The sequence below is a fragment of the Manacus candei genome, unplaced genomic scaffold (assembly GCF_025592945.1).
Source record: "Manacus candei isolate 608988 ecotype Guabito, Panama unplaced genomic scaffold, ASM2559294v1 h1tg000024l, whole genome shotgun sequence".
Lineage (NCBI taxonomy): Eukaryota > Metazoa > Chordata > Aves > Passeriformes > Pipridae > Manacus > Manacus candei.
Window position 1 is genome coordinate 5,295,446 of NW_026138072.1, and position 576,716 is coordinate 5,872,161.

At 38.3% G+C, this 576,716-nt stretch overlaps 9 protein-coding genes, 1 long non-coding RNA gene and 1 pseudogene across 23 annotated transcripts in view; 3 read left to right on the plus strand and 8 right to left on the minus strand.

Annotated features, from left to right (window-relative positions):
• AP3B1 (adaptor related protein complex 3 subunit beta 1) overlaps positions 1-35,071 on the minus strand; it is a 148,811-nt gene extending 113,740 nt beyond the window's left edge. The window contains exons 1-6 of one of the 3 annotated variants that reach the window (XM_051788095.1): positions 34,799-35,071; positions 22,866-22,941; positions 15,496-15,570; positions 10,956-11,051; positions 9,005-9,165; positions 5,858-5,924 (exon numbers count right to left, since the gene is read on the minus strand). In XM_051788095.1, the coding sequence (XP_051644055.1) occupies positions 5,858-5,924; positions 9,005-9,165; positions 10,956-11,051; positions 15,496-15,570; positions 22,866-22,941; positions 34,799-34,929 (606 nt within the window). In that variant the 5' untranslated portion in view covers positions 34,930-35,071. Of the gene's footprint in view, positions 1-5,857; positions 5,925-9,004; positions 9,166-10,955; positions 11,052-15,495; positions 15,571-22,865; positions 22,942-26,115; positions 26,315-34,798 lie in introns of those variants that run through there. The other 2 variants (XM_051788094.1, XM_051788096.1) reach the window with 2 other exon arrangements.
• Positions 35,072-46,772: 11,701 nt separating this feature from the next.
• LOC127471339 (zinc finger protein 541-like) lies at positions 46,773-60,277 on the minus strand. Of its 2 annotated transcripts, XM_051788108.1 has the most exons (9): positions 58,028-60,277; positions 57,170-57,219; positions 56,879-57,018; positions 56,346-56,449; positions 55,719-55,794; positions 55,290-55,378; positions 54,678-54,761; positions 53,670-53,833; positions 46,773-53,226 (listed from the first exon to the last, which is right to left on the minus strand). In XM_051788108.1, exons 1-9 carry the CDS (start codon positions 58,478-58,480, stop codon positions 53,103-53,105), a joined length of 1,284 nt encoding a protein of 427 aa, XP_051644068.1. In that variant the 5' UTR covers positions 58,481-60,277; the 3' UTR covers positions 46,773-53,102. The 2 variants fall into 2 exon arrangements, with proteins under 2 accessions (XP_051644068.1, XP_051644069.1); XM_051788109.1 differs by lacking the exons at positions 55,719-55,794; positions 56,346-56,449 and having other exon boundaries at positions 58,028-60,276.
• Positions 60,278-69,811: 9,534 nt separating this feature from the next.
• SCAMP1 (secretory carrier membrane protein 1) lies at positions 69,812-105,081 on the plus strand. Its single transcript, XM_051788114.1, has 9 exons — positions 69,812-70,083; positions 82,553-82,630; positions 87,063-87,161; positions 87,432-87,543; positions 93,500-93,628; positions 96,421-96,580; positions 98,271-98,372; positions 100,061-100,178; positions 101,605-105,081. Exons 1-9 carry the CDS (start codon positions 70,027-70,029, stop codon positions 101,767-101,769), a joined length of 1,020 nt encoding a protein of 339 aa, XP_051644074.1. The 5' UTR covers positions 69,812-70,026; the 3' UTR covers positions 101,770-105,081.
• Positions 105,082-107,972: 2,891 nt separating this feature from the next.
• On the minus strand, positions 107,973-112,177 carry LOC127471324 (uncharacterized; annotated as a pseudogene).
• LHFPL2 (LHFPL tetraspan subfamily member 2) lies at positions 107,973-233,488 on the minus strand. 6 transcript variants are annotated; one of them, XM_051788121.1, is made up of 4 exons: positions 232,883-233,475; positions 173,739-173,790; positions 127,265-128,050; positions 107,973-112,485 (listed from the first exon to the last, which is right to left on the minus strand). In XM_051788121.1, the coding sequence occupies exons 3-4, from the start codon at positions 127,692-127,694 to the stop codon at positions 112,229-112,231; spliced, it is 687 nt and encodes a 228-aa protein (XP_051644081.1). In that variant the 5' UTR covers positions 127,695-128,050; positions 173,739-173,790; positions 232,883-233,475; the 3' UTR covers positions 107,973-112,228. The 6 variants fall into 6 exon arrangements, with proteins under 6 accessions (XP_051644081.1, XP_051644083.1, XP_051644085.1 ...); XM_051788123.1 differs by lacking the exon at positions 232,883-233,475 and adding an exon at positions 190,397-190,475; XM_051788125.1 differs by lacking the exons at positions 173,739-173,790; positions 232,883-233,475 and adding an exon at positions 169,855-170,995.
• A 6,586-nt stretch (positions 233,489-240,074) lies between these two features.
• Positions 240,075-318,180, minus strand: ARSB (arylsulfatase B). Of its 2 annotated transcripts, XR_007904627.1 has the most exons (9): positions 317,862-318,180; positions 314,795-314,981; positions 312,470-312,660; positions 311,726-311,933; positions 286,522-286,765; positions 278,671-278,741; positions 256,138-256,266; positions 254,355-255,605; positions 240,075-244,265 (listed from the first exon to the last, which is right to left on the minus strand). XR_007904627.1 is itself a non-coding variant. In XM_051788103.1 (8 exons), exons 1-8 carry the CDS (start codon positions 318,147-318,149, stop codon positions 255,340-255,342), a joined length of 1,584 nt encoding a protein of 527 aa, XP_051644063.1. In that variant the 5' UTR covers positions 318,150-318,180; the 3' UTR covers positions 254,139-255,339. The 2 variants fall into 2 exon arrangements, 1 of the variants encoding a protein (XP_051644063.1); XM_051788103.1 differs by lacking the exon at positions 240,075-244,265 and having other exon boundaries at positions 254,139-255,605.
• A 5,160-nt stretch (positions 318,181-323,340) lies between these two features.
• DMGDH (dimethylglycine dehydrogenase) lies at positions 323,341-362,708 on the minus strand. Its single transcript, XM_051788099.1, has 16 exons — positions 362,426-362,708; positions 360,608-360,773; positions 355,949-356,047; positions 354,486-354,650; positions 353,840-354,044; positions 348,868-349,116; positions 347,586-347,784; positions 343,820-343,989; positions 343,505-343,658; positions 342,567-342,732; positions 338,967-339,097; positions 337,322-337,539; positions 336,245-336,402; positions 335,082-335,141; positions 325,568-325,702; positions 323,341-324,082 (listed from the first exon to the last, which is right to left on the minus strand). The coding sequence occupies exons 1-16, from the start codon at positions 362,524-362,526 to the stop codon at positions 323,867-323,869; spliced, it is 2,592 nt and encodes an 863-aa protein (XP_051644059.1). The 5' UTR covers positions 362,527-362,708; the 3' UTR covers positions 323,341-323,866.
• A 115-nt stretch (positions 362,709-362,823) lies between these two features.
• LOC127471340 (betaine--homocysteine S-methyltransferase 1) lies at positions 362,824-380,431 on the plus strand. The gene is made up of 8 exons (XM_051788110.1): positions 362,824-362,952; positions 366,754-366,886; positions 370,951-371,069; positions 373,150-373,341; positions 373,930-374,077; positions 374,960-375,142; positions 378,803-379,031; positions 379,507-380,431. The coding sequence occupies exons 1-8, from the start codon at positions 362,914-362,916 to the stop codon at positions 379,679-379,681; spliced, it is 1,218 nt and encodes a 405-aa protein (XP_051644070.1). The 5' UTR covers positions 362,824-362,913; the 3' UTR covers positions 379,682-380,431.
• A 2,217-nt stretch (positions 380,432-382,648) lies between these two features.
• On the minus strand, positions 382,649-386,509 carry LOC127471350 (uncharacterized). The gene is made up of 4 exons (XR_007904631.1): positions 386,328-386,509; positions 384,129-384,287; positions 383,380-383,508; positions 382,649-382,746 (listed from the first exon to the last, which is right to left on the minus strand). It is a non-coding gene; the product is annotated as an uncharacterized LOC127471350 (long non-coding RNA).
• Positions 386,510-405,739: 19,230 nt separating this feature from the next.
• On the plus strand, positions 405,740-537,086 carry JMY (junction mediating and regulatory protein, p53 cofactor). Of its 2 annotated transcripts, XR_007904626.1 has the most exons (12): positions 405,740-406,883; positions 425,731-425,904; positions 440,202-440,352; positions 442,385-442,554; positions 446,348-446,513; positions 449,817-450,004; positions 458,869-458,955; positions 461,488-461,583; positions 462,836-463,382; positions 464,988-465,298; positions 468,561-470,049; positions 537,077-537,086. XR_007904626.1 is itself a non-coding variant. In XM_051788097.1 (11 exons), the coding sequence occupies exons 1-10, from the start codon at positions 406,044-406,046 to the stop codon at positions 465,293-465,295; spliced, it is 2,727 nt and encodes a 908-aa protein (XP_051644057.1). In that variant the 5' UTR covers positions 405,740-406,043; the 3' UTR covers positions 465,296-465,298; positions 468,561-473,939. The 2 variants fall into 2 exon arrangements, 1 of the variants encoding a protein (XP_051644057.1); XM_051788097.1 differs by lacking the exon at positions 537,077-537,086 and having other exon boundaries at positions 468,561-473,939.
• Positions 481,142-569,209, minus strand: HOMER1 (homer scaffold protein 1). 4 transcript variants are annotated; one of them, XR_007904629.1, is made up of 10 exons: positions 567,992-568,122; positions 544,681-544,837; positions 537,661-537,792; positions 534,300-534,392; positions 528,173-528,315; positions 504,327-504,483; positions 491,115-491,225; positions 489,453-489,533; positions 482,824-484,778; positions 481,142-481,477 (listed from the first exon to the last, which is right to left on the minus strand). XR_007904629.1 is itself a non-coding variant. In XM_051788111.1 (9 exons), the coding sequence occupies exons 3-9, from the start codon at positions 537,760-537,762 to the stop codon at positions 484,590-484,592; spliced, it is 876 nt and encodes a 291-aa protein (XP_051644071.1). In that variant the 5' UTR covers positions 537,763-537,792; positions 544,681-544,837; positions 569,195-569,209; the 3' UTR covers positions 481,142-484,589. The 4 variants fall into 4 exon arrangements, 3 of the variants coding, with proteins under 3 accessions (XP_051644071.1, XP_051644072.1, XP_051644073.1); XM_051788111.1 differs by lacking the exon at positions 567,992-568,122 and adding an exon at positions 569,195-569,209 and having other exon boundaries at positions 481,142-484,778; XM_051788112.1 differs by having other exon boundaries at positions 481,142-484,778.
• Positions 569,210-576,716: the final 7,507 nt, after the last annotated feature.

A 576,716-nucleotide genomic window follows, 5' to 3' on the forward strand; every position in this document is an offset into this window, starting at 1 on the left:
AAAAATTGAACATATGCTATGAAATGCAAGAGGTGCACTGGACAAACAAGTATTTTATTCCTGTGGCAAGTCACCAGACTTACAAGTTAATACAGGAATTGCCATTCATTCATGACACTATTTAAGATCATGCCTCTCTCTCCACTTCTAAAATTAGTCTTTTCATTTGAAAGGGGGAAAAAAAATTAAGAATGTGACAGATTGAAAATGCACTAGTGACAAGAAGATTTCTCTGAGAAGATTTCTTAACGCTGTCTTAATAAGAAATTATTTTCTAGTTGACACTCTTTCCCCTATAGTTTGATCCTACTATATATCTAAACATCAGTGGAACAGCTAATAATCTTGTTTATTAAATGCTCAACATTCCATAAAAATATTTAGAATTAAAACAAAATGATTCAATCAGAATATAAAACCAAAAAATATCAGTTTCTAAAAAACAGTCAGTTAATTTCCATCTCACTGTGTCAATAGTAGCTTTTTGTATAAGGAGAAAATATAAATCACTCCAACAAAACTAGCAATGAGGTCATCAAATTCAAATGCTGCTTTCCATTTATGTATTTTTTATATTAAAGCAATAAACATGGTTCATTTGTCTTTCACTGGATGCCACATTTTTCTGTGCTGTTGCTATGAACTTCAGCCATTAGCTGTGCTCCAAGGTAAACTATATGAACCATCAACAAAAGTGACACCCAATCTATGGAGTTCATATTTTCTCCAGATTATCTATGCTAGTTGACAAGTTGGTAATGAAAAAAATCACACTAAGCAAATGGTTCCTCTAATAACAATAAATTTTCTATAAAATTATGAAGGGTACAAAATGTTTCCTTGCATCTATTTTGTCATGAATTCTAATTAAAGCTGCAAAAACCTGAGAGTGCTGGGTCATCACAAGAAGTGCATCGAGGTTTGATTGATAATACAGTGCAAGTTGGCCCACGCTGCCAAGATTCTTCTCTCTTAAATTAATGGCCACCCCACCTGCCCTAATCATACAGCCCAAATGATATTCCCCTTCTTATTTCAATTTTCTGGAGGCAAGGAAACTGGAAAAGATCAGTCATTTATCTTCTAATAGCTGGATAATAGATCTATCACAATAAAACATCTGCATGAACTCAGTAATTTTTTTCCACAAAAGTGAAGCATTTACCAACATTAAATCAATAAGTTAAGAAAATATTGTTTTACACTACACATTTGGGTTCTAAACTGAAATATTACATTATTAACTGAAGCCTACTGTTAAAAAGAAGAGAGCCCAGCTTTCTTTCCCCATTATCCCTAAATATACTACTTTAGATTAAAAGACCAAGACCTTCATCACAAAGCCATCACCAATTTCTAGGATCATTTTTTAATCAAAGGAATCTCACTTGGAAAGAATCTGCACTTCATCTAGTAACCACGCAGTCTGCAAAAGAAATCTAAATACTCATCTATTTGCATAAGGTCTTTTCACCCCCCAGAGTTAATACTAAGTTGTATCTGTTATAAAGTAAATTATCACACCAGAACAGAAAAATAAATTGGTTACAACAGAGGTATATAGCCAAACAAAATAAAAACAGATCAAAGCTACAGATGAAAACCTGAAATAAATTTGGGCATTTTTAATACACCCATCATCCATACAACTACATTCTAACTACAGTTCCACATTCTGCCTTTTATCTTTAGATGCAGTTTTTGATACACTTTGGGATACTTTAATTTGGATGGAGGAATGTAAGTCACAAGTTCTTTTTGCTTTACAGGTTTGGATAACAGACATGATTCTTTTTAACACCAACATATTTCTTTTAAACGTTTCTTTTAACTGCTGTAACTCAGATATCATCAATGAACTTGATTTTTATTGTTGTTTATACAATTAGAGCAGCGCAGGCTGTTAACTACAGTCCCTCACAGTATGCCAAAAGCAACTTAAGCAACACATCTTGCCTTAAATCCTATGCATCAAAAGATTATCAGGCTTGGTAAGTGAATGGAAAAAATAGATTTAGAGTGAAGTAATACAGAATTGATTGAAAGAAAAGGGAACTAGTTTCCTCTAAACCAGCCAGTTATACTTTCACACATGACTACATGACTAGCCATATTCCTTTCACAGAAAATCATTTTAGGATAAAATACACATGGTCTTATCTTCCCTTCTACGTAAAATCAATCCAGCTGCTCAATTATCAAGAATTACTAGAAAAATAAAAGGAGCAGGTATTCATGCTCTTGTACCTGCTTATCAAAACCTGAGATAAAGCAAGGGTAAAAACATAACTAGGATGAGTTACAAGTCTCAATAAAAAAAAGACATACAAACACATTTAAAATTTAAATATACTTGCACAAAATCACAGACTTGTTGGTAGACTCTTAATGCCCAGTTAATATACCCTTGAGAGTATGTTAACAATGGCTTGCACTTGATAATTTTGCATTTTAGATTAACTAAGAGCTTGGCTTTTAATTGAATCTTTGTGTTAAGACACTCAAGGAGTAGAGTGATCTTTCCTTTGTCTCACCAGAAATTTTAATGAAGTGCTGATTTAAGGTTAGATCTCATCTCATTTTAAGTTTTGCTTACCTCAGCTTATATTAAAATTTACTACTGATTGAGACCTAAAAAAAAATGAACACATACCATCTGATAAAAGGGTTTAATTTTACTGTAGTAAAATTCCCATACAGATAGTTTATTGCTATTTCAAATGTAAAATGAGTCTTACTAATTTAAATACATTGTGTCTTTTTTGTGCAACAAAAACTGCATTAAATAACACACAATAGCATGTTCCAGTTTTCAGAAATTTAGAGGCATCTATATTTATTAGCTATTCTATCCTTCATTAACATCAGGATTATGCCAGGAAGTTTCAAAAACCCTGCTTTAGGTGAAATAGTTACAGAAAATAAACAAATTTTGAGTAAAAATTTACTTCTCATTAGAGCACAGTCTCAAATATCACTTGAACAATATTCAACACTTATATACATTGTTATTGCTACTAATTACATTCTCCCTCCAAACATGTCTAAAACAGATTAAGAATAACAAAAGAAAATATGGTGGATTTTCTTAGATTCCATTGTTAATATACAATGCATTATGGCTTGTTTGAGGATTATCAGACCTTAAGTACAAGAAATACCAAAAATAACCTGGCATTTCCATTAAGTGAAAAAAAGGTGGAGAACCACTGATATTCAACAATTCCTGAAGTCACCAAGATTATCCCTCTCTGGTGAACAAACCGATTTGCTGATACTAGATTATAGAGCTATCAAGAGACGACAACTAATGTTCATGTAAGGGAACAGCTTCTGTGCATTTTAATGGAAGGAATCCAAAGATTACTGTCAATTAAACACTTGCAGTTCCAGTTCCACATTATCATCCTATGAATTTCAGGCATTTTGATTGTCAAACAGGCATTAATCAAATACAGGCACTTTATGAGGCTACGACCAAAAGCTGCTCTTCTACAGTTCAATCCCATTTACAGCCTTTCTGTGGCAACAAACCAGACTTAACTTTCGTAAGCAAGGCTGCAAAATAAAAAAAGTATGTGGAAGAAGCTTCTTCTTTTACGCTAAGTGCATGAAGTTCAGCTTCCCTGAGAGAATACAAAAAGGTGAGTCAAATTAACACAAATTTCCCAGGAGTAGCCTCATTAAGACCTAGAAAGTTGCCAGCTTAAGGCTACATTGGCTACATAGGTACAAACCTGTACTTAAGGACTACCACCCATAAGCAGCTGCATCTCCTCCAATTTTAAAAGCTAAAACTAGCTACAAGTGGCACTCTGATTTCCCCACTGTGAATAAACTGCTGTTTTCCAATTAGGGGCAATGAATAAGCTCATTCAGAGAGGAGTTACCTGCTAATGAAACACTTGTGCCCTATGCACTTTCTGGTAGTAAACGTGGGGGCTTTCTGGGAACATTCAGTGGTACGTGATAAAAGATAACTTCTTAAGGTAAAACTTTTCCATGCTACAGTATTCCTCCCAAAGCTATTAAGGACTGATCCACTTTAGACCACCACAAGCTGTGGAGTTTGTGACAAAAAGAGGACATATTAATACTTGGTTTTGATTCAGAGAGTCTTGAAGAAAGATTTGTATGGTTTCTTTTCGGAATAATTACTCTTCATATCACTTCCCAAAAAAGTAAAACTTCTGAAGCTGAGATGTGTCAGTCCAGACTGGAATCAGGTCTTGCTAGGGAATAGACTAAGAGGGATCAGAGGGAGGAAAAGGCTGCAGCAGTTAACCATGTTATGTCTCCAAACAGGTCCAGAAGACATGATTCTAGTCCATCATTCTTAGCCTCTTGAATGTGCCAACAAAATAGCATAATTTTGACTACTGCTTCAGCTGGTATCTTCACAAATGCAGCATCCATTATTCAGCGTCACAGAGGCACTAGAATTATGGCACATATTAAGCAATGAGCATTGATGTCCTTATAAGTGACTCCAAATGCAAGGAAAAAGAAGATCCAAACCTAGTCTATACTTTTTTCCTCTAACATTTTGTTAAAGTAAATGTGTAAATGACTAGTTGTTGACTTGCCACTTACCATATGCAATAAGGACTAGGAAACAGAGCAAAGACTCAGGGATTTTATTTTCTTGATGGTTTTTTAGTCCTTTATGCCTCCATAGGTAAAAACAATCTAATCTCACACTCACAGTTTGCATACACACCACGAGTTTGAGCCACAACAAGAAAATACAAGAAGAACCACTGCAGGGACAACATCACAGAAGCACAAAGGCCTCTGACAGGTAAGTACAGGGCAAGTAGAGATGCAAACAGGAGACATAACTAACTGATTTACAGTCTGCTGAGCCATTAAGCTCTAACACACTCCTTCACTAACCCTTCAATGGAAGTTGCAAGATGTCTTTTAGAGAACAGCACCATTTATGTCCTGAACACCTTGACTGTGCTAGAACAATGGAGGATACAGTCATATGTGTTACAAAAACACTTGGTAAATGGGAGATGAAGCAACACAACATCCGGTACCCTAGCAATACTTTCCTTTAGTCAAAAAGCATTACATTCATTAAATTACTAATCTGCACACAATGAATAAGAGAATGTTTTAATTTACAATTCTGGTTTCTATTCGAAATCTAACTTTGATTCCTTGCTCCATTATCTTTCCAGGTTATACGTGGGAAACTTACTTGCAGAATAAAAGAAAATAAAGTGTAAGACCATTGTGAGACATCTAGGAGCTCATACAGAAAATCTGTACCTATATAGGGCAGGTAAAATACAACAAGAGTGTTAAATTTACAGAAGTTTTGCCAGAACATCTCTTATTTACCAGACTGGAAGTGAAGATATTTGAAAGAACAAACAAATGCACAGCAAGTGTAATTTTTTAATAACTGTACACAGTACAAGAGAGATGGATGTCAATAAGCACAATGTGCATTATACAGAAGTAATTTATTCTTACTAACACTATTCTTACTAAACTGAAAATTACCAAGCTAATGTCCCAATGAAAAAGTGGATATGAAAATTTATACATAAAGATTTGTACATTGATTCATATAATATAACTTTAATTTTCAAAATAAAGTTTAAAGAAGCATACATAAAAACATGCTAACAAAACCAGAATAATTAACAGACTCATGATGCAAAGAGACGGTCACTATTACAGTCATACTGTAAGGTATAAATACACAATGACACTTCTATCTGAAAACATATAAAATCACATCAGCAAGGGTTAGGAAAGCATATTACATACTACTAAATGACAGGCTCCAGAGTAAACTCCTTAAAAATATAAGCATGTGTAACAGAAAACTGTTTCTTACCGTACTTCTATCCTTCAAAAGCTTTTCTATCACTTCAATTAACATTTCCTTTTGCTCTGGATCAAGACTAGAAAGAAAAATAAAATAATTTTTATTCATTCATTCAGACTATCCAAAACTATAAGAGGTTTGGTTTTCTGACCTTTACACAAAAACTGGGAACAAAGAGCATTGAAGAAAACATTGCCAGAAAAATCAAGTACTGCAAAGAACTCTTCGTAAAAGAACTTAACTGAATATAAGTTACTAATTAACTGAATTGCAGGAGTATAAAACTAAATTATGAATATTATCTTATGTTATATCACTTACGTGTGTTCTATAAGAAACTTAATACTTAAACTCATAAAAAGTTCAGGATTTAAGAACCATTAAGACAGGCCAACCCACATTAGGGAGAACTTGACCAAACTTCATATGTTAAATCATAAGGATCTCACTGCTTTTGCAGAAGTGAATTTCAGAATGAACTAATTCAGTAGTGAATGAACACCAGAACAAAGAAGAATCATATTTTTATTATCTAATTATCACTATAAAACTTCAAGTAAGACACTTTGTTAACCACTAATTTTAGTGAGAAGTACAGGAACTCAAAGATTTGGAGTTGTACATTTGTATTCAATGTCCAATGTATAGGATATGTACCTATACAAAGTTGATGTGCAGGCTGATACAAAATAGACAGCTTGAAGTCCTACGTAAATAGCAAAAGAAGAGGAAAAACAAAAGTTGCAAAAAACAACCTTTGTAGCATCCTTTCCATATTAAAAGAGCAGAGAAAAGTTTGCCTAAGATATCCACTATTGTAACACCTGCTTCTTAGGTAGGTAAGGATCAACTTTGCATTCCGGCTCCTTCCTCATCATGCATCTACACAGCATGGAAGAAATCAAAGCCAAAGCAGAAGAAAATACAAAGGGAAAGTGAGTACAAAGAGTGATACAGATGTGTAGTTCTATGCCTTTGGGAAGTCATTTCAACATGGATACAGTTACAGATAAGTAAGGGAGTATTTGGTCATTACTGTACACTTCAGTTTTAATGCTGAGTGATGAACTTCCCTAATGTACAGTATATCCTTTCTAGTCACAGATTCACAAAGTGAATATCTAGCTAAGACTTTAAGACCTAGCAATACTAGAACATGCAAAATGGATAACAAAACTTTGTTAGAAGCCACTATCATCATAAGCAAAGCAACAGTACATTGTTGCATAAGTACTTTTATGATCACCTTTCATTCCCACTTCTATTTTGGTCAAGGAAGTTTTACTGGATCTTCTGCCAAGGACTAAAACCTTCAGAGGAAAAGCCAAAAGTTTGTCTCACGTGATCAAGCAAACCATCAGTAAGGGCTCCAATAACTGAATTTACATTCCTCCCCCTCCTCCTTCCTATGTTTTAGATAAGGAAGGGAGCATTTTTGGAGTGGAAATAAAAGAACAGGCTAAAGAGCTCTAGTTACAGGGCTATAAGAATTAATACGCAAATGCCAGACAGAGTATCCTGCAATCATACAAGATGAGATGTTTATGGGAGAAATGGAAGGATCTAAATTACTTTGGGAGGAACAAGAGTAGGAAAATAAAGGGAGAGGTGCACAAAAGGAGTCAAGTGTATCTAAATGCTTTGCTGCTCAGCACACTCGTCTACCCATGCTGCGCACCTCTGACTACAGAGGCAGTCTCTATTCCGTGTGTATATGTGATATGGAGATCTAAGCTCTAGCAGCTGGAGTTAAACCATGGGTTATACAGACCCGTATAACAGTAGCACCAGCAACCAGAGCAAGTATGACAGTGTGTGACTGCCTGAGAATATCAAACCACACTGCGTGGCTTGGGAAGCCAAGTATTGAAGTGGGGCCACTGATCTGGACACCTGTGTGTGCCTCTGAGTGCTACAACTGAAGATCTTATCTACCAGTAGGACCAGTGTATCCAAGCGAAGTATTGGAGAGACTGTAAGGTCTGGAGGTTGACTGAGATAACCACGTCTCAATCTCTCTCACCTCCTCTCCACCTCCCACAAGACAAGCAGAGATGAGGAGGTATATGGGCAACTTACAGCATAATCTGAGTCTTTAAACCGAGATACCAGGATTCACAGTGTCTGAGTGAAAGGGCAGGGCATGTGTGCATCTGACTGAGGGGGTCTGTAGTAGGAAGTGTGGTGGGTTTGCAAGCACTGTGTGCTTGTGTGTGGCAGAAACTGGGAGACTGGGGATGCAAAGCCAGTTCCTGGAAACACGGAACATCTAGGATTATCACTGGGGGATCCATATTGACACATCTAGGCATACTAATGGGCCTGTATACTTATCAGCCAGAAAGTGCAACAGGAAAATGTTGTTGGTGCTGGTACTGTCTACATGACTGCTGATTTCTGTCTCTGCTGATCTGTATAGATGGCTGTGGGTATGTGTGTTGTACATGTATCTTGTATGTGCCTATCAGAACACATGCTCAGCCTTGCATCTGGGTGGTTTGAGAGGGCATGGAACTGCAGCTGCCTGAGGTTACCTGATTCAGAACCTCTAACATCTCTCAAACTCCACTTTTCAGCATAGATGAAATAAAAGTGAAGTATATAGTAGAATAAATGCCTGATGATGTTTTGCAAAGGTACAAGCTCTGCTGCTCCCACCTCTGCAAAATAGTATCAAAGTCTTGATAAGAACTCTTCCCCAACATGAATTTCTGACAAAAGAGGAAGATCTGGAAGATTTGGACTTGCACAGATAAAATTTCTACAAGTTAGCATTCTTTTGTCATATGCATTACAAACTACAGCAAATGCCTTCAGGATGAAAGATGCAGACTTTAAACAGAGAAATTTTAAGATTTGGAGAATACCCACCAGGACAGTTGTTACACAGATGAAAATAACTGGTACATTAAAAACTAAAAGATAGTGTATCAGTCTCTTTTTGTATCCCTTTACAGTTATATCCTTTTAGTCTAGCAAGCAAGAGAATTGCTTGAATTCCAACCAAACCACTTGACTGATGGAATGTCCACACACACATTATAGTTCTAAGAAACTGATCTCATATCTGAGACATGCCAAACCCCCAGTAGTCTTTATAAATGTAGCCCACAACTATCTTAAAACTGCTTTTCAGTATTTGCCAGAATCACTTACCTATACAGTTTTTGGATTGCATGGGCTGCATTCTTTCTCACATAAGGAGATAAATCAGAAGAGGCTTCCTTAATAGCAAGCATCATAATAGGAACAATAATTGGGACCCGGATACTGGATAAAACTCTTAAAGCACTTGCACGGATTAATTGATTAGGATCCTAAAGAACAGGAGAGAAGGGGAGAAAGAAAATAAGATAATGCAGAAACAAATAATAAATTTGCTGCAGTCTTTACACTTAATTAGTAACAACACATTAAAACATGTAAATCTATTTCTTTTCCTCCCTTCTTTTGTCCCAGTTCTTGGTCCTCTTTTACAATACTAGGGTTAGCTTGGAGATCCAACACACCTGTATTTGGAAGAACAGTTACATAAACTTTGTCCTTTAATCCCAGGCTTGGGATACGAGGGAAAAATGTTGCTTAATAAGGTACTAAATCCTCCAAAATCCAGCACACTGAAATTGAGCATTGTTAATTCAGTGTACTGTCCTGCCAGAAGGGGACTTCCTAAAGAACATTTCTCTGAAGGACTGAAAACTGGCAACATAGATTTTCAGATTGGTATTACTTAATGATTAGTTCATCTAAGCTCTCAAAATTCTTACATTTTAGCAGCTTCTGAGTAGTAAGAATATGGATGGTGAAAGCACTTCATTTGACAGTTTTGGGAAAACAACTTGTTCTTACCAGAGTTTGCAAATCTCATCTGCAGTCACAGAAGTTGAAAATACCCTAAAACGTTCTTTCTAAAGAAGGAGGAAAAAATCTCCACACATAAAGCCAAATTATAATCATTGCCAAAAGAGAAACAAAACATTACAAAAAATGAACAGAGAGAATTAATTATATTTGCCTATTTTTATAGCAGATTTCCTTAGCTGCTGACAATCTCCACTAGCTTGGTGTCTACCTCCTTGCCACACCGCCACTCCTTTTTTTGCTACTCAGCCACAACATTTAACCTATCCCCTTCCTACTGTTCTCATTACCCATAGCTTTTAAAAGAGTTATGCCATGAGAAGTGATCATTGCATACATATATCACTAGAAACACAGGATACAAAGTAATTTGAATTTTAGCTTTTCATGGCAGTCACAGATAGTAAAGGTAGTACGTTTGATATTGAGATAAAAGTTGAAAGGAAAAGGGCAGAAAATTCTGTAGTTGGTGTGGGATAGTCCAAGAGCTGCACAAGTGGTGCTCTGATTGCAATATATCCCAACAAGATGCAAGGTCTGGGGTAAGTGACACGACAGAAATTAATTATGAACCTAGAGCAGCCTTACAAGAAAGGTAAAAGAAAAAAGAAAAAAGCGATCTTCTCTTATTATAAAAACTGGCCAAATTTAAGAACATAGACTTAATAAATCTTTCTTTTCTCCACAGTCACACTTCAAAAGCAACCCTAATCTTTGCTCTCTATTCCCATTTCTCATTGAAACAGAAGATTACAAAATGCTTTTTTCAGTGCTTTTAATGAAAAAGCACTACGTGCAACACACTGAATATTTTAATTTAGGTACTACTATCTTCCTTATCTTTTTTCCAATCCTCTGTTGTAAATAAAGTTCTTTTACATAAACTAAAAGGAAGACAGGTAGTTCATGGCAATAACAGGGTCTTTTTGCTATATACGTAAGTTACGTTGGAAGGAGAAAAGGCATTCCAGAAATTAAATATTACACTGTGGATTTGAGAGCACCGTTCTGCTGCCTTTCTTCAGTGAAGTAATTTTACATCTTGTAGGCTTAGCTGCTTGACAAGGTTTGAGGTAGTACAAAAAACTTTGTCAATCACATAACTTGAAACTACTTTATCAGATGCAGATATTCACATGCTTTAGTTTACCACACTACACTTAAACAAATACTTCTATTTTCGCACTGCTAGCTCAGAATTCCCTACGAAATGTTAGTTAGTAGTCACTTTTCAGTAGTCACTCACTTTTAAAGCACGTTGAAAAGTACTGATGGACAACAATGCTAAATCTTGCTGCTCCTCTGCGTAGCGCATCAGATAAACATATACAAGCTTTTTTATCTGAAAAGAAAAAGTACAATGAACATCACAATCAGAAAGTTTTAGAATTCTGTAAAACTAAGCCCTAGATTGCACAGTTTCAACAAAATTTTATTCTTTGAAGAAAGAGCTAATATATCACTGAAGTACTCACACGCTTCTCCAATGTCTTGCAATTTACTTCAATTCTTTTAATAGAAACTCCTGAGGTGCTGCAATGTTGCTTAATTAATGACACAGTCAGATGAAGGCTAATAACACAAAGTACTGCCTTATATTATCAACTAGTAAATAAAGAATAATCTAAGATGTTGACATGTGTCAACTGATCACTTGAGCACTTCTCATGTTTTTTTTCTTATAGAAAATAGATTAAACTGAAATAGCCAAGAATTTCAACAAGTTCATTTTATTTTACCCTGAAACTCAGTATCAATTACTTTAACACATTTGAAAGTGAATATAACTTCCGGCTGAAGTGTGGTAATTTACACTATTTACATGTGATTAAAAGAGCACTTCTGACTATGTTTTGGAAAAAAACAAAGGATATTAGATTCACCTTTGCGTGACTACAAGCATCCAAAAGATGCCGCCAACCTAAGCATATTACAAAGGATGCAATGTTCAATGATTAAGAAAATCTGAGTATGATTTTGGGGAGGAGGGTGTTCAATTTAATTCACTTTACCCCCTCATGGCCACTGTATGCCCAGGAAGCAGTGAAAACATTTTTTTTACATTTGAGTTGTAAACTGACTATTGGGGTTTATAATGGAAAATTCTGAAAGACCCTCAACTACAGCTGTGCTAATAATTACTGTCAGTATCAGAAGATGTACCTTTGTGCCAATTCTGGCAAAAAACCATAATATTAAATCACAGACGGTTACATCATACTAAATTATTTGTTGTTCTACTATAGAGAAGTAGCAATCAACATTGACCACAAGAGGCCTGTGCACTGAATGACTGCAGGTGTGCAAAGAAAGCCTCCTTTCCTTGAAACCACTTTGTGACTAGAAATGAAAGCACTCAGAGCTTCGTGACTACACTATTCTTTTACCATTTACCTTCATTCAATGTTAAAATGCTCTGTTCTATAAAACTAATCATAACAGGAGCACATTAGGCTTGAGGAACACAGGCAGATTTGTTTAATTAATTTATCAATATAAGCACATCAAACTCCATGAATTATTGATGAAGACTTATTTTAGTTCTATACCACCAATTGTTTATTAGGTCACTTTTTGTATCCTTACCATGCACAACATGATGCACTTAATCAAGCTGAGGTTGGCGTGTACTTATCAAAAAAAAATAAAAAAAAATAGGGCACTTCTGTAAACAATAAGATGCCCTTTGCTTCTCTTAAAACAAATTAACATGTTATACTACTCCTTCATCTCCATTTTCCTGCATCAGAGCATTCAGCCCTGATTTTAAAATAAAAACAGAAGCCATTTCTGGGCAGGAAAGTCACCTGGATACAAAATCACTCAGATAAACCAATGTATTGTCTGCTACTACATCGTAGTAATTTGTACAGATTTGTGTAAGAATTCTTAGGAAATTTGGCAAAACAGTTTCAGAAAACAGTATCATGATCAATGTACTAAGAATCTGACTTAACCCAGTAATTTCTCATAATTTCAAGAGCATCTTAAAAATGGATCATGATAAAGGTTCCTGAGACACAAGACAGCTCTAAATAGCACTACATTATGATCTAAACTTGTCATCTAACTCAACTTGATAAAGAAATTAGTCAAATGGCTTCAATGAATGTCCTGATCTCTTTGCAGTTTAACAGTCACTTCTTGCATAAAGAAGATACGTGATTTCATACAACTGCCTATTTGTTTAAAATAAGAAAACGGGTCCATAAAATATCAACAGTGAAACGCTTCTGCTAATTAGTGTTAGGTTATGTGACAAGACCTTGTTTTCACACCACAAAGGAGCACAGGGAGACAAGGGGGATGGAGGGATGTTTGCATGCAACACCCCGCTCTGGTTTCTCCCAAGCCAATGACAGGAACCATCAGCTCAGAAGCACAGAGAGAGACACAGCAGTAGCAGGGAAACTAAATTTAGGACTCTCAGAAAGGACACCTTGTCACACTCCTCCCAGAACCACTTCAGGAAAGCTTCACCTCCCATGCCCAGATGTTAAAACCATCAAGTATCAATAAACACCACAGCACCTTTCAGACTTGAAAGTCTTTTATGTGTACTGGGTGTATGGGACACAGATGAAGAGCATCTTAGACAAGACTTAGCATGGGATGTTTTGAGGAAGAACCAAAGTGAAAGAGAAGCAGAGGAAATCTACCTGATCTGGAGAAGAACAAGTTGGGGAAAACAGAGGTATAAGATGGCTGGACACATCTGAACAGTGGGTACATCTACCCTGGTTGGTACATCTACCCTTCTACATGATTAGTACAGTCCATTACATTTACTCATTAAATTACATTTTTATCTATTTTCCTTGGTGAAGTACTCTTTATTCAGCATGAAGGTGCATGTATGTGCCAGCAATTATAGTCAGGCCACAAGCTAGAGGGCTGACATGCAGGGTGCCCTCTCCTGCTAGAGGGCACCAGCAGCTGGAGAGACCAGAGTGAGGGGACTTAAATGTGACCCCAGTAACTGGAATGTGATGCCAAGCCATAGGGACCTCTAAATCCATGGTGGCCAGCACCTGGAACAAGGGAGGGTCTGGCTGCCTACATCTCGGCTGGGACCACAGGCCAGAGGGCCCATGACCATAAATGTCAGCAACTGAAGAGACCAGAGTCTGTGAAACCAAGCACAAGCCCATGTCCCTGTGCTGCCAGTGACTGGAACGGATGCAAGTGTGCACATGGATCAAGCTGCAGTGGCTGGCAGGTAGGTGAAGTGAAGGAGGTAAATCTGAGTATGCGCATCTAAGGGTGAGACAACAGAAGGAACTGGCACAGACCACTAAAGTCCCAACCAGCTACCAAGGAAACCAGATGGCCTGTGGGCATGATCTAGGCTTTTTCTGTGTACCTCTCTAAGGGCATAACCACAGGGGTTTGGACAGCAGAGGACTAGGGGAGTTCTGGCCAGGGCCAGCTGTGCTCCATTCATGCACACAGCTGTGTGTCTAAGGGAGAGTCCATGAGGGAGCAGCTACTGAGAAACCAGGGTAGTCCTGGTTTACAGGCATGAAACAGGGCTGCAGCATCAGAGGCTCATACATCCATGTGCCAGCAACAGGAGTGACTGAGATCCATGGGCCAGCCACTTTGCAGACTCAGTGTGGATGGATCCACACATAGCAGACATTCATCTTGAACTGACAAACTGCTGGTGCTGTTTGTGTTCACCGGGATACCCTGTGACAATATATGGGACTACTTCTGTATATACATTTTTGTTTTGTATATATACATATACAAGATTTATATGTATGTGCACACCTACCAGGAATACACTCTCGGGCTCACTACTGTTGGGCTGAAAGCCTGGAGCTTGGGCAATCTTGCCTCTGTTGGCCTAGTGGTTCCAGCACTAAAGTTAAAAGCACATAAGATGAATAATACTGTTCAAGGTATTCCTCTTTGGTGTAACGTCTCTCTGTTTAAAACTGGACTTGGAGTACTCATAACTTACAAATGCAAATTAAAGAGGAAAAGAATATTTAACTAGTCTGATTCCTTATCTCACTTCCTTTTACTGCCTATTACTAAAAGTACAATTACCATTTCTAAAATAGTTTTAATACAGTAAGTTCCTGAAAGACTCTGAATTAGCATCTTTGCACACTTACAGCTCCCGTTTCCAGAAAAGGGCGGAACAATGATGCATGCATTCAGTTGACTTAAAACCCAGTGCCTCAAACAACTGTTTACCACATTTTTCAATGTTGCATGTTCAGTCTGCTTTCATCAAACTGATGCTTGTCTGAAACTACAAATTTACAGATGCTATTTTTATCCAAATCTCATTTGTAAAGTCAACTATAACTCTGACACCTCTTCACTGGAGTAGTTACTGAAGCAAGCTACTTTGTGGGCCTAACACCTGATGAAGGTGCAAGAACACACACTTTTTTTACCCAACCCTTACCTCTCAGCTTCAATCTGCAGCATACTTTTTCAAATACAATGTAGCACAATCTTAAACTTTGGAAGAAGCACCATACCTCAAATAAACTACAATAACTCTTCTCAATTACAAACATATTTCACAAACTTTCTGAAACCAAGAATTTTTTTTAAAATGTAAATAGTTATTATACCTCCCTCCAAATCACCCAATAGGTTTCCTTTATTTACACATAAAATTTCTACCATAATGAAATAAACCCCCAGAAGTTCTATTAAAAATGCTAGAGATTTTATGGTTTATATTGAAGTCTGGTACAATTAGATAAAATTTTCATAATCAGATCTTCCATAACAGCATGCTTAATGAGTTATAGGAATACCTCAATATTTTTACTGGCAACATTCTTCACAACAGCAGGAAATAGCTCAGAAGCATTTTTTCCCTTTGCAATCATCTGAAAAAAAGAAGGAAGAGACAAATCTTAGTAATGTAATAATAAAATTTATTAGAGTATGGTTTGTGTTTTGTTGATTTATTTCAGATCTGTATCTCAAATCTGACATATGAAATTGAGGATAAAACCCATTTTTTGGTTATTAGAATATACGTGATACAATCCATACAGCAAAAACTCTGAGTGCTGGCTAGTTACAAGTTTGGGTGATGGAATCAATGAACTGGACTTTAACACATAGGATGACAAATAACTTTTAATGCCTTAAAAATAACTAGAAACAGAGATCTTGCTAGTCTGAAAAGCCTTGCAGAATTACCTTTTAGGAGCTGGGAAAAAAAAAAAGCACAACAAAACCCATCAGAAGCTATACAAGTTTCAGTCCTGCTCCTTTTCCCTGAAACAATCTTGGTTTGCAACAGCACCAAGAATAAAAATAAAAATAGACATCACACTTTAAAAACAAGGCAAGGTTGTTTTCCATAGCAAGTTAAACACAAAAGGCTGTAAAGTGTTTATAGAGAACAAAAAAGGATAAACAGAAACCACACAGTGAAAGTAAGATCAATGCACTAATTTTCTTCTATTTTTCTTTTTTTTTTTTTTGAAAGGAAGTTTTCATGTTTGATCTTGGAGAAATCTGAAACCAGACATGTCATAAACAATAAAATTGTCACAATAAAGACCATAAACAACAAAACCCCAGTTTAGCTTCAGTTCTTGTACGAACACTGCAGTTGTACAACGTTCTTACTTCTTAGATCTAATTGCAGTAGACTGTCTGGCAGTACTTTTAAGTCCAAACTGCATACCCTGGGATTTCAGGAATTTATTCAACAGCACTGTAACTTGATGTAACATAACTCTGAGAATCTGTGTCTTGCCCAAGGATGAGATTCAGCCAGTCAAACATTAGATAAATCAGAAAGCTCACTAAGCAAATACAGAATCATAGAACAGAGACCTTTCAAGTCACCTAGTCCAACTTCCCTGCAGTGAACGGGGACATCTTCAACTAGATCAGGGTGCTCAGAGCCCTGTCCAATCCGATATTGAATGTTTCCAGAGATGGGGCATCCACCATCTCTCCAGGCAACCTGTTAGAGTGTTTCACCACCCTCGCTGTAAAATACTTTTTCCTTATATCTAATCTAAATCAACCTTTTAGTTTAAACCATCACCCCTTGTCCAGTCACATGTCCTACTACAAAGTTCCTCTCCAGCTTTCTCATAGGCCCTTTTTTAAGTACTGAAAGGTGCTATAAGGTCTCCTTGGAGCCTTCTCTTCTCCAGGCGGACAACCCCAACTCTCTTGGCCTGTCCTCCTAGGTGACATACTCCAACCCTCAGATCATTCCTGTGGCCTCCTCCAGATCTGGTCCAGCATGTACACATTTTTCCTGTGTCAACAACCCCAGAGTTGGATGCAGTTCTTCAGGTGAGGTCTCTGGTACCAGAGCAGAGTAGAACCTCCCTTGACTCACTGGCCACGTTTTCTGGGCTATTATAAGTGAACACTGTCAGCTCACAACCAGCATTTCACTCACCAGAACTCCCAAACCCTTCTTGGTAGAGCTGCTCTCAATCCCTTCATCCTCCAACCTGTATTGATACTGGGGTCTGCCACAACCCTAGGGCAGGGCCTTGTACTTGGTCTTGCTGAACCCCATGAGGTCCACATAAGTTTCCCATGGGTCCAGCTTGTCCAGGTCCCTCTGGATGGCATCCCATCCCTCAGGCATGTAAACCACACCACTCAGCCTGGTGTTGTCTGCAAATCTGGTGAGGGTGCACTCAATCCCACTGTCTACATCACTAATAAAGACATTAAACAGTACTGGTCCCCGTACGGACCCCTAAGGGATAACACTTGTGACTGATGTCCACTAGGGTCCAACACAAATAAGCAACAACAAATATACAGGGATCCAACAAAGAAACGTGAGCTCTGCAACTGCAGTTACTCCTGTACATAACCATCTTACACTTTGACCATTATTCAACATTATATAGCTGATTAAACTTCATATTCTTAACTCACAGGTCTGTTTGTGTACTTTGTTGATAAAACACATCAAAAGCATAAAGAATTAGGATCTTACGCAACAAAAGCAATAACACACAAAACCAGGCAATACCTGAGAAACTGTATATTCACAGAAGCTCAGAAGAAAGATGACGGAAGAAGAAAAAAGGCAGCTGTAGTTCAGGCTATTAGTCAGTCTTTCAAAAGGGTTTAAGAGCAGCTATCCAGCATGATGTTTAAATTTAACATCTTGAACTATTTCTTGCAGCTGTATTAAAAGTCACAAAAAGTGACAAACTAAAAAGCAAGAATACTGTATGAGTTTCAAGGGTTTTTAATCTAAGAATCTAAAATAAACCACTGCTGTTAGGACTGAGGGGTCTTCATAATAAATGTCAAATTCAAAATGACCACACAGAACTCAGCACCAAGATGCACTGCAGAGATGTACAACAGAATAGAATAATATCATCTTATCTTGATGCAACGGAAGTTATGTTACTCAAAAACTGAGATGATCCTTAGACTTCCCTGACAGGCTCTAACAGTATGACTCCATGCATTACTTGGATTATTTAACTGATCAACCATAATAGCTCCAGCGTACCACGTAAATATGTATTTAGGGTCTTTTAAAAGAGTGTATTTTGAGTCATTATTGTATAACAATTAGCATAAATCCTCCTTAGCTCATGGATCATTAACCTGAAAGAACATAATGGTTCCTTCCAAGACCAAGGTCTATCATGTCATTTTGGTTGCTATGCCTAGAGATTCTCCAGTTGTGTTGTCTTATATACCTGGAGTTTCTGCACAAAAACTTTCATTCTAGAATGTGCTACGTAATGCCAGAGTGTATTAAACTTTTTTTTTTCTATGTGAGAGACACATATATGGATGATACTCTTTGAGGAAAATCAGGTATGTGACTGTTTTCTAAATTAATGCTCTGAAATCTTCTGGAGTGAAATTCCACAGAGTATTTTCCCAGATGAGAAATTCAGATAGGCTTCAAGATATGGTACTGAGAACATCTTCGTTGTTGTAATATCTGTGTATGTTTTAAAACAAATATCAGCTATTGTGTTTTCATGCATAGAGTATAAAATGTATACTCTTCAAATTTATTTCTAACCCAGCAGTATTGCTCATACTCATTCAAAGATTGCATTTATTTTATAGCAAGCATTTAAGGAAGAAACAAAAAAATTACATACTGACTAAAAATAAATATAAAAAAATAAAATTATTGATCATGAAAGTCACACATATGTCTCTTACCTGAACTAGGCTTAGATACATTCGTGTCTAAGAGGGGAGTGGAAAAATATGGACTACTCCTATGCTTGAATTTACATTGTTAAAAGTCACTCTCTGGAAGACAGATTTCAGTTTATTTGTAAAAAATCTCCTTTGTCCTAGGAGAAAGTTCACAAACCACCCGACAGTAGGAAGAAGCAGCAAAGGATGCCATAAGTAGTGTTCTCCTTGTACTTCTCTATCACACCTATATGAAGGTTCAGCCTCTTGAAATCTACTAAAAGACTAAGAAAACTATTAGTATCATAGAATTATAGAGTCATAGAACGGTTTAAGGTGGAAGAGACCTTAGAGACTAACCCCTCTTCCATGGACAGGGACTGTTTATCAAGCATTCCTCCTATGAGGACAGGCTGAGAGAGTTGGGGTTGTTCAGCCTGGAGAAGAGAAGGCTCTGAGGAAACCCTATAGCACCTTCCAGTACCTAAACGGCCCTATGAGAGGGCTGGAGAGGGACTTCTACAAGGGCATGTAGTGATAGGACAAGGGGTAATACCTTTAAGCTGACAGAGGGTAGCTTTAGATTAGATGTTAGGAAAAAATTCTTTACTGTGAGGGTGCTGAGGCACTGGAACAGGTTGCCCAGAGAAGTTGTGGATGCTGTATGCATAGCTTTTTCCCCTATCTAAAACTAGTGAAAAGAGCATTTCAGTGAGACACTTTAAACAATACTCTGACAACAGAGTTCCTTTTTTCCTCTAATAATAAAGATTGAGGAAGCATTTCTGGAAACACATCTCATTCCTGAGAGATATAAGCCCCTCTCTATATGCAGGCATATAAGCACCTTTGTGCTCTGCAAGAACATTATCACCACTGTTACAAGACCTCATGGCAATTGTGCAACGTCCCAGTCCTCGCCTGTGAAGCTCATTGCTTGAGTTTGTTATGTCAACCAGAGGTTGGTACCAGATGTGTGGTATGAAACATAGTTTAAACACAGCACAGGAAAACAGCAAACACTTTGAAGATACGGAAGGAACTGAAAAGAGAGAATGCAGTAATTCAAACAACTCACTTGCCGTCAAGTTTAGCTTACAAGCCAAAAGGCTGTTACTGCTTTAAGAAGCAGTAGTTGAGAAGAGGAAAAATATCCAAGAAACAGAAGGTGCCTGCTGTCATTTGGGAAAGCAGTGCTCTTCCTCCATTGCACAGGCACAAAAACCAAGGATCACAAACCTAAAACAGGACAAAAATCTAGAACTGGAAACTGGGGAGAATTGTCAGAATCAGAAAACAGGGGAGTAGAAGAAAGAATGTGTCCAATTAGTTCTGCCTTCCCTTGCTGAAGACTTCTTGAGCCTGATCACTTCAGCCTAAGACCATCAAGGACCACAGCTATCAGTGCTAACCACATGTCTCCAGGTCATGGCATCATACACTTCCATAAAATTAAATAAACAGTTAAGAACTCTTTTGAATATGCAGCAGCAGCAGATATTTATAATGACTGCATTTGCTCATTGCACACTTATTTACAGTGATAGGATTGTTTGTAGCAGAAAAAAAAAATCAATCTAGTAAAACCTTGGTTTATAATTTAAATCTGATTCAATTTAATGGTTTCTAATTCCCCCCACATACATACATACATACATTCAGTTGCAACTGCTTCTAAAAACAGATAAAGATCTGGCAACTTTTTGAAAAAGAAAACCAAGGGAGCAACACGCAACTTTCCCCAACCCTCCTGCCCACAGTAATAGCCAGAATAATAGCTTTTCTGAGGGAAGGACAAAGAATGTAAGTTACCATAGCTTGAAACCATGACACTTCTAAATGCCATGTTTTTTTGCAACAGCACTTCTATATGCCAGACTCTCACTGATCAAAACCTGAGTAATCCCACATCATACCAGAGAAGATGAATTAACAAACCTTCCACCAAACAAAGAATGACATCATGAAATAGCAGTTGATAGTTACCCAGATCTCATGGGTAATAACGTCTCTGGCAGGACTCGGATCAATGGCAAAAAAGACAAACAGCTTAAGTAAAACTTTCATCACTAAAGGGTAACGAAGGGAGAAACTGCCAGCTCTAGAGTCTGTGGAAAGAACACAATCACATTATACAAACTGTACCTATTCACTTTGGTATGTACTCGGATAAGATTAAGGATGTAAAAACCAAGGAAAACAAAAAAGCACGCCCAAAGGAGACTGAAACCAAGTCAAATGGACACTGAACAGTTTTCCATAGCACATTCTTCCAATAATTTTAAGAAGAAATAAAGGGAACTATCAACTTCATGTTCAGTTTTTAGGGTTTAAACACACAACGGCGTTAAACATTATTTCACAGAATCACAGGATATGCTGAGTTGGAAGGGACCTACAAGAATTATCATACAGGGCCCTCCTGGCCCTGTACAGGACCATCCCCAAGAGTCGCACCACGTGCCTGAGAGTATTGTCCAAATGCTTCCTGAACTCAGGCTTGGTGCTGTGACCCCCACTGCCCTGGGGAGCCCATTTCAGTGCCCAGTCATCCCCTGGGTGAAGAACCTCTTTCTAATAACCAACCTAAACCTCCCTGACACAACTTCAGGCCACTCCCTGGTCCCGGCACTGGTCACCACAGAGAAGAGATCAGTGCCTGTCCCTCCTCTTCCTCTCACAAGGAAGTTGTAGACTGCGATGAGGTCTCCTCTCAGTCTCCTCTTCTCCAGGCTGAACAGAACAAGTGACCTCAGCTGCTCCTCACACAGCTTCCTCTCAAGGCCTTTCACACTCTTCATTGCCCTCCTCTGGATACTCTCTAACAGTTTTATATCCTTCTTATATTGTGGTGCCCAAAACTGCACACAATATTCAAGGTGAAGCCGCCCCAGTGCAGAGCATAGTGAGACAATCCCCTCCCTCAGCTGGCTGGCGATGCTTTGCCTGATGCCCCCCAGGATACGGTTGGCCCTCCTGGCTGCCAGGGCACTGCTGACTCACATTCAACTTGCCATTGACCAGGACTCCCAGGTCCCTTTCTGTGGCACTGATTTCCAGCATCTCATTCCCCAGTCTGTATGCTCATCCAGGGTTGTCCCATCCCACGTGCAGAATGTGGCACTTTCCCTTGTTGAACTTCATATGGTGATTGCCCAGTTCTTTGATTTATTGAGGTCCCCTCTGCAGGGTCTCCCTGTCCTTGAGGGAGTCAACAGTTCCTCCCAGTTTTGTGTCATCTGCAAACTTGCTTAGTGTCCCTTCCATTCCTGTGTCCAAGTCATTTATGAAGATGTTGAAGAGCACAGGGCCCAAGATAGAGCCCTGTGGAAGCCCACTAGTGACAGGTCACCAGTCTGATGTCACCCCATTCACTATTACCCTCTGTGTTCAACTCATGAGCCAATTGCTCACCCACCACATCATGTGTTTATCCAGCTGTGTGCTGGATATTTTGTCCAGAAGGATCCTGTGAGTGACAGTACCAAAATCTTTACTGAAATCCAAAAACAGTACACCAAGTGGCTTCCCTTGATTGGCTAGGTGGGTTACCTTGTCATTTAATCACCTCTATAGGTGCACAGTTTGCCTGAAATACTTAGTCAACTATATAAGCATCGTGCTCAATTAAAAAAAGAAAATCTTTATTTAATCTAATAAAATAAAAATAGTAAATGCAATTTGTCATTTTTCCTGCAAATTTCTGCTGATTCCAGTCTGCTGATTTTGAAGCTTCTCTCAAGGAACCATTTCCTATTCAAGGTCTCACTGAAAGTAATTATTTACAGGCATATTGGCACTGTTACATGACTATTTTAAAAGTACATGACAGTATATATCCTGATATAGGAATTTCTACACAAAATTCCAAATTAAGGATTTCATCATTTCATTACCACAACTTTTAAACATCACTTAGAGATTCAAATGCTAATGTTGTACAGGATCTGTACAGTGAAAACATTATTCCCATCCAAGAAATAAAAATAATAATAAAAAAATCACATACCCCAACAATCCTCTTCATAGCATCCAGTTTTGCAGAATCTTTACTGCTTTCCAACATTTGTTTTAGGTCTTCATTTCTACGGTAGGAAGAGTAAAGCATCAATTAGAAAAAATAAAGAATAAAACCAGAATACCATTTTTATATTCTCGCATCAATTCAGCAACTTAAGTTGAACCACTGCCCCTTCTTGTCCACTTTTAAATTGTATTTACTAACATGCTGGCCAGGTACAATGAAGTGTTTAGCAAAAGAATCTATCAGATTCTAACAATAATGTAATATCACACAACTTCAATCAGCTGTATGCTCAACCTTGACTGGAATCCAGTTGAGGTCTTGAGACAGAAGAGCTTAGTTTAAACCAACTCAACTCATTCCCTTCTCCCTTTTTCCCCAGTGAGGGCCAGATGCAATACCCAAAGGTTGACACGTTTGTGTTAAAATGTAGTATCAGCTAACATAAGTCACTGTAAAGCCCAATAGTAGACTTCAGTATGCTTTGAATTTCACTAAAAATCACACATATAACCTTTCATCTGCTTTTCTGGGTTGTAAAATGCCATTCCCTGTCATCAGGATTAAAAGCCTCAGATCTGCAGTATGTCTATGCTACAAGCCATATGATTAAGATAGCCCGATGATCAGACATATATTGTCCAAGTACGTTTTACAGGTGAAATAAAATTCTCACAGAAAAATATCAAGTCAATAAGGATGCTCTCTTGTAGATACATCTCCTCATTAGCTGCCACTAGTAAGAAACCTCACCCTGCTTGGCATTTTAGATGCAAACAGATCACAGTCTAACTGCATTTATAGACAGCGAAAGTTTACAAAAAGAATTCTTTGAACAAACAGCCTTTTGTAGTGTCTGGATTAAGTACTAAAAAAATATGAAGCAAACAATGGCTCAAGAAGAGACGCCTGCAATACTCCAAAGAACTCCAAAAGCTTTCCAAACCCTGTGAGCTTTCACACATTGAAGGGCCTGGCACCTCGGGTAGACCTCGGCTGGACACCAGGGGTCCACCAAGCCACTCCATTACTACCCTCCTCAAGCAAGATGAAGGTGAGAAAACAAGATGGAAAAAAACTCATGTGTCAAGATAATGACAGTTTAATAAAGCAAAAGAAAAGACTGCATGTAGAAGCAAAGGAAAAAAGAGATTTATTCTCTCTTTCAGATCCACAAGCAATGCCCAGCCACCTCTCAGGAAGCGGGGCTTTAGTATACATAGCAGGTGCTTCAGGAGACAATCATAATAATGAATGCCCACCCCCTTCTCCTTAGCTTTTATTGATGAACATTCACCATACAGTATGGATTATTCCTTTTGTCAGTCAGGGTCAGCAGTCCTGGCTATGCATCCTTCCAAGATCTTGCCCACCTCCAGGCAACCAGTGAAGAGGGATATTGGAGAGACATCTTGACTACTGTGTGAGCAATGCTCAGCAGTAGCCAAAACACTGGTGTGTCATCAACTACCAAAAGAAAGCACAGCATGATGAAGGCTGCTATGGGGTAAAGTAACTCCACTCAGCCAAACCCAATATATCCAGACAAGATTTCAAAAGTGAATGCAAAACCTAAATATATTCGGATTTATCACTGCCCTTAGAATTTCAGACAGCGAAGAAAAGAGGTTTAAGTCAAAGCCATAGTTAGTTACAATGAGACCAAATGTTGTCATCCATTCCTTTATAAATCCTTATAGAACATTTTTCCTACTTGTAAGGAACAGAGTGACTCCAGACTCCAGTGGAGATCTCCTCATCTTTTCAAAGCCAATACTGCATCTATTTTGTGCCCTCCATGAGAAATCCACATTGCCCACGTTTCAGTATACATCCACAAAATTAAGAACCACAACCAGATGGAAAAAAAACCCCAATCAACATTATTTCCTACCAAGCTCTCTTTATTCTTGGCCACAGAAATAGCTTATTTTGCTGACCATTCCTATCCACCTTGGTATAGGATACCAAGTAAGTCTCAGTTCTTTTAGGTTAGCTTGAAGTACCTTGCCTGAGACTTTGCTGTAGCTGGCTACAGAAATTCGGAGACCCCTAATTCTTTCTGTTTAAGTCTTAATCCTTACCTGTGGAAGAATCTGTATGACACGGTTATCAAAGTTATGTAGCAAAAGTCTGGACTTGATTTACAAAGTTGTTTCTTATCCTATGCTCCAGCTTCCTACTGCTGTTGCAAACAATGGAATACATAAAAATTTTCTTAAGAAAGGATGTTCTTTGATGTTTGATCTCTGTATACTTTCAAGATTAATAAATGAGAAAGGAGATTTAATCCATGAAAAAGATAGCAACTAACAAGCCAGCTTTACGTTACATCTAGGTGTTAAAAAGACAAATTACTTGTCAGTAGAATTGCCTTGTTAAGGGCTCAACATGTTTCAATTATCTCAGACCTAGCGGGAGTTTAACAAAGCTTGGGAAGAAGGATGTACCACTGACAGTGGACACAAAGAATGTAGAATTTATGGTTCACAAGGACATTTGGTAGAACCCCCAAGATAAAGAAGAAACTAATAAAGACAACTCAGCAACAGTGCTGAATCAGCTCCAACTCGGTAAAAGGTAATTCTGCAGTGGGAGATTATGACTATGGTCCACCAACTCAAAAAATCCACCGACCCAATGGAAAAGAAAGGCTGAGCAAGTGGAGTAATTAACATGAGAAGCAAGAGAATCGTTAACCAACAGAAGACAGAATATTAATTAACACGAAAAAATAAGAATACGTCAACAAAGCAGAAAATGTGAAAAAAATAATTTGAACTTCAGGATCAAGTAGCAAAAACAGAGGAAGTTATACAAAACAAGATCCAAGTAGCTGCTGAAGATTTTCTCCCAGAATGTAACAAACATGAAGAAAAATGGAAAAGGTGAATTTAAGATGTGAAGACAGAAGAAAGGACTATATAATGATAAAATGTACTTCTAACTGCTTATAGAAAATATCATACATTTCAAATTACAACATTTTGAAATGTTAACTGGGAAGACATAAACCAGAGAAACTAAGATAGGAAGACCTGTTTTCAACCAGCCTTGCTTCCATAAGAGAAAAGCAGCAGGTAGGGAAAAGAAAAAAAAAAAGAGAAATTAAATTACAAGTTCTTGATGAATCCATTTGGAAATTAATTATTACTTAAATTGATGAGTTGTGAGGGTTGTTTCAAATATTTTCTGACAAATTATAATCCAGGATTACCAAACATTAGGTACTTACAGAGTAAAATATTGCTCCATACATCCACATGGATCAGCAGCAGCAGCAAGCCTTTTTTCTTCTACAGTTAGATACGGTTTCAGTGTAACCTCAAAGTTTCGCCCCTTAAGAGCAGATTTAATAGTGCAAGACACCTCAACTATTTTACCCAACATTGTGGAATTTTGTTCCATTCTTTTAAAAAAAAAAAAAACCACACACAAAAATCAGTGTGCTCAATCAAGCTTGCCTTCCAAGAGTGAAGTCTACTCAAAAAAAAAAAGAAAATCTTATTATGTAACAGGATACCCACTCCCTCGCTGTTTTAACTTCTAGAAACAAATATCCTTCGCAGATTTCAAAGGTCATTTCCCTCCAAAAGCAACTCTTATCAGCAACCTCAATGAACAATGGGAAAAGCAAATGCATTTCAGACTTTCCTAATACAGTTTATTGTACAGTATAAAAATATTTCCATCTTTTCAGCATTAAGAAGATTTAAGGGAACTTCAATCCTTAAGTTAGATCCCTCAAAACCAAAAGCATAAACGTAAGCACCACACTTCGGTTCATGTTTATATACTCATTAATTATTCGGAACTGACAATTCTTCAGTACAGAATGTTAGATAAATAATTTCTTTATCACTTATGTCCACTTGCCAGGAGTTCAGGAAAATGCAAGCAACTCTCCAGCTGCATCAACACCTTTGCCCCTCCCTGCTAAAACTTGGAGAGTAATTCTAGCCTTACAGAATTAGGTACATATTACAGATGATTGAAATATAAGCTTTATTACTTCAGGAGTAACACCTGGTTTAAAGAAGCCTAATCTGATAGTTGACGAATGATGCAGAGCTATACAAAGCGTGAAACTAATGGCTCCAGACAGAAGACATCAAAAAAACCCCACCTCTGTTATAGTAAAAATAGTCTCTGAGCCATTTTCCCTAACAATAAGAAGAAAGAAAATGACTTTCCAAGAGCAAAAAAGGGATAAACAAGAAGACTCTCACTTGTCTGCCCAATGACACATCTAAGAATGCAATGAGATTTCCCTGAGTTCCCAACTCATAATCTAGTGCTTAACATCATGCAGCCCCACCATCCAAAACGCTGGAAGTTCAAAGCACTGCTATGGACTATAATTAGAAATATTATACTCATATACAACAGTGCTATGAAATATGATCTTTTACTATTGGTATAGCATCTACTACAAAAGGTAATGAGTCAATTATTAATATATTTAGAAATCAGTTCCCAGCTGCGTCTGTAATCTTTACCACCACAGGCTTGTATTCCTCAATACTAGAATTTGAAAGCTAAAGGAGTGTAAATTAGAAATGCAAATTCATCACCTAACTTTCTCTCATAACGAGCATCACATATGGCAGATCTGCAATGACACAACACGATGGGCATCACAAAACACATCCAGAATAATATGATCTCCTCAAAACACTGGTTGAATGTTAATTCAATGAATCATGAGCAAGATGATTTCTAATTTTCTTCTATGCTTTCATATTTTATGATTGTGGTATTTAAAATACATAATACTTTTCTCCTTCTATCTCAAAATGCTGCTTTCTTAATACCTTTGTACCACTTGTAGATACAATAGAGGTATGGATATGATAGGACTGCCCTATTCTAATGCACCAAAATAAGAGGGGGTGCAGGGGGTGGAGATGTGGTGTGATAAGTGTGTGGAGTGCAGAGAACAAAATAAAATAAAAAAAAAACCACCCTGGATCTTGAAATTCATAAGATTATACTGCCAAACAGCTTTAACAGCCTGTTATGCCAGAAAGCACCTCGACCACGTAACTCTCTATGTTGATTATGGTAAACAGAACTAGAGATGAACTCTGAATATGCCATACTATTGTCAGCACACACTTGGTCACTAAAACTGCTGTCTTGCTCAGGTTAAGACAAGGATTACAGATTCCATTGAGCAACATTACCCACTTTCACAGAAAAAAACAAACAAACAAACAAAAAAAGGGTAGGCATAACTACACATCACTGAGGTTTACACACATTTGGCAGCAATAAATCTGAGCCCCTCAATTACTTTGTCTTCTCCTAGGAACTATGACAAACTTTTAATCATACTAAAATATTAATCCATAACCTGTGGCATGTCATTTGCCACTGCATCTACAAATTCTGAACAATTCTTGTTAAGACAACACTTGCTCCACTCTGGAAAAATATACATTTGTTTTATTTTCTATTCTTTTTTAGGAACATTGAGGAACATTGTAAGATGAAACCCATAAAAGGTTTTGCTACAGTTCCAATGTACCCAGTCACTTAAAGAAGTCACCCACTAATCATAAAGCTTTCTTTGTAAATAAGCAGAAGGTTCATGAGTATCAAAACTGAAACTGAAGCCCAGTCAGTAATGCAACAGAAACCTTGGGAACAGTTTTAATCAACTCTACAAAAGAAGAATGAATTTTAAACAAGTAAACCCATGGTGAGACAAAGGGTTTTCATATATAAGGACAGCATTGGAAGAAAAGATACAGGAAATGGCAAACAAATCCACCACAGGGGAGGAAGCGAGCTTCTTGGTATTATGGCATAAGCTGTTATAGAACAGAAGTTACAAAAGTGCCACTCAGTTGAACTTTAACAATGCATTTCTTGTTTTACATTTTCCATCCGCTGCATACTTTCAGTTACACAGTATCAATTGCACTGTTCTTGTGTTCAAAGACTTTAGGAGACTTCAGTTGAGAGGACATGCTTTTAACCAAAGCATATTAAGATTTTTTTTTTTGCCTTCAGCACAGCAAAACGTTCCAATGAAAAGTTCAAAATAAAATACTGTGAATGTTACCAGGTTTGAAGCAGAAAATCCACACTGAGAGAGCAGCTTAACCTTTTGCCCTGTCACCTGAGTAGTAATGAAGTCCTGTGTAGTACTAATGAAGTCCCATGTTTCCCCACAAAATTTTAAAAAAATATATTTTTTTCTTACATTTTACTGGCACTGCAAAATCCTCAAAATAAATTGGCTTATTTTAGGACATGCTATTGCGTAAACTCTAAATGAGTTTAACATTTAAAGAGGAACTACAAATTGATTTCAGAGCCATAAAACTTGGAAGCTAAATTGGCAGGAAATACATGCTACCATGTGAGTTTACTTTTGCTGTTCATTGGGAGTTTTCCTCTAGCAGGAAATTAAGAAACCCGAGTTTCGCTGAGTTTCAGTCTACACCACAAACTGTTTGAATGACATCTTGTGGTGCTGTTAAGTATTGCCATCCTCTTCCATTATAGCACTGTATTTATTGCTAATTCACAACACAGTATTCAACGATTACTTCAAGGAAGACCCAAGTCATATGGCTACAAGTGTAGTTGTTCTATGGTTTAAAGAGATATTGAGATAAGAAGTAATTTATTTGCTTTCAGTCACTCCTAATTTTTCAATCTGAAAAAGAAACACACTACCCAAAAAGCAAACTTGATAGTTTAAAGGATAGCCTGCAGAGATGTGAGGAAAACCAGGATAACTATAGTATCCTCTAAGGCTGAGAGTCACAGAGAACAAGACCAATTATGGTATGAGCAGCAACAAAATTTAATTCATTTAATTATTGCTTTGCCACTAGTTGCTCAAAGTACTTGCAATCTGGATGGTTTAAGTATAGTCTCATCTTTCTGAGAGAGGAAACAGATAGAAAAGTGTAAAGTTAAAACCTGAGTAAAGCATCTTCCCGGTTTTCTGCTGCGAACCTGTAGTACTCGAACAGTGCTTCAGCAGCTCAGTGCATGAACACCTGCAAGTTGCTGCTATCACCACCGTCAATGCAGAGATGTAAACTACCTACATTTCAAATGCTCTAACCAGATGGCAGCTAGTATGACAAAGCAGTTTGAAATCCTTTCTGGATCTGGTTGCAATTTAGTCTAAGATTATCTATTGTCAGTAGAGTAGTAATAGACACTACTTCACCCAGAAACAAGAAAGGCTGTCTGAAAGGATGAAAAGTACCAATCTTGTAATTCCACTGCCTACGATTTCTTCTGATAGTGCCCACACCATTGACACTGCAAGGAAACTTCTGCTAGAGAGAAATCTTCCTTGGTGGAAGATATCAGTTTCCTGAAGGCTGAGAATCTGAGGTGGTGCCGCCACTTAAGTGGTTGTGTCAACTTACAGCATGTCTTGAGGCAAGTGATCAGCGTTTGTAGACATTTGTAGATCACTTTGCAGCATTGGGTAGTTGTAAAGAGATTATAGGGAAGTGAGAAGAAGTATCACAGAATATTCTGAGTTGGAAGGGACCCACAAGATCATCGAGTCCAACTCTTAGCGTTTCCAGCTTTCCCAAAATTGGTGGGAAAAGGTTTCTTTTAAAGATACCACCACAAAGCTGGTGTTGTCACTGACAGAACCAGTGTTAGTATATTTACATAGAAGTACATGACATTTCAGAAACCCTGTTAAAGAGCACTACAATGCTGTTCATCTTCTGGCAGGATGCCAAAAGAATTCTGGTTTCCTTCCAGAAACAAAACTACCAAAGGGTGGCACAGACAAGGATAGCCTTCAAAAAGCAGAACTAAGAAAAAGTGGAATTTCTTGCAAGCATCAGCCTTATAGCAGTTATAAAAATGTGTATTTAATACCACTCAGGATGCAGATCAAAGCAAGCATCTAAAGCAAATATATGACAATGCAATAAATATGCAGAAACCACAGTGAAGACCTTAAACTATAAAACTTGCCTGAGAAAATAAAAAAGCCTCAAAAATGTAATGACTACATTACGGACTACCATAGCAAATCAACAGCTCATTGTTGCATCCTCATATGTGCCAAGTGCATGGCAATAAGCATATATTCACTCTGTGTCACTTCCCATCAGATCTGACAGATTTCAGCTGGAAAAGTGCTCTGCAATAGTATTGCCCACGTTTGTACACTGCACTTAGTTCCTATCCTGGTACTGACTAGAAGGTTCAGATTTTATCTTGTAGACTCATGAGTTCATCCAAACCATTCAGCTTTGCTGGGCTGTACATCCTACCGAAACTGGCATATCGCCACATCAGTGGGCACAGGGCCATTTTAACAGATGGGAAAGGAAAGTAGTTGTGCCAATGAGATAGTGGATGCATCGAGTTTGAATATTAGAGCTGGAGTGTCCTCCAAGAATTTCACAAATGGCAATCCATGTACAATCTCTCCATGACTGGTTGAACAGAATATGCCAAGACAAAACTAGATCAATTTAAGACTCCAAGAACACCTCTGGCAGGTTGAAAGTTGAAAAGTTCTGAAAGTTGAAAGCAAGCTTTTAGCTCCAATGAGTCTGGAAAAGTCTTCCGCACAGAGAATTGGGCAATGAGTATCTTAATGAAATCACCACCTTCAGCTCTCTGCAAAACACGCTTACAAAATCTCTGCAAAAAAAAAAAAAAAAAGGCTTTGCAGCCCTGATGAGTTTTCTGATGAATGGCTCAACAAAACACATAAGCCAGATTTGCAAAAAAAAAAAAAAGTCTAATAAATTACAAATGTATTTTGCTTGGCAGGAATACAGTTTAAAGATGCAAATCAGTAAAGTTGAAAATGTGTGTTATAAATTTTGCCATCTGCTTCAATACTGTACTTATCAATTGATATCTAATGACATTACTCCTGTGGTTTACCTCTAAGTTTTAACATTTTATTCAGAAAAAGCAATAGCTAGTTTTATTGCTGAAACTGTACTATTTCCAAGAACCAAACATTATTATACTTCAGTTTTATATGCAGGTAAATTTTGTTTAAAATGCAATTAATATAGATGAAAATCCTCTGTCCACCTGCAATTAACTGTAAGTAGTAATAGCTGCACCCTAATATAAGCAATTAACGGGGATTCTGTGTACTAATTAGCTCTCCAGTTACTCTTAGAAGTTGGAAAGTAGTTAGAGTTTTTACTCCTCCATATAGAGCAATAATAATGTAAAATGAATAATGTAACTATAACAATATTCTATTATCTCAGATGATGTGCATCACATGGTACCTCTCTACACTATACAGATTATTTTGAGAGTCTTCCAGTGCTTATTGCATGGATTCCATCTATCAAGAACATGGAGAAATAGCTCGAGGCCCACAGGCTGTATTCAGCTTATCCATAAGACTTATATTACCCATTGGCTCTTACAAATTTTCTGCTGAAAACTCCTGTTATGGGCAAAAACAGTCTGCACTTGTCTGCAGACTGTTTCCATTATTCTGGTTGCCAAAATCTGACCCTTTTTCTCCTTTTTTCAAACATATGGGACATGATAACGATTTCAGCTGAGTATTTCTACTGAAATGTGAAAAACAAAACAGGACAAATGATGTATATTAGGTCAACTTCAGATTTCATCTTTAAGTCTACTAATACTTATTTGTGCCTCTGTGCAACTTGTCATAGGCCCTGCTGCAAGATCAAAAGCAACTTATCCTAATATACAATTTGTTTATTTCAGAAGCACTGTGGCTTACTTCCTCTTCATGGCAAACAGTAGAAGACAGACACACAAACAGAAGAGTTTGGAATTTTTTTAAAGAAAGGGTTTACAGTAGTGTCTTGATATTTATACATTAACTGCATGATATTGTTACAATTAACTCCAACAGCCAAGCGCAAGCGTCTGATCCAACTGTCACTGCAGCAATGTTTAGGGCCATATATTACATATGTGCCCCTTTGCTGAGGAGTACTTCTTGTATCATCAGTAGGTCTAAGGAAGAATTCCCGCTTCCACAGCAACAAAAAAAGCACTGAAACACCACAATGACATCAGATATAAGCATATCAGCAGTAATGAATGACAATCAAGAGAGATCAGCAAACAACCTCTGAAAAGCCCTAACAGTAATTACTTTTCACCACTGGAATATTCCATTATCCCCACACTTTCATGTGCAAGAGGGAGGGACAAATCTAGGACTGCTCTGTACGTCCTTGTATTGTTTTTTCATCAAGTTTTGGGCTATTACTAGAGTGAACTATTAAAATATAACCTATATGCTTGATGAATTATTACTGCATTTTCCAGAGTGCAACATCGTCTGCTTTTCTAATAGTAACCCTCAATTGCAGTCCAGTGGCTTTTTCACATCACACAAATTTCATCATCTTCTCTGCACAGTGTCTGTTCCTCAGCTACCCAATCCATACTCAGAGCTTAACAACACAAGTCTGAGTCATGGATAACTTCCTATTTCAGCAAGAATTTTTTTTGTCAGCTACAAAAGACCACTGAGATCAATGCCTGCTGTCCTCTCAAGTAATTCCTTTAGAAGACAGACATTCTCCCTGTTCCTGTAAGTGTCAGAGAAAGTCTGGGGGAGCAATTAATTAATAAGACATTCACACATATCACAAGCTATTCTGTTTCTTCCATACTGAAGGACAGTCATACACATACACACGTACAAAATATCTCAGGACCCCAGAGCTGTATTTCCCCATGATCACTGGGGAGCCTTGGGTAGAATTAGTCACTACAGCTTCCGCATCTAATAAAACAGGGAGCTATACTTCACTTGCAAAACAATCTGCAAAACAGTCTGAAGTTTATGAGTTATGTAGAGAATTATGACCATGACCAATGATTGGGGTACCCCCCTCTGTGGAAAAAAGAACATCACAAAATGATGATTAAGAAATGAAGTGCAGAGTTGTTTCTGTGGAAGGGGACAAGAAAAGGAAGGTGCAAACAACATAGATAAGCTACAGCTGATTCACAGAGGGGCATCTATGCTAGAGCATTGAAAAAAATCAATTGGAACAGAATGAAAAAGCAAAGAATTTAGTGGAATAGAAGGGGTAGAAGAAATGCGATTCATCTAGCAAACTGAGAAGGCCCATCAGCTGCTGATTCACAGAGCTAAGCATCAGAGTGACAGCAGCTTCATGTTGTTGTGATTTACTTTGGTGTGGCACACAAATAAATACATCAGTCGAGGTTTCTAGAGCATGAATGTTCTCTTTGTGCAAAACAATCAAACTGAAGAAGTAGCAATTGATTTTCTAATGTACATGAGACCTTAGTTTATGGTGCTTTTTATTGGTTGCTCTTGGAATAGATTTCCAATTTGTTGCAATTGTCCAATTGCAGCTTAGCAAACCTTTTGATCCCTTCATTTGGACACTCTTCCTCTCCAATCCACTTTTTCTTGAAGAAGCTGAAAGCTCTCTGTGCCAGTGCACTTGGTTGGGGCCTTTTTTCCCCTTCTCCATTTCCTCATTTTGACTTCTGACCAAGATACTGTTAGCACTGTTAACACCCACTTCGAGCTGGCCACGTCGCCCTGAACAACTACATTTCCAACTACAGCCTCCACAAATACTTTTTTTACAAGCACTTTTATATATATAAATATATATAAATACATTTGAAGGCAAAATTAAGATAATTCCAGCGTGGTTAGCTGTCGAAACAGAGGGAAAACGATAAGCAGTATTTCAAACAAACCAACTGAAAAACTTTACAGCTAACCCACTCCCACTTGCACACCTTAAACGTAAGCAAGCGAACTTTTCCGCGGAGTCACGAGGGGGGGGAAGTGGGAGGCCCCCGGAGCTGCCCCTGCCCGTGGGATGGCCCGCCAGCCCAGCACCGCCCGAGCACCCACGGGATCGTCCACCCAGCGCCCGCACCGAGCCCTCTCCCTCCCTTACTTCTTGGTGTCGCTGCTAAAGAGCCCGAAGGCCGCGGGAGCCGAAGGGGTCACGGTGGGCGCCGCTTCCTGCGCCAGCTCGGGCGCCGCCTCTCCCCCCTGCTCGCTGTAAGCGAGCCCGTTGCCGGACATGGTGATGGTGGATGGTGACGGTGTCGCCGCTCTCGCCCCTCGCCCCGCCAAAGTTGCGGGCGCAGCCCTCCCACACAGGCGCACCCCGCAGTCAGTCACACCCCGACAACGCCGGCGCTCCCCCCGGAAGCTCCCCGGTCACGCGGCGGGGGGCGGGCACAGCCGGCAGGGCGGGGCGGGAGCGGCCGGGCCCGGACGGGGCGGCCCCGGGGCCGGGGGCGGGGTTGTGCAAGTACCGCCTGCCGAGTTGTGCTTCCCGGCCCTCCCTCCGCTGTGCCTTTGGCGCAGCCCTTTACAGTACGAGGTACGGTCTGTGGCAGTGATCCGTGCTTCTCAGATACTCGTGTCCGCTCAGATGGCGGCGCCTCACGCTGATCCCCACACTCACGGTAGGAGTGGGGCGGCCCCGACTGACAGCAGCTGTTTACATATGGGAGGCCAAAAATGTAGAAGGATAATTAGAAGTCGTCTGAGGAAAGTTTCTCCTAATTTCTTTTTACAATCTTGTTTTCCTATGTTCATCTTTCCCCTCTCCCCGTAGTCTCTGAGGAATGATCTGTGTTCATTAAAACGCCCTTCTATCCATGTCCTGACATATATTAGTGGAGTGCAACCTTTTCATCCTTGGAAGTAAGCTCATTTCCAAAAGGTTATCTCTTCACAATCAATACTTTTTATCTTGCAGACGAAAAAAAAAGGGGGGAGGGAGGAAATGGATTGTCATAGTATATTTCTGAAGCAGCTTTTTGACTTGCTTGTCTTTCAGCTTGCTTATACTTTTCTGATTGAAACTGAGTCATTACCAAACAAATAAATTTTACAAAAAGTTACCAATACAGAATTTGTTAAGAGTGTGGGACTGCTATAAAGGTAGTTGTCCTCAGTAGTTGCCTTCTACGGATATCAACATTTTGATTTTTTTTTATGATCTCTCACAGCTTCTCTCTGTGTAGCACTGTCTCTTGAAAGTCATGGTTTAGGGTGCAAAAGTCTCAGTGTGAATGTTCTTGGCCATCTACATTTTACCTGTTGGTTATTTAGACTTCCATTTTTGTCCTGCCTTTTGCATTGTTTACAGTAGCAGCCATCATAGTTTTCTTTCCCTGTAGAGGTAAATATCTCATTGTTACTACCATAAAGAGTCACAGTAACTGTTGATGCTCATCCAGTGATGTGACTTGGGGCAAACACCTCATGTTACTCAACAAGCTGTAATTTTTTAATTCCAACAAACATTAATTTTCTTAGGCTTTATGAAAACAATTACAGAAGATACTTTGCAGCATTTTTTACCAAGTTATATACACTTTGTGTGGATTTTTTTAAGCTGAGCTGTGCTGCCAAATGTTTATTGGGTGCCCTCTTCTGGCTCCGATTATTAGTATGCTATTTGACATGAAAAAGAAGATGCGTTGGTAAGGAAATTATTTTTTAATGGAATTTGAGCTCTATATAACAGAAATGTCAAGCTATTAAAAGCTGTGCTCATATTTTCTATACTGCTAATAGTTTCTGATATACCCAAAATGTGCTGGTGTTGCAGATCCTGCACAAATGTGTAAGACTTTTGACTTGTAAATGTCATTGATAAAGGATAAGTAATGATACAATACAAACTTCTAGTAATACAATTTTTCATTCAGTAATGATTTAGAAATCTGATATATAATAAGTTACTTTAAAATTAAGCGTCAAGAACTCATTCCCTAACCTGGAATGAGTTTTCAGTCTGTGGCATGAACTCAGCTTCTACTATTCCTGAATAGTTCAGGAAACTCTTACACAAATGAGAAAACTAATGAGTCTGAAAAAAACTTTGATCTGCCTCTCTCCAAGAGAATCAAGATTTGGGACTGTAATGAAAGCAAATGAGTGCTTTTTCAGAAGTACTGGTTCTCCATTCCTTCTTGGCAGAACTGGCTACCGTATTATCCACAGGAGCTGCTCACAGTGATATTGGAACAGGTTTTACTGGTATCAAATGAATATAGCATCCTACTTTTCTCTGTATCTGAAGCACAACACCCTTCAAAAATACACCTTCTTACTTCTGCAGCATGCAGCATGTATCATGTCCCATGGTGCAAAAAACCCAGTATACAACAAAGTAAGTCCCTGTCCAAGGAGATCACAGAATCACACAGAATCATGGAATGGTTAAGGTTGGATGAGGCCACTATAGCTCATCTAATCCAATCTCCTTGCTCAAGCAGGGTCCCTTAGACCAACAGTACTCAGGCATATGTGCAGGCAGCTTTTGAATACCCCTGGAGAAGGAGACTCCACAGTGTCTCTGGGCAACCTGTTTCCAGTGCTCAGTCACCCACACAGTTCTTCCTCATGTTCAGGTGGAACTTCCTGCATTCCAGTTTCCACCTGTTGCCTCTTGTCCTATTTATTGCTCAGCACCACTGAGAAAAGCCTGGCTCCATCCTTTCTGGCATCATCCCTTCAGATACTTTCATACATTGATGATGTCCCCTCTCAGTCTCCTCCAGGCTAGCCTAAACCAGCTGCCTCTACCTTTCCTAATAAGAGGTGCTCCAGTCTCCTCATCATCTTTTTAGCCCTTGCTACACTCACTTCAGCAGCTTCGTGTCTCTCTTGTCCTGAGGAGCCCAGAACTGGACATAGCACTCCAGGTGAAGCCTCACCAGAGCTGAATAGAGGGGCAGGATCAGCTCCCTCAACCTGCTGGCAGTGCTCTTCCTAATGCACCTCAGGACACCACTGGCCTTCCTGGCCACAGGGCCTCACTGCTGGCTCATGAACAGCTTGTTGTCTACCAGGACTCCCATGTCCTTCTCCACAGAGCTGCTTTCCAGCAGGTTGGCCCCCATCCTGGTGCAGGGGGTTATTCCTCCACAGATGCAGAACCCTGCACATGCCTATCATTGGACACAGTGTCAAAAGCAAAAGCCTTGCTTAAGTCCAGATAGACAATATCCACTACTTTCCCTTCATCTGTCCAGGTAGTTGTCTCATTGTAGAACACAATCAGGCTGATCAAGCATGACTTCCCTTTGATGAATCCATGCTGACTACTCCTGATCACCACCTTGTCTTCCACGTGCTTAGAGATGGCCTCCAGTATGAGCTGTTACATCACTTTTCAGCAACTGAGGTGAAGCTGACTAGTACAACCAGTGATGACCAGGTGGACGACATGATAGTTCCCTGGGTTGTTCTTCTTGCTCTTTTGAAGACTGGAGTGACATTTGCTGTCTTCCAGTCGTCAGGCTCCTCTCCTATCTCTACAGCCATTCAAAGATAATTGTGAGCGGCCTCGCTGTGGTGTTCATCAACTCTCTCAGCACTCATGGATGGATACATCCTGTCAGGGCCCATGGACTTGAGGGTGTCAAATTTGATTAAATGGTCTCTAACCCAGTCCTCCTCCAAAGGAAAGTCTTTCTTTCTCCACACCTTCTCCCTGGTCTACTGGGTCAGGAGTTCCTGAGGGATGGCCTTGGAAGTGAAGACTGAAACAAAGGAGGCAGGCAGTAAATCTGCCTTCTCTTCAACCTCTGTCACTGGGTTCCCTGTTCCGTTCAGTAGCAGGCTCACATTTTTCCTAATATTCATTTTGTTATTGATGCATTTGAAAATAAAATATGAATAGAGCGTGGAATTAAATAAGAAAAGGAGAAAGTTCTTTTTAGAAATCAGAATGAGCAAAAAGGGGAAATGAAGTCTTGGAAAACCATGATGGCTCTTTCACTGATCACAGAAGATAAAAGTCTTAATCAGAATGTAATAGGATCTGGGGGAGAAACATAGGAGAGTCTCTTACTGGAGGAGAAACAAAGGGAGAAATTAAACATACAGTGCCTAGAAATTATTATTCTTCACATTCTCCTAAGGGTGAAACACTTGCATTACTTATCCTAACAGATTTTTTTTAATATATGATAATTTATAAATAGTTTCTGGAAAGAACATAATGAACTGACTGAGGATATGGTCTGTAAGCAATTGCTCCACTCAAGTGCACTTGTATATGAAAGGGGTGAAAAGGTCCATAAATTATTTTCCTGTCAAACCAAGAATGAGCAAGTTGAAATAAGATCTTGGAAATAGTACTGGATACACAGAAAATAATTTCAGACAAGGGAAAAAAAAAAAAACAACTCAGCCTTTTTTTGCCAGAGATTCCACTTCCAGTCAGATCTGAATATCGACCTCTCCTAATCTGGAACTCCGAAGGCCGTGGAAATGTATGTTCTTGTTGAACAATATCTCTGCCTTGTCTTGGAATGAGATAAGGGTTTCTCAACACCCTACAAGTGCGATTCTAATGTTAACTCACTTATTTATGTAAATAATCTGAAGGGATTTTCCTAAGATTAACTGGGATCTCTCAGATAAGAGGTCCTATTTCTCAAAAGAAATATAGGAGATTCAAAGGAAGAGAATTTATATTAATTTATATGAAAATTCTCATTTTAAAATTATTTTTATAAACGTTCTGATTCTAAATTATTATTAAATTGATTATTATATTTGTTTTAATTATATTTAATATTAAAATTAATGTCATTTATAGTAATGTTCATATGGTTACAATACATTTTAAATCATTACTATATTAATTAAGAAAAAATAATTTTACATGAAACTTTTAAAATATCAGACTGCATGTCTGATATTTATTCTTTTTAGTTCCACTGAGTCACTGTAAAATGCATTTTTTTCATACTTCTAAGAAGGAACTTCCTTAAAAGTATGTGAAAAAAAGACATTTGATAGAGATCGGTCTGGTTTATGATCTATATCTATAAAGTCATGAATTGCATAGAGAACATGACTCATTATCTCATCTGCTAGGCACCATCAAATGAAACTGGTAGATCGTAGGTCCGAAATAAAGAGATATTTTTCCTGCAGCACAACTGAATATGGGGGATTTTGCATGAAATATTGTAGATGCAAAAGTTTCCATGAGTTCAAAGAACAAGAAGACAAATTCATGAAAGAAAATATTATTAAATACAATAATAACATCTCTGGCTCAGGAAGTTCCTGAACCACAAGTTCATTACAGAGAAATACCATTATGTACTCTCCTTGTTCTGATACTGGTAATACTTACAAGTACATGGGGCTAGATAGACCTTTGGAGGTACAATTCATCTGATATATTTCAGTTCACTATTTCTATTGCAGCTAGAGAAATGTGTAGATATCCCCTTATTTTATAACAGAGTTTAGCAGCTGAAAAATGGAAAACTATGTGGAGCATGAAAAAATTAGCACATATATTATCTAATGGCATGGTTCAACTTCTGCAAAAGACTTCTAGTCTGTTAGAATGGGAACTAAAGTCATGATACCTTTCTGTTTCTGTTTTCCAAGAGAAGGGAACATATCAGCCTACCCCATCTATATTTGAAGAATGACACATATGAGGTAAGTCAGGCTGCACATCCCCTTCTGATCACAAAAGTTGAAACTTTAGTGAGGCTTCCTCTTTTATTTGAGAGAAAAACAAAACTATCCTTTTTTCCTGATCTTATTTATCCCCCCAGGTCTTGCTTGACATTTCTGCCTTTGAAGTTGTGAAAGAAAATTTGTGTTCACTCCTGCCAAACCATTGTCATGAGTCTTTAAAAAATGCTAGATATTTATAGGGCTATTATGGCTATCCTTAAAATACACTTGAGCTGATATAGCTAGGATGACCCATCTATTCTGCTCTCAGAGACACCAAGTCCCAGATTGCTAGTTGTCTAGTCCTTCAATTGTAATGCTTTGGTGCTGCTTATTAGACCCAGTGCTCCACAAAGCAGTTCACTCCCTCTAATCACTTGAGTCAAAACAGCAAATACAACTTACAAAAAAATTTGTGTTTTTTAAGCAATGAACTACAATCCAAGTATACTTCAAGTTACCTCAGTCATTCATTTTCCTATTAAAGAAATATGAAATAAGATGGCACTGAAGAGGCAAAATTCCATTTTGCCTTCTATGCCTGTTTGTTCCGTAACTGAACTCATATGAGAAAAGCTTTTCTACAAAAGTTCATTGAAAATGAAGTAGTGTCTTTGAAGATAGGAATATTATTCAAACATCACACAAGCAATTAACATCTATGAATAACAGAGGTCCTAGACCTACTTCCTTTCAAACCTTAATAAAGCATTTTAAGATTTGCCAGGATGTCATGCAAACCTGACACCATTCTCATCACAAAATTCTGCTTCTGTGGCTTTTAATGTCTGCATTTCTTCCTTCTTTTTGTTGTTAGTGACTGAGTCATGAAATGCTAGTGAAAGAAGACAGCTGCATTTCCATTACCCTCTTTTACTGGTTGTTCATCAGAGAAAGACAGTTGCTTGTTACTGGTCTAGGTTGCTGCACAGCAGTCAAGACTTGTCATGCTTATTCTATTGGAAGAAGAAATGGATTGGATAAGCAAAGTCAAAGTAATGATCAGTGTTGTACAAAAGGAGCAACTGTACCAGGACATTCTCTGTTTTGAGAAAAGCGTTTCTTCAATGCAGCTTAGTACACAAAGTCCAATTCCCTGAAAACAGAGAGACAATGACCGGCAAATTACAGTTTCCTTCTGCACAGTTTCCAAGCCACTCTTTCAGCCCTGGAAGTTCTCTTTCTATATTCAGTCAGTCTCTTTCTATATTCCCATTCACACTTGCTTATTCTGACGGCTTGAAGCTTTCTGGCTTTTTTCTGCATTTTACCATGGGTTTACGAAAGGCAGGTCCTGTTTGACCTGATTTCCTTTTATTCTGAGTTGGAAGGGACCCAGAAGGATCGTTGAGTCCAATTCCTGTCCCCGCACAGGACAACACCAAAATTCCACTATGTGCCTGAGACCATTGTCCAAACACTTCTTGAACTCTGGCAGGTTTGGGGCCTATGACCAGGAGATCTGCTTTGTCCATGAGGGAAAAACAGTGGGTGTAGCTACCTGGACTTCAGTAAAGCTTTTGGTACTGTCTCCCGGTATTCTCACGCAGAAGCTGGCAGCACATGGCTTGGACAGGCGCGCTCTTTTCTGAGTAGAAACCTGCCTGGATAGTTGTGCCCAGAGAGTGGTGGTGAATGGAGTTACATCCAGTTGGAAGCTGGTCACCAGTGGTGTTTCCCAGGGCTCACTATAGGGGCCAGTCCTGTTTAGTATCTTCATTGATGATCTGGATGAGGGGATGGAGTGTACCTGCAGTCAGTTTGCAGGTGACACCAGGCTGAGTGGGAGTATTGATCTGCAGTAGGGTACGGAGGCCCTGCAGAGGGATCTGGACAGGCTGGATCCATGGGCTGAGGCCAATGGTATGAGGTTCAACAAGGCAAATTGCTGGGTCCTGCCCTTGGGTCACAACAACCCCAGGCAGTGCTATAGGCAGGGAGAGGAGTAGCTGGAAAGTTGCTCAGGAAAAAAGGACCTGGGAGTGCTGCTTGACAGTGGCTGAACAAGAGCCAGCAGTGTGCCCAGGTGGCCAAGCAGGCCAAGGGCACTGTGAACTGTATCAGAAATAGCATGGCAAGCAGGACCAGGGAAGTGATTGTCCCTCTGTGCTCAGCACTGGTGAGGCCACAACTCGAATCCTGTGTTCAGTTCTGGGCCTCTCAATTCAAGAAAGGCTGGAGGTGCTGGAGCAAGTCCAGGGACAGGTGACAGAGCTGGTGAAAGGTCTAGAGAGTAAGTCCTATGAGGTATGACTGAGGGAGGTGGGGTTATTTAGCCTGGAGAAAAGAAGGCTCAAGAGAGACCTTATCACTCTCTACAACTACGTGAAAGGACGTTGACGCCAAGTGTGTGTCGGCCTCTTCTCCCAGTCAACAAGTGACAGGATGAGAGGAAATGGCCTCAAGCTGCACCAGGGAGGTTCAGACTGGACATTAGGAAGAATTTCTTCACTGAAAGAGTAGTTAAGCATTGGAATGGGCTGTCCAGGGATGTAGTGGAGTCACCATCCCTGGAGGTGTTCACGAAATGACTGAATGTGGCACTTAGTACTGTGGTTTACTTGGCATGGTAGTGTTTGATTAAAGGTTGGACTTGATGATCTTGGAGGTCTTTTCCAGCCTTAATGATTCTATCATTCTATAAGTGCTTGATTTTCAAAAAAGATGAGGACTTACATATTTTTCAGCAAAAATTAATTTAAGCAGAATTAGTAATTATGAAAGCAGGCTACTTTTACCCAAGTTCTTGCCACTGAATTAAAGTGTCTAAATTCAGGCACTCTCATTTTAAGTTGTAGGCAGTTACAAACACCAGAAGACAGTACACCAGCAAAAGACTTCTAAATGGAGATGGACTTTCAGGCTTTCTGAAACAGCAACAGATTTAAGTTTTAAGCTACATAGGAACTCAATAGTTTGGCTGCCTAAGTGCATCCCTTCTCCAATACTTTGAACTTTTATCAATACTGCTCTTCATTTCTTTCTGTACATTGTTTGCCCTTTTTTAGTTTCTCTGAGTGGCACTCAACTTCCCATATGTCAGAAGTGCAGAGAAGATTTGATACCAAACACAGAGTAAGTCTCCGGAAGTCTCAAAAGTCTCCTCTTTGGAGACAGGAGACTAAGAGATGACCTCTTGTTCTGATCAACTCTGGTCTTTCTGATGTTCTTTTAATTGAGACTATGACATGGAAGCAGTACAGGAAAATCTTTTCTAAATCATTAAGAGGAAAAATAGTATGAAAACGGCATTGAACAGAAAATGGTAAATCAGAAATAAATTACCTACAAAATACTGTTTGGAGGAACACACAATAGCAAACCTTTCCATTATCTCCATAACACATAGGCTAAAGACACCAAATCTGATTCTCTAAAGATTTTGATATCATTTACATCTTTCATACCCATATAAATTATTTTCTAAGCCTCCTAGCAGCAAAATAAAAATTCATATTCATCAGGCACTTTTTTGCATATGAAGTTAATTTGAGATTTTTGAAGTAAACCTACCTTTGGCATTTAATTTAACGTATTTAACTTATTAGCATTAGAAATCAGTGCTTTTGAAACGTTTTTTACATGAGCTGATTTCCTGGCCTGGCCTTCTCCCCTGTGAGACCCTGCCCCTCACTGAGCCCTGATTTGTAAGACAGAAAAAGACTGTCCAAAGATCCACATTATCCTTACAGTATGAAGAACTATATTATACTATGAATCAGTACCAACAGGAGATAATATATTAAGTTTTGTTCTGTAATGGTTAATGAAAATCGTCTTGTCTGTCGCAGTTCCAACTTTGGGCACAAGAGGTAGACGTTTTCACATGAAACTTTCATCAGATACTCAACATTATTAATCAGCTGTTATACTTCAAGATAAAGGATAGTCAGGAGCTGTTAATTTCCTCTTCTGTCTTTTATGTAGGAATACATTTGCAAAAAATGAGATTAATTGCAAAGATGTAATGGGGAGAATGGAAGTAGCCGTGCATTTATATATAATGGATTATCATGGTTATTTCTTTTGCCAGGGGATCTTAGGGTTTCAGAGGGGATGCAGTGTCTTGTTTATATTTTGCTCTCTGGACAAAAATATTGTTATATGCACTTACATGCAATTGTGAGACCAGATTACACACAGTGAAGCTGATTTTGTGGCAGACTGAGAGTGCGTGCCACTGGCCTTCACCTGACCTGTGCTGACTCCAGTAACTTTCTGCATAGGTTGGGACTGTTTCATTAGTTATTTCTTACTCGCTGCAACCTAAGCACCTTAAAAAGCCTAGATTAAAAAGTCAACGTAACTAAAAGCCGAGAGTATCTGCATCCTCAACACTATTAAGTTTTAAATAGTATTATGATTACATTATATGGTTTGTTTGGGTTTTTTTAATAAGAAGTCATAGGGAGGAACTACTTGAGTCCAATAAAATATTTAAATTTTTAACGTTGTGAGAACTTTTCTGTTCCTACATATCATAGAGAAAGAGCAGCGCACTACCTTTATTTATTTTCTGTAGGGTTCCACACACACTGATTAACTGCTACAGAGAAGAAGGATTATTAGATTTTAAAAGATTTTTGTATTAATGCAAACATGAGCATTGGTTTACATATTGACCTAAGTCAACCATTATTTTCAAAATATTACCTGTACTTTAATCTTCTCATAGTCACCTAAAGATGATATTTGTTTCTTTAAAAGGTGGCAGTGTAGGCTTTAAATGTACTTTTTCACAGGCCTGTGTCTTACACAGACTCACAGTGTCCAATGTAAAAACTAAAACTGAAATTTTAAGTAATTACTTGCCATTAATTTTGTGAAATCCTGTGGACTTACCCTTAGTTCTTATCCTATGCAGAAGTTTGTTTGTTCTGTTTTCTGTGACAATCCTAACTTTTCTGTGGTGGAGCTTTCCAATGTTTAGATCATGAGCTTATGCAATTATTTTGTGATAATGTGTTCATTGTGAAAACTGACCAATGCAGATTCTTCTATCCAGTACACTCACTTTCTTCAGATGTTTTTGTGCTAAATTGTATCAGTTCAGTTTTGCTCATAGGTTCGATGCTGTAAGTACATAATCCCTGCTACAGCAGATGATTTATAATTGCTGTCTCATGCACTGCAAAATACCAACCAACCAAAAAAAAAATTAGCTTTTTATTGGACCTTGTAACATTCATTGGTTGACAGTCATTCACTGTATTCTAACAGGTTGTTAAAGTTGAAAGTGAAAAATAATTGATTTGAAGTAGTGTATTTGGCAATACTTCAGAAATCCCTGAAATTTTATCCTACTGTTTCACATCAGTGAGAGCATGAACATTATAACACTAGGTTATGTTAATTTAATTACTTTCTTCCTACACATATAGCATTTTCCATGTCAAAGAAAACCAGTTGTGGAAAAATAACTGAAGAAAACCCCATCTAATGCAGTTTTGTACTTCCAAATTAACTTCATTCTTAAGAAACCCTTAAGATGAACAATCCAAATAGGTTCTGTTAATGCAGTGTTAATATTTCTGGAATTTAAGCAGAAAAACCAGAACAAGACTGGCTTAAAGAGTAGAGGGCTATCACTGCTTGCTTCAGGGTGTTTCCAGAAACCTCCTTCAGCACAGACTGATTACGGATTTGGTAGGTAAGAGTCCATTCTAAGGAAAACCAGTCCTGCCTGCAGGAACTCGGTGTGACTTTGAATGAACTGCTTCTCATGTCAGCCAGGCTGTTACAGGTTGTTTCATGCAGGGAAACCACAGAGATTCTCTGTCCTGTGCCCTAGGCAGTAAGAAGCCAAAAGCAGCTGGCCTGCAGTTCTGCTGCAATGTGTATTTCAGACAGATCAGATGCCACAGAAGAGTTTTACAGTGGTTCCCTTTTTTTGGCTTTGCATCCTGACTGACCCACTTGACACATTCATAGTAACAAGGTTTGGAGCGCACCTGGCATCCTGGTTCTTTAGTACATAAAGCAAGAGCAGCCTACTGGAAGGCTGAGTCATATGCCATAATATGGTAGTATATAAAATAGATGTAAACTACATCATATGAACAATAAATAAACTACATCTTATGAACACAAAAACTAGCTTTTGAATATATGGGCATGCCTATGATATGCGATTATTGTTTGTGAAGCAAATAGTTTGCAATATACTTATGTGATAAATACAAAAAATAATGAGTTGCAGCAAGAAACTGAAGCACAGTGAAGTTACAAAACCAGGTAAGTTTGAGCTGAATTTGGTTTCCTGTTTGAGTACCCAAAATTTACCAGACAAGAAGGTAAATGGAGCTTGTAGAAACAGTGGAAAATAATGGGATGATAAACTGTGATAGCTGTTTCAGACTCAGCATCTGGTACCTTAAAACTAGGTGTGTGAAATTTAATGCTATGCAGTTTACACCTTTTCATGTTTTAGAATAACAATGTATGGAAAAAAGCTGAATATAGCTGAACTTAGTTGAGGGCCTGAAAACCTCCTAGTTTGTGCTTACCAGATCCAGCTGGGAAGTGCTATAGGCTTTTTATATGTAACTGGAGAGGATTACTCAAATTGCAGCTTTCATTTGAGGAGAGGTGATGGATACCTGGATATGGGAAAATTACCAAAATAATAATTTAGGCCATTTTGCACAGGGAGAATGAAACTTATCAAAATGAGGTTTGTTAAGATTTTTGGCAACAGCCCAACTGCTAATATTGATGGTTATTCAGTTCAGAGCTAAGTTTCTAGAAATTTCTTAATGTTTACTGGACATCCCTTTTTGGTATTAAAATGGTAACTAAATTGAGGTTAGAGCTAATGAGCCTGCTGTAAAAAACCCCTCTTCTTACAGTTAATAGCACAAATTTAGATTATCCTAGAAACATGATTACAAAAGGGTGGAATAAGTTAGCTAAACTATTTTAGCCACTTTATCTGGGACAGTAAAAATCACCCAGAAGTTTTGGTTATTAATTTTAATACACAAACTCTAAATCTGTGATTGAAATGAACATTGCTCTCTTTGCTGTCAGAAGGCACAAAATTTGGGGAGCTGGTTATGTTTTGCAAGAACTTGAAAGGCCCCATTGTGCCACATATTTAAATCTGCCCATCTCTTCCATCCATCCATTTGACTTGCACTAATCCAAAATTTTCAGATGTGTTTTTTGGAGGATGAAGCTCATTGCTGCTCTTCCAGGACTGCCCTACTGCAGTGCACTGTTTCTAAATTATGCTTAAGCATTACATTGTCCTACTTGCAAAAAGATGGAATTTCAATCCTATTGTCCAAGCTTTTATAACTAATTGTGCACAGTTCAGTAAGTGGCAGGATCCCATTTAACATGTTGCCTAAAATCAGAAATAGAGGATATTTTGCTCTTCTTACTTAATTGTTAACAATTCTATTTTGCAGATTGCCTAGTAAATTGTTTCCTTGATCCTTGCTTTCATTTATCTTAAAATTATCAGAGATATGTAGTAATTTGCTTCATATAAATGTGTATAATAACTAATCTCTTTATGAACAAAAGCTAGCTTTCGAAAAATATATCTCTATTTAATAAGAAGAATATTGCTACTCCTACCACCTTAACTGAGTATCTCCCTATTGCAAATCCTGAAAAACAGTAGGCACTGTATGATTCAGAAAAAAAAATATTTTCATTGATTAGATTATATGAACATAATTTTCATATTTGTATTTGAATAGTAAGGAACTAACAAACAGATATTCTTTCCGCAGCCTGGCTAAACTTTTAGAAATATACTAACTGATTTGAAATCCAGAAAGGTGCTTAAGGCACAGAAGTGTGTGCCAAATGACCATGATTTTGGAAACAGTTTTGCATCAAAACAGACAGCTACCAAATAACAAATATTAAAAAGAAAAGCTGTTCCTGAGACAGCTGCAATTTTGGTTCTATTGATGTGAAACAGAGCTTACCACCAGCAAAAAGACATAAAAATTGAAGAGAGGTATAATTTTTAAAATTAAGGTATATTTGCAGATTTCCTTTGCTATCCTGGAAGATTCATAAACTGTTCTAGAAGAAGCCTATCAGTCATCACCCAATACTTCTTGTTAGAATGGCAGAGAAAACAAAGGTATCAATGACATTCAAGATGGAACAGGAATCTACACAAGGAATAGGATTTATTACTGGACACCAAAGAATTTTGTTCTAAAATAAATATCTATGCTTGGTCAGTTGTATCACACACTATTTCTATTATTTCTGTTTCTAATTCTATTTCTATTGCTTGCTGTTAAGTGTAGATGGTGTATTTGATAAATAGATCAGATGTTGAGAAATACATTGTAAAATACTGGTAAGACAGGTTCATTTAGTCAAATGAATCCCATCCAAGAAGAAATCAAAAACCAGGCAAGGTTTTGGAGATGTAAGTCAAGTTTCTGCTCACAATATGTATTATTTGACCATCTGTCATGGATATGCAGTCACTGTACCTTTTATAAGCCTCAAAAACAAGAGGAAGAAAGGCAGGCAAATATACTGGAAAGCGTTCTAGTCCCATGACCAAGGGAAAAAAACAGAAGTCAAATAATTTGTTACATAACTAGTTTGAAATTTATCATTTCTATGGAGTCTTAGGCTGCATTTCAAGAAAGTAGTTAAAAGAAGTAGTACAGGACTATCATTTTCAGTTCTGCTATCAGTATAAAAATATTATATTTTTTAATTTAATTTATTATTTTAAGCATTAGTAATAACTTAGCATTGCTAGCAGGTCGAGAGAGCTGATCCTGTCCCTCTACTCAGCCCATGTGATGCCTTAAGACCCTTTTAGTTTCTTATTTTTCTGATTTTGTAAGCTTTATAAGTTTTATAAGTAGTAAAAGTAGATTTTAGAAGTAGCAGTCCTTATCCCTCACCCTGTAGCACAAGTAGTTTACACATTCCTCAACCCTCTTACCCCATTCCATGCACCCCACATCAATCCTACCCCTGAATTCAGTAGAAATGTTTAGTCTTTTGTCAAGGCAAGGCCTATGCTGTTTGGAGAACACTCATATCTTGACCTGAACAACAGAACACAGTCAAGAACTGGGTGACCGTGTACCCTTTGTGCTCTGAAGATGGTGATGGTGATGTAGAAGTGGTCCCAAAAGGTCCCCAGACCCAATTCCCAGGGAGTGGGACCGGGGTGGACCAGAGCAAAAGTAATGGGGTGGAACCACTTGGGATTGGACAGATAGTCCTTGGCACAAATTCCTTATCTCACCCTTGCTGCTCCTGAGGTTTTTTCTTTAGCATCAGCTGGGCTGGCATCACAGGTGAGGCTTCACCTGGCATGCTGTATCCAGTTCTGGATACAACAAGAGAGATATGGAGCTACTGGAGTGGGTCCAATAGAGGGCTGTGAAGGTGATGGGACTGGAGCATCTCTTTTATGAGGAAAGTCTGAGGGAACTGGACCTGTTCAGCCTCGAGAGAAAATGACTGAGAGGAGACTCCTCAGTGTATACAAGTATCTGATAGGAGTCTGTCAAGAGGACATTTTTTGTATAGCCAGGCTGTTCTCAGTGATGCTGAGTCCCTGACTGGGACAAGAGGCAATGGGCAGAAACTGGAACACAGGAAGTTGAGGAAGAATTTCTTTACTGTCCGGGTGACCATGCATTACAACAGATTGCCCAGAGAGGTTGTGGAGACACCTTCTCCAGAGATATTCAAAAGCTGTCTGCACATTCCTTAGTACGGTTGTTTTAGGAGACCCTGCTTGAGCAAGGAGATCGGACTAGATAACCACCAGTGGCCTCATCCAACCTTTACTATCCTATGTAATTCTGTGAACAAGAAAAGATACGAAAGAGACTGAAAACAACTTTTTCACAACTTGAAAAAAAAGAGAAAGCGTTACAGAAACTTAGAACTTTATCAGTTCAATTTTACTGGGATAACCAAAAGAGAGATGAAAGGCACCTTTTTTAGGATGTGCCTGTATCTCATCAGGGGAAAATAAAACTTAATAAAGAATGAAGTCACCTAAGGTATGCACAATAGTGATGAGTTGAAATTAAAGCCATAAAATACAAAATAAGCTACCTATCCATAAAATTAAAGTGGCTAGTTACTGGAACAAAAAAAAAAAAAAAAGCCAACATATTTACAGATGAGGACTATGTGCTTATTTTCTTCAACAGACTCCAATTGTTTGGTTTAAATTCCACTTGTTTGGCTCAAAACTGGATTAACCAGATAAAGATTTATGGCCCATGGGAAATCTAAGTCACTGAAGTCATTAGCTGACCTTTGACAACTGTGATTCTGTGATTTTTATGTTTTAGAAAACAGACATTTACTGTTAGTGTAATATCTTCATAGAAGATATGAAGAAAGCATCATACACTTTTTGTCCTATTCTCTCTTGATCTGAATCTAACAAATCTGGGGCAGAATATGGAGCTTGTAGATGTATATGCAATTTGAGTAAAGCAGTTCTATATACAAGTCACTGTTATAATAACCTAGCATTTTATTACTGTGTCAGCCAAGTAAATGCCTTTGTTCTTCATAACCTTAAAAGTCATCTACCCTGAGATTTTTGAGTAGTTATCCTCTCCTTTCCAGTACCATCAGTATGTAAAGGACTCAAACCTAGTCCTGGAAAGGAGTTACTGTATGGCCTACACTGTGGGTGGCTAATACTTAATAATGAAGATACTGAAAGATGATTTAGTAAGCTGATGAATGGTGATGAACAGCTACTTAATTGCAAAGGAGAAAGTTAATTCACTTCTGAAGTGTCATTATTTAAGTAATGCTTGTCTGTTCAACAGGCATCTACTTAACAGGGATGTTATTAAAGCTAAATTACAGCAAAGCTGTGAGACATCTCTATCTAAATAAGACAGGCAAGTCAAAATGAGTGATGAGATACTCATTTTACAAATTTTTAGCTAAGCCACTTATTATAATTACTATTGGATGCTATGGCTTTCATTGCTTCATTCGTCACTTTGTGTGTGGAGCCACCTGATTTGTATTTTTGTTGTTCTAAGTAAATAACTAATATAGAATTTTTTTTATTTAAACAATTATTTAGTTGAAGAAGTGATATAAAAACAGAAAGAGTTATGAAGCAACAGAAATCAGGGCTTAATAGGAATTAAATTAATCTCAACTGTCAGATGAAAATAGGCCCATGAAAATACCTATCTTAAATATTGTCTTTCATGGTTGCAACAGAAAAGCTTTAAAATGTAATAAAATTGCTACCTGAAAGATATAAAGAATATATAAGAAAAGATATTAAAACTCTTCTCTTGCTATTATTTAAAGGGCAAGCTTTTGTTTGGAGCAGAGAGAAGTTACACATTAGTATAAAGAGCAGATCACAGTAATACCAATCTTGATAACAAAAATTGTATCAAAACAATACCTGATCCACCCAAACCCTTAAAAACATGGAGAATAGAAATTTATGGGAAAGTCAATTGCTCTAAAGCGATCATGTACCTTTAAACATCTAATGCAGAATTCCTATGTGTTTCTGGCACCTCCCTTGAAGAAGCTAGATGTTCCTCTAAAAACACTATGGAATTCATCTAAGAGACTAACATTACAAGAATTACCTTTTCACAATAATAGCCTTAAAATTTGTTTTAATACTTAGGTTCCAAATATGCCAAACTCCAGCAGATTTTAGTGCTTTCTTGCCTAATATTAGACAAAAGCAAGTCCCACTTCCTTCCCTGCCTGCTTGTTGCACACACAACAGCAAACTGAGTGGGTACAGTTCCTAAAAAATGCCCACTGCAAAGCAAGTACTTTATAGACTCTGCAATGCCCGCCTGCACTGGCTCCATCAGACACCAGGAAGCTCCTGGAAGCCTGTCAGAGCCAGACTAGTAGTTCCCCCTCCCTCATCCTGCACTCCATTCCCCCACTCTCCGCTACCAAAACTTTGCCATGCAACCCCCATGCACTGGGCTAGATAAAAAAGTGACTTTGATGCTTTTTTTGTTGCAAATACAAGCTATGAGAAGCTAGAGGATAGTGTTTGCACCCCTCTGCATTAGGTAAGGAGGTTTATTGAGGCCCAGAGCTGGAGGCTGGTCTTTTTATCAAAGAGAAAATGAAACTGAACTACTGATTTCTTTGTACTGAATGTGTATATTAATTTTATAGAATCAGACAGGTTGGAAAAGACCTTGAAGGTGGTCAAGTCCATCCATTTACTGAAATAAAATAAAGCCATGAAAATCTTGTGGCTTGGCAACAAAAACGACCAAAAAAAAGCATTTTATCCCTCCAAGTACAATGAGATGAGACCACTAATTTAGATCCAATTCATTGAATTAATCAAAGCCTTCCTTTTCACTCCCACTTGATATTTCTATGAATCAAAGGATAAAATCCCACCATTGTTTCAGTGGCAGTAGTGAGGACCCCCCTTTGCAGTGCCCCGCCTGCTGAGTGAGAGGCTGGGCCTGCAGAAGAATGTGCATGCCCAGGTTCTTTTTTCATGGCAAATGCTCTGTTCACAACACCAAGGAAGCATAACAAACTTTGGATAATGTTTTCATAAAGACAAAGAGACAAAATGGAATGAACTTTGGTTTAATGACTTAATAAATGCAAAAAGATAAAATATAGATCATAACACCAAACCTCTTACAGTAACTAATTAAAATCTCTTTCTAAAAAACTAAACAGGAAAAAACCTCAACCCTAAAACATTAAAAACCAATCTAATTTACATCAACTCCTATTTACATCTAACTCTTGCTAGCCCCAGACACCCCATAATTTAGTCTTTTCTTCTTGGGGTGAGGCTCATCTTCCTTCTGTGGGCAATGCCTTCTCTCATGTCTGTTCCTTTCCTTCATTGTTTCAAACACCCTGGAAGTTAGGAAACAAAACAGCATTTTGAATTCCTTTATTTTTTAATTCAGTAAACATCATTAAACCAAGCTTCAAGATTTTCATTTTTAAGAATTTCCATCTTTTGGGGATTTGACATATTCTTAATTTGATAAGCACCATGAAATTGAGCTTTGTTATTTCAACTCTTTCAAATTTCTCTTTCTTTTCAGGACATCATATTTTTAGTCTGATTAACTCCATTAAACCAAGTTTTGTTTTTCCTACTTCTATGAACTCTGTCTTGTTGGGACACAGCAAGGGTTCTGAATGCTGAGGTTTAAATAAGCTGGTTGGGGTTAAAGTGAGTTGTAATGTTGAACACAGCTGTGAGAGGTGATCCTCCAACTGCCTTAGAAAAGTTCAGTCTGTTTTAGTCTAAAGCAGCAGGTCTTTAGCAGAAGGAAGAATAAGTTTCACACCGTTTGCATGTCCTACACGGAAACAGGCCTCCTGCTGAGCGGGGTGGCTGTGGCGATTTGCAGCATGGACATACAGTGCTGCGGGGCCTTCTTCGGCTTCTCTTCTCCATCTCCCCATTCTCCTCCTTGGGAGGGCTTTTGCTCTTCTTTGGTCTGCCCACAGTCTGAAAATCAAAGAGTCTTTATGAATTTTTCCTTCTTTTCAGAAAGCTGGAAATTAGAGTGTCCAGTACAAAAATGTATCGGCCCAAGCAAACTCCTCCAAACGCTAAAGAGCTGAGAAAATGCCTGGACTGGGCTGCAAGGATGGGGAGCACACACAGCACTTGGAAGAAAAACCATCTCATTTCTACTGCCCAAAGTGGTGGGATAAATATGTAATTATCTATATAGCTACTTCTACATTTATCATTTATATCTCTCTATTTATTATCTATTTATATATTTTTTTCCTCTACAAATGTCTAGGGAACAGGTTAAAAATTCAGTCAAATTACTGAAGATACACAGTTACCCAGTTTCTACCACCCAAAATATTCTCTGTTTCTGCGAACCAAATTCCTGTTTGCTGGCAAGAAAAGTTTCACCAGAGCCACAGCAACAGCAGCTCCTTTTAGTGAGCGTGCTGGGATGCTAGGAAAGATGCCTGAAAATCTGCAGCCTCTAGTTTAACCCAACCAGGATTACCCATGTTAGGAAGTAGTGGGGAATTAAGGATCTGATTGAAATCAGCGAGGGTGCCAGCACTTCTTGAAAGAAGTCTGTAAGGAGTCAAAGCCCATTTTGGTGATGGCGTGGATTTGTTGGGTCAAAGTTATTCAACAGAAGTCAATATTTCAAAGCAGCAATGCAATAAAGCCCTGGGCAGCATCTGCTGTGCCTTTCCCAGTGCACGGGGCGATGTGTTCCTGGCAGAGCGGCATCTCGCAAGCCCTCCCAGCAGGTTTTCTCCCCTTTTCCCAACCTTTTGACCCTCCTTGCATTTCTTGATTTTTTTTTCCCACTCACCTGAGCAGGAGGGGGAGCAATCCTACGTTCTTTTTTCCAGAAGTAGTAGTACTCCACACACTGTGCCACAGTCTTACTTTGAATCTGTTGTGAGACAACAGAAGGAATCTAAAATGGCAATCTTGTACTGTGCATTGGAGAGAAATTAGAGTAGAGAGTAAAATAGCAAGTAAGAAAGTGGAGCAAGAGGAATAGGAAGTAAAATTAAATAAATAGGGAATAAAGTAGGTATTATGCAATGTAGTTAAATGTGTTATGTCATATAGCAAAACATTTAAGGCCTAGATCAACAGCAAATCCATCCAGCATGATATTTGTTTTCCCCATTCTCTCCGGTTATCCCACTGCAGTGTGCCATGGAAGTGCCAGCACACATACAGGAGAGGTCTGTCTGACAGAAAATAAACCTTCCTGTTCCAAAAAAGCTTGGAAAAAAGGGCTGGAAGGGCAGAATCACACCTTTCACACAGGCAGTCAGTGTACCATTTTGTTATTATTTTAAAACTTCTAGTATTTGAGAAGAGAGATACTCAATTCTGGTATTTGGTACCAGAAATAATCAACATCCCATTGTAATTGTCCATTAGGGCAAATAATGTCCAGTGGCTTTACCTCCTTCTGGATGAGATGAAAATCCTTCCCATAGGTGTGAAAAGCCATTTGAAATGACTCCTTCTCATGAGGTGTCCATGTATCAGAGCCTGGCAATAAAAAGCAACAGGTAAATTGATCACTCTACCAATTTGAAACAGATCCCTCTGGTAAAACAGATCACTTCCAGCCAAAGAGGAATCAGCATCATTCATTATTCAATTATCGACATCTCTCCTTTGGAAAGCAATGAAGACAAGAACAGGCATTCCCCAGAGAAAAAAGCACAGAAAACAATTTAAACTAAAGGGGTAAATGCTGCTGCTTTCCCTACCCCCAAGGAACACGAGATCTTGTTCTCATGTTACTTTTTTAACAATAAATGCTTGACATGGCAATTAAGTGGATGGCAGTATCTGTCAGCAAAGGAACAAGCTCTACTTCAGTTACCTGCATAATGATAATCAGCCAAGGGATGGCCTTGAGGTGTCTGAGGCTGCCCTGACTGGAACATCTCCAGAGCCTCCTGCAGGATTGAGGAGAAAAAAACTTTAGCATCCAACCACAATGAATCAAAAAGGTAAATGCTTTCTTTCAGCTACTTTACCACTTCAGTGATTCAGTCTGCTGGGGGAAGATTTTGATTATATAGGTAAAACCTTGTGATTTTGCTCCTCAGCCCTTCAATTCTACTCTCCAATATCATAATTTTGCTCACCAACCCAATGATTTTGCTCATCTTGCATCCTCAGCCCACAGAGGCTTTTGGAAATTTTTCCTCAATCCACACCAAAATGTCTTAGAGAATACAGATCCCCAGGAGATTTTAAGGGAGCAAGCTGAGGGACCAGTGCCTCCAGGAGAGGCTTTCCCCCTGCTTGAACCATTTTGGGCTTTTCCCTGCTGCAGCACCTGGGCTGGCAGAGCCTCTTCGTGGAGACACAGCACATGGCGAGTGCTCCTTGTTAAATCCCTTCTTCAAAGAGCAGGCAGCAAAGGCTGTCCCAGTCCCCAGTCCTTATTAATTCTCTGTCCATTAATTCCCCTATTCATTCCTTCCAAATATCTGCTTCTTACCAGAACATTGCCCTGCGCCTCATGCAGGCAGTGTAGGGCAAGCTCCAGGTTAGCTGCTGCCCCAGGAATGCCACTGGAGATGGCCATGTCAAGCAGATCTCTCACTATAAGCACATTAAAAATGCACAGAAAGTCAGGTTTGGGCAAAGAAAGGGGAAAAGTTGCATTACAAGGGAGAAGGAAAGCAGAAGAGCTGAAGATAGACTGACGAACATGAAAAGGCCAGGAAGAAAGGTTGAGATGTCCCAAGGAAGTGCTGTCTCTCTCTTAAAAGCAGCTTTGGTAATGGTAAGTAGGGATAAATCTCCCTTCTTTCAGAGTTGTTGGCCAGTGACAAATGCCCTTGAGCATAAAAATTGTTCTTTTTGCTGGTCTGCTAAAAGTGAGAAATCTCCTTCCCTCTAATACTACAATGTGGGAAGATGGGAGAGACAAGAAGAGCAGCGAAGCATGCAGGAAGCTTCTTTTTTACCAAAAACTGAGGGGTTTTCAAACCCAAGTATCTCAGGGGTGGGAAAACAGCATGCAGATACCTCTGTCATGTGTTTCCATGACAGAATCAGTGTCCTCCCACGGCTTCCAGACCAGGGATGCGTGTTCTTCATCCTCAGTTGGGGGTCTGGCCTGCAGCTCAGGGAGCTCAGCCTGAAAGTCGTTGCCAACACTGATGTGTCTAAAGGAAGTGGAGATGAGAAAGGCAAGTGGTGAAGAGAACATCCCATGGACCCATGGGCTTGAACCAATCCCACTTTGACTGTGAAACAGCAGTTCCCTCCTTTCATTCCCCAGATTTGCTATCCTTTAATCACTATGCCAGAACTCACGGCTTAATGCGGACTCTTGCTTTCCTCTTCATTTTCCCTCTCCTTTCCACCTGAAAGAGATCAAAACAATGCTCCAGGTAAAAATCATTCTGCCCATGCTGCCCTGTAGACTTCCTTCTCATCCTCATTGTTGCAAACCACTAGCTATTCTCTCTTAATTCCCCTCAGTTTGGTGTAATTGCTGAGTTTTTCACTTGGAACTTCTGAGGAGAGCCCTTATAGCAGTCTGCAGCTTCCCCATGAGGGGAATCGGAGGGGCAGGCACTGATCTCTTCTCTCTAGTGACCAGTAACAGGACTGAAGGAAGCTTCCTTACTGCCTGCCCGCAGGGCATTGAAAAACATGGAGAAATTTATACAAATATCTATCTAGAAAAGATATTCAATATATGTAAAAAATAAAAAGTCTATATACATATATTAAAATAGAATGTATCTATAATTTATATACAAATATAAATACAAATTTAAATTTTATATAAATATACAAATATAATAATAATTAAAACCAGAACATTTTGTGGGGGGTCAAAGCCAGTATTGGAGGACAAGCCCAGGATTGTTCAGGGGTAACCACAATGTAGTTTTACTACTTAAAGAGGTACCAAGAACTGATAACCAGATCATCAGTGGACAAGGATCTGAAACTGCAGCATGACATCTCCCTATCTCGTCTATTGAAATGTCCACATTTCCACTGGAGGCATAATTATTCCTAGAGAAGATGGACCCCACTTTAATTTATAACCTCTTCTGGGGAAAGCGACCATAGACCATGTTTGTTGTGGTCGGTGGGACAGCCAGCTGGACTCTCCTGCACTTCTGATACCAGTTTAAGGGCAAACAAGGATCTTCTTACCTTTGGCAGCCCTGAAGCAATTCTGGGAGCACAGGAGGAGATGAGAATGTTGACCCAGAAGCCAGATCCGGGGCTGAGGCTAGGAGCTGGCTGTTTAGAGAAAGCCCAGGACCAGATCCTGCAGCTGACGCTCCACCAGCGATCCACCTGTGTTCCACCAACGGCTGCAGGAGCAGGGGACAACAACGGTTGCTGGGGCACAAGCCCAGCATTCCATACAGAACCCCAGGGAACCCAACGGGGATAAATAACGGTTGTGCTATCATTGCTGCTTTTACTTCTTCTATGGCAAGTTTGCTTTGAGGACCTTCCCATCAGGGCATGCCTTGGGAGTCCTCTGAACAGGGGAAAGCAGTGCAGGGAAGGCTCTCTGTGTTCTCTGTGCTTCTCTGTAAAGTGCCTCCAGCTGAGCATGCACAGGATCCTGACTCCATCAAAGAGACAATACCACATTACCTGAACTGGAGAACGAGAAGAACTCTTGCAGCTGGGTCTCCTCTGGCTCTGAGATGGTGCAAGTCATTTAGTGGAGAATCAATTCTGAAGCTTTCTCCCTAAGTGGAGGCATCCATCCTGCTCCCTTTCTAAGTTCTCTGGTGCCTAACAATGTTGCAAGTTTTCTCTCCTTTGGGTCACTAAATTGTTCTCTCACCTCAGCACTCATTCCTTGAAACTTGGAGAAACAGGATATTTTTAAGGGGAATTGATGGGGACACAAACATACACACATATGGACACAATACCAGTAATTCCATAGGAAACATTTAATACAGAATTCCTATTTCTGCCAGCTCCTTTGAAGAAGCTTAATGTTCCTCTAAAAACACTGTGGGATTCATCTAAGAGATTAACATTAGGAGAATTATTTTTTTAGATTAATAGCCTTAAAATTTGTTTTTAATACTTAGGTTCCAATTATTCCCAAACCCAGCATATTTAACTGCTTTCCTGCCTAATATTAGACAAAAGCAAATCTTACTTTCTTCCCAGTGAGCTTGTTACACACACACCAGCAAACTAAGTGGGTAGAGTTCTTAAAAAAGGCCCACTGCAAAGCAGATATTTTGTAGACTCTACAAGTCCCATCTTTTCCTTGCAGAAATCAATGGCTGGAAAAGCAACATCCCTTCAAGCCCAGAGCTCCAGAAAGGGCAAAGAACCTCCAAGTGATGAAGGGGCTTTTTCCTCTTCTATCTTTTCCGGACAAGAGATATCCCCAAAACTTAGTTGTGAAACTCTGATATTTTCTGCCTGATAAGAAACCTGGGAAATTATTTTAATTTACTGCTAATCAAACCAGAGTAGGATAAGGAGAAATAAAACCAAATCTGAATATCTCTCTCTCTTGCTGCAGTTGCACCATTTTTTCCCCTCCTTCTTAAATATGTTATCCCAGAGGTACTTCCAGCTTCGTTTGCAATTCAGCCTTGGCCAGCAGCAGGTTCGTCTCAGATCCAGGTGGTACTGGCTCAATCAGATAGTTCTGGCAGCTTCTCAGAGAAGCCAGCTAAGTAGTTCCCCAGGTGGAGTGCAATCAAAAGACCATCAGCTGTCATCTTTGCTCTAGGGAAGCCATGAGCTGTGTTTGTGAGAGCAAGAGCCACCAAAGAAAACTGCAGGGTTTTTAATCAGAAAGCGCTGAAATAATTAAAATAATAAATTAAGACATTGTCCTGTAATCTGCTAAATTACTGAGTAAAATCCAAAATATTTTCCTTGGTGTTGTAGCTGTTGGTACTTCTGAAGTTACTTTTCTTTATGGAATTTACAGGTTACATATAATTATTATGCCAATAATTAATTGCATTACTAAATTATGTATTTTATTATTTATTATTTATCATTTATTATTCCAGTCCATACTGTGTTATGGACCATGGAACCTTCACCAGGCCCATTATTGCAGGATCAAGTCCATCACTTTCATGTTATGTAAGTATATTTGGCATATCTGAGTTTATTTGGGGTGTAAAAGAGTAATAATGTTAAGATGTGGGCTAAGCGAAACTCACAGACTGTTTGAACATTAAAATACCAGAGGAACTTCATTGCCACCCACCTTGTTGCCTGCATGCCAGGGTGCAACTGACACCAGCACAGAGATAGAGGTCTCTAGTGGAGCCATGGTTTCATCCTTGAAAGGCACTCAGCGCTTGGGGGGGCATTTTCCATCTCCCACTGCCTCCAGCAACAGCTCCTGAGTGTTAACGTTTCTGGTGTCATGCACCATAACACAAAAAAGGGGGATCAGTCATCCAAGGACTTCGGGTCCTTTGCAAATCATTCTTAGGCCTTACAATTTTTTTCTTCATTATATAAAATAGTAATGATAATATGAGCTACTACACCAAATTTCTCTGAGTATAATGTAATTTAGAGAGAGCCTGGGGCAGGAATCCTTAGTGTACCAATTCCTTGTCTTTGTTTTTACAAAACTGAACTTGCTATTAGGTAGAAGTGATATTTTTCACTCCTATATTTCACAGCAAAAAACTAGTAAAAATATCCAGAAACAATAACATTATATGGAAGAAAAAGACATGGATATTTCTAATACTTACCACTTTTTTTAATTAGAAAGCCATTTTGTGTAGCTGAGTGAGGACACAGAATAAGGTGGAGAGATTTGGCTATTGGGACCAGAAACTGGATGTCATATTCTTAGGATGGTATATTCTTCATATAATATACATAATACAGTTGGGATGGATTACAGAAAAGTTGAGATTTTTTTCAGCAATGAAGGTATGAATTAAAGTACTCTAAATCACAGATATAGCATTTTGGCTTAAACAGTAAAGGATGACAGATGACTTCAAAAGTGTAGAGATAATAAGCTTAGATATTTTGGCATTAAATTTCCAAAGAAGGAGGACCTATCTTAATGAAATATGGAATAGCAATTGCTTACTCTCTGGAAATGTGAAAATACCTAGTGAAATGACCTAGTGAATTCCTCAACTTTAAATGTATAGTTGGATTTTAGCATCTCTTTTTCATGAATCTCTCTTAATCCACAGAATCTTGAAGAAACTCTATAAAATAATTAAACAATTCCTAAAAGTTAAATTTTAAGTTAATACACAAAATAGAACAACTGAAAGAATGCTGTGGCAGGACAAATCAGGACAGTGGTGTCACAGAATTCCTAGAGGAAATGTTTCTTCAGAAACACTAATAGAACAGAACTTACTGACCTCAATCCTGTAATGTAGCTCAGGCCAAAACATTCAGTATATTCACTTGCCAACTCTTCCAAGCATAAAACAACATGTAGAATTTAAAAGCACACTACAGGGTACTTTGGGCAATATGCAGTTAACCAATATAAATATAATACACAGGTACTTGCACACATTTACATATAAAGAGATAGAAGAAAAAGATATTTTCACTCAGGCTCAAATTAAACATTGCACAAGTCTTGAAACAAGAGTAAGGATTTATTCATGGCATACAACCTTAGATAACATTATATTTTTAATAGTTATATTTAAGGATAACTGTCTGTGATAGGAATTTTTAAAAGCAGTCATTTATTAAAAATCCCTTAGAAAGCAAGCTGATGAAGCTAATTACCTTATAAAATTTCATACAGAAATCTGCAACATGGAAAGGAAATGGAAATTGTTTTGCATTGTGTTATTTCAATGCTATGCTTTTAAAAGACAAAATTCAAAGTCTCTAAATTTATGAAGTATGGATTGCAAACATGAACCAACAGCAAAAGATTAGAAGGAGCTAATGCAGATCACAATCAAAATTAACCGGACAGCACAAGTTCAGTACTACTCGTTTCATGGAACATTTTAATCTTTATACAATTTGCTAGTACTGTTGTCCCAGATATCAATGTGAAATGTAAAATTACACAGGCCCTACTTTATACAAGATGTATTGGAGAAGGGAGAGTTCATGTAAAACTGACATGGAAATGAATTTTGCGACAGCATTCTGGAAAAATATGAGCAGTGACAAATGGATTATTCAGGGAAAGGTTATTACAATAAATGAGATACTAGATGATGAAAGCCTTGCTGAGGGTTTTTAGCTGTTAGGGTGGATAAGAAAGGGAGCAACTATGACTGTATTACTAACTTTTTGCTTCACTTTATGTTCCATTGCAAATACTTGACAGAATCATTGAACAAGCTTATCTTTTGGATGGGACATCTACGTGAAACTGCAGTGCTTTTTTTACTCAGTGCATGTAATACTGACTCTCTTGTATTTTTCACGTAAATCTTCATCTGAATTAAAAAGCGAATATATTATTTTGCTGACTGTGTTTTCTCAGTATTTCTGCAACACTCCAATAGATATAATTTTCCAAAAATAGGAACAGTATTGTTTGGTTGTTAAATATTACTCAAATGTTAAGTGCATCTCACAGCATAGGCGTGGGCATGAAGTAGAAAGCATACAATTTCTTTAACCTGTTACTGTGAGTATTGCAAATCAAAGAAGAAATGTTTTACAATGCAATTACCCTTCTGAGTAGAAATTCTGCAAAATCAGTCTGCTTGATTCAAAATTTTGCACTTTGTGTTCTGTATCACATTTGGGTTCTATATTATTCATATTTTCACTGACTGTAAACATGGATTTTCTTTTGAGTCATACAGCATGAAAAAAAATAAGAAATTTGGAGTTACAGGCAGAGCTTTTATCCAAAAATATGAACACCAACCTTTGAGTCCGAGAATATACTTCTCTGTACATTTTCTAAAAGATGTTTAACAACCTGGTACTATGTTTCAAAATTAGTTTCTTTACACCAATTGGATCACATAGCTTCTGGTGACTTTTGTTTTACTGAGCTTAATGAAAGTGACATCTCATCTGTGAAACCAGACACACCTACCAAAGGAAAAGAGTTCAGGGTTTTCAAGGCAAATGTGCTTTGTGAACAAAAATAATAGTTTACTATCCCATCTTTTGGTGACCACTTTCAAGTATTTAAACTATGCTGGTAGTCTCTAGATATTGATAGTCTAGGATATTGATAGTGCACTAGCAGATGAAAAATCTTAATTGCTGCTAAAAATGCCATGAGACTTATCAAAGGATAATATTTGGCACTTTGTAATACCTGGTTATGAGCTACACTCCAGCACTACTTTCAGTAGTTCAAGAAGTTTACAGTTATTTCAGGCTTCTATTTTAGGTTCATAAATCTTTAATCCATAAGTCTTTATTAAAGGAGGGGAAAACTTGATTTGCATGGATTCACAGTATTTTAGTGGTACACACATACTTCTAAATGTTTTTCTTTCTAAGACAATAGAAGCTGGAGCAGAGCACTCTGCATACGCTGCAGTTCTACCACATGGAAATAATAGTACCATCCGATATTTGAAATTGTTTGGCAACCCAGTTTAATAGATCTGCACTAAGTATGTACTCTGTCTACCACTCTTTATCCACATAAATGCTAACAGTATTATCTGTTTCATCCTTATGGAAAGACTGAAACAAGAATATCCTTGGGAAAACATTCAGTTTCTCAGTGACCAGTGTATTTCAACAAGGACCTGCACGTTTTCTCCCTAACACTTCAGATCTCTGTTTAGTAAAATGGCGCTTTGACATTTACAACTTCTAAGTTATTCTGAGCTTTGAATTTTCAAGTGTGGCATAGAGCTTGCTGCACATTTATACTCGGGTATTTCATAGGGAGTATTGTTCTGACTTTGCATACTTTTGAAATTATAGAAAAAGCAGTTATCTGTTTTAAATGGGGGATAAAGGGATGTGGCTCTACTAAGAAAATTCTTCCTCATGAATTGCATGTTTTCTTATCATGTTACCTGAATAACTTTAGGCTTTTGAGCTAATAATGCAGGTTTGCTTCCCTTTTATGCAATGCTTCAGAGAGCCAGATTTTTTTTTCAAAGGTAGAAAGATATATAGGATTTTTCCTCAGTTTCGGTATATTTCCAGTGAGGTTTGTTTCAACCATTGAATGAACTAACTTTTGGTAACTTAACATGTTAAAGATTTTAATTCCAAGACTTTTGTAAACAAGAGACCAGGGTCACAATAAAATGACTGATCTGGTTCCTGTGTTCTGTTTCTTTCCAGCAATTAGATTTAGTGATATGCCTGCGTCCTTTGCTTTCTCCCACTCCCCACTTTTTAAAACAAATCTGTCCCAATAAGGAATCAGCACAAAATGGAATCAATGTTGAAATACTTTCCTCCAGAGATCTGCAGTGCTTTGAGGAAACAGTACTTTTTGTCTTAAAAGTGTGCACTAAGCTACTGTTACTGAAAAGAGAAAGCAATTACTACATTTTTACTGTTAAATATATTACTTTTCTATTGGACTTTACATCTGAACAGGCAAAAGTTTAATAAAAATTTTGTTTATGTTTTTTCTTCTACTTCAGAGAAAGCCTAATCTGCATGCTAAAATCTGTCATTTTTCATATCCATAATTTGCCCCTTCTGAAAAGAAGCCTCTGAAATTAATGAATGCGTGGTTTTTTTAGTTCTGCCAAGACTTTTTATTTTAAGGATATGATTAATAACCTGTTATGAATGTCAAAGGGCAAATTCAAAAGAATAAGTTATTTATTAAAAAAAAAAGGTATTTTTATATGAACCCTTGTGAAATAAATCTCCGACATTTCAAACTATGCTGTCTCTACAGCTGCAGGCATGAGTAGCTATCAGAAACTTCCAGAGCTATTTTCTGTGTCTGTCCCCGTGCTTGCTCAGTGCCTGCACACCTTTTAAGTATGCAAGTAAGATACAACTGATCTTTCAAAAGTCAACTGTTAAATGAACGTACTTTACGAAACCCTACAGAAAACTCCCATGAGAACATAAACCATTGAAAAGGAGAACACAAACTCCACATTATATAAATGCCGTTAGCTTGTTTTGTTCACAAAAAAAAAAAAGACTGTAGGGATTTTTGAAAGCTGTAGTTCCTATGGTTTATTTTATAAAGAGTTGCCATATAATAGAATACATACCTTCTGCTTTAGGTCATGTGCCTATTACATGTGATAGACCACATCTGTCATTGCCCTAAATAAATTCTAAGGAAAATGTTTGAGCAGAGAAAAACAAGAAAAACACTGTATGCTGTTAAAAAAAAAATTGTCCTACCCAAACTGGGATATGTGGCTACCTAACTTACAGGTTATCTGGTTACCTAGTTTATGGTTTGCTGTCATCTCTACTCCTTCCAATTGCTCTCATTTCTGGGAATCACTCCTTTTATTAAACCAACATCTGCTTTATTTTCCTTCAACACTGCAACGTTCCTATTTAATGTTTAAATTGTTTATTTATGAATCCTTCTATCAGCTTCACTTCATGTCTGCTATTGGAGCCTTCATAATAACTGCACCACACCATGTCTTTCCAGCAGCATGGTAATCTGCAAGACAAATTTCACCAGTAGATTCTTAGATTTAGTAATTATGTTTTTAATAGCAAAGACTTAGCTTCAAACTACAGGTGACTGCCTAAAATTTCCCTTGTTGTCTAAAGCTGTGGTGGCATGAGCGCGGTTGTGCATTGTCATATTGCCTTGGAGTACAAGTTTGAGTAAGTTCAGACATAAGGGCACTCTTCCAACACTGTTGTTCGCATAGCAAGAGCTATTGATGAAGGTTTTTGGATGGTGAGAAGCCTGATACTCTGCTGCTTTGTGCGCGACCGTTCACTTGTTCATCATGTTTCCCTGTGGGTCTCACTGTGGACTGTTCTATTTGGAAGAGCTGGCCTCCCGTTTATAATATCAGACTTCTCATTACTGGCCAGAAAAAAACCTGTCCTTAAAGCACTGCTTCACTACCAGGACACCATTCAGCACTGCAAAAGCAATACATTAATTTTGCTTTTGGTGGGGTAGTGACTGCAGCAGCAGAGGCATGGATTCTTGCCTGATGACAGCTGTACATGTCCTGACATAGCTGTATTAGGGCCCTCTGCGCCAGGCATGAGGCTTCTTGTCCACTAATGGTCACATACTGGAGAATAGGCACATGTAGACATGGAATGACAGCGGGCGACCCCAAGCTAAAAATTCTCAATTGTTGTGCTTTGTGTGAAGAATCTACTTGCACCTGTGCACCAGAATCAGGAGAATCAAAGTGTGAAGAATGTGGTTTTGAGCTATTTTATGCAAAGTCCCATCTTTGTTCTGCAAAACTGTGTATAGTTGAATTGAAAGCAAAACACCATAATTCCTTTTGTTCTCCATCTTTTATCTTTTTTTTCAGAATTCCAGACATTTGAACACCACATTTTTGAATTGTTTTCCAGATCCCAGAATTGCAATTCAATTGCTAATTGGTATTTAATAACTTAATAATTACAACCTAATAATTACATAATGAGGAAAATACAAGTGACTAAAAAGTGCTGCAAAACATAAATAGCCAAAACAGAGACAGCTATTTATGTTCAACTATTTAAGTACAATTTTAAATTGGAAAGGATGAGAGACACATTGAAAAGTTATTTGCGAGGATCATTTGCCTGGAAGGGATCATAGCACAAATTCTGTCACTGTCTAGACAATTCCCACTGAAGTCTACATGTGTACTTCTTATTGACAAGTATGTGTATGAGGAGAGGTTGGGGAGGTGTAAGAAGAGGGCTGCAGAAAACAAGCATCTGCAGTATAATATATCAAGAGATAATACAGTGGTAGAGGGAGACAGGTGAGACTGAGGTCTGCTCATTGACTGAAACAGTTCTTTTATCACTTGCCTTACCTTCTGCTCTTCCTCCCACTCACAAGTTGGCGTAGGGAACATATAAAAGTAGCACAGACTGCTAGTGCTTCTTGGCTTCACTCTACAGTGCTTGGAATGTTCTACCCACTCCCAAATAACATGTGCTTGCTTTGCCACATCTTCCCTGATAATTGTAGCTTACTACTCACTGCTCCCACGCACTGGCTTCCATGAAAGATTACCCATCCTCCTAAAGGTAGCATTTGAGGCAGCGTGTGGCTTCAGCCACAGCTGTTTCGACTCTTAAGGCAAGAGGGGGGATATTGCTACTGTTCTGTCCCCAGCTAGATGGATAAATAGGTCTTCTTCCAGCAGGAGTAAGTCTTCTTATATGTTATCTTGCTGTCTTGGCCAGTGATTGCTGGACTCTGTAAGTGTGCTTATTCCTACCTTTGCTGTTGATGAGATAGGAAACAGGCAGACAAGTTCAGTCTGGGAGAAAAATGAAGATGCCTTGCTAGTGATACTTATGATGGGCCTGCACATTCCTAAAATACAGGCATTCCATATAATGGAATAAGGGCTCTACTCCTTGGATGAAGACAAGCAATTGGTCTGCAGGGAAACAAAATGGAGGGAAGGATGGTTTGCCGATGATTTACTCTTTGTAGAGTCCCAGAACAGATGGAGTACAGTAGCACCAGCAACCATACAGGAAAATATATTCTTTCCAGGCAAACCTTCATTCATTCATGCATGCATGCATGCATTCATTCATGTTCAGCTCATAGAGAAGCATATATACAGTTGCCAGTGCACACAGCTTCTGGACTCACCACTCATTGAATCATGGGTGAATATTGGAAAATGTGATTTAGTTTGCAGTCATCATAACTGAGGTATATGAATGATTGTGACTAATACTGTAATGTACTTTCGTTGATTGTACAACAGCTGCATTTGTATTTTTTGAAGTATTTTACACTTCATAGCAACAAAAAAGTTGAAAGCGTCCTATTTAGAAGCTATGCTTCTATGATTTCTCCCATTTCCATACCATCATATATCTGACATAATCAGATATCCTTCACATAATGAGAAACTTTTGAATAAATCAGAGCAGCCTTGAAGTAATTACTGCTTTCCTTAATGATCCATGAAAAAATCGATTCTTGTGTACATGTAGGATTTTTCCTGACTTACTGACAGGACACCACCATTGTAATGACTGCCAGTGTCATGATCATATTAATTATATACATCATCATCATCATCATCATCATGGCTGGGCTTCGCGAATGAAGATTTGGGAAGGCTCCATCCACATTTGTTACAGGCACGCTGGTGGCTTATGAGGCCAATACGTGACAGACATAGCCGATTGCAAAAGGCACAGCAGAAAGACTCCTTAGATGGTGTATTCTGCAATACACGGTTCTTTCTGCATTGCCTTTTCTCCTCGAGAGTGATCCTGCGTGTGTTCTTGAAGGCCTGAACCGCCTGCATGCAGGGTTGGGTCTGCGGCTGCCACCTGCCGTTTCGACCCTCGCCCGTTGCTACAGGGCTTTTTGCATGTGGGTAAAGCCTTCAAGCCTGCACAATGGATTTTTTAGGTGAGACACAGTGTGCGCAGAACTGAACCCACCCTTTAATCCTGAGGTTCATCTGCCAGGGCCGAGCGAGCTTGGACGGTGGCAGTGAGGTCCTCAGGACGTAGGTTTGTTTAGAGTGACCTTCTCTTAGATGGATGGCCTTACAGGGCTAAGCGAGCTCCATCTGCCCGGGTTTGGGATTGGAGTTGTCCCTCTCCTAGGATGACTGCCAGGAGGCTAATGAGCTCATCCTGCCCAAGAATGTAATTATATACACAGAGCTATTAAAAATCATAAAAGTGTTAACATAGTCAGCATTCAAAAAACTCTGAATAGGGTGCCCCACAGTGAGTCTGGATTATTACATTGGGGAAAACCCCATGTACCAAAAAAGGACAGTTTTACAGCAATTTTGTCTGACCTGCCTCAAACTTTTTTTTTTTCATTTAAATGAAATTTCAAATCACTTCTTTAAAAAGTACATAAAGAAATTCAGGTTTTGAAAATGTTGCATCAGTGTAGACTGTTTGCTATCAAGGATACTGGATTTCAGATTTCAACCACGGCTCTGAACCAAAGGAGCTCCTCCCATTTATTTGTGTCATTTGGACTAGGTTCTTCAAACTGCACTGTCTGTATTACTGAGGAAGTATTTAAAAAGTCTTCTGAACTGTTGAAAATGGTTGAGTAATTCCAAGAGGCCTTTTCGATGCTTCCACGTGGTTCAAAGTCATAGGTCACCTACAGCCCCTGCTGAACCTTTGTGCACGACAGCCGAGCAGCCACATGCACGGCAAGCTAATTTACCATGCCAACAGCAGGAGAGGATGACAGCAAATTCATGTTTCATCAAGTAAACCTCAAACTCGCAGGCTTTCGCACATCCACCTCACTTTGCAGAGCAGAGCGGCTGTCCCGGCCCACTGAGACGGTGCCGGAGGGTTAGGGAGGCCGAGCTCCCCCTGCCCTGGGCACCGTCCGCAGGTACCGAGCGGCCCCGGGGCACCCCGGGACGCTCCGGGACGCCCCGGCCGAGCCCCGTCCCGCTCCCGCTGACAAGCCCATCCCGCTGCCAGCCGGGGAGCTCCTGGCTGGCGCTGACAAACGAGGGCGCGGGACAGGGCCCCCCATCCCTCCCCAGCCGGAGCGGCGAGGCCGGACGGCCGCCCGACTACAGCTCCTCCACACCACAGTGAGTCCTCAGCCCGAGAATGGCGCTTCCCGCCCTCCTCCATCCCCGCCCCAAGAATAGCCTCTACCAACCCCTGCTCCTGCTTTGCCTCCTGCCCGCCCCAGGAACTGTTATTGTTATTGTTATTGCTATTGTTATTGCTATTGCTATTGCTGCTGCCGCTCCTCCCCCTCCCCCTCTCCCTTCCCCTCCCCCTCCTCCTCCTCCTCCTCCTCCTCCTCCTCCTCCTCCTCCTCCTCCTGCTCCTGCTCCACCTCTCCCTCCGTCCTTCCCTCTCTTCTCCCCTCCCAGGGCCGTCCTGTCCCGTAACTTCACTTCCGGGGCGGCCATTTTGGGCGGTCCGTGGCAGGTCGGTGCGGCGGCGGGGCGGGCTCGGCCCGGGCCGCAGGGCTGTGACAGCGGCGGGGACAGCAGGAGCGACAGCGGTGGGGCGGACACCCTCGCCGGGCAGTGTCGGGGCGCCGCCGCAGGGTCAGAGCCGCCTCCCGGGGACCGCAGCGCCCGCCTGCCCGCGCCATGTCGGACTTCGACAGCAACCCCTTCGCGGACCCGGACCTCAACAACCCCTTCAAGGTGAGGCCGGGGCGGCGGGCGGCCGTGAGGGTTCCTCGATGTGGAACGCGCCGATCCGCGGGCACCCCGCGGGAGGGGGAGTGAGGGCCTCGTGGGGGTGCGGACAGGGGTCGCTGCCCTGAACGGGCCCTAAGGGGGCGGCTCGCTCGGGGCGCCGAGGATAAGCAGCGTTTCCTCAAGTTATGGGTTCCGTGTCTCCTTCTGTAGCTAAAATAACAAGTCGCGTTTCAGGTAGAATATGTTGAAGGGGAAAAAAAAAGGCTTGGTTTTTTGGGGGTTTTGGGTTTGTTTTGTTTTGGGTTTTTTTGATGGGTTTTGTTTTGCTTTGTGGTTTTTTTTTTTTGTGTTCTGGGAGGGTTTTCTTGGTTTTTTGTTTTTCTTTTTTTTATTTTGACGGTAGCTTTTTGTGTGTATAACGCTACTACAGTCTTTTTTTTTTTCGTCTGATTGACCCAGATAGTTAAGCTCAGTGAGTTTGCCGTCTTTTTCCTCTCTAGTCTCCTCCCACCCCTATCAAGCTTACTTATTCCCTTACCTTGTTTCTGGAGCAATCAGGGTACCGATGGCTGGACGTGATTTCTAACCTGCATCTCAAAATGGTGTGTTGTAATGAATTATAAAGATTTTAGGTTTTGCACTACTGACTTGTCATACAGCTGCGACTTCTTTCTTCACTCACTGTTCTGGCTTCAGCTGTGAAAATGAGCTGACTCCCTCGATGCTTCCCCTCCTGATCTTCCTTTATTATTTAAATCCAGTTCTGCTAGCATATTGAGCTACTTACTTTGGTAATGTCACTGAAATTTTGCCGACACTTTAAAGCACACACAGAGTATATGGCAGTGAGTTTAGGATGTCAGCTGAAATAATCAAACTTTTAAAAAATTGATCTGTCACATTTCAAGAATACTTCTGTGCGTGTAAATGCTGGAAGCATAGCATTCCTGACATCTGTTCATTAGAGTCTGTCTGAATCATTAGTTTAGTTCTTATAGTCATAAAACATAGGCGATAGTATTCATTAGGCTAGAATTCCTTAGGCTACAACCTGTGTTTTCACTTATTAGCGACCTTCCAGATGAACAGGAGTCCTGATGTTGGGTTTGCTCCCAACAATAGTTTGGACTGGTGCCATTATCAGTAAGCACTGTTCTTTTAAATATCTTTTGGCACCAAGCCAAAAGGTATCTTTGTTCTAGAATGTGTCTTCAGCAACAGAATTACGTGGTGTCTTTCCTCCTCCTTCCTTATTTTTTGTAATGGTTAATAAAACAAGATCTAGCAAAATTTATTGTGTATGGATACCCAGAGCAGTTAGGGGTATTGTAAGCAGGATAGTTGCCCCTGCATTGCAGGATTAACTGGTCCTGTGTAGTGATTCTGAGACCTACCTGAACCATACTTCCAGTTTGAAGACATTCCTTAAAGTGCAGTAGCTTATTCCAGTTTTCAGTTATTCCAGTTTCTCCTTGGGGAAACACTTCTGTTGCAGCTGCTGGACAGAATCCATACTCTGCTGCTCATCTGCAATGCATCATGATAAAAGGACTTTATAACAACTTTGCTGTAACTTGAAGCTCACTGTTAGACACACTTCTGGATTTCTTCTGTTTGCAGAAGATGGTTCAGGAAAGCTGGGCACTTTTCCTTTTTCAGAGGCTTTTTTCACTTCTTTAAGTCTTTGCTACCTTCTACTGCTCATAGAAGGTAATCGTGCATACCTTTACTTATCCATGCATTTAACTTCAAGGGGCAAAAGGTCTCATACATAAGCCAAAGCTTGATTGCCATCTTGTTGGCAAAACACCTTCAAAATTGGTAAGTATTCACGCATGTCTGCATTTAAGGTTTGGCTGACTATGTGTTTTAAAATACTTTACACATAGAACCGGTATTTCCAGATGGACCCTGACAATCTTAAGTCATATTGTTCAAACGCCGTATTCAGACGTACTCATATTTTTGTCTTTACTTGATAATTTTATGTATGATGTGATTAGTTGTTTTCCTTGCTTTGGAAGATGCTTCCTGTGCTAATGTAATCACAAAGTAGTATGGCAGAGAAGAGGGGAGAAGGCATCACGTGGAAGAGTTGTTGCCAAGGTCTAAAGTTAGATCATTCTTTTTCTTAAATATTTTGGTTTTACTGATTATCTGTGATCTCCTTCTGAGGTTTCCTGTGACTGTTCTTATGTCTGTTTATAAAATGATTAGAGCAGAGCTTCTTGCCTGATGTTGACTCAAATAAAAATGTTCCCTGGAGAGATAAAGGTAAAGCAGAAACATCTAGTTTGCTCAGTATTTTGGATAGTTGATACTTTCAGAAGTCTAAAATTACCTTACCTGCTGGAAAAACTGAAATTTAGTTTGTAAAATGGAATTTCTTTTTTCAAGTATTAGCTTACGTGGATTGATCATAAAACACTGTAGATTTTGAGACTTTGAGATTTTGGCTACCTAACCTCTGCATTTTATTTTTTTACTCTTAAAAGAACCAACAAACTTGAACTGAACTCAAAGGCAAATACACTTTTGAAGTCCTAGTATTCATCTGTAAATAATTGTCCTCTTAATGCTGTACCAGCAGTGCTATACCTAGATATGTTTTAGTTTGGAAGATAAAAGATAATGAAACAAACAGATAAGTAACACTCTAACATTAAAAAACTTCTGATCTCATTAAAGTTATGCAGAAGAAAATGCATTCATGTACCATACAAATGAAGATGTGATAATTCTGCTATAATCTGGTATAGCAGCAGTGTGAAGAATAACACAGTTGATGTAACCTTAGGTATCATGAATGAAAGCAGTCTAGTAATGAAATTTGTTTAATTTCTTTTACTAAGAGGCACTTGTCGTAGGTTGTGAGTGTGAATTCACACTTTGTGAAGTTCTCGCCAACAAACAGTGCAGTCCCACAGCACCCAAACAGGGTGAGCAGAGCAGGTGTGGTGATTGTAACTGCGTTCAGTGCTGGGCAACTATAGAGAGGAGACAGATCTGAGCCCAAGTTAAAAAGCCAAGTCAAGGTCAGAATCACAGGCAGTGGAAGTAAACAGGGTCAGCCAACAATCCTGTGATGACCAGGTAAGTTGTTAGTGATGAAGGGGGGGGTCTGACCACCTAGGAGGCATTTGAGAATCTTCAGGGATCTGACAGTTTATCTTGAATAGACTAAACCATCATGAAATAAATTTTGTATGAAAAAACAAAGGCACATATCTAATGTAGCTGTCTCCGTTTCTTTTTTAGTATCATAGGCTAGGTGATAGTTGTACTCTTCTGTCTTGGGAGGTGATACAGTAAGGTTCTGAAATAGCAGTCTCAAAGTTCAGTATAAGTTTTGTTTACTCTGAAACAGCAATTCATCTAAAAATGTGTTGGTTCTATGTTCTTGGTTCAAATTTTTTTTTTCCTTTTAGAACTGAATTATCTATAGTTCTTTTAAGTAGGGCTATGAATTTCGCAGGCATTTGTGTCCTGGTTGATAGACTGCAAAAGGTTTGAGAGCTGACTGTTAATTACCCAAAAATATGAAACAGTTATTTATGGGTGGCTGTAGAAGCAGAACTTCAAAGACCAAGTAGTGTAATGAATTCTGTTGGGTCAGTTCATCTGATGTGTTTAACTCTGAGCAGATGTGTGTATTTGACACTATAGAAATTATGATATGACTGAAAACTAAGATAGATTTCTATTCAAATGTGAATGATGACCTTCAAGGAAAGGCCAAACTAATATGTGATATGTAGATTTTTTTTATCTTGTTCAGTTTTAGTGTGGAATGACAGAATCAGAGAAAACCTCAAATGTATGTAAAGTATGGGAGTAGTTTCTTTGGGTGGGATTAGGTGTCCAGACTGTGGTTAGGTTTGAGTTGTTGCTCCAGAAAGACACAAGTAGTTCTGTCATGACTGACTTTCTTGTATGGGTTGCTGAAATGGTCTAAAATGGTATTAGGCACCTTAATTACTCCCACTGAGGTCACAGGATTATTTGAGTTGCTAGAACTAAGTATATGTTAGAGTTTAAATTTACAGAAGTAATTCCAGTTATAAATTGAATATTACACTTCATCTTGACTCCCATGAGCACAAATTAATCTCCTGTCTGGTTTGGCAGGGAGTACAAGCTGAAGGTTTGATGCTGAAGGTAATTGTGCAAGTGACTGCTACCTTCTGTGGCAGCAGAATCTATAAAATTTACACTTTGATTGCTGAAGTGAAGCTAAAGTTATAGAAACTTACAGGAAGAAAGAAGTCTTGATTATTTTTGAAGGATTGGGACCCTTAATATCTAAAGTGTTTCTGCAGCATTTCAGCTTTAGAATGAAAAAGTTTTGTTGTGTGCCTGTATACATAACTGAGTTTTAATTCTTTTGTCGGACTATAAAATATACTGATTTAAGTTGTCTGTCTTTAAATTAGTAAAGGACATAAAATACAGATTTTTTTTTCTAAGTTTTACTTCCTGGGTCCCCTTAATGTCTTCAAAAATTATAAATTCCTCTAAATCTTGCATAATTTAATGCTGAACATCACGATAGTGGAAGTATCCTTTAGCTGCCCTACATGATAGTTGGCTTTCAAGAGTGCATCATCAGTGCTGTAACTGCATTACAGTCTATTAAAACTGTTTTTAAAAAGTCTTTTTAATAGATATTCAGTATCTGTTATAGCTGCAGTTTTTAGCCCCAGATTTTCAGTAAACAGCACATATTGCATTAGGATATTATTCCACTACATATTAAGAGTTAACATTTCGAAGGGGAACATAACATGCGTATTGGAGAACAATTTGAGAACAGCTGTGAGATGGAGGTGATACTTTGTTAGGTATCCAGTACTCCATTGCAAGATGAGGCTGGTATAAGCTTTAGGACAAATTTGGCCTTGTCAGCCTCTGAAGTTCTTTTATGTTTCAGGGGTTGGGAACTTGCCTTGCTCAGTAGCTCAGAACCCTTTACAGCTCTGCTTCCATAGGATGAATGTGGCATATAACAGGCACTGCTTGAAAGCCAAGTTTAAGAAACCTGAGTTGGCTACTTTTGCATTACCCTATTTAATAATAGTGTTCTGGCAGTGTGGGAGTAAAAATTTTTTGAACGTCATTTTTTAAGAGGGATGGAAAATGGATGGTCAGTGAATGAGATGTTAAACTTGCAATTGTGGAAGAACTGTTGTGTGGCTACTCAGATATTTTTTTATTATTCTAAGTACAGAAATAGTCTTTATTTTGCCTCTTAATTCATTAGTTCCTCCAAGTGTTACATGTGTAACCTTTTAGGACAACTTGTACTAAGAGGTTTTTAATCATAGGTTAAAATATATTATTGAGGTGCAATGCATTAAAGCTTCCTTTATACTGTTAAATGTAAACTGTTTATACTACTGATGTACTATTAGGGTAGTGAAGCATGAAATCTCAATTCAGTAGTTGTTTGTGATGCTTCTGTACCTTTACTTGTTCTTGGGCCTGAGATGATGAAGGAAGAAATAAAGTATGAAGATCCAGTAGTGTTTGACACTGCATCAAAACATTAGTAGCTTCTTGAAACTTAACTTTTCCATGTGCAACTTGTTCTGGCATGAGCAAGGAGGAAGCTTTTGGAGAATTCAGCTTTTTTCTTTATACCAAGTGTTTATTGAACATATGAAAATTGCAATTTCAGAGGCTTAATGCACTCCGGCTAAATGCAGAGTGTTACAGGACTGAGAAACACATTCTTCATGTGCAGGCTTATCATCTGTTTTAAGTGTTGGGTCCTATTTTAAAACTTGAAACACAGCAGTTAACACAGGAGGAATAAAGCTTTGATATCCAGCACTGGCCAAATAATTTTTTTTCTCAAAAGCAAGCTTTGTCAGAAAACTCTTCCCAAAAATGCTCTCGAGGACATACTGAAAGCCAAGTGTATCACATGGACAGTTTCAACTGAAACAGCAAAAACTATGATTGCTCCCCAGAACTCATTTATGAAAGCTGGGATGGATAGTTTTTTCTCTGGTCAAGGAGTCAAAAAGCTCAGACCAACAAACATAGTTTCAGGCATTTTTGTGTTGCATTTTTACTTAATTTTCTGAGCCAGTGGTGTCATCTTAGGAAATACTCCACAGAGAGCAGGAAGTACAACAGTTACTGTAACACCCTTCCCCCTCCGCCCCTCCCCAAATCAAAATCCACAGAACCTCAGGTTAAACTCTTGCTGAAAAGTGTGTTGTTACTGTTGCTTGCATTTTTAAAAAAGGCTAATATGAAGTGGGAATAGGGAATAAATTGTCATAATCCATGGAGAATTTAATTTGAAATGGAAAGAGAGTATCCTTTTCATGTAGCAAAACAAAGCCCTTCAGTAGGTAGGGATAAGAAATCCTAATTGGTCAGGATTGATTTTGCTAGATTTCTGGAACTGATCTCATGATTTCCACAGGGTGGATTCACCAGTCTGGATTCAGTCCAACATGTTGAGCAGTTGGGAAGATAAGATTGGGGTTGTGCCTGTTGCTTTCTTGGAACTTCCTTCCAAGCACAGAAAGCAATAGTGAAAATGCATAGCTAGGTGAAGGTAGGGTTGTGGAACAGTAAATGCCAAAGAAGCTGCGAAGTGATGGTGATGTCACACTGGTGATGTCAGTGACTGGTAAAGCAGCTAGATTGGATAACCTTATATGTGGGAATCTTGAAGTAAAAGAGAAAAATTGTAGGGTGGCAGAGCTGAAGGGTGGCCAGTGACTGATGAGGGAGGTGATAGGGTTGATACAGTGAATTATACAAAGCTCTCTTTAAAGAGCTTTTGTGATGAGGAGAACTGTTTTCTTGGCTTGGATTGCAACTACTCCAGTCATTAAGAGATCATTGTTAATCTAGAACTAAAAAAATGAAGATTTCTACAGTCTTCTTCAGTAGCTCATTCTTCCCTTGGCTGTACCAAAGGAGATGTATAACTGATAAGGTGTTTTCCATGTTTTCTTCTTTTTATTTCATTCACTAAAAATAATTAATCTGCTTCTTTTAAAATACATTTTTATGTTCATAGTATATTGTTTCTACTTAGTCTTTTTTTTCCTAGGACTAACCAGGGATACTTCTGTCAGCTTACTCAGATGTTTGGCACTGTCCTATGAATTCCATGTAAATTTAAAAAAAGAAAAAAGAAACAAAAGAGAAAAATTCTGTTACTTTTAAGCATAATTTAATCTTGCATAATTTCAGTTTTATGCTTTTTTCCTAAACAAGGTGATTATTGTATTCTTTTGATGTACAATACTCTTGTTATCGAGGATTTGGAAGATACTTAATTGTCTTGCCTTCTTGCCTTTGTCAATGAGGATTAAAAATTTACCTAATTATTCCATTTTCTTAGTAGTTACCTTTGTTCCTCCTGTTCTCTTCCTTGTAAACGTATCCTGTGCATTTTTCCCTGTTCCTATTTTCAGCTATTTTTTTTTCTTAAGAGATTTTTACTTGAACTTGTTTTCAGTTGCTGATGTGTTGTAAAATCATTATAATCTCTATCCAAATCAGTGTTTATAAATCCTGTTTCTTGACCTCTGCAATAAGATACTGCTTTTACTTCTCTGCTAGTCCTTGGGAGCAAACTGAAAAATACTGAGCAATTAAATGTTCTGTGCAAAGCACTGATGCCATTAATTTAATTCCACTCAGGAAGAAAAAGGAATGCAATGCAAGCCTGTTTTTTTCCCCATGTTAGTTTTTTTGTGCATATGATAAATGCTTTTGTCTTTTTGGTAGAAAAATGGGTATCACTCAGTGAAAAATTTTTTTGACAACCCAAATGACAGTTTGGAGGGGATGTTTCCTAGTTCACTCTATTCACTTAAATCCAAATCACAACTACCAATGTAAACTGAGCTGATGGTGTTTTCCAGAATATTACTGGATTATGTGTGCTATCAAAGCCTTTTACTGAGAATGGAACAATTCTGGACCCATTTCCAGTGAACAGTAATGCAAAGAATTGTTATAGATGTATCTTACGACTTCAGTTTTTAATTTGCTAGTCTCTTCTGTAGTAGTGAAGCTGGTAGCTAATGACTAGTTTTGGTCTCCTAGACAACAGAGGTCTATTGCCTTCAATTTGTTTTTTAAAAAGCTGTAAAAACTCATGTAGAATGGATTATTCTGCTCCATTTTAAACATTCTCATTTGTAGGTAATTGTGTTTGTATACTCTCTGTGATAACTGGGTATTCAGTTAATTTTATCTGTATCTGAATGATGTAATAATAATTTGTTAACTTACAGGAGATATTTTTAATAGTTTTGTAGGTACTCTTGCCAATGTGAGATACAAATGAGTTGTACTTTTTGGGTTTGTTTTGGTTTTGTTCTCTGTTTTTTTTTCCTGACTTTTCCATTCTTGATATTAAAAAATAGGTTGCTGCTTGTACCTGACTCATTGAGATAAAAAAATGCGTGATGCTAATCTTTGCTTTTGAGATTGACATTATAGGAGAGAGACTGCAAGAAGCAGGTAAAATGAAAGATTAGATGGAAAACAGTTAAATTAAGTTATGCTAGTTTCTTAAAACTTCAGTCTCCTAAACTTATTCATGTCTTAAAAATGCCATGTGAAATGACTGTGACTTAAGTGCACCAATAGCTACAGTAGCCAGGTATGAAAAATGGTCTGTTCTTAATTCTGTTCTGTAGTTGAATGACTGATAGTTAAATAAAAAGATCAGAAAACTCAGGGGCTGAACTGGCAGGAGTTTGGGTCAGATAAGGCTGGGTGGAATATCAAATATGGAAAATAAGTTGTGCCAGCATAGATTCACTTGTTCCTGTGGAATATTAGTTTTCACTGTTTTTAACTGCTAGAATATGTGTCATGCAACATAGAAATTTGATGGCATTAATTTAAATGCCACTTCTTCTCTGAGTATGTGGTCCTGCACATTTATTATTCACATTCATTACTGAATGTGAACCCTGAACAATTTCTAAATTCAATGGTTTTTTTTTTCTGCAGCAGTGAGTATGAGTGATTCACAGTTTTTATCACTGTATTTACATGAGTTGGCATTTGCTCCATTTTTAAAATGAGATGCAATGAGTGTAGGGCAAATGATTCAAAACAATTCCTTATGTTCCTTGGGATGTCAGGTCTAATTTCTTTGGAAATATTGTAAGTAGTGTTTTGAAATATGAAGTGCAGCTCCTGTTGTCATCAGTCATTTAATGCAGTGTAGGTACTCAGACAGTTAGTCTAGGAACCTATACCTGGGCACCCAGTCTGGGAAGAGCTGAGGATAGGTCTAGCATTAAACAAGATAGCAATGAGGGAGTATAGAAGAGGGATGAATCTCCAGGTTGGTACTTACGTCCTGCAACTATGCAATTACTCTTTTCCTGTGAACTCTGGTTTACCTTTCCTTAAGTCTTTCTGCTTGTGGAAGAATCAGGTCGCAAACTTGTGTTGAAGTCCAAAATGTTTAATTCAAGTTTTCTGAGAATGGAATTTGAATGCTACTTGCCATGGTGGGGTTCAATGTGTGTATTTCAATACAACTGTAATTTTTTTTTTTAACTAGGTAATGAAACTTTTCTTGAATAGAGCTGTTATTGGATGTCCTCTGAGTCATTCAGTTTTTTCAGAGCTGCTCATCTGTAGCAAACAATAGCAATATTTGACAGAATTATAGCAATTGTTAATTCAAAATGGCAATGGACTTCTGATGGAGGGCTTCCTTCTCTACTTCCTGTGTGTATTTAAATGTACAGCTTATTTCTGAGTACTAAGACTTCTGCTGTCAGCTTGTTTGTTTCAGCACGTTTCCTCTCATTTGTCAGTTTTAGAATGTCACAATAGCTCTATGAAGAGATCTGAGAAGCTGTTTGCCCCTGGTTTTCTCTAAAACACGTGGAGTAAAAAAGGCTTTCTTTCGTCAGATATTTATTATTTGTGTGCATATTGTATTTCTGAATACAGATTTCTCTTCTGAATTTGACTTGACCACTTTTTCCTGCTTTTTGGAAAATGGCTGCTGTTGAGTAGATGTCTCATGAGACTGATATTGTGCTTGACAGCAACCATGAAGAAAATACTGTTCCTGCATCTGAAGATAAAGTTACTGCTGATAAGACTAAGCTAATACCTTAATAGATGCTGATTCTAAGAAACTAGATTTTACTTTTAAATTTATTTTTATTTTATTTAGCTTAATAATTTCTATATTAACTGCAGATTAAGTCACTTACTGTATTTTTAAAAAAAATTAGACATATATTCTATAGAATTTTGAATGTTTTGGGTTGGAAGGGATCTTAAAGGTCATCTAGTTCCAACCCCTCCACCATGGGTAGGGACACCTTCCCCTACACCACAGTGCCCAGGGCTCCAAACAGCCTGGCTTTGAACGTGTCCAGGAATGGGGCATTCACCACCTCTCTGGACAGCCTATGCCAGTGTCTCACCACCCTCACAGTAAGGAATCTCTTCCTGATACCTAATCCAAACCTACTCTCTTTTAGTTTGAATCCATCCTCCCTTTCTTGTTATGACATGCTCTTGTAAAAAGTCTCTTTCTATCTTGTAGTCTCCCTTCAAATACTGGAAGGCCACAATTAGGTCACCCCTAAGCCTTCTCTTTTCCAGGCTGAACAACCCCAATTCTCTCAACCTTTCCTATGAGGTACTCTGTCTCTCTAATCAAATTGGTGTTGTTCTTCTGGACTTGATCCCGCAGGCTCATGTTCTTCCTGTTCTGGGGACCCCAGAGCTGGATGCAGTGCTCCAGGTGGGGTCTCACCAGAGCAGAGTAGAGGGGTGGAATCCCCTCCCTTGACCTGCTGCCCACACTGCTTTTGATGCAGCCCAGGATACAATTGGCTTTCTGGGCTGTGAGTGCACATTGCTGGGTCATGTCCAGCCTCTCATCCACCAGCACCCCCAAGTCCTTCTCGGCAGGGCTGCTCTCCACCCGTTCATCCCCCAGCTTGGATTGATACCAAGACTGCTCTGACCCAGGTGCAGCTCCTTGCACTTGGTCTTACTAAACCTCCTAAGATTTCCATGATCCCTCTCCCAGAGCTTGTCCAGGTCCCAGTGGATGGCATCCTGTCCTTCGGGTGTGTCAGCTGCACCACTCAGCTTGGTGCATCCTCAAATTTGCTGAGGGTGCATTTGATCCCTCTATGTCGTTCATGAGGATATTAAATAACACTGGTCCCCGTAGGGACCCCTGAGGGACACCACTTGTCACTGATGCCCGTTGGGACTCTGAGCCATTGGCCACTACCCTCTGGATGTGACCAACCACTTTCTTATCCATCTAACAGTCCACTCATCAAATCCATCTCTCCAATTTAGAGAGAAGGATGTTGTGGGGGACTGTGTCAAAGGCTTTACAGAAGTCCAGACAAATGACATCTTCCCTTGTCTCCTGATGTCGTCATTCCATCCTAGAAGGCCACCAGGTTGGTCAGGCAGGACTTGCCCTTGGTGAAGCTGTGCTGGCTGTCTCATATCACCTCCCTGTCCTTCATGTGCCCTAGCACAGCTTCCAGGAGGATCTGTTGCATGATCTTCCCAGGCACAGAGGTAAGGCTGACAGGGTGGTAGTTTCCAGGGTCCTCCTTTCTACCCTTTTTAAAGATGGGTATGATGTTTCTCTTTTTCCAGTCACCTGGGACTTCCCCTGGCTGCCATGACATTTCAAATATCATGGAGAGTGGCTTGGCAACTACAATTCCCTCAGGGATGCATCTCATTGGGTCCTGTAGGCTTACATACCTTCTGGTTCCTTAGGTGGTCATGAACCTGATCTTCTATTAACAGTGGGAAGGACTTTGTTCTCCCACTCAAGGGTGTGGGAAGAGAGGTCGCCATTAAAGACTGAGTCAAAAAAGCCTAACTGTCTCTAGCACTGAGAAATGAAATAATTTTCTCAAGATATATCTCAAGCAGTCTTTCTTACTGTATAGTTAATTGAGGGGAAAAAAAATGTACTTCTTTTCTAAATTTTGATAGTTCAGGTAGAAACTGAACCAGAAGTGCTTTTAGCATTATGAGACCCTGTTCCCTCAGGTTCATTTTTATTAAATGGTTTTTCTCTTCCTGAAGGTGTGCTTCTGGGTAGAGACATCCAAGAATTAGAGAAAGCTCTTTTCTTCTGGTGTGTTTTTTGAATGTGTAGTTGTGGAGTCCAGTGATCAGCATAGCAGGATAGAGTTTTCTTGTGTTCTCTCATGAGAGCTCTTCTCCATTTAAATCAACAAATGACAACAAATGAACTTTTTTTTTTACTGTGTAATCAAGGTTTATAAGAAGCTCCTAATGAAATGATGTTATTTTGGAGACAAAGAGGTGGACATTTACAGACTTTTTAAGTGAAAAAACCCTTTTTTTACATTGAAATAAAATCTGAGTTTTTTATAATATATGTATGTTTACTTTTTTGGTTATATACATGTGCATACATTTACACAACTGTTTTCTCTCCTAGGATCCTTCTGTTACACAAGTGACAAGAAATGTTCCTCCAGGGCTAGATGAGTATAATCCATTCTCTGATTCAAGAACAGTAAGTAGTACATTAATTTCTTAATAATGCTGTTTATCTTAGATTTCTGAGGTATTGTTTCCACAGTTGGGACTGACGCTGTAATATGTGTAGTGGGCTAGCTACAGGTAGTGGAAGATGTGTTAAGAATAAATAGTCCCATTAAGTATTTGGAGGATTCAGTGGCAAGGTTGATTTAAGTGAACTTTGACCTGTTAAGGAAGAGTGGCTCCCTGAGAAGGGATCAAAATAGAATTGAGTTTTTTCCCTCTTTAGTAAGATTTCTGATAGTCTGTCCTTATGTTTTTCTGCATTTCACTGGCTTTAAAGCTTGTGAGTGTGGCACACTTCCCTAATGTCTTTATTTTGATTTCTATTTCACTTAATGCAGGTGCTGCTTGGAATCAGAAAAACATTGTATTTAAGTAACAGTCCACAAGCTGTGGTGCAGCAGTAAAAAAAAAGTTTACATTAAAGATACACTGTAGTTTTTTGCCTCTAATTTATATAGTTCCAATATACCTTGCACTGCTTTTATCCATTGCAGGGGGAAATACAAGGGATGAGATAACAGCATTTTTGAGTGGCTGTTGTTGACAGTGAAGATATTTTGCAATATTAGCAAAATTTAGGGCTGTTTACTGTCTGTCAATATAATTTATAAACAGTCAAATACTGTATGTTTAAAATATAGTCTTATTTCTTGTGGCAAATCTGGTAGTGCTGTTGGGGAATGTTCATATTTGAGTATTTGCAATGTCATGGATACAGAGACAGAATTCACTCTTAAGAGAGAAGCAGCTATATATTAATTGATATAAAACAGCAATTTAACAAAAATTAAAATAATTTTTAAAAATATAAAAAAAATAATAAATGCAACAGTGGTTTAACAAGATTCGATGGCAAGGTACATTTGATTACTGCCTAGAGGATACAAAACTGTCAGAAAGGCCCTCTCATTGAGGGTCATGAGTTTCAGAAGGGACCTCATTACATCCTGAACTCCTTCCTGAGGGGAGCTTAGGTGTGTATGAATCCAGACTTAGTCAATGGTTTATGTCTGAAGGATTATATGTGCACAGTAAATCCTTCTATCACTTAACTAAGATGTCAAAGTTTAGCATCACTTACTGAGAATATGTTGTTGCAAGGAGTCTCTCAGCTCCGAGGAGTAACCTTGAGAGGTGTCCCTACCCAAGGGGAGATCCTGGTGTGCTGCCCACTGCTGTGAGGGAGAGCTCAAGGGGCCCTGGGCTGTCCACTATTTATGGAGTAAGATGATTGACTTGTAGTCATATTTGCATACCCATTACAGGAGTTAGTTTATTCCAAACTTCATGGCCAGATGGATCCATTACAACTGTCACTGGCTATAACCCCTTGAGCAGAGTTATGGGAAATGGTGGGGGCAGGGAGAGCACGCCATCACAGCGGTGAAACAGTAAGGTTTCATACAGTGTTAAAATGCTATGCTGGGAGAAGTTTCATTTTGGATATGCCTAGGATCAGCTGTTTAAAGCAGAATATTTACAACCAGCAACAATATTAAGTAAGTCTCCAAATTTTTTTCCTCCTAGCTCACAATATCAGGAATTATGCTGGATTTAGTTTTCGGAAGCTTGAGGAGTTTCAAAATTGCTTTGTAATGACCATTTATTATAAAGAAAGTAGATGTTGTTTAAAAAAATATAATCTTGAGCTACTCTGACTTTTTATATTACTTATGCACTTATTTTAATGTGCAGCTCTCTGGAAAAAGGGGAACAGAAGTGCTTTTTCAGTGGTTTTGTCTCCACCTCTAACAGTCACCATGGAAATTACATTCTGTCTTTTGTCATTATCTGAAATCAACAAGGAACAGATGAGATAAGACAGTTAGTATTTCTGCTTCATCATTTAATGAAACTCTGTTAAAGTTTTGCTGCTTCTCAGTTTTTAACTCCTTTGAGCACTCTGTGTGTATAGGTATGCCATATATACCTATACACAATAATGCATATAGCAATCAATTTCAAATTGCTGCATTAAAAAATTGGAAAAAATCATTAGTGGATTTTTTTTTTCCTCCCCAGGAGATATATTTCAGTGGAATTTTTTCCCAGTTAATTCCTGGGTAGCTCCCCACCTTCTGTCTTGCATCTGAACAGTGATGAGTCTGTAGGAAACCGAATTGACCATCCACACCTGACTTCTTCTTGCCTTTCTGTACTACTTCTGATTCACTTATAAGCTCTTTGTGTACTTTGTGCATGAATTCCATCAAGTGATATGAAATAAATCATAAGTGATACTACACATTCATGAATAGTGTGGACATACTTACTGTAGCTCAGAAATAGCTTCTTTAGATGTACCATAAAAAGAGACTTATCATGCTGGCTTTTTGCTGCTTTGTCAAGTGTGCTACTGGGGAAGGACAGCCTTTGGAAATGTGGAAGCGGTCTTCAAAGAAAGCTTAGGAGTTTAAACTTCACCAAAGTGTGAAACCATAACACAAGCTCAAAGCTCTGAGTTAAAATTTGGACAACTTGGGAAACTTTCTTTCCTGGAATCAGGAAGCTTATGCCATCCTTTAAGATTTTAAGAATACTAATAGAAAATAATGATCTAAGAAAAAGCTAAATTAATTGTTTCTTTGCAGGGTAAGTGTCTTAAACTTGATTTCTCAATAGAACAGACTTGTGAGAAGTGACAGCTTGGTGGAAATACGTAGTGAGCTGACTGTTAAGAAAAACTAAGATGGAAAATGGCTAAAGCGTGAACTGGAATTTATGTCAATGGACTTTATACCAGAGGAAGAAACAGGGGCAGCTTGTTTCTATACTATAGAAAAAAGGTTTTAAAAATATTCAAGAAATTAAGAAGTCAGGAGGTACAAGTTCTTTGCTGGGCAGTTAGGAGCAGGGGAGTAAAGTCTACTAATAATAAATGTTATTTTTTGTTGGTTGGTTGGAGTTTTTGTTTGTTCGGGATTTATTTTGTTGGTTTTTTTTAGCAGACCCATACACAGACAGAGGCTTTAATCTTCAAGCAGACATGAAAGTTGTCTTGACTGCTGTTTCATTCCTGTGTTAAATAATGGACTGTAGCACACAGATCTAACAAAATGAGACTCAGGGCAGCCGTTTGCTTGCACTGCAGTGCTTGAAATGCAGTATTCTCCTTCATGTTATTACATAGATACAGTTCTATGGTGTTTTAGGGGCTGAGGGCTGAAGGAAGACCATTATCCTGTCTATTTCTGAGAAATGAGATTGCTCTGATATCTCAATATTTGACGTATAAGATGAAAAGATAATTTTGAAATGCTGGAATCAAATGCTGTTGCTGCGATGTGCTGCAATATCACACACAGAGGTGAAGTTCACTCAGGTATCATATTTCCTCCTCAGTGTATTGCATCTGTATATTTTAAAAGAAGGTAAGAAAAGATGCAATAATGTGATTCAAGTCATAGCTTGCCAAGTTAATGATATTGTTTGATTCCTGCTGTCTTTTGAGGTACTTTTGTGTTGAAAACTTGACAGTCCTCACTGTATCTTTGTTCTTGATTTCAGTCTTATTAGGAACAAGTGGTTCTCTGTCTCACAAGATGACAGAACAGGGAAGTCTTTCAAGTTGCAAGCTCTGCACAAAGAATTGTAGTTTACCCCTAAGCCTATTTAAGAATAAAATTCATCGTAGTAACGCTATACTGATCTGCTTTGGTCACGTTCAGTTGATAACGTCAGTCTAGGCAACTTCAGTCTTTTTCATTTGTTTGATAGCTGCAGGCTAATATTGTGCGTGATAAAAAAATGTGGAGAAAATCAGAGAAAATGGCAAATGGCAATAAGGAGGGGAGAAATTAAAACAAAAAATCAAAAACTGAGCCACTGAAAACTCCTTATAAGCTGTTTTCTTATAGATGGTAACCAAGTGAGTGAATTGCCAGCCAGGTACTACGGTACATGCTGGTGAAATAGTCAAACAATAGATTATGGATTTTGAACTGAAAATTTAATGTGGTACATTGCTTCTCTAGTTAGCCAGGTGATACAAGCCTTTGTTAAGTAGAAGGCTCTGGAAGACATTATTAATAAATGGCATTGTTTTTCAGAATTTGAATAGATCACTGTTAAATGCTGCAATTCTCTGAAACAGAAACTCCATATTCATATTCATATCTGAACAAAATTAAAATTCTCTTTACTTTTGACTGATTTATAAAATTCCATGAGTATTTATCAGAAGTAGTGCAATGTGAAACGAAGTAAGCAGAACACTGCACCACAGAGTACAGTTAACATCTTATTCCTGAAGGTTTTAAATATTGCAGGCAGCATATCAGATTTTCAGTTTATCAGTAATACTTCCTTTAAAAAAACTTGATTGTTTCTTACAGGTTTAATGAAGAGAAATTTATTAGAAAAGGGGACTGTTTTCCAATAATTGTCTTTTGTTTCCTTAGCCTCCTCCAGGAAATGTGAAAATGCCTAATGTACCCAGTACCCAGCCAGCAATAATGAAACCAACAGAAGAACCACCTGCCTACACGCAAATTGCTAAGGTTTGTCTGCAACTTGTAGGCACTTTTTTAGGTTCTTTTTAGTTATAATTATTTAAATACACTTCTGGAATTATGTCTTTTATAAATAAGCACTGCTTTCCTAATTAAAGTTAATACTGCTTTTAAGTAATTGGTTACTATGTGAATTTGTGCAATATTGGGTCAGTCTTCAGCCATAACTGGAGATGCTTAATTGTAGCAAACAGGCTTGGAATATTTATGTTGTGTTCATACTTTTTAACAGTATCTAATGATGCTTGCTTTGTTCAGGAGCATGCCTTGGCCCAGGCAGAACTGCTAAAGCGTCAGGAAGAACTGGAAAGAAAAGCAGCTGAACTAGATCGCAGAGAAAGGGAAATGCAGAGTCTCAGTCAGCAAGGGGGTATGCATGAATAATATACTTTTAAGTATCAGAAATTTCACTTCTTCTTAGAAACTGTATTAATTTGACAGTGACGTTGTGAAGCAAATCAAAGAGGGATTTTTGTAATGTCTTCAGGAAAAGAAAGTTCATCTCCCTTGAGACACTGCATGTAGTGAATAAAAACTAGTTTGTCCTTTGCAGATTTTCCCTGAAAAACTTTTAAATGTGGCCTCTGTTACATGTTATTATTTGCTATCAGCTATTTTTGTTCTAGATTAGTATCTGAGTAATGTTATTGAATAGAAATGGAGCATTTTGAGATGAAGTGAAAGTAACTTCCTAAGTAACATCTCTTTAACTTTTCATCTGTCATTTATAGCTATAGGAGAACTTTTCTGTTTTGAAATTTTTTTTTTGCTGTATTACAAACATAATACACTATACAAATAGCAGAAAGATCTATTCCATTATTAATCTTTTATTAATTTTTATGGCACTTTGGAATCCATAGTTAAAATCAGTATCTCATTTTGCCACAAAACTCTGTGCTGTGCGAAACCATCAGTTTTTGTATAGCAATTTCACAAGTGAGAAGATTTACATCCTCTTAACTGGAGATAATTTGCTACAAGTAGATCTATGGGAATATTCCTTTTCAAAAGGAAGAACTTCAGACTGGAGTTCAAAAAACCCCAAAACCCAACAAAATAAAACACTGTCTGCAAGGTTGACTTCACTTGGTCTTTTCAGTTGTATCTGCAATTCTGTTTTATTTTCATATGTACTGGTCTTTTTTTACAATTCTGATTTGTGTAATTTCTTAGTAATTTAAGTTGTTGGGGAATTTTATAGAATATTTTCAGTTGGAAGGTACCTACAATGAATCACAGAATCAGAACTGTGTGGGGTTGGAAGGGACCTCTGGAGATCATTTTGTCCAATCTCCCTGCCAAGGCAGAGTCCCGTAGAACAGGTTACATGGGAATGCATTGTGATGGGTTTTGAATGTTTCCAGTGAGGGAGACTCTATGGCCTCCCTGGGCAGCCTGTTCCAGTGCTCTGCCAACCTCAATGTAAAGAATTTCTCTCTTGTGTTGAGATGAAACTTCTCGTGTTTTAGTTTATGGCCATTGCTCCTTGTCCTGTCATGGGGCACCACTGAAAAGGGTCTGGCACCATCCTCTTGGCACCCGCCCTTGAGATATTTATATGCACTGATGAGATCCCCCCTCAGTCTTCTCTTCTCTGGATAAACAGCCTAGCTCCCACAGTTTCTTTTTATAAGAGGGATGCTCCAGACCCCTTATCATCTTTGTGGCCCTTCACTGTACCATCCTTGTAGCTGCACCCTCCAATAGCTCCTTGTCTTTCTTGTACTGAGGACCCCAGAACTGGACACAGCACTACAGGTGTGGCCTCATAGGGCCAAGTAGAGGGGTCAAATCACCTCCCTCCACCTGCTGACCACGCTCTTCCAATGCACCCCAGGATACCATTGGCCCTTCCTGGCCACAAGGGCTCACTGCTGGTTCATGATCAACTTGTCATCCACCAAGACTCCCAGGTCCTTCTCTGCAGAGCTGCTCTCTAATAGGTCAGCCCCCAACCTGACCTGGTATTTGGGGTTATTTCTCCCCAGGTGCAGGATCCTGTATTTGCCCTTGTTTAACTTCATTGGGTTTCTCTGCACCCAACTCTCCAGGCTTCCAAGGTCCCTCTGAATGGCAGCACAGCCTTCTGGTGTATCAGCCACTCCCCCCAGTTTTGTATTATCAGTGAAGTTGCTGAGGGTGCACTTGATCCCTTTGTCCAGGTCATTGATACAAAGTTGAATAAGACCCAGTCTTGATCCCTGGGGAACACCATTGACTGCAGGTCCCCAATTGGATTCCACTTGGCTGATTGTGACCCTCTGAGCTCTGCCATTCAGCCAGTTCGTGATCCACCTCCCTGTCCATTCATCTCATGCGCACTTCTTGAGGTTACCTTTGACGATGTTGTGGGATACAATGTCAACAGCCTTGCTGAAGTCGAGGTACACATTATTGCACTGCTCTCCCCTCATCAACCCATCCCGCCATGCCATCACAGAAGGCTATCAGATTGGTCAAGCATGATTTCCCTTTGGTGAATCCATGCTGACTACTCCTTATGACCTTTTCTTCTGCATGCTTGGTGTTAACCTCCAGAATGGTCTGTTCCATCACCTTCCCAGGGATGGAGGTGAGGCTGATTGACTGGTAGTTTCCTGGGTCCTCCTTATTCCCATCCCAATCTTCATTGGCTTTCCTCCAGTCATCAGGGACCTCTCCTGTTCTCCATGACTTTTCAAAGATGATGGAGAGTGGCTTAGCTACAGCATCTGCCAGCTCCCTCAGCACCTGTGGGTGCATCCCATCAGGATATGTGGAGGGTGTGAAGTCTTGTGTAGCCAGTCTCTAACCCCACCCTCTGTGACCAACTGGAGATCTTGGGGTCAAGATCTGGGGGGTTAAGGGTTCCTTTTTCTGTCCTTCTCTTAATTCTGAGGTATCGACTCCTGAGGGCCGACCTCAGCACTAAGGACTGAGGCAAAGAAGGCATTCAATAAGTTCACCTTATCTCTGTGTCTTCTGTCATCAGGACACCCATCTGATTCAGCAGTGACTCCATATTTTTCCTGATTTTCCTTTTGCTGCTGATGTACTTGTAGAAGCGCTTCTTGTTGTCCTTGATATTGTTTGACAGACTCAATTCCAAGTGGACCTTGGCCTTCCTTGTTGCATTCCTGCATACCCTAATGATGTTCCTATAGTGTTCTCACATGACCTGTTCCTTTTTTCACATCCCATAAATTTCTTTCTTGTGTTTGAGATTTATGAGGAGCTCCCTGCTCATCTATGCAGGTCTCCTGCCCTCTTTGCCTGATTTCTTGTCATGAGAATACACTAGTCTTGCACTTGGAGGAAGTGATGCTTGAATATTGACCAGTCTCTTGGACTCCTCTTCTAGAACCGTATCCTGTGGGATTCCTTTAAGTAGGAAGATACAGAAGGCAGCTCTCTGGAAGTTTAGAGTTCTAGTCCTGCTTACTGCTTTGCTTCCACCATACAGGATCCTGAGTTCCACCATCTCGTGGTCCCTGCAGCCAAGGCTGCTCCCCACATTCACATCTTCAACCAGTCCCTCCTATTTGTTAGTACGAGGTCCAGCAGCACACCTTCCCTTGTTGGCTCTTCCACCAGTTGCATCAAAAAATTGTTATCAATGACTTACTGAAGCTTTCTGGACTGAGTGTGCCAAGCCGTGTTGTCCCTCCAACAAATACGAGGGTGACTGAAGTTCCCCTGGAGAACCAGGGCTTGTGACTGCAAGGCTGTTTCCAGCTGCCCATAGAAAGCCTCATTAACCTCCTCCTGATCAGGTGGCTTATAGTAAACACCCCCGACAGTGTCAACCGTATCAGCCTGTCCCTTAATTATCACCCATAAACTCCCAACTTGTTTGACTGTCCCTGGATAGAGCTCAGTACATTCCAGTTGCTCTCTGACACAAAGAGCAACTCCACCACCTTGCCTCTCTGACCTGTCCTTTCTAAAAAGTACACAGCCATCCATGACAACATTCCAGTCATGCAAGCTATTCCACCATGTCTCCATATTTGCAAGGAGATCATGGCCCTATGACCGCACGTAGATTTACAGGTCTTGTTTATTCCCCATGCTGCGCGTTTGTGTACAGGCATTTTGGGGAGGTAATCAATGATTAAAGCACAATCCATTGTCATAAAAGCCAAAATCTTCTGGATGGCACCAACCTCAAAGCCAAATGTTGATCTGCACTAGCCTGTGTTTCTGGCTGTCCCCATTTCTCTAACTGGTGGGATAGATGAGAAGCACTGATGTTTTTCACCTACCTTGCCAGGGCTTTATAGTCTCCCTTGATCCTGCCCATTTTTGGTGTCATTTGTACCCTCGTGAAAAAGTACCAGTGGGCAATAGCCTGTGCTCTTGACAAGCTTCGGTACTCTCTCAGCACCATCACAGATTGTAGCCCCCTGTGGGCAGCACAGCTCCTGCAGCTGTATGGCAGGCTGGCAGATGGGTGCCTCGATGCCCCTTAACAGAGAGTTGCCCACTACAATAACTTGTCATTTCTTTGTATGGTAACCACATGTGCAGGTTCTCCGTTTTGGCCTTTAAAACATCATGCCTATTTTTAATCTGAATGTTGGAGGGTGGAGGTTGAATTGGAGCCCTACTTTTGTGTGTCACCAGGGTCCAACATGTGTCACACTCAGTGGTATCCATTGTAAATGTATGGTTCTGGACCATGTATCTATCTCTGTTTCAGCCCCTCTAATACTGTGTAGCATATTGCAGTTTGTCCGCCTGCTGCAACAGGCCATCAACCTTTGCACACTTGTTCAGGTACCAGCCTTTCCTCCAGGAGAAGTATCTGGGCATTCATTGCAAGCTACCACCTGTACTGATGTCTCCTTCCTTACCAGTTCTGTCTGGGTGGATGCATCAGACTTCTCAGGGGCTGTCTCAGTAGACACACTCATTTTGTTTCTGAGACAAGTGCCCACCATTATGGCAGAGACCTACAGCACTTAGCACTTACCTGAGGTGTGAACCTACCTGCAGATTGCAGCACCCTCCCTGCTTACCCTACTTATGCAAACTGCTGCACCACATTCGGTTCCTATGTTCCAATTCACTCATGCTCCACTAGAGCCATTTAAATCTCCCACGGTTCTCCTGGCAATGGGCCCCTCTGTACCTGATTGGCTTGTGAGAACTACCAGTTCCTGATGCTGTCCTGCTGCTCAGGTGTCCATGAGCTTGGGAACCCCCCTCTACAGCTCGATCTAACACTCAGCCCTGAACTCACCTTGGTCACCTCTGCTGCTGCCCCACTGACTGACAGTGATCCTCTGATCTGCACACTCATTTGAACTCCTTTGAACATACTGTAGAGTTGTCTTGATAGGAGGACAGGGTCTTTTGTAAACCTCTAGCTGTTTGCATTCAATTGCCTTAAGATGCTGGCTACGTATCTAGGACACTGTTGTCATGTGTTGTCATATTGACTACAGTGAAAGATCTTCAAGCTGGTAGGCCACCTCAGCTCAATGCCTTCAGTCTTCTCTGCTCGGGTCCTGAGCAGCATTGCATTTGAGCATGTGCTGCTTCCTATTTCAGCTATTTCATTTGGGCATGTATCTCTTGAATCCAGAGGTTGAAATGCTATGGTAAAGGTTTGCTGCAGCAATTGTCTCAGTTGAATCTCTTAGTCTGTGCTTGGTATGACTTGTATTCAACAGAGGCTGTGATTAGATAATAGTACAGGAAATCCATGTGTCTGATACCCACACAACTGTACCAAAATACATTGATGCTGTAGGGGATATTCTTGTAAGAAAAAGGTAATTACAGACCATTTCAGTAACTGTCTTTCTTGAGATTTTCTGCCTTTTAGGTAAGTTCTGACTGTAAACTATATTGGAAACTAGATCAAATTATTAGAGATAGTCTGGTGTTAAAAATACCACAATTCTGAAAATGAAGAATGCTTTTCAGTCCCCTGTCTTTGTATTCAACAAAGTATGTGAGTATGATGGGACTTAAGGAAAATATTAATATAAAAGTCAAGGAACTCTGAGAAATTGTTTTTCTGCTCATATCTGAGTTTTTTTGTGAAGAATTCTCTTTTCTTACTACTTTATAGGAATTGTCAGATGCTTGCTCAGTCGTTTATGTAGATAAACTTTCCTTGACCTGTCTATACTTAATTGTATTTTATTTCTGTAGTTTTAATTTCAGTATCTTGTAAGGATTGCTTTTAAAACTCAGGGGTTTTGGTAGCTCAAGTTGTCCATCCACTTAAAAAACTCATGCATAAAACAGTTTGAACAAGTTCAAATGTATATCTCTTTCTAGTATAACTATATTATAAACACCATTTTTTTTCTTTATTTTCTGTTTTGCAGGTAGAAAAAATAACTGGCCACCTCTTCCTGAGAATTTTCCAGTAGGTCCTTGTTTTTACCAGGATTTTTCAGTAGACATTCCTGTAGAATTCCAGAAGACAGTAAAGATTATGTACTATTTGTGGATGTGTAAGTATTTTCTTTTAAAGAAAAAAACTAAATGCCTGTTCACACTTGGTGATACATACTACTTTGGCTTTTTTAACATCTGTAATGAAAAATTACTTTAAATCTAGAAACCAAATGTTGAAACAAAATCTTATGGTTTGCTACGGTTTAAAAGTATTGAATTATTTCATAAAAACTTCCACAGAAAAAAAGGAGGATTATCCTAAGGCAGTTTTGTTCTAGTTTATTGCAATTTTCTAATTTGAGTTTCTCTGTTGTTGTAAATTGAGCTTTGACCATTTATTAACTTAGAAATAATTTCACTGTTTTTAAAATCAGCTTATATATTAAGAACTATAACTCACAATTAGTGTAATAGACTTTTGAGTTTAAGAAGTGTAATATCCATTTAATCTAATACACATAGTTTTATATAGTTTAATACAGTTTTTAATCTATAGCAGAGGCTTAGTATCATGTTAGACTATTTTAAGAAATAGTGTCAATTAGCTGAAGAATCAGTCCATGTTAAAACTCTCTTTGTACCCAAAGAATGCTCTACACCATCTTTGTAGGATTAATTTTGCTCTCGTTCTGATGCTGTGTTTTGACTAGAGAAATGTTGGATTAAACAAATGTACAGATCCACTCTTGTTTCTTCTGCCTTGTCCAGTGTGACGAAAGCCTAATAAATACTCTGAGACTGAGGAAATTGCAAAGATTTAGGTACTTTGATGCCCTTAATGTATTTTTAACATTTTAAGGAAATGGGAATTTCAGACATTTTCTGTATTTTTTCATAGCTTCAGACATAGTTAGCAAATCTCCATAATTTTACATGTTGCTCTAGTAATCTTATTGCTGTGATTGAGCCCCGTAATTGAAATACCTAAAATGAGCAGATGGCATTGAATCAAGTCTATTCCATTTCATCATAATCCACAGCTTTCTGTGGGAATGACCCATTGTTGGGTCATTAATCTTCAAATAAGCAACTGTAGAATGTATGACTAGTCACTCTCATAAAGCTGACAGGTAATTAAGATTTATATGAAATCTAAGATGAAATACTCAGAATTTTAGGATGGTTACTAATTCTGGCCATTTGGAGGACTGAATTCTGAAAGTGTGTATGTTTCAAACAGGAAGTGAAGTTGGGCAGGGAGAATTGGAATATTAATACTCGTTTTAGTTTTCCTTCTTATGGCAACAAATAAAGGAAGCAACAATGTTATATTATTTCAAAATATATGGGAGCTGTGCTTTTATACTGGTGTGACAGCTCATCTTCTAGGTAGCCTGAGGTTTCAACCAGAACTCCACCAGAATTTGAACGTTTCTAGTAATCTAGGGTGTCTCCCTCTTTTCCAGTGTTGACTAGAAAAAGAGAGAATACACCTTTCTTATATTTGTCAAAAGGCAAGAACTGGGTTTGTATCCTTTGTTGTGCTTTATGAGGCACACACACACAAATTCTGAAATGAGTTGCTTTTCTGACCTTTTGGGGCAGTGCTATGATATGTAGGTGCATTAATTGCCTTTCATTTAAAAGCACCTGATTCTGGTGCATTTTCTTACAGGAAAATGTGATTTGTCTGAGGGAAGTGTTTTGAGTTTTATCAGCTGTTCGTGCAATGATCTGTGCATTTTGCTTTTAAGATTTTTTTTTCCCACTGAGTTGATTTAGAGCTTATTTAAGTACTGGTTAAGGCAGCAGCAAAGAGGAGTATTATTTTCAGAATCGTTAGTATCTTGCCAGTTCTTCTGTTGACCTTACCTTACAGTGGAATGACTAAAGTGTTTCTCTGAACTTAAATAAAAAAAAAAAATCATTGCTGTCAGGACCAGCTTGAGCACACACAATGATAAATACCCTACTTTATTCTCGTCCACAAGGACAGAAACTGTCCTCTGAGATAGCAAAATTGCTCCTGAACCACGGGTTATTGCTGAACAAAAAAGAAAAATTCATGTTCATCTTTTAACTTTGGCAGAAGTAACTAACTTCTCTCTGCCAGATAGCATGAAGGTAGTAGTTGTAATGTTTCTTAATATTGCTATATCTTATTCTGAGAAGTAAACTTACTTGAAATAAAATGTGAAGTCGTAATCCAAATGCATTTTCTTTAGCTGGAATTGAATAGTTAACCTGTAACAAGGTCTGCCAATGAGAAAATGATAGTATTGAGCACCAAAAAGGCAGATGGTCTGCCTTAGACCAGTGTTCTAAGAAATAGTTGAATATGTAAAATGCGTTAAAGCATTAGAACAACTTCTTGCAAATCTTGTTTTACTGAGGAACATTTTTAGAAAATGGTTTTTTTGTTTGTTTTAACATATGGAAGACAAAGAGGTTTTCATTGAAAGATTTTTTTGGAAATTTTTCTTTTCAAATTAGAATGCTTATTTTGTGATGCAGTTAATGTCATTTATAAGCTTTGTCTCAAAAAATATTCATTAGTCTATTAAATATTTGTATTCAATTGTTACTGTAGAAAAATACCAATTATTGCAGCTGTAGAAACCTCCTTTTTCATCATTTCATGTTCAAAAATGTCAGAATTTTTGCTTTATACATCATAGTACTTGAATTTTCATGTTCAGTACTTTCACTTGTGAAGAGAAGGTTTACCTGAAAGTTAGAAAACTATATAAAAATTTGTTTATTGTTGAGAGCATTGAGAGGGTATTGCTTATTTTCCACATGCTGATGTTTTGTTTAAAATGCTCAAATTGGATATTAATTTAATAATTGTAATAATTTATTGTATAAACATAACCTAATCAAGACTATTTTGCTTTTGTTTCTACAGTCCATACAGTGACACTGTTTCTTAATATCTTTGGATGTTTGGCCTGGTTTTACGTTGATGCTACACGAGGGGTTGATTTTGGATTGAGTATTCTCTGGTTCTTGCTTTTTACCCCTTGTTCTTTTGTCTGCTGGTACAGACCACTTTATGGAGCTTTCAGGTAACAACTTCAGCTTGACTTGGGATATTTAAAAGCTTATCAAAATGCATTAACATTTCAGAATTTGCTTAATTATCATTATGATAATCCTTTAATATGCTTTCATTAGAAACAAGTAGTATGTTTGCCATTGATTCAGTTGTTGAATTTGAAATATACATGGCAATAGCTAGTAATGTCATGGAATAACCTTTAAAGTACTTACAGCTTCTACCATTGACAAAATATTTGCAGGAAATATGTAATTTTGTTGAAGTTAGTAAGGACTGATAACAGTTGTAAAGAAAATTCTCATTAAATCTCTTGTCCCTTCACAGCAAGAATTTGAGTAGGTTAATAGTCAAGAGTGTCTTAAATTTTTGGCTTCCTGAATGAACTTCATAAACAGCTACACTTAAAATTTTAAGTGATAGACACCTACAGTATCTGTAATTGAAGTAGCCTGAGATTCTTAAGATTGAATAGAACAGGTAGATAATAAACAAACTAGTATTTTTCCTATCTTGTAGCAATCTTTGCAGGCTTCACAAGTGTAAGGTGTGTGACAGGTTTGTGTTTAAGAGTAGAATGATGTGTTTCATGCAAAATTGAATTTTTTTGGTGAAGATCAGGATGCAGAGATTCCAGATCCTGTACTCTTATAGGATTTCTTGGGAACTTTTTTTTTTTAACATTGAAGTGATTCAGGATATTCTGAGTTAAAATGCCCTTATTCTTGTAGAGAAAGATTGATGGTCAGATACTGCAATTAAGTGTAACACTTAGACTAAATGAGATGTTTATTTTTGCTAACCAGGGGGATATTGGTGTGCCCACAAATCTTGGAGGAATCATATAGGTTACCTTGCATCTGCTCTGTAGTAAATCCCAAACTTTCCTTAGTGAATATTGGTTGGCTGGAAAAGGAAAACTACTACTCGTATATTCAACTTTCAGTCAGTTGCTTAGCTGAAAACGAAATAGTTATTGAACTGAACTGATTGAATAGAAATTAGCAAACTCTCTTCTGCAGGAAGAGCTATTAAAGGCAAAATCTGATACTGTGAGTTAACTAAGTGATTTCTGCTTTCTTAAGGACTCCAGTAGCAAGCATATCATATGATAATTAGTTTTGATAGCAATAAATGGAGTCTTTGTTGAGATTTTGCCTGTACACTTATATGTGTCCGGGTTTTTTTTTTACCTTCAGTCTTTGTCAAGCTGACATTTTAGTAATTTAAACAGCAAACCTATTTTGTATATATTACTTCAAAGTAAAAGCTGCTTCACTATTCTGGTGTGTACTATGTTTCAGTAAATCCATATGAGATTTTATTTTCTTTTACAAGTAAAATATTTTATTCCCATCTTGCCCCCACTGTAAATTTCAGTCTAAAAGTGGACCAGAATTCTGTTTTTCATGCAGACTTACATGTTTAGTCAAAGAGACCCTGCTGTGTGCTGAACAGAACTGTTCTCACCTTTCATAGAGGTGCAGGTGGCAAAAATACTATATTAAAGAAGAAAGAGCAGCTCTTGTAAATAAACACTCTACAAAGCCACAGAATTGCTCATTTCAAGTCACTGTTGATAAATGAAAGGACTTTTCCTCTAGTTAATACAGAAGAAAGTTAGATTGGTACTATAGAATTTGCAAAAAATTATAATTAATATTCTGGCTGCTTTAATCTTTTCCCCCCGCCTCTTTCAGGAGTGACAGTTCATTCAGGTTCTTTGTGTTCTTCTTTGTATATATCTGTCAGTTTGCTGTACACATACTTCAAGCTGCAGGATTTCAAAGATGGGGAAACTGGTAAGTATTCAGTTTGCTATAGTGCTGTACTGTCTGTAAGACAGACATTCATATTTGACTACAGTTGTATGTTTTAGAAGAAACATACAACATACAACATACATAAGAACATTGTGTTCACTGTTACATTTAACATTCAAAGGAAAGCATTTTTGGAGTGCTCTTAACTAGGAGAAGTGGGTGAAATTAATCCCAACAGTCTTAAGTACTGAACTATTCTTTTATACATTACCTCCTCTGTTTTGGTGGTATGAGGAGTTGTTACTCATTCTCTACTTAAGATAAAGGAAAGTGAAAAAAAATTTGTATATTTGCATATTATTTTGTATTCATTAGTTATTTTAATTATATTAATATACTACTTAGTGATGAAATTTGTGGCTAAAATTCAAAGAATGAATCAACAATGTATTTGGGTAAATATAGTGGTATATCTTTGATATTTGAAAAGTGCATTTGTCTGAGTCATCTCCATATTCTGTAAAAAGTTGATTTTACGTGAATCTTGTATGTATTTTATCTTTTATTTGAGCCTGTGACATCTGATATTTACATTTTACAAGGAAAAGCTGTAGGGAATCAATCACTGTCTTTGAAAAAAAGGAATTAACTGAAAGCATGGTTGTAGTAGCCAGCTGGTAACATGGAGACCTGTGACTGGCAGTACTGTAGTTGGAAAATGACACTTCTCTGTATCAGTACTTTTTGCTGTGAACCTCCAGACATATGTAAGGCAGACAGAACAGCATTGGGTTTAGAACTGTTGTGTAAGGAAAGATCCTGTTTTATTATTTTTGCTCTGGAATCTTCTATTTTGCTTTTTCATCCAAACCTGTGTGCTTTTAAGCATGCTTGGGGAAGGGGTATGGAAAGTAGACAGATCATCAGAAAATGATAAGTACAGTTTGGATTTTGGAGGTTTTTGGTAGATTCCAGTGGCACATAGAGGATATCAAAGCAATTTGAAACAGGTAGAGGAAACTTTTAAGATTGGGAGAATTCACTACATTTTTTTGCTTTTTTTAATGTGGAAGAATCCATCTTAACATAGGGTTTTTTGGTCTTGAGGCAACTTGCTTTTTTACTTTTCAAGTCTGATACTGTTGGTGTCTGTTAGTGTTTCAATTCTGAAGAATGGGGAAATGTTTGAAGTAGATTCTGAGATAGCAGTCTTGTCTATTAGTTCAACTGATGCTATCTGCTTAAAAAATTATCATATTAACCTCAGTTGAGAAAGCATCACTGTGTAGATACAGTTAAATTGAGTCTTCCCACATAGAAGCTGTGTATGTGTGACATCTTTCTGTTTTACATTTATAGAAGTTAGAAGCTATGTTTTTAGGGATATTTTCTCTTCTTTGAATTCATGTAGTCTTAATCTAAAATGACAGTATGACAAAAAATCTGAAGAAGTTGATGAGCAACTCTAATTTCATCACAATTCTGCTCAAGGATAATAATCTTTACTACAATTTTTCATATAGTTTCACTGCATTCTTTGGGAAAAAATGGAAACTAAACTATAAAAGCATGTTATAGAACCAAATATGCTTATGTAAAATTCCCATGACTTTTTCTTCAAAAATATTCAAAGCTGATGAGAGTTTTTAAGTTTTCTTTGATGTGGATACCTTTGGTTGAATGATTCATTGCTGTGCTAGTAAAGTGTGTCCTTTCTCTTTCTTCAGTGGGTGGATTTCATCTCTAACTGGACTTAATAAGAGTATTCCTGTTGGCATTATGATGATAATCATAGCTGCACTTTTCACAGCATCTGCTGTTATCTCATTAGTTATGTTTAAAAAGGTGAGTTACATATTATTTCTATATTTGATCTGGATTTTGCTTTCTATCTTGAGAGAGGCACTCTTTCACAAAGAAGTGGGGATTAAATTACATTCTTGGAGGCAAGCCTTACCTATTAACAAGTGTATAATTTTACTGTTGTGGACCTACAAAGTGGACGTATGTCCTGCAAACTGAAATGGGGAAGGATAGCTCTGAATAAGAGAAATTGTGAAGGGGTTGGTGAATGCACTGGACACTGTGATTGTAGCTGTAGTTGCCAGGCTGTAATTTTGAAATCTGTGGTGATTAATCAGGCACAGGGAAGTGTGATTCAAGTGACTGCTAAGTTTCAGCTCTTATCAAAATCATTCCTATTAAAATCAATAAAAGAGGGGTCCCAGCACCTCAGAAAAGGATTTTTATTTCTCCACTTCATTATTTTATCATTTTATTGCCATTTAATGATTCCAGAGCATGAAAGTTCAAAGAAAGGTTCTTGTTTCTCATGGTTACTTTTGGTGAATTTCCATCCAAAAGATGTAAGTTTAGATACTGATGTGCTAGTAAATTTTTTATGTCATTGAGATGAAATGTAACCAAGAATTCTGCTGATGATGTACTGGCAATTCGAATAATTCAACCTCAGAATTAGACTTAAAGATTTTCACATATACAAACTCTTCTAGGCTGTTTACAGTAAACTAGAAATTTTAGGTATTGCCTGGAGATGTCCTTTCATGTTTTCTGTATAAATATCAGTGGAGAAAGAAACAAGCAAGAAAAATGTATGGTGGAATATTTTTTTACACTTTTGTTATTGTATGCATCTAGATTCTTTCCAAAAACCTGCATACTCCTATGTGACCTGGTGTATCTTTATGGATGAGAAGTAGTCACATTTATAACAAAGAAAAAAATTTCAGCATTAATTTTCCTGCTACACTGGAATGAAAATGTCTGTGCAATATTATTTGACAACTTTATTGTGACTTGACTGAGCAAGAGACAGAAATAGCATTTGAATTTTAATACTTGGGTAATTGGAAGTTGCTCCGGATTTTTTGTTTGTCTGGTTTTGTTGGGTTTGTAAGTCACACCTGTAAATCATATTGTTTATACCTCTGGTTATTATGCTGAGTTATTGGTCATCACACTAGTTTAGCAGATACATATCTGTATAGTTATGATATTTTATACTTTTTTATATTCAGTCAGAGTATAACTTGTTCTTGTAACCAGTCAAGTAATTAAAATGTTTCTAAATATTGATGTAGAAAAAAGGTCACGAAATGTACATCACACACTTTAGTAAATCTTACGAGACCTCTCTGAACTTGCAGATAATTACAGGTATCCCCTGCAGTCAAACTGTGTGTGCAGCAGGGCAGTCAAAGTTCTCACAATGTGTGGCACTGTTTTCTTCACTGCTGTTCCCCCTCCCCAGGTGCACGGCCTCTACCGCACGACTGGTGCCAGCTTTGAGAAGGCGCAGCAGGAGTTTGCAACAGGAGTGATGTCCAACAAAACTGTACAAACTGCTGCGGCCAATGCCGCATCAACAGCAGCCACCAGCGCAGCCCAGAACGCGTTCAAGGGTAACCGGATGTAGGGGAACAAAGTCGTCACGGTTCGCTTCGATTGTACTTTGTTTTCCAGTCGCTTACGTATTCCCTAAAAGTCTAGATCAAAATTCACACAGCATGTTCATCTCTTCTGCAGCTGTGCATGGGTAAAATGGGAAATGATTGGTTAATTTTATTATAAATTTATTTATTTTAAGAGGAAAACCATTTTTTGCCCTTCTTTTTAAGATGTTGCGTTCTAAAATAAAAAAGCTTTCCATATGTCATGGAGGATAAATAATTTCAGCAATTGGCCTGAGAATGAACTGTGGTACATAATGATCAAATAATTGTATTAACAAGTTTTTTAGTGGTTCACTCCAGTATTTTTTTAACTTCAGGAAAGCACTTTGGATCAATTATTTTTCTGCGTAAGAACTGATTTCCCAATTCCTACTATAAGAAGTGGGGTAAACTGAGAGATATAGAAAGTTAGGTTTGGCTACTGCTTTTGCAACTTCAGCAGTTGGTGGAGGTGAAATACAAGTAAGGTAGAGACTATAACTTTTTTTTTTTTTTAAGGTAAGTCTTTTGATATAAACCTGTAAGTTTGCATGAATACTGTTATCTGAATTTGTTTAACTAGTTGTTTGGTCCAGAATTTACCTGCGCCACTTTATAGCATTTGTTTGTATCTATTTCCACATAGTATTCTCTACCTGTGAGAAATTACTATGGTGCATAAGCATTCTCTGTAATAGAATGTGTAATGCAGTGTACAGTTTAAGGAAGTTAACTGGTGGTTTCAGTTGCAGAGCTAAATGATTATGTATTTACTATTTTTCATTTCAGTGTTCATGTATTGGGGTAATAATTTTGCTGGAAAAGAAGCCAATATTGACTTTTAGAACACTAGTTTCTTGTCTGCCTTCCCTCTTCTATGTGCAGTGGGTTTTTTGTTCTATTTGGGATTTTTTGGGGGTTTGTTGTTTTTGTTTGTTTGTTTGTTTTTTGTTTTTTCAAGTATAGATTTGTGTTTAACAGTGGTACTGAATCTCTAACCTGGTCAGTCACTCTGTTTACTGCTTGTCCAAACCCCTAAATATACAGTATTTAATTTTCTAACAGGAATATTGTCTAAAACCAAGCCCTTTAAGCAATGGCATTTAACAGACACTTGAATTAATTTTAATGTTAACTCAGCCATGTCTGTAGTGTGGTTTAAGCTGTGGGGAAAAAAGCTTTTAAACTATTTTGAATTGGCAAAGTGAGAAATGTTCATCTCTATTAAAGTTAAGTTTTTACTCATTGAACTGGAGGCCTGAGAGGTTAAATTGGTGCTGTGAAACCGAACAATCCATAATAATTTCACAGAATATTCTGAGTTGGAAGGGACCCAAAAGGATCATCAAGTCCAGCTCTTAAGTGAGTGGTCCATATGGGACTGAATGGCCCATAATGGGGATCAAACCCACAGCCTTGGTGTTATTAGCACCATGCTCTGACCAACTGAGCTACTCTCAGGGTGGCACATACCTTCGTAATATTCTAGAATATCATATAATCAGATTTTAGTATAGTGACATGTTTCTCTCCTTTGAAGATTGTTTATATTCTTGGATTGCTTCATGAGTCTTACATACAATACTTGGGCAGTTTTTCAAACCATTTTAGAAAATGAAAACAGGAAAGACAACATCCCACAACCTGTGTAAGTACATACCATGGCTGAAATTAATTCAGCTCTTAAGGTGAATCACCTTTAGTAAGACAGTGTAAAATTCTAAGCCTCCTCCATGTGCTGAATGTGAACGGAATATCATGGATTCTTTTTCACTACACTCTATTCATAATAACAGAAGATCATTTAAAAAAATACACCCCTAGCTTAATCCCTGGATCAGTAGTATACTGTTAGCATGAAGTCCTCTATTAGTCTCCTTTCTTTTACTAATTTCTTTAAATCCAACTTGAATTTGGATAAATGTCATAGCTTCACTTATGCTGAAGTTCATATTAATGAATCCACTTGCTTTAAATACTCTGTGTAACAAGGCCACTAAAATTTCATACTAGTGGACATGCTAGCAGTGAACTTAAATTTGTGTGGAGTGTTTTAAAGCTTTACAGATAAAAGCCACTGTTCTCTGCTGAGATTGGGCTCCATCCTTCTAGCAGCTGTATATCAAGATTGTTCTTTTCATAATATTTTAAACTTAACTTCAGAGTTGTATGTAGGAACTCTGCTATGGATTACTGTTAAATCTAAATTTAGGCAGTTCTTACGGTATTTCTTGGATAGGAATCCCAGGGACATCATCCTTACTATTTAACTGAAGTTGAAGATGGCATAATAGCATACATTACCAAAATATTTTATGGGGGGAAAAATACACATTAGGAATAATACCTGAATTTGACAGGTAGATTTTTTTCTTAAATGTTTAAAGGTTCCTTGAGGAAACATATCTAATGTTCTGTGTCTAAGAATTGTTGATTTGTAATGTTGTGAGTTGGATGTATGGATTTAAGCCTTCTGAGTGAAATTCAAGGTTCTGTTACACATGAATTGTTTAGACCACAAATCTCTGACACTTTGCAGCCCAAAAAGGAGGGAGAAGTTTGTTTAACTTTGACAACAGAAGGCTGAGATTGGCTAAAATATTTTGTACCTAACAAATACTAGATTTTACAATCTCTTATTAATTAATCAGAGTATGGCGCCCACTTGAGTTGTCATTTTGTAGTATTGTGACAAACTGAGTAAAAAGTATGAAGTTTAAACACTGGAATGTCAGTAGTCATTGATCTGTAATTTAGCAGTTGTTTTTATTTATCCGAAGATGTTTGTATATTTTGTAAATTACTAACAATGCTCTGCCATCCTGGTGAATGTATATGGTTCTGCACTTCTGTCCCTTTGTTGCATGTCTGAGTAGTTCAGAAGTTTTGTATATTTATTGTATTAACACAGTGTCATAGAATAAAAAAAGACTTTTTTCCTGGGTGTTTGCTCTGTATAGTTTCAACCAATATGGGGATATTTCTTCTAACTGTCAGGATTATGTGCAGGGAGGATGATGTGTGTAAGTCTGACTTGCTTTTTATAATTCTGTATATAGATGCTGTAATTCTACTGTGAAATGGGGAAGCAAAAAGTCCACTATCAATAAATCTGGTTATTGAGAATTAGTCTACTCAGCTGTTAAAAAGAAAATTTTTAGAATACTTGCAGTTCACTTTCTTGTGCTGTAAACTCACGAGAGGTAAAATCTAACATGTTCTGTCATGTCTGAATGAAATCCTAGAGGTATTAAGTGACTCTTAATATTGAAAGTAAAATGAAGTTGCTGAAAACAGCATTGCTTTGGTAGTGTTTATTTTTCTAATTTGTGTCAATGATCAACATTTCTGTGTCACTGCTGTGTCTTGTTGGTTTGGTTTTTTTTGGGTTTTTTTGTTTTTTTTTTTAGGCACTATCACAATCTGTTGATTTTTTTTTTTCATGTAATGTCAATTGTAGCACCTGCTCTCAGGTATACTGGGTTTTCTTTGAAGGGCAAAACAACTTCATCTAGACCACTGTGATGTAGTTAAGTTTGCAAATGCACAGTACAAAGAACAGGGAAAGTCAGGATTATTTTGGGAGATGGCAGACATGAGTTTTTGAAGACACTTGCACATCCATACAAATCAGTATTGAAATGCTCTGTCAACTTGATCTATTTCTTTGTAATTTACAGATCCAGGGTGGCATTGGCAGCAGACTAAATGAACAGGTTTAGTAAATGTCAGTATGGTTGTGCTGTATGATCCAGTCATGTCTTATGGTTAGAATTATTACACAATTTTAGTGTTGTTGTGGGGAAATAATTCTTCTGGTTTGTTAAGGCTAGTTTTCCTCAAGAAGTTGTGAGCATGGAGTTGGGAAGGCACACACACCCCAAGAGAAAAGCATGGGGGAAGAGAACTGTGATTAAAAATATTCAGCGATACTTCTGGAAATATATTTCTGCCAAGGAAAAGGGACACACCTAGAGTATTCTGATTATGAATCAGTAGTAAGGCACAGTAGGCTTGATAATTAAAACAATTAGGTTTGATTCACATTAAAACGTGTGAGAATTAGTTTGTACTTTTTTTCTACAAATTAATTTTATGCCTGCAAGTACTTATTAATCTCATCAGTAGAAAAATCAGGAATATTTACACAGGAAGTAGGTGCAGATTTCTTAACTCAGCAGTAGAATGTGAGTTCTACTTTATGCAAGGATTAAAATGGATACTGAATCACACACTACTGATGGGGAGAAAAAAGGCATTGCATGAAACACTTGTGGCTCATGCTGCCGTACATTTTGTTCTGGAAAAAAAAAATTGTTCAGCTGTTTAATTGAAGCATATACAGCTCATCTAAAATGTGTTTTTTGTTGGATGAAAGTGATTACATCAAACAGTGGTGCTTTTAATTAATTCTGTTGTGTCTCAATACACTCAGTGCTGCCATATGACTGAGTAATTTTATATATATATATATATATATATATATATATATATATATATATATTTTTATATATATATATTTATATATATATATATATATATATATATAAATGTCTGTCCTGCTTCAGTGAGTGTTCCTGCATGTTGCTGTTACATCACTCAGAGGTGAAGGAAAACAAATTCGGAGGAGTTTCTGTTTAGAGTGCTGAAAATACCAGGTTTTACTTCTTTATACCATGATTCAGGAAGGGAGTCTTCCAACTGGAAAGATGGGAAATGTCAGGGACTGATTTTTGATAAAGTTTGGGGCTGTATTTGTAATTGGAAGTATGCTTGGAACAGGGCTAGTGCAGGGGCCTGGAAAACAGCCTCATTTGAAGTCCAGTTACTTGTGGCCATGCTCTCAGCGTTTCTGCTCTCAACCATGTACAGCTGGAGCTGGGTCGGATACAGTGGCTGGAGGCCAGGCCACTGTACAGAACAGCTGCCTCTGACCACTGGTGCTTCTGTGGCATCAGCTGCTCTGCCACTCTTCCAGCTGACAGTGCTGCAAGGAGATTTTATCATGTTTATAGGCTAATTAAATAGTTGCATATGCCTGAGCCGTAGTCATTGCGTACGTGCCAAAGCACGGTTGCTGTTTTGCAGTGCAGAGCTGTTGTCTTTGTTGTGCATGTATTTTTGAAGTTTTAGAAGAAAAAGTGGATATCCTGGATGGGGCATTGCAGTGATACTTTTTGTCCAACGTAAGAGAACAATTGGAAGTGGTCAGAATACAGAATCAATTAGGTTGGAAAAGACCTCTGAGATCATCAAGTCACACCTATGACCTGTGTCATTAAATTGGGAATTCTTTTTTCTTTACCTTGGTCAGACCAAATTACTGATCTCACTGCATCTGAGCGATACCTAAAGCGGGTTAGGGACTATGCTTTCAGAATCCCACCAATATGAAGATACCCCAAATAAAAGGCATCTATTTGAAAACAAGCTTTCAGTGAATCATAGAACAAGACAACTTCTTTATATTCCTGTTCCTCTGATATGGGTAATACACATCCACGTTGTCATTGCATCACCTTTCTCAACCTAGCTGGAGCTTGGGGAAGAATACAGAAATCTGTAACAATACACACAAGTAGTGACTTAAACTCTGTGCTCCCTATTGCCAACTTGATTAACTTCACTGAAATATAAAGGTAATATTTTTAACCATTCAAATCAGTACTTCATAATTTCTTCAAGCAGTATTTTTTTTATTTATAGAATAACTGCTGTATCTATATCTGCTTTGAAATTCATAAAGGTGACTAAGGTAAGTGGTGTATTGAGTGGCACCTATTCCCTAACTACTTCTGCAGCGTAGGTTTCTAAATGTTCCAAGTTTTAACCTAGTGCTACTTGGAAGTTTGGAAACTGTTATAAGTGTAATTGAACTACATGCAATTAATTATATATAAATTTAATACAAGTGGACCCTAGCAACTATGAGAAATAAGTAACCATCCTGACTTTTCTTTCAACTGCTGAAAACCTTACTCCTGGTTCTGCTGTAGATTGGCTTTGTAGCTTTTCTCTAGTGTTTGCCAAGTCACTATTGAAAGGTAAGACACACAGTGGCAAACACCATTTTAAAACTCCATGTGTGATCAAGCAATATTTGTTTCACAACCTTTGTTACCCCTTTTCATGAGAAAGGAACTGCAGTGCTTTTGTTGCAAAATGAAACACACTTCTCAGACCTATATTCAATTAGAAAGTCTCGCTAATGCAACTGTATTGTATAACACAGTTACAATTTTCACATCACATGCTTTTGATTAGTAAGCAGTAAGAATTGTTCAAGTCAGATGGGAATCTGAACTATATCATTGGGCTGGGATCTTAAATGCTCTTAAAGCTACAATTAAAGCTACCTGGCTGTGGCTCAGCTTGTACAATATGTTTGAATTAAGGTAGTCAGACTCCTGTTAAAAGTTTGAAAACTCACATTTTAATTGAAATTTAGATTAAAAATAAGGCATTAGTTACATCATTCATGCTAACAAATGTACATAGTGGTGACTCAAGAACAGAAAAATAGTACCACAAATAAACCATGGCTCAAAAACTACTCTAGCTGGATTGGTGCAGCCACACTTCCTATACAGAGGAGCTGTGGTGTCTGTGTGGCTGCCGTGCTCTGCTTTTGTTGGACTCTGTCCTTTCCTTGAGGTAGGCACCAGTGCCCATGGCTTTCAAGGAAGGCCTGAATTCCTTTCCATTTACCACTAGGACATAGGAAACTCTGATGGGGGGTAACAAAGCAAAATGGAAATGATTTAGCTGAAAAAAAAATAAAAAATCTCAGAATCCAGAGAACTTTATTAAGTAAAATAGATACAAAGGTGATATAGACAACCTAGAAACAATAGCTCAGTAGCAATGTTTTTTTGCAGTGCTGCATTACAAATAAAGCACATCAAGAAACCTTGCTGAGCCTTTTCAGCTTGTAGAGTGTGGCCAGAGGTGGACACAACTTCACATTGGAAGTGTTTGTATTACATAGATCTGAGTAATTCAAATCAGTCTAGAAGATATTTTTGTTAACTCCTCAAGCTGCTTTTACTACTGTTGTATTAATCTTCAGCATCAGTGATTCTATTGCATTACTCTATATCCACACCACCAAATTCCGGCCACTTCTTCCCTGGGAAGTCCCTTTTCAAATCACTTGTTTAAAAGCAAAAACTAAAGTTAAAAAACAAAAAAGCCCACCACAAAGTCTAGTCCTGGTATTGCACATCTCACACAAGTTTGTATATATATATATATATATATGTGTGTGTATCTACACACATATATATACACACATATATATATATTTATATTTAAATATGCTACAGTTAAAGAGGTCTATGGCACTTTATTGAATACAAGTTTAAGAAGTTGATGAAACCACAGATGTTTGAAGAATTCTTCAATACCACAAAAACAAAGTTAAACTGAATTAACTGGCACACAGGTTTGAAAGAATCCACAGCAAATTTTTCTAGATCTATGCAGTGCATGTACATTAAGAAGCAGTTACACTCTGCAGCCCACTCATGAAATCAGTTAAATTAGCTTTAAGCTGATTTTTCTTTCTTTTTTTTTTCTCCCAAAGCTGCTGCTGAGGTGAACTTCAGGAGCAATTTAAACAGCTGTGAAATTTACTGAGTGCATCCTCCTGCACATGAAAACCTCATCCAGGAAAAAAAATCTGCAGTATATACCATCTTATCACTTGCTAGAAAAACAGAACCCTGAGAAAAGAAATTCTGATTATATTTATTCTGTATTTCTTCCCAGCCTGTCTTCTGTCTCTGCAATGTGATGAATGTGGGTATTCTTGCAAGTTAGTTGATTATGCTGTTGCAGAGCAAGCTGATAATATACCAGCAACAAGCAGAAAAGCTGGTTCTTCTTGGTTACAAATGCAAACAAAAGCAAAATATGCCACTGAAAATATCTCCTTTGTACTTAAAAAAAACCCAAAAAGGCACTATTGAAATTTTTTTAAGCATTGTGTAGATCACAGCAGAGAGCAGAGGTCAGCTAGTAACGTAAGTGAAGATTGCTCATTGTTTGCGTCTCAGCCAGAGCGGTGTATGCCCTCTATACCTTTGGAAGAACTGACTTGATTCTGACTAATCAAGTGCTCAAGCCAAAGCAGCATTTCTCACCCTAATATAGTGTCAAGATTTGTTGGCAGTGGTGACCTGGACATTGGATTGCCACCCACCCAGGAAATCTAAAACAGTAAATCTACTTATTCATTAATTTTTAACTGAGCTATATGCTACTTGTACAACTGCTAGCCCCCCATTTCCCAACAGCAGAGCTCAGCTGGCAGCCAGGCTCCAGCACATGCTCCAGTGGGGGCTCAGGAGGGATGCCTGGAGGACGCCTCACTGGACCCCGGGGACAAGCCCAGTGCATGCCATTCAGGTTGTGGGGGGGTGTGTTTATGAGGCAAAACCAAGGAGACAAACACAGCTGTGGACAGAGTGTGCAGGCTGTGATTTTCATCCTTGGGCACTGCTTTGTGCTGGTAATTTTGCTTTGTTAAAATCGTGCTTTGTGCAGGCAGTTGGCAGAAATGGTCCCAGACCATAACTTTTGAGGGAGGGTGTGTTTAAAATAAATATTTAAAAGAGAAGTGAATTACCCGTTTTAAATTAGAAGATGGTGGATGTGGGTTGCAGGAGCAGGTGAATGCAGGAAGAGGCTAGATTAAAACAGTCCCTTTCTGCAGATAGGCAAAAGTTGACCTTATTCATTGCACTGTGTCTCAGAAGTCACCTCTGTATCCGTCCAGCACATGGTCTGAAGGAGCACTAGGCACAGACAGGCGCAAGCTGGGAGCTGCTCTGTGTGTGCCACAGTGTCCGTAGGGCATGGCAGGTGCTGGAAGAGGGCCCCAACTCTGTGGCTGTTCACCCCTTCCTTGGGGCTGGCCCTGGGCATGTTGTCAGGGCTGCTGAGCAGCTCTGGTGTTGCAAAGGACTTGAGCAGTGTCTTGAAATTGGCTATCTACCTGTACAGTAGCAATGATTTTTTAATACCTATAAATAACTAATGGCACGCTTTAAGGGGCTGACCACACATCAACAAGAATCTCTGCTCCACATTACACAGTGAAGCAACACTGTCATTTGGATAATGTTAAACTACCTAGAAGTAAGAAGAGGAATCTAAAATTCACCTAGTATTTCATTAGAACTATTCTCAGATGAATTATCCCCAATGCTCCTATGGCACAGCTACATATTTTTTTTTTTAAATACCTTTCAAACTTGTTTTCCAAAATAGTTCTAGTAAGTGAGGCAATATCACAAGTAACACAACCAACTGCCTTTAAGAAAGGAATGTCATTTGTGCAAGGTCTGTTTAATTTCTGCTGGTTTAACTGGTAAAAGGTCCATACCACACACAATTTAAAAAAAAAAAAAAAAAAAGACAAAATCTTCCCAGCCATGTAGAATTTGGCCATACTTCCTGAAAAATTTTGATTTCCCAAAGACTACTGTGCCTCTGGGTCATGAGACAGACTGATCTGTAGACCGTGAATGAGGTTTCATTGATGACAGAAAAAGAAATACTGCTGAAGTAAAACATGAGATCCACAGCTGTAGGAGAGGCTGTAGCCCAGGTCAGGCTGGTGCCATGGGGAGTTGTCATCTGCTTGGGAGTTCAGAAGTTTTAATAAAGGCTGTAGAAATACTTCAATTTTATCTGAATCAGGTGAGAGGTGAGAGCCAGTGCAATAACAACTTTTCTGTCTAGTCAGTGGAAACAAAATAATTTACCTGCTAAGTAACAAGTGGCACACACCTTGCACTCTTAAGTTTCAAGACAGAGAAACCTGGCAGGGACTTAACTTTCTAAATGCTTAAGGATTGGTGTGAACTGCATCAAGTCAGCTTTGCTCTCTCCAGCATAGACTTCCTATCCAGGTTCAGTATCAAAAAGCACCTCAATGAAAAGTATGGTACCAAATCAGGTGGTGGTGAAGAAATATTCACCAGTGAGGGGAGCCCTTGGAAACAAAACCTCAGTAAAATAGGCTTCTTTTTTGCATAAGAAAAGAAAAAAATGTGCTATATTTTATTATTTTAAACCCAAATTCTTCAAAGTGACCAGGGTGGGTTAGGCAATCCAATTGATCAGAATTTGTCAGTTATAACAACATTCCTGCTATATACAGGTGTTTACTCACATCCCCAGTCAGATCAATATATTCCACTGTGTCCTGATCACAGAATGAAACTAAAAATATCCCCAAGTATTTACATTCTGCTTTCTTGGGATCCTTTCTCTGATCCCCATTGCCCAGCAAGGAAGAAAGACCCTTTCAGTAGTTCGGGGCTGGAATGCATGGGGCTCAATCACACAAATGGTAAAAACAGGTAAGTAGATCTGCTTGTCCAGTCAATGGAAAGCAGATAAAGATCCAGACGCTGGTATTTTCCCCCACTGTAGTTAAAGGAGGCAGATAAGGTTTTTTCCTTCTTCTATTTCTTCTTGCACTTTGTCACTGGACGTGGCTATTTCAGCTTGCGCCGAGAAGACTGCACAGATGAACGTCAGAACAGTGCCACCGATGGCTGTGTAGAAAGCCCAGCCCAAGGAGCAGTCTCCTAGTTTGTAAGCAGAAGCATAAGGTCCACAATAGCTTATTGCCTTCTGGCATCCCCAACCTGCAGGGTAAAGTATCAAGCCTAAGATAAGGAAGAGCCCTATAAATAAAAACAGAAAGAAGTTTAACAAACAGTCAGTTTAACACCAAATGCAGCACATGCAGTAATGGTCACTACACACTCCTAAGTACCAGGATTAGGAGAAAACTGCTCCTCCTTTACTTATTGTTCCCTGCCATATGCCATGCAGCCTTTTAACTGAATTTGGAGTTACCCTGTGGTTTATCTTGTGAAAGGCTTATTTTATATGATAATGGCCTAGTACCACTAACTAGTTCCTAGTTCACTTTTCTAGTGATGCAGGAGCAAAAGCCTCAACTCCCATCTCACTGAACTGCCTGAACACCCTGCTGCACCTCAGTTTGGAACTGAGAAGCTCACACCAGATGTTTTACTCATCTGATTGTCTCTCCTGTTCACAGTTTTCTCTGTGAGGACCAGTCTCTAAGCAGTGAAGGACTTAATTAAAGAAATTACAAGTCACCTTAGTGTCCCTGCACATATAATGTCTGACAGGAGATTTAATCAAAATGCCTAATATGCTAATGGCTAAAATGCTCTCTTGGGGGCCTGCTAAAAAAAATCACAGTGAATTAAACACACATCTCCCTCGTACAAGGTATGTAGGAAGGAGCTAAACATCAGGACAACTCACAGTTATCAAAATTTGGTTTCTGTTTTCCTTGAAATTTTACTTAGAAGAACAGGAAGAATTCAAAAAAACAGTTTTTGCTTAAACACAACCAGTTTATCCAGAAAATTAATACAGCCTTTCAGATCCCCAAAATATTTCTGATTAACTTGTCCCACACTGTAAAACCCTTTATTCAAACTGGCATCTTGATGAAAATAGCTGCTAAAAGTGCTGCCACCTTCTAGAAGTGGGCAGAAAGTTATGTGCTATACTAAGAGATTACCAAGAACAGCTCTGAAGACTTGTTCACATCTTCTTCCATTCAGTTAGGTTTTCTGCAGTACATTATGTTTCCTTAATTTTTTGTTAAAAGAAATTCAGCCAGATGCAAGAAATCTTCCTTACTGAGAACAAAAAGGTGGGTCCTAGCTAGTAAGCAGTTAATTTATGCAAACCACAAAAAACATCATCCAACTGTCTAAAATCAATGTCTATGAATGCCAGACATTTCACAAAAGAAATTCCTTCCTCCAGCATTTTTCTAATGATGACACAACACCATGGACATGAATGACCTAAATTCTTTGGGGCAGCATAATCCATTAGTGAGTGATATCCATTCTCTGTGAAGGGATTTCATCACTGCCTACATTTAAGAACTACTGACAACTTTTATGCAGTGTTTCCTGGCTGGTTGGCCAAACTACATTAAATATAAAGTATTGCTTTATCTTGGACAGACCTGCATAAGCTGTGCATTCATCCTGCTGAGCCCTTCAGCCATTTCAGACTAAACACCAGCAGTTCCTTCTTCTCTGTTCTTCACTATTTCCTGTTCTGCGCAACCAGCATGACCATACTATGTATCTTTCTGACTGTACATTGGTTTGGGCCAGTTGCCATTTTCTCTAAAGATCACAAGCCCTTTGGTAGGTAAAAACCAACATCACTGAATTAAGAAGCTGGATCTGAAATGCCAATGCAGCTACTGCCAACAAGGAAGTTTTTCAAGTTTACCTCTCCATCATTCACAAACCTAGAACCCTTGTTTAACAGCAAACCTGCCTTTAGGGCTGAGTCAGAAACAGGACCAAGAAGATATATCCATTTCTTTTTACCAAAACTAGAGCACTGAGCAACTCCTGAAAGCTACTGATTCATGGTATGTATGCTCCAAGCTGAAAAGCCATTACCCAAAACTCAGCCCCTCAAAAGGCTGCAGCAGCTCTGCCAAATGTAGCCATCAGGATTTTACTGACTTGGAACTTTTTTTTAAAAAGTACAGAAAATTCCTGGAGAAATACTGACTACAGCCCGTAATTTCACAGAATCACAGAATCATTTAGTTTGGAAAAGACCTCTGAGATCATTGAGTCCAACCTTTGAACAAATACTGCCTACTAGACCATGGCACTACATGCCATGTCGAGTCCTTTCTTAAACACCCATAATAATTAAAAAAAAGTAATATTTTCACTACCAAACCTCCTTTCTACAAGTCCCATTTCAGGGCAGACAGAAAGCTTCTCATGTGCCTCTTAGCACAATCACTAGTATTTATCATTTTTTATTTAATTAATAACTAGGTCCTCCTGCTTGCCAGGAAAAGTGAACAAAGATTATTCCATTAAGCAAATTCAACATACCCACAACAGCAATGCACTCTGATTTCATGGTAATAGCAAGTGGAGAGGCACAGGCTTCTCATAACATATCTCAATGCTCAAAGACTCAAAGTAATGGCTGAGCTGTGCAGGGTCCCTTCCTGACTCTCCCAACCTGCCCAGAAAGTAGTGCTCAATTAAAGAAGCTTTTTCTCTTGCTTCACAGTAACTACAGAAGAGACAGTCACAGGCTGCAGAGCTCATCTTAATGACTCCTGCAGTTTGAACAAAACAGACAGATGATGCTTTACCATCCACCAGCAGAGCAAACCATTGCTTACATTAGAAGCCAGTAAATCAAAGCATTTAACTGTTCAACTACCTGCAATCAGAAATGCCTGAAAAAGAACCATCTCTCTGTTCCTGGGAACATGGATGCAGAGGGATGAGAAGGAAAAAATGGCATGTGGAAAGAACAAAGTAAGACATAGCAGGGGCAGGAGAGATTGTGATGCTACTTGGAAAGTCTTGTTCTGCTTTTAAATATGCGCAATGGTTAAATGCGATGGGAACAGCTCATCAGTCTCTGTGCTCTTCCACCCCTAAGGAGCACTGCACAACCATTTCACACAACACAAAAAAGCCAGAGGGCTGCTTCTACAGATAACACTGTAGCCTTGATCTAGATCAAACACATGTACAAACAGCTGCTAAGCTGAGCAAAAACCACTTAGAGGCCAGTCAGTGGTGAGATGACCCACAAGGGGAAAAAACACTGTAAATTCTCAGTGCTGATTACTCATACCACTGTCCATGGGGCAGAGCCTGACCAGGCCCGTTACATCTCATTGTTTCCTTGACAGAAGTTTAAGCCTAACTGCGTAAACCCCTGCCTTTCTGTAGCTGCTATTTAGTTGCTGGGACTCTCCTGCATGCAGCTCTCTTGCTTTGGTTATTTATTTGCATTACCACACAACCTGGGATCTGTGCTCGCAGTTTCTGCCTCCAATACCTGACAATCTGCTTTTCAGACAAGACACACAGAGATGGAGCACAGGGCACAAGTGTGATAACCCTGAACAGGATACCAACAATAACTTCATCAAATCCATAGCCTGCTGGTTACCAAGTGTTTCTCTTACAGCTTCTGTAACAAGAGAGTCTTGAGAAAAATGTGGAAGGAAGAGAAAGAGATTTTCAGTTGTTTGTGGACAGCACAAACCAGCAAGTGGTCTCTCGGTTTTGTTTTTTGAAGAGTCCCTTGAGAAAGATGGAGGTGGGCACTGGATGGGCTGCACAGAGCCAAAAGTAAAGTATCTTGCCCATGAATGAAACACAGCAGAGAGCATGGCCTGGAGGCCAGGCTTACAAGGGGCTGGAAAGGGGAGCCAAGTGTACATTTGTTCCAACAAGGCAAAAGAACACAAGACCACCTTCTAATACAATCTATAGATTTGTGTATAAAATAATATAATCATAGAATACTAGGTTGGAAAGGGACCCGAAGGATCATCTGGTCCAACCTTTCTTGGTAAAAGCATGCTCTAGACAAAGATGGCCCAGCACCCTCTCCAGCTGAACCTTAAAAGTGTCCAACATTACAGAATACACCACTTTCCTGGGGAGATTAGTCCAATGGCTGATCATTCTCATTGTGAAAAATTTTCCTCTGGTGTCCAATTAGAATCTTGCCAGCAGTAACTTGTACCCATCACTTCTCATCTTTTACGTATAACTCCTTGTAAAAAGGGAGTCTCCATCTTCTCTGTAGCCATTTGTTAAATACTGGAACATGGGGATAAGGTCTCCTGTAAGCCTTCCTTTCTCAAGGCTGAACAAACCCACTTCTCTCAGCTGTTCATCACATGGCAGGCTTCCTAGGCCTCCGATCATCTTTTGTGGCCCTTCTCCAGATCATCTCCAGACTGTCCACATCTTTTTTGTATAGCAGGTACCAGAACTGAACACAGTATTCCAGGTGATGCCTGAAAAGCCCTGATTAGAGTGGGATAATGATTTCTTCATCTCTGCTGGTGATGCCCTTCATGCCACCCAGCATCCTGTCACCTTGCTGTACCACAGCAGCACACAGTCCCTCACACTCAGCTTTGTCCACCAGGACCCCCAGTGCCTTCCCCCAGAGCTGCTCCCTAAAAGGGTAGATCCCAGCCCATGCTGCACTCCTGGATTATGCTTTTCCAGAGGGAAAAGCATACTTACACTTCTCCTTGTTGAGCTCCATAAGGTTCTTGTTAGCCTACTCTTCCAGCTATCAAGGTCTTCCTGCAGGATGCTTCTCCCTTCCCAGGTGCCCACTTCCCCACTCAGTTTGGTCTCATCAGAAAACTTTGTCTTTATCCTATCTTCCAGATCACTTACGAAGACATTAGATAGCATTGGGCCCCATACTGATCCCTGGGGGACACCAATTGTGATTTGTGGTAAAAGTTGCTCTCTGGATTGATTAACTGTTATAATTCTCAAGTTACTTGAGTGTCATTCACTTTTTCTTGCACTTGATTCATTCAAATATTAATTCTGTAGTTAGTCTGTATTGTTCAGCATTCTAAGCCATTTAATGATATAAATTAAGATTAAAGCAATTAAATTTTTGTTAGCCATAGCAGTACAAAGCTCAGTTTTGTGTTGTATGATTTTATGTCAGCAGAATCTGATAAAGCAACAACTATCTCCTGTTGACAATTTGCCTTGAGACATATCTGGTGGGAGGACAGTAAATGTTAATGATAGACATTTCTTTATCTAATAAATCAGATTTTGCTATTGTCCCTCTGTCTTTGAAGAGAAGCTTTGAACAGAAGCCAATGTTCAAGAGATGGAACAGAGAACACAAATTGAGTGCTGTGTCTGAAGAAAAGTTTTCTGCAAGGAATCCTTTCAGTTCTTCATGCTGCTGTACAGTGAATGATATTTAATTCACAGCTAATCTACCTGCGGAATTTTTGCTGTTTGTTCACCCTACTGAGAGAAACAAATTCACTTTGAAAACATTACAAGCTGTTTTCCAGTGTGCTCCTCTACAGGCTCACAGAGCTTGGGCTTGCTCTGTTCTAGATTTAACCCCTTCTCTAAGCACAGCTGCACTCCCGAGAGTGCAGCTTCTGCTGTACACATACTTTTGTTCCTACTTCTTAATTATCTCTATCCCACTTTTTGAAATCAGTATGATAATTTTTCATAATTACATTTTCTTTTTTGTTATTTGTTGCCAGTTCTCAGTTACCTTTCTTCTTGGGATTCCTTAAAACAGAGATCTGAAAGAATGCCACAAAATGTTGTCAGATGCCTAGGAATGACAACACAAACTATTCAAATTACCTTTTTTTATCCAGAGACCTCATCTCTACCCCTTTGGTGTAAGTCTGTCAGCAGAGAACATTTTCCCATATTTCATTGAAGGCAATTTGGTCACATAACCTTTTATTATCAGGCTGTAATTACTCGTTTTCAAAAAGAAGCCTTTATGAGATTTAGATTTTAATGTCATTATTTGTTTATTTCCTGATTACAACAGCCTATTAAACATCAGGCCTTCTATACTAAAACGATGTCTCCTCAAACACTAAAGCAAAACACTACAGCACACTGAATATCAATATCAATAGACTGCATCACTGTGCAACAATGTTTTTGAAGACAGTTCAATAGTGCTTTTCCTTTTTTTTTTGTATTTGTGCACCAAGAACTTTTCCCCTTTTAAGGGCCTGCACCTGCATCAAGCAACTGCTCCTGGTTTTTATACACTGCAGTAGTGCTGCCAAGTCAACATTGTGAAAAACCAACAGACCAGTCTATTGTTGTGGGCATTTGTACACCACATTATGTGCTGGGGTCAGATCTGAGTAAAAGCTTTTTCATTCCGACCCTGGAAGCAACCCTTGAGGCAGGAGTTAGGCAGATGCTTATTTACTAAGTGAAGGCATGCTATTTAATTTTGACAGTCTCCTGTGCAGCTGCTGTTCTGCCATATTAAACAACAGTATATACTAACAAAGCCAATTTCCATTGCAAAGCCTCAAACTATCTACTCATTTCCCAGCAAAATAGTAAAAAAAGCTTTTAAATAGTGCTGAAGAAACAGGAAATTAAGCAGCTGTGATCAATGAGGTGGCACTGCAACAGGCTCCCATGGAGCAGCACAACTGAGCAACAACATTTTAAGGGAGGAAGAGAAAAATGGTAAAGGCAGGGAGGGACTAACCTTGCAGTGCAGTGCAGATGGGCCTCAACCCCAGTGACAGTGATCCTGATTGTCTTCATCTTCTGAGCAACCACAGAAGATTAAGACACAGCCCGGGGACACTGCATCAGCCAGGTGCCCTGCCTTTATTACTCATATTTTCATATGTCAGTTTGCTACCTGAACAATTTCAGGTGTTAAATATATCTACAAATGTACTGCTCTAGCCTAAGTCAAGGAGGCTTTCACATACACAAACTTTCCCTGACAAACTCTGCAGGGATACGACCAGGTCACTATTTGTGCACTTTTGATCGCTTTACCCACTGACTGACAAGCAAAGTGATGGCCTCCAACTCAGCAGCTGCACAACAGACACCTTCAGCCCTGTAAAATGATTCAGTAATACCATTTTGATCAGATGAGGGCTCACGAGGTGGGCTCAGGCCATCTGACATGGTGGTCCCACCACTCCACATTGGCTATAGGAAAAGCACCAGGGTATTGCTGCGATGCTGAATGGAGCATTGTGACAGTACCCACAGCACAGGGCACAGACCTGCCTCTGCAGTTGCTCTCTATCCCCCTGGATGGCTGCCAGATCCATCAAATGCAAGCAGCTGACCAGAGGTAAGTAAGTCTTTGCCCCAAAAGAGGGGAGACTCTGCACGCTCTAGTGCCTTGGAGATGGCCTCTGGCCCGCTTGGAAATGTTGCAGATCCAACAAAGGAAAAATTCATAACCTTAAGAAGATTAATGCCTTAAAAGCCTACCTGGACACCACAATCAGTGCAGATTCATACAAGCAGAGATGATTTGGCCTAAGTTAGAAGCATGGGTGTTGAGGATGCGGGCTGCCAGCAGGCAAGGTCCATACCTTCATACCTGGAGTCACTGGAGATGACTCTCCCATATACAGATTTCAGTGTATCTGGGATACCCTAAGCTAAGGCAGGAGAATCAATAGTTTAAAACTATAACTAGGTGATGGCTCAAAACCTGCACAGAGCTTTTTCTCCCCTCTAAAATTGTCTTAGGATGATATAAGGGTGTTCAGTTACCAGAAGAAAAAGTAGTTCCCTAACCACGGCCTTCACCAAGATGAGGAAGAGGGTAAGATCCCTACTCTCACATTTCTTTTCCCAAGTATTATGCAAATCAAAGATGCTCATACATAACCAAACTTATGCAAACATATGCAAACGACTGATGACATTACTGGTGTTGGGCTCTGGAAACAGTGATAGGAGTACAGTGCAGGGAACTACTGGTGGAACACTCAACCACTGTGTTTTACTGAGAAAGCCAAAAAATTAAGTCTGTTTATCAGCTTGATACAGGTTGCTTTAACAGAAAAACATAGGGCGGCTCCTGTGTGATGGATGTCAACCCAGCAGTTAAGTCAAAACAAAGCACCCTATAGGGGAATAGCCTAATGCTTTCAAGCAATATAGAGGTAAACAAACACTGTCCACTCATAGGGCCATTGCTCAGGCACAGCCACCTCTCACATTTTACCTTAAAAGCCAATAAACATTGAGTATTTTTAATCTATGTTGACCAAATAAAAGGTTCCCTCTAAGCTGCTAAATGAGAAATTGAGTTGTGGATGGTAAATTCGGGAGGTTCCTGAGTCAGGGAAGGAAGTATTAGGCCAAGTCAATTACTCTGTCCATGAAAGAAACAGAGGAGAAGACCCAATACATTTCACACCAATCACCATAACCTTTTCCACTGCTGTTAAACCAGTGAGTGTGATGTCCTTCAAACCAACTACTGCTTGTGCTGAATTAGCAGAAATGGAATGAAAAATTACCACAGCTCTGTAAGGGAGGACAAAGCAACAACCTGCCTCAACTCAAGCAGAGGTAAAAGGGATGCAAGTCATCCTTTTCACAGCATTACGTTTCCTCAATACCAATCTCGCAGTACAAACAAAACCTCAGGGATGCAGGGGTGGTACTGAGGAGCTGCAGAGGAACTAAGGCTCAGCCAGAAGAAAGAGGCAAAGGGGGATGCAGGAAGGGGAGAATTTCATGTGGCTTCATTTGTTGTACAATAGCAGAGTGCAGGGTATCTGTACTGGGGAAGGAAGCAAAACTCAAAGCCACAGATTTCCTCACTACCACACTAGGACCACCAAAGACAAGAAATAAGCGAAAGTTACCCCCCAGTCTTAGAAGAGTTCCTTTCATCTTTTGTCTTGTGTTTCAGTAAAAAACACAGCATTTGCTGAGTTTGAATATTTTCCTAGTGTTTGCATCCTATATACAAACAACAGCATCTGTCTTGGCTCTGATGCCTGGAAGCAAAAATCTGACAGAAACGGCAGCCCTGCCACCCTCCCGCCATCCCCCTGGCCCCTCTCGGTCACCAGCACTCTTTCCCACATCACCAGGGCGGGGATGTAAAGAAATGCACAGCATCTCACCTGTGCTGGTAGAGGTAAGGAACCTCAGTGTGCACATGTGCCACAGTAAAATGTTTCTCAGTGGGTAGTGTGCAAGTCCCCCCTAAGGGCTGTTGGATGGAAGAGATTTATGCTTGCCAAGAGAATCAGTTGCCAAACTTGATCACTGAAAACATGAAATTTTTGTTTATTTTTCTATTCATTTTAATCTGCTGTGTGTCTACTGGTTCCCAAGTGCTCACCTTGACAGTGCAGGAAATGAGTTGACCAACAAATCTAAAAAAAATACTGAAATCTTAATTTTATTTCTTTGAAGTTACTAATGCTCTCCCTCAGGCTCAATAGCAATTTAGCACTTGAATTCAATTTTCCTTCCCTGGTATATTCCAATGCAGCAGTCCCCTTTGCTTGAACTTTCAGCAGCCAAGTGTGTATTAGACGTCATGCTGGCATTTGGCCATATAGGTTACAGGAAGCACTATACCGCAGACAGCAAAAGCGGTTCAGACTATCACGATTTCCATTAGAAATCCCTCTCCCCTCCCTTTTTTCTTTCTTCCCACCCCAAGAATTCCGAATTCTGGCATCAGAAAAGAAAAACTCTGAGCTCAATCCAAAGAGGAAATATGCTTTTTGAAAAATGCATGCTCTGCATTTTAGAAAGACAAACAAGAAGCTTCCTTGCCTTCGAGGGCAAAACCATTCTTGCTCTGCTCTACTACTGCTTGGGCTCAACAGCTGTCTGCTCAACAGCTTCTGTAACCTGCGGGCAACGTGAGCTCACAAGGTGTTTTTTTCCTTGCTCGCCAATTTGCCCCTTTCTCAGACAAAATAATGCCTTTTTACAGCATGATGCAACCTACAACCAAATATCCTAAACTGTGCTGCAAATATTACAACCTTTCATGTTATGATCTGATCCTCAAAGAGTTATAGCAGCCTCATGTCGCTTCCACCACAGCTTGTGTCTTCTGCTTTTTCTACCCTCTCTGATGAAAGGTCTGGCTGACCTCCTGCTTCCTGCTCTGCAATTCCCAATGGCCTCCTTATGTTCCAGCAGCCAGGATTGTGCAGTTCCATGGCTGCACACACCTTGAGCCCACCCTGTGCAGCTGGATCCTACTTCATCCACCTTCAGAAGCAGCTCTACATCCTCATTCCCTTCAGATGTTTCCCATCCCACTCTGCTCAGGCCATCTTCCTAATAATCCAGCTTCCCAAAATGAAAATGATGCCCTGTAAGTATAACAGGCTGAACTATTTCTCAGTGCAAGAGATGTGAAACAAACTCTTTCAGCAGGAAAGATAGATTGTTACACACAGCTGGCTTTGAACTGAATTTCACCTCTTCATTTTAGAAAATTGTGGAGAAGTTTCCTTGCATTTGAGGGTAAAGCTGCACTCCTGGCACTGAATTATTGCCAAGGTACTGCTGCAGTTTCTGATGGAGGAACCCCCCACGATGTCACAGAAGGGAACAGGAGAAGACATGAACAGTAATACAGGGAAATAATGGTAAGGTCAGAAGAACGAACCTTGGGATGAAAGCTTGGGAGAAACCTGAGAAGAGAAAGTACTGTGGAAGAGACTTTGCTTGGAGCAGGACACGTGTAAGGGGAAAAAACAAGCCTCTCAGATCCTGGAAAGAAAAAAGCTGAGTCATCCCCCAGCAATGCTGGAAGAGAAATTACTGAGGTGACAGAGGGAGGCACAAAGCTGCAGCATCTAGGCCCAAGCAGACAGACTTCTCCCAGTCTGCCTGCAGCAGCCTTGGAAAACAGCTTTGGCTGACTGGATGTCTACTTGGTAAAGATGTAACTGGCAGTGGCACAGCCACCTAAGCCACAAGACAGCAAAATGCATCCATGCATTCACCTGAGTAAACCAGAGACACCTCTCAGTGTGCAGCTGGGAAACAGCTGGTTTTCTGACTGATGCAATCCAATTTTTACAGGCTTTTATTTCCCCCAAAACCAGTTTAGTCAAGTTTGAGCTAGGAGACAGTCGACTGTGAGCAGAGGAAGAGACGAGAAGGGGCTGACCTCTGAGAAGCCTCCCAGACGAAGACCTCAGCACCCTGGAAAGACTTTAAAGAGGAGCTATTTTATCGCCTTTTGGTAAATGTGCTCCAGCATGGCAAAGCAGGAGTAAAAGAAGCTGAACTCCCAAACCCATTTGCCTTCCTGACATGTCAGGAACCTTTCCCCACCACTCTTCCCAAGGCCTTTTTAGGCACATGGTGTCGAGCTTCCCACAATCAAACACAGGGGCCTGCTCAAGTTCCGTGGCTGACACAATATTTGTGCAGCTAATTTAGCTTCCACCCAGGCATGTAGTCAGGGTGCTGCTGGCAGGTTGGGCTCACCTGCAAGTCCGGCAGCTGCTGGCTGTGGGGAAGGGTCCTGTCCGCCCGGTCACAACACAGGTTAAAAAAAGAAGCCAAGAAAATTGTTGATTATGAACTTCATAAACTATCTGAGATGGAAGCTGAACCTTGTTTAGGCTCTATCCTAAGCTCACCCCACCCTCCTCTGAGGCTAGGTTATGTTTAGATTATATTACTTAGTACTAAAGTACACCAGCCCAAATAAGACTTCTAAACACATATGCAACTACACTATATGCATACCAAGGTATGTCAATAGGAGATAATTAATTATTTATTTCCTATAACTACATGATTACTGTGAAAATTTACTTTGAATTGATTTTTGTCAGGTAATAACATCCTGCCTCTTCTAGCCTCTGCATTTCAAGTGATTCAGGGACTGTAAAAATAGAATACTTTCCCCAAAAAGACATACAAATGAAAGTCTGTGTGGACTTCTTGCTGCTGAGTGGTAATTATCTATTCAATTACATGGCTCCATTCTCTGCACTCTTTAATACAGAAAAAAGATGCTTTTCCAGATGAAACAATCCTCAAATGCCTCCAAAACCAGAGCTACTGATTACTGTTTCTCCAGCTGCAGAATGAAAGGTACTGCAATCTGAAAGTAAGTGGTAGAAAATCTTGCTCTACAACAAAGGAATTACAGGAGTTTAAACAAGAGCCATATTTTCTTCCTTTATAGCTTTGTATTTCTCATTTTCTGCCACAAAAAAAAAAATGTCCAAATGGACCAGATACGTCTATGGCTTCTTCCTGTTGGTCTAAATAAGGGTTTGCATGTTTGTCCAAGGGCCATAACAGAAGAGATGTTGCTTTCTGTTCTGTAATTTCACCGTAGGCATCATCCAGGTCACAACCAATCTTGCTACACTGGAAAGATACATCCGGTGTCTGTTATTGTTTTTTCATGATGAATTTCAGGAATAAATTAACTTGTTGTATGTTTCTAATTATATTAAATCTCCACTGCAAAGATACAGAGATTTTAAATGAGATTAAATCTGCAAGATCTGAGTTCCTGTAGATGACTCTACAGATGTAGAGTCTACAGACTCTGTAGATGAGTGCATCTCATCTTTGAAAAGGAGATGTTTGACATACTTGCAAATATTGGACTGACATAAACTGATTAACAAAATTCTTTTGTGAATTCTTCTCCTATGCTTATTAAAAACATAATTGCTCACATTTGAAAGAATGATGTTATGCTTAAAATGATTAAGGCAGGGTTGTATCTTGTTTTCTGGTCAGGGCATTAGTTTAGCTATCATAATCCCTGTATGGTTTAAACATGCTGACAACTGTCCCTCTTGATCAACTTGCTTAAACATTTTTCAAAACTCAGGAACTGAGAAACCTGAAATTAACAACCATTATAAGTCATAAAGAAAATAATTGCAACTAAGTAATCAGATGCTGTAATGCTACTGGCACAAAAGTAGCAGTGGACCCAATGAAAATGAGTTGTGAGTCACAAGACGCCTGGCTGCAAATGTTGGCAGGCGTACTTCTCATAGCAACAGTTTCAGTAATGTGACCTTTCTATTACCCAGTTTCATGCTGTGTCATTTATCCGAATTATAAGAAGAGAAGTGCTTCTATCAGTACAGCTCAAGAAGGACTGATCTATCCCTTAACACGTAAGAAATGCTTTGTCAACTGTATTGTTCAATCCTTTCGGCCTCAAGTCCCATTACAGGTGCAGTTGGATAGATAATAAAACATAAAACTGTCTTTGCATGTATTTTCTCACAAATACATGGTCTACAGAACACCAAGATACAAGAATCTACTTCCTGCTCATCCGATACGATAGACTAGCTGTTTTGAGATGGTATCAGAGTTGTAAGTAAAGCTATCTTTTCAACAGAGCCAAGTCAGACATGCCAAAGATCTACTTATGCTGCTAAGCAATCTCTTCCATACAAATACCCCTCCAGTAGAAAAGAACCAATAATTGTATATCCTGAAAAAATGGTTTCATGGATTATTTCTGAAGTATAGTGTAGGAAAGCAAGGAGCTAACAACTTCCTCTGGCTTAATCTGCACTGCCAAGCTGTTTCCTTGTCATACTGGTTCTGGTAAATTCTGTAAACCAGGAGTGATTACAGAAAACTCGTCATGTTTATCTAAAGGACAAACAATATGCTACTTGTATGCCATCATGTGAGCAGAAGAATCTTTAGCCAATTTAGGGACCTAATCCTGCTCTGAAGCACAAACCTCACACTGTGGGTGACATGAAGTAAGTGTTACACTTTTATACTGAACTCACATGAAGCAGACAACGGTAAGAGCTGCCATGCTAGTGCTTCAGATGCCAGCATCAGCCAGTTCGTGGCCTGTAACACTGGCTCTGGAGGGTTGCAGCAGTCAGTAAATTCAGTTTTCACCTACTTCTCCATGTGTGTTTAGAGTAAGATTAATTTAGGTCTCAACCAAGCAAATGAAGCCAACCAGCTTCATAAAGCTCTGAATACCTATCATTACACCTCCTGTCCAGGTACAGTCATCACAGACATGTTTGGCCACCTCAGTGGAGGGGAGAAGAGGGAAACTGGATTCATATTTAAAGCAAACAAGTTAAAACTCCTAATTTTTGCTGTAATGAAATAATTTTGTGAGTTGAAAACATCTGCTTGAGAGCACCACCAAAAGAGAAAGAGGAAGTGTCCCTGCTCATTCCTTCCTTCTTTACAGTCTCTGAGGGCTCCCTGAGGTAGGGCAGAAGACCACTCTCCTCCTGCAGATGACCACACACACACAGAATACAAAGAATAAAACCCTGTGTATGAGACAGGTTCTCCCCATGCTTGCTGGCAACTACAGAAAGCTGAATACTTCTCTAACTAGCGCTGTCCAGGGTTGGTTTGCTAACAGTCATTTAATCTTTGTAAAATCTCGGGGTTTAAGCAGAAACACCAAATCTCTAGAACAAATTTATCTTTTCAGGCAAAGCACAGCTGATCCTCTGACAGTGAAAAGATAAGCTTAGTGGACAGTGTAACTCCAACTGAACAATAAGCTGGCTAAAGGAAGGGTTTATCACAAGGCTATCACTTGTCAGCTTTGAAGGAGGCTGCTCAGCATGAAATGCTGCAGGAACTGGGTGTGCAACTACTGGCAGTTCTTAGTCCTAGGGTAGTATTTACTCTCACCACAGCCATGAAGCCTCTGAGACAGAGGGAACTGCCTTCTGTCCATGGAAAAATTACTAAAGTAGCGAGAGGGAGACAGACTGCCTTAACGTGAGTATTAACTTTGTCCTCTGCTGGTAACAAAAGAGAGAAGTTTTTGTAACTGAAAGAAATCGGAGGGGGAAAAAATGAACAGCAAACAAAAGCAACATTGGTCATTTCATTTTGGCACACATCAGGCTGCAATTCTGCTGCCAGTGTCGATGTATTACATGCTGTATAGCTATAAATTTCAGTTGTGTTTGAATAAACATCAGCATATAGAATTGCTTTGCGTCTGCCTAAGGCAGTCTGTCTGCAGACAGGAGAGAATTGCTGTATTTCTTCGTCTGAATAGCCCCAAAATTAAAAATGTTAGTTGTTCTCAAAGTGCACATACCTGCAATCCCTTGTAGCAGCCCACAGACATTAAAAATGCTTTTCTTCATAATACTCTGCACACACATAGTAAAGACAGACACAAATGCCACGGTACAGAGAATCATGATTCCCATGGCTAGGAAAATAGCGGTCGCCTGCCAGAACCCACTGGCAATCTCATTGAAGTTTTCAGCGTAAGGACCACAAAGTGTGTCTCGTCTAGAAAACTGCATGTGGGAGATTCTGGTGCAGCGCCCGTAGATGCCCAGAGTTGGATGGTAAGGCTCCTGCGACCCCCCTGTTCTGTTGTCCACATCCTCGGAGCTTGAAGGCTTTGCTTTCCCAATCAGCCAGTCTGCGCTCATGAAGGCAATGAGCTCTGCAAAAGCCACCACGATACTCAGGAGAGTCCATAGCATTGACCGACACGTTACAATGACATGACACATATTGATGTCCAGTGCTTGTGATCAGTGCAGCAGACAGTCTTAAAATCCAGGCACTGGGGGGAAAAATTAAATTAAAAAAGGAAAAAAGGACCCTAAGAAAACTACTATGTCTGCTCCGGCTACTCTTTCAACTCTCTCACAAAGGCCAAGATGAAGCTTCTCAGAAGAAAAAATGAACAGCCTCAAGTTTTGCAAGCAGTGCAGTCATTTGTTCTTTCTGTTTAGTTCCTCCTTTTTTCCTTCTGGGATGCTGAGCTCTGAAATACAGTTTTCTTTCTTAATATTCATACTGGCATATGACACTGCAGGTTGGTGGGGGAGGCTGAAAGGACTGCGCACTGTTTGACATCACACACCTACAAGAAAAAAGAGAAAACACATCTGCAGTGAGAGAAAAGTCATTTCCACCTCCACAAAGAGCCAAGATCCGGCACAAATCCACATCAACATATGAAAGCTCTAACAAGGGCACATCAAACAGCCTGCTGGAAACCTCCCTGGTATGTCCCAGGGGAGTAATTAATCTCCCCCCCACCACTGCCAATACTTATACTTACAGTATCTGCTGTGCCCTATCCCACTGCGGGTGTTTGTCAAGCACTTTGCAAGCAAAGGTCTCAGTAACACTCAGCGGTCCCACCCATTCCTACCACCACACCCCCATCATCATCTTCTCCTCGAAATTACCAAGGGTGCTGGCAGTCATCCAGCAAAATGTTAGGACACGTTTAAGCAGTTTCACAGATGTGCAGCTCCTGCCTTCAGTTTGGGGAGGTGGCATGGCATGCCTCCGGGACGGAAGCTGGACACAGCTCCATATGCCATTAGCACCTGGGTGCAAAGGGCAATAAAGGAACCTTGTTCCAACCTTCTGGGTTTCTGCTGACGACAGCTGAGCCAACCCCGCCTCAAGAGCAGGTGAACAGGATTACGGCTGAGGACAGTCCACCCTGTGATGTGGTGACCCCTTTGAAGCCTAGATTTTGCAGGAGCAGTGCTTCTTGGGTTCTGTATCCAGGTTTCTCACACACCTCATCTTGAACTGATGCCAACGCAGGCAGCCTCTGGTGAGTGGTTTATACCATCGTAAACAAGAATCTGTGGAAAAGTGCCCCAGTCACTGCCAAGTGTCCAAGAGCCCCACAGAGAGGGGTTGCCAGTGAGCCTTGGGCTTCCTAACTCTTCTCAATTCCCCTCTTCCACAGTTCTCTGTATGCTGTGACTGCAGCAAAATGTTCCCCAGGGCTTTCCCCAAGCCTTACTGCTGCCTTTCAACAGTAGCTGATGACATTCCCAGAGTTACACTCATCTTAGTATAAGAGGCAGAGACCATTATACTTCCAACTCCTCTCCAAATATCAGCCTCAAAATAACAAACGGGTCATCGCACATGCCTCTGTGCTTGAACTGAAACAGAGTCGCCTGAAAGCAAGGGTGGGAGCAGGAAACGCCCTCATGTTACCCCTTCCATGGTGAGAACATAAGGCTTCCAAGTTTTCCTCATAAAACCCAAAATACCAACACTGAACTGGAGGCAAGAGAGTCAAGAAGCAGATCTGGACCTCACTGCTGCCCTGCTGCCAAACGCTAAGTGGTCAGCAGATGCCAGGAAAACAGACATCCCCGGTATTTTTTTAGCTTTGTCATGGGGTTGGTATTTAATTTCTTAGGAGTTTTGAGTCCAGCAGCTGACTACTAGTCCCACTGAATGCAAACTGAAACACACACCCACAACTTCACACATTCAGAATTTCATCCAGCAATTTCTACTCCCTCCTGTACTAGTAGTGAATCATCTATATCTGCAGATTCCCTTGCTATAAAGGGCTGTAAAGGGGAATTTGTCTCCCTTAGTTCAATTTTATGGCATTGCCTCAAAAAAGGCAAAACATATTTAATTGTGCTTTTAGACATACTGAGATAACGGTTCAGCTAATTTTCTGGTTTTTGGAGGGAAAGTGCCAAAAAAAAAGTTAATTTGCTCAGTATTTCCACTTTAAATAATGACTCGAATATATGAAATGTCCACTACAAATCTACATACTTCTGATATCATCTGCATGATTAAAGAGAATTTAATTGCAAATGTCTTTATTTTTTTAAGAGATGCTCCAAAAAGCTCTAAAATCTGGTTTTCTCCGCAAGAACTACATCCATTCCTCATCTTTGTAATTCTAGGATTTTAACTGAGGTGCAAGGAATATGAGAGCTCAATATCCGTCATAGCTGTTACTGCCTACTCTGTACCTGCTGAATGATAAATACTTTTTATTGAACACAGAGGAGAACAAAGTTCATATTTACATAGGTAGGTGGAAATTCCAAATGAACACAGTCATAAAAGCATGTCACTCATGAGATCTTATACTAAAAGAAAAGACCAAACCATAGGGTTCTTTTCCAATTGAAACATAAGTGCAGGAATAAGTTGCATCAACATTTTAAAACACAGTATCTCCAGAAAAGTCACTGCATAAGCAAAACAGCCTGTCTAAAGGTGATACAGAGGTCATGTTAAATCTTAGGAATTCACTGGAGCATATACTTCCCTGTTGTGCAACACAGGGAAACTTTGCAGCACCTAAAAGTTAGTTAGTAGATGTCATTGAGAACTACAGTTCAGTACAGAACTGAATATATTTTGGTTTTCATTAAAACCTTCACGATTGGGTTTTTCCCAAGCAATGAGTATTTTATTCTAGTGCAAACATATGCAGAGCAATGTACTCTTACTCATGCGAGAGCTGCTGCATAAGTTTATTCTTTCACTAGTGATGCCCTGAAATGAGATAACCATTCACCTATAACCCCTTTTTGTTAGCAGACAGACAAAAACTTATAAAGCAGGATGGTGAACCCAGAGGATGGGCAGAGGCACTTCTTTCTGAGATCTAGTAAGGAAAGCTTGCAGATAGAGTACTGGAGAAAAGTTACAGTTCAGTCACATTTATGCAGTTAACCTTTTCCTTCCAACAACCTCCTCCCCCCACCTTGGCTTTCCCAATGAACCTAACCAACCATCCCATGGCTCCAACAGCATGTTTGTGTCATTCCTGGAAGCCTTTCCAGCAACAGGCTGTGCTAAACATCTGTGCTTCATGAAACCTCACTCCAGCACTCTACTCACCCCCTTTTTTAACATTTTTGCTCAAAAGAAACTCAAGCTAGGCCCTTGCAAGGCTGAAAACTGGCTGTTTATTCTTCCACTCAGTTTCCCATCCCTTAACAAGTTTTTTCCATAACAGAACTGTATGTTCTTCACAGCAGGCCCCTCAATATCCATTTCTGACCGACTGTCAAAATATTTGCTTTGACAACCCAAATTTGATATATACAATGGTTCTTTAACCCTTTTGGTATTAACTCTTGCTGAAGAAGCGGACTACAAAAAGTAGCCCCACCTCTTAGCCATTTGGGCCCCCCCTTACTTTTACTGTTGCATTCAATTGCCCAGGAGAGAAAGGAGGCCATCCATGCAAGGAAGCAAGGGTCCCAGGAGAGAAACAGCCCTGCACAGTAAATGCCCACATGAGCTGCACACCATGGCAGCACAAGGGTCTTGGCAGAGCCATCCTGCCCCACCATATAATCCACCATTCCTTGCCTGGACAGCACAGCTCTTGAATGGGTCAAACCTATAACCTTCAGCCTCATTTACTTGGCTACTGGAACCATGCTCATGGTAAGGCTCTGCATGAAGTCTAACACAGTGAGAAGATGTTAGCAAGAACATCAGATCCTCACAGCATCCAGAGAGAATACAACTGAAGTTCTCAAATGCAAAAATCTTTTGGTTGTTTTAATCTAACAAAACCAACCATCTTAAAACATCTTTAAAACTTACTTTCTCTTCAGATGCAATTTTGACAGCCAGATACACTGCCTCTAGTCATACTTTCACATCTCTAGTGAGGACTGTTCAGCTGTTGCCTTTTACTACACAATGTTCCTACATACAAAGTATATAAACAACATCTATTTTTCTGAACTAGACAAAGAAACACACTTGTCTCCATTTTGCTTACACTGCCAAAACCAGAAAGCTGATCCAAATTACAATATTTGAATTAAGGTTTTTATTTTAGAGATGTTGAGCTGCAGGACTTTGCTTTGGCATACCAGGCAGATAGGAAGGAACAGCTGCAAAGTTCAAATCTAAGTCAATCACATACCATGGCTGTTTATTTTAAAAAGGTGTCCGACAAGCAATGTACAAGAGAACCACAAGTACCTTCCAGAACAATGTCATGGTCAGTCCTTCATGCTCCCCTTATGATTTGACTTAAGACAGAGGCTCAGACTAAAACCTATGATTCAGCTTTCACCCTTTCCAGCCTAGTTCTCTCAGCTCAAGAGTGAGAATAAATCATCTTTAGATAAGTGGCTTTTGGCTTGACTTAAGCAAACAGCTGAATGGAAGGCCACACAGACTGCTGAAGCCGTCCTGGTTTATAAAATAAATCCAGGCACAGTTAGACATTTTCTTCTAAAGCTTGGTGAGGTCCAAAGCACCACTACACAGAGGAGTTTCTAAACCTTGTTTACAATACACAAGCTTGAGCATCTCATATTGCAAAATGTGCAAATCTTGGAAGCCTGGGATCTGCTTTCTCTAAAACTGTTCATTAGCAGTTATAAACTCTCTGAAAATGCTTTGAACTGTGAGAGTGTAAGGGGCTCCTATTTGTGTTGATGTTTGCAGACTGCTTGTTTAAAACAAACAGAAAGAGGCTCACACACTAAGACTCAATTACCTCAAGCTGACCCTCACCCAGGTCCACACGAGCAGCTTTCATCCATGAGTGCTGATGGACAAGCAAGCTGGTCAACTGTGAGCTTACCCTGCCTGGCAGAGTGAACCAACCATCAAACCACAGACACAGGAGGGACTACACTTAAGACAATGTGGTATGAGCATTAGAGATTACTAATTTTCTGGGTGAGTGATAAATGTGGGTAAATAAACTTCTACTCCCATTTGGTCCTCTCACCATTCTTCCAGGAACTGCCGTTCAGGAGGAGATGGCAGGATTCTGCCAACTTCCATGCAGTCTTCAAAGCAGTGGACTAGACAACAAGTAGCATTTCTCAGGAGATAGAACCTGATGAACACCAACTCACCTCGCTAAAGGTACACCTCTGCATTTCTATCCACACACACCTAGAGGTGACTTGCAAATGTAAGAAAAGGTATATTCATCACATTACACTATCACAAGAGAACAAGGACAAGGTTTAGTATGTAAGGAAAGACCAGTTGTCCTAAAAGGTTTGGTGTAGTCTTTCTCTGCAGAACACAAGGAGCTCAGCTGGCACTGGTTTCTGGTAAGCAGTGCATACTCACCACAGGAAGCACCTGGACCAGGAAGAGGGAAGGACACTTGGATACTTCAGTGGGTCTTTGTTTTGTTTTCTTAAATACAACACATTTCAACATCATCAAAAATATTCAGGGTCAAATAACAAAACAGCAGAAGGTGCTTTAAAGCTGAAGTGGTTGCACAGATTCAGACAAATAGCAGAGAACAGCAAAGGATTCCCTCCCCCTCCAACCACCTTCATATTTTCATCGAATACTGCCTACTAAAACAACATTCCAGAGCAGAGCTTTTTACTTGAAGAACATAGAGCAAAGCTTTGATTAGTCATCACTTGTGAATTAAAGAAAGAGAGAAAATATTTGCATATCTCATAAATATTTAACTGTTATAAACCTGCACAGGCATACTAATGAGTGCATTATTGTGACAGGTGGTTGAAAACATGTCAAAATCTGTTCATAGACAGATGAATTTCACTGGTAATGGAAGGAATGTAGACTTACAATGCATCATGTCTTGTTCCTCCTGGCACAATATAAGATGTGGAATTGAAAACTAAAATATTTTGCAAAATAGTCAAAACTCACTGAAGTATCCTAATCAAATCCCTATTTCCTTGCCTTTCATTTGAATTGCTCTGTTTACTTCAGCCTTTTCCTACCAAAGGCAGAGCTTTAAGATGCAAAATTTAAATTAAACTATCCTACATGTGCCCAAATACTATGTACATCAACAAGTAAAAAATAAATATAAAAACAAAAGTTTAAAAAAATGCTGACAGTGAATGTTGTTCTTCTGAAGCTACACAAGATGTTTATTCCCTCTCATCTTGCTATGGAAAATGCTATTTAATTACAGGTGGATTTGTTTCCAGAATACATCACTGTAAAAGAAAAATATAAAACCTCTTTCCAACTTAAAAAAAAAGAGGCAGTTGAAATGTACTCTTCTTTTTCTGACCTCATTAAAAACCATGGCAAAACTCCCACTGACTTTAATGAGGCCAGTACATCACTGAAAAATCACTACAAGAATGAGAGTTTCCAAATCTTCAGACCAACTGCAGGGGAGGTTTAAACACAGGATTCATTTCCCTCTTCCCTCATCCAGACAAAACTTTGCTTATTGCCCCCCCACTAAGAGGAGATCAAGCTAACTGAGATTTCCAGCATTGCCTCTCAAGCATAAATTCTCAAGTAGGAGATTTGTTCCATTGCTCTGTATTTATTGACTTACAAAATTCCTTAAAACTACAGCCATTACGTCGTGTTTTGAAAACTTACTCAAGATCTTTTGTAATTCCAAAATTTATTAAAACCTACAATGCTAAGAAAAGCTAATGTGTAGTATTTCTATTGTTGCTATCTCAGGAGAAAATTACACATCACATCAAAAATCATCACTAAGGGAGCAATCTTGGCTACCAGTAATCATAGTCTAACTGCTCAGGAATTTACCAACTGGGAGTAGAATCATGAGTTTCTTTTCCTACTTTGATTTGTCACTAGCTCACTTAAGTTCCAATCTTCAAAAGTCTCATCTGAAACCCCCTTTCGTGGTTATCTACGTTATCACATCTGTCAAGCAGACCCAAATTGTATTGTGATTACTTCTTAAAACTCTTAACTACAGCTTCTAAAGGAGTCTGATCGGAAGAAAGGGAGGTTAGGAGGAAAGTAGGAAGTCGAAAGGAAAGAACTATTGATCTTTGGTAGTACCAAATCCTTCCTATTTTTTTTCTAAGGTTTTTTACTTTAAAAGGAGGCTAGGCTATGGATGTTTAAATAGTTAATAGTATGTGCATCAGCTAAAGTGTCAGCCCAAAAAAACTTGGAATCTGTGCTTGTTATAAAAAACAATTCACTCCCATGAGTTCATCATGACAAATTTGGAACTGCTTTTAATAATTTATTAATATTGTATTAAGATATTTATTATACTAATATATTGGTTATTGTTTAATATGAAACGAGGGAGAAAAACAAGCAGGGAAGGAAAGAATGACTCAGTTATGATACTGTTCAGCAACCTCTGGGGAATTGCTTACTAAAAAGACAATACTAAGTCAGGAAAAGCCTCACAAACACAGCAGATCAAAGATCCAAGGACTGTTTAGGAAGGAACTGTCTTTCAAACTGAAAGGAATAGAAGCTGTTTTAGACAAACAAGCTTAAGAGAAAGGCACTTATCAGAGATGCCTACTGAAGTTAGGCCAACATGGGATACTATACTGGGTTCCTCATTTGCCTTTAGACAAAGCAGAAAGTCCTGCAAACAGCCTTGGTTCCCTGTGTGAAGGAAACACTGCTTCAGTTAATTCTCAAAAGGAAACCGTTGCAGTATCTCCTTTCACATTTGTGGCTGCATTAGCAACCACAAAGGTTGTGGCTCTCCAGCCTGTCTGAACAGCCAGAGGCGGGTCATTCTTCTGTTGAGGCAAGATCTAAGGCTGTAGACCCAAGGACTGCCCTTTGTGAGCAGGACGGACCCACAGGTGTTTGCACTGTTACTCATTGCAAATGCCTGTAAACAATCTTCTAGATCAGTCCTTCCAGAAAGCCACCACTTGGAAAACCACCTCACAGGTATCGACTGCTCCCCAGGTTCATGATTCATTCCCACAGTGAGGAAAGGACACACATTTGGCAGAACAGGATGCACTTTGGATCTTTGGACCCAAGCCACACAGCTTAAGCAAACTACAGTTACGATAGCAGTGGCAGATGAGATGGAGAATCTATTGTGTTTCAAAATGTACATAATAATTTCTGTTCTTCTTAATTCAAACTGAAAGTGAAATGTCCTTCAAAAGCAATCAATACAGACAAGCAGCTCAGCACAGAATGCAAAAAACTCATGTACATGACAGGAACATCTTTATTGACCAAACTCTGACTTTTGGTTGTACTAGAGCTGAGGAGAACTAGTGGCTCAAGTAACTGAAAAGGACTGTTGATGTAGCAGAGCTGCCGTATTTCCATTCTGACAACGACATCTGAAGTACCTGGGCACCACACACAACAGCAAACTTGAAAAAAGTGCAGGAAACCCCCTTTTTTTGGTCTGGGAAAAGGCAATGTACTCAGAGAGAGACAGGCATATCTCTGTGAACATCTACTGAATGTGAGCTTTAGCTGGTACTAATGGTTAACCTCTTAATCATAGCCAAAGAGAGAAGAACTGAGATATTTTCGATATTGTGCATTTCATGAATCACTAATTACAGCAATGTTGTGTTCAGCTGGGATCTCTAAATTTTAAAATGGAAGCTCACTGCAGAGAGCTTGGAAAAATCTAGACTAATAACTGAAATTCTGGACAACTTATTTTAGAGCAAGAAACAAAAATAAACAGATGATCTAGTTCAGCACCTTGATTCAATTCTAAAGCCAAGATTGGACATACATCTACAAGCTGAGCCCTGTGCAAAATTCTGGCTTGTTTTATGCAGTTTAACTTGCTAGACTAGGTATGGCTAACAACCCTGTTCTGTACTTAAAATGTATACAACCATGAAAATGGATAACTAATAAAAGTTTGTTGAAGCTGAAAAGGGCTAGACGAGAAAAAAAATTCTGCACCTTTCTGAGGTTCTCTTTCTCTGAAAATGCTCTATCATGCCTCTGCCTCTGATGTCCTGTGGTTTGTGTCATAGCAGCACTTCCTGCAAACTAAAATTGGACCTGTGTGGGGATATGCATATAGGTATGGTAATACCATCTAGATATACAGGAAAAACGAAAGGAAGAAGGCATTATTAACCATCCCAGTCCTCCAAATGAGACGTTCCTCAGTCATATAATTAAGTCTGTAGCAACAGTTAGAACGGAACATGGATGTTGCCATTAGAAACCCTAAAATTCTGGGGGTTGAATATACTCCACAGTGTCATGCACTGTACCACTCACTTTTCTTGTCATCTTTCAAGCACAAACCTCAGCTATTCCTGTGTCACTTTGAATCTCCAGCCCTGACACACCACCTGCAAAGGTACCTCTCCTCCATGAAGTATGTCCATAGACACAGTCCCATCTCCAATAGTAACTTTGATTTTCTGCTCACTGAGAAACGGTTTTGTTATTAAACTGTAATTTTTTCCTATAGTATTCAGTGTTGAAACATAATTCCCACAGCAACATGCCACAACAGCTTGTTCATCCTATCAGGAAATAAAAACTCACCTTCAAAGGAATATACTTATGTCTATTGGCTAGCCTTCTCTACTTCTGCTTCAAAGAAGGCCAAAAATTCACTCAACACTTTTAGGGGATGATTCTCCCACATGCATACCTTACTGAAGAGGATGAAGCTATAGGGCCATAGGAGATATTCACAGGTCCCACGAGGTTACAGGGAGGACACTTACTTCATGACAGACCACCTTTTTATGTATTGGGTTGGCTAGTTTGTTTTTAAAGCTTTCACTGACATTAATCCTTTTGAAAGCAAATGCAGTCTAAAAACTAGTGTGAAGGTAACATCTGATTGTACTATTGCCAAAAGGTGGAAAGTTCTCGATTATGTCTTCCCCATTGGGAAATGCAAATAAATAAAATCAAACCTGCTTATCTGAAGATTTCCCAAGGCATAGATAGATGGCTATTACTAAGATGAAAGTCCCTGCATACTACAAGCCTTAAGGAAATCCATCTGCTCTGTAAGTTTCAAACATTTTAACTGAATTCTGGAAATGATCTTTAAATATCAGCTTAGCTAGTAGATCTTCTTGTTGCATTTCAAGTTCGATGTAAACGTAAAACTTTGGTACAAAATTAAAAGTACAGTGTAAGTACACAGTACAAGAAATAGTTTAACTGTCCATCATGGAAATCAGTTTTTCAAAACAATTCTAAACAGTGCACTGTATTTTGTACATTGTTAACGTTAATTTTTAGCATTAGTTGGTTCTTTAAAATACATGTTTGCAAATTATGAATTTTATCTTCCATTTACTAATAAATGCCCTCCTAGAAAAACAACTCATTTCATCAAAATAATGACCTAAACACAGAGAGGACAAAAACATGCTGGTAGAAATAAAAAGACCAACACTATAATCTCTAAAGGAGGGGTTTGGTCTGCTCTTTTTTTTTTTTTTTTTTTTTAATCAAGCATTGCTTAGTGTACTGAAATGCTTTCCAATAACTGCTACCCATTATTAAGCTTCAGAGCTCTGACAATGTGTAGAATCTTGCTATCTGACAGAGTTAAAAGTTTTGTCTTCAGTATGTATATAGTAAAAAGGCTTGGAAACTTCTCCCTAAGGAAAATCACTTTTGATTCCTCCTGAATAAAAGTTGAATCAGGAGATTTGTCTATTTTAGCAGTGAAAAGATTAGGGATACCAAAGTTCTTAATTTATTTATAGTTAACCATAAAAATATTTATATAAAAGGTAAAATTCCAAAATTATCATCTCAAAGCATTAAGAAAAAAGTCCAAACTGTAACAAATTCCACAATCCACTGAATAAATCAAAAGGGAAACAAAACAGCTTCAATGCACATTCAGTACCTTACCAGTCTCCAAGCACTGTTTGGATGAACACTGTTTGCGTGAACACTTGTAGATCATCAATTTGGCACCTATTGTGCCAAAATGGCACAACAGGCTCCCCTTTCTTATATATATGTCAGGGAATACAATTCTACAGGAAACTGGAAACAAAGTTTCTGTGCTCACTGAATGCCATATTTAGAAAAAGTAAGGGGTTATTTCTTTTGGGATATCGTTTATCTTTTACACTTTAATTCATCATCTAGAATGAGAGTTGACAGATACAATTGCTGTCCTGCATAGGATAAATTCCAATAATACACTTGTTGGTGTACATTACATTTTGTGCACTAGGGTAAAACAGAACTTACCAAGTTAAAAAAACAAAACACAAACAGGTTAAAACAACTATTTGAGTCCTTGCTCCTGTAATCACTTTTTTCTGAGCTGTGATGATGGCAGGAGTTACAAAGAAGAAGCTATCAAAGCTTTTTGGTGCAGCCTGGTCCATTTGCAGCATAGCCAAAACAAAAGATTTAACTGGCCTGACATCATTTGGAAAATAATCTCATCTGAATGAGCTGTGAAAATACCAATTTGCTTGAGATGACATAATTGCTGTTGCAAAATCTAGATTCCTCTGCAGCTCTCCTAGAAAGAGGGCTTTGTTGTAAGGCAAAAGTGAGAGGCTCTTAAAGCAGATGGTCCTGGGACGTGACCAGAGGCCAGTTGGTGCACGCGAACAAGTGGTTCAGAGCTGTCAGCAGTGATGCAGGAGCCTCCTGGCAGCAGGCTGTGTTCGCACAGCTGTAACCTGTGCCCTGTGCCCTTGATGGTTCTGCCCTTGTAGGTCAGAGATCCATGCTGACTGCTTAGCTTTGTATTTGGAAAAATTCACCATGTACCAGGCTTTAATAGTGGAGCTGTCACCACTGGCTTCATTGCTGGTGTCATCTGTACTGCTGGTGATGCCTGTTTTGGTATTGAGTCATTTTGCAGCAATATTTTAAGATGCTGCCTGAGAACTCTGGGTAGAGCACAAGAAAACATGGCTTATCTTTTATCGAAAGTCACAGGCTTGTCTTCTCTGGTTTGGAAGAGACCTACATAGATTGGTGTGGGAGATGAGTAGTGGCAATTGTGTTTCTCTGCTTTCAAGGTGTGTGTCTTGACTTCAAGAACACTCACATTTGTTTACTGCGCATGTTTTCCCCAAGAAAGGAAATAACTACTTTGTTCCTTTTTCGCTGCAATCAAAATCTACTATCCTATTTAGGGAAGGGAACATAGAAGGCAGATCAGATAGAGAAGTCAATACTTATTTTTGTATAGTTTCAAAACCAAACTTAGGGTAATTGCTGCCTTGTAAGTTGTATTTGTATTTGCTCATCATGATCATGACTCTGGCAGTGTGATGTAAGACTTCTATGATTCTTTGCAGCTGTATTGAACTCTTCAATGCTTTTACAAAATACATAGGTACAAAAGTAGGGCATTGGTATTCACTACAGGGGGTTTAATAAATTATCACAAAAATTCTAAAGCATTTTGAAGACTTTGAGAAGAGTAGGACATGCACAATATCTTGTCTTCCAACTGTAGGCTTGTCATAGTTTGAAATTGGCCCCCCCGAGAGTTCAGCATTTGGAGTGTGTGCTGTGAAGGAAGAAATTCACAGCACCTGAGGTAAGAGGAGAGAGGCAGGCTTTGCAGCCAAACCCTCTCTTCCCCCTCCTTTCTGCAGTTAAAGCTGTGGAGGGGGGCTTTTTTCTTTCCCTCTGCTGTGAAGTGGAGGAGAGGCTCAGCATTGGGGCTGAGCCAAGAGACAGGCCAGAGGAGGAGGCCCGGTGCTCGGGAGAATCCCAGGTGAAATTGGAGACGGGCCAAGAGCTCGGGAGTTGCCAGCCGAAGCTGACCGGGGGCAGCCGAAAACTGACTTGGAGGACGCTTGATGAGCTGAACTGCACTGCAGCAGCCCACGAACCGAGGTATGAGACTGAGAAAGAGGGATCACACAGCAGAAATGACACAGACTGGGGAGCAAGGACTCAAAGTTATCTTCTTGGACTTCGTGAGGAGGAAAAACTTCCACAAACAGCTGGAGCTTGGTGAGGGGGGAACATTCAGGCCCAGAACACTCCCACGAGAGAGAGATACTGGTTACCCAGCAGCCTTGAAGAGCTCTTCCTGGACTAAAGTTAAAGGGAGGGACTTAAAAGGACTGACAGAAATGTAAATATATATATAGTTGCTTTTAGTTTGTACAATATATTTATTTGTGTAAATAAATGTATATACTTTCCCCTTCCCCTATAGAAGCCTCTGGCCTGAAAGTTTCTCTCCGGTGTTGAGATAAATTGTGGGAAGGAGTGGGGGGGAGAAGCCTGGAAATTGGATTTTAGATCTCTAATGTGGCTCAAACTGCCACAAGGCTGAAATAAGGAGCTGCAAAAACTGCAGCCAAATACTGCTTCCAGCATGTGCGCACACCTGATTCCCTGTATTCCACAGACACTGCCTTGTATGCACAGGGGCTTAAAAGCAGTTGAAACTGCAATGAAATATGCATATACAAGAACAAGAATGCATATAGCTCCTTTACCCAAAGGTAGTAAAACTTTTGTGTACCAGATTTTGGCTTTATGAGCTGTTACAACAAGACTATATACAACTTGTCAAGTTGGTTGGTTTGTAAAAGTGAACAAACAAACATTACAGGTTAGGTTAGATTAGATGTGTGTGTCTGAAATGTAAAACTAACATTCTAGTCACAGTTATACCTAGTAAAACACTCCTTTCCCTTGTTTTCAAACCCATCTTTTTGTTAAAGGATTTTTTTACAGGAAGCTATAAAAAGAAACAATAAGCAGAAAGTACTTAAACCACAAGCAAATGCAAGGAAGAGATAAGGTGAAATACTAAAAATAAATCTGAAGCAGTTGCAAGTTGCTGAGGAAGGAAAGTAACAGTAAAACATCCATGTCTTTATGCAAATATACTTAAAAAGAAAATAAGTAAATAGGAATCAGCTGGAGAGAGGAAGAGAGTGGTGGAATAAAGCATAGTATGGGAATGAAAACACAGGCTGTTAAAATAACCTGTGCAGGAAAGCTGCATGCATAAGCGCAGGCCAATGCAGTATTACCATACTCAGAGACAATGACAGTGTGCTAAAATATGAAGAGGAACAACAGAAATTATGGATATTCTGTTGTACCTGGGTAGAGACTGATACTCGCTCCTGCTCCAAGACTCTGGCTACTGACAGCAAACTCAGAAAGCCTGCTCCATTCTCCAACAAAACCAGCAGGTCAGCTCAGCAGCAACACCACTTTTTGACAAACAGTGTAGCAAAATAAAGTCTGCCTGGCCTGTGGCAGGTTTGACCCAAGAAGGAGTCCTTGCTCCAGGCACCTCTGAGCTGCAGATGCATTACACCACTCACCAGTACAAAAAATGACATTACCAGAAGTCTTATGATACAAATGTTAAATGATTACCTAGGAAAAGTGATACTGAATTTTACAAGAAGCTGTAAAGGAATAGCAAATAATTAAAACGTGTGCAAAGGAATGGTCACTGATGGCTTAAACTTCGGAAACTCTTGGGGAATTTGTAAAAAGAAGTTTATATAAAAACCTGAAATTTATCGAACAGCAGTAATTTTTCAACATTGAAGAACGCAGTGCCGGGGGGTAAAAAAATCAACCAGCCTCAACTAAGACCAAGAAACACGACACCTATTAACTCCTGTAAGCAATTCTTTTAAACACATGAGATTATGGAAATAAGTCTAACCTTTAAATGGACTGTTCCTGTAGAATGACAGGCTAAACCTCAAAACTCAAAACAGTAGTTCTTTGGGAGGAGGAGACCAAAAAGGATCTTGAGGCAAGCAGGCAGTTATTCCTCTGTACAATTAAAATTATATTTTGTCTCCCGAAAATACTATGAAGCAATGCACGGAAAAATGCTGCTGAAGACAACTTGAGTTAGACTAAATCTGGATACATCCTTTTATAAAATCCCAAACAATCCAGTTTCCTAAGGGTAGGATTCTACTGAAAGTCATGTAACTGAAGGATCACAGCACTCAAGAGCTCAATACAGCTACTAACATTCACTAAAGTTTTTCATCACTCTGCAGTCATGTCCTGAAGATTAGTATGAGCAAACACTAACACTGCTCGGAAAGCAGGAATCACCCTGAGCTTCATTTTGAAACCATTCAAAAACAAGTGTTTAGCAGCACAATACTGAGAAAAGCACTGATGACTTGTCCATTTTCCTATCTGCTTTCTGATACAGCAGAGACAAAAAGCATTAATTTAGGCTTACTGGTAGTGTACTTAGGTACACTTCTCACTCAAGAACAAGCAATTTCTTTATAAGACAAATGAAGAATGGAAAACATTAACAAAGAAAACCACTCTTTGCCTTTTTTTTCTTCCTGTCTTCGTAGACACAAGCCACATTTGCATCAATAATGAAAAAACAGGGATACTGGTTTTGAAAAGCATGTGATTTTAAAAAAGCACATGATTTAAAAATATACTAAACCTCAGCTGATTAAGTGAGGTAGCATACAAAGAACATGTACTTTTAAAAAATATTTATATTTAACCTGATAAAATTAAGCATTAGCATAGAGCAAATTTTTAAGTCTGACAATATTACTACACGTACATCTAAATTAATTCAAAGTCAATGCTCCATTACAGTTTCTCAGGGAGGTAAGTATTATCCCAACACAGATAAACCAGTGCTCTGTAAAAACTAGACAGAGAGAAAACAGAGATGTGGTGGGGGAAAACAGTTTTCCCCCTGAAGTTATAAAATGGTAAACCCCCAGGGGGTGGTGACCCTTGAGGTTTGAGCCAATGAGCGCTTTTGCAAAATATAAACATATCACAAGCAGACCGGAAAAGAAAGTCGTAGTTGTAGTTGTTGTTGGAGAGGTGGCCATGTTGTGAAAGCCACAAGCTGAGGGGCCCCCAGCCCCACTGGGGGCTGAGCCCCCCCCAGCCCCAACCTGGGGGGCTACAGGGACTTGGAACAGTGTAAGACTGGGCTAAGTATCTGTAGCTGAGAAGGTAGAAGTTTCTCCACTGTGAGCAGCAGCAGCAGCAGCAGCAGAACAGCACTGACCGAGGAAAAGTGGCAGAGAGCCAGAAGAGATAAGAGAGAAGCAGCAACAAGCATGCAGCTGAGCAGGAAGACAGAGTTGTCTGAGAGAGCCGAGAGCGAGCCAGCAGCAGAGAGAGCAGAACTAAGCTCTACAGACAGAGGTAGAGTTTGGGTAAGAACTGAAACAAACCCCCCAAACTCCTTGGAGACCCCTCCTAGAAAGGAGGGGTGAAGTGCAGCAGCACTACAGAGAGGAGCTGAGAAGCTCAGGTGTACTGGAAGCTGGACCGGGACGGCCAAAGGAATGCAGAGGAGGGCCTTTACCCCCCGCTGCTTTGAGACAGAGCACAGAGCTCTGCAAAGGGGGCTTGAATCCCCTGAAGATACAGACCATCACGAAGACTCCTGTACTTCATTGATATGACATGGTGAAGTGACCTTTGTCCGGGTGAACGCAGCCCACAGAAGAGAAGACCCTCGCTTGGCGTCGAGTGGCCAAGAGGGCTTGGATACCCCCTCGTGTGTACTGGCAGAGATCCAGCTACAGCTGCTGCATGAGAGAAAAGAGCCTGCTGCCCTAGAGACTCTGCTGCTCTGAAAGTAGAAAGGATCTCTTCCTTCTTCCCTCCTGGACTTTTATTTGGAAGGGAGAAGAGATTTGATCCATTGTAAATACTGTTTTGTCATGGTAGAGATAGTTGAGATTGTGTGTGTAATGTATTGTAATATTTTATCTGTACAGTCATTGTAATATATATTCCCTTCCCCCCATTTTGAGTCTCATGTGGTGTCTGGAAAACTCATCTCGCACTGGGCTGAGATGTGGGAGGGGGGCTTGAACTCGAGAACTGGATTTTGGGGCTCTCAAACCATAACGAGAGTATGCCCCACCCACTTTTTTCCCCCAGCCATGAAAGTGAGAAAATGAAGCCAATTTGATTCCAATAACAAAATTCAGGCAATGCTCACTGAACAGGGGTGAAGTGATGGGGGTGTGTGTTTTGTTCTGTTTCATTTTGAAAAAATTGCTAGATATATTCTGCACTAACTTGCCATGCATAATATTACTTAGCTCCTAGTTAAAATAAAATTGTGGCTTAAAGCACAAACCAAATACAGACTATGATACTGATCTTTGACCTAGTAAAGTGCTTTCACGTACCCACTAGAATATTATGACACAAATCTCTCTGGTTAGTGACATTTTCTGAATTCAGTTCCCAGAAGAAACTAATACACAACATCAAGGCTGTAGACATATAAGGCTTCTCAGCTACAGCAAAACTTTTGAAATGATAAATATGTTTACATAGATTTTTTTTTTTCTTCTGAGCAGAAAGTTTTCATAGGTTATACTTAGAAATGTTCAGTATAATTTAAAAATTCTAATTTAATTGCCAACAGTTTATGAACTTATTGTTTCCATGAGGCTTGCCTTGCTATTTGATCACAGGGAACACAAGCTTCTTTTGACAATTAACATGCATCTACAACTGTAATCTTGGAAACAAAATAACAAAGTCACTCAGTTACTATGTTTTCACTTCCAGCGGCTGGTATTCAGGAAGTGAGACTGATTACTAATCATCTGAGAGAGCCCTTCAAATGATGAGTGACCTTTTAAAAGTCTAGAAGAATAAACATGCATCATGAAATCACTGGGAAACAGCTTCTTAAAGAAAACAGGTGATGGAGAAATTTAGTTGAAGGTGAATGTATCACTGCATACCTGTCACATCCTGACTTTAAATTTGAACACAACAAGGCTGAGCACTGTCTCTCTCCTGAAAGCAGGGTTGCTTGTTCTTCCTTTTCACAATTAAACTCCATACTTATGTTACATTTACATTGCCCCTATATGCTGTTAACACTACAAGACTACCTATGTCAAAAAATTCCTGTGCTGTGTTGCCATATTGTGAGCTGAGACACTGGTTTACACTAAGTTCATCAAGCAGCTATCAGAAGGTACAAACAATTAGGGGCTTTCCCAGACTGCATTTCAAAGAAACAGACACATCTGAAAAGACAATGAAAAAAAAAAAATAGAGTGAGCTAAAACTGATTAAATCAAAGATAACCCTTACAACCTTTCACTGTAAGGCAGACATGATCTATAGTAAAGAAATTCAAGAGGCATTCAAGTAGAGGAATTCAATTTATTAAATTGAATTGGAAGTAATTGGATCTGCCTATAGCAATTACACATCATAAACACAATGAACTTGAAGACTTGGTATATATCAAGGGCTATGAATTAACTAAGACCAATGAGATTAAATGAGGAAAAGGGCTAATAGGATACTGACGCACTTTGAAACAGCTTTGCTGCTTTCTCAGCTAGAAATAGTACATGAGAAGGAGATAATCTTTTGCTATATCTCAAGAATGTATGTATGTGCTCAGAAGTCCAGAGAATTGCAGACAGACAGATCTGGAATGTTTCTGGCAATGGGGAAAAAAAAAAAAGGAGGGGGAGGGAGCAGACGGGGGTGGGATCAGGAAGAATTCTACTTCAAAACTATTCCATTTTCTCCCTCTCAGACAGAAGGAGATAATGAATGAAGTTTCGTTTTTATTTTTTTTCAATAACTGAAGCATCCAGGAATCTGGACATAGCAGAACACTGCTATAAAATAGCATGAAATCAAAAAAGACAACATTCAATGCAGGCCAATAGCAAGAAGGAGAAATTAAGTCTATAAATACAGACTGAAGAACAGCTAGCGGTACTACAGAAAAGGAAGTGACTGTAAAATGGGTCACAACTGAGTAGGAGTTAAAAGTACAATGACAAAAGCAAAACTAAAACATTATAATTCAAAGATCTGTCAGCACTCCTACCAAGGCAGTGATTCCATGCACTTTCAGTGCATCCAGCTTTTTGCTTTACATTTCAGCAAAAGATGCAGGCAGACAAGACAAGAGAGATCAGAGGACAGCAACAAGAAACAAGAATGGCCAGAGATCTTAAAAATGTGCAATATAAGGGAAGATCCAAGGAGTGTTAATTCACATGAAAGAGTAGATCCATAATATGATATTAACTGGAGTAATATAACTAGGCTCTTAGAAACGGAGTTCACAATTGGTTCATAAACTCTTCACAGATGAATGTTTCACCCAACAAACAATTTTGACCTTAAACACAAGACAGAGGCTTATTAGGGTACTCGTTAAAACAACTGTAGTGCTGAATAAAGCCATAAGAAAGCAGAATGGAACAGAAAAAATCCAGTGTGGGGTTACCATTAAAAAAATCTTATACAGACTTTCTCCACCTTTCTCTCAGTTTCAAGTTTCAGCAAGAGCTATGAAAGCAGCTGTGGCTGTGGTAAGCTTGCATGGCTGGGCAGAAATGTGGTAAGAATTTCAGGGTGATCTGAAAAGAGCTTTCTTTTACAGTGCGATCAGTCAAACTTGAGATTCATGCCCTTCACATGGCCAGTCTATAAATTACAAGACAATAAATCAACCAAACCAAAACAGGATGTGCAGGGCAGTTGCTCTGTTTCTCAAACACATCCTCTGGGATGCAGATGCAAGACACCCAAGGGGGTTTACAGTAACTTCCAGCCTAGGTGATGCACATGCTCAAAATGGTGCAGAAGTAATTATAAAACTGGATCCTGTAACAAAACCTACTGCTTGGCTTCCTGTCGACATTAGCAGTGTGCTGTGGGAACCTGCAAAAAAAGCTTTGTATGCCATCACAATCCAAGGTTACTTTTTTTCTGAAGTTTTAGTAATGCTAGCACAGAGCTTCTTCATGTTTCCCTTGGTAACAGCTAAGGCTGCGTAAGGTACTAACTACGTAAGTGTTAGCAAACAGTTGTCTGTTGGAGAAATTCAAGTTGGGTAAGGGCTTCCCCTTACAGGAAAGGGGAATGAAAGCTGTTGCAGTTCAGCCTAAAACTCCATCACAAGTTCCCTTTATCCACCAGATGTAAGTTCTGCCTTAGACTAGAGATCATTCAACACTTTCCACTCTTAAAACAGTTTTTCATTGCTAACAACTTCGCCAAAATAGCAGTTTGGACTGAAACTTTCCACACTAGATGCCTGCCTGAGGCTGAATTTTTTTGCACAAGTTTCAGCCAAACAGTTAAGATGTTTTAGAAAATGAAGATACATTTTTCAGTATTAAAAGCTTCTGGTGACCTTCTGTTCGAGAAGGAAAGACTTGTAATAGTGGATAAAATCTTCTACTCCATCAGCTGGTGTGTGACATTGAGAGGTGCACATCTACTCTGATTTGGCAGCTGTAAGCCTTTCATAAGTTTGCCTAGTGACTCAAGTCTCCACAGTCTGCACCCTCACGTTGCACAGCTTTCCATCAAGCTGGAGTCCTGACCAGAAGAGCAGAGCAGTCACCATCCCTGGGAGACAGCATGTGATTTCAATCAGCTGTGCACCATGGCCAACTAGGGCTGAAATCAGAGCTGAAGGCAGGGCATGCTTTTCTCTCCTGCCAGTGACTGGGTTATGCAAAGGGCCAGGCAGGCCAGGCAGTGAAGGAACTTTAAAAACTAAACCCAAAAAAACCAACCCAACAAACACACAAAACCAAAACCAATAACAACCACACGACAGCTGGAGACTGGGTGGGCTGAAGGAATGAAGTGAGCTGGAATAAGATGGAGAGACTGGATCAGGGAGACAGGACTTGCTGATGAAGAAACAGACAGGGTCTGTTCAGGGGACACCCCAATCAGCTTACTCAGGGACAGCAAGTGGGTGTGAACAGTAAGAGATGAAAAGCACCTAGAAGTGTATAGACTTTATTTTGCACAAGCACCCTCAAATCTGATATTTCCTCACCTTTTAAACTCTGTATGACAGCATTCTTAAAGTTCTCTTGTTCTGCATCTGAAACACTACTTTACAATGCCCATACACACATTGTGAAGAGTGAACTTAAGATGTAACAGCAGAGCCAGCCTAGCAGGGACTCTTTGGAGACTAAACCTGACTTTTTTCTTCCCAATCCCAGACACATTTTCCTTCTTCTCCCCCTGACTGTTCTGGTAGCCACTGGATCCCTCCATGGGGTGACTGAATCTACCAACCCAACAAAAACTGAATCAAGAAGAGAAGGGTAGGAAAGAAAACCCAGGAAGCAAGCACACAAGCATCTTCTCAGTGAGAAAGTTGAACTGGTTCCCAGTGAAGATGAGATGCACCCCAGCTGGCAGGACCAAACAACAGGGAGTGGGGGGGAGGAGAGCAAGACTCTCTTCTTTTCAGGTAATGGCTTTCAGCATCACAAGTTGAAGGACATTTATCAAAAAAATTACACTGTGACAAAACAGTTGTTTAAACCTCCCCATCAATCAGGGCCCATAGTAAAAGAAGCTTCTTCCAGAAAACATGACAAAACTATTGATATTTCTTTGGGAGGAAAATACCAAACATGCCACATGTCACACTACTCAAAGTCACATGCTGAAATTATTTCACTTCAGCAATGCTTCAGTGACTCACAGGCTGGTGTGCAGTATATTACCCATAAGGAACTCAGTTTTATTGTTTAACTCATATCTATGCAGTTTAAAAACAATAAAGTTTTTTTAGTCGCTCTCATTTTTCTGTAGTTCAGTCACACTGGTCCAGTTGTATCCAGGGGCACCAGGCCCACTTCAAGATTAAAACTAGAAAAATAATTCTTCTGTTTTCCTTAAAAGTTCCTCCTTTACACACATTACAACTCAACTCACATTCACACACTACACTCCAGACAAAGTTTTGAGGAGTTTCCTTTCTACCAACTTTTTCCTAAACAACAGCCTACTGACCCCACCACAACCCCAAATCCTGAGAATTCTTGCAAAAATATACATCTAAACCCATCTCAAAAAAGGGGTCATTGATCCAGCTCCCAGTTGTAATACTTGTGTTTGAAAATAACAGCAGTGGGAAGCAGTACCTCTGACTCTGCACTAAACAGCCCAGCCTTTGTTTGGCTCTGACACTGACCAGGTCGGCTGCTGCGACCAGAGAGAGTGACCCTGCTGCTCGCACACAAGAAGCCTTGTGGTCTCACCAGCCCCAAGACATCCATAGGAAAGTGCTGGCAAGACCCCACGAAGTTTCAGAGAGACCCAGGGAGGGCAGCTTCCCTCGTGCCATGGGCTCAGAGGAAGGATGCTAATTGTAAATGTGAAGCTACTGACATGTCCTAAGCATGCTGAAAGACATGCACAGCTTAGCTCTCCAAATGGTTCCCTGCAGGTCAATCCTTTTTTCACAAACAGACAGACCTGCCTGTGGCCTCTCCCACTCCACAGTCCTTCTGGACAGAGCTGGGTCTGCATCACATATCTGCAGCATGAAGTGCCCTGGAGTGGGAAAGGGATTGCCACACCACCCTCCAGCTACAGACTAGCACCATTCATCACACCAGCTGACAGATCAGACTTGTGCACTGGAGAAAAGAAGGAAAAGCAACCAAACCTCCACCACACACTGAGCAGTCTGCAGCAAGAATCAAAGATTATTGCATCACACTCTTCTTGTGATGCATTCAGGGCCTTTTTGGCCTGAACTCTCTTCCTGACCTCATCTACCATGACCACCCTCCAAGTTCCATCTCAAAGCTCATTTCCTCATGGGAACTCAACAGTTAGAAACAGCAGCTACAAATGCACATTAAAAAACTGAAACTTACACGGACTGTCCAAGTAAATTCTCAAAGAATGAGCTCCCAGTTGGTTTAATTACCCAGTTTCAGCAACCTACTTTGTTTCAGCCTGTTACTCTTATCTTAAATACATTTATTTTATTGCAGGATGCTTTTGAAACCAGAACATTCCAACACAGGATTACAGACACGACATCCCAACATAGGATTAATGACAGGAGGCCTCTGTTGGAGGCTTCTCTGGGCTCTTGGAAGGTGCAATACACTTTTTGAGGAACTCCATCTCTTTCTAGACTGTCAACTGCCAAATGCTTTTCCTATTACACACATAAATGAAAATATCTTTACACACAATCATTAGAGTTGGGTATACCAATCTGTGGTGGTTTGAGCCACCACAAAAATCCAAAATCCAATTTCCGGGCTTCCCCCACCCCTTCCCACAATTTATCTCAACACCGAAGAGAAACTTTCAGGCCAGAGGCTTCTATAGGGGAAAAGGGGAAGTATATACATTTATTTTACACACTTCAATCAGTCCCTTTAAGCTTCTCCCTCAATTCAGTCCAGGAAAAGCCCTTCAGGCTGATAGGTAAACCAGTCTTTCTCTCGTGGGAGTGTTCAGGGGATAGGGTTCGCTCCCACCACCAACCTCCAGTTGTTTACTGAAGTCTCTTCTTCCTTACGAAGTCCAAGAAAATAGTTTTGAGTCCATGCTCCCTTGGTTCCATGTCAGTCTCTGCTGTGTGATTCTCTCTCTCATACCTCGGTTCCACAGGCTGCTGTAGTTCAGTCGGCTTATCACATGTACGCATCTTGGAATCTTCATTCCTCCTCCGAGTTTTCAGCTGTCCTCCATTTAAATCACTGCAAGGACATCCTCCAGGCCTTTCTCTGGTCCAGTTTCACCTGGGGTTATGTCTTTGGCGCCGGGCTGTGTTCAGCCATCCACTTTGGCTCTGCTCCAATGCTGAGCCTCTCGTCCACTTTACAGTGAGAGGGAAAAGAAGCCCCCACTCCGCAGCCCAGCTGGAAGGGGGGGGGGGGGGGAGAAGAGGGCCTGGCTCCTCTCTCCCGTTTACCTTCAGGTGCTGTTAGTCTCTTCCCTCACAACACACACTCTCTCCAATGCTGCCTCCAACCCTGGCTTAGGCCAGAGTTGCGGGCCGCAGAGCCCCCCCTTCTCCAGAGGGGAAAAAAGGGGGCCCTGCCACCCCTTGGCCTTCTCACACCCACACACCCACACAGCAGCAGACAGACAGACCGACTGCCAACAACTTCCGGCGGTTGCGTATATTTGATTTTTCACAGGAATGAATAAAACGAGCAGTGATTGGCCCTCCAGGGAAGACTGCCCTGGAATCCGATCACCTCACCTATAGGCCCCCCCAGATCCCAGGGGGGCAATTTTCAAACCATGACACGATCCCAAACACAAAACCTGTCCTCTTAGAGTTTTAAATAATCAGTGTTAACATTTATATCTAAATGTTCCAATTGCAATAAATATTTACTTTAAAAATGTTGCAAGTGTGTATCACATAAAAATAAAGTGCATCTGTAAGGTTTCTATAAGTGCACACAGTAGAGAAATCAACAAGACTTCCTCCCAATAATATGAGCATTAATAAATTTGTATTTTTGAAATTTTGTTTTCTTTTTTCCCTTCAGGAAGACCAGATACTAACTTCAGTAATTTGGTTGTCAGATAAAAGACAGGAAAGAATTTTCCCAAGAGAGATTAAAGGATTTAGGTAACACTGTATATTCGATTACAATTCTCAAATGGTTGCATCACTGGCAGTTCCTGTGGGTGCTGGGGGAAAGATTAGGCTTGATTAAATTGCAGACTATGGAAGTTTATTTATGGATTCAGTTGTGAAACACAGAATAAAAATCTATTTGAGGTAAAGCTATTACCCATTAATCTGTTAGTAAAATATCTGAAGTCACTTTCCCAATTATTTTCAACCTAAAACCCCATTGTTTTAATGTGAGCTGAGAAATAAATGAAGTCCCTTGAAAGCGCTGGATGGAGAAGTAAAAGGATAAGAAAAAATTACTTCAGTTAAGAGTCTGAAGTAGAGATTCCACTGCATAGTTGTACAAAATACACATTTCAGATATGTTTGTCAGATGGTTCCATTTCATGTAATAACCTCTTCTGCTCAACTGCCATTTATTTTCAGCACTCATTACTCATTAGCACATGCTAGATGACGAGATTTTTCTAATGTGAAAGTATTTCCTGGATAGTTTGTAAGTCCTACCATATTCTAAGCCAGATGCCCTGAAGGCTGATTCAAAAATTGAAATTCCAAGGAATTATTTCCCAAATCTCCATTTGCAAAGCCTAGCCATGATATATGATTTTCCCCCCTCCCCCTAATTTATTTCAACAAAGAAATTGGAGGTCAGAGAGGGAAGGACATGGAAATTTAGCAGAAAATTCCTTCTGATCCATTCTTTTCCTGAGATCAGACAACCAACAGTATTCCCATTCTTCATGGGGAAACTGAATGTACTCATTACCATCAAAATAGGTTTTATACTTAATCTAACACTAGTGAATATAGATTTGAAAGACGTGTAAGAGTTTACACTCAATTACACCAGAAGCAGACTTAATCCATTCAACCCACTTCCCAAAATACTTTATAGAGAGAAGCATATTCAGCCATTCTTCAGATTTCAAAGCTGTAAAAGAAGTACCTGAGATAGATTTGGGTTTGACCCCCTTATTGTACCATGTTTCTGAGATGAAAAATTTGCTTCTGTTCCTAGAAGAGTTCAGACAGTCCAAAAGCAAGTATTTCTTTTTACGAATTTGGATTCAGATGCATTACAAAAGATCGTCTAATGTAGCTAAAAGAACAGTAAGCTTTTGCTGCTAACTTGGCATGTGAGAACAACAAAAGCACCAAAACAATTAAAATTACAAGTCAAAGTATGAAATATTCCCTCCTTTTTTTTTTTTTTTTTGCATTGTCTCAGTTTATCTAGGTTTTGAAAATATCATAAATAACCTATATGCCAGAGAAATTGCCTTTCCAACTCACAATTCTAAGGACTTGTTTATGTGAAATACACTGCAGAGTTAGCCTTCACCCCTCAGGTCTAATCATAAATTATACTGCCAGGCAGATTTTGTTAAAGCTTTTAGCACTATTCAGCCATGGAGATTGAAAATAGAATGCCAAAATAGAAAAAAAGCAGTCATTGATGGAATATTCTATTACTTAAGCTACATGTTAAGGTTCTCTAACCGAAATCTGGTTTTAGTCACCCAGGCAAAAGACAGAAGTAAGCCCTTCCGGGCCTTTCACAATGTAATAGAGGCTGAAGAATCAAATTTGCAAAAAAACCTTGAAAGAAATGAAGGGGCATGTGTTGGGTAGAGCTAATTGGCAACGTGATAAACAAAGTCTCGAGTTTCTGTAAGTTTTTGAATAAGAGTTTATTATATGGTAAAAGCAAGCAGCCAGCTGGGTGACAGAAATGGGGACCAGTTTCCCAAATCTGCACGCCTACTACAGGATACATTTAGTATTTATCTTCGCTACTTCATGCATATTAATTATATCATATACATATACATTCTACAGGTTTTTGCTAAGTATTTAATATATGGGTTTTCTTACAGCTAAAGTTAAAAGGGTTATCTCTACAACCGGTCACAATTCATGCATTCTTGGACGAATAGGTACCTAAAGATTTAAAGTTCTACCATATTTTATTCTTAGGATAGTAGGGAGGTTTTAGGACCCCTTGACCTTGTAAGGGTCTTTTTATTTCTTTATGGGGGTGTAATTAAGTTTTACAATCTGTTTGTTTTATTTTGATGTAATCACCCACTTGTTTCACAAATCACAATTATTTATTTCTCACAGGCAAGAAGTGTGCATAGGATATGACAACACGGGAAATGCTCTGGGGTGGGTTAAACTGCCATTTGATGCCCGAATTACCAGGTTAATGCATTAGCATGCCCAAACAGAGTAAGATCCTAAGTGAAACCTAAAGTTTTCACAGTATATTTGGGATATTTTCTCAACCATTCACTTCATTCTCCTTAACAGAAGCCTTTGACAGTAATATGAGAAGTACAATAGCCTTCCTTATTTTCATTTTTGTAATGAAAACATAATTCACATCATGGCTGGGCTTCGTGAACGAAGATTTGGGAAGGCTCTAACCACATTTGTTACAGGTACGTTGGTGACTTATGAGGCCAATACGAGATAGACATATCCGATTGCAAAAGGCACAGCAGAAAGACTCCTTAGATGATATATTCTGCAGAACACGGTTCTTTCTGCGTTGCCTTTTCTCCTCGAGAGTGATCCTGCGTGTGTTCTCGAAGGAGACAGCTGCGTTATAGATGGTGTGTCTCCAGACCTCCTGACTGGAGGCCAGAGTGGACCAGTTATGGTGATCAATATGGCCCAGGCTGAGATGTTGTTTCAGGGAGTCCTTGTGTCTTCTCTTCGGGGCTCCTCTCTTGCAGTAGCCGGTGGCAAGTTCACCATAAAGCAGGATCTTAGGGAGGCAGTGGTCCTTCATCCTGGAGACATGCCCTGCCCAGCACAGCTGTGTTCTCAGCAACATGGTCTCTATACTTGTGACAGCTGCTTGCTCTAGAACAGATGTATTGGTCACATAATCTGACCAGTGGATGTTTAAGATTGTTCGGAGGCAGCGTTGATGGAAATGTTCTAGGAGACGCAGGTGGTGGTGGTAGATGACCCATGATTCGGAGCCATATAAGAGAGTCGACAGCACTATGGCTTTGTAAACACTGATCTTGGTACTTTTCTTCAAGTGTTTATTATGCCATACTCTTTTGTAAAGTTTTCCAAAAGCACTATATGCCTTTGCTAACCTATTGTCTATCCCTCCATCAATCTTACCATCTGAGGAGATGAGGCTACCTAGGTAATTAAACTGTTGGACTGATTTGAGTTCTGATTGGCCAATGGTGATGTGGGGATGATGGGGGACTTCCAGAGGTGCAGGTTGATGGAGAACCTCTGTCTTCTTTAAGTTGATTTCCAGCCCAAAGAGCTCAGCAGCATCTGCAAAGCAGGATGTTAAACGCTGCAGAGTTGCTTCCGTGTGGGCGATGAAGGTGGCGTCATCAGCATAAAGCAGCTCCTGGACAAGATGGTTTAAGGTCTTGGTGTGGGCCTTCAGTCGCCTTAGATTGAATAGACTTCCATCAGTACGATATTGGATGTAGATACCGTCCTGATCATTGAGATCTGCCATGGCCCTTTGGAGCATCATGCTAAAGAAGACTGTGAATAGGGTAGGAGCAAGAACGCAGCCTTGTTTTACACCATTCTTAATTAAAAAGGGCTCAGAAAGTGCATTGCCATATCTGACTTGACCGTGTTGATCCTCGTGGAGTGAGATGATCATTTTAAGGAACTTGGGGGGACAACCAAAATGTTCCAAAATCTGCCACAGACCTTTTCTGCTCACAGTATCAAAAGCCTTGGTGAGGTTGACAAAGGTTACATAGAGACCTTTGTTCTGTTCCCGACACTTCTCTTGTAGTTGTCTGAGAACAAATACCATGTCTGTGGTACTCCTGTTGGCTCTGAAACCAACTGACTTTCAGGAAGGATTCCTTCTGCTATAGTGGGTATTAGTCTGTTCAAAAGTATTCTAGCCATGATTTTGCCAGCAATGGAGAGCAGAGTAATACCCCGGTAATTTGAGCAGTCAGATTTAATTCCTTTCTTCTTATACAAAGTGATGATGACTGCATCACGAAGGTCTGATGGTAGTTCACCTGGTTCCCAACAGTGCACCACGAACTCATGAAATTTGGTGTGGAGTGCAAGGCCCCCATGTTTCCAGATTTCAGGTGGAATTCCATCAATCCCAGCTGCCTTGCCGATTTTCACCTGCTGTATGGCCTTGAGGGTTTCTCCTAAAGTGGGAGCAGTATCCAATTCATACTTTACTGGTTGTTGTGTGATGGACTGAATAGCTGAGTCTTGGACTACACGGTTGGTACTGAAAAGAGTCTGAAAGTGTTCAGATCATCGATTCAGAATGGAGGTTTTATCTGTCAGAAGTGTTTGACCATCAGCGCTGAGTAGAGGGCTTTGTACCTGGTATGTAGGCCCGTATGCTGTTTTCAAGGCCTCATAGAAACCTTTGTGATCACCTGTATCTGTGCATAATTGAGTTTTTCAGCTAGATCGGTCCACCACTTGTTCTGGATGTATAATTCACATAGTAGCCTATAAAAATATGCTTCTTTTTTAAATGTCGTTACTTACATAATAAGCATACAAATGTGCCTGAGTTTTGTGTACAGAGCAACGAATCTCTATTTTGCAGGATTAAAGATTATAGTGGGCTACTTGAAAAAAAAACAAAAACAACCATAAACAACCATTTTTAGAGAAAGGTTCTCCTTGCTACGAAGAGTTCTTGCAAATTGAATTTCAATGCTTGCTGAAAAACACCATTCACAAAGCTGAAAACAATCTGTTATTCTCCAACTGCAGCCATCGGCTAGAGCTGACAACTGTTTGAAACAAATTTGAAAATGATTTTCAAAATTTAACCACCTCAGACAAGCGTCACTGCACTGCTTGCATTTGAGCATATAGAGAAGACTCTCTAATCTCACAGAGTTAAAAGAAAGTAACATACAAAAAATAGGTACAGTAGTTTGAAAAGAAATTCTTCTCTAGTGTAGTAAATTGTATCCAGCTATGAGATATATTATTAAGTGAGAATAACTTTTTAATGTTTTTAGCACAACATTAATTCATTCTGTTGGTAGTTGTCTTTCTTTTAAAAAGATAAATAATGGAGCTTCTCAGATGTGGGCTGAATTGGTTTTCCTGTTCTGTTTCATTGCCATTTTAATCTATACTTTTCAATTCCCATCTAAATAGCTTTTTCCTATAGAGTTATAATATTAGGGGAAAAGAAAAGTACTTGTATTTACCCCTCCCTTGCTTGTCACTCACCTCTCCCCCACAAAGTGCAATCTACAGGCTCTCAGTTTATCACTGTTGTTAGTATCATCCTAAGAGCAAGGGAAAACTTTTTATATCTTTTTAAGACAATCTTTTGGCAAGTCAAACATAATTCCTTACACAAAAAGCTGATGTTTCAAGTCAGATTTCTGTTTTAAGTAGGAATGATGCAAGGTTAATTTAAATTTTCCTTATGCTGTTTTATGAGTTGATGAAAATTGCATCTGAAGCCTAGAAGTCAGTTCTGACAATAGGAAGAACTTGGCCACGTTCATCAAAATTTTAAATTGCCTCCTTCGATAGCTAGTATGAGAACATTTTAACAGATAAATAAAGCAGGAGAATGTAGATCCAGTGGAAAGGTACTTAAAAAAACAGATCATACAAGTCATCATACAATTTTGGAGGCCTGCATTTGACCTTGGTCTACCAGTATAATCATAAAATGGACCATAGAACCACAATGGTAGCAAGACAAAACAAGTAGTTAATGTTTTGCCAGTGCATGCCCTTAACACTTTGTATCACAGACAGTCATCTGTCTGATCCCTATCAACACATGTCTGCAACATATCCTTAGGAAGAAGCAAACTTCCACTTCAAGATCCCTCTCTCCAAGAGATCCTACATTAAATTCTAGAAAACCAGTGATACTTTCTCAATCTCTAAGCAAAGGTGTCAGTTCTTTGTAATCATGTACCAAACAAAAGCTCTGCTGCTCCTGGCAAATCCAATTTTTGCAAAACTCATCACATGAATGCTCTCAGGTTGGAGCAGCTACAGCTCACCTGTCATAGCCTGCCTGTCATACTTCCCTTTCACTGTTGAGATCCATAACATTTAGGTATAGATAAAAGAAGCAAATGTCTCCATTATGGCTGGCATTGGAAGAACAAAGGAAAATTATGACAAACTGATGAGGAAAACAAGACAAATGGAGACAATATGTTAGCTTTATCTGAAGATGGGAGAATGTATGGTGAAAACAAAGCATTAAAGTGGATGAAATAAAGAAATATAGAGATATTAATGCTTGGAAAACATCATGAAGATAGCTCATGTATATATGAGATGGAATCACCTAGCCCTACCAAATTTTCAATTTTTTTTTTTAGAAAGATAACCAGTGTGATTCTATGTTTGAGAACCACAACCTCACAGAATAATGCTCTGCATAATTGTTTTTATTCTGTGCAAGTATTTACATTGTATTAGTGGAAGAGTAACCCATTCTCTTCTCTCCCTGGATTAAAGCATCACCACCAGTTACACAAGAAGTCATGGTTAACTGGAAACATCTGCTAAGCCACTTGCATCTCTGTTGCTTTGTAATACCCACTAATAACTCAGAAGGATCATATCTTACATATGCTTCTCTTCTCTTCTACATCAAAGTCTTAGATAGCTTGTCAGTGAAGATGTCATTGAGGAAGTCTTGAGGAGAGGCACAGAAAGTCATCCTGTGGCTGCTGCAGATGTTCCCTTCTGTACATTTGCTATTTGCTGCCTGCTGAGTTTTAACATTTTTGGAGCCAGGGTTTCCAGATGTCTCCTCCAAAATTAATACAAACAACCAGGAAGTTTACAGAAGTAAGATGATCTAAAAATTTCTCTTTCCTCACAATTCTTTTTTCTGATATCCGCAGAGGAATTGTACACAACAAAACAGATTTGCTGCCCTAACATAAACAATGCACAACAACAGCATAGCAAATAAAAGTGCTGCAGAAGGCCCCAGATCACCACTCTCATATACCAGAGACAACCCCTGACACTCAGCAGCAATGGTCAAGCCACTAGGCTACATTGCCTCCTCCTAGCGCCAAGCATTCTGTTCAAGCTCCCACACCAAAATGGGGAGCTAAGGCTTGGTCTGACATTAATGCCTATCACCTTCGAGGAGACATTATCTGTAAGGTCTGACAGCATGAATGAGATACAGAACTCAACACCCTAAAATTCAGTGAAAATTCACCCCAGCATAAACTTGACCAACTTTTTTCTGTCTATTCTATCCTACGCTGCCGTCAAGCAAACTCATCTAGTTTATTTTCCAAAGAAGTCATCTGAACACAAAAGAGAAACAAAGATATGACTCACCCCCCCCAAACTTTCAAATCATGTTTTATTATAAAATGAAACCCTGCCAAGACTCTTTATCAAATATCCCATTCCTATTGAAGAATGAATATGTGGCTATTCTACTCTTATTTTAAAAACATATTAAAATAAACCCAAACAAAACAGATTGTACTGAGGAATTCAGCTTCAGTGTTTGCTGCATTTTATTCAAATGGTTTCCAAGGACTCAAATTGTTTCCAGCCAGGAACCCACAATGGCCTTTGATTATGATATAGGCATTTATTTTTCAGTGACAATTTTACAAAGATACGCACACACAAAAAAGGTCCCATGCAATCTGTATTTACAGACTCTCTTGCCTCCTGCCAGAAATTTTTCTTCTTCTTTAAATAAAGAACTACTGCTCTTCTTAATGAAATGACCATTTCTAAAGCCCCGGAAATCTAGCTGCAATTAGGCAATATAAATCAAACCACAGCAATGAAGCACACTCAGTTTTCTGAAGCATGACTCAGTTTTCTAACCAACATAGCAGGAAGATTTTTTGGAAGTATTCTAGCAATTTTAACATTAGTATGCAATATATTTTAGTCTGTCAAACAGCTTTTTTCCCCTCCTGGAAAAAAAGTTTGAATTCTGCTTTGTTAAAAAAAAAAATCCCCCCCAAAACAAAACCTAACCCAAAAATATGTAAAATAAAGCAAAACAACAACAAACTCCTATGCACTACAGATAAAAGACATATATTTCTCTATATGAGAAACAGAAATCATTCAAACTTCCCACCATGACAAGAGTTAATCACCTCAACCACAGACAAGACTTTCAGGATCTTGACCTAATATTACTGAACAAGGACACACCACAGGGCTTTCGGCTGAAATGTGGCCAGCTACTTTTTTGTTCACTGTTTCAGAGCAAACAAATCTGTCTCTAGTTTGTGCCAGCAATTCCAGCAATGTCTGTAGTACAGGCCTGTGAAAAATACTGATTTCATAAAGTTTCAGGTTTTAAGAAAGTTCACAGAAAATTCCTCACCAGCTTGAGATCAGGCAGTGTCAGCTGGGAGACAGCAAGTTGAAACAATGGCAAACTATTCTGGAGAATATACTAAGTTAGAAAGAGATTCCATGAAAGCACATTTCAATGTGTCTTGGCCCAATATCCTTTTCCAAACAAGCATGGTGTACTTATTACTGTTATAGCAACATTCAAACTGTTGCTATAGAAGCTTACCGATGAGCCTCCCATCTGCTCAGCAGCTCTCTATTTTCCTTCCCTTTTTGAGCTAAAGTCATCTTTAAAATGTGAGAATAGCAGTAAGACTTCAAACCTGAGACCACAGACTCTGCAAGAACTAATGTTTTCTTATTAATCCTGGAATAAGATAAAACAACAAATCCATTGCTGACTTTCAGGAAGAACATCTTTTAACTTACAGATCACACTTCACTGGTCCCTCTCCAGTCATACACCATTACAGAATAAAAGTTATTGCTCTCACTAAAGGCATAACAGTACCCTCTTTTTAGAGAAAGAATTACAGATTGTCCCTCAGACCCAAAATTAATGTTTGAATACTGATTATTTTTTATAACATATAAATGTCAGTTTAGAACAACAAAGAACTGCATGAAGCAACTCTGCATTTCAAAGGTGGTAACTATGGGTAAACAAAATACAGTGCTAGAATACTGCACTGACAGAAGCTCCATAATTTATAGTTTCTACAACACTGGCTAAAAAGGAGCAGAAGTTAAGCAACACAATGCTTTTCTCTGAATATCGCTGCAGGAAGGCTTTCCACTCAGCAAATAAAGGGCTGGAATCTGCTCTTGGTTCACTAGTATTCAATATGCTGCACACAACTTACCAAATGTCTGTGTGATTTAGCATCCCAAGTTTTCCTTTTTTCCGTCTGCAAAACCACAACTCCCCTTAGCCTTTTGTGCTTCAGAAAGGACAAGTGCCTGTGAAGGACTGCTCTGTACCAAAACTGCAATTGTTCTGCCTTGGAACAAAGGGGCACAATTCAATTTACCTTTTGAAAGGAGCAAGTAGACAATTCCGCTCAGTTATAACTAACAGATGTGACTACTATCTAGTACTAGATAACACTAATGCTAACATTTAAGAATTAAAGGTGGTAATAATGATCTGTGACAGTGACTCTTATTTTCTTGAAATTATAAAGGCAGGACGTTAATCAGCATAGCCATCAACCCTTATTGTGTAAGCCATCATGTGCAAGTCATCAAAATGCTTTAGCAACTGGAAAACTCAGTCTAGATCTTTATCAAGTGATGATCAGAATAATAAGATCACAAAGACTTGTGCATCCATTTCATTAAAATAATATGTTCCTTACTAGAGTATGGACTTGATCACAAGTCAGCAAACCAACTTAATTCCATCACTGCTTAAATAACTTTTTCATGGCAAAAACATCTATTTTGTTGTAATAAATTTAGATCAAATAATAAATATTTTACTCAACAGACTTTGTTCTAGACTATGTCATAGAAATATCAGACTTAAGGCTTTGAGAGACAGATTTGAATCTGACTAGGTCTTTTCCTTCTTCCTTAAATCACAGAATTAAAACAATTTTTGTTCCAAAATAATTAGGGCAACGACAAAAGGTACAATGTTTTATGTGCTGTTCTCTGTTGCTCTCCTCTTTTCCAAAACTTTCAAAATGTCTGTGGCTAATATTTGTTACATTACTCTCCAGGCCTCTTCTAACCCTGCGATTTATAGACTCTAGAGGTGACAAAAATGCCTCAAATATAATGAGGAGAAAGAAACAAAGCTACATAGTAGTGCTCTGGGAACAACCTTTTTGCAGGATTTTTCAAATAATATGCCAAATTCTGTGAAGTTCTAGATGAGCCTTTTAGCGTGCATGTGTTTCAGTGTGTTTCAACATATACTCCACTGTTAAAGGTGTAGTTACTGCTCACTGAAGCCAACCAGAGTTTTTCACCTACCTTCAGCGAACACTGGACAGATGTGTACCTATGTTCCTACAGATACGGAGACACCCTTCCTTGTTTAAACTTAACTGCATGCACACAAAGGAATAGCTCTTGAAAAAGCCACAGCTGTTTCTCACTGCAAGGATTAAATCCAGGTGGATCATGTAACAACTCTTACAGTTGTGCTGGTAATTCCAAGTTTGAACATCGCCAACATTTTAAAAATGTCTTAAAAAACTGGGTGGATTAGGCCACCCTGGTTGGAAAATCTGACAAAATACATAACTTCATATAATGCTCACTGATTTAGGCATGCTACAAATTGCTGGACCTGTACAATAGACACTGCATCATTGCACCCTTTGCCAGTTAGGAAACAGGGCTAACACACACAAACAGCTGAGCATATGGAACTGATCTACAGATTAAACTCAAGTGGAAAATGGTCTCATTTTCTTTTCACCTTGGAGTCTGCTATTCTGACTTCTGTTTCTCATGCATAAGATTGTAAATATTCATATGAATATTGAAAGCCCAGCTTTATGGACCTATTTTGGAAAGTGATCCTGTTATTAAATGCATTATATTTTATAATACATTAGCTTCCAATGAATTAAACTGTAAAGTTCCATTCATATTATTTAATATACTATGTTTAGCGAATATGAAGTCAAATTTATATAGTCCCTTAGTGAAGTATGGGCATAATTACTTAAATCAATACTTACTATTTCATCAGTTGGCACAGAAAACAAAGTTCCATCCTCAAAACACCACTGCACAGTTCCCAGTGTTATTAATTTCACTTTTATTAGCATGGATAATACCACAAAAACATGCTGTTAGGTGAATCTACAAGCATGATCCTGTAAAGAAATGTGCAACTATAGCTGATACCTATCGAAACCAAGAGAGCTCAGATGATTTCCAGCTTTTGTGATTTTATCATGAGTGTTTTCCTTGAGTCATACGTTTAGGAGCCTCAGCCATGGTGTCCAAAATTACATTGTACGATGTCATTACTGTAGTGAGGGGGAGAGGAATCTGCTATGCATCAAGTCACTAAGCATGCAGGTGACACCCTTGGTAACATGTCAGACTATTTGGTATCAGATTTTGTTGCAACAAAACCAAGAGACAGCCACAAAGGTGTTTTTCATCTGTTAATGATAATTTCTGAGTGGCAGTGCACTAAGATCCACATACATAAATTCCAAAGTGTCATCTTTCTTGTGTACTTTCCCTAAGGAGAGAACTCCCTTTTTTTTCCTTTCAGAGAAAAACAAGTATTTATTTATTGGACAGCTTACAATAGCAATGGTATGACGTTCCACCCACATATAGGCTGGAACAAGTCAAAAACTGCAGGAACATAGATAAAGCTAAATTGTCTGGGGATTTTTGTGTTTGTTTTGTTTTTTGTTTTTTTCTTCCTTTATCAACCCAATAAAATTAATGAGTACTATCAGGAAGAAAACAACACTGGTTGGGCCTCTGTTGCTAAAAGCTGTTATTTTATTCTATAATTTCAAGACCATTCAAATATTATTCAAAATGCATGCAAGAATCAACACTATCTAAATCAGACAGTGAGAGGAAAAGCATAAAAGTCTTGTAGTATAAACATGCTTACACATTTTAAAATTCAGCTCCTCTGTATATCCTTGAAACTCTTAATAAGTTTAGGAAAAGCAAGTGCCATAAACACACTGTCTTTCAATATCCACATAAACATCTGTAAATTCTAACCACTGTTGAGAGCAGACACTGCTATTCAGCAATGACCAAAACAGTTTAAATCAGTAGAGGAACAAGAGAAGAAAAAAATCTTCTGTTCTCATTTCCCACCCATGGCACCCACAGCCTCAAACCCAGACACTCATCACCTCGGTGAGCGAGCCCTTACACAAGGCTTCTCAAATTACTGCTTCCCACTAAGACCTGAAACTGGCTCCCTTCAACATCTGTTAATCTAATTGGTTCCTATGAGCCCGTAACAATTAAATCTGTTGTTGCAAGAAGCAACAGAGAAAGGGGATTTTATATATCCACAGCTGGGCTCTTAGCAGAACAAATGGATGGCATTTGACTCAATAGTTCTCACCAAACTCCAGTTATTAAGCTGTGAGAACAAGCCCCAGATGAAGGTGATGGCCTCAGCAAGTGGGCTGAGCTCAATGCTCTTTTTAGCTGCTCTGTCACAACAGCAGTCATAAAGGGGGACCAAAGGCTGCTGAACTTCTCTAGTCATCAAACCTAACAATCCTGGTGGAAGGTATGACTACTCACGGCAAATATGGATTTAAGAACTGTGTAAATAGAATTGTAGCATAATGTCTTATGACAACAATTTTTAGTAGGCCTGTAATAACAAGGAAAAAAGTGGAATCAAAGTCCCTGTTTAGATTCAAAATATTTTCACAAAAAGGGAAGTAATGCAACAGCTGAGCAAACTGAGGTCTTTACTTATGCAAAACACTTCAGCAGATTTCAAGTAGAAGTAACTCCTTTTTTCTTCCTTAAAGAAAAAGTGAAAATGGAACAAAGCAATAGCCAGTTCAGCATCAGACCTTTTCTGCAGACACTTAAGGACAGCTCTCTGTGTACTCACAGCAGACTGTCACCTTCAAAAGGAATTTTCATACCACTAAGCAATGTGAATAAGAGCTTGCAGACCAGGAGCTGTAATATCCTCAGTATCATCAGCCTACTGTATTAAGCAGAGGAATTAAGACTTCATCACAAGTTTTGTAGATATCTAAGTCCAAACATCTCACACTGAGTAAGCAAGCCCCTGCAGTTTTCTTCCAGTGCACCAGATAATTACAGCTAATTTTTCATCCTTTCTACAGTCTAGTTTTAGAATGACTTAGTAAAACTCTTCTCAAAGTGGTTTTGCTCTGCGTTCTCTGCTATACCTTCTACCACAGCATTACACCCAAAGCTGAGCAGAGTGCTACACTGAGCAGACACCACAACTCTCAGAAGTTCCTCAATCTCTTGCAATAGTCTAACAGGTAATGTGCCTCATTTACTAGCTCCTGTCTTAGGGTGTGGGAGGAACAACAAGTGTTATTTACTTTGTGGGAGTCAGCGAATTAACAGCTTTCAACCTTAGTTTTTTAAGAACTCTCTAGCCACCATCTTTTATTTTTTTTAACAGCTTTGTTTGTTATTCATCCCTTTCTTAATATGTTCCTCTAATTTTCACCAACCTTTGTGAAATTCCACAAAGTCAACTTTTTAAACAGAAACGTTTTTAACAGAGAAATTGAAACTTGGTACTTTTAAGTGAAAGCAGAAACTTTTCATTTTTCCAGAGTATTACTGAAGAAGGTCTATAGATGTAAAAATCCTTTTATTTTTTCCGTTTCTGGATGTTTTCTTAGACCATCACAACTACAGACACTTAATACATTCCATAACATCAGCCAAGAATTCATCAGTCATATAATTCCTTTTCTCTGATGACTGCACTACACTTCAAATATCTTAATTACACTTTATAATGATTTCTAATCAAACTCAGGCAACATTAGAAGGTTATTCAGTATGTAGAGGTATTTGATGCTCTAACATGTAAAATTATTAGCAGTGTGCCAACGTAAGCAGGTTTCTTCTAAGGATGCTCAAATACCTGGAAACACACACAACTCCTAACAGGTTTTCCATAGGTATAAAATTTTCAGTTGTGTCTCAAGACACATTTGAAAAAAACAACACAGCAATCTTTCAGACTGTTGCAAAACATGCTAAAAAATATGAATTTGCACAGGTAATCCTAATTCCCATTTTACTGTTGTTAGCTGAGTACCATCCTAAAACAGAGGTGATGAATTTTTGAAATAATTTGGTGAAATGTAGCACAAATTAAAGTGTGCTACTACTATTCATAGATTGCCTTTAATAAGAAGGAGCTATACACACAGATTGCTGATTAAAAGAAGTAAAAATAAATAGGATAAGGTCTTTCCTAAGTAAGAGCCATGGCATCTGGTCAATTTTCTTCTGATTCACTTAGATATTCTACATGCAGAAAAAGCATCATCCCCTCTATATTTCAGAATCATTAGTATGCTAGGAGTACCTCTGAAGTAGAGTCCCTCCAGCTGCCAGGAAAACAGTCATTAAAAAAAAATTCCGTAACAAAGAAAAACATCCATGAGCGGACAGATTGGTGAGAATGCCAGGAAGGTAGACCCAGAAAATGCTTTAATTTCATGGAGTATAATGTTGTCTTGACATATGTGCATGCAAGAGTACTTTATTATCATACTTCTAACAGATTTGACAGTTTCAGGAAGGAATATGAACAGTAGCCAATTTCAAGAGAGAAATATGCTCAACACAATCTGGAAAACTAGTTGGATTTCAAGGGATGTTTTCGACCTCCCTAGTATAGAATTTCTTTTTGTTCTTCTCAGCTTCAAATTTTCCAATACATGAAAAAAAATTATCTGCAGGGAAGGATTTTTTCCTCATTTAATAAAATCCATAAATCTTTAGAGACTATAATTTTTTTCTTTGTCTACTGCATTAAATTTTACTCCCAAAACAATCTTTATGAAAATATTTATTTTCCTGTATGATTTCTGTAAGAGGTGGATTTAAAAATCATACTGTAAAGGACAATAGCAACATTCTACCAACTAGACAAAACTACTTTGCTTTAGAGAAAAAAAAACTAAAAGAGATAAAAATTGCAAAATGAAAGAAAATAATCAGCCTACATTTAGTATAGCTTTTCTGTTTTCAATTACAACAATATATAATTTTATCTGGAGTTTTACCAATATTTCACCAGAATACCATTCTAATATTCAGAAAAATAAGATACTAAATTTAAAGGCATTTTTCATGGGCATCTTGAAGTATTTTAGGAGATACTCACCTCTGGGTCAGATGTTACCTCACCTCCTCCCATCCATTCCTCCCATTGCACTGAGAGTCAGTAATATTCTGCTGTTTACTCCTTGTCCCAAGTCCTGCATTACCTTCCAGTGATCTTTTACTACCAGACTGAGGGAAGCACTGCACCTATGCAGAACTGCAGCAGCATGATCAGATCGCTGCACTCCACTGTCAGGGATTCCTGATTTCATGTATTAGTACATGTCCTTGATTAAGTCATATCTCATGCTGGTTTAAAAATCAGTGCAATAGAGATTTTGGTGGTTCTCTGGTATTCAAAAAAAGTTCAGCCAGAAACTTTTGCTCACCAAGCTGGCCAGTTCTCAGTTCATAACTCTCATTCAATGCTTTTTCCATGATCTGCCAGCATAAATTATTGGGAAAAAATATTCTATATTCTTATGGTTCAATTCTACAATGTATTTAGACACACGGGTTTGAACAGCCTTCAACAGGTTATTTGCAAGCTTGCTTAGAGGTTGTAATACCTCCCTCCATTTAATAGCTTTGGGAAATAGTCTGACAGTTTCAACAGCTTAAGCTAGAGAGGGCCAGAAGGACACAGGAGAATTCTTCTATGAGACATTGAGTGCAAAGGGTAAGACAGCCTCAAGAAATGCAAAAGGAACTATTTATTTCAAGCAGTCCAGTTCTACTTGGTCATAAAGTTCTTGGCTCCGCCATTGAGCTCTGAGCACTGATCTACTTTCTGCATAATGTCAGTCACAGCCAGGGGAGAAAGTGGGTTTCAATGATAATATTGGTGACTCCTGACCACAGTCCTTCTCAATCTATACAGATTTCTTCTTTCACTGACAGCTTCTTTTTAACATCTCTTTTCCCAGACATTATGATGGCCCCATTTCTAAGGAATTATTTCCATGCATAAGGCTAACAGATCTGCTTATCTTCGGACATGTACACAGCATGGAACTCACAGATCACGCACCTTTGAAACAAGTGAGTGTGCTGTAGTAGAAAAAAGGGGGGAAAAAAGAAAAGTAAAACATAGTCTATTTAGCACATCTGAAAATGAGTTCAAGCTCTTTTTAGTTCCAGCAGCTGCCTATAACGGAAAAAATGAAGATTGGCTGTTGCCAAAGAAGTGGGCAGTAAGAAATAACAGATGTGAAATTTCAGCAACATCATTGCCTAGGTCAGTTGTACAGACAGCTAAGCTGAGAGCCAAGGTCCCTGCTGGGCTGCAGTGTTCTGAGAGACACACTTGCTTTTTTTGCTGCTAAACTGTTGTTGCTCTTGCTTGGCTTAATTTACTGGGCAACCTCATCCATGAATGCAATTGACAAGAAATATTCATGTCCTCATAAGCATGTGTGAGCTGTATGTAAAGGCTCTTCAATTAAAGTTAGTCACTACATTTTCCAAAATCATTTTAACATTTTGCTTCTCTCATCCTTGGTCCTGCTCACCCTTCTTTATTTCATGGAAACCTATGGTGAGTGGGAAAGAAAACACAGGTCCTTCAACACAAGATCTTATTACATAAGGCTCACAAAGAAAGTAAGATCAAAGAAACCAATATAATCTGTTGTATACATTTTTAAGAGAAAGGGCAGTGGTTGAAAAATGTCCTTCAGAGAGTCAACTCCAATTACATAAGTCATTTTCAAGATAAATCAAGTTTCTTGACAGACTTTAAAGGGGAAATTATGAATACAAGGTCTTTAGAAAGTATCACATCAAGAGCTACTTCTCTCAGCTAAATTTGCAAGATTAAGTGGATTTCAATTTCAATTAAAATTAAATAAAAGTTATATTTAGGCATCAGAAATGTGCCTTGAAATTATGCTGTGGATCACAAAGATGACTGTTACTTGAGGGGAAAAAAAAACAATTAAAAGCTGTATTAGAAAAAAATACTTTGTGAAGAACATCTAATATTGGCAGCTAACATCAGCAGAACTGAAGCTGGGGTGTCACATCCATTGTGCACATGCATTGAACACAGCACATTCTTCTGCTGTGTTCAAAATCTGGTTGTAAAATGCAGCTCTTAATAAGCCTTGGTTTCCATGCTATGTCTCATCTGGTATATTTATTACCTGTTGCTGAAAGAAACAGTACTACTCTCCCCACCTAATTCCAGCTGCTTATTACATCTTTGTCCCTTTTGTTACATCTAGTAATTTCTCAGCCACAGGACAAGCCAAGCCAGCTAGTTATCTGGTTTAGTTTTCCTTCCCAGGCAGTTAGGTTCTTTTTTTTTTCTGAATTAGCTGCTTACCTTAAGCTCACCTTGGGACTGGGGGCTGATGCAAGAGGGAAGGAACAGGCTGAAGTGATATTGTCCCTTTTGGCATCAGCCTGCAGCTGTGCAAGACCAGATGCACTATTAAACAAGGCTCTGAAAAGTATTACTGGCTTTCTTCTCATAGAACAAATATTCAAGTGTTTTCAGAATTCCATGTCACAGGGTGAGCTCCTGAGAGCTAATGAGAAACCCTGCAAGTAACAATAGTAATACTATAGCAACTGAAGGAATCCACAGGCACCAAAGTACAGTGACATGAACTGAGACGCAGTACCTGGACAAAAGGCCTTGCAATCTAAGCCAAAAAAAAGAGTAAGAAATTAATTACCTTTCCTAATATGACTTAGTAGGTTAACAACAGAGGCAGAAGTCGAAAGCAGGAGTCAGGACAGGCAGTTCTATCTGCAACACCACACTTCTTCCTGTAGCAGCAACTGCTATTTAGTCACTGCTTGTGGCATGGCATCTCCACATCAGGAACTGCACTAAGTTCCAGAAATAATAACATTAAAATTAACCATTGTTTTTTCTACTCCATAAGCAAATTATCAGTTCAATGTGGTTTACAGCATCTGAAAGTTTCCAGTGCCTTCCCAAGGAAAGAACTTGAAACCACAATATTTTTCAGACTCAGTAACTTGTCCTTTCTTCCCTCTAATGACAGACAAAAGGAAAGAAATTGGAAAAAAAGTCCACTACTATTGTTTCTATTAAATAGAAGTGGGGTGTAATTTGTGATTAGTGCTTTAAAATCACCTCGAAGTTCTCTAAAGAAGGAGTACACAAAGATAAATTATATGAAAAATAAAAATGAAAAGGCAAAGCGCAAACACAGAAAGGAGATTATTCAAAGAGGAAAAGCAGTACAAGTATTTAACTTCCTATTTATTCTGGCTGTTAACAAAACCAAGTCAAATCAGGAATACTGGCCACACACTATTTTTCAATTCCAGAGGTAAAAACTCACCCTGTCTCTGTGCCATTATGTACATAGTACAAAACTGTACTGATATAAACAAAGCCATATATCCCAAACCAAACAAAAAGCCCAAAAATCTACTCCCTGTCCCTATCTGTATTCTGTTGTAAACTGTGTGGGTTTAACAGAGACCCTTTAGTGCCTCAAAACTATTACCAAATTTTCTATTTCCAGCTAAAGTATGGTATGACTTTATCAGAAACAAAAAAATGTAATTCCTGAAGTTACCATCATGAGGCAAAGTTCAGCACATATATAAGATGACAGCTAGAAAAGCTTGAGCAAACCACAGCATTCCTTCTTCTGAGTGTTAACACAACACGAGGAAAGACCTTCAGAAAGGCACTCTAATTGCTTTCTCTCACCTTGGTTTCTCTCAGTTGTTCCCAAGGCCAGAAAGCATAACCCTCATCCTCCAGTGTCAACCTGGACCCTATCCAGGAAAGTTAGATAAGTATTATCACCTAAAGAGGAACAGGACTAGATAGTCAAAACATTTATTTTCATGTAACGCAGAAGAATATTTGTCACATCATCTGGTAGGTTTCAGAGCAGTTGGGATGACAAAAGTCCACAGTCCAAGAACTGCACCTTTGCATCAGCCTCTGTCAAAATTACTAGCAAGTGGCTGATGAAACTTCAGCTATTAAAAGAGAGGATCAAACCTCCAAATCCTCAGACACAAGTCTCACAGTCACCCATCAGAGTCCTGAGGCTAACACTCCCCAAGCACCCGCTGTTTTCCAGAGATGTTCAACACCAGCCTCTGCCTTTGCTGAGGCATCTCACTGGAGCATGGATTACCATCAGCTGTGATATGCAGGTCCTGGAAGGATCTTAACCGCCCCGTACTAAGCAATCAAGTTTTGGTTAGTAGCATTATATGGAAAACTACAATAACTGGTCCTTTTTTGCGTAATACCATATCAGTCTATCTTTCATGTTTATTAGAAAAGGCATCATAAGCTTCTACCCTAGTCATATTGCAACAAAAGGAGCACACATACAAGTCAGCAAGAATGGGAATGTTCTTATAATTACATTGAAACACTGGGGAGAAAAAGAAGAGGAAAGAGTAATCAAAATACCAAAGATTTCTTTAAGAGATTATCAGAAGATAATTTGATCCTTTAAATCTTTATCTTTGTTGTTTATTTCTTGCTTCCAGTTACAATTTTATGAATTATTTAACTGCGATTGAAGTGAAGATTTTTAGGGAATGAACTGCTTAGATATTTTCAAATGTTCCCCCAACACAAATTATGCAAAGCCTTTGAAGAAAACCCAGACAACTAGCCTTTGTTGTGCTCATTAGTGCATCTGGAGAGAAATTATATTATTTACATATTTCATTATGAAGAAAAAGTTATAATTTCAGGGTTTTTTCCAAACATATTAGATCTGCACAGAACTAATCTTATCAACTGTGCAATTTTATCAATCACCACTACACTTAACTCTCTATGTTGGCTTGCAACTGCTGCTGACAGTTGCTCAAGTTGTTGTTTAAGTTACCTTCACCTTAATGCATGTACTAGTGTTTCTATTATACTGCTAAGCGCTACAGGACTCCCCTCTTAACTGGTCTGAGACACACTGTCTTAAAATAAGTTACATTATCTGTAACACTAGCCAAGAATCAATTTTAAATTAATAATAAGTCTCTTTAATTCTTAACTATCCACTTCTTAAACAGCATCGAACTTGAAAGAAAGAATACCCATATTTTTTGTTGAATAAAGATATATAAACTGTCTATGATGCTTTCATTCCAGTTGTGCACTAATGACACTACGAATACAGTATTTCAGTCCTGACAATTGTCAGGCACTGGAGGATAGGGACACAGGGGTAGATAAACAGTAGGCAAAAAGGAATTGTCCAAAACTAACTGACAAATTCACTTATTTGCTTTTCCTGGCAAAATACAAGCACAAATAGAAAGGACATAGTAAATATAGAACTACATGAGTGCTAATATTCTAAACTGACAAATTCCTTCAGTTTTAACTAAATGGTATTTTTAGAAATGAAGAACAAGCATGATTTTCAGAGGTCACTAAAGCAAACAATAACAAAAACAAGGCAAGGGTTGTTTTTATTTGCACTGTATTGGCCACCAAAGTCAACAGCACATAGAACCAAATACATAGGTGCTAAAAACTTATATTTGCTGCCAACAGCACTGAAATCAAATGACATCTCCTAATATAAATATGAAATTTTTCACATAAACTGGCTCTACTATGGAAACTAGAGAAACAGAAATATGACATTATTCCAAATACCTATCTCTTGGCAAGAAAATGCAATTGCTTTTTGAAAGTATTATTATACTCCTCTTCTATCAGCCTCTTCTCCCAGGCAACTAGTGACAGGACAAGAGGAAATGGCCTCAAACTGCACCAGGGGAGGTTCAGGTTGGATATCAAGAACAATTTTTTCATTGAAAGGGTGGTTAAGCATTGGAACAGCCTGCCCAGGGAGGTGGTGGAGTCACCACTCCTGGAGTGTTCAAGAATTGACTGGACATGCACTTGGTGCCATGGTTTAGTTGACATGATGGTATTCGGTCAAAGGTTGGACTCAATTATCTTGAAGGTCTTTTCCTACCTTAATGATTTTATTGTTCTATTGTATTCAATGATTATTAAATACAATTAAGAGTTGATGAGTTTATCTCTGCCTGTGTAAGGCTCTCCTTGCCAGCCTATACCTACAGATAAGGAAGCACAAAAAATATATTTATAAATGCATTATAAAACTCCCTTTTTAAAGTATTTGAAATTTTTAAAGTTCTTCCTTAGATCCTTCCTGAATCCTTCTCTAGTCAAAATGGTACATAATTAGCACCTAAGATGCAAAAAATCAGCAATGAGCACAGGGAATCAAGAAAATTATCTAATTTTACAAAGAACACTACAGTTTTTAATATAATGGGTCATGTTACCACTTCAACAAGTATAGACTGAACTGATGTACCCAAAATATTTTTAGTTTTTTCTAAGTCAGGGTGGTGTGGGGAGGAAGCTTCACTTATCAAAAGCAATCACTGAGACTACATCCTGTTCTTAAAATCTGTGAATGCTCTGAAAAGGAACTTGATGCTCAGAAGAAAACATTCAAAAGCCATAACCTACTGCACATCTTCCATCCTTCAAGCAGCAGTCAAACTTCAGAGTCAGGCAGCACGTGAAAACACAGATAATATAATCTGAATTTCATTTACTTACCACTGTTCCAAGTCCTTAGGCTTGGTCAACCACTTCAGATGCCTGGCAATACCTAGAGAAATAATTGATGTAAAATGTAAGAAAGGTACAGAGCCAAAAATATGATAAACAATATTTAAGATTAGTATAGGTGGCTGGAATGGTAAAAACTTTGCTTGTAAGAGATTACATGCACATGAGTAATATTTTGCTACCAGGACACTTCTGCTTGTCTAGAAATGCAGCATTCTAGACATCACTCCAACCACTAAGGAGCTAAGAAAAACCACAAACCACGGTCTTGAGGAGAGCAGACTTTGGTGTCTTTAGGGATCTGTTTGGTGAAGTACCATGGGATAAAGTCCTGGATGGAAGAAAGGCCCAAGAAAACTCACTAATATTCAAGGATGACCTCCTCCAAGCTCAGAAGCAATGCATTCCAACAATAAGAAAGTCAGGCAGAAATGCTAGGAAGCCTGCATGGATGAACAAGGAACTCCTTGACAGACACAAACAAAGTGAAACCTACAGAGGGTGGAATCAAGGACAGGTAGCTTGGGAAGAATTACAGAGGAATTGTCCGAGTAGCCGTGAATCAGGTTACAAAAGCAAAACCTCTGATAGAATTAAACCTGGCCAGGGATGTCAAGGGCAACAAAAAAAGCTTCTATAGGTATTTCATTGATAAAAGGAAGACTAAGGAAAATGTGGGCCTTCAGAAGGAAATGGGAGATTTGGCCACCCAGGACATGGAGAAGGCAGACATACTCTATGACATTTTTGCCTCAGTCTTCACCAGTAAGTGTTCCAGCCACACTGCCTGAAGTGCAGCAGGCACAAGGAACTACTGGAGAGGGTCCAGTGAAGGACTACAAATATCATCATAGAATCACAGATTATCCTGAGTTGGAAAGAATCCACAAAGATCATTGAGTCCTACTCCTGGCTCTGCACAGGTCAACCCACAGAATCACACCACGTACCTGAGAGCATTGTCCAAAAGGAGCTGGGGGTCTGGACAGAAAGTAGGCTAAACATGAGTAAGGCAGTAAGGAGTGTCAAGAATATCCTGGAGTACATCTACAGGCTAAGATTCCACTAATAGCCTATTATTTGCCTTTAGCCATCAATCCAGGAATATGCATCTGGAACAGGCAATCCAGTTTTGGATCCCCAGTACCAAAAAGTAATAAATTAAGGTGATAAAAATAAGGTGAGGTTGATTCACCAATGCTGAAATACAGAATTTCTCACAGTAAAAAGAAATCCTGCATTTTTATACATTCATCAGGATAGGATATATGAAGAACCTCCCCTTACATAAAAGAACAAAGTGAGTCAGAAAGCCAGTATACTCTAACAAAGAGAGATAATTTGGCCTTGCTGAAGATGGTTTAACAACAGAAAAGCTGGTGCAGAACTTCTAACAAAGTGTGCTGCTGAGGACAGATGAAAGTGTATCAGGAGCACTGCAAAGTCAAGCACAGCTTAAAACAGCCTCTGAATTCTTGGCACATAGAATATTACTCCAGAAAAAAATAAAAGCAGACCAACAAAAACAACTCACCAAAAAACCAACTGACTGGACCAACTAGCTGTGATTACTCCAACTTTTCTGTCTCGAAAAGTTAATATGGTAATGAAAATATAGCAGTGTTAGCACAGACAGAGACTACTTTTAAGAACAAAAAAGGCCAAATTATTTTCTTAAAACTGAAGTACCAAAAAATGAAGGATCAATTTTAAATATGTGTAAACAAATCTAATTGTCTGAGCAATCCATTAACTGGTGCTTTTAAGGAAAATTTCCTTGCTTGGAGTCTGGGGTCCCTAAGAAAGAGAAGTACAGGCTGGGTAAGACAGGAATAGCCCACAGCTGAAGCTGTAGAAAAGCCTTCTCTCACAGAGACATCCACCTGCCAAAGGCACAGCAATGTTCTTCACCTGCACACAAGACACTAAAGAAAAAATTCAAAAAAGAGGAGAGAATGTATTATATTAAAAAACAAATCCTCTTTTAGCACCATATTAGTGACCAAACTAACAAGAAGAAACTCTACGTGCCTTCCCCTATCCCACCATCAATAGGCAGTACGCACTTCCTGTATGCTGCAGATGGCCAAATCCTTTCAAACAAATCAGAATGAGAAAAACACATGTATGCTCTCATTCTTTCTCTCAGGAACTCTTACAAATTTTGCAATAGCTCAGATGGATTTCTACAACAGTTGGCAAAAATACATAAAATCTGTTTCTTTCTTTCTTTCTTTCTACTCGACCAGCTGTAAATTTGGTTGCATCAGCCCCACCCCTCAAAGGAAAGGTGAAAACATTACATTCTTTAGTTTTAGCTCCCTTCTCATTTGCAAGAGAAGGGAGAAATGTTTTGTATAATTCAGGGAGAAAGAGTCTCTATACCAAGCAGAGCCATTGATTTCAAGTTTCTTTTTATTTACAGTCAACAGTAGAATCAAATAGGCTGGACACTGATAAGAGAACACAACTGGTTTGATAACATTCCCACGTCACATACTCTGTCTTTGTAGACAACAGGAATTAGGTATACTTAGGCTACCCAGCAGAAATAAAATATAAAAAAGAATACAGATATATCCGCTGTATCTTAAAACATCCTTTTCAAGTAGCTTTTTCTTCAGTATACTACTGCGTGATACTTCCACGTATTATATAACAGCAATTACCCAAATCAAAGAAATATTTACTTACTTCAGGAAGGTTTGTATGACCAATTATGTCACTATGAATAGAAATAATGCATTCAATGGGTTCTTTGTCTTTTGCTATCAATGCAGAACAACACAAAATAAAATGTTAAAAAAAAAAGTAGTATTTCATAGACTTCATCCAGGCTACCTTCAGAAATAACAGCAAAACAAGAAAAGGAAAGTATTTTCTTTAGGGATATACTTCTAGTGGGTTAAAAAAATCCAACAAATGAAACCAACCTCTAAATTTATTACAATGCTAAACACTACAGGAAGCTAACAGCTCAAGATATAAACCAGATTTTTTTAAAAATTTCTTCTCAGACTTATTATTCTCTGTTTCTCGCAAACCTACAGGAGACAAAAATTCCAGTTTTGTTTTTTGTATTATATATCTAATTTGTTCAATCTAGAAGGTCATCCTTCATATCTGTACATATGTACTTTAAAGTAAATTCAAAAGAGCCATATAGAGCAACTTAATTTACAAGCTATTTCAGTGAGAACAAAAGAAAAAAAACTTACTTTTTTACACTACAAAAAATATTTTACTCAAATGCACCTGCATCATTAAAATGTTTAAAGCAAATATTACACTTTTATAATCCTATCAATTCTCACAAAACTAAGCAGAATAAATACAGAAGCATTAAGAGACCTGCAGTATGAATGAAAGATTCCTCTTAGCCTGTTACCTAATACAATAACACCTGAGTCATAGATGAATCAAATTACATTTCTTAAACAAGCCATTTATTACCAACCAAAGATATGCAAATTTATTTTTAGTAAAGTTACTCTCTAAAATTAGTTTTGGCTTCTAAAGTTTATTTTATCTAAGCATAAATCTTTATTTGAAGTTAGTAATATGGAACATCAGCCAGGAGCTAGATCCCACCTTCACAGATATCAGTGGGAGCTCTTTAGGGTCATCCATGAGGATAAAAGGACATAAATTGTTTACTTTAAAGGCATTGTAAAAGCACTTAACAAGTTCACTTTACAACATGCTTCTTGAGTCACATCTCTGTGTCACAGGGACTGTAAAGCAAAGCAGCAAGTCCCTCTCCCACAGTTGCACCAGGAGTTCCACCAAAGTCAGTGCTCGGGTCTTGCTTCATCAACCCTTTCTCTCTGCCAACTCAAGGCAGCCAAAGCTTTGCAGCAGCATCTCCAATAAGTATATCTACAGCTACTGAAATTGTTTCTTGGCTCCAGTTTGGCCATAAAGCTGCTCTAGGTGGCTGCAGCTTGGCCACCATGGAGAGGAACCAGACAAGAAGTGATTTGAGAAAGCAGCTTCACCCTGGGACCAGCACTGCTCAGTGACCTGCTGCCTGCATGGGTGGTAAGAGAAGCAGGTCCCATGAGCAGCCTGGTAGTCATGGTACAAAGGTAGGCTCCAGGTCAACACCACAGCAGCTGGGACTGGAACAGGCACACTGGTAACACAGCTCCCACACAGACTGATAGCACTAGGCTGGTCTGACACAGGCTTCTGGGCCCACCTAAGAGTGGGAGCAGGACCCAGGGGAGGCTGAGGCTCATTAATACCCAGGGGCCCAGACATGGGGTTGCTAATTAAATGCTCTAACTCATGGCATGCTCCTCAGCAATGAGCTAGAAACTCTTGGCAAGCTCAGGCTATTCTTCATAAATGTCAGATGGCTTAATAAATAACAATTTCTGATGAGTATTATTAGCATTCAAACTACTGCTCCCAGATTACCAAATGCTGGCCTGCAAAACGCTAAGTTTACAAACAAAGCCATCTGCTGGCAGAAGTGGAAGAAAATGTCTCCAAGGGAGACAGCTCAGTTATCTTTTCCTGAAGGTCTAGAGGTGTCAACTGTGGAGTTTTGTTAAGGCATAAGCAATTAATGCACTGTTTTCTTTAATCAGTAGACATCTTGAGCCCATTGTAGAAAGCTGCAGAGCTATCCCATCATGCTGTTCTGGAGAAAAAAAAGACTTCTATTCTACCCACTCACAAATGTTTCTTTAAATCAACAGCTGCAGGGTTTGTTTGGTTTTCAATCCCACACCTCCTTCTCAGGCCAAAGTTACAGTCAGAGTATGATTCCGGTGACAAAAGCTGTGACTATTACAAGTCAATGAAACAATCACTACAATCTCCAAATTGCCTGATAACATTCCTGCACTTTTCAGTAATCCTGCACCAGGACTGAATTAGGAACCTGTTTGTTTTGTGGTTTCAACCTAAACAAAAAAAAATGCCTTAAACGCAATCCTCCTCTCCCTTCCAAAGAAAAGAAGACCTGATTTATCACTCAAACTCCCTGTACATTTAAGACAAGATATCTAACAAAATAACCAAACCCAGAACTAGGGACTGACCTACCAAAACACTAACAAGCTGTTAAGAGTCCTCAAAATACAAATTCAGACTTCTCTGCGGTGTCAGGAAAACAAAATTGTTCACCTTACATGTATTTTCTATGTTGAACTAATTTCCACACCTTTCTCACAGCTTTCATCTCTACAAATGCAATAAAAGAAGACACATAAATAGTAGTTTATCTAATTAAAGCATCCAGAGGTATCACCTGTGACCTTCTACCAGTGAAAAGCTGCTTTTTAATCATGAAACACTTCAGTGGTCCATGTAATGATTTTGCTAAGTGACAAAATCTTGAGCTTAGGCTATTCAATTTGGCCTCGAAGCAAAGTTACTTCTACTGAAAATGGTCTGTCTGAACATTATCCAATGAATAGGCCTATTATGCACTCAAGACCTTAATTCAAAGCTAGAACTACTACTTACAGCACATTAAATTGTATTCTGTTCCTCTCCAGATCATGTCTCAGAATCCATTTTCAGTCTTAAGAAACAAAATCCAAAATCCAAAACCATTGTAAGTAAAATTCAATAAAGATGAGACCCTGAGCAACTTTCCACGTGCCTTTGTTGAGCATGTCAGTGAAATCATGTTATAGAAATGAAAATCCTTACTCAAGTCTCATCTGTTCAGTTTTCCAGCTCTGGAGTACATCTTGCTGTTTCTACAGAGCTCTGAAAGTCCTGAGGCATCTCCATCCAGGACATTTCTCCAACACAAGCTCACAAACCCACAAAGAGGCACTCCTCTGATGCTAACCCAAGGAAGAGGAAATGAGCTACCCAGTGCTTGGTAAGAGCTAAAAAGCAGACTCAGGAATGACTGAGCTAAAAAGCAGACTCAGCTAGCCCCAGGAATGGTGGGAATTGAACAGCAACTAAGAAATATGTTAATTTTGGTTTTGTATACTACAAAGATGCTTTCCTTTGCCTTTCTAATTTTTTTCGTTTTAAGCTTTTTCTGGAGCAAATTTACTTAAAAGCTGCTAGAGAAACAATCTTTTAAGAAAATGTCCTGGTAATACAAGGAGTATAAAGTCTAGGTTTAGCTTTTCCTGAAGCTAATAATGTCCTCTTTGAAGACTGTCACAGCACATATTTTGTAAGAAGTTCTAAATATTCTTTAAACTCATTAATTGTTTAAATTATTATTCAAAATCCATTTGGAGTAAAACTGAGATATAGATTCTCAACAAGAATGAGCTCCTAGTGATTACATTTTACTTTATTTTCCCTAGACCTATTCTTTTTACTACCTAAAAGAACATTATGAAAGATTGTCTCCACATATAGATACACACAAAGAGAAGAATCACTTTTAAAAGGGTCTCCTGATTCAGAAGGCAAAAAGAGCAGTCAGTTTCTGCTTCTCCTCTCCCTTTCAAGATTATATTAATTCTTTAAAAAGACATATTGATTGTCACCTTTACCATTTCCTGTATAAAGGTACTTGCAAGGCTGGAGTGTCATAGGTCAACTTCAGGCTCAAAAAAATGGGCTTACAGAATAATCCATGAAGGATTCAGTTCAAATAGGAATGGCTGGTGCAAGGCAGAGAAGAGTACGCAAATTTTTTTATTCCTCTTCCTCAGTTGAGGGTAAAAATGACTGTTTCCTTCAGTTGTCTCTTCCAACCTGAGTAATTCTAACTCCAAGTAACTGAATGTAATTTTTAGTCAGAAATATTTCCCCTGAATATGGATTCTTAAGCTTCCTGCTTCTACCACTCACTAACCTTCACATTCCCAAAAGTAGGTTGTACAAGACCGTTCATATCAGTTTTGAGATTATTTTCTGAAACTCATGAGAGGGTGTTTGCCTCACCCAAACTTTTAAGTCTGCTGCAAAACCTTTTTGATGTCTTCTTTAACTTTTATCAACAACTGTAGGAGTGAAGGAAGATTCTTTGCTTTCCTTATGTCTGCAGTTGAGAAACTGAGATGGTGATAGGGATGAGTTCGCTTAACTTGGGCTTGTTCTATAACTTTAAAAAAACCCCTGTGTTTCCTACCAAATTCTTTCTCATTAAACAATAACTTTCGAAATTAAAACAATTCATTAGAAATAAAAAAAAAAAAACCCAGACACCATACTTACAGTGTAGGTGGTATTCTTCACCAAAGTCAGTTTTAAAGTTTACTGGTAGATTGAATTCCTAAAGAATGGTTGTTTAATATGTTTATATTGTTTTGAGAAGAGGAAAACCTTCAGAAGTATCTCACAACTTACCTTGAGCCTGTTGGGCAATACCTCTAACATGACACAGAGGTGATGAATGGCAGTATAATCTTGGATTATATCAGTTCTCATCAACCCGAAGGATAGTCTTACCAGTTACTGAAGACTGCAGGGGGTTTTACTTTGAACACTGTAAAGAATTCTTATAATCCATAAGTGATGGGAAGAGTAGGACATCCAAACCGGATTAAGAACATGAAAGGAATATGGTACCGATCGAGGGAAGAGAGCTAAGAAAAGATATAAGGTCTTGTCTTCTTTAGCCTAACAAAATGCTGACAAAAAATGAAGTGTAATTATTTCCTACCATTACTGTAGGCAGCTAATTAGCGAGAAGAGATATTTAAATTGAAAGTCAACACTGCAGCAAGAACAAAATAACAGTGATCTGACTGTCAACACACTTAAGATGCAGCTTAAGAGAGGGTTTCTAAACCATATGAAAGAGCAAGAGTCTGCAACAGCCTTTTGAGAACAAAAGCAGAGGTAAAAAAAGCTTTCTAGTTTCAAGTTAAAGGCTCATGACGTGATGAAACAAGTTGCACACAACCTGACTGCCTGCAATAACAAGGGAATGAACTCCCTTACAAAGGCCTTCTCATCCAAAGATCTATACATTAAAGTATATTAGCATACCTTCCAATCACCCCTTAGAAAGTACATATTAAACAGCTTAAAGCCATCCCAAACCCCACTGTTTAAATCAAAACACGCATTCTAAGCCCATTTAAAATACTCTCAAAGTATTAAACATCAAAAAATAGTTTCTTCTTAACTAGCACCATACAGAACTACTGTCTGTATCCCATGCTTTTGATTATTAAGGGCAGAAGATAACTGCACTTATTAAGTCTTGGTAGAGCACACAATGTCCATATCAATTACATTCACAGTCATGTTTTAAAGAACATGAAATACTTAGCCACTTATGTCATTCTAGACGAAGGCTAAAAAACAAGACATGGGGGTATAAAGATGTTTATTTTGAATGTTATTATCTCTTTTTTTCTTTGGCAAAGCACATAAACAAAGTAATATCCATGAAAGAAAGTTATTTTGAAAGAAAACATGAAAAACTAAGGTCAAGCAGACCTCCCCAAAAACAAAGAAAAGGAAGAAATTGGTCACTTCACAGAGCACAAGCAAAACAGCCCCAGGAAATCCATATGAAAGATTTTTTTTTAAAGAATACATAAACTCTGATATAACCTTCACAGATCTCTCCAGAAGTCAAGCTAAGAGACAACATGTCTCTGGAACATATAAAGATTTCTGAAAGTTCCTTCTGTTCTCTCCATCTTTCAAAACACTGTATTTGCTATTTTAGTAGGAATTAACATTTTAATTGGCTTTGGCCATTTGCTTACTACCAGAATAAACATAACAATGAACGTGCAAGGTGAGAAGTCAAGGAACAGCCAGTGAGGCAGTTAGATGGAGAACCTGGGAGGCAGGAAAATGCATCACTACTAATGTCCTCATACCCTATTTCAAGCTTGTGGGGCAACTGTGTTATTTTTAAGCCAAAAACCACAGGCGGCCAAGTTTACAGCTTTCAATATAATACGATAGGGCTAATTTTAAGACTTCTAAAGGGGTTTAAAAAATTCCAAGGAACTACTATAAACCCTGAAACAAGACATAATCTTGTCTGCTTAATCAAGTTCATCGAATTTAAGAAGCCGTAAATTCATTATATTCTCTTTTCACCCCCCCTCCTTTTTTATTTTGTAGGTTCAGGAAGGCAAATTATTTCCAGGCTACATGGGATCAAATAACTGAAAATAATCACATGTATATAAGCTACATATTTTAACAACAGTTTCAATTCTGCAGCAGCAGGAAATGCAGATTCCTACTAGTAGGCACTATTTTTCAAGACCTATACATACTTCAGTGAGGGCAATCACACTCAGAACAAGTATCAAGAACCCTTTTTCCATAAGTTTCCTTACCAATGAAAAAAAAGATTTCCAAGAACAAGAATCCAACAATTCCTTAAGTCTCAATGACTGTCTAAATGCACTCATTCAGAATAATTATTATGTAAAGTTGAAGCTCTAAGTTCCAGAGTCCCTAAATACTAATCCATTCTCCCCCCAAAACAGCTTTTCAAAATTGTATGGACTGTCTTTTTAAGTGATTTTTCCAGGGAAGGCTGAGGTTTAGAACACAGCATGAGCAGGTTTTCTGACATAATTACTTTCTTATGGTTTTCCAGCAATTGAACATGGACTTTAAATCTCTTGCAGGCAAAGCTGGCTGGTTTAAATAATTGTTTTTGAAAGCACACTGATGATATGCAGCTACTTTATTCCTCAATATCCTTTACAGCATCAAAAGTGCTCTCAAATAAAACAAAATTATACATACATATACAATTACTTGTATTCATATACATAATATAATTCAGTTCCATTCAGGTGGTCCCCCGTGGTTTTGGCTCTCTAGAAGGAGTTAAATATCTGAACCAGACCCTTATCCTTTCCATATATTAGTACTGTTTTCAAGGACTGTTCAGATAATGAAGACTAAGAAAAGTGCAAATTCTCCACTCTATGCTCAGCTAACAAAGCATCCAATCAGTTCTCACTGAGTTCATTTTGTGTCCACATGTACGTGATTAACAGTACATTGTTTGAAATTTAATTCCACATCTGTTCTTCTGTGGGACTTGGAAAACAGCTGAAGTTTCCTGACAATTGTTTGCAGAGTAGATAATCGCAAGCATGTGTAATAGTATCCCAAAGTGCTAGGGGAAAACACCATGAGTCTAAGAAGCTTATTTGCTGAATGTTTTTGTTTCTTTTCTAAGTAAGATAAAAAAATAAGATGCTCTCAGATGGAAATGATTAATAAATGCTTAAGAAGTCATAGACTATAACTCTAAAGGCAAAGCAATACCCAGATTTTCTTCCTAAAGGTCATCATTTCATGTCCAAGTAGTTTGCTCAGAGAACAAAAATCCATTTTATGGCCTGTCAGGTAACTTTTAAAAGTTATGCAGAAGTCGTAACATCCCACAGAACTACAACACAGAAAATATAGTTTTGTCATGGAGCTTGTGACAGAATGTTCCAGGCTATAACAGTTATGACAGCATCTTTTGAATGGATTGCAGATTTAAGTGTTAAGGATGTATTTTCTTCTGATCTCTATAAAATGCTGATAAGCACAGAAAGGAAGACTAGATAGTAATTCTTCACTGTATTTGCTAATGCAAGTGCAGGCAGCAACAAAGCATATTGGGATATGTTAAGCTCTAAAAAACACTTTTGCCACGCAAGATGCAGTTACGTTCAGGAAATCTGCCACAGTTTGCTGTGGATGCTAAATTCCACATTTGCTCAAGAAATAATGGGACAAATTAATGAAGAAACAATCCACAAACAGCCTTAAATGAAACAATGCCTCCTTTGACCCTTTAGATGCAGAGCAGTGGAAACTATGAAAACATCAGTGCAAATTTGCTCTGTATTTTAGGCCACTGGCTATTACCAGGTAGTTCTGGTTAACTGTTTTATTTATGGCCCTATAACATTGGCTTGGACCTTCGTTTGACCTCCACACATAAGAAGTGAAAGAATGACATTATCTACACTGACTGAGAAAAATTCACAGGGAGGGCTCAGGGTAGATAAAATACACTGTTTTTACAAACTTTATTTCAATTAATTCTGGGATTAAAGTAACTATTAGTCATACATGAGGATGCCTCAAAGAAAGCCCAAAATTTCAGTTCAGTCACACCAAACTGATGCCTCAGTCAAAGAAACCAAATACTACTGCCAAGTGCTAAAATGGCACTGCAAACTTTCCAATACTTGGTGTTTTTCTTAAAATGGCAGACACCTGTGACATGTGATTATCTCACACTGAAAGAGGTGTTTTCAAACACCACACACCAAACCAAAACACTTTATATGTAAATAAATATTTACAGTATGTCCAGTTCTGTTACACACACGCATATGCACACATACACAATCCCTTGATACGGGCAACAGTGGAAACCAGGTCAAACCCAGGTAGTACCATGTGGCCAGCGCTGAAACACTGCGTCGCCCTGGATGAAACAGATGAAGAACGTGAATGAGAACCAGAGAAACTTCCTAGAATGAAAATGGAGAAAAGGTGCAGAAGAAATAAATTCCAAATAACAGAATGCTTATAGTTTATGTAAGAAGAAACTATTCAGATAAGAAAAGAAAAGTCTGACCTCTACAGAAAAGGACAGTGTTCCAAAAGTATTCTGCTCAGCAAAATTGCTGACATTACTTAATAAAGGCTTCCATTTTAAATGCATAGTATAACCAATTCCATAAATAAGAAGGCACAGAGAGGATACACTGCATATGATAATAATGGATTTCCAACTCCATTATGTAACTTAAAGAATATCAAAAAGGGAAGATTTATAATGCAGAGTATGTGATCAGACAGCACTGTGCTTTGAAAGAAATGGTCTTAACAAATCTGAATTCAAGTCACTGAAATATTAAAAGGATAAGCAGTATGGGTCGGCTAAAAATTAAAATACAACAAATATCCTTTTTTATACAAAGAAAGTAGGAAGGTTATGCAGATATAATTACCATACCCATCCACAAACTGGAAATAATAATGACTTTGAATTTTATTCTATTATTTTATATGTTTTTATGTAAAGAATACCTGAGGGAAGGGAAGATAAGACAAATCATTAATTGTAGAGAAAATTAGGTGAACAAACAAAATTCCCTCCTACACATACAACCCTGCTGATGCCTGGACACCACTGAAACTAAGCATCCATGCTGCTGAGCTGTGCACCAGTCCCACATGAGTCCACTTACTTCAAATGTTAGGAAAGTCCTAAGGAAGGGTCTTGACTTTTCTTCCATGTGCTGTGGGCATTGAAAGAAAGGTACTTCTATTTTTTTTTTAGCTTTAGTACCCTCTGCCAATACCATTTCCTACAACACCGCAGCATACATATACACATATATGTATATATATTTTTTAAAAAGTGCCATATACTTATATTTATACACAAAAGACTACAAACATATCTACTTTAAACACTGCTATAGAGCTTTTCTCTGTTGTACTAAAAAGTTAAATGACATTCAATACACACAGGAGTCCCATGGGTCTCTTCCACTTTGTCCTTCTGTAATTGTACTAAAAGCTTGTCTGGAGTCTCTCCCTCAAGGCATCTGGAGTTGACACTTCTCTTATTTATTTAGCTAAAGAAAGGTCCCCTGCTTCTTCCCTGCCAATACCATGAAGAATTTAATGTATCAGCAGGGACTCGAAGCTTGAAACTTGATCCAGTATTTTCATAAAACGATTCACAGACTTGCACTGACTTTTTTGACTTAAGAGCAAAGGGTTTCCATACAGCAATTTGGGGCTAGATTAATCCACTCATGTTTCCATCAGTGGGGGAGGGAGGAACAGCATCACAACATGGCAGCCACCAAATTGAGACAGAAAAGAAATTCCTATTAGAGTGCCTTCATACCTTCTTAAGAAAATCACAGCAGGTATTTAATGTATCCTATGAAATAAGGAAGAATGAACACAAAGCAATAGAGAGCAAATTAGAGAAATAAAATGGGAACCAAGGAAAAAGAGTTTATTTTTACTTTACACGAGGGAGAACAGTGGTTGGTAACTTAATTTTACTGTATATCAATACCTTGGATAACAAGGAAGAAAAAACAAAGGAGAATTTGGATCAAAGGAGCATTGATGTGCAAAGCTGAACTGATTCCCCCTCTCATAACTAAACAACATGACAGGTACTAAACACAGAAGGAGAGTATACTATCACATGTACTGAGGAATTTGTCAAATGCTTAACACCTCCACTTTTATTATACCAACAAGCAAACTAAGCAACAGCAAGACTAGTTATTCTAAATTTTTCTTTTTGAGAATGGACTATTTTGTGCTTGCTGGTACTCAGTCTTTGAAAAATTGCTTGCTTGTGCAAAATGGCATCTTCAGTTACTTTGAAACTCAAAACATTCATCTGCCAAGCGTCCAAGTGTGCAAAACAAGGAATTTACTTATACTAAAAAGCCTTATCCAAGCCTTTCTGAAACAGATCAGAAGTTTACTTGGGGTTTTCTTCCAGTTATTTAAAGAAAAAGATAGCTTTCAAAGATGAAAAGAAGCAATAGAAGAGTAAAGATTAGATAAAGGCATTTCTTTAATGTTTTTTCTTTTTTTTTTTTTTTGGTCACTAGAAATCAGATAGAACTGCTCTTCATCTATACAGTCTTAAATAACATCAAGTTAAAAAAAATCTTAGACATGCTTTTAATTGCCAGGGCACTCACTGTTAAGATCCTAAAATCCATTTTCATCTTCCAAATTATTAATCAAGGTCAAAAACACATCTCAGAGAGTTGGGACTTACAAATTTCAGTCTTTGATTCATCAAAGATATTGACATAAGCAAGAAGCAGGTTGTTATAGGGAGTAACCCAGAAGCATATCAGAAAATAAATTCATCGTATGACAAACCCCTTAGTTTACATATAATGATGGATTCACAAAAATCACAGAATAACAGAATTGTTAGGATTGAAAGGAACCTCTAGAAGATCATCTAGTCCAACCCTCCTGCCAAGGCAGGGTTACCTGGAGCAGGTGACACAGGAACTAATCCAGGTTAGTTTTGAATGTCTCCAGTGAGGGAGACTCCACATGTCCCCGGGCAGCCTGTTCCAGTGCTCTGCCACCCTCAGTGTGAAGGACATGTTGAGGTGGAACTTGTGTTTTAGTTTATGGCCATTGCTCCTTGTCCTGTCACTGGGCACCACTGAAAAGGGTCTGGCAGCATCCTCTTGGCACCCACCCTTGAGATATTTATATGCACTGATGAGATCCCCTCTCAGTCTTCTGTTCTCTTGACTAAACAGGCCCAGCTCCTGCAGTCTCTCCTCCTAAGAGAGATGCTCCAGATCCCTTGTCATCTTTGCGGCCTCTGCTGGAAGATGGATACTAAGGATGAACATCAGAAACACGAGCTGTATGTAAGAGGAAGATACTTTCCACTATCACTAAAATATGTGTCTTTACAAGTCACAGGCAGGATAGTCTACTTCACAATCACCGAGTGGCCAGAAAGGATACCAATAAGTTACAATAAACACTAAAGTTTCTGCAACTTTTTTGCATTGTCTGGAACAGCATTCATTCAGCTATGGCCATTCAGGATTGTGCACCCAGGTACAGTGTTCCAGCTTCCAAAACTATAAGTCATCTAGAGAAAATGCTGCTTTAAAAAATTCAGTCAATTAACAGTACCTGTCCTTTTTTTGTCTTCTGAGTACTGTATATTTGCAGTCGTTCAGAACTTACAAGGGCCTTATAAAAAAGGAGAGTGACTTTTTACATAGGCACATAGTGATAAGACAAGGGGTACAGTTTTAAACTAAAAGAGGAGAAGTTCAGATTAGATGTAAGGAAGAAATTCTTTACTGGGACGGTGGTGAGGCATTAGGACATGTTGCCCAGAGAAGTCATGGATGCCCCATTCCAGGTTGGATGGGACTTTGAGCAACCTAGTCTAGTGAAAGGTGTCCCTGGCCAAGGCAGGGTGGTTGGAAATAGATGATCTTTAAAGGATCTTTCCAACCCAAACCATCCTATGATCCTATGATATTCCTGTTAAAAACACTTCACATGCTGAATTGATTTTAGAGAGAGAATACTCATAAATACATTGATGAAAGATTATTCTTAACTCAAAGTCCAAATGAACTAAAAAAGAGAGTCATGGAAACTAATATTACATACTGTTAATTTCTAGGGGTAATATTCCTCTCGGATATTAACATGAACTAATATCTCGTATATCAGTTTACATATAGTACATGTATAGTTACCTGTAAAGCATGTTCATCTAAAAGACTATATGTCTATAAAAGATGGGTTCTGTGGTGGTGGTGGTGGTTTTGGTTTTTTTAATTCCTACAGCCTAAACACTTTGCTTTTAATGAAAGACAAGCAGGTTTGGATGAGATGACAGCATATAATGTCATTAAGCTTGGCTCTCAAATCTTTGTGCCTAATACAACGGCTTCCCACAGAGTCAATCAAAAGCACCTTGCTCCTGAAACAGCATTTTTTAATGACTAGAATCAAAGATTAATTAAATCCTACTTCATTTTCTCTAATCATCAACATTATTTTCTTTCTAAATAATAGATAATGATTCTGTGATCACACTACAATCAAGCTCCAAAAATACTAATATGCAGTTTTAAAAGCCTAATCAGGGAAACCTATTAGTCTGGTCTGCCTTTTTTGGTCAAAGACTTTATTCCAGCATAACAATCTGGCTGAAAGGCAAAGTCCTGCTTATTGAGAACTTTTTTAGTGTTTTGTTTAGTGTCTGCTCACATTCAAAGAACTAAATTGCCTAGACAAAAAACTGCTGAAGAGCGAAAACAACAAACAGCCCAACTGGTGCTGTTTGAAGACGAACCTGGAAGCTATTCTGCAACTTCAGACCTGAACAGTGATCCAACACTATATGGATAAGCCAAAGAGCTTCTTGATAGGAATGAAGTGGTTGGATATGAAGGCAAAAATGCCTTTTAGACAGGTGAAATCTGAGCTGCAGTACTAAAGAGCCTGTGACCAAACAATTCCTCACCTCCACACTAACAGTCTGGCTGCAGACAAAAATTCATTTTTTTTTCCTTTCAGCTTCGTGGAAAACCTCCATTTCTTTGGGAATCTTGTCTTAGCCTGATAGGGATGCAGCTCCCATTTTTCTCTCTATATGAAGGATAACCGTTTTCAAAATGTCTTTTAAACATTAACTTTGGACTAATATTTTTTCAATTTGTGGTACAGATTATCTGAAGTGGAAATGACCTAAGTTAGTATTTAGAAAATTATTTTTTAAAAGAATAGAATGGGAAGGAAAAATACAGTGGAGGTGGGAGAATATGCTTTAATTATTCATAAAGGTAAAGAGAAGCAACAATATTTCTCTTTAATTCCCCATTTTGCGAATGTCTGTATAAAACAAATGGAATGTTTTGCACTAGATTATAAAACAGAAGTCCGTGTTATAAAACTCCACACAAGATGATAATTACGCTTAATGCTTTCAGCCAAAAAAGAAAACAACTTTGAGATTTGCACAGGGAAGTTGTGCAGGCAACTATGAGGCCAAAATAAATTTTTAATATTCCTACAAAACAAACAAAAAAGCTTTGAGGGCATCTTGCAGCTTCTTTATGCAGCAGGTAAGTATGACTTTTATGCCATCATTAATGTAAGTTATAAAGACTATGAACTGATATTTAATGCTATTCCCTAAGTGTAAGAAAACATGAAATTCCTACTAGTGTTTTTCATGTAGAAGGTCTCTGAGCCTATGTGCAGTAAAGAGATGAAAGACTCTCCTTAAGAGGAAAAACAAAAAAAAAACCATTTAGTACCTTATAGTCTGTATTGTTTATTGTAAATATAGGTTGCATAAATTACTACTACTTAAAAGCAAAACATTAATTCCTAAGGAAAAGCATGAAGTACACACTTCCTTCCTTGAAGTGTTTTGGATAAGTAATATGCTTACATTGCCCCAAACAGCTTTTAAATTCTGTACTTCTACACACTTTTACAAAACAAAGAAATTCCTGTATTTAGTAAAAACAGTATCTGCAAATTAAGAGTATTTTCCTGGTTCGATACAATGTCAATGGGATTTCCATTTGTTTCCTGCTTGAATTTTAAGGAAGGGTTTTTCTGATAAATGCACCTTTGTTATTTCTTAGTATTACCCCAAAAAAAGTTAAGGATTTACGTTTGCCAGACCCTCATCTATGTGAGTAAACAGAAGCTCTATTCACACACCTAACCATGAAAATGCATCTGAGATGTTCTGATGTGCATATAGTTAATTTTATGTGTTATGATGTTGGACCTCACACTAAATATTTTCATTTTCTTTCTTCCTAAATTCACAGACACATAAACTATACTGCAGCCACCAAAATCAATCACAACTAACTACCATAGTGATTTCAAAACTACACTTTGCCCTGGAAAACTAGGCTAGCAAAGTAAAAATGGTTTAAAACCAGAATACTTGCATCTAATGCATACCCTTTCAGGGACACACATAGCAGGTTAAATTAGTGATACTAGGTCAGCAGCAATTTCCTGTCTCACAACCCCTTCCTCAACACAAATACAAAAAGCAAAGTTTAAATCAAGATGAGATCCAAAGAGAGGTCTGCCACTGTTCAGTGTTTTAGGCCATAAGAACAGCCTCTGTTCCAGAGGTGAGATCTCCACATTCTCCTTAAGTGCAAATAATGAAGCCAGGGCCAACCTCCCTTTTCCCATCGCACAAAGAGGGCTGAACTCCCAGCTGTGCAGTGGCATAGCTTCAGCGGGACCAGAGAAGATGGCCACATGCTGGTGGACCTGCCAGCTCCAGCCTCTCTGGCCAGGAGAGGTGGGGTGGTTTGAACCACCTTGCAGCAAGGATAGAAAGTCACCTTCACAACCAAGTGCCCTAATGATTTGTTAGGGAGCAGAACAGCATCCTAATACTCCACTAATTACTTTTTTTCCCCTTTGCAAAAAAAGAAAAAGCAATAATTTATCTCCAGGAAAGGGTCCCTGTTCAGGCTTCCCTCCTGAGCAACTGAAGTGTGAGACCTTCATGGGGGACAGGTTTCTACCACTGAACATCCTTTCCATGGACCATTTGCCCCTCAAGCAGATGCAGTGTCTGAAACATAGTTATGCAGTTTCATCCAGCATTTAACATCTTTGCACTCTGAGGCAAGGAAGAGACATACAGACCTACATTTTAAAAATTTACTTTTAAAACAGTATAAACACATTCTATTTTCACAGAAATATTATAGACTATCCAGACAGTTTGCTGCCTCTTGTTCTCCGATACCTGAATGTACCTGGGAATCCGATCAAGAAATTAATGCACAGCAAAGATGTCTCACATGCAACCACTGCCTGCTTTTTCAAAGCTTTTATTTTGCTTTCCAACCAGTCTCCTTCATCTGTGTTTCACCCCTCAGTTACAATATCTCTGCTCCCTCCACAGCTGTTCTGTCTCTCCACTCTGGTAACTCTTCCTCCACAACCCACTCCACCACAATTTTTAAATGGCTGTACCAGTGGCTCTTATCTTTGTTCCCCTTCCTGTGGAAACTAAAATTTCGGGAAACTATGCCTCCAAACAGCAGCAAAGGAATCTAGTTTTATCTAGTGTGCAATCCTTCCTTCGTTCTGCCTACTAGGAGCAGCTGGATTCAGCAACTTACCTACTTGCAGACTTCCACCCCAGTCCTCTCGCAGAATCAACATATGTAAAAATAGTTACAAAGTTTTCTAATGTAATCTTTAAATTGCACATAGACAAATACCCTAATGATATGTAAACTTTACTGACCAATTTTAAATCTTAATAGTTTCACAATTACTATAAAAAGAGGGAGGATACATGTTGCTCTTTACTTTCATCGCATCTGTTCAAATGTTCAAATGTATGTTCAGAAAACAAAGGGCTTAGCTAAAGTATACATTTTCTAGAGAATTATTTTTAGCTTGCTTAACGTTGAAGGAATTCACTACAAGCTTTCCACAGCATGGAACAACGTTCCCACCAGTCTCTCTGTTACAAATTAATGAAAAGCTGACTGCTCATTCTGTGCCGAAAGGCATCTACCATGCATCACAAATTTAATTCATGGGCACTGAGGAGCAGATCAGGGTACAACCTTCTCCAAACAGTCCAAAGGAAGTTCTCCACATTTATTGCAGCAAGATGATATCTTGAGCCTTCAACACAATTAATTCTCATGTACTCTCCTCTTTCTGTCATTACCAGACTTCTCCAAAAGCATCACATATTCAGAAAAAAATTGACAGGCTCTCTGATCCTCTTTAAAGCACAGTATGCAAGACAATCACATGTATTTTTAACAGCCACACTCCACCACTGCAATGTCACGTTGAGTTTGAAGAAAAGAACGAGACTCAAGTATTTGCAAATTGCATCAAAAAGACTCAGCAGTGATCTTTCCATTAAAAACCCTACTCTAAACAAAACCTATGAAGCATTTAGCTGTGTATTTTGGAACAATGCCTAGAAACAAGACTACAAAGATCCCCCCACCCAAACCACTGCTGACTGGTATTTATCAACACAAAGCAAATATAAAATTATGAATATGAAATCACTTGGCTACACAAAAAAACCCGCAAACTCTAGAGTAACAACAAAAATGTTATATATTCTAAATAAGTTTTAAAAGTGCTAAGTAGTGCTTTAATTCAACTCCTCCTGTTTATGTCAGTGTGAATAACTTTAAGTTATTACTGAATGACTGAATTCTGAAACACAAAAAAATATTTATATACTTTTTTAGTACTACAATGAATTTGATCTACTGGGCCTTGTCAGTCAGAATTTTCTGTTTCTAAAGAAAAGGAACATTTTTACAATTTAAAATGAGAAGAGCCAATGGATTGTAATAATCTAACTTAAACATAGTGTGAATTATTAGATAATAGTACAAGCTATTTATTTTTAAAAAACATGTTTTAGCTCATCATTTATGATCACTGGGTTAGAAAGCATAAGCCTACCTAAACCAAACCTATGGTTTGTTTTTGACCTCTGTAACTCAAAACAACATTGACAAATGTGCAGAGGAAAGACCAATAAAACATTTCCCCTTAATTTTAAGTTTAGTATTTCATAGAAGGCCACATATTTGTCCCACCTTTTGCCTGCCAATCTGGTCTATTCTGCTCTCTGGCAGTCTTTCCCTAAAGTTCTTCAAGGTAAGAAGCTCCAAGACAACAGTTGAAGATGATTACATGGTCAGTACAATGGAGTTGTAGACAAGCACATACATAGTATCTTTCATGTAGCCTAGCACACAGTAAGGACAGATGAGTCATCCATCCAATCCTTCTCACCACTAAGGCTCCCAATACAATATATGAAGAAATCAGTCAAAACAAAGAGAGCTATTGCATCAAGTTTTGGAGGAGCGAAGTCTGAATTATTTTAGTTAAAATTTATTGTGTTTGTCTGCTAATGGAAAACTTGCATCTGAAATAAACCCTTATATGGTAAAGAATTCCTTAGCTATGGAAAACTAATTAAAGCAAGCAGATCCATGAGCTCTGCTATTAATGAAGCTTACTCTTGTCAGATTTGTGCTTCACAGTTGATCAAGATTTCTGACAGGATCTTTTATAGTCCCTCCTCCAACTGGCCCCCTATTTTTGAAAATAAGAAGTACTTCAATAGCTTCTCCCACCATCCACCACCTCATGCTCAATACACATTCAGCAGCACTGCAATGTCCAGCCCTTCCCACTACACCCAGCTCCCTAATCCTCCATACTGCATAGTGCTAATACACAAACCAAACCTGCCACAACATACACCCAAACTGTCCTTTTCACCATTGTATGCCAATACACTCTCACTCCTTTGTGCAAGCCATAAAGGTGTAGCACAGCTAACCCCCCAGCTTATGCCATAACAGGGCATTTGATAAACAAACACATATGGCTTGGTGATGGGCAATGAGAGAGACAAAATGGGACAGCCAGAGCACTTGGAGAGAATCCACTTACAGGTTCAGCAGACTGGGTCACAGTTCAGATCCAATACATGATCAGGTATGGATCATGTATGGTTTTCTTTGGAATGAAAAGCATTTGAGTTTTTTTAATTCTAAAGTAATTTTGTACCTATTTAACTGAAATTTGTCTAACTGAATTTGTTTCTCAGCCTCAACAGTTATTTGTCTACATGCTTTTTGAACAAAGTAAAATGCTATAGTAAGATTGCCTTCATTATTCTGAAATTTTTACATAAAAATAAAAGAAGAAACCATAAAAAACCCTGCAGCTATTACATGTGTTTTTAGCAAACAAAAATGCCTGCGAAAATATTTTTTATTAAATAACAGTAGCCACCATTAATGACTATGTACACAAAGGGAGGAACTTCAGTATTATACTACTTTGGAAATCATCATAATTTTCAAACTACAATCTGGTTCCTCCTTAATTAATATATGTAATTTAACCCATAATTCATAGAACCATTAACAATAATTAAAGAAATCTTAACTCAGTTTTAGTGACAGTAAAGTAGAAAAAAATCAGTGTGTTCCCCACCAAGTGGATGGTGGTGCTTTTGCAGTGTTGTAAGATTGACTCTTGCATCAGAACACTGTCAAACTTTCCAAGACCAAAGCAACTGGAAGTCTTCAGCAAAGAAGAAAAATCACCAAGGAGAAGAATGCAGAGGCTGGCAGAATGACTGATGTGTGGAAAAGTCAACAAGAAACCATTTCTCCTTATTTATTACAGATCTGTAATAAATGAGGAAATGCTTTTTCTTCACAATGTATACCTGAATTATGGAATCATTGCAGCAAGACACTGAACACACACGAATGGACACAAAAGAAATCCCTAAATTCCTGAATGACAGACCCACTGATGGTTATTTAAAACACAAATGCCTGGCTTCAACCTTTAGCTAAGGAGGTCCCTAAACCATCTAATTAAGGGACCTAGCCATGGGAAAGAATTACTACATATACTTCAGGCATTTCTTACATTTTTCCCCCCAAGCATCTTTACTAACTGCCTTTGGAAAGAGTATGGAACTAAATGGACACTTGGCCTGACTAGAACACAGCTAGTCATCTGTTCTCATGAAATAAAGGCAGACATGCCAAATACCAGATGAAGGCAGACAAAGCAACACGAACAAAATGTATGCAGACATTAGACTCTTAATTCTCTCCCACTTCACAAACAGCATTAATCACTACTCCTGCAAGCAGCATGGCATAATATAAGACACAACAGATTTAGACAGTTATGTGTAATTATTGTGAGAAATAAAAATTACAAATAAAAAAATTAATTTTCTTCTCCAATATGTGTGATTTTATTTTCTGCTGGGAAACAAGCCATGATCCACAGCCAACTATTAAACAGGAAAACAAATTAGGTATACTCAGTTTTAAAAGCCAAGGTTGTATTCTACAAAGCAGTTAAGTGTTAGTCCACTTTTAGAAAGCTTTTTCTAATTCAGTGGAAAAAAGAGGGGACAGGTGACCCTGCACTGAGAAATGCGCAAGCACAGTACAGAGATCCCAGAATAAGCAGTAAGAAGTCATTTAGGCCAAGATTTCTGTTCCCTTCATGTTTAAAATGTTGCTTTCAAACTAATTACCTGTTAAATTTCCATCAGGATCAACAGTCCCTTCAGATTTATCCAGAAATCTGTAAATCAGCCAATCAAGTGCAGGAATGTGGTGACTTTGGGGGTGTTTTAGGGATTTGTTAGGGTTTCTTTAGCGGTATGGTTATTTATTGTATAAGAGATACTGCAAGAAGAATCAGGTGTGGAGGAACTTTTCAAAACTTCTAAATATGAGGGTGATATTAAATCTGACGTCTTTTCTGTGGGGAAAACAACAAACCCATCAAGATATAATTTTGTCATCACCTATTCATAACGAAATAGGATTTTGCTCTTTTAGACAGAGCTTGCTGCCCAGATTCTATTCACTGCTATGCTCAATAGCCACCAAAAATGACAATAGCACTTCAGCCTGGAAACCTAGTGTGACTCAGATGCCTATGGCTAGCAACTGAGATTCTCTGATCTCCATTTACGTGACATGTGAGAACCTGTCCCTTCTATTAAACCAAATGAAATAAGTTATTGAGAAAATGTAGAGGGATAAACCACGTAATAGACACAGGGTATTAGGCAGCTGCCACAGAAACTAGTATATCTAATATTTTTCTATTATCCACCGGAAGTCATACTACCATTTTTTTTCTGCCCTCCTCTAGTGGAAGACAATATCTCCTATAAAGTTTTTCACTTTTCGTAAGATGTCTCCCACAAATCTTGGGTTTTCCCTGTGAGACTAAAGGAAGTTGATCCTTGATAATCTTTTTAAGGTTATAGTATGAAAGTGCTTTATAGCAGCTGCTGTACAGAGTCCTCTACCTGAGACCTCAGCAGTGCTAAACAGAAAATAACAGCTATGTCCTCTTACATGAGACATTCCTTAACTATACATCTCAGATGTATAAACAAATGTATTTGTCCTTCAACTAACTATAAACCCCAGATTTTCACTAGCTAGACTACTTTAGGTTTTTATTCCTCTTCCAACAAGTCTGCAAAACATCACAAGTTGGAAGTTCAACTCATTGTGTTTGGATTGTCTCTCCAAATTGCCAAAACAACTGCTTTTCAACCATCCTTTTTGCCATGTGAGACCCACTTAAATTTTCCAGTTGAGGCACAGGACCCTGTGTAGAGAATTTAGACCTAGTGATAATACACTTGCTTTTGTTAGTTACCTATCATGACTCCTTATAAGCAACCAGTAATCATTTACTACATTTTCTGTACTCCACTAGCCAAGTACCTAATAAAAATACAGAACAAAACCAGAACATACAGACCCCTCTGAAATGCCTTCTCAGTTGTCAATAAACCATTAAGGTCAGTTGGAGAGCTTTTCTCAACCACTTGTGTGTTCACTTTACAACTATTTAATGTGGAGTTCCCCACCATTTTCTATGAGTGATGCGAGACAGTCAAGAATATCACACACAGTCACTGCAGGAAAAAAGTAACAAAGTCGGGATACCTCATCTGTTTGCTGCACATTTTTTTATCTACTAGGCTAGCTGTACTGCCAAGCAAGGAAATTAAAATTGCCTGACACAGTCGGCACTTGATAAATCTATACTGGTTGCTTATCAATTTTATTATTCCAGAGGTGCTTATAAAGCAACTGTTTAATAACTTGTTAAAAAAATGTGAGGCGATTAAGGTTTCATTGACCAGCTTGTAATTCCTTTCCTCCTTCAGGTTTTATTGATTAGCTTAAAATTCCCTTCATTTTCTCCAGCACCTTTAGAATATATATATATATATATATATATATATATATATAAGAAAAGGGAAAGAAGTAGGGAGTGTTGGTTTACATTTGCCCTTCCCCAGCTTTCTGAAGAGTCTCCTCCTGCTCTCCCAAAGACTCTCTGAAGATTCAGACTAAAGTACCTGACAAAGAGAAGAATGATAATGCTGAGTTTTCAGTTTAGCAATCTTCCAGTTCTTACCCGAGCACAGTAAGCTATTAAAATCAGTGAAAGCAAAAGGTAAGGAGATGACATGGGAGCTGAAATAGGAGAGAGGGGAAAGTAATGAGAAGTGGAGTTTACTAAGAGTGACTCCTGGCCATCTAGATTAAAAAAAAAAACAACAAAACAACCCCCTCACACACACAAAAAAAAACCCCACACAAAAAACCCCCAACAACAAACCAAAACAGACAAACAAACAAACAACACTAGTTTGAACCACTGATAGGCCCTCAGGTAGCAAATGTTTGTGGTTGGCTGTTTTTTTTTTCTTTTAAATAAAGATAGTAAATAAATAGTCTAAGCCACAAACCTTATCGATTAGCTTCAATAGCCTATTCAGGGGCAATAAAACAGACTGGTTCAATAGAAGTTTAACAAAACACTTCTGTACAACTTAGCAAAGCCCTCTGGCCTAATTTGGTAGGTGGAGTTCTACTGAGGTGTTGCTTTCAGCTGCACTGCTGGTAAAGTCCAGGAAGCCGATGCCTCCATTGTTCTGGTTCAAGGTGCTCCTTATTGCTAGGTAGGAGTCTATGCTGTGAATGGAAATCGCCGGCCGGCTCTCAATTGCAGTCTGCACTGTAACTTTCCTGTCAAGTTTTCCCAAAATGTAAATGCCTAAAAAGGCCTGTAGTTAAGAAATTCTCCATAATACTGGGAGGCAGCTCACCCTGTCATGGGCAGAAAAGACACAAGCCATTCTGGCACGGGGAATACAGGAGGAATAGCAAGAAGGCAATCTTTTTCTCTGTACCTGCCTTGAAGTAAATGGAAATGTAAGGTTACCTAGAAAGTAGGCTGACTGGATTCAGCACATGAAGAAGACACGACTCCACTAATATGTGTTGTTACACACTGATCAGTTAAAGCGGCCTGCTGGTACTGCCAGAAAAAACACTATCATGTGTGCACTAGCTTAAATAATTTAACTATAAAAGGTCACACTAATCCAGGCACATCAAAAAGTGCTTCTCTCTCTCTCTCTCTCTCTCTCTCTCTCTCCTTTTTTTAATAAAAAAATTAAAAAGAAGGAAGCTTTTTAAAGAAAAATAAAACCAAGAGCAAGAGACACCAATCAAAAAAGTGGGTCCTCAGTTAACACATATAATTTCTGGCATTTACGCACTTCGGTTCCATTCTACATCGATGCTAGCTGCCATGACAGATGCTGGATTAGATTAATACACATATTGTAGCTCCAAATCTATTTGTAGCCAGAAAGTATAATACTTTTACCAGTATCCAATTCATCAGTAAAATAACCATATTTATATTTTTAGCTTGATCAGCTTGGAGCCCGTAATATCAATTGTGCACAGTTACTGCTAAATTTCAATTTGCTATGTTCATGGGACTTGAGCAAGTACAAGGCCTCACACCTTCTGTATTTGGCTATACAGTGATGTGTCTCATCAGACAGTAGATCAATAGAGCAGTTAAAAGACTTATCCAAAATCCATTTAGAAGAACTGAAATGAATATTAACATGCTATAGAGAATCACAATAATGTATATGGATGAAGGAGGACTCATTTCTTAACCCTTACTCCTGACAAATGTCCACATTTCATTAATTAAATTCAGAACTGAAATACTTGTTTTGGTTTTTTTTTTGTCAGTGGTAACTATTTATACCTTATCATTCAGTCTTAAAAAAGACTTGGCTGAAATCAACTCTGTCTTTAACATGACATCTGACTCATCCAGAAACACAGCTGGCAAGGATTCTTGATCGACACTGGCAATCATCAATTTAGGTAAGCAGCAATCCTTCCTTTGGGATGTGGATCAAAATTATACTGAATACTGGACGTCAAATACACTGTGTTGAATTGAACTAATTCTTTTTGATTTATAAAGTTACATATTAGCAGAAAGAAATCAATTTTCACAGAACATGGCAGTTGAAGGAACTGGATTGGACAGTCTCATAATTTAAGAAAAAGAAAGACACTGGCTGAAATAAAAACATAAGATATATTTATTACCCAATTAACATATATTTATGCTACATATTAAGACGTGCCCACATAATTAAAAAACTAATTAACGTGTTTCTGATGACATATTAATTCACATCATGTCTTTCTGAATTGGATACCTTCCCCTCCCAACATCTCAACCAATTCAGTCTCAGAATCTCCATACTTTTCAGGATTCCATGTCTTTGTACTGGTTTTCTATGTGACTACACTAACTTGTTTTATCTAAGGCAAAGAAAAATATCCACTACATATGTATGTATATATGTTATATCCCTAGAAAAATAAACTAAAACCTGATAGCTCCCATTTAGAAAAACAACCCATTTGCCTTCAAAAAGAAGAAAGGAATTTACTTTTGATGATTTCACAATATAGCCTGGCACCATAAATTTCATTTTTTTTTTCTATTTATGTTCTTCTTCCCTCTTGAAGGACTAGGGCAAGCTCTATTATGAATGGATTCAGAAACTACAAGTCAGCCAAAAGTCGCAGATCTCTCAGGATAGACATGTCCATCTGTCATTTCACAGCAGGAGAACAATAGCAGTTTTAATATAGACACAACAAGCTCATACAGTCCTTGCACAGCCAGCCAGAAAATCTGCCATAGCTGATAGCCAGCTGCCTTTGAAACTCCAGACAGATGTTCCTGTGTAACACCAGGATCAATTGCCGCTTTCTTGTTTCTGTATTTTCAAATTCCTCGGGCTTTTTTTTATAGCAACCAAAATACAGTCAGTATACTCCTTGAAATCTCTACAGAGCTTTGGGAAAATCAGATTTCAGAAGACAGAACCAAAGACATAGAAGCATACAGTACACTATTCTTTAATCTGAAATTTTTCTACTCTTGGGGCCCATTTTAAAAGTAGGTTATCCATAAAGCTTGAAAAAGACTGTGATTGTATTTGTATAATGATTTTCTAGAGCTTTGCTCAACAGCTTTCAATTATCTTCACCACGGATCTGTTTAACAGCATATTGCATTGCTTTTCTACTGTCGAAAAAAATCCACTTTGATTTTTTTCATTATTTATTTAATATCTGTAGATCTTGAAAACAAAAGTTATAGACAGAAAAGGAATCATTAGTAAAACACTAACCTAACCTTTGAGGGGCGAGGCAGAAAAAACTGACAAACCATTGGTTGCAGTTCAAGTAAGAGAAAGTGTTACTGATAACACTCAACGAATTTACATGTCTAAAAATAATCTTCCTAGGCCCATCTGTTAAACTTCTGTTCCACTAGTATATGGTGAGTTTTTTTCCCAGTGAGTCTCATTGGGTTTTGATTACAGCAAATTTGCAACACTGGCTCCTTTACAGTTCTTACATTTTCCAGAAGTAAACAAATGGTTCATTTTAAACAACAGAATAGTGCCTATGTCCTACTGTGAATACTACACTTGAATTCCAAAGTTTCATTTCAAAATTTATCTGTGTCTTTCAAATATTTCTGGAAATTTTACAGGCACTGGATGTAAAGTTCTCCTTACCATAATCAATACCCTTTTTCAAACTATAAAGCAAACTCTTTTTCTTATAATTTTTCACAAAGATGCAGTTCAGTCTCACCTAACTGGCAAGGGCAATTAAGCATGCATCAGCTCTTAGTCCTTTAAAGTTTGCTGGATAGAAACAGTACATAAAACTTAAATAATGATATCTTAAATATCAAGATAGATTATGTATGTCACAGCAGGGGAAAAAAAGGCAAGGAAAACTCTTTTAGAGGGGCTTTGTTCTAGGTTAGTTTTTGGATGGCAGGGGTTGTTTGTTTTCTCATGTGTATTGAAGCTTGGAATAGCCTGAAGCCATGAAGAACACAAATTAAGCAAGAGTAAGAGTGCAGCTGGAAAAGTCAAAAGGTAACATCGAATTGAATTCCTCACCATTAAGCAATGTAAGAAGAGTTAAACCTGCCACAAAGGAAAATTAAGTCTGAAATACCTGCTTTTCACTTGCATCCAGATCTGTTAACATGGCTGGTCATTTTCCTTGTATATCACCACTTTTTCTGAAGTTGTTATACTACATTACCCTTGTATTTTCCAGTAAGTAGTGCTTTCCTAAATAACAGATTATTTTAAACACATATCAATTAATTTCTCATTCTGCAAAATAGGCTATATTCTATGTAGTAGCAATTCAAACTCTAAAGTGTCAATTTCCATTTCTTAGCAAGATTAGCTAAGCTGACTTAGTTGATCCTGTAAAGAAAATAAAATTTCTGGTAAACATTAAAGTTTTCTTTCTTTTTTTTCCTTACATCAAGGTCCACAGATCCATTAGAATAGGACTTCTGCTTCCAGGAAGCAGATCAGAGTCAGGAAGAGTCTGCTTCTCCAGGAAACAGAGCAGAGTGTTCCAGTGTGGATATACAGTACACTGTAATGGAGCATTCCTCTCCTTCATGTGCTCTTTTCACCTCTGCTTTTCTCATTCTCCTGTGCTCCCTCAGATATTTGATATACTGGTAACATCTGCAATAAATAAGGACCAACATAAAAAAACAAAAGCACACAGTATTCAACTAGCACTTGACAGACAATTTACTTGAAGTGTACAACTGTTCAGGGTTGAAAATTCCTAAAGGACTAAATATTAAAATGAAGGAGAAACAATTTTGAAATACATACAGAAGAGTTAATGGCCATGGCAGTTATAGGGAATGGTTTCATGATACAGAAACAATTATTTTTCCTAAGAAAGTTCTTAAATTCAAATAAAATCTCCCAGTGCAGACTCAGTAAACCTCAAGATACAGCAAGACATTTTAATATAGTGTTGGGAGAAATGAAGTCACAATCTGTAAACTGCAGGGATGAAATAAAATTTGTACCTTAAAGAACCATTTAATGCTAGGAACCTTGCAGAGAACACTTCTCCGACATGTGTTAATATCATCAATATAATGCCATCATAAACTTTTGCCCAAACTTGCACAAAAAGCCATTAAGGTTATACTTCACATGTTTAAGATGATATTTAACTGCTGCATTTTACATACACCAGTACAACACTTGCTGACATCTTTCTGAAGCCTAGCTCAGCAATGTACCACATCATCAAAACACTCCTTTTAATTCCACACAAACCCAGACGCAAGCCTGCTATTCACCAGGAAACTCCCTCTGCCAAGGTGCATTTGCAAAGCTTTCGAGTTTTGTTAAACAAACCAAAGAGCCAGCAGTTTTCCAGATAGAAATGTATAAAAAAAGTGTCAGGGCCACTCTCTCAGTCCTATCTTTTTTTCCATTATGGGTGATCACTGAAATTACAAGTAAAATTAAAAAAACCCACCCAAATGCATCCTTAAAGCAAACAAACAAAAAAACCCACCAAAAAACCCTAGCAATTCCCACTGTGTCCTCACATATTGGCTGGCAGAATGGGAGTTTTACTGCTAGTTTCCAGATGTAAAGAGACAGATCACAAACCCACTGGCAGGACTCATGAACTGCTACGCATTTCCTCCGAGCAGTGAGAGCCTGCCAGCATGGTCACACAAGCGCTGGTCCATCTTCCTTCATGTAAACACAAGAAGTCCACGGACAGTTCACAAAGCAACGGGAAACTCTTATTCCCCTGGAACAGGGGAATCGTTCTGCAGGTCAGGCATAAGAACAGCTTTCATAACAAATACAGATGTACTCACCAGCACATGCTGGCTATTTATGCAGGCAGGAGCAGTGCGACACCTGAGGGAGCGGCATGTAAATGGAGCAGACCCTCAAATGCCCTTTGCCTCAGCCAAATCAGGAAGATTCCTTCAAACAGAAATTGCTCTTTACTGCAAAAAGATATGGAAGTGCATGATCCTCACAGCAGATGAGGACATAGAAAGGAGACATCCAGAGCCACCAGATAAGTAACTCAACCACTGTAACTCAACCAATCTGCCTCTGCAAGACAGCAAATACTTTGACAAGTATCAGGAGCAGCTAGGCTTTGTTTCTGTGATATCACTTAAATCCTCACTGCTGACAACTGTGTCTTCCATTTATGTTTTTTTGGGCATAGCCTTGTACCTGGAAACACTCAGCATGGCCAGTGCCACGTCTCCCAGTCACTCCTCAATCCAGAGTACTACGTACAGGGGCTGCAGCACCATGTCTCTCTTCATTGCATAAAGCATTACTTTGATTTCCAGGAACAGACCAGTTTATTTTACTCTTTCCAAAACTAACATACTGCTACTGTAATCCTGGAAAAAGAGATACCCAGGGGAGAATCAAACAGTAACAACAGAAGTTGTGAAAACAAAATGGCTTCCTTCCATCTACAAAACACAACCGCTGAGGAGGGTAATGGGGCAATGCTTTGAACAGGAATTTCCGCATCAAGAATTTATTTAGACGTGTCAGACAGACAGTGCCCTGCTGTGCTTGTCCACAATTATCTGGAAGTAGAAGTAAAATGGGGAGAAGATTGCAAAGCTTTGATCTGAAGCAGAGCAAGGCCAGTTCTGTGATATCATTCATGTCATGGCCTTACAGGCAGCCAAGCCTGAAATCTGTTCCTAAAACTCTCATACATTTTATAGTCTCCTGTATTCACTGACCTCCTTTGATCAAAATGATGAGTTGCCCCTTTTGCACACAAAATGAAAGCATCTCTTAGAAAAAAGAGGCCTGCCTGTAACCCCAAAGCTGCGGCTTCAGGAACAGCCAAACCACTTTGAATTTTTTTTGCCACCTGAAGAGAAACATGGCAGAGGGCTTCGCCTCCTGCCCTCCCTTCCCTCTGCCTTGCACAGGGCCATTCAGTTCAATCTCCATCCCACCCTTACATGAGTGTACGACAGGCCACCCTAACAAGACAGTGCATTTAAAAGCCTGGTACTTTTTCTCTTGAGTTAGTTTGGGAGAGGGGAAGAACAGGGCTCGTCAGAAGAAGAGCCAGTCTATGCCCCCCTTCAGTTCTGGGGGATTTAGACACTGGGTTGCTCCCAAGACTGCCCTCTTTGAGAACCATTGGAAAGGTTGCTCATCTGTGGGATCTTAGAACACCTTTAATTTGCCTCATCTGTAATATTTTTTTATATCATTTGACCAGAGTCAGGCCCACACACTTTTTTTCTGATTATTCCAGACATCTCTGCTTTCTATTAGGACTGCAGTACTGCACAAATACTCAGCCTTGGTAATTGCTCATGCTAAAACTTTCTTCAGTCATGGCAGAAGATAAACAGAAACTTCTTCAGATTTAGGAGAGACCTACCTAACAATGTTATTAGCTTGTTGGTTTGTTTTAACTGACTGAAGGGTACAATTGTTTAACATAAACAAAACCATTTTCTTATTAACACAAAGACGGTTAAGTTTGTAGCCCACTATTTCATTAAAATAAAACATCTGTAAATTAAGTAATAGGGCTAGCATTGTGTGTTCTAAGTATTTCTACATAGACGTATTCGCAGTATTTTGTGAGGTAACCTACAAATGGATGTATTTAAAAAATGTGTGCATAAAATTATCCAACTTCAGCGTCAAATGCACATTTCACAGTTCAGTTCAGTTAGTTCAGTTCTCTTCCACAGAATAATATGCCTAGTGCCTGACAGCTATCTTCACTTGTTTGAGAAAACTAGTTTTGAGAAAACTAATTTTAAAGTATAACATAATAAATGCTAATGATATACTGACCTACCTTTTAAAGGATACTTAATGTTACAACAAAACACAAACTTTCAGCTTTACTTCCACTATGCAAGCATTCAGGATCTCCTAGAATACTACTTGTATTTTAAACAGTGGTTTAGAATTACAAGCTTAATTAAAGAACAGGAATTTATATGTCTTAAATTTATCTTTCAGTTAACAAACTAATTTATCTGACCATATCTGAACACACATTTGATCACTTGAAGTGTGCACCAAGTGACATAGCACTTCCTTCCTGTGATTTTTAAATATAGAGAAACGGTGATCTTAAAAAAATCTGCCCTATCACCACTGTTTTGAACACCAGCAGAAGGTCTTCAATGGTCAATTGACCAAAAAAGCAAACAAAAAAATTATTTGCCTCATACCATCTGAATATGCCTACTTAAAAGAGAGTGCTAAAATAATGTCAGGATAAACTTGATACCCAAATTTCATTATTTGCAATAGTGAATACTCTCCGAAGCCAAATTGTCTCCTGATAAACATATCAAGAGTTGGACATTACAGAAAAAAAATGTTTATCTTTCTAGTGGTAACAAGGTAAATTGTGAACATCCTGTTACAATCTAGATAAAGAAATCTTTTTTCAGATAAGATTTCATTTGCATCCTTCTTTTGTAGTAAGAGAACTGGCAAGCTCATATCTTAAGATGGTGGAGAGCTTAGGGGAAAAAACGCAACAACTCAAATTAACAAAACTTCCTTTAATAGAGAATTTTCCAGTTTTCAAGAACAGCACCTAGTTATCACAAATTTAGCACAAGTTGGTAATAGAGATCCTATAGTTCTTCTGCTAGACGCAATAAAAGACACAAAGATTCCTGTAATTCTGGGAGTAGCAAAAATGTATGAAGTTAACTGCACAGAAAAACAGGCATATTAATAAAACCAGTGTAAGTAGGATAACCAGTGTAAGTTGCTTTCAGTCCAGCAGCATACATGCCATGAACAAAGCAGTGGCCACAGCTCATCAAGGAATAGGTCAGTGGCTCTTTGCTGACCACATCAAGCTTCCTGAAACCTGTCTGCACTGGATCCTTTTGGAAATAAAGGGATGTTTTAGTTCACTTGGAAGGCATTTTAGTTCACTTGAAGGCATTCTGCAGTTATATTCCTTTAATTTGATCAATAGCCCAAATAAAAGGGAAAAAAAACACTCAAGAAAAATCCATTCTGTATGTGTTTAGCAAAGCCCCACTTCTTTGCTCCTACCCAGCCCCAGCAAGACCTACCTTCCCAGGAAAATGGTTTTTTTCTTTCTTTCTGGATACAACCAGCCTCCTTACAAAATTAAAAAAAAAAAAGTAACCTGATCCTTTCCTTCTAGCTTTCCTCTCCATGTCAAACTCCTATTACAGGTGTTGTAGATGCAATCTGACAGGCCCATACTTTTAATTAATTCTCATGTGGCCAGTATACTATTTACATACTACATACAGTGAATTTCAGTTCTCAATGAATACAGGAAAATTCAAAACAGTCTTCAAGATATTTCAAATTTTAAACCCATCCACAGAAGACCAGCCTTTAAATCAAATTAATGCACTTCCAAGACATATGTATTTCTCTGTGTGTGCATCTGCCATCTGTATCTCTAGTAAGCAAAGGTTCACAGACATTTAGTTAACTGCACCAGTAACCTTGGAGTATTTTCAATGTTTTGCAAAGCAAAAAAACCCACACAAAACACCCCACAATGCTTCTCTGACAACATTAAATTAGATTCCACTGTATTTCAGAAAAAAATTCTGTTAAACCCAAGAGTTCAGTCAATAAACATTAGCCCCTTACATCAAATGTAGCTTACAAATGATTAAGCGTTAAAAATCCCACCCACTCCAGTGGGTCAGATAAAATCTGCTGCTTCTTAATTGACAAAATATTTAACCAGTCTGAATAACCAAAGAGAAGTTAACCCCTTGATTCCATGTGTTTAAACTTTAACATTTACAGTGTGCAGAAAGTATAGGCCAGTTACTTAAAAAAACCCTATTTGCAGCTCACTTGCTTTGATGTGGAAATAAACACAACAGCCACTAGCAAATGGCAACATTTACACACAAAGTAACTTTTTTAATATTTACTTTAATTATAACTAGGAACCTGGTGGTCTGCTATTTCTGACTCTTTATGGTCCAAGAATTTAATTTAAACCAATTTTCTCAAATAAAGTCTTTACAATCTTACCTAGCAAGAAAACAATCTCTGAAAAATTCACCCGGTCAAACATCTGAACTCAACTGCTGGACAAATCTCATTTTTCCAAGAAACAGAAAGCAGAGCTTTTTTCTTATATTCCTTCAGAAGAGGAACATCAATTTTAGAAAGCAAAACTTAAAAATAAAAAAATCTATTTCTGTCAAGCTCTCTGAAAAAACTAACATATATTAGCACAGCTCCAAGTAAAGATTTTTAAGCAAGCACCAAAAGCAAAACAATTGCTGAATTTTACTTTCAATCCTAGCATGTTAAAGTAAACCAAGGTTATTTCCCTTTGATCTTTAATAGAAAGCAGTCAGGCATAGCAAGCCACTGGATCCACTGTTTTTCAGCTCCTTGAAAATAATCAAGCCTTTACTATGAGAATGTATCTAAGTGATAAACAAAGGACACATCACATGATATACTTCCAAAATATACTAGCCAACAGCAGTTAAGTCTGTTTTTCTGATGATACTGTGAGTGAAATTTTCAACAGAGTTGACAGTTAGAGTTGCAAAGTTAAAATCAAGTTGCTCGTGCTGACGCCTAAAACTAGAACTGGGAGGAAGTTTGTTTCTGAAATACACATCTAAGGAGACAACGGTGCAGCAGCCAGCCTGCCAGCCTCCCCCAGGGCACTGACAGCTCACCAGGCAGCTCTTTGTTGGGCTGGAGAGCTTCTTTCACTGGTGCCAAAACGTGGGTGCTTTTCACATGCATTTTTTTCTGTATCAGAAGCCTAACAGCATCCATCATCAGCAGTCACAGGTAACAACATGAAATTCTGATTAGATCATGAGACGGATGTGATGCTTCACATTCCCCAGACCCACTGGACATTTTATGTTTTTTATATTTTTAAGAAGTCACTTAAAACCAGTCATTCTCCTATGCATAGAGATGAGAAATGGTAACTTCCCACTCCCAATTGCAGGTAACACCTAAAAAGTCCCACAAAATGGGGTTCTTTCGACCATTTTTTCCTTCCTCATTGCTTTCTTATTCTCAAAATGAGTGGGTCAGCTTTACTAAGATGGGAGAATTCCCCAACTGCTCTCCTTCTGACAATTCTGTGACCTGAGATGGTGAAGACACAGCACTTGCAGGTGGTGACTGCCTGTGGGTCCCCCAGCCTGCAAAAAGATGTGAATACAGCTCCATCCATTTTCAGTGCAAGCATCCAAACTGGCAGACCAAGGGAGGTTATGGCACTACATCTTTAACCAATATGCTGTAGGACTATGGGGCAGGCACAGATCTTTTACCTACACATCCTCAGGAGAGGATCCCATGGTGGCAGAGATGACCAGCACCAACTAGCCAGGTACTTCCACTCCAAAGGTAGGCAGGCAACAAGCAGCAACTGTTTCCATGGGCTAATTCTGCAACCTTCACCATTCCCTTGGAGATCTCTGGTTTTCTCCACCGACTCTACAAACATTGCATGCTCTAAGATCAAGTAACATAAATCAGTGGCAAATTTTTCAGTGCTACATAGGATTCGAACACAGAGTTGCTTTGAAGCTGCACCCAGCACTTTTATGACTTAATATACTTGTATATCAATTTCTGGCAGAATTTGAAAGCAAGACATTCTGAAAATAAATTTATGGAAGAAAAATGAGTCAAGGGAAAGATTCAGTTTCCCTTTACATCCATGACTCATTTTAATTATCATCCTGCAGACATATCAGTTAATTGCTAGAAAGAACTGACTATTCCTCTTTTTCTCCTTATTACTCCTTTTCTCATTAGGTAAAAGCCACTGCACACTCACACTGAAAAATCATAACATGAACTGAAAACAGTTCAGCTTTATACTTCTAGCATTTTAACTTAATTTTGCATTTTTACCCCATTTTTGAACTACAATTTTTGGAAAATAATAGTAAGTCTACATTGTTAAGGCATGGGTTTTGGAGTTTTTTTGACATGTGAAATGGGTTACATCAGCTAATAAAGTATCTATTTTAAAACTAAATATCCAGATGTGTCTCTAGAAGTTTATATTTAAATCAGTGAATTATGAAGGCTTTATTTCACAGCATAACTCAGTACACAGAATTTTCTTCAAAACATTCATCAGATCAAGGTTTGGTTTTATTTTACTATACCACAAATGATCTCAAACTAAAATAATTTGTCTGGGAAGGGCAAAAAAGGACAAAAATTTTACTTACTTTTTTTATTTGTGTGATTTATTTGTGTGTGTGTGTGAAACAGCAGAAGTCATGCTAGAAAGAGAAGGCTTAAAATTCAAATAGAGCTGGGAAGTGCTCAGCTAATGAGATCATGCCAAAACTAGCACCTATCATTGACATACAATAGAATGACAATGACAAAAGCTCAAAAAAAGTTATCTTTCTTTCAGTCTGAAGGAGTTGTGCATTGCAGCTGGGAAGACATCTTTTTGTTTCTAAAGAAATCAAATACCTATGTAGCATTTCAGCCTGGAAATATGACATTGAAGGTATAAATAATGCAATCCCCCAGCTGCCACGATTTATTATCAAAGACTAATATACCTATAGAAATCATCTGGATTTATGGACATTCTCAATTACATTCAGCTTTTCAAGAATGAATTATTTCACACGGGAGATGTCTCCAAAAAAGTGTTCAAGCTTGTGATGGGGGAAAAACTCTAGGCCACCAGTTGCTGTCAAGGTTAAGCACTAGTAGGGTCCATCTGGCCAGCTAAATGTGTCAATAACTGCATTGATATGTAGGTGACTGCACTGCAGGAGGGACTATCCACAGTGGAAGAGCTAACCAGGGTAGAAAGCACAGCCAGGTAGAAAACACAGATGATCCTGACTGACATAACAACAGTGCTGTAGCTCAATCAACTTCAGCAGCATTTTTTTTTTTTAATCAGGACAAATTCCCGAAGAGTAAGCCCTTGAGGGATTTAAGTGTTCATGAGTGTGCTGGTGTACAGATAAGCCAAGAATCTGACACATGAAAACCATTGGTTTATGTTCCCTATGCAAATACAGAGAGCTAGAAACATAGTGTGGCCAGCAGGTTGAGGGAGGTGATTCTACTCCATTCTCATGATACCCCACCTGGAATACTGCATCCAGCTATGGGGTTCCTCACAGGATAGGACAGGAAGGACATCGACCTGTTGGAACGGGTCCTCAGGAGGCCACAGAAATGATGAGAGGGCTGGAGCACCACCCCTGTGAGGACAGCCTGAGAGAGTTGGGGTTTTTCAGCCTAGAGAAGAGAATGCTCCAGGGAGAGCTTATAGCAGCCTTCCAGTACCTAAAGGGGGCCTAGAATAAAGCTGGAGGGGGACTTCTACAAGGGCATATAGTGACATGCTCTTGTAAAATATCCATTTACTAGGGGTAATCACTTTAAACTAAAAGAGGGCAGATTCAGATTAGATATAAGGAAGAAGTTTTTTACAATGAGGGTGGTGAAACAATGGGACATGTTGTCCAGAGAGTGGTGGATGCCCCATTCCTGGAAATGTTCAATGTCAGGTTGGACAGGGCTCTGAGCAACTTGATCTAGTTGAAGATGTCCCAGCCCATTGTAGGGAGCTTGGACTAGATGACCTTTAAAGGTAATTTCCAACCAAACTATTCTACAATTCTGTGGACCAGATTCATACCTTATAGAACTAGAAAGGAAGGACTGCCACGTAACCCAAGCCATATGACTTTCCTGAAACAATTCATTGTTGAATTACAGTTTATTTTTCAGGCGGAAAAAAAGTGTAATCTTGATTCTAGAATTGCCCCTAACTTTCTGACACCTTACCTCAAACCACTGTATAGGTTTTTCTTGCTCTTCTATGGTCACAGTCAACATCATCTTTGATTCATAGACATTAGCAGGTTATTCCAGTAGCAGCTGTACCAGTGCCAAATACATGATATTATCTCTACTCCCAGGCAGAGCACCGCATTTTTATACCCAGGAATTGTGACAGTTGTTTTCTCACATCCTGCTGTACTGAGAACTTAGGTTGAGCTGATTATCTGCTGTGACCCTCTACATGTGCCACATCTCCACATGACATGAGTAACCCATGGCAGCTACTTATATTTCCCATCAGGATGACTAACTTCAGAATTGTCATTAACCAGATTCAGCTTATCAACGTGTCCACATCACCATCTCTTTCCCTTGTCATTCCACTAAATGCTCTGTCACTGGCAGGGAAAGAGTTGATTTTTTTTCCATCACTGGTAATTTTTGAATGCTCTTTTTATATTGCATTTTAAACAAGAATTAATCCAGAAATATTCCAATGCCTCCGCCGCCTAAAAGTCAGGCTGCCTGACCACAGGGGTCCTTTAGGGTCTTGCAATCTCTGGTTTTGTGACTCTTCAGAGGCTCGCACAAGTAATGTGATTTTTTGTTTTATGTCACCAGTAAAACAATAAGCAAAGAGCTAGCAGCTTATCTGCAAACCCAGGTAAACAAACAGCTCCATAGTTACAGTTGCATTACATCTGTCAGTTAGCCAGGTCAAAACTGATACTTTGATTTTGCTTTGATTTACTTTGTGAACACAAAAGGCTGTTGAAATGTTAAGTACTTCACCTAAGCCTATTACACCTTTATTCATCAACTGAACTTGTCACTTCACATGAAAAAAATACCAAGTTAATTTCATCAGACAAATGTTCCCCAAACAGTAACAGTTAGTATCAGTTTTATACACTTATTCCAGTGCCTACATCTCATCATAGACAACCCAGTGTCCCCCCTATCTGGTTTTTCCAGCATTTCTATCCAGTCCACCCAGCACCTTGGAGGAAGAAGAGTGTGGCTTCCAGGTAGCACCCACTCCTTGAGGAGCAAAATATTGCTGCCTACCACAACTTGATGCAGAAGGTCAGGCTGAAACTACTGGTGATGGGAGCCAGTGACCATTTCTGGTGTATCACTGCCTGCCACCGTCAACTACTCTTACCTTCTCAGGCAGCAACAGCATTCCGACTGTTCAGGGCTGACAGCACAGACCACTCACACATCTGTACATTCAGCTGTCTTCCTAGCCTCTCCTCCCCAGCAGCTCATAACAAAACACAGATCCAGCCCACAAGTCTGTCATACACTAACTCATCGCACATTATCTAATAAACTAGAGACAGAACACTTGTGTCATGCTCTAGTCTCTGAAACTTCTCCAGAAGAAAAAAATTCAATAAATTTGTAGGAAAAGTGGTGAGGATGGGGATGTAAATAGCATTAACAGAGCAGAGAACTGACTGCTCAGCTTTTCCAAGTTTTCTGGACATACTTTCTTTGGCCTTGGTGATTTTAAAGGATGCTGTTACGGCTGGAGTTACTGGACTGGAATCAGTTTTGTTATAGACTTGTGAAAACAGGTTGGTTTTGCACTCTCATTTATAGTTATTCCTTTCCTATTGAGTAATGCTCCAACTGTAATGCTGCAGTTAGATTCAGTCCTTATACCAAAAACTCAACAGCCCTCAATACAGCGGTCAGGATAATCACACCTATGGGGCAGAGTCTTGACTTCTTCTAAACAAGATTTGTAGCTGACTTCTCATCACTGTCCAAATACTGAAGTCACCTGTGAGGTGAAATAGGAGGAAATTGAGTTCTGAGAACACTGGTTATTATCCTACCCTAATGAACTAAAGAATTAATGCAAAAATCAAACTTCTTGTGTATTTCAGATTTAATACAGATACACTGTGTATCCTAGAAATGAGCAGACGTCTAAAGTTTAATAGGTGGCACTGGGAAGCATTCTGAGATGTGCGTCAAGGTGAGCAAAGATACTCTGCAAATCTCTTAAAATTAAAAATCTACTGTATAGCTGCATTCGGCAGCTGAAGGCCAGACTTTGGGACTCAGAGGCCCTCTAGCAATTCTGTGCTCTCAAAGTATTCATCAAGAAAGTGCCTGGATGTTCTTTCAGAATTTTAAGACAACTGAAAACCCGCATGGAGCAGCTGCTGCTGGAAAAGGGCTTTAACAGTGACTACGATGGCTATGCTGGATTGGGGTTTTTAATCAAATTTCCAGCTTACCATCCCATTTCTGCACATGCAGAACTAATTTCTTCTCATCTATGTGATCCTAAGTATATATATCCTGTATAATCTTGATAGGTGGAAATCATACATTTCAATTCACTTCCTTTTACCCTGCATAATCCCTCTATAAACTGAAATCAGATATCTATGGTATTGGAACACCATCACTGCCAAATGGGTCATCTGTCTTTCAACACCTTTGAGAAAAGTAATTTTCTTCCATTTTAGATCAACAGATTCATATAAACTTGAAATATCAATATATAGCTAAAGGTTGCCTATAGCTATTCCTAGTTACTTAAATTTCTAGCATCAGTTCCTGTTATAATTGATGCTGGTATTTTCCTCTATAGTCAGTAGGCAGAGTTTTATAAAGGAAAAGAAGATTGCATCTCTTAAATGCCAGTCAACTTCTGAGGTAACTTTAAAAAAACCCCAAACTCTCATCAACAAGAACACTGTTACGGCCTTAAAAAAAATAAGCTCCAGACAACCTTAAACAGCAATCCCTACTGAAGAGAAAGAAAAGTAGACAGAATGCTCATAGCAACACTTAACATATTCCAGTTCCTTTTATTTGTTTTTTAAACCCCAAAATTAAAACTGTGTCCTATCACACTAGCAATTACAGGTCTCCTGAAAACACCTGAAAGTATATCACAGACAATTCATGGTGTAACTGTTATATAGACTTACCATGTTTTAAGAATTGGCATTTGTGCCTTCAATGCTCCATTAAATAAATAAGTAAATAAAATAAATAAATGGAATTAGGCTTTGTTAAGTGATTGAAAATGTGCCCTGTTCATGACTACCTCCCTGTGCTGGATGCCCTCTACAAAGCTGCTGACAGGCAGTCTCAGAACATTCTTCTTCTATCAAAGTCAGACTGACCTTAAAAAAAAAAAAAAGGATAACACTGTGCTGTATCTGCAAGAAGCACCAATTTAAGCACGACAATTTCTTGGTCAGTGATCACATTCCTATAGGCAAACTTGTGTTTCAGGATGGGAAAAGAATAAAATTTCAAGAGTTCTCCATTGCACATGGGAGACTTATGTGATCTTGATGCCAAAAGCTAATCAAAAGTGCCACAAAATGGGATCAAATGCTCAGAATGCGGAAATGTAGAAACATGAAGTGCATATGAAAAACGCACTAACATACACAGCACATAGGTCAGCTTATGCTTCCTTGAAAACAGCAATAGATCTCTTAAGTAAATATGTCTCTCCTTTCACTATTATCTGCACTCTTTTTTTTCTCAAATGCTCAATATTAGCTTTATTAATTGACTAAAAGAATAATAAATACAGGGTCTGAAGAACTGCCAGACATAGGAGATAAAAAAATTCAAGGTACCAAAGTGAACGTGCACACCTTTGAAGCAAGTATTTTTATTTCAGCTGAAACAAGACAGATAGGTTCCCCTTAACAGGTATATTTTCAATATAAAAATCAATACTTGACATTTTATCAAGAAACTGACACCACCCAGTCAAGGTGGCTCAATTTTTTGCTGTTTTGTTCCTGTTTAAACACAGGAAATTCCAATTTGAAATCTAATTTTGCATCTTCATCTGTTTATAAGAGGAAAATAAAAACACTAGAGCCTGTTTTAGAATAAAACTACATAAGGTGTTAGAAATTTACAGAATGTGTGCTAAATTTTCATGGTCAAATGCCTAGTTGTAAATGAAAGACCAACTGACACCATACATGTTTTACTAGTCACACAACAATATCCCTCAGTTATTTTTCAGAATACTGATGTTTCTTAGAAGCACTTTTTCTCAATAGTAGCCATGCCAGAATACAGAGAAGCTGAGGATTTGGTTCCTTCTTCAAAATTCAACCAACTCAAACCATTCATGCAATTAAAAAGTCTAGTAGTTCACCAACACAATGAAAAAATAACTGTAAAAAGGGATAAACTAACTTTGCCTTTAGGAACTAATTGTGTTCACTTTTGGGGTAACATTCATCTTTTTAAAGTATCAAATGTAAATGCACAAACTAAAAATAAAAGCAGAAAGTTGCCTAAAAACTGGGAGTAAGCAAGTGCCTCATAACTTCAAAATTTGCATTTACGATAGATAATTAATTTAATAAACCACACTTCCTGGTGGTGTGCCAAACCCACCTCTCCAGGAAACACCAGAAGAATGTATGACTACCATGTGGTTGGTCACTGAGCTATCTGAGAAGCACATTGTGAGTCGTACTCATTAATTCATATGAAGGGATACAGTTATGAGGTTTTGGAAAGGGAATGGAAATAACTCAACTGTTTCTCTTGTTCAAAAAAATCTGTATTAACATTTCCCTGTTGTTTAAAGCAGTGGTCGTAGCTGCTTGTTTTGTTTGTAGTTCATTGTCTGTTGGTTACATTTAAAGTTTCCAGTGAATGATTATATGAACCACCTCTTGACATCATCCGACATGAAAGACCGGGAAGTCTTCTACCAGCTGTACCATCCCTATCCAAAATATATAAGACTCCAGTAGTTGTCCATGCTTTTAAGATAATAGTGACTTCAAATGAGCTTCACCTAAAATGAATTGCAGAAATAGGTCTGGTGGATGTTTGACAAAATGAAGTGTCTACCCTTTCGGTTACTGCCAGACACACAGCTTCTCAAATATTCAGTTGTAAATAACTACATGTGCATATGCTCATACAGTCAAAACGTATAAATCCAGTTAATATAACAGGTAGGGTATGACCTCTGGATTCATGATTGGCAGGCATCCTCCAGTCACATGGTGAAGCATCCACATCCTGCTGCCTTTAAGACTGTGGAGTCCTCAAGACTGAGGAAGATGGGAGCAGCAGGTTTGCAATTCATCCAGCTCAGTGACCTCTCTCTGCTTATGACTGATGTGCCTCAAGAGATGAGACACGAATGACAGGCTTGATTGCATCATTACATGAAACAAAACAGAAAAACAAAAAGAGGGAAAAAAAAGGAAAACATGCCAGGTTAAATGCATGAAATGGAAAAACTTCCCAGACATGGAGAGTAAAAGAGTTAACTACAAACCTACACATCTAAGTTCTGAGGTGCATAACAGATTCTGTATATTAAGATCAATATTCAGCAAATATTTCCATTACAACTTCTAACACAAGTTCAAAAACTAGTGAACTTTAGCACCAATGAAGCTAAAGTTCATCTAAAAACAAAACAAACCCCACAAGTTGTTCTTAGAAACTGGAGATAGGGAACAGACAGTCTGCTCTGTCTAGGTCAATGCAGGACTGCTCATTACAGCATTGCTTTCTGAACAAAGCATCCTATTTAATTTTATCATATCTGACTAATGCAATTTTTGATATTTGACAGGAAACAGTTCCAGAGAAAATTATTTCAATACACAAAGTAACACTGACACACATCCCACATTTTCTTCATGTCATCCTATTATCACCTTGCTTTTTTGATGTAATGTCACCACTGTTTAACAAAAACATTAAGAGTAGTTTTGTTTTCCTTGTAAATCATCCCACCAATCCTTTGATCCTTTTGACACCTTCTTCTTAATTCCTTTGATTCCATCAACATCTTTTCATAACAGGCACCTTGAAATGCTTGCAATTCAAACAAATGTAAATGTACTCCAGAACAAAGAAGTGTGTTATAAGATAGGGAAGAACCGCTCTTTATTTTCTCCCTTTTTTGGTCACTAGAATATTTTTGCAGACAACTGGAACTGATCTTTTTTCATTAGTACCTCAAACTCGGATCTTATGTATTTTTCAGGGTTCCTTAAATACTAAGAGTTTTTAGGTTTCCCAGACCCATTTTCTATTTAGTTTAAACTGCATAGCTGCAGAGCATTAAAAAATATTTCAAGATAAAACTCAATACAATGTGTTTCTTTCCCTTATTTAATTTGGAAGGTTTGACGCCGAATGAGGGATGATACCATGATGTCTATCTCTGGTGCTATTTCCTTCACAGATTTCTGTCCTGAAAAATTATGAATTAGTTCTGCAAAAGACCAAACTGTGAGTTCTAAAAATTATTTATGAAATCACATCAATTATCATCAAACTTTTTTTCACATGTCCAATCAAACAAAATTAAGACTGTGTGTTTTGCAAGACTCAAAGTACATCTCAAAAGTTACCACTGTAACAAGCAATCACATTATTATAAATACTAAATACCATAAAAATTGCAACGCGCAACCACTTGCTTTTAGAATATTTTCCAGACAGTGCACATGTTTAAAAATTTAACTGTTCACATATTTAAGCAGCTATCTGTCTTGTGCTGGAACAAACCAATGTGTAGGTGGTGAATCTTCCAGCTGAGCTGAGCAAAAACATTAGTATACAGAAAAATAAGTGAAAGGGAGCCAAAATATCTCCCCTCTAAAGGCAGAAACTCATTTAAGCACATGAAAAAACATAGTCATTAGGGAAACTAGTTTATCTTCTCTTTCTGAAAGGATATAATAAATAACAGACACAATTACAGTATAGGCCACGTCCAGGAAATCTGTGAGGTCTCTTGGACCACACACTCCGTCCAGAAAGTCACACATATTAGTGATGAAGCAACTCACCCACTCAGATCACTTACATATGACTAGAAAAGTAGAGAGAGACATTCACCAAATGGTTACCAGCACCTCAAGAACTACTACCATTGCCAGACTGGATGCCAGCTATCCCAGTGGCATTTGAGGATGCAGGAATAGCTACAGGCCTCTCCACAGGCTTATACTCCCCAATAATTCCAAAGCAAGAGGAGAAAAAAAACCATTTCTAGAGAAAGTCTTTTGCTGGCTGCTTCATTTATTTTTTTAAACTTCAACATGCAAAAGCCCTCAGAACTGCAAAGCTCTTTCAACCCCAGTCAGCAACCACAGAAGTGGGTATGGATCATCTTGTGCCAGCCTACAAATTACAAACATCCCAATCAACATGCAAAAGGAAAATCAACTGCTTCCTGATCACACTAAATTACAGAAGAAGGAATATGGAATTTTTCATTCAACAGTTGCTTCTCCTCCAACTGGCTGACAGGTTAGGTATGTCTGCCCATTCTGAAAACCAAAGGTACCCTATCTTCAAAATAAGACAGATTACATAGAAGCCATTCAAAAACTTGGCTCTCAGCAGAGCCATAATCCAGGGGGAGGGACCAGGTCCTGCATCTTACTCCAGTGTGAGAGCACGTGAACTTCAAAGAAGAAAACGGGCTGGGCGGAGGAACCAAACAGAAAAACAAAATCCAGCTTCTGCAGCATAGACAGGTTATGCTGACTATAGCCATCTTCCACTTTAAAACTTTATCTCAGTCAAATGAAAACACACACACAAAAACAACTAAAATATAGTTCATGGAAAAAATAAGATTCAAAGCTTAAAATCAGCCTCTACTCACTAAGGACAATGCTGAACAGCAATTTTCATTCCTCTTTTGGTTCATAAACAGAGACTATTACAACATTACCAAAACATTAATAGAGTAACGGCATGCACACGTTAAAACAACAGAAACACAAAATTTGAACTACTTAAATTCAAAGCTACTGGGACATATAACTCCTCCAGGATCAAATAATTAATTTAGAATTACATGTAAAAACAGAACAGTAGTTATATGCAAAAACAGAACAGTAGTGTACAGCAAAGAGACTTTAGCAAGTTGCCGGTGGTGAGCAGACAGAACAGGTAGGTGGACATATCTATTATTCTTTAAGCAGGACACTATCTTCCCTGCAAGACCAGCAGACAGACTATTTCTATCATCAAGTAATGCGATAAAAACAAATTAAGAGATACTTTCTTTGCTTCTCTCAAGCAAAATCAAGATGCCTGTGGCGATCCAAAGATAACAGAGCACTCCCTGCCCTGAGCAAGGGAGCTCACAAAGAGAAGCTGTTGGGGTGAGAGATCTGTGGGTTTTGCCAGTAGGAGCCCAGATTTTGGCATTTGCTAAGTCCTTGCATCCACCTTTGCACTGTCACTTGAACCATCTTGCCTTCTCCTCTCTTTATGAAGACAATGCCCATGCACAGGACTGTATACATCTCTGAATATTAAGCCAATGCTTGTTTGTTACTATTTCATGTAATGTTTTTTTGTTATTCTTCCAAATTACTATTCCTTCAGAAAAAACAAATGCTTGATCGTACCTGCTTCCTCTCTAAATAAGATACATAGTGATGACCTGAGCTTCCCAGGTTGTGCAGAAAACCACAGGAAATTAACATTAAAAACAAAACACTGTTGTCTAAAAAAGAAACTTTATATTTCTGAGAATTTGACTGAAGAGGGACACATAATGGTCTAAGTCAGACCAAAAATAAGTAGCAAGTAATTTTGTTTCCTCCCAGACTGCAAACTGCTTCACCATACATTGGGACTGTAATTGTCCATTCCTCAATTATCAGACCAATACCTTCGCCATATGGGCTGTAATGTCTGAGGACTTCAGAGACAGTGTGGAATATGTTACAAAGATGGATACACACATACTACTCTCTTCAGCTAATAAATGATGCCTCAGCCCAGACACACAAGTCTGAGGTACTGGATTTTAGTTAACCACTAATTTAATAACCTTTCACATTATCAGACACAGAAAAACTCAAGTGAGTAATGATAGCATTCATTTTGATCAGTATCTGTTCAGACTTTCAGTAAAAAAAAAAGTACATTGGAAAGAGAGATATTTGTTTTTCAAATTATCTGGCTTGTTTGAGGCAAATCTGAACACTTCATCCTCACAGACAAAAAAAAAAGTACTCGATAAAGTAATATATTCTACTTAGTCAGAAGTGCAAGCATGAATGGAAAGTGAAGCCTGCAAATGTAGACTATCCCTTGGCAGAGAACTCTATGATTATAGATATGGATTCATCATGAAAAACTTCAAATGGAAGATTTGCTAATTGGCTATTAAATTATTTTTAAGACATTAGAACTGTGTGTAGACATGTGTATTTGAGACATTCAGACTTCTTTAAGTACTGTATAATATAGAATGGAGAATAAAATAGTGTCTGACAACTTTGTCAGATACGCCTTATTATTATTAGCTTTCTCCTTAAAAGTACTGTCTTAGAAGAAGAATCATGATCATAAATAATATATCTGAGGTCAATGATTAATCAATCGATTAATTGATAGATAGAAACAAGACCATTTTTTCTTTCTTTTGTAGCACAATTCAATAGCAAAAGGCTAAATGGAGAAAAACCATTAAAAAGATCTCTTTTTTTCACAGATCGTATGTGAAGTATGAGTCCTTCAGATACATTCCCTGAATCTCTGGCAAAGAACCTTATACTGTTCTTCAGCTAAAAGGCAGTTAGATATCTAAAGATTAGCTTCATGTTACCTGATATACTTCTACATATAATTAGTTAAAGATACAGATGAATCTTCCCCTGTCCATACAGGAGAGGTGTTTTAGTCCAAGAGAAGAGTTGGACAACTGTACTGTCTAAACAGAAAAGTTAACTTGCCTTATCAGTTCCAAAACACTCAGCTGTAATGCTGTTGACTATGACTAATTGCATTTGGCACAGCTTTAATAAACCTTCAGAGAAGAGAATTCTATTTGCTATATGCAAATACATCATCAGTTCAAATATTTGCAGGTATTGGATGATGATATTTGAAAACAAGAATACTTCTGGGTTTTTCTAGAGTCCATTCTTAAGGTAGTCACAAAGCAACTTCGCTGTAGTAACATTAATCAACTTTCAATCTGTGTGCAGAGATCAAAGTAGTTACTATATACAAACATCCCAACAACAACAAAACAGCACTCACAATTATTTACAAGAAACTTCAATAGTCTCACCTACACAAACCCAAATGTTGCCTTTCATTCTCCACCTCCAAAGCCACATATTTCAATAAAGCCCACTCTGCTTTGTGAAACAAACGGAGCATGATCAATCTACACCAGCAGCAGATGCAGGAACAGACTACAGGGGCTCAGGATGGAACTTCCTAACCTGCACAATCCTTGCCTCTTTAACTCAGATGCCACTGCAGCAGCACAGGGTAAATCTGGGAACTCAAGCACAGAACAGTCTAATACCTGCTACAAAAAACCCTCACTGGCACTATAATCACAGCACAGGCTTTCCACCTTCAGTCAAAATCACATTCCCTCATGCCTCAAACCAGTGAGAAAAGGAGCATATAATTGTTTATTTGGCATTACAAGAAGAGAGGAAACACTTAGGGGGTAAGACATGAAGAAGCCCACTGATAAGAGTCTGGAGGGAAAGATATTGTTAATTTAACCCCCATAGTCACTTTGGAAAACCAGCGGAAGTATGTTAAACGTATTAATACATGACAGAAAAGTAAAGAGGGCATGTGCAACACATGGCAGTGTCTTCATTAATGCCAGATTACCATTTGGTATGATCACCATGCAAATCTATGCCTAAGCAGATGCAGACACAATCATGTTTAAGTTTGCATGAGCATAGGATGCTGCATTCATGCTGACTTCACACCAGCTGAAGAAGTACAAACAATACCTGTTCAGGCATTGTAAGGGTCATAGAGAGCTGAACAATATCTGACAGAGCAGAAAACCCACTAGTATAAGGTTAACAATAAAACTGGAGATGAAAAGTTATGTTTACGTGTGTGGTTATGGGTTTTTGATCTGCTGACTAGTACCCTAAACAAGTATCATTGAATCAACACTGTAACTCAAGCCAGTAAATCAGTGTCTATAGGTTAAGAAATAACACAGCATCCTTCTCCCTCTATACTGCTCTGTCCCCATTGGTGATCTAAGAGCTTTCAAACTTTAACTCTGGAGGGACGCTCATGTAGCCTGTGCTCGTGTAAGCAGTTAAAATGCATCTACAGTAGAAGGGAGATGGGCAGAGAAACAAAAAAACTTTTGTATTAATGCAATTTCACACACGTATAGTAGAAAATAAATCAGAAAAGCCAAATTGGGATTACAGACATAGCTGCTTAGATTGCCTAAATGAGACAATATGTATTATCTCATCTGGCAGTTTAGCATGACTGAAATGAAACATAATTTGCAGTTGACGCCAACTGGCAGGAGACAAATGTTCCTGGTAATCTTTGTGTTTTATTAAAAAAGTACTTCTGTCTTAAATTATATGGAAAATGGATTGGAGACTTTTGGTCTAAAAAGTACAAGATTTGCAGATGCTACCCTGAGCTGCTAACTCAAAGAAAAATGTGTCTTGAGTTTTTACAATTTAAAAAGACAAATGTAAAATTATGCCAGGTCTAATCTTCTACCCAGTACCTCTGTCTCCAAGAGCAGCAAAAAGCAGATGTCTGGGGAAGAGCATAAGAATAGTGTAAGCATGTAGTCATACTTTCCCCAAATACGCTCTTCTCCAATAATCTGCAGCTTGGGAACTTTCAAAGCCAGAGGTCATGCTTATGAATTTAATAATCCCCTACAGACTCTTTTTTCCCCCCACTCAATTTGGCCAGTCTCACTTTGAATCAGTATAGATTTTCAGTATCCACAACATCCTGTGGAGTTACACAACTTAATATATGTGCATGACAGAACTCCTCTTTTTGCTACTCCAAATCCAACACCTGCTAGACTTGCTAGTTCATTTTCACGCTCATTAGTTCTTCTGCTGGGAGAGAAAATGAACAATTGATCCCTAAGCCCCTCACCATGCCATTCCTGTTTTTATAAAACTATCACTGCATCCCCAGTTGTCTCTTCTATTCAGCAATTTAACTGTTCTTTGTAAGGAAGGTGTTAATGCATCTCTGGCTGTCCTTGCCAGTGCCTTGCCTTCCCCTTTTCTGTAGCCTTCAGTTATCTGCTGGTCCTCTGCAGCAGACTTTCTCCTCAAATTCTTTTCTAACCTGAGTTCTGATGGACATTTATTTCTGCCAGAATTTGACCTTTCTGTTTTTTTCTTTCACATACAACTTGTACCTTTTTAACTACACCTACTACTCCTGAAAGTGCATTTTTCAATTTTCATTATAAAATGAACTACTATTAATGTTGCAAAAAAGAGACAATTACGAAGGCCAAGAGATTCTTATGAAAATATTTACCTCCATCACCTGTAAATTAACAGAAAGACAGGAGGAGAAAGATAGTTTCCTACTGAGCATTACAAGTGACATGAATTGCTTTCCCCAGTCCACAAGACAACCGGGAATACGGTGATTTTTTCCTACCACAGATTCTTCAATACACATTTCTAATTTAAACCATTTACACTGCACAGAAAATACTTTCTCCTAAAATTCTCTCTCTTCTATATTTCTTTTCCTGAAAAGGTTCATTACACACAGGAAAAAAAAGAGACTTAGTTAAAAAATTTGTCCCTTTTTTCAGGTAATATTTCTGAAGAATGCTTGTTTCAGTATTTTCAGGGTCTGTATGATGTGATAAAGTAAGCTATTATATAACCAGGCAATGTTAGTCTAGAAAAGGTAGCTTGTTTATTGGAGAAAAACATGAGAGCTCAAAATGACTAACTGGAGGAATTACCTGAAAAAACAATGTCATCTTTAGTAAAAACATGTGCAAGATGCTACAGTTAGGCAGAAATAGCCAGCTATAAAGTGATCAGTGAGAGTAATGTCTTAGAAAAGCATCTTTGGATGAGGATCTGATGGATCACTGCCTGACCATGAAAAAGAGTCACAGTGCTGAAAAAAACATCCTCATTGTGTTAGTAAGTATAAAGAGGATCCTGTTCTGCTTTATTCAACATCATTAAAGCCTTAAGGGGAACACAGTCTTAACTTGGACGAACAAAAAATAGATGTGAAGTAATCAAAGTAACTCAAAGAAAAGCAACAAAAATAACTGGTGCACAAAACCCAGCACCTGTGAGGTGAGAAACAGGAGGCTACGGCAGTTAATAAAACACAGTGTGAGAAGAAAAACAGCTACTTGCTGTGTCCAAGACAGATGTAGGATGAGCAGTTGTGATGTTAAATTGCAACGGGAAAGGTGTGAATTGGATAATACGAAAAGAAAACTTCCCCACAGCATGATGATGTAAGGGAGACCATTGAGTTCCTTAGAAAAGTCACAGATGACAGATATGGATGATCCTAACCTGACACAGAAGAAGGGACTAGATGACTGCATAAGGTCTCTTCAATCCTATATTTTTCTGATCTTTCGGGGACCTAAGGCGAATCGCTTCTTTTCACCGATTTAACAACAACAAAATAAAAGTGGGGGGTTAAAGGGAAGTACAGGGTTGCCTTGAAAAAAATTAGGTTACAACCTGCTCAGACAAACTTTGCATTTAGATCCTTCCCCTGCCCAACTCCAAGAAGCCTGTGGAAAGAATGGGAGACCAGCAGTCAAGAGCTGGAGACATTGTGCTGAAAATGTGGACTTCTATTCCCTGATCTTGCCTGGACATTCTTTAAATGTGTCTTGGAAGCACAGGCATACTATGCAGAGTACAGTGCACATGTACATGTGAGACACTCCCAGTGCACTCTTACAGTGACAGATCGTTTACCTACTGTGCAATGCACACAGTGTGCAACAGAAAATTGAGGTAAACTCTGCTGATATGTGCTGGTCAAGCATCAATAAATCAGAGTATTTCTAAGGCTCTGTTTTAGATTGGATCTTTCACATTAACATGTACCATTCCTGCATTAACCAAGCTCAAGAAAGGCTGGATATTTCTGTACTCCAAATCTGGCCGCGATAAAAGGCAAGCTCTAATTCAAGCTGTCAGGGCTGTCATGGAATGCAGTCTGGGTCACTTAGATGTAAAGATTGGTTGAAGGTAATTACACTGATTTTATGCAGTCATGATCATGACTAATGATTGAATAAACATGTATACGCAACACAAACCTCATGCACATTTCTGCAAAGTGGATACCTCTGCTAAATTATCTACCATCTCAGCAGAGCAATCAGCTGGGCAGTCTGTGGAATATCTTGCATGCCAGCTGTCATGTACTATGTCTATTAGTAGCTTAAAGAAAACCTAAACCAGAGAAAAATGAGATCTTTGTTAACTCCTCAAAGGTAAACCACATGAGAGCAACACTAGCCTGACAAAAAATCAGTGCAGAGAGAGAGAGAGAGAGAGAGAGAGAAGAGACATAAGAATGTATGAAACTTTTATTATTATGCCCAATTTGACCCACCACCTAATGTTGAACTTACAAGTTAAAACAATTTTCTAAAAGCACGGAAGCAATATCACAAATATGACTGAATATAAAATGTTATTATTCCCAACATTTAAAATAAAAGAACATATTACCATATTTAGACTAGAATTTACATTTGAAATTTTCTTGTAAACTTTAAATTACTTGGACTTGCCTGTGCAAAATGACATTCAGTGTTTATCAGGTGTCTGTTCCAAAATCAAGTTACAATTGCTAAAATTATCACGATGACCAGGTATACTTACCGCCTTATTTTGTGAAATAAGCATTTTAGAAAGGTGTGAGAACTAGAGGATTTGGATGAGATACCCTCCAATACTTATATTTCAAGCACAATTCAATATGTACTATTCATCAGTACTAAACAGTTGTGCAGAAAGATGCTAACATTCCTTACACACAAAGAACTCTCTTGAGAAATTCTCTACAAATCTTGCTTTAGTGTCATGACTGTCGCTTACTCGCTCCCACCTCAGTGAGATGGGCAAGAGAATCAGAAGAGTAAAAGAGAGAGAACTCATGGGTTGATACACAGACACTTTAGCAGGTAAAGCAAAAGCCACTCACGCAAGCAAAGCAAAACAAGGGCATTCCATTCACTGCTTTCCATGGGCAGGCCAGAGTTCATCCACTTCCAGGAAAGCAGGGCTCCATCACAGGTAACTGTGACTTGGGAAGACAAATGCCATCATTGCAATCATTCCCTCTCCTTCTTATTCTTCCCCCAGCTTTACGTGCTGAGCACATTGTCATATGGTATGGAATATCCCCGTGGTCATCTAGGGTCAGCTGTCCCAGCTATGTCCCCTCCCAGTTTTTTGTGCACCCCCAGTCTACTTGCTTGCAGAGCTTGAGAAGCTGAAAAGTCCTTGACTTGGTATAAGTATTGCCTAGCAACAACTAAAACATCAGTGCATTATCAACATTAGTCTCATACTAAACCCAAAACAGAGCACTACACCAGCTACCAGGAAGGAAATTAACCCAGCTGAAAGCAGAACATCAGTAAACTTCTAATATATGACAAACTGTACTCTTATCTGCAGTACCTTCACTTTTACAGGTACTTGAATTGCAGGAACAGTAACTATATTTACAGCACTCTTTATATATGACTTACTAAAGATTTCAGAAAAAAACACCACCCCTATGTATGAATGAAAGTATTTTCAGTACAGCCTTCTCTCCTAAAAATTACTATTTGCACAGAATGTATCTAAGCAATATGCACTAATACTGCTAAGAAAAAAACCAAGAGTACCTAACCATTAAAATAAGGTTTCTCTCAAATGTGTTTGCCAAAATATAAAACTGGCGCACTATCACCACCACGCACTTTAGTGATGAGGTCAGGTTTTGACAAATGAAAGTTCAACGAAAAGGCTGAAAAACCTGTTTACAATGATCCCAGACACAAGCCTTGCAAGCTGCAATTCACTGACCTATGTAAACTGATTTGGCTTTCAGATAATCTCCCAGTGAATACTATTGCAAAATCTATAAACACAGATGGTACCAACTGGCGCTCTTTTTGCAATCTCAGCAGAAGATCAAATAGATACAGATACTGAATTTATCCTCCCACTTCACAGGTGATTCTTTCCAACCAGGTTTAAGGGATTATGCTTGGAAGTTGAACCAAAAAAGCTCTGCTGCAGCTACCCAAAGTCTCGGCCACCCTGAGAAGACACACTTCTCAAAAAAAGCTGATTTAAGAACTATACAGCTTTTAATAAAGCTTTTTAATAAAGTTCAGACCAGGCTATAATTGCTACAATTATCATGTTGACCATTTGTATTAGCAGGAAATTTACAAGATTTTTTCCTAAAGCAGCATTACAGAAAAACCTACTAGGGATCAAAAAGAATTCTGCAAAATGAAAGGCCAACAACCTACAGTCAAACTTTAGTGAAAGAATCAATCACAATATTAAAGGCTATTATATAATTTTACCTACAAAATTTACTGTTAATCATCTGGAATAGAGTGACAGCACTAATACCTATTGGTGAACTGTCAGAAATTATGTATGAAAGAAGGTGCACAAAACATGCAGTGTCAAGTGTCAGCAAACATGAAGATCAATTAATGAACTCTAAAGCTAATTCTGTGTGTGTGTGTAAATTCAAATCCAAGACACTTTCACCACTATGTTAGATATCATGTAGAACACATGAATCTAACAATACCTTCATAATCTTCAAGATAATGAGACAGTATTAATACAAAGAATTTTGAAATAGAACACTGACACCAATGACAAGGGAGGCTGTACAGCTGCTTCAGTAACATTGCTTAATTAATCATTTCTGAGCACTAGAAGCTGTTAAAGGTGAAAATGAAAATATCTGAAAATCAGCTTAAAGTAAGTCTTTTTTGTGTGTCTGGGTTCATTTATTGTAGTACTCTCACTTGCTGCAACACAAAATGACACTTTCTCCAAGACATTTTTTTCCTCTTTTCATTATATTTCATTCTCATGGTTTGTCATTTAGTTGTCATGTTTTCACCATGGGCCTCAGAGAAACCCTCAAAGAAAACCCCAACCAACAATATCTAAAGCAATATATGTAAGAAATGTTTTAAGAAAAAAATTGCTGCAGCATTCTCCTCATGCAGCAACGTCTTATATATTCTGGATTCTCCTTTGAAGAGCCCATATCTAACTTTACTATGCAGCTCCAAGCTGAAAAAGACAGTATTATTATAAAAATAAAAAGACAAGGAAGACTGGAGAAATTAGTATTTATCAACAGACCATGATTTTTATTTTTTTTTAATTACATACAGTGAATCAGAAACTGTATCCTATTGATTGTGTGAACAGCACAATGGTCTCTATCTTCTGCTGTGATTTATTTATGCTCAGTCATGGGAAATATAACTGCCCAACTGCTACATGTATGGCCATAGTTCAGAATTTCATATATATTCCTGATCCACTCACACAAATTGGGTACATTTGCAGTCATCTGCTTGCCATTGCAGCAAATTTATAATTCAATTACTCTTTTATTGTGGGCTTTGTTTTCTTTTGAATTACGTTCCACAAAAATATCTTTTAAGAAAATACTTCTAGGAAAATTGATTATTCTCTGATTAACTGATGTTGAAATACTTACCTGTGACTTCCTAAAGTCTAAACATAATGAGAAACAAAGGTAATTAAAAAAGAAATTAAGTTCACAAATTGGCATTATTTTTCAAAATGCATCAACTACTTTCAGCGGTATAACATGAAAATATCACTTTACTTAGAAGACTGTTTAAAAGTAAAATAATAGAACTTGTTTAGACAGCTTTCAGAGTATCTGACCAGACCCTCCCAGCAATTTCAAAAGACAAATCTTATTTTTTTCATCTGGGCTTTATGGATGCTCTACATTCAGCTTAATTCCAGTTCATCTGTATGTAGGACAACGATTTTGGAAAAATACATCCTGTTAGTTCCACATTTCCAGGGCAGATCTCCACAAACCAGGAGAAATATGTCAATTTTCTGAAAGCTGAAAACCCAGAAGGAATAATCTAAGCAAAAGTCTTTAGCATTATTTTAACAGACTTGTTAACTACAATCACATCAGCAATTGTCTCTGCATCAAAAAAGGACTCTGAGAGCCAGGATCACCTTCCAGCCGCTAGCCAGCTCTACACTTGTTGCCAAATGAGTTAAAAATGCTGACATCCCAAATGATTTATCCCTAGGCAGAAAGCAAAGAAATGGAAACTGTTGTGGGGGAAGGGAGGCACAGAAAACACAGAGGAAAGCAGCAAATAGGAAGACACAGAAAGCCCTTGTTCCAGGGGAAGGAAGAAACGGGGACATAAAAGGGCTTCTCTCATTGCCACCAGCAGTTCAGAAGTTGATCATTGCTTTCCTCCCCACAGGCTGGATGGTGCAAAGAGTCACCCACAAGATGTGCTTGTGCCTGTGCACGAACACGTGTGGGTAGGAAGCAAGGACAGCGAGGGACAGTGGAGCAGCACTTCACCCTCCCACTTAAAGCTTCACCAGGGGCTAGTCCTACAAGGAGAGACTCTTTCCTTTTGCTCTTGTAACAAGTTAATTTTAAGACACTGAGGGTGAAATTCCTAGAAATTGTTTTTTGCCTGCAGAGCATAACCAGAAATCTCTCATCAGATAGGAGCTGCCATTCTGTGTTCAACACGTCCCCTTGTCACAACCACCTCTTCTCTTTACTAGGGAGCCCTCCAACAAGTACTAACAAAGTAGAAGCTTCTGGAAATACAAACTTTGATCAATAATAATTCTGTTCTTCACAACACTCAGGAAAATAATGAATCCTCCATTTCATGTAATTATTATTTAAACAGCAATGTCTACACGGTATGCAAAATAAAACACTAGGTTTCTTGTCTGGTACCAACTACACAGTCACCTGCAGCTCAACCAGCTCCTGCTGATGCAATAACATGTAGCACTTAGTATGTCATTGTCCTACTGTATTACAAAACACCACAAGTAATTTTCACCGCTATAAGACAGAACATGACAAAAGATCATGGCAACCATGGACTTCCTTTCAGTCTGCGCCAGAAGTACTCCTGATCCAAACTTACCAGCCCAGCACAATCCAGAGTGACTTAGATGATGTGGAGGAATATGCTTTGACTAAAGAGATAAAAAAAATACTATAATATTCTTATACCGAAATGCTGCTGCATCCACTCCCAGTGATTTATATTTGTAAAAGCAAATGACACACTACTGCTACTTGCCTGACATGTGGATACGTCATCACACACACATCTCCCAGAATGCTTAATAAAGTAGATGCTTAACTAACAAAAAGATAAAGTGGGTAATTTCCTACATACTGATTAGAACTACTCTATAACCCACACAAAGAAATCCTGTGAAGAAAGCAGTGATGTGATTAAAACTGGAGTGGCTGCAACTATCATATTCAGTGAAATAATCAAGGAATGGTCCCATGAAACTGTGTCTGAGATAAAACCCTGTCATTAACTGCCCTAACAGTCTGTCTACATCCTGCATCTAACAATGCATGAACATGGAGAAAATACTCCAGAAGGTGCCTTAGATTAATTTGGATAATATTTCTGTAGTGTGATTCACTCAGAAAAATAAAACTGAACATTTATTTCAGTGTCCATGGCACTTCCTAATTAGCCACTCCTTGTGCACAGCATAAATTTGGGCCTCTATGAGTTACAGCACTGAGGTTTCTATGACCAAAGCAAACCCATGAATACAAGAGGGCTCCTTGCAGGTGTGAGCTTGCACAGCCAGAACCCACTGCAGGACTGTGACCAAACAGACATCTTCATTACGGTATTTGTAATGGTGCCGAGGAATGTTTCCCTAAGAAAGCCAAACCTTGTAATTAACATACATAATATTTCCCTCTGGATGAGATCAGCTAGAGCATTGTAATTGTTATCAGTTATTCTTAATAACACATCTCTGATTAGGATGCACACACTCGCAGTGTCTCGTTTGCTTACTTCTGGCTTGGAGTAAACTTATTACGATGGTGCAACCCAGCTGCTCTGCCACCAGGTACTGGTAGCACATGCACTTGTCTGGACACAGCACTGCCAGCTCTGCTATTTTACTTGATGTTGCTCCAACGCACCCACAACTTCTGAATTATGGGATCCAACCTCAGCAGTGAGTTCCTTTGAAGTGACGCCTAAACTGCCAATAAACTTGCACTGGTAACCTGTGCCACCCACTTCTTGCCCTTCCCTGAAGGGCCATAAGAAACAAAGTACTCTCGCAGACACACACATCCCTCCCTCAAAAAGTGGGCCCAGAAAGGCGAGGAGAAGGAAGAACACGTCGGAGGTGCGAAGGCGCCAAGGTGATCTTTGAACAGTCGCTCGCCACGGCAGCCCGCGGAGAGACGAGCAGCCCCCGCCCGTGCCGCCCGGAAGAGGCTGCAGGTGTGCCGGCCGGGGCAGGGCGGCTCCCGCTCGCCGCGCTCCCCGTCCCGCACGGAGCCGGTGGGGGCGCCCCCGCCGGCCCGCGGTTCCCGCGCCCCCCGTCCCGTCCCCGCCCCCTCCTGACGGCGCAGGGGGGGCGCAGCGGCCCCGCGGCCGTGGGCGCGGAGTGTGGGCGCGGAGCACGGCCACGGCCACGCCAACCGCGCCCGCTGCCCGGCGGGGACAGCCGCGTCCCGCCGGGCCGGCTGCTCGGCGGCACCGCCGCGCCGTAGGAAGGGAGCGGGGCAGGAGGCAGCGGGGGAAGGAAGGGGGCAGCCCGGCGGCTCCGGGCGCCTCGCCGGGTCGCACCCCGTGTCCCCGCCGCGCTCCCCGCGGGGAAGGCGCCCGGGTGCCCTCCCGCCCGCCCCTGACCCGGCAGACGCCGGGCGGCTCTCGCCGGCGCCACAGCCCCGTCTCTGCCACCCCCTCCGCGCCGTACCCGTCCCGCCGCTGCTGCTCCCGGGCCCGTCCTGCGGCTGCAGCCCCGGCCCGGGGGGAGCGGCAGCCCAGCCGCCGCTCGGGCAATGAATGGAAGTGCACCCAGCGGTCCCCGTCCTCCCTCCCTCCCGACCCCGCACAACTTCGGCGGGGCCGCCGCCTTACCTCTGCCTGGCAGAGGCGGCTCCTCCGCGCTGGGGCTCTGTTGTCGCCGCCGCCTCCGGCCCCCGCCCCGCCGGGCTCGCCCTTTTCGGCTCCCGCCGCGACCATGCACCGAGAGAGGAGGACTTGGATCCCGCTGAGCGCCGACCCGGCCGCCCTCAGCCGGAGGGAGGGAGGGAGCCGCAGCGAGGGGCGGGGAGGGACGGGACGCGGCCGCCCTGCCCTGCCCAGGACCGGCCCCCTCGCACTGACGTCCCCCGCTCTCACACCGCCGGCCGCGGCGAAGCGCCCGCACCAGGGCCGGGCGGGAGGCGAGCGAAGGGAGGGAGGCACCGCGTCCACGGGCGGCCTGGTGTGCCCCGGTCAGCGTCACAGCTGCGGGGACAGGCTCTGGGAACAGCAGGAATAACCTCTGCCCTGCCATCCTGGCGTTTGAATAACCAGGGCTTCTCGTTTTACCCCCTCCGACGCAGCCGGCCGAGAACGGGCGCTGGGCTGCGCGACTGGCGGTGTCAGACCCGGTACTGTCCACTGCACTGCGCATCCCAGTCAGTCTGCTCCACTGGACCTAGCCATGGTGGATGCACTGAATGGAAAGCAAGAATGGTAAACACCAACTTGCCCTGTCTCCAAACGTTCGTCTTAGTCTAGACCTTGCAATTTACATTGTAAGAAAATGTCTAAAAATTTGCCAGCGATAGTTTTCTTTTCAAACCTTTTCCCCTCAGAATAACTAACTTCCCACCAGTCTCCCTTTCAAATCACAGTTAACACTCTTCCAGTTTCAAAGCAGCACTCTGATGACCTAGGCTTTTCCAGGACTTTGTAATTTTACAGATATCTTGAGATGTCTAGTGCTAAGCACATATGTATCTACAGACAGTGACACTCATTTAAAGCATCTGCAGAGAAAATTAAGGTTTAGGCTTGGATATGTCTCTGCATGCCTCTGCTATCCCCTGCTGTTGCACCCCTGTGCAATATGCTGATCGTTGCAAGTGGATGACAGGTGTCTAACTTCATAGAGCTCATCTCAGTGTCAGCTTCATTTGATAGATTGGAATTGGCTGTTGCAATAGATAAAACCAGCTGCTAAGTGAGTCAATAAAATAAATCACTGGGTCTCAAGAGACATAAATGAAGTGCTACACCAGTGCAAAACTTAATTTGCTGCAGCTAAAGCTGTTCTCCTCCTGCAAAAAAGTAAGGAGTTCTCTTTTCACAGCTATCAGAATGATATCTTTCACAAACACTGCTTTTACTTGAAGCTATGGCTTTGGTCTGAATTACCTTTTCACTGTGATGACACAGAGGGATCGGTACAGGCTGGTCCTGCTAACTGCTGGGACTCCAAAGTCTTCAACTGTGCAAAAGCATATTCCATCTGACTGGACCCAGCTGGGGGATCTGTGCTTTTTTTTTTGGAGCCCACTGCTCAGAAAACCAAAAGTCAGTTGTTTTCCCAAGTACACAGGTTGACGAATTCAAAAGAAGCATAAAGCCCCAAGAATTATGTTCCTGTGGCAGAAACATTAAAAACATACACAGCTATTTACTCTTACTGAGAAGAGAGTGTATGCTTTCATGTCTGATTATTGTCCAAACTTGTATCCTTATGTTACTTTTCCTCTTTCTGGACAATTCATCAAATGAAACATTCTTTAAAAAAGTTTTATTAGACATAGTTTTGTTTGTTCCCTTTAAAGATCTGAAAATTCATTTTCTACAAAATGAAGGTGTCTTTGTATAGCTGAGCTCTCTCTGATCTCTGAGAGCAGCTGGAGACAATAGGTCTGTCCAAAAATAAACACCTCTTTAAAGAGTATTTTAACCCAAGAGATTTCACACAAATAGTGATGTGACAACATTATTCAATAACACAAAACTAATATAACAGTCATATTAGTTTTCAAAAAGTTGTGGGCCTTTTGCATTCCAGTTTTGGAATGACTTTGAGCTAGTATCCATAATAATGGATCTGCTACTTTTGGATCAGCGCTTTCTGAAACAGATAAATGCTCCATCTGTTAGAACCATGATAGTCCATCAATAACGTGAAACCAAAAAGTATAAAATCTGCATTGCAAATATGGATGTAGCAAATATCAGTTTTCTCACTGGTCATCTATTAATTTTTAAAATGATAAGTTAAATGCTAATTGATTCAACAAAGCTTACCCAGAACGAAAGGAAATAATTATTAAATCATCTCTACTATCTTCATTTATGTAGACCGCTTTTAAACCTAGACACTCGTGTGTCCAAATCACATATAAGTCACACAGCAATTAAGATATTGGATAAAGAATCATGTTGTGATGGTTGCTGCAGTACTGGAGCTAACTGCAGCAGTAACCTCTTCTTCCTCCTTCATTAACTGTTTAAAAATTGTTTGCTATTTAAAAATACACAGTAGGAACAATTACACAGTGCTGCTATCAGTTAGTGGTAATGTGCAGGTTTAGCCATTGGATAGAGTAATTACTAATGGAAATGATAACACCTGATAATAAGCAAATGATAACCCACAGAACAGTCTGACCCCATTGGATGCTGTCTGGTCCTCAGCACGTATTGTTTTTACCATACTACCCTAGATGGCTTGCCCTTGTGTGGCAAGCTCAGTGCATCAGGTTGTGGAGCTGAATGAGTCTGTGGCTTACAAAAACAGCCATAAGCAGGCTGTTTTTTCCTACCTTCAGTAGGAGGCAGGAGGCAGAACTCTGAAATCCCCTGATTCAGCCCTGCAGGCCAAGGATTGGGACCCAGACAGATCTAAACACAGCATATAATTTTCTTAATTTGAACTTCTTATTTATTTGGAATTGGTGTGAGGAACTTGGTATTTCCTTCTACCAAAGCAGTAAGGTTCTAATGCTAACTAATTACTATATTGGCTTTGATGTGCAGCTTTAAACATTTTTATTTTGCTTATCTGAAGCCCAACTGCACAAACAAATAACTCATCACCAGAACTTAGCACATATGCATTATCCAAACAGGAAATAGAGATGTCAAACAAGCACACTTTGGATTAAGTAATATATGAGATGGAAAAGATGATACAATGTTTTTTCCTCTTGCTCATAGATTTTCCCAAGTATTAACTTCATAGGCATTCATCTGTTTAGACAGTTTTCCTCCCTAAATATTGGTTTACTTGTAACCCTAGAAAGTACTACCTGACCTCATTTTGATTGATCGATTTAAATTCTCCATGGACCGTTAGAATGAAGGATTATTTTTCCCCTGAAATTTCCTGAAGTTCACCTGAACAAATACAGCCTTGGATGTGGCCCAGAAAACATTCTCTGAAGGTTGTAAGAATAGAATATAGACAGGGCAGACAAAACAGGACAGCAGACAGTACAACCAAAGAGACTATGAGATCCAAATAACTAGCAAATAACACATAGGTTGGAAAGAACAGACACTATTTGGCTCAAAATAAAGTTCTCACTTAGTCTGTGAATAGTCACTGGAAACTATTAAAAATATTGGAGAAGATACAAAAATGTCTTTATGGTACTTACAAAAAGCTAAAATTGAACTCAGGGAATATCATGTATACATACTACAATTAGAAGAGACTAAACAGCAAATCAATCTCAACTTTTTAAGCTTCAGATATATTCATGTTAGATTTGTTCCCTCATGATATTTACTTTCCTGTTTCTTTCTGTTGTTCTTATTCTTTTAAAGTTGCTGCTGTTCCAAAATCTTTTCACTGTAGAAGAACAGAATAAATCTCAATATCCTATTGAAATTAATTGTCTGACTATAGAAACACACAGGGAAGAATTTTTTTGGAGTAAAATAATGTTTAAAAAATTATACACTTGGAACTTGTCCCAAGAACTCCAATGAAAATGGAAAAAGAGGAGTTAAAGAGACAGAAGATGGTGGGAAATATATAAAAGGGAGGACTCAACTCTGGAAGAGTCAGAGGGAATTGAGTGAGGACACAGGTGTTATTTTATTGTGGGATTTTTTGTTTTTCTACCCCAAATAAAAGTAAGATGTAAAACATCAGCTGAAATAAATCTCCAAGAAAATGTGTCTATCTCAAGTAATGCTTGTTTTTGTTTGCAGCTTCAGAAATCTCAGTTCTTGTAAGCACTTAGTTATGACATTTAATTTTTCAGTAGTTCATTTCTCTGGTGTAAACAAGTACATAGTGTTACAGAAAACAATCTGATCCTTCTACTGTTTAGCCAGTGACAGTAAGGACAAAAAAAGAAGACATTTGAAGAATGGGGAAACCCATCTATTCATAATTGACACTTCAGAAGCAAATGAGAAATGAGAAGAGGCTGTGGTTAAGCTGAAAAGGTCATTCAAAATTAGCACCTTATGCTGTAGATGATAAAAAAAAGGTGCAAGAGCATCTTGAGAGGATAGTAGCAGTACTATACTGTATTGATAGATTTCAGAAAAAAAAGAATTTTAGAGTTCAGACCTAAAATAAAGTTTATGTGAGAGTTTTAGCCATGGATAAACAGCAAAATTACTGTCTCAAACTTGTTATATACAGAATCAATGCACAGTATCTACACTATTTGCATGTGATGACCGAGGGAGAGATCAGTGCTGAGTAGCAGAAAGCATGGAGATGTTTCTCTCTGCCGAGAGTAAGGAAATGGGAAGAAGGTTTGGAAGGAAAGACTGGGATCTGTCTTATACCATACTGAATTTGAATTGATGGCTTAATTCCAATAAATGCAGAGAGATATCTTGATATTTTTCATCTCTACAGGAGAAGGATGTCTAGAGTGACTCAGGAAAATTAGTTTAATAACCTGCAGATTATTCTGATACTAAGAATAAATGAAGAGGACAAAGGACAGAGCTGCTTAAGTTTCCATGGGAAAGCGATGAAGAAAACACTCTTAGAGACCTACAGACCAATGCAAGGCAGCAGCATGAAATCATCAAAATAAAAACAAATTGAAAAAATAAGGTCAGTTAAAACAGTATCAAAGAGTTGAAGACTTTTAAAAAGAATGCAACATGAGAAGAGACAAAGGCCTTTGGTGGGTGTCAAGAGACATCTGTTGACCCTGGTTGAGTATTCTGAGGTCTCAGATTCCAGCTCTGAATCAAGCTTGGTGTTTTGCAGACACTAATTGTTAAACTAATTTGGGACTCCGCCAGCATGGTACAACAGAGGAATCCACCACTGTACTTTAAGAAAGCTGTAATTGAATGCAGACTCAGGCTCACTGAAGTGATCCAGATTTGTCACTGTGTCTAATCTGTATTTTTGAATCACATATTATTGTAAGTATTACAAAAAAAAAGCTGTCTAGCCAAATAAATGTTGCCTGACACAACAGCAGTAGCAGCTGTTTTATCTCCTTTCCCATAATATGGGGCTCTAGGACAGGGAATATTTTAAAGTGCACTTTGAGGCAGTAATTAATGGGAATTTAAATTAACAGTATCCTTTCTACTGAACAAATCAAGACATCCATTAGGTATAAATAATTAAACAGGCTAGGTTTTAAATATGATATTTGTCTATTGAAATTCCCATATTAATAATCAGCTATGCGAATCTGTTTATCTTCTAATGTCTTAAAATCTTGCTTCAGGTCCTAAGGAGTGCTAAGAGAAAACATATACAATCAAATGACTGAGCAAGCAGGCTACTATGCATATAATATTTGAAATTACTCTATCAACTCATATATTGAGTTGAAAAAAGCAACTCAGATACCTTCTTCAACTACTAGCTTATTTATTGCAAATGAGGCATTTTCTAGGACTTTTTCCAGAATATCTTACAGCTCTATTGCCTTTGTTACAAATTATAAAAGGAAATAGCCTAGTGCTATTTCTAGGAATTATATATCTCAAAATTATTTAATATGTTTCTTTCATTGCTAACATCACTAGAGATAGGAAAATCTCCAAGACTGTAACACTGCCAAGTTTTTCAATGCAATTTAAAACTTGAAGAAATTGCTTAAGAATTGGAAAGATTCACCCAAACTATCCAAAGAAATTCAGTGAAACAGTCTTCTTACTCCATATTCCCGGTTCTAGAACAACTGCTTGAAACATTTCTCAGAATTAAAATGGGCATCCCAATGAGCAATCCTGCCTAGGCAATAATTCAGCCATAATTGCACTAAAGTTTCCATAAGCACCATGTGGCATGTCAGTGAGAACCAGACTAGCACAGATCAGAGCAGCAACAGACATCAACTACCCCTGCTGGCACTTTGTGCTGGTTTTGAGCTAATTTCAACACATTCCCCACACTCAAGGACAGGAAGTAGATTCCTAGCATATCTGGATGCTCAACATTGTGCACACCAACCATGGCATTGCCAGGATGGAAAAGAAGGAACACACAATGATGCATATTGGTTTTTGTGGGAACCCCCTTTGCTTTGTTTTGTTTTTTGTTGGATTCCCCTTTGCTTTGTTTGTCATGTAGACTACCCCATTTCCACACCTTATACTCTAATAAAAATGTTCTTACAGAAGATACAATTATGCTTTCCAGCGCAGGAGTCTGAATTAGTAGTCTATCCTCATCTTTACTTCTCAGCAACCTGTAAAACAGTACTTTAGGGTGCTTTTGAAATCCTTTCCCTGTTTTATCTCACGTGACTCTAGTTTCATTGTTTTCCTTTCCTGCTCTTATCACAAATGTACTGAAACTCTTCCTACTTCTGAATATGGATAATATGAAATTATCACATCCATCTTCAAAATGAAATTACCTAATAGGCCCAATCTATCAGCTTTCTATTTCCAGACTGTGTAAAAGAAGGATGGAATTCTCATTTATACGTATATGGTTAGCCATATTGTCTTGAATCACACTTTCAATCTTGATCCTTGTTTCTCTCTCAGGAGCATTTAGTTTTTGTTTTGAGGATTATTGAAAGCCAAATTGGAAAGCATGCAGTCGAGCACTTTTGCCAACACTATACATCTTGGTTAATCCAGAACTCTGAAAATAAATTAAAGGTAAAAACAAAATACAGAAGGATTTGTTCTGTGTTTAAATTTGAGCTTCCTGAGAAGTAACTCTTTTCCCATCTGCTTGCATCTTGCCACAAACTACTCTAATACACTCAAGATTAAAAAAAAACCCTAACCTTTGGAGGACATATTGTACAACAACATCTTTATTAAGAGAATGTATTTATTTTTTCCAGAAGGCAGTTAGCATATCAATTAGTAATTAGCCCATATAAAAAAACCCCCAAAACCAAAACCACAAAACAAAACCAGCTTGAGACAGTTTTAGCTGCAGAATACAGCAACACCCATCAAATGTGAATTTAAAATTATAACATTACAGGTCAGACATACTCTTTCTCAAAAAAGCCTGCAACAGCATTAACACATCCTGTGGGGCTACATCATGTTCATGTTTATGGCCTCACAAGAGCACTAATCTGACATGTGTCAGATTAAAAAGCTTCAGATGTCCTAAGCAGCCTGGAGGCATACAACTGCATGTCTCTTCCAAAGAACAAAAGATATGCACTGTACATACTGACATCAATTTGGGGACAATCTTGTAATGTGGAGGATCACATACAGCGTCTATATGACTTGGGGGAACCTGGATATTGCTAAAAGAGAAGATTTGTAAATTGTGAAAATGTTTTTAAGATTGAAGAGTGTATTTTTTGATACAGCCTGCACGCTGACACCAGGAGGCTTTTTTCTGTCAATCACTAACACAAGTACACACTATCAGTTACAACACAGCAACTTCCTTGTAACCAGGCAAACTACAGAGTATTATGAAGTTAACTTCCAGGACATGGCCACGTGTTCCGAATTTAAAAAGAAAAATTAATGTAAGAAGTACTAAGAGCTTTAACCATGATACTTTAAAAACTCCAGCACTTTTGAAATGAGATTTCGATGTTCATTGCAGCATACAATACTGAACTTAAATCAGCCTAAACATTAGATGCTTTCAAGGAACATATGCTGAACAAACTGTGAAGACTGAGCAACTATTGGCTTAAAACTAGCAAACAGACTTGCTAATTTTACCCTATTTAGAAGAAAACATATAACCTCAGAACTTGTTCAGAGAGCTCGAAAAGAGCCTACTAAAAACTCCCAAATTTGTGTCAGCACACTTACAATTGTTTCAGTACCCAGAGCTTTTAATGACAAAGTATTAAATTATTTTTTGGATAATAATGTAAAACCAAACTAATGCAATAAACCCTTTTTTTTACATAACACACTGAAGTGTCTTCAGAAAGAGCATAGTGCTGCATGAAGCTTCTTTGAAAATATTGTGCCTTTTCATTAAAAAATGGCATTTCTGTAAAGTAATACTCTAACTTTGTATTTCCACTTAATAATAGCTTGTATGTATCCCTAAGCCACAAAACGTTCATTGAGTGTTTTGGTTTTAAATTCCATGTAATTGAGCTTACTAGATTTTAGCAATAATGAGTTGTGTTGACCAGAAAGCTGCCTAAAATAAACTTCAAAAATAAATCTGATGACTGAGAAAACCTTGCTGAAGGAGCCTGTAATTAGTATTTATGGTATTTTCCTATAGGGAACATTGTCTTTCTTCAGTTATTCACTGGAACCTGAACTGAACCTGAATTGAACCATATCAATTGTTTGATATGGCATTTCTATATCAACTGCAAAAGAATGTGAAAATCAGCCTCAATATAAATAGATGAGACCTAAAGAGGAGCTATTACTGGTCTACAGGCTGAGGATTCTGGACTACAGGCTGCTAAAATTCTTTAGGGATCTAGCCCTATGCTAAAATACATATTTCTCACTACCCTTTGCTTTCCTTTCAACTAATGACTGGCATTTTTGTAACACTTCCTTTCACCTTATTGCTTATTTACCCTTTAGGTGCGTATCTGTGTATGTTAGTGTGAGAGATTTGGTGGGATCTTGAACTCAGGATTATACCTACTGCATTATCAAACTCAGAATTCGAATCCCTTAATATAGGTTGATGGCACTCATGGAAAATGATAATTTTTTTCACAGCCTTTAAAGTTATTTACCCTGTAAGTACTCCAGCACCATCTTGCTACAAGGTACGTAAATTTCTCTTCTGTGCCATGGGTTTGTATTTGTGTATGCTCAGTGATAGCCCTGTCTTCTGATGAGTCAATTGCCTTGTCTCTGTGAAATAATCAAATAATCCTACTCCCTCTTACAAGCTTGTTTGACTGCAGCATAAAACTTGTTTCCACAGTATCTATCCTTGTTAAAGACAGATGTCTTGGATCACACACTTAGAAGTGCAACAACAGCTTTTTATTTCTCAAAGATTCTCTCACGTGCTAAGTTATGCCTAATCTTTAACTATGTTGTAAACAGGAATCTTTAAATTGCATTTTTATGATTTTCATCTCCAAAAGAATTAAATTAGCTTTTAAGATGTGATGAATGATCTCCATTAAAACAAAAATGCAAATGATTAGCTGGAATTAATATTAATTAAACACTACAGTGATTTCCCAGCAATTCATGCATTCCTCATTCTATTTCCTTATATCTAACAGATATGATGGAATCAAAATAATAGCTTGTAAACAAACTATTGGCATTTAGCTGGAGATGTACTGATATTGCAAGGACACTGCAATCATGAGAATAATAAGGAAAAAAGAAATAAGAAATGAGAATTAAAATACCACAACTGATCAAAAGTGAACATTGTTAATAACAATAATTACAGGGCTACTAAAGGTAAGAGGAAAGAGAAAGGAAGCAACTAATTACAGAGAAAAAGAAGGCATATATTGATGAAGAATATGTTGCACAGTCATTAGTGCATGCTTTTCCTGCAGTACCAAAACATCCATAAAGAGTGAAAAAAGAAAATTCCAACTTCCAAAACCAGAATAATAAAAATTGCAATTTCAACATATAAGATCTTACATAGCTATTACCTACACCTTCGAGCTTGGCATCATAGCCAAATTCAATAATTATACAGTACATCAGCAGTAATTCACAAAATAATACTGTAGTGGCCACCACACAGTAATAAATGTGATTAACTATCCCACGGAAACCTTTAAAGGATGAGGTTTTGCTAGGTGAGCCAGTTTTAACAAAATGACCAATTTCAGCTTAAGAGTTTTTTCCTAGATATTTCTTATTTGGTAGTCAAGGGAACTATATATGAGAAAGTGGGAGGTACATTTCAAAAGTCATTGAATGACAAGTAAGCACAAGTCCTATTCTCACATCAAAATTAATTCACTTGATGATCTTTCCTGCAAGTCAGACTTGGATACAAATTATTGGGATAGCACTTGGAGAAAATCTTAAAGAAGAAAATTTCAACTATAATTTAGCCCTCTTTGCTCCAATGGAGTGATGCATCATGTTTTGTCTGGGAATTCACAGTATGTTCCGGATGCAGTTAGTACAAATAGTCATTCCAAGTGCTGTGGGAATAAAGGAGAGGTGCAAGATGATTATGAAATGGCTCCATCAAGCAGTTTCTGACCAATAGCTAGACAGTTAAAATTAGGACTGAAATCACAGTTAACATAAGAATATACATTCTGGCTTTGGAACAGCCAAAAAAGAAAACCAGCCTTGCATGGCAAAGTGCACATTTCCCAATGATATAACAGCAGCAAAATTAATAAAAACCTAAACTAAGGGTACATCAGGAGCTTTTATGTATGTCCTCTACTTCTTGTGTGTATGCCAATCTTCTGGATTCACGTTTTTGGAACAGTCACCATTTCTAACAAGTTAAGATTCCTGTGGTTTTGACTATCTGATTTCAATCAAAACATCTGACTCAGAGCCAAATCATGGTCTTTCTGAAGCTGTAGGCCAAGTGGACTTCAGGAAGCCCAGACAGAGCATACGCAGTAAAACAAATAAAAAGTGTAGTTTTATCTCCTATCTTTCACCTTAATTAAATTATTATAATGGCCCTGAAGCTCCATTAGTGCTATTCAAATCAGAGTAAATTAATCACTCCCTCTTAAAAAAACCAAAATCAACAACGAAATAGCAATCCATATTCTTTTCTTCACAGTTTGCTCATAAAAAATAAAATCCAGTAAATAAATATTTTTCAAGTCATGGCTCTATTAGATAATTTGAACGATGGATTTTTCTCGTGTAAATACAAAGAAAAAAGATCAGTGGAGTAACTCACAAGAATAAAAATCAAGTTTTTTCCCCTAATCTTAGGGAAACCATATTTATTACCAGAGAAATGGATGGTCTGTGCCAGTATTTGAACAAGTGATAATCATGGCTTGAGGCAGAAATCCAAAAATTGAATAAATATGATGAGGTTACACACTTAGGCAGGTAGTGAATCATCTGAGTCATCTTTTGCCCCAGAGATTAGTCTTCAATGGAATTACTCTGCACTTAGGACCTGTTAAAGAAAAACAAATATATTAAAGTGTTTAGCTAAAGTAACTTCTAAATAAGGAAATAAATAAATCAAAGTCTTGGGGTAACATAGTTGTACAGTAAGTGGATCTACATTCAGCATCTTTACATGGCTTTATTTTCCTCATAATATTCAAACTAATAAAAATGAAAGATATCTTTTTTACCCCATTAGTACACCATTAATTTACCCCATTAGTACACCATTAAAATTCAGTTTCACTGATTATAATTCATGATGGTAGTAATTTTATTTTACCTATGTAATTAGGATTTCCTGTTGGTTTTTTCCTTTCAGTTTTTCTGATTACAGTCTTTCTTTGTTTAAATACAGCAGGCATTTATGTCTCTAATGTCTGCCCTAACAGCACCAAAAAAACCCTTACCAGAGACAGTGAAGAATGCATAAATGAGTGACCCTTAGACTTGCAGGTCAGTAGAGAAAGTTGATATAATTCACCCTCAACAACAGCACATTCCGTTAACTCAGCTGAAGTTGCTAATATCATCACATTTACAATAGAGATACATTTATGGCTGGAAGATTCCCACAGGCCTGCCAGATTCCTCAAGGGGATTAGCACTTGTCTGATTGCACTACACAACAAAGACATTGTTAAAATATCTGTGCATCAATCAAGAGGAGACTTTGAAGTTTAAAAAAATAAAACAACAGTGCAGGAAAAAGGAGCAACTACAACAGTTAGGTGGATTTATGTTGATCAGGTTTTGTTAAATGACACATGCTCTGATGAGAGTTTTATTCTTAATTTCTCATTAACAGATTTAGAAATAACCTTTTTTTAAGAAAATCATTAATATCAATAGTTATTTGAAAGTATTTCAGCTTTCTGTGATCTCTTCCCACAAAGAAGAAGATAGCAAAATAGAAAAGAACATTAATCACCATTAACATGAGTCTCAGACTTTTAATTAACATAGTGCAGAGCCTGAGACTGCACTTCCTGAATGGTGTTTCCAGTGTTCCTTCCTCCCAGCAGCTAATTTCAGGTGGTGCAGAAAGTCTGAGGTGTTGGACCTATAAAGAACAGGGTGTAGTAATTGCCAATGCCTTCTCTGTGCTTTGTAGGCAATGCATAAACTTCAGATGTATAAAATTTGCTGATAAAAGTGACAATTAACAATATCCACATCATTTCCTATTAGAATAAAGTCACTGTGCTGAAATTTACTGTTGCAACCTTACAGTAAACATATAGAAATGTACAGGCTTTTATTTTTCTGATTTACAATAATAGTTTCTGTCACTGTTTGGATATGGATCCAAGCTAAATGTCATACACCAGAGGTGTCAACTCAAGGTGTAGAATATACCAAAACCGCACTATGATTTCCCCAAGAAATTTGCACTAGCTGCAGGAGCGGACTTCTCAGAACTTCTTAGGCAAGTCCAGTAAATATCACAGTTTTAAGAAATGTTCCAAAAATACATCTCTGCAAAAGCATCTCTAACAGAAAAGTTGTAGAAGTACTAAGGAAGGTCAATATACACAGATAAAGTGCAGCACATATATTGAAAGCACAGAGAAAAGCAGAGATTTCCTTACTGCTCTCCTTATTACATTTGTCCCTGCTACAAACAAGCCTTACAGAAGTTTATACAGTTCTGAGTTTGTAGCTTGTATCATGCTTGCAAATAATCTGACTTTTTTTTCAAATAGCACTGAGATCTTCCAATGAAGTCAGAGGGTATGCTGACATCAGCGTGAACTTGAACAAATCCTAAATGAGAACAAGGAGCCAAATCAACTGGAAACTTTCTTAGTACGCAGTCCACAGACTTTGCAATGAGTATTGTAAAAAAACATATTCATGACAGAAAGATGAATTAACAGAAACAATAGGAGCAAGTAAAACTGTATGGTAAGATGCTTGCTTTATCGCGTATGTTACAGCTATGTTCTACAACAGATGCAGCCACAGTCATCGGATGAGCAGGCTTATGTGCTGTTAGAACAGAACTGTGCTTGAACAGACACACTGTGCTTACAGAAAAATTGTCTTTTTTAAAATTGTATAGCTGCCCATAACCATAACCATATCATCGGCAAAGAAATAATGAGTCTGTCAGAAAGAAATTACAGACTGACTAGAGTTGAGTTACTTACTCTGAGCATGAAAAGATCCAACTGTTACCACTACATAAATATGCAGAAGCATGCCACTGCCACATGCTTGCTAGAGACCAGACATAAAAAAATAGGAAAAAAGGACTAATATCTTCCCAACAACTGCACCATATTTATTGGTATGAACTAGCGTAGCTCAGTTGGCTACAACAGAGCTATATCAGCCTCCTAATAAGAAGATCTTTGCTCTTCCATGACTCCTTTTATTCCTCATGAATTTAAAACAATACAGCCTGAAATCAGAGAAATACAAAAGCATGAATTCTCAGTGAAACATGCATAACTATACGATGTGATGAGAGCAGGAACTGACAAGAGAAAGGCCAGGTTATGATGCTTTCAGTTTGTACATGCCAACAAATCATTAAAGGTACATGAGGATTTACAAATGCGACACGATTTGAAAATCCGTTCTGCCTTTAATTTTTGGCTTACTGCCTCTGAGAGAAGAGAAACGAAGAGTGTCAAATTACAAAGTGGAATTCCTCCTGCTGACCAGAAAACATTGGATTTCCTTGTTCAGACCCTAAGGGAAAGAACAGTAGCCACTGTTGTAGCTTTTTGGAACTCGATTTCTATGGGACTGTCTCTATGGGCTTTATTATGGGTCTACCAAAAGAAAATTCTATCTTAAACGTATGTTTTCTTTCTAGGGTTTATAGCTATAATTTATTCTTTATTAAAAAAACTTTTCATTTCCAGGTTTTTGAGCAGAAGGATGAGAAAACGGAGATTATAAAATTTTCAGTGCAGTAAATTTTACTAATGGTAGTTCTTAAGGTCTGTTCTGAAACTGAAGTTCTATGAATAAATGTATGTTTGCTAACTTTCTCTGGAGCCATATCTAGCTAACATTTATTTTAAAGATAAACACACAATGAAAAAAACTAAAATAACATTAAACAAGAATAGTATGTTTGCAATATGCATAGATTAAAAAACTAAGCGTTATTAATCAAGAGAGTTTCTCCTCTTCCAACAGTGACACGGAATAAGTGTTGTCATCACATCTTCAAAATAAGCCCATGATTCCACACCAAATATAACTTTATCAGTGAACAATAATAAAAGAGTTTTCTCTAAACTAAAACATGACTCCAGCTTATATGATAAACAGGAATATTTAATTCTGCTCTATAACTGGACCGGGCCAGTTCATAAAACAAGCTGAATGATGACTGCACTCAGGCTGAGTGATCAACATCCTAAACAAAGTTTTTCCAAGCACAGCCCTGTCTCTGTTTCTCACGATATCCTGTCCTCACCATCTTGTCATATGGGCAACTAGGACACACAGATGTTAATTAATCATTACTTAATTCAGAATCTTCTGAGTATAGCCCGTGGGCAAATATCTTCCATAAACACTGCAGTCACTTAAAGCTATGGCTTTGAGCAGAATTACTGACTTGCACTCTGATACATAGAGATCTGTGCAGTAATCAACTCCTAAGACAGCAACAGACGGAAACAATGTTTTAAGGACGCTGCAGTTGTGTGCGCATTTGGGGCTGAGAGTTACAGAGCTAAGCAATGCCAGATCTCTGCTACATTTAGAATTTGAATGGTTATCAGTGTGTTATACTCACTTATTATCTGAATAATGTTTAGGATGAAACCAAGTGTTCCTAAAACATTTTCTTCTATTCTAATGCACATCAGCAGTACATTTATGAAAAGTACAATAAAAATAGACTATAGATAAAATCAGCATTTACATTTAAAAAGAGGCAATTACTTTATTTCAACATGTCATCAAACAAAAGTCATTACATCACATTAAGTAGAAGGACGAATAGTGGCTGCTATTAAAAAGTCTGCCTTTGCTAGCAGCTTATGATGCTTATAGTACTATAGGACCTGAAAAGAACGGTTGTTTAGCAATGTTGTGACAGCGGGATTTCAGCATCCTTACTGCTTCTGAAAGAATAGATACTGAGTAATTTCATATTGGTATCTAGAACCAAAGACCCAAAATATAAAATTTAGAAGTACAAGAAACTTAGACAAAGCTTGCTTGTTCGCATTTAGGTCTTGGATTAGGTTCGTATATATCGTACATATTTTATGTCACAAGTTAAATGTAAAATGTATAAATCACTGCATAGTACAAAAATCCTGAATTATATTTCTGAGTTAATAATTACACTTGCCTCTTAGCACTACACTCAGTGTTTACCGTCAGAAAGATGGATTCTTGTTGTTGTACTTAATGTTATTAACAGAACAAACATTTTCATAGAAAATCTTATTTTTCTAAGAAAATGCTCTCCATTTTTTATTGTTGGAATAGTAATTAAAGAAAAATTTGCTTTTAGGCATTTTTTCATTATACCATGGCCTTTTCTTTATTACAAAGTAAACATAGAAAAAGGTGAATTCTAAAAACTTCTCCACATATGCATTAAAATTCCTTTGCATTGTGGGTAGAAATAATTACCTAAAAATCCTGTTGTTAACCAGCAATTATAACTCAAAGGAATTTCAGACTTATATCTTATACCTGCTGCCTCTAAGAGATAATCTCTCAATCATTCATACTCTTAAATATTTCTTCCAAGTGGGCTAGTTTCTAGGGCAAATATAAACAGAAATACAATTGTTTTACTCTGTTCCCTCCTACAGTTTTCAAAATCCAGATGGGATATTTTCCTAAGTCTTCTTTGATATTATAAATGTGTCTATTTTTACTCAGCGAAAGGCTATGCCATTTCAGCTGTTCTGGATTTTTTTCCTAATGCTAAACTTATGGCAAAAGAAAGTTGTCAGTAAATTCTTAGCCAGGTTTCTCCACTATATTAGTTTTGGAGTTTTAGCTAAAAGCACTGTAATGGTAATGTATACATTGCTCTTACTCAGTTCTTTAATGTACCATGACCATGCTCTCTTTATTACAGAGCAAAGTCAAAACAGAACTGAAAAGGCAGGAGAACAACTTTGTTTCTACAACATGTCACTGCTGGGGCTGGACATATGACCAGACCAGACCAATAGCCCCTTTGGGATTACTTCAGACAGTGCTTTATCAATCATGTATGACTTGTAAAACAGAGTATTTGAAAACAAAGCAAAAGGGACAAGAATTAAAGTGAAAATTCAGTACCTCTATAGCAGCCACCTACAGGGCAGCACTGCATACAATGGTTCTTGGGCTGTGATGTTCACAGTCTTTTAAAAAGACTCCTCTTACCTCTAGTACACAGGGAAGAGAGGATAAAATTATCATCCTCCAGTAACTGACTATTCCCCCGGATAACCACACACTTATGAGCAACATCAAGAAAATAGGTTGGAATCACAGAATTGCCATGACTGCAATTTATAGATAAAAAAATTCCCAAACTCTTTGCTTCTGTGAGTTAAGTACAGTTAAGCTGGAACTGAAAGTATGTTTGCTAGAAGTGAAGTCCAGCATCTGACTCAATGCTCTCGACATTCATTTTCTCATTGTCTGCACAGACTCATTAAACTTTTTTTCCAGTGAAGCAGGATAAATGTGAAGGGTAAACTTAAGGGCTCAGATGTCCTTGCATAAGCCATTTCGGAGCTTTCTATCCAATAAAAATTGATGACTCCTACTTCATGAGTGTGCTTGGAGAACGTACACAATAAAGAAAGGCTCCAACATCCCTGGTTACTAGGGTCATCGAGATGCTCCTGGAAGAATTGCAGATCCAACTAAATGATTTAGGCAAACCACAGATGTCCTGATCAAAATTTTCCATTCATTACCATGGGCTCTATGCTCAAAACTACTTAATAAGCATTGCTGAACCCCAAACACAGCTTACTTTGTTTGTAAGCGTATTCACTGTGTTCTAACTCCTGGTTTGCTTGAAGAAATAGCAAGAATGCATGGCAGAAAAGCAAGACAGAGCTCTTTTATTTTTATCACTGTCCTGAATGCCAAAATCTGGCAGCCCAGCACTGTGGCTCTGGTGCAGTACCTTGTTGTGGCTTCTGAAGATTCATCCAAATAAACACTGCATTCCTTAGATCCAAATCTAGTGATTCTGACTGTACTTTTTTCTAACTATAGTCCTGCAGACAAAATATAACTGCCTTTATTGCTATTGAGTTTAGCCAGGATTAGGAGATCAACATCCGGTAGCTGCTTTGATGATGGCAGCTGGTAGTCACTTTTTTGAAACTTGGCAGCAGATATATTGCCAACCCTTCCAATCTCTCTCCACTCCACCCCACAAAAATAACAGTCTCAGGAGGGAACAACTAACACAAGAAGAACTAATGCATCATCCTCTTCGCCTCGGCTTAACTACAGTATGCAATTATCACACGGGCCGTCACTGATCCTGTCCACAGTTGCATGGCTGACTCACTCTGACTGCTTTATGCCAAAAAAAGTTTTTACTGTTCCTTGCAGCAGCTCTGCTCAATGTAGATGAGCTCATACATGAATCACAAGGCACCGGAAGAAGACATGTGAGAGCACTGGAATCAGAAAAAGCAGCTTGAGACTCCAGAGAACTCTTTACACCATATATTTAACCAGGATCTTCCCATATAAAAACCCAGCTTGAAAGAAAACTGAGTGCACCGCCCGCAGCTGACAAAGAAAATAACTGAGGGAGTTAAAACACTCAGTTGGAAACCTGTTCACAAAAAAATTGCTTAACCTCCTCAAACTTTGAATTGGCAGGCTTTTTCCTCTTCCCTTAGCAAAAGCACTACTTTCTCATTACAAACCTCAGCTTATTTATAGTTAAGAGAGACATGAAACCTATGGGTCCACTTAGGGCGGGGCTGCAAAGGGGCTGCCAAGGGAAGGGCTGGCAGTAGGAAGGGTCCTCTGACCCATCCATCACGCCGGAGCTACGCTTAATGTTAGAGAGACACAGCCTCGGGGTCCAGCTGGAGGGGGGCCTGCAGTGGGCTGCCAAAGGAGCAGGTAGGCAGGAAAACAAATTCTCCCTTCATAAGTGCTATGTCTTTGAAAATGGTTTGGTGTTCCTAGGCTCAGGACAGAAACCTATGGTTAGATTCTGGATCCCCTGGTAATGCTTGCCAAGTAATCTTTCATTTAGACTTTGATTTACATGTTTTGTGATTCACTTGCCTATTTCTCATTCGAGTGTCCCTGGCTCTAAGATTACAGCTGTGGCTACACATATGGACTACTTGTCCTTGTGTGCCAGACTCCATCATACAAGCATGGAAAAGCTTTGGGAATATCCCAAGTAGCCTTACTACCATTAAATCACTTTGTCAGAAAATAAGATGAGACACAAATTCACAGAGGCTGATAGGGACTATGAATAGTGGAGCTTCAAATCCAAATAGAATACAAGTGTTTAAACTTCAGGTTCTTCTTCAGAGAGTCAGAAGAGGATTAAACTCAGATCTTTACCCAAGACCTGTCTATCTCAGGAAGGTTAGACAAATTCTTTTCAGGCTGAATATAGAGTCTTTCACTCAAGAACAGATCCAGACCTTCTGTTTTGCTTATAAGATCATGCCCTCCTTGACTGGATGCATCTTTTTTGTAAACAAGCAATGCAAAATGAGTAGCCAGTGTGAGCATTCTTCCTAAACTATTGGTTACTTTTCTGAAGATTAAATAATTTCTAAAGCATAAAAGTTAAGACTTTTGAATTCAAAATGCTCAGATGTTTGCTAGATTAAGAATGAATCTCAACTTGGAAAGGGATGAAATGAAGTTTTATTTAGAGAGTTCAAAATACTTGCATTTCTGAATGTTAAGTAACCACAAAATATACAAAGAATTCTCTATTTTCCAGTTTGAAACAATTGAACAGTATACAACTCTTTGCAGATGCCAACCTAAACATGTCAGCCAGATGGGTTTTTTTTTTCCTAACCCAATACAATTAAAATGTTTTATGAAGGACCACCCATGAAAAATCAGAAAATAAATAATGATGTATACTGTAGCTGAGAAAATAATGAATCTTTGGATTTTAAAATATAACAGGAGGAAACAAAGGGTGAATTGAATACCTATACAAGACAGTGATGTGCCACAGTCTCTTCCTAGTAAATTAATTACATGAACTAGAATAGCAGCAAGATACTAAAATGCAGATTGTAGGACACAGAAAAAAGAGAACACATAAAAGCTCTACTTACCTCTGAAATAAAAATTACACGGTTTTTAATGTTTTCTAACTTTAGCCAAGGAGACTCAAACATATTATTTACTTGAGTTTTTACAACTTAGCTGGTGTTTCTTTCTTTTCCACGAAACTAGATATCAGCATAAAAAAGAGCAATACCTGTATTAAAATATCATTAATGAAAGTTCTTGCTTTTGTAGGTAAGCCAACATCTTTCCTCATGTAATATGAGTGCCGAATGCTGAAGGACACACAGGAATGTAGGGTAGAAATTCCCCCCAGCCCCATGTCCAGTCCCTTGTTATTGCAGCAACCACATCTTGTAATGGTTACTATAAACTAAAATGTTGTATGTGGATATTGACTGAGAACAGTTAGCTTTCTAGTCTTGAATATGCCCTATGAAAAAAGAGTTAGAATATGCCCTATGAAAAAAGAGTTAGAATAATGTAAACTCATTGAATCTACTTGCCTTACACACTGGGGAACAGTGTCAACGTCTCCACCTGCACTTGATTGCAAAAATAAACTAACCAACGTTTTCTGAATGAATGAAGACTGATGGAAGCTCTGCTATTTGGACGATTTATCTCAAAAAGACATTTGAAGGACAACATGCATCATTAAGATACATACAAAAATAGTAAATCTAAAAGTCACAGAAGGCAAAATTTGACACCTTACTCTTTCAGAATCCCATACTCCAACTCATGTTAATAACTGTATGCTACAGACAATTAGGATATAAAACAGTTGCACTAAACAGATAAGCTATAAACTAGCATTAATCATCACATCGGTATAAAATAGACAAGCTGCAATAGTTAGAAAAGAGAACTGCAATTAAGGTTTTTCTAGAGCTACTGAAGGAAGGTGCAGGCTTTGTCAACATCATAGAACAGCTTATAAAAAGGTTTTGTTGCTTATATTTTCCATCCCTTGATGTGGTCAGCAAATAACAGAGCCTCAGTTATCAGAATCTTCAAAAGCTCAAAAGTGAAATGCTGCTGTACTCTGAGGCCAAGATTGTCATGGTTCAAATTGGATTTCTCTAATTTACAGGACAACACAGTCTGTAAATTATTTTATGAGCTCATTAGGAAAAGAAACTAACAAGGGCTCAGTCCCCTTTGTACAGACTAGACTAGCAGGACAATTCACTAATCCGTTCCTTAATTCATGAGGTTTCTAACTCACAAGTTGTCCAATTCTTGACTTGTAACTTCCACACCTGTAAGCAAAATATTCCCATAGCTGATGAAGAGAGTGCTTATCCTTCCTCCTCCATCACGGTGCAGGCCTCCAGTGTATCACACGAGGAAGAATGAAAGCCTCAGCAGCCTGGCTCATGCTGGGCATGCTTCAAAAGCACTTTGGGCAAGCTGTTATATTTACATCTTCCAGCCTGAAAGTTTGGTCTACACAATTTCCACAAGTTAGTGGATTGACAATCAGTCAATAGGAAGGATTAGAGCTACAGCAGACAGTAAGCTGCAGGTGGTAAAGGCACAAAATCTCCTGAGAGAAAACTGGGAGAAGTTGTGCAAAATTTTAGTGCAATTATATGAGTTGGTCCTGGAGCCAGAAAAAAGGCAATTAGATCCCTGTTTTCTGCATCCTGAAACCTGGTCAAGGACACTAAGAAGCAGTACCAGAATTCAAGGTTTGACCTTAATAGAGCTGGTGGGTTGCTCTCGCATCTATTTGATAAGTAATTGAGAAATGTTGCTTGGCCTGTTTTCTCTATGGCTCAGAGCCCACTCCAGAATGAAAATAGACTCCACTATGGTAATAAAGAAACAATATAGGAGAAGAAAGGGTGCTTACTAGGCAGGCAATAAAAGTAAGGTTTTGTTCATCATAGAATCATTGAATAATTCATGCAGAAAGCGGCCTTTGGAGGTCACCCATTTGTTCCTCACCACCTCTAACAAAGCAGAATCAATTTCAAATTTGATCCAACTTCAGGGATAGATCATGTTGTTCAGAATCTTCTCCATCCAAAGACTGAACATCTCCAGGAATAGGGCTGCCATAGTCTCACAGTTCCCTTATTTGACTAAACTCATGGTATGATTTTTTTTTTAATTTTCTTCTTTGCATTGAATCTCCAGATGTTCCCCGTGTGTTTTTCATCTTTTTGCACCTCTGAGGAGAGTCTGGCTTCCTCTTTTCTATGCTCTCACATTAGGTAGCTGAAGATAGCAACCTCGCTTTTCTTCTTCAGTGTAGTGTAAATGAACCCATTTCTTTAGCCCCCCCTTGCTTGCTGTCTTCCCTGTGATCAAATTCATGGTTCTCCACTGAACTCACTCCAGTTGGGCAATACTCCTCTTGTACAGGGAAGCTCAAAATGTGATGTTATGCCAACTCTTGTATTATATTTTTCTAGTCTTTACAATGTAACAGCTTCCAGGAGAAGCTGTTACACATGAAACCAAAAATCAGATGGATGCATTCTGGATGTCCCTGCTGCCATGATTACTTTCAGCTTTTAAAGAAAAGTAATCTCTTTCCAGGAAGGAGGCAATGTTTTATCTTCTGCATTAAAAGCATATTCCAGACAAAGAATATAAAAAAAAAATAGATTTATACTTTTACTAACATTTCACATACAATTTTTGGGAACAAGAGTGTGAGAAAAGACTGAAAAAATTCCAAACCCATGAAAAGTAAGAAATACTAAATTACTCAAGGGATAAGTTCACAATTAGCAATAGGTCATTAAAGAAAGTAAGATATGCTTAACTAGGACTCTGAGTCCATATACAGACTCTGCTAGGGTTTGTTTTTTGCAGGATGCAAAGCCGCACTATGCCCAAGGACCCCAAGCTGCAGTTGCTGCTGGATCACAGCGGGGATCCTCATCAGGGTAGAACACAGGCACTGAACGTTGATGATAATACTGAAGCCGTGAGAGCAGTTTCTCCACCACATCAGGATGTTTTTCAGACAAATCATTTCTCTCTTCAGGATCATGAACAATATCAAACAACCAAAGTCTCTTCATTGATGGATCAGATGACTGAATCTCAGACTCACTGAACAAAGATGGTGGAGGGAACCAATGACCACAGCCTGAAGAAACAGAAACAGACCAAGGGTCATTTCTCAGACATGGAGCAGCAGTGTGGAGACATAGAGCTATGCTGTAATGACTTGTCTCTTGACAAGTCCCTGGGCAGGGACTGTTGCTGCACTCCTTAACTCTAGCCCTGCACCAGAGTCTCTCAAGTCCAAGGCTCCCTATAAAGGAGTCCTATTTATGCAGAAAAAAAGCTGCAGTATTGGGATTCAAAATTCTGTGTTACTTTATTTCACATCAATTAATTTCTTCTTGGATTCTATGATTGTTACTGGTCCCTTCCAACCTGAGATATTCTATGACAGTTTTTCCACTAGAGTTACAGTAATCTGTAGACAAAATATTTGAAAATGAAAAAGTATACTGTTTGGATTTCAGAAGCGCTCATTCTAGATTTTTGCATGTGGTCAAAAACCTAAGAAGTTAGCAGAATTACTAATAAATTAAAACATATGAAACAGAATTAAACTGTTTGTGGCAGATGAGAGACAGGCCACCCTGTACAAAAAAGAGTTATTTCATTACCTGGATATCCAGTTAGTAACTTCCATTTTCCATGTCGTATTGCTGCATGCATGGATATATTGAAAAGTGTATCATCCCATGGAGAAGAATTGCTCTGTGGTAAAGATGTCCTGTTGTCAATGCCAAGACCTTAATGAAACAGTAAACTAAGTTACGTACATTGCATATGCATGAGGTAATTTTTAGAATTCTACTGGAAAACAATGTAGTATCATCCATTTATTTTTATGTATTGGATAAACAATTTGTTGTATATAAGTGCAAAGATCTGTGCTATGATTCAATGGATGTATTTCAATCAGAATTTGAACTACATTTTACCAGTGGAAAATGTCACAGTCTGGATAACTGGACTCATTCTGTACACAGGTATTGTATGTGATCTCATATACCTGTATTAAGAATTGCTAAATTTGGATATATAATTGCCTGTATCTTTTGCCAGTTAGGAATATAGGATTGAAAGATCTCCATAGTCAATGCTACTACTGCTAGCTCTCTTAGATCACTACAGGGACGAAGGTCCTGATGTAATCACATGCTGAGAGCTGTCTCTCTGAACTGAGCTGACTATTTTCACAAAGATCCACATCTGGCCAGCAAGCCACTTCTACGGCCTGACACAGCGTGAACATGTCTTTATACTATCTTTAGTAGTTCTATATGATGTGGCCTGATATTCAGATACTATAGAAAACTGAAGTGTCAGCTATGCACAAATTGCCTCTCAAAAAGAAACCTGAAGCTCTTTATAGGAGGGAGCTCAGAAAAAAAATAAATAACGTGCACTGAGCAGAGATGATCAGGAGACCAGTTTGTTACTGAAACCAGAAGGGAGCCAGACAGACACTCCAGAAGCATCCAAAACAACTTGCATATCAGCTTTCATAAATAAAACAGGAGTTCAAGACATAAAATTTAAGAGTTTTATATTAATTGTATCAACTGATAACACTTTATCAATGACTACCAAAAGGCAACTATAATCACACTAGAAGAGACAACAGAAGATGGAGAGAAACCAATGTTGATTTTGTAGCATCTTTCAAGAGATAGTTTTCAATCAATTTAAGGAATCTGAAAGACACAGCTGACAGATTTTTGCCCCTGAAATTAAAAAGAGAATGCATGAGATGGCTATGTGAGAGCCAATAGGAAGCAGAACAAGAGATTTCTAAAAAGAGTAAATTCCACACAACACAATGGGGCAAATATTCATCCAGTGGAAATAACAACAGAAGGTTTGGAACAGAAATGCTAGGACACAATTTCTCTATTTTTTTACAGAGGTCTGCAAAGTTTCTATTTTATTACTCGGCTTCACACTTGGAATTTTTTTTTCTGCAATAAGCACATTTGCGCACACCCAACTTTCCTGTCTACATCAGACTTGTGTAATATTCCCAGATTAATAAGGCTATAAAAGGAGCTACTTGTTTCAAGCATGCATACACAGATTAGGGAGGACTCAGCTCATGTTAGATCAAGAAGCACTGAAGTTGACCTTAAAAAAGCCATCAAACTCCTATATAAACAAAAGAAACTTCATAAATAACCATCATAAAATCTCTTTTGGAAGACAAATCCTCACACATGGGATGCCCATAGCAAATACAAAACAGTTTAAAGATTATTACTGCTTACTTCTCAACGTCATTGTGTTATGTATTATTCTGTCTTAAGTTTTGCTACTGAGAATACTCAGCTTTGCCATCTACTTTCTTAAGCACAATGACAGACATCTGGCAGGTCAAAAAACCAGAACCTTGCTTTTTAAACACTATGTCTCAAAACTACAATATGAAGACTTGGTCTAAAGACAAAATTAGGTGAGCCTGCATTTCTAATTTTAAGGTTTAACATAGCAATATATTTCTGATTGCTGAGCTGTGAATCCATAGCATTACACAAAATAAATTATTTAAAATACTTCAAATAAACAGTATGAAAGATTGTATTTTTAGATATACTTTGCAAAATATCCTTAGAATGCCATGCATGAGACTTAAAATAAGATTCAAGAAGATAAAATAATTTTTAAAAACCCTGATTTGGTCCAGTTAACAAAACCAAACTCCTAAGCAAAGAAATGCTTTTATCAGAGCTTGAAGTTGTTTAATGAAATATTATCTTTCAGCAAAATTTCTTGAAGAGAAATGGATAAACTACCTCATTTTGAGATGTTATAAACAGAACTCTGTCAATCATGTTAATTCACCCACTGCAAGCACTTGTCCTGTGTCAAAGAAATGTATGTACTGTCTACTATTCAGACAAGTGCATTGCTTCCCAGACAGTATAGGTCAACTTTCATCACATGTATCAGCCACAGAAAACAGACTGATGCTTTTTTGAATGCTCTCTACAAGGATACTTACAGCAGTGTCAGTTTGTTACATTACATTAACACCAGATACGGAACTAAGATAAATAAAAATATTGCCTAATATGAGTTCTTTTCTTCCTATCATATGACTTATACCTTAAACTTGGATATCCCTCCCCCTCCATCTACCTACTTCCTCCTTCTCTTCAGCCCATCTGCTAAGTTTCTGCCTCTGTCTTCATTCTTCAGCTTTTCTAGCACAGATGAAACGCAAAATGCCTGGGCAGTCTTCTTCCTTGCCATATGAATTTTACAGGGATCCCTCTTCCGGTTTGGCAGACTGAAGAAGTCACATTCTTTTTTGTTTCCTTTTTAAGATAAAACACTCACTCCCATAGCATCTAAGCAGCTTTTTTCTGCATTTATTCTAGATTCCTGGGGAGTTTTTTTCTTCTTTTTTTCTGTTATGGTTGACTGGGCACTAACAACAGCTCTGTGGACTAATTAAGCTGCCAAAGGACAGATGCCTTTCATTGAGCTCTGTAATCAAGTCTGCTTTCTTATGCCTGTGTACCCTCCTGATAGACTTAAATATAAAAATGTGATGCTTTTGTTTGTGCAAAGAGGCTAGACAATTTATTTTTTTTTGTCATTTGATCACCAGTGTATCAGTGGCTAATGAAATACTAAAGCTTTGTTTTTACCTTGAAAGAAAAATCCCATGTACTTTGCCATGAATTTTATTATTGTCAAACAGAATCCACTGTTTTCTGAAGCCCAATTTCAGAGCCTCACCAGCTGCTATATTTCTTTTTTAAGTAGGCTCTGGGGAAATGATAGAACTTTTATTGGTTAAGAAAGCAGTGACCTTTCATTCAAATATTTATTTTCAAATATTTAATGGTAAAATGAACTTAAGTAAAGATTTTAGGGTTTTGGTTGGAGTTCTAGGTCACTAAATAGTATTCAAATAGCTTTCATATCTCTATAAAAAAAAATTAGTCTTTCAGAAAATGTTGTCCTTGGTAAGTGATTTTGGAGTTTATGGCACAGTTCAAGAAATCCTTAGTCTTGACAGCCTGAAAAATGGTTTCAAGATCACATTTTTAAAGGAATTGAGGCGGCCAACTCTCACTACCCACAAAAGTAGTTTATTATGTAAATACTTTAGAAGCCTGGCCCTTTGCCCCTTATGGAAACTTCAGCTTAGTTCTTTTAGTTTTATTATCATATATTCTTTCTATACACATATGTATTTCAAATGATGATGAAAAATCAAAAAAAATTTTCAATAGCTAATTGCATCTTCAAGATGCATCATTCAAGACACCTGATTTTCAGAAGGCCAATGTCATCAATTCTGAAAAATCTATGCAAGAAGCTCAGAAAGCATCAATCAAAATGTTAGCATACTCTTCAGACAAGATGTTGGAAAATTTACCACTGTAAGTATATAAATGACATTATGAATGATGACTATAGAATATGCTGGCCTTTTTTAGAAAAGTGAGCATTCTTTCAGTGCATTAAATCTTGCTAATGCACAAACCTAAGTATAACAAACGGCAAAGTAATGAACATGGGCGGAAAAAGGCAACCCTAACTGCACATAAACAAAAGAATGTGCTCTGAACAAGTTATTGCTGTTTAGGGAAGTGCTTCTGAAGTTGCAATGAATAGGTAACGTCCAGCAGCTGTCAAGAAGAGCAATTCAAATATTAGAATTGGCAAAGAATGGAACACTGTGCCACTACCTAAGTCCTTGTTGTGCCTCACATGGCATTTTGGTTCCCATGTTACAAACTGGACACAGAAAAACCATACATGATTCAAAGACGTGACAAAGAAGATTAAAGCTATGGAACAACAACTGTGTGAAGAATGAATAAATAAATAGGACCCTTTATCCTCAAAAATGGACAACTGATGAGAGACAGGACAGAGACCTATGAAATGGTGTGACCACAGGAAACTGAGTAAGAAACAACTGATCCTTCCTAATAGGGGTATCAAATAAATTATGAAGTCACACATTGAAAATAAATGACAGTATACTTCCTTGTTACAAACCAAACTTAAGTGCAGAATTGCTTTCCATGTAATACTGTGGATGCCAGAAGTTTATGCAGGATTCACAAAGTAGAAGAAAAATCCATCCAGGATTCTTATATTCAAAATCACAACCTGAAGACCAGGAGCAGGCTGTGGGGGCCGCACAGGAGAAGTGTATTTACATGCTTGCCTCATACACTCTTTCCTACACAACCACTACTCTCAGAACAACAACCCAGACAGATTTTTGTTGTGGGCTTACACAAGATGAGTTACCAAGTTACTCTCAGTTCAGGGGAGGCCAAATATTTTGTTTACAAAAGAAAGTGCTATATTGAAGCAGATTTATGCAATCCTTTTATTATATTTATCTCTGTATGCACTGAACTGAGAGGGTTAAAACTTCCACAAAAGGTAAGTATAGAATCATAGAGCCATAGAATACCTCAAGTTGGACGGGACCCATGTGGATCATGGAGTCCAACTCCCTCCTTCTCACAACTAATCCATACGACCAAGAGCTTTGTCCAGATGCTCCTTGAGCTCTGACAGGCTTGATGCTGGGGAGCCTGTTCCAGTTAAAAACCTTTTGCTAATGCTCAATGTAAACTTCCCCTGAACCAGTGTCATTCTATCTCCTCATGTCCTACTCCCAGTCACCAGGGAGAGATCAGCACCTCCTCCTCTACTTCCCTCCCTTGAGGAAGTTGTAGGCTGCCAGGAGGTCACCCCTCAGCCTTGTCTTCTTCAAGCTGAGGAAATCAAGTGACCTCAGCCACTCATCCCAACTCTTGCCCTTGGGGCCTTCCACCACCTTGGTCACCCTCCTCTCTATGTATATATGACTCAGATTCAGGTTTAACTGTAATTTCACAAATACATGAACACCAGGAGTCATTTTTAGCATACCCTCCAGTTTACTTTGAGTGCTATTCTTTAAAGGAGGGATAGCATAAGGAAATGACAGTACTAATGGCAATGGCTTCCAATGCACAGATCAACCTGTGCAGACAAGTCAGTTATTTGCTAGAGCTGATTTTTCACTTATATCAGAATGTAAATCAAGAGTAAAGTAATTGAAATAATGGATTCACACCAGATTTACACTCCTGTGATTGAAATCAGAATCTGATTCCTACATTATTTCCTGCCCTGGTCATACAATTTGAAATTTTAAAAAACCCCTACAATTTACAGAAATGTTACAAGATGACTGGTGTTACCAAGCTGAAGTGTGTCCCAAGAAGTAATTAATAACTGATCATTCAACACAAAACAGAGAAGATAAACCAAAAAGGTGTACTTTGCCCAGCAATCTGTTCTTTCACTTCACTTTCTAAGTACAGGAAAGATCATGAAAAATGCTGCAATGTTTTATTCCTTCTAGCCTTTCAAGAAAGCTCTTCTGATGTCATTCAGTATCCCATGTGTACTCCTGATTTAAAAAATCATTTATGTTAGGTGGATAACTTTTCCAGAGGAAAAAACTGTCTTCCTATATATTTTTGCATACACTTACAACAACCTTCTGCTTAACTCATTAGTTCATGTATCCAACTGGGAAATGATTTCTTGAGGTGAAAAATAGGAAGCAATATTTTTTCACATTTCTTCCCTGCTGATCAATATACAATTGAGAATCAATCATCTGTTCCTTGGCTCATACATACCTAGTTACTTACCAGAAACTTACCTAAAATTAAAAAATACTAATTTATCCAACCACCACGAAAAATACAGAAGTGTCTGAAAATCCATTTCTTTTCTGTGGAACTCAAAATTTTTTAAATTCTTCTATTACTGCTGCTGCTGCAAAAAATAACTTTGTGACCCCTTGATGCCTGCAATGCTACCCAGTAATAAAAGAAAGAAGGGTTGATACAGTTTTACTACATTTTACAGCTCTAGAAGTCTCATCAGAAGCTCTTACTCATCTTCCTGTATAGGGATTATAAATCCAACTTGTTTATCTCTCTAAGTCTTAGGACATTCCCAACAGTTTCACTGATAGTCTCTGAAATATTTAATACTCAATCAAGAGTAAATACTAGAAAAAAAAGTTTTCATAATGCAAGCAAAATCAAGAATATTGCAGACAACAGCAAAAAACCACTGCAACACAGTACTTGATAGGAAGGTTGGAAAATTCAGATCTCTCAGCTTCTTTGTAAATACTTCCTATGATTTGTTTCAATCTTTTGCTTTCTACTTTGCAAAGGCAATAGTTCAAGTACCACATAACCATAATTTCTAAGGTTTAAGGATAGTCCCCACTCACACTGTGTAAATTTGCAAGTTAAAGGAAATAAAAGGTACATCTGAACCTAGTTTTCTTAAATAAAGGCTTGTTCTTTAAATTAGTCTAAAACATAAATTTGTGAAAATGCTTTATTAAATGTAATTACTTTCATAAGAGTGCATTCATTTAAAATTTCCTATCTAATTTTAACCATAATAAGGAAGAAGATAAACTATTTAAAAGAGGAATATACAGGGGAATACATATTCTATATTAATACGGTATCTTGCAGATCTAATAAACATAGATCAACTACTCTTCTCATTCCTCTAGCTTTCCTTCTTTCATTCAATGAGACCAACTCAAGCAAATAGTAGAAACTTGCAGTGTGGTGAAATAGATAGATGGTACATCTAAAAATAAAAAATATTCTGCCTTCAGTGTATGATTAAGACGATGAAAATGATCCATACTGAGAACAAGTTTTTTTGGCTGGTAAGAGATCAAAGAACACCCGGTTCTCTCTAACGTGTCTTTTAGCAAGGTCCTGACCACAAAACTTGAAGAGTCCAAACCAATACTGCTTGAAGCATGCTCTATTTCCATACACTGTGGTCTACAATACTAGCGTGTAGAGAGGGGTACTGGAGAGCAATTTTGGAGAAGGACAAAAAAATGTTAATTTTTTATTTATTTGGGAGACAAAGTCCTGCCCAAAGAGTAATCTGAACAGTTAAGTGAGTATCAGAGTGACCATGCCTCTATAATTTTCCAATATCCTACACAGTAACAAAACCATCTCTTTTGTAAGCAGCTATCAGTGCCCTTTAAGGAAAAGAGAAGCAAATGAAGCTTCTATCTTTGTTTCTTCATCTGCAAAACAAGGATGTTAGAACACTCCTCCCCTGTGCTCAGTGCTGGTGAGGCCACATCTTGAGTATATGTCCAGCTCTGGGCCCCTCAATTCAGGAAGGATATTGAGGTGCTGGAGCAGGTCCAGAGAAGAGCAACAAGGCTGGTGAAGGGACTTGAACAAAAGTCCTCTGAGGAGAGGCTGAGGGAGCTGGGGTTGTTTAGCCTGGAGAAGAGGAGGCTCAGGGGAGACCTCATCACTCTCTACAACTCCCTGAAAGGAGGTTGTAGCCGGGTGGGGGTTGGTCTCTTCTCCCGGGCAATTATCAGCAAGACAAGAGGGCATGGTCTTAAGCTCTGCCAGGGGAAGTTTAGGTTGGATATTAGGAAGAAAGTCTTTACAGAGAAGGTAATCAGGCACTGGAATGGGCTGCCCAGGGAGGTGGTGGATTCTCCGTCCCTGGAGGTTTTTAAGATGAGACTGGATGTGGCACTTGGTGCCATGGTCTAGTAACCACGGCAGTGTTGGATCAAAGGTTGGACTTGATGATCTCAGAGGTCTTTTCCAAGCCAAGTGATTCTATGATTCTATGATTCTAAGTTACCTACTTTTGCAGTATATTTCCCAAAAGAATAAAAGAAAAATATCAACATTCTTTATAGTAAAACATGTAGTTACAATAATACAATGTAGCAGACATATGATGGGGAAAATATAACCACTAAAAGCTCCAAGCTTACTTGCAACCTTCTTGACAGAAAAGACTGAAGAGTATGCACTAAGTAACGCCATGAAACCCACAGTGAATTAAGATTTTAGATGGCTCCCACTCTTTGCAGTACAAATTAAAAAAACATCTGAAACAAATAATAAACAGGTGCTACTGCCTAAACTCATGTACAGAACGATGGCCCGCATGTCACTCATAAGCAAAAGTGAAACCTTGGAATCATGACAGACTGAGCTGATGCTTCTTTGGAATTATGTCAGCATTGGATAGAAAGAAAAATGAGTGTAAGGAATTATTAGAAAAGGACTTGTAAACAAAGCAAAAAGTTCTGTGCAACTGGAAAACTGTATCTCTGGTCTTCCCATCTCAAAAATAAGACTGAGAAAGTTCAGAAACAAGTTACAAGGTCGAATGATGTGCAATCCCTCATGACTAAAAATTCTCTGCTAGATGTATACTCTGCTTAATTAAATTTGCATGTTCTAAGGAACTCAGGGACCAGGCTGTTTTCACTCCCTTGTATGACCAAAGGAAGGTTCTTCCCATCCTGTGAGATGCTGTGCCAAATGCAATCAAATAATCAAAACCTTATTGTTTTAAATGACAGAGGACATATCACTTAAACATGCAGGCCAAATACTTTGAGTGCTTACTACACAAACCTCATGAATTATCGAGTGAAATCATATGATCTTGGTAGTTTTTAGCATATTCAGAGTGACTACAGACTCTACCTGACCTAACAAGACATCATCTACAATGAGGAACAGGACTACTGCTCAGCATGTACTTACAGTGAGAAAAACTCAAACACACTGAAACACTGAATGAGGCATAAAGTCTTTACTTAGGAAATTCAATGTCTGCTTTTGCCAGTAATGGTCATGTTCCAGCAGGACTAGACTACACTCTCTGAACGAAATAATCTCAGCTACATCGTCAAATTCAATTACATGCCTTTTTTTTTTTTTTAATCACAACAAAGATGTTTCATGGAAAACCTCCATGTTATTCTATCACTTCGTAAAATCTTCTTTTAATAGCATCTCAGCTGTTAGAACAGCTAGGACAACTCTCTGAGCTGCTGGTCCCCTGACATCCTCTAAGTCCATGTGATAAAAGAGATTCCATTTTGTCAACAGGCACAACATAAGCACAACTGTCACTAAGACAGCGTTGCGATAAAGTCCTGCTTGCTTTCAAAGACTCTTGGGAGGATCACTGGAAGTGTTCATGTTTTCAGACTTACCTCTGCCAACAGAGGCTGGAGGAACCCATACAGAGCTACATGTGTGAGAAGAGGCACCCAACACAGGATTCTGTCAGATAGGCACCCAGAGCAAAGGAACACAGATATGACAAGGTTGCACCACACAGCAAGATGACAAGAAACTACTGAACTGCAGAAACTAGTGCTTGCAGTGAGGCAGCTTTAGGAAATGAAGTGGCATTTATGCATATGTCCAAAAAAAGATGTTGTATTTAAAATAATTCAATCTCCTGCATATAGATTGGCAACTCACTGAAGACTGTCACTGCTGGCAGACAGGCTTTCAGAAGGTAGTGTCACCTGGCAATGATAAGTCTCAAGGGGATAAATTACATGTTCAAATTCTGCTGAGATTATGCTGTAAGACATTATGAGTGATTCCAAAAGTTTCCTTACTTTGTAAAAATGTTTTTTATTAGAGAGGAGCAAACAACTCTCTATATGTTGCAGAGTGGAATTCTGCTTAATACTTGAACCAAACACTAGGAAAAAATCACACAGGCTACTTCACGAGGACTTAAACCCCATAAACAATAACCAGTATTATTTTCATAGCAAGGCAATGCATATGCCTCCTTGCAAACAACTCTCTATATGTTGCAGAGTGGAATTCTGCTTAATACTTGAACCAAACACTAGGAAAAAATCACACAGGCTACTTCACGAGGACTTAAACCCCATAAACAGTAACCAGTATTATTTTCATAGCAAGGCAATGCATATGCCTCCTTGCCTCTTGTGATCTGACTAGTAGTCTACAAAAACTGCAGAGGAGATCCCCAGACAGAAGTCTGAGACTGGCAAATCAAAAAGCCCTTACACATATGAAACCCAAACAGAAAGAATTTTCTAGTATTTTCTTTGTCATCTTTAAAATCAACATACTACTATAATCATTCAATAGATCCCTATTGTATTCACCATCTTGTATATATTGTCAGAAAAATGGTAACTGTATCATTCTCTTACAGCTTCCATTAAAAAAAGCTTCCTTTATTATGTAAATAATTTTACGCTACTATCAGGATTTAAAATTTTTATTTACATGGTGCCCACTAAATAGAAAAAAGAAAACCCAAGCAGTTAAAAAACCCCACAAATAACTGCTTTCCTCACAATACACACTACAGACTCCTAATCACCTTACTCTGTTTTTTTTGCTACAATATCAGAAGCCGTAGGTAAAAAAAATTACCAACTTTCTCAAATATTATGAAACTCCCCATAAAAATTACCTTCATGCCAGCAGTCTTCAGACTCCTAGAAATCTCACCATATGCATACACACAAATCCTGCATGATTGGCAGGCTTCCTGTGCCTTACTAATGCTCAGCTGTGGAACAGTGGGAAGTCTGTTAGGGCTTTAAAAAACCTACCTTGAAACAAATGGGAACCTTTCCATTAATTCCGATGGGCTCTGGTTCAGACTGGTTAAGCATCAGCAGTAACAAACAAGGAATTTACACCCTATCAACTTCTCTTAATCAAACAAATGAAGCTAAATTCCCCTTTTTCCATACAGTTCAATAGACAAAATGTGTTTTCCACAAAACTTTCATATGAAAGATTTCCCCATTTGTATTTACAGCAATCATTTCTGGCAACAATACATATGCTTTAACCAACCCCTCAAATAAAAGTGATTCTGAGATTAAAACAAAAGTGCCAATACACGATTTACCAATTCTCAGATGAGAGACTTCAAGAAAATAAGAAATAAATTACTAGGAGCACACAATACCATGAATATTACCAAAAACTGAGGCTTATGGATAAGCAGATAAAAATGAATTGCAGAGTCATTTTCCCTGCTGCAAAAGCTGTGTCACTAAGCTCCAAAGTTAAGATCTAGAAAATGTTTACTTAAACATATTTCTTGATTCTCCCTACAGCACTGACAGAGTGGAATAAAAGTAGACTTCAGGTAAAGGTACCCAAAGACTTAATTCTTTACAAGAGCATGGAGCCAGAAAGGGGAACACAAAGTCAAGAAATGAACCATAACTCCATTCCAGTAAAAGTCAGGAAGCCACCCAATAACTTTTCTTTGTGGTCAGCACTGCTTCCCACAACCACATCTTCTGAACTTTCCTCCAACAGCATTTTCCCAACTGTCCAATAGTTCCCTCCACAAAGGAGGAAATTCTCAGGCCACACCAAAAACTCTAAACAACTGAGTTACCCTGATTGTTACAGTTTTGAACAGTGATCTCACATCTTTCAGGAGAGATTTCTGTCCAACTCTATCAAAGTCTGTTATTTTACATTTTACATCATATAATACATACAAATATTCTGAATGACAACACAGAAAATAAACCTTTAATTTGGTGATGGGATATCGGATGGGTTTGGGTAATTCTGATTTCCACCAATACCAAATTTGTAAAACTTCCAATTTATATAGGAAAGTAAGGAAATTTAGTAGGTACACCATTTGGAGCAAATTCTTAGCATTTTACTCTCTTTTAAGTCTTAATTCAATTATATATCTGTTTTTCTAATATCCAAGATGTAAAATATTCTGGAGGCACAGAGTGGTTTTCATTTGCAAGTTATCTGGTCTACAGTTTGATTTGCAGACAGTCTACAAATACATTCAACTTGGGGACTCTACATTACACCATAAAAAGTAGAATGGTACATGACAGAAATATCCAGATTTCCTTTGGTATTTTCCAGTCTGTAAGTTTCTGGATCCAGGCAACAGAGAGAAGGCTGCAGGGAAGTTTAATGTGTGAGCATAAGAATGTAGAAATAGCTTTCAGTATTCACCATTTTTAGTGGAGGTACTTAAGCAATTGGAAAACAGTACCATTCACATTGTTCAGCTGCACAGAGAATAAAAGTAGTATGGATTTATGGACTGGGTCAGAAATTACACTAGTTTTCCATTCTATTTGAATTTCTTTGCTTTATGCTTTTGGATTAAGCACCAACATGCTTTACTTGAACATGAGCTTTTTTTTTCCTCCTAAATTTCAGGAAATAATATATTGAACGTGGTTCAAGTTTTTATTATATACCCCCAGACTTCAGTGGTTATAGTATTGAGAGCAGTGAAAGTACTATATTTTTCATTTCCACTGATTAATGTTAAGTCAAGTCTCTTATAAACACTGAAAATCTGGATTGCCTCCAATGTAGTAGTATAATTTATACAGTCCGTAAAATCTTAAACCAGTTAGATGAAGCAACTACTCACCTGAGAGATAAGACTAAATTTTCAAAGACAATTTATTGAGAAATAAAAAAGCTAGAGAACAAAAGGTGCAGTTGATATTTTTTACAGTTAGGAGATGCACTTGGACCTTATATATCTTCTATTTATGAACATAAGGTTTATATGCCTTTAAATGTATTTTAAATGCCACATTTGTTTGTTAACAGTACAGAAACACACCACTGTTCTCCATATATTTATAACTGAAAAGAGAGAGAAGGAGGGAGTATTTCTCTCTCCTATAGCTACAAAAGCAGAAAAAAATCTTCAATAGAAGCAGATGAGGATTCCCCAGGCAAAACTCTCATTTGACCATAAACACAATTTTTCACTGTGTTTCACATAGATGTATTAGAAATTTGTTGGTGCTGTACTACAAATTTATTTTTAGCATTTTATACAATGGGAACTTTATGACAAGAATTAACCTTTTTCTAGACTTGATTCTGTGAAGCAGACTGTCACTTAGTTTTCATCAAGAAATGCACAAGACAAAGCATTTCTTGATGAAAAACTCCAGGAGGCGTTTTAGGAGTTTATCCCTATTGCTTTGGCAAAGGGCATATGTTATCTTGGCATGAATTCATATACATCAAGCAAGTGATTCAGCTCTTGCATCCAAGCACACAGTTGACAGGACAGTCAACTGAAGATTAATCAGGTCTGGTTAAAAATGCCAATGGCACCAGGATCAGTTTGATCCTCTGCAAATTATCTTAAGGTCTTTATTCATAACTGCTGAACTTCAGTGAATCTCTGTCAACGAACTGTAAAAATGAAATTAGAGGTATCTTTTGCAAAATACAGGGAAATTTTTTCATTTCCTGATTATAATGGATAATGCTGTAAATGCCTAGACTATTCTTTCTTGGGCTATATTATTTCAAGCAAATTCATTGTATTGTGTCTGAATTAACTTTTACTTGCATGACTGAAATTTTGGAAAGAGATAGAGGAATGGGAAGAGATGGAGAAACAGGCAGGGAAAATATGCTATAGACACTTAACATTCACAGTCACCATCATCCACAATAAAGCCAAATATTAGAGCTTACTGGATGTTTTAGAAAATACATATGTTTCAGAGTCTTCATCAACACTTGCACTATTATATTTGTTCCTGTTTTACATCCATCACAAATTTAATCTTTCTGAGAGAAAACCAACAGAAAAAGACAGAAAAAAAATCTTCCACTAGGAGAAAAGTCAAATATTGAAGCCCCAGTAGGTCATTTAGACTATTTCAAGGAAGGTCTATATAAAAGTATCTTCTTTGGACACAAACTATTTTTGCGTAGACATTGCTTGTTGTACATTAACAAAACTTTAATCATAATGTTATTTAGTGCTTCTTTGGCTTTTGCCTTTTTATGAAGTACCAAAGACAAAAAATCTCATAGAAATCAAAGCTGAAAACTGAATTTAAGCTACTGTTTAATTAAGCAGTATTTTCCCTCTTCACAATAACAAACAAACATCATCGATGTGAGAGTTGAACGAGTTCTTTATGGCTATTTCTAGGCCTACTGCAGTGCTATGGGTTGTTGTTGTAACTGATGGTCTGTACTACAGCAGACATGACAACTTCTCACCAGAGAGAAAATGTTGCACATTTTTTTGAAAAGGCTTAAAGTCACACAATGCACCTTCTTCCATCTGTACTTTTACCTCTTCACACAGATAAAGTCAATTAATTTTTGCTTTTCTGCTCAGTCTTCTAAAGTCTTTCCTTCATTCTTACAGTAAATAAAATATATATTCTACAGTGTTTCTAAAAGATAGCTCATTAGTCAGTACTAGCCAACAGAGAGTGATGATTTTTCCATTTCAGTTACAGAAATATAACCTTTATACTTGCTTAACCTCATTAATAAGGTACATTTTTGAAGTTGCATTCGTGTTTGTAGGTCTGATGCCTTAATGTGAGAGTCCATGAAAATGTGCTAGAAGAAAGGATAAGCTTGTTATAGTCACTTTGAAATGCAGATGGCTCCGTGGGCTTACAAGGCCCATATATGTACTTTTGCATATATGTACTTTTAACTGATGTCTCTTTTTTTGAATTGTGATGTGTAGAGCAACTGTTTCACCTCAACAAGGAAACTCTGGAAATGTCAAGGGCTCTTCCAACCTACACTGTGACAATAAATTACTGAAGAAATAAGGGATTTTCTTACTTCACTAAGGAAAGACATTTTGTGACCTTTTGCTGCTTTATGGTAATAATGAGTTTTCTACAAAACTCTGAGTCTTTCTGTTATTTTATTAAAATAAAAACATTTGACATATAGCCATGACCTTAATCTTGGAAGAATGAATAGAATACTGAACTTAAGAAACAGATGAGCCCTGAGACACTATACCTTCCTACTATCGTGTTGACAAGGTGTAGGGCTGTGCTGTACATGAACTCACCCAGCAAAGTTCACCTACCTTAATTCACTTAGTTGAGTGTTGTGAACATATAGATCTAGTATTATTACTTGTAATGTCAGTTTTCTCATAGTAATGTTTGATTCTAAAGAAAAGATTTATACTAGAATATCACGTTCAGTCTCTTACCTTTAAAAATACATACCCTTCTTAATTTCAACAAGAATAAACATTTGAAAATACTCCCATTCTTTTCTCAAAGTATTCACCCTAGTTTTTGCAACAGATTACTTCTTTACAAAAAACCACACCACACAATTGAGCGAAATCCAGAATCACTCAGAGCAGCAAAAAATCCCTGTGCATATCAACTGGGCGAATCATTTATCCAGGTTGTTACATTCTTACACAATTACAGAATAAAAAAATTGAAGTTATTCAAAATAAGAGCAATCTAAATATTACAGCCTACAAGGTCAAACATCACAAAATGAGAGACAGCAAAACCAAATGCTTAACTTTCCCTTTTGGTGGACAAATAATAAAAAAAAAATCCAAATCTTACTTTTCCAGGAAATAGATTTTAACTGAATGGAACAGAACTTAGGAATTATTGAGGATACGTCATGTTGAGATGGCCTTACATGCGAAAGACCCAAACCTCCACTGCATCACTGTAAGGCTGCAGTGTTGAAAGTAAAGAGAACTGAGCAATGACTCTAACATCCTGTGTACAATTAAAATTTTACAGGCTTACAGTTCAGAGATATTTCACTTGAAAAATGTAATCTACCATTTATGTCAAAACCTTCATAAAAATACAAAATGTTAGTGTTGTGATCAAATAGGTATAGAGTACAATGAAGCATAAAAAAAACAGATTTCTGAATTCCAGTCATGATACTTGCATTAGACACTTAACCAAGTGACCTAACATTTCTAAATTCTAAATGAGATTATCTACATCCTGAAGGAAACATGGAGATTAGTATTTATGAGACTCACCAAACATGCAATCCTTTAGTATTGAATACTGCAGGGACGGATGGTTCACACTGAGATGCAGGTGGGCTAAGAGCCAAGGCAACGTAGAACTGCAGGCCAAACTTCCTGACAGCAAGAGCTACACCCCAGAAACTCATATAACTGACAGTCAAAAGAAAAACACTACTTATCTCTGATGTGAATGGCAGCTGAGCTAGCAGGAACAGCAGCCTCCCATTAAGGAGTGGAGATGAGCTCTGTCCAAAACTGCCAGGTCAGCATGACGTGCACTGCATGAAGTGGTTGAGGGCTTCAGGGTCACATGTTGGCAACTCCTGCCCTATAAACTTACAGGGAGTCATTACAATTTATGATTTTTTCAAAATGGAAAGATGACAGAATTCAGATGGTCAGCAGGTATATGTATGATTTTGCAGAAAAATGGTATTTCAGAGAAGCAAAGAACATCTCCTTGTTTTTTTTCATTCTTGACCATTCCAGCTGTCACTATATAAGCTCAGTCAGAAACCATACTGGTCACTTTTCTGCATGTTTTTGACTCTGGGTCTTAAGCCTGGCATGGGCATGGAGTGTATTTATCCATTCAACGGCCAACCAGGACACTCATCCTTGCTCTTCTGCTGTTACTGAATAACTCCGTTATCATGGATTTTTTTTTTTTTTTTAGTTTTATTAAATAATTCTAAACAAGCTAGATCATCTGCAACAGATCTGGAGAAGAAATAATTTCTATCCTACAAAGACTCAGGAATCGTCTTTCGCCTGGGCAAAATAAGTAATAAATGGGGCCTAGAGGAGCCTAGAGTGTCTACTCCTTAATCAAGATGAATTATTTTGGTATATGTATGGATATAATATATAGTGCTACAGCCATTATAATGCAATTTTAATGCCCATGAATGACACATCAGTCCCAGAACTGTAAAGGTTTCTCTATTGTAACATATCACATCTTCATTCTGTATATAGCGGACCTAGCCCATTATAAGCAATCATTTATGTTGGCAATTAATAGTGCAATATATGAGGTAATGCCTTCTTTCAAATGTCAAGGAGAGCAATATAAAATTTGATTAACTTTGCTCAAGGCAAATAAAAGTTTTGAGAAAAATCACAAAATGTTTTACAAAATGTTTTTACAAGTTCTGTGTCTTGGAAGTCTGCCTCTGAATAGATGTATCTTGCAAATAAATTGACTACAATTAGTAACCTACAATGTCATTATGCATTTGAAGTTTTAGTTTATGGTTAAGTCTGAAATTTTAAATGAAGGTAAAAGTTTTTTTAGTTTAAACCAGATCCACCCAACAACATATTTATTTTGAATACATCTTTCTAATTAAAGAAATTCAACTTCTTTTTGAAGAGAAAGTGATGCTACACATGTAGCATCTACAAGATTTTGTGAAATTCACTAAATTCATTAATAAATTTAGCAAATAAGACTAAAACTAATACAGTTTGTACTGACAGATTATGATTAACAACTCTGAATTAAATGCTACATTTCCTTTCAGCATGTCATTTAGTTCTTATTCTCAAAATAAAATTAACTTCTGTGGGATATAAAGTTTCAATACTGCTTCAAGACAGGCCATCCAGCAATCATGGTGTGGTCAGAAATAAGTTTGGTTTAGCAGTTAGGGGAATTGAGACTTAAATCCAGTGGGGTTTTAGTTCAGCTGAATCACCAAAACTTGATGAAATGCCATAAGGCTGTTTAAGAGACAGCAGATCTTTCACAATGAGAGAGCTGATGTCACCCACACAGCTGCCAAACCATCAACAACTTGGTTTTTTTTAGTTTTTAAAGACAAAGTCATAAAAATGGGGCAAACCAATTTTATTTCTTTTCCCTTCAAAGCATGTAAATAAGATTTTTGATTTATGCCACTTTCAAGTTGCATTTTATTTATGCTTTCTTAACCTATACATTACAGAGAAAATTATACTTTCAACATAATTTTAGCTTTCTGTTTTTAATTTCCTTATTTTACTACTGAATTCTTGAAGCTAAAAGAAAATATGTTTCAGACCTAAACCTGAAAGACAATAGATCCTTCATATCAATTTTATGTAATTGTAAACTCTAATAAACTACAAATCTACGCTGAGACCAAGCAATTGAGACATATATTCATCACTTTTGAAAAAAATAAGCAATGTGATAAAGAAACAACCAGAAAGACAAAAGCAATGGCTTTTAGTCCTTTAAAGAGGGAGAGGAGCAATTGCCTCTGAGGAGCGTGGGCCCAGCTGCCTCTGCAGAGCTCACCAGACTGGTTTAGCACGGCAAGGTTCAATCAGAAAATGTGGTTTCCCACTCCTTCCCCCTGGGGCTCTGGCTCTAGAAGCAGCCAGACAGCACTAGAAGGGTTGTCTCTGCCTCTGCCTCCCCTATTCCAACCACACAGCCCTCCTTGCCCCAGACTTAAGTTGCTGCTGGCATCCATCAGCCCCTTTAATGAGGACAGTCAACCTACATGACAGAGGAAAATCAGGCTAGCAAGTTAGATAGGTCCATGGAGGTATCCAGGGAGTGAATGGATGCATAACAAGCACTAGGAGTATGTGGCTGGGAATGGAGATGGGAGAAAGTGAAGCACTTCCCCAGCAGAAACCTGTTGGATCACTTCATCATATATCACACAACAGAAATCTCAGAGTTTCATTTCAGAGCTGAAAGAATCAGTCTCACCTGTCCCCCCAAATTCCTCCTAGTCCCATTCTTTGTGCCAAAATATGCTTGGCTATCCAACCTACATCCAGAGGGGGGAAAAAAAAGGGTTATTAAAATCTGAACCAATATCCTGACCTGGCTCATAGCCTGGCTCTGTGCGTAGTTTTGGTGACCGCAAAAGAGGGGAGTGGTGGTAAGACACCATGGGAGGCAGGATATCCTCTGTGGTAGCAGCAGCAAGATACACTAGCTTAAAATCCATGAAACTACTGCCTCTGGCTGAAGCTCCCAAGGTGGTCAGAGATGATCTGAGCTGACAAATCCTGTGGCCAGTCCCTCCATCTGCCAGGAACCACACACTGACCCCCTGCATCCAGGCACACAGCTACAAGTCAAGTAGATTCAGCTGACTGATGTGGCAGAAACCTTTCTTCCTCCTTTGCCTGGCTACCAGAACAGTCAAGGCTGATAAGAACCATCTTGTCACCATGTGATTTCCACATCTAACACAAGTGAAGGAGGAAAAGCAAAGGACAGGTTGTCCATCTTGGCAAAAGCTCACCACGAGACTGGTTTCCTAACACTCAAAGACCAGAACCCACTCCTCTATTCATCCTAGTTTTAGAGATCCCACCCTAGTTTTTCATTCCACAACTACAATTGTTGTAGGTCTGCACTGCAAACCAGATTAGTTCATTGAGATAAATGATTGTTTTTAACCACAGCCAATCCACTGGGCTGCCACAGGTCAGAGGGAGACTGAAGGAAAAGTGTTCAGCCAGGGACAGGAAAACTTTTATTAGCACTAAAGATGACAAATGAGGAATCACAGCTGATGTGTATCAGACCACAGGAAAGGTTTATATTTGAATGAAGAAAGTCTGCCCTTGAGAGAGAAGACGATTACTTGAAGGAGTCAGTGAAATAAGACCTGACTGCACTTTTTTGTAAAACGGAACTGGAGGCAATCTAGTTTACAGTGGTTTTCCTCTTATGCTGTTTAGTATTACAAATGGGAAAGAAGTACAGTACTTTAATACAAGACTACTGCAGGGCTACAGCGTTAACCATTGGGCATCCTGCTCCAGCTCCTAAACAAAGGTAAGTAGAGATTAGAAACCAGCGCCCAGTCTCAGAACTTGAAAAGTTATATGATCTTATCCCACGAGTGGTAAACAGACTGCCCAAGGTCAGTTCTAACAGACCACAGCAGCAGAGATGTTGTTAGCTCTGTAATCAAGATACCATGTCCTATTACTTTACCTTAACATTCTGTTGAACACTTGGCTGTAACAGTTGAGTTGACACTAAACTAATTCTTTTACATGAATTATTCCCTCAAGGAATTCTTATTCTAGTATAAAAAAATCTGAACAGAACAAGGCTCAGTTTCCCTATTTCCGTTTAAAAAAAAAAATTAATTACATGAGATATCCCATTGTTCAGGACACTAAATATTATCAGTTATTCAGAGAGAGATGAAGACAAATGCATTCATTAAATAAAAACATATTATGCTGAAAGAAGTTATATGTTGTAAGCCAAACCACTCAAGAGTTCAGGAACACTGAACCTGCACTGAGTACAAGTAAAATACTAAACACCAACTACAACAGTACACTGTCTTCTTGCCTGACTACCCAGAACAAGCTGAAAGGTGGGGTTTTTTATATTTAACAGTATCTTGCGATTTACTTGCCTATTTGCTATCCTACAGTACTCCTCAAGCCCAAAGATTTGGCTAATCTATATCTTTCAGTTATTATTTCACTTTTTAATTCAAATTTATACAAAAAAGAAAACATTAGTAGGAATACCTCATCTGACACAAGATGATTTAATGTGATGAGATTTTTTTAAAGTTGACTAGAATGTGAGTAAAGTATGCATAAAGAAGGTAAAAGCCTATACCAGCGGGTAGAGAGAACCCAGAAAAACCTGCATAAGAGTACTCTGATGTCAAAACAGTTAGGACATGGAGTGACAAAGTTTATCACCTTGGTGACAGGGAGATTGTATGGGCAGTTTAAGATGCTTTTTAAAACAAAACAAAATGAAACAAAACAAAACAAGCACAAAGAGAGCCATGATATTTGCTGAAAATATGAAAGTACTTGTATATAGCTTTGCGTCTCCCTAATAGAGACACCAGTTTTTATGGAAACTTATTACTCAGTTTCCATAAATGAAAAACAGCACGCAGGAATCAGGTGACTTACATACACATACAATTACTCCCAATAACTCAGATTGCTAAATAGAAATTTTAATTCTTATATGACAAAGCATAATTTCACCAAGACACACAAAGCAATTTGCCAAAAGTATAGGCCTTTGCCGAAAAGAGACAAGGAAACCCTATATGGGGCATAAGAGCACACTGGTGAAGAATTAAGTTTTTGGTTTTTATAATCTAGTTTTGAACGGTACATAAAAACATTGCAAATTTACAGGCATGCATGTACCTTCCTCTGTTTGTGCCACTTAAAAACCACACCTCATCTAGCATAAGAGTTATGGTATTACAGCTTCTCAGCCCCACTCCCTGCCCACAATGCAATGCACACAAAAACTAAAGTCATGATGCATGTAGCAAACAGAGAAGGATTATCAGAGCATGGCATCATGAAAGCAATCTGGTGACATTTCCAAAGAGCTCAGGGTTCTGAAAACCTCTGCTTGTCCCACTTCTGTTTACACCAGGAATTTGTCTACTTAAACACTTCTGCTGAGCTCAATCATAGGCCATTCCCACAGGAAAAAGATGGTCTCTGATGTATGCCCGAGGACACCACGTCAGGACATAACAACACTTACGAATGCTACTGAGCATACTCACTGAGCATTCTTTGAAGGGAAATTGGAGTAGCTACAACTTAATTCAATCCGTATGTAGGAATTATCTGCAGGCAGTGCTGCCCAGTCAGCACTAGATAGGCACAATGTTTGTTGCTCCTTCTCAGAAAAGCATCGCAGAACCAGATGTGCATTGCAAAACGCCACCTTACCCCTTTCCATCCAGTTATTGCAGCACAATGTGCATTTGCCTTGCTGGCAACACATCACTGTCTCATTGCTCTACTTTTCCTCTGCCTGGATTTACTTCTTTATTTAATGAAATACAGAAATGCTATAAAAACACTGGAAAGGACCTGTTCCAATGTTCTGTATGAAAAAAATGTCTGCCTCAAAAGTCTATAGTCCTTAGCAAACTAATAATGTTGAATCATAAAACAGATGGTGCTTACAGAGCTATAGAATTAGCAAACTTCAGCTCCAATTCATGTGATCGTAGCATTGAAGATCCAACCCACGTGATTATGGAACAAATGCAATCACAAGGCTTGGAACTTCTCAGCTTCTCGCAAACTGAAGTTTTCCATTTGCAAGGTCATATTATATAGCTCTATCAAGATGCATTAGGGCGAGCAGTTCATCTGGAACACTGAAGAGAGGGTTTGGAAGGGGTTTTTGGCAGTGTGCCTCCCTGTGCACCTCAGGCACACGGCTGCTCCTCAAGCTTTCCATGTCCCAAAGTACTTTATTCATTAGTCACCAGGGTTTCAGAGCTCTCTGAAGTAGGAAGTGCATATTGGTCATGATTAAGTACTCACAGCATCTGGGGGACAATGTTTCTCTATTTTAAAGCTATTTGCTTAAAAAGACAGCCTACTGTATTTTGTTCCACCTAGAAGGAAATACTTCACTTACAGAAAACAAGAAGTGTTCAGAAGATAAACTGTATGTTTAATAAATCCTGAGCGATCAATAGCATACTCACATGGGAAGTCATCCACAAACATCGGGTCTATGTTGTGCAGCAGTTCCACTCTGGGAGAAGGTCTTCCTTCACTAAGAGAGATTTCAAAAGGAAATATTAATTTCCTACTAGAACTCATTAAGATTCTGGCTTTTTCTCATCCTAATAGAGAGTGAGCTCCCATCTGTAAATTAATTACTATCAACTTTAATCTGAATGCTCTTTTCCAGCCTAGTAGAAACAGCTTTTGCCCTTATAAGTTTCCCCTAATTTCATTGGTGTTTATGGGGATTATTCATAAGTTTACAGAGCAGAGAAGTGGCCCTACCAAAGCACAGTTTTACAAAAATCAGCTTTAAGAATCAAATTTCACAGCATAAGCTGGCATGGCATTTGCTATGCTCTCTGCATACCTGAACTAGCGCTGAAAGCATTTTGGCTGGGTGCCTCAAAAAACACCACAGGCATCGCTATCCCACAAAAAAACCCACCTTTGATTTGTAATTGATCTCAAAAGGATTATTCAGATACTCTGAACCTTCTTGAAAAAAAAAAATCATCCTTCTTTTTCTAGCCATTGGCTACATAGAGATGGTGTGGAATAAACCTCTGAACTTATCCACAAATTTTCTTAGTTAAGTGGAAAAAAAATTTACTCCTTATAAAGGGCAGCATGAGTAGGAAGACATAACCAGAAAGAACCTTGGCAACATCAAGACACAACAATACTTTATTATTTGATAGTGAACCTAAACACACCCTTTTAGAAATTTCCAAATAATTTAAACTGTTTGTTTTCATTATGGAGCTTCACTTAAGACACAAAAATTCAACCAGGGCCCCTAAGTTGCTTGACATTAAGAATAAAAATGTCAGGTAATAAAAACCTTAGTTGAGAGCTAAAAAATTACAATTATTTTAATACATAAAATATATAGTTAAACAATATTTACCTGTAATTTAAAATTTTCAGTAACAAATAATTAAAATTAATATTGTTCTATTGCATTTCTAAAACCATTTCTGGATGCTACACATCTTGAATAAGTACAGAACTAACATGGAGAATTGGATGAAAGATTAAATGTATTCAGATAATACACTATTATAATTAATATAGAAGAAGTACAATAATTAAGCTACAGTGTTAGTAATTCAATGTATAGAAACTGCCACAAAAATATTTTTCCCAAAATGTGAGTGAAAGGTTAATTCCACCACCACGCACCCCCCTAATATCTACAGTAGTCACACTCTTAACTAAGGAACACCTGGCCTTATTTAAACAAATTTTATCTTAGATTTAATAAACTCTTAACTGTCTCTATGTGCTCCACTGACAGCTGTTTCCAAGTGTGCCTTTTGCCATCTGTTTATAGGTAACAGTAACATGAACCAGTTAGCACAACTTACACTAGGATGTGAATTTATAGCGTGTCATTGACTCTGCAGTAACTGCCCGGGAAGATATTCTTATTTTGCAGTTTCTGAGCTGGATCTACATTTCTCAGTATACTGTAAAACCACCAGAGTTATGCTAAGTAATTCTGTATCTTCCACCAGAGACAAATACAGAAGAATGAAGTAACTTCCTCCTATTTACTTCTCATCTTTGTACATTCAATATTCATACTGTACCATTCAGTATCCACACAGTGTTGTGTGACCAGCAGGTTGAGGGAGGTAATTCTCCTCCTCTACTCTGCTCTGGTGAGACCCTATCCGGAGCACTGCATCCAGCTCTGGGGTCCTCAGCACAGGAAAGACATGGACCTGTTGGAGAGAGTCCATAGGAGGCCACAAAAGTGATCAGAGGGCTGGAGCATCTCTCCTATGAGGAAAGGCTAAAGCGAGCTGTGGTTGTTCAGCCTGGAGAAGAGAAGGCTCCGGAGAGACCTTACTGCAGCCTTTCAGTACATGAGGAGGGCCTACAAGAAAGATGGGGACAGACTTTTTATCAGAACCTGTTGTGGCAGGACAAGGGGTAATGGTTTAACACTAAAGAAGGGTTGATTTAGATTGGATATAAGGAAGAAATTTTTTACGATGATGCTAGTGAAACACTGGTACAGGCTGCCCAGAGAGGTAGCAGATGATTTATCCCTGGGGCACATTTAAGGTCAAGTGAACAGGGCTCTGAGCAACCTAATCTAACTGAACATGTCCCTGTCCATGGCAGGGGCATTGGATTAGATGACCTTTAAAGGTCCCTTTCAACCCAACTTGTTCTACAATTCCATATGAGTCTATGATTATATCAACTATATTTACAGTGTTCAAGTAGACTTATATTACTATCATATCATTAATTTCCTTTATAACTTTTAATGTGGACAGTGCATATTATACACTAAACATGGCTATTAACATTATTGTACAGGTGGTAGAACACAAAAAATAAAGATTACACCTGCATTAATTTAAGTTTTTCATGCTGCAGTTGTCATTTTTATGGAATCCATTTTTGTTCTGGGATAGAATAATGGCATTAGTAACTTGGAAATGTGATTTATATATAATCATGATATATACTCCCTGAAGCTTATGGCATTCCTGCATTAAGCTCTGTAGCATTATTAAGTGATACTGAACTTATAACCAGCACATATTATTCCTAAAACAACATCCACAGAAAAGAATTTGGCACTGTATGTTGAAGAAAGTAGCTGTCTGACAGCAAAAGACATCAGGAAGACAGAAACAACATTCTGGGGACAAAAAGTAGGGAATTCACACATGTAACAGAGGTCCCTTTCCCTATGCCTAAACTCTGTCCTCCTTCCCACTTACAAAACTCCACACACAGACTCTACTACAGATTCACTTTGGCAGATGTTCTGCAAGGACATTTTGCACCAGGAATATAGTCTAGCCAACACAGCTACAATAACAAAGAAACAAAATTCCCTAGGGAAACCTGCCTTTCTGTTTTAGTAACTGCCAGTGTAACCATATCTTACAATGCTCTAATTTTAGAATGTTTATTTTTAGACTTCAATATTTTAATACCTCATCCCTCTCCCTAAAAATAAGGAACTTTTTATTTTGTCTGGGTATTATTCTACCATGTCTGATGGTATAATAATTAAGACGTCTTAATTATTTAAGCAGTTAAAAGCTACTGTTTTCCAAAACAGTCCTCTAGGTAAGAACAGCATACACTGTAATTTCAGCATTGGTATGATAATCAGATAGTTTATGTTGAGAACATTGCTTTATCTTCTCATTTGCAAAGTTTTTAAAATTTATAGAAAGATCTATTATTCCTTAGTGAATGCGAACAAATATCTACATGCAATCTTTCTCTTTTGTTGTTGTTAAACATGTCCTTGGGAAGGAATGCAAGGTTTTTCAGGGTAAATATATTTATCTTGCACAAAAACATCCTCAGTGTCACCCCACAAAATCTCAGCCTTTATAACCTTGTCATATTTCTCTGGGTCATATCTGTAATGCTTTCATAAAATAAATATATTTCAGATATGTTGGAAATAAACATTACTCTCAGCTTTCGATGCTCTTTCTTCAGCATTAATTTATACCAAAACAATGAAAGTTTTTTCAAACAGGTGTTTCATTCCAAAAATGGATGTAAATTTAGTACACAAGAATTCAAACTGATCTTTCTTCATTTACTTCACCTAATCAATTCAGATATTTCCAATACTACACAAATGTAAAATTGAAACTTGCCCTGCAAAATATGTAAAACTTGAAAGCCTATGCTCACTAACAAGCTTTTACAAAATAAGTTATTTTTACAGTATTTTATCCTGAATCTCTCATGTGCTATCATACTGCTTTATGCGCTCTACCATTTACTTTTCTATTTTTATGTTAATGCAAAATAAAATACTTTTTCTGAGCATGGACATGCTAGATATGCAGTACTGAAAATCAAGATATATATTAAAAAAATTGCCAACCAATGCAAATTTTTACATAAGGAAAACTATTTTGCCTAGTATCTCAATTTCAATAGAGTAGCAAGCATCTGGAGAACAGATGTTTCTTAGAAATGCAAGTGCCTTTTCAGATACTTGCTTGGAAATAAGCAGTATAGTTTAGATTCCTTGACTAGTTGCATTTTAGTACTGTTTTTCGTATTCTCAATTACTACTTTTGTAAAATATATTATTGATATTATCACCGTATTTTCAGAAATAATTTGTAACATGACATGATTTTAGAGGTGCTAGATATACTGCAGTGTTAACCATGATAATCTAAGGCATTAGAAAAGGAGAATCTACTATGATTTATGTAAAAGGTTTGTACCTGAGACTGGAAAGATTTGGTAGCTATCCAAAAATAGGTTGACACAGTGATACTATCCTAAGTTATTTTCAAAAAGAAGTTAGAGACATTAGAGAAGAAGTTAAATTTCATTTCAAAGGTAGTTGAAGAAAAATAAAAATTATGAAGCACTGGTCTAAAGATGCGCTTCAACAGGATTTTGCACAAAGTAGTCCAAGATTAGTATAGCTGGAGAAAGACTGGGAAGGTCTGTGTGTGGAGACAACAGTGTGAACACATAGCAGGGAAAGGGCCTCGTTACAGCCCACGTTAATGACAATCCAGACTAGCACATTAGCAAGACCACAATACATCTGAGCAGTTCCACAGGGACATCTGGAGATGAAACAGTGATGGCCCCTGGGGACTCACAGAGGTGGAGCAGAACACAGAAGCAGCATCAAAAGGATTCAAACAGGCACAACCAGACCTGTGCATGGTACCCAGCCTAAGAACAACACAGAAGCAGCTTGAAGGACTTCACAGCTGGCATGCCCAGACCTTTCCACCATAACAACAGAAGCTGGATCCAACATCTGTTTACAAGCATCATGGAGGTGGGATGCCAGGTGGATGGTTTGAAATCCTCTGCCCCAGTGCCTGGCTGCTGGGCAGACTTCTCAGACACATACACATCTCTTGGTGAATAAGACTGTCAGGCTGTGAGAGTGCAGCAAAACCTGCCTTTTTTCAGTTTCTATTTGAAACGAAATCACATTCCTCTTCTATTATGTCTCTCACTGATACAGTGTTGAAGCAGTACTTCCTACACTATTGGGTCAGCAGATTGATTTGGAAACAGCAGACAAGCTTTTGAGTACAAATCTCTGTCAAAGAGCTTTTAAGTAGCATGCAAAGTTTTAATGAGGTGTTCAAACAGTGAGAACACAAACATTGTGCTTCCTCAGTTTCATGCATTGTCTGAAAGCAACTTAGAGCATAGCTTTCTAAGAAGAATGCAAAAGGAGGTATTTTTGTCCTCAAAAAATGTGCTCCTGAACTTCATCTTTTCATGCTATTTCCTCCTAACCACTAAATTTCTTCTGGTTCTTTAAGTCAAGGCATGAAATGAACAGTTAGGTACATATGTGATTCTCAGCACTTCTTTTTAGCAGAAGAACTTAATATTAATCAATGTCATCTTAATGTGATTCCTAATTTGAACCACCAGTCTTTTTAAGTCATGACAGAAAGTTCATTTTGGTCTAGCATTTTAGAATTTATACTTAGGATTTAATGTTTTTGAGTTTAATTTCTGTGTTTTGTAGACATATTAATATTTCTATATTGTATTAAATTTATAAATATTTATTTACAGTGGTATAGTATTTTATTACAAATTATTACATTATATTATTTTCTATTGTTACATAAATAGCATGTTAAGAACACATCCTTTAAATACTGATCATTAACAGACAGATATCAGTGAAATAGATTCAATATTTTTGTGACTTCTGAGAATACCTGCACTGTCTCATATATTGTTTTGAATATCTAAATCAAGGTTCCAAATTTATTATCTTTTTCTTTTGAACACACACATAAGAAACAGTAGGCTCAGGATTAAAGCACCCTCTCCACTCAGGAAAGATTCACAAGAAGCATGTGCATCTATTTATACTAGACGACTGAAAAAAATACAACACAGATGTAACATGGTGAGTGGCTATCAATTTCCTTTTTTCAAATGAGTTAGGATCTTAGCAAATTATAATTTCACTCATTATTAGCCACCTAGTCCAAGAAAAACAATATATTTGAACTTTCCATCAGATGCCACGAAAAGGGCACTGTGCCTTCATTGTTTGCTATCCAATATTCAAGTGACCTTTTGAGTTATGATCATGAAATTTAATACACTCATTTATCCTGATTACATTGGAAAATCACGTGAAATTTGACATTTTGGCTACAAGTTCAGCCAAAGACCAGCCTAACAATTAAAAACCCTGACTTTTTACCTGTCCAGACAGAGGCCCTCTACTGATAGAACTAAAACCATGGGGGGAGGGGTCACCTGTTCCCTACAGCAGTGCCAGTAAATATTGCATTCATTCCCTTTACAAAGACATAAGACTCAAATGTCAGTAGGGTGCTGGCACAGCAGTACCTATCCTTCCCAACACGTAACTCTCCTGCTGAAAGTAATCTGACCTGAGAAGATGGGTCCATTGCAAAGAATACCTAGTTGAAACAGAACCTGAAGTAGACAGGAATTCCACTGGTAGCCGGAAGAAAAGCCTACGGTTTAGGTGTACCCTGGATCTTGCTGATGTTAAGTTTTCCCATAGGAACACTGAAAAGTAAAACATTTTTCTTTTTCTGGCTGGATGGGAGTCTCCATTCCTTCCTGGCAGCTAATGGTCCCTGGCCTCTATCATACATATCGTTATCTTCTTCCACTTGGAAGACAGCCATACAATACACCTATTTTAGTAGAATAAAAGAACACTGAAATAAAAGAAAGGCTTTGAAAGATGAAGGACTGACTGAACATAAGTCTTGACTGAAGATACTGCAAAGAGTAACACCAGAGTTTCTTTTGATAGTTTGTTCCCAGGGCAAAAAATCGTTACCAGTTCATGTCTATTTAATTTATTCTTTACATTCTATTATTCTCCTTGAGCTCAAGGCTTCAGTAATTAGCACATACTCACATGTGCCCAGAGCTCCCACTATCCAGCATTTATGATACCACTTTTATTAATCTTTTCCAAAGGAAAAATGTATGGGATTTAACTCATTTTTCTTTCAATGCCCAGAAGACTCCATTATGTGAAATAATGGGGTTTGGGATGTCCCAGTTAATCTCACCAGCATGAGAGGTGCACAGAGTCAGAGACAGCCCAGTAAAAGTAGTTTGGTCACAGTGTCTACCCAGCTGGAGCTGTACTGGTTCTTCTCTCCAGTCATCTAAGCATATCTGCACTGTGCTTCTGAGCATTCCAGCTTGCTAGAATCAGTCACAGCATTATGACCTCTCAGGAACCAGGTCAATTCGACTTTTGTACTTGATCTCACACACTTTTTTAGCTACTGGACAGCATGATACAGGCCTATGCAGATGGTTACACTTTGAGCAGTAGTAGGCCCTGTACTAAGCTAAAAAAACCATCAAAGTAGAATCTGTGTTCAGTGAGTTAAATGTCTGCATAGATTTTTTTACGTGTCCAATTCCTGATGCATGCTACAGAGACACCCAACTGGGCTCTGTAGAGAGCAGGTCTTGGTCCATAAAATTTACTTATATCACATGCTGCGCAAAATTAGTTAACATACTTCGGGATCACAGAGTGTTCTTGATAAAGTATACCATGCTTATGCACTGTTGTGTTTATACTGAAAAATTCAAAATATCAAGTTAAAGCTGTATAGAGGCTTTGTATCTGTGAACAGGATTAATTTGCAACCTGGGTAATTCCCTCGCAGACAGCACAATTAACTGCACTTATACCTTCCCTCTATTTAGGGAAAGGAACACATAATATTTCCCTCCTAGTTCCAGTTCTGTTTTCTGGGTTGATTAAACTCTTATACCAGAATGCTGACTTGGTGATTTGACATGCAAGTTACCTGATAGCTTTCCAAACATCAAAGCCATCCAAGGGCTTAGTGCCATTGGTATGTCCTCCAGCAAGGTGCACCAGTGTTGGCAGCCAGTCAGAGATATGGATGAGTTCATGACTTTCTACACCTTTTCGTTTCAGCAAAGGACTTGCAACAAAGCCTACTCCTCTTACTCCTCCTTCCCAGAGGGTCCATTTTCTCCCTCTCAGTGGCCAGTTATTCCCACCTGCCAAAGTCTGTCCTCCATTATCTGAAAAACAGGTAAATAAATGGAATTCCTGGTAAGAAAGAAAAAGAACAATCCTCCCCACAACACTTACTCATCTACTGAACAAATATTTTCACTATACAGGCCAATCATGAGAGTACTTGGATAGTGCTGTTAAGTCTTCATGTAACATGTCACACATTCAGAGCAAGTAACAAACATGTTAGTTAACACTTACAAATTACTACAATGAAAAGCTATTGCTAGGCAGAAATAATACCATACCACAAGACAATGATTTAGAAAGACTTTGCTGTGAGCAACTTCTGACCATGATTCAAAGTACTTTTAGGAACCCAAAGCTGCCAGAATCAAAGATTTAAAAAATTTAGTTCCAACTAATTTAAAGACCACAAGAAGATTTGCTGTCAATGCCATCATTAGACTCAGTATACTCTGGTTTCCAAAGTCGTATAGTATGCTTAAAATGGAAACCTGTTATTGCGGTCTCAGGACTGTACTCGTACTCCTAGTTTAGAAGCATTTTTTTCCCCTAGATTTTTAGGCAGCACATTGATTTGTAATGTCAGACAAAACAGAGAGTCTCTCAGGCAGAGGGAGATAGCCCTGACAAAATGAGTTGAAACTAGTTAAAATAGTTAAGTGATTCTAAAATATACTGAATTTATTGTCTGGTGAGAATAACATATAAGATGGTTACAGAAAAAGTTGCATCATGACTACAGTAAATCAGAAATATCTACGTGAATTACAGATAGCTCATGGAACACTTCTTTTCACTGTCTCTGACCAAACTTCCACACTTAGAATAAAATCCAGATTCTTGAAGTTAAGAGAATTAAGGATTCTTTGAAGTTACTTTTAGTTCTGCTGTACAGTTGTTCTTCTTCAAACCTATTGTAATGTTCTCAGAAGAGTCATTGCTGGCAACTCTTTTAAGCATAATTTTCCTGTATTTTAATGAGATAAAATTTCCAATAGTAATTGTTGAACTGACATTCAGTGTAATTTGACGTGTTCATATTGTATTTTCTGATTAAAAACCAGGAATTCGAGGGAAGAAACATGAAGTACATATCCAAGACCTTACAGAAGAGTTTCACTGTAACCACAATAAAATTATCTCCCTTCTGGTTCAGTAATTAGGACCAATTAAACCCCCACTGAACATCTTTCTACTGCACACAGGAGACCATATTTGTCCTACTAAGGAACAAATTATATGTCTCTGTGAAGATTTTGAAAGGTGGAAGCCTAAGCTAAATGAAGCACTTGGTAAATAGAGAACAATTTGAAAAGTGTGAAGTGTTCTGTGGCCCAATTAGCTTCCAGTAGGGTTGCCTGTGTGTCCCGTACTCTTGGGTTAAAAATAAAAGAATTCAGAGCTCTACCAATACTTCTCACACAACAGCGTTGAGCTCTGAGAACTTAAAGAAGTTGCCAATTACAATAAAACAAACAAACAAACAAACAAACACAAAAAAACCCCCAAACCAGTTTCAACAATTCCTTCTACTTGTAATATAAACAGGAATTCTTGTCAGGGATACTCATGGGACAGAGCTTTCATCAGATTTTAATCTTTGGTGGCCTTAGAATAAAAGGCAACTTATCTACACTGTATTAGAGCACAGTTTGAACATACAGTGGGATCAGAACTTAGATATGCTAAATACCTTATCTGTATCACAGACTACTTACTGTCTGTTTAACAGCAGCACATCACATGAGGGTTTTTTTTAATTCCTGATTATCAGCGACAGAGTGGCAAGGAAATTCCTCCAGAATTCATGTTCAAGTGCCACTCCCTGCCTAATTTCTTGACTGAGTTATCACAAAAGTGTTTTAGGGGGAAAAGGATGGTTTCTCTTTTGATTACTGAAGTTTGTTTCCTTTCCAGGTAGGCAGAACAGAACTGATGTGTCACTGGCAGTTTATACATTAGTGGCTCCTTCCACATGGTCTGAACTGTTATTGAGGACTTCAAATGTCAACAATTTGTTAAAGAGGAGTTGGTTACACTGTAGTGAAAGACCATAATGGAGTCTGTCTTCTTCATGGTTGGGCTTCACGAACGAAGATTTGGGAAGGGCTCTACCCACGTTTGTCACAAGCGCGTTGGTGGCTAAAAAGGCCAATACGAGACAGGCATGTTCAATTGCAAAAGGCACAGCAGAAAGACTCCTTAGGTGGTAAATTCTGCAAGGCACGATTCTTTCTGTGTTGTCTTTTCTCCTCAAGGGTGATCCTGTGTGCTTTCTCAAAGGCATCAGCAGCGTTATAGATGGTGTGTCTCCAGACCTCCTGACTGGAGGCCAGAGTAGACCAGTTATAGTGATCAATATGGCCAAGGCTGAGATGTTGTTTCAGGGAGTCCTTGTATCTTCTCTTTGGGGCTCCTCTCTTGCGGCAGCCGGTGGTGGCAAGTTCACCATAGAGCACAATCTTAGGGAGGCAGTGGTCCTTCATCCTGGAGACGTGCCCTGCCCAACGCAGCTGTGTTCTCAGTAACATGGCCTCAGTACTTGTGAGTGCTGCTTGTTCTAGAACAGATGTATTGGTCACATAATCTGACCAGTGGATGTTTAGGATTGTGTGGAGACAGCATTGATGGAAGTGTTCTATGAGGCGCAGGTGGTGGCGGTAGATGACCCATGATTCAGATCCATACAAGAGAGTAAATGGAGTCTGTATTGCTAAAATATTAAGCTAACCACTAAACAATCAGGATGGGGAGGCAATAAACAAGAAGCCACTGATTGCATGGAGTATAGACATGACAGAAAGGTAGGCATGAACAACCACTACAGGACTGTAATGGGTGTTCTTGTCAGTCTAACTTACAAGAGTATGTCTGGACAGCAAGAGACAGAATGGGTATCGGCTGTATATGTGTCATGGATAAACCATGTTCAGATATCTTTCCTCTAAGATAGAGCTGTAGGTGTGGATAATTGACGCTAAAAGCTTGCGTGGATTCAGAATGCCATTGGATGAAAAGATGAAAAAATAATTTATAGTTCTTACATGAAAATATATCACCTCAGTCTCAGGAATTTCTTCAGCCACAAACTGATGAAGATCTGAAAGTTTTCACAAAACTTCTGGTGAAAAGCTCAAATGATTAGCTCCAGTACTCTTTCCTAGATATGTGCTACCAGGCATTGCCATAGTGAGGAGGTGCCTGGCTAGACAAATCCTTCATCTGTGGAAGTACAGCCATTCATTTATGTTCCCAAATAAGTTAATTGTCACTAACTCCTTACACTATTTTAGCAAAGTATTTCAGATATGAAACAAACTTCAAAGTCCATATGGAAACTCCGACTAGTTTACAACACACACTTAAAATCCACTTAGGTATGAGACAAATGGGATCATTGTTCCTTCATGTTCTACACTGGCTTCACATCCAATTCAAAATCCATTTCAAAACAATATTTTCCGAATGATTTATCATCCATTTTTGCAATTGTTTCTCTCCAAGACTCATCCAAATACTTTATCTCAGAAGACAGTCTCCAGAGCAAAGCTTTTGGAATCAAGCTACCCACAGCTAGTGGCCTTGGTTTGCCTATTATTAAAGCTTCAGCCTTGCTACTTCAGCTAAAAACACAAACCTCCCCCGAGCAAGATACTTAATTATTCTCTCCCTCCTGGAGACAAACATCAAATGTGATTTTCATTAAAAATACTGAAATAGTTTGGAAAATGTAGTGAGCAGATGCTTCCTATCTGTAAGATTTATTTTTGTAACTACATCTATATAATTTAGACTGCAGTAGTACCCACAAGATACTACAGGAATTAAAAAAATCATAAAACTAACCAGCTCTTGTCCCTAACGAAATTATGAAAGAGAAGAGAATAAGGCTATACTTAGAAACTATGTTACTTGGCATAAGCATTACCTAGCTAATTTATTGTTTGCTCTCTTGAATGGAAGGATTGCACATTTTTAAAGAGCTTTGTTGCTTGTTGGCTGGCTTGCTTTGGTAGATGTTTAGCTACCTTTATTTTCTCACAGTATTAACCACTCTTATTTATTATTATATATATACGTAAGACTCTTATGTGTTACTTTAAGGAGGGGGGTACCGAGATGCTTTATTTCCATTCTGACAGAATTTTCCTCTACAAGTTGAAATTTGAGACAGCAAAAGAGAACTCTGGGGAGAGACAATCTCACTGATACAAGAAGGAGCCGAAACAGAGTTTGTAGCAGGCATTACCACCATGAACAAAAAAATGCACACAAGACTATGCAGGGTAAATGGCAAAACAACAGAATAAAAGAGAGCAACAGAAGCATCCTGGCCTTTAAAAGGTAGTTTCCATCAACGCTGAATCAACATCAATCTCATTGATCGCAAACAAGTCGGTGTAATCATAAACAACATCTGCAATAAATACTTTTGAGGTCAGGAACTGGTCAGAAGAGTCCCCGGGTACAAAATCCAAGCTCATCTCTAATATTATTATCCTATGCCAATTTACATAACTTATAGAATCATAGAATGTTAAGGGAGTTGGAATGGACCCTAAATATCACCTAGTCCCAACCCTCACTGCCATGGGCAGGGACACCTCCCACCAGACTAGGTTGCTCAAGGCTAGGTTTGGGGCATCCACAACCTCCCTGGGCAACCTGTTACAGTGTCTCACCACTCTCACTTAAAAAATTTCATCTTAATATCTAAGCTAAATTTCCCTTCTTTCCATCTATTCCTATTACTCCTTGTCCTATCACTACAGTTCCTGACAAAGAGTCCCTCTCTGCCTCCCCTGTAGGCTCCATTCAGATACTGGAAGGTTGCTATGAGGTCTCCATGCAATCTCCTCTTCTCCAGGATGAACAGCCCCAACTTTCTCAGCCTGTCTTCAGGTGTTTCAGTCCTCTTATCTACTTTGTGGCACTCTGGACTTGCTACAAGAGTTCCCTGTCCTTCTTATGCTGGGGACACCAGAAATGTACACAGTACTCTGGGTGGTATCTCACAAGTGCAGAGCAGAGGGGGAGAATCACCTCCTTCCACCTGCTGGTCCCACTCCTTTTCAGGCAGCCCAGGATTCAGTTGGCTGTCTGGGCTACAAGTGTAATTCTATTTTTATTCTATGTTGTCCTTCAGTACCCAAGGAACAGGAACCTAATATAAACTGAATGTACCATCACACACACAAAAAATTATCACACTGAATACTTTTATTGGAACTGAAGCTAACAAAATCAGTAGTTCTGAAGCTCCCCTTAAACCAATGCTGTGCTTCTAAATCCAAAACACCTCCACATTTCCTGTTAGTTTCTCCATTTGAATGTATCTGTGGGACATGCATCCTGACAAAATAGATTGACATGAAACTCTTCAGAAGAAATAACTTTTGTCTTCAAAATAGTCATACACAGTACCTTAACCTCTTGAATACTTTTTAAAGTACTGGCAAAGTTGATCCTCTGTAAATATCATGCATTGCTATAACAAAACTAAAGTTTTGAAGTAAGAACTTCTGTCATCTGTTTTAATTAAAATATCTGTGAAAAAATTAACTGTTTTTCTTCTAACTCTAGCAATTACTCAAATATGCCTTCAAGAAAAACATTGTTTCTTAAAGGACTATTTCTACATTCTTTCATACTTCTATTTACATTTAATCACTTTCTCATTCATCTTAAAGTCCATACAACATTGTTCACATTAAGACATTTTAATGGAGTGAGTTGAAACAACAGAAGTACATAGCACCTCCATCCCAAAAGAATTTGGGCGAAAATAGGACATATTTCCCACACAGAAAATATAATCTATTCTCAAAAAGCAGGTGGCTGTCTTTCAAACAACTGTGATTTTCATATTAAAGATAATGAAGAGGAAAGGTTCTTTTAAAAAAATTATTTAATAAAAACCTTTCAGCATAAGAAAAATAAATGCAAAATAAAGCTTGTGTGTCTTGAATATATAGTATACCTTTAAAAATAAAGGCAAATATTTTCTTCTCACAAACATCTGCTTTTGTAATTAATATTGTCATACACATGAGAAACAGTTTAATTTGTTAAATCTGTAATTTCTAAACTGTAAAAGATGTTTTGCAGGAGTTTTTAAAGGAATCAATAAACAAAACTAAACAGAGAGGCCCTTCTGTTTCTCCCAAACACTTCTCTGAAGATCTGCCAGCTGCCATTTTGACTAGCACAGTGTATACATGCAGTGATGTGGGATGTATGTAATTAGTAAACAGTTTAATGATTAAGAGTTCTTTAAAGAGGAGATGGACAATAAAAAACAGCAATAAAGGAATTCTGAGAGCAGTAACTAATGAAGCATGGATTCAAGTTTTCAGATGGACTCACTGTTTTACAGAATTACCCTGGAACTGAAGCTGTACAGTCTGCTTTGTACTGTGAAGATAACCCATACTGGCAATAGATACTCAAAATTACGGAGAAAGTTTCATTTGGGATTTGTACCTCATTAGATAGTAGAAAACCAAAAAAATGGAAAAGTGTTGACTTAAGAATAAACTCTGACAAATGTCCTCCTCAGGATCATAAATATCTTTTGCCTGTGCACATTCCTTGCCATGTCCACAGTGGTTACTGAACTCAGGGGCAATATGAATAGCATTAATAGATTTGCTAACACTTCGAGCATCAGAGCTCACTCCTCTGAGAAATTCAGTTTAAACTGATCAATGGGCTTGAAATTTACTGCTGGGAGGACAAATTAAATGGAAACAAGACTGCAATATTGTATAAGGCCAGTTCTCTAAGAATGTAAGCTTAATTTTGCCTAGTTGTATGCACAAAAGAATTGTTATTGTCTATGTAGTGGAATGAAAAATATTAAAAAAGCTATAAAGAAGCCTTTATGTTTTACTTTTTGGATGGTGAGAAAAACACTGTTTTCTCCAGTTTCCAAAGACCACTTAAGTACAGTATGGCCAACACCCTAACTTCTCCACCATGGGGACAAGTGGCCCAAGCAACTTCCTTCCTGCAACTTCTACTCCCTGCACATTCTATCTTAGCAGCTTCTGATTGTGACATTGCCTCACATGAATGGTCTAGAATAAAGGTACTATTTTCTCTGCAAATAGGCCAGAAACTGTCTTTATTTAAAGACCTTCCTCACTGCTTTTTTGTCAACTCTTAGGGCTTAAGTGTGTCAATTAAAATTTTTCTTTCGCCTTTTTTTCCCAAAATAAACAGTGTGCTCCTTGCAGAGGACCAAGCCTCGTTCCAATTACACTATAGAAAAGTGATTTTTTTTTTTTTAACAGAGCATACTTTTTTTTAATCCCTGGTAACCACTCAGGTAAGTGCATTCTTCTTTCAACCACAACTGAGCTACACACCACAGTCCCATTGACGTGCCTGGCAAATTGTTCTAGACAAGCTCCTCAGAGAGGGATTCCTGGAATTTCTCCACAGATTCTTCCAGGACTGTATTTGGTGCTGTTACTAAGCAGTTTTCACTCCAGCATTTCTTTTCGGTCTTTATATATTTTTAGTTCAAATAATAGGAGGCTACCCATAGCCTTCTCACCAGAAAAAAAAAATCACTCGCTGACTACATTTACTGTGCAAATTGTGTTAGACAGTGAGAATACCTCATAAACATATGCATGGTTTACATAAACTATCCTTAACTTCTATTTATTTTAAACCTTCCGTTCTGTGACAATGATAAAAGTGCATCTAAGTTTGTGTTACATATTATACAACCTGGATTACAGTATCACAACTGTAATCTTAAGTATGTGTCCTAATTATCATGGCAAGTTTAACAATTGGTTTCAGCATTTGTAGAACAAAGAGTGATCTAAGAATATGGAAAATCTTTATGACAATAACTCTAGAAAATACAGCAGGAATTAATTACTTCCTACAAGAAAAATAACTGTCTTAAGAGAAAAAAATATCTTTCAGTACAGCAATCCAAGGGGTTAAGTATTTCTGAACTGTTTCGCACTGTATATGTCTCAAAGCAGAACAAATTCTTCGTAAATAAACTTCAGCAGTAAGTAACAGAAGCCAAAAACTGCTCGATACCACACATACAAAATTAAACATGCAAAATACTTTATGCAAATGAAGTTTATTAATTTAAATACTTCCCTTGGATACCTACATTCATTTTTTAAAATAGCTATCAAAAGTTTAATACATCTGCATGTATATAACTCATATATCCACAGAGCAAAAAATAACCAGCCAAGATTTACCAGCCAGGAATCAGTCAAAAAATAAAAAAAAAAAGAGGGAGAAAAAAATCACGGGTTGTGTACCAAGAAAGTCTTCGACTATGCAACCACTTTTTTATCCTATTCAGAACACAGCACAAAGAAATTATTTGACATAGTACATCTGCAAAGGCAAAGTAAGAAGAAAACTTGACTTTAAGTATCTAGAATTATAACTACAATTAGATATTACAACTCAATTCACTATCTGTTTATCATGTACTCACGATATCTATAACCAACCATTAGAGTCTTTAAATATCTAATATAGCACTTCTGGTTCCTGTTTACCAACACCCACATGTCCTTTTTTCCTGAAAACGGTTACAAAACACTTGCCAAATATTCCTACTGTATCTACAGTACTTTTCAAAACCAACACTGGCATGCCCTAGCTCTTTTTCTCTGTTTCCACCTGTACTTAAACTCTTTTTTTTTTGAATTGATGAATTTCTCTGAAGTTGCAAGAGAAAACTCCCATACCCTTTAATTTCTCCTCAAGGGCCCCTGCAGTAAGCTGATCTAGCACACATCTGTCTGATATGTAAACCATGCCAAGTTCTGTTTGAAAGCCTTGTCTAAAGCCACACAATATTTTTAAAGTGAGTACAGACCAGAAGAAAAAAACAGCTTTGGTTTATTTTATAATGCAGGGTATTTCAATATGTTACTCAATTAAAGCATCTTCAAAATAAGGAGAAAAAGGAACCTTTTAAACTTCTGTTAATGAAACTAAAGGCTGCTAACATCCTATAGCCATCAACTAGATGTAATCTAGCATGAAATACATGCACAAAGTGTGTGAAGGGGAAATACGGTCAATAATAACTCCTGTTCCGGTTTCTTGCTTCTGATTAATACATTATTGGCTTTATGAAGAAGAGGGTGCAACTAAAGTGGTTTCTCTTTGCTAAACAGACCAACAGAGTACCTCCTATATGCTCCCTCTTTGCATTTAAAATGAATAATTCTTGTAATTGTAACTCAGAAGATTGTTTAGTTTTCAAGTGCATTTGCCTTATCTCCCTACCAAACAGAAGAGATATGTCCATATGGTAGACAGTCACTAATAAAAGGAGGACTGGGTAAGACTGACATATGACTGCAAGTATGATGGGAAGAACTGAATTTCAAGCATTAAATTTTCTAAGTGCAGACACTGTCCAATAGCTGGCAGCACATAGGTGGTTTTATTCAGTAAAAATATTCGGAAGTTTATTTTGAATACATTTGGGTTTCTTTCTCTGCTCCTGGAAGCAGTGTGACTCTCTTAGAACAAACCTAGTGGTGTAATCCAAAAAATATTATGGATCTAATTAGAAGGCATATTTATAGCAGCTTTTAGAGCAAAAAAAGCAGGAAGTCAGGCCAGTGTTACTGTGCTTACAGACACTCTGTATAAGCAGCAATCAGCCAAAATCAATGCATCTACACTTTCAGCTGTATGGAAAATACCTGACCTCAGACCTGCTAGTTTTATATTTTAGGCTGCAGTTGTAAGGTAAGAAGACAGGGTCTGATCCCAACTGTGAAGAGAGGAGCTGGTGGGAAACTAGTTTTACATTTACTGATAATCAGAGTGATATACAAGAAAAGATGTCCCTGACTTCACATGCAGCAGAGGCTTTAAGGTGCGCATGGCCTGCAAGGAGGCTGACAGCCTTAGAAGATCCTTATTTCACTCTTCTCCATTGTCATTTGATGGGGAGGGCAGAAATGACTACTTCGACCTAACACTCTTTTTGTTTCCTTTTAAAAAGAAAAAAAAACACCAAAAAACCCCCAACCAATGAAAAAAAACAACAAAAAACAACCCAAACCCCAAAAACAGAAAACCACTTCCAGGGATGCGAAGCTGCCAAACCTTAGAATTACATGCAACCAGCAGAGACAAATGACCTAATATACAGGCATTAAAGCCTCAGGGTTCTTCCCAGAACCCACGTTTTCCATCCTAATATCCTATACGCCCTCTTTCTTGAAGTTTACTTGAGCTGAGGCTGCTCCAATTGCCTTCTGTCACTTCTCTGGCACACAATAAACAGAGCAATCTGGAGTTCATTTAAGTAGTTTAGCACATCAGGATACAGCTGGGAAAGGTTTTGGGAGAAAGGCTGGGTAGAGAGAAGAGGGCTGCACACAGTCCAACCAAGGCTGCGTGCAAGAAGGCAGGGCAGATGGGCACCTTCCAACACCACTGCCTGCAGACAGGGAAAGCTGCCCCATGATGAAACTCTCCAACCAGCCCAGGAACTGGAGAAGCTTCAGTTTGGGAAATTAGGAAGTCCGCTCCAAACAGTAGGAGTGGCAGGGCTACTACTCTGCATAAGGAGTATTAGAGCTGATCCTTGGATATCCAGTACAGAATCACAGAATATATTGAGCTGAAAGGGACCCACAAGAATCATCAAGTTCAACCTTAGCCCTGCACAGGACCATCCCCAAGAGTCACACCATGTGCCTGAGAGTATCACCCAAACACTTCATGAACTCTGTCAGGCTTGGTGCTGTGATCACTTCCCTGAGGGGCCTGTTCCAGTGCCCAAACACCCTCTGGGAGAAGAAGACTTTTCCAATACCTAACCTAAACCTTCCCTGATACAACTTCAGCAGCAACCCAACTCCTCCTGTGTGTCTGTGACTTTTTTATTTTACCATCTACAAGCTGGATCTCTTTTTTTCGTCTTTAGACATGTGCATTGGCTTTACACAGTGCAAGCGATGACTTGATTCCGGCAATTGGACAGATTTACATCTGTTTTTCACATCACTTTTGTTTGAGAGGAGTGACTTGAGTTTTCAATCACTTGGGGCCCTAGCTATACCCATAATATATTGACTCAATTCACTACCAGAAAGAGATAGATACCTGCTGGCATAAAGATATAAAAAAAGGAAACAAAAGTCTTCAGTTATTACTTAGTACAGGAGACATTTGGAAAAAGTGCACCTTAGTAAGAAGTATGTGTCCCTAAGTTAGTTCTCACACCAAGCACAAAACCACAAAACCTGAAACTCTTCACTCTAAAAAGTAAAGAAAATAATATTCTTTATAACACTGGTCTTAGAGGTGAGATGAAAAGGGCTAATTGCTTTGTGATCTGTTTTAACTATTTTCTCTGCCGTAGGCTACTTCATTCTCCTAGAAATTGAGATGAAACAAGACAGTTAACTGGATAAGGTGAAAATGTATCAATCTTGTATGGGTACATTCGGCATTGTCTAGGCCTCTCCCATCAGTCACCTCAGCTTTTGCTAAATGCAACCAAGCTTACAGGGGAGTTATTTGACAAGTTAATGTGGCGAGACAGAAACATAACTAATGAAGAGAAATGGAAGTTTACATAAATAATTTCTGTTCACTTTAATAGTAATCTAAGCAGTGTTTTTAACCAGTTTTCATAAATCTGTTTTTCAGAAATGGATTATGTTTTCCAGGTAGGAAAATGGCAGATAACCTATTTGCTGAATGAGTGTTTCAGAGTAAGTTTATATTTGTTATTTATTCCTTTAACATCTTTGCTTGGTTACAGGTAACAATGGCTGAATAACATACTGCTGAACCTAAGAAAAAGGATGTTAAGCCAGACAAAACTGAACCTATTTTCTCCAAATAAACAGTTATGCTTAATATTTTCCTCCTTCATTTGGTCACATCAAGTGACTGACAAGAAGGAACACTTGAAATTTTTAACTTATTAATGGTTATTTTTTTCCAACTTTGTGATTTATTGTTTTCCCAGATACATGCCAAAACATGCCCTCTTCTAACTACTCCCATGTTTCAGTCTCTGCAATATGCCTGCAATAAGGTCACAGCAATTTCCTCTTGGCAAGATCCAACCTTTCTCCAATATCATCATCCTTGAACTTTCTGCCACTTTTGATCGTATTTCCTGAATCCTGAAGTTGTGAAATCTCTCCTCTTGGCAACTATCTAGCTGTACAGACCACATTCAGTACTTAAATACACACTATAACTCTCACAGATTTCAAAGGGGAGTTGTTCGTATGCACAACAGAAACAACTGCAGACTTCAAAGGAATAGCTGAATTGTATATTTTGCTCTTGTTGGGCATTATAGTTTTTATGGTTTTGCGCCTAATGATCATTCCCTAGAATGCTTACCCTGGAAACTGTCCTTTACAGGTTTTCCTTTTCCATTCCTTGAAGTGGGTAAGAAGCTGAAAAATCTACCTTGCACTAACAGATTCCTCTGCTCAAAGACAGTGTTTCACTATAAACAAAGCTTTAGTCAAATGTTTCACCCATACCTCAGAAATAGGTTAATCCTTTCATTTTCAGAAGACATCTTGCCTTCTTTGCTGTGCAAATTTCTTATCTAATGTAATGATATTAAAATAATAAAGCACATCTGCTTTGTGATTCAACTTGTGCCGGCCAAATGAGTTTCTGCCCAATTGCTCGTCATCCCTGATGCCACCAACAGTCAGAATTTACCTTCTTCTCTGTATTACTGACCAAACCACTCAACCAATCCTCCCTCAGCCTACTTAGTCCAAACTTGCATTAACAAATGTCAGTGGGCTAGGTCACTGCAAATGAGGTAATGGTGGCACCTCGAGTGGTGAGCAATCCCAGTCTCCACAATTACAGTTGCAGTTTTATCTTCCTCATAAGGACTTCTGCCCTCATCAGTAACCACCACCTGACCCATACATGTGAGTCCAGAAGTCTCGTCTTCCTCATACTCCCACTTTAGAAGGGGAGTTACTAATTTTTCAAAAGTCCAACTTCAGGTTTCTCTCAGGATTATGGAATATGTGACCCATTAAATTAGTCAAGGTCTTCAGGTCCATGTTTTCCCAAAGCCTATCTCCTCATTTGCCTTAGGCTGCAGCAAGGCTCTGACTGTACTAATTTAAAGAATAGAGCTAATTAAAAGCTCTCAGATCACACAAGGGATCAACAGTTCCTAAAAACGGCTGGTATCATTGCAAGTGTGCTTACTCTTAACATAGTTCCATCAAAATTACTTGGTTTAATAAACTGAAACTACTGTAGCTATTAAAAACATTCAAGCTACCCAAGGTCACTTGGAGAGAATCACAGGAAGCCACATGCAGTCCCTGAGCGCAGCTGAGAGACCCCAGGGGCAATCGCTTGTGAAAGGAGGCACCTGTGGGCAGAAAAATCCCCTAACCTTAGCCCCACACATCAGCATTGCTGTCTACAAAGTTATTCTTCCTCCTGAGGCATGCATTTTTCCTTTTATTTTTTTTTTGCCATTGAATTCTTTCTGCTACCTTTGACTTTCTAATGAACTGTAACTGATGGTCAGCAGTAGTTTATCTCTCCCAGTCAATCTTAGCCATTTGTGGTCAGTAAAATGTAATTATTAAACTGTTTTAGAAAAAAGCTTTGCTTTTTCAATCCACTGAAATCAGTGGAATACAGCCTGATGGCAGGAGAATATGAATTTATATCATTTGCAGTCACAATTGCAATGAGAAAAGTAATGGAATGCACCTTTTTTTTTTAACCCCCATGAGTAATGGGAAAATTCTATTGAATGGAAGAATACTACTGAAAAAACTTGTGACTTAATACAAAAAGCATGCATAGGATGCCATTCTTAATATTCACTTGTTACAAATGCTTATATGATTGCAAAACATGTTACATTGCTGCAGTGCAAATAGAAAGAAGTAGACTTAAAACAGACTTAAGGAGATACAACTATTAAAACTGTCATTAAATTCTGCATAGCACATGTCAGCATACTCTATTTCATTGCTAATTTGATAAAGTATATACTTGCAAGATACCAGAAGCAGTGTAGTGCTTCATTCTCTGCAGTGATCAGTAATAATCTTTTGCATATTCTAAACATGTAGATCATCTACAATACAAGAAGCCAGTAATGAAAAACCTGCTGCATTATTTGTTTTTATGTGTCATTGGCTAGAGCCATTTAATCTAAAATATAAGTGAAATTACTGCTGCAGATTTCTGGTTCTTCCCAACTAGTTCAAGCAACTCTGGAATCTTAATACAGCATTCAGGGTCAGCTCACTTCAATGCAGACAAAGCTCTGGCTGTACTTTAACCTGAGAAAACACAATTGGAGGTCAAAAGTAGGAGCAGGCACAGGCAGCATTCCACACAGCAGTAGTGCTCAAAGTTCAAATAAAACGTGAGGGTGTTCCTTCCTGCCTAAAGAGAAAAATAAAGATAGATGCTGTAGAGTGAGAGACAGATATTCCAGTCATAGGAGGCAATGAAAGTATCCAGAAACACGGATATTTCAAAACATAATAAAGAGGAACATATAGAGAAAGCAGAGGAACAATTAAGACTGAACCGTAAGGAACTCAAAAATACAAAGAAGGAACCTTTCAAAAGGAGGGGAAATTAGATTATTAGTTCCAGTATTAGTACAAAGAGAGAAAAGAAAACTGCAGGGGACACTGCAGTAAGAGCTCTCCAAGCCATTTTCACATCAGACATTTACACAATCTGATACATTCACCTGTGGCCAAATCTCAACATCCACTGACATATGGACTTCATGCATATGGACTTCAGTGTTTCTTTTGGTATTTTTAACTCAAAAATCTGTAAAATGTATGGCTTCCTTGGCATTTGGAACACTTCCATTCTGACCCTCTAAGTAAAATCTGCTGGTTTTACTCTCTCACAAATTAAGGCAGAGAGGGAAAATCCTACTCTTTTAATGTATGCTAAAGTGAAATCACCCACAAATATAGATCTGTTATATTTTGCACATAACAATGACATGAAATAATGAAAAGAGAGAGAGAGTAAAGAATATGAAGGACAGTTGTGTAGAGCTTTTATTTCGAAGCTCTTAAATTCTTCTGTACAGTTTAGCCTAGGAGCATACTTCAGTTCTGGAGTATTCATAAATTACAGAACAGATGTACTAACCAAACCATAGTTTATATGAACATATATGAAAAAAATGAAAAAGCAGAGAAGGAAAACAGATCCAGAACATCTCAGCAGGGATTCAAGTAACCCTTTGCAGATACTACTTATTTGACTAAGGTGATCTTACAACACCTGCAACTTCTTCCAAATTCTTAAACCAGATCAGACAAAATTGCATGCTTCTTTCCCAAGCGAATCAGTGATTGATTTTCCCTGTGTTTCTACAGGGCTGTTCATGATTAACAATGTAAGTCTCCTGGAGAAGCAGTATTTCTAAATAAATATGAAAGCTTTCTGTCAGACAGTTCTACGTTGTTCCAAACAATATTTATCAGTAACAAAGGAAACCTAAAAATGTATATAAAATTCAAAGTTCAGTCTATTTGTTTTAGTTCTATTAAACAATTATTGAAGAAATACTGAAACACAAAACTGTAAAAAGCTAAGGAATTCCATTTTGATAACTTTGTATGATCTTCTGTAATATAATGCAGTGGTGGATTTCTCAGTCCTGAGAGATAAGGGTCAGGCAAAGAGTGAAGTCAGGACCCTGAATTTTAGGAAAGTGAACTTCCAGCTCTTCAAGTTAGACTCCCTGGGAAACTGCCCTTGGGGACAAGGGGGTAGAATAGAACTGAGGGACCTTTAAGGAAACTTTCCACAAAGGGCAAGAGCTCCTGATCCCCAGGAGTAAGAAATCAGGGAAGGAAGGCAATGGCTGAGTCAAGACCTGACAGTCAAATTAAAGGGCAAGAAGGAAATGCACATGCATTCCAAATATGGAAGCAGGAACAGGTATCCTAGGAAGAGTATAGGGATGCAGTCCAAGATATGCACCAAGGAATAGTTGGAGCTGTGCATAACAAGAATAACAAGAATAACAAGGACTTCTACAGGCAGAAAAGGAAAGTCAAGGAAAGTGTACACCCTCCAATGAGGGGATAAACTGGCAACAAAGGCAAACTGGTGACAAAGGCTGAGGAGAAGGCTGAGGTCCTCAACAACTTTTTTGCCTCAGTCTTCACTGGCAGTCTCTCTTCTCACACTTCTCAAGTGGATGGACTACAAGACAGGGACTGGGGGAGCAAAATCCTTCTCACTCTAAGAGAAGATCAGATTCATGACCACTTGAGGAAACAGAACGTACATAAGTCTATGGGACCTGACCAGATACATCCCAAAGTCCTGAGGGAACTGACTGATTGAATTGCCAAGCTGATCGATCTCCATGCCATTTGCAAAAGTCATGGTAGTGAGGTGAAGTCCTTGTTCCTTGCAGACTGGAAAAAGGGAAATACCCATCTTTAAAAAGGGTAGAAAGGGAGACCCTGGGAACTACCAACCTGTCAGCTTCACCTCTGTGCCTGGGAAGACCATGGAATAGATCCTACTGTACATGGAGGACAGGGAGGTGATTCAGGATAGCCAGCATGGCTTCACCAATCCTGACCTGGTTGGTCAAGCCTGACCAACCTAAATGGCCTTCTCAAACAAAGTGATTATATCAGTGGACAAGGGAAGAGCTAAGGACATCCTTTAACTGGACTACTGTAAAGTTTTGATGCATTCCCTCCTGATGATCCTTCTCTCTAAATTGAAAAGAGATGGATTTGATCCGTGGACTATTCACAGGATGATGAACTGGCCCAATAGTCACACTGACAAAACTGGTCAATGTCTCAGTGTCTGGATGGAGATCAGTCATGAGTGGTGTTCCTTGGGGATCCATACAGGGACCAGTGCTGTTTAATATCTTCGCCGATGACACGGTCAATGGGATTGAGTGCACTCAGCAAATCTGCAGACAACACCAAGCTGAGTGGTGTGGTTGACATGCCTGGATCCCATCCAGGGGGACCTGGACAAGCTCCAGAAGCAGGCCCATGGGAATCTCATGAGATTCAACAAGGCCAAGTGCAAGGTGCTGCAGCCGGGTTAGGGCAACCCTGGTATCAGTACAGGCTGGGGGATGAAGAGATCAAGAGCAGCCCTACAGAGAAGGACTTGGGAGTATTGGTGAATAAAACCCTGGACATGAGGCAACAACGTTCACTCACAGCCCAGAAAGCCAACCATTTCTTGGGCTGCATCAAAAGCAGTGTGGCCAGCAGCCAAGGGAGGTGATTCTGCCCCTCTTGTCTGCTCTCATGAGACTCCACCTAGAGCACTGCATCCAGCTCTGGGGTCCTCAGCACAGGAAGGATGTGGACTTCTTGGAGAGGGTCTACAGGAGGAAGAAGACGGTCAGAGGTGCTGGAGCACCTCTTCTATGAGGAAAGGCTGAGAGAGTTGGTGTTGCTTAGCCTGGAGAAAAGGTGGCACCTCATTGCAGCTTTCCAGTACTTAATGGGGGCTTAGGAGAAAGAGATTTTACCAAGGACTGTTGTAACAGGACAAGGGACGATGGTTTTAAACTAAAAGAGGACTGATTTTGATTGGATAGAAGGAAGAATTTTTTTATGATGGGGGTGGTGAAATAGTAGGACACATTGTCTGGAGAGGTGGTGGATGCCCCATCCCCAGAAACACTGGATGGGGCTCTGAGCAACCTGATCTAGTTGAAGATGCCTCTGCTCAGTGCAGGGGGGTTGGACTAAATGACCTTTAAAGGTAACTTCCAACTCAAACCATTATGTCATTCTATAAAATCAAGCTATATTAAGAAAACATAATAGCAAATATTAAAAAATATGAGTGCTCTACAGAACAGATTTAGTATGTAGTCATGTCGCTGAGTGATTCTTAGTGACATTAGAAGTAGTATTCCTCTTTTTCTTCCACATTTGAAGTTCAAAAGTTGGCTATTGAAGAAATTTAGGTTCTAACAGAGTAATGGCAGTATACAAAATTGTACTTATCTCCTTTGTTATGAAACCAGCTGATCAGTAAATATCATATATTTGGGTATATCTTAATATTTAATACCTTTAATAGTATTTGGTCACTTAATAGCACCCAAGACAACGTACAGGACAAGGAAGAAATTCTAAAAGTTGTACAAGGAAGAATTCTGAGGAAAACCAGAGAAAGCTTATTTACTTAAAGTTTTTCTAAGCTTTTTTGATATCACCTATAGTGTTACAATATGACTGGATGTGGCACAGTGCTAGCACAGTGCTAGCACAGTGGTGTTGGTCAAAGGTGGGACTCAATGATCTTGGAGGTTTTTTCCAACCTTAATGATTCTATAATTAGAAGATTGTACCATAGTCTCTTTTCACTTTCCACAGGAAGTGACAGACATTCCACCCTTTGGATATCTAAGATGGGCAACAAAGGAAATGGATAGAAAACCATATTCACTAGGTCCTAGTAAAATAAGGAAGGAGTAAATTCTTTAATTTCAAAAAAGGAATTTCCTCCTTCCTTTTCCTCATATATCTGATATATTTCCACTGTACAACACCTGAGCTCAGAATGATGAAAGCTTAAAATTGGAAACTCAAACTCTCATGAATTTGGGACTTTTTTCCCTTTTCTTGTACTATTGCATCAAGAGATTTTACAAGTTGTAAACAGCACCAACAGAAACACACTTCTAATGCTGAATGTTACAGCATCTAAAGCAATCCTACCCCTGTGCCACTGTCAGCCAGGCAGCACAGTTCCCTTAACTGGATGAATTACAAGGGATGATTGATTGAGGACAGGTTTTTCAACCACCTTTGTCTCACTGATCCAAAACAGTATGAGCCATTAAATTGGACAACAGATGATATTGCTTCTTTTTTTCATTCATGTAATTCTGGTTTTTTTTCCCAACACTAAGTTGTTTATTTTTCTCTCTTATATTGTAATACTGCATTTTAAAAATCAAATTCAATTCAACCTTGAATACTAGCAACTATATATGTTCCCTTAATTCACAACAACTAAACAATAATGAGTGTAACAAGTATAGAAAAGGATGGCAGAAATAAGATGGCATATCCAATTCATTCACAGTTTAGTTTTGTAAACATTTACTACATGTTACATATATCGTGCTCCTTTGAAAAGCTGGGGCTTTATGAGCAATTTTATACTTAATCAGAACCTCATGGAGGTCAGCATAAAGGTCTATCTGTCTGAAGCAGAACAGGAACATATATTAAAAGTTAACTGGGAAATTATTTCATATGTAACTCACAGATTTTAAGAAGCCAATTTAACAATGTTAGTGTCTTGGTATTGTTGAAAACAGAGCATGTCAGTGAAGTGACTAACATTACCTTCAATATTCCTATAAAAGAGATTTCTGAAGTTTGCAACTCAAAATAAATAAAAGGAGTAACATGCAACATGCAAACAAACCCAGACAAGTACAAAAGATAGAAGGTGGGACAAACCTGCTATGCCTATACCTTTTCTCCCTGATGAGGAGACTACAGAAGAGCCAAACCCCAGAAGTTTTGTTTACATTAAGTGCTGACATCTCTGTTCCATAATGCAAATCTGGACTTTGTATGATTTTGTTTTAAACACTAAGGAAATTACAGAGGCAGTCAATAGGTCATAGTAGTAGAAAGCAAAGAATGGGAACTACAAGCAAGAGTGATACAACATTTTAAAACCCTCTCAGTTATTTAGCAGACATGATCCCTCCACATATCATTTAATATGTACTTATTTAAAAATGAAGTGACAAATATAAGCAGGAAACAAGTCTGCACGCATAACATTCATACACAGAAGTTCGAATGTAAACTACAATCAGTTGCCAATATCAACAAAACAAGCAGGCAGTTAGCTCTTGGTTTGTCTTGGTGGGGTTTTTTTAAATCTTTTTTAATTTTCTGTGTGAAATTTTATATATGTGAAAGGGAATTATATAGCACTTACTACTGCCAGACACAGTATTAGCAAACATCAAACAGCTTTAATGCACAGCTCTGTAAATGCATCTCATTTTTGACCTCCAACATTCTTGCTGAAAGTCTAGGTCACAGAACAGGACATCAGAGCCCTTCCTTTGTGTGATTTAAGCTCATGGTTGTGACTCACAGTTAAACAGAGAGTACTGTCAATAACATTGGTAAAGGATGACATTTGGAGAAAATTTCTCCCCTCTGATCTTCACAGCATAAATAACGCTTAGTCTGTACATGTTCCAAGTGCAAGACTCCTACTGAAGTTTCATTTAAAAAAAAAAAAAGAGTACAGAACACACAGCATAGATCTCCACTGGTGATAAGAGGCTCACTGCATGAATTAAAGAACAACTTTGCCCTTAATTTGATCTCAAGCTCTTCCCTGCTTCTCCATATTCCATCCGAAAGATCCATGTGTAGCTGTGTTTTTCAGTCATGTTGCAAGTGTGACAGAAGAGAAGCACACTGCCTCTGATGGCTAATGCGAAAGACGTACTTCCAATGAACGAAACCAAAATCATTTGGTTAAGATCAGTTGATGAGAAAACATCTGTTGTGTACTTCAGTATGATGATGTATACTCTCAGCAGAAGGAATAACAGTGAATGTTCAATGTAAGCAGCAGAAAAGCCTCTCTGTCTTCAGGCTGACGCATTACTGTATTTTCAGTATTAATACAGATTTTTTTGTATATGTGTGATGGAAGAACCATTGAAAGCCTTTCAATTAGAGGGACAATAGAAAACTACACCTTCTACTATAAAATTCTGCTAATGTAATTATAGTTGTGCTTTAAATACAACCATAGGGCTTTTATTTTCCATCAAGGGAACATAATACCCCTCCTGCATCAGAGCACCATTTGCTGAGCAACTTTACTGTGCATTAACAGAGTCACTTTCACCTAGTTGTGCTCATGTAAATCAACCTCTATGGTTTTTTGTAACTCACCAGAACTGTCTCTTTATAGTGTGATTGAAGGTGCTTGCAGCTAAGGCATCTTTGCTTATTTCCTCTTAGGAAGCAGCAGATGCTCAGGCAATAGATGTCCAGGCATCTTCCTCACTAGAACACACCAAACCTCTCAGAAACTCCCAAAAGACCAATTCAAACAGGTCTTCAGATCTATAATAAAAAAATCTGATAACACAGTCTTCAAAATTAGCAACTCCAACACCACAGACAGAGAATAACTGCCCTAACCAGTCTGTCCTTCAGCTGGCTTGGACAATCTGCAGTTAGAAGTCTCTCTGAAGTCCCTTAGCAGCAAAAGTGAAGGAACAGGAGTTCATACAGGAACAAAGGCATCAAGAAGATACCAAAATGCCCTTAGAGAATCAGTGAAAGTGAGATTCATAGTCTCAAAGTAGGCACTGGAAATAAGAAAAAAAAATCCCAGTATTTCCTAAGACAAAAGCCGTAATATGCTCGCTGGAATGCAGGGGAAAAAAGAAAAGGGCCATATGAAATTCGGGGGGAAAAAACCCTAGAGGTGTGAGAGAAAGAAACTGTATAAATATCAGTATGTCCAAAACAATCTGTGCTCTTATTAATCATAATTCTAAAATGATAAAAAGACTCTCTTTTTGAGTGAAAACAGTCATCGATGTCACATGCTTCATTATGGAAATGATTTATGCAGTTTCCTCTTTGCAATGTTCCACGTGTTCTACTTTTCAAAGCCCTCTTACAGCAACTAGCAGGCACTGCAGTGCCAACTCACATTTAAAAACTGAGAGACATCATGGAAGAAAGAGAGGTAAGGAGTTTTTCTCCAAAATGTTTTAGTATATTAAAAAGCTGAAAGTTAAATAAAGTAAAGGATGCTAGCTTTAATTCAGAATTGAAATTAAGAGGTCAGATTCCTTTGCTTTATTGGTGGCAAGTTTATACCAAAATTATTTGTAATACCTTGTAGAAACTATAAACACATCATATTCACAGCAAATCCCCACTTCTATTAGAAGAAGGTTCTTCACCCAGAGGATGGTTGGGCACTGGAACAGGCTCCCCAGGGAAGTGGTCACAGCACCAAGCCTGACAGAGTTCAAGAAATTTGGACAATACTCTCAGGCACATGGTGTAACTCCTGTGGTGTCCTATGCAGGGCTAAGAGTTGGACTTGATGATTCTTGTGGGTCCCTTTCAACTCAGCATATTCTGCAATTCTATATTTGAAGCAAAATTTGGACTCTAAGCCAGCATTAACAGTTCTGAGGTAAATTTGTGCCACTTTAATGCTTTTCATGACCTTTATTTTAAGTCAAGGCCCTCTTCAAGGACATTGGTAGTTACACTCTTTTGCGACTGCTAAAAAGAAAAATACACCCTATGTCTCATGCTCTTTGATTTCAAGTGGATGAAAGGCCATTCATGGGTACCCAACACTGTTGCACCCTTTTTCATCTGTTTTGCTTAAACAAGCAATGAATTCATTGTCACCAATGACCTCATTAGCATAGACTTACTTGCATCTGCAGTATAAAAAGTGCTCCATAAAAAGAAATTCTATTTTATCTCACACCAGTCAAGACTTTTAAAGCTACTATTTGATATACAAATGAACTAGCTCACCTTTTTCTTATTTACTTGTAGAAATAGCTTGTCTATCTGCTCCAAAAGACACCAGTGATGTTGATTTAGGATATAGCAATGGAGTCAGACTTTGCTAATGACCAGGTAACTTTATTTTTATCCTGGTGTCTCCATCAAGCCACTTTAAAGAGGAATTGAAGTTCTTCTACACAGTTTAGAAGCCTCTTTCAAAATGTGCAGTATTTCCATTTGTTAACTAGCGTGTTTTCAAGGCAATCCTGCTTGAGCCATAACAAATGGGAAGAAACACAGAAGAGTATAATAAAAAAAAAATTCTATCACGAGATCAAAGATTATAAGTACCCACTAAAAAGAGAGCCCTAATTTGGGGTCAGCACTTCACAGTGAAGTAATCAATCAGAAGACTATTTGTTGCAGTGCTACTTGCTGTAGCACACAATAGGAAATGATCACCTGTAAATTATTTTGAGGATGGGACTTTTGAAGCAGGGAGAGATGCAAACATAGAAATGTCAGTTTTGGCCACAACTAAAAAGGAAATAGTAATGAACCTAGTAAAACATACTCATGTAAAAGTAGGGCCTTTGCTCATGCACAGCTCTGCATGAGATACTCAATCCTAGATCCTCTCATGTTTCTTTTCAAGCATGTTTGAACGTCTATTCCGAAACACACCACTTGAAAAAGCACTAAATAAAATATAGAAAAACTGAATAATTTCACACTTATTCCCCTTTTTTGGTCATTTTTAAAAAATGCTTAATGAATCTAGTTTCAACATCTGGTTTTTGAAACTGGGTCTTTAATGCATGCAATGTTTGATGCCTGGAAAGAAAATTGTTTGAAGTGAAGAGAGAACACTGAAAAAAACCAAATCACTGGCCCCTGGTTTCCTTGATCTAGGACAAATTTATGTCCATTTTAGCCATTAAATTTAACTCCTGGCAGTTTGAAATGTCAATTAACTCAAAATAAGTCTCATTAGATAGTGCAGACACTGGATTCTCCTAACTGTTTGACTCTTGTTGAAATGTACCTGTAATTGATTGCAAAATAATCACTGTTAAAAAGCAAGGTATGCTGTCACTGTTTGGAAAAAAAGAAGTTTCATAAATGAAAAAAATAAATTTGTCTTTTTAATTCACTCGTACCCTGTAATTCTAGCTCAGATTTATTTAGTTTTATTTCACAATGTACTGAACAAACATTACTGAAATAACTCTACCAAGACTCCATCAGCAAAGACTGGATTTTTTCCATATGGAATAAATACTGCTATCATTTTCCATATGTCTTTGCTTACTTTCAGTTCTTAATATAAAAACATTGCAAACAGAAACAGGCACAGAAGAGTTATCAAACCCTGCTAGAGCCAAAACCTGGACACAAATGTAACATCATAAGGCAAACAGGTTTGAATTCAAAATGAAATTCCAGGACTCCAAGTGCTATAGCTGCTAAACTCAAAACACATCAGTGTATTTTCATCAAACCTTGGGGTTTGCTTTGGGGGTTTTTTGTCGTTGTTGTGTTGCTTTTGTTGTTGGTTTCTTTTAAGTGTTCACAGAAAACTAATTTGCCATTTTGACAGCCCTACTATGTAAAGCCTGGACAAAAGAGTAACTGTAAGCATTGAAAGGCTACTTCCTACTCCCAACCAAACAAGAATAAATATGTTCCTGAAACCTAGCCAAGCAGCTGTATTTCAAAAAGATTCTGTTTCATTCTTAATTTGGAAACAAAGGAGAGTGCTTTGCAATGTATTATTTGCATTACTCTAATAATCTAGAAAGCAGATCCTGTGCCTGCACATACAAAAGCTTAGACAGTAATTTGGCAGACTAGACCGTATTATCATACAGTCAACTTTTTTACTAACAGACCTTTGCTTCACGGAAGTAAAACACCAATGAAACATTTCAAACAAGACAAAAATTACATGTCACATTAAAGTAAGGGAAAGAAGGAGTTCTGGCTTCAAACTGCTTGCTGTTTGTGCTTCATACAACACATGGCAAATCATAGACTGGTCAGGCAACTTCCTATAGCCCAGGACAAATGAATTTGTAGATGGCTCTCAGTAAGGATTCAATTCTGACAGATCCTCAGTAACTGCAGTGACAAGTAAGATGTTTTTAACTTCACTGCACTCCTCAGATTTTACAATGGTGTTTTTACTTCAACAGGAGCATCCCCCATTTGCACAGACACTATTTTCGAGCTGGTTTTGTAATGTTTGAGAAAGCTCTAAGAGCAGGGAGAGAAACTGCTGCTTCATTTTAAGCCCTGCTTCACTTTCATTGCACTTCAGTACCTAAAAATATATGGAGGAAGGACAGAGGGGCCAGATGTCTCTCCAGTCAGCCTGTTAGACACTGTAGCAAAGTTATTACTGAAGGAATATTTAAAGGAACTTACCAGTAGAGAAAACAAGAACTGTGTTGTCCCAAAGACCATTTGTTTTCAGAGCATCAGTAAGATTTCCTACAGCTTCATCCATAAGAGTCACCATCCCTGCATAATGGCGCCTCTTTAAATCTTTTATGAAAGAATATGGTTTCACATATTCGTCAGGGACCTCAAGAGGTTCATGGACAGACTGAAAGGCAAGGTAGAGAAAGAGGGGCTGGGGTGGAAGGGACAGAATGGAAATTAGTTGAACACGAAGTACTACATGCCAAAGTTACTGCAGCAAAAGCAGACCTGATTCATCAACAGTGCAGGTAATGTGTTTTAGTTTCTTCTACATCTTCTAATCCCTGCACATAAACTAACAAAACTTTGAAAAATTACTTCTCCAAAGCTGTGGAAAAACATCAGGTGTATCTTTTCTTCATAATACATTTGTGAACAATTTATTTGTACTAAACTTCTCACATTAAACTTTCCATTCTCTTCTTAGAAGAATAAATTACTTCTAAACCATTTCTAAAATCTTAATAATTGTATTGTAATAAAAGAAATGGAGATCAGTAGCAGGTCAGTGCCAACCAAAGCTGACAAGTTTTACCAGCACTACTTCTCACATTTAGCTCTATGCACCTTAGTGAATAGCCCCAAATTACAGTTCAAGTGCGGGTCTCTCTCTGTTAATATTTCATTCACATTTTTTAAAACATTCTTTAACATTGAAGTTATCAGAGTAACAGCTGCTGACTGTACCTTGTCAGTTTTGTGATTTGCTATAAGATCTATTGCTCTTTCTGTAAATAAATTTGTGGAGTACACATTTTTAAATCCAGTTGCAACTTCTTCTCCATCTCGAAAGTCCAGAGCACAGCGCGTTACATTCTTTGTTTTGATGAGAACGCAACGGTCATGAGTGTAATAATCCTCACTGCCCAAAAGATAGCCTAGAACAGGAAAAGATGAGAAATGAGCAGGCCAACATCGTGTCACATAAACAGATACATCAGGGAGAGAAAAAAGCCAAACATAAATGTCAAAACATTAGTGGTTTTGAGTTGAAGCATGAATTCAACACTGAACTACCTACAGAGACACCTCTGACAGGTCTAAGTAGCCCAACATTTAATACCTCATCGACTGTTCATCACTAATGGAAGTAGTAATTTCAAAAGAAATTAAACATTCTGAAAGCAGTTCCATGATTTCATAATTATAATTTGATATCAAAAACATTAGCAATAAACTAATGCACTGATAGCAAAGGCAGTGATCTAGTCTGTGCACTAGTCTGATTTTTGCTGGTACAATTTTGTATGTTTGTATTTTCATGTAAGACTTCCATTTCTAATAGAAAGTTTGGAATTTTTTTAATTTATTTATTCAAAAACACTCAAGTACAAAGCATCTTTTATGTCAGCTGTAAAGTAATTTCCGATCTATTGCTGACACCAGGTGGTGAAGAAAGGACACTATCATTTAGAGATACCCAAAAGAAACCAAGCAAAAATTCTATAGGTATAGATTTGCTCCGACCTAGGGCTATCCTGTGGAGGAGGATAACATAACCCTTTGTGTTTCAGTTATCAGAAACGAAACTTTTTAAAATTCTTTGAATCTCAGAAATTAGTACTGCTTACTTGAATTTTTATTCAGCAGCTTCAGATAGTTATTTACTATGTGCTATGTGCTATAACACATGTACAGAAAGAAGGAAGTTGCCTTAAATACAATATAAATGTCTAATATATTTTTAGGAGAAAAATATGTTTTCTTTCAAAGCATGAAGACTGACTTTGTGTGCAGACTGCTTACATCAATGTACTCAGAGGAACAAGTTGCCTTTTTTCCATTTTGAAGGCCCAGTGGAGGACACATTCCATCAAGCGTGCCATGGAATCAAATGTTGCTACCAGAATTTGCCTACCAGAATTTCATTAACATTGTAGGATATTGAACTGTTACATTCCTTGAAAAATAATGTCACATTGGGCACCCAACGACCAACCCAGTGCCAGCCTGTGTTCAGGCTCCTGCATTAAGTGCTTGCTCAGTCCCAGGGTGAGATTTCATGAGGAATGGCAGCCCACCTACATCTATGCCATCAAAAAGATCCCAAGCTTCTGTGAAGGGACGGGAGGAAGCATATATTTTTAAGCAATGAGCCCTTGTATTCTGGTCCATATATATTAGCTTAATTCAGTTGTGAAACCATGGCCCCAAGCTCCCTGAAGAGTCAAAACTGATGAACCATCTAAGGGAATAGTTTTTCCTACCTAACATTTGGATCAACATTGTCTATAGAGGACACGTAGCACAGTTTTGCTCTTCATTTAAGCCTAAGGTTAGAAAAGTGAGACACAGGCTTCTACATTGAAGTGAATGATTTTGAAATTCATGATTCAATTAAAGTGTCTTAAAAACAACCAAGTGGACATGGACTACTTTGCACTCAGTACTGTGCAAAACAAAACGCAGAGCAGACAGCCCAAGTCACTTAACATCTGTGACACTTGTGCAAAACTAATAAACCTCCAATCGACACTGGGAGAGGAGTCCAACATTTTAAGAGGAAGAATAAGCAATGGGTAGCTACAAGTTGCTCTGTAAGTACTGCACTCACACATGGACAATCTATTTTTCTATTAGTCTGAGAGTTTGACTTCGTAAGTAGCAAGCTTTTGGATGCTGCTTTATAGACGTTTTCACACCATCCTGTCACCAGATTTGCAAAACCAGTGCTACACAAACTGACGGTAATCCCCATTCCCTGCTCTCCTGTGCTGCTGTGGGGAAGAGGTAGAGAATTTGGAATAAAATAGGAAAGCGGGAGGGTGGGGGAAGATCGTAAGAGCGGAATACCTTATTCAGAGCCATACAATAAGTACAGTATTTTCTTCAGTAAGTTGCTAAGCTTAGGCATATTTATAAAGGCATTATTTTAAGCAGTTCAGAAACATGAACACCCAGGTATTGATGTACTTATAAACTAACAGTAAATCTGCTGTTCTTAAAAGAATAGGGCAGTTTTTCACCCTTTTTAACACTGTATTTATTGCACATATTAAATCAAACCATTACCAAAAAAAGTATCAAATCCTCTGCGGGTTGGAAGGCACTCTTTTCTGTACATCCCTAAATGCCACTTCCCCACCATATGAGTAACATATCCCGCCTCTTGAAGTAGCTCTGGGAGGAGTTTCTCATCCAGTGGCAGACAGCTGGGCTGGCATGGCCAAATTATCTGGTGTTGTAAACCTGTGTGGATCTAGCAGATAAAAGAAGCACGAGAGATCACTTACAATGCAGCCATGTGTTCCCATGGGTCAATTTATAACCAAGCCCAAAAGGACATTCAGCTACATCAGAGGTTAGCCTTAGTTTTAGGGGATCCTCTTTTTACTGATGTAGCACTGAGAAAGATGAGGAAGCTGCAGGTGGAGGGCAAGGTGGCATGGAGGAAGACAAGAAAATAGTACTGCGAGGGTTAACATCATCTTCCCAGGTATAAATCAAGTGCAATTAAAAAAATAAAACAAACACCAAAACCAAAAAAAACAAACCAACACAAAACCAAACAAACCCAAAGCTTCTAATGTTTTTAGCTAAAAATCCAACAGGTAACAATTACAATTATGGTGTGTTTGAAGTCTAAGGACATCTCAGTATGAAGTTAGAGATTTTAAATGAGATGGAAATGGTCAAAAAGGCACAAGACAGTTGAAGCTGTCAAGCTTTTGGCTGTATCAGAGAGCAGGAAATTGTGTATCAGGGAAGGGTGATAAAAGGTAAGAGAACTATTTTTCCATTACTCTTCTAAAAGGATATTATATATACACATTTTTATACTTATTTGCATACTTCAAATGAGTGTGAGCACTATAAAAAGTATTTGAATATAGGGATGACACAAAGTTTAGATACTGCCTAAATCTGACCTTAAATAATTCCACTTAAGCTTCCAATCTTAATAAATGGTGAATTTTGTACCTCTTTACAAAACCATAGCTGACAACAATACTTCAATTAGTATATTGTGCTTGATGTAAGAAAACTCTTCAGTAACTGTGTACTATAAGCTGACTTTTGTCAAATCCCCTGTCTCCTCCACAACAAAAAAAAGGCACTACCTTAAACCTAGGTCAGCAAGCATATGTATACAAGTATAAATATCTTATTTACTAAATATTTCTATTAATCTGTGTGTGTCAAAGCACAAAACTCCAAGACCTCCAAGAGCACAAGACATCAGATTTTATCTCTAAGCACACCAGTGTAGCAAGCTCCATGATTAACTTCTAGAGCATCACGTTAGCAACACTCAGAAGTGACTTTTAAAATAAGCCCTGCTTTTAGGTAAGTGGGTCCTTATAAAGGGCCTACTAGTTACTCATTTTCCTTGAAACAGGAAGTTTCAAAAATTATAGTATAAATTTTATATTATATATAAAATTATATGCAAACATATTTTGAAATGCTGTAGTACAGAAAATATTAGAAAAACACACACACTAACAAAGCACTTTATTTTCTCCCACTTTCTCTGGAAAACAAGAACAAGAAGAAGAAAGCAATAATTAAAAAAATCTACAGCTTTCTTAGACCAACACCTTGCTCTTTTTTCTTACAGATTGCAGGGTGACTATCAAAATTCCAGCTCCCAACAGGAACAGATTTAAATTAGTTTCTCAAATCTCTAGGTAATTGTTAATCATATCAATGGCTTAAACAAAGAAAAAAAAATCCCACCTATTTGCTGCATAATTATTTCCTGCACCGAATGTTTTTCTTTTTAAAATGGAATACATCCATTTTCTAATATTTACTATAATTATATTTCTAATATTTATGATCTTATTTGTAACAAGATCAACACAAAGATCATTAAATTATCAAGATGGATGTATAGCATGAATTTAAATTCAGACTGAACTACAGCCATTTCCAGGCCCACTTTTAAAATGAGATGTAGCAATGGCCCATTTCTAGGAAGCATGTTCAGACTATGAACTGTACTTTAAAAATAATCACAATGAAGAAGTGGTTTAGGTTATTTAACAGAACAACTTAAAGAGTTGATAAAGATGATGTAAATTACTTCTTCCTATTCATTGTTATTGATTCCTGGAGTTTCTAGGAATAGGACAAATGTTGCAAGGAAAGTGTATCACCTAGATCAACCTTTCTGCAAACAAGAGATAGAATCCAATCATACAGGATGATGTTTATTTTCATTAATTTAGAGGAGTTTCTTTGGAAAATCACTACTGTTAACATGGACTTGCAGAACTTTTTGAGAGGGTAAGTTTCTGAAGCACACTTAACCCTTTAAGAGTTTCTTCCTTCTGTCTATGCTGTATGGCCATGCTTCTTTCCTTCTACTCCCGTTTTTGCCAAAATTGCAACAAGGGCAGGAAGAGGGAGAGTTATATCAGTGTTAAAAAGCCCAATCCTTATACCTGTGCAACTGAAAAAAAAAGTGGGAAAACTCATGACTGTGACTATGAAGTAGCTGGACAGCCAGCCTAAGGATCATTCTGTGTGCACTCCGTGAAGGAGTGCAGAAACATCTACATCTATGGTACTGTATGGAGGAGAATGTATACAGCTTGGGATGCATTTAAACCTGCATTGGAAAAGATGCTGGAAAAACTGAACAAGTGGTGTTGATCCACTTCTGTCTACACCTCGACCGGGTGCCTGTCCAGTGGAGAAGTACCTTATGAGTCAGATGACTAGCCACTACTGGCTGCCAACCTAAGCACAGAGAGCACCTCGTCTTTTCTGAAGCAGAACAACAGACAGCACCTCGGCTTTTCTGGGGCAGAACAACTTGCACTAAATCCATGTTGGTTTACTCCTGAGCTCGCAAGCCAAAGGTAAGTTAAGACTGCATATAAAAGCAATTGGTTTCCACAGAGTAGTGGAAAACAGCTGCTTCCCAGCGTACCGGCACACGGGACACATGAAGCACAAACTACACGGAGCATTGCCAGAAGCAAGCAGGGGAGCAGCACCCACCATCCACCTGCCGACAGCGCGCGAAGCGCGGGAAGTGTGGTCAGCGGAGGGAGCCCCGAGGGCAGCGGAGGGAGCCCCGGTGTTTCTCCCGTGGGAGGAACAGCTCAGCCCCGAGTGCTCGCCCTACCTGGTAGCGGCCGGAGAGCAGCTGGCTGCGGGACGGGGTGCAGAGCGGCTGGGTGTAGTAGCGCTCCAGCCGCACGCCGTCCGCGCCCAGCGCGTCCAGCCGCGGCGTGCGGATGGCAGAGCCGTGCCAGCCCACGTCGCCCCAGCCCAGGTCGTCGGCCAGCACCAGCACCAGGTGTGGGGCGGGCGGCCGGGCCGCCGCCGGGCGCGGCAGGCAGAGGGGCAGGAGGCAGAGGGGCAGGCAGAGGAGCCGGCTAAGAACCATCCCCGTTACCGCCTGCCTCGCCATCCCCGGCAGCAGGAACTGGGCCGCAGGGCCCGCCCCGGCGCCGGGCTCCGCCCGGCCAGCGAACGGGGCGGGGAGGGGGCGGTGCCGGGGCGGGCAGGGCCCGGACGGTCCCTGTGAGCCGGGGGAGCGGGGCAGCACGTGCTGCGGGAAAACGGTGTGGGTCCGGGCCGGTGAGTTCTGGAGCGAGTTAAGAAAGGAAATTGTAAAGCTGTTGCTGATGTTGGCAGAGTATCCGACTCGCTGATGCTGGCGGACCGTTCTAATTGTGACTTGCTTCAACTCTTACATTAAACACCTGTTTTAAACCACGGAGCCTTCCCCCAGGGGAACCACGTAACTATGTTCAAGCTTGTATTTCAAGTAATCTATGATTTCAAGGAAGTCAGTACAACATTATGAGAAGAGGACACAGTGCTTTCAGGTACAAGTAACTGGGCTCTTATTTCTGCCTTCATGACAGTTCATCCAGATCTAATATATACTGCCTACAGAGTTTATCTGTGCGTAAGCAAAGTGAGACAGCTGCAACACAGTCATGGCCTTGCTGCTTGCCAATGTGTGCTACAGCCTGGGAAAAGTGAGTTGCCACCGTCACTGAAGATGCAGCTGAGCTGAGCAAGATGGAAATTATTCCTATTGGAGAAACTCAGTATCAGCTGCTCTCTTTCACACACACACTCACTCACAAACAAGAGACCCATGTGAGTCATCCCTCCCTCCTCCCCCTCGACCCCTCTGCAAAACCATAAAAATCACAGTGCTTTTTTCTTTTCATTTTGCCCATACAGATGAGAAGCCTTGATCTAGGTCTGGCTGTAAGATGGTGCCAGTGACAGTTACAGTGTAGGAAGGAAGTGAAGCAACTCAGAAGCAGAAACAGCAGCTATGTCAACAGGGCTGTCTATTTCTGCAAACCATGTAATTGCCTAAAGCAATAATGCAAACAACCACTACCTTCATTATAATTTTGATGTAAAATCTAAGACTGTGAAAGGACAGAAATAGCTATCAACTTTGATCAATTTTGTTCATCCATGGAATACACATAAATTTCAGTGTCTAGCTGAAGATCAAATAACCATATGTTTCACATTTAGCTAGAATGTTACATATGTGTATTGCTAAATTTATACAGCCATTTGGTAACAGATCAAAGAACAGTCCACATTAAAAACTGGTTTTCTTGGTAAGAAAGCCAAATATCGAGTATGCTAGACTCCTGAGTACTTTTTTTTTTTTTATTGACTACTTTCTTTTTGATTTCTCTGTAGAAAGTTAGTTCATGCTTAAATGAAAGAAGGCCAATGAAGCTATCAGGTTGGGGTTTTTTTAATGCCACTGATTTGCCTGCTGGTTTGAAAAAAACAGCAATTATGAGTGATGCTAGATTTTTTTTCTACAATGAGAATATGCTATAGTCCACAGCCAGTACTGGAACAGGAAACAACAGTACTGTCCTAAAGTCAGTTTTTCCTGAAGTAAATTCCAGGATTGTTGACAAGCTGGTATGTAACTATTAGTTGAATTTTCTTTATTGAGATGTGTTTCATGCTGTTCAAAAGCAGTAAAGTTCTGATTTATCTTTTTCCTCGCTCAGATCTCATGACCAGTCTCAGATGTCTCACTGTTTATTTTTCTAACTTCTTCCATGTCCTTATTACAGGTAAAGTTCCATTCAAAGCACATTCTCATGGAAACCATTTTAGTTCATTCCAAAAAATTACTTTGAAAATCTGCATAGTGCTGGTGAAATCAGAAATGGTGGATACAAATTTTGCAATAAAATTAATAATAGCTATTCACCTGTCATGTTTCCAAAGTTACCATGGTATTCAAGAGCAGCTGAACACATATTCCCTTGTGTCAAGAGTTATGTGCTGATTATCCTACTCTACCAGAACCAGATAACCTGGTTGCCTGAGCTGACAGTTAAAACATTAAATTGAACTATCTGAAACGTATACTGCAGATACTGCACATTCACAGTCTGGATGTTGCTGCCTGTCATATTTTCTAAGTATTTGTGTTTTATTTTATATTTTATTACTTGTTGAGGGAATTGGAATACCAATCAGAAAATACTATTTACACCAGACACTATTCTCTTGAATCAAATGAATAAATCCTGTAAATGGTCTATGTTCAGTCTCTTGTGTTTCAGTCTACCTTTTCTGAATTTGGAGTTGAATAATTTGGATGCTGTTTTGGGTCAGCGATTAATGAAGCCATTAGAGTGACATGTAAGATTATGGTATCCATGTGGATTTATCATTCCATACAAAGCACGAACATGATAGTTTTTACATGGAAAGTTGGAGCAAAAATTCAAATGGTAATAGTAACATCTACTCTGACATGCAAATACTCTCTGGACATGGAATAATAAAGGAAAATGACAAAAAATATGTCTGAGAAAACAGCCTTTTGACATATCCTGGATGTGAGTATTTCAGAAAATTTCGTAGATGACCAACTGTCATTTTTTCACCTCATTGCAGTTGTCTCCTCTGTTAGCTAATGGGGTTGCGGAAGACTCCAGAGAAGTCCCTGTCAATCTTTCTAGCTTGGTATTTCTGTTTAGTTGGTTAAAAGCCCTCTTAAAACACAGATGTACTACTTAAAACACTCTTGCTCCTATTCACTTACTCTTGCTGTTCTTTGGCACCACAAGTTTAAGCAACACCGTATCTCAACTTGTAATGAAAAGAAGTGACAGGAAACTACAAAAGCTGCTGAATGCTTCCCCATCTCATTTCTTCCGGTTTATCTTTTTTGTTTTTAAATAACCTTGGAAGATTGAGCTGTATATATGAATCTCGCTGTGGCCCTGATTTGTAAAACTTTGTCTTCATACTGTTTCATTTATCTGCATTGTGCAAGAAGCTGCAATGTTGAGCTATCCTGATGAATACTCAGTAAGCTGACTTGGGTGTCAGAGGAGTAAAAAAGAAGCTAGGTCAACTAGGAAGCCCTTTTAGACATACCACTATCACAGCTATAGTGCTTCTAATACTCAGCCATCATTGCTTAAAACTACTTCTGGCATCTCTGCTCCTGAATGCATTGTTAAACAGAAAGCACAGCCATTCTTAAGAAGTAACAGAATGCCACAAGCTCTCAGATACTCCATTTCTCTTACACGCAGTCAGTGATGAACACAAAATTGTTTTAGTCTTCTAACTTGGCTGCAGGAAAGAAACTTTACATTGCCTTGTCCCAGAAATATCATGACACATTGTCTGCTTATCTAAATCCTGAAATTAAATGAAAATTAGAATAATAGAATATGCTGAGTTGGAAGGGACCCACAAGGATTGCGTCCAACTCCTGGCCCTGCAGAGGACAACCCCAAGACTTACATCATGTGCCTGAGAGCATTGTTCAAAAGCTTCTTGAACTCTTAACAAGTTTAGGCCTGTGACCATTTCCTTGGGGAGGCTGTTCTAGTGCCCAATCACCCTCTGGATGAAGAACCTTTTCCTATATCTAACCTTAGCCGCCCCTGACACAGCTTCATGCTGTTCCCTCAGGTCCTGTCACTGGTCCCCACAGAGAACTGTGGTATCTGCCTCTCCTCTTCCCCTCACAAAGAAGTTGTATCCTGCAATGAGGTCTCCCCTCAGTCTCCTCTTCTCCAGCTGAACAGACCAAGTGATCTCAGCCACTCCTCATATGGCTTCCACTAATTGGCCAAGGCTTGATCTTGGTGAGACTTGGGTGACAACAGCTGTCAGTGAGAAACACACAAAGAAATCAGTGTCTGGACCTGTATAATACTACAGTGTACAATGAGACAGGTCTGCATCAGCTACATGGAGAAATTAGGGGTTGGGAGGTTACAGCTAGAAATGCTCATGGAGGGTACAGTTTCTGAGTTCACCTGACTATAGGAATTCTATCTGCTATTTTGCTCAGGCTGCAGAAAGCCTGTCCTTTCTGCACAGTCAGAGTGATCCAGTTGATGTGTTCACGAATAGCACTTCTTCCAAGTCAGAAAAGAAGTTACAAACCCGATTCTAACTTTTCAGACTAGGATATGTGGGCATCACTGGAAAAATTTTGGCTTAGCAAAGCTCATTAGGAAAGTATATGTGAAAGTCTGTCTCAGAGGGACTGTTACTGTACACTCCAGATTGTGGTGCCTAGTGAATTTGCATAATCTTGGGAAATACTGAAATTCAAAACTATGTTCCTAAGAATTGCTCTTCTCCTCCATACTCTAAATAAAACCATAGAGCATTGTGTTGTATTTTAAATTCCTTAAATGCTCACAGAGTGACAGTGGCTAAGTGCCTCATCACAAGTAATGTTGCCTTTAGAAAAAGTAACATCTCTAATTGGTTCAGCAAGATAGAACTCAGTCACTTATGAAAGTATAACACAGAATAATTTCTGAATGGTAGCAGAAGATAGTACTATATGCAAACCTGGCAAAGATTTTATTTTGACCTGCTTTTTAAAAGATATTCAGAATAGCACAATGTAATGTCAGCTAAATTATCAAGAGTAAGTGTTCATTATAAAAATCATGTTTCTCCTGGTATATGCTATTTATACATTTGCTGCTTTGCTGAAGGTTCACAGGCACCAACTCCTTTGAAGAAGGTACATTTTGGATGTTATTTGTACGTACTTTGAAAATATTTATCTACAGCCTAAAGGAGAGCATTACTTTCTTTCTGTAACTTAGAAATTTTAACACTGTTATTCAAAAGAATTGTTGAGCACATTATTGAACTCAGAAGAATGTTTTATTAAGTTAGTGTGTTCTCACCATACACCAATCCGGCTTACTCGGGTTATTGAATATTTAACACTCAATAAAGCTCCTTTGCTGTCAGTTTAATTATATTTTTTTCATTTTTAATATTTCTGTGTAATAATATAAGGCTCTTACTGCTGTTCAATCTATAATTAACAGTAAAAGGAAGAACTGACAATCTTCGGTGTCTGTCTAGCACTTCAGATTTCATACAGTAAATCCATTGACACAGTTCTTTAAGTTTTATTCAGAAATTGAACAATAACATCATGTGTGTTGTAGAATGTTACATGTAATCTGCCAGATGATTCATGTGGAAAAATGAAGAATGGGCTTCCTATAACTACTTCATTGAGAAGAACTAAATTTTGATCTTCCATGAGAATTTCTGCCAGGTTGACACAATGAGAAAAAATGTCAACAGTTCAGTTTGCCTTTAATAACGCCTTTATTATTTTTAATGGTTAATGGAATGTATTTCAATTCCTTATGAAGCATCCCAAGAACTAGCGATACAATTTTAATGATGAGTTTGGTATTCGTGTAGTAAAGAAACCAGGGTAAGCTACTTTACCCTGAGGGCAGGCAAAGGAGGAACTGTTGAGTGTCAGGGAGGAAGAGGAAATTGCTATTGGGCAGTATCAAGAGCACCTTTGTTGTATGCATTAATGCAGATCTGCCAGCCAGTGTCGGAGCAAGCTGAATCAATGATCTACTCATTCCTTCCACTTTCTGCTCACAAGTGCTACTGGTTCATCAGCTCTGCTCAGATCTCTACTGTGAACAGCCCACACAAGGAAGTAGGAGGGTAAGACCATTGAATTTCTCACTGATGTATGGCAATGAGGATCTTGTGCTTAGTAATTAGCAAATCTCAGTAGTTCAATTCTCTTAATTTCATCCATATTAATAGCACTATTTCCTACTGCATAATTTGCTGTATACTCATCTGAGTTTATATTTTGGGACTTTCATCCTTTCTCTGAAGGCGTATTCTTGTTGGTTCAGTTAACACCAGTGGCTCTTGTATAATGGTTGCTGGATAATTTTTACCTAAAAGTTCAACTTCCAATTTCTGTCCAACTTTGCTGAGTTCTGTGGGAACATATGCAAAAGCTAGACTCTGCTGAGTACCATAACTGAAACATCCAGATGTGGTATTGCCAATAACCTGAAAGAAATCACAAACAATTATCTTAATTTTCAAGATGCATTGAGATTTTCCGAAAAAAAAAAACAAACCCAAATAACAAGCCAAAAAGCTACACATCTGTCAGAGACTGGATTTGCCTGATTGACTGATTGTTTGACTGACAGGTCGAATAAACCATGTTGTCTGTTTGCGGTGGGAGATGTGAAGGCCTAGGCTCAGGCCTGGAGCCAACACGGCCACGTCCGTGCAGAGCACATGGCAGGAAAAGCCATGTGGCTGGGCTGCCTGGTGGCCTGCCCACACCACACACCCGGGAGCCTCTAACTGGCTGTGGCACCCCCACTTTGGCTGGGGAGACAGTGAGTGACTGTGAGCCAAAGGTCCTGCCTGGGGAGAGTGGCCACAATAGCCAGAGCCTATAAATAGACATGCACAGGGTCTCTATCTCCCCCTTGGCCTCTGCCCTCCTGACCTGTCAACATGTGATCTCCAAAGTGGTAAGTATGTCTCTCTCCTCTCTCTCTTTATTCTTTCTTCTCTTAATCTCTCTTCCTTTACTCCTGTGGGCAACTTGTCTGTATTTCGCTTAAGTTATGGTATTTCACTTAAGTTTGTATTTGCTGGAATAACAAAGGTTTCCTTACTATAGCAATGCTTGCTAGTTTCAGCAATCTGTTGTAATGCTTTTTTGAAGTCTCATGTTATTTCTGTTAAACCCTTTTTGCCAAAACCCCTATTTTCTCACCAAATTAAAATCTCTTAGAGAAAAATGTGTAATTTTTCTCCAGGCATGACCTCAAGGTACCACAGAATCAAAAGACTTCGCAAGAGTTTGTGTAGGCAAAATCTCTTGACGCCTGAAATAAAAGTTTAACACCTGGTAAAGCGCGGAGCTCCTAAACCAGGTTGTAACAACATCTCGCATTTTGGTTTATACACTTCAGACAGTAAGCAAGTTTCAAGTGTGTCATGCAGTTTAGAATATTCTCGACTGAGAGTAATATCACCTGAAACTGGGAAGTTTTTGCTCCTTGACAAAATAGTCTATTCCTACTGCATTTAGTTAAGTTTTCACTGGAACATACAGTATACACAGGCATATGTTTATTATCTACAACAATTTAACTGCCAGTGAGTGTTTCAACACATAATATATGCTGAAATGTAGAGGCTTGAACTTTGCTGTTGTTTCATTTCTTTTAAGTGAACAGCAAAAGTGTTGTTAGGAGAATGGTGAAATTGCTAAAGAAGAAAATGGATGAGAATCCTTTAGTCTGTTCCAACCCTAGTTTCTGTGACTTGGTAACATTTCACATTTTCTCTGTAGATACTTGGTTAGCCTTTGCTTCCTGCACAAAGATTAGAAAGTCTTTATCATAGCTTCAAATTGATCTGTGCCAGTAGAATAGAAATAATGCATTTACACTTCAAACACAAAGTTAGATTCTGTTTGTGGAGAATTAATATTGATTTTTTGTAACATATAGGATCTATATTCCTTGCCTTGCCATTGTGCCACACACTTTCATTTCCCTCTGGATCAATATTATCTGTTTCCAGGGTGAGATATACCAGTCGTCGTTTGAGCCCTTTTTCTTTAATCTGCTTCAGTGCTTGCTTTCCTATAAAGTCTGCTGGCTGAAAAAAATAGAAGATAATGATGATATATGTTTATTTGGGTTCTGCAAAAAAGTTTAGAATTATAAACATTTAAATTTATCTTAATTTCTTTTCCTGTCACTCGAGTATTTTGTATGAAATATAGATGAAATCAAATCTTTGACAGATAGTATCTTGGTATTTTTATATTGGTACATTGTATGCTGGTAATTTTATTCAGTTTATTTTTTTTCCCTAGATCTCAGTACTTTAATATCAATAATTCCAACATAGTAGAAATACACATGTAGTGAGATGTGGAACAACACTGTCTGCCCAGTTAAGGCTATAAGACAGAAAACTGCACATCATTTCAGTTTCTATGAAAAAAAGGGAATTCCAGTACCCAGATCCTAAAGTTTGGGCCTTCCTCTGTGAACACACTTCCTTTTGATGTATCAACCATGACAGTAACTCATCAGTATTTCACTTTGGTGTCTCTGCCAAGCTGCACAACAGGCAGTTTACTCCATATTCTTGTTTTAAGGTAAGTACAGTTTTTTCCCATATCTGCCATTTATGGGATAATGCTGTGTGTTACATAATTGTAACATAATATTATTGTTTGGAGTTCCCTTTTTCAGCTTCCTTAGAAAGATTCATGCAGATTTTCATATTTCTGGAAGCAGACTGCATAAATGCATGACAAGTATGGGGGCAGTCATCAATAAGTCTCTGAATCCTCAAGGGTATACAGGACAGTATTTACTGTGTGTGATCATGTTGAGCTGATTCCACTAGCCTGATTATATCACAGAATCAAAGAATCATTTAGGTTGGAAAAAACCTCTAAGATAATTGAGTCCAATCTTTGAACAATCACCACCTTGTCAACTAGACCAAGTGTCACTTCCAGTCATTTCTTGAACACCTCCAGGGATGCTGACTCCACCACCTCCCTGGGCAGTCACTTCCAATGCTTTACAATGCTTTCCGTGAAGAAATTTTTTCCTGATGTCCAATCTAAACCACATCTGGTACAGCTTGATGCCATTTCCTCTCATCCGGTCACTAGTTGCCTGGGGGAAGAAGCTGACCCACACCTGGATACAACCTCCTTTCATGTAGCTGTAGAGTGATAAGGTCTCCCCTGAGCCTCCTTTTGTCCAGGCTAAACAATCCCAGCTCCCTCAGTCATTTCTCATAGGACTTGTGCTCCAGACCCTTCACCAGCTCCATTGCCCTCCTCTGGACACACTCCAGCACCTCCATGTCTTTCTTGTAGTGAGGGGCCCAGAACCGAACACCTCATTCAAGATACATCCTTGGCAGTGCTGAGTACAGGGGAACGATCACTTCCCTAGTCCTGATGGTCACACTATAGCTGCTACAGGCCAGGATGCCACTGGCCTTCTTGGCCACTTGGACACACTGCTGGCTCATGTTCAGTCACTGTCACTGTTGATTCACTGTCACTGTTGATCATCACCCCCGCACTCTTTTCCGCTGGGCCACTTTCCAGCTACTCTTTCCACAGCCTGTAGCACTGCCTGGGGTCATTGTGACCCAAGTGCAGGACCCGGCACTTGGTCTTACTGAACTTTGTACCACTGGCCTTCATACCACAGCTCATCAATCCAGCCTATCCAGATCCCTCTGCAGAACTTTCCTCCCTTCAGCAGACCAACACTCCCACACAGCTTAGTGTCATCCATAAACTAACTGAAGGTACACTCAATCCACTCATCCAGATCATTAATAAAGATATTAGGTAGTATCATGGCCAGGTTCACAGCTACGAGCTTATTTTGCCTACCAATACCTGTGAACCTGATACCTCACATTTAAAGCTGAAGTCTTAAATGTAACTTAAATGGAACCCAGACAACTTAGTTGGCTAGGTAGAGAATAAATTGGAAAAAGGAAAAAAGAGCTGTTATAAACACTGTGGTCCTGGACAAAGTTCTTTGAGAACCAAGGGAAAGCCCATTTCAAAGATGCTGAGAATTAGGACAGAGTATAAAATAGTAATGAAGCTGGATATCATTATTTCTAATAACTGTCCAGTAAATATTAGGAACAGTGCCTTGCCAGTTCTACCTATTCATTTTTTCTTTTAAGATACTGATCAGGCAAAACAAAATAATCGTATTCAGCTAAACTGCCACATACATACCGGTCATAGGCAAGAAACATAATAGCAGTTACAAAGTCCTCTAGCTTTCCAGCCTTTGCTGAAGAGATGACTAGCAGTGCAAGCTATTTTAAGGCAGTTGATCTTAGGTCTGAAGCAGGAATTATATTCATTGGATAAGTGCCTTAGAGAAAAGAAATTAAATATTGTTGAAGACTTCAAAAATACTATTTCTGGTAATGTCCTTTAGAGATAATTCTGTAGAGAAGTGTTGCACTGTCAGAATTACAAGCAACACATACTATACTTGGAATAGATTATTATACAGTGAGTTCATGTGTTCTTGCAGTTCTTCATGTTCACATATGTCTGTGTGTAGGCTCACAAGAAATTATTATAAAGGAATGAAGAGTTTTTGCACTATTAAAGGTTAGGCTCTGTAAGCAGTTGTGGAAAACAGCTTATGAACCAGTTAAGGACGAGTTAGTCTGAAAATCGAGGTGAACCAACTGAAGATAAAGCAGATACTGTGCATAAGGACCACAGATGGCACTCTTTGGGGAAAGACAGCATGAAATATAGCTCAGATCAGAAAAGACTGTGAGGATTCATTTTAGAATATAACTGTCAAGAGGCTTCTGGAAAATATAAAGCTAATATCTCAGGCCAGACAATATTCAGCAATTGTAGTTCCCTCTCACTTTTCTACTATGCAGAAACACCTACAACTATAGGAAACACCTACAGCTAGAAACGCAAATAAGGGTACATACCATAGCACGACTCACAGACTAAAATGCTTTGCATGATGAAGAGAAATAACAAGGAACTAAACATTTGCTTAGCATTGAATCAATTCTTTCCTATTCATGCTAATGTAATTTCTGGTATTTAATCACAGAGAATGTAACTTTGTAACTAAATACAAGTATTCAAATTATGTTACATGCCAAAGCTACAGCTTAAGCTGCACAGAATAGTGTTCTAAAGGAGATGTGGCCAGTCACATGTGGCACCTGCACCACTAATCTACCTAAACCCTTCTTGTATGCAAACACCCAGCTCTAAGAAATTGACATAATACAAACAACTGATGAATTACCTAATTATTTTGGCTCAAAATTCCTGGCTTAGTAGATCCTTATTACTTAAAGTGGCCCAACAAAAACACTGGGAATGACCTAGGTGTTCATTTTATACAGAAAACAAAATCACTGCAGATTCTTTCTAACATGTTTCATAGCCTGCATAAATTTGTGGAATAAGTTCCTCTGTTTTATGACCCTCTGGACACCAAATGAAGTAATGATAGAATATGGTTCCACACCTAAATTTCAATTTGAATGGAGCTTAGATGGAGAAGTACATCAAATAAATATGTTATAGACATAAAAAATGGGGACTGAAAGAGAGGTGGGGAAAAAAGTACCATTCCCCTCTCTCAAATTCCTAATTTCTATCCATCACTCCATCCTTTTTCAGATCCCCAGGCTCCTTGGCTCTTCTTCAGTAAAGTCTCTGCTGTTTCTTCTTCCTCCTCTTCCCTTTCTTGTGTGGAGTAGAGATGGCATGAAATACCAGGTTATGGAGTGGGATCAGTCACCAATAGTGTAGTCATTCCTCTCAGAACAGGAGATATGCAAGCTGGAGAAGTGAAGGAAGGGTAGACAATGGTAATAAGGGCGAGAGACAAATTCTTGAAGTTCAGACTGTACTGCATCAAATTCTTGAAGTTCAGACTGTACTGCATCAAGTAGCATCAAGCACTTGATCCAGACCTGGACATCAAGTGCCAGGCATTCCACCCACCAAGCCTGCTGTATACTGGATTAAGAAGGAAGTAGATTATGATGAATCATTTGCTGTAGTCCCACAAAGACAGATCTTGTTTTAAAGTCAGTGATTGTTTTTAAAAAAAACCAAACAACAAACCAAAACCATAAACAAGAGAAAAACTCAACAAATAACTAAGAAACGGAAAACACAAACAAATAGCTACAAGTAGTTGTTTTTCTGGTTGTCCCTACTCACTGCTTGCCTCTGTGCTTCTGAAAGTGCAGGGTGTTACCAGGTCAGAATAGTAGCATTTAATGAGTCATTTAGTGATATAAATGAGTACATATGCTGCAATGGTGCAGGGACCTGGAAAGCCAGTGTGTACATCTATTCTGTCACTTTCCCCACCCTCTCTCTTCACCTAGTGCTGGGTGGTGTTTCTGGCCAGGGCTCTAGAGGCCCAAGGCAGGAGTGGTGATTCTGCTAGTGCTCCCTTTTTTGGAGGGTATGCTTTCTGCAATTGGGACAGTTCAAGATTCTTTTAGTTTTCTTTCTCCAACCTGCACTCATGAAATTAAAAAAGAAAAAAAAAAAGGCACCCTTTCCCTAAAAAATTTATTGTTTTGTGCTTTAATACAGCAGGACATAACACCTTAGACCATAGGAACATAACGAGTTGGACTGAAAAACTGAGAACAGTTCTGGCAGAGTGGCCAGGAGGGAAACAATGACTAGAAAGAGGAGGGCATGAAACTGTAAGTCTAAATCTGCTACCAAAGGAATAAAAGGATGGAAGGACATGCTTAGAACTGTTCACTCTAGTTTCCCATGAGATAACAACTCATGTATTGATATGTTGGAGGTTAGACTAATATTCAAGGACTTTATATTGTCATTCACCCATCTATGGGCATAACACAACTTTTATGCATAGTGCTTAACAAAGCAGTTACTCATGTGTCTAATAAGTGCAATATTAAAACCACCAAATATCAAAGTGAGAAAAAGAGGTAGTACTTGTAGCCTGAGGTGCATTTTGACAATGAAATTCAGGTAGTCACTGAGTAGAGTTGGAGGAGATGACATGCAATTAGTGATAAGCAGACAAGGAAAGGAGCAAAAAACAATGGAGAAGGTTTTGCATTGGTATTAAAAAAAAAAGAAAGGAAAAGCTGGTAGAGTAGGCCAAAGAAAATGTAAGAGATTCTGGATATAGAAAAATCACAGAATCACAGAATATGCTGCGTTGGATGGGACCCACAAGAATCATCAAGTCCAACCTTAGCCCTGCACCGGACCATGTTCAAGAATCTCACCATGTGCCTGAGAGTATCAATGAAATGCTTCTTGAACTCTGTCAGGCTTGGTGCTGTGACCACTTCCCTGGGGAACCTGTTCCAGTGCCCAACTACCCTCTGGGTGAAGAACCTTTTTCTAATATCCAACCTAAATCTCCACTGACACAACTTCAAGCCATTCCCATGGGTCACCACAGAGAAGAGATCAGTGCCTGTCCCTCCTCTTCCACTCAAAAGGAAGTTGTAACTGCAATGAGGTCTCCCCTCAGTCTTCTCTTCTCCAGGCTGAACACACAGCTGCTCCTCATATGGCTTCCCCTCAAGGCCCTTCACCATCTTCGTTGCCCTCCTTTGGACACTCTCTAACAGCTTAATATCTTTCTTATATTGTGGTGCCCAGAAGTGCACACAATATTCAAGGTGAGGCTGCACCAGTGCAGAGCAGAGTGGAAAATCTGGAAAGAAGCTTGGAATGCAGAACAAAGAAACTGCCCCAGTAAATAAAGAGGGCTGAGGCAAAGAAACACTGCCTCAGTAGTTTCTCCTAGTGGAAACAAAGATGAATTATGAGCTAAGCAGTCGGATCCTGGCCTGTAAGAGCACACTACTGCAGAGTTCCAAAGAGTTTCCATGATCTACTGCATTTTCTTTCCCAATTGCAGTGAGCTGTTGCTGCAGAGAGCGTGACCAGGAGATGGCAGTCTTGGATACAGCAGCGCAAGCACAAACAAGAGCCGACTGCGGACTCCGCTCCTAATGAATGTTGTCACTATTGGATTCACAAGGAAAACCCTTATGAAAAAGTTCATTTCCATGAGCAACTTAAACTGGCATGGATGTTTTTCACTGTAACATCAAGTTTTATCAGAACTTCTGGTCCATTAAGCTCAGGACAAAAATAAGCTGTTTTAAGCATTCAGAGGTGAATACGCTACATTTTTGAGCACTTGAAAACCCAAGCATGTGCAAATGTGCAGAACAATATTCTCAGATATGGAGCAAAAAGAAATGCAACTTTTTCTTCCTTAAAGTTATTCTGTGAAATTCCTGACACAGAGAGTGACATTAGGACTTTATTCAATACTTAGTAGCAGAGTGCTTATTCATGAGATGAGGCTATCTAACAACTCATCTAACTTACTAAATTCAATTAAACAACCAAAAGAAAGGAACAGGTATTAAAAGAAATTTTATCACTAAAATGGATAGATTTTTGTTGTGAAGTTGTGAAGACATTATATACTCTAAATTAGAAATTAATCTTGTTACTGTCCCTCCACTTTGGTTTAATTGCAGCCCATCCTGCTCATCTGTGCAAGGAAGCAACTAACAGCAACATTAGAGAAAAGAGATTATTAAGCAGAGTCTAGAGGAAACCACCTAGAACAATGCCATCTCCTCAGCCTTACTGACAAAATGAAAGTTGCCACAGAAACGCTGAGGAAATGGGTTTACTTATTGCCATGTTATAATTTACTATACTGGGGGGGGGGGGAAGTCCACTTAAGCTTTTAAGAGTTTCTCCTATTATTAATAGAAAAAAAATTACTAGTCCATGTATACCTGAGGATGATGCATACACTAAACTTTCTAAACACAGAGAACATCAGGAATTTATTAGGAAATTACATCTCTTGATATATAATCCCAGATATTTGAATGCCCTCTTGTGGAAATTAAAATTCTTTTTGATCATATTACCTTCACTGGCATCTGGTTCTTCATTCATTTTAATCTGTTTAGAAACTATTTTCGTTTTCCATGACATACCACTCAAGATTCACTTATGCTGAAGTCTTTTTTTCTATTTTGTGAGCTATTTCAGCTCCTTGTTGCACAGTAAGAAGCAATTAACTGAACAGTGCATTTTGGTTTTGATTTACACAGAGATCAGCACTTTCCCCACTTGGGGGCACATGCTTTCTTCACAAAGATTATTGTTTGTGAGGAACCCAACACACCAAAATGTCAAAAAAAAGTATTTAAGTATCTGTTGTAGTTTTTATCTCGTTTGCCCTTTTTGAGTGGAAAGTTTCCTTAACCGTAGGAACAGGTGAAAAAAGGGTATTGCTTGTCTTCAGTCACAGTGGCCTGTAAAGAATGCTGAGGTCTACACTATGCTAACTGCACAACAAAACCAGAGGCATGGAATTGGGACTCAAACTGCCAAGAAGCAGAGTAAATAATCTCACACTGCATTTCATACTACAAGTGCTTCCAATATCTGAATAAGCTCAGGTACCTCCGAAGTGTCAACATACAGTCACAACTGCCCTCATTTGAGTCAATAAAAAAAATTGATTATTTCCTTTTTCACATTAGTTCAGCAAAACTGGCAAATGTTTTAAGCTGACACCCTGCACCTCTGCTGGAGATTCATTCCATGTCCATTTGCCTACAGTGTGAGTATCTGCTCCAAAGAACTGCTCCAACCCTGCAGAGAAGTGTGCAGAGCAATTAGAGAATCAAGTGCTTCATGCACATTAGTGCCTTCATATGTTTTGCACGGGGATCTTGGCAAGCAATGGCTTTCCCTGTTTATGGCTGCTTTCCTGCTTACACTAAAGGGGGAAAAAAAGAAAACAAACATGTATCAAAAGGAAGTGGAAAGAAAAATGAGTAATAGTAATATTACTTTTTTATTGCACATCCCTGCAATCCTGCTAATCTCTCCTCAAGATGAAAAAATCCTTCTTTTGCAAATACAGCATAATCTTAGGATTCTGTATTTCCCTAGCATGTGTCACTTATTCTGATTAGGGCAAAATTATACTCCCCAGCGTAAACAGCTGTAACTCCACTGCATTTAGAACTGCCACTGCCACTCCTGGGAGCACCTTTCCTCAATCCTACATAGGTTGAAGAACTTTAACAGTTGGGGAGGAAAATCACTTTCCTGGGCTTGTTGCTGTTAATCGTCGGTGAAATTGTCTCATAAAAGCATTGTTTTAGGTTTAACATGCCTCCATAATTCTTTCCTATGCAAGGTTTAACATTTGCTTTTTATTTGGAGATGTAACTTAAAGTTTTGCATTCTTTCTACCAGTTCTACAGTGCCTCCACATAGCATGGCAAAGATATCAAGGACGATTTATTATCTGACTTATTACCATTTCAGGTATAAAGAGAGCATAAATAAGAACAGTTTGTCCCTGTAGTACATTACATCATTGTAAAGATTAAATGTTTCACAAACATTTTTTCTTCTTGATCTCCCTTACATAAAAATGTTGGCACTTCATTTTACAGATAAAAAACGGAGGCAAAATATTAAGTCAAAAATAGCGCACCTCACTTGAAATCTCTAGGACCAGGTTTTTCACAGTAGAAACTTCACTTCCATTGTGCAGAAAACTACTGTTTGAGTTGATGGACTAATTGATAGCAGCAGATGGCTTTAGATCTGCACAGGGCATGATTTCACCAAGTTTCATGGAAAGGTCCTCTATTTGACAGAGTTTGGACCAGGAAAGAGAATTACAAGCAATTTCTTTATCTATTAGACCAGAAAAGAATTTGAATTGCCAAAATATTAATACAAGAAAGTGAGATTGCTGATAAAAGGAGATAGAATAACATCTTTTTTACTGCACATTTAAATGCAACTAGCTCCATTCTATAAACTTCAAATCCGGTGGGAAAAAGTTATGAGCAGAGGACCTCTTCAGAAGTTCTATAAAAAACTAATTATTTTTTTAACCAAAATATTATTTTATATTATATTTAATTTATTATTGTCAGTTGTCAATCAGCATTTCTAAAAAATATATTTGTTTTTCAATAATTGTTGTACTAGAGTGGTAGCCAGGGAAAACGATCCTAGAGACATCTGCTTTAACAAGAATAAGCAGGTAAAACATTTTCAAAATATGAACAGGTTTGTTCAACTTGTATATATATACTATATGTTTACAAAAGTATATGACTAAAGTTTCTCTCTGAAAATAAATCACAAAGAATTATTTTTCATGTCAAAAACATTTAGTATTTGCATCTTTCTGATCTATTGTATAATTCTGTTAGCAAAAGACATGGGAAATTTTTTTTTTAAACAAGTTGGTACTTATGAAGTAATTATCCTTATAATTATAGTTGCACGGTTCAGTTTCTAAACCCATTTTGTTTTCCAGATAATGACATTTTTAATGTTCAAACACTTAAAAGAATAACCCTGGACATAATAGAACACATTGAAAGTAATAAGACCTACCTTGTTTAGCTTTACAAAATATTCCAGTCCAGCTTCCAAGGGATTAGTGTCACAGTTCATCTGTTAAAAGATATAAATTCACGATCCAGCAATGAGGGTCCATCATAGCTTTTGGGTTGGTGGGCTTATTTTTTCTTTCTGTGCATACTTCTATCTACTCTCGTGTCAATGTCTTCCATATTGCATACGTACAACTTCCACTTGAATACACTGAAAGCTTCCAACATGTAATTTAAACAGTGTATCTACTATAGTGCCTAATATATAGATATGTAAATCAGTCATCTAATTTCAATATGCAAAGTAAACACATTTCAGTAAGAAACAGGATTTTTCATCAAAGGAGACTGGAACTTGCAGAAGACTGAATAACTGAGGTATGCACACCTTTTACAACACAGCAGAATGTCTTAGCTGGAGAGGAAAATAAAACACAGCCAATTTCATTCACCACCTTCCCCTTTGGTGTAGGGGGAATAATTTGTTCGGCAGCATTTGAAGAAAGAATGAAAATAATTATCACAGGGCAAACAGAAAGGACCCCTACATGCCTGCCATTTCACCTTCTTGAGTTCTTTCATTTCAAAAGGAATTAGGAAAAATTTCAGGTAAGCAGAAATTATACTGATCTTCCCCAAATTCTCTAGACCCCCTGAGTAGTTCTTTATTGTGAGTGAGCAAATTCTGCAGAAACAAGCTAATAGAAATGAAAAAGTTCCAAAGACATTATGAAGCAAGAATAATTGGCCTCTCAGGACACAGTTATTACAGAAATAAAATGTTTTCAGAATCTGTCAGCCAAACTTTTGATTTTAAAACACCAGAGCTCAGCAAAACCCTCATAATTTTGTTATACACAAGAGGGAAAACCGTACATGAATAGAAATAAGTGTTTCTTTGCCAGCATTGCAATGGAGTACACTAGTTATTTTTATTTAGAAATCACCAGTCAGAATTATAGCAGCTTTTCCTGCTCAAAGTAAATTTTTTTTTCAAGCGAAATGGAGAAACTGGTACAAAAACTGGTTAGCTATGCTAACTCTGACTAAAAGCTATACAGTCATAACTAAATAAAAATAAATTAAAAAAACCCCAACAAACATACTACCCCCCCTCCTCCTCACCAAAACCCTCAGAAGGAATAATAAAGAAGATTTTCTGACCTCTGCCCCCCAGGCTCGGAAACCCTTTTCCAGCCTTAAAGCATTCAGAGCATATGTTCCAAAGTCATCAATTCCCTCTTTCTGGCCAGCTTCCATGATTGCACTGTAAAGAGCTACAGAATCTTCTTTTCTATGATACAGCTCCCAGCCCAATTCACCTGTTATACCAAAAAGATTAATGGTTTCATCAACTCAGTGAAATGATCCTAATAAATACACTCCTGTTTTTGGTCAAAAGTGGGGATCAATGCTGTAAGTGCTAATTCACACTCTAGGGTCAATTCTCCTAACATATAGCAAGTCTCATTCCCTGCAAGAACCACCAGAGGATTTGAGCCCTCTGTATTAAAGCAGAGGGCTTACTTAAATTAGAATAATTTCCATTATTCTAATTTAAACTGTTAACTGAAAACTGTGGGTAAGGAAAAAATCAGAATAACTGATATGGAAAGGTCATGTAATGAAGTTACAATGATAAATTAAGTTTAAGGGCATTAAAACCAGATGATGACTTGGCGAGTGAATAGCAAATGTAACTGAGTGTAAATAAGAATCAGTCATTGTATCATATTTAGCACAACAGAAAGAGAATATGAATTACAAGGACTTCAGCTGCTTCAGAATGCTCTGAATTCAATGTATTACACTAGAGATGGATGTAAAAAGAAATAAAAATAAAAAGTAACTGAAAAAACCCCAAAACTAAGCACTACAGCATTACATTTTCAAAGCACATGACAAACACTAATATACAGTAATCCAAAAACAATTCTTGACGTTGGTTTTGCAGCAAATACCACAGAGGTTATCAGAACTGGCCTTTTGTTCTGCAAAATAAATATTTACACTATAGGGTATTTCTAGAAAAAAGGGTCTTGGAAAAACTCAGCACAGACCCTGACCATATCACATTTGGAAATCAATATACTGTAATTCCTCCCACATTTATATGTAAAATATAATGAACCTACTTCTTAAGAATACATGATGAGACTTATTTTTCAACATTATTTTAGTGACATTTATTATTTTATTAATTGTCTTTTTCCTTAAGTGCATGTTTTTTCTATTGCTTACCTGTGTATGATATCCTAATAGCAATAAGAGCAATATTGGAAAGTTTCAGATGTTTACACTGGAGAAACTTAAAGGAACCATGACTCAGATCCTCATTTGTCAGCTTCTGGAGGACTTGTCGTGCATATGGACCAGCTACACCAAGTACCCCCATCTCATCTGTCACGTTTTCTATTTCAACTTTGTATCCACCTGTTGTTACTTTCTCTTCTATCCATCTGCACATAAAACACAATACTGATGTTACACTTCTCATGAAAAATAACTGATTTAGATAAGATTTTAATACGAGTAACTTTTTTTAGTGTTCATCTCCCCAGAAGCTCCCAGTGCCACACCTTCTCATAACCAACAAAACTACATGCTACATTAGATAGTCAAATCCATCATTGATGTTAAACACTGTTTTCTCATGAAACACTGGTACAGCAACACAGGCATCTGAGATATAGCCAGGAAAGAAGAGAATTTAAATGGGTGGAACAGTATATTCAAGATAAGAGAAAGAAATTATCTCATACAATGCCAACGGATTTGGCTTTGGATCCAGAATAGTAAAAAGTCAACCTACAAAAAGAGTAAGCAATAAGCACAATAAACATAAGAAATCTTCAAATAAATTTCTGTGACAACAAAAATGTACAAGAAGACTTGTTCCATTCTGCATGTAGTAGTTAAAGTATTGCCAGGAAGTTCAGTTTGGATTTAATAAAAAACAACAACTGAAAATTGTCTTTCAGGAAGCTCAGAAAATAAATAAAATTAGTATATTTAAAAATCTTATTAAGACTAGATTGTTCTGCAGTGTTACCAGATCTCTGTCATAGAGGAGTACCAAACAGGACTTCAGAAATCTGTAGAATTAAATACATTAGACCTGACTCTGCTGTTTGGTTCCTGAATGTGCCAGTGATCCTACTGATTCCTCTGGGACTGTTATTAAACAGTACTCAAAATTAGTATACTAAATGGCATTCAAAAATACTTTGTATTCTTTGAATGTTAGGGTAGCAAGTTTCAGTCTTTTAGGCATTGATTAATTTTGATTAACTGGTTTGCCAGCAACCTCCAGTAAGAACAGCACTAGAAATGTCAATTCCAATGCTCATCTATGAAAACTAATTTATTAAGTCATCCTGCAACTGCTTCTACTTCCTTTATTTTTGCTGATTGACTTTGTGACCCCAAAGCCCAAGGCAGAAGACATTACCACAATCACGAAGACTACACTACCTATCTCTATGGGCCAGGTCAGTGCCTCTGGGGTCATTCGTGTTTAAAGCCAATTTTTTTTTGCGTAAGAGAACAGACTAGAAAGGAACAACTGTGCTATGTTACATCATAAAATGCCAAACATAAGGTCCAACAACAAAACAATAACTACCTTCGATAACATATATTACATAACTCTCAGTAAGTTCTCCATCTTTTTACATCAGCAATAATCCACTATCCAACTGCTTATACTTTAGGATTTCAGTCAACCAAGTTTCTAAGACACTAAATTCAATAAAGAGTATAGCTCTCATGAACTTTGTGAAAAGCTTGTTATGTACTTATTAAGAGTTAGGAACTTAGTAAAAATGTTTCTATATTAATATAACTGTATAGCACTATGTACTTACTGCATAAAAAATGAACTAACCTCAGATCATGGAGTTCTGACCCTGACCCCGTTACAAGTATGAATTCTCCAGGATACAGTTGAGAAACGGTTAGCTCAGCATAAACTTTTCCTCTTGGCGTTAACATATGGCTTATATTTGTGGAACCCACCTATAGAGTAAAATTTGCAATTATTAAGAATGCAACGTAAAACCTTTCAATTCTTAAACATCATTAAATATATGGTTATATGTCTTCATCTGAAAAAACAACTTTTTTCATGTTTGCTCTGCTGTGCCATAATAGGAGTGGAGAGATACACAACTGGCCAAGCTTAAGCTATGCAGTGGAAACTACATATTTTTTTAAAAACGGAAATGTTTAAAATAAGATAAATCAAGACCTTTATAAATATTTGTTAATTATGCATTACACAAGGCATTCTTAAGCTACATTTGTTTTAAGAATGCATTTTAAATGCAAATTCAGTCAACTTTAGTCTGTTCTCTCATCATTTGAATAAAAAATTCTACATGTTATTGATATAAATTTTTTTTTCGATCATGTGAATAAGTCTTTCAGATCCCAAAAGAATAACATATGCTTTGCCCCTTACTTTAAAGAAAGAAATACTGAGTTGGCTTATGTTTTTGTGGCCCTGATTTATGTATGCTTTTATATTATTTGTAGTTGCTGAGTATGAATCTACATCTCTGTACATTTGAATCAGGTTCTGTTTAGAAACTTGATTTCTAGAGGCAAAATTTCAAATAACAGTTACTTAGCTGTGCCCAGAAAACACATACATGTTCATACATATATCATCCATATAAACAGAAATATGAATATGCTGTAGCTGTTGTGCTGGTCTGGTTCCAGAGGCAGAATTTAATCTCTCTTATTTCATTCTCCTTTCACAGAAACTTGTCAGCCACCTAGTCAGTGCCCAGATTCCGTACAATGAATGGAGAAAGGAAAAATATTGCAGATATTAAGATTCTTTTGCAAGGTCACATTACATTAATATAGTTACTGACATATATCAGGCATTTAGTTGAATTTTCAGGACTTGATGCTACTCACATGTAAGGGGGGTACTTTTGAATTAGATGATCAATGGAGCATAGAGGCTCCATTGAGAAAGGAATCATATTAGGATGTGAAACCAGTTAGAGTATGGTACAGTGTAACTCCATGGCACAAGCTGATTGTAAGGTCCATTGTGCTTTTTAGCAAGTCAGCTTGATATCTCCTATTATCAGAGCTGAATTCTTCCTTAGTTTTGCTACATATTGCAGGATAGATACATCTACCCTTGAAACACAATGGTAGAGGTCATACATAGGGGTGAGAAAGATGATGATGGGAGGAAGATTTTGTGGGCGGGGGTCGCTCGCCCCTTGCCCTACAAGTAGGGCATGTGCAGACTGTTGCCATGAGGTAATGATTAGGTGGTGTTTGGCTGCCATTCAGGCATTACCTTATACTGTGTACTGGCCCTACGTAGTGTCATGTGGAACTGATAAAAATGGGGTGTCAGAGCTGCTGAGCTGAGCGATGCTCATCCTGCCACCGAGCCTGTGTTGCTCCGCGGGGACGCCCGCTAAGCCTGGGCACCGACCAGCTCTGCAGATCCTGACAGCCCTGGCCTGTCCGTGTGGGTAAGCACAGTTTATTGATAGGAAGCAACCGAGAGAACAAACTTTTTTAATATCCCTTTAGTGCCCCTTTAATTCCTCTTTTATGTTCATAGTATTTTTCCTTTAATTTCCCTTTTTACTAACCGATATCGTATTAATAATTATCCATAATATTGTATTAAGATCCCTTTTTGGTATCCCTTTAAACTCCCTTTTTACTAGTTAATATCGTATTATAAATGCTGTTCATAGTATTTGTTTTTAAGGCCACACAATAAGGTAGTTATTTTGTATCCTTTTTTAGCTTTTGATTCTCTTTGCTAAGTTTATTATTATTATTATTCTCACTGTAATAAAAGATATTTTGCATGTTTGAATATTTCTGGCACTTGTCTTTATTCCGGACGAACAAACTGTTACACCACACCCAACCTGAGTGTGATACAAATATATCTCCAGTAACTCCACTGGATTATTTTATGATGCAGACAAGCATGAAAGGTACTAAAAATCAGCAGCTTAAAAAAAAAAACAACTGTTGTGAATGTTGGATTTTTAAATGGACTCATGAACTGTACCTTCTGCTTTGCCATCTAGTTTTCTTTTTCCTCTTAGCAGTGCTGATTAAACTTCATAGAAAGCACTTGATTTGTTCTCATAATTTCCTCTTTAATCTTGATTTCCCCCCACCATATAAATATACTCAGCAAGTGTTATCAATGCCCACTGATGACACAGTTACCCTACCTCTACTCCAAATTAGACAGAAGACAAACTTTCAAACTTTTGTTATCACAAAATGAATACAGTAAAAAAGTATGACTACATGGTGATTCAGGTTCTTCTTTCTCCTAAGATGCCAATCTCATGCACATCCTTTCCATTCAGTTGACTCTGACCTTTGAGAAGAGCTTATATACCTTCATAGCTATAGTTTCAGTGTACTTATCGTTTGCCTGTGCTTCCTCCCTTTGGTGTTTGAAGCACTAAAAACCATCACCTACTGCAAATACTTAATGAAATTCTGTGCTGAAATGACCAAACCCCAAGTCTATAGCAATTCAGAAAGGAGCAATCTGCTTGCTGGAGCTGTATCTTTAAAGTTAAAGACACTACATGAGACTGGTTGACAAAGCAGAAAGACAAAATGACTCATGGAGCACTACGAAAAATTGACCACCAAGAATAAGAAACCTGGGGTAGTTTGTCACAGTGTGCCTTTTTTTAGTGCAGAAACACACAATGACCATCTATGAACAGCCACACTTGTGAAGAAAGGACAGGTGTGAGGTGAATGCTGAATCTCCTGCATATTTGCAGCCCTGCCTGCACTAGGCAGCCAGCTCTAAAACAGAGTCAGTACGAGGAGGAGCGTTTGAAAAAAAAAACCTACAACAAAGCTGTTCATTTTGGAATTCAGAAAGAATACAACATCTAGCTATGACCACGCAAGAGCACCTTCCCCTGCTCTGCTCTGTGCCTCAAGCTGCCACAGTACACCACAGTTTTAGGCAGGCAGCTGCCATGCTATTCTTCTGTAAAAAAATTCCAGGTGAGATTCACTTGCTTGTTTTAGATAAAGATTTGAAACACAGGAGGCTCTGTCTGAACATAAGGAAACATTCTTTTCCTCTAAAGATGTCTGAACAGAGGAACCAGTTGCCCAGAGAGCTGGTGGAGTTGCCATCCGTGGAGATACTCAAAAGCCATTTGAACACAGTCCTAGGCAATAAGCTCCAGGTGATCTGCTTTAACAGGGGGTTAGACAAGTTGACATCCAGAGGTCCCTTCCAACCTCAGCCATTCTGATTCAATGATCAGTGCCAAAATGCACTTCTACTTGGGGCTGCTCTAGTATAAACTTCACTGTTTGTGCTCTTAAACAAATGCAACACATCTGACACAAATTATGCAATGATATTATGTTTCATTTTCCATGTCTGAAACAGAGGTTGTCTGTCTAAATCCTACATTACAACAGTTATCACTGTCCCACTTACCTTTGGAACAGCATTTGCAAATAGATGATCCAGCAGCTTAACAGAATCTGTGCCTTTTACTCTAAACTTGCCAAATGGTGACAGGTCAATCACACCAACTTTTTCCATGACCTGTTTATACTCACGACCCACAGGGTCAAACCAATTTGTGCGCCGAAAGCTGGGTCTGAAACAGAGCAGTTAGACACATTAAATACAATCTTAAAATTTTGTGCTCTTTTCAGCAAAACGTAGTCTTCAGTTTCTCCAGTTTAATAATCATCCAAAAGAGACAGACTTTCCTAATTGTAGGCAGCTTACCCAATATTTTCTTTAGTCTAACATAGCTTAATAATTAAAATCCTTTAACATTTATTTAAGTTTAAGGTGTCAAAGGCTTTATTTCTGAACAGCCAAGTGTGTCTCTTTATTCCTTTATGAGCCTCATTTAGATTGGGACTCCAGTATCCCTGTGGAAAATATTTCTTTGCTGGAAGCTCCCTGATGCAGGCAAGTAACTAGGTGGGCAATCACATAGGAGTAAAGAAAAAAAAAAAAGAAAAGAAGATCAGGCTTCTCTGTTCCAGGCAACTAGAGAGAAATCAGCTTTTTCATGAAAACATTATACTGTGCTGCTGATCAAATAATGAGAAATGGACAAAAATACACTTTTATAATGAACAAGTTGTTTTCCAAGCTCCAGCTTGAGCTAGGTTGCTCGCTGCTATGCCAAACCTAGAACAGTTACAGGATACCTCGATGTGTGTTCCAAAATGTCTGCATTATCTGCATAAAATGTATTCTAAACTATGGAAAAAGCAAGAATAGAAGATCTATCTAATATATAGATCTGTAGCTGAAATGAACGATAAATGTATGCTTCTCATTAAATTTAACTAGACTGACTTTTGCTATCATGACAATGTCTCAGGGAAGGAAAAAAATAATCTTTCATTTACTTGTATCCAGTCTCATCTCCAGGTTTGTAGAACCAATGAGGTTGCTCCCATCCTGCATGAAAGCCCATTGAACATCTTGACTTTAGCAAATGATACAGCCCACTGATTCTCTCTGTTGGTCTCCCAGCAAATCTTTCTTCTTTAGGGTAACCAACTAGAGGGGAAAAGAAAAAAACAAACAAAAAACCCTCAAAAGCCATGGCATGCTAAGATCATCAGCAGCACAGAAAACATGTATATAAACAGAAATCTAGAGGCAGGCTTTGTTGGAATCCATCTTCAGGACATAAATGTATTTAATAAATACCTTCTTACCAATGTTATTAAAACCGTAAGATTCTCTTGCTTTAGCTGCTGTGTATTCTGTGGTGGTCCACTTTCCGTAGCGGTTCGGATCTAATTCTATCAGGTCAAATGGAGGTTCCCCCTCAAGGATCCAGTCACTGAGGTACTTTCCTATGCCACCAGCATGTATAATGCCATACCTTGAAAACAGGAAAAAGTCCTGCTGTGCCAAGTCTTTCATGTTTTGTTTCTTAAAATCAGTACTAAAATATACTACTAACACATACTGCAAACACACACTCTAAAGTATTTTACATTTTTCACTTTTTTTATTTGTTCTGTTTTGTCTTGTTTTCCAAGATTACATACTTACATTAACAGATATTCCTACTGCTCCATTGTCAGCAGCAGAATGTCGTCACTAATGTACAGCAGCTGCAGTGTGTGAGATTACAGCAAAAGCTCTTTCTTTAAAATTCATAATTCAATCATCTTTTCCAGGGAATTAACACTCTTAAACAATTAATACTAAAGAAAGCTTTCAAACTTCTGATGTCCATTAAATACACTTCCTAGTCATAGAATACCTCTTCTGTTTCAATCAGGTTTGATTAAACCAGACTCAGATTTGAAATCCATACTGAGACATTCTAGCAGCTCCAATGAGTATTTACATTCCAGTGACAAGAGCAACAGCAGCAAAAGTCAGAAGATGACACTGCAGAGATTGCTTTAAGGAATTTGAAATTCCAACAGTACTTTTTAAATTGCTCCACAGAAAATCAGAGAAAGTAGAGGAACTGGGGACAAAAACAGAAGACTTGTTTGCAACGGTGCCAGAGATTGAGAAACACATTTTCTCACCTGATTTGCCTTCTCTGTTCTTAACCACAACTACAAAGAGAACTGGTTCCAGAAAGCTTATGCTAATAAAATAAACATGTAGAAATTTCTGCTAACAATCTGTAGCAAAAGCCTGTCCAGTTTCTACATTAGTTTGCCATGTCTGAAAAAAATTGTCAAAATATCTTTCTGCCTAGGCAAGATGTGAAAATAAATTCTTAGTTAGTTGTGAAATGTTCCCATAAGCACAACTGAAAAATCCTTGGAAAAAAAGTAAGTCTGTTCAAAACCAAGTTTAGATTAACACACAGCAATTAAATAATAGACACTGAAACAGAATACAGAAGCTAAAATAAACTTCAGTTGCTGCTCATCAACTTTACATTCTGAAGTCTATCCCCTCCATTAAAATAGGTAAGGATCTTATAAAAAAAACAAACTAAGAAATCATTTCATTCTAATGCATATGCATAAGAAGTGTGAATCCATAATATCAATAACATTACTTTGAAATAGTGGGGTCTTAATAAATAAAAGAGAAATAACAAACTGAGTACATGAGGTAATTCTGCTAAACACACCCTGTTAGGAAGTTCAGCAAAAATCTTCAGACTCAGCACAAGCTTCTGTAACCACAGCTGATGCAGTAAGGATGACTGCTTGTAAACTGCCACTTTGCAAGTGTTTCTGGTGTTAATGCAATTAAACAACTCTTAATTATTCATGGGTATAAGCTTTTTGAGCATGGCTATGATGCCTTCGAGTACAGCTCCAATCTTAGCCAGTTTAAGCCTCCCTGCACCATTCACTGCAGCCAAAAGCAAAGGGGAACAACAGCAAAGAGACCACTGCACGATTGTGAGTGCTGACAGACCAAATACGATGAAGGCTTTTTGCTTCAGCTGAAGACTGCTGAGCTGATGGCAGGGTAACCTCAGGAGCAAGATAGCACAGGGGGGACTGCCCTGCTACTACAGGTACAGCCCTGCACCTGGGCTGAGTGGTCTCTGCACTCTACAGAGCTTTGCAGCACTGACTGCGCAACCCATTGAGTTTGGTTTGATTTTAGATTACACAGGATGCCCAAATCCCTCGTTACCTCAGATAATAGGGCGCTGATTGTATTAATACATCCACTGCAATTGTTCTGCACAAAAATGAAATGTGTGTTCAGGGGTAGGACGTTACAAGTAGCTGTGAAGAGTGGTACAGTGTAGTAATCTCAGTCTTCATATGATTTAGAGCAAATTTCCTTAATGAGCACAAACTGTCCTCTGGTTTTTCCTCTCTCCTGACAGATTATTTCCCCTTTGTTCCTGTCACATTCTTGTGTCTTACTTATGAGTTCCTTACTTCTCACCTGTTTCCAACTCATTCCATTCCTTTTCCTAGGAAATCTGAGTCTGCACACCATGGTCCCCTTTATAATGGCTTTGTCCCAGGTTATGGAATGGTTACACTACTTTGAATTAAATTTTTCTGATTAAAATCCTAGCCTAATCTTGTTAACATTTTCAAAGCTGTAAGTAAATAAAAATGGGAAGCATTGAGCAACCTTAATAATAAATAGTGCTACACAATCTGCTAACTATACTTAACTTTGCATGTTAAAATGCCTAGCAAGCTGCTAATTTTAGATAATAAAAACCCCCTAATCTAACAGCACTAAGTCCTCTGTCACAATGTCCCTGCTAGTTGACTGTGAGATAAGGATTTGCTAATGCACACAAAAAGTTACAACACTGATAGAAACACTGCAGTGACCCAGAAGCACAGAACAGAGAGTCAAAAGTCCCTGAAAAGCAGACAAAGCAATCTAGTGATAGCCACGTAATTGTGAGCTGTGTGCTAAACATTTAGAGATTAATCAAACTCCTGAAATACGTTGTTTAAAGAAATTTAACCATGTAACACTAGTCTTCAGTTTTTCATATAAAGAACTTTGATTCTGCTTCCATTAACACCAATGAATTAAAACACGCTCCAAAGTCTGGCCACAGAGTAATGAACTTAAATAGTCTTTTTGGTGAACAAGGTCTAGGCAAACTGCTTTTGTAACTGTAAGTTCTGCAAATGTTACTGAAAGATAACATTATTTTTTTTAAAATCCAAGCAGCAAAGGTGAATACCTTTCACAATGAATCATTGCAAAATTACCAAGCCTTTTTATTTTGAGGACCTCAGAAAGCATGTTAGTGATACTGCTTTATCTTATGATCTGAGGGTTTGTTTGCTTTGGAATGAAAGAAAACTGGAAAAAGCTGAGCTGGATTTTGAACAGCAAATTAGGCAATTCGAAAAACAATGTAAACAGAATGTATTCAATAACAGGCACCTGGAATTGTAATGGGTTCATTCTATCCATCTTGACTCAATGGTCAGACTAAGATAATTAAAGAGAAGTCAGTGAGTGTTTTACCACTGACTCCAGTGCAGCCGTAATAAATAAGATGTAAATCACATTCAAGGAAAATGTCATAATGGATGAGAGAATGACACCAGTAAACCACTTGTTTCTATTTTTGCACTGTCCTCTTCGTTTGCTTTCTTCCAATACCCAGCAATGTGATTTTTCAGCTCAACTTTCACAGTCAGAAACTGGGTTTGTATTCCTTCAGCAGTCAGTCACACGGTATGCTGGTCTTCTGGTTAGTATACCTTCAGTTCATTACCCAAAAATTAATCCTTTACATTAAAAGCATCACAGATATTTGCCTCCAGATTAAAAGGAGGAAACAAATTTAAAAAATAGTTTGAGTTATGAAGAAGAAGTAAGAGAGAAGGATGAGCTTACATTATAGAGATTGTGGTAATTAAGACTATTTCAAATTACATTTTACGCAAAATATGTGCAAAACAATGGCCAAATCCATAAAAATGTACAAAGGTTGAGTTGACCGCCATTTTTACAATATGACAGACAAACAAAAGTTGTTACAAAGAACTTACTCACCCGAAACCAATAGCTACCCAGTAATTTCTGACACCCTGATGTGGTCCCACCATAGGAAGAATGTCTGGAGAATAGGTGATAGGACCTGCAATTGTGTTTACGATGTCTGCTTTTCTCAAAACGGGGACCATTTCCATAGCAGCCTCAATATGCTCCATTATTCTGTCTAAATCAGACTCAAAAAGTTCTTTTCCAAAACCTGCACAAATATTTGACTCTTATTATATACTTACTTACACTAAAAACACATACATTTTAAATACAGCTATGCAATCTCTCTATATGAGAGTTACATGGAATTAAACAGTGTGTATGTTCAAGCCTTTGCCACCCTACACAAGAAACAGTGTGCAAAAAACCCTAGTTACCTACAGCATCGAGTTTATTTGTCACTGCAGTTATAGTATCCTTTATACATATTTGTTTAACCCTAAGGTCATGCAAATTCAACAGTTTAATAGAAAGGAAGTGAAGGAACACAGAAACTTTCTTCTACATTAATAACACGCAATTATTTTTCTCAACATACCAATAATTTGAGAGGGGAAGAAACATGCTTCCTGTATATACTTATCATTTCCATATAACCATGTGAATTATTTCACTCCTCAGTCAGGGCTCTAAGCAACATTGATTGCTCTTTCTTAGGAAACATGCATTTTTTTAAAACAGCAATACTATTGACTTAGTATAACTTTTTGTCCGGAAGTGAAGGGAAAGCTGGAGTTTAGATATAACACAGTAATTTATTTTTTTTTTTTAGTAAGCAGCTGTATGACATTGGATATTTTTGTATTCTATACAAACGTTCAGCTCTCTTGCACTTATATCCAAGCACAGCATTTTGTCTAAGACATGTCTTTGCTGTTTCTACTTGACAATTACACTGTCCTGCAGGAACAGCAGAAATCCAGAGCTCCCATCAGTATGCTGGAGAGAACTGTAACTAAGAAAAATCCCTATTCATTCAAAAAAGGCTACATAATGCAGATTTGGTGACTGCATCTAATCACAAAGCACAGCCACCTCTTCAGAAAGTAGGCTAAGATTATATTGTACATGTGTATGTTGTGCCTATTTCAAGCAGGCTTTTCTTATGTTACATTTGTATTTCTGTTCTTTCATTATTAGAGTTACAATTATTCTTTGAAAAAAGTTTCTGAATTACAATCATGCATTGCAAATATTTTGTATTTTCCATCACCATAACAGCCTGGGATTTATACACATTGAAATGTGTGCTAGTGCTCATCAAGTTTAAAGATTTAATGTTCTTAGTTACCTGGTGGGACTCCATTTGTTACCCATGAGTCCTGCAGCTTCATTTTCTCCTCGCTTTCATATGGACCAAATAAAAGACCATCTCTTTCTTGCCTTAGATAATATGATCCTTCTAAGTCACGAATCACAGGCAATTCTGTTTTTAGGGCTTTCACTTCAGGGATAGTTGATGTCACAACATACTGATGATGAACAGGTATGAGAGGGTGTGGTAGGTCAATCATCTTGCCTATATCACGTGCCCAGAAGCCTAGAGAAGAAAAAAAAAACCAAAACCAACATTCAAACACTAATTTAAGTGAATAGGCAGTAAAATATTTGCAGGAAACACTGTGCTTTTATATGTGACATTTTTTTCCCCATACTTCTAATTTTCACATTATTTTTCATATTATCCAGCATATTTTCCCTCCATAATTCCATGTCCTTTTTCCTAATTATACTATATATTATTATAGCATACACATATTAAAAAAATATGTAATTGGTAAATTATAAATCAGGCTTAAATTAACAGCTGCACAAACCTCTTGGTTTATTTCAGTAAAGTAGGTCTCCACTATACTCCTAGCAAAGTCAGAGACACTTAAAAAACAGAATACATTAGCTTACACCATAGGTGTTAACCTAGCCTCTTACAATCAACCAAAGGAGTTCGTATGCTTTCCCAAGACAGCAGTAAAGTCCTAACACACCAAAAGAGCAAGGAAGTACTTTCAGACAGCCAACCTCAAGAATCGGAGTTTCTTTCCTCTTTCACATGCATCATGTGACTCATGTTAATTATGTCTCTCACACAGCAATCAATTCATTATAATGTTCACATCAGAAGTTCTGATACAGATTGTGACCAGAAAATGCAAGCAACAATTTTCCTGCTTCTGAAACTGGCTCAAGATCCTTCACATATACCATGAGGCATAAGTTAAAGAAGACTTAATTCTTCTCTGTTAAGGTTAAGCTGGTAAGACACATTCACTTAGAGAGATACTTGTGGCAAAGTCAAGGAGTGGAAAACACTTAATTGCCAAACTTATTAATTTTGGCTCTGCATCATGGCTTACATCTGCTGTGAGGCTGGAACATAACAGTATTGGGAATTGGACAAGTACATCTGACTGGAATGGCGGCTGCTCTAAGAAGCTTTGAATATCCCTCAGCCCCACTCTCCTGACTCTTTAGATCAGGGAGCAGAGGTCTCAGGAGTGGGAATGAAGGGGGAAAATTGGATGAAATAGGACCTTCAGGGGAGTCTGGGAGTGAGCACTGGGAAGGGCAAAATGAAAGAGGAAAGAAAGGTAGCAGGGCCTTCCAAATAAAAGGTTATGTGACATATGGCACCCAGAAAACGAAGGTAGGTCAGCCTAGTTCTTGTGCAGCCAGCTGACTCCAAACTGCTTATGGCAAACTATCTCTAGCAAGATTTGCAACCTAACACAGCCACCCCTTCTCCTGGGACATACACTTCATGTTGCCCAGCTTAATATGCAACTTTTCTTCCTTTTTGTTGATTACTTGTCTTAAAACATTCCTACCTCTCTCTTCAATTCCAAGACTTCCATTCCACACCCCCCAAGATCTGGTCAAAGTTTCTCAGGGCCCTGAGGGCAGCAAAAGGCATAAATGATCCTGAACAGCCTCACCTGGGACTTCTATCCCCACTCCTGCCTATGGACACAGGTCAGTTGTGTCATTCCAGGTCAGCTCAGGTCCTTCAGAACCTGTCTGAGCTGGTTTGATTGTAGGTGTGTGCAGCTCTGTCACAACCATGCCTGTGCCTGGCCATGGAACACATTGATCCAGACCCTGATCCGTGGACTACTTCTCAGCTTGACCTCAGCTCAGTCTCATCTCCACAGTCCTGCCTGTTGATCACTGGGCACTATTCAACCCTGGTTTCTGTCACCAGGCCTGTTCCTGACCTGTGGTCACATTCTTGGCTTGGCCTCTGCCTGGCTTCATCACCATGGATCTGACTGTGCTTCATCTCCACAAGCTTGTCAGGAGATCTGTGGGCTGAACCCAGCTGTGAGTCCTGGGCCTTCCCTGCTCCCTTCCCTGTGCCCTATCAGACAGAGCACCTGCTGGCTCAGCCAGCCTTATTACCATGCTTGGCTCCCTGTTCCATCAGGAGCAGCCGGCTCACGCCGCTTGCTGACATTAACTTTGGAATACATCCTTTCACCTCTGGCTGGCATGGCTTAAAGCCAGGGCAATTAGGAAAGCTGAATTGGGCTATGCTGGCCTTGTGCCACTCCCCCATGCCAGCAGGACCAGCCTCAGGGACTAACACCCGTGGTTTTTACAAATGCAACATTTCCAACAAAAACATTTTCTGTGGTGACTCAATAATTGCTGATAGCCACCTGAAGCAAGGGAGCAGGAAATTCAGCATCACCATCAAGAGATCTGTTCAGTTAAAAGCCCCTGTCCAATCAATACTGTCCAGTCAATACTAGAAACCAGCACCTGTTGCTCTGCCATTATCATATGTAAGGCTTTTGCTTCTTAATGGCAGCCTTACCACTTGGAGGAGACTCTCTGCCAGAACGCTTGTTAGGTCAGTTATATTGGCTCAGGGATGATCCTGCCCCAGTTGTACACAGTGAATGATCCAAAATATCCTTTAAGACTACTGAAACATGACTTATGTTCCCTAGTACAGAAAATGATGAAAAAATTCTAATAAAACTGCATTTCTAGTACATCTGTAAGGGTTTACTGCATTACACATGACACACACAAATGTGGATTTAAGTGGAGGCTAAAAATCTTTAGGGAATGTCTTTTGATTTGGGCATTTTCCTATCACCTAAAAATAAAACTATTTTAAGGTAATGTCAGCTAATGATCCACAGAAAACAAAAGGTGAAGTAGCAGAAAATTAGGTCTTTGAAACCTAACTTTGTTTCTTTCAGAAAAAGAGAAATTTTCTTAGTCATGAAGTTTTGCAGAATAACACTACAAACACAGCTGATTTTAAAATGCTTTTGAGTAAGAGGTTTGCTTAAAATAAAATCTTCAGTATTGTCTTCTAAAAAAAGTCACTTATGGTAAGTGTGTATTTAATTGCTTAGAATAACAAGTGACATTTACTAATTAAAAAATATTACAATTTCTTTAAGGTTTTTGAACGATATGCAAATGTATTACAAAATGGAAAAAGGAAGAACATATTCTCTGAAACAGAATTCTAATTGGAAGCAGATATCAAGTCCTATTACATATAGTAGAGATAAATGAAGGCATACATTATGTCTCTAGGACATTCATGAAGATTAAATTGTAAAGATTGCAAACACCTGATGCTGAAATATTTAGTAGTTATATTCCTTAGCATATCTGCTGAAGTATGTAATCTGACTATCTCTTGTTTTTGAAAATCTCCCACTGCTACTTATATATAAATGATTGTATATAGTGTGTACATGTCTGAAAATATGCTTATATACACACCCACACCGTATATATAAACTAAATTCACTATTTTTGCAGAGTTTAATCAAACATTACATTATAAATAGGTTGCAAATCACTTCAGCAGGCTCAGTACCAGTTAGTTCATGTCAGGGATTATTTATTAGGCATCTACTTTCCTTCAAAATGGAAATCTCACATAAGGAACAGCTTAAGATTGGTTGAAACTAGTTTGTTCCAGTTCCTGAGCAGATGTCAGTTGTGGGGTGAGGTGGGGGAAGAGAGAATGTAAAGAGCCTTCTTATGTATTTTTTTTTGCAATATGAGCCTAAAATATGAGCTCTGAATTATACCAGTCATGATCTGTAGTGGAATGAGGCAAGGCCGAGAAGAAGAATGAATGTTATCTGAGAAAACATTTATAAGAGATATGTGTTATACAGGATTGATTTTACATCATTAGCCAGAATGTTAAGCAATATGTGCTTCGAATATTCATTTTGGCTGAACAGTTAACTACACAGGAGAAATAAGTAAATATATTGTTGATTTAATAAATTATTAAATAAAAAAAATACTTATGAACAGTTCAGAAGGGTGCATTCTAATTTTTGCAAATGAACTTTGAAAAGCATTTACCCAAAAACTCCACCTAAAGTCAACTTGATACATAAGCCAAAGAAAGATAACTACGCTATGAAACTGTAAGAAAATTACCACATCTGTGATATTTCATCCATACGATGTAGAGCCAACAGTTAGGAATGAGTGCCTAGAAGTCTGTAGCCTAAATAAGTCTGACTGCCAAAAAAGCTGCCTTTCCATTTCATTATCTTGGATCACTCCCAGACCAATATATCCACACTGTGTAACAAATGACATACAGATCCTATTTGTAAGAGAGCTTGTGATTTTGTAACTGAATGCTGTCCCACAATTCATGCCTGAAAGCCATGAACTGACAGTCCAAAGGCAATCAAATATTGACACCTCTCATTTCCAAGTGTCTGACTCTGCAATCTACGTAAAATTCTTTTAATTTGCTTTCCCTGTTTGTGTGGTTGTTTGCTTTCCAAAAAGCATATTAGATTCCAGTAGTCCTCTTTTTCTCCCAAACGTGGCACTCATGAGCAAGCTTAGAGCCTCAAGGTGAACTTTTTCAGATCCTTGCTATTTAAGCTAGGCATATAGCAATAGCAGGTGACCACCTATGTATGGAAGGCATATGATGAGAAAGTGCACCTTTCAATGGGTTTTCCAGTTAGTCTTTATTGAAAGCCTGGAATGATCTAACACAGGGCTGATGAATGATCTACAGCCCAGACACTGAGAGAAAGGTCACCCAGTAAAGCTCATGCCCTGCGAGTTCAGCCATTTTATCCCACTCTCTCCAAATTTCTCTCTATCCCAATCTTCTCTCTTCACCATCCCTGCTTGGCTCATACCTGCTCTTCTTTTCTGCTGTCCTTACATACTCCATGCAATTCAATACAGGTGCTTGGTGTCAGCTAGTTTGTAAATTTGAAGAGTACACAAATGCTTATATTAAATCTTACCTGCAGTATTCACAATTCTCTTTGCTCGAATTATTCCAAGTGGAGTTTCAACTTCCCATGTCCCATCTGATCGGGAGTTAAGATCAGTCACTTGGATGGGATAATTTAACTGGGCACCATATTTTCTGGCTCCTGCAGCCAAAGCCATAGTGAGAGAATACGGATCGATATGACCATCTCCAGGGTTATACAGGCCAGCTAAAACCTAAGTGGAGGTAAAATTCCCCAAATGAAATAAATTAAAAATTATCAAAATTAGCTAAATTTAAAAAAAAACCCACTTCCTTTCTTGAATATAGTAAACCTTAAGAAGTCAAATGAAAATAAATTTTCAAAACGTGATATTATTGGCCTACATAGAACTATCCAACTTAACAATTGTCTAAAGGAGTAAAATTGCTCAGATCTCCCGTGCAATCAAAGGTTGCAATGCTTTAATGTTATAATATTATATACATAGTGATTAATAGTATGCACACTGGACTAAAATGCACATGAGTCTGATTTTAGGCTATAATGCATCTTTTTTTCATTGAAAAACAAGAATTACAATTTGTATAAAGAAAGTAGACCATACGTATTTATATCTGATAGACCAATATTTAATTGCAATGGAAATTATATTTCATAAAACCAGCTTCTTTACCTTATCCATGTTCAATAAGGGAAATAGCTCTTGTACTTTCTCAGGCGTGATTAGGTACTGCTCTGTTGGGTGCCAACCAGCACGAGTCATTTGGTATTTGAATTCATCCACCCTAGTAGGGGTTGAAGCAATTCTGATACTGCCAGGCTGATGAAATCCCACAGACTAAACCAAAGAGAAATAGTGAATTACTGAAAGAACCTTTACTGATTGCCATATATGCATGTTTCTATGCTATGGGAAGTCTAACAGGAATTTTGTCACTAACATCACCGAAAGAAAATTCAAGTAAGTTAGGGGCTCCTGAAGGAACAGGGCTTAGATATAAACCCCTAGAGAAAATAATTTTTCAAGAAGTTATCAAATTAATCTCCTAGATTAATGCATACTATCTTCAAAACAGTTGCAAGAAGCATTTATTGAATGTCATGATACTTTTACTTTTATTAAGATTTGATTAATACTTGATGTATGCACTTGCACAGTTTCAAAAATAGAATCAGGTATGTCTCAAAAATAAGTATATATAACAGCTTATATTAAAGTCTATCATCCGCATAATTTCCTATTGAAATGCTGCAGAATATATTTAACTAACTAAGCACCTTTATTGACACGATGAATAACCACTCGCCTTTTCTGCCTTCTTAATAAAGTAAACATCCTTACAGAGCTAGACACTGACCGCTTACCTTCTGGTACACACTATATTTTTCACTTTTTCTATGTTACCTCACAGGACAATAATAGGGCTGAATTAAGTTTTTTACTGAAATTCACAATGATAATCTGCTGTGGTATCTTATCTAGTTGAGTGGTAGAAAGAAGAAAAAAGCATTTTATGACAAATAGAAAAAATACATGTCATATTAAATACGACAAATGTAAAAAAACCTCTACAAAATTTGTAACTAGTACAGTGAGGATTGTGCAATTTCTGCTGCAGTCCGAAGCAAGCATGAATTTAGTAAATGAAATCTATATGGCTGAGTGATGCCAGATAAAAAGGATGACACCTGTGTTTCTCTGCATATCCATTCCTTAAATCACTACATAAAAACACATCTCTGAAAGGAATGGGAAGAATTGCAGCAATTTTCTCAAGTACAGACAGCATAGTATCATATGAATTTTTAAGTGGACACGTTTAAAACAGGAATGTATCATAATCAATCCATTCATTCCAGATCTCTGATGCTATTTGAGCTCCTCTATCAAGCTAAAGTTGCAGACTCTCAATCTGCTGAGCTCATGAGATGTTTTATGAACACCATTTTCTCAAACTGTAGAGGGATCTGGGAAACCATCTAAAATACATAGAGACTAAGCATGCAGAAGAGTTTGTTTCATTAAAAAAGGCCACAATCCCACTCCACACCCTTATCAACTACAAACTTTTTTGTAAGACTATTACTGCAGCTAGTATTACTCTGAATTAATACTTTAAAGGTTAAGGTGATTACCTGCCCAGTCTCTTCTTCCAGTTTCTCATAGAGCTTGATGCTGTAAGCATGGATTTTCTTCAGGTTTATTCCAGGATGAAAATAAGTAGTTAAGCCAGCCTCAAATAAGAAATAGGAAAAATAACACCATAAATTAGAAATGTAATGTTCTTTCCTTCCTTCCAACTGTCAAGATACCATAAAGAAACACATGGATACAGTCAATTGCTACAAAAATAAAAATAAAATCCTTTCCCTACTTAAGGCATTTTTGTTTTCTGCACAGGTGTCTTTCCATCTGTCCTTTCTCATCAAATGTGTCAACCTATGATAGTTTTGCAGCTGTTCTCTCCTGTGGTTTCCTTTCTTCCTTAAGTTATTCAGCTGACTGCTTCCTATCTTTTGGAAGGTACACACAAACTTAATTTCTGACAACTAAGTCAAATTATTAACTCTAAATGTCCTGTAGTAAGGTCTTTTCTCTCTGTAAATGGAGATGGGAGAGAAACCAAACCTTCAGGAAGACCATATCTTCACATGAATTCTTACATTCCTGGAGCGTGAACAGCAGGGCAGTGGAAGCTGATATTCTTCTATTCTCCACAGTTGTCTCATGTGGCAGCTAAAGAGCAACTGCTGCATTCCAGAAGTAGTTTAAAGAATTATTGTATACATTCTGTACATCACTGTACTAGGTCTGACTTCAGAAAGCTGTCAAGCTCTTTTGAGTTTATGTAAAGGTAAAACCAAGAAGTTACTACAGCCTCTTTTATATTTAAGGAAACTATTCACCTGCCTACAATGGAGATGGCTGCATCAACCTAATGACATTCATAACTGCAGTCATTTAGCACTTCAAAAAGCAGAATACAGTGTTACCGAAGTTAAGCGTATGTCCTGAATTTGTCAACTCATTAACACCCTTCTTCAAGTGAGACAGTACAAATGTAAAATTAACTTAGGTTTCCAAGATAACTACACTGATTTAAATATTTTATATACATAGTGCATTTTTTGCTAACTAAAACAGAGCTTATTCAAACATTAAGGTTGCTTCCATTAAGGGAGCTAGACGATGGAGTCCATCTTCGACTTTAGGGATCCTTTGAGAAAAATGATAGCAGTCAAAAGTAAAAAGTAACACATATAGTATAGTTTTGATACTTCCCTTCTAAGTTGCCCAGTTTGCATAAACATTAAATACTCTTGATTTTAACTTGTCAACTCCGTTCAGTGCTATGTATTTTGAGGCTTTAACTTTTAAAGTTAGTGGAATATCTGTAACCATATGAATAACAGAAGCAAGATTTAATGATCTTTAAAGATATAATAATGCTAAAAAGATATTAAATGTTACAATTCTCTATAATTAAAATATCATATATTAAATCACACAACCTCATTTTTTTAAACAATGGCCTCTTCTGTCCTATCTTTCTTGGTGCAGTTTCACATTTAAGACAGGATCTTTTTCTTCTGAAAGTTAGTTTCGAATTGTTCTTAGCAAATAGCTTACACCCAGATACCATTTCCATCAAAAAACATAGCTCATACTCACTGACATGACAGGTACTCATTATCTTCAGAGAAGGAGGGTCATTACTGTCTGGCATTACTGATTGTATGTCTTGATGCTATCCACAAGCTTGAAAGTTTTTCTTACCTTTATTTGCGAGAATTTTATCTTTCTGATATCTTAGTTTATATATGATATCATAGTGTACCACATCACTGAAATGCCAAAATAATCCAGTGGAAAAGAGTGTAAAATAAATCATTTGCCAGTATTAATTTTTCAGTTGTGTCTGTATTTTATTCATAAATTTGACTCTAAGTATGTTTGGTATTGTTCACTACCTCAACAGTCTGCATTTATAAAGTGATCACACAAACATGTAGGAGTGAGATAAATCTATTAATGGTCCCACTAAGGACAAAGAAGGTGGGCTGGATTCTTAAAGTCCCTGGGCTAAAGTAATAGTTTGGAAAAAATACTGCTTGCAATCATTAGTATCATACTGGACACAGGTGAAGATTAGGTATTTGACTAATTGTGGTTTTTATCTCATTTGATACATGTGCTTTTATATGGTTGTGAACACATTTATTTTAATTACCTTAGACTAAACCCCAGGGCTCTTTTACTGTAGAATTTGTAATTAAAATTGTTTGTTTCTTAAAAACTACGTTCTAAGGGCCTTTTTTTTTCTGTGTATACAGAATGAGGAAATAAATTAGGCATCAAAATGTTTAAATTTCTTTAGCTGTGTAAAGTAACCTAGGAATAACTAATTCACTTCTACCTGCAAAGTTTTTCATCTCATAATTACTTTTACTGTCATCTTTTATTTATGTAAACATTTTCTGATCTTCTTTTATTTTTCCAAATGTAGTAATACATTTTCCAGATATAAGGAAATTCCATTTTCATGGTCACTATTAGTGTAGTCTTTTTTAACTAAATAAGCCACAAATCACTTGCAAGTTAGCTATAAAATCATATATATTCATAAGCATTTAATTGTATGAATTAAATAAATACTTCGCTCTCTGACGCTTTCAAGTGAAAGAATTTTAAATGCATTTGATGCCTTTCGCCTCTGATAATGAATGTTTCTGATTTCAGGAGCGCAGCTGGGAGACAACCATAACCTGGCTGCACTGTATAAAAATTAAGATCATAAAATCATAAAATAATGATAATGAAACAAACAGATTGAATGGGACCTTGGGAGATCTCTCTCCAACTTCATACTCAAAGCAGGGTCAGCTAAAGGATCAGATCACATTGCTCAAGATTTTCTTCAGCCTGTCCTTTGAAAATCTCCAAAGATGGAGGCTGCACCACTTTCCTGGCTAAGCATAGAACTTTGCCCTTGTCCTTGTTAAATTCCATAAAGCTCCTGTCCTTTCATCCTTCCAGCCTGTCTAGTTCCCTCAGCATCACAGCTATGCCCTATGCATTGCCTGATCATCCCAGTTTGGTGTAAACTGCAAACTTGATGAGCACGTACTTTGTCACCTACTCCAGATTATTGAAAAACATATTAAACAGGATGGGTGCCTGGTCAGACTCCTGTGACACTCTACTTATTTCCAGGCCTTGGGTAGCATATGACCCATTAACCACTACCCTCTGAGCCTAGCCATCCAAATAGTCTTTTAATTTTCTAGTTGTCCAGCCATATAGACCATAGCATCTTCAGCTGAATACATGAATATTATGGGAAATGGTGTCTAAAGTACTGCTAAAATCTAGATAAGTGACATCAACTGATCTCCCCTTGTCCAAGAATTCAGTCATTTCATAATAGAAGGCAATCAGGTTTCATCAGACATGATTTATTCTTGGCAAATCCTGACTCTTCCCTGTCAAATTTTTTCTCCTTTATGAGCCTAGATCTGAGACTTGTTTGATGATTTTCCCAATAACCAAATTATGGTTAGCTGGCCTTTAGCTACTCTGCTCAGCCCTTCGGCATTTTAAAAGGATGCATACATACACCTTTCTCCAAATGTCTGGCACTTCCACCAATCTCAACAGCCTTTCAAGGTTGATACATCTGCAGATTTGCAATGCCATGAGCAGTCAGTGCCTCACTCCTGTACTTATGTTGAAGTACTCTTTGAGTGTTTCATAGTTATGATTCAATACACAAGATGCATGATCTGACACTATGCATGGTGTTGCTCTGTTTGCTGAACTATGGTATAGCTGTCTAAAATACACAAAGTTATTGAATTTTGTTTCTCCTAACTACATACAATGTGTTTTCTTTTGCTTTGTTTGTTGAAAAGCACGTGAAATGAAATATACTACTTATATATTGCAGACAGTGACTTTTTAAAATTTCATTTTCTACTGTTGTTCTTTAATAAGATCCCAAACACACAAATTATCTACAACAAGATGAAGTATTCTAGACTTCAGACTTCCTCCCCTGGGAGAAGTACAAGAATAAAATACAATACATCTGATACATTCTCCTTAATATGTTCCTGAAAGGCACTCAGATAAAGTATGCATAAATGTTCTATAGTACTAACAGAGTAGTTCTAGAGACATTAAACTGTTGGGTTTTCTCCTCTTTTATACTGAATCACAGAATATTCCGAGTAGGAAAGAAAGAACAAGGATCAAGTCGAACTCTGAAGTAAATAGCCCATACTGGGATTAAATCTGCAACCTTGGCATTATTGGCACCGTGCTCTAACCAACTGGGCTAATCTCAGGGTCTACACACAGGGATAACAACCTCCCAATTTCAGATAAGAATAACTGGAAATTAATGGAAAAAGGATCTATTATTGTATTATTGTGGCAAGCTTTATTTCATTTTGTTACATTACCTGCTCCAGACATTAATGTAGAAAATATGGAATTACATACATGTACGTTGTGCACCAGTATGTCCACATGATTAGCATTACTATAGGCGGTGTCCCCACTCTAATATTATTACATGTATGTCTTTTTAGTTCTTTTCCTTAAAATGTAGACAAACTTTCAGGCTTAAAAAACCCCCACAGTGTACAGTTGTTATATTTGCTCCCCCAAGACTTTATATAATTTCAGCAGTGGCAGGAAAGAAAGCCAGGAAATAAAAAGGTAATGAAACTTCCACACCATTATATACACAAACTGCTGTTAATTTGAGACATTAACAAAATATTTCTTACTGCATGCCAGGTAGATCCTGCAGTGAGCTCAGATTTTTCTAGCAGAACAACATCCTTCAAGCCAGCTTTAGCCAAGTGATAGGCTAGACTCACACCAACACAACCACCTCCAATGATCACTGTGTCTGCTCTGTCTTTCCCCAAGGAAGGAGATGAGGTTTTTTTCCTAAAAAAAAAAGAAAAAATTACAAAAAGGCAATTTTCCATCTCTTTTGTTTACTGTTTCAATGATAATAAAACTTGGTGTCTGCTTGGCAATTTACACACCTAACTTAAACCCCAACATGTTCACCTGTATCTTCTTTTAAAGTAAATGCTCTTGGAGGGTCATATATGTAAATAGTAGCAATACAAAAAAAACCAAAGCAAGCTTGCTTCCACTTGCAACTTTAAAACTTGTGTTATTACCCAATATAACTTTATATGTAGATCTTATTTTTCAATAACAAACTGGCCCCCCAAATGACAGTGTCAAAACCTGACTTTTCGAAAGTGCTATAGAATGTGCAACACAAAGTCTTTAAAAAATGTCTCCTTAATAAGGCTCCTTAATAAATTTCTAAAGCCAGTGTCAGTAGACTATGACAGTGTATGTGTTCATGAACAATGAAACTTGGTTTTTATTTTATATTCTGCCATGTTCTTGTTTTCTGAAGACAAAACATTATAGAAACAGGTTTTTGTCAATTGCTCACACCTGCTACCCCACCACACTGTATTTTCACAACTACTTTAGGCCAGCATAAACCAGAACTGCTACCATAGGCAGTCCCATTCTTCTCTAAGTCATCTGATCCTCCTCTCTACTACCTCATCCACAGACAGCCAAGCAGTAAGCTACATGTGGAAATTTATAACGATTTTTAAAAAAGTATTTCTTTTTGTGTGAGACAAGGTAGGACATATTAGTACAGTAGCAGTACACACTACGTAAACCACAGTATCTCTCCCTTCAGGACAGTTAATCAATACTCAATTTTATCTCTCCTTGTATACTTGCAACTTCTCTGGCAACAGACTTTCTAATGTATAACTAGTCTTCCAGTCAGAAAACAAAGCTACTAGTTTTATGTATTATGAAGAGAGATCTTATGACATTTTAACTGCAATTGCAGGAGGAATGTGCACCATGCTTACTCTCTAGGTAGTAACGAATAAATGGGAGGACAGAACACCACAGGTTTGTGTATTTGGTGCACCACACATTTGCATGTGTTCTTTTTTGCGATTACATATTAATTTTTGCAAGTTAACAGTAAGCTGTTTAACAGCCAAATGTGAGACACTTACACCACTCCTCTACTGAATTTTGAGGCACGTGTTAATCAAGGTCAACCACAGAGGCTTTTCTCATGCTTCTTTTATGCTGTGGATTTGAGATTTTCTCACCTGACTTTCAGGTTTTTTCAAACCTTTCCCCAGGAGCCCCGCAAAGATCCGGGGTGGACCTTCCCGGTGAAGTACACCTTCACCCAGATGTTTGATCGTGCCAGTTAAAACCGGTCAGTACTTGCTCATCGGTATGGCCCAGAGGACACCAGGAGGGATCTCTTACACCAAGTCAGCAACGCACCCCGGATGGTTCCGGCTTTGCCGCAGCAACGCGAGGCGCTGGGAGATGCACTCCCTGCCCTCAGGTGATCCGTCCGGCCGCTGGTAGAGCATCGCAGGCCGGCGGCAGGAGCCCGCCCCTCTCACCGCCTTCCCTGCGCATCCCCGACAGCAGCATCACCGGGAGCCGCGGCTTCGGGCGGCGCGGAACCACGCGCGGACTGTGCGGCCGCGCCCGCCCCCCGCCCGCCCCCCGCCCGCACTCACCACCCCTGGGTGCCGAGGGGCCTCAGGGCCGCCGCGCCGAGGGGGCTGGGCCGGCGCGGGGGCTGCAGCCGTCGCAGGGCTCCCCGCAGCACCGCGCTCATCCCGCACACAGCCAGTGACGGGAAACGCTGCCCCGCACCGCTCCCCGCGGCGACCCGTCCCGTCCCGCCCCTGTCCCGCCGAGCCCAGCCCTCCCGGAGGAGGGTGCCGGACCTCCCCTTGGCCGCAGGGGCAGCCCGGGGGGCACCGGGCGCCTCTCGAACTCGAGCCGGGGGGGGCGGCGGAGGGAGGAGCGGGACAGCCCCGGCCGTGCCAGGGCGCCCGGCGGGGTCAGGGGCCGGACCGGGCAGGGGGTGTCGCCCGCAGCTCTGCCCCCAGCGCCCGCCCCCTCCCGGGGCTATAAAAGCGTGGCCGGAGGACTCGTCGGGCTGATCTTCGCGCCGAGCCGTCGGGGGTTCGCGGGTAGCCGGCGTCCCTGGACGAGGAAGATGCTGCCGATCGGGAAGACCGCGAAACAGGGCAAAAGGGTAATTCTCCTGCCTCTCTCCCCACCCAGCCCCGGGCGCTGCTCCCCATGGGCACGGGAGTGATATCCCCGCCGCACTCCCCTCCGGCGCCCGCCGCGGGGCGGACGCTGCCCCGGCGGGACCGGGCGGTGCGGGAGGGTAGCCCCGCACCGCGAGTCTGGCGACAGCTCAGGGCAGAGCTCCCGGCCGCCCCTCTAGCCTCCGGGGGGTCCTGCCCGTAGGCTCCCGAGGGGAGCTGCTGCTAGAGCGCCATGACCCGCGAACTGCACCGGTTACCTACCAGTAAGGTACTCGGTATCTCTGCAGGTAAGGTGATCTTGCGAGAACCTAAAATAAAGCCATGATAATTATTGTAAGTGTTCAGCATGGAGCCGTCAAAGACATTTGGACATCATTATGAGATAAATTAGATTGAATTAACTCTGTAGCAGCTCACAGAGTTTTTGTTGCTCTGAACACATAGACTGGAGCAACAGAGTTCGAGACCATTTTACCTAATAGTATTTGATATGCAAATTAAGCAGGACTCACAACACACTGCAAATTAAAATTATGAAAATTGTAAGGATAAATTGTCATTGAATTTGATTTCTGTCTTCAGCATCCTGCCTGCTCTATTTAAAAGCCCCAAATTGCTCTTCTCTTGATTAATATGACTGGATACCAACAGTATTTGTAATATCCACCCAAATTCCTATGTATCTATGCCCTTTGCTCCCTCATTAACTGAAGAAAGAAGCCAGTATAAAAAGTTATCCAGGCATCAGCCATTCAGGCCATTAAGGCAAAGCCATGAGCTTCTAAATCAAACTCTCTGACATTTACCCATACTGCTACCCTGCACTGCTGCTTGGGAAGGTCAGCAGAATCATGTATCCATCTTTTATTTGGAAGGACACAATTGCCATTAGTAGGGCACACCTTACTCAGAACTGGTTTTGCGCATTTTTATGTGTAGCGTGTAAGTCCAGAGTAAGAGAACAGAAAGATACAGGAAGAAGTCTATGAGCTCTAGGTCTTTCAGGTAGATCAGTTGCAAAGGAGCAAGGTTGGGGGGTATTTTTTCTGCTTTTTATATTTTGGCATATACTCTTACCACCTAACTTCAACACCTAGCAGAAGGAAACTTTCGTAAGTTCCCCCTACAGGCAATGGACTTCTCTAGAGGGCTTACTTAAGATCTGAATAGTTGTTTTGAGATTCTTTTTCTCTCCACCAAGGAAAAGGTAGGTTATAGATAGACCAAGCAGGTTCTTCACTTACACAGTTCAGTTACATTCCTAAAGGTGGTTGAGGGAATATCTTCATATTCACTCTTTCCGTGAATAGATGGACCATGTGCTGCAACTTCATTCGTAGGAGCAAAGTGAAACAGTGAAAAGATGGCTCAAAAAAACCTTGATTAGCTTTTTACAAGTGCTGTTTCTTGTAATTTAATACCAGATTTGTGTAGTACCAGATCACCTGTCAGTACGGTTTTGATCTGGATCAGACATGAGCACACAACCGTAAGTCTCTGGGGCAGAACAAAACAATATTGACCCTGAAATTCAGCTAGCTATACGCTCATTGAACCAATGGTATTTTACACAGTATATAAAGCAAAAATGGTGTGAAGAGAAGATGTCAGACCCATAATAAACTTTGCAAAAAGTTTTAATCCAATATGAACTGACAAAGTAAGTTTTTATTAGGTATTTTGTGCTTTGAATTTATCTCTGCTGCTCTGATGCTAGGTTTCATGTATCACAATATATTAAGATGCCATGGTCTATTCAAACATGGCTTATGTTGCTTCTGTGTGTCAAAAGTGAAGATTATTTTAAAATGCAGTTTAAAAAAACTAGGACTGTGAAGAAAAACTGTTGTTAAATCCCGTGACTTGTTAAAAAAATCTGGTGAACTGCATTTAAGTACATATATAATATAATAATAAATATAATACCTATATGTGGTATCAATATGTGTCTATTACTTGATGTTCAGTTAACAAGCAACAACTGAGGCTGCTTGTATGTTTTTTTTTCTGCATACCTGTTCTCTGGATATTAAATTTCTGAAGCAAACTCCATCTACAAAAGATACTTTGGCAGGCAGGGGAAGCAGGGCTCAAACAGTGATCACTTGGGTACCTTTCTCTCACCCCATTTGAGGCATTTGGTTACAACTGCAAGTTAGTTTATTGCAAGCACAATCTTTACAAAGCCTCCTGGCACTTACATTAAAATTCTTTTGCCTGTTTCTGCTGAAATAAAGATAAAAACTTGCACACTTCATAATAAAGCTTTAATCAGGTCAATATTTTGGCAAGTCCACAGTGTGCAATGGAATCTGATGCAGAGGTTTGCAAGCCAACACTTGGCCAATCTCTGCATAGCAGCACTACACAGAGAAGTCCTGCCATCTTGCTGCAATGTCAGTGCCTCAGCCAAAACTGGTGACCCTCTGAGGCTTGGTAGGCTCCAAAGAGCCTTACACTGCTGTGCTTGGTACTGAAACTGGCACACTGGCATACTGTTCCTTCTGCTTGCAAAGGCATACTCACACCCTGCCTAAAGGGCAGGGCTGAGATGTCATAAATGTTTGTCTTTGCTGGAGGTATGGTATAATAAGATAATTATATTAATGAAGGACAAAGTATCAAAAAAAAAAATCTACTAAAGGTTGAAGGCTGAAGGTTGAAGGAAAAGCCTTCCACTCAGCATGAAAATCACACTCAACTCTACGTCCATGAGGCTTTTATTTTTCCTACTCCCTCAAAGTTCATCCATTGAAAGGCCAGTGTGCTGTCAAGAAAACTATGGAGAGAAATTGCAGTCTTACCTTTGATAAATTCTTTTCCTATACTCACTACCTTGTGTATGTAGTCTTCAATCATTCATCCACTTCTTTAAATAAATAGAACTATGGTTGCAATCCGATAGCAGAAATAAACCCTATTCTGACAGCAATGTACTTTTTAGAAATTTTGAACAAGCCAATGAAGCAATGAAAGGAATAAAAAAAGTAATATATTTCAGGTGAAACTAATATATGTTCTCATGTTTTTCAATTTTACAAAAAAAAAAAAAATTGCCTCTTTCCTTGCACTAGCATGGAATTGAAGGCAGAAGCAAGAGTAATCACAGGATGCTGTAAGGTTTTTAATTTGGCATCTTAAAACATTTCAGGGCTGTGAAAAACAAAACAGGATTTTCTTTAACTTTGTAAATCTGGATAAGCAAACCCAGGCCTTAAAAAGACTGTCAGAAACTGCAGGCCAGCTTTTGAGATGTGTCTTGTTTGGAAGGAAAATGTTGCATGATTACTTTTCTGTGATGCCTGTTGTGCCATCTGGTGTCACAAGTTATTTGTGGTAAGGCCCTATGAAGGTGGCATTTGTAGCTAAAAGACAAATGGGCTAATAAAGAGATTAGTGATACTAGTGTTTCATTTTAAGAAGTTTTGCATATATTTTACAGAAGAATTTGAGACGCTGTTTTACTTTCATGGGAATGAAATTGGACCATTGACTTCCAGTTCTGGGGACTGTATCTCTGAAATACGGTACAACTCACTAATGAAAAGACATAATAAATGTGTACATATTAAAGCCTTATGCTGCAAAAGAGCACATATACCATTCTTTAAAGATAATTTCAAAAGGAAATTTATTACTTTTTACTATTACAGCAGAAGTATTTCTGGTAGCCTGCAGGTATTTATGTCTGCTTTGCAAATACAGAAAATGGCAACAAAGACAAAGGAAGGCCACAAAACTGAAGCACAGTAATTGTTAATATTTCCTCCTGCTTTCTTCAGGGTATTCTAGAGCGCTTGGATGCTGGAGAAATTGTGATTGGAGATGGAGGATTTGTCTTTGCTCTTGAAAAGAGGGGATATGTAAAAGCTGGGCCTTGGACTCCTGAAGCAACTGTAGAACACCCAGAAGCAGGTCAGTTTTACTAGGAAGTAGTATCCCTGTAGTGAATGTAAACATGGTTGGCTCAATAATAACTATACAGGAACTCATAGTAGGTTTTCAAATAGGAGTGTTCCCTGACACTGTGTAATGACATTGTTAAGAACAGCATAGGAACTGCCCATCTTAGCCCTTTTACTTGCTCTAACACTAGCCAAAAGCAGTTGACTGGGGTTTATATTCATATTCTTATATGAATAGTGCAAACATGTAGTGATACATCTTCAAAATGCTCTCCCAGTCTTCAATAATTTGCATCTCAGGGACTTTTTATTGCAGATGTGGTTACATTTGTGTTTAATAACATTAGGTGATTTCTCAGTCATGAATTTGTCCAGTCTGTCCTAGAGCTAATCATTTAAAGCTTATGATTTATAACATCTCAGGAAAAAGAATTCTGCAGTTAACCATCTGTTTTGTTTTGTTTTAGTCATTCTAGGACTCTTACATATTTATAAACTAAAATAGTTTTTTTATTCTTTCAGAGAAATAACAGTTTTTAATAAACATCGTAATGGGAGTATTTAATGTTTCTGGCTCCACTATGAAATGGGGAATGATAGACCTCAAAAGAACCTAAAAATTGCAATAAACAGATAATGGAGTAACACTCTTAAAGTGGATGGAGAAAAAAATGAACAACTATTCCACGCCTTACAGCATAAAGATTATAGTGTTTAGCATAAATAGTGCAGAAGCAGATGCTATTAACTATTTATGTATGCTTCATTACAGGAGAGCATTTGCACTAATAATATGATGTGCAGTTAATCCCACAAGCCAATTCAGAATATCCTGGGGGAAAAAATTTTCTTTGTTCTGTGTTTGCCTTTCCAAATTAGTCTTTTCCATCTACACATGGGAAGAAGGAAGAGAGGGGAAGGAGGGATTCTTAGCTCTCCCTGTTGCATTGCTTTGTACACCTTACCTATTCATTCAATCTAATTCCTCTGAGGCTTCAAGTGTCACTTATGTGTAGCATGCCTAATTTAGGGTTATGGATAGCTTTAGATAGTGCAGAGCTCCAGTAAAGGTTTAAGGATTGATGACCTAATCTGCTGACTCTCTTTGCTCATCCCAAAGAGAATTCCATTATCTCTCTTTCTGTTTGTTTCCACCTCTACCTTTGTCTGCCTCTGCACGTTCCAACTTACAACTCATAGCACTTATCCCATGCTCTTTATTTCCCCTTTGCTTGTTATTTTGCACCTCAAAAGCCCTTGACCCTCTCCACATGTCTCTTACAGGCTATTTATAAATACACTCTTCAGTGGAAATGTATTCACTGATTTTTGTGCAGGGCGGGGGGCTGCCTCCTCTCCTTTTTTGCTTCTGCATGCCCAAGGGTCATGTTACTTTGAAAGCAGGTGTAAAGAACACAAGGAGCAACTGGCTGAGCCAGTGGATGTAAAAACCGTACAAACTACCAGAGCTTGTTTTTATAAGGAAAGAAGGAAAAGGTGGGAGGTTCTGAGAATGCAGCAGGGGATTAAAAAAAAACAAACCAAATTTAAAAAAAGTGAGTTTAAGGCCATTATCTGTACTACTGGAGAGGAGTTTCACCAAACTGACAAGTTTAGAAATGAGATCTAAATATTTCTTCTGAGACAGATCAGGTAGTGCTTATTGCCCCTATCTCTTGTTAGCCTAAATCTGTCTTTTATGGAATATCCAACTCACGGCAGAATGAAATTAAAACTTAGTGTTATATGTTATACACCTGACTTCTAAAATGCATCAGATTATTAACAATGGTTTAGTCTCATATGTGGCTATTAGCCCCATTCTCAAATGCTGGAGGGAAACACAGTTTCACTAGCATGCTGGAAGTCACACAAGTAAATTACCGAGTGGTTTGTGGTTTTGATAGTGCATCATGCTGTGGGTTTGATACCAACAACAGTGCATTCATTCCCCTGGTAAAAAACTATCTGCCTGGGGTTAAATAAGATTCAGGCTCATTTTTTCCCTGAAAATGTAGACCCATTCAAGAGCCTCCTGTTCACATATCTGATATTTTGGGGTATGAAGTTCCTTAATCCCATGTGTTAGATTGTGTTTCATTTGCATACTTATGTCACCATCCTTATTCACACAAATACCAGGCAATCTTCTAGGAATGCTAGAACCATATTTAAAGACCACCAACCATGGGGGGGTAAACAAATCTGGTCTACTATTGAATATCATAGACAATTTATGAAAATATTTGTAGATTTTTTTTTCCTTTCCCCATTTCCTGACTGTTTTTCATCAATGCTTTCTCACTGAGGGGAATAGAAACAGAAATTACAGAGCACTAGAAACATACAGAGACAGCCCTTATATTTGGGATCAGTAGCCTATTGTAATGGTGTAGGGAAAAGAATACTCCCTGAATTATGAATCTTTGTCTCTTTGTTAAAGTGTAAGAATGAAATTTGATCCCACCAGTTCATGCAGATTCCAGGGGCTTTTCACAGTATCACAGAATATTCTGACTTGGAGGGGGCCCACAAAGATCATCAAGTCCAACCCTTAAATGAATGGCCCCCACAGGGATTGAAACCACAACCTTGGCATTACTAGCACCAGGCTCTAACCAACTCTCAGGGACTTTTTGAAATGTAGCTCTACTGTAACCTATGTTCCTGAAAAGATCTTTGTGACTGCTGAGAAAAGGAGGACTGTGTTAAATCACAGTGGGGTAATTACAAGGCTGTAATTAGAAATTAAATACTGTACTACTAGCGAAAAGCAAGGACACTACTACTTTCATTGATCCTTCAGTGAAAGCAAACATGCCTGCATGTATGCAAGTTGATTCTTGCAACTCAAACTGCTAATTTGAGCTTTTCTGGTGTGGAAAACGGTGTTTGTTGCAGCAGAAGGGAGTAATTTTATACTCATGACAAATTCGCGCATTTTCTTAATGACTCAGACTGTCCGTAGACAATGAGTTATGATAAATCAGGTCTTTGGGAAACCTTTACTAAACATCTGCCACAGAAACTGCAGTTTTCTTGTGCATGTGGAAAGTAAGTATCTTGTGTACAGTATCTAGGGAATAAATTATTCCTATATTTGGTATAAGCTGTCAAGCATTTACCTCTGTTTTATGTGATCAGTGGTGTTCTAGACATTATTATAATTCTTATTCTGTGGATATACATATAAAATCAATTGACAGTTCCAGTTCTGCTCCTGCTGTGGCAATCACAGTGTACTGCTTACAGCCAGGAAGGCACAAACTATCATTGCAGAGCCTACTCCAGAAGTCCTAATGTAGGAAATTTGTCCATTAAAAGTAATGGCAACCTTTCCTTTAAAGAAAATGTTGTCTCCGTAGTAAAATGATCATCTGCAGACATATGAGAAGAATTAACTTTGTGTTGTGAGTCACTTTTCTGGAGCAAGGAAGTATCTTTTAATTAAGGGTGTATTTAGCAAAGCAGAGCTTTGGTTTTGGCTGACTAGACTCTTTTAGAGTTTTGTCAGGGAGAAAACTCAAAAATACAAAATAAGGGAAGTAATAAAACACCGTATTCTTCTGTATAAATATCCTCTTGTCCCTTAATTTGTTGCCCTAATAGTTTCTTCTGTTTTCTTCTTCATAGTCTAGAAGCTAAGAAAATGCAGCTGTTTCATTTGATGATCTTTTTGTCTGGTATTCCTTGTTGCTTTCATGTTCTTCTGTTATATGTCTGCTTTCCCTTCCTAAATCACTGTGCATCTTTATAACTGGGAAGTCTGAAGGACTGCACAAAGTAGAAGATAGGCAAGGTGGCAGGCAAAGCTGAATCTGCTAATTAAATAGAAATCTTCAGTCATTCTTAGCAAAGAAAAATTAAGGAGAAAGTTTTCTACCTAACGTTCTGAGAGTGAGTAGAAAGAAGTTCTGCGCAAACTGGGGTACTGCTTCTGCGTTCTCATAATGGCTCTTCTAGTAAACACAGTATCACTTATTTTACAGTAACATTACAACAATAAACATTTGATTTTGGGGTAACACAGTAATAAGTGTACCAGACATCTCTTCTTTGACTCTTGTTTTGCAGTTCGTCAGCTTCACCGGGAATTCCTCAGAGCTGGATCCAATGTTCTGCAGACATTCACCTTTTACGCCAGTGAGGACAAACTAGAGAACAGGGGCAATTATGTTGCTGAGAAAATAACTGTGAGTAAAACAGTTTTGATGGTGATATGAAATGAATTTTTTAATTTCAAAAGGTTTAGTAGAGAGATTATCAAGTACTTTCACAGTTTGTCATAACAATTTTAGCAAGAAAGACAAGGACAAAAAAATCCCAAACACAACAACAAAACCAACCAACCAAAAAAAACCCCTCACAAAACACACCAACAAAAACCTCACCAGCCTAGCAAAAAACAAACAAACCCCAAAATACACAACCCCCCCCCCCAAATAAAATAGGTCAAGGATGAAGAGAGTAAAGAGAATGCCCACATTGTGTTTTTTCCCATCTGAGGAGATTGGTTTACTGGAGTTTTGATGCAAAGACTATAGGGAGGACTAAATGCACAAAAGGCAAAACTAGTGGGGGAAAAAAAAAAGAAATGCTTTAACATCCAGATAAATGAATAATCAGCTCCAAAAATGGTGAAGAATCCTAGCAAATAATGAGTGGCTAATTAGAACAAAATGTTTTTTACCTTCAATAAAGTAACAACTAAAAAAATCCAAGCTATACACTGTGGTCAATATTCCTCTTGTCCCATGTAAGGATAATCTGTTACATCAGCAGAACTACCATGCTGGTGTTTTCTTACCTCCTGCAAAAAGGAGCTGTAGGACGTTGGGTGTATTCACTAGATGCAGGCCCAAGGTCCAGTGAGATTTCTGGCACAAGCATTTCTAGATAGCTCCTTTGAGAGTAGAATAGCTGCCACCGAGGGGTTTCTCTGATCCTTTCCCTTTGGTCCTGTTGTACATTTTAACTTCTACAAAACAGAGAAAATTCCCCAGGACACAGGGAAGAAGGAATATCTTTATATCTTGATAGCCTCAGTCAGAAATTAGCACAATCTGGACACTAGGGAAACACTTCAGGTTTAACTGAGGTCATAACAAAACATCATGACCAAATTTATCTGAAATGCTGTATCTTTACATTCAATAGATGCCACATTGAAATATCTGAAGTGGTAGTCCAGAAACACAGTACCTCTGGAACAAGCCATGCTGCAATTCTTGCTGCCATGCAAAATTGTAAGGGCTGGAGAGCACCTGGTATTGGGAATCCATTGCAGCAAACCTCTCAAAATTGATTTCCTGCCAGTTCAAGGAGCGGGTTCTTTCCGGATTTAAGTGGTTTATGGCTCCACCACCCCGAGTTCCTGAACATGTTCCTGAGCACAAGGGAAGACAATCTGGCAGCAATAGACCTAAAAATCAGCTACATCTTTTAAGACAGCCATGGAAAACTTGAGCTGAAAGAAGACTGTGTAGATTCTAAGTAGTCCATGGACTGCAGAGAAACCTGCTATAATCAGTACTTGTTATCTATCCCAAACAATGGGATAGATTTTCTCCAATTCTTTTTCCCCCGCTTAACCTCTTTTTCCAAAGCTGTTCTGGTCATCCTAATTTACCTATAGAGGGAATCTGTCTTTCAGCTTAAGTGATTAATTAATCACAAATACTGATAAGTTTCCCTCTATTATTCTTAAATTGGTAACTTTAACATCAAATAATTAATAATATCTTTTTAAAAAATGCCTTAAATAGTATGAATAGTATGAATAGTATGAATATATGAATATATATGAATAGTATGAATACTATATCTGATTTTTTTTAAATTATCAAAACACAAAAATACATTTTAAAAAAATCAATTGAAATTACCATATATTTTGTTTTCCATCCACAAATGTCAGAATAAAAGCACACACTTAAAGGTAGCTAACTCATTTTCTGAGAGGCAAAGAAAATTCCATTTCACACCAAATTCTCACTTTTTACAGAATATTTGTGCAAAATGTATTAAAGGTAATGTGTTTTTTGTAGTATTTGATAACACGATAACTTAGAAGTGGCAAGAATTTTTTTCCTAGTGTTTGTTATTTTTCTTAAAGAATTTTATCTTCCTAATCAATATTATTTAACAACCCATTTAAATTATAAAAGAATATGAAAAAGATATGGCTTTTGACTCTTTTTGTCCTTTTTTTTGCTCTGAAATTATATGTGTATCACTGACCAGGTAAAATTGACATAATCTATATTCACACAGTGCCAGAAAGTGAATGAAGCTGCTTGTGACATTGCAAGAGAAGTGGCTAATGAAGGTGATGCTTTGGTGGCTGGAGGGGTCAGTCAAACACCATCATACTTAAGCTGCAAGAATAAAACAGAGGTTAAAGCAGTCTTTCAAAAACAACTAGACGTCTTTATGAAGAAGAATGTGGACTTCCTAATTGCAGAGGTAAATCTTTAAAAAAAGCACTTGCCTTCAACTGGCACAATGTTGACTTTTAAGATGTCTAGTTTACTTTAGGGAGAACAACTATATATTGCTTCTTCCTTTAAAATTTTCTGCTGTGCTCTTGTCCCAGTAGTATCAGATATTTTTCTAAATGCGCACCACCACCTGCAGGTGTCCTAGAATAGGACCTTGAAACCTAAGTTTCTACCTCAGTCAAGTGAAATTCTATACTGGTACAAAGAGGATATAATAATGGGGTCTTAACTAGTTCCTATTTCTTCCCATATGTGGTAAGCAACCTAAGATGACTTTTCTAGATTAAAATAGTTCTTGGATTAATCCCTGATTAATCAAATCCTGTATGGGCAGTCTTATTCTGAAACAAAATTATCATTATGTTTAACTTACTTTTACTCACTGACTTTTAAAAATCCTTTTTCAGCTGGGTGGTCAGTGAACTCAACTGAATTATGTTAGTATAAATCAGAAAAGAATCAAGTCGTATTGCTGGTGAATTTGGGGTCTGGATTAATGTATTTATGCTTCATTGCCAAGAAACTAAAGTAGTCCAGTTTTAATTTCTTTCAGTATTTTGAACATGTTGAAGAGGCTGTGTGGGCAGTTGAAGTTCTAAAAGAATCTGGAAAGCCAGTTGCAGCTACAATGTGCATTGGTCCAGAAGGAGACATGCATGGAGTGTCCCCTGGACAATGTGCTGTCCAGCTGGTAAAGGCTGGTAAGAATCTCTTTTAATATGCCCTTTAAAAGCAGGGAACAAAGTAATGTCCTTAATTATTGAGATAAATGAATGTGTACCTGAAGTAGGTAGCTTCCCAATTATATCTGATAAAAGTTTTGATTCTGTAGTAAAGTTTTTATGTGTACTTTACTAAAGCAGTCTTGTAAAAACAGATGAAAGTGCAGCTATGAAATCCTTGATAATCAGAGTGCAATGGCTGGGAGCAATAGCCACAGACAGCTGATACTGAATACAGAAAAATTCTAAACCTACTCAAATTTCATTACAGACCCAGCCCTAAATTCTAGAATCACATGCAGGATCCAAAGTCACCTTTGATTTCTGCTTATGTATTTTTGAAATGTATGAAGCATAGTTCAAACCCAGGATGAGAGAATTAAGAGGATGAAAAAAATTAATAATTTTGCCCATTCCCAGGACAAGGGGAAAGGCAGAAGAAAGTAATCAGGGGCATGATGAATGATGGTACAGCGGTTTATTGGTACAGTAGTTCTGTTTGGAACTATTCTTTTCCTTTCCAGTCAGAGTTGAAATCCAAAGGGAGAACTTGTGTTAGGAACCTGCTAACTATTTGCATGTGTGGCTGTACATAATCAGACTTCACTGATTAAGCACTGGTAAGAAAAGCAGCTGTAGAAGGGGGGAAGATGTCATTCATCATCAGGAAGATAAAGAGGAGTGCAACTGAGATGCAAATGGAATGATCAACCTCAGCAGAGCTGAGCTCTAACACATCTGCCTTGTTTTCATAACACTGGTGTAAAGATGGACTGTACTGCATCTGGACTGCTGTGGCTCAGAACTTTCACTTCCCACTTTCTGTGAAGATGTGACTTGAAGTTATTTTCCTCCTCCCAGGTGCTTCTATTGTTGGAGTCAACTGCCACTTTGATCCAGAAACTTGCCTGGAAACTGTGAAACTGATGAAAGAGGGCTTGCAGGCTGCTAAACTGAAAGCCCACCTGATGTCCCAACCACTTGCTTTCCATACACCTGATTGTGGAAAGCAGGGTTTTATTGATCTCCCAGAATTTCCCTTTGGTAAGACAAGGGTATTTTTGTTGTTGTATGTTTGTTTGGTTATTTGTGGTTTTGTTTTATTGTATGTTCCTCTTTTGTTTGTTTTTTTTCCCAGCTTTTAGTAAAGCTGAAGCTGCAAAGTGTCCTTCTATACAATAGGATGAGTCCCAGTTACCTTCTGGCATTTTCCAGACAGATTACAGTATAGTATTGGATTAAAGATCATCCACATAGTGACAATGCTTCACTAGTATCGCAGCATGTGACTGAAAGTGAAATTACGATGAAAATAGTTAAAATACCACAATCTAAACTCACTTAAAAACTTACTTCTTCCCAGTGCAATAGAATCATGTTCAGAACAGCTATAAACAGTCCAAAGAAATGAACAAAAGCAAATACTCAAAAAAACACTTACTGTCCCACAAGGCCTATGTATACCTGTTTAGGGACTTAAATGTACAATGCATATGCAGAACTGGATAAAGGCGCATGATTATTGCATAATAGTTCAGTCTTGTGAGTGTTACTGTGTAATTTTAGTGAGACTAGAGAGAAACCAGAAAGGGGACTTCAATGTTGCTAACAAATTGGCAGTTTGGAGGCTTTACAACTATGCTCAGGAGAAACTCTACAAAAACTGAAAGATTCAGCCATTTTTGTGTATATAAGGCTTGTGTATTTAGGCTTATTTTCCCCTGCGGTGCAAAGGATCCCTTTAACATAAAGACAGAATCAGTTTACACATTTTAAGGTTGATTAGAAAAATTCTTTCATTTTCAGATAACGTACACCTTTCTTTTCAAGATCAAACTGTATGGTATTAAACATTCACAACTTGAGTTTGTAGAAAAAAATTAAGAGATGGATGTGATTTTTAGGAAGTTCACTGTTTTTTCTTTAAATTCCTTTCTTTACATAAATGACGGAAAGAGAATAGTGAGCTTGAGGCATTTCATTAAATGGTAATAACATGTCTGAGTTCTGAAAATATTCTGAGATGTTTAAAAGTGTTAGGAACCATTTATCCTATTCATTCCTTCATATAACTCCTCTGATTGCAAGCAAAAAAAGATCGAACAGATGCAGTAAGCAATCAAGTGAACTGAAAGATTCACTCTTGGATTCTATGTTTTAAGCAATCTGTATGAGATCTCAGCATTCAGAAATTTCGTGACTAATTGGTGAATACTCATTTTGTGAATGTTTTCAGTACCCAGAAGTAGCAACGAGTCACTTGATAGCAGATAAGCTGTTTGGTAAATCATTGTTAACCTGACCAAATTAACTGTTTTTTGTGAAAGGCAATATGGACAAAGAGGTATTTAGATATCTGAAGAGTACATAACCTCTGTACGGGCCAACAATATCTCAGTATCTAGGAAAACATTAGCCATGTTGTATTGGCAAACTCCAGCATCTAGATGCCAGCAGTATTTATTTTTCTGTAGAACTTTATCCATTTTCCTGTGTTTTCCCTTCTGTGTTACTAGAATTTCTCTGAAATGTCACCAATTAAATAAGGACAATATTTTAGAAAGAAATGTCCCAGCGAAAGCAGTGAAAGCACCCAATTATCTCAAAAGTAGATATATAGAGGGGGCAAATCTAGGAACAGGTTACAAACTTTTCCTCAAAAACTGATGAAAGTTTAAATCTCTTTTTACTATAAATTTTAACATAAAGTTAAGTTATAGATATTTAATTCTGAATAAAGCCAAGAAAATAAATGAATTGACAGACATGGAAAACAGAATGTTAGTCAATTTTGGGAAGGTGTCTTTCCATTTTAGAGAAAAGCATTTGGTGTGGGACAGTATCAAATATTTTGCAGAAGTCAAGGAAGGTGATATCAGTCGCTCTTCCCTTCTCCACCAACACTGTAACCCCATCGTAGCAGGCCAAATTTGTCAGGCAGGATTTGCCCTCAGTGAAGCCACATTGGCAGCCACCAATCAGATCCTCATTTTTCATGTGCCTTAACATAGTTTCCATGGGATTTGATTCATGGTCTTGCTGGGTACTGAGGTGAGACTGACCCATCTGTAGTTCTCTGGGTTTTCCTTTTTTTTAAATGAGGGTTATGTTTCCCTTACTCCAGTCACTGGGAACTTCACTAGACTGTCATGAGTTTTCACATATGACAGTTAGTGGCTTAGCCACTTCATCTGACAGTTCCCTCGGGACCCTCAGATGCATCTCATCAGGTCACATGGATTGTGACAGGGTGGTGGAGGAGACAGGGAGACACTCTATACTGTTCCCCTGGAGTTTTGTTGCTTATACCGGTATAAATTGAGTGCACAATGATGCATTCTTACCGTTGATCATTTGTATAAATTTTGCACTAGTCTTTTCATGATATATGAGAGACAAGGAAATCATTTATTTTTCCTTCTGATGCTTTTTGTCAGCTCTGCAGCATTGTACACAAGCTTTTTTTTATTTGAACAGCTTTCTAAGATAGCTTAACCTAAGTTTTCCTTGTGATATTAAGACCACCTACTTTTCCTTTGTCCAGTCTTTCCCTCTAACACCAATAATTTTCTGTTTAAGAATATTTAATTTTCTTCCTTCTGCTTTTTAATTTCTGAACCCATTTCTTAACTACACAGTGGACTTAGAATGGATCTGCTTTGTATCATCTTCTTGCATTTTAGGCATTTTTGGGAGAGGATATAGGGAGAAGAATCCTACCTCTCTACTGTATTGCTGGAGCCTTACTACCTTCCGACAGCTTCTTTGCCCAGTGGAGTGTTCAAGTGCACAGACAGTGCACAGGCTTGCGTGATAACTGCGATGGTTCCTCTCCTGCAGATGTGCATTAAGGAGTGGGAGGATTTTTATTCTTTCATTCCCATATTTTTATTCCTTAAAGTTTCTTCTTCAGTCCCTGGTCTTTTCTTTCCAGTTATGCTGCTCTCGTGCCTCCTACCCTTTGAGGTGTGCTTTTCCTTTATCTTTTCACTTTCTATTCGTCTCCTTCCACATTCTTCCCCTCAGCTCTGTTATCCTGTCACTCTGCTCACCACAACCTGCAACAGAGAGAAGGGTTCAAACTAAAGATTGCATCCTAACTTAACTACACACAGAACTTTCCACAAGCAATGACATGGTTTAAGGCAGCAAGATGCTTATGACTGGGATTCTAACTAAGGAATGGGCTAAGAAATAGCTACAGATCCCAGCTGAAACAATTGGCTGCTGTTAGCTGATCATGGAAAAAAATGTAATAAGCATTCTTGAGGAATAATGACCAGGCTTATTCCTATTCAGATAGACTGATACCTTCTCCTTTCACAGATTAGTTTGTGGTAATCAGATTTCCCAGATATTGCTTGTTAATTAGGAAACATAGCCATAACATTGAAAGTACTCCAAAACTTCAGCTAAGAACTCTGTCAGAACGGTAAGCATGCGATCAATCTCAGAAGATACTATGTACTGTTTTGCAAGGCCAAAAATGCTAACAAGCACAGGTCAGCAGAACACAGCACAATCAGAAGGCTAGACTTCTGAAAGTTTGCATCATTAATTCTAGGTGAGACAGTTCAAACAGGTACATCTACATCTACAATCACTTTAGCTAACAGAGTGCAAGTGTTTCAACAACATGATTTCTTACAAAAACTCTGTTGAAATGGACCATGGTGGAAACTTAAGATATGACTGTCTTTGCAGGTCTGGAGCCAAGAATTGTAACCAGATGGGACATTCAAAAATATGCAAGAAAGGCCTATGACTTAGGAATTCGTTTCATTGGAGGCTGCTGTGGATTTGAGCCATATCACATCCGAGCAATAGCTGAGGAGCTGGCTCCTGAAAGAGGATTTTTGCCAGAAGCTTCTGAGAAGCATGGTAGCTGGGGCAGTAACCTGAGCATGCATACCAAACCCTGGGTCAGAGCAAGGTGTGTATATCTGACCCGGAAAGCACACCAACACCAATATAAGCAAAGGCTTATATTGCTCAAGGCAGCAGACTGGCTTAACTCATATGGAGGTCTAAATATCACTGTAAACATTCTATGTGTTAATAATTTTAAAGAATTAAAGCTGATCTTGGAGCAGGGAAATGGGTGAAGGAGCACTAGAGGAGCTCTTATGAAAGTAATTTGTGAAATAATTCATGCAAGTGAAGATGAAAAACTGACAGGGTACTGTAGATCAGCTTCTAATGGTGAGTGGCTTACAGTATTCCTTTCAAGGGTGGAAAGAATACCTTAAAGATACTTTTTAAGCATGTATCATTTTATTGCATGCTTTCATTCCTCTGTATTTGAATATAGTTAGATGACCCTTTGCAATGGTCATTTAGGCCACATTTCCTTCAGTATTGTGAGGTGCTGAGAAAAAAAAACCCTGAATTTCCTTTTCTTTCCTTAGGGCAAGAAAAGAATACTGGGATAACCTGAAGCCTGCTTCAGGAAGGCCATATTGTCCTTCTATGTCAAAGCCAGATGGCTGGGGAGTGACCAAAGGAGCCAGGGAGCTGATGCAACAGAAAGAAGCAACGACTGAACAACAGCTGAAGGAGCTCTTCCAGAAACAGAAGATCTAATCCACTGAAGTTGTGTAAATGTTAGAATGATTAATCTACAGACCATTTCATGTTTCACAAGAAAATCAGACAAGTACCCTACTGATTTATCACTTAAAATGTAATGAAAGAGACAAAATGCAGAAAGAATATGATTATAGAGTAAATATGTCAAACTTTGATAATAAAATCTTTCTCTGGACAAATAGTTTAGAGAATACATAGTCAAAAGTAAGTTTGGATTCTCATAATAATTGAGTTTCGGTTAGCTAGGTGCCATTAATTGGGTAGGCACATAAATACCTCGAAAGTAGTAATTGGCTCAACTCACATGTGCAAAGGGAAAAAGCCATCTCTAAGTAAGGTATCAACAGACTTCAACTCCCAAGTCTGTTTTCAGTTCGGGACTATGTAGGAGCTTTCTCAGACCTCAAGATTTGTTGAGGACTACTGCAAGGACACACAGGCTGCCAATACTTCAGACACACGATTATTTGTAACACTTCTTTGATTTCAAAAGAATAAAAGGAAAATTAAAAATACATCTTGTAATAGCAATCAAAACATAAGGAGAATGAGATCTTGCAGAAATTTCTTATATGCAGGGAGAAAGGTTAAAAGAACTTTTAGGAAAGGAAAATTACATGTAAATAACTCACTGCTTTTGTCTCAAGGTACTATGTACACAAGATTTCCTCTTCTGGAGACTAAAAGTCTTAAGAAATTACTCTGCAATTAAAAAAAAAGTCGAATAAATTAAAAATAACATGATGGAGTAGTTTTGTATTATCTTCATACCTTAAATCATGAGAGCTGAAACAGAACAACACACCTCCAGTAAAAAACTAATTTTCAAATGACGCATCTGATCTCTGGAAATCTCATTTTAAATATGTGGGTTATCTCAAAATAGCAAAAAACCTGAAGGCTTGTAAAATATAACTCCTGTTTATATGAGTAGTAGTACATGCCATTACTTAAAAAAAAAAAAAAAGGCTGATTGATTCATTCTACAATCTTAGCTGTAACAAATGAAAAACCCTTTTAGGAAATATCAATCTGCTTAAGTTAAGAAAACCCATGAACATTTGTACACTGATTTTGTTGAGAAGGTTTTTCATAGAAAGGGTACCACTGTACTTGGAACCCATAAAGGACACATTTCCATAGTTTATTTTTGTGAAATACCACACAACTTAGATTTCTCTCTAGAATGCAATTCTCAGTCATTCTATATTAAGGCCTTCATGAAAATCCCATTCTCAAAGTTAGAGTTGAAAGCTTTAGTTCAACTATGTTTTATGTATAAGCTTATTTCATTATTTCTGTCCACGCTGGTATTCTACAGTTCAGGAAACAAATATACAAAACTTCAATGGGGAACTTCAGGTATTCTTTTCAGAATGTTAATGGCAGAGAGATTTTAGAAAAAGCCATCTCCCTTCTGCAGGCTTGTAACAGATTGAAATACTAGCTGGAAATTTTGCCTGAAAGCCAAAAGCAGACAAATCAAGAAAGCAGATATTTTAAAATGTAGATTATTTGGAAAGCATCCATCTAAGTATATATGCACTACATTAAACTCCTTTCCTTTCTAAATGCATCTGGGCATTACCTCTGCAGAAAGTGGAATAATGTAAAATCTGTAAAACAGAAAGGCCAGATCTTTCATCATCACCAGAATGCACACAGCATTAAAGATATATGTGTGATAAAGTGGCTTAAAATACAGGCTACAATTGGTAAAGAAATGTTTTGAAGAATCATTACCAATTTAGGGATTTGTGGCATAAAAATGCAGCTTGACCATCACACACTAACTATATAAGTAGCTAGGGCTGATTTTTTTGAAACCATCAAAACATGCAAAAATTTGTATTGAAGTGAATGACTTCACAACACAGAATATTGAAGAACCTGGTATTAAGATGATAAGATTTTTGAATGTTTAGATACCCAGTTTGAAAAGGATGAATTTTAACATGCTAAGAATGATGAAAATTATGTAGAAATGATTTGAAGACATTAAAAATGAGATGTGACCCAAGGAGGAAGCTATACATTCCCTGTTTAATTCATATCACAGGCTGGGCTTATCCAGAAATTGACAACGGGATAAAAACAAGCTGTCAGGGTGCTTCACAGAATCACAGCTTTCACGGAATCACAGAATATGGTGAGCTGGAAGGGAGCCAGAAGGGTCATTGAGTCCAACCCTTAGACCTGCAAAGGACCATTCCCAAGAGTCACACCACATGTCCAAGAATATTATCCAAACACTTCTTGAACTCTGTCAGGCTTGGTGCTGTGACCACTTCCCTGGGGAGCCTGTTCCAGTGCCCAACTACCCTCTGGGTGAAGAACCTCTTTTCTAATATCCAACCCAAACCTCCCCTGACATAACTCCGGGCCATTCCCTCAGGTTCTGTGACTGGTCCCCATAAAGAAGAGATCAGTGCCTGCCCCTTCTCTTCCCTTTACAAGCAAGTTGTAACTGCAGTGAGGTCTCCCCTCAGTCTCCTCTTCTCCAGGCTGAACAGACCAAGTGACCTCAGTCTCTCCTCATACGGCTTCCCCTCAAGGCCCTTCACCATCCTCTAATGGTTAATTATGTGACTTGTTAAAGAAATAAGACAGGCTGACAGCACAGTCCTAGGAAATTTGTTTCCTTAGAAAGCCTATCTGAAAACTTAGATAGGAAGTGAACGGGGCTTTAGAAGGTTAGCTCCTGTATTTGGTACCCTAAGACCTGTTTGGAAATATATCTAATGATGGAGCTTCCATGCCAGTGCCAGGCAGTCTGGTTACTTCACTATTCTTAACACATTTTTCCTAATTTGAATATTCCTTGATGGAATTTAAAACCATTATTTCTTTTCAGCTCATTGGAGACATGAAGAATTTCTTCACCTTATCTTTGCTGAAGTCTTTCATACATTTGAAGATTTACATACATTCCTTGTTTCTCTCTCAATCGAACAGACCTTGTTCATTCATCCTTTCCCTGCGGCCTCTGAGTCTATAGTTCATCATAAATCCAGAGATCACCTCCATCACATCTCTTCCTATCTCTATGCTTTTTTTACCTGCAAGCAGAAGTGAAGATCCAGAAGTGAAAACCCAAAGTCTTTGCTATCTAAAGAATAAATCTTTACTCATAAGGCTGAATGTCAGGACCCTCTGTGTAATCTCAGGTGTTGGCCTGATTATTTGTAAACCACAGGAATGCAAGGAGAGGGTTATTGTAAAGAGGGAAATTTGGGAGTAACAAAATTTACAGAAAACATAACTTTTTTCCCTTGTTCTTTTGAAGAGAAAGTTTTCTAAAAATCCTACCAAATCTGACATCCTCAGGTACCAAAATTTCTTCCTAAAGCAGTTTGTGACTCTGCCTTCTTATACTCACAGTGGCAGGTTCAGTGACATTTTTAAAATCTAAACATCAAAAGAAGTGGATTCATATATCTATGTTGTTCTACTCCATGGAATTCATGAAATATTGAATATAAACTAATCTCATTTAATCCTGCATTAAGTATAGACACCATTGTAATAGGATGGGGAGAATATTATCATAAAATATATTATTTCAGCAACTTGCTTTGCTACAAAATTCTTCACTACCTTTCCTTTATGTTCCACTTTATTGAGAGAGATGGTATTTGTCATAAATTTTATGGAATCATGATACTAAATTTTGTTAATGGTGTATACTATACCTCTATATGTACAACTCCTGAGACAGATAGCAATCAATTACATCCCAACATTAGGAATCTGCAGATGGACTTCCCATATATTTTGGTCAAGTTCACCTCAGAGCTTCTGTGTCCAGTAAAGTTGAATATCTGAACAGAAAAACAAATTTGTATAATAGGATTGATGCAATAATGGTGGACAGTAGTTGCTATGAAATTAATTTCAAAGCAGGTTGAGAAATGTATGTTTGGAAGGTAGAAGCATGACTCTTATCTGACAATTAACAAAGCAACAGCAAACACCCATCAAACGAAGCTTTACAAGCATTACAAGTTGTCTCTGGGTGGTTCAAAAGTGTTTTGCAGCATTCATTTGCAAACATTTGCATGTCATTGTTTCGGTGCAATTGAAGAGAGAGATGAAGTGACAAATGTAATGTGGGAGGGAAATTCCATCATCAATTTTTATTTCTAATCAATCAATCAAACAAACAAACAAAAAATAGGTCAGTTTCATCCAAGAAAAAAACAAGAATAAAAAGACTCTACAATAATTTAGGTCAAGCAACAGTGTTCTTCAGCCCCATGAAGAAAAGCTTGCATGTTTGTATGAATTATGTCAGCTAGTATGCTGGAAGATCCTGCTGGCTCTTCCTACAAACATTTCTGCAACAAAGCACTTCTCAGGAGCATCACAGCATTACAGCTCCATGGAAAATCAAAGATGTGTCCTTTGAAGAAAAAGGCTTTTTAAAAATCATATTTCTTACTATGTAATTTCTTCGTAGCTTTTTTCTGTATGATGAAACCCCAGCAAAGTGTACTCTCCAAAGACAGGCCTGTAGCAAGCTGTGTGAATGCTGCCTCCAGGCGGCTCCATGCATGCATACAGCACCGGGTAAGGGAGAACCTCAAATGGCTTCTCAGGCCTGTGTATGCAGACAGAAATCAGAACAGCTGTTAATTCCTACTTAATTTCAGAACAGACTTAATTACACCTGTATTTGTTACTTAATAAGGAAGTGTTTTCTTTACAAGAACTTTAAAGGTAATTAAATCTCCAGTTGTCTCAGTCTTATTTTACTGCCAGAATAAATGGACTGGATGGAAGTTTTTCCTTGAAAATACCCAGATCCACTTTTATTTTAAACAATCAAATGGCATACAATGTAGACAAACATTTTAAATTACAAGGAACGGGACAGTGGAGAAAAAAGCTGGAACAGGGACAGGATAGATGCAAAGAGGCACTGTGTGCAATATTAAATGCTAGACAGCACTGCATCTACGACACAACAGGGCAGAATTTAGATTTGATAAGTGTGAAAAGCTGTGGCCTCTGTAGCCACTGCTTTCTGCAAGGCTAGACCTTGCCAGGTTTCATTCTGTTATCCTGGTAAGACTGCCCCATAACTGAACAGCAAACTGAGGCTATGTTCTTTCAACTTTCTACTGTTTTTCCTAATTCTTCTATTGATATGACAATTCTGGTCTCAGAGAAATAATTGTTATTCCATCCTACTTTAATACTGCTATGCCTGTGTTTAATGTGACTGGTTCTGCTGGTTCTGCTAGGCAGACAGGACTCTTAAAGATAATTAGTATTTGCACCATTGACTTGAAAGGCCATCTGCTTTTTTTTTTGGATCTGACGCTGTTCATACTCCTTTCTGCTCACACTCATACAGCAGCACAAAAGGGCAGAAAGTGGATTAGATGTGTTTGCCTAGAAATGAAGCAATCCATGTGTGTCATAAAGATGATACACCTGACTCTCACCCATCAGCTTCTTCCCACATGTGGGAATATAGAATATTGCAAAGGTGTGAGAGGGTAGCCAGGACAGTTGCCTTCGATTAGAAAATTAAAATAGTTCATCAGTCTTGTCATGCTAGCCTGTGGAAGGAAGGCTGCATACAAGTATGAAAGTAAAGAATTAAAATCAGTTTATGCTTTACTTATGCTGAACAGAATTGTTATGAACTGCCCAAGGTGAAACAGAGTAGGAACTCAGACTTTTGATTTTTTACTTGTAACTTTTACCAGAATATTTAGCTTAATGCCCTAAGGTATTCCCAAAAAGCTGTGTCCAGAAGTTGTCCTCAGCTGGAGATAGAAAGCATATGGGAGTATGTCCAAATAGTAATTGCCAGCACTTTTCAAAATGTATGCAGAAAATTGACTGAACAAGGATTTGGCCCTTGGTCCAAAGCTTCATGCATAAACCATTCAGAAATCCTCTGCAAACCTGATTAGCTATTCTGTTCTCACTAATATATGCAGAAAAATCATAGATCTAAATTACTATTTCCTTCGGTTACTAGTAATCTGGCATATCACACAGGTGAGCATCCAATGCTGACACACCACTGTGTTTCACTCCAGACCTCTGGGCTGGTGTGAGTCCCTGCAGCACAGCTGAGTAGCCAGGATCAAGGCAAACAGACAGTTGCATAAGGTAGCGAAATAAAGCAGAGGTTCTAGAAGTAAGGATGGATTGCATTCACTATTGGGTATGTCTTACTGTTCATGGCTCAGCTTAATAGTCTGGCTAGAACAGGATCTGTTTTAGAAGGGTGTCTGGTTAACAGTTATTTATCTGAAGCACAGAGAGATTTTTGAGTAACATAGCCTACTCCATTTAGTTAGCTGTAATAACTCTAATAAAGCAAAGCTCTTTCATTCTTTTGTCCTAATATACTGGCCTCATTTCTAAAATTAGTGCCTAAATGTGTGTTGTGCATGTGACAAACTTACTCATTAATTCAGTCCTACTGGCATCTATAGCTATAAATGGTCCTTTGCAGACACATCTGGTAGAACATTCTTAAGTTTTTTTCTACATCAATCTTCAAAAAAACCAGCAAAAGTCACATTCATTTAGAGGAGTACACAGTGACATTTTTGGTTTAATCTTCATCTATCTGATTAATGGAATCTATTAAAATAATAAAATGCATAATACTCACAGCTCAAGATTTCCTTGCACAGGAAAGACAGTAATATTTTCCACATGAAACCCTGTTGTCTCTCAGTGGTTTCTAAAGGAAACAACAGAACAATGTAATTGATCGCTTGGAACAGTGAGAACCTGCTTAGAATACAGTGCTTTTGGTTCAGAATAAATTAACACTTAATTATTACAGTTAACTATTTGGTTAAACCTAAAGAACAGCACGATGCCCAGGAATAGTTTTAAACAATGTATTGGTGATAATGCCAATTTGGTCCTTCCATCCAGTGTCTGTTGTCATTTCCTGTAGAGTGACAACGAACTTTGAGTTAGATGCTAGCAATAGGTCCCAGTGGATCCTGGAAATGTCAAGGAGGGAAATGCTATAGTAAAGAAATTTTGAAATTCAGAAAACTGGCCTCAGTGTTTAGAAGCATTCAGTGTGTGCAATTTTGGATTGAATCAATGTGACTCTGCAGTTTGCATGACCCAAACAAAATTCTTCACTGAGAAAAGAAAGTAAGACTGGGATTCATCATCTCAAATAACATCTATTCTTTACAACCACTAACAGCACAAATAAACAACAAGCATGTAGCAGAAGGCTATGGAAATGAAAGTGCAATTTATCCGAAGAGGCTTATATAATTAGATTACATTTATATAACCTCCTCTCTTGCAATGCCTCAGTGCTCCATATTCTTTTAAAGTCTTTAATTTTACAGGAAACCAGTGAGGTAAAAAACTACTGGCCATCTATTCAACATCTGGGAGGCCAAAGCAAAAGAATGAAGAGGGGCTACATTCATACTGGCTCATGTAAGTCCACTTCACTATAAACACTTCCTCCACTGGTGCCACCAGAACCTGGATCTTCCAGTCTTGTAAAAACAGTGTTCTGAATTGCTGAGTGGCACGCTCTTAAACCTTGATGCCACAGCAGTTGCAAAACCAAAGGTTTGTACTGAAAGCAAGTGGTCTGACTATGGCCCTAAAGAGCTTGTCCATGGTCATGCTGAGTTTGAAGTAGAACAGAAAGTTGTCTTTGGATACTTCCCAAGTCCCACAGGCCAGGCAGGAAAAATCTGAAGAAAGCAGGATTTCTGAAAGTAATCTTTTAATGTAACGGCTGTTTAGGCAAGTCAGAGGAAAGCACAGTGCCCTTGCCTAGTTTCTTAAGGTCCTATAGGATCTTCTGGCTGAAGCCCACTTTGCCCTGGGATTCCTTTTTCCCAATAGACAGTTAGCTCCCTCTGCTCCCTGTGATTCTTTTTTTTTTTCCATTTAAGACACCAAGAGCCTCATTTTCAATTCAAGTGAAGATGATTATAATTGATGTGAATTATGCAAAGCCTTTTGTTGTTTTCCATTCTGGCTCATTCAAAGCTTTGGATCTGAAAACCACTCCATATTGCTGTTCCAGGTCTGAATCTGTAGAGCAATACCATTTCTAGTTTCAGAAATCTTTGTCTGGTTGATCATATAAGTAATTTTGATTAATATGAATATAAGTAACTACATTTAAATTTGAGTCCATGGATGAATACCATCAGATGAAACTGTCCTTTAGTAAGTCCTTTGCAATCCATAAATAACTGCTGAGAGCCGAACAAAGGCCCTTTGTGTTATTGCACATTGGAGCCAAAAATGTTCTTGAAGCAAAGTTTGTTTTCAATATAATTACATACAGCTCACACATAAAACAGCTTGTTGTGCTGAAGCCAAAAATGTAGTCCTTTAGATGCTATGAACATCCTCATCTATAGTAACAATAGAAACAAATGTATGGCAAGACCATTTATGTTTCACTGGTTTCTTTTCTTTTATTTGATATATTACTTCTTGTCTAAGGACACAGTCCTGCAAGAATCTTACTGCTAGCACAAATGTCTGCCTGTACAAACAGCCTCGCAGCACTGGGAGTTCAGTCAGTGAATTCAGGGCTGTTTTGATATTTTTTGCAGTAGTGCTTGTTACTGATCCTGACTGGAGACTTAAAAATCTTCAGAAAATGCAGCAAATATATTTTAAAATACTGCAGAAGAAGTTGAAAATAAATACTTAGATTTGGGGTTTTTTTATATTGTGTGTCCTAAGATGTATTCAAACTTTCCAGTCAAAGTTTAAACGGTTGAGATTTTACTTTAGGAAGCTGAATATGCCCTCAGCCATGTCTATCAGCTGAAGCATCCTGTCAGGATGGTCTATTTTGAGACTCTTCCACAATTAAATAACCACTCTGAAGATAAAATGATGGAAACTGGATCGCCCAATGATGCTGGGAGAACCAGACAAGAAATTATTAAAATTCATCTAGGAAATTTTGTTATTTTTTTCCTTAGCCACTTGCCCTTACATCCCTGCATCCTTCCATTCCACAGTATAGTGACTATAGAGCCATATGCCAATAATATCCTAATTCTCCATTGGCTTGCCCTTCTATTTCAGCATTTAGTATCTTTCTTTTTGAGAGTACTAGTGGGAAAACACATGATGATAATCCACAGTGCTGTCTCATTCCTCAGTAGCGTATGTTTCTCTGCCATTGTAACATCTGGGTTTGTATGGTTCCAGAAATAATCTTAACAGAAATAATTTGCCCTGTATACACATTTATAGTTTAGTAAAGAGCTGCTTTAGTGACCCATCCCATCCTCATCACTACTCCTAGTGAAAGGACAGAAGAGATGCAATGGCCATGCCACAGTGAGAGGTGGAACGGACTGAAGGACAGAGGTAGCTGAAATACTTCATAAAAATGATAGCCTTCTCTGCTGGTGACAGGTCAAATCCCTGGAGGCCTTAGATCAACATAGCCAACTGTGCAGAGCACAGTTTACTTTGCTAAGAAATCATGAACCAGATGCCACCATGGGAAAATTTCTGCTACTGTTAAAAAAAGTCTCTTTCCATCTCAGCTTCTGATTTTTTTTTCCAAGAAGCAAAAGACAGTTCTGACCCTGACACAACCTATACAGTTGGAGTATGTAGCTAATATTCCCACCAACAGGCTGAGAATCACATCATCAGAGATCCTTAGTACTCTGATTCTTCTCTTTCACTTTCTCGTACTACTCTGGGAAAGAAAAGTATTCTTTTGGGTATGCTACTTTACCGCAACGTAGTCTGGCATCTAACCAGGGCAGAGTTAATGCCCTAGCTCTAGTTGGCTCACCTCTGCCAGAAGAGCAGCTTGTAATAAGAAGCAGTGACTATTCAGGAGCTCTGCAGTACATTTTAGTGGTTTCTTTGCCCCCTCCCCTACTACCGCCTGCATCTGCTTACACTTCATGCTCTCCTCACTCTACTGGTAGCAACATCCAAAACCCTTTTGCATTTCCCACACATCCAAGTAGGTCAGACCAGTCTTGTCCTAAATCTCAATCTACATAAATGCAGCTGGGAAATCATAGAATCATTTGGGTTAGAAAGGACTCTTAAGATCATCAAGTCCAATCGTTAAACCAGCACTACCAAGTCCACACTAAATTATGTCCCCGAATGCTACATCTACACGTCTTTTAAAGACCTCCAGGGATAGTGACTCAGCCACTTTCCTGGGCAGCCTGTTCCAGTGCTTGATAGCCCTTTTGAGGAAGAAACTTTTCCCAAAATCCAATCTAAACCTCATATCATCATGTTGTCATATTAACAATGGCAACACAAAGTTGTGACACAGCATGAAACAAATCCTTCACTGGTTCAGAAGCTTCTGGCTTTGACGAAAATAAGCAAAACTCTGGAATGTGTTTTTCGGTAGCACTCAAAGACAGAAGCTAAAAAGAAACAAGATGAAAGAACATGTATTACCTAGGCATACACAACCTAAAATCTAAAAATTGCCTGTTCATTACCTTGCAGAAGTGTAGATTCTAAAAAAAATAAGTGAATGAGTATGTAAAATACAAGGTCCCTACCCATGATAAATAATATAATTGAATTGAAAGTATAACTTTACCTGTTCCATGGTAAGGAACATCACAAAAGAACAGATTATTTTACTGGTATAAATTAAATAGAGCTCATCATCAAAAAGAAGACTAGCTCCAAGGATCAATGTGCATTTTATATTTACTGCTATAACTGCTTGTCTAAGTAGTTTCAAACAAGCTTATAAGTTGCACTGACAAAAATACTTCTTCATATGAGAGCCAGAGGAAAACATATACCCAGCCATGAGGAGCATTCTGCGCACGGGAAGGAAAACTCTCTATACAGATTTCAAATGTGTGTCACAAATAAGGGCTGGCAGTTATGGGATTCAGGAGAGAAGAATCTACAAAACAGCCTTTTAAGATTTAAAATTCCATCAGAAAACAAAACTGAAAAATCAACAAAATAAATTTTTACTCTTGAAATTTTAAACAATGGAAAGAGTCTACCGAAGCAAAACACTTGCAGCAAACTTTAAGGTAATGCTAGACTTAGTCTCAACACACCATAACCAGTTGTATATCTCTGTAAACCAGTAATACACTGGCAATCTGGGCCCTAATTCTATCTTCAGGTACTGTCTGCCTGCAGTTCAATAAAACCTTCAGAATTAAATAATGAAAATAATAATCAAATTCACTAGAGACCCAGTGGGCAAAATCAGGAAAGCTGACCTGAAATTTTTACTAAAAAATGTCATTAAAATATGTGGCATTTAGACAATCCAGTGCTCACTGATGAGCAATCCTAGAAACAGAACTAAAACCTGTCTTTTACTTGGTTTCCTAACACAGAGCTATAAAGATTATTCTGTAGTTCTCCATCAGCTAAGTTCCCAGTGAATGAGTCTTTGATCTGTGGGCAATTGCAGCACTTCAATGAAGTTGCTGGCATGATAATTATTTTCCATTCAGCCTATTTCAGGAAACAATTTAGAGGGACCCTGTTGTTCTGCAATGGCTAAAATAGCAGCAAATCAGTCACACAAGGACTAAGCCACCAAGGGTGGGGCAACAGCTGAACCATATCGTCCCATGAGATCACTCCAAGTGTGGGAAATGGCACAGAGGTATGGGATTGATTTGAATGCAGAGCAGTGTGTGTGAGTGCGTCTAGGCATTCACACACACGTGAATGCATATTTTTAACAAACAGAGCAGTGAAGAGAATCTCTGCAGATGCAGACAAATAAGTCAAGGGAAAAAAAAAAAGCAAGACACTGCCAGTGAAAGAGTGGTAGGAACACGACACGACCACGAACAAAAACAAAACAGCTTTTGGCTGTCTATGCTGAAAAAAGCTCGGAACTGAGAACAGAGAAATTTGCTCCTGTTACTTGATTTCAAATATACTCATAAAAATATGATCAGCCTCTCTAGAAGTCCTGGATTGCATCAAAAAATACCTTGCTGCATTCTTCAGTTTCCTCTTTGAGTGGAAATACCCTACAATTCTTTCCAAACTGATGAATTATTCATGCCAAAATGGTGAAACAATATTTAGGCAGAAAATTTGTACAGGAACTGGAACTAAAACCTAAAATCGGATGATTATCTGGAATGTACCAGCAACTAGTTTAATTTCTGGGGTTTGGTATATGCTTTTGAAATTGAAATAAGAAATGGCTTCAACTACTGGATTTATGAAAATTGCACAATCCTATGTCTGCTCTTTATGTTTATATGAAACCATTGAATAAAATTCAGTTTTGATGCAAATCTATCTCCTTGCTGCCTTCTGTAGAAGCCAAATCGCTACTTCCAGAGTGATGTTTTAGTCTTACCTGCTCCTTCCTCACCTTGAGGAAATTGAACGCATATGCCAACAGTGGTAGTGAGAATATAGAAGCTGTTACTGAGTGAAATCACTATATTGGAAAAGAAACTATACCATACATATATTACAAATAATTACAGAATTTTCTTGATTTCCTTTAACAAACAAACAAACAAAAAGTTAAAAAGAAGAAACAAGCAATGCAGTGATTTAATTGATTTATTACATTATATTTCACAGTATCTGTGCTGATTGAGGTCCAAACTTGTGTACCTGCTGAATACTGGAATATATTCAAAATATTATTTTCCTTCCTGTTGTTATTGCAAGAACTTACAGAAGTTGTAAATGATGCCCCTTTCATAGAGATGACTCCACACTGGAAACAAAAGACTACAATATGTCTCACAGGAGTTGGGAAGTGTAGTTAGAAATCAAAAATAATATCTGCAATTGCCAGTGCCAATTGCAAAATGAAAGAAAACAGACATAAAAAGAATGCAGAAAAGAGCTGATCAAAGATGAAGCACAAAGACTATTGCTGTGATTAAAATTTTAGTAATTTGTGAAGGAAGAAGATAAGAAAATGAAATTCCTTTATCTCTACAATGTATATACTTATAAGAAAGTGATAAGACAACTTGGAACTATTAAAATATTATAGGTTCAAGATTTTAATTCAATTTTGTCATATACCAAAAACACTTTAAGACAAATTACACTGTCTAAGGAAAATGTAGTAGAGAATATATTTTTTTAATCCAAAAGTGTAGTTGGAATTTATTTGGGGCACTCAAAGCAGGCCAAGTGAATACAAAGAATACAAGTGATGGAGATAGACAGCAAGGAGGAAAACAGTAACCAAATTAGGAAGAGAAGAAAAGCAGAACAGGAGAAAAGAGTGACACAATCCTTTTACCTCTTGCTGCAGTGCTCTGAAAGCTTTTCTGTTTCACATCTCTTTCACACTGACCATGACCTACCCAAGGATCTCAATGCTTCACAACTGCAGATTCATTATCATGAAAACACATTTGCATCACAGCATATCCTAATTTTTTCCAAACTTCATTTTTCTTGAGTTGATTCACACCTCCATCATTGACTATTCTGCTAAAATGATTTAGAGTGCATTTTTGAGCCATCGGTCTGACTCCGATAAAGTCATCACCACAGACTCCCACCCAGCAGTCTCCTGCCCCTCTACAATTGCACCTTCTATTTCCCCCCAAGATGCAGCTGCTCTTGTTGATAGAGTTCATTGGTGGTAAATGTATTTATGTGGCTAAATTGAAGAAACTGCTTCTTTCACAGCAGTGGAAGATCTAACTACAAAACAGTCCCCAGCCCTTAGTTAGGCACCAATTAATTCCTCCTGGGCCCCAAAACGCTTTTGTCTTCTACGTCAAAGGTACAATAGCTTCCATTGCTTCTTTGCCCTTTTCAAGCCACAGTATTCCAGCAAAATAAGTTTGAAACTACTCATTATTTCACAAGAAAAATGTTTATATTATTTAAAAGAGTCCTAACTTTTCATTTTCATAATGAAATAAAAATGTTTTCCTCTGACATTTGAGAAAGAAAAGAAACTGAAAATCCAAACCCCATTTTCTTTGCATTTCTTCTATCTAATGTCACTGAAAAAGCTTTTATTTCTAGTCAAACTGAAGAAGAAATTTGAATAAAAATGAAAAAAAGTCTTTGGTTTTCTTCAAATCTTTTCATATAATATCAGCTGGCTTTGTCTATAAGCCCAAGGGAGTGAAGGGGCTGTGCCTCCCACCAAGGCCCTGGCCCTAGGGGCAGAAACATGTCTCAAGTTGTCCAAAGCACAAAAGTCCAGCTCAGCTGATATGAAGAAGATAGGCACTAATTTTGCAGTAAACGGGGAACTACTTAGTAGATTCTAGGATGGAAATGAAATATCTAATTAAATATGGGTGAAGAGCACATTTGCTACTGGCTGAAGAGAAACACAGGGATTGTGTCCTGTGTGGAAGTCCAGCCAGACCCACTGTTTTGAAAATCAGGGAAAAAAAGAAAGGCAGAGAGGTCATTTAGTTCTAAAAGAGATGCAACAAAATAAAAACTAGATAAGGTTTCATGATTTATTTTTCTTTTTTTACAAACAGTGTAGTGAGGCACTGGAACAGGTTTCCAATAGAAGTTGTAGATTTCCCTTCCCTGTAAGTGTTCAAGCCAAGGTTGGATGGAACATGGTCTAAAGGAAGTCCCTGTACCATGGCAAGGGGGCGTTGGAATTAGATGGTCTTGAAGTCCCTTCCAACAAAAACAATTCTGCGTTTGTCTTATAAAGTTAAGGTTTCTTCCCAAGGTAAGGAAGAAAATGGTTAATGAGAGGTAGTTGATGTTTACCCTCTATTCATTTAAGCTCAAATAAAAGTGTAATGGTTCTTTAAAGAAAACACAGTCAGTGGCATGATAAATCACAGCAAAGAGTTATGCATGGCTCTCAAACTGTAATAGGAATAGCTGCTCATATTATCTGATTATCTGATATTCAAAGGCATTTGCCCTGAGAGAAGCTCAGACAGGGAAACAACAGCCAGAAAACATCAGTGTTCAGCAAGCTGCCAAACAGTATTATCTATACAAATCAGAGAAGATTAAATCTAGGAAGTTCTCCAGGTAGCCATCAAAGGACCCCAGAAAGATTGTGTGGCAAACACACCCTCTGTGACCCCTCTGGGTCTTCTTTCCTCAGTCCCAAGAAACACATGGACTAGAGCAGTGCCTAGATAGGGTGTGCACATGACACTGACTCTTCCTCCAGCTTCAGTAAATGCAGCTGCTGGAAGACAACTTGCATTTCTGCCATCATGTCTTTTCACTTGTGCTCCTCTTCTTTCCCAATGTCTTTTTCATTCTGGTTCTCCTTGCTATGCCTTCAGCTTATGTCTTAGTTGGCTAGATCACTCTTTTTGGCAGCACTGATGCAAGACTAAAAGTGCAGACAGGAAGGCAGAGTAAAGCAATGCTTTTGAACAGGTAAATGGTTGTAAAAGCCAAATCTTGAAGTCACCCTGTGCTATCCTCAGTCTCCTCTAACAACAATGCTGTAAATTAAAGTCGGAGCAGAAACGGAAGATGCATTTCCTAACTTGGCTTTTTTCACCCATTATCCTAACTTCCTCATACAAAAAGACCAGTTATTACCATCTTTAATACCACCTAAAAGGCTGCCAAATAGAACAGTTTCCCTTATCATAAAATACAAACCCAAACTAACAGCCAGTACTGCAGCTACGGAGAGAGGAAGTAAGCTTTCCCTGCTTTTTTCTTTTCTTTGTGACTAATAAAGGTTTAAACTTCTGGGGTTCAGATTTTTTTTAGATGTGAAAGCTTGTTGACAGATGTTTGGGTGGTCAGACTTTAATTATTCAGTATTGTACAGTGGGTCATATAAATAAATACCTTTGACCCTCCTGACTAATTTGTTCCAGTAAAACAGGTTTAAAGTTTCTAATTAATACTAGATGCAACTGTCATCTCTCCATCCCCCACAGATGACTCATTAAACACTGTGCCATTGTTTCTTCATTATTTTCTTCTTCCTAGTACTCTTCCTCTCACTGCTTAGCTGCCATTTCTTGGATTACTCCCTCATTCTCACTAATTTAGGAGCCCAAACCATCTCTGCTCTCCCTAAGCAAGAAGCTGCTCCTACCCTGATATCCTTTACTGAAGTGAAAGGCAGTCCTTTATGCTAAAACTCAGAGTCTTTCATTTTGATTATATAAACCTAATAAAACACAAGATGTTTTTTTACAACACTTGAGGCCCAAGTGCCTTATTATGGTTCAGGACATTAATGTTCTTGACTTCAAGATTCTGGTTTACAACCGGGGTATAATTTGCTACACTGCAGCTCTACCCCTGCCTTCTGGCCTCAGCAGCCACTGCAGCATCTTAAATTCTTCTCACAGCATCACTCTACATTGTCTTCTGAGTAGACACTTTCCTTGGAAAGACTCTCTATGCATGTCAGGCTCCCAGGCATCCATCCTCTTTTCAATGTATTATTCCCTACTAGTATCACAGATTCTAGCCAAATATAGAGCCAAAGCACTTGACCCAGTATTGAAACTGCAGAAGGTAAATATGTTAGACAAAAGGAAACATTTTCCCATCAAAATTAAACGCGTGTAATAGTTCACCTGAAAAGACCGAGGAATCTTTGTTGTTGGACAAATCAGGAAAGAGACAACATGAGCACGTTATCTGCAGTGGACTATGTTCCGGGAGAATGGATGTTCTACCTTATCTGTTGAGGTCCTTCCCAGACATAGCTCCTGACCCTATAATACAAGTAGCAGTATCTGAGTTCTGTTCAAGCAGCCACTTAAAAACTGTGGTCAAAGTACACCAAGGCAAGCTCTTTGTAGTTGTTTAACAAAAGAAGTATGTTGCCACCACCTATGGCCCCACTGCCCTTTTTATAACAGTCTTTTTCCAGATCACTTCCCTGTTTCTTAGTGCCTGCTAAGAGAGCAAACATGTCACTAGAAAGAACAGGAATATTTGCCATACTACTTGGAACGAAAGACAATTCAGGGTAGTAAAGTCAAGCACATAATGTCTGTAAAACATAATGACAATGTAGATTTGAGGGACTGTGGAGACATACTTAGATTGCTATAATAAGGAATTACAAATAAACTACATGGAAGGTAAACTTTCAATGAGTGAGAGGGCATTGAAACTTTTCAAGTTGCACAAATTAAAAATAAGATCCTACAGTAAAAATTAATTTTCATTCCCATATAAAATAGATTTATAAAATAACACCCAGAATTCTCAGAAAAATTCCAAATGCAATTTGTGAAATTAAAATGAAGTGGTGCTAGACAAAAGCATCACAAGGCAAGTCTCCTGTTATTAACAAGGTCACCAGTGAAACAGGCATTCCCAGAAAAAAATGATCAGTATCTCACTGGAGCAAAGGTAAACTAAAGACGAGGTGATAGAAATTCTTGATTCAAGATGTTAAACTTCTCTACCATATCCAATAAAATATAAATACAATGCAGCTGACTTGAAGTAGTTGCAACTGCTGAAGTTCTTCAGTAAATCCATTTCTGCCAGCAGACATTCAAAACTTTGACTGAAAACTCAAAATATAGAAGAGGTTGAAGTCCATCAAGTCTCAAAGAACATAAGAAGCCACTACAAAAAAATGCAATTGTTAACTACAGGAGAACCACCGATATTTCAAATAAGCAGAAAAAGAGTGATTAATGCATAAATGAGTTTTCTGTGTTGGTTAAAATCAAGGAATTACTGTGCAAAATAAACAGAGCCATCTTTTAGTGTTCAACAAATAGAAAATAACAAAATCATAAAGAAAACAACTTTATGCTATCAAAAAGGATCCTGTAAACAGTGTAGAGAGAAAGTAATAGAATTTAACAGCTACTGATGCTATCAATCAATAATATTTAGAAAGAGTATGTTTTTCCCCAGCTATATTTGTCTAATAAAAGACTTGTCTCCCTTATTTTAACCATTGTTACTCTCCTTTTTTTATAACTATGGTTATGACAACCTGAATATATCCAAAAGGAGTAAATATAGAGAATATAGCTTTGATGTAATTTAACATAAAGGATTTGCCACAGTATGATGACAAGAAATTACCAACAGGAACTTGAATAACTCTGAATTCTCTAGACCTTGCATCAACAGCAAAGGATGTTAAGATGTGTTTGTCACATAATGTAATTCTAGGAATAAAGACTGGCTGGAAAAGGTGTCAGCTGCTAATTAATGACAAGCACATGACAAATCATTAATAAAAGCTATTCCTATGGATGACCAGTTTCTCTGTAAAAGGAAACAAGACCACAGTCACAAAACAACTATACAATACCATAATAAAAATTGGCTTCTTTTACGTATGCTATAATATGTTAAAACCAAACTGGTGACTGTTAAAATATATAATAGCTTGTACAGTCATCAGGTTTCATTTCAGTAATATTAGGTTTCATTTCAGGAATGTCAGGTTTCGTTTCAGTAATGTCAGGTATGGAGCAAATTTATTGAACAGATGCTGATAGTAAACCTTAGTAACAGGCAAACCTGCTAGCCTGAACTAGCAACACTGAAGTGCCAGAGTTGTAGCCCACTGCTGGGTATGCCATGCTAACATGATCTTCTGAGAAAACAAGGCTTATATAATCACCACTCATTGCTCTGTCTCCCTGCCATTCCACACCTAATAATACTTGAATTTGCTGATCAATTTTTTCACTGAATTGCAAAGTAAATCAGATTGCATGAGTTTAACTGCTGAAGAATCCAAAGATAAATTAATTTCAATGATCATAAAATGGTTTGGATTGGATTAGATCTCAAGAGGTCATCTGGTTCAGCTCATGAAGCATCAATGGATAAATACATTTTTCTCTAAGTATCCAAAAAACCCCTGCCATAAACATACATATACATGCATAGCTTATGCTTTCATCAGCTGACTGACCAAACACACGTGTATTTACATAGCTTTAGGTGAGTCATAGCACATACTTATGCTTCCCCAGAGGGGATGGCACCTTGGGGGATGTTGGGTGAGTTAGGACTTTGAATTGAGGATATAGAACATAAATCTGTAAAAAAACAGCTTTGAATATTCTATTGCTCATAGAATGAATTGTTTGCCTGAGGCATAAATGTAAGAACTGAAACCAATAAGACTTATTAAATGGGCTAGAGAATAGTAGCATAAAATCTGATATAGGTAACCTTCTAATTTCAGTTTAAAAGGCCATATTTAATTTCTGCCTATAAACAACTTTGTAAAGTTATGATATGGGCATTGTTTCTAGTCCTGAAGGGCCCACAATCAGAAGGTGAATTTTTGTGCAGAGTTTGAGATACTGCTTAAAAGGAAAAATATTTATTTCTAAAACGAAAGCTTCTTCTCCTTTTTTGCAAGGCTGATTTTCTTTCAGACCAGCTATTCACCAGCAATCACGTGAAAGCAACAAAGACTCAGAGAAACAACGACCCTGTACAAATGCTGAACATTATTCAAAATAGCAACCAAAGTTCATCTCTTCTTCATTACTCACATTTAAACTACAAATTATAGCTCTGTATGACCTCTCTTAGACTATGCCACTTTTCAAAATCTGATCATCTGAATTTAAAGAAGGATTTTATCCATCTGATGGGAACCATGGAGGCCCCTCATCAGAAGATTTGTACTTCTTTTTATCAGGACTATTCCGCTTTTCTCAATGCTGGCAGTGGAATCACATGGCAATTCATCTGAAGATGGAACCAGATGAAGATACCATCTGTTTCTCCTGCACTGAGTAACTGGATCAGAGTCAAGTATGTAGCAGCTTTGGGTGTAGCTTTTTCTACAGAGAGCAGTTGATGCTATCCAATATTTCTCCAGAAAAATTTAATCAGGATGAGAACTTGTTTGGTAAGTGAAGCTAATGTCAGGCCTTCTACCACTGCATAAAGGAGAACACCTCAGATCTCCTTGATGTAGGTGTCATCCTGACATGCTTTGATATGAACACTCAGGAGGAAGGCTTGCCTGTACCATCAGCAGCATCAATGTGACGTTTCACTCCATAAGTTGAGTTTGTGCCATTGTGTAGAGTGTCCCCATAGTATTCTGGAGAATTTTGTTGCCAGACCTTCTCATTAGTTTGCGTTTCTTTACCCAGCAGGCTGTTGTCTGTCATGAACTGTCTCCAATCTCACTGGATCTCCAAATGCTCAGACACATATTTGCCAAACTATTACTGTTACCATTAGTTATTTCAGCTCAAAAGCTACTAAGGCTTTAAATTTCACTCCATCCTGCTGACTTCTGCTTTACTAGGAGACAGAATTTCAAAATGCCTAGGAAAATACTCTGCTTAGTAAACATCATAGAAGTCTAATATTTTGTTATGTTCCAAAGTCTGTTAATACTGGCATTAGTTTGCTTTCTGTTTTAGTCCCAACTCTGCCTCTGTCTGAGCATACTCTGTTGCTCTTGTGCCAACCAAAAATGAATTTTCTAAGATGTTCCTCTTCAAAGACTTTAAGTATGTCTATACTTCATATCTTCAGAGATATGAAGACTGTCAAGCTATCACAGTGTATCAGGGATATAGAGGATGACACCTTCAAAATATCTCAGTTTTTCTCTTGTGATACATTCCACTGATTAATCAGGAGGCAGACTGTATTCACTGCCACAGGAACCATAATTTTCTTTTTTTAAGCTTTGTGTAGATATTTTATCTGTTGTAACTTGATGGTTATTCTGTGGTTTGTGGCTACCCTGCCTAGTTGCAAATGTTCTTGATTGAGTTGAATTGTAGATGTGACTAAACATATTGCTTCCTCTTTCCTTGAGTAATATTTTCCAATGCTCCACTACAGTCTTGATATTGCTGCATAGCTCAATACTCCGTATTCAGAGACAAGAAGGAATCTTCTTTATAGAGCAGCATTTTGAGATTCCTCAGGAATGACTTATGACTGGAGTTTTTCACGCTTGTCCTAAAAGAAAATAAGACTTTCAGGAAACTGTTTGATAAAACTATCTTTGTTTAATTCTGAGATATTAAGCATGACAAAAAGTATTTTTTATGCTAGAAATATTTCTTGCATTTTTGCACTTCAGACAAAAATCAAGTTCTTAAAAAAAATTGCATTTGTCAAAGCGCCAAATCGTTCTTTCTGTCATCAGGGTAATTTTCCCTATCCCTGTGTACTTGCACGGAACATGAAAGAGTAAGGTTTCTGTAAACAAACAAGTTGACAAATTGCTTTGTAAACCACTAAAAGAGCTGCAAGCACCACCACTCCCAAATCATCCAAGCCTGCAAGACAGGACTATTCCAATTGCCTCTCTTGTTGCAAAATATTTTCTATCTACCACAGAGACTACTGATAACTTTAATGCAATTTAGTAAAATTCCTATTAAAGTAAAAATTACTTAAATGGCATGTTTAAATTAGAAACCTAGGTTTTTGCATCATCTGAGCTTTCAAAGAGGGATTCTTGAGTATTATCAACATTATATTAACTCCACTAAGTTAATTTTGCCTTTCACTTGAACAGACAAACTAAACATTGTCAGTGTACTTGTTTGAGTAGAAGGAAGAAGATAAACTTTTATGAATCATTCCTTTCAAGGAAAGATTGATTTATATTTAAGCTACTGTGTCCTCTCAGCAGTAAAGAAGAGATTACATTACATGTTCATTTTATCACACATTTGTAAAGCTTATCACACAGTAATAACTCCATGTATCCTACAACTGCAATAACATTTGGTTGCAGAAAATTCTTCAGTTTAGAGCCAGCAGAAATATTCAAGCTATACAGTTTTTCTCCATAAAATGGATAGGCTATCACATGCACTGCAGCTATACTGGTTCTGCTGCACAATGCAATTTCTTGTCCTTCGAAACTCCCCCAAATCTGTTCTATTAAATTTGCTAAGGGTAGGCACTTCCAGAAGTGCAGATACAACTATTACTAGACAGTAGGCTTTTGGGTGGATGTTTCATTGCTACTAAGACGTCACAAAGCCAACAGTGCTTTTAGGCAGCCAGCTTCTTGTTTCACTTCATCCAAACAGAAACTCAGAAACACTACTAAAACTTTTGCCAGAAAAAAAAAAGACTCCAACTAACAACAAACAGACATTGCTATTTGGCTTGCCCACATCAAAATTTTAATCATACTATCAAACAGAAAACTACTGAAAATGCTTGTCCAGCATAGCTGTTTAGAGCACAATACTTAACAGCAATTTCAGGACATCTAAACCTACTCCTGATGCTATGGTACTTTGAAGCATGCTATTAAATATTCCACCACTTTCATCTCAACTACCATAAGGAATTGCGTAGCTGGTTAGGTGAGAATTCTATAGTCTTGCGTTTGGACAGAAATCATCTTGCCACAGCAGTTGTTTGGAATTGATCAAACTTTAAACTAGATTTCCCAGATGAGATCTGCTTTCTCAAGAATGTTTTGTACTAAAGCTAGTTTATCCAAAGTGTTTCAAGTATTCAGATCCAGTCAGGTATAAATTTAGTTCAGACTGCACTACACTGCAGGAGTCACAGACTAGGTGCTGGAATGGTTGTACAAACACAGGACTATTTCTGTTCTTGTTCACAACATTAGCATGCAGAAGACAATTCAGGCAGCATCAAGTGAGATCACTTGGCAGTGGTTAAGGTTATTCAAGCCACAGAGCACCCAACCTTTTACACCCAGCAATTATCAATCCACTTTACACACATGCAAGTAAGTGTGTATGTGCAGTTCCATAGTATTTCATCCCATTGCCAGTCCGGTTCTGCATTTATGAATCTGCCCAGGTAGGCTACCTTTTCTGCCATATTTGGATTCTGTAGTTTCATTGTTCTCCCAGCACTGGCCTGCACTGAGATTATATCAGAGAACCAGCAGATACAAGCTCAGGGAGATCACACTGGAGGGCAGAAAAACTTCCAGCTAACTCCTGGAAGTTTGCAAACCTACTCTTTGCTGACTTACTAATTCAAGATCTTATTAAATATCACTGCTTGGAGACTGCCCAAGGATAGCAATGACTCAAAGTACTCCCTGTCTTAAAAGTTCTGGTGCTTGACCCACTTCTTACAAAGAAATAGGGCATCAATTGAATTCCTAACCTTACATTTCAGCTCACTGGTGACAGGAGTCTCGTGGCTCTCAAAAAGCTTTGGATCTATAAACATAATAATCCAGCTTGTCAGCTAAGTAACTGGTACTTCCAACAGCCCTGTTGGTAAGGTAACCAGGCCTCTCATGCACGTAGTTTCCATGATAGCAGCAGGATCCTCATGTGCTGATGTATCATGTCCTCAGCAGCAGCATGGCAGCAGTTCCTTTCTCTCTAGACAGCTTGGTTTTTTTTCAGAGACACTCCCAAGTAGTTCTTTCAGTTGCTGCAAACTTGTCACCTTTTTAAAGCAGGTGAATCAACAAATCAGGTGGATTGGCTGCTACCTAACTCACTTCTGCTTAGTGCTGAAGGGAATACCCCACCAAAAACTCTGTTCAGACACAATTTAGGTATTTTAGAATGCAATTTTAATTTTTTTGCTGGTTTATTCAGTAGAAATCAGTGACGTATTTCCTTTAACTCATTCAAGAACAATTCACCAACATCTGAAAAGACTACCCTTTGTATTTTATGAATGACAAGTTATGGATGTCCCCCATACAGAAGTTACTATGAAGGCTACTCAGTGCTTATTGATGCTGTAATTTTAAGAAATTGCTATTTCCTTCCACATTTTTCTGTAAGGGTACAATTTTAGCAAAGTATAACAGCTACAGAGAGCTGATGGTATGACTTTGCTGCTGCCTGAAAACAGGCCTATCAGAAATTTGATTGTAGATGAATGTTTTTCAAACTAGTTTTCACACAGCTCCCAAATGGTACATTTACCTAATCCCTCCTTTAAATCATACTGGCTTGCCCCTCCGCTGTCTAATGACAGCCAGAATAATACCACTTTGAAGACCTCAGCCTCTACAGTAATATACTTGAAATTCTAGGACTCTCATCCTTTGCCTGATAAGAAATTTTGGATCCATGTTAAATTTTCTTAAGCCTGGAGATATAAGGAGAGATACATATTGCTGCGTCTCCATTGTTTTTTCTTTCTTGCATTACAAAAAACAAAAATTGGGCTGCTGCTTACATTTACCTCCAAAAAGTTTGTTTAGCAGAATCACAGAATAGCTAGGGTCAGAAGGGATGTCTGGAGACCATCTAGTCCAACCTCTCTGCCAAGGCAGGGTCACCTAAAGCAGGTTACTTGGGAAGGTATCCAGGTGCGGTTTGAATGTCTCCAGAGGGGGAGACTCCACGACCTCTCTGAATACCTAGCAGAAAGATACTATATTTCCTCCACCGATGTATTCTTCACATGCTTTCTTGGCCACTCCTACATGTGGTATAATCAAATCATTTTCACAACATTTCACAGGTGCTTTGATCTGATGCCAACATTTACAGTAATAGGAAAGAATGCTGCACTCCAAGATGTACAGTATGTATCACGTTTAAGAACAGAGATATGGCCTGTCTTCTGGATGCTGAGTCATAATTTCCTCCTTTTTTCTAACAGCTATGACTTTGGGTATATTCTCCTGTACATGTGATACTGCTTTGTTAATGTCCAGAGAATGCTGGAACTGCCAGAGGCCCTCCCCAGACACTTCATCCTTGAAGGATGGTATGCTTTAGAAGGCGGCTGTGACTCACTCTTGCTTTTCTGGCAAATGCAAATGAAAATTTTTCATTTCCCCAGTGCTTCCTCTGATTTAGAGCAGAACAACAATATCACTGATGGGCTGTATTGGGTCTGGCTGAGATGAAGTTCATTTCCTCATAACAGCCCTCACAGTGCTGTGCTATGCACTGGTGGCTAGAAAGGTGTTGATAACACAGTAGTGTTTTGGTTACTGCTGGGCAGTGCTGGCACAGCATCAGTGCTGTCTCCCCAATATTCTGCCCCTGCCCCAACAGGCTAGGAATGGGCAAGGTTCTGGGAGGGGACACAACTAAGGCAGCTAACCCAAACTGATGAAAGGAGTATTCCATATCATATGACATCAGCTCAGATATAAAAGCTAAGGAAAGGAAGAGGAAGGGGGGGGCATTTGTTATTTACAATATTTACCTTACAGTGCAACTGGTATGTGTGCTTCCCGGGAAGTGTCCAGACATCACTTGCTGATGTGAAGTAGAGAATAAAATCTTTGTCTTCTGAGAATGCAAACTTTTGCTTTTGCTTTAGTAGAGAGCCTTATCACAGCCTATGAGTTGTCTTCCATCTGATTTTCTCTCCCCCATCCAGCTGAAAAGGGGGAGTGATAAAGTGGCCTGGTAGGCACCTGGCATCCAGCCAAGGTCAACCAACCCCACGGGCCAATGCATATTGTCTACTGGTCTTTTTTTCGATGCAAGTACTTTGGGACTGTTATAGTAAGAAGTATTTTCTTCATTTGTACATGGGATATCCCAAAGGGCACCAGGAAATAGGCCCTTAAACTCAGAATTACTGGTGACTGATCATTCCTTTGAGACAAGCTTATGAGAGTTGCCTGTCCTGCCACACTGAAACCTGTGTGCTTTGTAATAAACTTGGAAACTTCGGAATGCACGGCAGTCCAAAGAAGGACTGGCCAACGTGAGCACAAAAGGCCACGTCTCAGTGCAGTTTACTTCAGCTATGAAGTACGCAATTGCCCAAGACTGCTGGGAGCTTGCCCTTGTCGCCAGGTCTCTTAACAGAAGCTGCGCACTTTCGCAGGCTAACCAGAACTGCAAACTCCTGCTGCACGAAGTTCGCCGTCCGGCGCTCCTGATAACAAGTCTTTTAAGTATTCTCCTTAAATTTCGAGTCAGAATTAAGCCATACAACAGCAACTAAAACCACGCTCGCCCCTCGGGCCCCTCCCGGCGCGCGTCGCCCGACGCCCGCACGCTCGCGCTGGCGTCCTCAGAGAAGGGGCGGGGCGTCCTCCTGCTCCGCCCACCGCGGGAGCGCGAGCGTGGCGGTTCCGCTGAGGAGGGGCGGGGCCGCGGCGCGAGGCTCCGCCCGCCTCGCTCCGCCAATGGGGACAGGCGGCGGCGGGGGTGGGGCCGGCGCGGGTCGCGCGGGGGGCGGGGCCGGCGCGGAGTTGCCGCAGCGCCGCCGCCGCTTGTAAACAGATCCAGCCCCACGTGACGCGCGCCCGGTACCTGCGCGGGGGCGTCGGGCATTGTCCGCGCTGGTACCGGCGGGACCGCGCGGGCAGCGGCAGGAGGCGAGTCCGCTCCGCCCTTCCTCCCCCGCCGCTCCGGTGGGGAATCAGCGCACACCCCCCCCCCCCCTCCGGCCGCTAAGATGGCTGGTAGTGGGCGGTGAGGCGGCGCGGGGCTGCGGGGCGGCTGACGGGACGGTAGCGCGGAGGGCGGGAGGCGTGTTCCCGTGTGCGGAGCCGCGCGGCGCCATGTCCGCCTTCGCCTTGGAGGAGACGCTGGAGGCCGACTGGGTGGCCGTCAGGCCGCACGCCTTCCAGGAGCGGGAGAAGCACAAGTTCGCCTTCATCGTGGCCTGGAACGAGATCGAGGGCAAGTTCGCCATCACCTGCCACAACCGCACGGCGCAGCGCCAGCGCAGCGGCTCCCGCGAGCTGCGCCGCGGCGGCCCCGAGACCGCGGCCGCTCCCAAGGCCGGCGGCCCCGCGGCGCGCAGGGACGCGGGGCCGCCCCGGGGCTGCGCCCACGCCCGGGCCGAGGCGCTGCCCCAGAGTCCGCTACGCGCCAAAGGCAGCCCGGCGCGGAGGCCGCAGCGCGGCCCAGAGGCGGCAGGTGCCCCCGAGGAGATCGAGGTGCTGGAGCTGGGGAAGGAGGACGCGGCCGCCGCGCTGTCGCTGCCACCCTCGCCCCCGCGGGCGGGCGAGTCGGGCGCTCCCGACGCCGAGCCCGTGGGGGAGGAGTGCAGCTGGGCCGGCCTCTTCTCCTTCCAGGACTTGCGGGCCGTGCACCAGCAGCTGTGCTCGGTGAACTCGGAGCTGGAGCCCTACCTGCCTGCCTTCCCCGAAGAGCCGTCGGGCATGTGGACGGTGCTGTTCGGAGCCCCGGAACTATCTGAGCAGGAGATGGACGCTCTCTGTTACAAGCTGCAAGTTTACTTGGTCCACAGCCTGGATACCTGTGGCTGGAAGATCCTTTCGCAGGTGCTCTTCACCGAGACCGATGACCCCGAAGAGTATTACGAGAGCCTGAGTGAGCTGCGACAGAAGGGGTACGAGGAGGTGCTGCAGCGGGCCCGCAGGCGAATCCAAGAGGTGAGACTGGTCCAAATGTCTCCACTTTGGTGTCACCTTTAGTTTAATCTGTGACATCTTTTTTCAGTCGTTGTCTTCCTTCTTCTTGTTGTCCCGTTCCTTAGTGAGAAAATGAGGCTTAACCTTTCCAAGGTCTCTGGGACCAGGATTTAAAAAGGTGCAGATTTGCGTACTCAGAATCTGAGTGTGGCTCAGTACTTTATTCTGTGCAATTGTAGATGTTTTTGAACAAGTATATGATGGATTTGGCAAGATCCCATATTTTTGTTCTTGTATTGCCTTGGACGACGATGTGTTGGGGTCTGAATTTTTCTGTTAAATAGAAGCAGCAACATGTGGTGGTTGTTTTGGCAGTGCAATTTAGACACTTGAGGCCAAGAAATTCTAGGTTCCTGTAAGCTCTGGGTGTTGAATCTGGTATTTATATAGTGAGATGACGTTTTCCAGTGAAATTGGAGTAAGTACAACTTTTGTTCAGCAGATAAGTTCCTAGAGTGAGGATTTTAAAAAAACAAGCTGTCTGACCCTAGCGGTTATTTACTGTGTTGCTGTTGGTAGTGTCTGTCAAGACTTGGATATTTCAGGACACGCCATGTCTTTCCCGTACCCTGTATTGTTTAGACAAAGTAGTTGAGGATTTCCTGCTAACTAACTTGTAGCATAAGCGTGTGGGGATTTTTCAACTTTCTCGGTCTTCGTGGACTGAGGTATATGAGGACCCAGATTTCCACATTATAAAAGGAGAACGTTACGCTTGTTCTTTTGTTTCAGTGGCCTTGGTCCAGAATGTAACAGGATCTATCTAGATGTGACTGTGAGTATGGATCACGTTAGGCAATTCTTTATTTTTGCAGACAGCACATTAATACTATTGTATGGATATAAGTCAAGTTTGGCTGCTTCAGCTACCTGCATGTATCCTACCAACACTGTGTTCAAAAATGCGTAGTGGCGATTGCTTTTTCCGCGATGCAGTGCAAGCATATCTCCTTGCTATCTGTTTTCGTGGCATAATTTTTTGTCTTTGTAGAATTCAGGTTGAGTTTTTCTTTGGTGACTGGAGTTAGAGTATGAGAAAATTGTCATGGTAAGAACGTCCAACTTATAGCATTGTTAGGTAAAAGTTTATTTTTAAACTGTTGCGTTAGGGTATGTAATTCTGATTTTTCTTTTTCTTTTCATGTCTATTTAAAGGGCTGAATTAATTCTTGATATTGGGTATACAACTGGTTATTAGTCTGGGAATTTTCAGCAGTAGTTTTAGTCCACAGAATATGGAAGCATATTGTCTTCCACTGTTTTTTTTGACTCCATGAATACTTGGGACTGTACGCTTAGGTTAGACTTAGCCTTTAGCTCAGCAGTTCTTAAAAGAAGCTGTGCAGGACAAGGGAAATTCCCGTTAAACATTTGAAATTTGGGAACTGGGTACTTAACTTGAGACATGTGGTGTTTTTGAGGAAATGCTGATTAGGAATTACTGAGCAAGAACCATTTGTTTCTTGGAGAATCTTAATTTCTATTTCGTTAGCAGCAGTACTATTGGCAAAAAATAAATTGGTTATCGATATACAGTGCAAGCTTTATCCATCAAGATCTATAAACTGCAACATCTTATTCTCTGTTAGTGTTCTGAACTTGGTGCAGACAAAATGGCAGAGCCTATGTATGCATTTGACTACAATCCTTTCCCATGGTAACCAGTCCAGTGGTGTACCTAAAGGCAATACAGGTGCACTTCTGTCACTGTCAGTTGTGTAAGTTGATCCTTCTTTAATTAAAGGTAGTTCATATTGAAGAAAAGAAACCAATGGAATGATCCACTCTTTCCCTTTTGGCTCTCAGGTTTCTCTTTTCCTTACCTGTTGAGGGTTTGCTTGGTCTACGGTAAATGTCTTTCTTTTAAGCAAATACCGATACTCTTTGTCACTGCAGTTCTAAACAAATGAAGCAGCGGATGATGGGTAGTGCTTGGTATTTCTGAAGTAAAGGGGTTTTTTTACTTTAAAGCAGACCTGCTGAATCCATGGTTTATGTCCCTCTTTAATTTGCTTTTCCGTCTGTGCTTGAAATCTTCTGTTAGTTGATTGCAGGAATCTATGCAATTTTAAACAATTTTGTCTCTTACAGGAACTTTGGGGAAAAAAAGAAAGTGATTGAGCAGCATTGGTAACTGGGATGATATCTAGGAGCACAGGAAATGTGGAGGGTCTTCATTAATGTAAAATTGTGCTAACGACAAGCTTTGAAATCCCAACACCTTGACTTAGCATCTTAAAATATACCTCTGTGGTTTATAGTTATGTCATATATGTCTTTTTTTTCCCAGGTCAAATTTTTCTAAGCAGAGGATTACTTGAGAAATTCTTGCAGTTTCTGTTGATTGTATTTTTTGGGGTAGGGAGGCAAAGTGAGCAACAAAGCCTCATGTTCCTTGTTTGAGCATCCCCTACTTAGCCATTTGTTACTTTTCTTAAGTTACACACAAGCCACTTTATTTTCACAGCGGATAATAATTGTTGCTCTTTGTAATAGTAAATTTGATCTTGGTCTGAATTTTAAACTTAATAAGCCCAAAGAATGTTGCGAGTAGAAACAGATCCAAGATGAGTAAGTAAAATAGTTGTAGAGGAACTGTGTGACCTGGAATTTATTTCTTCTGCCTCATTTGCAGTTTTGAAATAGCATGTCTTCTATTTTTTTCAAATAAAACTATTAATTTTGGAATAGTTTAGGAATTTAATGTTAAAGTAAAAACCTGTTCATTAAGTTTATATCTGTCTTAAAAAAATTCCTCACGTGCTCAGATAAAAAGATAAAAAGATGTTATTTCAATAGAGAGTATATCGCTGAATCCTTATTTGTGATTCCTGCTTCTTGGACAGTTTTTCCAAAATCTTAAACTTTGTGTCTAGAAGGCAGAAAACATTCACCTCTGTACTCTTTCTCTCACCCGTTTCCTATGTTCCTCCTATATAGAGGAGTTTTTCTAGACCATATGTACATGTTTATAAATTTTTGTGACTTTAGTAATACCAAAGATGATGGTGTATCTCCTAGTCCATGCTGCGTTCTCAAAAGGTTGAATGTAGTCACGATTTTTCTGAATAAAAAGTGGTGTTAGTATCAACTGTGATTAAGAGGGTTTGGTGGCTTAGTCATACTACAGACATACTTAATTGTGTGTTCTTGCATAGCAAGTTGAGGATTTGGGAAGCCTGTCCGTATATTACATGTGTAATTCAGCATCTTTGAATTAATGGCACCTGGGAATGTTCCTGTTCCTTATAGCTCTTAATTGCCCTGGCAGACTGAAATTTGATGGATGATACTCTACAGGATCTTGAGTGCCAGGTATAAAACTAGTCAGAGACTTGCTTTGGTTTTCTTTGTGCTTTATAAAATCTGTGAATTCCAGTGTCTGGAGGCAGACAAAGACCATTTTGTATCTCTGTTCTGTGTGTGTTCTTTTGAATTACTGTAATACAAAAGTTCAAACACTTCAAAGTGCATGATTAAATTCTGAAGAAATTTTGAAAGCATCTTATCTTCTGTGGTTGAATTGAGACTGCCCTGAGAGTGAGGACCTACTGCTATTTTTAGTCTCCATCTCCTGTGTAGTGTTATATTTACTAATCATGAGAATAGCCCTGAAAACTTTTGTCTTATGTTGGTTGGGTTAATTTTCTTTTGATTCAAAGAACCTGGAAGGCTAAGGAAAAATAGGTGTGGGTGGTTTTTTTTTTTTTTTTTTTTTACAGTAACAACTTATATGAGAAGAAAATGTAGGGTTTTTTTTTTGATGGAAGGCTGTATGACCACTTTAATTTCTTTTTAAATCAGATACAAGGATTTTTTAAAATTACTTTTGCAGCATCAGTAGGCAAGGTTTTTCTTTTTGTTTTGAATGAATGAAATATGTTTGTCAAATCACAGAAAGTGGTAAGAAATTGGTTATGGAATTTCACATTTGTTACTTTCCAAAGTGTATTTCTTCAATATTGTCACGTATTTCTGTTTACATTAAAAAAAATAAATAATATCCAATATTTTGTTGAACCTGTTATAATATTTTAGTGAAAAATAATATTCAGGATCATCTCTGAGTAGAAGAATTTTACTTCATTGCTTTTGGTTATATGTATTCAGTTCTAAAATAAATGTATATATGGTAGATAGTGGGGCATTGTACCAAAAATGGAACTTTTCCCAAAGTAAGGTGCCTGATGGCTGTTCAATGATCTACTGCTAGGCACAATGAACTTTAAAGAGAGCTTCAACATCAAACTCAAAAATAATTCAAAAGTAAATATGAAACATTACAAAAAAGTATTCGGTGTTCCAGTAGCACAGAAAAAATGTTAGCAGTAGTGTTTCCATTAAACCAATGTAGCATCTTTTTATGCAAGAAGCAAAGATAACTGAATATGGTGTATGAGCTGCAGTGCTAGATTTAGAAGATACATAAGGTGTCTCAGGGGAGAACAGAACACTGGTTTGGATTTCACTATCGGAGCACAGGAGATTAAAATAAGATACACTGTGCATTTTTTTCCCTATTGACATGAGTGGAGCAGAGTTAAGACTAATGCTGAGCATTCAGGAAATTCAAGCTATTTTTGTTTGAATGCTTCTTTTTCCATACTCATTATTTGTCGTGTTAACTCTTGTTTCCAGTAAAACTGTTTTGCTTCGAAATTCTTTGTAATTAGGCTGTTTAACTGAACTAGTACTGTAAGTTAGTACTAACCAAAATAAAATATGTCAGTAGCTATAGGGCATGCTCTGTAGAACAGGCAAGTAGCCTCCAAGCTCCTAGGAGACTCCTACATGATATTACTACTCTAACTAGTACTGAGCTAATACTAGAGCTAGCTGAAAATGACTACTGCAGCTGTCTCTGAAAACATCAGAATGCTTAAAATAATGTACGTTTCTTTAAAATGTGGACAAATTATGTGTACATAAAGAAAAGGATGTCTGCTTGAAAAATTGAGAAAAGGTCTTTCCTTGACAGAACTTAAGTCTTACATGAAAATTAAGAGTACATTCTGTAGAGTATAGCAATATTAGTTAGCTGGTAAGCCTGGACTTAATTTTTAGAAACTGAAGACAGCAGCTTGCCCGTCTCATAATTAATTTCCTTATCCAAATATTTGGGAGAAAAAAAGAAAAAAAAAAGAAATGCAGTATATGCTCTGTTTAGCTGCCTAAACTGGGATTGAAGAACCATTTATGTTTTGTACTTGGGGGAGTATTTCTGCTGCTCACATTATTTTATTTGATATTCCCCTTGTTTCCATAAATGTAGAGAGAGACTTTCCTCTGGTTTTTGTTTAAAGTTGTTGATAGGCAGTTGCAGCGTTTTTATATGACAGAATATTTTGAAGAGTTGTGAACAATCTATGTAATAAACACTCTGTAACCCATTGTGCTCCTCAGGATTCACTGCTCACTTCATTTCTCTGGCTTTTAGAGATGATGTTGTGTTGTCCTTTCTTCATGTTTACCTTTGTCTTGCATATTTTTTCTCATTTTTCCCAGCATTGTTTTCTTTCTCTTCAATTGAATGTCCTCCCTTCAAGGTAAATGCCTTTTAAAACTGTTTTCTTACTCCAGTAACATCTTCGTCCTCTCCTTTTCTGGCTGAGATAGTATTACACAAGCAGGTTTAGAATTTAAAACAGATTGTTTCTAATAATTTAATCGTTTTACATTTCTTTCTGTAACATGACAAGACACTTTACAGACAGACAGTGAGGATTGTGTTTCTTGCAAATGTAAATGCTGCTTTTGCAGAGCTGAAGAAGGCATTGAGAAGCAAAGATTTTCAGAAATGGTTGCACTTTTTCCTTTCTGAGGATGTGCTTTTAACAGTTCATTTTTAATATTGGTAGACACATAGCATTGCAATCCACCAGGATATTGCTGTTCATGGAGAGGACTTCAGTTGAAGTGAGGACTCAGTCCAGCTAAAGCTATATCTGCCAGACTTTATCTTTGCAAGAGATGAAAACCTAGCCATCAGGAGTATGGCAGAGAGAGAAGGAAGAAAGGCTAGGAGGAGAGGGAAGAAGAATGATGATATTATAAAGATACACAACTTCACTGAGTTAGTTAATATGTATATATATCTGAGCTGTTGCTCAAGAATGGGCTAAAGAGGTGGTAGAATAAGGGGGGATTGTGGAATGTTGAGCCTGGTGCTTTAGTCATTCAGAGTATCTTCTAAGTTGGCACAGTCCTTTTTCTCCTTTATTTTCTTCAGAGAAGAATCTGAATTATTAACATTTGGTGATATTATAATGTTACTCTGTGTTATTCTGTAATGCCACACTGTATTTATTTTTTCAGTATCATACAAAAGCAAGTGAAGAAAACGAACGTGGCTTGAACTCTTTAGAGGAACCTGCATCTAGAACCTATTTTGCACTTTTGTTGGCAACTGGAGTACTTAGGAGTTGCTAATAATAAAACAGCTACATTGTTTCTTCTCTCTTTTCCAGAAAACAAACACAAAAATAACCCTGAGTTCAAATAACTATTTTTAAAATGTCACAAGTTATTGTTAATGTGCTGTGTAGTAAAAGCTTGTAAATAATATACTCTGCTGTTGTAAACAATTTATTGTGTTCAAAATTCAGTATCCAGAAGCTTTGTCCTGCTACTGGTACTTGATCTGATAATCCTTCTAGGGAAGGGACACATGAGACTGTCAGCAACTGTTGCTTTAACTGTGTAATGTACGCTGATCTAGATGAGTAGGTGAAGAGTTTTTTGAGGAAGGGAAGTGAAGCCAATGGATATTAGAACAATTAATTTAATTACTATTAATAATACTAACATCACCGTATCCATTCAAAACCAAGATCTTGGATAGTTCACTGAAAATACTTACTGTAAGAGCAGTGTTGTTTCAATAGCAAACATGCAAGAACGTTTTAAGAACAATATTGAAAGAATTGTTGTGACTTCGTGGGAAGTAGTAGTATGCTCTCATCAGAAATGTAATGGTGATATTTGCTAGAATATGGGTTAGCCTTTATGTTTAAGCATTTTCATGACTTGAGACAGGATTATGAAAATAAAGAGAACAGTCTTAATTTGTTGGGCAGGAAATTGAATGATCTCATAGTATCTTCCAGTCATAAGTTGTATCAGCTAATGAGGGAAATATGTTTTTGTTTTAATTAGTTTGCTTTTGAACCTAGCCCAATTTCCATTTTCTGAAGAATTTGGATTATTATTACTTTATCTGAAAACCTCATGAAGAATTTTAACACAGAGTAATAGATGGTAATTTGAAACATCTCTGCAAATGGTCTCCTTGTTTACTAGCTTTTTCCTATAAACTGTGTCCATTATTATTAGTAACCTCTTATTAAAGGCTCGTTGGTGCAGTTTGGACTTTACTTTTGAGTTAGCTCTTCTGGTTGTAGGCATAAAGGTGTTTTGATGTGAAGACAGCTTCCCTGGCAAGCTAGGCTTTGAAAATGATCATTGGAGCCATTGAGTGTAGATGTGAGTAGAACACTGGTGGTGTATCTGCATGACTCCACTTGCCAGTAGCAAAACTTTTGGCAGATACTGCTTTCAATTAAAAACCTTTCAGTGGTAAAACCCTATTTAGGGGTTTCCTTTCTATTCTTTTCTGTTTGTGGTATTTATGTAGTAGTATCAAATGTATAGGTACGAGGTTTTTTTTTGTTACATATGGGACAGACAAACATTACTCCTTCAGACAAATCTTAACACTTACCAGACTTTTTTTGTTAGGGATTTGCTTCTGGAAAGGTGTTATAAAACACTTTCAAAATCATCCAACAAACTTTTTTGTTGTGTTTTAAAGGAAATTGAGTAGCTTTGCTTTCTTAAATGCATAAAATAAGCAAAAAATTTCATTATCTACTGTTACAGTACTTTTCAAAATGCATTTGTAGGCTAGCGTTTATTACCTTCTTTTGGAAAAAATGCTATGATAGTGTGAGGAAACTGGATGGGTTTAGTTTTTTTCTGTTGAAAAACGTTGTTTAAATAATCAATTAGCTTTTGTGATGACTTGCAGATAATTTATGTGGGTCATCTAAAATTAGTAGTCGCACAACTTTTCATGATACAGTATTGCGTCATGACTTGTTTTGAGCTACTTCAGGGAGAGAGTATTGTAAAAGATTTTCAATACCTTAGAATCATAGATCATTATGTTAGAAGGAACCTCGTTGTGTCTTCTAGTTGAACCCTATGCTTAAACTAGCTTTGATTAGGACTTTCTTCTTCTTAAAAAAAAACAAACAACGAACTTACTGTGTTTTATATCTGTTGTAAGGCAATTTAAAAAAAAAAGAAGAAAAAGAAATGAATGTATAAAGTTGTGAAACTTTTGAGGGAGAGAATCTGTAGATTAGTTCTAGAAGTTTCTGGAAGTTTGTAATTTTTCTACAAATAGCACTGTGCTTCAGAGCACAAATTTTTCAGCTTTCAATGTGATACATGTTCATAATCATCAAATGTTAGAATTTTAAGTTGTACCATTTTGTCACTTCAGAGTAGTATAATTCAACAAAAAAATCATATGTGGGAGGAGGTTAAAGAATCCAAAACAACTGGCCATATTGGAGGTGTTCTGAAAGAGTTGAATTAGTAGCTAAATGGTATGTATTATTTCAACTGTGTTTTATCATGCTGCTTTATTGTGCATGGATTTTATTTCTCCATAACGTTTAAACTCTTTATCCTTTCACATTCATTTCTACATAAGAATAGGAATAAAACCAACCCAAACAGTTAGCACGACAGAATACAAGTCTGCTCACCTAGTGCTAATATAATATACCTTTTGCCTTAAGTACTGTTCTGTTATGAAAGTGATTTAATAGCTTGTAGTTTACATTGTATTTGCTGTTAAGGGAGGAGGAAAAGAAATGTGCATGATACAAGATCTAAGGATTTTCTTGGTATCTTATTTAGCCTTTTGTTATTAATAGTGGACTGTAAATATATTCTTTCTAGTGAACTTTTTTTATATGTTGTAAACTTCTAAATAAAAAACCCCATAATTTCAGCTTGGAAACTTTAAAAATTACATTCAGTGATGCAAAATGCTGTTTTCTTCTTAGACCTGCCTTTCCATGATTTCACTGTTGAATGAGGTCCTGTAGAGGTTGAAACAGTGTTGAACTCTAACAGCATTGAAAGGATGTACAGAGGGCCATTTGAGTTACCTGTCAGCTGTCACTTGGGTTTAAAGGTGGTTGTTGAAGGGAGCTGAAGAACTGGATCATGAGCTTGCTAGTGTTGTTTTCAACTTTCAGCTTTGTGTTTGTTTCTGTTCTGCTTCTCTGTCCTTGCGGTGTGCCAATGCAACTCAGTAAATCTCAGTAAATTAATTCAAGAGAAACTACAAAAACAGCTTTCTTCCAGATGCCGAGTTAGTTTGTTGAAGTGTCTTCACCAAAGCCAGTGAAATGGAGACATGTAAGAGCAGAAGGAACACGGAACTGAAGAAGAGTTGGAAGAAGAGAGGGAAGAGAGTATAGGAAGTGGAATCTCCTTTTGATAGGAGCAAGCCATTAGCTCAGCTTTAAAAAGTAAATTCACCCATACCAGTGCTTAGAATCTGGTATTATCGTAATGCTTTACCTGCTTTGAATTAGATTTTTAAAAGTCTAACAGTAGACTTATCAGATCCTTGAGAATTATCTGCTGCTGTGCCAAATATGTTGGAAAACTGCTGAGAGTACTAATTCTGTGCTGCTGATCTAATTCTCATGAGCTGACTCGAGGGTGAAACTTTTTAGTGGAGGTGGGTGTTTGGCTGGGGCTGTGCCCCAACGTCACAAATCTTACATGAAGGGTTTTAGGACTAGCACTTTAATACTTGCTAAGTAAGTATCTTTGTTCTGTGCACATCTTTTTGCTTAGGCAGTTGTCAGTTTTGATGCTCTTGAGTATGCTTTCCTAACAGCATAGTTCAGAAGCAGAGAAGAAGAGGATCTGTGGACCAAAAGTTAATGTATTTTATGGCACAGCATGAACACTTATGTATGTATGTTTTCAGTCTTCTGGCCTGTAGAAAAAAAATGACTTAGAACTCATTAGGACATGTGTAAAATAAATTCTTTGCCAAGCCTTCAGGGTGAGGTGTTGCCTAGAAGTCTTTCTGTTCGGAGTTACTGTGTTCCAACTGATCAGTGATTCATTAGTGACTTTATCTTTTAGTTATTTTGCCCCTTTCCAAAGGAAAGAAGTCCGTAATAACTCAGAGTGCCATAACAACTCTGAAATAAAATAAACAGTTCTATTTTATTCATCAAATCATATAAATACCTATTTCTGTGTTGCTAACAGGAAAAAACCGCCAAACCCTAAGACTCTTATGCAATTAGCCCTTGTTTACTATGATTTTTGTAGCTTATCTGTGGCTATGCTAAGTAACATATGAAATTCAAGCAAATACCTAGTTTTTATAGGCACTCATTTGATTTGATAGTCTAACTCGGGAGTGGCGCAGGCACATCACACAGTAAGGTAGAGTGACCAGGCAAGTACCATCTTAAACAAAAACACATGGTGTTACACGTTTGTCTTGTTTACAGGAAAGGAGATGCATAGTTTTTGGTTGTTGACCTCTGGAGCATTAGGAAGAGATTTAGTGTGCCATACATTGTTGTCAGAGTTGGCAGCTTTATGCCTGAGCCTTGTGATATTCCAACAAGTTATATATATACATACAGTTCTGCAGAGATTTTTATTTAGAACGTTGTGTGGGAGGAGAGAAGTTGCATTGTTCAGTAATGATGCATACATCATTACTGCATACATGGAAGTAATGTTTTGGCTCAGTTGGCTGCATTAAAATACTACTTTAGTTTTTCTTAGTTCAGTTCTTGTCCTTTTCTATGGAATTATAGGTAGCATCTTGAAATGAAGTTCATTTTCGTAGGCAATGTAAATGAACTTGACGAAAGTAATTGTTACTGTCCAGGAGCTCTTAACCTAAGTATAAGAGAGGATGACTGATATGAGGGAAAAGAGACCAGGCAATCTGCAGTGTCCTGGTTGTAGCCTTCAGGTGTGTTCTCTTGTAGTGGGTAGATGTTGGCCACTGGGTGCCCACCAAAGCTGCTCTGACTCCCCTTGTCAGCAAGAAAATGACGAGTCTAATGGGTCGAGATAAGGACAGGGAGAGATCACTCACCAGTTACTGTCACAGGCAAAACAGACTCAGGTTAGGGAAATGAAATTAATTTATTGCCAATCAAATCAGAGTAGGATAATGACAAATAAAACCAAATCATAAAACACCACCCCTCCCTTCTTCCTGGGCTCAACTTTCTTACTGATTACTCTGCCTCCTCCCCAGGTGGCACAGGAGAACAGGGAATAAGGATTGTGGTCAGTTCATCAGATGTTGTCTTTACCTCCCCTTCCTCTTTATGCTCTTCTCCTGCTCCAGAATGGGGACCCACTCAGAGGAGACAGACCTTCATGAAATTCTGTAGTGTGGGTCCATCTCACAGCGTGCAGTCCTTGGGGAACAGACTGTGCCAACATCTGTCTCCCGTGGGGGCATAGGTCCTGCCAGAAAACTGCTCCAGCATGGGCTCTTCTGTCAGTGGGGCCACAGGTTGCCAGGAGCCTGCTCCATCGTGGGCTCTCCATGGAATGGCAGTTTGCTTCAGGGCCCATTCAGCTGCTCCAGTGTGGGGTCTACCATGGGCTACAGGAGAATCTCTACATTAGTGCTTGAGGGAACCTCCTACTGCTGCTTCTTCACAGACCTTGGTGTACGCAGAGTTGTTTCTCTCACTTGTTCTTGCTCTTCTCTTGGGCTGTAGTTGTTGTTGTGCCAGCAGTCTTTCCCCCTTCTTAAATGTAATCCCAGAGGTGCTGATGGACTTCACCATGGCCAGTGGTTAGTCCATCTTGGAGCTTGCTGGCATGGGCTATGTTGGACATGGGGAAACTTCTGGCATCTTCCCATTGGTGCCAACCCTGTAGCTCCCCTACTACAAAAAACCTTGCCACCTACACCCGATACATCTCTGCACACTGAGGTACACAGGCTCTCTGCACACAGATAAAGGACTGTTTTAAATAGGATTTAGAGGAAAAATGCGGCTCACTTCATATTAGCAGCTCTTCAGAGTCTTAGAAGACACATTTTATGGAATTTTTCTTATTTTTTGTGTTTTAAACACCCTGTCTTTTGCTTTCCAGTATCTTTGCTAGGTTTTGTTTTGTGCGCATGTGTGTTTGCTGTTTATTTCTTAGAATAACTGCAGACTTTGAACTTGTTATGTGTGTTTATGTGTGCATTTGGTTTGATTATTGAATTAGCTCAGTTTTACTTTAACAACCGTTTAGAAAACTCCCCCCAAATCTAGACAATAACCTTGGTGGTGCATCAGTGTACACTTCCAACTCCCTGTTTTCAGAAGTCTCTTTGAAAAAAATTGGGCTTTTCGTCCACTTAATTGGTGTTCGATTGCTGTGCTGTTTCCAAATAAGTTAATATGGAATTAAATTCTTTATATCTTTTCTAATCTTAACAGGTGAGACAATTGTAGCACTGGTTCAAGTACTTCTCATGCTAGTCAATATTATCTAATTTATTTATGCCATTTCCCCGCTCCGCCTTCTGTATCCATATTTCATATTCTCTTTGATGATTTCTACCCCAGCAGTAAAATGCACTTTAGATGTGTGCTGGAGAGTCAGGTTTTGGTCTGTTACTGCTACAGTAGTCCAAGTGGTCTTTTTATACTGCAAGGGTAAGGATTGTTGATGACAGTGCAGTCATGCAAACAGAAAGCTGAATGTCTTCGAAAGGGCATCCAAAACCTAACAGTAATTTGTGACGTTAAAGTACAGGACCATGTGTGTAAGAGAGAGAAAAGCAGTTTGCCTATAGTAAAGATTTCATGTAGTTAAGACTCCTGCTCATTGCCAGGACATGTGGGAGTGTGTTTGCTTTTAACAATAACTTCTTTTGTTTGTTTAAAGATAGCTTAAAAAGAGAAGCAGTTCTAAGCACGTTCTGATGCAAAAAAATTGCAGTCTAAGTTCAGTTGCTAAAATTCTGCCTACAGATTTTATGTGCTCTGTAGCTTTACTTTATAACTCATCTGAAGCTCATTATGGACTATTGCAAGTGTATCAGCAGGAGGGTTTGGTATTTTACTCTTAGGACTGCTGTTCTGGGTGAAGGATGGAGTATCTAAAAACTATTCTGTCTGCAGTACTGTACTTTTCTCTGACAACAGCTATCTGTAGGTTTTTTTACCTGTGATACTGAATATGCTGCTTCAGTTAAAAATCTTTAGAATTCTCCCTGGAAATGGCAAATAATACTGTCAGGCTTCCAAGAATCTAACTTCATAGGAAAATAGGGTGTTCTGTAGTTACTATTATTCCAAAAGTGTGAAGAAGCTTACGAAGATCTTTATTGCTGGTTTTATCTAAAAATGAATATGTGTCATATTGCAATATTTTTATAAAATGCACAAAATAAAATAAGAATAACAGTGAAAGTTTTGGGAGTAATAGCAAAGGAAATTTAAGACTTGATTCTTCATCGATTAAGTCAGGCTTTGGATTATGCTCCCAGCTGAGGTCAACTTGCACATAGTTATACTTTCTGCTGTAGAGCTTTTGAAGCTTTATGGATAAAATATTTTTTAAAAAAATACTGAAAGAAGAAATAACCTTTGTTATATGGTTCAAATATATGTGCTGTTAAATTAGAGGAAGAAAAAAGTGTTTCCTGCTGGTTAGAGTGTATCTGCATACTAGTTGTCTAAAATACATGGATTCATTTAGTTGTGAACAATATAACATTTGTGAAACATGATTCTTAAAATAAATGCAGTATTCAGTGGGTATAGCACTAGTCAGGCCTGTACTAGTCAGGATGTTAGTCTATTCTCCTCCACCCACTGCTTTAATATAATTTAAAAATTGTGAAAGTCAAAGATTCATACTGAGACTTGAAGTAAATGAGCAGTAACACTGAATGTGCTGAGAACTAGTCTTCACTGGGGCATAGAACATGAACAAAATTGTTCATGTATTTTTTGCTAACACCTTGAAAACTGCATGGTTTTAACTAACCAGATTGGTCTAGACATTTGGCTAGGTACTGCCTGTCTGAAAATTGGAACGTATAGAAACAAACTACTTGTGAGTCTGTGGAGGGGCTGGTTTGCCCTAAGACCTTATGAATTCAGTGGATTCTGTGCTAGTCCCAGCATTATGGTTATCTAGTAGTCTGAATACTGTCTGGATGTCAGCCAGCTAAAAAATGCTTCAGCTGACTTTGATCCAGAACAGGAAAGCTTCCATCAGATTGTGTTTATAATGGGAGTTGCTGTATGTAGCCAGTTTTGCACCATCTACTTCCCACGTCACTGCCCCTTTCAGATTCGTGGCAGTAAAGCAGCCTGGACTCTTCATCAGGCTTACAAGGCTCTGTCTAGAAGTACCTATCAGTCTTCTGTTCATACCACACTGTGTTGGTGAAGACTAGGTGATTGGTAATCACGTCAGTTCCAAAAATGAGAGAATAGCTCTGTATTCCTTTAAACTATGTATATAGAAACATTTAGGTTGGAGTAGACCTTTAAGATCACCGAGTCCAACCATTAATGTAGCACTGTCAAGACCACCACTAAACCATGTCCCTAAGTGCCACATGTGTACTTCTTTTAATTACCCCCAGGGATGGTGACTCAGCCAGTTCCCTGGGCAACGTGTTCCAATGCTTGACAACGTTTTCCATGAAGAAATTATCCAGTCTTAACCTGACACAACTTGACGTCATTTCCTCTTGCCCTGTCGCTTGTTACTTGGGAGAAGACGCCGACCTCCACCTGACTGCAACCTCTAGTACAAAAAAACCAAACACCAGTAAGACAAACTGTACATTTAGTGAAGGAGTAGTACTTTGTTAGGACAATCCACAGCAACTCCTGCCTGCATTGGGCAAGGTCGTAACATAGGGAAGATTATTGTATTGGGCTGACAATGGTATTTCCAAGTGCTGTAGTTAGTAGCTATACCATGTATTTCCCTTTGTTTAATAAACTTAGTTGATATTTATAGTTAGTTCATATAGTTCAGGTGAACTTCCCCAGCAGGATGATCTACTCAGCATTGGAAGATTGGGTATTTGCTGAAAGGAAAATACACCTTTTCAAGTGAGGCTGTAAGTTAGCTATCATACCATTTTGAGAAGTGCTGTATGTAGCAATCTTGTTTATTTTTGGTAGGTCTTTACCTCCATCTCTCTTAGAGAAAGAAAAGTAGGCAGCACATTGCACTTAGAGTTTACCTGCTTCTGCTTCCTACTCACCTGGTAGCTGGTAGGGCAAGCAGCAGTTTTTAACCAAAAACATTCACATATTTTGGTTCATTTAGGCTAGCTTCGTAAGACTTATTCTCTAGACAGTTCACCAGCTCCTTCTCCAGAGCTGCCTTGGAGCTACCCTTCTCTGGACTTGCTCCAGCACCTCAGTGTCTTTCTTGTAGTGAGGGGCCCAAAACACTGAACAAAATACTGAACACAGTATTCAGGATCAATGTCCAGATGTTTTTCATGAAAACATTGAAAAAGCCTGAAGAAGATGTTGATAGAGATGGGTGTAATGGGGCTGTATGTCATGAGTACTCGCAAGTTGGTAACCTTCCTACCTGTTTTGAAGAGTATCCCTGTACAACAGCTCATTGGTCTTTGCACCAAACCAAATTAGATGATACTCTTGGTTTCAAAATAAGTTTTCATGTTTCATTATGTCCTTTTTGGCAACTGCAGATTAAATGAAATTTCATCACCATTTTCATTCAGAAAGTCCTCATTAGTAACAAGGAAATAGATTCTGCACGTGTCATTGCCTTAGGGAAGAGAAGCTTATCTAGTGTTAGTAGTTTAAGAATATATAAATATATATGTGTGTGTGTGTGTGTGTGTGTGTGTGTATAGATAGATAGATAGATGTAGTTCTATATGAATAACCTTCTGTTTAGTGTTTTTTGAGTTTTTGTTTTGTTTTTTTTTAATTAATTGAGGGTTTGGTATTTCTGAAGGACTGAGACTTAGGATTGGATTTAGGATTGGAGTAACCCCATCAATAGACCAAATAGAACTGAAGTTATGCCCATTTACTTACCTTTTATATGCACAGAAATGTATTGATAGTTCATTGCTTTATCCCTACTGTTTCCAGTGGTGGACATTATTTTTGCTGAACAACCAACTAATTGTAAGTATCTACTAGCTTTTAGTGTCCCTGAGATGTCTCTGTACTATACTGATAGTCATAAAATTGTAAAGGTCCTTCATTTCTTGACACTTTTACTCCAGCTTCTGAAAAGTTGTCCCCATCTTCCAAAATATCAGAACTATTAAATAGGCCTTAAGAATGGTCTATGAACAACAACAACAAAAAACTCCCTACATTGTATTGTTCTGTTCCTGGAGTGAATTTACCCAAGACTCTCCTTTAAATGATGATTAAATTTTCTCCAGTTGTTGGGTTTTCTAGATGCCCTCTAGAATTTGCATCCTAGTAGAGTGGTAGGGTTTCACAATGAAACAAAGCTATAAATTTATTTAATAGTAAGATACTAATAGCATAAGCAACTGAAAGGAAATTAATATGATAGTGTGCTGGTTGAGTTGCTGCTAATAATAGAGACCCTTCTTGCAATGAATGGCTTGAGAAGAAAGATTTAGTTTTTCAGTAGCTTGGCAGAGGGATAACTTCAGCTTTGGGACTCCAGGAGGTTTTTCTGATAGTGCTGGGGGAAAACAGGAGAAAGCTGGAGTATGACAGCTCTGGGTTTAGGGACTAGCCACAAGAAAGAGGAGCTGAGGTAGATGGTGACTTCTTAGACTAGATGGTTAAAACAACTAGTGGGCTTGAATAATGTATGAAATCCATAGGGACTTAGTCCTTGAATCCAAAAGCATGTTGGATGACTTCTGTTCCTGAAGTTTCAGGTTATGTTATGTGTGTCTAATCCTGAAAGTTCATAAAATGTCAGTTTTATGCAAGCCACAAACCACTACCCAATGGTAGTGTTCTCATGAGAAGTCAAATGCTACAAAATTCTACATGCTACTGGGAAAGTAGGAGGGCGTAACAAATGACTTGCAATAGCAACAGTTCTCTATGTGAAATTGTTTAGGAAACAACTGTTTGTCTCCTGCTTATGAGGAATTTCACATCTGTTCTACACCATCTCTCCCAGACCTTGCTTCTCCGTTAAGCCTTAATGAGGGAAAACTCTGCCTGTCTTGTCATGTGACCATTATTTTAATGCTGAACATATAAATAAAGCTACTACGAGCATCTCTGCATCCTCTCTCTAATCTTGACTGATCTTTAGTGCTTCAAAGGAAGGCCAGGTGGAGTTAGAGATTTTCTGAAACAAACTTTGCATTATGAAGAAAGAAATTTTTCTTGCCCAATCTAGTAACTGAAACACAGTGTAGTAATATAAAAGTAATGGAGCAAACTGAATAGACAGTATGGTAATTAAGACTTTTCTTCACTGTCCTAGGATATAAATGAACCAGATACCAGATGCCTGTTGACCAGAGCTTCCATTTCTAATCTTCAGTTCTGTCTCTCTGATGTTTCAGTTATAAAAGTTGATGCAGTTCACTATGCAGAGAGTATTTCACATAGGCTTGGCATTCAACTTGAATGAATAGATAGAAGATAGGATGTGCTTATTCTGTAGTGTTCCTAATCTATGTTAAGTTTAAATAAACTTGGACTATGAATGTATGCTTTTGAGATGATAATATAAAGGACAAGCGACTTTGACTTGGAAAATTATGTAAGAGGGGAATTAATTGCAGATAATCTTGTCTTTGTAAATACGTCAAGTACTCCACATGTCTGTATGAGATTAGTTTTTATTAAACAGCCTGAATATTTTTTTTTGTAGAAATGGTGAAAGATTTCCAGCAACATGTGAGGTCTGCCCAGGCAAATGCTCAAAATAGATGCAAAGCAAGCGTATAAAATAAAAAACATACATTGTAGTGAATTTGTAAAAACAGATGAATTTTATCCTTCATAAGAACTAAAGAAAGGAATAGACTTCAATGTTATGGGGTTTTTATATGAATTAAAGCATTTTTATACTAACATCTAAGTATTTTTTAAAGATTATAAGGCTTAGATAATTTCCTTTGTAAAAAAAAATAAATCTAATTAAATCCTCGTGCTGTCTAGGAAGTCAAAACTGGAATCATAAGCTGGAAGACAAAATTAGCCAAAATGCAGATCAGTGTTCTGTTTCATATAGATTCCTCTCTGTGGCTGAGGCCACACTGATGTAATGGGGCTGTGTGAGTCCAAAGAGCAGACTGGGAAAAAAACCCCCAAAACCTAAACACCAAAAAACCCCAAAACTGTTAAAAGTTCAAAATGCAACTTTTTTTTGTCTCCTTTCCTATCACTCCTTTTCCCCCAACTCTGATACCCAGTAGTGGGAAATATGTGAAGTGGCATACCTGATTACTGCATTATAGATTTCTTTACTGAGTTGCTTTTTGTGCTCATATTCATTACCTTCCAGAAATTTTTGGAAACAAAACAGTCAGTAGGAGTGCTGCACATTCTCAGTTAAGGTTATCAGAGACATGCTCATACTTGACTGTCTAAACTGAAGATGTGCACTGGGGACTAAGACTTTTTTCTGTTTGCTTGTCTGATGATTTTGTGGGAATGGGAAGATGATACAAGACCATAGACTAAAAAATGTTTTTTAAATTATTGTCACTTTTATCAGGAATGCTTGAATATTTTCACTAAAACTGGTACTTTTTCTGCAGCTCCTCGAAAAACATAAGAATACAGAAAGTATGGTAGAGCTGCTTGAACTGTACCAAATGGAAGATGAAGCCTACAGTAGTCTTGCAGAAGCTACCACAGAGCTCTACCAGTACTTGCTACAACCATTCCGTGATATGAGGGAACTTGCGATGCTTAGAAGACAACAAATAAAGGTATGGTAAAGGTAACTGAGCTTCCTATTAGTTGGGAAATCCTACTTTTTAGTTGCTATTTACTGGTTTTATTATGCAGTATATGAAGGTGTGTTTTTTCCACTTGGTGTTGACCCTCTGTTTCTGGGTTCTCCACTCAGATGAGTGCTTTTGAAGAGTGAGAACATCTGACATATGTAGCTACCCACCACCTGTTTATCTTACTGTCTTCTACTGTTCAAATGTGTGGCTGAACTAAATAGGTCAAACTTAAACTTTTGTGGTTATTGGGAATATTGACTAATACATCAAGTAGAAAGAGACGTGCAGTATATATACTATTGTTAATTCTTCTAAAAGATTGCATAGGAAGTTACTTTTCATTTTAGTTTTCTAAAATAATCTGATAAACTGCGGGAAGTCAATAGCTTTTTATCTGATATTATGAAACACTGAAACATGGAACCATTTTCCCAGTGTATAATTCATTGTAACACTTGAACAGTATATTTTCCTAAGAGCTAAAAAAGCGTAGCCACCTGAAGAATACTGCATTTTGGTAAAACTGTTTAAGAATGGGTATGCTCATTTTGTTTAAAAGTAATTCTAATCTTGAATACTTAACCAAAATTAACAAATTTATCTTTATTGCATCTTGGAAGTACTTTTGATAAAATTATTAATTCCTATGCAGATTGTTAAGACTGCAGCCTTCTGATTCTAAGCTAAAATGGTTTGTTTCATTTAATCTGTGTTGCAAATGACATTTATTAATCTGTGTTGCAAATGACAAAGCTTGACGCCTTGTTCAGTTAGCTACTGGTTTAAACTTAAAAATAGTGTTTCTCTGGTTTTGAGTATAGAATGAGGGAGGGAGGCAAAAAGATTTATGATTCCCAAACTAGTTTTATTTTGACATATTGCTATGTGCCTAAAGTAACTTTTCAGAAAGCTCAGCAATATGAAACAAACTCGGTGTTATAATGAGATAATATTTGAACAAAGAGTGCTTTTTTTTGTCCCAAAAGTTAAGTATTGCTGCACAGAGAATTGGCATGAATATTTTTTCAGATGTATTACACAGTTGAAGATTATGAATACTTCACTTATTAAAAAGCTTTCTTCAGAGCACAGTGAAATAATTCCCATTTTATTTGAATTTGTAGCAGAGGTGTCATGGGTTAAGATTGGCCCCCCCTCCCCCTGGGAGTCAGGGGCTCAGAGGTGATTGGGTGCCAGGGCAGTGTTCCCTGGAGGGCCAGTCACCACTCATCTTGTTCACTTCTGCTAAATATCATATATACACAGCACTGGAAGCTGTGGGCAGTTTCTGTTGGTGTCTGCTGCGTGTAGGTGTAGAAGGCCAGGGCGTGGCTGGGCTCCTTCTTCCCGCCTCCCAGGGGGAGAGGGGAGCACTGCCTCTCCCCAACTCTACCTAGGCCAGCGTTAGAGACAGCACTGGAGTGAGTGTATGTTTGTGAGGTACGTGACTCACAAACAACTGGTAAGTGGGAGAGAGAGAGAGGCAGGCCTTGCGGCCAGGCCCTCCTCTTCCTACCCCCCCCTCCTTTGCAGCCAGGCTGCAGAAAGGGGCTGTTTTTCCCTCTCACTGTTTAGTGGGAGTGGTGCAAGGCTCAGCATTGGAGCAGAGCCAAGTGGACGGGCTGATAACGAAGCAGCTCAGGCTAGGGAAAAGATCCCCAGGCGAAATTGGAGACGGGCCAGTGAGAGAGAGGCTTGGGAGTTGCTCTGCCGAAGTTTGACCTGGGCAGCTGAAAACTGACTTGGAGGATGCGTACAGTGATAAGGTACACTACAGCAGCCTAGAGAACCGAGGTATAAGACCGAGAGGGAGCGATCACACAGCAGAAATGACACAGGACCAAGGAGAAAGGACTCAGAGCTACCTTCTTGGACTTTGTGAGTAAGGAAGGACTTCCACAAACAGCTGGAGCTTGGTGAGGGGGAGCGTTCGGGGCCCCGAACACTCCCACGAGGGAGAGACTGGTTACTTATGAGCCCGAAAAGGCTTTTCCTGGACTAAAGTTAAAAGGAGAAGCTTCGAAGGGACTGATAGAAGAGTAATTATATATATATATATATATATATATATAGTTGCTTTTAGTTTGTATAGTATTTATTTTGTGTAAATAAAATGTAAATACTTACCCTTTCCCCTATAGAAACCTCTGACCTGAAAGTTTTCTCTTTGGTGTTGAGATAAATTGCTGGAAGGGGTGGGGAAGCCTGGAAATTGGATTTTAGATTTCTAATGTGGCTCAAACTGCCACAAGAGGAAAAGATGATTTTTTTGTTCTTTTGTCAAATAAGAAAACGTAAATATTACAGTGAGCAGGAAATATGGATTGAGTTGTTTTGTTTTGTGTTTTAAACCTCAGTGATCTCTTTAACTGCAGTTTTAAATACCTAATTTCATATTTTTCCTGAAAGAGTAAGAGCTTTGTTCTGTGGTTGATTATTTTAGTTGTACATAGTCATATCTAATGTAATTTATGTTCTCTTCTTAACTTGGGAATTTTTGAGTTAAAAAACTTGGTCATTTTCATTCATCTATATTATGTGGTAGAGAAAGATGCTGTCTCTTGTTTTTCGTTTCATTGTTTGAGAGAAAGCAGTACTTGTATCTATGATGACAAAATATATGTTACCCTGTATACCTAGGGTTGAAGAATTGCTTTATGAATAGAACTTGTGCATGAAATGGTTTATATTAATTTTCTGCATATGTTTTCTGGCAAGCTTTAACATTTTAAGATGTTTTCTGTATTAGGTATCTGGTTTTGATTTGTGGGGAAGTTGTTTTAGTTTGGTTTGGCTTTTGGGGTTTTTTATGAATTTGGGAAGTTTTAACTTTTAATCAGTTTCATTTTGTCAGTTTTCACAGTGAGTTTAGAAAGAAGTTATTTGCGTTGTCTGTAATCTTTGAGAAGAGTGTTTTGTGTTTTCTCCTTTTGGAGCAAGATATAAAAATTAAAATATGTATCATCTGAGTGTTACATTTCTGCTGTTGCTGTGAAATTTAAGCAAGAGACAAACCTACAGGAGACAAGGGAGAAACAAGCACTAAGTTCTGTCTGATCAGTGGAGGCTTATTAGAGTAGGACAGTTGTATTGTATGCAGATTCCTTCTTTGGACAAAACCCCCACCAAACAACAAACCACAAACAAAACAACCCAGAATGGAAGATCATAACAAAGTTAAAACATGTAGAAGCTTGGAAATGTAGACTGGTTTTGTCCATTATAGACAAGATAGAATCTTCTTCTGGTTTTATATTTTAACTTGGTCATATGTTTCAGGGTGTATTTTGTATCATTCAGCGTAAAGGATAGAACATTTAGTGTATGTGAGGAGTCAAAAGGTCTATTGTCAAGTACTTAAATATTTCTGGATTTGGAAAACATAATTTAAAAGGTGCAAGATCATAGAAGGAGAAAAGGATGGTTTATTATGAAATGAAATGTCACTCTGGAAAACTGACTTCTGCTGCAGTTTCTACTGAATTATGGACTAGTCATCTGACCCTAGAACAGTGTGTTCAGTAATGATATGCTTCTTTTTGTTTGGGCTTCCAGCATCAGAAACGTAGTTTTGTTTGTGTGAATGCTTAATACTTGTAAGTGCTGCTTAGAAGGGGACTTCCCTCTATGATAAGCATATCAGAATGCTTACCAGATACCATACATTCTTGAAAGAGATGAACACTGCAAGCACAGCTGTATTTTGGACTTACATTTTTATCAGGATCATATGGAAACAATCCTACTCACCCCAAGACCTTTATGGGGGGACACACAAATAAAAGCCAAATTGTGATGAATGGTATTATCAAATTGAGAAATGCTTATCAAAGAAGCAACACTGTGCTTGTTTAAAGATTAAAATTGTATTTAGTATGACGATATTTTGTAAGGTAAGTTTGAAAAGTTGTATTGATAAACCAGCCAAACAGTCAGAACTATGATTATGTTCTGAATGCCTGAGGAGGTATGATAAAGGAATTGAAGACAGTATTATAATTTATATATACATAAAAACTGTGTTGAATGTGTGTAGGCATTTCTAAATTTAGTTATGGACTGTTGCTGGTTTAGACGTAATAATAAGTGCAGATATTCAGCTAGTGGGTTTTAGCATGCTTATTTTCCTTTATGGATTACTGGATCATTTCTTCTGATTTCAGACTGTTGAATGCAACACAGACATCAGGCAAGTGAAACTTGATGTTTAAGTGCTGTGTTCTATGTTATGGGCTATCTGTATGTTCTTCCAAGAACTGAGAAGGCCACTATGAACTTAAAACCACAGGACATGCTCTTTTGCTAAGAATCAGACTCCTTAAGAACTAAAAAAAAAACTGTAGTGTTTTTGATTCTAAAAATGTTTCACAAGTATACCCACAAATTTTTCATTATCAGAATAGATCATTCCCATGTAAAATTTTATGAATTTTTTGCACGTGAAGAACACACATTGCCATCCATAGCAGAAAAGTGAGAGGTAATGGATATCAGTAGCTGGAAACATAAAGGTGAAATACTTCTGACATTTGGAAGAAGCAGAGTAGGTACCTGTGTTCTGGTGCCTTTGATTTCAGAAAGTTTAATCTAAATTTTATTAGATCCTCCATATATAGTGCAGTGTTCTTCCGAAAGTTTGGAGGGGAGGCACCAGTTAGTGGTTGATATTTGGCTATAGTACTTACTGACAGGTTAATATGATCAAGCTTTAAGTCCTTTAAGATATGAAGTGTTCTTTGATGAAGGATACCAAATCTGGTTATTTAGAAAAGAAAAAAAAATATTTCAGAGGAATAGCTTCATGGGCAAAACCCCAAAGCCTTTTATGTCTGTGCAGTTGTGTTTACCAGTCTTCATACAGAGAAAGAAACTACCTTGCTACTTGTGGTCTTGTAACTGTGGACAGTACTCCATAGTCATGATGAATAGGCAGTGAGTTGGATCAAACTCAAGGTGAAATCAGTGGGAGACTTTCTTTTTTCATATTTTTTTTTAATGTCCTTGGTATTAGACTAAAGATAAATGTAGCAAACTGTTTCACAATCTACTTGTAGATGCCAGCAACACTTGGAAGCATGCACTGAGTTGCTTAACTGAGAACTGATAATACATTGTTACAGGTAGAAGACTCCAGCCACCATTACCTCTCAGTTCATCTCCAGGAAATGAGAGTATTAAAATGTTATCATATGTTAAATATATTAAACATACTCTTAGCTTTATTGCATACCTAATAATTATTTTTACTGACGTATTAATTCACTTGAATGTGGGGATGTTTTAAGAAATTTGAATACTTTAATGTTGAGGTATAGCACTGGAAATTAGAGACTAGAGCAGGATATACATTGAGAATTCATCACATCCTGTTTTTAAAAGTTTTAGAATGCTTCATTAGTTTGTTGTGCTTCCCTTTCAAGTTCCTTTACATATATTCTGGTATAGTTGAAAATACAACTCTGGCTAACTGTATGTGAATTTTTTGTTTGTTTAATACATGATGGTAAATTGAAGTAGTGAACTTTATAATTAATTTAACTTTGATTTGTGCAAAATTAAATACTTAGAAATAACTTATGTTGTATTGAACATGTAAAATTTTGGTTAAAAAATACTTTCACAGTGTGAAACAAATTCAAGGGAGAAGAAATTGAGTGATGAGAATAACTAGCAAAACAGTGAGAATTACTTAAAAAAATAGATAGAGAATACTTTTAAAAAGTCTCACAATCAGCTAAAGATGTTTGGGGAAGGAAGTGGATATCAGTGCTTCAATTTGGAGTATTGCTCCCATACATCCAACAGATCAATTCTGTATTACTAAATCTGCATTTTTATCATTGGCTGTTGAATAACTGATATCTTAGTGAGCTGGTTTGTGAACTGTGCATTTTTTTAAGCCTATTATAGTATTTTATAGTGCATCATGGTCTTGAAGTGAAGAACATGAAAACAGAGTTACAGAAGACATATTGGAAGACAATAAAGCAGCACTGATTAAAATACATAGATTATTTGCATGGCATTCAGCTCAATTTCATTCCCTTTCTTTTGTGAACCACACCTTCCAGTAGTCAAATTAGTGACTTGCTGACAAACAGTTGGTGAAAAACGTCTGGTAAAAAAACCCTCAAGGTAGTACTTGGTGGAGAAACTGTAAGACTTCAAAGAATTTTTAGCTTTCTTTTTGTCTGTTTGTTGTTCAAGATGTGTCCTCACATCATTAGGAATAATAGTTAACTAAACTTGGCTTTTGAAAAACATGTAGAGTTTGAAAGAAATCTGATTTTATGCAAAATGGCTGGATTTGCAAATTAAGGTAATAGTATTTGTTGAAAATATTGCTTTCTTGTTTGAGAAACTTATGTAACATGCTAAATTGTGCTGTGATCATCTTTATAGTCTCAAAGATTGTTTCAGAAGGGTTGTGTGGCAGTCTCTGTTTACAATCTGAACTATAAATCTTTGTCCTAGTTAGAACAGCTGGGACCAGTTCATTATTATGGGTGTAACCCAGAACTGTGTATTCTATAGCCTTCCATGCCATTTCCCAGAAACTTTTATCACTGAACCATTTACACCATCTGCCCGTAGAGCCTGACTCCTCAGGCTACAAACTGGGTGTTAAGAGGCCTGTGAGATAGGAGGGTGCTCTTGTCCTCACACCCATTGTGGAACTCCCTGCCCTGAGAGAGGTACTGGGCATTCCTGCCTGAACTGGAGTCTTGGGACCTTTTTAACCACTTGTGGGATCCAGAGGAAGACTGCAGATCACCGCTCTCAACCACACTGCAGACCGGCACTCTCGACTGGACTGCAATCACCACTCTTGACCAGACTGCAACAGCACTCTCACCAACTGGTTTTTCCCCTCTCCCTTTACTTTGGACTCAGGGGGCCCAAAGAACACCACTCTGTTCATGCCCCAGCGTGCTGGGTTATACATTTGGGTTTTGTGGGTTAAAACCAGTTGTTTGTCTGTATAATCGTACTTATTGTATTATTTTATTAAATTGTTATTCTGATTTATAATCTCTCTTTTGGGTTGAGTTCATTTTCCCCTGCTGGTTTACCTTTAAACCAGCACAATCTTCTAGACTATTGTATGAACTCAGAGCAGAACATTTTGCTGACTTAAAAAAGCCAAGGGTTTTTGGACTTTCTCAAATACATAATGCTTCAAACAGGTGATCTGATAGAAAGCAGACTGGTAGTCTGAATCATTGAGGAAATTTTGTTCTTGCTAAGAGGTTGCAGACTACACTGTGGTGTGTATTGGATAGCTTAAATCTGCCTGTCTGCAAAGGTGAGTAGAGTACAAAACTGCTCTGGGTGTTCAACTGTAAAACTGATTAATAAGACTTGTAGAAAAATCTGATTATGTTTGAATGCGGAAAGGTTTGTGGTTTTGGTTTTTAAAAAGTTGCCTTACTAAAAGCTGGGCTGAACAATAAAAATGGTAGGTTAAATTTCAGTAAATAAAAAATAATGCATGTGCAGAAGGTTGATGACAACCTTCAAAAGTGTATATGCACATTCATATGCACTGTTACTCCTGAGGAAAAATATAGGAAAGTTATCTTGAGGAGTTTGCTGAAAACAGCTTGCCATTCAGCATTTTGAAAGAAGAAAGAAATGTTTTGAATTATTAGGCAGATAAAAAAAACCCACCAACACGAAATAGAAAACATCCCACTTTGTTATATATCCATGGTATACTTGCTTCTTGAATGTTGCAGTTTTAGTTTCTCCCTCTCAAAACTGTATTGTAGTATCAGAATAGTTACAGTATTGACAGTTAGCATATTTTCTTGTGAACATCCTCAGTGGAAGACCAGAACAAATGAATCAGATTGCCTTAGTTTAGAAAGCATGTGATTCATCTAAGATAAGAAAGAGATCTATAAATCCTAAGGGGCAGGAAATATTGGATGTTTTCTTCAATCTTTCTTGTACTAAAAAAACAATAGAGGTCCCTCAACCAACTTGTTTGGCTTTAAAACAGCATGAAAATAATGGAAAAACAAACTCTTAGTACAACTTACATGCTCTGTGGCAATAATTTGCACAGTTTAGCTGTGGACTCCAGGTACAGATGTGTTCCAGAAAGAGACAGAACCATCAGCGGCTAATCATGATTCAGATTACCCGTCAGCTCAGGAACCCTCTAAGCTGTTCAGTAACAGAAGTTGAGTTATCAATGTATCCATACCTTGTGTCTTAATTTTTTTTCCCCTCAAGTGCTAGTAAAGGAGGAAAGAGTGCAGAAAGATGCAGAATCAGTGTGTCCATTCAAAAAGGCATCTTGATGAAACTTTGAAAGGCTGTTTAACATGCAGAAAATACTAAATTGCGTGTCCCTGAAGATTAAAGGAGGGTTAAAATTAGAGACGTATGATTTTTTCTTTTGCAGTGTTGGAGATAGGAAAACAGAAAAAGAAGAGTAGACTTTGATGCAATGTTATTCAGGCTAGAGAGGTCAAGGAAAGGGACTAAAGGCCTTCAGAGATTGAAAAACTTGATAAAAGTCTGAGTTTCAAAAGTCCATGCAAACTGAGTCTGTAAATAGTTTGAAATCTAGTACTTTTTTTTCTGGTAGTGCTCTAAAAAAACTAATAATTTCTGCAAGCTTTTATCATATTTGCTGAGTTTATACTGAAACTTGTAGGGCTTTATTTGCAGTTGTTACAGTTATTTTCAGTATTCATGTTTATAGCTATTTATATGTGTTTAATCTGATTTCTTCTTGCATAATACTCATACCATTATTTTTCTTTTTTCAGTATATCTGTATATAAAATTGTCCTACATAGTTTGATGAGCACTTGATAGATGTGCTTAACATTTTATCTATTGTATATATTGAGGTTTCTTTAACTGACAATTTAAAAACCCATCATTTTCATTTACAAACAGAATATAGGATGTCTGGAAACACTAAAGCCCACTTGTTTTAGCATTCAAGTTAAGTCGGGTTAAACAACATTTTCAAATAACTGGTAGAATATGTCATCTTAAAAATATATTTTTTTAAAATTAAACTTTCTTTTAGAAGGTGAACTCTTTTTAGTCTGGGGCTCAGTCAGTGAAGCTGAAATGTAAATAAAGGGTTTGTGATATATAGATGGATAAATAAAGAAAGCATAATGCGGAGTGCACAGTTCAACCTTAATTCTGTCAACTGCCAATATAAAATACTGTAACTTAGTGTTTTTAGTACTCCTTTATATACACAGTTACGTGTCTGGGGGAAGAAAAAACAGTTGAATAAACCCAGTCATTCTGCTTACTCTTGCCATAACATAAATCTTCTATGATTTTTCACTTCTGACTACTTCTTTACTTTTTAATTTTTCAGCATTCTCCGTAGTTGTGGAAGAAACATTCACCACTGCACTTTGCAGTACAATGATATTATTGTTTCAGTCTTCTTTCTGTATGTCCTAACATCTTGGTTGCTTTTTAATTTGTTACTTTCTTTACAGTCTTTGTATATGTTGTTCTCCTATGTAATGAGAAAATCAAAACCCCTGTAGTTTGTATTGTTAATCCCAGTGTCACATTTTTTAAGGAACCTAGACCATCTAATCTAAGTTGCTTTGTAGGTATTAATGTTCAAGTCCGTATCAGTATTTCTTTGGATAAAACCAGTAAAACTGTAAAGCCCTTTTTACATCTCAGTGGTTTCACTTACTATATTTGGGGGTGTATATATATGGAGTTATATTTTGGAAAATACTGCTGGGTTTGTGTTATTAACTGGGAGCATAGTTAAATTAAAAACCTAAAAAACTAACTCTGAAAAGTCCCTGACTGGATGATGAAGCTGAAATGTATGCTTACTGGTTCCTATGTCTAGCAGGCTGTGGTTGGAATTGGTTATTTGACCTCCTGGAATGCGTGGAAGGAAGGTAGCTGAGCCTTTCAGCTGAAACACTCATTTATGTATGAAGCCATTTCTTTTTTGTGTATTACCTCTGTTGTGTGCAGTGCTCCCTCAACCTATTTTTTTTGTTCTTATAATTACCTGTCCTGCTGTTGCATATTTCTCCTTTTCTGCCTGTTACAAGTCTGTCTAGGAGAAGGATTAGATAGGGGCTGGAGAGATGTGACATATCCCTGCCTAAGGTATTATGTGGCCTGGCCTAAGTCTATTTCTGTCAGTCTTGTCCATTCTTGAGAGAGAACCTGGGAAGTATTAAAGACCATCATTTAGTAACTGTGTACTACATGTGTGTCTTGTGATTGCAGGCCTTTTTCTCATATTTTCTTGCAATTAGCTTACTTTACTCTCTTCAAAACTCAACATGACAACAGTTTGCAAGCTGTTCCAAAGGAGAATCTTTCCAGTAGAAGGGTCTTGCCTCTGTTGATTCACCCTCATTTGCTCATGGACTAATTTAGGAACTTCCTTTCAGTTTGTTTTCTCTGAAGAATTAATTTGTTTTCCTTCAAAAACACACCAGAACACTGTAGAAATGTGTTCTTTTATCTTCCATTACTCTGAAGCAATAGCTGATGAAAGTCGCTGTTTGTATGGTGTGTTGAAGTTAATGGCTTCTGCTGTTTTGTATCTCTTCTTGTGTGCTTTCTGACAACCACTTTTGTGAAAGCTGTCATAATTTTCTTTGTTTCAAAGCAACATCTGAAGCAAAGCTTGCAAAACATGAAAGTATTCAAAAGCCTCCATCGGGGCAGGGGGGAGGAAATCATAGCCAATTTTACCCAGAAGCTTGGATTCCTCTCAAGGATTTTTTAAGGGAGAATAGCTGGAGTGGTTTTTTGAGAAAGTGATTACTAGAAGAGAAACTGTAGATTTGTCTATGTGATCTGGTTGTGAGATGAAAGGTTTTTCTGTTAGACCATGCTTTCTCCAGAACTTTGAGTCCAAGTGAGAAATTCCAGGCCAAAAGCTCAGTTTGAGAAAATGTTAGGTAACTGAAAAGCCTTTTAGATTAGGAAGAAACTTCAACTGTATTGGAGCTTCTTAATTTTTAACTGGAATTTTTACTGAATCAAAAGTAGATACAGAAGTTTACAAGAAGTGTCAATTAGGTGACAGCACACTTAGTTATTCTTTCCTCACTCTCTCCATTTCAATTCTTTGTTACCTTCTCTTAGTCATATCTAGCATGGACAATAGTAATTTAAACTGGTAGTTTTTCTCTTGAGTGACTGGTGATTGTCAGTATTTGCACTGACAAGATAACCATCTTTTTTTCAAGTTTCCCGGAGTGTGCCAGGTACAAGGCTGAAAGTGGTTATTTGCATGCCCTTTATCTTTTTGATTGTCACAGTTAATTTGATTTTGATTATGAAGAAGGACAGTAATTTTCTTTGGAAAGGTTGCTATCAGTATTTTCCTTTACACTGTGTTGTTTTTTTTCTTTTTTCAATAACTAGTTTTCTTTTTTACTTTCTTGATGGAGAAATTGAATCAGGTGGAACAGACTGACTGGCTGGGAAGAGATTGCTTTTCCCACAGGGAACATTGGAGCACATTCAGGTCAATGGAGATGCTCTCAGAGGCTGCAGGGTGTGTAAGTCAGGCAAACCCAGAAAAGCAAGCTTGGGCAGGAACACAAGCCTACTATGAGAAGCAGGGAGTAGCAGACAGCTAGACTCGAGAGATTGCAACTTTCAAGGAACCAAATAGGATTCTTATTTATTCAGAAAGTCATTGATTTAATAGAAACAAATATGGGAAGCATGGACCTATCTTTAAGGATGCAGTGTACCCTCAGTCTCCTTTCTGGTGGAGTGGCGTGATAAGCAGAAAAGGCCTTGGCTCTGTGTCAGCGCTACTCAGCAATAGCTAAAATATCCTTTTATTACTAACACTGCAGCACAAGTCTAAAACATAGCCCTATACCATCTACTATGAAGAAAATTAACCCAGCCAAAACCAACACATCCTTTCTCCATTGTTTTGTGGCTTCAGAGACAGAAAGTTAATGTTGTGTATGTGTGTGTGTGTACCTTTTCCAAGCTGTAGAATGCCAAGTCCAAACATGAACATTAGCTTTACTTTTGGTCTTTTGATTGTTCTTTAAGTATCTTGTAGTAGAATCTTCATCAGTTCATGTTTACGCTCACTAGTTTGACTATCTGGCTTGATAACAAGCTGTGTAGGTGTGGCCTAAGCATGAAGGCAGGTCAACTCAAGCAACATCAAGGAGATACTTCTATCCTTTTTATCTTTCTAGGCCTCCTCTCAGGCTTCTGTTAAGCATGCCTTTATTGCTACAGCCTTAAGGAAAGATGTGGGGTGCTCTTGTTCATGCAGCTGCTTGAATCTCCTTCCATACTGTAGTTATTTGTGGAGTATTCTGCTTGGTGTCTTTTGGATGTGAATGAGTATCTGAACAACTGCATAAAGTGAAAGGGAATGGACACTTCAGTAGCTGTACCAGGTTAACTGGTCCATACTCAAACATGTTTACAAGCCCAAGTTCTTACTTTCCTCATTCCCTCAGTCTGTAAAGCTTTTCAGGAGCTTTATGACCATGTGCTTGTGCTTGCACATAGATATGCATACTTGTATGGGTATTGCTAAAGCAAAGGCTTATTGGGTTTTCTCTGCGTTGCTGTATGAATACCTTCAGTGTGCATGGTGGTATGGATGACATACTTGGAATTGTGGTTAATGGAAAGATGCTTCCCTTTTTTGTTACTTGTAAATACTTTCTCTAAGGAACAAAGATACAATTGTATTATGGAATTGTAAATCTCTTTAGTTTACACCATGTGTGAATAATGTTTTGGCAGGCAAAACTTTATGAGAAAATGTTACTTTGAGGCTTCTTGCTCTCCTGGAATTCATGCCTAACAACGTTATTCACTTTACTCAGTGATTCTGTCAGTCTCAAATTACCTCACCTTTACCAAGGGATAGAAAAGGAAGACTTTTAACTGCGTTGGTTTTTATCCAGCTTCTCAAAGAACTTGCTGTTTCAGAGTTCTGTGTAAATGGAAAGCATTAATTTCACCAGTCATCATTCACTGGTATATATTTATTTATTTATTTATTTATTTATTTATATTTATATTTACAGTTTGACATTTATTTGGAAATTCCTGTCCCTCTGCTCCCAAGTATTGCTTGTGGAATCATGGGACATATGTGCTCCATTGAATTACACATTACAGCCTATCTAGTTAAAATTGTTACTCACTTACCACTTGTCCACATTATACTTTGCCTATTGCCTTTCTAAGGGTTTTAGAAATAAGGAGTAGATTAAAATACCTAGCTACTTGAAACATTTTTCAAGAAATGAACAAGTACTTAGATGGCAGCTATAAATTTTTATTTGTAAAAATCATCCCTCTAAGAGATGGGACAAATGGATATGGAGAGATGGGTCCTAAATGTCACTTAAAAACCTTTCATTTGCAATTAAATTATAGGGTGGAATGGCTCTCTTAGACCAGATTGAAGCTCTGTGAAACCAGGAGTAATACTCAAAGCATTAGAACTTCAGGTTGAAATATTTGGGGACATACAAGGTTATGGGTTTTGAGAGGTTTTGTCTGAACTAGTGAGGTGTCTTCTTGACTGACGTAAATGAAAAATATTCAAAATTAAGACTTTGGTATTGCATGAGCAGGCTTAAATTTTTAATTAACATGTAAGTATGTTGTCTGTAGAGGGACAAAATTTTCAGTTTTGGGAGAGAAATCTATGTTTTCATTAATCTTTAAAACTAACTCCAGGTTGTTTACTGGCTTCAGACAGTTGTCATCTCAAAATAAAATTGCCTTGATCTTGGCAATGAAAGGGTATTTGAGCTGCTAAGGCACTAGGAAAATACATTTTTAAAAGTCATCTCTAACAAAACAAAACTACTAAAATATTGATGATTACTTACCACTACTTTAACACATCCCTGGTTTTCCAGCTGTGTTCTGACTGAAGAGCATTTATTTACTTCAGAATTAAATACTTTGGGCTGGAAGAAAGCCTGGATGAAGTATGCTTGTTATCTACAGGTAATAAGATACTTAACAAAAAGATGCTGACAAATCAAACTTACATTTGGGTTTATTATGCTTCCGTAAGTTTATAACACTTCCAGTTACGAAATGTGGATGTACTTTTTCAAGACAAGGGAACACTTCCAAAGAGTTTTTTACTGTTGAATAGAAGCTATGGTGATATGTTGGTAATTTATCTCCTTTTTAATTTTTGTCTTTTGGTCACCCTGAAACTGTTTGCTGTTGGCAGAATAACTGCAATTAATTGTGTTGTTAATTATGGACTGATTTATTTTCAGATCTCAATAGAGAATGACTATCTAGGCCCCAGAAGAATTGAGAGTCTGCAAAAAGAAGATGCCGATTGGCAGAAAAAAGCCCACATGGCTGTGCTTTCTATTCAAGACCTTACAGTCAAATACTTCGAAATAACAGCTAAAACACAGAAAGGTAGTTATTTTCTGCAATCCTATCCATCACATAAAAGATTAAATTATTTAATGTTTACAATGTTCTGCATTGTACTATGAATTATTTTTTTCATCAATCCTCCATAAGGAAAATGCAGTTATTAATCCTGTTTGTTTTTTGTTCTGTGTCTAAATGAATCTTTCATCAGTAAGCCTTTTTAGAACATCATAAGAGTTGAGGAGAATAGACATTTAGATAAAAGTTTTACAGTCACTTTCTCAGTGTGATTGTATTAGCAGCACTGTATACTTGCAAAGGATTTAGGAAGCACAGATTCTGTTTTCCGTACTGGATATGGCCGACACCTGTAGTAAGTGCTCATTAGCTTCCAGTCTGTATTTTCTTCTGTCTCCCCTGCCTCTCAGTAATTTTTTTCATAGCTCTAAATGTTAAGCAACAGCTCAGTTTAACTACTCAGTTGAAAGCTGCTCTGGTGTTTAGAAGTCTCCATTGATATAGCCTTGGCATTTTTGTGCTTAAAGAATGGTGTGGTTTTACTAAGTAGTTGATGCAGTAAAACCAGGTCATATGACTTGCCATGGATATCTGTGCTTTCATCCTTGTACCATTTTAACTGAAATAATCAGTTTATCAGTTTATACCTGAGAATGAGGTTTAATGTCACCTTTTTTAGTTTGACTGCAGGCACCACTGGCAAGAGTTTGTCCTGCTGTCTACCCCTGCCTGACTGCAGGTCTCTGTTTCTTTCTTTGCCTTGATTATAGTGATTCTCAATCAGATAAATGAGCTGTAGGAGAAAACCTTTTTTGATTGGTAAGTTTCCCGTTTTCTCCCTGCATGACTGCCTCAAGAGAAGCAGTCACTGCAAAATTACTCTTTTTGGTGGCAACTCAAGGATAATGTGAAACTTCAGCTTAGTTTGAAAAAGTGACTAAACTGGTTAAAGCATGTTGGAAGTAATTTAAGTAGAGCAAATTCTGAATGTATTAATCAGCTTCACTCATTTTCTAGTATGACAGAGGCAGCAAATAAAATACACTATAAGTTGATAATTCACAAATACTTACTGGTTGTTTTGTTGATGTGCTTTTTTTTATGTACAGCAGTCAGGATTGTGGGGAAAAACAGTGAAAAGTGAAATGCCTTGAGACTATTTACAGACCTTTAGTGTACAAGTTGCTTGCCTGTTTTGTTTTGCGTTTTTCTTGGTCTCCTGCTGATCACAGGATGACCTTGCTTACATGCCAAAATACTAACAGATGGCAGAGGAAAAACACATGAGAACGTAAAGGTGTTTCTTATTACCTAACAGTAGCATGTAATATCTTCTAGCATGTGAGGACTGAATACTAACTCTTTGATTCAGTGATTTTTGTGCTTTTTGCTTTCCAGAGCTAAGTGTACAGTGTCATATGGTTGTTCTCTATCTTAACAATGGTGAAAATCTCGTGTGTGTCAACCTAGAAGTAGTGAATCTGAATCAGGCAAAGGACTCCTGCATTTTGAGTTCAAAGATAGATGTTATTTAAATGTAATTCAGTATTCTTACAGAATTACTTGAGGTTAAGCTGAAATTTTTGTTTTAAATTGTAATTTTTTTCACTCTTCAGATCTATTTAAACTTCTAACTGCACTATGAATGTTACTAAGGGAGAGTGCAGTAGAGGATAATTAGTTACAGAAGTGAGGAAAATTGGGGATGCATTTTAAGACCACATGGTACCATTAATGAGTTTTTAATTAAGTCAAGAATTTTGAACCTACGATTCAAGTGTTTAGGTACTGTATATTCAGAATAGTCCATCTGTGGATAACAGAGATTGGAATTATAATGATAAAATTATCAACAAATAGCTAATTGCATTTTATGTGAATCCTAAGAGTACGTGCATCCTGGATTTTAATGTTAGTACTCTGTAGAATGACTACTCCCTGCTAAGAGAACTGTATATGCTTTGAGGTACAAATATATGCATTTTCTCTGCAGTAGAGTCAGTAGTGATCCAAAGAGAAGACAAGTAAGCCACCTGCCTCTTTTTCCCTTCTGTAGCTGTGTATGATCGAATGCGAGCAGATCAGAAAAAATTTGGTAAGGCAGCATGGGCAGCAGCAGTGGAACGTATGGAAAAGCTTCAGTATGCGGTTTCTAAGGAGACTTTGCAATTGATGCGTGCTAAAGAAATCTGTTTGGAGCAGAAGAAACATGCGCTGAAAGAGGAGGTAATTTTTCATGCTAATAAATAGGAAATAAAAACAGGCAGGAAAAAGATGTCAGACAAATGATGTTGCAATGTAGACGTGGTGAGTTTTGTGCCACTTATGTATGTTTTCTGTTCACCTTTTCCTGGTTAGTCAGCCAGAAATTCTGTTTTTACTGTTAATGCTTACAGCTGTCCACTGAGATGAGAGAAATGAAGAGAAGGGATAGGACAGAAATGTGCTGCTATGTAATCTTCACAGTTTAGCTCTCAGAGGCATGACCACCTTTTCAGAATAGTTCTGAGATTCCAAATGGAAGGTATCTGAACATGACTAAATATACAAATGACTAGGTGGTTGTGCTGCAATCACTTTCTCTGCTTATCCTGATTATTAGGGCAATCTTCCTGAGGAAGGAGTGCAAGCATGAAACTGTGTTTAAATGTCTTAGCAGAAAAAAATCCACATTTATTGGGTTTTATGACACTTCCTCAAAAGCAAAAATGTTACATATCATTTTTTTAAACTTTGCTATCAAATGGATATTCGGTGCTAAGAACTTTCTGTCACACTAATGTTAATGTACGTTCTGTCGAATCAATTGCTTGTTCTAAGAGAACTTTTCAAATGTTTCGGCAAAATTTGACTAAACTGGTGCCTATGTTATGAAAAGGTTATCCAGAGAACTCACAACTTTAGCACTGTATAGGCTAGTAGGTTTATAAGCCTGATAGACTGTGTGCCTATTTTAGGAGCCTCTGTAGAAGACAGCTTGATCTGCAAGGAAGAGAGAGTACATGCAAGACCCAGAGCACAAAAATAAGTTTACTGTGTTTCAGTGGTCTTCAGATTTAGAAATTCAAGAGGTGTCTGGAAACCTGAGTTTATCAGGCTGTTGCCATCTTCAGCCAAGAGCTGATGAGCCAATCCAGCAGTACTAATTAGAAGTAAGATATTGAATATGTTCACGTATTTAGAGTAACCATGCATCATTTCCATAGTGCATCTAGTGTAGACCTTCTGTGAATTTTTGTTGAAAGAGATCTCACTCTGGTAAATGGATATTGTTTGTTTTGAAATGCAAAAGTATTAAAGGCTGCATAGGAGACAGAGAAATAAGGAACATCTGATGGACATGGTGCTTTCAGGTGGTGTATTACAAGGCATAGAGAGCTCTAGGCCTAAACATGGTGATAGGGAGATATGAGGACCAGTCAGCTTCTGATCTGAAACATCATCTTTTGTTTTGAAAATGTGAAAGCTTTAAGTATACCGAGTTGAATGTGAAAAAGTGGCTGGGAATACCTTCTTGGAGAAGAAGGGTTGCAGTCTTGTAAAGAAAATATTTGTAGAACTGAAATACCTTCTCTGGCAAACCATTTATCTACTATATTCCAAAAGATAAAACCAGGATATTCCTTTAAAAATACTGAAATGCCCAAGAAACTAATATACCTGGATTTGAGCTGAGAAAGAATGACAATTCGAAACAAAGATCAGATCTGACAGTTTTTAAGGACACTGTTGGTGTATTATATAGCTAGGTTATCTGTTCAGGAACCATACAGTAGTAATTTCCCATTTCTGTTGCACCTGAAATCTGAATATAGTGGTGTTGTACCCCTAAAACAGAGCAGGTAACTAGCAGCATCTGTAATATATGCTGTATACAGGACTTAGATACCGTTGTCAGCTCCTTTGTCAGGCAGATGCCAGTGCAACTGAATGAAATAGCTGCTGTAACTTGGTACTTTTGAAGATGGTCTGTTCGTGTCTTTGTCTCTATTCAGTATTTATACAAAGACTGTAGATTTAAATTTGGGAACATCTTTTTTTTAAGAAAAAAAATGTGAAAGTTCGAGTAAATTTTACAGTTCACTGATAAAGCATAATTCTTAGGTGTGGTCAAATTTGAATGACATTACCTTAGTTTAAAAACCTAACAAATACTTCCCACCTCGAAACCCACCAAATTTTATTGCATTTTTACAGCTTGAAAACCTCGAAAAATGCCCAAATGCCAATACCCTACCTGAACAGTGTGCATTATCCCTCTTATGTGCAAAACTTGGGGAGTTCAAGAGAATCAGTCCTTTTGCTTGAAAAGCAGTCTCTAATTCACTCCAAATATGCTATCATTGTGTCGTTTTACTGCTCTGGTTACAGTTAGTAACTTAATATGGATGCAGAGTAATAATGGCATAACCAGACATTTTGTGTAACACTAGACTAAAACAAAATACATAATACATGATTGATTGTAGGGTTTGTGGTATTCAGTTAAGAACTTACTGAGCTTTTCAGACTAGTAGTTGATGTGCAAAAGGTGCATTTAGTAAATACACAATATAGTAGAAGAAACTTTTAAAATAGAAGTTACAAGAATTGATTCACAGGTCTTCTGTCTAGCAGTGTTATAGGGAAATAAGCATAGTATATGGAACTGTTTGTGTTTAATTGAGCTGTGAAATCCCTGTCAATAGATAATGATGTAGGTGCTAAAAGGTACCTGCCTAAAAAAAAGGGATTGGACAAACTTATTAGTTAAATCCGATAAGTCTGTTTTGTTTAAAAGGCAGCACCAGGCTTAAGCTGTGCTGCCAGCTGTGCTAGACGCTGGTGAAACATTTTAAGGAGGTATGACTACATGGCCTGCTATGTTTCATCTTCTTGGATATTTACAGTTAGCCTTTTTCTGAAACAGGGTATTGAGTAAAATGGATCATTGGTTTAACTCAGTACAGATATCTTTTTAGTTTAGTATAAGTTGTATTTAAACATGTGATAAGTAAAACTGTGGGAACTCATTTGTGGCCATTCATTGCAGATGCAGTTTTACACCTTGGAGAAACCACCATAATGTAAAAACATTCTAACAGATATATTTAAAATTTTTGCTGTGTCCTGTATTTTTACTAGGTAGACATCTCTTCATAATGATTGAATGTTTGCTATATGAAACAGGACATCCATTATCTGAGGAAAAACTATCAGATACACATTCTTTTGAGCAGGTAGAGAACTTGGATGTAGCCCTAATTCTTCTGAATGCAGGTTGTAGAGCTGCATGAATTCCCTCCAAATCGAGACAGCACTTAAGATCCTCTTACATGTTGATATTTCTTTAATATAGTCTGAATGGCTAACTGTTGAACAGTTAAATCTTGTTTGACTGTGTGAAAGAGAATGGTTGCAGTTCACTTTGTTTGTTTGTGTCACTTTTCTGTGTCAAGCATATAACACAAATAAGAACTAAAATATAAATATTTTGATCTATATATTTATTCTTCTTTGAAGGACTCCAGAAACAATGAAACTCCTCAGTTTAAATTGTCTTTACAAGAGGATTGGTACATATATTTATGCCTGTTTCCACAGCCTTTCACATTTTTCCTCGGTTCAGCTTTAATGACAGTTTTAACTGTACCCTTCTAGATGCCAATAGCAAAATAACTTTTAGACTTTTTGGATTGATGATAATAAAATTTTAATTTCATTATGTATTTTCAAAGAATCAGGTAGTAGAGTAAAAGAGTATGAGGGGTGTTCCACACTATGCAGTGCATGACTTGTTACTCTGCCAGTCACAAAGTGTAATACAATGCCATGGAGTTTTTTCATTGCCATATAGAAAAAAATGTCTGATAAGTAAGATGTCTTCAAGTGTGTGGTTCATAACATTTTAATATGTTACATTTAGTGTACCAAACAGTATTTGGCTGCAGTGGTGAAGTCTGTGGTTTTGTTCATGTCATTATCCTGGAGTTGTATGTTTTTTGTTTGGTTGTTTGTTTTTTTTCCTATTTTCATTTAGATGCAGAGCCTGAAAGGTGGTACAGAAGCCTTAGCCCATTTGGACCAATTAGAAGCTGATTATTATGATCTACAGCTTCAGTTATATGAAGTGCAGTTTGAGATCTTGAAATGTGAAGAGCTGCTGCTGACAGCACAACTCGAAAGCATCAGAAGACTGATGTCAGGTGCTTTATTTATTTTAATTAGTACATAATCTGTGAAAGATAATTTTCTTCCTAAGAGTCTACTTAAGCCTGTGTGAATGAAATGAGAACAAATTCTGTGCTATGTGAAGAGCTGCATCTTCTAACATAGGTGCTGTTAAATTAAAATTTACACCTGCGCAAAAGGCATTATGCATACAAATACAGAGGTTTTGGTATGGTTCCCATTGCCTGTATTTGAAAGTAAGCATATAGGATACTGTATTAAGTTTTGAAAACCTAAATTTGGGGAAGGAGAAATGTCTTAATTACTAGACTTGTCTAACTAAAAATGTGCATTGGTCCTACTCATTTCTTGAAAGTGATTGGTCCTCCAAAGGTATTTCTGCAAATTGGAGTCCCCCTGCTAAACTCCAAACCTTGTATTGCTATCTCAGATTTAGAGCAGCAATGCAAACCTTATGTTTGCAGAACCTAGTATACCTCACGTACTTAAAAACTATGGAAATGGTACAGGTAAATTTTACAGCATTTTTGAATTCAGTTCTATTCTTTAGACACATTTTTGTTTGATGTTTGTAAGAGATTTGAAGTTGGATTTTACTGGGAGTTGCCTCTGGAAAAGGAGAAAACACAGGTATCCTGGATTCTTCTCACTGTTATGTGTATCTCCTCCTTTAAGGCTTGTGATGGAAACAACTTTAACTGCAAGTATGGAAGATGAGGATTGGAGACTCTGTAAATGACTTATAGAAATGTGGCAGCTTTGACTGGGTGGTTCTGGGAAGAGCTGGTTAGTGCTTTTGAGGTAGATTTTGTACATGGGAAATCAGGCATGTAATTTTGGTACTGAAGACATGGTATGGTCTGTGTATTTACAGACTGAGAGAAATCCCTGAATGGGAGACTGAGAAGGAAAGTATATTAAAATTCCTTGTCTTTGATGTAGTGATAGTATAGGCCCTCAGAGATTAAGTGTTCTGTAAAAGCATCGTTCTGACTTGTCAGTAATGTTTTCTCCAGAAATCTCAAAGCCCCTAGCCCACAACCTGATCCAAAATAAAACAACCCCCCTAGTCAGCTAAACAACCACCTTCCTCCTTCCCTCATGTCAACAAAATAGTTTATTGTTCTGGTTTCCTTTGCTGTTTTGAATTTTAGAAATATTGATAATAATAAATGATTAATAATAATAATAATGATAAATCTAAAACTATCCTGTAGGACAGACAATGAAAAGTACAGTTCTTAAATACGTGGGGATTGTTCAAAGGATGAAATTACCTCTTCAGACTTTACTTAGGTGAATAGAACAATTAATGTGAGGAATAATGTTATGCTGAACTGGCTACATATGTTTGAGACTGTTCAACACCAAATCTGAATTAAAGCACCTAAAGCATATAGTGGTCTTTTAATATGTGTTGTTTCCTATGATGTCAAAAGAACAGCATGGTCTGTTTCACCTTCTGTTACACTTTCTTTTTAAAGCGTACTGATAGTAAAGTAATAGACTTTTGATTTTGCACATCTATATGATTTGAAATTCATGTGTGTAAGCCATGTAGACACTGTTGCTTTCCTTTTGTCATTGACTGTATTGTTGCTGCAGAGATAGTTCAGAGAGCTCTCAAAAGAATGTTTTGAGAGTGTAATTTGAATTGACTGCTAGTTGGTTCAAAGCTAGAAGAACATCTTTGCAAATTCAGCATATTGGATCTGATAAGTATCAAGTGATAATAGATTGTCATATTATGAACAATAGTAGTGATTTTTTACTGTCATTAAGCAAATACCTTCATTGAAATTCATAAGATGAGACTTTACTAGGTTAGAAGTTATAAGGGTTTGTCTTATCCTATGAACTATTAGTACATTCTTGTTAAAATGGTTTTGTGGTGGATAAACTTGAGTATTTCCATCTTTAACTCTGCATGAAAATGTCCTCAACCAAAATTTGTACCTAAATTCTCCCATTTTATAAGTGCATGGTATAATATCATCATTAGTCATTAATCTTCTTCTTACTTGGTGATACCTCAAAGAGAGTTCTAGTGACTTGGCAATTTTACGTATTGATGAAACTTTACGGTAGTTTTATTTTTTAAACTGAGCGCTGAAGTAAAGAATCTGTTGAGTATGTTTTTACTACCTTTTATTTTAGGATTAATTTATTACTATGCTTTCTTCTCTGTCCCTGCCATGACTTCTACTAAGCTGAAATTAGCATGACAGTAACAATTTTGGTTGTAGCAGAGACTGTACACACAATTAACATGAAGTGACAACAGCTTTTAAAACGGACAGTATACGACTAAACCAAATCCTGTCCATCCCCAAATAATATAGTAGCTGAAGTAGAAGAAAGTACAGTCTTGCTGAAAGTAGTTGATGAAGTTGAAATAAAAAAGTTTGGTGGTGCTGTGGAATAGGCACTTGACAGTCATACTAACTGCATCTGCCTATTTCAGACAGCACTGTAGTGCATATCCCTCTTGTTGTATTACAAATATATCCTACTTCATATGCCAGTGAAATAAAGAGCAGGAGGTCTTTGCTGCTTTTTCATCCCAACATTCTGCAAGGATTTATAATCATCACTCTTTCCTTCTTGGCAAGAGATGAGAAGGCAACATTCAGAGGTGACCTCAGTGTTCTTCTGAATGCTTCACTCAGGAAGCTAAAAATCATGAGTGTTGATAAAACTATTAGTAATTACCTCCTTGCCAGGCCAGTAGTGCTTTGAAGGATTGCCTTGAAGTTTCCTCCCTCCTTCCCAGAAGCAGTGACTGGGACATCAAAAACCTAAGAGACCATTTTTAGTGTCTTGTTGTCTGATTCCCCTTACATTAAATTAACAGTTGGTTGTAACAGAAGAGTCTCATACCAGAGACTTCAGAAAGAGACTGTCTATCCTGAACTTCATGGTGAAGACCAGGGGAAATTACTGCACATCATGGGTCCCTTGTGTTAGTCAAGAGACCCAAAGTCATGCATGGGCATTGTGTTTAAATTAGGGTACAGATAACAAATGTACATTTACAGCTGCATTTGTGTTTTAATGCTCTGAACTTGCCTCAGTAGCAGGTTGAGCTTCATTGGTATTATTTTCTGTTCCTCATACAAACTTTAAAGCCCTGTAGTGCTTTGCTGTTTAGTGCTTTTCCTCTTGATTTTTGATTGTCCTCTGAAAGAGCTGTAGCATTCTTCTGCATTAAATTTTGCATCTCAGTGGGAGGGTGGTCGTTGAGAAAAATGAAATATTAATCAAATACAAACTATTGATTTGATTTTTTTTTTTCATTGCTGACATCTTTAAAACAGAGAAGAGAGATGAAGTGGTGTATTATGACACTTATGAAAGTATGGAAGCCATGCTTGAAAAAGAGGATATGGCAACATCTATACACTTGCAAAAAGAGGAGCTACAAAAGTTACAACAGAAAATCCGCCAGCTGGAAGCAAGGCGTGGACGTATTTCAGCCAAGAAAGCCTACCTCAGAAATAAGAAGGTATTATTTAATTGCCTTTTTTTAAACATAATTAGCAAATTTAATAAAACTTCAAAAGGTTTCATTTCAGATACAACTTCCAAGTCTCCCAGAATTTTTGTGGATTATATTTATTTACTACTTACTAAAAGTTGTTTTACAGAACACCAAATAGAGTAGCATGTATTATTAAATTGATATATTTAAGATTCAGTTTAACTTCTAGCTTTAAAGGAACCTTTAATTACTTTGAAGTCAACAAATAAACTTATTTCTACTAACTAGTTAGAATACTTTCATGTGGGAAGTACATGTTAGAATGCATGTTTTTACAGAAAGTAGTTTTATATATGTTTACAGAAGAGAATTCTTATGGGTGTTTTCTCACTAATGTCTTCTATTTTCATTCATGTACCTCATCCTTTTAAACTTACATCATGTGTCTTTGATACTCTGTATTTAGCATATATATATGAAATCCAATCTGTAGTCTTAATTTGTAAACCTAGGTGTGCATTGTAATACTTACTAGCAAATAGGCTCCACACCATGCTTGTAATATAAGGCTAATGTCAGTTGAGGCCTCATTCTGGATTGGGATCAGTAGTTGGTTTTGGTTGTGTGTTCCCAGTCATATCCCTTTATGTGGAAAACGACCCCTTTAAAGAATTCTAACAGATTGAGGGTAAAGCGTTCAGGTCTTGCCTCCCCTTCATAACTAATATATGTATTTCTGTACCTAAATCTGAAGCATAAAAGAGCAAATGAAACAGTAGTTGATACATTTTATATTTTGGATCTTTTATGTTGCTGCAGTCACTGTTCTGTCTCTGGTTAACCAAATATGGAGAAGACTGTAAATAAAGTATTAAAAGAAAGATCTCGTGTTAGCCAGTTATGGGAAGTAGCTTGCTCAGAGGCATTGTGTTTGTTTTACTTGAATTGGTAAAGAGAAAAAAGTATCAAGAAGCTGGACTTTTTAGTATTTTAAGGAACAGAACCTGTCTTTCGTGTTAAGCTAATTTGCATAGGCTGTATTATCATAGAATCAGCTGGATTGGAAGGGACCTTCGAGATCATCAAGTCCAACCCTTGATCCACTACCGCTGCAGTTACTAGACCATGGCACTAAGTGCCACATCCAGTCTCTTTTTAAAAATCTCCAGGGACGGAGAATCCACTACTTCCCTGGGCAGCCCATTCCAATGTCTGACCACCCTCTCTGTAAAAAAATTCTTTCTAATACCTAACCTAAACCTCCCCTGGCACAACTTGAGACCATGCCCTCTTGTCTTGCTTATAGTTGCCTGGGAAAAGAGACCAACCCCCACCTGGCTACCACCTCCTTTCAGGGAGTTGTAGAGAGTGAGGAGGTCTCCCCTGAACCTCCTCTTCTCCAGGCTGAACAACCCCAGCTCCCTCAGCCTCCCCTCATAGGACTTGTGCTTGAGTCCCTTCACCAACCTAGTTGCCCTCTTCTGGACCTGCTCCAGCACCTCAATATCCTTCCTGAACTGAGGGGCCCAGAACTGGACACAGTCTCAAGGTGTGGCCTCACCAGTGCTGAGTACAGGGGAAGAATCACTTCCTTGGACCTGTTGGCCACACTGTTCCTGATCCAGACCAGGATGCCATTGGCCTTCTTGGCCACCTGGGCACACTGCTGGCTCATGTTCAGCTTCTTGTCAGTCCAGACTCCCAGGTCCCTCTCTGTCTGGCTGCTCTCCAGCCACTCTGTCCCCAACCTGTAGTGCTGCAGGGGGTTGTTGTGGCCAAAGTGCAGGACCCGGCACTTGGCCTTGTTGAACCTCATCCTATTGGAATCAGCCCAGTTCTCCAATCTATCCAGGTCCCTCTGCAGAGCCCTCCTGCCTTCCAGCTGATCAACACTCCCCCCCAGATTAGTTGGTCTCAAATTGTGCCAGGGGAGGTTTAGGTTAGATATTAGAAAGAATTTCTTTACAGAGAGGGTGGTCAGACATTGGAATGGGCTGCCCAGGGAAGTAGTGGATTCTCCGTCCCTGGAGATTTTTAAAAAGAGACTGGATGTGGCACTTAGTGCCATGGTCTAGTAACCGCAGCGGTAGTGGATCAAGGGTTGGACTTGATGATCTCGAAAGTCCCTTCCAACCCAGCTGATTCTATGATCTGGAAATTTGCTGATGATGGACTCAATCCCCTCATCTAAATCATCAATAAAGATATTAAACAGAACTGGGCCCAACACCGATCCCTGGGGGACACCACTAGTGACCGGCTGCCAACTGGATGCAGCTCCATTCACCACCACTCTCTGGGCCCGGCCCTCCAGCCAGTTCCTAACCCAGCACAGAGTGCTCCTGTCCAAGCCGTGGGCTGCCACTTTTTTCAGGAGTATGCTGTGGGAGGTGGTGTCAAAGGCTGTGCTGAAGTCCAGGTATACCACATCCACAGCCTTCCCCTCATCCACCAGGCTGGTCACCTGATCATAAAAGATCGGGTTGGTCAGACAGGACCTGCCCTTCCTAAACCCGTACTGGCTAGGTCTGATCCCTTGTCCATCCTGTAGGTGCTGTGTGATTGCACTGAGGATGATCTGCTCCATAACCTTGCCAAGTACTGAGGTCAGGCTGACGGGCCTGTAGTTTCACGGGTCTTCCTTCCGGCCCTTTTTGTGGATTGGCATGACATTCGCCAGCTTCCAATCATCTGGGACCTCCCCAGTGAGCCAGGACTGTTGGTAAATGATGGAGAGTGGCTTGGTGAGCTCTTCTGCCAGCTCCCTCATCACCCTTGGGTGGATCCCATCTGGTCCCATAGACATGTGGGGATCCAAGCAGCTCAGCAGGTCCCTAACTGTTTACTTCTGGATTACAGGGGGGCTGTTCAGATTCTTGTCTCTTTCTACGAGCTCCAGAAGCCAGCTGTCCTCAGGACAACCTGTTTTACTTATGCTATGATACTTTCTCCTGAATATGAAAAGACACTGCTAACATCTTACAAAGTAGACAAACATGTTTAAAAATGATGCCCTGGTCACTCTTCCTTACCTAACTTACTGGAGCTAACAGGTCAAGAGGCAACCCTGAAGCAGGAGTAGAGAGTTCTTAGAATGCCTATTTATGTGTATCATGAACTAGTCACCTTCAGTGGCTCATTTGTTTCAAGGTTATGCTATGATAAAATACCTTGCTTAAGCTCAAGGAGTTACTTTTTGGCTGTAACACTAGTTGCGGCATGCCTGCTTCTGCGTTGTGACAAGAGGCAGAGTTGTGTATAGTAGTGTTGCTTGTCTGTGCTGGCGTGCAGGAGTGACATAGTTATGTCTGCCCAACACTGTGCTGGAAGAATGTGGTTATACAGCTTTCAGGACCTGAGGTAATGCCTCCATGTGGAACTTGATGGCTGGATATCATATCACTCTCAGAACTACTTCCAGTTCTCTTACTGATCTAATTGCCCAGCATAGCAGTATCTGCAGTTGAGTGCTGCAGTGAAATACTTAGCTTTCAGCTTCTGAAGAAATCACAGGTTAAAATAATGTGTATTTAAACTTGCAGGAGAAAAGTGAAGATCTTTATGTGAGCAAAAAGAAAAGGCAGAATCTCTTTTGTGCCCTGTTGTGTGGCAGTGGTTGGGCACAAAAGAACATAGCCATTTGGTAGCTTCTCTTCTTACTGCTGAATAACACAGAGCCCTGCTAAGCTTACTGGCAGTTACTGGAAGATCAAGACTCATGGCTTTGACTCATCATAAACAAGCTTTGTATTTTCAGTGACCATTCTAGGGATACTGCAAAACATTGTTATTGAACACTGTTTGAGGTGCCTGTTGTGAGTACTTCTGGGAGGAAAAAAGGATTCTTGCTCTGAAGTGTTCATAGTTTAAGCATGCAGAACTAAGATACAGATGGGATACAAAAGCGAATTCTAGATGGTGAGAATGAGGGCAGTGATGACTGAATGCTGTGTGAACAAAAGTGACTTTTGGAGGGTGAATATAGAAAGTACATACTGAGTGGTAAATCTCTTCCTCTGTCTGTTTCAGTTAAGAAACCTTTGTTGTTGAATTGAGATGAGAGTCTTCTTAATGCTTTTCAGATGGTGTTCCTGGCCATGCTTGTTCAGTGAATTATCTTAAAACAAACTTTAAACAGGTGTTCTGACTTGAATTGGGTTGGTGAAATTTTGGTGGTGGTTTTGGAGTTTTTTCCTCTCCTTTTTTTTTTTTTTTTTTACCTTGTCAGTTCTGTAGTTGAAAATAAAAAGCATGTTGTGCACTAAATGGTGTGTATCACAGTCTTGTGATATATTTAGAAATTACAGTCCTTGCTCAGTATTATTATTCCCTATCATCAGTTTTATTTTTTCAGGGGAGGTCATTTCATCATCCAGGTATTTGAAAATCTTTTCTATTGAGAAAAGGTCTATTTTGCATCTGTTTTGCAGATGATGCATTTATTTTTCAGTGATGTCAAATAATTGTACCAAACCTTTATTTAGAAATGTTGCTAACAGTTGTTTATCAAAAACATTTTTCAGTTGTGACTCTGAATAACTGAACCAGCGTTTTTAAAATTCATGGTTTTACAGAGGTTGATGTTTTTTCACTGTATTACCATGAGTATAAGGTCTTTATTCTCATATTTTTTTAATACAATATGCATACCTATGTGCATTTGTTAAGCAATCATTTCCTGGTGTTCCCTTGTGTTGATGTTAAATAAGTTATTAAAAAATAAATTTTTAATAGCAGTATCACTTTCATTTATTGAAAGCTAACTATAGATTTTTCATGCAGGATATTGCTGTTGTTATGCCAGTCTACCCCCTACTGGCTGCACAGTAGTATTAATTAAATTACCATATGAAAAAAACAGCTGATTTATTAGGGAGCTAGATTTATAGCAAACAGGCAAGGTGAAAAAAATGGTGTAGAAGATATCTAGAAAAATATCTTTGGAAAAATAGAGTTGTGATGGAATGGAACTGTTTTGCATGCAGGAGGAGTGTTCATTATCATGAATAGGCTGGTTGATGAAGTTGTTTGGGGTGTGTTCATAACATGTACTTTGATATAGGAAGCTTCCTCACGTGCTGTTGTGTTCATTTAATAGGACACCTTTATTACTTGGCAAGCCTACAGTTTAAAGCACAGCCCATGCCAAAATAGATGTTATGTAGATGTAGTGACAGCTGGCATAGGATTACTTGGTATGCTATTATTATTACTACAACAACAGCAATGTAAGAGTGTAACTACACAGAATGCTTATCACAGAATCACAGAATATGTTGAGTTGGAAGGATCATCCACAAGGATCATTGAGTCCAGCCCTTAGCCACACGCAGGACCATCCCCAGGAGTCACACCCTGTGCCTGAGAGTATCATCCAAACGCTTCTTGAACTCTGTCAGGCTTGGTGCTGTGACCACTGCCCTGGGGAGCCTGTTCCAGTGCCCAACCACCCTCTGGGTGAAGAACCTTTTTCTAATAACCAACCTAAACCTCTCCTGACATAACTTCATGACCATCTTTGTTGCCCTCCTTTAGATGCTCTCTAATAGCTTAAAATAGTTAAACACGGTTTCTGCACATGAAAAGCTCACCTTTTATTTGGGATGGTTTTTAATCTGAAAGCAAGGCTCACTGGAACTAGTTAAATACAACACTAATGCAGATCTCTTTTACATATATTACATGTTACTGGTCTTAAACATTGTAGTTTATCCAGTTACAAGGTTTGAAGCGGTTCCTCAGCTCTGCCTTTTTTTCTCTTTAATAGAAGTACAGTTTGATACTATGAAATCAGTCAGGTGATTAAAAGAGAAATGAGCATTATTTCTTGTTGCTTTCTCAGTTCCATATGGTTTATCAATGTATTTCTTGAGGTGTTGCTCTCACTGGACATAATTTCTCAGGGAGGTGGTGGAGTCACCATCCCTCGAGGTGTTCAAGAGGCATCTGGATCTGGCACTGGGTGATGGTTTAGTGGTTTAGGGCTTACAGTGACAGTGCTGGGTAGATGGTTGGACTGGGTGATCTTGTACATCTCTTCTCCCAAGCAGCTATCAGTAAGACAAGAGGGCACGGTCTTAAACTCTGCCAGAGGAGGTTTAGGTTAGATATTAGGATGAAATTCTTTACGGAGAGGGTAATCAGGCATTGGAATGGGCTGCCCAGGGAAGTGGTGAATTCTCCATCCCTGGAGGTTTTTAAGATAAGACTGGATGTGGCACTTAGTGCCATGGTCTAGCAACCACGATGGTAGTGGATCAAGGGTTGTACTTGATCTCAGAGGTCCTTTCCAACCCGGCTGCTTCTATGATTCTATGATTCTCTTCCAACCTTGATGATTCTGTGATAATACTCCTGCTTCCCAGGGCTGAGAAGGAAGGACGACTTCATATGTGCAGCAGGCTGCATTCCTGCTCATACACCCAATTATGATGGTTTTGGACTTTTTTTTGCCAGAGTTTGTTGGTTTATGTTCAACTTGTCATCTGCAATAATAATCCAGATAATTTTCTTAATGATGCCATCTGACTTTTTTATTTCATCCTTTGTTTGGAGTTACTTAATCTTGTCTACAAGTAGAACCCTGCATTTGTCCCTCTGAAATTGCAACCTTTCTTTTTTTTCTGAGACCACTTCTGTAATTAGCTGAGATGATTCAGATTGCTAATCCTGTCCTGCAACGTTTCCAGCCTCTCCTAGTATTTTTATTATTTCATGTTATAGAGATCTAATTATATCAAAGTAGGTTGTTTATTAATACAAAGCCAGCACCAAATACATTTTGGTCTGGTTTATCCTCTTTACATATTTAAAACATCTCTCATTATTGCACATAATCAAAAAGCTTTAAATACTGATGCTAAAGAGAAAATATCACATAAAATTGTGCCCCTCAAGTATTTGAGACGTCAGAAAACCCAAACCTAACTTACATTTTCTCATTATTTTATAAAACCTAAATAGAGAATAAACTATAAACATAAATCAGTAGTAGCATTACAAAAAGTCATTCTGATTCTTTTAGTATGATGAAGCTATTGCTGTGTTTTTGAAATGCAGAGATGAGGTATTTTGTACTTTTGCAGTTACAAATTAAATGGATTAACCTTTCCAGGAGTAACTCTTCTCACCGGGGAAAAAAAACTAACCTAAACAAACAGAAACAAACGAACCTAAAGCCCACCAGTGTTTAACTATATATATATATGGATGTGTTAAGAGAGGGTTCAGAGTAGATCCATGAATATTATCAGAGGGTTGGAACATCTCTCCTATGAGGACAGGCTGAGACAGCTGGAGAAGAGAAGGCTGTGGGGACCTGCACCTCAGTGCAACCTTGTTAAGGGAGCTTATAAAAAGGAGAGAGAGTGACTTTTTACTTGGGCAGATAGTTTATGTGGAAAAGGGGGATAGTTTTAAACTGGAGGAACAGTTTTAAACTAGAAGAGATTTAGATAGCTGTTAGAAAGAAATTCTTTACTGAGAGTGGTGAGACATTGGAATAAGTTGCCCAGAGAAGTTGCGGATGCCCCATCCCTGTAAGTGTTCAAGGCCAGATTGGATGGGACCCTGAGCAACCTGATACAGTGAGAGATTCCCTGACTGTGACAGGGAGGTTGTAACTAGGTGAGCTTTAAGATCCCTTCCCGTCCAAGCCATTCTGCGATATGCCTCTGATGAAGCTGGGACAGTATTGCCACAGACAGCTTTGCTTTTGTCAGTTACCTGCATACAGGAGCAACATTGATGGTCTTACTGTTCAGAATCATTCAAGACCGCATGCTATTCCTTTTCCATACAGAAATGCTGACTACCTTTTTGTGTGATCATAGCATGTCCATGGTTAGCTTGTAGGAGAACATAACTTTTTCTGCATTTTTAAGCGTCCAAAATATTGAGCTTTTTTTATCCCTTCAGTCCCTATTTTTGTGCTATTTCCCACAACTGTAATGCCTTGATTGGCGGCTGATAACTCTGTCAGCTCCTTGAAGCAATGCTTTCAATGGCAAAGCTGGATCTACCCAGTAGGTCACACTGACTGATGCCTGGGAAGCCCCATCTCTTTCATATTCTAGCTGAAGTCATACTCCAGACTGCTTCCTAACACTGCACCTTCTCAGACAACTGTGAGATTTGTTTATGACTGTACATCTGACTTTGTTGTAGTTCTGTTCTGTGTGGTGCTTATACCAGGTCTAATTTCATAGCTCATGTCTGATTTCCTAGCGCTCAGTGTTGTCCTATGAAGTTATCTATCTACCTGCTGTTTGACTGTCATCCTGTTCCTTGTCAGCTATTGTAACATGGTCTGGTTTTTTGTTTTATTTTGTTTTCTTTTTAATCTGTTCTTATTTGCAGACAATATGCTTGGTTTTAAACAGATGTTAGAGATGTGAACTCGGGATAAGAAGTGAACATGATGAAATTTGAACAGCTTTATTCATGTTCGTGCTTGCAGATTGTACATGCAAAAGATGAACTGACACCTGTAAATGGGAAGCTCTCTATTTGCATAAATATTAATATGCGGTATAGTCAAGAGTTAGTTATTATCCATGTGTGAAAATACATGGAGTTAAACAAGGACTTTGTGAAATATCAACAAATTGGTGTTTGTTGCCACTTTCGTACTAGTACTGTAGAACAGACTTTTCAACCAACCAGCCGTCACTTGTGTATATTCTTTGAACAGTTAAAGTAGTAGGTTTGGATTTGTCTGGCTTGGTTTTGTTTCAGTTATGGTTTATTGTAAGTTAAATTAGCTTGTCTGAGATAGGCTTTGTTGCTTTTATTTTTCTAGGTGCTGTTTGCTAAATGTGACATTATACTCTGTAAATCTATATGTGAAATACATATTTTATAGGAAATGTTTTGTATCATCCCTACAGGAGATCTGTATTGCAAAGCATAATGAAAAGATGCAGCAGCGTCACCAGAGTGAGGAGGAGTACAAAATGCACCATACTGTTCAGCTAGTAAGTTTGAGTTTTCTGCTCTTGACTTTAGCCTGTTGTTAATTGCATGCATTCCTCATTATACATTTATTAGGAGAGCATTCAGAGTGATAGCTCTTTTAAAAAGATGGTGTGTATCCCTGACCTTTGCACAATGGATTTCTGTGTCATATTATGCTGGTAAGAGGAGTATATATATCTGTGTTAGGATGACACTGGAACCAAGCAAGTAAAGTCCTTTAATGCTAAGTACAGTTTGAGTGATTACTGCTAGGGTAAGCTGCATGCAGTTTGTTATCGCATACACATGGATGATTCTGGACAGCTCTGAGTACAGTGGAAGGTAGGTTATATGAGTAAGGAAATTATACACATTTATTCTCAAATCTCAATAAGCTTGTTCATTGTTTTTCTTCTTTCTACACAAGAAATTACTTGAATTATGTTATATAAACGTTTAGTTCCAGCTGTATGCTCCACGATTCTCTGCATAGTCTCATAGCAGAGGATAGGCTAACTAGTCTAACCCTTACACCGAACACAGCAGACTTTATCTTAAAGAATATTCAAATTCTGGGCTTGGTCCCAGGAGCTGATATAGTATCAATATTTAATAAAGATCACTGACAAAGATGCATTGAAATCTAAGTCTCTTTAATTCGGGGTTCAGTTGGATTAGTGAAAGTGATTCTGTTTCATCCTTATACATTTTTAACATTGATACATTTGTCCAGGAAGTCATCTGCATAATTTATTTTATGGAAAGGCTACTTGTCAAAGACTGTACGTATTGGAATACTCTTTCAGGAACTTAAAAAAAAAATATTTTTTTTTTCAGTTCTTACAATAAGGCAAAGAAATTTGCTGTGCAGATTGTGGTCCATTTATCACTCTTAAAAATAAGACTCAACAAAGCCAAAGGACTTTCTTGTCTCTCAGATACTACAGAGGTTTAAATCATGGAGTTGCCTGCTTGTATTATGTAAAGAATTATGCCAATTTTTAGATTTTGTGCGGGGTTTTTCTGTTAATGATGTGACTGAAAATTTCTAACATTATTGTAAAATAGGTTTTAAGTCACTGGTTTTCATAAAGAATTTTGAAAAGATAACCTCAAGAGAGTCCAAATTTGAAACCAAATAAGAATTGCAATTTCACTGTTTTATGTAAAAGCCAAGCGAAAATAAATAAACAAAAACCTCAAAATAAAGAAAGAAAACCCCTTGAGTTTGCAACTGCTTCAGGAAGTTTAATCTGAATGCATATGTAACATTCAGGTGTGATGATAGAACTACTCTTTCTTCTTGTTATAATCTTTATGCTTCTATTTTAACATTTTTGCCCCATTGCTCTGTTACTTTCTTTTTACTACATGCTTCTCTTCCTCTTACCTTTTCTTGTTTCCTGTCCTTACTATTTTTCAGACATGTTCTCCTCTTTCTCTCCCTAGTGCATCTATACTTAGTTCCTTACAAATCACAGGAGTTGGCTCTTTATAAAGGACACCAGGCCACTAGCTGACTTATGAAAATGTCAGGCAGGCAGACACTGCTTTTGACTGAATGACAGTAAAAAGTTCACAGAAGTGATCATAATTTTTAGTTATGAAGATGTGCATTTAAAAGTAGTACTAAATACTGTGAGACATTTAAAAATCAAAGTTACTGTTTCTGCTCAGGGTTTTTTCCTTATAGTCAGCGCTTACATCACTTTTCCTGATAGCTTCCGAACTTGCATGCAGTGAATTTCACCATCTGTTAACTAGCTTCCATGTCCAGTAAATTTGACTGAGAAGTTAGCGTTTGTTTCAAAGGTGTAGTAAATTTGATGAAGTTTTCTGAGAAAGGATGACTCGTTAAGGAGATGGATCCAAAAGAGTGTTTTCAGTAAGGTAAGATTCCTCCCCCAAAAAAACCCACAGCTGTCTTAGCTGCAAGGAAGAGCTTCAAACCTTTACTTAAGTGCAATTACATTAGTTCAACCTACATTAAATAATGACAGCTTAAGTTAATACAAAACTTAAATTTACTGTTGTAAATGTAAATGTGAAAACATCTACTTAATTTGCTCAGTATTGGATTAAAAACCTTGTGACACTGAGTTCTGTGATTTCTTGTACTGTGAAAATACTAATATGACTTGTTTAAAAGGTCAGCCTTGCAATTTGGACTGTCATTTTGTTCTTGAAATGAGGGAAAATGGATACTGGTTTGCTGTGTGACTAATTTATGCAATTTTTAATTCAAAGGGGCTTCTCTCAGCATAGCATTCTGTCACTTAGTCCAGGTATTTCTCATCTCTCAAGGCAGCAAGTCTTCCAAGTGTTCCCATTGGAGATTGAAATATTTCTTTCCTGACCTTCGTGAAACAGGAAGTGTATGCTGTTTTTAAGAGGAAGACAAAGGCCAATTTTTGAAGTTTGGAAATATGTTTATTTGAAAAGTAACTTTTTAAGTAATTCCTGACGTAGTAGAAGAGTTACTTTAATTTTTTTAATTACACCAAATAGAATGTTGGATGTAATATTTGCATGTTTTCCATGTATTTTCTCAGAAGCGAGATCAATTGCAAGATGAAGAGGAAAGAAAGAGCTCCTGGGTTAGTCAGGAACGACAGAAAACACTGGACAGACTTCGTTCATTTAAGCAGGTAACAGAAGAAGAGTTGTTCTTTTCTGCCAGTTTCCTTCACAAAAGAAGCTTTCACTAATTCCAGGACTACACTGTGCTTCGTTGTGCAGTTAACTGTTCTTTGGAAAATTCATAACAAAATATGGCATTGAGGATAACAGGTTCCTCTCACTGTTGCCTTCCCAGTGCCATAATAAACTTCTCTTCACTCTTACACCTATACCTTGTGACAAGACACTTAGCAAATGTTCCTAGAAGAAGTATAATCTAAATGGTAGAGCATTAGCATCTGACATACCCCCCTCTCTCAATCTCACTGATTGAGAGAATACCTGCCAATACCTGCCCCTTCCTATTACAATGGAAGCACCAGAAAATGGATAGAGTGAAGGGGAATGAAGGGGAAAGAATAAGGAAAGGGCTGAAAGTGCAAGAAAACAGAGACTCTATTAATTGGTGAAGCCTTTTTTTGTTGTTGTTGAATATATAAAAAAAGGTATGAGAAGTTTCTTTACTGGAAGGTTGTCTTGTTTGGCATACGCTCCTCATGTCCTTATTGTTTGCAAGGCTCTTGAATTGCGTAACTTCTGTAAATTAAAGCAGATTTACTTATTTTAACCAGCAACTCTTCATACTTTATGTATGAAAATGCTTATATTTTTACATATTACCGCTTTAGCCTACCACAGTTGTGTAGAATATGTTAGACCTGTCTTTCAGAAACAGTTTAATTTTTTGCCTGAAAAGGGCTATGGACAAAACTAATATGAAAAGACAGATACTGAGGCAGCAAATTTAAGAACTAAATACTTTGAAAGTCTTAAAAAGTTTGATGTTATCAAGACATACCTTTTAAAGCAGTATGATTCACATTAAATGCCAGTATATTAGGTCAGGGAGACTCTGACTGGTCTCACAGACCTCATACACTTTCAGAGGGAGCCATTGACTAGTGCAAGACGGAATTTTGAATTTTAGTTTCCGGAAAAAAAATATACCTTCTGGTTCTTAGAGAAATTCTAATACCAACCCATGTATATCCCTGAGAAGACCAATCACATGCAAATTGTGACTTAATTAAGAATAAAAATCAGGAAAATTGATTTATTTTTTTTTCTTAAATAAAGGTGGGGATATCTTTGCCTTGATTTTATGTACAGAGCAAAATGAAAGTTATTTGTCAGAAAGGCAAAACCTAACGACAGGTACTTAAAATCTAGAATAGTTCATTGCATGTACTTACCTAATCATCAATACCTTATTCACTTTAGCGATACCCTGGGCAAGTCATACTTAAATCAACCAGACTACGGCTGGCTCATGCAAAAAGAAAATGTGCAGCCAGCTCACTGTCCTGTGTCAATCAGCCTCAATCTTTGCCAGCAACCATAAAAATCCAAGAGAAAAGTGAAGAGGTGGAATCAGAAAGTGTAGTTCAGCCTTTGCAAGTGCAGGAACCTACAAGCTTAAAACAACTTGAGGATATCTCCTTGCCTCGTAATGGTGTTACCTCTGAACTGCCCCATGTCAGCACTTCTCCACTCACCAGTAATCAGCCTCAGCCGGAGGCTGTTACTGGAGAACAGCTTCCAGCTCCTTTGCCTCCACCACCTCCACCTCCGCCTCCACCTTTGCCCTCCAAGGAAGAAGCCACCAAATCCTTAGAGAAAAGTGACAGCTTTGTTAAACGCGTGGAGAAAGGAGTCCAGCACTCTTCTGGTGTCCCACCAGCTCATCTGTTTGATAGCAGTCAGCTAGTCAGTGCCAAGAAGAAGCTTAAGAAGACTGGTGATCTAGAGGGTTTACAGAGGAGGAAAGGTAATGTTTTAATTTCTGTATATTTAATTTTTTGTTGCCAATTTAAAAATTGTAATGCACATCCATTCCTCTTTTGAATTGCTCTGTAGGAAAGTGTGTGCTGTGATTTAGTAATAATAATTTATTATTAATAAGGAAGTTGTTAAATCCTTTTCAGTTGACAGATACTGGCAACTCAAACATTAGGACAGTGTGGCGTACTTGAGCAGTAAGAAAACACTTAGAAAACTGACTCTGTGGTATACCACATTAGATTAGATAGAAAATGGAGCTAAATGCTGTCTAAAAGATTTTTTTTGTATCTATTTACTGCCAGCACTGCAAATCTTATATGCTTCACCTGAGGATGCAGCTTTTTTAATAACAGAGTAACAATGATTTTTCTGCAGTCCTATTGTTTATTTTACATTTTATCTTGCAATTTTGTATAAAGCACCTATTGTGCGTGCAGTTTTATATACATCATAATACGACAAATATAAAGTCAAATTACATCATCCCTCTTAAGAGTATTGTTACTGTCTGCAGCAGCACTCTACCTCTGATCTGTATCCCCTGAGATGCTCCAAGTCTCTCAGTGGCTTCAGAAGGTTGTCTGTGTATGACAGACAAGTGCTTTACAGTCCTTCTTTCCACTCTCAAATGTGCAGTCGTATGTTCTTTTATTTCTCTCTTTTCCTCATGTCTATTCTAACTGTCTGAGCCTGTACTCTAATGGACAGAGCTTACTCATAAATGCAAAACAGGTTTTAAAAAATGTGTTCTACAGTATAAAAAGACCCCTGGAGATGGATATTCAGGTATAGATTTTTAAGTGCTGCACATTTTATGTTCTGGTGTATGTGAGCTATTTAAACCATTGTACTTTATTATAACACATTCTCTGGGGTGGAGATCTTGCCTTCTTATAGCTCTTCAAAGACCCAAAGCCCGTGTTTTATTTCTTCAGAAAACTAGTTTCAAAATCAGGGATAAAGGAAGGATTTGCCATGAAGTATTATCTTTCACTTCTCTGTTTAATTAATTATGAAGGAAGGGAGTTTTTATAGGCATGATGTGACTAGGTGCTAATACGTTTGTGAATCCAGAGAAGCAGGAAAATGCATGCTGTTGCAGTTGTCTGTATTGCTGTTTCCCTCACCGGCATGTCGTAGTAGTCATGCAGCAGGCAAAATTAGCCATATAGTGTGAGTGATGAGAATGGATTGCACAGTCCAGTACCTGAGGTACCTAAATGCCTAAGGTAAAACTCATTACATGAGTTTTAAAGTAAAAACAAAAAATACTTTCATTGTGTTGGATTCATTGCAGTTTATTTGATTTTCCTGATTGCAACCAGGAAAGCCACTTTTTCAAAAAGCTTTACTACCTGCCTGATAGGAAGTTAAGTGGTTACAAAAATTATTTGTCTGTATAAACCAATTTTGACCTGGTAGTAAGGAAGATAAATTTAGAGGTGGAAATGGTATTGGGGGAACCATTATACTTATGGTGAGGGACCATCACACTGATAGTATGTAGCTACTTTTTGATCTCTAGGAAATGAAAATTAAGGCTGATAAAATTTAGTAAAAATAATACTGAAGGTCTTTTGATTTACTGCAGTGAGTTCCCCGATGGATGAAGTGCTGGCTTCCTTGAAACGTGGCAGCTTTCACTTAAGAAAAGTTGAGCAGAGAAGTCTTCCTCCTTTTCCTGATGAAGATGATAGCAATAACATCTTGGCTCAGATCAGGAAAGGAGTGAAACTGAAGAAAGTGCAGAAAGATGTTTTGAGAGAATCCTTTACAATTCTGCCTGATACTGACCCTCTGACAAGGAGCATCCATGAAGCATTGCGGCGGATTAAGGAAGCATCACCTGAGTCAGAGGATGAAGAGGAGAGCTTGCCTTGCACAGACTGGGAAAATTAACCTGTAATTAAACTACATTTAAAAAAAATATTTCTGCAACAGTTTTTCTATAACAGTAGCAAATAAACCTCAGGTTGTTCATTTTAGGAGACATAGTACTTACGTGACTAAACTGCTTGTCATCCAGTGTGATAAAACATACATGAATTTTGTATCACTGACTTTCCAAAGAATTTAAGGTTTATAATAAGGAAAACTATTTTAGACAATATCTTAGCTTTTTATTATTTGAGTACTTTTGCTGAATATTGACAGGACTGCTCCTAGAAAAAGCTCTATTTTATTTAGTAAATTTGAAGGGACAGTTCCCAGCTTACCAAAAAGCTTTAAAAAGCAGCACAATCGCTCTTGGACGCACCTTATACTTACATTTTACTTACTTCCAGCCTTATAAAAATTTGGCATGTCTGTCACTTCACGCTGAATAACTCTTAAGTGAAGGACAGTTAAATTTGAACGCTGAACACATTGAAATCTCATGGGTTATCCTGTGTGACTGACTTTGTGATAGCTTGGTTTCAATGTGTAAAATCTCTGACTTAATTGAATTTCCAGGCTATAAACAGTAAATATACAAAAATTTAATTTATACCTCTACTACTCATATTAATTCCATCAACTTGCATTATACTATGCTAGAGTGCCTGAAAGTACAAACTTCAGCAGATGAAGTTAATGATTTCACAACAAACTAAAAATTGGCAAGAGATAAGTTTTCAAAATTATGTCTGCATCAGTAGCAAAAAGAGATTCTTGATTGCAGCAGCATACAGCACTGTTCTGCGATGGTTCTTTTCTGCTACTGGCACGTGGATGAACTTAAGTATCAGTGAAGGTTCCCACTAAACTTAAAATTTGAGAAACCAGAGGTATGACAATCTGTAAAGAATTTAAAAATCTGTTTGGAAATCAAAGGCTATTTTAATAGAATGGAAGACAAATATTTGTAATCCTTGCAACACAGCTAGCAGTAGAAAACAGATAACTTTTGAATGTTCACAATCTGGCATTTCTACCCTGGTTAGTTACTACTGTAGCTGTTGCTGTTTAAAAACTGATTGGGAACTTAGCATATCATCTGCTGAATGTTCTTGTGTATAGGAAAGGCTATGTCTCAAACTGTTCTATTGGTATGCTATTTTTAAATAATTTAAAATTTTTGAAAAGGAAAATAAATGTTGGCTTTGTTTCCTCATGAACTAGCCATTAGCCACCCTAATGATTTACTATTGTTTAATTATGCCTTGCTCCCTCTATTCCGTACTCAATGTACTGCTAGTTTTGGAGTTGAAAATCCAGGAGTGGAGATGTACTTAACTCTTGCTGAAACTCAAAGTGAAAATAATTTTGCTTGGATATAAATATATTTGCTTGGATATATCCATGTGTACTGAAAAATCCCACTACCACAGCCCTTCAGAAATCAAGTGACAACTGTAAGAAAGGACATGTCTTGAAACTGACTTGGCTTTCTTAGTGCAATTATTCTAATTTCTTAGATAATGGACCAAATTTAAAATTTGTGATTTGACTTTATGATTTTAGTAGATCTTTTTTACTGTTTAGGATCATCTTTGCTTTTTTTTTTTTTCCCAAGATAAACAGGAGTTTTCCAGGAGTGACTTTACATTTTTTCAATCTAGTTGGTTGACCTCTTAAACATTTTCTATTAGAAGTGCATTGTCTTAGAATTCTTCTGTGGTCATTGCCATACAATGTGAATACACATTTTCCTCTGCTATTTGCAGGCCCATAAAGCAGTTCAGAATGCAGGCTGAAAATCACTGCCATGCAGTCTCTTTAGTATGCTGGTTGTTGTCTCCTTTTTACCAGCCTATATCCTTCTGGGGTCCCATGAAATCACTTGGACCTAAAAGCAGGATTGCAGTGTCAGAGTTCTGAGTGTGTGCTCCTTGGGAGTTCTTCATACATCTGGGACCTGCTTTCACTTACCAGTCTCATATTTTATTATGAAAACAACGCTATTTTCATGCGGTGAGATTACTCAATAGATAATAGTCTCAACTGAAAAATAGTTGTACAAAACAGCTAACAGCTCAGAAAGGAAAAGCAAGGCCCTGCTATGGAAGCATGTGAAGTGATTTGGGAGAACAGAGAGGGAGACAAAACTGTTGAGAAATTCAGCTGAATACTTTCCATATAGATGAGAGTGCTTGCTTGACCAGACTGGCTTAATAGAATTCATTATACAAGAGTAAAATATAATGAAAGTCTGTTGTAGAAATTGCAGGCTAGTATTCTTTTACTATAAGGTCATCCATTTAATACCGTGCTTTAAGACTGACCTACTGATTTTTAACTGGTAAGCTCTGCACATGCCAAAAACTAGCACAGAAGTTTTAGATTGAAAACAGTTATACAAAAGTATATTGGCGCACGTGTTAAAGTATATTGGCACACGTGTTGTGAACTGTGCTTAATTGCATGTACATTTGTATAGGCTAAATGTAATGCAGTTATTTGCCTTAGGAATGAAGGCTAAATCTGAAACAGTGATGTACATCTATCAAGAGCCAAAAAGTGTCTTGAAGCATCTGCAGGGAGTATTAACAGTGCTCCCTGAAGAGGTTTCATTAATTATTGAAGTTTGAAGACAAACTAATAGTAACTAATTCTTGCAGGAGATTTAGTTATCTGTTGTATTACCTACTCTGTAATTTAACTTCTACCTAAAGTTATGACTAACTTCCTTAAAAATAGTTCCTTCCTTACAGACACTCTAAACCACATGCAAAGATGTTGAGGCATTCTGTGTACTGAAATAGCTGAACAAGTAATACAAATATGCAGTGGCTTCTGTGTGAAAAATCCAGATTACTGGTTATCAAAAGCGTCCAAAGCATATACGTATGTGTATACATAACAGTACACATAAACCACTGTAGTACATTAAGAGTACTTCTAAGTAACGCAAAACCTGGGTTCCTGTGAGTGATGGACAAAGTAACAGATAACAAGTGAGCTTTTTCTCTCTATAATCTTCTAATTGCAGTATTTTGAGCCTTTTCAAACTCTAATCTGCATTCACTGCCAGTAATACTAGAAGGCAAAAAAAAAGACCCGGTCATACTATGTGTGTTCTGGCTCCAGAGTTAGTGTGTCATTACCCTGGGAGCAACGAGAATCTTTGCTCAGTACAGCACTGCTCAGTATTGCATGTTAGAATTGCCTGATATGTTGATCAAAGAATATTTGTACAGCTGTTTAGCTTTTCAGATGTTCCTTTTTCTTTTTTCCCAAACAGGTGATTGACAGCCACCGATGTGAGAAAAGAAACCCCAGTTGAAGATTACTTTTCCTCTGCATTTCTGAAAATTCAGAGCCAGCAGTTTTGACCATCAATTCCACAGGAGGCTTTTTTTGGCAAAGAAAGTCTTTCTTTGACAGATAATTCAGTATATGGAAAAAATGGCCTGAAATGTTAATTTCAGGTCACTTTTTTCTTTATTTGTTCAAACAAATCCTGGTTTGGGCAGAAAGCTAAGTTGTTTAGATGTACATTTTATACTATCAAGAATGCCCAATTCTTAAGCACTTTTTATATTTGCGTTAGTAATGTGTGGCCAGGTAAGTGAGGGGGGCATTTTGAGTTGGGTGACTATGTGCTGTTAGAGTAACCTTAGGATTCTAAACCGGCTAGAAAATGTCCCCTTCACTGCACTGAATATCTCATGTGCTTGAAAATTCAAATAAATGGCTCCTGGCAGAGAAGGTTGCTGTGTAGCAGTGTGATATTCCCGAAAGAACAGAATTTCTAGTTGCACTACAGTAGCTGAAATTCAGTAACATGCAACTGAGACTTTTTTCTTCTTAGTTTGAAGAATTGTATGTCAGTGAAAAGCAACAAGTGACCACAGCACAATGAGAAATAAGAATTGAATTCAGTACATATTCGAGAATGTGTTTGTTTCCATCATGATACATTTAGGAAGACATACCGCAGCACCTTTTTAGAAGGTCATTTGTAGTCTGACATCTTTTTAAAGTAGACATTTTCATGCTTTTTTAAAATAATATTTAGCTATGCTGAACCAAGTTAGTTATACTTTTATCATTTGTTATAAGAAGCAATATTTTGTAATTTCATACTTAAAAATATTTTTCTCTTTTAGTTTAAAATGGCTTTTGATTAGTCTAAGCAGCCTTCTTTAAAAAAGAGCAAAGCACTTAAATGTACTGATAATTCAGTTGTGAAAATCATGCTTTTCCTGCTGGTTTTCATTATTCCCTTTAGTGGCTGCAGAAATGTTTGTATTTCAAACCCAAAAGCCTACTGGCTGAAAACTGGTTCTTTTGATTCTGACTGTTTTATTTGTAAAGGAGGGCTACAACTTCCTCTGCAGTGAATACTTAGGAGTAGTCCTAAACTTCATGACTAATGGCTGCAGGCAGCTACTCTTACGATACCACAGTACCAAGAGGTATGTCAATACAAAGATACAAATAGCCTTGTACCGCTTAAAAACCTCATGTGGTATTAAAGTCAGCCCATTACACTTCTAGTAAAACTGAATTTTCACTAGAATTTTGTTTTTACTAGTGTAACATACACTGTGTTTGAGAAATACACAGTCCCTGTCCTTTGTGTAGTGTGGTCCATTCACTGTTCCTCTTTTGACAGATAAACTACTATGGGGATTTGGGTTCTTTTAAGTGGAGTTACTCATTGCTGCTGTCATGTAATGGAACATGTACTGTGTTAAAATTTATAACAGGGGATTTCATGTCTTGCCGTTTACTTACAGAAAGAGGAGCAGGAGAACTTACCTTAGCAATAGGCTGTATAACCTAAAGGAACCTCAGCTCTTGGACCCTTCAGTTGTTTTGCTGTGGCTGTCTGAAAATTAAAGCTCTGTCAAACATCTTGAAAGGATTTTCTTAACCATGTTGCCTTACTTATAAAGTTAGTGAACATTCATTTTCAAAGCACCTGCAAGCAGTGTTAATGCAGAGTTGTGTTGATTTTTGCTTAATTAGTTGTCAGGTCTCTGTTTTTCGGTCATGAGATCAGCTCTGTGAAATACCTGATACTGGCTTTCCACAGGCCTAAAACTACATCGATGTTTTTTTCTTAAACTGCTTCTCTGAACTCTGAGTTACATGGTATGGATGCAAGCTGCCTAATGCTGTGTTCATGCAGCAATAGTAGCAATTTCAAAGTTCAGCATAATCATTTGACACAGCCTATACCATAATCTGTGGTGTATTTTTACTCTATATTTGTTTGTAATTTCAATCACCACACATTAAAACCAAGGTAATGAAATAAATTTTTGGCTGTAGCACAGAGCAGAACCGTGATGTAGAATGGTAATTCACGTTATACAATTCATCTGAAACTTAGTGCAAAATTACCAGTTGTGAATGAGCAGCTTTTATATCTGTTTTTTCCTATTTTTCAGCCTGCAGTTTTATTCCTTGGCGTATGCATATAGGACACTAGTAAAATTCCAAGCCGAGGAAAAATAGTGTAATTTTAAAGTATAGGTGCAGTGGTTCCCTTGCACAGCATTTGTCTGCAGTTTACCACTGTGTTGTGATTTATCTAAATAGCTCCATGCTGTACTGTAGTACAGTTTTCAGATATGTTTGCCATGTAATCTGTCATCTTTGCCTTGAAAAATGTGTGCATGATTGATAAAAAATTACGTTTCATATTTAGCTGAAATCTTAGATTCCTGTAATAGCTTAGTCTGTATAGAAATGGAGTTCTCATATGAGCATGTATTTTATGCGCACACAAAAAGTAGTTGTTATGCTGAGCATAGCAGTATGTATCAGTTCAAAACTGCCATCTTCTGCGTGGAAAGTGAATGTTTGGTTTTTTCCATGTCCTGCTCAAAAAAAAAAAAAGAAATCCTGAATTTTAATCCTCCATGAGTCACTAGATGTCACAATTTCACATAATTTTCCACTTTGATATAAAAATTGTGCATATGTAGTGTACACAGGCTAATGCATAAAACTTCCATCCTTTGTAATGTGAAATTTTCCAGTTGGATGGCTACAGCACCAAATGGGGAAAGTTTATATTCACAAGAAACTTTTATGGAAATTATGACAGTCCTGCATTGTGGTCGGTTCCTCCATAGCTGAGAAAAGCTGTAATAATTGTGTTGGTCCTTGAGAAATCTTGGCAAGCATCACTAAGAAAAAACACAGAAACATGTGCAAGGAGCCTCCATAAAAAGACCTTTCTGACTATTGGTATTTTTTGTTTCATTGTTGTGACTGCATTGTTCCATTGCTAGTTATTTATCTTAAGCAATTTGTCATCTGTTGGGGTTTTTCCATTTTTAGAAGCTTCTTTCTTCTTTCTTTGTTCAAATTAAAACTCTTACTATGGTGTAATTGATCCTGTGAGGTAAGGAGTTGAAATGCATAATGTTTATTGTACAAATGATTATGTAAGGACTGAAAAATCTTTTTTGAGTGGGAACAAGAAACTAAATACTCAGTTTCTACTAAAATAACCAAAATATAAACAGCAGTAGTCTTTTGTTCAGAAATGGAATTTTCATCAACAAAAATTTCATGCTCTCATTCACAGAGGTTCCAGATCCTTTACAGTTGACCAATAGTCTTACTCACTTTACTTATTTTCATATGCTAGTTATCTGTCTAGGGTAGATGAAGGCTTTTTTATTTTTCAAACATCACTTTTGAGTTTTGTTTGTTTGTTTTAAATCTGACAGTCTGCATCCTACACCAGACACTTGTAAAATAAATTAGTATGATTATATATTGTGTTCTTTTGTGACTGCATTGGGGATAGAACTTAACATACTTCACTATATTATTTGTAAAGAATCATTTTGAGTATGAGCACTATATTCTGTACTGTTTAATATTAAAGTAATGACAGATGCATTATTGAAGATGCAACTTACTGAGGAAGCAGAAACATTATTGGTTAATGTTACCCTTGTTCCATTTGTTGCACTGAATTTCAAGAGTGTAATTTGTAAATCAAGTTTGCTTATGCGTGTAATCAGGTTTTATTTTCATTGTAATGCTTATGTAATAAATTACCTGCATATATTTCTGGTAACAATTCCATAAGCATGGACAATACGTTGTTATGTTTCTCACTACAGAATTAATGTTAAGAACAAGCAAAGCTTCTTGCAAAGAAAAGGAGTAACAGAAGCACCTTACTGGGAGAGTTTGTTGCATGATTTCACTGCTCTGGGAGCTGACAGACAGTAGATCATCTTAAACTTGACTGCAAATTGCTCTTTGGTGTAATAAGCACATTGACATATTGCTATTAATGCTATCAACAGCAATGGCTATTTTTAACCTACACATATACTGTAATTTAAATTTTCCTACAAAATAAATTTATATTTAATTGACGCCTAATACAATAAATACTTAAATACTTAAAATTAGAATTTTTAGGAGGGTCAAGGGAGGGAGGGCATGCCAGTCTATTTGTGGGAGGGATGTTGCATATATAGGTCTTTGTACTTCCTGTTCAGTTTGACTGTTAGCCCAAAACTCACAGCTCTGACTGTGGTGAATCTGCAACCTGACATCTATATATTTTTGTTGTGATTCAGGTCTTCTATGTTCTGTGGCCCAGAGCTTCAGAATTTGACAGAAGTGGTCATCTTTTCCATTCACAAATGTGAATGCTCTGTACCTCTATCATGGGAAATGACCAAGCAATGAATTTTACTCTGCTGAGTTTCTAATATTAACATAGAGCATTATTTAAAGCTGTTATCTAAGGCTGTTAACCAGAAGTGTGTCCATTGGAAACAAGCAAAAAAAGATGATCACTGTTTTGGTGCATAAAGTCCAAACTCTGCAGAGATTTTTAGTCCAGTCTGTTGCCTATCCCATAATAAGTTTGCTGTAGACTGGCTTGATTTTCAGATGACAAACTTATTTTTGATTTCTGAATTGGGAAATAGGTGATGGACATTGGGGATATTCACTTAACATCTCCCAGCATGGTGTTGCAGTTGCCATATATTTTGAATTTCATCTTAATGTATAAAAAATGTATCATCATAAAAGGAAAGCTTAAGAATTACAAATGGCTGCAAGTTGTCTTGCATGAATGAAGCCAGTGAAGCTTAGTGAAACTAACTTCTTTGTTAAGCCTGTTGAATAAATAAGAAATAATCTAAAGAAAATAAATTTTCCATTCACTAGCTTTGTGCAATATTATTATTAGACTCAGACACTACTAGTACATTGTGCTTGGCTTTAAGAAAGTTCTTTAACTCCATTATATTCAAAAGGACATATTAAAATCATATTTTATTGTAAACAATTCTGCAAATTTACTATGCCTGAAAATGCTCAAAGTTATAAAGTGTTAAGCACAAGTATGTTTTAAAAAAAAAAGGTTAAAAACTAAACAGACATTTCTAGCAATACCTAAAACCTAAAAACTGTCTGCTTTTTGGTCTTTTTTTTTAGTGCAGCTTTTCAGCAACGCAAGTTTATTTCTATGTATCTCATGTTTTTTTATTATCATGATTCAGAAATATAAACCTGTACGCAAAGTACTGCATTCACCTTATTGTACATGCAATGTAACATCATACTCACAGTTTTGGTGCTTTAAAATTATTCCTTTTTTCTTTATTAAAAGATATTTATTTGACCACTGTCTTGGTTTTACCTTCGACTATGTACCAACATTAAAAGAAATATTTTTAGCATAGTTTGGTTCCCACCAAAAAAAAAACATTCAGATCTGATTCATTTCGGTTCCCTTTGTTACTCTTTAACTCCTCAAGCTGCCTGTTATTGCTTAATGGCAGGTGGTTGTGTCTAAGCTATGTTGCAACAGGGAATAATATATTTAGGTAACATCTTTCTAAACAGAGTCACATGAACAGTTGAGGTATTATAAAAGAAACTTGCTTTTAAATAATGCAGAATAGTTGTGCTTAAATACAAGTCACACTCACTTTCCATCTCTTAATCAAAAGACAAACACTATGAAAAAACGTAAAAGTTTAAATCCAGAAATGGTAAGAGCTTTAGTTCCCTTATTACACTTACCGTGTCCCAAACTAGAGTTCCTAGATGTCTGTGGGTTTTTCTGGTTTTTTCCTATAGTCATTTTATGTTGTTATTTATGTAAACATAAATCTTATGAAAGAGATATGTTTGTATTGTGTCTCCTTTCCCTTTGGCTTCTGTGTTTCTGGTGCAGTGCAGGTGGGTTCTATGTCCAGGTGGTCCCTTAACATGAGGAAGATAAAAAAATGAGTGTATTCCTAGAACAGGAAATTTTTAATGCAGTTACAATCCTGAGAAAACAAGAAAAAGGCTGGACATTTCTAAGAGCAATTTGAAACAAAGGTGGTATTTGCACTATAAATCTACACTGCAAAGTGTCTTAAACAAAATTCAAGGCCTGTCTGGCTTTGGTTTCCTCGTGATGTTTTTACATCGGGTTCACGTGGCGTATGCTGTTAATTTCGGGTTGTGGCAGAACACACATAGAACAAGTAGGAAATGTGCTTTGAAATAAGCAAGTAGTTGCTGACTTAAGAAAGAAGAGAGTTGTATTTGTATCCGAGTTCTGTTCCTCTTGGTCTGGCTGTGCCCTCAGCAGTGTGTGACTGTGGTGTGGGGGCCTGTGCAGGACAGACAGATGTACCATCAACTGGTGTCTGCTTTGGCATTGGCTTCAGTGGATAAGTAGATGCTTTTATGTGACTCATGTGGTTACCCCTGTGGTTGATAGTGTATTTAATGCCTGCATCAGAATTGCAGATTAGTGAATATACCTGTAGGCACACTTGGAAGGCACTACTATGCTATGCAGAATAAGGCCTAAATGTTTGTACAACACATAGAAGATGGAAGATACGTAGAACCATCCTTTATTTTTTTTCTGTTCATTACATGTCAGGTGTAAAGCAAAGGTACATTGTAAATAATATTCACTGGGCCACAGTGCCTCTGAAACTTGTAGAAATAAAACCGTTCTTTCTCACAGGAACCAGTGATATGCAGGGTTTGTTTCATTTCCACCACTTACTACTTAACAGAGGCAATACATACGAGGGAGAGAAGTAAAAATGGAAAGCGAGTTTGTCAGATCTCCTAAAACCAATAAACCTTTCTCAGCAGTTCTTACTATTGCTTCCCATAATAGGGAGAAGTCCCTCTTATAGGCTTCTTCCTGCCACAAGGGAATCCTAGAATCACAGACTTTTGCAGTATCTCTGAATGTCCAGATCACCAAACCACCAGTGTGTCACTGCCATCACCACAGCCTGAGCTTAGTGCACATGTCACAGATCGCAGCGTCTAAGTCTAGTGTTACAGAGTTTTGCCACTGTTCTTACCTTTTGGGAGTGAGGGTTATAATTAAGGATAAAATGGCCTCTGTAAACTTTAGATGTACCATGTCAGTCGTTCAACTGTTCAAAGCATCGCTTTGTTAACATGAGCTGCCCTACAGCAGAAAACCATCCCAGAGGTTTTACCAGGAAGCTTAAGCATCATTGCCATATAACCTACCTTACAGAAGTGCTGCAAGTTTGTGTCCAACTCTCCATCCTGTAGAATTGTTCCCATGGAGATGCCTTCCTGCCCTTTCCCCCTTTGCACCAAGATTCTCAGTCTCTCTTACTTTCTCTAAACTTTATGCAAATCTTCACCACAGTCATGCTCACTGTCCAGCCTTTCATTAGCTCAAAGACAGCATACCTCCCTTGAAATGTTGCCTCCACAGCAAGGGCTGATGGATAAAAATGGGCAGAGAATATTATCTGTGCCGTTAAAGCTGGTGCCTGTCTGTGTTGGTGCTGGGGTTCACTTATCATTCATCAACCAAAACTCTGGGAAAAAAAACCCCAAAACAAAAATTACATTTAAGTTCACTATCTGCTGCCTTACCCTTTATTCCTACTGTAGTAGTGTGCTGCCTGTGGGATGTTTGTTGGAGATACTTGTGCCACAGGCAAATCACCTGTATTGCCTTCTTGTCACCCTTTCTCCTCACCATGGAAGACAGCAGACTTTCTGACTTCTCTGGGACATCTCACTACCACCCCATATTGCTTATATAAGGCCAAGCACATTGATGGTCTTTCAGACAAAAGTCACTGTTTACTTCATTCTTTTATCTTAACAACTTTTCTAATTGGCATCACCCTCCCTCTGTACATTACTATTTATTGAAGAATCATGCAATTCATACAAAACACTTGGATTAACTATACTTTTTGTTCCTCAGTACTTTATTTTAATCCCATTAAATTTCAGTAAGAATGTAACTGAGCTCTTAGCATACAAAATCATCAGTGCATGCTCAAACTGCCATGCATGTTAAATGCACAATTTAAACAACACAACAGACGTTTTATGAATCAACTTCATTTGAAGCATCATAGAGTGATGGCCTTTTTCCCCCCACACTCACTTGCTGTGAGTAAAATAACTGTTGGAGTGGAGAGAGTCCTGCAAAAACAATTTGACATTGCAAACTGCTCTTGGTTTCTAATGACGTGTTAAAAAAAAAAAAGAATTGGCATTAAAAAATAAAATTGATAGTACTAAAAAAAAATGACAAATCCTATACTTTTGTTGCTGAGCCATATGTACCTTTGTCATTCCTGTAGTGGTTTCCTAAAGGTTTCTACTGCTGGAAGATCACACTTGAGTGATCCATTGAAGTGCCTACTGGTTGAGGGTTTCTCTTAATAGCAAACTTAGATGAAAGCTAAGGTCATTACCTCCCCTCTTATCCAGCACCACTGCACAAGCAAATTATTTCCACCCACTCTGCAACAGCATTTTATATGGCCCGTCATGCATGCCCTGCCTTACTGTTATTCAGCTTTAACTCAAACTGTGCTCAGTGGGTCAAGCTGTTGGCTTTTGTGAGGTCTGGCCATTCCTCCGGTGCCTGTGGCCTGCAGCCAGGGTCAAGAAAAGCTGAGTGACACTTGTACCATGTCTACTTTCATTAATCCATTCTGGGAAGAGATGGAAGGAGTGCAGGAATTGTCCTCAGTCAAAGGTAGCATTAGTTAACTATGCTTGACTGATAGAGCAAATCTCTGTTCAGGAGATTAGGTTTGTTACTCTTAAAAAAAAAATAAATATGAAAGGTATCTATGTGGGCTATGTTTTCTGGGAGAACATGAGCCACACATTGCCTATGAGGATGCTTTGCTTAGATTTGTGTACAAATTAACATATATTACATCTAAAACACATTTAAATACTCAAAAGCAGTTACAGTTGCAAGTAAATGCTCTGTCCTATTTTGCAGAAGTCTTCAGCTTTTAATCTCAATTTGCAATAACAAGCTTTGAACAGAAACTCTGTGTCCCAGCCAGCATTTGTTGAGACTGCACTATCAGCCTTCTGGGATAAACCTCAGTTGTGCTCCCAGCCATCAGCTGCCCAAGAGAACTCAAGACTTCTAGCCTTTTGAGGCTGCAGTCCTTGGTGGATACTCATAGTTGCAGGGATGCTTCTGAGTAAGAAAGTGTGTGGTACTGTCACTACCAGGCTGGCTAAGCAACTGAATGCAAAATTTAGCTTCTGCTCCCTTTGGAGCTCACCCAGGGGAAGGAGCTTAGCTGTTTCCCAAGAGGACACTACAGTGTTTTCTGTTAAGCCATCAACATGTCATTGCAATGGCAAGTCATGGAGTTTCATTTAAAAAAAAAAAAAACAACAAAAACCCCAAACTAAAAACAACTTAGCCTGAAATAGTTTAAATTACAATTTCTTCACTTAAATCTGTCAAGACCTTCCAGCCAATGAAGGCCTGATCCCTTGACACACCACTGTGACCAGCTATTTTCCAAATAGCTACATGCCAGCATTTATGCCACCTAAGATCCAGCACTGTGCTCGTGGGGGTCAGGGAGCTCAGCTCACAACTGCCTCTATAGCAGCCCCCTCTTCTGGTACAGTGCCTCAAAAAAGAGACTTGAAACGTCACAGCAAATTCCACAGCCACCTAGTAGCTCCTCCCGAGCTGTAAAACCAACCTCAAAGGCTGGTGAAACTGTTTGATCTTGTCCTCCAAGTAAACCCTTCTCACCGCTGGGGTTACGGAGGCGATTGCATGTCCAAACATTCCGGCAGTTCCTAGTGGGGTTGTTTGCTCAGCCACAGAGCTGACTAATGCTGTACTCTGTGAGGCCTTACTTCCTTATGGATTTTAGAATACCTATGTCCAGTTCAGTACTGCAATTTGGCCCAAGCGTCAAAATTCCCTTAAAAGTCTCAGAACCTAGAGCAGTGTTTGCCACCTGCCCAACCTGCCAGTCTGGACTAAGTCCTGTAGCAAGATTTCCCAGTGACTCAGGCACACTGCAGCAGTTGCACAGAAACCTGCTCTCATCTTTGTACTGGTTCTCTCATGGAGGTTTCCAATGTTGCTATAATTCATTTGCAAAAGACCTGTCACCTGTCCTAGCTGATGACAGAAATCCTTTGGCTTGATGGGAATTTTTGCTGCCAGGTATAGGATCCCTTTGTTTTAGCAGGAAGATCAGTTCAGTTTCTTCTGAAAACAGCCTGCCAATCCTAACATATTCCTGTATTTTGACTTGAGGAGTTACATGCCTTATAGGGAAGTTCTATTTGTGCAATGCAGTCATCATCAGTAAAGAGCATACAAACTCCTGTCTTCTGAAAATACTTGCATTGCTCTCTTTTAGACAGCTCTGATTCAAAATATGTCCTCGTGATGTGTTTCAGTAATGCTTGTTTAGAGCATCTGTGAGGTTTTCTCACTGCTTCTTCTCTTGGCATGTTTGATCATTGATCATTTAACAAAATAAAGCCAGACTCAGAGAATTTCATATGTCTTGTTCCCTCTCTGAAAATATTAACCTTGCAAATATCTGCATGACCCTATTTAAATCCATACACACAGATTATATTTGCACATACCTTGTCAGTGTAGCTCTTCCTCTCCCCTTAGCACCTGGATGCATGTATTGTTTGTGAAAGTCCTTGTTTCTGCCTCCGTCTTGATCTACTGGGAAAAAAAATCCCTCCTCTTCAAGAATTACTGCAGTCACAGAAATGCAAGTTGTCTTCCAAGAAAATGTCTAGGTTGCTACTCTCAATCTAATGAAAGCAAAAGTGGCTGACACACTGCTGGATCCACGCAGTGAGATGAGGTTCAGATAAGAGTAGATGAGAATCCCCAGAGCAGAGGTGGACAAAGTTGGAAACTACTTTGAAGTTAAAGAAAGAAAAACCCTAAAACCCAGCTCAGAATTCTATTACACAAACACCACTGGTGATAGGAACTGGTGGCAGGAAAAAACAGGGAGCATCATCAACCACTACCAATGGCTAAAACTGGTACCAAACCTCTAGAGCTGTGAAGGTAAAAGACTGAAAGGACATGGGGTTTGCAGACTGTCAGGACTTCAGCTGTGTTCATGAAACACACCCCCAGTGCTGACCTTGAGAAGCCTATAGCAATCAGAGCAGAGTTTTGGCAAGCCAGGTGTGCTCAATGTCAGCATGATGTGAACACCTAGGAAAGTGAGATCCTTTCAGGTGGTTTGTCCTTCCCTATGCAAACCATTCTTGCCTATTTTACAGCCACACAAAGGTTCCGCACTAAGAAATCTTTTTGAAATCTGCGTTTCCCCCCCCCCCCGCCCCAAATTGAAACCATTTTTGATAGTCACTCTCCTTCCCATGCCTTTATCTGAAAGTGATAAAACCTGCCAGATGTATTGTTGCATCTGAGCTCTGCTTGTGCAAGACTCAGCAATGAGGGGAAAAAATGGGTATATTGTGTTTCTTTGGTCCTACAATGAGCTGCCAGCAGTGCAGAAGCAGTTCTGGCAACTGCAGGTCCCTGAGAGGTTTTGGCAGGCAAGCTATGAGACCCCATATGGTGTGAAAACCCACTTCTGTCTACAGTATCTAGAGGTATTGCGATATTTACACTCACAGCTGCTTTCTGGCTAGATTGCGTGGCCAGAACAGTGGACATGAGCTGAACTGATTCCAGGATCTAACAAAAAACTCTGCTCATTGTTCCAAAACATTTAGCATAATAGGGAAAATTAATCCTACTTGTCTGAAGTAAGTGGAGTACAACGAGGAACTAAGGCTACTCAGCAAAACCAGAGATTTTAAATAACGTTATTTAGTGATATGCTCTCTGCTCAGCACCGTTCAGAGGTAGTGCACATATGCAGCATTACTAAGAAAGTGTAAACAAGACAGTTGAACATTGCTTTGCAGAGTCAGGTCCATTTCCTGAAAAAAACCCTTAACGTACAGGTGTCCACTTAACTGGCAGTTATGTCCAGTTACTGAGACTGAACTACGCATATCTGGATAGAGTTTCTTGACGGTCCTTTTTTAATTGTATTTTGACATCCAGCCCTAATCTCTATTTAGATTTATCTTTGGCCTCATGATCCAAGATTTCTGCAATCAACCAAGTTCAGTGTTTTTACTGATATCCACAGTACCGATATCCACAGAGAGTGATGGTCTGCAAGAGTTTTCCATTCCTCTCTCCATGTGGTAATTCTGAAAAATGGATTTGATTTTTGAATGCAGTGCATGCAGAGCGCTGTTCAGCAGCCACTTCAGTACAGAATATATAAGATGATATAGAATGAACTGAGATTTAGCCTCTTATTGAAGGTAAACCTGAATGTCATCTCTAACGGGTAGAAAAATGAGCAGAAATCAGAAACCTTTCACAACTGACAACCGAAGACACATCCCAAAATATTAACCTTTAATTGATGCACTGTTCATTCTTGCAGGGTTTTCTTTAAAGGAATTATCTTGGGAATGCCACCGATAGCATTAAACAATTCTTATTTGTGTAACATCTGGTTTAGCCCTTTATTTATTTATTTATATTTTACCTGAAAATGTATTTTCTTAGAGACCTTTAACAGCATTTCTGCATTAGCAGTTCATTTTTTTCTCCTCTTTCCTGGATATACTAGCCAGGAAAAGGAACTCCCAGTCTGTAACAAACAGTTTAATTCATAGGTTTTACTTTGTCCACATATAAAAATGCAATTTCTGGATCATTGAGACATATGGATTATGAACAAGACACTCCAAAAACTAGCTATCCAGACGGGGATATACTTACAAAAATCTTTTATGTCAAAGTCAGGATTTCACAACATAACACGCTAATGCAAAATCCAGTAGCACCTGAAAGATTAAGGTAGCTGCTGCAATCACTTGCACATACTTGAAAAGATTTAAGAAAAAAGAAAAAAGAGTAAAAGTACATTCTCCAGAGAACAGCAAGTGTATTTCAAAATAAAAAACTGTGGGTTTGATTTTTTTCTCTTTTTTTCCTCTTTTTTTCTTTTCCTTTTTTTAATTTATTTATTTTTATTATTATTATTATTTCTGTATTTCTGTGAGGCTTATGGTAATTCTTTTTGCTTTGTTTTTTTTACAAGACTGTAGTTGCCATGTAACAAGTTATACACAAAGTGACTGCTCTCCCCTCCAGTGCAAGTTCATGGTCATGTTTTCAGGCTATTGTACTGAACACTGTTCCTGTATACATATTCCCATAGTTTCATCAAAGATAGATACAATGTGCAGTACCTGTCTCACAGACAGTAATGCTTTAAACCAGAAAATTTTTGTCTTAAAACAGAAGTGGAGAGGCTACAGTAGGTATAGCCACCTAAGCATGAACTTTAGATCACAATTTCTAAACACTTGCCTACTGTACATAAGCATTAAAAATAGTCTTAGACATAGGATTTTATTTATATGTGCACGTATGTCCACCTTATCCCATATTTATGTTTGGCAACTATTTGGGAATTCAAAGGTGCAGCCCTCAGTAATTGTATTATTAAAAAAAAAAGAAATGAAGCATATCTAGTCTATGAGAAAAGAAATTCTCAAATATCAATTTCCAATTTTAAATTTAATTTCAATAGGAAAATATTAAAAATGTGCACATCTAAATTTTTCCATGTTTTGTATATACATATGTGTGTGTACTTATACATAGAAATGCTCATGTACCACACATATTCACAAAATTTAAGTGGAAATATTTCAGTCCACTCTTTCCCCACACATATGACATCATATCTTTAAAAATGTCAATAATAATATCATTAAAAATAATATTACATTTATTCCATCATTAGCTTTTTATTCTTTCTTCATCCTTATTATGTCCACTGAGCATTAGCAGGCCAAATTCTCCTTGCACTTCCACAGATGTTATGCCAACGGAATGTTGCTGACATCACATCAAGGACATATGGTTTACAGCAGCACAAGTGACAGGAGAATCAGGCCCAAATATCCCCAGGAAAATTAAAAACTGGCTGTATCTGCTCATCTGGACCTGATGAAGATATACACACCACTGTCTAAAATCCCCTGAATGAAAAAACACATAGTTCACCACAAAGTTTTCAACCAGTAGCACAATGAAACAAGCTCCCCCCACCCCTTTAATAAATGTGAGAAAATACCCTAAAAAATATGGAGAAAGCGTAAACATTGTGTATAATACATACCATATAATACATGACAGTTTAGCATTTGACCTAAGCCACTTCCCTGACTAGTCAGGGGAGACCTGAAAAATCACTGGTAAATGAAAAAAAAAGGTATTTTAGAAATAAAGCATGTCTTTCCAATATAAATGACAACCCGTGTGTATTATATGGTATATACACACAGTACACACATGAAAACAAACTTATCTTTTCTAGTTTTGAATATCAGTCTCTAAGTGAAGAAAACTGTGTTGTACAAAGCAGCTAGACTTCATGTTTAACATTCAAATTAATTTGGGGAGCAAACAAGGGTTCGTGCATCTTTCGACTCTGAAGTCTGGCACTCGCTCATCCATTTTAAAAAAGCCCTCTTCAATATTACAAGCAAATTATGGCCAGAATGCACTGTGATGCAAGACACATGACACTTGGCTTACCTTTCAAAGAGTTGGGTTTTTTTAAAATAAATCTATTATATAAAGAAATGTGTGTTTGCCAAAAGTCTTAAAATTACATCAAAACAACTTTAAAACCTGCTCATGGAGGGTAATTGAATTCAATTTTCTGTTTTTAAACACTTAATTAACAGTTCAGAATATTGCCTGGTATAGTTTTGATAAAGATGTGATATGAAGACCCATAAAAGAGTAAATATGTCTTCAATTCAATTTGCTATGATAACAAAGCTTCAAGAAACAGCCTTCTTGTCTAGACAAGTTCAGTGTATGAACAATCCCTTGCAATAGCTCTATGCCCTTAGTGCAATCTGTAACAAAACAGTGCTCCCCATAAGTCATCATTCACAGAACCTGAATTTCATGTGACATTCTGAAAAAGCCTCCCGCAGAGCAGGTTAGCAGTTAATTGAACATTCAATATATGTATCAAGGCCAGAAAACAAACAACTGGCCATTCCTTGTTATCTGTGCAGGTCAAATTTAAAATTTTGAATTTACATTTAAAATTCTCAGGGGGTTTGGGGCTTTTTTTTCCCTAGGGGACTCACCTTCCATCATTGATTGGCTTAAAAATAGTTAAGAGGAAGATACTATCTCACTGTAATTACATCGAATTCATATGAAAAAGTAAACCTTACATTGGACAATATTGTAGAACATCAGAGTAGCTCCATAAAGAAATACTGTATCTTCCAGTATATATATATATATTAAAAAAAATCAAAACCCAAACAACCAAACAACCAAAAAAACCCAAAAAAAGAAGAACTTTATACAAGCAGTTATAGTAAATCTGTTTCAATTAAAGATGCAACTCTCTCTCATTCCTGGCAAAAATAAATTGGTACCGGCACTGCTTCTCCACAGTGCAACATACCCTGAGAAATTATTATGAACAACAAAATACAGGGCTGTCATCACTAAGTTCTTGCACAAAACACAGCAATTAAATATCTTAAATAAATAAAACAGCAGAAAACCTCTATTGTATCTATCACAAAAAGGGGATGTGACTTGGGACACTGCTAATTCTTCCATCACTGATAATTAGAAAAGGATTGCATTCAATTATTATTAATTCTTTCAAGTTATTTGTGGCCAATAATGTACAAGGAGGTAATTTGTAATTCAAGTTTTTTTTGTTTCTTATTTTTTTCTTCAACAAGCTGAGTTCTAAATTTTACATTGAAATACAACTCAAATTTAAAACAATCCCTCTCAGAGGAGCATTTTCTAAATTTGTGCAACTTTGATGCAGAGCCCAACACAGTCCTATGAAGAGAGACAGTGCATCTTTAAGCTGATTGGCACTGAAATCCCCTTTTCTTAACTGCATTCTATTAGCTTGGCCAAGTTATCTCGTAATTCTGTTAGTTCAAATATTTTTCCATCAAGAATTTCTAAAAGTGTCTTCAAGTTATTGCGAAAAGCTTCTTGCTCATTCTGACTTTTCTCCAGACGTTGCTCTAGATCAGACAGCTGGCCTTCCAGGTCTTTGTTTCGAATTTCTACTTCCTTCAGAAAAAATACATAACATGTTAATGTCTTGTCTGCAAACAGAAAGCAGTCTAACCTCTTGCTGGTACTTGTGTGCTATTTTTGTCAACTGCTTTTTAAAACAATTTATGACCCTTTACAATTTCCACTAAGCCAAAATCAGAACATGAATTGTTATTGTGATTCCATATGTACTGCTACTTCCTGATCTTTTTCCATAACTGTCTGAAAGACAGAAACTTTGGGAGAGGGATAAAATTTAGTCAGTGAACAAATGATATACTTACTTCTGTCATTGAGAAATCACCTAAGAAAAACAGCTTCTCAGAAGTTTACTTAAATTCAAGTATACCCTGATTTAAACCATGAATCAAGGACATGGTCTCCATGAAATGTTCTCATGGAGAAACCCATCCAGAACACTGCTTAGGAGGAGTGCCTTACAGGCCTTTGCACTCTGAAAATTAAGACAGGAACATAACCTACCAAGACTGATGTCAAGGTGACATTGACTGTAACAAATGTAAACCAGAAAGCATAAGCACATCTTGCCTCACTGCACAGTGCCCTGGAGCACCTACCTGCAAGCCCCACAACAGCACAGCTGTGGCAGCAGCGACAGCAGGAGAGCCAACACTGCTCTATGGACAAGCAATTCCCACACAGTGAGTGGAAAGATGAGGGGGGTAGCATGTTAGACACAGTCAAGGGGATCTGACCCTGAGCAAGCTCAGCTCTCATGCACAAGCAGAAACCCCTGGCATCAGCCTACTGGGACTCCTTGCGCTCCAGCTTGCACCTGACAGGGCAGGGAGGTCGCGGCTGCTCAGCCCTGTGCAAACCAGATGCCTTCTCTTTGATCAAATTACTAATGTAGCAGTCATGTGAGTCTGGAATAGCATATTGTTCTTTGTTCCATTCATTGCACACCTCATAAATTCATGCTAAATTTTGTAATTTCAGTTATGAAATGCTCTGAGTTTTTACAACTAGTTTTACAAAGCAATAGGGAGGGGGAGCTCATGCTCCCACAGCATGAGCAACTCCTCTTTCAGCCCTCCAACTCTCCCACTGTATTTGCTGTAATTCTTCTGTCACCTCTAAAGCTAAGAAATATATTGATATTTATATTGGAGAAATATCAGATAACCATAGGACATAACAACCTGACTTAATACAGAAAATATATTTGGGCATTCAAGAGTAACAGGTATAAAACAGCAGCCCTGTGTCAAAGTCCATGGCTTGAGAAAGGTTTCCACTTGTGAGGCGTTTGATGGTGAAGTTGATTGGGTGCTGCATCCCTGGACAGAGGAGGGATGGGGTGATGTGGCCAGTGCTCACTTTCAGCTCCCAACCACAGCAGTAGGTGCAGGTGAAGAAGACAGAACATCAAGACCATCATTGATTCATAATTGTGGCTGCTTGCAAAGCCAAGGGTTACATCCAAGCCAAACTGAATACATCCCTTAGTTCTTGTTTGTAAATGAGCAAGTTAAAAACTATGGAGTTTTGGGCACTGGTCTTGACAGCACAGCTGAGAGCAGGGATCACCCTTTGCTGCCAGGACTAAGAGAAGAATTAACCTATTTAGCACTGAACAATATTGTTGCTAAAGCACTAAAAGAAGCTAACTGAAAAGAGTATTTGTAGAAATAATATAAATAAAAAACATACATGCTTGTGTAGAGATTAGCTACTCCACTGCTGCTACAAATGAAGAAGCCAAGTGGTTATAAGACAGTCACACCATACAAAGGCTCTCCTTCATTGGCCTGCTCCTGCCTTCCAAGCTGAGTACTTACAAGTATTACCTGGTGTAGTGACTGCACAGGCTCAAGACCCTCTGAGGCCAACTAATTGTAGTATAGGACAAAAAGGAAAATCCAAGGTATTCCCAGCTCTGCCAGAATGATACAGTCCTTTCTTTAGTTCAGAGAAAACTGACTGCTGTTTTCAGTATCTGTTCATGGGTCCTGCTTCTCCTATCACTTCCTCTTCTCACCAAATCTGTGTGCTCTGAGAAGTCTCCAAATTACGTGCAGCTTCCTATTTCAAATCAGTTCTACCTCAAAACTGTTGCTTCTTAATTGGAAGAGGTGGAGAGGTATCCACGTAGTGTAATCCATTCCCCCAGTTGTGTCATTTCCCTTTATTTGCAGCTGATCCCATCTAACAATAAACTGACTCTTTGATACATTCAGGCCCTTTGCAGAGTTTACACTGTTTTTTTCAAGCTCTTTCATCATACAATAATTACTCATATTGTTTTATCTTACAAAATAAATAAATTATTATTACTTATATTTGTTATTTGCACTGTAATAATCTTTTGCAGAATTCAGTGCAAGGATTGGAATAAAATATTCAAACCATACACAACACCTATATTCAGGAATCAGACATACTAATAAAGATATCCTGACCACTGTGAGAGTCACACTAATCGTGACTCATTGATACAACTTCTCTACATTGCTAATGAAATTATTAAGTAACAAAGGCCCCGATACTTAACCTTCACAGTAATAACATATTGCTCTTCACTGGAATTTGCCAATGATTGATTTCTAATTATACCGCTGATATGAGTGTATCAGAAATGCAATACACCTTGAAATAGTAATTTCTTTGTACAGCATTTTTCATACAGGCTTAGAGTGAGATAATCCATTTGCAAAGCACAAGAGGGAAAAATAAAGCACAAGAACAAAGAGTAAGACAAACAGTATGAACCCTGGAGAGAATCACCCTGAAAATAAATGATGAATTAAATAAGTGAGCAGATGTGAGACAGTCTGGAGCTAGAGAAGAAAACACCATTTTGCTGATGTCACAGATGTAGGGTGAAGTGGCTCAGAGAAGGTCAGTATAACCAAAGCAGGACAATTATAGCTTGAATCCATCCCCCCTCTCCTGTCACTACAGTTCCTGACAAAGAGTCCTTCTCCAGCTTCCCTGTAGGCCCTGTTCAGATACTGGAAGGCTGCTGTGCAACCTCCTCTTCTCCAGAATGAGCAGCCCCAACTTTCTCAGCCCGTCTTCACGAGGGAGATGCACCAGTCCTCTTATCAACTTCGTTGTCCTCCTCTGGACTTGCTCCAACAGTTCCATGTCTTTCTTATGTTTGGGATCCCAGAGCTGGATGCAACACAGCAAGTGGGGTCTCACAAGAGTGGAGTAGAGGGCCAGAATCACCTCTCTGGACCTGCAGGACATGCTGCTTTTGATGCAGCCCAGGATTTCATTGGCTTTCTAGGCTGTGAGCTCACTGCTGGCTCACGTTGAGTTTTTCGCCAACTATCTCTCCCAAGTCCTTCTCTGCAGGGCTGCTCTCAATCACTTATATACAAATATACTGAAAGGAAACCACTGACTTAATGATGTCAGATTTTAATAAAAACTTAACATTTTCTAATCTTTCATCACTTCCTAGACTCTCATAATCCTGCTTGCTAAGGATAGCTAATTCCTGCCTCACAATTACTTTTCATATGATCTTACAATGAAATTATTGCATACACTAGTGCTAGAACAATTTCTAACTCTTATTGTAATGTCCCTTTTAAGTGTCTCATGTAAGTGCCTTTTCAGCTGAAAATTCCCATTTTTAGCGACCAATAATTTTTGAAACAGGCCAGCTCAGGTGTTTTCAAAACAATTTTCAAAGATTGTTCAAAGTAATAATGTGCTTTTTACAAATAATTTGACTTAAGAATGGGGAAAAATGAATAAACTTATTTTGATCTTATGTGGTTTATTGTGCAGGTTGAAATTCAGTTCATGGAAGTTCCAATTCATGTAATGCATTTCAAAGAATACCTGCTTCATGATTTTTCAGATATGGTTGATCTGATGGGGCTTGTTTTCAGTGTGACTTAAGCTGAGCCATAGAACAGTGAGGCTCCCCTTTCAGCACTTCGGGGTTGGAGTTATTTAATGCCTGAGTTTTCAGTTCTTTCAAAACTCTGAAGCATGAACCCAGTTTTTAATCCACATAAGTGTTGGGTCAGAGGCAGGTTTGACAAGGAAGGCGTCTATGGCTGGTTGGTACAGCGACAGACAGACAGGAGCTCAGATGGAGCAAGGGAGGATAAACCGAGGGCACACTGATTCCAGTAGCCTCAGGTATCTGGCACTACACAGAGTAAAGAAACAACTCCCCAAAACCAACAAAAGCACGTTTCTAAGTAATTCCAAGAACATGTTGAAGTGTGTTTTTAAAGCCTGTACTACACAAGAACACTTTAACCCTTACTTTCTCAGAGCATGCTTAAAAGCTGAATACAAACTCATCCCAGCCCAATGATACACAGACTGACAGTTTCAGTGGCACACAAAACCTATGGGAAGATACTGCTGTGAAAATGAGACCAGAACTGCCCAGGACATGTATCAGTGAAGGACACCTGCTAACCTCAGAGTATTCTGCGCACTTGTAAATGAAATTTGGGTCTGTTTCCTCAGGTAAAAATAGCAACTTAGAGCAGGTAGAATTTTTGATACAAATTCTTAAGGACCATCCCAACCCAGCACTTTCAGTGCAGTCTACTTACATATTTATTTGGCATCTCCAGTGAATACAGCACAAGGTGCTGATGTGAACTGCTCACTTGATAATAATTTTTCCCTTTTCTCTAAATTAAACGTTAATTTAAAAATTTCTCTAAATAATAAGGCACTATAGCTCACCTGTAACTTCTGGGTCAGAGAATCCCTCTGTGCCTGGAGCTCTCTGGCATTTTCGATTTCTTGTTTCAATCCTTCTATTTCCTAAGGGAGAAGAAAAAACCTTGCTAGCAACATGTTACCTGGCTTGGCCTCAGTGCTGATGATCTGGCTGCTGCTTCTTTTCCTGAGAAAGTATTGGAATTATACCAAAACTGGCAGTTTTTGGCATCACAGCACGTGAATCCCTTCTCCCAATACTTCTGAATCACAGTCCCAAAACTGAAGAAAACAAGTATTTTCTCTTATAAAAGTCCAAATTTTCTTTTCCCACACAAAAGATATGAAATAATTTCTTCCTGGAAAATTAAGGGTCCTTATAATTACAAAAACAAATTTTTACTTTAAATTCTATTAGAATCTATCTTTCTCCATTTTTTCAAGAAAAAAATCCAATTTTTGAATGTGAATTGCTTATTATGTCAGGGCTGAGCATTAAAAAATAATCTGCTCTAACCATTAATTTCCATTAAAAGAGAGTCTAAAAGAAATAGTATCTTTACATTAGCAAGAGGAAAATAATAAGGTATAAAAATAACAAATAAAGATGAAATAATGAACGGAAGAGAAACTGTTCTTAGCTTACTTTCAGGAGACAAGAATAGAAGAGTTAATGAAACTAAAGATATCAAACTTAAAACTATTAAGTACTCTTCCCGCAAAGGGCATATTCACCTCCCAGAACTCCTTTTGGCAAGATTTCTTTGCAGTCAACAGCTTAGCATAATTCAAAAGTGAATGTGCAACAAAATGGGAAACATTACCAACCTGAGCCTAATCTATTAAGCATTTTATGAGGGAGTTTGGAAGAGGCTTTGCTCCATTTTGAGAGGATATTCTGTAATGACTGTGCCTCTCCTGCATCCTCCTTGAAAACCCTGCAATTCCCAGTGCCCCTCCAAACATACACACCAGTGGCCACTGCGTCTGTCATGGAGGGCTCTTATACAGGCAAATAATCCTTCACATGCAGCTGCTTCCACCTCCTTTTTCCTACTCACAAAGGGGTGATTCCTGATCATTCTGTGGCACAGATCTGCTTTCCTCTAGGACCTATGCCAGTGCAGGTGTTACTCCAATTCCTTTTATTTTCTTGCTGCTGGTCCAGCCCAAGGCACATGGCACAATAAATATCAAGATTCAGGCTGGAGCCTTGGCATGTGTTTAAGGAAAGTGCTGATCTTATGGACCATAGAATTCAGCTATATTAATAGAGCTTGAAAAACAGATTGGCTAGAGAAAGGCATTGATGTATTACTTGTTTCAAACTCTACTCTCCACAAAAAGGAAAGCATACTTAAAACAGCTTCCTTTCTTAAAGAATCTGGACTGCATTAGTGTGATGACACTGTGGAAACCACTTATGACCTACTTTTGCAAACAGAGATGTTTTGTAAAAGCAGACAGAAAACTGATACCTTTTTTGTTGTTACTCATATACCCCAGCTCTATATTGTTCTGACGTAATTATATAAACAAGAAAACATTAACAATTTCAAAGAAGCTGAAAAAAATTTAGTTTGCATCATCAATAGGAAATAATTCAGTATTTAGCAGGCATCACAAGCATATTGAAAGGCTTTAGAAATGATGTAACAGAAAAGCAAAAAAAAAGTTAGGAGATACCTCTTCTTTTTTCTTCAGTGTAGTCTCTAACTCCTGTATTGTCTGATTTAATTCTGTTTTATGTGTGTGGACTGCATTGGCTTGACTGCTCACACACTCTAGCTCAGTCACCTGTTAAAATAAGTAGAAGCAACACAAACAGAATTAATTTCAACATATTCAAGGCACTATTACTTATTTCCATCAATAGCTGCATTTGAAATACACCCTTAATTCTGGGTGACTCATACTGATTAAAATGGTGAAGGTGTTCTTACAAAGATAGCATAAAATTCCTTAATATATTGTTTTGCATAAAATGGTTGCTATGACTTCTTGGAAATAATAAATTTTATATGTTACAGGCTGAGAAGAACATTAATTAAAACTTACGCTAACTATTGAAAATTTTAATGATGCTGCTGAATTACCATTACAGAAACAGTGATGGTTTGGTGACTAAATACATATCTGTCTGTCTAACTAACCTCTCCATCTGACACTTTTTAATGTTACACCATTTTCTAAGCCACAGTGCTCACACACACTTCCTAGCAAGCCAATTAACATTTCACATCCCCACTTTCTGACTCAGCATCAACATTATAATAGTAGATAATCAGCTACCAAGGTACAGCTGCCAACTTTCAACTTTTGGATCTCATGTCTCAGACACAAAGCCAACAGCTAATGTCACTATTTGGATTTGCCCAGTTCCTCTGCATTAGCAGAAAGTAAGCACTCTCCATCTGCCCTTGGATAAGTTAAGATACCTGGCACTGGTATGCTCTTCCATTTTATTTTCTAATCAAAAGGATGTTAATATCCTGCCATTCACAGAAAAACAGTTGTCGAAAAGTAGCTTCTGCATCAAAGAAATAAAATCCATGCAGCTAGAGTCTAGCAGAAAAGTCTCTCACATTACAGGACAGAATATAAGAGAACTCTTGTATTGCATGTCTGCATGGATGTGTGCACTAAAACATTTTTGTTTTATAACAAACTGTTAAAATATTAAAAATATTATTTAAAACCTCATAACTAATTATTTTCACTAGAAATTATGAGCCTGCCAGTCTTAATATATAGTCTTCAACAGAGCTGCACCATATACCCACAAATCTGGCCCAGAAACTGCTTTAAACAAAGTGCTACCCAATTCTGCAATGAAAAGCTTTAAGTTTCCACTTAACTTTCTCAGAGAAGTAGCCCTTAAGACTACTTTGACAGAGGGCAGGCATTCTCCAAGACAATTGTATTTCTTAAGTAAAATAATATCCTGGGGAATCAAGGTTGATACCCTCCAGTACCAATGTACTCTAGGTAGTGAAGCCACTGTGATGCTAGTAATTTCAAATTCTGAACTATTTGTAGGCTCAAAAAATAGATTACTGAATGAAGTCAAAGGCAATACAAGATTAAATGCAAGAAAATAGAAACAAAATCCCTACCAACTTCTCCTTTCTGAATCACAGGGCACAAACCTCTGTAACAGCCATATTGACTCTAGTTTCTTCTACTGGAAGGCAGTTGGTTAGACATTTTTGCTCATCAAGTTTATAAATGTAGAGAACTGAAATTAGACCAAATTCTTGAGAGGTGTAAGGAGAATGAGGGAGTAGGATACAGCTTGGTAACAACTCACCACTCCCCTACCCTAAAGTACTTTTTTATTTGCTGGTATTGTCCCAAAGGAAATATCAGTGCTCATGGCAAAAAGTAATAGCAGTTTCCTTAGTTTTATATGCCACTGAGCATTACAACTGAAGTCTTACATAATTTTCTCAATTTGCTTCAATAACATAAAAATATCTCTATTTAGATTCCCATCATACTGTTACAGTATTCACCACAACAATTACACAAAGAATTGGAACACACGACTGGGACAAACCTATTTCTACAAAGTGTCTGAACTAGACAGAGCAAGAATCAGAGAGGCACGGAGTAATTTAGGCTGGAAGAGGACTCTGGTGGTCATCTGGTTGAGGCCTCCTGCTCAAAACAGGGCCGATTTTGAGGTCACATTTGGTTGTTCAGGATCTTGCCCAGTCAAGAACCTTTACCATCCAGCAGAGATGCCACAATTCTGACATTGTTGGTTTATGAGGAGCTCCTTCCTAAGTTTTGCTGGGACTGTCAAACTCATTCACCTCTTTCACCTTCACCCCTTCTGATGTTTAACTTCTTAAACATTTCCAGGCTTTCCTGCTGAGATGTTGAATGGCAACCTACAAGAAGACAATCTCTTTTAAAAAGTTCAGTTGCTGTTGCACTCAGCAAGACCCACTGGTTCTTCCCCAGTCTAGAACAGTGAATGTTCACTTACACGAAATGTAAGACAGATGTGGAACTGGAAAGACAAAAGTAAGCCTAATCCCCAAAAGACTTCTGTCCTAGAATCTCGTGCCTTGGAAGTAAGCGTGCAGAAGTCTCTCATCCCATGACTAATGAAGTGCTTGGACTCCCTCTGTTCTCCACATGGTTTCCTCCTGCCTGATACACACCGAGAGGATGTATGTGTTGGTGCAAGCTTGGAATTCAAGGAGGCAGGTGGATTGAACTGTGGCGGATGAAATGTTACTGCTCTAGGCTATTGTTGCTGGCTAAAAACACCTTCCGCAGCCACCCTGCCAGATGCACAGCTCACATGAATGCTCCTGAGTACACTCTGGTTCACACTAACTCAACACACTTACTGAAATTGCTTAAGCAAACACTGTTGATTATTTTAAAGAAATAAGCAAGGAGGCTCTCACAAACCTTCCCAACAGAGGCAATTGCTCCCAGAAGGACAATTAATTACAGCACTAAAAGGGCTGTGATGTCTTACTCTAGTCCAGCTTTTCTCTGGGCAAACATCCATCTCTTACTGCTTATGCAAGGAAATAATGTTCAACTGTTTTGTTTACCGTTCCTTGAAAAATCAGTAAGATGGGGAAAAGAGAACAAACTCAATTAAAAAAATGGGTTACTTAATCATTCTTATTTAAGAGCCCATTCCTACAGAGATCTGAAAAGATGTCAAGTTATCTTTATCATGTTATTTTGTACTTATAAATGTACCTATAAAAAAGAAAGGCACATTGTGACCCTTTCAAAAAGATTGATAGAGTAAGATGGGCTGGAAAATTATGTGATATAAAGAATATGCTATTGAAAACACAAGTCACAAAAGATAAAGCTCTAGGCAAAAATCTGAATAGCATTTACTTGCTCTGTTTCCTTGTTCCAAATGGAATTTAATTTTCCCATGACCAGTGGTCCAAAAATCATTACAAGTAACTGTTTATGTGTTATGCACAGAAGGGGGCATAAAAGTAAGTTAAAATGCTTTAGTCTGACCCTCCCACGTGCTGTTTTCACAGACACCTCCTTGTTCAGTGTTTCATGTTTAAGAGCAAGGCTCAATCAATCATTCAAACCCTTGCACAGCAGTATCGAGCAATGTACCTGTGATTATGTCTTGTTTCCAGGACAGAATTCAGACTGAAAGAACAGTCTTTGAACAATAAATGACTAAACAAGGTTCTTTTATTGTGCTGTCATAAGACTGCACTGCCTTGCATATCTAACAAAGGCAATATTGTGGCTTTGTATTTGATACTTAAAAAGAAAAAAGTTACTGTTCTTAGTCTCTGTTTCTTTACTTTGTATTTATCATCCAGGTAAGAATTGCATGTATGGAAAAAATTCTGAAAGGGCTTTTTAGTGACTATTTAGTGTGCAAACTTCTCTAGCACATGGATGGCATTATACTTAACTGCATATTTCAGGGAGAAATACATCGACTGAAATAGGACAGTAAGGCAACTTGTTCTGGCAGAGCCTAGGCCTTCCTAGCAAAGGCCATTCTAGAGCTTTCTGGAAACTTTAATATAGGGTCAACAGCCTATAGATGCAGCAGGATTCCAGGCAGATGGTTTTCATTGCAGCAGAGAGCAAGTACACACTGGGTTGCTGGGAAGACTGGAGGAGTGAGGCTTTGAGCCATATAACACAAGGAGTAACAGCTTTGATGTGAGCTTAAGACAGTGACTGCCCAAAGCTTTAGAAGACTGAAAAATCTCTCAAAACAAACCCAAACACAGAAGACTACCTCACAAGTAAAGACTTGGGTAGACAGGGACAAAGAAATGGGAATGACAGGAATATTTTGAGTGGTGACCCCCAAGTAATTACTGAATGAACGAATCTGAGCCACTTTTGCTCCAGGTTGATTCATTTTTTCAAACTACTTTCTTGAGATAAATTTGTACTTTCTTGAGTACCAACAGATCATGAAATTCCTTTTAAATTCCATACAGAAATTTTCCAACTTCTACAGAAATACAAAGCAAGATAGATTAGAACATAAAATCACACAATTGTAGAATAATTTAGATTGGATAAGACCGTTAAGATCATTGAATCCAACAGTTCACCCAGCACTGCAACCTCCCCAACCTAACCCTGTCCCTGTGTACCACATCTCCATGTCTCTCAAATACCTCCAAGGATGGTGGCTACGTGACTTCCCTGGACAGACTGTTCCAATGCTTGACAACCCTTTCTGTGAGGAAATTTTTCCTAATAATCAATCTAAACCTGGTACAACTTGAGGTTATTTTCTCTTGTCCTATTGCTTGTTACCTGGAAGAAGAGACCGACCTACATCTGGCATCAACCTCCTCTGAGGTAGGTATAGCGAGCAATAACATTCCCCCTGAGATGCCTCTTCTCCAGGGTAAACAACCCCAACTCCCTCAGCCATTCCTCACAGCACCTGTGCTCCAGACCCTTCCCCAGCTCTGCTGCCCTTCTCTGGACATGCTCCAGCACCAAAATGTCCTTGGTTTGAGGGTCCCAAAACTGAACACAGGATTTGAGATGAAGCCTCACCAGTGCCAAGGACAGGAGGACAACCACTTCCCCGGTCCTCCTGGCCACACTACTGTTGATACAAGCCAGATGCCATTGGCCTTCTTGGTCACCTGGGCACACTGCTGGCTCTTGTTCAGCCACTGTCAAACAGCACCCCCACATCCTTTTCTGCTGGGCAGCCACTCCTTCCCCAGCCTGTAGCACTGCCTGGGGTTGTTGTCACCCAAGGGCAGAACGCGGCGTTTGTCTCGTTGAACCTCATAGATATGTTGGCCTCAGTCCACGGATCCAGCCTGTGCAGATCCCTCTGCAGATCCTTCTTGCCCTCCAGCAAATTAACACTCCCACCCAGCTTGGTGTCATCTGTATACTGACTGAGGGTGCACTCAATCTCCATATCCAGATCACCAGTAAAGATATTAAACAGGACTGGCCCCAGTGCTGAGCCCTGCAGAACAGTACGAGGGGACCGGCCACCAGCTGGATGTAACTCCAGTCACCACCGCTCTCCAGGCCTGTCCATCCAGCCAGTTTTTTACCCATATTAGCAACATATATTCATTGTAGCTGTAAGCCTATTTTATATACCTGACACTATTAACTTCTTGTTTCTATAAGGTATTTTTCTTCCTTCTATTTACTGTGCAATGCAATATCCAAGGTTTACTAGCCCAAGCTCCAGTGTAGAATTTGCTCACATAGAAGACTGAATTGAAGTATTAATTTTGGCTGATTGAGTTACATCCTTAAATGGATCATAACTATGACTGTGACAGTATTATTCCATCAATAATTCAAGATGAATGTCCCACAAAGAAAAAAAGAGCCCTCTGCTCTCCATGAGGAGAAGAGAAACAATGTTTCATGGGTCATCAAAACTATGACTAACTGCATAAAGTTTCACATAATTTATGCAGAGGAAGCTTCTCAGTTCTTAATGATGGACAGTAGTAAGATACACAACAGCATGCAACAAGCTGATCACAAAAATAATTCCAGTGTAGCTTTCAAGAATAAAAAAAAAACTGGAAAGATTTTTGTTGTTAAGAAATAGTAAAATGGAGAAAACAAGGGAAATTGCTTTTCAAGGCTGATGCTGAAAGAACAGAAAACACACAATGGACTTATAAATCACTTTTGACAGAAAATTAAGTACTGTTGTTTTCCAAGATTTACCCACAGATAAAATGATAACCTGGGGGCAGGGGAGAGTATTGTGCATTACCAACAATATATTACTTTTTTCAACAGAGAAAACAATTAGAAAATTTTGCTGAAAAGGATATATTTTTCTCTGTGGGCAGTGATGCCTCAAGCCGTGGAAATAACAAAATGTTTTCCACAGTTACTCATTTCTACAAAGATGAAAGAGGAATATTACATCATCTGCTTAATTTTTGTAAAGAAAATAATGAACCTGCAGTAAGAATATTTGAAAATATAAGAAGTTTACCAAAATTGATGTTTTGAGCTTCAGCCATGCATTATTATTTGCAACCAATAACGGTAATACTAAATTCAGAGGGCATGCCTTTCCCTGCAATCTAATTAGCAAATACTTTTTCCAGCTACCTGGCCAGTTCATGAAACACATGCAATAGGAAACACCGTACAGACACGTCATCCTTCAATCCTGAGAATTTTCAGTAATTTTCTCATTCCCCTGCAGAGTTTTAGAAGTTTAGGATGTACTTCATTGTACTTTCAGCTTTAATTATGTAAAAATCCTGTGGCATGCCTCCACAATGCATACTTTTTTTCACTTGCAGATAAACATATCTCAACACTTTTCTTATGTTTTTTTTAGAAATAAGAAGATGGAACAAGAGACCCTTTCTGAGAAAACTTATTTTTTTACAACCCAGAGTCAGAGTAGTTTGGCTGGTGATTTGTTAGGTTTTTTCCTCAAATTATTACCTTGTATGTGACACATTCAGTGAAAGTGAATTCCCAGAAAAAAAAAAAACAACAAAATCTTGGGTCCTAAATGCAAATCTGCTCTAAAAACTAATTAAGGCAAACTGAAAAAGACAGAAAGACTTCAGTTTCTTGCAGTTCCAGATGAAAGGACTGCCTACCTAAATATATGGACTTAGTTGTCCATTTTTTGTGCACTTACAATCGGTCCATCTGCACACATATTTCTTTCAATTAAATGCATAGATAAATACTAACAAAGTTATAATCCCACTGTTTTGATTGTCAACCTATCCATATGTACTTTTCAAATGCTCACCTATTTTCATTGTAAACAAATAGTATCAACCTGCTACCTAGCCACATGCTAATTACAGTATCTTAAGAAGAAAGTTACACTTGGTTAACTTTTTTTTCTTTAATAATTTGTTTGATTTATTACCTAAGTTTGGATTGTTCAGTGGGGGTATGAGGGACACAGTCTTAAAGGGAGGATGACAAGAGATAGGCATCACATAAAAAAGGTGTATGGGTAATAAATTTTTGGATCAAAACTCCATTCATAAATTTCTTGTTACCACACTTCCTGTCACCTTCCTTCACTCTTAGATGATGTTCTTCCTTGGCCACATAAGACCTAACAGTTATTCACAGTAGTCCCACAGTGCTGCTATTAAGACTTCTCAGCAAGTATGAAGTCCACGATATGGGCTCCAATTTAGCAGGCAACTTCATAACATCTGCATGTTCAAAATTTAGTTTTAGTTATTCAATTATTAATGCAGCTGGTGAGGCAGTGGAGGTGACTTCTAAAGGGTCTGTAAAGATTTTCTACAGATAATCTGAGCAGATGGCTTATACAGCACTCCATACTTCTTGTGGACTTTAATAACTGCTTTTAAAGATTGTTGTTTTCTTTAAGTAGCATAAAGATTGTCCAATAAAATGACCATGGTTTTTTTTTCATTGTGCTCATGCATTTTTTTAATATCCATTTTAAAATTTCCTGTTACAGCAGTGAAATCATGGTCCATTATTTGTCATGGGGTTTTAATAACAAACTCATACTTATTTCATTCACTGAATGAAAGAACCAGAACAAATTGGCTAATTTTATCTTACTTTCTAAGAAATTCTGGTAAAATAAAAAGCTAGAATTCAAGACACTACCTCCCTGTTCTTTCACAAATACCCAGGAACTTGATCACTTCCCTTCATCTCTTTTTATGTTAGGTTTCTTTTCTGCAGATGAATGATCTTCAAGGACTGTAGCTCTTATTATCATGCACTGGTGTTATTACTTTGTGCTATTGCCCAGTGTCATAGGATGATTTACTTTAGCAGTTAGAGTGCATGAAAAAAATTAATCATTTTCATTTTTAACATGACAAAGACAGAACTTTGGGTTGCTTTCCATAATTTATATCACGATTCAATCCTTTCCTCTTTATAGTATCAGGATTAATGTTAGTGCCAATGCTATTCTATTTGTCTGAAGTAGCTTACTTCAGGGTTTTTCTTTCTGTTACTGAGCTGTTCTATGAATCCCTTTTGATGTAAAAAAGCTATGCAAGGTGTGTAGGAGTGCTCCCCAACCCCATTTAAGGGAAATTTTTGTTGTTTCTGAGCAGATTAGAGAAGGCTGAGAGCTCAGAGTTAAGCTCTTGACTGGGCATCATATCTTCCCAGAATTATCTCTTTGTATTTGAGAGAGAAAAATCCAGGCACTCATTTAGCAAGCTTCTCAAAAATATAATGTCTGACAAAATATGAAAGTACAGTATTTCTGAATTAAGCTCACAGTTTATCAGGAGAAAGCACAAAACTTTAATTTATTGAGAATGTTTCACTCAGCCACACTGAATCTGTATTCTGTTTCATCTCAGCTCTAGCCATTATTAAGGCAGAGAAGAAATGAAAGAAGGATGATAAAGGCCTCAGAGAAAGCAAATAAATGTAAGTTAATGTGAAAAACTGAACCGATAGATGAGTAAATCTTATACTAAATCAGAGACGGCAATTCATAGGTGACATTAATTTTAAAAATGCAATCAAAATCAAAGAATGGGGAATCTTAGTTTTGTTTCTGTGTTTTAAAATGTGCAAACAATGTGATACACAGAAAAAACTATTTCAGTTAAATTTGAAAAGAGTTACAGAATAAAGAATATTGGTTTAAATTAACTTAGAACTGCTTAAAAAGCAAATTGTACAATAAATACTGCACCAGACAAAGGACCAAGTTTACCACAGTGAATTAAAAAATAGAAGATAAATGCATGTGATACTATGTAAAATCAGTGGATGACTATAAATAAAACACGATAAAGTTCAAACTATGGAGAAAGTATCATAAGAAGTCAACTAGTAAGGTAGCATTCACAATAATTCTTTTCTATTATAAAGAGGAAACTATATAAATAAAGCTATTTATATAAAGGCAATTTATTTAAAGAAGAAACTAAAGATGGAAACAGTAATGTAAAGTTTACTAACCAATATGCATTGCTTTCCCATACACACTTAACTTGACAGAGGATAGAGTTTGCTACAGCTTGCAGACAAATGACTCAGGCACCAAAACTTGTATATAAACCTAAAATATGTAAGGAGTGAATACCACAATTGAATGATATATAAACCACCTAATATAGTATTAAATTGAACTAAATGTATCAGCTAATATTGGCAGTACCATTCTTGATTTTGGAGTCTGGTTCATGTTATATAAGACTATGATCCTGTAAGTAAGCATATCTCTCCAGTGCATACACATCACAGACCCATTCTTATTTTCTAGTGGGCAAGATGCTATGATGGCCAACTTTTCCGTAAAAAACAACAACTACATTACAACTGATGCAAACTAATTTCCAAATTTTTCTTTCTCCTTGAAAACAATTTTTCTATGCATATTTCTAAAAATCTGGTCTATTCAAGTTTTCTCATCTAAGTGTCTTTTGGATCAAACCCCATTCTGCTTCTGAACTGGCAACAGATATGAGTTGCAACATTGCAAATTTCAATCAGATATTAGGAAAAATAATTTGACAAGTGTGGTCAGTTGGTGACAAAGGGTGGTCAGTTGGAATGGGCTGCCCAGATTGGCTATGGGAACTCACGTTTTGAGACCTGATTCATAACTTCAAAGCTGGCCCTGATTTCACTTGAGAATTGGACCAGATAACCTCCGAAGTTCCCCTTCATGCTAAGTTACTCTGTGATTCTACAAAATAAGGACAGAGTTCTTTTCCTCTGACTAGAAATATGTCTACAGGACTATCCAGATGACTACTCTATGGATAAAGACAAGCACTTAAAGAAGCAAATTCAACTCAACACCTTAGTCTTCTTAAGGCTGGGACACTTATTCTTCATGCTTTTGTCTCTACAAGAATTACAAGAATAAAAGATGACTGACTGAGACTTGATATATAACACACATAATCTCAGGTTAAATGAATTCCAGTTCAAGGAATATTTTTTTGATCAACTGCAGCTATGTGTTTATACTGAACAGATAAACAGAACAGACAGATAGCACGAGGCAGTGACTGAACTTGCTTGCTATCACACGTACCATAACCAACAGTCTTCAGATCTGCCATTTCAACAACACATTTTTGATCTGTGTAAGAAAGAAGCATCTGACTTGCCATTTCTTTTTGAAGTGAGGCACTAATTTAACTTGAAAATTCAGTCTCCAGCATGCAGATTAGAAAAGCTCTTGTATCACACTGCACTGCATGGGTAATACTTTGAGACTGAATTATTTTTAACACAATATACATTCTTTTGCCTAGAGAGTTCAGTTTGTTGGGCTAGCCAAGTCTACATTTTTCTAAAAGCAATTCCAACAGAGGGCAGTACTCTCTTTGAACTGTCCCGCTGTAATTTACTGGCATTCCTGGAGAGACATAGGCACAGACCATTCCTGTATCCTGTGTGAGATATCAACAAGCCCTAAGGTCACAGATTATGAAACATTTTAACAAAGGCATGTAAACAGTGATCAAAAGAGCATAGTGTAGATGATCCCATGCTATAAGATTTTGTGCTTCCTCAGAAATACAAAACAACTGCAGCAAATTTGCTGCCAAAAGGTTATGAAAAATCATCAGCTAGTAATGAATGTAGCCTCCAAGACTTGGTTATTACTGTGAACTGTACTATCATATAAAATCAAAATGACATGCTAAAATTTATATATTCATTACTTTTATTTTCCAATAAAAGATTTTAAATAAAATTCGACTAAGAGTGAGAGTAACATAAAAAAAGGGGATCTTTGCCTGCCTTGTCTGGTTGAGTCTCCCAAGGCAAATGCAGCTGCTGTTGTGGTGCATTACTTTTCTTTCTTATATAAGAACTGTAATTGTCTCAGCTTTGCAACGCAAGCTGTTAATGCATTTTATTAGGAAGCATGCTACCTTATTATGTACACGTTAGTGATGAGTTCTTCACTGTAAAGCCTATCTAGTGGTCAAATCCACCTGAACATTTGCACTATAGGAACTTTAATATGAGGTTGTAGTTTAAATAATTTTATTGGCAGTGACTGTTATCATCTATTCATGAACATAGAGCACAGGTTAGAACTCCCACCCTTCCAAATAAGAAGCTTAAATGAGATGACAGATAAAGTGACAGTCTCCCTCTACAAACACACATGACAAGCTTCTGCCTGACTGGAACATTTTTGAAGGAAAGAAGTTTTGTCAGCAACTGTCAATTTCTTGACTGAAAGCACTTAGAAAAAAGCACCAGTCTTAATTACATTTCATGCACTTTGTCCAGTCAGCTATAGCACACACAATTACAGACCATTGGAAATTGTCATTCTTCCCTATCAAATCATTTGGCTGGGACTTCAAGATCATTGTCCGCAAGTCAGTCTAGGTACAGAACATCCCCAACAACTTGCCATGTTCCCAGGTTTCCTAAATTCTTGATTCTCTTCCACATCTCCAGGTTAATTGTAGCATACTGAACTCCCCCCCCACCCTCAGATGAATATGACCTTTATTCTTGGGACTACTTGAACAGCCTCCAGTTAGACAGGTCCAGCATAGGTCTGAAAGAAGCCTTTGCAATTTGCAGGATTTGGCTTGCTGTAATTGCCATACTTTATTTCCTACCGGTCAATACAGAATGTAAAACCAAATCAAGAGGTCTGCTATGTCTACTACTTGACTTCCCCTTGTCAGTATATTCATGAAACCTGCTTTCATGCAAAAAAGCACAATGGTTCAGTTTGGGATTTTTTGCATTTTTTTCTTAACTATCATTGACTTAAGTATGGCCTGGGTTGAAATGGACCTTAAGTATCATTGACTCAGTATGGCCTGGGTTGAAATGGACCTCAAAGATCACCTAGTTCCAAACCCCCTGCCATGGCCAGGGACTCCTTCCACTAGACCAGGTTACTCAAAGCCCTGCCCAACCTGGATGCATTCAGCCCCACTGAACACTGTCAGGGATGAGGCATCTACAGCTTCTCTGGGCAACCTCTGCCAGTGTTTTACCACTCTTACAGCAAACAATTTTCTCCTAACATCTAATCTAAAGCTACCCTCTTTCAGTTTAAAGCCATTCCCCCTTGTTCTATGACTACATGCCCCAGTAAATAGTACCTCTCCAGTGTTAAGTACATCTCCTTCATATTTTTCTAAGTTAATCTTTATTAACAGAAGTGAAACAGCTTAATCAAAGACATCTTTCCTCCATACGTGTTAATCTTGCGTTCATTTCACACAGACATATGTCCTAATGCTACAATTAGAAATTTATATGGATAAAGGTCAATAGATTACACAATATAATCTATATAGAGAGAGTTACATTTCAAAAGAGAATAGAAATTAAGATATTGAATATTTGTTTTCATAATTTAGCCTTCATAATTTAGCTTACATAATTTATTCCTTCCTCAAACACTGTTTTTCCTTCCCCCACTGTGAACTAACTTTTAGTTCACTTCTGTATGAAAATGGGTGCAGATCTGTAGTTGCATATAATGATCTTGTTCTTCAGTTCCCAGCTTTCTTCACATGCAAGGATGAGGGGAAGCTGTTAATGTTTCTTATACGAAGAAACTACAACAAAGTTTCTTTAACTTACAGATTGGATGTCAAGTTTCTATGGGCTTAAATGCAGTAGGGACTAAACTGTAATGCTATGAGGACGTCATGAAACAGACGTGACAGCATCAAATGAAGAGTGAAAGCTGACAAACATCATAAGGTAACTCTTCTCACAACAGTAATCTTTGCAGAAAAAAAATCCTTCAAACCAAATAACTTTCCACTGGAGGAAATACTTTAAAGAAATCATTAATTTCCATCTCAAAGATTAACCTAAAGCCCCAACAATAAACTTGTTTTATTTGAAAATGAGTGAATAGAGTCATCAGTACTTCCACCTCAGGGATCCTGGCCATTTGCCACAACTTACCCGCTTATGAAGACGTTCTGCTTCCTCCTGATATGCAGCAAGTTGCTGTTTCCATTGTTTCACATTGGCAGTGGACTCCAGCAGGGCTGCTGTGAGCTTAGCATTATTACCTTTGAGTGTGGCCAGTTCTGCCTCCCAATGCTTGCTGATTGTCGAGCTGCACAGACAGAATGAGAATGGTCAGAACCCTCAAATCTCTTCCTTTATTCTTTTAAATGTATTATAATTTTTTTTAATACCCAGGAAAAATAGAATTACGCAAAACATCTTATGACTGAACGACCAAATGATAATACAAATGCTCAATTATCAAGACTATAAATTAAGAAAGTATAGGGGTAGCATTATTGGAAAACAACATCTATTCACCCAGTTCAACAGGGTATTTTTATAAATAAAATGTTAAAGATTATGAAACACACATCAGCTTCCCAAAAGCAACAGCATGCAATTCTGGAACATATGTATGATTAGTCACTATTTTAATATATGCACATTGAATGAAACTGCTTTTTTAATCTACTATTTTTTGAAATATATTGTAGAAAAAGCTTTTTCACTGTCTTGATTAAAGAGAGATAATATACTGCTTTGGAAGTACAGCTTGGTTGTCTTAATGCAAGTCTTCTATTCCTGAAATATACTTTATTAAATACCATATTTAATTTGAACTTGCAAACTCAAAGATTTTTAATTTTATAATAATATTAATACATTTTTCCTCAGTAATATCAGCAATGAGAATAAAGATCAAGTAGCATAGATAAATTACTGTTTTATTTTAAAGTGGAAGCTGATGCTGAGGTTTACTGAAGTAGCTGATAGAGAAAAATCCTGCTTACAATTTAGTCATTCTCTGAGCAAACACAGGGCTTGAATTTTCCAGATAATTAGTTTGACATCATCCGCAGACCCTATCTTTACACTCAGTGTGAAAGGGAAAAATATCTTAGATACATCAGGTAAATGTATTAATAAGCAAATAGCTCACCAAGAGCATGAGAGGTGCATACCAACATGGAAAACACATGGAGAAAATAATTAATTTTGCCTAATTAGCTTACTATTAAAGACATCATTGAAAACCAAAGATCTGTAACTCTGGTCAAAATGATTTTGTATATAGGTTAGTGATGAATTATGATCAATTATTATAATATTTTATTTTATTTATATCTTTATATGTTAATATGATTAATTTAATTATAATTTACTGTTATTTTACATGTAAGTTTATAGCTTTGAACTTCGTACACATGTACAATGAAACATTGCCATAATTTTTTCCATTTAGTTTCCTCCACTTCCTGCATATGCAAAGTCTATCCCACTGAAGCATATTTCAAATACGTTACGACTCCTATAAATGCTTCTTAGGTGTTCAGAATCAACCAGACACCAAGGAACATTCATTACCAATTCAGATCACATGTACTGTTTCACTAAAACATCATATCTGGTTTTTCTGTGCTCCAGCCTTTCCTTCTAAATACAGTGCTTCATCCCCTTGAGTGGGAATACAAGTTGCTCCAGAAGAGGAATATGGGTTTTTTGAAATTGCTTTATAATTTTGTGATCTATACAACTAATTAGAAGTTCACCACTGGAAATTTTAGATCTTAAATGACTAAACTAATGATGATCCTACTTCATTCAGGGAACACTGACTCACACATTCAAGAAGATAAGTACAAATTTCTGGAACCATGTCTACTCTTCTGTTTCTCTAATCAAACTTAATTTTCACTTATAGTAGTCCAGCAGGTCAACAAATTCCACTAAAAAATGCTAAAAATATCTAGTTTGTTATTATATTCATAACTCCTTCTTGATGTTCTGATCAGGCAAAAAAATATCCACTCCAGTAGATTCATGTAAGTGAATAGTTCCATTTAGTAGCTCCTGCAGGACTACTAGCAACTACTAGCTACTAGCAAATTGTGTGTGACACTGATACATTCTTATAAAATGCGCCTTACCACTCATCTTGCCCACAGAATAAACATGCACACAAAATTTTATACTGATGTAAGACAACTGTCTCTGAGACAGTTACAGGCTGAGAACTATTTGATCATTTATTATCCTAAGGAAGTTAATTTTTTTTAACGTAATAATGGGTATATCCACAATGATAACCTTCCAAGCCACAAAGAACCCAGATAACAGACTCTCAGGGAGCGATTAGTAATAATATGAGGGTGATTTGTGGTGTGTTTCACTTTCACCTTTACTTGGTGCCCTTGCTACAGTGCCTCTCAAGAAAACAGCCAGGAGCTCTTGTATTATTCCTTGTATAATGGGATGTCAGCATGAAGTATGGAGCATGTATTTTCCATTACTGCTATGGTTACCCTGGTTCAAAAACTGTAAGGTTTCTTCAGAGCTGGTTATTTTTCCAATTGTTTTTTCTCAACAGGAATGCATCAGTATTATTTCCAAACCATACTTTTCTTCCCCCAAGGGATCTACATAGTGGGCAGGAACATGCCCTATTGTAATGTAGGTGTTGCTGACTTGTAGCATATACTGGTTTTTTTTCTATAGATAATTGCTATTGTATCTTCTAGAGAGTCGGCTATAGCTCCATAAAATGGACACACATTACTTAGATTATCTAAGTAATCTAATCATAATTTGATTAGAATAGCCCATAACCAATCTTGGCAGTTATGACTGACTTTTCTCAAATACCTTCTTGAGAAACAGAAAGATAATTAAATTATACTCTGTGGATTACTTTGGTTAAAATTGGAGTTAGATTAATTACTTTAGGACCAGATAAAAGCATACATAGGATGCTCTTCTTAAGCTAGACTGAGAGTATCTTCATTGATGCCTGTATCTGTAGAGCTACGTTGGTTCAAATTTACAGCACTTCCTGAGGAAACACTGAGAAATGTACGATTCAGATACAACAAGAATTCTACCTTGGAGGAGAAGATGCTGGGTCTAACACCTGTGAGAGGGAACACAGATTCAGAAGCTGATGGGCACGTGGAAACTTCAAAGGGCTGCCAACAACTGCTAAAGCACATAGGCAGAATTTTGATGGTGGAACAGCTGCACTAGAGTCTCTCAGAATAGATACAGGAGGGATGTACATACTCTTTCTCCCTAAAACCTTTTACTTAATTCCTGTCTGAAAAGCTTTTTGCTAAAAGGAATTGATTTTGCCCTCAGCAGCATTAGATTCTGTCATAGAAAATACACACACAGCCCTGTCAGGTTGTCTTAACAGCTGTAAATATCTAAACCAAATCTGAGTCACTCCTCACGTGTTCTGAGAATATGTGCTCTACAAAGCACTTGAACTACAAACACTTATTCAGAGATCACAGTGATCCAAAGTGCAGTGTGACTTCCACCAGAACGCTTTCCAAATTTGTGCTGTGGTGCATAGCTGTGTGTACACACCTGGGGACATGCAGGCATACACACCTGCAGTCCTGTGGTACAAGAATTCAACCTGCATACATGTTTTGTTTTCTTCTGAAAGCCTCTGCTGACAGCTTACTGCTTCAAACCTAAGAGAACTAATATCACTGACTGCCTGACACAAAGTTTCAAGACAGTACTTCAAAAAAACCCCACCATCATTCATCTGGAACCATGCTTGTTTCCTGTTTTTCAACATGAAAAACTCCCCCAAACTATTAAAAATACTCTAACAGAGATTAAAACCTGGTCATTTCTGTGTGAAACTTCTGAACATCTGAAAGCAAGAGGAAAAGCTGTTTTGCATACATCCCAGTAGTGTCAAATACAAGAGGGAGAAAGGGCTTCTAATGGATAATAGCAAAATATGAGTTCTGTTGGCTCAATTGATCATGCTAATAAAAAAAAATGCTTTCATAGCAGAGGTTTGGGTCTGATCATAACAACTGTTCATGGGATCACGAGCATCTGTTAGCAAGCAAAAGGTCAAAACTCTCCCAAATCTCTTACCCTTGGTGCTGGCCACGCAATCCGGTGTATCTGAAACACCAGACATGTCCAGTCAGAATACCACATGGTTCTACCCCATCAAGGCAAAGGATTCAAAGTCAGGTATTTTATATCTTTGACATTCAGTAATTCAATCACTTCCACAAAATGATCCTAGAAAAACTGATGGCTGGTATCACTCAGCCTAACTGTGACACCCTCTGAAAACTGGAGTCAATGATCTTCCTTCCATACTTTTAGGCATTCAAACCAATTAACATCAGGCCGATCCCCTTTCTCACTGGGGATTAGTTACAAGCCCAGTAAATCACAGATGGGTATCTGTCCATCTGTGACCTGAATAGTGTGCCAGAGGCTATAAATGCATGATTATCTTTCTCTGTAAAGTAGGTCACTTAAGGAAAATTAATCCGAAAAGCTCCAGTCACCATATTTAGCCAGCTGGAGAAGGCTTGCAAACGGAAGGAGAGGGAAGCACACATTAATGAGTTGCATTCAGAATTAAGGTATTTTGAGAGATGCCTTCATGAAGCAAAGAAACAAAAGCACTTCAAATCAAGTTTCTGCTTTTTGAATCATTATTGTTTATTCATTGTTTGCAAAGTTGTATGCAGTACCAACACTGAATAACATGGTTTAAGCTTTATTTCAGATTTATTGAAATAAAATGTGTGCAGAATTCTGCTTTATTATTATTTAGGGAGTTTATTACTGCATTCATTGCATAAAATTAATTAATTTAAAAATTATTCCGTAGCATAGTCACTGTTTCAAAAAACTAAAGTTATTCCAGAGCGTGTAAATTCTTTCCTTCAGGTATCACTGTGATGTGCACTGTGGGTGTGTAGTGAGCAGCCCTATCTTGGGACAGCAGAAATAAGGAGGAATATAGGAGAAAGAATGAAGTACTTTCACCACAAAATGTGGATTCCGCTATGGTAACTAAATCCATAAGACTTCACAAATACGAACAGAGCAGAGTCCTTGTAGCTACTGCCCAGATTATAAATAGTGGCATGTGTTGGAAGCAGCCCAAGAGTCTGCTGGAGTGAGCATTACCAAACACCAGGAGAGGTATATCAACCAGCTGGTAACAATGTATTGGCTGTGCTGGCTGCAAGGGGTGATCCCTTCTGATAGCCTGGCTGCTGAGCCCTACAGAGCAGCTCTTCATGCTTGATGAAGTACAGGGGCATTGTGAACCTTTTGGTTCTGTTGCAGTACTATCCAAGAAGACCACTGAACACAAGTAGTGTCGCTTCTTCTCTTTGGAAGTGTAAGGCAAGTATTTGGTTTATGTAAAACTCTACAGTGCATTTGGAAAGCAATTCTGCAAAAGGTCCTCCATATTAAATAAGCGTCAGTTAATGATGAAAGTTGGAAGGGTGAGATCTCTGCAACAAGCTACACTTCCTACTGCCTACATTGAAATTATGTGACTGATTAGATGGAGATGTTGACTGTGCTAGCACAGTGGAGGATTGCAGCATCCCTCAAGGTATTCCTAAAAGCTCACAAGAACCCTCCTCTCATTCATTCTGAAAATGAAACCTAATCTCCTCAGTTTACGTCCTGATTTAAACAGGAATTTTTGTAATTTCACCCCTTTTCAGAGATTTCAAAAAGCTACTTTATGATGGAAAGTATTTAAACAAGATGGTTTTGGGGACTTTGTCCACTTGCTAGTCAAAAGCACCATAAGCCCTTGATAATGATATGGAAATCTCTCCCTCTCTCTTGAATATTCAAAGTGAAATTGGAAACAGAAGGGACTTTTGTCCTCTATTGAATTATACCTAATTAGGAGCCCTACAATGAGTGGGAAGTTGAAGAAAGAGCAGTGGAGTGGACTAGGTTCTATCCCACCATTCCAAGAAGAGCAATGATTTTGAGTTGTTCTGCCATTTTAACTTTTGTACAGAACTTCTGCTTGTATGGTCCCAGTAGATTAAACCACTCAAAAAACTCTGCATTATGTACACAAGGCGAGGGACAGAGTTGTTCAGTTAAATAATTAAAGAATAGCAAAAGAGGGAAAGCTATGGTAAGAACGACAGGTGTTGTAAGAAGAAAACTTAAGAAACAAAAAAAATTGCATCTTCACAGCTACTGCTTATTGGTTTATATGTAGTTGAGATTAACTGGACACATACAAAAGGAAGTCTTATTTGATAAACTGGATTTCATTTAAAAAAAAGTAACGCCTCTCAAAATTATAATCCAGAGATAATTACCAGGAAATTGCTTTGAGTTAAATATTTTGAGTAAGGCCAATGAAAAACTAATTAATATTCAAAGAGATCCTTATCCTTAATTAGAGTATTCAAAATAATTTTTAGCAAAGGAGGATAGCTCCCCCGAGGAGAGAAGAAGGAACATTAACAGAGCATGAAAGATTTGTTCTTCCGTTTGGGATAAGGAATATCTACACGATCTCAGTGGAGTTACATTAGCACAAAACCAGGGAAACATGGTTGTGAATCAGCTCATAGCAAAAGAGATGAAGGAGGCCCTTGAATCACATTGTACTTCAAGTGAGGTGCCTGCTATCAAAGCCACACACACCTGCTGGAAAGCGAGAAAGGCAGCTGGATGGATGAAATCAGCAGGTGAGAGCATTACATTTCTGGGAGTCTATTATTCTGTATGAATGTTGAAGGTTTATCCCACTCCAGGATGTACTGTTTTGTTTTGCACACCCCTTTTCTCAACTCTGAGCTACAATGTACTTGAACTCCTAATTTCTGTATCAGTGTAGAAGACAAATGCAGAAGCTTTTTCTGCAAATTTGGGCAGCTCCATATATGGAGATATATTACAGATTTCTCCTTCAAGGTGTTTCGTACATGATCTTTCACTTTCATATAGTCTTTCAGCTTGACCATGCTCTTGACTGCATTCCCAATCGCCAAGAGTACCCATGGAGCCCACGGACAGGAGAAGAGTTTCCTTTCCATTTCTGTTACAGGCAGTCCTGCTCTTAGGCAGCTCCTGTGCTGTGCCTTATCAGCTCACTGGGAAGGATCACTAGCTTTGCAGACTTCATGGATGAAAATCACAAAGGAAGTTGATATAGACTCTTTCCACTATATAGCAGACCACTATGCATGGCAAATTGATAGCTATATCCTATTTAGATCCACCATCTAAATCCATGCTCTGTATTTTATAATACAGCCTTCATTCATTACAGGGCCTATAGAAAACACCACTGCTTTCAATATGGGAACTTACCACTGGGGAATAGACTGGATATGAAATTCTTTTTAAGGAAGGGAAATTTATCATAAATATTACCTTTGGTAACTCAGTATGGTATTCCTGCAAAAGGCAACAAAGCCAGAGCTAAAAATGGTTAAGTATTGGTGGTGTTCACTGCTTATTGAAATGCTAAGAGTCAACAGAACAGAAGAGCTCTTGAAATGCATTCCATCAGGTATTAATACAAAATTAAAGCTTCAGCAATGATCTCTACCCATCAGGGACTTAGGTCCTAGTCCTGACCAAAGTTAAAAGGGGGAACAAAAAAGAAAAAACAACATTTCCAAGTTTCTTGTATTGTCTGTTACTTCACGCTGGATGTGTTTACACAGGCGACATTTGAACTCCATTTCTCATTAAAATTGCACTGCTAGGAACAGTTTTAAGCATGTTTTTGTACACTGTATCACAAAGCAAAAGACTTATATTTAACCTGAAGATAAGTCCCTGATTTCTCTGAAGAGGTTCAACTTTTAATTTAAAAAGATCTCATTTTTATCTTAGTCATTTAATTTTACATATTAAACAGATATTTGGTTATCTCTTCATGAAGGCCATAGAAAAAACAAAAAACAGTAGCTCTTTCTCATAACTTTTAGCTCTTTGAAAGAGCAAGCATGGCTAATTAATTTCTAGCTTTTTTTCACTAATCATTAAAACCTTATCAACCTAACAATTATCACATTCTCTGAAATATTAAAAAATATTTGCCTTGCTCCCTTACTGAGATTACTTACCAGTATCATTGCAAGTATTTTATTCTCATGCCTATGAGACCTTGCAGACCTAAAATCTTATCACATATTTGAAAAAGTAAAAAAAAAAAGTTGCCCTTATTCCTTTATTGAAACTGCATATTGGCATAGTTGGAAGTAGTGTATTCTCAGATCTGTAATGCACCTCATAATTTTTCACAACTGATACCAAGTAAGTTTTTTAGTGCACTGAACATTAAGCATAATTCCTTGCTGTTGCTATGGTGCTGAATACATCAAATACTCCAATGAAGTTACATTTTCAAAAGCAACAAAGTTATTTAGGAACTTACATCCTATTTTCTAAAATGACTAGGTATTTGGCTGCAAAGAAAGTAAAATTGACTCTGGCATCTATGGCACTTAATCACTTTAAGAAAGCAATTAGATGATGTGGCTATCAGCAAGTCCAATACTAGGACACAACGACCCTGACACTAAAATGATCTGAATTATGGCCACTTTCATTGTGGAACTCATCTGTACGCACAAGAATTTAAAGTAGTTTAACTGCAAATTCACACTCTGAATTAGTATGGATTTAATTCTGCTGAGGCCCCTGGCTACACAAACCCCCAATTTTCTTCAAAAAAATCCTAAAATAACAACAATTTGTGTGTGCACAGAATCAAACTGCACTCTCTCAGCAATGTAACAGAACAGAGTATTTGACTTTCCCACACATCTCCCACCAGGGCTCTCATTTATTGACTGCTATTCATATTTTAACAGTTTCTCTGAACTGTGCTCTCAATTACACCTTGTTGAGTTTGAGAAACTTCCCTAGCTTTACCACAGAAATGCTGTGGTAGTAAGGACAAGGACAACTCCTGCTCATGGCCAAAAACCTCTGAGTTTCCAAAGGCTGTGTGGACTGGGGAGTTTGCACTCTTTGCAAGTCACAGCTGGCCAGGGAGATTCTAAGCACAGTTTGTACATAGTCAGGTTTAGCACCCTTCCATCTCTACAATCTTTGAGGCTTTGTGGGATCTGTAAACCTCCCATTCCCACTTGAAATACTCCTGGGCATGCAGTGTAGATCTGTGCTTTTGTGCAAGAAGAATACTGCACAAGTGGGTGGCAATGAAGCCCTCCAATCATTGCAAGTATGCCAAACTGGAAAGGGACTCTGTACAAAACACAGTAACCGTGTTTTACAGCTGCAAGGACACTGAATAGGCACAGAAGAGATCCAGTATCACTGCTGCACATGAGGAAACAGTTCAGCCCTCAGAGCCAAGGCACATTTTATTTAGCAGTATAGATGTGACCCATGAGGCTGTGGCAGGTACAAGTTGATTCTATGGAGCTCAGCACAGATTTTCAGTTCTGCAATAGCAGAGTGAAGACAGTAAAAGCTACACTCTGGGCGACCCCAGCTACATGCAGAGCAGTGACAGGGCTAAAGGGACCTCTCCCAACCCTGTATGTCTGATAGACACCACATGTCAGTGGCGGAGATCCTCAGAACGAGCCTCTATCTGCATTTCTAGGTTCCATCACAGCTGTAACTGGAGTGTGTTGTGCCGCTGCTGAAGACAGAGTAGCTGTTACAAGTAGCTCAGTGTGAAAGATTTACAAGTGCCTATTTTAGATCTTAGCTAAACCTTCTGTTACTGATACCACAGGACAGCTCATCCTCTAAGACCCCTTAGTGCTGGTTCCTGTCTCAGCAGAACACTCATTACAGCTGCAGGGCCTCACAACTCCACTACCAGCAGCAGAAAGGCATTCTTACAGAATGACCAACAGAAATAGTTCTATGTGATTAGGTAGTCACCTAAAGATTCTGAATTATGACTAATTGGCCTCCACCCAGGTAGTACATTAGATTATTTTACCATATCAAGTAATGACTACTGGAGCAATTCACTTTTGCTTTACAGTTGCCAGTTTGCTTATTCCAGTAAATACGACATGCATTAATTGCACAGTTAGTGAGGAGATGAACTGTCAGTTTACATGCTGACAACAAAATAAGCTTATTCCATTAAGGGAACCGAAGCTATGCAGGAGCATTGAAAATTTAATTAAGTTTCATTTATCTTCTGTAATAGCCATACAATTGCTTAAGAGTCAATAGCCTACATATAAAGTCCAAAATAAACCATCTATGGAGATGTCAAAAGTACTCTGAAGAACAAGCAGTAAGTCACATAATATCACAGTAAAGCATTTATGGACTGTATAGGTTTGAAAAAAACAACTCACAAGTGAGTTGTAACACAAGTGGATACTGCAACTCCTATTTTTTTCCTATTACAGTTCTTTAAGAGAATGAAAGTATTAAATTTGCCTTGTTTAAACCAAATCTGAATTCAAGAAGTGACTAAATTGCTTGCCTTATGTTGATCCTAGAGACAAATTTACTAAAAACAAATTAAATGGGTGAAATAAAAGAATAAATTTAATACATGGGAAGTCTCTGATACTCGTATTTTTCCCATGAACTACAGGTTAACATTCAGAGGAAGAAGACCCTATATAAGTTCCTCTCTCTCTCTTATTGTAAAAAATCGCATTTTTAAAGAAAAAACGTAACATGGCACCCTCCTTAATTAACTGGAGTTGATAGTTTTCATGTGCTCAGTCTAGACTAAGTGATCTTAGGTTTCCTTCATCTTTTCAGAATAATGCAGACCATTTGTCTCAAGAACTGAGCTGGAAGTTAAAATGTGGTAATTTATAGATCTGTTCTTCCCAATGCAACATTTAATTGATGTAACAGTTTCAAAGAAGAATATAAAGCTTGGCTCCTCTCTTCTCTCTCTGTCCCATCTTACTTAACTCGTCACAAACCTAACAGGGAAAGAATGAAGTTGCACGTGAGTTCTGCTAGTTGTGAGTTCACAGTCAGCACAGCAGATGCTGAGCTTTCATTCTTTCACAAGGCTATGCCTATGTGCCACATTTCAGCATGTTTGTTTTCTAATATTGCAAGCTCTATTTCATCTTCCCTGATAAGGCCCCTAGACTAAGGAAAGGGTAGGGCAAACACCATGATATGAAGATGTTTAAAAGCCAGCTCTCCTCAGCCTCCCACTGTGCTGAACATAAGCCCAGCACAAATGATCCCCAAAGTGCCAAAGTAGAATTAAACCAGAATGCTAAAATCTTGGAAGAGTACAGAAGGAAGGCACTACACCATTGGTGTCATCACACAAATACATTAAATTCCAAAGTATTTCCTACATAAAGTGAACAGGTAATTCACAGTCATATACAGCGATCAGTTAGATCACACTTCAGGCATGCAGGAAACCATTTTGGCCATCCTCTTAAAATTCAGGCCAAATTAATCTGAATGTATTGCCTACATGCATTTGGCTTCAGACAACAAAATCATATCTTATTTCTATACCTATTATCACTATATTGAGTAGAAAAAAAACTTTAATTCTTCTTCCTTTGGCAAACTACTAGAGTTGGATAACTTAGTACAATTCAGTCAATTCACTTTCAGGGGTTTGGTTTGTTTTGGTTTTTTTGTCTGAGCCATGTTATTTGAAGAAAATTACTTCTTAATTACCTATGGGATTGCAGTCTCCCAGAAGAATGGTTTTCACTATTCTAACTTTAATTTAGAAACCAAATGCTTTGCATTTCATATCAGGAAGACAGAACATCATTACATCACCATGCCATAGAGTAAAATCTGCAAAGGCAACTACCATACAAACAAAGCTGATCAGAGGAAGTGGACCACACATAAAGTTTTTTTGTTGTATACTTGAAGAAACAGAGTTCTAGACATTCCAGGCATTTTATTTCAGCACCTTCACCCAACTCTAGCTTCCATCATTTGCCAAATGGCTTAAGAGCTGATTAAAAAACTCTCCTATTCTAGTTCATTGCTGATTTGTGCCAACTCAATTCATTACAGACAAAACTTGATGGCTGTTTGGTGTCACTGTGAAGTACTTTGATGAATACTTACGAATTGCCAGCTGTCCACATTTCAACAAAGTGCTATTCAGCAACTTAAATTCATCTCAGCAGAGCCTCCTGTTCTGTGATCAAAACACTGATCAATTCAAACCACCTCCTGTCTGTCCTATAAAATGTCACTGACATCTATAGTGCTAATAAAGGAGCTCAAAAGATGTGATTCTTTAGGTACAGAAACCTTCCCCAAAGCATAAAGATAATGGAAAACTAGAGGACATGTTGATCTCCATTTATCTGTATTCCCCATTTTATTCTTCTAATCTCAAAAAGCGAATATATTAAGGACATACTTTTGACCAACAAAATAGTTCACTTCTGTGTTTATATGTGCTTGTGCCTAACTCTACCTGTGTCTGCCAGAAGGAGATTGACACTATCAAAGTCCCACTGCAAGGCATCTGCCTACTACAGTGTGACAGAAAATAATCAACATGACACAATTACGTTCAATAACACAACTTGTTCACTTGGAGCCTGAACGCTGTTTGCACATTCAGACAGACACATCCTGAAAGGGCTTACAAAAAAGCACCTTTGGATTTCTACTTGATCAATGAGCTTTTAGTCTTGAGGCTTATGCTATCTGTGCAGGAACCTTAAGCTGGAGAATAGGGAGAGTAATTGAAACATCTCATCAGGGAGCCATGGTAGGGTGACCACAATGTCAGAGAATACAACACTGTGTTGCCTCAGTTGAAAACAGTAAGCAAAACTTTGGATCACAACATTGCCAGGAGGTACAAATAAAGGCTGGACCTGGGAAAGAAGGCTTAGTGGATGAAACCCATCCCCTCTGCGTTTAGCTGTTTAAAAGGTTAACTATCCAAACACGGCACTTCATCTGCCCAGTCTTAGGCAGGTGCCTATCTAGAATGAAATGCATCAGGCATCAGGTGTAATTTTTTGACCTCAGTATCACATGGATGTAGCAGAATTTGCTGGTTGTCCACCAGAAGACCTAGGCTACAGCATCCTACAAAGGAATTATTACCTTAACTTGGTTTACTTGTAAACCCTCTCTCTAAATAAGGGATAAATCTTCAGCAATCTTAATTCATCTGACAAAACCAAGACACTTACAGAGTATTGTATTAGTAAAACAGCATGGATCTTTTGGATTAGACTTGAAACTGAGCGTTTTTCTTCACTTCATGTGAAAATCAAGAGCTCCTGGTCCTTGGTCCTACATCTCTTGCAGGGATGCCAAATGATCCCTCAAAGATATGTCTTACGTACATATATACATACATATATATATGCATTTTATGAATTCCAGGTAAATTCTAGAAAAAATAACTTTGATGAAAGCTATTTTTGTAAAAAAATTAATTTAAATATGAAATAATCCTTTTAAAATATACACTAAGTTAGTGCTCATGTTATGCATTTTTAATATAAAGAATTTGCTAAACTGCTTTTCTATGCTTTGTCAAACTTTATTTTTTAGATATGTGTTCTTTCAAGAAGTGGGCAGAGGTAATTTATTTGGCGGAATCCTATCAATAAATATCACAGAACAGCAAATGGCTTCATCAAGTTCATCATGGTTTCTTTGCACCTCGTAGACAACTGTGTGCTGGCTCTGAACTGGTGAAATCAATGGGCACAGAACAGTTAGTTCCTAAGCCATGTTCACCTGGGAGTGAAAAATATTCCAGGGGACAGAAGCATTCATGCAGCCCTATCTAACCTTCCATTTGGTGTAACCACTGGGGGAGCCTGTACCAGCTGCTCAAGGTACAGTTGCCCATTCTGAAACTTTACTCTGGGATCAGAGATGTAATAAAGGAACAGGAGCCACAGCCACCTCCTGAACTCATGTGCCACACAAACCCAAGCAGAATTTGGTACAGCAGAACTTCTATCTCATATCTTTGATGAAAAAGAACTAGTAATTTAAATAACTGTTGCCAGCTATTATTGACTCTGGCTTTCCATGCTAATCCTCTAGTATAAAGGTACCTAATTGGCTAAAATTAGCTAATTTGAAGTCCATGTGGGCTTCATTAACATCATTTAAGAACTTTAAAAATAGCAAAGCCGATGGATGTAGGGATCCATGTAGTATGTTAACGGAATCCACAATTAACCATTCAGCAAGACTCAAGAAATGCTTTATGATTTAAGATGTTTGGCATCTTGTATCTCAGGTCAGATATAATATAAATTCCCTGACTGCATTTCTAGTAGTATTCTTATAAATGACAGTAGGAATAAAATGAATTACTGGCTCTTAAGCTTAAATATTTCCAGAAGATGATGCTAGCCATCTCCTTTGTTTCCAGAGTGTACCTCTCCTGCAAGGAGAGGGGGCAGATAGGAAGGTAGTAATACAGTGAGTTCTAAAAGGAATATAAAAATCCATAAACTAAATTGATCACTTCATCTTCAATATGAGATGTTAAAGGAGGAAGTTACATCTATTTATATTCTGCCTGGAAGTTTGAGAGAAATGAGTTCTATACTGTTTCAAGAATAGTAATTAATTAGTCTTTAACATTGTCATCATAGTTGTCTGTTTATCATCAGGCCTACCAGATGGCAGTGAAACTGTAACCATAGAGTATAGATCAGATTTCAGAAGCAGATTATCTATCTATCTATCTATCTATCTATACTTCTCTATCTATGCAGTTTCTCATAGGAGAAGTCCACATATGATCCACCACCACACCTGAAATAACACAGAAAGCAGAGTAACTTGCTGGTAAAAGAGGTCTTAACTTATATCAATCATATGCATCCAACGGAGCTTCACCTTTGTTAAAATGTACTCAGTTACAGCCTTTTTTCTTCACCCCCTCCCACTTCCAAAAAATACTTCCTTCAAGTATTCCACTGGGTTTGGCCACGTTGCCTAAAAAATGTGATAAAGACCCTACATTTTAAAAGAGCCACTAACTGCAAGATTCAGGCTAGTTTGTTTGGTTTAGAATAGAATCATAGAGTGGCTTGGGTTGGAAGGGACCTTAATGATCACCTAGTTTCAACCTCCCTTGCCACAGGCACGGACATCTTTCACTAGACCAGGTTGCTCAGAGCCCCATACAACTTGGCCTTGAACACTCCCATGGATGGGGCATCCACAATGACTCTGGGCAACCTATTCCAGTGCCTCATCACCTTCATTGTGAAACATTTCAGTGAAGATATGTAAGTACTCAAGCAACTGAACAACTAGACATGTTCCTTCATTAAAAACATACACTTCACAAATACTCAAGAAAGTATGGCTTGGGGGGCAGGTTTATGTGGATTTTAAAAGAGTAAGGCTGTATTTTGAGACTATACTGTTGTTATGAATTGTTATATTTTAATATAAAAAAACTGACAAAAAGCCAAGGTTTTTTGGTGTCTGAGGGTTTTTAAAGCTGTTTTTAACTTGTGGACTTTAAACTCAAAACTCTTCAGCAACACTTCAATTTCCTTTACGATGGCATATGAGAGAAGCATTCTTCCACGACTACCTTGACTGTAAGTTGCACAAGTTCATCCATGTTCTATACACTGATTTTAATAAATAATTCCAAAGTTGACATGAAGTGAACCCTGAGATGAGTAAAATACACAAAAATTGAAATGTGATAGTGATGCAGATTGTTCTGCACAAATCTTTAATTCTTTTTAATTTCCTTTTTCTAAAACTCTGTAACCTGTTCAATAATTTCTATGTGGATGGGAATATGTACCCTGAAATGCACCACTAGACTATTCTTGTGTTTCATAGAAACACATTAAAATGACAAAGTCAATTTAGGGACAGAAAACAGTAAATGAACAAGTCTGAAAAAGTTCTTTTAGCATTTTTCTACCCCTATAGATGGTGGCATAAGCGCTGTATTTTGTGTTGGCAAAGATAAGAGGACTAAGTCTTGCACTTGAAATGAAGCAGCTACACACCAGCTACTAAGGAGTCCTTTATTTTCTAACATACACTTCTGAGTGGCTGTTGGGGCTTAAGTTGAAGAGGTCTCTTTAGAGAGGTAAAACATGTCTGTGTGCAGACAGGTGCAAACTTTGTGATACTCTTACCTGCAGAACAGTCTGACATAGGAAAATCTCATTACAAATGGCCAAAATTCCAGGCTTTGAAGAAAGCCCCCACTTTCTCATCAAGATTTAATCCCAGGCTGAAGGTATGGGCATGAATGGTTCACAGTGCCTAGGTTAAGAAATACTGTCATGCATCACCTTTCCTATCCCCATTGAGGAGGAGACAGTGACATTTATGTGATCAGATTTGGTAAAAAGTATGTTTGTCTTGCAAAACATCCCCTCCACCTTTGTTTCTGAAAAATGTTCTCTTTTCTCAAGGGCCATGACTATCTGAAAAGCCACTGAGACTCAGGAGATCAATAGCTATGCATCTTGGTTTTTTTTCCCCCTGGCAACTCGAGGTGTTACAGGCTTTCTGGTTTTGTTTTTTTACTGGGAGGCTGAAAAATGGTACATGTGCAGTGAGGATTCCAATCTGAAGAAAGTATGACATTTGTAGTTTCAAAGGACTGGGTCTTTCCACAGATAATTTTAAAATGAAAAACAATTTTACAAAACTGACTTCTCTCAAATTTTTTCAATGTGTTTTTTTCTGTAGAATAGTGTATTGAGACCTGCAACATTTCTTTGTTGTGGCTGTTCACTTTGAAACTAATGTCACCTTTCAGTTTTGAAAAAAAATGTTTTAAAAGACACCCCAAAGAGATCTCTGGTGTATTACAGACAGAACCTTGGATTCCTTTATGGTGCCTGGGGAAAGTTCAGTTTGCAGCTTATAGAATCATAAAGTCATAGAATGTTAAGGGTTGTAAGGGACCTTAAAGACCATCTAGTCCCAGCTCCCCTGCCATGGGCAGGGATACCTCCCCACAGACCAGGTTGCTCAAGGCCTTGTCCAACCTGGCCTTTAACACTGCCAGGGTTGGGGCATCCAAAACCTCCCCGGGAAACCTGTTCCAGTATCTCACCATCCTCACAATAAAGAATTTTTTGCTACTATCTAACCTAAATTTTCCCTTTTTCAATCTGTATCCATTACTCCTTGTCCTTTCACTATAGAGTCTCTCTCCAGTTTCCCTGTAAGCCCCATTCAGATACTGGAAGGTTGCCATGAGGTCTCCATGCAACCTCCTCTTCTCCAGGCTGAACTGCCCCAACCTTCTTAGCCTGCCTTCATAGGGAAGCTGCTATAGTTCTCTTAATCCTAATCCTTATACCCTATCCCTACTTATTGGTTGAAAGGTTTCCTATGATGACACTAAACAATATCAAAACCACTGATGGAAGTAGGAGTAAAGAAGACATCAGGTATCAACTGTCTACATAAGATCTTCTAGAAACATTGCTTTAATAATTCTTCTTGAAAAGATGATTGCATGTTTGATCTTGCAACTCAAAAATCGACAGATTCTAAATAATATATGTACAAATCACACCATAAAACAAACTTCACAGACACTGCTCACAAATTTAAAAAAGTAGTCACACTGGTATCAAAATGCACAATACAAAAAGCTCACTAGTCAACTAAATGACTCAGAAAATCTAAAATAAAGAGAATAGCTCCCCCCCCACCACTGCCTAAAAATGACCAAAAAAGTCACTGCATGCTAAGAGTAGACTCCTAAAATGAGTAACACAGTTCAAAAAATGTATTCTTGAGAATATCAACATAAGTAATGTTTGTGAAATAATGGGCACCACGAAAAACTCCAACCCAAACCACTCACCCTACAGAATTGATTTAGTGTTAAGTATCGCACATCCCAACTCACAAAGGCAATGTTTACAGTTGCCGAAGTATTAACAATCTTTTAATGTCATCCATACTTTGGATAGGTTGAATCTAATTGACTTACTTCAAAAAAATGAAAATTCATTTCTTAATCAAGATAGTTCTTCCTTCCTTCCTTTTTTCTTTCTTTTTTTTTCTTTTTTTCTCTCTTTCTTTCTTTCTCTCCATTTTTTCTTTCTCTGTCTTTCTCTTTTTTTTTAAACAGGGTTTCTTTTTCCTTATGTAAGTGATTAAAGAGGGAAAATTACATCGTAAAAGTAATACTTCTTTGGCTTGGGTTGTTTGCGTTTTTTTTAATATAAATAGCATAAGAATCATATTCCTCTTCTAACAGTGTATTTGACAGGTATGTTTCAAGAGCGCTTACTTGTCCCTGAGGATAGTATTTATATCATCTAATTTCAAACACCCAGTTCACATCATCTGCATCACTCCCTTGGAGCTCTCACTAAATAAACATCAGGAAGCGGGCAATTCACATGAGAATTGCCTAGAAAACGCCTAGGTGCTCAAGGGAGACGGTGAAATTACTCTCTTAAGCATCAGATTATTTTTAGTTTTTTGCTCTGAGCCATTCCCTCAGCTATCAAAATTAGCTCTGTTAGTTCCAGAGATTCTTAATTTTGAAGAGTTAAGCAACGCATATAACATGGTCATTCTTCCTCTCCACCTCTCCTTTCAGACTAGAGATATCTTATGAAAATGGTTTACTAGGTATTCCAAAGATACCTTAGAGAATTTGTCAGAAATTGTCGAAGTCAGGAAAGTCAGACATAAAAAAGTAATTATACAAACACAATGTAAAATTTTCCTTCCAAATTAATAATTTCCTAGCAAGAACTTTTATTTTGAAGGAGACCCTACTTTAGCTAGATCCCAGTAGCTTAGGCAGAAGTGCAGGAGTTTGGGAAGCAGAAAGAACTGGGTCAGGGAAGGAGGGGAGAGCACCAGGCTCCTGCTAGTAGAGCACAAGAGGCCACAGAACAGTACAGCTATGGCCTTCACAACATCAAATGTTGGTTGAGGGGAAGTCAAGATCTAGGTCTAAGTTTCTATATTAACCAGTTCTTTGCTTACACTGACAGCAGGAACATATCACCTTTGAGTTTCTTCTCTGAGAGTGACTCAAGAAATAGTAATCTTTTTCAACAGAGCAATTGAATTCACCGTAATTCGGCTGGTGTGCCCTAAAATATCACAGTTCATAATAGTAATGTGCAATGTGAAGACAGTTATTGCTTTTTATGTTATACAGAAACCTTTCAAAAAATCCCTGACTTTATCAGTTTCCATTACAGAAGGTTTTCAAAACTTAAGTGGATAAAGCTTAGAGCAGCTTGATCTGGTCTCATAGCTGTTCTTTGAGCAGGAGCTTGGATTACAGAGCTTGTGAGCTATCTCACAACAATGAATTATCCTCTGATCAGGTTCAATAGCATTCAAAACAAAGAATTTTAAATAAAGAAATGCACACCTCAGGACTACTTGGTAAGGAAGCTATGCATAATCCTACACAGAACATCCAAATACTAGGATTTGAATATAAATTCAAATTACAAAACACCACAATAATTATTAACTCAAAACATTTCCTTAAAGCCAAGTTAACAGTTCCATATGATTCACAAAGTACCTGTACTGTAACACAACTACATTGTTTAAGCTTGTAGAAGTGAGCAGTTTTAAAACACACAGTGAAAAATCTACTAAAGAGATTTCTACGTACAACTTTTAATGAAAATGCAGCGAAAGAACATGATCTAGCAGCAAGATTTTTGGTTTTTCTTTGTTGTACAGCATTGGATTTACATGCACCATTATTAAATAGTAAACTATCTAGACAATAACATATCTAAAATATAAGCATCATGTGAATTAAGTCCATTTTCACTAAGGCAATGAGTCAAAATTCCCTCTTAAGAATTCCTTTGAATATAAAAATAGGAATTTCAACTAACAAGCAACAAACACACACACACATATTGTCTGATCAAAACATTATGCAATAGAAATTCCAAGTTTACGTATTACAAGAAACAAAGGTAACAGGTACAAGTCATGGTTGACAGAAAATCGAAGATTTTCAAGGTTTGTCCCAGAAGAATCCTCTTATATTTTTTTCTGAAAATGTGTTTTATCAGCTTCTTAAGGTGCTAAAACTGGAATAAAGCTTGTTATGAACAAATGTATTCTCTTCAAGAGTGAAAGAGCAAGTTCACCAGTTATCAAAAAGCAGCAGCTGTAGAGTTCACCATATACACTATTCAGCCTTAGAATATAATTCAAATATTAAAACTGAATAGTTTTATGAAAAGTTTTAATCCTTACGGTGCATAGTATAAAATTCTTGGTCATCTGAAAACTTCTATTTAAAAGCCAGTTGCATCAGAAGTAGTTAAAATTTTAGCAACTTTTTTCTCTCAAAACCCCGTTTTATGATCAACAATTTTAGTTGGAGAAAAACTAAAAAATCACAACTTGAAGAATGTGGAAAATATTTTTTAAACAAGAAAGACGTCTGAGGAAACTAAAATTTACTTAAAAACAAAAATATGTACTTAAAACAAAAATTCATAATTTTTTTAGTCTTAATTATTTAAATATCAGATTTGATAATCTAGTCTCTGCTAGAAAAAAAGTCTTCCTTGACCAGCTATTGTTCAGATAAGGATCGACCAGTATTTCAGACAAGATTTTTAAAAATTCTAGTGGCAAGCTCAGGCTACATTTTACTTCCAGTTGTTCTGGCAACATTTAACCACGAGAGCAGTGCTCAGGCTATATGGCATATTATAGGACATCGGAGTTTACAATAATATTACTTCGTAGTTCAGTATTAACCATCATGCATAGTTTAAAAAAGGCAAGATATTTAATTATAAGAGTTTATCTTCTTACTGTTTAATACCTTTATCTCAAGCAGTTGATTTGAGTTACACTGCTTGTGAAGAGCATTAGGACTTTCAAGATGAGAATAAATTGAAGCAACTAGACTTCAGCCCTACCACGCTCATGGGATATGAATGGGACTTTAGACATATTCTGGAGAATGTTAACTTCAATACATAGAATTATTTATTAAAATAAGAAGATATTTGAGTTTTAATAAAACTCTGGTGACTTAAGTAATGCTGGTTTTGGCTTTTGAGTATAAGTGGTCAGAAAATATCTATAAATACAAATGTAGTCTACACCTATGCTGCTGAAATAAGAAGTTTTAACTACTTACACTAAGGCATAATGAATGCAGAGAAGAACATTTGCAGAAGAAGACATCTCTGGCCAGTGAAGACGTGTTATAACAAAAGCCAATTGAACATTTTTCAGGTGTGCAGATTAAAAATGACAAGCAGTGGGATGTAAACTAAAGCATGACTTCCACAACTTTGATTTCTGACTTTTTCCTCTCCTGTCAGACTCTTCCAGTTCACACAAAGACATGAAATGCCTTATCTAAACCACTGCTTTGACAGTAGCCTCCTCCAAACCTTTTCCCCTACGTATCATCTGCCACAGAGACACCTGCACTCTGCTGTGCTTGCTGACCCTCTTGGCAGCAACACAGTTTACACCTCACCAGCCACTCTTGCCACACAGTGCTGCAGCACCTCATCCTGCACAGAAAGCTCCAACACTTGCACCATGACTGCTTGGGCTCCTTCCATGCAGCCCCACATATGCCTTCCCTGTGCTCCAACCTACACTGAGGACCGCTTCTTTTCACTCTTAACAGGATAAGCATGTCCTGTCAATGCCAGAGTAGAATAGAGCTTTCCTGTTTATCTAATAAACGAACTTGCTATGGTAGTGTTATTTCAATTCAGCCTTAGTGACTCTGATGAAACCTACAGCTGAACTCATTCAGGGAAATCCACTATGCTTTTTCTTCTGAAAAGCATCTAGAGGCTGATTAGCAGCTCCTGGACTAAAGGCAAATAAGTAAAAATTATTTCCACAAAGAAGATGACACTGAAATGCCCTTCCAGCATTACTCTCCTCATCCTGAAACCCTGATTAAACTTCACCTTTGCTGAAACTTAAGATCAGGAGAAAAAGGTTCAGGAGCAGTGGAAGTTACCAGGGTGCACAAGAAAAGGGCTTAGTTCAGCAACTCCTCTCCATCACACATGGAGTGCCACATACACACCATGTCATCAGAAGGGCCTGGAACAAGGATAAGCACAATACTTTTCTGTACCCTTAACTTGTGAGAAGTCCAGGGATTCTCTAATGATCAGGGTGTAAGGTTTTCAATTTTATTTTCCTTTTAAGTCAGGGCAAGCAGACTGCCTGCATGAGAACATCATTTCAGACAGCACAGGCGGCTAGGTGTATCTACCCAGTTGCTAATTTATTATTATGAAAAGTCTCTACAAAAACATGCCCATTTAACCAGGGTAAACACATTCCTGAAGGCTTCACTTTCCATCTCTTTTGTGCATGTGTTTCATGCATCTTTATTTATAATAAATAAATAAACTTTACTTATTTATAATAAAACCCTTAGCTATTCCAAAAATTACTTTATTTCAAAGGGTGTAAAAACTTGGGTTTTCTTCAGTAAGAGATCACTAACAAACTTGAAGCTACCATTAGCAAGACAAAACATTGGTCTTTTAAGAATCAACATGAGAAGTGAATTTCAAAACGCAGAGTTATTGTTGGAAAACAAATTATAGCTAGTGGTATTTAACAGAATAAAAATCTAAAACTAGGCTCTCACTGCATACATAAAGTAGATAGAAAAAGGCAATGCATCTAGAAGTTTTGAAATATCTATTCTACACCATCAGTAATGACAACCGCGTAGTTTCAGAGCAGTTTCAGTCATGCGCAGTGGAAAGCAAACTTAGTTACTATATTGACATACCAGAAAACATATTTACATATGCTGAACAGAGGGGAGATCTTCAAGCTATTATTTTTTGAAAAAACAAACCATGCTATTCATGTGTGGACTTTATCACAGCTTATTTTCACAAAAATATTGATAGAGGATTTCAACACTCAGTTTAAATGAACTCATTACAGAACACTGACAGATGTGCAACATTTGTATGCTCCTTCAACATGCACATAGCACTTTTACAGTGCACCCTTTCTTCTAAAACATATAATAGATGCACTGGTGACAGTATAAAAATAAACGCAATCACTCTGTTAAAAAAAATACTGTTGAGATTGGTTTTGTTGTTTTTTTTTTCTCATTTGAAAATGTCTATTATTTTTCCAGCTGTTTTATAGTATTATTCTCTTACAAAAACTGAGACATCCTGCACAATTTCAGTTTCACCTCAGCTCATTCTGAATTGTTTGACATATCTGATGTGCTAGTATTCCTTAACCTTTGATCAAGAGCCCAAACTCTACTTAAATGGAATTACACAAGGCTTAAAAAAAACTAAATCTAGTATTTCTAGCTGTGTTCTAAGTTTATTAAATGTTTCACTTACTCTCAATGGTCCCAATACATTATGTGTTTTATTGAGAGGGACTCATTTATAATTACTTCTAACAGGCAAGGTATATCCATTGTAACTTTGTATCATTAAATAAAACCTCCTACCTTTCTTAAAGAATAACAAAGCACAGCATTCCTAGTGCAACAAATTATAATTCAGTCTGAAGCAGACCTACACTTCTCTTGTACTTTGAAAGAAGTTGAAAAATTTTACAATTGTCAGAGAACTGTTCAATTAAAGGTTGCTTTAAACTCCATAATCCAAGAGTGCTGCAAGAGTCCCTTTTCTTCCAAAAACTTGTCAACAAAAGGTTGACATCCAGTCCCATCAGTCATTTAAAGAATGTGTGCAAAAATAATTTAATTGGAATATTCTATGAAGCAGGTAATTTTACTAAGATCTCCAACACTGAAATAATGATTCCTGTTAAAGGGACCCCTACACTAACCAGTGTTCAATAGCTGATTACAAAGTAATGTTCCCCCAAATCTTATTCCAAGAATTTTTCTCATACTTTTTTTTTAAAATTAAAACACAGATTATATTGCAAATCCAAAAGTTGGTCTACTTTTTGGGAGAGGAGTGGGTTTGCCTTTTTCCACACACAATATGGGAGAAGGTCCCTTTAACAAGGAAGGAGATAGGGATCACTTAATCAGGATGTGGGAATTGAATCTGTACCTATGGGTAAATGGCAATGCGTTCTGTGTTGGTTCAGCCCTTGGTTCTGAGTTCTGCGTCACTTCTGGCATCGCTCTCTCGTCATCTGTCCCATTAATACTTTCCGGCGTTAAAGGAGACTGAATATCCCCTCCAGCTGATTCCTTAAGTAAAACAAACAACACATCAAAATTACAAATTGACTTGCTCAGGAAGGCTATGTGCATAAAAGCACTAATATTAATTCTTAAATGATACACAAATTTTAGGTAGTATTAATATGAGTTTCAGATGTCCAGCATCCTTCATGGTCACATTTCATCATATGCATTTAATACAGACGTATATTACCATAAGATTCACATTATCTTGTACAAAACACAACTGGCTTATGAATTCTTTTCACTTATTACAGACCTCTCTCTTACCTGGTATTACATTCAGCCCTCATCCTCATACACAGTGGGTGACTATTGACACCCAGGATTCTTGTCTCATACTGTATATCCTAACACAGTGAAACAAACAATTCTGATATTTGTTTCAAAATCTAGCTTTTGTACTGTTTATCAACCAATGTGAACAGTGGAAGGACACTTGTGGTGTGTTCACAGTATCACCTATGAGCCATCTGAAAAGAATGCTTGTTCAGCAAAGTACAGGCAAAATTTTCATAGGCATCCTAGTCTGGTCTAGCTCTTGATGGTCATGGTATTATCTGGGAAGGAGGATGCTCCACCTATGCCCAGATAGCTTCTGATACAGCTATGTAACTGGACACCAAAAAATCTTAATGTCTGCCTCACAGCAGAAAGCTGTGCATTTGGTGCATTTGTGTAAAATGGTGCATTTTACATTACCCTTCATCAGGCCAGTATGTACATTTGTATGTACAATTAAGTGTGAAAGGAGAACAGAGTTGGTAAAATAAAGAGGCAAATAAATTATTCTATACATGGTTATGTCTATTATTATTCCCTGACAGGACATATATTTGATAAACTGTTTCCACTGACAATAAATGAAAGCCTTCATGAAGTTAAAAGTTTTTCTTCTCTTTCCTCTTCTTTCCAAACTACATTAGGTATTCTAAAAAATTACACACCACACCCTACAAAATCTGGATGGCTTATACATTTAAGACAAAATTCCTACAACACTATTATTAGATATAAAAATCAGAGCCCACTTATTAAAATGTTGAATTGTGAATGCACAAAAATTATTTCAGTAGAAGGAAAGAAATGTGCAAGTTTGTCAGAGATCTGCACCGTCTAAAGGACCTCTGGCCCTGTTAATGGGTATGCAGGACTCTGGTAATCCCAAGCAGTATAAAAATGACAGTGCCTACAGTTTCTTCACTAAACGTAACAGTGAGGTACTCATCAAAAGATGTCTTAGATTTCAACATCTTAAAAAAACTCCATGTGTGCTCACAAAAGAGTCTTTAAAGTAAAATAAGTACACAGCACAAATCAAACCATCTTTTAATAGTAACTAAATAAGGAACAGATAAAAGGAGTTGGTGGTTCTAAAATCACAAACAAACGAAACCAAGTCCAGCATGTTTTGTTATGGAGTATGATACTGTCTTTCATTAAGTATTCCATACACTTCTCTGGCACAACTGTTCTTCATAGTGCTTCTCTGTTTAGTACTGATTATCAATGGCATAAGTCTGCCAGTTACCGATTCAGACACTATAATACATGTGAAACATTTGTTCCAGTATAGAAATTCATATAACATCCCAGAAAGTTCCTTAATTTTAAGTAGATTTTCTACTTCTACTAAGAAAAAGACAACAGGTGATAAACCAGGACCATTTTGCTAAACCAACCTTGCACTTAAAATGATGTGATTCTAAAATATTTCAGGCAATAGCTATTCCTTATTCTGCATAGAAGGGGCTCAGAGTCACAGACAAGACTATTTTGAGTAAATTACTCACCACACAACTTCAGAAACTAACAAAGGTCTTAATTAGAAATGACTGAGGTCAAAAATCTACCAGAGTATGGTGTTGCTTAAAGGAAAATCAACCGAGGTTCAGATGCCAGTTGGTTGGGCTGAAACCCCTCAAGTCTCAAGGGGTGCAGTTGCAAAATGCATAAACTGCTCTCTTTGGTTCTGCAGTCAAACCTAATTAAGGTTAGTCTAAAAAAGAAAAAAAAAGGGGGGGAGGTAAATAAAATTTTCAGGCTACTGCTTTATGCAGCACAGTGAAATCCAGATCAAAGTGTTGCTCTTAGTGCATGGCCAAGCTTGTTACTGAGAATACAGCATGGGTGGCTTATCACTGCAAGATCCATGAGTTTATGACAAGAGCAAAATAATTCTCTATATTAAAAGATATATCTGGGAAATAGGAGCTGACAGAGCAGGGGAGCCAGTATTTTAGTTTTATATAAACAATTTTTTATTATCTAAACAAATTTTTATTATCTAAGGCTGAGTTAAACGGACACCAGACGATGCACCTATGTGGTGGTGGTCTTAGAAGTCCCAAAATAGGTGGTCTTAGAAGTCCCAAAATAGGTGGTCTTAGAAGTCCCAAAATAGACAACTTCTTTCTAGACCCAAGCCTCCAGATATACCAGGTATGGATAAAGTGTGTACTATTATATGAATGTATCTTAATGAATGGGGTTGAATCCATCTTAATGGATGTGTTAAAAATACAGGTTCTCTGGCACTGAAACACTGCTTTCCTCTTCATTTCAAGAAAGCACCGTGCACTCAATGGGACTTACAAATAAAAAAGCAGCACTTCTCTCATAATTCATTGGTTCGGACCACTGTCTTTTTGTGGACAAGCTTAAGTTCTTTTTATAGTCAAGGTAAATGGTGATTTTATCTATTCTCTGATATATATCTGGGAAATTAAAGCAGAGCCTGCTGGTAAACAGGACAAGAATATGCAGTATTCAAGTGGGCATGCAGAGTTTAAAATTAGCAGCAGCATTGCTTATGGGAAAATGAGCTCCTGCTACTGAAGTAACTGCCAAGTAGGCTGCGTATTGTTTTCTACCTGTTTCACACACAAAAAAATCCAAACAATATAGTCCATCAGATGAAACCAAACCCATGCAACTACTACTTCCTGCCATAGAGGCACTTTATAGGACCAACACTTTGCTAAAGCTTGTAACACCTGAGAGAAACAGCCTAACTTCAGTGGACTTCAGGCAAGATTGTTCTTAAGTTTTAACATGGCTAAAGTCTGGTCAGTACTTGAACTACAAATACATATTCAATTTCTGAGATATTTATGCTTTTATCTTTTGTTTTCTATTTCTCTGCAGAGTCACAAGTTTTTGCAGGACATTCAGAATTGAAACTCAACGTGTACCAGTGGTATTTGCAGGCTTGTCTAAAACAACAGTGAACAGCAAGTACCTTGTGCAGTGTTTTGTTACATTAGTTGTGGATTCAATCTGTAAGGGCATAACAAGGCAGAAAAAGGCACATGCACTTAGTTTCTCTTTTAGAATTGTGTAGTAGAGAGGGTGGGTAATGTATCATATCTGGGACTCAAATTAATTGGTAAATAATAAGGACAGTCTTAAGCTCTGCTAGGGGAGGTTTAGGTTGGATATTAGGAAGAAATTTTTTACAGAGAAGGTAATCAGACATTGGAATGGGCTGCCCAGGAAGGTGTGGATTCACCATCCCTGGAGGTTTTTAAGATGAGACTGGATGTAGCACTTAGCAGCATGGTCTAGTAGCCACAGCAGTGTTGGATCAAGGGCTGGACTGGATGATCTCGGAGGTCTTTTCCAACCTGGTTGATTCTATGATTCTACGACATTTTTAAAGCCATACAAAGATAAACAAATAAAACCTTATTTCAGTTTTGACATGTGTATTTTCTAGTTTTTATATGTATCTTCCTACTTATTACTAATTTAGTGCAGAAGGATATCTGCAAGTCCAAGACAGCAGAGGGATTGACACTTGTAGATAACTGGGTTACCATTACACAGAATCTCACATGCTACCTTCTAATGTCCTCCCTGTCAATCCTATCAAAGCCTCATTAAAAAGCTAGGTTCCTATAAAGTCTTGATTGATCACTGAAAATATGTCCTTCCTCTTTTACTCTCCCTCTCTGCAATTGATCACTATGCAAAAAGCAAAAAAGAACTACATAACGGTTGAGAAAGGCAACACTTGAATTACTTGCCTTGCAGCCACTTCTTGGTAGATGATGAAAATGACACAGGTGCTCCTTCAAATGTCTCTAGGGTCCCACCTTCCCTGCCCAGTACCAAGTACCCTCTTCCTCTCAGTCATAAAACTTTTTGAATGAGTCCCAGTGCCATAGAAGAGATGCAGCTTGCCATGATGCCATCACTTCTCATCTGTTCCAAACTCTGAAGTTCTTGATTCAATTCCCTTCTCTCTGAGAAACTAGAATGTGAAGACTACTATGCTCATGTGTCAGCACTTGCACTAACTGTATTATTCAGAATAACACACCAGCTTATCAACACAGCGAAAACCAAGAGACGAAAAGCAAGCCCTGAATAGGAAATTACTCCTAAGTGTGCCATAATGCAGCCCTCAACAGGCATTATAAAATCACTCAAGGTAACATTTCTGTAACTGCCTACAGTATAAAATGTTAGGTTTCAGCTGTAAAAGGAACTCTGTAAAGGAAAATGAACAATATTAATAGCTCATAGAGTTTAAGAGAAAGCTTTAACACTGAGGAGCTGCTAGACGAAAGCATCTTGTCTCTGAGTGAGTAGTTCAAATTTATATCCAAACCAGGTAATAAGTCACTCAGTTTGACAGTGTCGGATTTAACTTCTGAGTCCAGAATATTAATCAGCATGTAAAAAGAGAAGCACAGTAATTTTTTTACTTATAACATCAAGAAACTAGAGGCCTGGCTAAAGCACTTACTGTTTCTAAAGCCAAGTGTATGTTATCAACAAGTGTATTATATTGAAATACACACTTCCATTGTCTCTGTGGAATTTATAATAAATTTAGAGACAGTCAAGAAAACTAATAAAAAAAGACTGCCTGATTTTTCTCCTGTTAAAGTAGAGCAAGCAGGCTTCCGTTAATAGCAAAAGCCAATCTAGTACTTGGGCAAAATGCCTACTGGGAAAACATTATGAATTGTGTGTGTTCTGGTTTCCACTGATTCCTCTTGGAAAGCCATTACATATAGCTTTCTGGTAGCAATAAAACTATTTGTACAACATATTGCAAACTGCCTGCCATCCTTGTTCCTTCAAAGATCACAAGCCTATTACAGTGCAAAGCACTTAAGAGATGCGTTGGTTCAACAAACAAAGATTCCCCAGAAAAAAAAGACTCAGCTACCTTAAACATACTCAACTCAGGAATCCTGCTGCAGCTTTAAAGCTGCTGCATTCTCCAAGAGAAAGAATTACTTACTACCGCTCAAAGCAAAGTAAATAGCTAACACTGAGTCAAAAATACTGGGTGGGAGGGCAGAATACATGGTGCATAGAAAAGTCTCATGCAATTTTTTTTTTCAAAGTGAACTCAAGTATTCACAATTAATTCTCAGCATGACTAATGTAAATGTGAATATAGTAAGTTATCCTCCTATTAGGTCTATATTAACCCCATTCATGTTTTGACATACATTTTATAAACTCTTTTTGTACACCATGGCTAACTAATAAAACTCCAGAACAAGCATGTGAATCTCTCATCTCCCTTTAACACATTTCACAAGAGAAAACTACACAGTAGGAAATAAGTAAAAATAGTTTACTGTTTTAACTTTCATTTTTGTTGCAATGATTGTTCTATAAAAGTTATTTACAGTGTAACACCTGAATTTTCATGGATAAAATAAGAAAATGTACAAAAAGTGTTTACTATAGATTCACTTACAGAACCATGTCTACTCGTTTTCTTTGGAAAGTTCAAGGAAAGGAATAAAAAATAAAAAAAGCCAAATTTTATTTTAAAGCAAGTCCTTTGATACTTCTACAGTGTATGCGAAATGTATTCTTGAGACTTGACGTTCTTGCTGACTGATGAGAGGATTCACAATAACTGAGAAATACCCTGTTAATTTTTAATACACGTCTGTGTAAGAATACAGTAAGTAGAACAGATATGCAGTACAATACTTGAATCAGGCAATAAGACTCACTTGAGAGGGTGTACTTGTTAGCTCCATCTTTTCATGGGATTTTTCCTTTGCTATTCGTGCAGCTTCTTTGAATTCCTGAAATTTTTCAGCAAACTGAAGGTACATATGTTAAATAAAAAAAAAAAAAGACAAAGAGTAGGCGTGAAGCAATACAATACATGTAGAACAAAATGCTGCACTTTGCATTTTAAAAAGTCTATTTGTGTCAGTAGAATTTTTTAATTTTTCTCCTTATGAGATACTCATTTAATTGAGTTACCCTGTGATATACCTTTCAGACATAATGTACACTGTTTACATGTCAGGAAAATTACAACGCAATGAAACATGATCTGTTGCTGATAGTTTTAAAAAAACTCACCTCAGAGATAGCTAATAATAGTGACAAACTGCCTTACACAGTTGCTTTTAGATTCAGGTGTTACCCTCCTTCTAACAATAACTAATCTGGTTCTGAAGCCTAATGTGGTCATCATTAGCCCACATCTTTCAGCGGGCTTCATTCTTTCATGATTGAAACAATACTGGTTTCTTCCCAAATTTTAACTGCATTTATAAATTCAGTAGCTAAATTTGGCTTCCTAGAGCTCATCTTGATGCTACACTGATTGCTATAGTAGCCAAACATTTGCTTTTCTGTCCCCCAGAACATTATCTTATTATTATCAGCTTAAGACTGAAATGATTCTGCAAAAATATTGGAAGCTTCAACAACAGTGTCTAAATCGATCTGGCAGCAGCCTACGATGGAATTGTTTCACACTCGTATTTAGAAGGTAAAAAAGCCACCTTTTGTGTGACACAACCTTAGCAACTATTTTCAATCAGAATGTCACTTACTACACAAGACCCAAAAAAACCTTATGGTCTTCTCCTGGTAGGGTACTAGTATTTGAGGAAATGTAATTTCTCTCCACTTGTACCCTGTATTTCACCTGTCAGGTTATTTCAAAGCTTATTTTTCCTGAAAGTTTAATCCAGCATCCAAAAAACGATCTCAGAACAGATGATGAAATTTGCAACAGATCATCAGAACTAGACAATACTTATTTAAGAGTTGTACCTAAATCTCAAAATCTGATGGGTAACCTACTATTTAAATCAGCTTTAAGACCAGAGGATTGTTAAATGGAAAACATAATGCTCAGGTTTAGAATAAATGGCTGAAGACATGAAGACAGTAAATACAGTCTTCTGTATGACAGCCATAGAAACTGTAAAAAATATATAATAGACAAATCAATAGATATCATTCTGAGAAAGGGCCATTTTAAGGTAAACTTAGTGGAAATTTTCACAAATTTTCCAGAATTCCTTGAGGTAGTCAGGTGATGGATAAGAGCTATTCCCCGATAAAATTTCTGAATAACAAAGACAAGGTCTCATGGTATGAAAGGAAAAGTTCTCTGGAGGATCAAAATTTTGAAGAAAAGATAAAAAATTGTGTAGGAAGACTACACGAGGCTTACATAAATATCCATGGTGGCCCTTTCCATTTAGTATACGTTTTAAGTTTTACAGAATAAATCAGATCAACTAATTCAAAAGGGTAAGACAGAGAGTAAACTCTAAAAAGAAGTTTTCTTCCCATACATCAGGATACTATCAAAAGCATAAACATATTCTGAATGAGAAAGTAGTTCTCAGTTTTTCCTGAAAATCATGAGGCATTCTATTTCTCCTGCTGGATCACCAAGAGGGGTTCTGCTAACAAGTCCTGACCCCAATACAGGTACCTTTCAGGTATCACTAACTTCTCATGGAACAGTCTTGAGATGAATTTGTTGTCTAACATATTGAGAAAAGGTCTAATGAAAATAAATAAATGTTTAATTAATTTTCTTTTATACTGTTTGTATGTGAAGTTCATTAGAGTGCCATTGCTTTTCTATCAGGCAGTCTCACTCTACTAGTTCTCAGTCACAATAATTGTACAGAAAGAGGTTACTGATGTTGCACTCTACCTTAGCAATTAGTTCAGGAGGACAAAGACACTTAAATCAAACAGTACAAAACTCAAACATTTTACTGTAAGAAGATAAGTAGACAATGATGTGAGAATAAACAGTTTACTTTGTCTGCTCTGATTATTACATCATTAACTTGTGGAAATCAGTCACAGACGAGACCAAGTCTTTTCTGTGGTTGCAGGTTGTCTTCTGGTCCCTGGAACTTGAGATCTTTCACTGGGGCCCAGAGACACTACTGTAACACAAATTACATACAGCAGGGCTGTTCACTTAAGGACTTTAATAAATCGAGTACAGAAAAGAAGTTCCAGAACAACTCTGTTGCTTTGTGGAAAAGAAAACTATCTGGTTATGAAAGGAAGAAATCCAACAAGTTTCACACTTGTCCAAATAAAATAGATTGTACTGAGTCTCATTTTAATGGCTTTCTGGCAGGCCCATGCTTATCCTTCTACTTTCTCAAAAGGGCTGCTATGATTGCTCTTTTGTTAAATACCCAGTCATCATTATTCCTTATTTAAATATGTACTATGCATTCCTTTTATTGCACTTGGGATGTCCAGACCTTCTGTGTATTTCAAATAGGAAAATTCTCTGCTTAATATAAACACAAGTTCTTACACTGAATTGAAATTCCTCATCCGAAGAAAAATGACTGTGTCTTGTATAGGTTCCTGGACTTGTCTACCAGAGTAGCAGCAAAAGGAATATATATTCCAGGAAGGGTGCTCAGAGAAACTGTACCATCAGTTTGAGAAACAGAGATTACTGCTTTCCTTGGAAAGCAGTATTTCCCTCCTGCACAAGCAGATCGGAAAAGAAACTCTCATGTATGACACAAAGTTTCTTCGGCAAACGTTTCAACTTTTGCATTTCAATAGAAAATGCTTTTTTTTTTACACTGAATTTATTTCCCACTACCTTTACTTTAAGCGTGCAAACTTTGTAATATCAGTAATTTGATGCACTACATAGTAGACAAGTAGAAGTAAATTTATCCTAAAAGACAAAAATGCATCTGAAGACTACCAGCAGTTTTTTTCCCAGAAGATCTAAACAGAGAAGAAACACCAAATTGTTTACTCCTTTACATTCTATCATGAAAAACAGTAATGGAAGTAAAAAAAAACCCAACAAAAACTAACAAATCAATAATTAGAACGCATTAACAACATACAGTGTGATAGGCTTAAATGTCCCTCCTTTTCTCCATCACTTAAAAGAAAATTTGCAGGTATTACACTTAGTCTTGTGTTTTTACATTAGAAAGACTGATACAGAACATTTTTTGTAAATTATTTTTAAATAACAACAGGAATGAGAACTGAGTCAAGATACAGCGAGTAGGAATAAAATATACTTAAATGGCTTCACTAGCTGGTCATACTTACTTTTGAAAGGTGGTGTTCAGATGAAAATCCCAAGCCATAGACTGTGTTCGCCCTGCTGTCTGCCCATTGGCCAAACTTCTGGGATGTTTTAGTAAATGTCATGTTGGGGGTGATGGTGCTATTTATTATTGCCTGAAAAAGGTAACAGTTGTAAAAAATTGGTTTTGTGGTTTTGATTTTTCTTTTCAGACTACTCATAATTGGAAATGCCAACATTGTAGGCAAGTATCTGCGTACACTGACTGAGATACACACCAAAAATTATTAAACAGTTTTTTAAGTCAATCACAGCTAAAATTGCAAAGGCATATTTTTGCACACATTCTGTAAAAGGGAGAAAAGCTAGGGGGGGGCAGCTGGGAAGGTGGGGGGTGAGGGATCAATTTACAATTGCAAGCAGTCCTTTAAGTGTTTTAAAGCATCTGCATAGAAGAACAACAAAGTTTGTCCCCTAAGGCAAGGCCTCTGAAGTTCCACTGCAAGCTTCACTGTTTATCCACCCCTGCCCTGTTGCATATGAGATCCTCCTTGAAAAACATGCAGTAAAACAAGAACATTTTCTTTTTAAATTTCTGTACTACAAGAATCTGTTTCCTTTACACACATACAAGCAAGGCTAACAACAACAATTCCAAGCAGAGCTTGGAATAAGTTTTCTTCTCTAGTTCTTGCTATCTACAGGATGGAAGAAGCACATCCTCCAGCATGTAACTTCTGCTAATGTGAACACAAAAAGCAACTATTAGATGATATGCTGATTCCACTAAAAGCAACTGGAGGTTCACCATGGATTTCAACAGTATTTCCATCACATTAAAGTTTGTCTAGCATACTCTAAGTGATGTGGAACTGTCCAGCTGACTTTAAAGTATGACAGGATAAAGTCTTATACTGGTACCAGTGGGTTTCATTTAACTAAAACACTTATGGCCAGTACAGTTTACAAGCAGTCAACAGGAACAAGAAAGACTAGTCATAAACCCAAAGACAGGTGTATTTGAAGTGAAATGCAGGCACAGTGCCTCAACTGTCTGGTGCTACTAAGAGTTTCAGTCACATTTGTTATATAATTCACAGCCCCTTTCATGAATGCCTGGTGCTTTGTTACCCCCATGTGATAGAGAATGTCCTAAAAACTTTCCAGAAAATAGCACACACTATGAGTAAACAACTCAGTAAGACTTTTTCTCACATGCCAGTTACCGTCCTCCAAACATTATTGTCAGTGTATTTCCTACTGCAGTAGTCTTACAGTACCAAGCTGAGAATCTGTTGAACAGCTGTGTGCATGGTTCCTCTTTCCGTGAAAACATAACTCCTGCCTTAGCCCTGGCAGGTCAAAGACAGTGATTACTGAAGAATCGTGCAGCAACAACAAAATCCACATGGTCCAAACTATCTGTTGTAAATAATACAAACTTTCTTTTATTCTTTGGCTACCACAAACTGTATGGATGTAAAGAACATAATATTATTTTCTTGAGATGGTGACAGTGTAAAACTTCAAAATCAGAGAGACAAAGTACTGCTCTCACAAGCCCAAGATCTTCTAGAAGTCAAAATCAGTCTATACTACTTGTGTGATACGGCCTTCTGGATGAATATTACAATAAGGAGTTTACTTAGCACCCTTTGCTTTTGCTGAGATTTGGGTACTTCTGGAGCACTGCTACTATCAGCTTAACATTTTCTATGAATTCTACGGGGTAAGCCTGACAAATTTTAAGCTGAGGGGCCCGCTAAACCCACAAAAAGCTCCCACGTGCATATGGTGATTCTCAGATTAAGTGGCAGAGAGGAGTAGTCAAAGAAAGAAGAACAAACTGTATTGCAACATGTAAAAAACCAAGCAGTACAGATAAATTTAACAAAATTGGCATCTTCTGCAGTGGCTTTGGCAGCTCCACTACACTCACATTAATTTAGAAGAGCAAATCTGAAGAATTTCAAAGCTGAGAATATCAAACAGGTTGTCTCTGATAACCTTTGCCTCAAAATGCAAATTTTAGCTACCATTGCGAACTTCTGGAAAATTCTGGAATGCCTAAAAGCTTACATTTGAACCAACGAGCCTCCCCAGGTCAAAGACAGGATTTGCCGTGTGACCAGAGACTGAAGAACTGTCTCTAGCAATAATTGTCCAAAAAGATTTTCACATATGAAAAGTTGCTCAGCAAAGTCACTGGTAAATAAAACATTATTCTCCCTTCTTTAGGCATAAGGTTTGGAGCCCAAATAAAGCCAGCAGGCTTGTACTTGCACTATTATCTCCAACTGACCTCACAGAAAATGGTTGTCTATGCCACATAGGACAGATGAGATAACGTGAGAGAGGGAGGTGGACTTCTCAGAAAGGAGGTGCTCTGGATCTCTCTTTTACTTGTAGGCTTCTTGTCTTCTTTTGCACTATTAGTGCTTGGAAGCCCACTTTTGAAATAAACAGGTGGAAGCCCAGAACAGAGCTGTGCAGGTTCACATAATGCTCAATCTCACTTGCTACGGAAGCTGTCCACAATAATATGCTTGAAATTAAATATCCTGGGGACTGTGTAGAAAAGATTCTTCCTCTCAACTCGAGCTCTAGCTAAGTTGTCTAGCTTGCTTAAGCCCAGGTCCATCTAATATTTGATTAATTGGAACTTGCATCACAGATTTGAGAGCGTGCATATTATGTCATGGATGTAACTTCCTCAATTCAGAAGATGACACTAGGGATGATGACAGGGACTTAAGACCTCCAAGAAAATAGCCCTTTTTTAAAGTCTCCAGGGCTGCCATTTCCTGCAGTCACAGCAGCATAGCTGGTTGCAGCTTAACCCAGTGACAAACCTGTGAGAAACCAACCAGTTTTCAGCTGAGACTGCTTCAGCTGACCACATGGCTTGCTGCAGAACAGAGAACCAAAACAGACTGCCTGGACCAGACTGGGATAGCTGTTTGACAGCAATCTGCATTTATAGTGGGTTACATTGACTGTCAAACTGCTTCTTTGCAAGGGAGAAATGCAGGAAGAAAACTTTTTTAAAAAAATAATTATATTGAGAAAGATTTGCTGCAATTCTTCCCTTTATTTTCCAGGAGAGAAAAATACGGAGGCTTCACTTCAGTAGACAGTATTAGTCCAAAGACAGCAAGTGTCTCACTGGGAAGACTACATTCCCAGTGATAAAAAAAAAAAGAAGAGCCCTTTAATTAGATTTACCAACTTTACAAGAAAATCAAGGCTTTCAGTCTTCTCTGAATTAAAAGAATTAGTACACTGGATCTCTCATGTGTTAAATTATACTTTTAAAAGTGCAATGCTAGAGCATTCTACAGATACGATTAGTGTAAGCTACTTCTGGAAAGAACTAGATACTAATCTTTCATATCTTCAGCTTAAAAAAAATAAAGATTTATTTTTTAAATCAAAATTTATAATCAAGCCTGTCTTGCACATTCAGACAGGTACTGCTTTAACTGCTCTCCTCTAATCCAGATTTCACTGTAGAGTTACCAGTATAACGAGTGTCAAATATTTCATCAACTTTCAAGAATGCTATTTGCATAAACGAACAAGAATATCTTAAAAACAGAACAGAGTCAATCTGACAGGCAGACATTTAGCTTTTGAAGAAAACTGATTTAGTTATCTTCAGATTTTTTTTTGAATTATAAAATAGCTTTCATGTTTTCCTTTCATATTAGTTTAGCTATGAGAAAATAGGGCATGTGTCTGAGCTGTTTGTTTTACTGACTGCAAACAACAGTAGTGGTCAAATACAATTTTATCTTGTGCTAAAATTGATAGGAATAATAATTAAGACAGTATTTTTTAATTTCTTCAAAGGAAGATTACTGAACTCTTGAGCTTACAGGCCCTACTTAAAACTTTTATCAAGAATTTAAAAGATTATCCCTCTAACGTGAGACAGTTATTAAAATAAAAAAATCATCCACTGCAGTAACACTGATGGAAGACTTGACAGAGTAATAACATATACAAGGCTGATGGAATCTACAGACGGGAAAACCATTCTTTTCCAGAGTCCTCCCTTGTTTTAGGTGAACACAAAATTTTAATTTTGTTTTCCTATCTTGCAGCTGTGAAAAAATTGATTATCAGAGAATTAACTAGTACGGCAAGAACTATGCTACTTAATCTCCTTCCTTTTCTCAGAGACTGAATGGAAAAACAGTGGGACTCTGGCAATAATCCTAATGTCTGTCTGCATTGTTACTTGAGAAATAATGGAGGCTTCATTCCATCACCCAGGAGAAAGAAGTACTCAAACACATTTTTCCAAGGAACTCTGAAATGACTATATAATTAATGAGAAGCAAAAGCCTTAGCAACAACTGCTCAATGTTGTCATGCCATACTGCATTAGAAATTTTATTGCTCAGGGTTTCTCTTGATTCTGGAGTGGTAGAAGGAAAGGGTTACATAAAGATATTTACTCAAGAGGTCACAGAAATCACCTTCAAGTTCTATTAGGTTACAGCATTTTCCTGCTGTGGGCAACAGGGCTCCAAATATTGCAGATATATATAAAATATAGCCTGTACACTGAACAACTTATAGTCCTAGAATATTTTTTATAGTCAAGTTAGTGGGACATGCTTAATTTCTGATGCAAGATATTTCAAGAGGAGACTGTAGCTTCAGAAAAAAAAATTACACAGAATGCATTATAAGTAAGCAGCAGTTGCTTCTGTGACACCTATCCTGGCTGAATCTGGCTCAAATTTAAAAAAAAAATCCCTCAGTTACAAAATAAACCAAAGACCCCCCTAAGCAAATTCAAGTGGGAATCTGCAATGTACAGTAGTTGAATGAGATCGTGTTTTTAAAATGTCCTTTTGATTTCAAGAAGAAAGATTTAATGACTTTTAGACAATCAGTATAGAAGTTACATTTTATCCAGGCATACTACTGAAACCCACTGACCTAAAGAGAGGGAAGGGAGTGGGGCAGAAATAGGGTTACCACTCAAATCTAAAGCATCTCGCTCTCAACCCCACCTTACTGCAGTCTAAGTGAATATACATGTAAGCTGCCAACACTGACTTACTGCTCAGCACCTGAGCAACTGAGCAGCCACATGTCATTCTCTTCACCATACAAATCCAAAGGGTGCTGCAAACCCCACCAACACCCAAATATACAATAAAACCTGGCTGGATCTATTCCTTCTAAGGGAGGGGCATGACATCTTCAAAACAGGTTTGATAAGTGTTTTTGGCCACTGGCAACATGTGTATTGCCAGTAGTGTTACTGACACCCAGCTGAATGCCATACAACAGGGACACTATCTGCATGCACTCAAAACTTAAGAACACTTTATATTTACATTTATCCCTTTGTACATACCATATTGGGTATGTGCAGACATGCTAAAAAAGATAGGGGTTTAATTAAAAAAAAAGAACTCTCCAGGAATTAAGCAGGAATCCTCCTTAAAATTCTGTTATTCACCTGTGCATATTTCAGAGCAGTGTTGTGAATGCCTAAAACAATGGGTCCTTCTTAATCATGACTGGGATCCCAGATATGAGTCATTTAAGACTTTGATAAAAACATTATTAGGATTGCAGCACTCACAGAGTAAATAAAAGTAATAAACTGCATTATCAATATACCTTGCCAATAGTACTGTGAACGTAAAGGGAATGCTGCAGTAGACAAAAGAACAAATAGATAAACAACTACTTGAAAATTTAATTCAGCAGGCAATTGGCAGGAGTTGCAGCTTTGGATGAAGGCAAAGGAACCGCAGTGGATAGCAGAATAAGGATTTTGGAAATTCTCCAGATCAGTTAAAGTACTACATTTTACAACTGGTAGTCTTGATTTCATACATCATCTAGTTCCAATCCCGAAGTTTTTATTCATAAACTGTCACTCAAAAGGTATGTTAATTATTTGACAGAACTGATAGAATCATTTAAAGGAGGGCTGGGAAGGGAAAAAACAAAGTGTTAAGCTTGGAAAAATTCTGGTAGGCTTTGAAACCAGAGCCTCAATCACTTGAAGTAGAGATCTTCGACTATGAGATAGCTTTCTAAATACTTCTTTACAACAGAAGTTCTTCTTTCTCATTTAAAATAGCAGTACACTGGATATTTTAAAAAATGCAGGGTAATATTTTTCAGCTTTTAATAAATAGTCACAAAATCTCTGTGAGTACTGCTATGTTCTAAAAGAGTATTTCAGTTCCAACTATTATGAACTGATGCGCTTCCAGAAGCTTCAAATGAAAATCTCTGGAAAGGCACACAACTTTTGACTACATTTTGTATCTCCTTAATGCCCTTATTGCAGAGTGTTCTGATATGCTGTTTGTAAAGTTACTGTTATTATACCTACTTGGGGTAGAACCTTAGAAACAGTCAAGTCTTTTCTGCACATCAAATGAATTTCTTAGACAATGTTTCTTGCAACAGCAGCTCAGCACATTATCCTTTCTAAATAAAGTAGGGAAGGAAAAAAAAAAATTCAAAACCCACAACCCCCTCCCTCCCTTCCAGACTCACTGACTGAGTTTTGATAAAAGCTTACCATGGAAAGCTTTATTAGGCAGGCTTTATTAGGAGGGAATCCTTGCATTATCTACAGCAAAAATTGGAAGATTATGTAACGAAGGATTTACTTAGTGATTACGGGCACTGAACAGATGTCCTTCACAATGCTGAAGCTAATTATATTGATAAATGACTGAATGCAGAGATGAAAACTCTGTAACTCTATTTGTACTTTATGTACAAATTTTTGTCTTTTTATCCTCCTCATAGTATTAACTAAGCAACAGGACATCACTTGAATTTCAGCAGTAGTTATTGAAGTAAATACAACCACATGGAAAATAAATTTTTGAATAAACAAAACATGCAATGAGGCAACGTTGCCATTTTAACATGTTAGTAATCTGTTAGTCAGACAATGACACAAACATCTGAGAAGAAACATGAAGGACATCAGACTAGTAAATAAATACAAATATGTACCATGCAACTAGGTTTTCCTAAATAAAATTTACCTTTGAGCCATCCAAACTGATTATCCTGTAGACATTTCTTGTGCTGTCATAGAAGTAGGACACAGTAACAGCATGCTTGCTGGTGGGAACCCAGTTCTTCTTAGTGTTTGGGTCAATCTGGAAGACATGAGCTCGGGTACTGAAGATGGGTTGTTCCCTAAAGGATAGAGAGTAGAAGTCATGAATCTAATTTATATGTACTATCATTGCACAAAAGTTATCTGCCAGTTTGCCCATTGAAATGTACACAAGTTACTTTGCACAATAAACCTTGCCTGAGAACTTCTGTATGTGTTGCTGCATACAGCAGATAAATACATTAATATACATATCCAACAAAATGCAAGTCTTCCAAGGCAAGAATCAGCACCCAGCTGTAGAGTCTGATAAACAGAGACATCTCTAATATAGATTCAGATCTATCCCATCATCTCCCCAGCTCTCACCACCCATCTATCCCTTTAAACTAAATGGCATTAATACATGTGTAACTTCATCTCATTACACTGCACACTGCATAACACGTATGAGTTCTCCAAAACCTTTAAAAACTCTGATTATTCTAATAAATTTTAGGCCATAATCTGGAACTAAATTGGCTGATTCAATACAATTTCTCCAAAACTAACATTAATTAAGGCTAGGAACATGTGCTGTGAAACCTTCATTGTTTGGAGCTTTACACCTGCACGTATTCATACTAACACTAAATGATGTATAAAATACATGAGGCAAAATAAAGGGCTTACCAAATGAAATTAGATAAGTAAAAAGAAAAAACTACTCTACTTCAGAATTTACAACTTATTTTCACCATGACAACTACCGGGACATATAGCATTACACACAAATCTAAAAATATTTTAATATCACTAAGACAGTGATAAGATGGCCTTCTACAACGGAGTGACTACATCAGAGGGCAAGGGAAGGGCTATGGATGTCAATCATCTGCACTTTTGTAAGGCCTTTGACACAGTCCTGAAAAACATCCTTCTCCCAAAATTTGAAGAGATGGTTTCAATGTGTGGACTGTTTGGTGGATAAGGAATTGGTTGGACAGTTGCATGCAGAGGGTAGTGGTCAATGTTTTGGAGTCCAAATGGACATCAGTGACAAGTGGTGTCCCTTAGAATTGGGACCAGTACTGTTTAATATCTTCATCGATGACATAGAGAATGGGATTGAGTGTACCCTCAGTAAATTTGCCCTTGACATCAAGCAGACACACCTGAAGGATGGGATGCCATCCAGAGGGACCTAGACAACTCTAGGTGTGGGCACATGGGAATCTTATGAGGTTTAACAAGGCAAAATGAAAGGTGCTGCACCTGGGTCGGGGCAGCCTCTGGCATGAATGCAGGCTGGGCGATGAACAGATGGAGATCAGCCCTGTTGAGAAGGACTCGGGGGTGCTGGTGGATGAGAGGCTGGACATGACCCAGCAATGTGCACTCACAGCCCAGAAAGCCAGTTGTATCCTGGGCTGCATCAAAAGCAGTGTGGGCAGCAGGTCAAGGGAGGGGATTCCACCCCTCTACTCTGCTCTGGTGAGACCCCACCTGGAGCACTGCATCCAGCTGTGGGCTTCCTATACAGGAAGGACATGGACCTAATGGAGTCAGACTGGACAAGGGCCATGAAGATGATCAGAGGGATGGAGCACCTCTCCTATGAGAAAAGGCTGAGAAAATTGGGATTGTTCAGCCTGGAGAAGAGAAGGCTCAGGGGAAGACCTTATAGCTGCCTCTCAGTAGCTGAAGGGAGCCTACAAGAAGGCTGGAGAGGGACATTTACAAGAGCATGTAGTGATAGGACAAGGGGGGATGGCTTTAAGCTGAAAGGACAAGGGGGGATGGCTTTAAGCTGAAAGAGACCAAGCTTAGATTTGATATTAGAAGGAAATTCTTTACTGTGAGGTTATGAGGCACTGGAAAAGATTGCCCAGAGAAGTTGTGGAATGACCCATCCCTGTCAGGGGATGGCAGGGAGGCTGGAACTAGACGATCTTTAATGCCTCTCCCAACCCAAACCATTTTATAATTCTGTAGTTGCCAGTTTAAATTTAGCTACATTTTAATGACAAGTAGATTGTTGTATTCTTCAGGGAATGCTGCCATCAAATTCCAAAGATATTAATTAGCAGGACTTAGAGTTGGATTTAACTTTTTAGGTTTTTGACTCTCTTGTTTTTTCCCCTTTCCAAGATGTGAAAACACATACCCTTTGCCCTGCCTTACTTCCTTTTCAGAGGTACATTTTTAATACTTTTTTTTTCCAAAATAAATGAATTTTGGTTACTTATAGTCAAGAAAGTTTAATTTGGCTTTATTACAAAGGGGATGTGAACTCTGAAATATCTCTATTGCTTGGCAGGAAGAGCAGCTTTCAGTAGCAGCTGGTAGTTAAGGTTCCTTGAAGCTCAACTGACAGCAGATGTGGTGATCTCCTATGTTGGGTGTTGGAAGAAACAACAGAAAGGATGCAGAACAGATCAGAGATAGCAATATAGTTTCAGTGAAAGCTAAAGAAGAAGGAAGGCAGACCAAGGGAATCAATGCATATGCCAGTTCTCCATACAAATGTCACTGTACCCTCAACACCAACTCATCTTTTCCTTCTAAATCATCAAGCTATAGGAGGTTGCACAGCTGTTCTCCTGATACAAATCTCTTCAGCACAAAGGTTATGAAAAGGTGACTGGCTTTTATTTACCTTTTTTTAATAGAATCTTTACATGAATTCTTTCCACTCTTTTGAATATCTACAATTACTTCTTCAGTCATACTTAGACTTTACTTGTCTTCAGCCTTAGATATATTTTTCATTTACGTCCAAATTAAGCATAAGCAAATACAAAGTGATGCATATTACCATAATGCAACCAGCACTTTAACTCTGGAAAGTTAGAGAGCCCATTAAAAAAAAAAAAAAAATCTTAGAAGCCTGGCAATTACTTTGATGAAGATTGACATTGAAAGGAAAATATAAAGGCTCTGACCACATTAATTAAAGACCAAAGAAGAACCAAATACAAGTTGTGGATGTGTGGTTAATGAACACACATCTGACCAGCATTGATATTCAATTTAGTCACAGTTCAGTATGTCACATAACTGTGACTTTCAACACATCACAGGTTAGGATTTTAATATGTAAAAGGTAGGTGAATACTACGACTAAAGCAAGTGGGTGTGTCAGTAAAAGTCAATCGTTCAGCTCTGAGATGCTGCTCTCCTGCACTGTCAGCACAAAAATCGTCCACTGCCCTATCAAAATATCTTCAATTTGTTTGACGAGGTGGCCTGCACGTTTGTGCTGGTTCCTCAGATGTGCTGCTCAAGACAAACCAGAGCACTTTGAAGGGCACATGTGGTCTGGCACAGACATTACAGCTAGGTATGTAACTCCAAAAATGAAGCTTACTTACACTTCTTTAATACTTCTGATAAAACTAGAGTTATAGTCTTTTCTTGTTTTAACTACAGCTTTACTGAACAACAAGCTGTCTACACTCCGTGGAAACAGCATAGCTCTCTTTGTTACACTAGTTGGATAAATCATGATTTTGCCAGATTATTGGGGTAATTAGGAGTTTTTTCCGACAAAGACGCTAAAATTTAGATGCCTCTAGAATTAGACCACTGTTTTGACACTTGACAATGAACATTTATAAAGATTATTTCTAAAAACTAATAGAAGTTATGCACTTCATGTGTATAGGACCAATTGTGTTACAGAATCAGTCCCTGATGCATCACTGAAGTCCTTCCAAGCTGCTGTACAATTAAGTCATCCGTACTTTTCTGTAGCAACATAATAGAGCTACTTAAATTTTAGATTTCCTAAACATCTATAAACAAACAAAAGGTAATATATGAAACGTACAAAAATATTTCTAACTTCAGCCAATTCATCTTTACACAAAAGCTTTGTTCTTCCATTATCCACACAAGGACATGATGCTCTCTGTCTGGTCTCAATCAATTCAGTTGAAATACTCTTAGTTATAGGAATATTGTTTAAATAGGAGGATAGTTTCCTCTTTGCCTTGCTAAGTGGTCAAAAAACTAATATATATTCTAAAAAATTACAATCTATATTTTCACATATAAAAAATAAGTCCCCTATTTTTGCCTATAAATAGTTGAAAAGGAAGCACAGCTTTAAATAAGAAAAAGCAATTCTGAAATAAACCCCTACCAGTTTCTTACTCTTCCCTTTCTTCTCTTCCTCTTTCAGCTTTCTCTTCTCAATCTTTCATAACCAGAAAGTATTTAGTATTAAAGACAGTAATAGGAACTGAAACCAGAACTCCTCACTAATTAAACACAATAGTAATTCATTTTTCCAGAAATATTCTGATTCTGAACAAAAAAGAAAACAAACTAACAAGAATGCCATAGTAACACAGTTTGACTATTAAAAATGTCCACTCAGGCGTGGCAAAAACATTAAGACTAATATCCTGCTGTTCTTAATTGGCTTAGACTGTAACCTTACCATGGACAAACACAGACTAACAAGAAGTAAGTGCCAAGTCCTCCTGGACCTGAGTAGCAATGTGAGAACTAAAGAAGCATGAGAAGTATCATTAGCAGGCAGATTCGTACCAGTTTTTTTCATCAGCGATACAGAAATTCATTCATTGATATGCAGTCAGTCCCAAGCTATGCTTAGGAGATAATCCTGTGTCCTAATAGTTGAATGAATAGTTTTCAACACCCTTTCCACTTTGGCATCTTAATGCAGCCTTTACAAAAAAAATGCACATTACCCAATACAGGAATGGTACATTACACTAACTAAAGCTTTCATGAAAGAAGCTTAAGTTAGTACAGAAAGTTAGAAAGAATTTTTCTTGCTAATCCATTACTAATATTTGCTTTTTTTTAAAAAAAAAGTATCTATTCTTTGATGTGTTCTGGTACTTTCAGATTGTGCCAACACCAGTGGTGATGATCTCTTTTTGCTTATTTCTTTTCCCACACTATTGCTTACCATCACTCCAAAGTTATATTCACTGCCATAAAACCTACAAATTTTCAAGGCTGGGATTGTGTTGTCTTAGGTATGAACTTTTACATTAGTTCATGTCCTACTTGCTTCCCCTTATGGTATATAAATGATGCTAAAAAAATTTAAAATTTCCCCCCACATACTGGGCTAAATTGACAGCGCTTTGGTACAGAAGTTGCTGCACCGTGGGGGATGAGGTCAGGGTGGACACAAGAACAGCCCAGGACTGGGGCTGAATTAAAAAAGAGACACAGGCAATGATACCTAAGCAGGTGCTGGAGCAAAGAGCTGCCCAAGCAGGAGCAGGCAGCAGACATAGTATCAGGTGAGTGAACTGTGGCCCGTGGAGGAACTGTGTTCAAAAAAAAAAAAAAGGAACCACCATGGGCACTGACCTCCAACTGAAAGTTTTAGATTTCTCAGCATAAGTATTTTCCCCAACCAGTAAGACAAAAAGGGGATGAATAAGCATGCCCAGTGAGATGAGGTGTTCCTACTCAGCTCATCTTTGATAGTTCCTAAGTTCTATTGTGTAGTGAAAAGTCCATGACAATGAACATTTATGTCATTCTTTTCAGCAATTTCTATTTCCTCAATATAGATCTTGAAACTCCAGTGCATTATGCAGACTTACTGGCTTTGATGCACCTGGACTCCAAACACAGGACCATTTTCAAGGTAAGTCCAACAAGATGTGTCTTGGAGATCCTGTTCTTGTTGCAAACAGAGCAAGATTTCAGCCAATAGATTTCAATCTAAGAGTTTCAGAGGAAGATGATGCCCCCACATCCCAAAACAGGACAACATCCCTGTGCTCAGAACTGGAGTGCAACCACACTCCAAGTTCCCAATTTACAGTGGAGACTGGACAAAAATGTGCAGTCCTCAGCCCATTACAGCCACAGGCACAGCAGACCCTTCTACATAGCAGACTGGATTCTCAGCATACACTCTCTGGCAAGCCCTTGCAGTAGGCATCATATATGTGTTTTTGCAAGTGGTAATTCTGCACACACTGAATTCTGAGTCTCTACAATAACTGTCATCCCAGGTGATTTCTCTCCAGATCAGACAACATGAACACTGCACATGATTTCTCAGGCATTTGCTGATTATCCTCACATTTAGGATAGGACAAAAACTCTTTTGCTTTTTCAAAGTATTAGAACATCAAGCCTACAGCTTTCTCCCAATGTCCTGCTAGTCTTAAAAAATACTCTCCCCTAGCTTGTTTCTGAAGCTGTAGCAAGCTTTTGTTAATCTAGGCAGCTTAAGGAGAGATCCCTGAAAAGAAATAAGAAGAGTGATTAAAAGTGCAGCCCTAGTCAAAACTACAGCATCCAAGCATAATCAATGTTGTTTAAGGAGTCCAAGTCAACAAGTTCTGCAAGCACAGTTCAAAGCAACAGAAAAACACAGAATTTTCCACATTCTTAAAAATGCTCTGAAGTCTGATAAAAACTGTATATGACAGTTCGAGGGCAAAGTTTTGCATAACGCTGGTTTTCATTGTATGGAAATCGTTCTGAAATAAAATCTTTTTCTGGACAGTGACTAACAACTGCCATCTTAAAATTAAAATTATAAAATTCTTAAACAAACACACTCTGTGTACTTATGTAATGAGTACAACATCAGATTTTGCTTTCTTACACACATACAATAACAACTTCCATGTCTCAAAACAAGCTTTGAGATAGGAAAAAAAGTGCAAGTTACAACTGAGTAACCAGATGAAAATCTCTCTCATACCACCAATGGTTTATCTAGTTTTACACCTACATTCATAGACCTGCTTTTGCTGTTATGTTTTGGGGTTGAGTCAGGTTTAACTCAAGGTCAACAAAAGTTTAGGAAGTTGTTACTAAAAAGCTTGGTAAATTTTCTGTACGCAGTTAGCAGTTAATACATATATATGACTATTTATCTATAAAGTTCAATGGCTTTACAGAATATGTTCTACAGCTACATAACACTGCACAGAGCACTGCCTTCAAAGCTTTTTAAAACTGCTGTGTTCCCAATTATGAATCGGCTTTTAGTATTAGATTTTTAAGCACTTCTGAGTTACCATACCATCACAAGTAATATCAGCAATTTTTCAGGATTTGAAGGGAGAAAAATTATCTAGAAACTTTCATTAAACCTGTAAGACTAAGTAAAAAATACATTTACCTTTGCCAGAAACATCATTATATAGTGTCCATTAGGTTTTCCAGGACATGAAGTTTTGATCAGCAGTTGAACTTGAAATCAGATATTGCCCAGTACTTAAGACATAAGGTACAGGAAGCCAGTAGGAAATAATTTAGGGATCTGCTCACAATTAAACCTCTATGAGATTAGATATTAGGAAAAGTTATTTATGGAAAGGGTTATCAAGCATTGGTACAGGTTGCTGAGGGAAGTGGTGGAGTCTCCATCCCTGCAAGTGTTCAAAAAATGTGTGGATATGGCACTTGAGGTCATGTTTTAATGGTGAACATAGTGGTAGTTCTATGTTGATGGATGGACTTGATCATAGAGGTCTTTTCCAACCTTAACAATTCTATGATTCATAGGTAGGTAATCCTGTAAAACAGTCTGTTTGGTGAAAAATGAACCACTCTGTATGCACCAATCTCAACTAAGTGCTCAGGAAGCCCATACAGAAGACCTTCCAGAGAAGGAAGGGAAAGAAAACAGACAGAGCACTATTATACAAGTAGGTAGTGTAAGACAGGCACTGACAGCACTTAAAATGTATGGTTATCACATAAAATCGTAGGAGTTAGATTACCTTACCTTGGGAAATAAAGCTCTTGCTATTGAACAAATATCAAACATTGAGAAATGAGAAAGTTTATCTGAACTCACTTCTGTCTGAGCTTCCCATTCAAAAGATACCCATGAAGGCTCTTGGTAAACTTTAGAAGAGTAGGACAGCACAGACACTACAGTTTCACAAATTTGGTACTATCAACAGCATGGAAGCTGGGAGAGTTGTAAAGCTGGAGACAAATCAGTGCCCAGTACTTAAAATTAAAACTTGTACTGTAGAGCAAAGAAAAAAACCAACAAAACTTTTAAATTTTTGGTATAATGTTAGAGAACATGGAGTTGCTTACACTAAAGATTAATAAAGCTACCTGGAGGTTATGTATAGGGTAATGTTAACATGATTTTTTTTAAAAAAAAGGGAAGAAAAATGGATAAATACTGGATCTGCTCTCATTTCTGCAATTCTTTTGGGTTTTTTAAAATGTCTGTTCTTCAGTGCTTCCAGCTATCAGATGTTGCTCAAGTTCTGCAGGTAGGCAACCAGCTGAAGGAAACATCCACAGCAATAATTTATCACTGACCATGAAAGCTCCCCGAACAGCTGCAAGAAGGTCCAGCTCTCTAAAGTCTTCCTTTTTCGTCCTTCCACACAACCTTGAGAAGCTCATTTTCATACCAGGAATCAAGTGAGAGCTTTGGGAGTCAGATGAGGTAACAAAAAGTATACTACCAAGGACAAGTACTCAGCTTTATCTTCATGCATCTCACTCCAGTTTATTAAGTTATTCCAGCGATATAGGTATATTCAGAATTTTTCCAGGTATCCAAGCGATTATCTCTTCAAATTGTGCAAATAAGTGGATAAAGATACTTTTGAATAAACTTTTATCTTAAATTTGTTTTTAAATTACAAGATTGGAGAGCTTTTAACAACTTAGGAGCACTAAACTACTTTAGATTGAATTTTAGGATAGATATTTACCTGTAGTGAAAATATTAAGAAATCATGATAGTAAAAACATTCTACTTTAATACTGAATTTTGCTCTGTCCAAAAATTTTTGTCAGTGAAAAGTTCTTCTGTCTTTAGAACTAGACAATTAAGCTTAAGATGTACAGCTATTTTCCACATCTAGCCACTGAAAATATTAACCAGAAGCAAACAAAAAAAATCAACTAATATCAGGTTCTATTCTATGAACAAAGAACCCTGGAATGACATTTCTGAAAGAAGTCTAATGTTAACATTCCTGCAACAGCCCTTACATACAGTAAACTAAGCTAAGCTGCATCTGGAATAAGAAACAGGCAGGCAATATTAATCTACATCTAAAAATATTAATTCCTCTCCGTTCCACTGCACAGAAACCCAACTTTGCCCCACTTGCAACACATGCAGAAATGAGAGAAATGAAGCCTATACAAAACGATTTAGCAAATGAAGATATAATGTTGCTCATGCCTGTCAGTAAAATAAATATAGAAGGCTCAAAAGCAATTAATAACCAGATTTTCTTGTTGGTTTCTCTGGTTCATTGATACTCTCTGTATAGAGATGGTATTTTCTTCGCAATCTTCATCTAAAATCTCCCATGCAATGGAGCTGTGTCAGTCAGATTACTCTTACAGAACTCATGCAAATATTTTAAGGGAGAATATTAAGTGGCTTAACTGTTCAGCTTGATTCTACTGTTAGTTCACACAGTACTTTAATACACAAGTCATGCTACAGCTAAGTTATAGTTTCCTGTCCTCCTGCACCACCAGTTTTCTTGAGTTTAAAAAATTAGATATTTTCTAGACATGGTCCTCAGGGACAGTATCTGTAGTCTTCAGACCCATTACAAGATCTACAGTTTTAAGGAAAAAAAAACAACAACAGAAAAGGGAAAAAATAAAGAAACCCCTTACACAAGCAGAACAAGCACAGCTCTCCAAATATAGAAGCAGAGAGAGGAGGACCACAAAGTTGCTTTGAGATCCAGAAACTTTGCTAGTGAGCCAGGAATTCGTGCACTGCTTTATAAAGTAGGCCCAGCAGCGCTCTCCTTTTCAGGGGCACGGAGGAAGAGGATGAGGAGGAAGGCTCCAGATGGGATATAATTTTGAATTTACTGCAATCACCAGAATGCAAGCCTAATCCCAACCTGCATGTGTTCCTTGTCAGTTTCACAGACACATTCAAATTAATTTATCACTCTTTAAGATCTGAAGTTCAGTAGTTTCCTTTGCAAAACAATTTTCACCTTGTGATAAGGGCTGTTTATGCCACTCACAAATAACTAATTAGTCCAATTGATGCTGACTAAACAAGGTGAGAATTAAGCCAAATCACAGGGGGCCCCATAGGTGCTGTGGCTGAGACATAGATAAGGAAAAACAGCACCTGGCAAGTGGATAATGGTTCTTTGATGCTAATCATACTGTTTGGTGGGATATAGGGGTCATAAGACAGCAGTGGCAGGAGTGCCACTCAGAGCAACAGATTCAGACAATTGACTGAAACTCCTTGCTGTGTCCTGACATGAAAGCATAAGACTGTAAACCAACACCCTCTGTTCTAAAGTTAGTTACATCAATTTAGTGGCTGTAATGAAATCCTTCAGCAGCACTGACAAGTGTCATCATGCACAGCCATGCAGCATGAAGGAATGGAGAACAGAGGGTTGGCACTAGGACATGAAGCCACGCAGAGCACTGAGACTGTAAGAGTGGCAACCCTACATCAGCTTCGGTTGCATAAAATATGGCAGAGTTCAATAAACAATGTAAACACAGTATTTTCTAATTTGACGTTGTGATTTTCCACGCTCCATCAAGTTGGAGCGTGGAAATTCTTGCCTACGACAAGAATTTCTGTTCTAATGACTGTATTTCACAGGTATGAAGCAACAGAGACAAAGCTGGGGCTTTTGACAATAGAGACAGATGAGAATTCTGGAACCTAAAAAGTAACAGAATAAATACAAAATCATAGAATCAATTATTCATGTGTTTCCATTAAGATAATCAGCAATTATATGATAAACAGTGACAGTATTTAAAAATTAGCCTAACTGCTGTTTTTCCAATCATCTTTGACTTTGAAAGGCAACACTCAACTAATACTAGTCATAATTTTGCTATTCTAAACAATAAATCACTTAGCAACTTTTTCACAACAGAAAAAATAAGGAATATGTATCTTCCTTGTTTATTATGTTAATTTGGAATTTGTCTCAAACATATTTCTGTAGCAAAATAAGGTTTCCTTATATGGCACCACAATCTTCAGCAACTCCTCCTTGTTTCCAAGCAGTTTGGCTTTAAATTTCCATTTTGCTTCCCTGTAGGGCTTCATATAGAAACAATCACACCTCCTTATCACTCCTTGCCCCATCAACCAAGTCCACTTTATCTTTCTCCACATCTCCAAGTTACTAATTTTGTCATGGGTCCTCCAAGTGAAAAAGCCTTTCATTTTAGTGGGCCTGGCAGTTGGCATGCCTTTCATTTCCATCTTAAAACCTACTAACCACTTATTTAACATTAAGAAGCTGTCAGTTAACAGTCAGTTTTGAGAGCCTTTGCACTTAACCCTCAGAAATAAACACCCTGAAATAAACCATTAGCACAACCTGCATGTTGACTGCAGACACCTCAAAGCTGAAGTCATGCTTCCACCAGTACCTGTGGAAGTATCAGAACTTACATAAGTGAGCAGAATGAACTGGGCCAAATAAACATGCATTTCATCACTACCACCATTAACTCATCATCAAACAATTTGCAACCCCGTCCAGAGCACTACAGCTGAATGCTAAGTTTTAAAAAAAAAAAAATCACTGGTCCACATCAAAATATGAGAATTGGATTCTTTAATTTGTATCAAGGAACTGAATTAAGACTCCTAGAAAGGTAAACAAATTAATTTTATATTCATAAATAACAAATCAATTTGAATCATCCCAGTGAGCATTGCAGGAACTATAAACCCTTTTAAATTCACTTTGAGCATGCCAGCAAGTCCCTCCGTTGTGACAACTTACAGCCTAGTAAACTCTATTGAATTTTAGATGCAGAGGTTGAACCTATATTGACCTGTAACTGGGAGTGACAGATCTGTTTCCCTGGTTGTTCACATCACACATACACCAAACACTCTGAGACACCCAAATACCACTCCTGACAGGCTTCCACTTTGCTCATCAGATCACTGAAGGCATTCCTAGGATGGTTCAAAGTCTTGTTTTTCCCAATGACATGCCTTGCACCATAAGGCAACTTTCCACTGTAGTGAGAGTCACAACAATCATAAAGGGCACAATCCATTTTTAAACATACTCATATGAACACATACTGTGCATGGAGCAAACAGTGCCCTGCATAGGCCGATACAGAGGCTGACAGGGAAACAGGTACACAGGTCTGCATAGTAAACATCAGTGAAGGAATTGTGCCAAGTGCTGTGCCATAGGAATGGGCCCTAACAGGTGGAAAAGAAGGGCCATACCTCTACTAGGGTGTTTCACGGATAAGCAGCTCATACGAGGAAAGAGCAGTGGGTATCGTCTACCTCAGCTTCAGCAAGGATTTCAACACTGCCTCTCACAACATCCTCATACACAAACTCAGGAAGTGTGGGCTGGATGAGCAGACACTGAAGTGGATTGAGAACTGGCTAAACGGCAGATCCCAGGGGGTTGAAATCAGTGGCAGAGGGTCTAGTTGGAGGCCTGTCACTAAGGGTGCCCCCCAAGGTTCAATACTAGGCCAGTATTGTTTAACTTGTTCACCCATGCCTTGGTTGAGGGGACAGATGCCTCCTCAGCAAGTTCCCTCCTGACATAAAGCTGGGAGGAGTGGCCGATATCCCAGAGGGCTGTGCTGCCCTTCAGAAGGACCTTGACAGGTTGGAGAGATGGGCAGAGAAGAACTGTCTGAAAGTCAACAAGGGTAAGTACAAGGTCCTGCACCTGTAGAAGAATAACCCCAGGCATAAGCACAGGCTGGGGGCCAACCTGCTGGAAAGCAGCTCTGTGGAGAAGGATGTGGGGGTCTTGGTGGACAACAAGCTGTCCATGAGCCAGCAACGAGGTCTTGTAGCCAAGAAGGCCAATGGTATCCCGGGGTGCATTAGCAAGAGCATTGCCACCAGGTCAAGGGAGCTCATCCTGCCCCTCTACTCAGCCCTGGTGAAGCCTCACCTGGAGTGCTGTGTCCAGTTCTGGGCTCCTCAGGACAAAAAAGAGACATGGAACTCCTGGGGTGGGTCCAGAATAGAACTACAAAGATGATGAGAGGAACTGGAGCGTCTCTTGTAAGGACAGACTGAGGGAGCTGGGCCTGTTCAGCCTTGAGAAGAGAGGACTGAGAGGGGACCTCATGAATGTATTCAAGTATTTGAAGGGAGGCTGCCAAGAGAATGGATCCAGGCTCTTCTTGGTGGTGCTGAGCAATAGGTCAAGAGGTAATGTGCAGAAACTGATGGACAGGAAGTTCCACCTAAATATTTTTTACTGTGTGGATGACCATGCACTGGAACAGATTGCCCAGACAGGTTTTGGAGTCTCCCTCACTGGAGATATTTAAGAACCACTTGGATGCAGTCCTGTGCCATATGCTCTAGGATGGCTCTACTTTAGCAGGGAGGTGTGACCAGATGACCCACTGTGGTGCCTTCCAACTTGACCCATTTTGTGATTATGTGATTCTGTGAACATGACTGTTCCCAAAACACAAGGGCTGTATCAGTACTATCATTGGGTATTGCTACTGAAATAATGCAAAGAAACATTTCTCCACTGACAGCTCATGTGTTTGCTTTGATTGTGCTGATAAAGACAAGTACAATGTGGTAATTGTACTAGAACTAGATTAGCAATCACTTTGCAAACAATATTTCAAAATTTAAGCTATACTTAAGAAAGGCACATACTTCAGTTTTAACCTCAAGATAGGTGTCACTCCTTTACTCAGACAAAAACAAAAAAATCATGTCTCAGGAAACTGCTTAGCATTTTGACAAACTGAGCAACAAAATGGATACCATATAGTTTGTGCAGAAGTGTTAGCTCAAATGCCTGTGTGATAGATAAATCTGGAATTTTCTTACTTATTTCACATGGAATTGAATTGCTTACATTAGAGGCTTATACTTAATAACTCAATAAAAACATTCAGCAATAAATGCCTGCTACTAGTCAGGAAGCACCTCATCAAAGACCAGGAATCAGTGCTTGTTAAGAGTCAGTTATTTCAGCATGACCTTTTTTTATGAGCAGGAACAATTTTCCTTACACAGTACTTGAATGAACTGGTAGAGTTCAAAGCATTCAACACCTATGTGTGAACCAAGAACTAGAAAAGCCTCCCTCACCCACTCCTTTCCACAAATATCAGTACAAGCCCTAGAGCTATTCTGTTCATGAAATGAACAGTGGTCAAAACTAAGTAGGTTCATTAGTTAGCTACAGAATGCTTGTATTGCAAAGTCAGTTTTAAATAAAGCTGTATTTAAAAACATTATATAGCCTATGCTAAACACAACACACTCTTGCAAAATCAGAGCAGTTAGGTGCTCACATGTTTATGTCCAAAAGAGGTTTAACTGAAGCATCAAATACTAATCCATATAGCAGAAACTGCCATTTTCCACTACTAAAAGATTTTGTGTTTAGAAACAGAATATGCAGTATGATACATGAGTCCATAACCTCATCAATAGAATGCCATGAGCAGGAAGTACTAATACCATCCTTCATTGCAAAAATGTTTCCAGTGTTTATAAGCAAATAAAGAGGAACAGTTCTTCAAGAATATGAACAGCATATATGTAAGATAAAATAATTTAGGGTTGTCTCAATCAGCAAAGTCTTGACTTTGACAAAAACAATAGTCAGTGGCAGAAGTACCAACACAAAAAGACAAGCAAGACGGTGGAACAGAAGGCAATCTTTACAAGATCTAGATTTCGATCCTATCTGTTAAGGCTGACTTAGTGCAAGGGATTTGAGGAGTACCATGTCCATCTCTGAGCACTCAAGAGCAGCAGTATTCTTTAAATCTAGGATTTAAGGTTGTTACTAAGGAGCAGAAGAGAAGGACTCTTTAAATATATTTTCATGGTAAGTAAAATTGTTCTTTGAAAGAACAATTGGGGAAAAGCAGATTGTCTTTCTTTGTCTGAGAACTCTATTTTAGAATAATACTAACTCTCAAATCCTGCCAATAATAAAAGTAAATGGAATATGTTAAAGGCCCCTACAACACTTCATCAATCCATCCCAGTAACAGAACTATTCTAGCTTTTGTTGCAACCTGATTTTAAAAACTATAATTAACGTGGACAAAAGTGGAAGATTTTTTTAAAATATCTATGTTACATTTAAGGTCACCAAATACATAATTATCAGTAAAAACTACTTCAGATCTTGAGTGGCCCATCAGGATCCATTGTAAGAAACACAGGCAGCACTTGCATTCAGATGTGAGGTAAATCACAGAATCTAGCATTAAGTGCTCATGTTTCACAGAACTCAACCAAAAAGGATCATTATTTAATAATGTGCTTCAGCACTGGTGTCTTTTTCCTGAAAACTTCTCAAAGATCCTGAGAGTTTAACTATCATACACAGCTAGACATGCTGCCATCTGAGCTGTGCAGTGCTTCTGAAGAACCATGACTACCTTGGACTCAAATCAGCAGGATACCACCTATTCCCAAGCACTGTCAATCATTTCCTCGTAGAAACTCAGTTCCTCCCTATGCAGAGAGCTCTGGATGCCTGGGCAATTGGCTTGCTAAAGCAAAGGAGTTCCTTTTATGTTTTGTAAAAAGGACAAGAACAAATATTGACATGGAAGGGATGTCTACTCAGATGTTAAAAGAGCACTTGGAAATCCTTATCCAGAAGCTGAAACTAAGTTAATCCAAGAGAAATGTTCCTAATTGCAGGTTAACTCCTTTAGTCACACAGTGAAAAATATTACTAGTGCAAAAGCACAGGTGTTCCAGTTTCAAAGACAATCACTGAAATAGTTGCCTAGGACCTCAGTTTACTGCATGCAATCATTTGACAACAGAGCTGTACAATATACATTATTCTGCATGCTTATTTTTGTTGGTATGAAAAACACTTCATACCTAAGAAGATTGACATGGCTGCATACACCACAGTAAGTCATGTGTTGGAGAAAACAGTTTTGTCCAATATCACGCAGTACATTCTTTTAGCCTTTTGTATAGACAAGCCATGGTTAGCACTCCGTTGGAAATGAACAGGTGTAAGAAGTAGGAATTGTGAGAATACATTTCAAAGATGATTTATTTCATGAACACTTCACTGAAAAGTATTGACCATTTAAAGCTCATTCTTCAGTTTTTAAAACCCAAGGAGGATCTCAACATATGCCCCCTTACAAGAAGAGCTTCAAGACTAACTATTGATCCGAGACTAGAATATACTATTTACTGAATAAGTAATTTAAAAGCATTTTAGAAACCCAAATTTTAAACCCTGGCAATATTACCCATAATGGTTTGGTTTGAATTTTTTTGTTTGTTTGGGATTTTGTTTTGTTTTCCATTTTTGGGGGGGGGGGCGGTTTGTTTGTTGTTTGAGGGTTTTTTTAAACTATTAAATACACTATAGAAAGGTGTAAACCCTCTATTTCTCAATAAGCTGAGACTCAACCTAGTGGACAGTCTTAAAAAAACCTTTCCAAACTTGAGCTTCAAAACTGAGCGCAAACTTGAACAGGGATAGCTCTGAGTCTGGATCTTTTCGAACACTCCCATGAGAATAAATAGACACTGCTGCAGTAAAAGGTAGGTCTACCCTATCTCTAATGGCACTTCCCTTGTGCATGTCCCTGTATTTGCAGTCAGCTGGGTTACAGTATTGGATTGGCTCACTGCACAAACATTGGTGCTGCAACAGACAACTGGAAAAAGCAGTCCCTGTCTTCTGTGGTTCCCACTGTTTGGTGGCTCCATGAAAACTTAAAAATCAAGATGTTGGCAAAGAGTACTGCCACAAAGATCAACAAAACAGTGCCTGTGAATCATCTGTATGTAGGTGGAGGAAGAAGAAAAATCTGAGAGGAACTATGTATTTCAAGTTCTTCCCTCTTTATTCAGGTAAAAGCTATTAGACAAAACAAGTGATGCAGACTGCTTAAGTTGGATAACTTGCTATCTGTAGCTTAAAAAAAAAATATCATGACTAGTTACTGGAAATGTCAATATATGCTTGTATCTGGCAATCCAGCATATCTATTGCATGTTTAAACACTGTCTCCCTAGACTAATTTATTACTGGCATTCACCACTACTTGCCACCAAAGAAGCATGTCAGAACATAGTATGTTGCCAGAAGCATGTCTGTGATGCAATTCCAGAAAATCAATACAGTGTAGAAACACAGTTCCATTACTTTGCAGAATGGAGCAATATCACCTCTGTGTAGATACAACAGAGTCCATGGTGCAAAGTCCCATGTGGAATAAAACCACAGCTCCCTCTAGCCTTTTCTCCCCTCTAATCTCCCTGTCCTGAACACTAATTTTGGCGGATCTCACATGGCCAAGCCTTGGAAAATATAAAAAACTTGGAACAGAATGGGGAAAAGAAGCCTACCATCAAAAGTGGATCTAAAAGAAGATTTTTATAATGCAGTGCTTTCACACCCATTGCACCTTAGCTTTAAGACAGAATATATCTGAAAAAGCCTTGCAGGGAGAACAGCACAAAAACCCCAAACGAGAAAGCATGCTCTTCCAAATTTTTTTATAGAAAGCTTTCACCTAAGTAGGGCTTTTAAATGCATGTTTCAACATAACGTGGTATTTTTGAAATAGAAAAAAAAGAAGACATGAACTCTGATTTTTGTTTTTACTTCAAATAATACAGAATATCTTGTCTCTTTGCTCATTATTACAGTTACCTGTTACTAACACTATAACCAAGGCACATGGGGAAGCCTTAGATTTCCCTCAAGTGCAGGACTCTCTCAGATATAAAGTGCACATTGTTAAAACACAGGTACTTTTACATATAATTATGTGAGTTCCATTCCAGATTTGGGTATCTCTACACCACACTCACTTCCTTGCTAAGCACCTCTAAGCAAGAAACTTTAAAGTTCCGAACTAGAAGAGAACATTGGTTCCTGGTAATAACTTTAGGCCTCAACAGCTTCAAACACAGGTATCTAAAGAGTAGATATGGTATCTAAAGAGTAGATATGGTATTTAAAGGGTGATATGGTTTCAAGCTGGCTCACTGCCAAGTCTCCAAACCTTACCAAGAACTAAGTCCTAATCTGTATGAAATATCTGTATTGTTTAGATGGTCACTGATCTGGAGTACTCTGAAAAACCATAGTCTCAACTGAAATGTTGTCCCAGGCACCTATACTAATGAGACATTACTAGTAAATTAGTTTTATATCATAAGATAATGCTCTTCTTTGTAGTATACTAATGCACAGACACAGATTTAGAAAGCAGTGATTTAAAGACTGATCAGCTAAGAGCTTTAAATCAACTTACAGTTTTAAGAGACAATCATAAAGAATAAATGTTTTGCAAAAAAGTTCCCATAAAAGTGACATCTAAAGTCTACTTAAAACTTTAACTAACTAGCAACCAGAAACACTCTAATGCTAATTAAGTGTCATTGCCTCTCCTGATTAGAAGCCCTGTTACAGAATTTCAAGCTATTGTGATCTCTATGGCTTCAAGACTATGTATTTCCTCAGCTATTGGTTTGACATCTGGTTACAAGTCCTGCAAAGATAATAATAACTGTGGTAGGGCAAGCACTGTTTGGAAGAGACAAATCACAAGAACACGTGCACAAAGCTTATATCTAATGCTTACCTTGAGACACTGAGAAAAAAAATCATCTCAACATGATGAATTGGAAGGACTTAAATGCTTATTTTCAGCAGAACTAGGATTTTACCCAAAGAGTTGGTATACATAATCTTAATAACGTACAGAAATGCTGAAACAGACCAACTGCAACCTTAAGGCATAATACCTTCACTAAATCAGCACAGAAGTTATCCCCCATGGTGCTGAGGACACTCATTAATATGTTGCCAGGCCTGAAGATCTGGTTTAGATTTCTCACGTTTATTTTGCAGTCATAAAACCTCTGTGACAGAAGATAATTTAAGCATGGTAGAGGTCTCCACACAATGTTGCCTAAAAAGTAGTTTATGAACCATTTCAAGCTGATTTACACACGGTCTATCTGTCATGGTATTTATATGGTACTAATTCTTTTCAGATGATCACGTTTTGTGGGTGTTATCTGAGTATTTGTTACACTCTCCACACTGCTACAGAAGACAGCATAAACTACTTTGCTGCTGTTGCTTTCACACAATAAGCACCTCATTTTACCTGAGACAGCAAGATGGCCAGGAATTGCAGCAACGCTGAACTACTGCCAAGAAGCTACACCTGCTCTACTGTCTGCAATATTTCTGTGTCAGAGAAGCACAGCTGATGCAAGTGTTGCTAAGATAAAGTTTGGGGAAAGCTACCATTAAGTCTTGTGGGAGAAAAACATGTTGAAGAACCTGAGTCTGGTCAAATTGAACAGTCAACAAAGCTTCTGGCTCCTAACAGCTTTGTAGTGTTCATGTCTCGTTACCCAGCTACAGAAAGAAAACTGAAACATTTCAGGGCCAGACTGTAGTTTGGAAATACCTATAAAAGCAAGTTAACAGGCAACAAACCAAAACCAATTTCCACACAAGGACTTGTCTATCTCATGTGTTCAAAGAGTATAAATTTTCACATATTTCTAGAATTTAAAATTTCAAGTGGGCTTTGCAAGAATCATGACGTCCTACAGTTTAGAGTTCACATGATCTCTCAATTCCTCTACTCCTATAGCATCCTCTCTTCAAAATGGGACCCTGGATCCTGAGTGCTTTAAAGAAATGCATTTGACTAACTCCACATCCTTCAAATAAAGTAACAGCTAGGAGTGGATTAAACAGCCACAGACTTCCAAAAATCAAAATACTTATTTCTAGGCAACCGCAACACTCATAAGTATACCCTAAAATACTAATCTTCCACAATATTCTCTAGCCAACTTAAGAACCCTAGTATTCTAATTCTGTCATCTCCAGTATATTATATATGACACATATCATAACCACCTTTATGAAGATAACATACTAAATATAGCCCAACAAAACTGAAAAGATTAAGTCAAGTCTTTACAAAAACACCTTGATTAACATGACATGACAGAGATGAGTATATCTTACAGAAGCTTTTACCTTGTAATTCCTTATAATTCAGCACGAGTGAAAGGAAAAGGTAATAACATAAATTTAGATATTTGTCCACAGCACAGAAGGCCATAAAGAAAAGCAGTTATGGAGAGATTACCCACTAATAAATCAGAAATTAACCCTGGAGATTATGTTTAAGAGGACACCAACTTCTCATCCCTACCAGAATTCACAGCTGTTCAGCTTCCTCACTGTGTCTAGCAAGAAGTGTATTCATTCCAGCATAAGCAATGATTGCATCATAGTCTACTAACGCAAATCTCTACCTCCCCTGCCCAGAGCTTGAAGTACAAGCAGTATCAATGACCAGAAAAATATGGCAATGGGTCCCAACTGAAGCTCAGAGCATGGTGTTAAAAATACCAAGGTTGTGGGTTCAATCCCCACACTGGCCATTCACATAAGAGTTGGACTCAGTGATCCTCATGGGTCCTTTCCAACTCAGAATAATCACTAGTCACTACCTGGTCAATGTATATAACAGCCTAGGCTACCAGTATACATCTTGGGTATATTTACTTTAGAGCTGTTTCTAGAGGATTGTTAATGTAATCAAAGCTCTGCTCAAAGAAGACTGTACTACACTGATAAATTCTTCATCACTCAACACAGAGAATACAGGAGAGACATGTTATGAACTAGGACAGAACATACTGAGGTCCTCTTATTTACACCTATGTCTTCCTATTAAAGAACACTATATTCTCCGTGGTCAACCCAACAAAAGGGTGTCCACAATGGTTATATCACTCAACAGTGACTATCAGTAAGAAATTGTGTTTATGCAACAAGGAGAATGAACTAGAAGAGGTGAGACAGACTGGCAAGTAGAGAAGCAAGAGTGGACATCTGGCCTATACAATCCCTAGGCTTGATTCACTTACCTTCTCCTGTGAGATGAGAGACACACACAGAGGGTACAGCAGCAAGGAGAATGCCTCCTGAACTGCTCTGGAGACCATTTCTCTAGTTTCAAGTTTCTCAAAAAAAATATTTAATAGCAGTACTGGCCCAGTGCCCAGTCACTCACCAGTTGGTATCCACATACACAGTGCATAATTACCTGGCTTGCCTGATGGTATTCAATGTGCCAGTCTGAACTACTGGCAGAACAGTGAATTCTTCAACATAACAAATGAGATTAAGAAAGCCACTGTTGGTTTGGCAAGCTAACTCCCCTCCCCCATCTCAAGTTTTCTGTGTTCTGACCATTGGAATAGGTAAACTCTCCTCCAGCATGTATTACAAGATGACTGCAAAAGCTTACACAGCATAGCAGTACCCATTAAATACTGAATATAATACACAGACCCTTGTGCGGCACTAGTTCAGGAATTACCAACCATTTTGCAACTTGCTTCTAGAGCACTCAATTTTTAAACCTTAGTAGAGTATCATAAGACTGTTTTTACTACCGCAGAATTAAGAGTCCAGTCTAGAAATACTCTGACATCCATGGGCAACTGCATTGAGAAATTAATACAAAATAGCTACTGAATCAAGACCTCTGCTCTGAACAGTAGCAAAGGTCTGATACTTAACCAGACATCCAGAGTAGGTGTTGGCCCTATCTTGGGTGTGCTCACTCACAGAGAGCAGGAAGCTTATCAGTAATATACCTACATTTCTGGGTTTGTCCACTCTGTTAGAAAATGGTCTGCAAAGGAATTCTATATTGCAATACCCGATGTGTACTGTCTAAAGAGTCTCAAAAATCTTTACTAGCAAATATTGTCTTCTTGACCTCAATGTGCCAAGATACTTACTCAAATCATCACACCAACTGCAGTGTTTAAGATTATTTCAACTCTCTACAGATACAGCTTTGTACTGTTTGTTAAGAAGCAATGACACTAAAACACCAGTAGCATCGGAGTTCTCAAGAATGGATGTTTACTCCTCTTCAACAGCTCCCCAGATGCATATGATAGACTTAACTGAAATATCTACAAACACAGTACTGATATTAAATAAATGAGAGGGTTTCCATTATTTTAATTTTAAAAGCTACACAGACCTGTGACTGCCCAGCAGTCATATATATCCCAAAATATTACAATATTATTTAGCTTTTCAGCAGCTTTTCGTAACACACCACTTTCTTAGATATGTAGATAGCTGCAAGTTTGGTTTATTCTGTTTGGATTTTTTTTTTAATAGAAGGAGAGATATCAGAAAAATAAAGTAGCCTAAGGAATCATTCCTTCCTACATCTTGTAGTGTGAACCCAAGTGACTAGGGCAGAGACAAGGATGCAGCTGTTATCACCACACATTCAAGGAAGTTAATAAATTGAAGAATCCAATTGTCCTAAATGGCTAGAGGAAAGAGACACCTGTAACTTCCATAGTAATACATTAATTTCACATTTGAATTCCTAAGTGAACAAAATACAAAGGACATGATTTGTAACTTTTGTAGACTTTGAACTATTGTCATGAAGTCTCATAAAAATAGCATCTTGTTAATGCATTAAAAATCTGCCTCCACCTTGCAGTTTGCCAAATCACACCAGGTTTCTGTTGCTTTTGAACATGGATGAGTTACCATTCCACTATCAGACAAGCCCCGTAGCAAGGACTATTTTTTCATCTCATTACACAAATTCGTAACAATACCACTGTGGAAAGTTTTCACAGGTATCTTTTGTCTTTTTTTATCTACTAATTTAGATAATATCTGACTAATTTTACCGATTTTATTCCTTCTCATTTCCTTAAAACCTTAAGTGGATGCACCATTTTACTAGGGGACCTGCTGTAAAGCCTATTTACTTAGAGCCTCTTCAATTTATTGGGAAATTCACATGTTGTTTGATATCCTCTGAAGACTCCAGAAGAGTTAAAGCGAGCTTTCGCTGTTCTGGAATTTCACCTTAGCACGCCGAGTTTAAAGCACTCGTTTTCAGGACTGACCATCCCTTAACGACCCAGGAAAGGTCCTCAAGGTGGGGGAACTGGAAGCCGAGACGGCTCTTCCAGCGATCCGAAGTGGCTACGGCGGAGGCGAGCCTCTGCGGATCGCGATACGCCCCTCACAGATAGCACCGCTTTCCCTTCACCGGGCTGATGCACAGCACAGATTGCATCAGGATTCCTGCCGCTGGCGCACCCCTCCAGCGAGACCGTTCGCCTCCGTGCGCATCCAGCAGCGCCCGCTTGCACCTCCAGCGCTCGGTGGGCAGCGGCCCCCACCCCCGCATCAGCGCGGCTGCACCCGCGACATCCTTACCCCATGGCGGCCGGCGGCGCCTTGCACCGGCGGTGCCGCGTCCCCGGGGCGCTCCTCGCCTCGCCGGCAGCTCCGCAGCCCCGTGGCGGCGGGGACGCTGCGCTGGGCTCGCCGCAGCTGCCGGGGGCCGAGCGGGGCCGCCCGCACCCTACGGAGCGCCCCCCGCGGGCCGGGCTCCCATGGCCGCCGGCCCCGCCGGGCGCCCGCAGGCAGCGGCTCCGGCCCCCGGGCAGGCGGCAGCGGCGGCTTCGGGGGCGGACGGGTCCCCTCCTGCGGGCGGACGGGGAGGCGCTCGCCTTCTCTGCGAGGAGCTGGCGGGGGCTGCGGCGCTTCTGGCCGGGACGTGCGCGGCCGCCAGAGGCTCCGTGTGCCTCAGAGGCGGAGCGGGATGGGGCAGGCGGTGCACGCAAAGCTCCACGCCGCCGCTCCCCCTAGCACCGCCGCCAGCAGCGCGGCGGACACGGATGCATTCTCCGGAGGAGGCAGAGCGAGCCGTGGCACCGGCGCTGGCATTTGACTCCCGGCGTGAGGCCGCTACCGGCGGGCTGCGGCCGCGCGTCGCCCGCGGGCACCGGGGCGCCGCGCTTCCCGATCCACCCGCCTGCCCACCCCCGGCTGCGGAGATGCGGGGCGCCGCTCCTCCTTCTCACGACGGCGGGCCCGCTCCTCGCCGTCACGCCTTCTTCTGCGGCGGGCAGGAGAACATCGTCCTGGGCCGCGGCGGATCGGTCACTGACGGCGGACGGCGGGAGGGGCTGCCCCCGCCGAGCCCGCGCGGCTCTGCGGCGGGGCCGCGGGCTCAGCCCCGCCGGTGGGACGGAGGGAGGGAGGGAGGGAGGGAGGGAGGGAATGAGGGAGCGACGCCGCGTCAGGCGGTGCCCGGCTGCTCCGGCGCCACCGGGCCGCTGCCTCTGCCCGCTCGCATCCCCCGCCTCCGCCTCACACCTCCGCCACCGCCCGCCCGTCCCCTCGCGGTGGGCAGGCGCAGCCGCCGCGTGCAGCCCGCTGCTCCGTCCCGCTCCTCCTTGCCGGGGTAAGGAAAGGGGAGGGCAGAGCCGAGCCGAGCCGAGCCGCGCCCTGCCCTACAGCCCCGCGGCGCACGCGGCCACCTCGCTGCTGCCCGCGGCGGCACCTGCCCGCTCTGCCTCCATCCTCCCCCCGGCCGGCTTTAAATAGAACACGTCACCGCGCGCCCCTACGCACCGACGTCACGGCCCGCTCCGGGCACTGACGTCACCGGGGTGCGGAGGATGATGTCAGAGCGGTCCGCGCGGCCGGAAACGCTACTATAATAGGGCAGGGCGGCGGGGGGAGGGGGCGGTGCGCGAGCCGCCCCCTCCCGCCCTCGGGCCCTGCGGCGCCGTCTCCATGGCAACGCTGCGCCCGCCGGCCCGTCGGGGACAGCCCGTGCTGGGGGAGCGGCCGCTGTGGCGGGGCCCGCTCCGGAGCGCGTCTGCGGCAGCTCCCCAGCCCCCTGCCCTCGGGGAGCGAAGGGCAGAGCTCTCCACTTCGAAGGCGGCAAGTTCCCTGTCAAACATGCGTCCCTCTGATCTGCGGACGCTTCGCACCCTACGGCGTTACCGGATAAACGGGAGAGAAACGCGGCAGCCATTCTAAAATTGTCCCCGCAAAAAATTGTAGGTTACAGCACGTCCGTGCTGGTACTACCGCAAAGGAAGGGCCAGCACTGTGAGCGTGGTAGGACTACAATATCTAGCTCAGTTCTTCAACGGTGCAATGCAAGCAGCATGTATTGCTGCTTCTGATCCATCAGAGTAGCCCAAGCTCCATCACCACACAGTACTTATATGTATATACACTTCATCTTAGGTTCTGCAAATACTTCTAGTAACTCTCCGAGATTCCCTGAATTTATAAACATTAGGTCTAACTGCTCCAAGACAATGCCGATGGCATTGGAGTACTCCACAAGGAACATGCTCTTTGCTCTTTGCTAGGGTGAATTTCAGTATTTTCATGGTATTTTCCTATTTAAATGATGTAGCCACCAGAGGCACATTAAACTACAATGAGCATGAGAGGGAGATAGTAATACAATGCTAGGTGCCAATCCCCACATAAAAACGGCAGAACACCCAAGTTTTACCAATGTATGTTATGGGATTGTAAAGCATGACAAAACCAACCACAGGATGTTCACAGCTGTTGCTTTAACAGAGAGTTGTTTGTCCTCTCATAAGACCTCTACTGGGACCACGTGTATCCCAGAAAGAGGCTGGAATGAAAGAGAAAATATTAACAATCTGATCTCCCTAGAGTCAGATATTTCCAAAAGTTATTTTAATTTACACATGCACATATTTTGCAGACCCTTGTCTCAACATTCTGACTTATAAAAGTAATCGGCTATGGAAAGAGCAAGAATGACAAATTAGATATCAAGGGAAACCTTCCCTAACCAAGAACAAGCATAGGAAACCCAGCATGAATCATTACTGCTGCTGGCAGTAGCAGCGAGGCATACTGCCTCACTGCAGAAAAGAACAGCTTCCTCAGTTTCCCATTTCTCATTTCTCACACAATACCTCATAAGCTAAAGTAAAGCCACTAAGCTAAAAAAACTTGGCAACAGTCTAAGTCTGTCGTGGGCAATTCTTAGAACCTACCCGCATAGTTATGATGAGGCTGCATTATTTTTCTGGACTGTCATTGTCATTTGCTGGTTGGGTTTCACTTGCTAGCTCTGAAACATATAAAGCTCTATGTATTTTCCTCTGAAAATCAAACTACTTGTACAGGCTTCTGTCAGTAAAACTAGTGCAGTCCCCGTGTTGGGGCAGGGGAGGAAAACAAAGATTCACAGCAGTTCTTTCTTCCATATGATTAAAGTGAAAAGGACCATGATAAAAATTAATGAAGACTAATCAGGCGTAAACAACACATAGCGCTTCATTCATTTATTGATGTCAAGTAGCTAGAAATCTATATTCATTAGCTTCTAAAAGTCCCAAATTATATTCTGCATGCAGTAATAGCAGGTCAACAGCAAAGAAACAAAGGCTTTAAATCCACATATGAGTAACTGTTGCATCAGTTTTGTTCTTTCAGCTCAAGCTCACACAGTAATGCAAATGCTTAAGTATTTCATTATGTTCACAGCATTTTGTTTAGATATCACAAAGATGGTTCCATCTGTCTCTGCCTTTCACCTTGTTCACATATTTGTCTTGCATGAAGTATGCTTTCCTACACTATGTGTGCTAAACCAGAAATTCCCAAGAATGAAGATAAAAGAAAAAAAATATAAAGGAAACCAAACACACACTGAACCCTGGGGTAAAGAATTGAGTGTTCACTTGAGAATCAGAGGTGTGAACAGAGTTAGAGGCAAAGAAAAATGTGGAATACCAGGAATGTCTTTACTGACTTATGAAATAAGTGCCCTATATATTTCATGCCCTTCTGTAAGTAATAAAATATGAATAGGGGGATAGATATGATCCTGAGCAGGGGAACAGAGCTATAGGGACAAAGAAAGCATCTCTCCAATTAAATGTCATTATTTATCTTTTTTCTTCTTAATTCTTCCTTTAAACAGTGTTAGTTTATTACTACAGCTAAGTGTAGAAGGTCCACCTAATTGTTTATTTCCCTTCCATATTTACTGTTACAGTTCCTCTGTAACTGTCTGACAGCTTTCTCTAAGCTTTCAACTTTGTCTCAATTACACCCTTTTACAATTTTGATCAGTTTCCAGGTTGATTTGGTTGACTTAACATTAGTTATCTTGTGGAAAAAGCCTCTGTTTATGCTTACCAAGCTTACTGAAATCACTTATCCATCTTGCCATTTCCCAGATTAACATATGATAAAAAACATGGTAATCTACGTCAGTTAAGGCAGATACAAAGAACATGCAGATACAAAGACAGCAAGCCAGGTGATTAAATCATAGATCTTAACAGGGGAAACAAAAGACAATCATCTCATCTTGAGGGCTGAAGTAATATAACATAGAGAATTTAACAGTGATGAGAAGAGGTTCAACTCTAAGTTAGTTGTTTTGGAGTTTCCCCCTGCTATTTTAGAACACTTCTGTGTCTAGAGAACTTTGATGGAGGTAGTCTTGAGTATACTGCCTGATGGAAATATACGGTGGCTGTTACTTCACAAAAATACCAAATAATGCTACAATCAAATAAGAGATGGATGGCTTCAGGCATGGAAAAGCACAGAGTGGTACAGGAGAAAGACTGTCATTTACTGCTCTGAAGTAGCATATTCCTGGCATGTATATTCACAGCCAGGTATTAAAACTCAGTTCTGACACCCTTGCCCGGAACGGCCAACCAGCTGGGGCAACACCTGTAAGCTTGGTAGCACTTATCAATACCTCTGAAAGGAGTGCTGTGTTGAAACTCCCAATGGGATACCTGTAGATGGGAAAAAAAACCCCAGATGGCTGTGCTGTCTGAATCTCAAGCCTGCTGTGTATCAACATGGCCACTGGCCTGCTCAAAGTCCTGGAAGAGCAGAAGTACAGAGCTGAAAAATCAAGAAACACCAACAAGGTCTGCATTTTGCCTAACCTTCAGTGGTACCTGTTTTCTCCATGCAAAACCAGATCTCTACCACTTGATTGCACATTGGTTAGGAGGTACCATTCTCATGGAAAAGACAGGGGAATCCCATTTTGCTAGATTAGACACTGGAAAGATTTGAACTGCAATTGCTTGTTCAGCTCTAGTCAACACACTCAAAACAAAGGAATTCTAGCTGCACCAAAACCAGAAAGAAACTCTTAAGGATGTTAAAGGAACCTCTGAGCCATTATATGAGAGTAAAAATCCAAAAATTGGCTTGGTTGGTTTATCAAACTAAAATCCAATGTAACATACTACGATGCTCTCTAAATATTTTGGGAGAGGTTAATACAAGCAAGGGAGCAAAAAGAGCTAATTAACAAAATTAACAAGTATAAAGTCGCTATAAATATTTTTTCTGGTACTCCAAAAGTTGTTGCTCTTCAGGAAGCTCATATCTTCAAGAGTGGCCTTCCCAAACAAGGACTGGGTGCAAAAGAAGCCATCACAGATGGCAGTCATCACTGGCTCCATGTGGGAGGAGGCAGAGGCAACTGTGCGGACAGAGACATCTTTGCTCCGGCAGCTCACAGCCTGCAGACACTACTTCCTCCAGGCCTCTGGACTTGGGTACTACTGCTGCTCTCTTACATCAGCTGCTGTTTGTTTAATACCAGATGAGTGTAAATTCCAAAATCCCTAAGGAAATCAAGGGTGTTTATTCCCTTTGAAGATAAGGGAGCCAGCACCTCACACTTGCCTCACTTCTCATCCATTGCTGCTATTTAGTGTCTCTTCCCTCCTCCTACTCCTTTATATCTTCTCCTTGCCCTCCTTTCTCCTGTCTAATCACAGATTTCCCTCCCCACACACATGATTCTTACAGTGAGTGGGATCACTTCTCCATCATTTCCCCTTGCAGGATCTGTGTTTAATTTATAAGTGAAGTAGAGAAAAAAGGGAAGAGAGTAAATGTCATCCTCTTCCCTGAGCCCAAGATTTTGTCTGCATTTTCCTCACTCTAGAAAAATCTTCACTGTCATATCAGGTGGGCCTGGAGAGGTTCTGGAGCAATTTTACAACCACTATTTTTCCTCCTAGAATAGATGAAGAAACATAAGTGTTGCCTTATATTCAAGTAAATGCGGTACTCTCAAACTAAGACTAGATTTGATTCTGAAAGCAACCGTATGACATAATTCCCTGAGATGCCTTATAGTCCAATATTTCCAACTCTATCCTATTACCAGAGAATGCTAATTTTCCAGCACCCACTTCCAACATTTCATTGTCTTGCCACTAGAAATATATTGCACATCTCCTACACAGCTCTGTGGCACTACACCCCTACTGGAATTTTTTTAAGATACTGATCCAAGTAATGCTTTCATTTCTTACTTGGGTTTATCAGTAGCTCTTATTTCTTCCAGTGCTTTTTCTGACCATACAGAAAACACAGTTTATGCCACTAGACAGATTATGTCAGCTTCTCATTTCTGTTTTATTTTGCCAAGTTTATCTAGATACATCACTCAGCTTTGTTTCCCAAAATCTTTGCAGATATTTTTGCAGCTTCAGCTGAAGATTATAAAAATATTGTAAAAAAAAATCAGTGGTTTTTTTACATATGAGTTTTGAAATGCAGCAATCATGCAGCGATCATGGCACTGTGGAATGAAACCTCCCCAACAGTATCCTTTCTTGGCAAAACTGTACTTGCACACAATGAGTCTCCTTTTCTAGTGTGTCCTTTGTGGATCACATCTGAGAAACCACATATTGAAAGAAGTTTTTTTTTAGTCATATTTACATTATAGACAATATGGTCTCTGTTTTCAGAAAGAATAAGTCATAGCAATCACATGCCATTCTTCTTTTTGGCCACTCCTGTCAAACCAGACCAAGTTGCTTTCTAACAGAATTAACAAATTCCAAACATCACCCATGAATTCTATATATCTGTTTTTCCTTTCTTTGAAATATTAATTTAATATTTTTATTTCTCAGGGTCTGAACACTTGTAGTATATGAAATATTAATTCACTAGTGAATGTGAGATTGCCTTAGAAAAATTAGTTTCTGGTTTTAGCAGTTCTTTCTTACTTGTTTTTTAAAAGTTCTTGTAGACCTTCCAATAATAGAGTCTGTGAATATTTGAAAAATTTGCCTAATTTTCTGCCTGAGTTTTCCTTTTTAGAGATAAGTTTTTCTGAGACTTTGAAAAAGTCATATTTCGAGAAAATTATTCTTTCTGTAAATCTTTACATTAAGAAAATCTAGAATTTCCAACTATTTTCACAGACTTTCCATGTGTTTGAACTTTAGCTGCTGCTGAGAATGAAGTCCAAGCATATGCAAAGTTTTTTCTTCATGTGAGGAGATTTTGACCAAGCTTTAAGAAATACTAACATCTACATGCTGTGATGCAGAAAACTGAAATTTGGCCATAAACATGCTGAATATCTTTTTTTCCCCCACCTTTAATCTTCTTCCATTCTTCTGGGAGGTTGGTCCAGAGCTGGGGACTGTACTTCAGATGGGGTCTCATGAAAACAGACTAGAGGGGCAGAAGCACCTCCCTCAACCAGGACTGCTTCTGGACACTCTTCTGATGCAGCCTAGAATGCCATTGATTTTGTGGGTTGCAAGTGCACATTGTCAAGTCATGTCTTCTCATCCACCAACACCCTCAAGTTCTCCTCAGGGCTGCTCTTGATCCATTCTCCAGATCCATCCCCAGCCTGAATTTGTGCTTGGGATTGTCCTGATCCCTGTACAGGACCTCACACTTGGCCTTATTGAACTTGATCAGGTTTGCACAGGCCCAGCTCTCAAGCCTGACAAGGTACTAGCTATTCTGAAGAGTGGAGTTACTCTGTTCTGCTGGTGGCCCATGTGGGACCATAGGATGCCACAGGGTGGGATTTATCTTTTATCATTCAGATCTTTTAAGGACATTCAGAGAGTGCACTGAAAGGTTGTATCCTATCAAGGGTCAGAAATTCCACAACTGAGGTTGCATGAACAAATATTGTAATTTCCTTTCATTTTGATAAAGTAATTACATGACTGCAGATATTTTTTGCACAGAATTCCTACATCATTCAACAAATAGGATGGATTTTCTTTGAAGATGATCTGCAGTGAAAGAAGATCTCCCTTGAAGAAGCCTCATTGCATCACTTGGAATGTATGCATTTCCTAGTGGAAACTTAGTTTTCACTTATCAGGAACAAAAGGCTTGTACTAAAGAAGGTTTTGATGCGGAGAGAAATGGAACTAAATGAAAAGAATAGAGGATGATTTTAAAGTTATAGTAGCTGAATTCTGTCCTAGGGAACAATACTTATGTGCTTGCTACAATACTTACACAACTCTAGCTGAGGGATGAACTTGAATTTAGCATGAGTGCTTTCCATAGAATCATAGAATGGTTTGGTTTGGAATGGACCTCAAAGATCATTTGGTTCCAACACCCCTGACATGGGCAGGGATGCCATTCACTAGATCATGTTGCTCAAGGCCCCATCCAACCCAGCCTGGAACACTCCTAGGGATGGGCATCCACCACTTCTCTGGACAACCTGTTTCTGTGCTTTACCACCCTCTGAGGAAAGAATTTTTTTCTAAGTGGAAAAAAATTCCATCTTCAAGGAAACTCAAGATTTTGAGAATACTAGCTGTTAGAATTGTTAATAGGATTTCTGTTTCAACAGACTAAAGGACATACTAAGTGAGCATAATTCACACACAAGAAATAGCTGAATTAAGATTACACAAACAATCTCATTCCTGTCATCTCCCAGCCTTCCTTTGGCCATGGCATCCTGGCAGGACGGGACAGGGCATTGCTGTTCAAAGACTGCACTCAAACTGTTGCACATTTAGAGAAGAGTAGATACAATACAATAGAGTGGAATGGAACAGAATAGTTAGATTCCTTTCAGTTGGAAGGGATCTACAAAATGATCTGCCAGTCCAGCTGCCTGACCACTTCAGGGCTGACCAAAAGTTTAGGAATGTTATTAAGGGCATTATCCAAACACCTCCTAAACACTAAAAGGCTTAAGGCAGCAACCACCTCTCTAGGAAGCCCTTTCCAGTATTTGTCCACTCTCTCAGTAAAGAAATGTTTCCTCATCTCAAGTCTGAACCTCCCTGGCACATCTTTGAACCATTCC

Excerpts from the sequence above, each read along its gene's own strand:
- LOC127471339 (XM_051788108.1), bottom strand. The coding sequence starts at position 58,480 with ATGTGGTATTGTCTCTTTGATGGAGTCAGGATCCTGTGCATGCTCAGC. Across the intron at positions 57,019-57,169 it reads GCAAGAGTCCGCATTAAGCC|ACACATCAGTGTTGGCAACG; the intron begins GTGAGTTCTGGC and ends CACTTCCTTTAG. Across the intron at positions 55,795-56,345 it reads AGGCGCAGGGCAATGTTCTG|GAGGCTCTGGAGATGTTCCA; the intron begins GTAAGAAGCAGA and ends TCAATCCTGCAG.
- SCAMP1 (XM_051788114.1), top strand. The coding sequence starts at position 70,027 with ATGTCGGACTTCGACAGCAACCCCTTCGCGGACCCGGACCTCAACAAC. Across the intron at positions 87,544-93,499 it reads GAGTCTCAGTCAGCAAGGGG|GTAGAAAAAATAACTGGCCA; the intron begins GTATGCATGAAT and ends TCTGTTTTGCAG. Across the intron at positions 93,629-96,420 it reads TATGTACTATTTGTGGATGT|TCCATACAGTGACACTGTTT; the intron begins GTAAGTATTTTC and ends TTGTTTCTACAG.
- LHFPL2 (XM_051788121.1), bottom strand. The coding sequence starts at position 127,694 with ATGTGTCATGTCATTGTAACGTGTCGGTCAATGCTATGGACTCTCCTG. Across the intron at positions 112,486-127,264 it reads GCTGCTACAAGGGATTGCAG|GGCTCTTCCTTATCTTAGGC; the intron begins GTATGTGCACTT and ends TTTTATTTATAG.
- ARSB (XM_051788103.1), bottom strand. The coding sequence starts at position 318,149 with ATGGCGAGGCAGGCGGTAACGGGGATGGTTCTTAGCCGGCTCCTCTGC. Across the intron at positions 311,934-312,469 it reads CAAATCACAAAACTGACAAG|CCCCTCTTTCTCTACCTTGC; the intron begins GTACAGTCAGCA and ends CTTCCACCCCAG. Across the intron at positions 256,267-278,670 it reads GTTTGTGGATGACTTCCCAT|GTCTTGGCATTGACAACAGG; the intron begins GTGAGTATGCTA and ends TGTTTCATTAAG.
- DMGDH (XM_051788099.1), bottom strand. The coding sequence starts at position 362,526 with ATGAGCGCGGTGCTGCGGGGAGCCCTGCGACGGCTGCAGCCCCCGCGC. Across the intron at positions 349,117-353,839 it reads GAGAATTGTGAATACTGCAG|GCTTCTGGGCACGTGATATA; the intron begins GTAAGATTTAAT and ends TTTCTTCTCTAG. Across the intron at positions 347,785-348,867 it reads AACAAATGGAGTCCCACCAG|GTTTTGGAAAAGAACTTTTT; the intron begins GTAACTAAGAAC and ends ATATTTGTGCAG.
- LOC127471340 (XM_051788110.1), top strand. The coding sequence starts at position 362,914 with ATGCTGCCGATCGGGAAGACCGCGAAACAGGGCAAAAGG. Across the intron at positions 366,887-370,950 it reads TGTAGAACACCCAGAAGCAG|TTCGTCAGCTTCACCGGGAA; the intron begins GTCAGTTTTACT and ends CTTGTTTTGCAG. Across the intron at positions 374,078-374,959 it reads TGTCCAGCTGGTAAAGGCTG|GTGCTTCTATTGTTGGAGTC; the intron begins GTAAGAATCTCT and ends TCCTCCTCCCAG.
- JMY (XM_051788097.1), top strand. The coding sequence starts at position 406,044 with ATGTCCGCCTTCGCCTTGGAGGAGACGCTGGAGGCCGACTGGGTGGCC. Across the intron at positions 458,956-461,487 it reads TGCACCATACTGTTCAGCTA|AAGCGAGATCAATTGCAAGA; the intron begins GTAAGTTTGAGT and ends GTATTTTCTCAG. Across the intron at positions 461,584-462,835 it reads GACTTCGTTCATTTAAGCAG|CGATACCCTGGGCAAGTCAT; the intron begins GTAACAGAAGAA and ends TATTCACTTTAG.
- HOMER1 (XM_051788112.1), bottom strand. Across the intron at positions 537,793-544,680 it reads TCAGTTTGGATGGCTCAAAG|GCAATAATAAATAGCACCAT; the intron begins GTAAATTTTATT and ends TACCTTTTTCAG. Across the intron at positions 491,226-504,326 it reads CAGAACGTCTTCATAAGCGG|GTGACTGAGCTAGAGTGTGT; the intron begins GTAAGTTGTGGC and ends TTATTTTAACAG.